This window comes from Hyperolius riggenbachi, chromosome 2 (genome assembly GCF_040937935.1).
Source record: "Hyperolius riggenbachi isolate aHypRig1 chromosome 2, aHypRig1.pri, whole genome shotgun sequence".
In the NCBI taxonomy this organism is placed as follows: domain Eukaryota; kingdom Metazoa; phylum Chordata; class Amphibia; order Anura; family Hyperoliidae; genus Hyperolius; species Hyperolius riggenbachi.
Window position 1 is genome coordinate 97,615,532 of NC_090647.1, and position 576,716 is coordinate 98,192,247.

The 576,716-nt window shown below is 44.8% G+C and overlaps 4 protein-coding genes across 11 annotated transcripts; 2 read left to right on the forward strand and 2 right to left on the reverse strand.

The window, feature by feature from the left end:
- The first annotated feature begins 6,372 nt into the window (after positions 1-6,372).
- Positions 6,373-323,396, forward strand: FREM2 (FRAS1 related extracellular matrix 2). The gene is made up of 24 exons (XM_068267101.1): positions 6,373-11,438; positions 33,882-33,971; positions 140,113-140,259; positions 173,333-173,563; positions 182,708-182,833; positions 189,702-189,953; positions 256,555-256,704; positions 261,346-261,555; positions 264,052-264,249; positions 265,872-266,036; positions 266,121-266,303; positions 271,810-271,940; positions 273,823-273,981; positions 279,288-279,591; positions 281,129-281,260; positions 284,651-284,982; positions 294,458-294,650; positions 299,673-299,777; positions 309,602-309,729; positions 310,720-310,854; positions 311,522-311,648; positions 312,816-313,003; positions 315,512-315,658; positions 318,132-323,396. Exons 1-24 carry the CDS (start codon positions 6,446-6,448, stop codon positions 318,642-318,644), a joined length of 9,339 nt encoding a protein of 3,112 aa, XP_068123202.1. The 5' UTR covers positions 6,373-6,445; the 3' UTR covers positions 318,645-323,396.
- Positions 323,397-328,428: 5,032 nt separating this feature from the next.
- Positions 328,429-381,318, reverse strand: STOML3 (stomatin like 3). Its single transcript, XM_068265032.1, has 8 exons — positions 381,160-381,318; positions 358,173-358,251; positions 341,454-341,557; positions 341,106-341,178; positions 339,642-339,724; positions 337,707-337,910; positions 333,247-333,381; positions 328,429-329,633 (listed from the first exon to the last, which is right to left on the reverse strand). The coding sequence occupies exons 2-8, from the start codon at positions 358,243-358,245 to the stop codon at positions 329,445-329,447; spliced, it is 861 nt and encodes a 286-aa protein (XP_068121133.1). The 5' UTR covers positions 358,246-358,251; positions 381,160-381,318; the 3' UTR covers positions 328,429-329,444.
- A 23,827-nt stretch (positions 381,319-405,145) lies between these two features.
- PROSER1 (proline and serine rich 1) lies at positions 405,146-460,016 on the reverse strand. Of its 5 annotated transcripts, none has more exons than XM_068267103.1 (15): positions 459,794-460,016; positions 456,364-456,604; positions 453,712-453,777; positions 449,323-449,391; positions 448,156-448,250; positions 436,080-436,173; positions 434,346-434,456; positions 432,020-432,100; positions 431,065-431,143; positions 419,208-419,348; positions 412,679-412,780; positions 412,535-412,579; positions 408,960-410,598; positions 407,438-407,564; positions 405,146-405,309 (listed from the first exon to the last, which is right to left on the reverse strand). In XM_068267103.1, exons 2-15 carry the CDS (start codon positions 456,406-456,408, stop codon positions 405,205-405,207), a joined length of 2,799 nt encoding a protein of 932 aa, XP_068123204.1. In that variant the 5' UTR covers positions 456,409-456,604; positions 459,794-460,016; the 3' UTR covers positions 405,146-405,204. The 5 variants fall into 5 exon arrangements, with proteins under 5 accessions (XP_068123204.1, XP_068123205.1, XP_068123203.1 ...); XM_068267104.1 differs by having other exon boundaries at positions 412,679-412,723; positions 456,364-456,614; XM_068267102.1 differs by having other exon boundaries at positions 456,364-456,614.
- A 450-nt stretch (positions 460,017-460,466) lies between these two features.
- Positions 460,467-531,952, forward strand: NHLRC3 (NHL repeat containing 3). 4 transcript variants are annotated; one of them, XR_011025692.1, is made up of 12 exons: positions 460,467-460,671; positions 463,119-463,323; positions 472,204-472,359; positions 473,580-473,730; positions 475,171-475,371; positions 477,516-477,607; positions 480,924-481,036; positions 485,742-485,892; positions 510,044-510,119; positions 513,732-513,803; positions 527,009-527,048; positions 531,463-531,952. XR_011025692.1 is itself a non-coding variant. In XM_068265033.1 (11 exons), the coding sequence occupies exons 2-10, from the start codon at positions 463,240-463,242 to the stop codon at positions 513,779-513,781; spliced, it is 1,077 nt and encodes a 358-aa protein (XP_068121134.1). In that variant the 5' UTR covers positions 460,468-460,671; positions 463,119-463,239; the 3' UTR covers positions 513,782-513,803; positions 531,463-531,952. The 4 variants fall into 4 exon arrangements, 2 of the variants coding, with proteins under 2 accessions (XP_068121134.1, XP_068121135.1); XR_011025691.1 differs by having other exon boundaries at positions 460,468-460,671; positions 513,729-513,803; XM_068265033.1 differs by lacking the exon at positions 527,009-527,048 and having other exon boundaries at positions 460,468-460,671; positions 513,729-513,803.
- Positions 531,953-576,716: the final 44,764 nt, after the last annotated feature.

The following is a 576,716-nucleotide window of genomic DNA, read 5'->3' on the forward strand; positions in this document are numbered from 1 at the left end:
CGCTGGAACTCCACCCTGGCGATGTTGGAGCGTCTGGTTGAACAGAGGCACGCTGTCAAACAGTACCTTGCCCTGGCCACTGTTTCCGCAGCTCAGAGAAGGGACAAGACCAGCAACATCCCGTCCATCGTCCCCGATGATGACTGGAGGCACATGCAGCAGGTGTGCTTTGTGCTGGCTCCCTTCCTGCAGGCCACAAACATGGTGAGCAGGGACCATGCTATGGTCTGCGAGTGGGTGCCCCTGGTTTCTCTGCTGAACAGGGCCCTCGATGCTTTGCTGGAACAGGGAGCGGCAGCCTTGGACCAGCAGGAGCGGCAACCAGCTGCGCAGTCCACCTCTGAGGGGGAGGAGGAGGAGGACTTGGTGGAGGTCCCTGACCTGGCTGCTGATGAGGGGGATCAGCACAGCGCAGCTGAGTTGGTGCGGGGGTGGAGAGAGGATGAGGCGGCAGAGGAGGAGGATGAGGACAGCACTGACGTCGATGTGCCAGCAGACGTGGCCCGCCTCTTCCCAATGGCAGCGCACATGCTGACGTGCCTGCGCAGGGACCCCAGGGTGATCCAGATGAAGCAGAGGGAGGACATCTGGATCAGCATGATGTTGGACCCACGCCTCAAGGGGAAGTTGAGCCAGTTCCTGCCGCCTGCAGGAGGAGACCCAGCGCAACAAATAAGGAGCTTGCAGCAGGCCCTTGTTGAGCGCTTGGAGGAAGCCTTCCCCCAGCCTTCCACCCCCACTGTCCAGCAGCCAGCACAGAGGCAGCAGCAGGTGCCTGCATCCAGCAGCAGCAAGCGCCCCACAGACCTGCTGTCTCTCAGCCACGAGCTCTACAGGACTGTAGAGGCTCCGGCAGCAGTGACTAGAGAGGAGATGCATGCAGCAGCATCCTCCTCCGGTCACAGCCAGCGCCTGACCCGCATGGTGGCTGACTACATGGGGTCGTACAGCGGGCTTGACAGCGATGCCCCTGTTGATCCCATGGAGTATTGGGTCAAGCGCATGGAGATCTGGAGCGAGCTAGCGCAGTACGCCCTGGAAGTGCTGTCCTGCCCCCCTTCCAGCGTGCTGTCCGAGCGCTGCTTCAGTGCAGCTGGTGGCGTGGTCACCGAGAAACGCTCACGTCTGTCTCACAAGTCTGTGGACAGACTGACGTTTCTGAAGATGAACCAGGCGTGGGTGGAAGGCGAGTTCCTGGCCCCTGTTGTCGGCGAGAGGGGGACATGAACTGGCTGCCGGAACCATCGTTAATGTGCCTTACCACCCTTTACCACCTCCTGGCTCCTGCTCACTAAGCCAGCCTGGTTCACTTTGACTATTACGTCGCCTGCAGCCACACATTTTACACCTACAGTGGGCTGCTGTGTACTGCCCTTCTGCTGTCTGTCTGTGTTTCCCACTGCCAGGGTACACAGAATTACCTTCTTCTGCTGCCACTCTGCCACCAGCTATTACGTCAAACAATAGCTATATTGGTTGCAAAACCAAAACCAAACAAACCATTAAAAAAAAAAGGTTTAATTTTTCTGAGGTGCCCGGGTTGAAAACTGTGTTGTTCCAGTTGTGTATTGGACACAATGTGGGCTGCACGACCGCTGTCTGGGACCTCCTGTTGTGTTTATTTACAGCCCTGGTATCACCGCTAGGTACCAGGGCTATTATGTCACGCTGCCTACCTGCTGCCACACTCACACTGCTCCTCCATACCTCCTCCTGCTGCTGCTGCTGCTGTCTGTCTGTGTTTCCCACTGCCAGGGTACACAGATGATTTACCTTCTGCTGCCACTCTGCCACCAGCTATTACGTCAAACAATAGCTGCTCGCCTACTCCTCCATTCCTCCTCCTGCTGCTGCTGTCTGTCTGTGTTTCCCACTGCCAGGGTACACAGAATTACCTTCTTCTGCTGCCACTCTGCCACCAGCTATTACGTCAAAAAATAGCTAAATTGGTTGTAAAACCAAAAACCAAAAAACCATAAAAAAAAAAAGGTTTAATTTTTCTGAGGTGCCCGGGTTGAAAACTGTGTTGTCCCAGTTGTGTATTGGACACAATGTGGGCTGCACGACCGCTGTCTGGGACCTCCTGTTGTGTTTATTTACAGCCCTGGTATCACCGCTAGGTACCAGGGCTATTATGTCACGCTGCCTACCTGCTGCCACACTCACACTACTCCTCCATTCCTCCTGCTGCTGCTGTCTGTCTGTGTTTCCCACTGCCAGGGTACACAGAATTACCTTCTGCTGCCACACTGCCACCAGCTATTACGTCAAACAATAGCTGCTCACATAATTACTCCTCCATTCCTCCTCCTGCTGCTGCTGCTGTCTGTCTGTGTTTCCCACCGCCAGGGTACACAGATTTACCTTCTGCTGCCACTCTGCCACCAGCTATTACGTCAAACAATAGCTATATATCTGTGTAATTGGTTGTAAAACCAAAACTACAAAACCATTACAAAAAAAGGTTTAATTTTTCTGAGGTGCCCGGGTTGAAAACTGTGTTGTCCCAGTTGTGTATTGGACACAATGTGGGCTGCACGACCGCTGTCTGGGACCTCCTGTTGTGTTTATTTACAGCCCTGGTATAACCGCTAGGTACCAGGGCTATTATGTCACGCTGCCTACCTGCTGCCACACTCACACTACTCCTCCATTCCTCCTGCTGCTGCTGTCTGTCTGTGTTTCCCACTGCCAGGGTACACAGAATTACCTTCTGCTGCCACACTGCCACCAGCTATTACGTCAAACAATAGCTGCTCACATAATTACTCCTCCATTCCTCCTCCTGCTGCTGCTGCTGTCTGTCTGTGTTTCCCACCGCCAGGGTACACAGATTTACCTTCTGCTGCCACTCTGCCACCAGCTATTACGTCAAACAATAGCTATATATCTGTGTAATTGGTTGTAAAACCAAAACTACAAAACCATTACAAAAAAAGGTTTAATTTTTCTGAGGTGCCCGGGTTGAAAACTGTGTTGTCCCAGTTGTGTATTGGACACAATGTGGGCTGCACGACCGCTGTCTGGGACCTCCTGTTGTGTTTATTTACAGCCCTGGTATCACCGCTAGGTACCAGGGCTATTATGTCACGCTGCCTACCTGCTGCCACACTCACACTACTCCTCCATTCCTCCTGCTGCTGCTGTCTGTCTGTGTTTCCCACTGCCAGGGTACACAGAATTACCTTCTGCTGCCACACTGCCACCAGCTATTACGTCAAACAATAGCTGCTCACATAATTACTCCTCCATTCCTCCTCCTGCTGCTGCTGCTGTCTGTCTGTGTTTCCCACCGCCAGGGTACACAGATTTACCTTCTGCTGCCACTCTGCCACCAGCTATTACGTCAAACAATAGCTATATATCTGTGTAATTGGTTGTAAAACCAAAACTACAAAACCATTACAAAAAAAGGTTTAATTTTTCTGAGGTGCCCGGGTTGAAAACTGTGTTGTCCCAGTTGTGTATTGGACACAATGTGGGCTGCACGACCGCTGTCTGGGACCTCCTGTTGTGTTTATTTACAGCCCTGGTATCACCGCTAGGTACCAGGGCTATTATGTCACGCTGCCTACCTGCTGCCACACTCACACTACTCCTCCATTCCTCCTGCTGCTGCTGTCTGTCTGTGTTTCCCACTGCCAGGGTACACAGAATTACCTTCTGCTGCCACACTGCCACCAGCTATTACGTCAAACAATAGCTGCTCACATAATTACTCCTCCATTCCTCCTCCTGCTACTGCTGCTGTCTGTCTGTGTTTCCCACCGCCAGGGTACACAGATTTACCTTCTGCTGCCACTCTGCCACCAGCTATTACGTCAAACAATAGCTATATATCTGTGTAATTGGTTGTAAAACCAAAACTACAAAACCATTACAAAAAAAGGTTTAATTTTTCTGAGGTGCCCGGGTTGAAAACTGTGTTGTCCCAGTTGTGTATTGGACACAATGTGGGCTGCACGACCGCTGTCTGGGACCTCCTGTTGTGTTTATTTACAGCCCTGGTATCACCGCTAGGTACCAGGGCTATTATGTCACGCTGCCTGCCTCATTGACTGCATGCTGCCACACACTCATCCTCCTCCTCCTGCTGCTGAATTTACCTCCTGCTGTCTGTGTGTTTCCACTGCCAGGGAGCACATACAATGGCGCTTCCAACATGCGTGCGCCACCAGCTATTTGTTGTTACGCTCAAAAATAGCTGCATTTCTTTTAAAAAAAAAAAATGAAAAGAGAAAACAGTGAAGAAGAAGACGATATAGAAGAAGATGAAGAAGAAGAAGATGAAGAAGAAGAAGAAGAAGATGAAGAAGATGAAGAAGAAGAAGAAGAAGAAGAAGAAGAAGAAGAAGAAGAAGAAGAAGAAGAAGAAGAAAAAGAAGAAGAAGAAGAAGAAGAAGATGAAGAAGAAGATGAAGAAGATGAAGATGAAGAAGATGAAGAAGATGAAGATGAAGAAGATGAAGATGAAGAAGATGAAGAAGATGAAGAAGAAGATGAAGATGAAGAAGATGAAGAAGATGAAGAAGATGAAGATGAAGAAGATGAAGAAGAAGATGAAGAAGATGAAGATGAAGAAGATGAAGAAGATGAAGAAGAAGATGAAGATGAAGAAGATGAAGAAGAAGATGAAGAAGATGAAGAAGATGAAGAAGAAGATGAAGAAGATGAAGATGAAGAAGATGAAGAAGATGAAGAAGATGAAGAAGAAGAAGATGAAGATGAAGAAGATGAAGAAGATGAAGAAGAAGATGAAGATGAAGAAGATGAAGAAGATGAAGAAGAAGATGAAGAAGATGAAGATGAAGAAGATGAAGATGAAGAAGATGAAGATGAAGAAGATGAAGAAGAAGAAGATGAAGAAGAAGAAGATGAAGAAGAAGATATAGAAGAAGAAGAAGAAGATATAGAAGATAAAGAAGAAGAAGAAGAAGAAGAAGTATATACAGTACTGAACAAAATTCTGGACACAACTTCTCTTTTCACCTTTTTTTTTTTTTAAAGGAACATCCCCACATAATCACTTGCTGTTGTTACTTGGAAAAAAATATGTTTCTTGCATCATTCACCCTCAAAACAAGTGTTGGGAAGCTTTTTAAGGCCAATTCGAATAGTCAGCTCGAATAATGAGCTCGAATACCGACTCGAATAGTGAGCTCGAAGTCCGAGGTCGAATCGAATAGTAAAATTTATTCGACTCGAATATTCGACTGACCTCGAATAATTTACTATTCGAATTCGACCAAACTCGAATTTTAAAAAGGGGTATTTGAGCACCACTAAGTGAATATACTGAAAGGATAATTTAGGCAGTTCCTTTATATTACATAGAAATGGTAAGATTGTATGAAAAAATTGTACCATGTATGGCCACCATAAGGGTGACCACTAACAATACAATCTTTTTCATCCAATCTTACCATTTCTATGTAATATAAGGCCACTGCCTGAATTATCCATTCAATAAATTCACTCAGTTTACCCTTATACTACATAGATTTGGTAAAATTAGATGAAAAAGATTGAATCATTAGTGTCCACCATAAGGCACAGTAGATGGGCTATGTTAGTGTTAGGCCCAGGAGAGGAGAGGTCAGCGTAATGCTGGGAATACATGGCTCGATTATGAGCCATTTAGATGGCTCGATAGATAATTTCTGACATGTCCGATGTCCAGCCCAATCGTTTCGTCGCTCAATTCTGCATGGAGGACAATAGGAAAAGTTAAGAAAAACGAGAGGAAGATAAGAGAATCGCCTTCAGAATCGAGCGCGGAAAACGATCGGACGCTGAATCGAGCGGCAAAATCGAGCCGTGCATGCCCAGCATTAGGCACAGTAGAGAAGATAGAGTTATTTACAGGAGAGGGGAGGTTAGTGTGTTAAGCACAAAAAAGCAGGTAAGGGTAGGTTAGGACAGAGGGCAAGGAAAGGTTAGCCTATCAGTAGTAAACTGGAAAGTCAGTGCATGCTCGTCTATGAGCATGGTCTGGCTCACAGAGCAGAGACTGGCATACAGTGCAGCGCTCCTGCGAATCTCCTCCTGTCACCCAGCACTGTCCTCTTGGCCCCTCTCCCGGGCAGGTCACCTCTCTCATACAACCTGTTAGCGGACGCACTCTGCACGGTGATTGACAGCCCCGCCGGCGACTCTTTGCGCTTCTCTGTTTCTTTACATAAGCAAAGCCGCCAACAGAGTCCCCCGAGAGCCGCACGCCCCGCCCACTTGTTGCTTTGGGACTCCCAGAAGATTAAAGCCCAACCTCACAGCGAGAAGCCCGGTGCGCTGGGACAGGGGAGGCAGCTGCACCTTGCTGCTGGGCTCACTGCTATCTGCTGCTGCTGCTGGGCTCCGATCTGCCGCTGCTGCTGCTGCTGGATAGATGAGCCGTAACGTCCGGTGAGGAACTCTGCTGAACTTTCCTAGCCGCCCAGACACCACTATGCCGAACCGTGCACCAGCCACCGCCGCTGCCCTTCTGCTGCTGGGGGTCTGGCTGCAGCTTGTCACCGCACAGAGGGGGGCTCAGGACGCCTCTCACTTGTCCTACGGGCCCCTGGAAGAGGAGATCGTGCAGGCTAACAGCGGGCTCCGGGTGCCGTTCGGGAGATCTGTCTACCTGGACCCCGTCCTGGACCTGGTGATCCAAGTGCAGCCGGGAGACAAGTGTCACATAAGCGTGCTCAGCAATGACCCGCTGTCCCAGGGACCCGGCCACCTGACCCCCAACAGGTTCCCCTGCGAGTTCGGAGCCCGAGAGGTGAAATACTCCCACCTGGGAGCTCGCAGCCCCTCCAGGGACAGGGTGAAGCTGCAGCTGAGGTATGACACTCAAACCCGGACAGTGGTCATCCCTTTCATGATCGAGGTGGAGGTGGTCTTCACCCAGCTGGAGGTGGTCACCAGGAACATGCCTCTGACTGTGGACAAGCTGCTGGGCACCAGCAACCCCATAGACAAGAAGATCCTGGAGTTCACTTATGACAGGACGTTTGAGGTGTGCAGGATCACACCGCTGGTGGGTCTGGGGGGACAGCCCAGGTATGGCAGGCTGCTGCAAAGTCCTGGCCACATGATGGACTGTGGGGAGTTCCTCCAGCAAGATGTCCGCTATCAGCATACTGCTTCTACCCAGTCCCCCAACAAGGACTTCATTCCCATGCTGGTGGAGCTGCATGACAAAGTGGGGAACCTGCTCAAACAGGAGCACTTCCAGATATTAGTTCGGATTAGAGAAGGTTTGGAGAACACACAACCCAAACCCAGCTTCATAGCCATGATGATGATGGAAGTTGACCAGTTTGTCATGACAGCCATCACACCAGATATGTTGGCTGCTGAGGACTTGGAGTCTGATCCTGGGGATTTGATATTTAATGTTACATCCGCTTTTGGCCCAGGGCAGGGGCAGATTGTCAGCACAGATGACCGGAACTTGCCTATCACCTCTTTTTATCAAAGGGATTTACAGGAACTCCGGATTGCCTATAAGCCTCCACCCGAGGACTCGGATACTGAACGCATTTTTGAAGTAGAGCTGCAGGTGGTGGACACTGAAGGAGCGGTTTCAGAGCCATTCTCTTTCATGATTGTGGTAAAACCAATGAATACACTGGCCCCTGTGGTAACTAGAAATACTGGGCAGATCCTTTTTGAGGGACAATCTCGTCCATTATCCAGTTCTCAGAATCTGCAAATTAGTGATGAGGATAATCTGGATGGTGTTAGAGTGTCAGTGCTTGATGGTTTGAGGCATGGCCAGCTGTACCTGCTAGGATCCCCACCCGAAAGCTCTAAGTTCTTCACAGCATCTGACCTGGACCAGGGTAGGGCTATCTATCAACATGATGGCAGTGATACCTACAGTGATAACATCATCTTCCGTATGACAGATGGAAAGCATGAAGTGGAGTTCCTTTTTCCAATCACTGTGGTCCCAACCGATGATGAACCCCCTGTAGTCAATGCCAACACTGGCTTGATGGTCTCGGAGAAAGAAGTAGTCCTTGTGACTCCACTTGTGTTGAGCGCTACAGATATTGATTCAGAAGACTCTACCATTCGTTTTACTTTAGAGTTACCTTATTCAGTTTTGGGACAGATGGTGCTTCGTCAGTCTGAGCTACCACAGGACCTTTCTGAATGGCAGTTCATCTCTGATCTAAATGTGTATGAGAAAGAGGTAAAGGAATGGACTCAGCAAGATATATTAGATGGAAAATTGTACTATAAACATATTGGTCCACACAGTACTGTCTCGGTCATGGACCAGCTTGTGTTTAGAGTCCAAGATGACAATGATCCTCCAAACCAATCTGGTGAGCACACCTTTGTAGTGAAAATTAGCCCCATTGATGACTTACCCCCAGAACTGTACCGAGACACCACCCTCAAAATGGTTGTGCAGGAGTATCATCTAACTCACTTTAGAAAGAAATTTCTCCGTTACACAGACCTTGATTCTGATGACAGAGACCTCAAATACACTGTGACTATTCCCCCATCAGACACAGATGAGAACAACCCTGCTCTAATGGGCTTGATAGTCCTTACTGACAACCCTGAGCAGATTGTGACAGAGTTTACGCAAGCTCAGATAAACCATCACAAAATTGCTTACAAACCACCAGACCTTGAACTTGGAATCACACCACGTGTGGTGCAGTTTCACTACACAGTAGAGGACATGTCCGGTAATGTCGCTGAAGGGGATTTCACCATTTTCTTGCAGCCAGTAAACAACAAACCTCCAAATATCATAAATACGGGATTTACTGTACAAGAAAGGGGAAGCCATGTTATCACACCAGCAGAGCTTGATGCCACGGATGCTGATACTGACAGAGATAAAATTACGTTCACCCTTACCCAGTCACCAAGGCATGGCCAAGTGCTGTATGCCAACAATGTAATGGATGTTGGTGAGTCTTTTGTGTTAGATGACATTAAAAAAGGTAGTATAAGCTACATGCACAGTGGAGAAGAATCAGCCACTGATTCTTGCACAATTGATGTCAGCGATGGGGTACATGTCCTCACAATTATCATTAAAATCACTGTGCGACTGGTGGATGACGAGGTGCCTAGGATAATGTTGCCAGCTGGAACCATTGGCTCCTATCTAGATGTCTTAGAAGGCAGCTCTGCTGAAATCACAGCTAATGTCATCCAAGGCACAGATGCAGACACAGATGACCTCATGTTAACATTCATTGTTGAAGATGCTCCTCTACTTGGGGAAATCCTAGTTAATGGTGTACGTGCTGAACGATTTTCCCAAAGAGACATAATTGATGGTGCAGTTGTCTATTCCCATACTTCTGGAGAAATCGGGCTAAAGAAAATCGAAGACTCATTTAATTTAACGTTATCTGACCTGTCTGAGGAATGGACTGTTGGAGGTAATAGAGTTACTGGAGTACGTGTTCGAGTGACTATTCTGCCTATTGATAACCAATCTCCAATTGTAACCGTAGGTGAAAAGTTTGAGGTTATTGAAGGTGAAAAAAATGTAATAACCACCTTCAATTTAAGAGCACAAGATACAGATACCCCGAGTGATGACATCCTGTGCACCATTGTTGTCCAGCCAACCTCTGGATACCTTGAAAATATTTCCCCTGCCCCAGGATCTGAAAAATCTAGAGCTGGGACTGCAATTAGCGCATTTACTTTGAAAGACATTAGATTGGGGCATATTTATTATGTTCAAAGTATCCACAAGGGGGTGGAACCTGTGGAAGATAGGTTGACATTCCATTGTTCTGACGGCATCAACTTTTCCCAAAAACACTTCTTCCCTATTGTCATAATTCCAACCAATGATGAAAAGCCAGAGATTTTCATGAGAGAGTTTGTAGTTATGGAGGGAATGAGTCTTGTTATTGATATTCCTATACTGAATGGGGCTGATGCTGATATCCCAACAGATGAACTTGTGTTTTTTATCACCAAGCCACCAAAACATGGACATATCGTTAACCAGCTCACCAATGGTACTGTGATTGTCCAGAGCTTTAACCTAGAAGACATCAAAGAGGGTTCCACAGTACTTTATGAACACGATGACTCAGAGACCAAAGAGGATAGCTTTGAAATAAAACTTAGTGATGGAAAGCATTCAATTGTTAAAACGGTGCTTATTATGATCATACCAGTGGATGATGAGACTCCTAGAATGACCATCAATGATGGATTGGAGATAGAGATTGAAGAAACAAAACTGATAACTAGTAAAGTTCTCAAAGCTACAGATCTGGACTCTGAAGATAAGACCTTAACCTATATCATACGTTATGGGCCTGGTCAAGGTCTGCTTCAGAGAAGATTACCAAATGGTGGTTTAGAAAATATAACCATCGGTATGAACTTTACTCAGGATGAAATAGACAAGGAATTACTACAGTACCAGCACTTTGGCCAAGAGGGCATTCGTGACTTATTCAAGTTTGATGTCACTGATGGAATTAATCCTCTTATTGATAGATACTTTTATGTCACAATAGGTGGCATTGATATGGTGTTTCCAGATGTAATTAATAAAGGAGTGTCTTTGAAAGAAGGCGGCAAAGTAACACTGACTACCGATTTACTGAGCACTAGTGATCTCAACAGCCCAGATGAACATCTGCTTTTCACCATCACAAGGGCTCCAGTTCGTGGGCACTTGGAATGCACTGACTTTCCAGGAGTGCCCATTACATCCTTCTCCCAGTTGCAGTTGGCTGGCAATAAAATCTACTACACACACACAGCAGATGATGAAATCAAGATGGACAGCTTCGAATTTGAGGTCACTGATGGATACAATCCAGTTTTCCGCACATTCAGAATATCGATCAGCGATGTGGATAACAAGAAGCCGGTGCTGACTATCCATGAACTAGCTGTGAGAGAGAGTGAGAATAAACTGATCACCCCCTTTGAACTTACAGTAGAGGACAGAGATTCTCCAGACAAACGCCTGAAATTCATTGTTACCCAAGTCCCAGTTCATGGAAAAATCCTATATAACAATAGCAGGCCAGTGACCTCCTTTACAAAGCAAGACCTAAATGAAAACCTTATCAGCTATAAGCATGATGGAACAGAGACTATAGAGGACAGCTTTTCATTCACTGTCACTGATGGCACCCATACTGACTTCTATGTTTTTCCGGATACGGTGTATGAGACCAAGCAGCCCCAGACAATGAAGATACGCATAATATCAGTAGATAATGGGGTGCCACAGATTGTAGTAAACAAGGGAGCCCCAACACTTCGATATCTGACCACTGGTCACTTAGGATTTTTGATTACAAACAAGTTCCTGAAAGCAGAGGACAGGGACAGTTCTCACCTCTTACTCCGTATCCGGATCACCCAGGGTCCCACCCATGGATTCATCATCAACTTGGATAAGGGCAACCACAGCATCAACCACTTTACTCAAGGTAAGCCCACTCTGAAACTTGTATCGTGACTTGGCCATGTTCTTTCTGTACTTTACCTGAATGTAATGTTTTCAGAAAATGATTATTTTTAGATTGACTATAGATGTACCATTGATAAGCCCTCAGTTTGTTTTTGTGTTCATTGATGGCCTCCTGAAAGATTCTAGACACCTGGCCATGTTGTTGGTCATTTGCCTTTATTACTGTCTGAGCCACAGATCTAGTCTCAGAATAAATTTGCATACCAAGGCCCATATGCAATTCATTTTTTCACCTGAGTTTTCTCCTGGGTGATAGTTTTAAATTTGCCAATAAAATGCATTTTAAGCCATCAGAAAGCAAGAAAATGCTCAAAAAAAATTGATAGTACTTTTCCATTTACTTTTTGGTACTTTTTTAGTTGAAAAGTGCTGGAAAGTTATTTAAATTTGAAGATGAAAAATTCTCTCCTAGGAGAAAAGTCGGGTGAAAAAGTGAATTGCATATGGCCCCAAGTGCCTTGCTGTATTGTTATCATGCTTCATTGACTGGCCCATATATATAACTTTTTCTCCTGAGTTTTTTCCTAGGTGATATGTTTACACCTTGACAATAAAATGCCCTTTAAACCACCAGCAGGCAAGAAAAGACTCAAAATTATTTTGATAGTACTTTTTTACCTACTTTTTGGTACTTTTCAGTTGCAAAGTGCTTAAAAATTATTTTAAAGAGAAGATGAAAAATTATCTCCTAGGAGAAAACTCAGACCATATTGTAATGTAGAACATTGCGTTGCAGATTAGCGATGTGCGGTACCACACAATGGGCTTGATTCACTAAACCGTGATAACTCAAATATCACACCTTATCAAAGATATCACACCTTATCAAAGTTAACACGCCTTATCAGAGTAGCATAACGAGCGCTACAAACCCGCAGGGGCTCAGGGCAGGACGAGTGCCATTGCCAATTAGCAGGCATAAGTTCGTAGCACTTGCTCTGTTACTCTGATAAGGTGTGATATCTTTGATAAGGTGTGATATTTGTGAATCAAGCCTAATGTGTTAAGTGGCAGTGAAGCATACTTTTAATTGTCTGTGCTTCACTTTACCCGGCACGGGGTAATGTGCGGGGCGACTTTCCCTTTCTGTTACGTTGCTTTCCTGCTTCAACAGGGAACTGCATACACTGGGCTTGATTCAATAAACCGTGATAACTCATATTATGGGCGCGCTAGCGTTTTCGAACGTGTTTTCACACGCAATCGCGAAATTTTACGCCAAAAATGCGAACGTAAATTTGCGATTGTGTGCGAAAACAGTGAGAGGGATATGGAGGCTGCCATATTTATTTCTTTTTAAAGAGACTCTGAAGCGAGTCTAAATTCACTTTTTGAACTTGTAGCCATGTTAAAGAGAACCTGAGATGGGGTTCTGACAATGCAATCCATGTACAGAGGCTAGGTCTGCCTATACTGCCCAGCCTCTGTTGCTATTTCAATCCCCCCTAAGTTCCTCTTGTGCTCTGCAATCCCCCATAAATCACAAAAAGTGAATTCAAACTCGCTTCAGAGTCTCTTTAAGCAATACCAGTTGCCTGGCTGTCCTGCTGATCCTCTGTTTCTAATACTTTTAGCCATAGACCCTGAACAAGCATGCAGTAGAGACCGTGAACAAGCATGCATCAGATCAGGTGTTTCTGTCATTATTGTCAGATCTGCCAAGATTAGTTGCATGCTTGTTTCTGGTGTTGTTTAGACACTACTGCAGTCAAAAAGCCCAGCAGGGCTGCCAGGTAACTGGTATTGTTTAAAAGGAAATGAATATGGCAGCCTCCATATGCCTCTCGTTACAGTTGTCCTGACAGGGTAAGCAATAGCGCCCTTCCTAATCCCCTCAGCAGTGATTTCCTGATAGTTATTTCATATGGGCTGAACAGTGAAATAACCTCATGATTCAGCCCCCTCAGAGACCATTGATTTACTACTGGTGCACAGGCAGCTGGGTGTGGCAGCTACTGGTTAGTGATCAGCTGCACCTAGTGGGTGGTTGCCACTTCCCTGTATTGGATTAAATTATTACGGCATTGTGTTAAAGGATACCCGAACTGACATGTGACATGGTGTGTGTATGTACAGTGCCTAGCACACAAATAACTATGCTGTGTTCCTTTTTTTCTTTCTCTGCCTGAAAGAGTTAAATATTAGGTATGTAAGTGGCTTTAAGCGCCATAGCATGGCTACCTTACATCGAAAAGATTGATGGTGGGTACCAGGAAAAAAATTCTACAGTGTAATAATCAGGGCTGGTTAAAGTAACAATTGGGCCCTAGGGCAAAATTAGCCTGGGGGCCCCCCAACAGACACCCCTGACCGAAACCGTCATTAGAGGCCCTTTGTTGCAGCTAAATTTCCCTCCTGGGCCCCTGAGCTGGCTGCTGACCCTCCCCCAATCACCTCCCAACTTAACAGACTCTGCTGAGTCCCTGGGAAGGAACAGTTAAGATGGGGGAGGGAAACCTTGGGGGCCCCTACAGGCTCTGGGGCCCTGGGGCAATTGCCCATTTTTTCCTATGGTAGCTCCGACCCTGGTAATAATCTTCCATTAACCCCCTTAGCGGTAATCCCAAGTCAGGTCGCATTCACAGTGGGACGTTATGGTCGTGCGCTATAAAGTCAACGCAGCTTACCGTACTGCGATGCCAATCCTATGGTCCATTCACAGTGCGACGTTAAAGTCGCATTAACAAAAAAAAATTGCGTTGTGGTAACTCACTGCTTGCAGTGCGTTACCTTTTAACGCAGACACGTTGCGACTTTAACGTTGCATTAAAACGCACCGTCCCACTGTGAATACAGTCCCAGGCTCGGGAAATCAACCCCCGAGCCTGAGAGAGTTATATGCAGGAGCTGCAGGAGATCTCTCTGTGGTATGTTTTTTTCTTGTTTTTAGGGTCTAAGGGCTTGTTCACACTAGAGGCGCTTTGTGATTTTTTTTTTTTAAGCGCTGGCGATTTTTTAAAATCACCCTGAAAGTGCTTGTGCAATGATTCTCTATGAGAGAGCTCACATCTGAGTGGTTCATTTCCGATCTGCTCAGCAAAGCGCTGCCTGTACCATTGATGAGGCGATTCCACCTTAATGGAAGGTATAGGAAAAACGTAAAACGCTCTCAAAATCTCTTTGTGCAGCGTTTGCGTTTTTAACTACTTAAAGACCGCCTCATGCCAATGGACGTGAACGCAGCGGCAGCCCCAGGACCGCCTAACGCCAATTGGCGTCAAGTCCTGGGGCTGCAGTTTCACAGGGAACGGCTACCCGCATGCGCAATCGTTCCCTGCCCCTTCACAGAGCGGACCTCCGTGATTAGCCTGCTAGCCGCCGATCGCGGCTAGCAGACTGCTTGTAAACGAAATATTCACTTAAAAACTGAAGGCCAGCACCATGCAAGACAATTTGTCTATAATATTTAGGGTTGTACAACAATTAGAATGTGCTAGGGGAAAAACATTGCTAGTATAATCAAAGAGAGGACAAAAGGAGATTCCCCAAAAACAGCACCAGACTAATAGTATTAAATATGTAATAAATCTTTATTGTTTTCCAAAACAATAAAGATTTATTACATATTTAATACTATTAGTCTGGTGCTGTTTTTGGGGAATCTCCTTTTGTCCTCTCTTTGATTATGCTTGTAAACGAAAGGCGAAAGAAATCCCCTTTGTTTACATGCTCTGATTGGCCGGGGATCGCCGTCCTCTCATAGGCTGATGCCTATAAGAGGCGGAACAGGACGGATCGCCGTCCTGTTCCAATTCCAGTGCACACAGAGGGGAGGAGGGAGGGAGAGAGAGAGAGCCTCACATAGGCAAAAAAAACCCCAAAAACAACAAACTGCTGCAGCGATCGGACCCCTCCGGCAGAATGTCCCCTTAGGGACAAAAACAGGAGGTGAGTCCGATCGCTGGCTTCCATAGCAGCCCAGTGCTGCAAAAAACTGCCTGTTCTTCGACGGGGGGGGGGGGGGGGGGGGAGGGGGGGGGCAGAAGGACAGCACTGTGGGCATCAAGTAGTTAAAGAAGAAACTGTTGCGAAAATCTTAAAATTTAAAACACATACAAATAATAAGAAGTACATTTCTTTCACAGTAAAATGAGCCATAAATTACTTCTCTCCTATGTTGCTGTCACTCACAGTAGGTAGTAGAAATCTGACAATACCGACAGGTTTTTGACTAGTCCATCTCTCCATAGCGGATTCTCAGCATGGCCTGTATTCTTTATAAAGACATTCCCTAAAAAAGATTCATACAAAGATGCTGGTTGGCCTCCCTGCTCACTGTACACTATTTTGGACGGAGCAACTGCCATTCACTAAGTGCTTTTAAAAATAAAGAAAGCCCTGAGAACCCCCCATAAGAAGATGGGCTAGTCCAAAATCTGTTGTTAATGACAGATTTCTGCTTCTTACTGTAAGTGACAGCAACATAGGAGAAAAGTAATTTATGGCTCATTTTACTCTGGGAGAAATGTACTTCTTATTTGTATGTGTTTTACATTTTCACGACATTTCCTCTTTAAAAATAAATACATTGTATTTATTATTTTCCGGGTCAAAGAGTTTACTCCTGACTTGCGTCAGGGAGCGATTTAAAAAAACGGAACACCCACCCAAGCGCCAGGAATCTAAAAAAAAAATTGCGACAAAAAAAGCCCAATGCAAACGGTAACGCGAGTGGAACGCAATGTAAACGAGGCCTAAAAGCTTGTGAAAAAACGCAGGACGTGCAGCATTTTTGAGGTTAGCGTTTCTGCAATGTAAAGTATATAAACGCTGGCATGATCGCTCGTCAAAACCTACGCAGAGCGATTTTGCAAGCATTTTTACATTACTTCACACTGTAACAAAATGAATATTAATTGAAAGGACCAATTAGAATTAAAAACGCTAATCGCTACACAACCGCTTTTTAAAATTGCTCTCGACAACGCTCATGAAATCGCTTACAAACCGCTCATACAAAACGCTAGCGATTGCAATTAGCGCTAGCTTTTTGTAGTGGGTTCTAGGCCTCAAGCAGGCTGTAGGATTCCCCTACATTGTATCTGTGTTGCAATGTTTGTACTTCCTCCAAGGTGTAGTCGAATCATTACAGCGCCTTGGAGGAAGGGCGTACAGCGCAAAACAGCTATCATTTCGGGCAATCCTACTGCATTGGCTTTTCTTTTAATGAAAGAGGAACAAACACTGAATTGTATCCTGGTGCCCACCAACAGTTCTTTGGAAGATGCCCCCACGTGCCGCACATAAAAGCCATCTGTTTGAACATAGCCTTAAAGTGGACCTAAACTCAGAACTTTCTCTCTCTTCTAAAAGATATGCAACAGCATAATAACCTTTAAAGAAAAACATTTATTTGATACAGCTGATACAAATCATGCAATAAATCTGCAGTGTTTCTACTTCCTACTTTCATGGAGGCAGACATATTGTTAACCTCCTGGGAGATACGCATGCTGGAGGGTTTGCAGCCAGGAGTCTCCCATTAAAATTTTGAGCGATCGGATAGTTCTAATATCTTCAGCAAGCACTAGGCTAGCTAGCAGGGGTGGTCGCATCCTTAGATTACGTCTGATCCCCCCCCCCCCCCCCCCGATTGCCGCTAAATACATTACCCGCCTGGATCCAGCGATCGCTGCAGCCTCCCCGGACAGCTCTGCTCTTCTCTATGGGGAGGATTGGCGACGTCATGACGTCATGCACAGACCCGATCCTCCCCATAGAGAGGGCCGGAGATGTGCCGGGAGGCTGCGCGATCGATGGATCCAGGGGGGGTAATGTATTTAGTGGCGATCGGGTGGGGGATCAGACGTAATCTAAGGATGCGACCACCACTGCTAGCTATCCTAGTGCTAGCTGAAGATATTAGAACTATCCGATTCCTTAAAAATTTAATGGGGGACTCCTGGGGACAGCCGGCGGTATGCCCGACACAGTGTCGGGCATACCGCTAAGGAGGTTAAAGAGGACCTCCATCCTGAAAAACAAAATGCAGCACTGCTGAAATGAAAATGTATATTTACCTGCAGTGTCTTGTCCCACGAAGACGCCCCGAAGACCTCGCATCACTCCACTTCCGCCACTTGGTGGAGATCACACTTGGGGGAATTGCATGCATTTACCGCAAAGTGAAATCGCAAGGGAAAACACGCATGATGTGTCTCCGTGGGGGCTACCGCATCTGCAATTCAGTAATGCCAGTTTTCTGCATTTTAAAAAACTGAGCACATGCACTACTTTATCGCATACTGCATGGGATTTTCATTGCTAATCGTTACCTGAATCGCAGATGCTTCCTGAACTCGAGACAAGCCCATAGAGAATTCATCATTTGTGTTTTGCAGCGCAGTTTTGCATTTCCTGACATTGCATGCGCATGCCTCATAGAAAGAAGCCTAGGTTGGATTGAGGGCTGGTTCACACTTGCCATTTTTGCAACGCTTTGCTGATCGCTGCTGCTAATATATCCCTATGGATACATTCTCACTGCAGCATTTGCGATGTCAATTAATCACAAATGTGCTGCATGCAGCTCTTCGGTGATGAGTGCGCAGTGATTCTCGTTCTATTGAACGGGAATCACAAGCATAAATCGCAACATTTTTCCTGCCGAATCACGATCGCAGTTCGGGGCTCAACATGAACTAGCCCTCATCCATTTTCAAATTCCATACACTTGCATAAAGAATTTGCATAATTCTTTATCACTGTAGGTGCAAATAACACTAGAGCAAAAGTGGAGCATCTGTTTACCTGACACTTGATTGGCTGCAATAGTTTTGTGCTCCCAGTGTTCTCCCCAGGATTTTTTTCCAGCCGGGTGGTATGAAAAAGTAGCCGGGTGGGGCACGGGGGAAATTTGAAGGTGTGGAAAATTAAATGTGCCTTAATTATTACTTATTTTTCAAAGCTTAATAAGACTTTTATTTAAGATTTAATACTTGTACCAGAATATTTGTGTTACATTTATAGGACATTTAAAGCCAAAGGGATATGTTGGCTGCCATATTTAATTCCTTTTAAACAATGGCTATCCTGCTGATCCTCTGCCTCTAATACTTTAAGCCATAGAACCCGAACAAGCATGTTTGATGAGGAGCAGTCCGCTCCGGCCCACGTAGCGGTGATTGACAGCGCCGATCGCGCAGGCGCAGTACAGAGCGACCTCCAGGTCGCTCTGATGTCATCGCCGGGGACCGGGTCGGAGCTCCGGCAAACGGCTGCGCGCAGAGATGCGGCGAGGGAGGTCCTGGGAGCTTGGGGCTGGAGGAAGCCCCCGGTAAGTAGCGTTCATTTTTTTAAATTTGCCTTACAACTCCTTTAATATGACTCTATGAGGTTGATTCATCAAAGGAAATTGCGCAAGCAACCTCCTGTTGGTTGCACTAATAAATCAGCGCAACTTAATTTGTTTCCCTGCACGCACGTGTTCGCGTAGCGTACATAACTAAGCAACTGTAAGCTGCAGCCATTGCTTAGTTATGCACACAACGCTGTCACTAGTGCAAGTAGCATGCAAGGAAACAAAATTAAGTTGCGTCGATTTATTATGAGCAACAGGATGTTGCTAGCGCTATTTCCTTTGATTAATCACTTATACTTTATGTTATGTATATTTGCTGTTTTCAGGGGGGTATTTAGCAGTTGTTGTTTTTTTTACTCGTTGTGTATTTTTTTTTCTTTTTTTTACTCGATCTGTATTTATTCCCTGCAATAGCTCCCAAATAGCCCCCGACAACCCGCCCGCAACATCCCTCATATGGCTTTACATCACATGGCCTGTCAGCCTGTTATAGCATACTTACAGGCTTGACAGCGTCCGTGCACGCAGACAGCCTCAATGCGCGCCTCTGAACTGTCGGCTGCCTCGCGCGCTAGTCCCGCCTCCACCAATGCAACGGAGATAGTCTCTGAAGAGACAGTCTTCAGCCTCGCGCGCTGGTCCCACCTCTACTGCTCAGCCAATTAATGCACGAGCTCGCCGGGAAGCGCGAGATCTTGTGCACGGAGCAGCGCTGCTTGTTTTTTTTTTTTTTTTTTTAAATGAGAGACCCCAGCGCAATAGCCGGGCACCGGTGTAGATAGCTGGAACACCGCCAGCCGGGCGGTAATTGAATTTACCCGGGCGGCGCGCCCACTTGATTAATCCTGGGGAGAACACTGGCTCCAATTTTCAGAGGTATTCTTCTAGTTTGGAATATAATGACACTTTTAAAGTAAATGGGAACCACATTTTAAAAAAATGAAGCAAATACTTACCTAAAGAGAGGGAAGGCTCTGGGTTGTATAGAGCCTTCCGTTTCCTCTCTCGGTGCCCTCTATCCTGTGCTGGCTCCCCCCGTTTCAATCCCCCCGCCGAAAGGGTATTTGGAAGTCTTCGGGAGCCGTGTTCTCCCGAAGAGGTGCGGCTCCATATTGCACAGGCGTGAGCGTGCAAGAGAGCGTGCTTGCACAGTACAGGCAGGGCCGCCCTTCTTCAGGAGCACTCGGGCTCCCTGAAGATTTCTGAAGCCTCCTTCAGCCGGGTAAAGCAGTATTTGACTAATTTAGTCAAATACTGGTACCGGGCGAGCCAGCACTGGAACGACGGGACCAGGAGAGGAGCCGGAAGGCTCTATAGGACCCAGAGCCTTCCCTCTCCTTGGGTAAGTATCTATCTCATTTTTTTAAATGCGGTTCCCATTCACTTTAATACGGAATCACGGATTAAAACGTTTTCAGAATGTGAGCATCTCTGCACAGGATTACACGTTTGCAGTGAATGTTTGACAGCCAAGAGTTTAATGTTTCAGTCAGTTTACAAGTTTAAAATGTCAGCAGTCACATTACAGTCCTGTGTTGCTTTAGGGCACTTTTTTCTTGTTGTAGAAATCTGTGTAACAGAACACCATTATGGCAGTCCACGACACGCCCGCTATCTCTTAGGGCTCGTTCACATTAGGCAACGTGTATAGCCGTGCATTTGGGACGCAAGCGCACCTGATCACACACCATCCGCGGTGCTGTGTATTGCACTGCTTATCCCATTCATTACAGTGAATGGGATCAGCAATGCGCTTTGCCAAAAATGCATGGCTGATGGTGTAATGGTTAAGGGCTCTGCCTCTGACACAGGAGACCAGGGTTTGAATCTCGGCTCTGCCTGTTCAGTAAGCCAGCACTAATTCAGTAGGAGACCTTTGGCAAGTCTCCCTTACACTGCTACTGCCAATAGAGCGCGCCCTAGTGGCTGCTGCTCTGCTCTGGCGCTTTGAGTCCGCAAGGAGAAAAGCGCAATATAAATGTTATTTGTCTTGTCTTGTCTTGTCTAGCGCATCGCACTGCTGCACAGCGCACATAGTCTGAAGTGCTGTCAATGCACTTCTCATGTTCTTGCTGATGGCACACCATACGTGCTGCTGAAATGCGCACGGCAGTGCATATGGTGTGAACGAGGCGGAATGAAACCCAGAATTTCTTCTTTGCTCTAAAAGATTATTTACAGCATATTATACACTACCACATTTTTTTTTTCTAGAACAGCATTCAACTAGTTAAACACAGTAGTGTAGATAGGATGAAGTCCGCACACTCCCAGGTATAAAAGTCCAAAAGAGTTTTAATCACAGATGACAGGTACAGGAAAACGGCTGACATTTTTCGGACCTATCTACACTACAGTTGTGCAACTTGACCTCCAGCACTTCCCTATGCAGTGTCGGACTGGGAGGTGGAAAAACAGAGGAAATCCACCTGCTGGCCAAGCAGCAGTAATGCTACGTACACACTTGCGATAACGATCGTTTACATGGAACGATAGTTACCAGATGAACAATATTAGAATGATTGGAATGCAACGTTGGGGTGCAGCAATCATCATACACATTTAACGATCGTTCTCGCAGAAAAGAACGATCAGAGGGAAATGTTGGGTACATATTTATATAAAATAAAAATAAAAAACCCCACAAACTTGGGGTTACAATAGATACAAATATATGATAGTTAACTTGCAAACAAAGTTTATTTGAAATTTTGTAATGTAACAATCTTTATGGGCCGCGCTACACAGGAAGTACGGAAGCTGGGCAGAATCCAACGCAGGCGCACTGGCCCTTGTAACGATTGTGCTCGGCAGATAACTGTACACACTATAGTTTTGTAACGATTGTTGTTTAATATGATCCGTCCTGTTGGATTTTCTCATCATGCCGATATCGTTCGTTTGTCGTTGTACTTAATGATCGTTTGGTAAAGTTCTTTACCCGATTGTCGGCAGACCGGTCATTAAGCTGCTGTTTCAAACGACCATAGTCGCAAGTGTGTACGTACCATAACTCTGTGTTATTACTCTCAATAGAAACCTGCAGCAAGTATTCACTGTGAGCAGCAACACCTGATTACTGTTGCTTGGCCAGCAAGTGGATTTTATCAGCTTTTCCAGCTTCCAGTCCGACACTGTCCCCATGGGTGAGAGGTAGAGCGGTGGTTCTACTCTATATACCTAGTTAAACACAGGACTTATTTAAGCTCCCTGCAAGGACAGCCTGCATCCAAACTAGTGATTATCTTGTGTTTAACATTATCTTGTGTTTACTTAATTGTATCAAGTGAGGAATGTAAACACTTCACTGACTGCGCAGACACTCCTGAACACAGACAGATACTCAGAAATCATTCCTGGGTTCATTACAATAGAAATACACCAGTTATGAATACAATGAAATTGCAGCTCTCAGAGCAAGAAAAGTGTACTTTGAGAACTTGTAATTTCTAAATGAATAATACTACTTATGCACACAAGCAAATATGATAACTGTATGTGAAATAAAAAGTAGGAAAACATGTTTTTATTGAATATTATGTCAGAGCTTTATACCGTTTTAAAGCAAACCTGAAGTGAAAGGGATATGGAGGCTGACACAAATATTTACTTTTAAACAATGATTGCCTGTCTGTCCTGCTGATCCTCTGTCTCTAATACTCTTAGCCATAGGGCTTGCACACATGCCCAACGCATGTTTCCCGTCGGGGATCTGGAGCTCATCCCCTTGGGCGACATCACTGAACTGCTGCATACACGTGTGTCAGCTGTGTAGTTGATGTGTTGCTATGCCGGGGGGGGGCAGAGTTATGACAAGCGAACAACGAGATTGGCGGTGGGATCTGTGTCACTGGGGTTGGGTAGAGCCTTTCGGCGGGTGACTCACAGATTAGGCATCGGGTGTCATACACACGCCTGATCGTCGGCTGAGCCTGTGGGTTGTTGCTGCGCCTCCGCTCAAACTGACAATGTTTCAGTCAGTCTCCGGTGTGCTCCTGTGGATGGGTAAGGCAGGGTGCTGTCCCTCTTTTACTGTGTACAGTGATGCACATTTGCAGCTCTGAAGGGCCACATAACATGTCAAGGAGGGCCGCATTCGTCCAACGTGCCTTGACTTTAACGCCTGTGGCTTAACCAGGGGGCATTGCCAGGGTGAGAGAGCTGCCCAATGGCAGCACTGGAAACCCTGCAGGAACACCCCTGGCGGGCATTTTAAACAGGGAATCCCTCTACCCTATGTTTACCTTCGAGATAGCGCCAAATATCTCGGGGGGGGGGGGGGCTATAGCGTGGGGGGGGGCAGAGAGCGGCAGTGGGGAGACACAGAGGCATGTCATGAGGCAGAGAACATGCCTCTGTGTTGCATCTGCCCCCATCCCCCACCCCCCACGAACCACCGCGGGTTCTCTTTAAGCAACAGCTGCATTAGACCTCTGACAGGTGCATTTATCAGCATCTCTAGTCCTCAGATTTACAATGAAATGATGTGGGGAAGTTCTAGAATAATAAAGGGCTGCAGTTTCTTCAGTATGTTTCTGTACATTATAGACTCTTAAAACTGTTCTTCTGATGTGTAACGAAGTCCCTTTATGAAATATCAGGCTGTTCTTTGTACAGTAGAATGAGCCAGAATGAACGCCATGAATCCGCTGTGCACATTACACTGTGTGACTTGCTTCCAGCATTGTGGCCACATTTAGATGCAGATAAACAGCTGCATGCAGATTATAAATAAAGCAAACACTTTAAATAGTACAAGTTGCTAAGTGAATCCTGTGTCAGTGATAGACAGATGTACCCTGCGCCAAATGGATTCAGTTCAAAGGACAGCCAGACTGGACGGTAGTGTTGATAGATAACACTGTGATAGCCGTATCACAAAGGAAGTATTACAAATTTCACGAGCCAAGGGCAACCTGCACCTATTCTCAGAGCCTGATTAAAGAGGAGCTGTCAGCCATACTATCTCAGGAAAAAAAACAAATATACAAGTAGCTAAATACTTGCTCTACTTACATAACAGATGTATGGCACTGTCCACGTTATGATTCCTGTGAATTTTATAAAGGAAAAGTAGAGAATCCTATTCTAGACAGTTTCCATATTTACTGTGGCTATTTTGAAGCCAGTCGTGATGTAATATCCGCCCTTGGTCTCCTCTGCCTGATTTGCCCGCCCTTCACTATAGAAAGTGCATTGTCTCAACATGAGAAATTTTGGCCAATCAGAGAGGAACAGAGGTGTGGGAGGGGAAAACAGGAGGGAAAGAGGCTTCAGCCAATCAGGCTGCATTAGATAAGTCTGAGGGGAAGTAGGGAAGCAAAAAAAGGACAACCCAGCATGCCCTGCACCTTCCTTTTTGTGTACCAAATTTTTTGTGAACCAAATGTGTGAGGATCTCGGCCCTCGTAAGACCGGTTTGACATACCTGCTTTAAAGTGACCCCGAGCCTGAGCTCAGGATCAAAATCAGATACTTACCTAAAGAGAGGGAAGACTCAGGACCATATTGAGGCTTCCCTCGCTACTCTGTTGCCCCCGTTGCTGAGTGCGGCCCCCCTCTGCATCGGGGCCATGCAGCTCCTCTTCCTATAGCGTGGCCGCGCAGTAGCCGCGCATGCGCTGTAGCACAGAACCCACGTCTCCTACTTACTACGCATGCGCGGACGGGATCGCGCAGCTATTTCGCGGCCACGCTATAGGAAGAGGAGCTGTGGGGCCCAATGTGATTAGCGATAGTGCCTTATCGCTAATCTTTCGAGTGGCTGCTCTCAGCAACGGGGGACAACGGAGTAGAGAGAGAGACGCCTCAATAGGATCCTGAGGCTTTCCTCTCTTTAGGTGAGTATGTAATTTTGTTTCTTTAAGTCTACCAAACCCCCTAGCTAGGTGTATTGTCAGCTGAAATTAGTTGATGAACTGTAGCCCAGGTGGCATTCTTATTAAGACTGACAAAATGCCATATTACGGCAACAGTGTGTCATTTATATTTTATTTAGCTTTTTTCTCCTGGCTTAAATGATTTTGTAAAGAACAACTCTTCACCCATTTGTTGCTGGACTCTCTCCAGGAGTTAATTTAGGAAAAGTCACAAATCAGGTTATGGAGTTTACACGTGATCCATGTCGCTCCCGACACTCAAGCCCAGACTGGTGTGTCTCCCGCAGGGTTGTGTTACAAGCTGGAAAGAAATGCTGAAACACCTAGTAACCTCTAATTAATGGCTGCTCTGATACAGTCTGATGTCAGATCAGGAGTGATCAATGTTGTTGTATGGAAAAAATGACAATGAGGTAATACAGTACATTCTGCTCCAGGGAGTAAAACAGCTATAGTCGTATGAAAAAGTAAAAATACACACCATGTAAACCTTTTTCTTTAACATCAGTAATCCCCAAAACCTCTGTAGATTCCACCGCACCTGTCTGCCACGCGTGCCCCACCGCACAATTGCGCACCCGATGATTGCACATTCACGCAGGGATGTGGAGTTGGAGTCGTGGAGTCGGGCAATTTTGAGTGCCTGGAGTCGGAGTCGGGAAAAAATGCACCGACTCCGACTCCTAATGAATTTGTAACTATAATTAAAATAGAAAATATGATAAAATGTTCTATTTCTCAGATAATAGTCATTAAAAATAATGTATATATACAGTATATATACAGTAATAGCTGTGCTTTGTCCACAAAAATCAAATAAACCAATCAAAATTAGTTACTTGTGCTGCTTCAGTAAAGCAGTCCCCGTATTTTTAAGGTCAGATATACATATCTGATTGTGACTGTATATATGATGTGTACACAGGAATCTCTTATATATACTAAATAACATCTATGCTGTAAGAATAAAGCCTGATGTGTAGCCGTGTCACTAATAGAGATGGTCAACGAGATGGAAATAATTCCGCATTGATGCTGATTTATGCAAATGTATGCACTTCCTTTGCTGATGAAATCAAATAATTTGATATGTTATTAAAATTTGGTTTGGTGACTACAAATTAAAGGGCAATTGAGACGGATGAAAAGTAAAGTTTTATACATACCTGGGGCTTCCTCCAGCCCCCTTCAGGCTAATCAGTCCCTCGCTGTCCTCCACCACCCGGATCTTCTGCTATGAGTCCTGGTAATTCAGCCAGTCAGCGCTGTCCGGCCGCATGCCGCTCCCACAGCCAGGAACATTTTACACCTGCGCAATAGTGCTGCACAGGTGTAGTATGCTCCTGGCAGCGGAGTGTGTGCATGCGCACTACGCCTGACTGGCTCAAGTACCTGGACTCATAGCAGAAGATCCAGGTGGTGGAGGAGGACAACGTGGGACTGATTATCCTGAAGGCGGCTGGAGGAAGCCCCAGGTATGTATAAAACTTTAATTTCATCTGTCTCAGGTTTACTTTGTTACACAGTAGTACTATACTCTACATATGCACTCCCCACAGAGCTGCAGGGAATCCACTGAGAATGCTGTCCACATTGAACACAGAGGTGTTGTCTGTTCACAATCTCCTCATTCCCCTGCAGAGTACCTGCACATCATTCTTACATGTACCCACACTTACATTGCCTAGGGCCTGATAGATGTTCTTTGTTCCGGTTTGTACCTTTTACAAGTACTCTTACCAAGGACTAGTTTTAGTCTAAAAGGGAATAAATATAGTAGTCTACATATCCTTCTCACTTCAGTTGTCTTGTAAAATTCCTAAGCGTTGGCAGTTAAGAGACGAATTTCATGTTACATACTTTTAATCAACAAAATTGTAATATGCAAATTAGAGGAGTCGGAGTCGTGGAGTCGGAGTCGGTGGAATCCTAAACTGAGGAGTCGGAGTCGGTGGATTTTCGGACCGACTCCACAGCCCTGCATTCACGTGCTCCTTTTGTCATACAGGCACTTGTAATGCATACCGATGAAATCACCGCCGGGAGACTTGGGCGCAGGATACAGCCGATATATGGCTTATCCTGCTCCTGCACAAGTCCCAGCGGCGATAATTACTATTCCCCCTCCAGGTCCACGTGGATGGTGGGGAATGATGTAATGCGGCTTCCAGCTATTGCTGGCGGCTGTATTACAGTGTTTTAAAAGTAATTTCAGATCCGTCTGCTGACGGCGCCAAAGTTACGCAGTGTGCGTGTTCGTATTGCGGTCTATGGTGGCGCCAGCTGCTCCCAAATCTGCGCTTTTATGACAACGCTTGCTTGTAATATGCGTGCGCAGTACTGCGTCCACGCTGTGCATTTTACAACAGCCTTTTTGTATGTACGTTTTCGGGACATGTCAACATTTTATCTTCATTTACAAAAGTACATAAAGCTAAAGATTATTTAAGTATACAAAATATGAAAAAATTACTTTGAAAAAAGAACAGAATTGTAATGGCTCCTGCCGCATCTCACCGCAATGCAAATAAATGACAAACATATGACCCTGCGGTAATGCGCCGATAGGGTATTTGCATAGCGCCACCCCTGCTCAGTAAGCCATCGCTGGGGCTCTTCAGCAAATTGGAAATTTCTGGTGCGACGCAGTAAGTGTGCTAAGCCCCATTGTGTATACATTTGTATATACAGTATATATATATATATATATATATATATATATATATATATAGAGAGAGAGAGAGAGAGAGAGAGAGAGAGAGAGATAGAGAGAGAGATACAGAAATACAGTTTGTCCCTGAGTATTTTTTTTTTTTGTAAATTATCTTTTTCTGTGTACCTGTCACTTACAGGAGGTAGTTTTAATCAGCTTTGAACCCCTACAAGCAGGTTTTGGACTAGATCATCTCCTTATGGGGGTTCTCATGGTCTCCTTTGTTTTTGAAAGCACTCCGTAGTGGGAGAGGTACAGTCCATTTTGCAACCTTCAGCAATAGTGATAAATTACAGTAGAGCATCTCTGGGGATTTAGGTATGAGATTTAACTTAGCCTTTCTAAATACCTCTATTGTTTTTTCTACAGCCATATTTTTGGTGCTTGTAATGGGAGGCTTCGGCTTGTTACCATGTTACAAGGTCAATGGTTCGGCTGAACTTTAACCTTCTGACAGATGGTTTTACATTATCCTTAAAGAGGAACTTCAGCCTAAACAAACATACTGTCATTAAGTTACATTAATTATGTTAATTAAAATAGATAGGTAATATAATCTCTTACCCACCTTGTTTTAAAAGAACAGGCAAATGTTTGATTTCATGAGGGCAGCCATCTTTTTGGTTAAAAGGAGGTGACGGAGCAGGAGACACAGTCCCAACTGTCCTGTGTACTTATCACACCTCCCAGTTGCTAGGCAACGTGAATAACAACATAGGAAATCCCATGATGCTTTGCACTGCATCAGGCAAAAAAGCCTGGGCAGTTTTCTTTGATGGGGCGGAGCTTAAGCTTTTGTGCAGCTAAAAATAAGACTTATGTAAGAAAAACAAAGTTGTGATGCTGTGAAACTGTTAAAGAAACACCAAGCGTTTTCAGTGCTGCTGAGTAGATTTTTAGTCTGGAGGTTCACTTTAAAGAGGAACTCCAGTGAAAATAGTGTAATAAAAAAGTGCTTCATTTTCATTCATGTATAAATGATTTAGTCAGTATTTGCTCATTGTAAAATCTTTCCTCTCCCCGATTTACATTCTGACATTTATTACATGGTGACATTTTTACTGTGGGCAGGTTATGTAGCTGCTGCTAGCTGTTTTGGCTGTTGGAGAAAGCTGTAAACAGCTATTTCCTGTCTGTGAACCTTGTTACATTGTAGCAAACTGTCAAAAGTACCGCGGTCCTCAGAGCTTCTTGTGGGAGTGGTTTCACCACAATATCGGTCATACAGCGCCCACTGATGGTCTACTTGTGAAAAGCAATAGATTTCTCATGTAAAAGGGGGTATCAGTTACTGATTGGGATCAAGTTAAATTCTTGGTTGGAGTTTCTTTTTAAGCACTCTCTGGTTTGATAAATTCTTGGTTGGAGTTTCTCTTTAAGCACTCTCTGGTTTGATAAATTCTTGGTTGGAGTTTCTCTTTAAGCACTCTCTGGTTTGAGAAGGATTCATAGAGGATGCAGTGATGGTGTTCTGCCCAGCGGGCGCCTGTTGTTGTTGTGCAATTGTTTGTCGATCTTTATATTTTTTCCTGGACTCTTTGGTGGCATCTATAGCCTTCTTTCAGAAGGATTGAAAGGTTTTTCAATCTTGCCATGGTAAATAAACCACCAATTAAACCATATTATTGTCTTCTGTATGAAAAAAAAAATATTGAGAATCTCTTTACATTTTCAAAGCCATAAAGTAAACTGTTATAATAAATCAAGCAACATCCTATATAATATGGAAAAAGAGGAGGAGGAAAGGTCGGCACTGCAAGTGAGTTTATTTCCAAAGTTAGGCACTGTGCAAATGTATTAATCAATTGCAATAAAAATTAACATACCGGTGCATAGAAGTTGAGCTCTGTTAGTGGGTGCTGGGCACTAAAAGCCTGCCGGCCATTTTGTTAAAATATGCGCTTCTACGTCAGGCTCCATAGAAGCGCACATGTGCGCAAAACGGCCGTCAGGCTTTAAGTGCCCAGCACCCACTAACAGAGCTCAACTTCTATGCACCGGTATGTTCATTTTTTATTGCATTTGATTTATACATTTGCACAGTGCCTACGTTTGGAAATAAACTCACTTGCAGATGCCGATCCTCTCCTCCTCCTGTATTTCCATTCAGTATATCTACATGGATCTGAGCACGCTGATGTGGCGTCGAAGGTGGTGATGTTTGTGTACCCTGCCTGCCTCCCTCATAACAATCAGTCTCATGCAGTAGTGCCAACTGTCTTTTTCTCTACACAAATATAATATAATATAAGGGTGGCAGCAAAACATAAATACAGGCATAAGTCATAACAACAGAGGGCATTAGGAGAGGGGGTACCGTTAGGGGAGTCAGATAATGGGCATCATTAAAGATCCAAAAGTTCAGAATGGTGGTAGTTTATTAACAGTAGAGGTGCGTTACCACAGGAGCTTGCCATCTAGTCCCCATCAACCAATGCTAATAATCCAGATAGCAGCCCACGCTTTGCAACAGCTAGCATGGTCAGGTTACCAACACAGTGAGCCTAAGCAAGGGGTCACATTGCAAAAGGGTAAGTACTACAGCACCGCCACATGAGTTGGGCGCTGGGTGGGGCCGCTAGTAGTAAAATATTGGTAATCTAGATTACCAATAATTTACTATGCAGTACCGGTACTCATTCTCACTTGAAACCCCCACCACCACCAGTGTAGATACCTCCCCCCCCCCCCTTCTAATGGCAAACACCAACAACAAAAACCTATTGCCTAAACGTAACCACCCTCCTCCCGTTGTTTGCTTGAAACCTTGCAACCTAGTCGACCAAAATGACGGATCGTTCCATTAATTACTGTGTAGTTGCCGATTGGCTGTTAACCACATCAGGAACCCTGATCGCTGTTTAGGCACCAGATTACCGATAAATACTGTAAAACAGGCATCTATTAGACGCCTGCCAATTGCGGTGCCCATATGAACTGATCCATTGACAAATACTACCACAGAAAGGAAGGTTCTGGAGAAGAAATTGTTACACATTATATTTCCTCTATTCCCCACCAAATTGTTACTTTGTATTATGCGATTCAGGACATAGGTTGGCAACAATTAAAGTGACAATGCTTTGTAGTGTGAAAGTTTTCTCACCTTCCATGTCTGTAAAAGACAGATGGATACAAGAAAGTTTCTGTAACAATAATCATAATAGTAATTATATATTTTTTTTCTGAGGTAAATTCTGCTGTGACGAGTCCTCATTGCTTCAGGCCATGAATGACTAAAAAACACGCAGAGATCGTAAATACTCACGTCACCTTTGTTAACCTCCTGTCTGTGTTTTACCAGTTCTGGTTAATGCCCGGATATCACCTGTGTAAATCAGTTCTCTCTACAGCATCCTCTTCACATAAATAACTATGGTTTTCTTTTAGTGATGAGCAAAATGTTCTCCTAACATATGATGATGAGCGTCACCCAGGAGGCAGAAGTTAGGGCTAGCAAATCACTGGGTAATTAACACAACTGCTGTTTAAATGAATAAGCTACTTGAAGCTTTGATTTGCTAATTTCAGCTTCTTTGTCCTGGTTGGGGTTAATGAGATAATCTAGGTGCTATATGGGCTTGTGCACAACAGAGCGGTTCTGGAGTGGTTTTTAAAATGCTTGCAGGGGAAAACCGCTTGGCTAATGAAAGTGAATGGGCTGGTGCACACCAGAGCGGTTTTTTCCACAAACGCAAACTCGGGGGCTGCAGCATTTCTTAGGTTTCTGAGGCGTTTCTACCTCAATGTTAAAGTATAGGAAAGTGGAAAACCGCTCTGAAAAACTCTATATCAGAGCGGTTTTCCAGGCGTTTTTGTTACAGAAGCTGTTCAGTAACAGCTTTACTGTAACAATATATGACATCTGCTACACAAAAACGCTCCAAAAAACCTCTCTAAACATGCCTAGAATCGCTCTGAAATCTGCTTCAAAAACCTCTAGCGTTTTGCAGATCTGCTAGAGGTTTTTGGTGTGTACTGAGCCTGAATTGGATAAGTAGTAAGTAGCGGAGTAAAGTTGGAAACCAGTGAAGTCAGCATACCTGATCAGCACAATTGTTAATTTCTCTCAGTACAGGTTTCACCCCCTTTTACATGAGAAATCTATTCCTTTTCACAAACAGACCATCAGGGGGCGCTGTATGACTGATATTGTGGTGAAACCCCTCCCACAAGAAACTCTGAGGACCGTGGTACTCCTCGCAGTTTCCTGTCTGTGAACGTTGTTGCATTGTGGGAAATAGCTGTTTACAGATGTTTCCAACTGCCAAAAAAGCATGCAGCAGCTACATCACCTGCCAGTAGTAAAAATCTCACCATGTAATAAATGTCATAATGTAAATCGGGGATTGAAAAGATTTTACAATGGGCAAACAATGACTAAATCATTTATACATAATTATTGTAAAAATTAAGCACTTTTTTATTACATTATTTTCACTGGAGTTCCTCTTTAACTTTAAAAAAAAAAAATCAGCCAAATACTTACCTATCGAGAAGGATGGCTCTGGGTCCTATAGGGCCTTCTCGCACCCCTCTCGTTGCAGCGGCAGCTCCGTGTTTGAATCCTGCACTGCGGGAGAATTCGGAAGGGTTTGGGAGCCCAAGTGTTTCCTAAGACAGGCAGCTCCATACTGCGCCTGCGTGAGGTTCCCATTGACTTTAAATTGTACAAAAATATTTGTCATTTTTATTCCCTTTACAAAAATGGGAAGCTTCCAGTGTCTGGCTATCAAGTGGAAAGAACATGTGGCCAATTATGTTACAGAGAAGTCAGGCAACCTAATCTTCATCATTCTTGTGCATCGGGGACATGTGTTTATGCTCATCAGTGCATTGGATTAGGGGGAAGTAAAATGACACCTGCGGAAAGTTTATCACCTGCGTTAATAGTTATCTACCTACACTCTTTATACAGTAAGTGAATAAAAATACCAGATGTAGATCTAGTGGAAAAGACCAGCGATAGGCTGATGTGAGCCTGTTTTCAGATCAAGTGAACTAAAGCATTCTAGTGACATACAGTAGAATGCAGTAAATTATAAATTATTCAGGATATTCCCTATACCTCACCAAATTATCTCAAATATCAGATGAATGCAAACAAGGAGAATAGATTATAATTATAATTATTTGTAAAAATAAAAGTGTGCTGAGGACCAAATCATAGAGATTCAAACTATTGAAACAGTCTTCAAAAGTGATTATATGATCCAGGTTGCTGTTATATATGGATGTGTATGCATATGTATATGTTCCTAACAGACATGAATAGCGGTGTAAATGCTGATGTACAGTATATGTTTATGTGTATGTATGGATATGTGCATGAATAATGTACTGTATATGTCCAGAATGCCGGGTTGTTTCGCTAAACTTTTCAGAATTTTTTTCTCATGTATATTTTAGTTTTGTTTAGTTGTATATTATTCAACACAAGACGATGACATACGAGCCATTAAGTGTATAGTATGACAAGTAGTCTACAATAGTCGGACATAAAACTGTCTCTTTGTATTCTATTATTTTAGCCCCGTGATCTGCAAACTCGGCTCTCCAGCTGTTAAGAAACTACAAGTCTCACAATGCATTTGCGTTTATGAATCATGACTGTGGCTGTCAGACTCCTTCAGTGCATTGTGGGACTTGTAGTTCCTTAACAGCTGGAGAGCAAAGTTTGCAGATCACTGTATTTAGCCAATAATTGTTTTTTTTTTTATAAAAACCTTGCTCTATTTATATATTGCTGTCTATTAGTATGTAGTCCCCCCCCCCCCCCCCCCCCCAGTGATGCTTGGCCTATGCATTTTAGCTATGCAGAATTCTCCTCGCAGGGCATTCTGGGAGACTAGGCATTATTTTCAGAAATCTCAGTAAATAAACATTCCTCAGAGCGGCACCTGACAGGACTAAAGATGTCGCCACCTGTGATAATTTTCAGAATGTAAATCAGGGTGAGGAGATATTTTACAATGGGCAAACACTGACTAAATAACTTAAAAATATATATTGTAAAAAAATAAATAAAAACTAAGCAACTTTACCTGCAGAGATCCTTACTTCTAATCTGAAGCGGGATATTGGCCCTGTAGAGAAAGGTATGACATTTCCACACTGCTGCCTAGAAGTAGGAGGCAGACATCTCCCTGGAAGGGGAAAGGACACAGGCCTGAACACAGAAGACACTTCACTAATCTTCAATACTGTGATAGATCCCTTTTCACACAGCTTTAGAAGCTCAGTATTTACTAGTTGAGTCACTCGCTTGTAGTTTACAACTGTCTAAACCAGGCATGGGCTAACTTGGCCCTACAGCTGTTAAGGAACTACAAATCCCACAATGCATTTGCCTTTATGAGTCATAACTGTGGCTGTCAGACTCCTGCAATGCATTGTGGGACTTGTAGTTCCTCGACAGCTCGAGGGCCAAGTTTGCCCATGCCTGGTCTAAACTGTCGCAGTATAGCACAGATATGAACTAAACCGTGTTTTTTGCTTTTGTAATTGCAGCGGACATAGACGACATGAAGATCTGCTACGTTTTACGAGACAAAGAAAACGCAACTAGCGATATCTTCTATTTTACGGTTGAAGACAGTGGTAAGTACTAAGAACAGTGCGGCCAATCCTGTTATTTCTGGGTACATACTGGTGCTGTATGACTTGACCTGAACTTGTGTACAGTAAGACCTACGGCAGAGGGGGCCATGTTATGCCATCACACTTAGGTTTGGCTGTGCTGAGCCCCTATAGGCCCTACAGGTTAATATCTAAATATAGACTTTAAGATAGTCTAGATATGTATAGGTAATAGGCATGCCCATGCCTTCCACATGATTCTACACGGGAATGACAATTGTGAAACTTACATCTCTGTAGTAACTGTTGTGTGATTAGACGTTTAATTGCCCATGGGTCTGCTGTAAGGCCAAGTCACACATTAAACTTTACATGCGCACACAGTGTGCGCAACATTAATTGGGTTTACGTAGCCTTCATAACACTCCTTAAAGTGTACCTAAGGGGAAATAGTAAAAAAACACAATACTTATCTAAGACACAGCTTTTCGGAAGTGTGATCACGACAATGCTCCTTTCATGCGCGAGCGTGGCCACGCTGCTCCTGTGCGAGTACGGCCGTGGCTGCGCAGTAAGCCAGAGCCGCTGCACATGCTCGCCAGTACTTGCTTGTATGACGTGTATTGCTTACGCATGTTATAAAAGGATCCTAGGTTAACTGCATAATGCGCACTACAGAGGTTGGGTAAACCAGTACAAGAAGATTCATGGACTTAAAGTAAACCAGAGATAAACGATATTAAAAGATTTATATATACCTGGGGCTTCCTCCAGCCACATCCGCATGGATCACTCCCACACCGCCGTCCTTAGTCTTCTCTCTCTTCCATAACAGGTCCCGTAACTTCGGCCAGTCGAGGCCAGTCTGAGCGAATGCAGTGCGCTCTCTCCAGGGGAGAATAGTACTGCACAGATGCAGCAGTATTCTCCCCTGGAGAGAGCGCACTGCGCTTTCACAGACTGGTCTCGACTGGCCAAAGTTACGGTACCCGTATGGAAGATTGAGAAGGCTGAGGATGGCGGCGTGGGCTCAATCCATGCGGATGGGGCTGGAGGAAGCCCCAGGTATGTATAAATCTTTTAATATCGTTTATTTCTGGTTTACTTTAAGTGAATATATCCCTTAGCTGCAGCTACTACTAATGTTACGCAATGCAGCTGCTAACAGCTGTGTCTCACAAATGTGACTAGTTGCTGCTTCTCTAGTGTGTCATAGTTCTTTCTTATTAACTGCATTGGATAACATTAGTATCAGTTGCTTGGTGACTACCGGTAGTAGCAGCAGCTAAGGCTGTTGTGTGACATGGCCCTGAAGGTGCCTTGCTTTGATAGAGACAGAAGCAAGCCACTCCTAAGGCCAGTTTTGCGTTTCTCTGTGCGATTTTACCAGTTTGTGTTGAATCTGCCAATTTGCCAGCTGATCATTGCAACAATTTAGTGTTGGCATGATAGGGCTGTTGCTAAACCCTGCAGTAATAATTATCCTAATGCCTCTTTTATGGTTTGTATCCTTATTGGCATGATGTTGTCATGTTTCTACTGTGGTTATGGAAATTTTCATTTGAACTGGGAGCCTCTCTGCTTTGATCCTATTCATAAAGGGCCTTGCCTTGGCATCCTTCCATACTAGGAGTGAAGGGTTGTAGCACTAACAATGATCAATGGCTGCACAGGGCTGTTCCTTCTATAAGGCAAGGTGAGGAACTCTTTCATGATGATGTTCTTTAGGGACAACAAACTATATCCACTAACAGGGATGTGCTTACAAATAGTTACTTGTAGTTAGCTACTCAAATTCATGATTCTAATGAGGCTTAATTGCCTCAGGTGTGTTCATAGGACACAGGGGGTTAATTACCCAGATGCCCAGGCGCTTCTATGTGTATCACACTCTCGAGTCCAATGGGACGGGTTCCACAACTCACAACCGCGCACTTCCTCCTTTCGGTCGAAGGAGGAAGTGCGCGGTACTAAGTCGTGGAACTGCGTGCATTCCACTCTCGTCACTTCCTGCAATGCCGCCAACTGTACTGTAAGTGGACTGCATTGCAGGAAGTGACAAGAGTGGAACGCACGCTGGAACACGGAAGAGGTGAGTTCTCTCTCCCCGCCCACTGCCTAAAAACATACATTGATGCATTAATAGCCAGAGGGGGAGCGCAGATCAGGGACTCAGGTGGGGGTGGGGGGTTATTATACTGGGGGGGGGCGGCGTTTTTCATTAATTTGCCTCAGGCGGCAAAAAGTCTAGGGCTGAACACAGTGTTCCCCAACCCTGTCCTCAAGGCCCACCAACAGTGCATGTTTTGTGGAAATCCACAGAGGCAATTAATCAGCTCTACTGAGACACTAATTACTCCACCTGTGCATGTTTGTGGTTTTCTGCAAAACATGCACTGTTGGTGGGCCTTGAGGACAGTGTTGGGGAACTGTGCTATAACACATTAGTTGTATTGTATGGGGGATTGGTAAAATAAAATTACACATACCCTTATGGACTGTATACCCTATCCCCCTATACCCTTCCCTTACTCCCACATTCACCCTCCACGTTAATGGGGGCGCCAGGCTACGTACCGGACCGCATCGGTTATATGCTCCTATTTATTGCCTGAGGAAGTGGGATATACCCGCGAAACGCGTTGCACCTTGTTCGGAGTATGTAAATAAACTGATTTTTGCTTAAAACGGACATTTTTTGTGTCTGTGTTGGAGGGGTAAGTCCACCGCTACCTACTTAATTTTATCCATTTTAAAGAAATATTGTTTTTACCCTGTTGGCGCCTCTGTACTACTTTTGCAGTTGCTTCCACCCCTGGTGGAGAGGAATTCTTCCTTTTTCCCGATCTACAGAGAGCAACTTCTTAATCCTGAGTGGGGACAGGTCTAATCTCCTCACCTGCCTTCATAGTGGTTACCTGGACGGTAACCCTTGTCTGTGAGTATAACCTACTTATACTTACCTTCCATACCCAATTTACAGTACATACAACACTATACTGGGCTCTCGGCATCTTCCCTTATATTCTAATGTTTTGCTTAGGCAATGCTAAATGTATTTGGTCCTGCCAATAAAGCTTTTTTGGATTTGGATTTGGAATTACAAATCTCTTTGCAGAATATACAGTTTGAATATGTATTTCAGCTGTTCATTTAACCTGGTACAGTATTTTATTTTGATTTTTGTTGTTGTTTTTAGAAGTGAGCTCCAGGGTTAGACCTGGTGGTAGTTTTATCCTGCATGTGTATGTCTGATACAATAGGTGATTAGTAAAGTCATAGCTTCAGCATAGAGTATGCTGTTACAGATGGTGCTCTGGGCAGATTGGTGAAATCTCGCCATTTCAGCACAAATCCTAAGTATCCATTTAGCAGTGGTGATTGGCAAGTGTGCTTAAGGGCCATAATCTTCTCTGTCACACCACGTCAGTAACACCCTGCGCCACCTGACACCAGGCCTGACTTGGGATCTTGCCTCTCTCTGTCCAGGCATGTTATTCCCAGTCATAGCTGTCTGACATTCTTCTATGGAATTGCATTGTCAGATCAGTCCTGCATGATGTCACACAAAAATCATCTGATTCCATCTTCAGGTGATGTCTAACAACTCTTCTGCTTGAAGCCAAACTCTTGACACAGTGCTAAGTATGCCATCCCATAGCCTATGAGTACAATTATCTTACTCCCTCTGTATAAATCACTTGAGAGGCCACGTCTGGAGTATGGGATACAGTTTTGGGCACCATACTATAGAAAGCACATTGACCTTCTAGAACGGGTACCAGTGGCGTAGCTAAGGAGCTGTGGGCCCCGATGCAAGTTTTACAATGGGGCCCCCCAGGCACTCTATATATAACAATTGATACCGCGTACCAAAACCTGCCAAGGGCAACTACAGTGTCAGAGGTGCAATAAGGGGATGGGGAACAGCTTGATAATGATTCCCACTATTCAAAGTGTCTGTAGAAGTGATTATTATGAGCACATGACCAATAGAGAGCTAATACTGTAGTTGAGGGAGGGCCCTTCGGGGCCCCACTGGCCCAAGGGCCCCGATGCGGTCGCTACCTCTGCACCCCCTATTGCTACGCCCCTGACGGGTACAAAGATGTGCAACTAAATTAATCAGGGGGTTGGAAGCGCTCAATTACCTAAAAAGGGTGGACAAACTGGGAGGTGACCTGGTTAACTTGTATAAATACATCAGAGGGCAATACAAAAGCTTGGCAGATGAGCTTTTTGTCCCTAGGGTTGTACAACGGACAAGGAGACATGATCTGCGTATGGAGGAAAAAAAGTTTTTGTGATCTTTTTAGAGAGGGGCCCTTCATGGTAAGAGTGGTTAAAATCTGGAGTATATTATCTCAGGAAGTAGTTATGGCAAACTCTATATCTTCATTTAAAGAGGGATTGGATGCTTTCCTTGCATTGAAGGGCATCCACAGCTATAATTACTAGGTAAATCCCAGGAGAGTAGATCCAGGGATTTATCCGACTGGCATCTGGAGTGGGAAAGGAATGTTTCCATTTTAATACTTAATTGGCCCAGGCCTTGTTAGGTCATTTGCCCTCCCCTGGATCAATTGGGATATGTGCAGGTTCAGGATGGTATTTTGTTTTTTGTTTTTTTCCTTCTGGTTGAACTTGATGGATGGGTGTCTTTTTTTCAACCAAAGTAAGTGTGAGTATAGGAAAAAAAATTAACTGTGGTAGCTTCAGACTCAAATGGAAAGCTGATTTTTAATAATGTTAAAATGCACACTAATAAGCAATACTTGGTGAAATTTGCCTTCTTAATACATATTCAGTAGTGGTGCATTGTGGGTAACCACAAATGCTCATTTATAGCTGAATTATTGCAAGTTTCCTTCTGTTTTAAGAAGGCAAACTTCACCAAGCATTGCTTATTTGTAGGAGGGCTTTTCGGTCTCTTTTATCCCCCTAAACATTCCTAGTGGTTTGGGTCACGCAAAGCTGCTTGGTTACTTTGATATATCATCATCATATCATCATCATTTGAACAAAATTAGGCAGGTGCATAAATTTGGACACCACAAAAAAGAAATATTTAGTAGATCCTCCTTTTGCAGAAATTACAGCCTCTAAATGCTTCCTGAAGGTTCCAATGAGAGTCTGGATTCTGGTTGAAGGTATTTTGGGCCAATCCTTTGTACAAAACATCTCTAGTTCATTCAGGTTTGATGGCTTCCGAGCATGGACAGCTCTCTTTAACTCACACCACAGATTTTTAATTATATTCTGGGGAATGAGATGGCCATTCCAGAACGTTGTACTTGTTCCTTTGCATGAATGCCTTAATGGATTTTCAGCAGTGTTTAGGGTCGTTGTCTTGTTGAAAGATCCAGCCTGACGCAGCTTCATCTTTGTCACTGATTCCTGGACATGTGTCCCTCAACTTTGACAAGATTTCCAGTCCCTGCACTGGTCACACAGCCCCACAGCATGATAGAATCACCACCATATTTTACTGTATTTAGCAGGTGTTTGTCTTGGAATGCTGTGTTTTTTTCCTCCATGCATAATACCCCTTGTTATGCCCAATTAACTCAATTTTAGTTTCATCAGTCCACAGCACCTTATTCCAAAATGAAGCTGGCTTGTCCAAATGTGCTTTAGCATACCTCAAGCATCTCTGTTTGTGCTGTGGGCAGAGAAAAGGCTTCCTCTGCATCACTCTTGCGTACAACATCTCCTTGTGTAAAGTGCGCCGAATGGTTGAACGATGCACAATGACTCCATCTGCTGAACGATGCACAATGACTCCATCTGCAGCAAGATGACGTTGTAGGTCTTTGGTGCTGGTCTGTGGTTTGACTCTGACTGTTTTCACCATTCGTCGCTTCTGTTTATCCAAGATTTTTATTGGTCTGCCACTTCGAGCCTTAACTTGAACTGAACCTGTGGTCTTCCAGTTCCTCAATATGTTCCTAACAGTGAACACAGCTGAAATTGAGCGAACAATCTTTGTCTTCAGGTCATTTGAGAGTTGTTTTGAGACCTCCATGTTGCTACTATTCAGAGAAAATTAAAAGTTGAAGGAAACTTACAATTGACCCCTTTAAATTCTCTTTCTCATAATTGCATTCACCTGTATATGTAGGTCAGGGGTCACCGAGCTTACCAAGCCAATTTCAGTTCCAATAATTAGTTCTAAAGGTTCTGGAATCAATAAAATGACAGCAGTGCCCAAATTTATGCACCTTCCTAATTGTATTTCAACAATTATTGTGCACTTTCTGTAAATCTAATAAACTTCATTTCACTTCTCAAATATCCCTGTGTATGTCTCCTATATGATATGTTTAACTGACATTTTTTATCAAAACAACCAACGATTTATACAGGAAAATCATGATTAACAAGGTTGCCAAAACTTTCGCATACCACTGTATCTGTGCTACTAATGTTCTATTTCTTAGCTGTACTACACATACATTTCATTATATCATAAGTTTATTATCACTTCAGATTCCCTTTAAAAGTGAAACTAGTTATTTCAGGTCTGAACGCTTTGGGTGATTTACTAGGATGGAGCACACATCATTAAAGCAGTGATTGGAATTGCCCATAACGACGTATCTGGGTTTGGCTGTTGAATGAAGTGAGGATTCTGATTGGTTGCTCTGGACATCTTCTCTTGCTTTCTTTGCATGTGTCTTAATAAATTTCCCCCACTACCCTTATTGGCACTAGTCTATTTGAGGGGATCCAGCAGGAAACCTCATAGACCAACAGCCGCTTCCTGCTCGCGACAAACTCACTAATAAAGAAATGGGGGACCTAGCGGGAAACACTATCTATTAAAAAAAACTCTAAAATTGCACAGCAAAACCCTGGTCAACAGGCTTTGGCTGCTAGGCTTCGGGTGCAAAGCGCTTGCTTCAGCTACCGCCTCCGCTTGCACAACTTTATTAAACCTACTCGGTTGATGCCGTGGATAGTGTTTCCCGCTGAGTCTCTTATTTCTTTAAAATAGCGACCAAATTGCCACGTGCAAGGAGGCCGTGGGTCTCTAAGGTTACCCGCTGGGTCCCCTGAACTAGACTAGCACCCCCTCATTTTTACCAGCACTTTCTTTCACCCCAATTTCAGTAGACAATTTACATTAAATATTACTTTTGCTAGTTCATAAAGATCCCAGCCAGATTGTTTCATCACAGCCTTTTATCCTTCGTTTGCTAATTTTCTGGGGAGAATCCAAGTTCCAGACAACTAAACACATCGCCAAGAGGGTTCAAGGACTCTCTTCATGGTACAAAAATGCCCTGAAAAGACTTGCTGTTACCTTTTGTGTGTTGGGCTCTTAAGATGACTCCTCATTGCTAGAAATGTGCGCACTTCACTGCTGTGTTTTGGCTGTGTGACGTGTGTTTGGTTACCGAGGGTCATTTCAGTCCACGGATATTGTTTGTGTTGTACATTAATATGTCAGTGCACGGGGGCAGAACTTACTTTGTAATGGGCAATTTATTTCTGATTTTATTTAATAAATGCACAGCTAATATTTGCTCCTGTTTCTGCTCTTGCCAAGGTAGCTGGAATAAGATGCAATTTTTTTTTCATATAATTGATGGTTTTGGCTCAAGACAGCGTATTGGGTTAACTTGAATGTGGGTGTATTTGCATCTGTACAAGCCGTCCTAATCTACTTGGGTGTTATTTAGTGACGTTTCAATGTAATATGTCAAAATTCTGGATTGTTTCTTCTGACTGGTTACACCTGGTCAGCTGTAAGAAGCCGGTAAAGAGAACCTGAGGTGAGAGCGATATGGTGGCTGCCATATTTATTTCCTTTTAAACAATACCAGTTGCCTGGAATCCTGCTGATCTTTTTGGTTGCGGTAGTGTCTGAATCACACACCTGAAACAAGCATGTGGATGCTGGCTAATCCAGTCAGACTTCTGTCAAACACCAGTTCTACATGCTTGTTCAGGGTCTGTGGCTAAATGTATTAGAAGCAGAGGACCAGCAGGAGACCCAAATGATTTACATTGTTTAACCACTTGATAGTAGTATAGCCTAGCCCTAAAACTACCCAAAACTCCCAAATAACACAACAACCACCAGCATGGATTTAATAGGCCAAAGCAGCTCGTTTATTTACCAAAATACAATGTTCAAACATATAACTTCCAGAGAGCTGAGGTAAGGGGTCCGAGGTTACCAAGCATATTGCATGTAACGTTAAACTGGCCGGGCAGAAGCGCAATCGGATGAACCCGCAGACCCCATAAAAAGGAAGTCGTCCAAAAAATGTATAACTGATCGAACACCTGCAACTTCTCTTACAACCCATTCAATGAAACAACTGAACTTTTCAAAAAATGAACACGAGATTGCGCAACCCATAGGGAGGCAAAGATCGACAAAGTATTTTCCCTCCCAGACAATCCCCAGCAGTCTAAAACTGGAAGGATGGACCGGTAGCAACCTAAAAGCCGACTCGATGTCCGTCTTGGCTAATAGCGAACCCTGGCCCAACCTCCTCACCCATCTGAGTGCCACGTCAAATGACGTATATACTACAGACGTGTCCTCCCCTGACAAACCATCATTAACTGATGACCCTTTTGAGAAGGACAAGTGATGTATGAGGCGAAAAGCACCCGGTTCTTTTCTAGGGGAAGTGGCGAGACAATCAATTCTTCCAGTGGGCAATTCTCGTTAAACTGGCAAGCAGCCTGGAACCGGCCCCCGCCGCGGTCACCGGCTCAGGGACAACTGCTTGCGCCACCAAATTACTCTCACTTGCTGAGATCCTAACCTGGTGATTCGCACCTAAGGCAAATCCCCCCAGAAACCAACCAACCTTCGGAGCCCTTACCCCTCCTGCTGCCATGACGAAGATCAACAATCCTTTGCAAAGTAAAAATACGTCCCAACCTGTAATAAAAGAAAACCACAAGAACAAAAAAGGGAGGGAGGGAGCTTGTCACCTAACGCCTGACTGATTGACTCCACCCCCCATCCCCAGCCTTCCTCAAACTGCCTTTCCCGCTCCTCCTACTCTCTCGCTCATGCCTCTCGCTCCTGCTTAACCCTTTCCTACCTGGCAGGCTGCACTATCATGTGCGGCCTTCCAGATTCCTCTGTGCTGCACTTCCAGGCCTTATCTTGATAGTAGTATAGCCTAGCCCTCCTGGCTAAAACTACCCAAAACCCCCAAATAACACAATGACCACCAGCATGGATTTAATAGGCCAAAGCAGCTCGTTTATTTACCAAAATACAATGTTCAAACATATAACTTCCAGAGAGCTGAGGTAAGGGGTCCGAGGTTACCAAGCATATTGCATGTAACGTTAAACTGGCCGGGCAGAAGCGCAATCGGATGAACCCGCAGACCCCATAAAAAGGAAGTCGTCCAAAAAATGTATAACTGATCGAACACCTGCAACTTCTCTTACAACCCATTCAATGAAACAACTGAACTTTTCAAAAAATGAACACGAGATTGCGCAACCCATAGGGAGGCAAAGATCGACAAAGTATTTTCCCTCCCAGACAATCCCCAGCAGTCTAAAACTGGAAGGATGGACCGGTAGCAACCTAAAAGCCGACTCGATGTCCGTCTTGGCTAATAGCGAACCCTGGCCCAACCTCCTCACCCATCTGAGTGCCACGTCAAATGACGTATATACTACAGACGTGTCCTCCCCTGACAAACCATCATTAACTGATGACCCTTTTGAGAAGGACAAGTGATGTATGAGGCGAAAAGCACCCGGTTCTTTTCTAGGGGTAGTGGCGAGACAATCAATTCTTCCAGTGGGCAATTCTCAAACGGTCCAGTTACACGTCCTGCTGCAGATTCCTTGGCCAATTTGGATGACACTACCTCTGGAAATTCCAATGCCGATCTAAGATTCCTATGTCGATCCCCACCCAGCACAGAACATTGGCTGGGTATGATGAAACCTTCCGAAAAACCCCGCCTCAAAAACAACGCATCGTCGGCACGCGGATACTTACAGAGAAATGGCTCCATCTTTTGAACTCTCACCGGAGTCCTAAGTCTTATTTCCAGCCTCTGCAGCCCTTCCCTTCTTCTGTTTGTAACATCTTGATGCCGGATGCGATCCCCCGCATCCCGAGCACTCGTGCTTGAAACGGCACGAGGACCCGAATCTGCATGTGCCATCATTGAATTGCCAGCACAATCCCTTCATCCTGTTGCCTGACTTACCTGTGCCGCTTGCCTCCTCACGTCCCCGATAGGACTGCTGCCCCGTAGCTGGTATCATCAAACTCATCCACAATTCTATATCCTTGTGGTTCCAGAGCACCGAGGGCCGAACCACCTTTCCCTGCCTGAACAACTCATCATACCTGAGCCAAGCATCCCCCCCATACCTCCTGTACGCCTCTCCAATCGCATTTTGGTAGCAGAAAAGTCCCGAACAGCATTCAGGGTTCTTTTCGCCGATAACGCCTGCCAAAATCTCAAATGCCTGAAGCCAATTTTGAAACGTGCGCGAAATCAAACGATACCTGCGCCGTTCCTCCTCCTCTTTCTTGGATTCGGTAGACTTTACCTTGTCCAAGTTAAACTTGGCAAGTTGCAACAGTGAAAACATTTCAACAAACTTGCCTTTCCAGATACGTTCCCGAACCTCGTCCTTCAAGTGAATCCCTAGCGGCCCTGTCAGGCACACATACATTTCTGCCTTAGCCGCGTCCGCCAACCTAATTGTTTCAACCTCCCCCACTGCTGAAACCTCCCCAGAAACCGCACTGGTTTGTACTGCTACCTCCGAGCTGACCGACGCCGCCGGTGCCGTTACCAATGGGGATAGAGCCTGGTGCACCACTGAACCCGCCGTTACCAAACCCGTTGGAGCTACCTGTTGCCACACTGAACCACTAAGTTGCAATTCCCTCTGTGGAACCACCCAGGGGGCTACCGGTGCCTGTGCTTGACCCGCCCCCACCGGTGAACCCAGGGCTGACGGGGGGCCCCCCAACAAATTCCTCATACCCATCATAAAGGACTCCAAAGCTGGGAGAATGACTGCCTGAGCATTACCCCCCCAGCCCCTCCCAATCTGCGCTGTCCCCCCTTGCACCCCTAAACCTGACCCACATGCCATACTGGTAACATTAGCCATTGTAGAGGCCTCACCTGGTGGCGCAGGTACTCGCACCTGCCCGACCGCTGGTCTGGATCCTGCTGTGCTCGGTCCCCCTCCATCATGCTGTGGTGCTGCGTCACTCGGCCCCCTGGTGGCCCCACCTTGCTGGTGGGCCTCGTGTCCTGCCTGGCTGCTCCTCTGTTGGCCACTGTCACTATGCCGCTCCCCCCCGAACTGGCTGCCGCTGCCACGTCTCCTCTCCTGGTGGAAGATCTGCCCGTGGAGGTCCCCCGAGCCCCCCCCCCCCCCTCCCCGCTCTGCGAGGAGGAGGTGCCCGCGCTGCTGGATCTGCTGCCGCCCTTCTTCTTCGTAGAGGTGCGCGTGGCCTGGTGTGAAGAGGTTGCCGCCCCGTCTTTTTTGCCTCTTTCCCCCGCCTACCTCCTCCAGATGAGGCGCTCTTGCTGCTGTCGGTCCTCCCGGCTGACCCACCCGCCGCTGTTTTCCTCTTGGCAGGGGGCGCCGGAGGGTCTTGAACAGGGCTACCACTCCTCCGCTGCGACCGGGAGGTCGGCGCCGGGCTGAGCCACTCATGCGGCCTGGAAGCTCTTCTAGCGGGCTCCTGTGGCTGATCGCTGGGACCTGCCGCCATCGCCGGCTCCTGTGGCTGATCGCTGGGACCTGCCGCCATCTGCAGCTGGACCCACTCCGGACCCCTGGACGCTGCCTCCGCTCTGATCCTCTCCACAAGAGCCTCCAGATCCGCCATCCTGCAGACAAGCAAGGTCTTCACAGATTGTCACCTAACGCCTGACTGATTGACTCCACCCCCCAGCCTTTCTCAAACTGCCTTTCCCGCTCCTCCTACTCTCTCGCTCATGCCTCTCGCTCCTGCTTAACCCTTTCCTACCTGGCAGGCTGTACTATCATGTGCAGCCTTCCAGATTCCTCTGTGCTGCACTTCCAGGCCTTATCTTAAAGTGAACCTCCAGACTAAAAATCGACTCAGCAGCACTGAAAAGGCCTGGTGTTTCTTTAACAGTTTCACAGCATCAGAACTTTGTTTCTCTTATACAAGCCTCATTTTTAGCTGCACAGAAGAAAACTGCCTGGGCAGTTTTCCCCTTATGCTGTGCAAAGCATGATGGCATTTCTGATGTTGTTGTTCTCGTTCTGCTGTTTTGGTGCAATTTTTTTTTTTTTACATTTTGAATTTGACATTTGAAGCCTAGTGTGTGCAGCTGGGAGGGGTTATCAGGACACAGGACAGTTGGAACTGTGTCTCCTGCTCCCTGTCACCTTCTTTCAACCAAAAAGATGGCTGCCCCCATGACAAAGATGGCAGCCCCCATGAATCACAAACATTTGCCTGTTCTTTTAAAACAGGGTGGGTAAAAGATTACGGTATATTACCTATCTATTCTAATTAACATAACTAATGTAACTTGATGACAGTATGTTTGTTTAGGCTGAAGTTCCCCTTTAAGGACTGCAGTCTTAAAACCCCTTAAAGAGACTCCGTAACAAAAATTGCATCCTGTTTTTTATCATCCTCCAAGTTGCAAAAGCTATTCTAATGTGTTCTGGCTTACTGCAGCACTTTCTACTATGACAGTCTCTGTAATAAATCAATGTATCTTTCCCCTGTCAGACTTGTCGGCCTGTGTCTGGAAGGCTGCCAAGTTCTTCAGTGTTGTGGTTCTGCTATGAACTCCCCCTTCTGGCCCCTCTCTGCACACTGCCTGTGTGTTATTTAGGATTAGAGCAGCTTCTCTCTTCTCTCTTATCTTTTACAAGCTGGATAAATCATCCTCTGAGCTGGCTGGGCTTTCACATACTGAGGAATTACAAACAAGGGCAAAGCTGTTTGCAGGAAGAAAAGAGCAGCCTGAAACTTCAGTGCATGGGGGAAAGAAACACACAAATGATCTCTTGAGATTCAAAAGGAATGCTGTATACAGCCTGCTTGTGTATGGATGTATTTTCTATGTGTGGACATACTGTACATCAACCTACTTCCTGTTTTGGTGGCCATTTTGTTTGTTTACAAACAAACTTTTTAAAACTGTTTTAACCACTTTTAATGCGGCGAGGAGCGGCGAAATTGTGACAGAAGGTAATAGGAGATGTCCCCTAATGCACTGGTATGTTTACTTTTGAGCGATTTTAACAATACAGATTCTCTTTAAGGACCAGACACTTCCATTCAGACCACTGCAGCTTTAACAGTTTATTGCTCGGTCATACAACCTACCACCTAGATGAATTTTACCTCCTTTTCTTGTCACTAATACAGCTTTCTTTTGGTGCTATTTGATTGCTGCTGTGATTTTTAGTTTTTATTATATTCATCAAAAAATACATGAATTTTGCATTTTTACTTTCTGTGCTGACATTTTTCAAATAAAGTAAAACTTCTATATACATTTTTGTCTAAATTTATTTTGCTACATGTCTTTGATAAAAAAAAATCCAATAAGTGTATATTTATTGGTTTGGGTAAAAGTTATAGCGTTTACAAACTATGGTGCAAAAAGTGAATTTTCCCATTTTGAAGCATCTCTGACTTTTCTAAGCACCTGTCATGTTTCATGAGGTGCTAAAATTCCAGGATAGTATAAATACCCTCCAAATGACCCCATTTTGGAAAGAAGACATCCCAAAGTGTTCACTAAGAGGCATGGTGAGTTTATAGAAGATTTTATTTTTTGTCACAAGTTAGCGGAAAATGACACTTTGTGACAAAAAAAAAAAGAAATAAAAAAAAAGTTTCCATTTCTGCTAACTTGTAACAAAAAAAAGAAATATGCCACGGACTCACCATGCCCCTCTCTGAATACTTTGGCGTGTCTACTTTACAAAATGGGCTCATCTGTGGGGTTTGTTTACTGTCCTGGCATTTTAGGGGGTGCTAAATTGTAAGCAACCCTGTAAAGCCTAAAGGTGCTAATAGGACTTTGGGCCCCTTAGCGCACCTAGGCTGCAAAAAAGTGTCACACATGTGGTATCGCCATATTTAGGAGAAATAGTATAATGTGGTGGGAAAAATATCTCTGTAAATGAGATTTTTTTGATTTTTTTTTACACACAATTGCCATTTACAGAGATATGAACTCATCATACACCTAACGGAATACCTTGGGGTGTCTTCTTTCTAAAATGGGGTCACTTGTGGGGTTCCTATACTACCCTGGCATTTTAGGGGCCAAAAACCATGAGGAGTAGTCTGGAAACCAAATGCCTCAAAATGACTGTTCAGGGGTATAAACATCTACAAATTTTGATGAAAGGTGGTCTATGAGGGGCTGAATTTTGTGGAACCGGTCATAAGCAGGGTGGCCTCTTAGATGACAGGTTGTATTGCCGCTGAAGGGCAGGAAGCGCAGGATGTTCTCAAATCGTGACCTGGACATGGCAGCAGAGAACACGGGCATGTGATGTATTGGGTGCGTAGACCAATAAGACCGCAATACATTCTTTTTGCCTAAACCCATGTTAAGGGGAAGGCCCCAAAAAATGTTACGTTCAGAAACTTGGAGTGGTTTCCACCAAAAAGGCTGGGCATGGTAGCTTCTTGGATTGGCGGTTGTGTATTGTGTGGCATAACGGTTGGTCTCAGCCACAATTAAGTCGTAGAGACCAGCAGTGATCAGGAAAAAAAAATTCTGTCACTGCGGTGGGGCGGGTGAGGGTTTGGCCGGGTGATCAGAAGCCCGCAGGGGGCAGATTAGGGCCTGATCTGATGGATAGGAGTGCTAGGTGGTGACAGGTGGTGACAGGAGGTGATTGATGGGTGTCTCAGGGGGTGATTAGAGGGGAGAATAGATGCAATCAATGCACTGGGGAGGTGATCGGGGGGTGGGGGGGGGGTCTGAGGGCAATTTGAGGGTGTGGGTGGGTACTTGGGTGGGCAAATTAGGGTCTGATCTGATGAGTAACAGCGATGACAGGGGGTGATTGATGGGTGAATCGTAGGTGATTTGAGGGGAGACCAGATGTAAATAATGCACTGGGGAGGTGATAGAGGGGGTCTGAGGGCGATCTGAGGGTGTGGGCGGGTGTTTGGGTGCCCGCAAGGGCTGATTAGGGTCTGATCTGATGGGTAGCAGTGAAAGGTGGTAACAGGGGGTGATGGGGTGATTGATAGGTGATCAGGGTGTGATTAGAGGGGAGAATAGATGTAAATAATGCACTGGCGAGGTGATCAGGAGGGTCTGAGGGTGTGGGCGGGTATTTGGGTATTTGGGTGCCCGCAAGGGGCAGATGAGGGTCTGATCTAATGGGTAGCAGTGACAGGTGGTGACAGGGTGTGACGGGGTGATTGATAGGTGATCAGGGTGTGATTAGAGGGGAGAATAGATGCAAGCAATGCACTGGCAAGGTGATCGGGGGGGGGGGGGTCTTAGGCCGATCTGAGGGTGTGGGCGGGTAATTGGGTTCCCGCAAGGGGCAGATTAGGGTGTGATCTGATGGGTAGCAGTGACAGGTGGGGACGGGCTGATTGATGGGTGGTCAGTGGGTGATTAGAGGGGAGAACAGATGTAAACAATGCACTTGGGAGGTGATCTGAGGGCTGGTCTGTGGGCGATCTGAGGGTGTGGGCGGGTGATCAGGTGCCCGCAAGGGGTGCCCGCAGGTTAGGGTGTGATCTGATTGGTGGCAGTGACAGGTGGTGACAGGGGGTGATTGATGGGTGATTGACAGGTGATCAGTGGGTGATTACAGGGGAGAATACATGTATACAGTACACATGGGGGGTCAGGAGGAGGATGTGGGGGGGGGGGTGATCAAGAGCCCCCAGGGGGCAGTTTAGGACCTAATCTAAAATATAGCGTTGACTGATAGTGACAGGGAGTGATTGATGGGTGATTAGGGGGGTGATTGGGTGTAAACAGTGGTCTGAGGGGGTGATCAGGTGGGGTCTGAGGGGTGCTGTGGGCGATCAGGGGGCAAGGGGGGCAGGATCACTGTGCTTGGGTGTATACTAGGGCTGCCTCCTGTCCTGGTGGTTCCTCGATCACTGGGACCACCAAGGCAGGAGGCAGCCTGTATAATACACTTTGTTAGCTTAACAAAAGTGTATTATACACTTTGTATGGGGCAGATCGGGGGTTAACAACCCGTCGTCGCTGCTAATTGGCCGGCGGGTTGACGTTGCGGGTGGGCGGAGCCTAATGCCGGCGGATGTGTGCACATTTATGCGCGCGATCCTCGGCTACTCAGTCCCCCAGTTACCGCCGCCGATCGGCGTTTCGCAGTCCTGGGGGTGCCACTTTGCCCACGCCCATAGGTAGTGGGCGGTCGACAAGTGGTTAAAAGAAAATAGCCTTTATATCCCTCGTACTCCTTTAACCCCTTAGTAGCTTCAATAGAGTTATCTCATTTGAGATAAATGCACTGCTTTTTACCTCAGTCCGCAGAACTCAGTGTTCTGTAGATTCTTGGAATGCTTTGATCTCTCTCTACTAGCAGAAAATATAGAAATTGAAAGCAGAAATCCTCTGTTATTGACTCACACTGCCCCCTAGTGACAAGTAGCCATAAATGTTACAGCAGTACTAAATATTAGCAAGCTATGGAAAACAAAAGTTTGCTTTCTTAAAACAAAAAGTATTTGCGATCATTCAGGTTGGAGTGAGCTTGAGATGTCTCCCAGTGCATCACTGCTGAATAAGCAAATCAAGAAAGCAAGCTTTTGTTTTCCATAACATTTTAGTAAGGGGGCTTTTTGGACTATTGTCGCCCCTTACACAATCCAATGAGTTCTGGTTCACCATGAGCTTGCTGGTTAGTCTGTACCTCTCGTTGTTTCATGTCCTACTCCATAGAGTCACATTAATCCTTGCCATTCACTGATGAGGATCAATCTGCCTGAAACAGTCTGTATGCATGTTGGACTATTTTGGCTCTATGCAATTAACAAACTGATACATCATTGCATTCGAGCGGATCTGGAGGTGTGTTTAGCTTTTAAGGACAACTATGGTTTATTTGCATATTTCAGCAGTGATGCACTGGGAGACATCTCAAGCTCACTCCAACCTGATTTATCACAAATACTTTCTGTTTTAAGAAAGCAAACTTTTGTTTTGCAAATATTAGCAAGGAAATGTAACAAATAAGAAATAAAATTGAGCTAAAATAAATTGACCTGGAGCACTTGCAAGCCTTTAAAGCGGATCCGAGATGAAAACGTAACTATAACAAGTAACTTGTCTATATATCTTATCTAAACTTTAGATGTATGATTATTTATTGCTATGATTCAATGAGGGCAACCATGTTCTGTTTGTCACATTACACACAGGCAAGCTGATAGCATCTTCAGCCCTTAGCCTGTGGAAAATTTCACTCCTCCCTCCTCCTCTCTGATTCTGAAATCTCTGGCTAGTAACACCTCCTCCTCCTGCCCAGACTGAGCGCCCATAAGCCCTTGCTACCTGTGACTGAGTGCCAAGGCCCTCTGAAAAGCTGTGGGCAAATCTTGTTTAGTTTATAGGGAATTAGAGTATTAAAACAAAGCAAAAAAGTATTTGGCTTGAGGAATGCCCTATAAACTATATGAAAGGAAAACAATTATGCAATGAATAAAAGTTTATCTCGGATCCACTTTAAATAAATTGACTGCTAAAGGGTTAAGTGCACAGAGCTATTGATTGTACTCTTTGTTGATACCGAATAGGCTAAAGAATATGTGTAGTATCTTTTGGGGCATTTATTTATTTAAATTGAAATGGAGTGGGGGTGGGTTGGGCCCTGGAAGAGGCGGTGCTAGGACAATTTCCAATAAATTTAATGCTGAAATCTATTGGAAATCTGTCTGCAGGGTGTGAGCAGTCAAGAGGTCCCTCTCTGATCAGACTACATCATAGAGGGATCTATCTGGTGGTGGATCTGGTGGCAGATGGAGAGCTGTATGGCCACCTTAAATTGAGAGTTCTTGTGTTTGTGTACTCTGCTGTAAGATGGTACATTGAGCACCATGCCCGGAGATTGCCTCTGTAATGATGGTTTATTTATTTTATTTATTTATTTGTTGTATTTATAAAGCGCCAACATATTACGCAGCGCTGGACATTAATTTAGGTTACAGACAATATTTAGGGGTGCCAAACAGCAATATGACAATACAGGAATACAAGAAAACCAGATCACACAGCACAGTATGAGTACAAGGTAATGCTTAGTCAGTCACTGGATGGGAGCATGGAGTTAGGCAAGTTAGGTTCACTCAAATGCATAGCATTTGGTTATTCAGATCTATGCCCAAACAGTAAATCACTTTATGTCTCCATCCTATCAGACCTGTCAGTAGATATTTCTGCTAGTTAAATACAGATATGAGATAATGGCCCTGACATTGCTCCATGTATTTTAGGCCAAAGGCCCATTGGGACAGCGGACAGCGATAGCTGAGTAATTAGCGCAGCATGTATGTGTGCAGGCGACAGGCCAGCTCACCTCTCTCTGTGAATGGAGCTCACATAGCAAGCACTCCGGCTAGATACGAGAGGAGATAGGGGCTTGCTCTGCTCGGTAAGCATTCATGGGCACCGGCTCTGTTCATGTAAACCCACCTCTGACCTCTCCTTTGGCAGAGACACAAAAGCAGCAGTTTCCAACCTGTTCTGCACGTCCCACCATAGTGCTGCCACAATACCCAGAAAAGATTAATAGTCCTCGTCCTATTTCCTGAAATAACTAAGATAAGAGCAATGGAATTCAATAGCTTAGGCTGGATTGTAACCACATGAGGTATATAGCTAATTTCTTATTCACAACTCTTATCGCATTGCGAGTTAGGGGTGGAGTGGGGGGGGGTCAAAATGTCTCCTGTCACAGAAATAGGACAGTTTGCTTTCTATGAGGTTAGAAAGAAGCCAAAAAAACTATTATTAGAAATTGTTTTTTCCGTGTCCTCAAATATGAATAGCAGTATCTTCTGTGCTCCTGCCTTTCTCCTTTATAGTAGATCGGGTCAGAGGGTCGCACTGCTAACTTCAGAGGTGCTTATCCATTTCCTTCTCTTCCTTTCTCACTCTGGATTTATAAAATAAGATGTTTAAAAGATAAGGTGATGTTTGGGCTGGTGGTTCAGACCCTCCGCGACAAGTTGACGGCATTCGTGCAGTCAGAAATAATTGCCGCGGAATGCACCCCGCCTTTCTAGGGTGACACATAGGGTGTCTGGTTCATGGTTGATGCTGATACTCTGTTGCCGTGTTTCTGGTCTATTTTTCATTCTTCTTGGAAACTCCACTTATCTGTCTGTAAATAGAGTAAAGTGGAATGCCATACACTCATACGGTGTGTATTATACACTAGCGTGAACCAATGACTGCGGCACATGTTTGTAAACATAATCTTCAGCCTATTGCCACTTCTCAGGTATTCCTGTTCTCACTCTCAGCCAAGGGAGTCAATCTCAAATACAAAGTGTGCCGAAATTGAGCTCCGAGACCAAGTTGTGGGCCATGCTCAATGTCTAGTAGCCACCTCTCTCCCTTCTAAAGTTCCCTGGTGTCTAATGCCTCCTTCCTCCCCTATACAGTTCCCTGATGTTTAGTAGTCCTTTCTCCCTCATCTGTACAATTCCCTGATGTTTAGTGGTCCTCTCTCCCCTATACAATTTCCTGATGTTTAATGGCCCCCTCCTTCCCCTATACAGTTCCCTGGTGTCTAATGGCCCCCTTCCGTCTTCTATACAGTTCCCTGGTATCTAGCGCTGTCCCACTACCCATATGCTTTCCCTGGTTATCTAGGACTTACCCTCTAATATAGCTTCTCTGGTGGTCTAGAGTGGGCCAAACATAATGTAAAATGGGGAAACCACCTGAGGGCCAAATCTGATGGCTCAGAGGGCCAGATTTGGCCCGCAGGCCGGAGTTTGACATATATGCTTTAAGCAGACCATGCAGATTTCACTTAGTTCATGTTGATAGAAAATAGAATGGGATGACTGGCTTCCGGGTGCTGCATGTCTGCACTGATGTCATTTGTATGTAGTCAAGTAAGTGATTTGATTGATACCTCCATTGCAGGAGTATAAAATTGTGCAGCATTTTGCTTGAGTTTCCTTTAGATATCGTATTTATCCTCCTGTCATGTGCTCCATTCTCCATATGTAGTCTATTCTTCCATGTACAGCAGCCCTGTTCTTATACGTTTATCTCCTCAAGTGTAGCTCCACATGTCCATCAGACAGCAACAGGCACCTTTCCATATAAAGTATCAGCCTCCATTCTATGTGTAGACTGGTATTCCACATACCAGTATAAAAGTACCAACATTTAAATATTTTAGGCATTTTTGGTCCCCTCTAGTATTATTGTTGTTCTTGTCTACTGTCTGTACAGGGCTTAACTGACTACCCAAGTACCCTTGAATATGATCATTTCAAGGAACGATTGTCCATACTGTTTTGACAAATGACCTCCTTGGCCAAGCAACCAATCTGTTGGGGCAGATTATTCCGTTCCGGGGGAACACATAAGAGTTTCGTCATTTAAAATGACGTTAAAGAACATTTTGCTTTTGAAATACAGCATGGGCATCCTGATCAGCTCCTGGCCAAATAACATGTTCTTCTCTATGGAGAGGGTATAGGGGACGGTCAAACAGCACGACCCTGTGTGATCTTCCAGGGTAGATCCCACAGACCAAAATAGGAATCGAGCAAAGTGGTCCATCCTGTTTTACTGCATCAGTGGTGTCCAGCGACTTTGGGGGCTCCCCTGTACACAGTTTACTTTTCCAGCCAAGACAATCACAAACAATCCTTTATGAGTAAATAGCTTGGACTGCAGATCTATTACCAGCTTTGTCACAAGGTAGAGCTGTATTTTTTTTTTTTTTTTTATGGACTACCGGTAAGCTTGAAGCTGATGTGAGCCATGTCTCGATGTTCTTCAGATACGTGTAGTATGGCTGTAGGGCTTACTCCAGTGGAATGGCAGGTGTCTCTTGCACCTGGCCGCTGGAGAACAGGAAGGGTCAAAAGACAAGACGACGCTTCGGGGCAATTTTTTTTTCTACTAAATTTCAATAACTTATCCAAGTGCAGCACGTACATCTGTATATCTTTGTATGTGCCGGGGTATAATTAGTGTCAACAACAGCAGGAAATGCATCTGCCTTATTACTTACATCTCCACAATTGTTTTTTTTTTTTCCATAGAGCCGAAGGTGGGAAATGGGGAGTTCCAGCATGGGGCGCACCACACATTGACAGCAGCCAGCATGCATGGCTCCGAGTGAGTCACTTGGAGTCCGATCTCCTCACAGTCCTCCTCCTCTGGGATCCCGCCCCCTGTCCGTCCTTGATATCAGGCAACCGCAGCCGCTTCAACCTGACTCTGCTCACATGATGATCGCACACAGAGCAGAGCGGCAAGCGGGGCGGGCGGCTGCAGACACTAGCGGGCAGATCAGCCTATGAAGGGTGACAGGTCACACTCACAGCAGGTGCAGTCAGTTAGTTAGCCTGTCACCCACGGCCGCCCCAGTAAGGTAGCATAATTAATTCGCCCTAGTTCTGTGCCTTGGGGGCCTGCCCACATATCCGGCCCTGCCAGCATCACAACAAGGGCGCAGTGCAGTTTTTTGTTGTTTCAGTGTATAAGTTAAGAAAATCTGAATTGTTGCAATCTATTAAAAAAGTCTGACCTCAAAATAAAAGTCTAACCCAAAGTCTCACCCAATATTGTGAATAATTGTCATTTGGAAACCATCAAAATGACTTTCTAACAAATGGAACAAGTTGGAAACCCTATACAACCAATCACTCCTTCCTTATAGAAATTAGGACAGTTCTACCAGGAATACTTAAGTGCCGATACACCTATTGAGTGGGCGGAGTCAATCGCAACGTCTGGCCGTGCTGACTACTCTTCACGGGGAACTACCCTACCCAAGAGCCATTGCAGGCAATAGAGCGGCCGTTCCCATTGGAGGACCGTGGAGATCGCTGTTGGAGCTGTGCTGGGACGCCAGCCAGCCTTGATTCCACATGTGCCTTGCAGAAAAGCCTTCTCAGTATGGCGACCTGGCAGAAAAAGCATTAGAGAGGGGAGCCCCCAGAGACTACAACCCACTTATCCCCTCAACCTAACGACCTATCAAAGCAGCGCTGCGGAAGTCGGAAGCCAGTTTGGTGAGATCTATGCTTATTTATCATGCCATGCACGCTATATGCTATATGCTGAAACTTGCTACTGGCTGCTTATTGCTTCATGAACTTTCTGCTTTATGAACTTTCGCTTGGATACTAAGATCTATTACTATTGAAGAGCTATCGGTGAATTATTGGACTTTAAATCACGCTACTCTGTGAAATCTTTTTCCAGCGCCGAGCTCCATTAGGTTGCATGAGGGATCTATTGGTGTGTTTGGAATGAGTGGTCTAGTATGAATGACTGGCCGGCCATGTATTATGCTACTATTGACTCCGCAACATCCCTTCCCTAGTTTTTAATTATCCCTATTTTTATTCTCCCTGATTTTTGATACAATAAAAGTATTTACATGTTGAATTACACTTGAGACCAAAGCATTCTGATTTATTACACCTATTGATTTTCCCTAGTAGATTCGATTACTTTGCATGTGCTGGGAGATTGATGCCCCAACATGGCCACCTGATCCTAATTTTTATTGATTTCTGGGTGATATCGATCAGAATTATTGATTGCTCTCAACTGAAAGGTCTAGCTCGAAAGTGGGCAAATCAAGTGGGCGGTGGTTGTGGCAGTAGATTGATAACCCACAGACAGACCCCCTGCCCCCCCCCCCCCCCCAGGACTTTTACCATCTAACATAGTGCTCACCTGGGCCATTAAAGAGTGTTGGCAGGAGAGCGCACCTGTCTCCACCTCTTCTGGCCACCTGTTTCCCATGGCATGGCGGCATGCATGTAGTCACCTAATATACATTCCGCTCGGTCATGCGGAATATGTGATGGTGCGGTGATGGAGAAAGGACACAGGAAAGACTGCACTGGCAATATTCTGCAAGAGCTGTGGGGGAGAACTACTTGAGCACTATTTTAGATGAGGGGATACCAGGGGGAAGGGGGGGCTTCCAGTCAACCCTGCAGCTGTGACAGTTCAATAGATTTTTAAGAGACATTAAAGAGGAACTTCAGCCTAAGCAAACATACTGTCATTAACTTACTTTAGTTATGTTAATTAAAATAGATAGGTAACATAAACTCTTTACCCACCCTGTCTTAAAAGAATGGGCAAATGTTTGATTTCATGAGGGCAGCCATCTTTTTGGTTGAAAGGAGGTGACAGGGAGCATGAGACACAGTTCCAACTGTCCTGTGTGCTGATCACCCCTCCCAGTTGTTAGGCGGCGTGAATAACAACATAGGAAATCTCATCATGCTTTGCACAGCATCAGGGAAAAAAAGCCCAGGCAGTTTTCTTTGATGGGTGGAGCTTAGCTAAAAATGCAGCTAACAATTATGCTTTGGTAAGAAAAACAAAGTTCTGATGCCGTGAAACTGTTAAAGAAACACCAAGCCTTTTCAGTTCTGCTAAGTAGATTTTTAGTCCGGAGGTTCACTTCAGATATCTCCCTTCCCTAGTGTATTCTACAGGATTGTGTGCTCCTTTCCTACGACCGCCTCGTACTTGTATTACAGGACCTACCTAACCAGCCCATAATCGCATGTTCATGTATCATGTACCCTGTTTGCTTTGTATAGCTTTGTCCTATGTTGTATGACCTTGTTACGTCTGTCATCCTTTGTATCATTGCATGTTTTTTTTTCGTCCAGAGCTGTGTAATATGTTAGTGCTTTATAAATACAATGAATAATAATAACTCTCACCCAAGGGATCAGGTCCTTTTTCTGCTATGGGAAAGGGAGGTGGGATGACATTACCATGCTCAACAGGGTCGGATCTTTAAACAATATTGGGGGACACCTGTACACACACTGGACTCCTCACCGAGATGGCCAAGAATAGCCACTTCGGCCAAGGTCTTGCTTGTGTGTTCGCGAAGCTTTAGGGTCAGCGAACCAACCAGGCAATTACCAATGCATAAAAGGAAAAAATAAAGGTGGTTTCCACAGCCCTCACACCCCAGAGAACTTTTTCTGCAGGAAGGTCTCCGAGTACCGGGATATCAGCTCTAAAAGCATCATATATAGTTATTATTGCTGGTAGGCTCCATGGCCACCCAGAGGCACTAGAGACTTCACTGTGATGAAACCACTACGTTTTTTTTGCCCAAGTTATCATATCTGAAAAACAAATGCTAATGAGTTACCCTTAAACACATATTGGCGATTAATCCTAAAATCTACCTAGTAAACCAGAACCATTAACCTGAGCCAAAGCTTTCAACAAATATAGCTTTATTGACTTATTTTATGAGACCTACCTACACTAAGGCATTAAAGGACGTTTTTACAACCCACAGCCACCCGCAAACAAACGTGTGAGTTAAAGCATGCACCTGGGAGTACAGTGACCCCTCACAGGGGAGTGTAATTGGCTTCAGTCTGTGTAAAGCAGAAATGCCCTGCCTGGGGCTGCATCTCCTATCAGGTGAGCACGCCTCACAGACTGCAGCACGTTCCTGGCCTTGTCACACATGAATGTCGCCGTGTGTAGCATGGCCATCAGGCATGGAGAGGACACTGTCATTCTGCCCTCCTAGACCTGTCCTCTTTACAGAAACTCCTCAGACTCGGTTGGCGAGGCCGGGAGACTGAGCTCTGTATTTATGACTGCTGGATCCTTCGGTTAAAAGCTTAACGTGTTTGCTTTTGTTTTAAACGTTTCCATTCTTGAATTCTTTGCATGCCTGAACTAGTAAGGCTCTACCTGCCGATAAGCAGATCTTCCCTCCTTATCCCTCAGCCCGACATATCACCTATTGATGTCCCCCTGGGTCCCGGGTTAGTGAAACAAGCTTTCAGTGCGATGCTCCATCCGTATTAATCATATTTATGGGAATTTTCTGTCCAAGAAAAAAAAAACATTCGTTTGCAAAGCTTCATGGAAAAAAATAACATTTAGATGATGATTTACTATTGGGGATCTGCAGTGAAGAGCCTTGGGGTTAAGATCAAACATCCACTTGTGTGTGCGGTGAGGAGGGGGATTTGGAGAGGGAGGGGGCGTAGCCTTAAAAAACAGAAACTTTTGTGTGTATGATTAAATATTTGCAAGAAACAGAGGCTCCCTATACTGCTATTCAGTGCGCATCTTCCTTAGAAAATCACCCCATGCACATATAACCATGATCTCAGTCCACTGTTAAAGGACCACTATTGCAAAAAAAGTAGGCAGTTAAAATCTTACAGAACCGACAGGTTTTGGGCCAGTCCATCTCCTCATGGGGGATTCTCATGGTTTTCTTTGTTTTCAACAGCATTTCCTGAACAACAGTTGCAAAGTCTAACTGACAAAATAGTGTGCAAGTGAGTAGGGAGGATGGCTGGTCTCTTATTATTTGGCAGTTAAACTGCTGTTCAGGAAATTCTTTTGAAAACAAAGAAAACCCTGAGAATCCCCCATGAGGAGATGGACTGGCCCAAAACCTGTCAGTTCTGTCAGATTTTAACTGCCTACATTTTTCGCAATAGTGGTCCATTAAGTTAAATTCCCTGAAAGAGGCACTGTAGTGACAAATAGTAAAACCCAGTAAATTATTCAGGATATCGACTTTGAAAGCAATTTTCCCTGGTTTCATCATCAGAAACACTTCCTATATCTATAGATTGCTGTATATTGGTACGTAGCCCCACCCCACGTTACGCTTCTCCGCTGCACAGTTTGCGCGATGTGCCAGAGTTTTACAAACCACCGCGTTCCCGATGCAAAGTCTGCAATGCATTGCCGCATCACCCTTGTCTTCCTCTTTTTCAATATTTTTTATTGGAATTTCCAAAAAATTTTAACAATATGCCAAGACATATTAAAACAATATAAAAATAAACTTACTTTTTACATTACAGCAGTCCAATGAGAAATATACTGTTGATTTTTCAAATATACATTCAGTTTCAGTTATACATAAACAGTGTATAATAACTTTCCCTTATAAATCAATGGCTAGTATCTCTTAAGATGATTGCTGAGTTTAGTATACTTGTTGCTATTCTTAAAAGGTTAAATATGTGCATCTCTACACGCAAGAATACGCATAAAAATACACATGAGTGCAACCCAATGAGGTTTTACGCATAATAACGCGTAAGCGCGTAAAAAACGCGTCAAACGCCACTTAAACGCGCGATAACGCGCAAAAATCGCTAAACGCGCAGAAAACGCCTAGTAAACGCGTAAAAACCACGTAAATAGCGCGTAAATATGCAAATAGTGCAAATTTCAAGAAAAAAAAATGTTTAAATCAATTTTAAACCATAAATTTTTAAAGAAAGGATTGTTTATTTATCTTTGTAGGCCTAATAGCACCTATCTTTCCAAAATAACCTAAATGTCATTTTTGTTATTTTAAACAGTGATCCTGTTAGTTACATTCTAACGAATTCCTAAAATGTATTGTTAATTAAGGTTTAGTAGGAGCAGTACCTCTGGAGAATGGGGGTCTTAAATCCTCCCTACAGAGACTCCAGAGGACGCATCCTCTTTAAGTATTATTCCTATATACTTGCCGTCCCCACAGGATCACTGCTATCTCACTTAGCTGTTAAACTACATCGAGTTGGGCTACATAGAGTACATGTAGATATTTTGGTATACGTCTTGCTTTCCCAATTCCAATTAATTATTCAGATATTAATGTTATGACTTAACTAATATAATTAAACTAATTCTAAACTAAACTAAACTAAACTATACTAAACAGCTGAAAATTACTTTTCACAGTTCTTACTGAGGTATTCTTGTACAATAACAGTAATATACTTATCTTATTACTTTGTAGGTCCAAGTGATGTAATGTAACAGTGGAGAGTCCAAGCCAGGCAACAACAACACTAAGTTTCTAGACAATGCCCTAGTACAACAACATTCATAGTCACTATTCATTTATCCATGTGAGGGTTAGATAAGAGATTAGACTTCTTGAATCTTAGAATCAACATATATAGTAGGCCATAGATAAGCTTTTTTCCAAAATGCACCTATAGTACTGTTTTTTATAGCCCAAGATCTTTCAGCTCTCATGTTGGATTCCACTTTCCTTAATACTTCTTCTAATGTTGGTACATAGTGTGACTTCCAGTTGTCGGCAATCAATATTCTAGTTACTACACAAATGTGGTTGAAAATAAACCTTTCACTCGGGGGAAGGTCCCATGTTCTAACATGGAGTAATACCATTTCAGGTGAAATTGTGCTCAGAAACATAGGCAATTGTTTAAGAAATGTCTCTATCTCTCCCCAGAGATTAGTGATCTTTGGACATGACCAGAAAATGTGAATTAAAGATCCAGTTTCATTGCAATTTCTCCAGCAAAGGGGGGAAGTATTGCCATCAAACTTAGAAATTTTTTCTGGAGTATAATACCACTGCCACAGAAGCTTCAAAAAGTTTTCATAATGCAGGACACATTTAGTTGATTTTTTAAGAGACCTGTAGGCCCTCTCCCACTCTTCCTGATCAAGATCTATGTTTAATAGATCCTGCCATTTATTCAGTTGCCATCTTTGGCCTTCATCTTTAAGTTGTAAAAGTGTTTTATTAAATATGGCAATTCCCTTTTTCTTATTATTTTGTGGGTCTAAAAGTTTTTTTATTTGAGGTAAATAGGATATATTTTGAGGGGAGTGTTTATCTAAGAATTTTTTAATTCTAAAGTATTTGGGTTTGTCAGATTGTGGGATGTCATATGTTGAGGTAAGTTCTTCAAAGGATTTAAGCTTATCATTTTCCATGAGATCAGCTACTTTAATTATACCATTTTGTGACCAATTTTCTAAATCTAAATTTTTCAAGGCCTTTGCTAAATTAAGTAATGGGACTTCTATATGTAGTGATAAAGGATGTTTTTCACTGTAGTGGATCATCTCCTTCCATACTCTAATAAAGTTAGCTGTGATAGGATTAGGAATTTTTAAGGGAATTTTCCAATTTAGTCTGGCTTCCAAATAGGGGAGGGGTTCATTATCCGGGATTTGTTCCAATTCTATTATTACCCATTGTTTACTCCTATCATTACACCAGATAGCTCTTGATTGTTCTAGGATTGCTGATTTGTAATAAATTTCCAAATCTGGTACTCCTAGTCCCATATTCAAAGAAGGGGTAATTAAGATTTTATTTGAGAACCTTGGTTTTTTATTCATAAGAACAAACTTATTTATCATTCTTTGTGCTGATGTAAAGAATTTTTGTGGGATCTTTATAGGGATATTTCTAAATAAATATAATAATTGGGGCAAAATTAACATTTTAAAAGCGGCTGATCTTCCTAACCAAGAAAATTCAAATTTAGAAAGATTGTCTAGTTGAATCTTGAGTTTACCTAACCATGGTTCAAAATTTTCTCTGTATAACTGGTTGATGGTGGGGGTTAAATGTATGCCTAGGTATTTTATAAATTTAGGCTCCCAAGTATATGAACAAGATTGTTTAAGTTGTTCTAATAACTTAGCTGGTACATTACATGGCAATATAGTTGTCTTATTTTCATTCAGTTTATAATGGGATATTTTTGAGAAGTGATCTAATTCAATTTTAAGGTTGGGTAAAGTTTCTACAGGTCTCTGAAGGTACAATAAAATGTCATCAGCAAATAAGCCAAGTTTGGACCCTTGTCTTCCTCACGGATTACGTAACAATGCAAGTCAGTGGGCAACGCAGATAGTGTGAACGACAGGAGTGCGGTGCTACACGGTGGGTATATGCGGACCGACGGGAATCCCAGTGACTAGAAGGGGGTGACATTATGCATATGACCCTGTCACTGCACCATGGCACTGGGTCATAGGCTGGATTTTTGTGGTGAGATGCGCTTCTTGTATCGCGTCACACTGCTAGTAATAGGTGTGAAACTTTTTGTGCAGTAGCCCTAATGGCAGGTACACAAGCTAAAAAAAACCTCACCCAGCACACTTGTTAAAGGGCAACTGAATTGAGAAGAATATGGAGGCTGCCATATTTATTTCCTTTTACACAATACCAGTAGCCTGACAGCCCTGCTGGTCTATTTGGCTGCAGTAGTGTCTGAATATCATCAAAAACAAGCATGCAGCTAATCTTGTCAGATCTGACAATAATGTCAGAAACACCTGTTATGCTGCATGCTTGTTCAGGATCTATGGCTAAAGGTATTAGAGGCAAAGGATCAGCAGAATAGCCAGGTAACTGGTATTACTTAAGGCTTCTTGCACACAGGGACGTTACAGGCGCACGTTAGTGCAGCCTGTAAGGCTCCCCCAACGCACAGCAATGTAACACAAGTGGGCTGTTCACACTGCCCACGTTGCGTTACATTGTAACGCAGCAAAGTGCTGCATGCTGTGCGTTCTATGCGGCTAAGCCGCGTTAGACTGTTTGCACATGCTCAGTCATGTTGAGGAGGAGGGGAGAGCGGCCGGGCACATGGCTAATTAATATTCACTGCACTCAGTGACATGCAGTGTTTACTTCCTGGAGCGGCCACTCTGTGCGGCGATTGGCCGGGCGGGACCACGTGATGCCGCATGCGCCTAAAAGAGTACGCATCACGGACGCCAGAGTGAGCTGCACAACGCGGCTCACTCCGACGTCCACACCAGAGAGCACCAGGCGTTGCGTTAGGGGCACTTTATGTGCCCTATAACGTCCCCTAAACGCAACGTCCTGGTGTGTAACTAGCCTTAAAGGAAATAAATATGGCAGCTTCCATATCTCTCTCACTTCAGTTGTCCTTTAATGTGCATAAATCATTGCAGGGTTATTCAGAATGCATGCAAGTGGTAAAATTGGTCAGTGATTGGCCAATCAAAATTGGATGTGCATATACACTCTTATCCATGTGAATTCCATATGCGATGTTTTGTTTTTCCGCTTGTCTGATTTTGTGTTTTGCAGTCGTTTTGGTTTAGTCTTTTTTTTTTTCCCCCCTCTGCGATTTTGCATTTTAGTGCGCGTTTTGTATTGTGATTTTTTTTCTTACAAAACAATAAAGTTAATTTTCATGCGAATATACCTAATTACAGTAACTTCTAAAATTGAAGGCAATTTTACCAAATGCAAATTTGATGCATTTCCGTTGACTTATATTACATTCGAATTGCATGAACAAATGCATCGCTGCCACATGACCCTGAGACGATGGTTGCTAAAAGTTTTATCCATGCCTGAGGCTTCCGCCAGCGCCCTCCATGCAGATCGCTTTCACGCTGGCATCCAAAACCCCCTGGATCCTCCCGTAGCCGTAACGTTATCTTTGGCCAGTTGGCGAGGGTGCAGTGCGGCCAAACGTGCTTACCTGTCTCGCTCCCATGGCTTGCAGCGCTAAGTAGTACTGCGCATCAGGAGCACACGGCCGGGCCGTACATGCACACTGCGCCCGACTTGCTGTGGAGAACGGGGCTGATACCGAACGATCTAGGAGGCTTTGGATGCCGGTGTGGGAGTGATCTGCGTGGAGGGGGCTGGAGGAAGCTTCGGGCATGTATAAAACTTTTAACAACCCTCGTCTCAGGTACACTTTAAAAACACACCAAAAATGCAAAACACTTGAAAAATAAGAATTGCATAGTTCAAATCCAATGTCATATAAATACATTAGATGTGCGATACCCCATAAGGACCCTGGGTGTGTCACCCAGACGTAGTCCCTGGCTGTGTTCCTGTTCCATATTGGAGTTTCAGTTCTTCCATATCACCTTGTGCTGCTTACACCCCTCCTGCTGCATTGTCCAGAGTATAAAAAACCAGCAAGGAAAATTGTCCTCCTCTGAGTAATCACAGCAGGTGTGTCAGCCCTGGAATGCAGATTGAGCATTGGGTGGATTGTCCCTTTAAAAAGCAAGTCAGGCAGAATGTGGACCTGCTAGAGATGAATTACTGTGAAGCCAGGAGGGCAAAGAAAGATTCTTTTTTTCCTTTAACAATGCTGGAAGTGTTACAGCTAAGTAAATGGATATAAATCATAAGTAAGTGGCCTTGACTTGTTATTGCTGGTCTGGGATTTCGAGTCTACTGAACGTCATCTTGTTTAATTTTGGTTCATAAGCGACTGTCAAAGCCAACCATTTGTCATCTCCAGAGAAGAGCTTTGATGAATACATGACCTCGGCGCAGGCTAGCCATGGGATCTGTGATCATTTTGTTTATGGCAAGGAATTCTGGGATGGCCTTGGGTTTTGCTGGTCCCGTGGATCATAAAAAACACTCCAGCTCGACCATAGAAAGTGTATTAGTAAAGATGTATATCCAAACAGCAGGTTGGTTTTATAAACTGGTGCACATGGATAGAATTCAGACATTTGAATCAGGCTAGGTTGACACTATGCTGGATGCACAATGCAAAGCGAATACGCTGTGTCCCAACGAAACGTCCGGTAATATTTTTACACTTACCATTGTTGTGCATCTGGCCCGCCGCTGACGCCTTTTGAGTCTTCCGTGCTGCTACTGGGCTCTGAGACAAGCGCCGGTAAGCTCGTTGCCCCGAAAGAAACATAGGGCTACCATTGGATAGATCAATGGAAATCCTACCTTGCTGCAACAGGGCGGATTCTTGTTGGTCCACCGCTGAACCAATAAGAATCCTCCCTGGTGCTATGCAGGATTCCCATTGGTATTTGGAAATCCAATGATAGCCCTTTGGTTCTGCCTGGACTCCAGTACCAGCACTTGTGTGCGGTCACAAAAGACAGGTGAGTAGATGCGGAATGGAGGGGGAAACCAGCCTGGTAAGAACGGACAGTGTACGATACCATAGGTGTGCACAGATTCCATGGGCATCTATAGCATATGTGGTCTCCCGATAAATTGTGCCTTTCGGTATTGTGTGTTCCACTCCCTCTCCTGCTCCATTCCACTTTGTTTTAAGTGGCAACTGGAAATGGATCCTATGCTTCACACAGGATCTGTTTGCACCTGGCTGAATTGGAGCTTTTGAGACTAATATGAACTTTTACTATGATTTTTAGTTATTGAGCCCATATGTTCTGCATGACGAAATAGCTTAGGTTTACTAATGCTCCTTGCCATCTGACCTTCCAAGGCAGACGCTTTCTTTTCTAAGCTCTCAAAATTCCCTAAACTGGACACCAGATAATAGTGAGTGAAAGTTAACTGCTGCTGCATACAGTAAAAGGTTAACATTGCCTCTGCTGCACTCCTACATGAAGCTTGTTTACGCTATAGCGGAACAGTGGGGTCCGGTGGTGCAGGCTACTTCACAGAAACTCACAGGGATAATTAACAGTGATTGAGAAATGTATCTAGTCAATTGAGCTTTGGTTATGTGAACAAATGCTGTTTGTTCAGGTTCAGGTGTACTTTAAAATGTACCCGAGGTGATATGTGACATGATGAGATAGACATGTGTATGTACAGTGCAAAATATATTAATAACCAGGCTGTTTTACTTGTTTTGTTTTGCTGCTTGCAAGAGTTAATTTCTAGGTATGGAAGTAACAGCTTCTGTCTTGTCGGTACCTTGTCAGGAATATAGTAAACATCACTGATACGCAAATAACAGCCATAAATGTTTTCCTGGTAGAATACAACATCTGAGGGCTGGGAGAGAGAAAATACATGAACCATTGACTTTTTTTTCTTGCTCTGGGACGCTTAATAGGCTGGCGCTGATTAGAGACAGTAAAACATTCAACCTACTTTGTAAATGGTTAAATATAAAAGAAAACCATAGGATACTTAATGTGGTCTGAAACTCTGACATAACATTCAATATAAATGTGTTTTCCTACTTTTTATTACTCATACAGTTATCAGATTTGCTTTTGTGCACAAGTAATATTGTCTGTCTACAAATTACAAGTTTCCAAAGTGTAGTTTATCTGCTCTGAAAGCTGCCATCGCATTTTATTCTTTTTCTATTATAACTGCTTTTTATTATATATGAAAATCTTCTAATGAGCTATTCTGAACACTGTGTGTGCCTGAAGCAGAGACAGCTTCTCAGAGAGTGTTTGTTAACATTCCAATGTTGATACATTTGTGTTTAGCAAGTGAAAAAGATACTGTTATCTGCAGTTTGGATGCGGATTTGAAGCTGAATAGCAGGAGAAAGTGCTTTGTTTAACCATTTCAGTGATGTTCTGCTAGAATTGTTTTCTGGGATAGTAGCTTTCAAGCTGTGAGGAATCTTTGAGAGCTAAGTAGAAATGCTGACTTTCAGACCACTTTAAAAAAAAACTTATTTTTTTAGGAGTAGGAGATAAATATAATTGTTTATCTCATCAGTTCATTTTTACCTTGGGTTCTCTTTAAGAAAAACTGGACATCACAGAGACAGTCTTTGTTAGTGTGTATTTGTAATTTTTAGGCATGCTCTGCTTCTGTGCAAACGTATAAAATTTGTAGAACTATCCAGAAACTGCTTTTTCTTTTTAAAGCGACACTTGAGTGAGCACAGGAATCATCAGTCAGATTTCATGATATCAGGTTTTCGCTCGCTGGTATCATTTTAAGAACTATTTGTATTGACATTTTAAACTCACTTAGCACCTGACTTAGAGGCTGATACACTAAAAGCCATTAGTGGCTTATGTTATGTTACTGTATCTTTTGCTTTACCAGCATTAAACCACTCAAGGAGTTAAGCAAGGTTTAGCACATACTATTTCATGTGCAAAATGCCACATTTGCTGGGAAAAGGCAATCCCATGAGTTCATTGTTACGTAATGTTAGGACTGGTGTCATATACTATTTGAATTGCTTTCCTTGTTATGTCTGAATTGAGCTTCTGCGCATTTTCTCAGTTTGTACAATTGTGGAAAACAAGCAAGATATTGCCTGCAAGAGAGAGGGGGTGACTTGACACCTTAAAGGAAATCTGAAAGGACTTAAAAAAAGAAGAGTTTCACTTACCTGGGGCTTCTGCCCGCCCCTTGCAGCCGCCCTTTGCCCGGGGAATCCCTTAACGATCCTCCGGTCCCCCACTGCGGCTAACTTTAGGTATCGCCAACACGTGAGTCGACGGCCACTGCGCTGCGCGCATCCTCAGTCACGTTCCCTTCGCCGTGAAAGTCCCGCGCAGGTGCAGTACAAAGTTTTCTTGTACTGTACCTGCGCAGCACGCTCCTAGTGAAGGGAGCGCAAACATGGACACGCTCGGCAAAGGGCCACGCAGGCTCAGTGGCCGTTGACTTGCAAATCGCCGTTACCGAAACTTAGCCGCAGTGGGTGACCAGAGGATTGAAGTGTGACGGTGCGGGCACAGGGCGGCTGTAGGGGGCTGGCAGAAACTCCAGGTAAGTGAAACTCTTCTTTTTTTTTAAGTCCCTTCAGGTTTCCTTTAAAAAAGAAAGTCAGAGACAACACAAGCCCAAATAGCACAATATGCCACAACGTGGAGCAAAGTGCAGTTAAGAAATAAGGTACTCACAAAGGTAGATTGTACGGGGGCAACCAACCACTTGATGCAGGTGGAAATGCGCAAACCTGGCTCCACTCGGGTGTCCAGAAAAACTTGGACGTGATCGCTTTCTTGGAAAAAAACTCAACTGGCACCAGATGTGGCAGAGCAACAGGACCAATAGCACCCCTCCAAAGGAGGGTGAAAAGCAAAACATGGGGTAAGAGGCGCCCAGAGGTATATAAAATATAGTTAAAGACAACTAAAATAACAAAAATAAGAGTTGCCGTACCTCAATAACGGCAACTTCATATAGCAATGAAATTTATTATGCACTTTCAACACCATTTTGCGGGTCTATGCACACGTCCTCAGGCCGATTATAGTGCCACAGGAATATGTTGAGCCAAACAATGGGCCTGATTCACAAAGCGGTGCAAACAGTTAGCACGCTGGTGAAAAGCCCTTTATCACGCCTAAACTCAGTTTAGGCATGATAAGTTTTGGTGTGTTAAGTTTAGGTGTGATAAGTTTAGGCATGATAAGTTTAGGCGTGATAAGTTTAGGCGTGATAAGTTTAAGCACCAACTGGGTTAGCACCGCAGTGCACAGCTGATCAAAAGTTTTGCGCTAGCAAAGTCTGGTGCACTTTGCATAGAGTTTAATGGTGCTGCTTTGCGTGCAGGACTTTGCGTGCGATCTAAACTTATCTAAACTTATCATGCCTAAACGTATCACACATAAACTTATCACACCTAAACTTATCACGCCTAAACTGGCTTTTCACCAGCGTGCTGCAATGGTTATCACGCCTAAAGTCTCTAACTGGGTTAGCACCGCTTTGTGAATCGAGCCCAATGAGTGCCTCCAGTGAGGCACTCATTGTTTGGTGAGGCGCACATTGTTTGGTGAGGCGCACATTGTTTGGTGAGGCACTCATTGTTTGGTGAGGCGCACATTGTTTGGTGAGGCCGCTCATAGTTTGGTGAGGCGCACATTGCTTGCTCAGGGACTACAGTACTGACACTAGAGTCTTACAGAGGCAGTTTTAATCTGCTGCCTTGGTGGAGTTTAGTCTTGTGTATGAAGTTTTAGAGACTGCTGTGATGAAGGTCAAGTTGTGTCGCAACATTCTGTATTGTCTGTGATGATCTTGATTTGCAACACACAGATTTATTCGTTCTACAAGCAACAGTGCCGGCTGCTGCTGCAAACAAGGCTCTGCTAGGCCTTGGCAGATTCTGGTGTTTGCCTAGATTCCTTGATTTGAAAGCCCAACCATGTTTCCTTCTGGCCTGTTGTACACATCCGTCTGCTTTCTCCATACTTGAGCAGGTCTACCCCCAAGTAAATTGTGGTCCGTCTTCTGCTGGCTGCCTTTTCTAGGTAAGCTCATAACATGCCGCAAGGTCTCTGAGTAGGGGCGGCCAGCGGGGAAAAGACAAGAGCTTACAGACTGAAGGAGGAGCTCCAGCTGGACAGGTGAGTTTGCTCACGCTTGGGACCACCAATCACTTGGGAAGGGGACACTGTGGCGTTCACTAGCTGGCTCTGGGACCAAGGGAACACGCAACACTACAACAAATAGGCCAGCTAATACCGCTTATGGGGGGGAGGATGTCAGAATCAAAGGGGCCATCTAATGCTTCCTCTGGGTGAGGAATGGGGGGGGGGGGGCAGGGGGCCCCCTATGTCATTTTTGTCAAGGGCCAGGCCCGTTGCAGCTAGAACTGGCTCTTCTCCCAAACCCCTGGTGATGTTGTTTCCTTGCCTCTGTACCAGAACCAAAAATAGGCAGCTGTCAGTTTAGGAGTGAAGAGCTGCTAAAGTCGTATGACTGCCTAGTACTGAGTAGACTAACTGGCAGATAAATTTGCAGTGACCCACTACAGTGTCACTTAAAGCTCTGTTGCAACAACTTTTGTTCCCTGGAGGAAATGTGTAGAACTTTTCTTCTGTTTGCATCCGGTAGTAATGTAGTCTTGTTTCATGCTTGCTCTTCTTTCTTTTTTATTTTGTAGAAGGTTAGAACTTTGCATGCATGTCTTTTCGGATCCCCTGGCATCTCTCACTGTTAATCCTCACCAGGTTTCTGTATACATTGCCATATTTCAGCCCAGCATATAAATGGCCTTGTTAGTTTTACAAATGTAAATTTCCATTGGCATGTCCATGAAAGTAGATGAATGCTACGTCTTGCATTTTCTGTTACCAGCAGCAGCATTTCAGGTATGCATGTTTAGCCTACGCACAGACACGGAAGCCATTGTTTTATGTACGAGGTATTTTCTGAGAAAATTTCATAGTAATTCATGAATCAAATTACAGCACAGTCTCTATTAATCACCAACTTCATAAGCAAAATCATTATTTGAAAATGTTTTATAGACTTGTAGAAAAATTGTGATATCAGGTGCATAAAAATTGGATGAAAAAAATTAACTAAATAACAGGTGACAGTTCAGTGCTGAGGCTGTACAGATTCCCTGCTAGCTTGTAGGGCTTATGGTGTGGCCCTCCATTGAGGGGGTGGGATGAGTAGTCAGAGAACAATGCCCTCAGCCAGCGATTGACTGCTGACGCATCTAGGGGGATCAGGGGCTGCTGTACACACGTTAGACTCTCGGGATAGGTAGCTCCTACCACCTAGCTTGGCCAAGAACCATCTATCAGATGTACAAGGCTTCAGGCCTGTTGTCTTGGGAGGAGAGAACAGTCATCTGCTAGACTTCGCCAGGCTGAAAACGAGTAAAGGAGGAGCATTTCAATGGTGCATTAACCTTTTTATTTCTTTAAAAACACGTAAAGTTGCACTTACAGTTTGATGTGGTAAAAAGCATATGTTAAGCTGCCAGCGGGTCCTCTCTCAGCCCCGACCTTGGCCAGGGCAGTGGGAGCAATGGTTGCATGGAGGGACAAGCGGTGGGCGGAGCCTGGCTACGTGAGTGCTGTTTTATGTCACTATGTGTTTCGGTGCTAACCATGCCTTCGTCAGGTCCAGGCTGAAGTAGGACCTGTAATTAAGAACTGAAACTTGTGTTATTACTCAAAACTACTTTTTGGGAGCTTTAAAAAATGTTATTATTGCAAACTTTCCTCTCCCTTTCTTTCTAGAACTGAAGCATTGTCTCTCTCTTGCACTTCTTGTAAAGGCTCATACACACGGGGCACAACTGTCGCCACAAACACGTGGCACGCGCATGTCTGGGCGACAGTTGCCCCGTGTGTATGAGGCGTGCACCCCGAACTGTCGCTGGAGACAGCAGTTGCCGTGCGATTGAAAAGTTCAATCGCCGGCAACTTCTGTCTCCGCAACTGTCACTAGTCCACCACGCGTACTGCGTGTGTATGTGCGGACTAGCGACAGCTACCCACAGCCAGAAGGGAGCTTACGGTGGGGTTACGAAACTTTCGGCGACAGCTTTCGCCGTGTCTCTGCCTGTTGGGTAGAGATGTGTAGACAGCTGTCGCTCAGGCGGAGCTGTCGCCGAGCTGTTGCGCACACGTCTCCTGTGTGTTAGCAACAGCATCAACGGTAGCCCATGTGTATGAAGCTTTAGAGGGTCTAAATAGCCATAAAAACTGTTGCTATTCTTCCTTTACCTCTGAAGCTGAAGAAAGGTCTTATCCCAAGTTCAGTGGAATGAGTGAAATGTGTAATCAAATAATGATCCAGCATCTTGCAAACCCCCCCACCCCACCCGTATACCCAATGTTTGACCCTATGTGATCTTGGAGACATCCATTAATGTCCTTTTGCATATAGAAAAAAACACTTGAGAAGTTGATAAAACGATCACACAAGATGCAGATATCTCTCACAGCCTGAAGATTGATCTGTTCTGACTCCGCTGGATATTTACTTTACATTCCAGGATGATTTTATGCATTAACTCCTCACAGCTGTCATCTAGTTAAATTGAGTGACGATACAAAGCCAGTGTGAGGTGAAACTTTCCTTCCCCCTGGCCTGTGAGACACAGACGGATTATTTACCGTCTCTTGTTGCCATGCTGGGCTTTCTAATCATTGTTTTATGTTTTGAAATGTGCTTCAACACCACATAGAGTAGCCTAAGTGCATCTTTCACTGAAAACTGAAATTTCAGCCGCCACTTGTGTCGCATCTGACAAACGCTTCCCAACCAGGCTGTAATTTCATATTTGATTGCAAAACATGTTATTTCCAAACTCACCCTTCTGATGGATGATTGGCCAAGGGGTGGGATTGCGGGCGAGATGCCAAAGGAGGTTTTCAATGTACTGTGCAAGCAGGGTGGAAAGTGGATGAATATTGTAAGATCAACCCATGCAGTGCTATAGAAGATGTTAGTGCTGTATGAATAAAAAATAATAATAATAATACTAAAGTGATTTTATAATGGGTCACTGCTTTCCTGTGTGGCAATAATATATATACAACCTGAGTGCAGAGAGTGTGGTAAGTATAGTCAGATCAGAGTCTAACCACAACTCTTCCAGTATCTCCCTCCCACTTCATGTCATATGCCTGTCCTCAGTACTGGAGCAGAGGCTAGATGACATTGCCATGGGGCTGGGAAAGTCATGTCAGGTTAATCTCTTCATTCCCTGTGCTGCTTTTCACATGGCTGCAAAACACAGGTAACAGTTTGTTCAGCAACATTAACACTCTAATCCCTCTAACTCACGGTTCCCCAACACTGTCCTCAAGGTCTACCTACAGTACACGTTTTGCAGGAAATCACACACGATCACAGGTGGGGTAATTAGTATCTCAGCAGAGCTGATTAACAACCTCTGTGGATTTATACACAACATGCAGTGTTGGTGGGCCTGAGGACAGGGTTGGGGAATACTGCTAACTCATAGGTGAGTTGCGTGTGATGCTACTTGTAAAAAGATTGGAAACCTTGTAGCAAGATATAAAAAATGCTTAAAACAAAGCTTGTCTGTAAAAAAAAATAGTTATTTTGTGCCTAACTAGGGTTTTTCCAGTCCCCTGTAGTCTTTCAGATCCTTTGGTGTCATCTAGGCCTCCTCCATTGTGCTGCTGTTCCTGTCAGAGAGATCTGTGTCTAATCTAGTCGTGGGCCACTGCGCATGCACAGTCGTGTCTGAAACGCCTCCTCAATCATACTCCTATCGTCGGGAGTATTTTGTGCATGCGCACTTCGTAAAGACTTTTAAGTTGCGCATGCACAAAGTGATCCCAGCCATCACACTGCAACGCAAAAAACGACAATCGTATGAACCGACAAAAGAGAGCACCGACAGGGTTATATGCATAGCGCCACCCCCCTCTCAGTGACGTACTTCCTGCTGGGAAGGAAATACGTCACTTAGATTCCCGTCTGTCCGAGCATGCGTGCGGTGACGCACTGCATTCCTTCATTTACACTGTGTGTGTCGTCCATTGACTGCCGTTACCCCAAGCACCGTTGCCCTTGCATCAGCTCGAATACTTTCGGTGCCCCACAACATTAGTCTCCACAGACTTTCATTGCTATCTGCAGCCCCTTGCGGTAAAATAAGGCAACGCAACAAAGGAATCACCTGCAAGTGTAAAAGAGTCCTGAGGGGTGTGTGGTCTTAACACTGCTTATTGATTGAGCTCCTCTGATGGACAGTTAGTGATACGAGTTAGACAGTGCATTCTGTATGGTGCTGCAGAAAACACCAGCACTGTATAAATGTATAGTTATAATAATTAGAAGAAGGACTGTACTATTCCTCCTGCTTTGCACCGCTTGCCGACGAATAAGGGTTTATTAGGCCAGACAATGCAAATTACAGCTGCTGTATTCCATAGATGGATCAAGTTCCGTCAGCTGTCATGGAGTAATTGTACTAATGAGGGGAAATTACAGAGGTATTAAATGTTAATCTAATTTTCTAGCACTATTGAACTCGCTGCACTTAGCTGCATTAGTAATGGTGGCCTGATAGAGCTTATGAAGCTAAAAGGTAGAATTAAAATCATACATCACTTAATGGAATATAACGTCTATATTCTTTTTAAACACTTGTGTTAAAACTTAGCAATACTTAATGCCTGAGTAAGTTTTCTTTTCACTAATCCACTCCCTGTCCCTTCACCAGATCTGGCAGAATAGATAGAAAAACTGGCTCTTCATAAGTTGTAATGCATCTTTTTTTCTTCTTCTAATAAGTGCCGAAATAATGCCCTTTCCAATCCCAATCCTCCTCCTTGATCTTGCAGAGGCAGAGGTATTTCTTGGCATCTAACCAAATTCTTCTTGCTCTTTACCTAAGGGATCTCCTGTGTGTCTCTGGCATCTGATATTAGATGGTTGGACATCCAGAAATCACATCATTGGTTCAGAAATTTCCCTAATGCAAAGGTCACACTTGAGGGGATTGCATGCAATTTTCCCACACGCAGAATCGCATTTGATGGGACAGCTCATGGTAATCAGAAGGGGCATGCACATTTAAATGCAGTTCCCACATATGGAGCACAAGAATGCAACATGCACCATAACATCACATACTGTGTGTGACTCTGATAGCCGCCTGCCTGCTGCTATCAGTCACGGAAGACGCATGTGTTAAAAACAAAAGATTGTTAGTAGAAAACCACATTCTTTTTCTGTTGACATAACTGTGAACCTTCCATTGGGGATATTCTTGGTGCTTCTACTGCTTGAGAACCTTGTGGCCTGGGCTTGTCATCCAGAGACCACATTACTGATTCAGAACCTTCCCTAAGGGATCTTCTTGGTGGCTCTGGTGCTTGACAAGCTGGTGGTGTGGGCTTGTCATCCAGAGGCCAGATCACTGATTCAGAACTTTCCTTTGGGTATCTTCTTGGTGGCTCTAGTGCTAGAGAAGCTGCTGGTGTGAGCTTGTCATCCAGAGGCCAGATAACTGATTCGGAACTTTCCCTAAGGGATCTTGATGGATCTAGTGCTTGAGAAGCTGGTGGTGTAGGCTTGTCATCCAGAGACCACATCACTGATTCAAAACGTTCACATTTCTTTTCTAATATTGAATGCTGCAGAGCGGTAGAACAGGTAAAATATCAGTGTGATGATTTGCTCAGCTGCCTGTGCAGGCAGGCAGCCCTTTGACCATTGTGTAGGTTTGCATGCTGCAGGACTCTGGAAAGAAGCTTCTGTCAGTTTTGCAGCTTGTACTTGCAGAGGAATTTGCATACGTTGTCATGCAAATTGCCTGGCCACATTCATTGGAGGCGTGTACTATAAGTACTATGTCTTTCCCACAATGCTTCGCTGGTCATTTCCTTTCCATGGTCTGTTCCTGATGGACACTGCTGGAGTGTCAGCCATTGCTATCTAGTATAGTTAATTCCTGGGGGTTGCTTTAGGCTCCCCTTCTAGCCCAGTCAGGTTGTATTATCTGTATTGCCTGTTCTGTCTTGTCTTGCCTGTTGCCATTGTCCTGCCCCTATGGTGGTCGACAGGAAATGGTTCTGATCTCTGTTCTTGGAGTATAGTTGGTGCAGTGGTTGCTACCAGCTATCTCTTCTGTTCTGTTTCCTGGGATCGCGCTAGCTACTTTTCGCTAGCGCTGGGGATCCTTCTGTTCTGTCTCCTGGGATCGCGCTAGCTACTTTTCGCTAGCGCTGGGGATCCTTCTGTTCTGTCTTCTGGGATCGCGCTAGCTACTTTTCGCTAGCGCTGGGGATCCTTCTGTTCTGCTACTCTGTACCTGGATCACGCTAGCCACTTTTCGCTAGTGCTGTGGATCCTATCTCTCGTTTGTCCCTGTTTTCGTGTGTCTGTCTTGTCCGCTACGCTTGCTGCAGGCTCGGTGAGGTAACCGTTAAGCAAGCGCTCGCGTCCTCTGTTTCATGTTTGTCTGTTAATGGTTAGCTAGGCGTGCTTGTCTCTATTGTGCTTATCACGTGGAGATCGCGCATAACCGCGTGCACTGTTGCGAATGAGTGCGGTGTTCGCGGTTAGCTAGCGTTTGTTATTTTCCGTATCTCCTTATTGTATTTGCTGTGCCTTTGCTACCCTCGTATTCTATTCTGATCTGCCTTGTGTCACGTCTGGCGATCGCACCTCTCGCGATCGCGTTCCTATTTCGTATCTGCTGTTGTGTGTGCGCGGTCGCGGGGTGGCGACTGGATTGGCGCACACACATACAACCTGTCCCTTTGCTCAATCTCATTCGCAATCGCCTCTCTTGCGATTGCGTTCTGCGTTTTGTACAATTCCTGTCTGGCATTTGTGGAGGTACAGAGGATTGGTTCCTCTGCACTCCCCAGCGCCATCTGCCGACAGGAATTTCCCTCTACAGGTGCGTAGCACCTTTTGCTGGGTGCCTGCAAATATACGCTTGTGGAGGATTTCCGCCGTGTCAGCGCACGCGTTGTGCGCTGATCACGGAGAAAGTTCCACAATCGTTACAATCAGTATATGGAAGGTATCAATCTTCTACCTGATCTACCACTAATCTGTAATTGTATGGTTTCCTGCATGGGCCTCAATTCACTAAGCAGTTTAGACTAGTCTACTGATGGTTTTTAGTCTACCGATGGTTTGGTGTAATGTTTTAGACCTGTTTTTAGACCTGGTCTAAAACATTCGGTAATTAGGTCGGTAAAGCAGGGGAAATGATCAAAACAAGGAGTAACCACGCCCACTTTTTCTGACAGAGATTAAACCAGCTGATTTCTGTCGGTAAAGTAATTCTGTGAGGTATTTTAGATGTGAGGACGGAACCTTTTGAATTAATTATGCAGGAGTTGAATTGAATCCAGAGAAGAGCTCATCAGAGGAGAAGGATGTCAGTCATAGCTACTCGTTTGTGAATTGCATCTTTTGATCATTTCCCCTGCTTTACCGAACGAATTACCGCATGTTTTAGACCAGGTCTAAATCATTCGGTAATTATTAGTGAATTCCCTCTTGATGCAACTGATTTACACCAAACTATCAGTAGACTAAAAACCATCACTAGACTAAACTGCTTAGTAAATTGAGGACATGGTGTGCTTTGCTGGACCTCTTTTAGTAAGAAGCAGATACCAGGCAGGTGTCCTCTACTTAGAAGAACGTCACAGGTACCGTCACTAAATACCATTTTGGTGATTAGCATACTTCTGGTATGTGGCTTGTTTTATTATCACTCCAAGCCTTATGCTCAGGCTGTATACTGAAGAATGTGAGATATGAGATAATGTTTAAACTGGTTATATATTACTAGACCTGGAAAAGCCAGTTGCAATAGAGTAGAAGTGTGTATTTTGTCAAGAGTCCAATTTGTGTTAGAGTATCCAGGACTTGTTTCAGAATGTGTGTGGAATCAAGTGTTTTAGTGCCAAAATCTGGTGCTAATTCACTTCAAATCAGCTGATCCTTATCAACGTGTTTGTAGTGTATTTGTAATTTATTTTGGGAACCTTTTAGGCACCTATTCCTGAAATCCACGAGTTTAGGCTATTCTCAATGTGGTGTATAAGCAGCAGGCGAAAATTCAGGGTTGAGGCTGTAGAGACGTGTCGCTAGCCTAAGGGTGCGTACACACATCCAATTTTGAATGGCAAATCTTACCACTTCAATGTAGTATGAGAGCTTACCTACACAATCTGTTCATAGTATTCTAAATCTGTTGGTCAGCAGCCGCCGAAGAGATACGTAGAGGGCGCACTTCTTTTGTGCCGACTGGCCGCGACTGGCTAAAGTTACAGGACCCGGTACTGAAGAGAGAGAAGACTGAGGACGGCAGCGTGGGAGCGATCCGTACGCATGGGGCTGGAGGAAGCCCCAGGTATGTATAAAACTTTTAATTTCTGTCAGCTCTGGTTTCCTTTAAGGTGTTCTTGTGACATAACAGCTGAGTCACATGACCACTGTACCACTGAATGAAAAGGGCATGAAAGCACAGAAACTTAGGAGGATTGTTCAAAACAAGTAACTATGCTATTCAGCATAGCTCCAATCTTAGCACTGCATGGCAGTAGCAACCTATTAGTGACGCCTTTCCTCAAGTGTACCCGAGGCGACATGTGACACGATGAGATAAACATGTGTATGTACAGTACAAAACATATTAATAACCAGGCTGTTTTATTTTGCTGTCTGAAAGAGTTAATTTATAGGCATGAAAGTGACAGCTTCTGTCTTGTTGGTACCTTAAATAAACATCACTGATAAGCTAATTACATCCATAAAAGTTTTCCTGGCAGAATACAACTTCTGAGGGCAGGGAGAGATAAAATACATGATCTATTGACCTTTTTCTATGTCTGGGACACTTAATTGGCTGCCACTGATTAGAGACAGTAAGACATTTATCCTACTTTGTAAATGTTTAACTACTCTACGACCGCCTCATGCCAATGGGCGTGACCGCGGTGGCAGCCTCAGGACCGACTAACGCCGATTGGCGTCAGGTCCTGGGCCGGCAACTGAAGGAGATCGCGCGCACGGTGCGCGCGCATCTCCTTCTCGGGGGGCGGAGCTCCGCCCCTTCTTCAGTCTCCGAGCGGCTGTTGCAATGAAGCCTATGACAGCCGATCGTGTGATTGGCCGGCTGGGGGGAGGGAGGGGATTGGAGGAAAAAAAAGACAAAAATATTTAAAAAAATGTACATAAATATTTATAAAAAAAATAAAAAATAAACACAAGGGGGGCGATCAGACCCCACCAACTGAGAGCTCTGTTGATGGGGAGAAAGGGGGGGGGGGGAATCACTCGTGTGCTGTGTTGTGGGGCCCTGCAGCTTGGCCTTAAAGCTGCAGTGGCCAATTATGAAACAAACAGCCTGGTCTGAGATGTCTAAAAAAGTCATTTTTAGGAGTAGCAGGATATATACATAATTGTTTATCTCAGCAGTTTATTTTCACCTCGGGTTCCCTTTAAGTCTTCCTGACGCTGTTGTCCCCCGTTGCCCGAGTGCCAATGATGGATTAAGATTAAATGGGGCCCTAAGCAAGGCAGCGGCTTTGGCTCATCCTGATGGTCCTTTTGGCAATCAGAAGAGGGTGACGGGACAGTGTAAGTAGAAGTTGGATCCTCAAACACTAGACCCCAGGCACCTGTCTAGGTTTCTTTGTGGATGATCCTGTTCTGCTCAGCGCATCTGCTAGAGCAACCTGTATGAGGAGACTACAAGGATTTGTGTAGTGATTAGCAAGTCATCTGCTAACTTGTCCACCACATGCAAGAGAAAAAACAGTTGGAGTTTTCCTCCCAAATATATCACACAGAGGTAGAGCTGAGAAACACATTCTCAAATCCAACAATGGCAAAGACACAGCAACATTGCGGCAGAGGAGGGTGTGCAGAGAGGGCGCCAGCTGTTTCATGCTATGGTGCTTTCTCACTGCTCTGCCTTTTATGTGGTAGCCACTCACCTAGCCCAGAGCCATCATCAGGAAACTTGCTTCCTCACTGCTCTGCCTATTATGTGGTAGCCACTCACCTAGTACAGAGCCAGCATCAGGAAACTTGCTTCCTCACTGCTCTGCCTATTATGTGGTAGCCACTCACCTAGCCCAGAGCCATCATCAGGAAACTTGCTTCCTCACTGCTCTGCCTATTATGTGGTAGCCAATCACCTAGCCCAGAGCCATCATCAGGAAACTTGCTTCCTCACTGCTCTGCCTTTTATGTGGTAGCCACTCACCTAGCCCAGAGCCAGCATCAGGAAACTTGCTTCCTCACTGCTCTGCCTTTAATGTGGTAGCCACTCACCTAGCCCAGAGCCATCATCAGGAAACTTGCTTTCTCACTGCTCTGCCTATTATGTGGTAGCCACTCAACTAGTACAGAGCCATCATCAGGAAACTTGCTTCCTCACTGCTCTGCCTATTATGTGGTAGCCACTCACCTAGCCCAGCGCCAGCATCAGGAAACTTGCTTCCTCACTGCTCTGCCTATTATGTGGTAGCCACTCACCTAGCCCAGAGCCAGCATCAGGAAACTTGCTTCCTCACTGCTCTGCCTTTTATGTGGTAGCCACTCACCTAGTACAGAGCCATCATCAGGAAACTTGCTTCCTCACTGCTCTGCCTATTATGTGGTAGCCACTCACCTAGCCCAGAGCCATCATCAGGAAACTTGCTTCCTCACTGCTCTGCCTTTTATGTGGTAGCCACTTACCTAGTACAGAGCCATCATCAGGAAACTTGCTTCCTCACTGCTCTGCCTTTTATGTGGTAGCCACTCACCTAGCCCAGAGCCAGCATCAGGAAACTTGCTTCCTCACTGCTCTGCCTATTATGTGGTAGCCACTCAACTAGCCCAGAGCCAGACTCAGGAAACTTGCTTCCTCACTGCTCTGCCTATTATGTGGTAGCCACTCAACTAGCCCAGAGCCAGCATCAGGAAACTTGCTTCCTCACTGCTCTGCCTATTATGTGGTAGCCACTCACCTAGCCCAGAGCCATCATCAGGAAACTTGCTTCCTCACTGCTCTGCCTATTATGTGGTAGCCACTCAACTAGCCCAGAGCCAGCATCAGGAAACTTGCTTCCTCACTGCTCTGCCTTTTATGTGGTAGTCACTCACCTAGCCCAGAGCCATCATCAGGAAACTTGCTTCCTCACTGCTCTGCCTTTTATGTGGTAGCCACTCACCTAGCCCAGAGCCATCATCAGGAAACTTGCTTCCTCACTGCTCTGCCTTTTATGTGGTAGCCACTCACCTAGCCCAGAGCCATCATCAGGAAACTTGCTTCCTCACTGCTCTGCCTATTATGTGGTAGCCACTCACCTAGCCCAGAGCCATCATCAGGAAACTTGCTTCCTCACTGCTCTGCCTTTTATGTGGTAGCCACTCACCTAGTACAGAGCCATCATCAGGAAACTTGCTTCCTCACTGCTCTGCCTTTTATGTGGTAGCCACTCACCTAGTACAGAGCCATCATCAGGAAACTTACTTCCTCACTGCTCTGCCTATTATGTGGTAGCCACTCACCTATCTCAGAGCCATCATCAGGAAACTTGCTTCCTCACTGCTCTGCCTTTTATGTGGTAGCCACTCACCTAGCCCAGAGCCAGCATCAGGAAACTTGCTTCCTCACTGCTCTGCCTATTATGTGGTAGCCTCTCAACTAGCCCAGAGCCAGCATCAGGAAACTTGCTTCCTCACTGCTCTGCCTATTATGTGGTAGCCACTAAACTAGCCCAGAGCCAGCATCAGGAAACTTGCTTCCTCACTGCTCTGCCTATTATGTGGTAGCCACTCACCTAGCCCAGAGCCATCATCAGGAAACTTGCTTCCTCACTGCTCTGCCTATTATGTGGTAGCCACTCACCTAGCCCAGAGCCAGCATCAGGAAACTTGCTTCCTCACTGCTCTGCCTTTTATGTGGTAGCCACTCACCTAGCCCAGAGCCATCATCAGGAAACTTGCTTCCTCACTGCTCTGCCTATTATGTGGTAGCCACTCACCTAGCCCAGAGCCATCATCAGGAAACTTGCTTCCTCACTGCTCTGCCTATTATGTGGTAGCCACTCACCTAGCCCAGAGCCAGCATCAGGAAACTTGCTTCCTCACTGCTCTGCCTATTATGTGGTAGCCACTCACCTAGCCCAGAGCCATCATCAGGAAACTTGCTTCCTCACTGCTCTGCCTATTATGTGGTAGCCACTCACCTAGCCCAGAGCCAGCATCAGGAAACTTGCTTCCTCACTGCTCTGCCTATTATGTGGTAGCCACTCACCTAGCCCAGAGCCATCATCAGGAAACTTGCTTCCTCACTGCTCTGCCTTTTATGTGGTAGCCACTCACCTAGCCCAGAGCCAGCATCAGGAAACTTGCTTCCTCACTGCTCTGCCTATTATGTGGTAGCCACTCACCTAGCCCAGAGCCATCATCGGGAAACTTGCTTCCTCACTGCTCTGCCTATTATGTGGTAGCCACTCACCTAGCCCAGAGCCAGCATCAGGAAACTTGCTTCCTCACTGCTCTGCCTATTATGTGGTAGCCACTCACCTAGCCCAGAGCCATCATCAGGAAACTTGCTTCCTCACTGCTCTGCCTATTATGTGGTAGCCACTCACCTAGCCCAGAGCCAGCATCAGGAAACTTGCTTCCTCACTGCTCTGCCTATTATGTGGTAACCACTCACCTATCCCAGAGCCATCATCAGGAAACTTACTTCCTCACTGCTCTGCCTATTATGTGGTAGCCACTCACCTAGTACAGAGCCAGCATCAGGAAACTTGCTTCCTCACTGCTCTGCCTATTATGTGGTAGGCACTCACCTAGCCCAGAGCCAGCATCAGGAAACTTGCTTCCTCACTGCTCTGCCTTTTATGTGGTAGCCACTCACCTAGCCCAGAGCCATCATCAGGAAACTTGCTTCCTCACTGCTCTGCCTTTTATGTGGTAGCCACTCACCTAGCCCAGAGCCAGCATCAGGAAACTTGCTTCCTCACTGCTCTGCCTTTTATGTGGTAGCCACTCACCTAGTACAGAGCCAGCATCAGGAAACTTGCTTCCTCACTGCTCTGCCTATTATGTGGTAGCCACTCACCTAGCCCAGAGCCAGCATCAGGAAACTTGCTTCCTCACTGCTCTGCCTTTTATGTGGTAGCCACTCACCTAGCCCAGAGCCAGCATCAGGAAACTTGCTTCCTCACTGCTCTGCCTATTATGTGGTAGCCACTCACCTAGCCCAGAGCCATCATCAGGAAACTTGCTTCCTCACTGCTCTGCCTATTATGTGGTAGCCACTCACCTATCCCAGAGCCATCATCAGGAAACTTGCTTCCTCACTGCTCTGCCTTTTATGTGGTAGCCACTCACCTAGCCCAGAGCCATCATCAGGAAACTTGCTTCCTTACTGCTCTGCCTATTATGTGGTAGCCACTCACCTAGCCCAGAGCCATCATCAGGAAACTTGCTTCCTCACTGCTCTGCCTATTATGTGGTAGCCACTCACCTATCCCAGAGCCATCATCAGGAAACTTGCTTCCTCACTGCCTTTTATGTGGTAGCCACTCACCTAGCCCAGAGCCATCATCAGGAAACTTGCTTCCTTACTGCTCTGCCTATTATGTGGTAGCCACTCACCTAGCCCAGAGCCATATAAAAGATGCAGTGCTGCTCAGATCATCAAAGACGATGTTCAAAGCGTGAAACATCATTTTAAACCCCAGGGTGAATCATATTTTAGTAAAGTACAGTTACAGCATTGTTACTGCAGTGCCATATATCATTTGTAAAAACTGGGCCTGTCAGCAATAGATTGTATCTTGGCTATCAGTGTAGCCCCAGGCAAGACATTTGACTTCCAGGAGTTAGCCGGTTCTGCAGCTCTTCAATTTAAAACAATAGCCTGCTTTTCCGATAGACCAGTGTTTCCTACAGTCCCTGTTTACTCTCTGGGATTCCTAAAGTAGACCTGGACTCAGAACTTCCTCTCTGCTCTAAAAGATAAGCAACAGCATAATATCCTTTAAAGAAAAACGTTTCTGTGTTACAGCTGATACAAATCCTGCAATAAATCTGCAGTGTTTCTACATCCTGCTTTCATGGGAGCAGACACATTGTTAATGCCGTGGCAGTCAGCTGACAGGTGAGAGATCAAATTACAACTTGTGAAGAGTCACAAATGAGGGGGAAATAGAAAGGCTAAATTCTCTAAGTAAACACAGGGTGCATTTCTCTATATCTTCCTTCTGTCCTGTGCAAGAGTTCAGGTTCACTTTAACTCTTAGCAAAGCTGATCAATTAACTATTGCAGTACTCACACTATTTTCATACTTGATACCTTCTCTTGGGTTTAAAAGTCAGTTGTGTAACTGAGAGATTCCTTCAAAGATTCAGTAGCTGGCAGCGGACTGGGTGTTCCCTAGGTAGAAAACAGTTATCACTATGTAGCTCCTCTCTTTAGTGTTTCTTTGTTATCAGCACTGCAGCTATGGCAGATTCTTACCATTATATCATGAGTCTCAACAAAGACTTAGAAAATTGGAATTTTGCACCTTAAAGGACACATGAGCTGAGGCAGAGCTACTTAAGGTAAGCACAGAAGTAGTTTCATGATGGATCCACATACCTTTGTGCGTTGTCCTTTCCTTTCCTCATTCCCCTGGCGGCTAAAATCAAATTGCACACAGGAAGAGGCTGGCTTGCTGTGAAGTTCCCTCCTATTGCCCCCCCCCCATTCCCTCCCCTTCCCCGCCCCATACACTTCCCTTAAAGGGGAACTGAAGAGAGTGGTATATGGAGGCTGTCATGTTTATTTCCTTTTAGACAATACCAGTTGCCTGGCAGCCCTGCTGATCCTCTGCCTCTAATACTATTAGCCATAGCCCCTGAACAAGCATGCAGCAGATCAGGTGTTTCAGTGGTTCAGACTTATAAGTCTGATCTGACAAGACTAGCTGCATGCTTGTTTCTGGTTTTAATCAGATACTACTGCAGAGAAATAGACCAGCAGGGCCGCCAGGTAACTGGTATTGATTAAAAGGAAATAAACATGACAGCCTCCATATACCTCTCTCTTCAGTTCCCCTTTAAGGGGAAGGAATGGGAGGGGGATAGGAGGGAACATCACAGCAAGCCGGCCCCTTCCTGTCTGAAAATTTGATTTAAGCCGAAAGTCAACTTTTCAAGGAGTGATTACGGAAACTGGGGGGAGGGGGGGGAGGAGGTTGGAGGAAAGAAACGAACAACACACAGAAATAAATGCACATACCTCTATGCTTACCTTAGGTAGCCCTGCTTGGGTCAGATGTCCTTTAAGACTCAAGTTAATTCAGATAATTTAATGTAACAATGATTATATTCTTTGGATTGAAATTTGTATCTAAGTATTTGTCCCCTGTGTGATTCAGCTTTGTGGCCCATTAGAGTTCCATGCTACTTGGAAAGTCCTGTTATTATTATGAATTCTTGTATTCTGGTGGAGTGGAGTAGAAAGATTAAACATCAACTTTCTTCTGCTCAGCATGCGGTTACACATTCACCTCTGTCCAGTAGCAGATACTAATATAGATTAGGATAACTTAATTACAGAAAGCCACAGAGCAATACTTACATCTAAAATGATAACATACAGCCAGTGTAATTCATCAAAATTACATTTTTTTCCGCCTTCTTTAAAGGAAGCGTATTCTGAGAGAATTACAACTTCTTTTAAGGAAATTGTGAGTTGTCTGACCCAGTCTTTTTCTTTGTCCTAAGACTTGAAGGTCGTCCATGCCTATAATTATTAGCTGTAATTAATCACAAATACCTTCTGTTTTAAGAAAGCAAACTTCTGTTTTGCATAGCATTTTAGTAAGAGGGCTGTTTGGTCTCTTTCAGCCCTTACACACTCCTAGAGTTCTGGTTCACCATGAACTTGCTGGGCAATCTGTAACTCTAGGTAATTACCGGGAGAGTGATCCAGGGAATTCCTGGAGTTGGAAGAAATTTTTCCATTTTAAAGAGGATCTGTAACGTCAAAACGTCCCCTGGGGGGTACTCACCTCGGGTGGGGGAAGCCTCCGGATCCTAATGAGGCTTCCCACAACGTCCTCTTTCCCACGGGGGTCTCGCTGCAGCCCTCCGTGAAAGATGACGTCAATATTTACCTTCCCGGCTCCTGCGCAGGCGCTCTGACGGCTGTCGGCTCCGAAGTAGGCGGAAATACCCGATCGCCGTCGGGTCTGCTCTACTGCGCAGGCGCAAGTTTCCGGCGCCTGCGCAGTAGAGCGGACCCGACTGAGATCGGGTATTTCCGTGTAGTTCGGAGCTGAAAGCAGCCACAGTGCCCCCGCTGGAGCCAGCAAAGGTAAATATTGAATTTACAGTCGGGTCTGTCACCGGGTGTTCGGAGGGCTGCAGCGAGACCCCCGTGGGACAGAGGATGGCGTGGGAAGCCTCATTAGGATCCGGAGGCTTCCCCCACCCGAGGTGAGTACCCCCAGGGGATGTTTTTGAGGTTACAGAGTCTCTTTAAGGCTACCGTAATTGGCCCAGGCCTTGTAAGCTTTTTTGCCTTCAACTGGATCATCTGGGATATGTGCGGGTTCAGAACGTTTCTTTTTTTTTCTTCTGGTTGAAGGATGTCTTTTTTTCAACCAAACTAACTTTGTTACTAGTCAGAATACCTGACCTGCATACAGTCCTGGGTCAACCTAAGGTCTGGGGCCGCTAGAGAGCGGTCAGCTGCATTTTGGCATCACTAGCGATTCCAAAAGTACAAGGTTAATTAAAATCAATGGTGGTGATCCACAGTAGCGACCGACTTAGATAGCTTTTCCTTGGGTCAAGTGTGCTCTAACCACTTCATGCCATAGGCTGAAGGGTTCAAATGCGCTCTTTCAAGCTTGTTCATGCGCGCTCCCGCTTTGTGTGGGCACATGCAATTTACTTGCAGTAAAGGTGCACAAATAGGACGTTAATGAATGTCCATTTTGCAGGAAGTACTTAAACCAAGCCAAGAAAATTGTATCTATTGAATGAAATACAATTTACATCAATAAATCATAAAGGAATTAAATTAAAAAAGGACTTTTGTTAATCTATTCATCCAAATGAATTCAATGTTTATAACTTCTGTTCTATTATCTTTTGTCTGAGTCTTAGGCTTATTAAATAAGTTATTAAATAAGTTTTAATTTAGTATTGTGAGAACATACCAGAAATTCCCTTCCTAATTTTGATCCGTAACACCATTGGTTCATCCCGGGCACACAGAACACACATAATTAGCCGGGATGATGAAATGTCGCCTCGTATTGTGGAAAACGTAGAAAGTCATTATTGTTTCTCACACAGTTTGACTTGGGTTGCTTAAAGGGGCCCCTGAATACTGTAACACAACAAGCAGGATTTCACGTCTTTTTCCCCTTGAAGGCAAATGACTAACCTTTTATATAAACACAATAAGACCATAATGGCCTTTTCTAAGCCAGCTTAGTCCTGCTGTGCCATTCAGCTGCATAAAGGTATTATGCTTTTATATGGCAACCTCACAGATGCCCTTTAACATTTTATTAATCAGCATTCCCTTTATAATACAGGAAGGTTGCCTTTAGTATGTTGTTTTTTTTTTCTTGCATGTTGCTGCTTTGATTATGTAGGTATATTATAACTGCATATAGCTTAGAGCCATTCCGAAATGACCTACTAGATAGTGTAATAGTTAAGGGCTCTGCCTCTGATGCAGGCAAACTGGGTTTGAATCTCGGCTCCTTCCTGTTCAGTGAGTCAGTACCTATTCAGTAAGGAGACCTTGGGCAAGATTCCTTAACACTGCTACTGCCTACTGAGCGCACACTGGTAGCGGGAGAAAAGCGCAATATGTTTTAAAGAGGCTTCCCCTGCCCTCTTGATCCTGCGCTGGAACCCCCGAAAACTGGCCTCCACGCTCAAGTGCACTAGTTCCGCCCCGCTTGTGCTCCGGCGGAGCCGTCTGCGATGTTGCATGGACCCAATCAAGCCCAGGTTTTTCTGAAGATAACCAAGCAGGGCGATGCTACTGCACCTGCGCAAGCTACCGTCATACATCGACAAGCTCTTTTTTTGGGGGGGGTCCCTGCTTTGGGACGGAGGAGGACGGGAGAAGCCTCTTTTTCGCTTACACGGAATGTTCCTTACTGAGAGTTCTATGCACAGAGGGCGATCCACATTACAACAAGGCTCAAAGACGCCAAACTGTCAGGACCATGGTCATGACATCACACTGTGGGAGGGGTTTCACCACAATATCAGCCATACAGATTCCCCTGATGATCTATTCGAGAAAAGGTAAAGCTGTCTCGTTGAAAAAGGTGAGCACTGTAATAACAGCGCAGGAGATTTGGGCACAGCTGGCGCTACCAGAGACCGTAATAGGAATAACGGCTATAGCAGGACTGCGTGAGTAACTTTGGCGCCGTCAGAAGACTTCTATAACACTGTAATTCGGCCGCCAGCAATAGCTGGAAGCCGAATTACATCATTCCCCACCATCCACATCGACCTGGAGGAGGAATAGTAATTAACGCAGGAATTGTGCAGCAGCAGGATAAGCCATATGCTGTATTCTGTGCCCAAGTCTCCCGGCGGCGATTTCATATGTATGCGGAAAAAGGGGGCATCAGCTACTGATTGGGATGAGGTTCAATCCTTGGTTAAAGCAGACCTAAACTCAGAACTTTGTCTCTGCTTTCATGGAAGCAGACATAAGGTTAACATCCTGTGTTAAAAAATTAGCTGCTCTGCCGAGGCAACCAGCTGAAACAGCTGAGAGATCAAATTACACTGATGATTAGTCACAGATGAGGGGGAATTAGACTCTCTAAATACATACAGGGTGCATTTCTATATGTTTTCCTTCTGTCCTGTGCCAGAGTTGAGGTCCCCTTTAAAGTTCCTCTTTAACTTGGTAACTTACTTAGTTCCCGCATCCTGGGAGGGACCAATGAGCATGCTTATATATATATATATATATATATATATATATATATATATATATATATATATATATATATTAGGAGTTATTATCAATAAGCTGGTTTCTTGCAATTTACTTATCAATGTATTGTTCAGGGCTGACACAGAACATGCTGTAGTAAACAGAAAAGTTACCCAGCTATCTGTCATATTCCTATCTTGCCAGTAGCAGAATGGGATGAGCCTCATAGTGATCAAAGTACAAGACTTGACAAGGCTCATTTTCTTCTCATACAGGATTGTTCTGATCAGGATACTTAGACACTTTGCTGAAATTCACAACAAAAATGTAGTCAAAACAATTCCCTCAGAGTTACAGCTTCAGCTGAAATCCGGGTCTTCTTCTCAAACAAAAAAGAAAGATCTTGATGCAGATTATATATGCGCCGGGTTTATCAGTCTGTAATCAAATATGTGTTTGGAGAAGACACTCTAATTTCATTTCACCGCACCCTCCTAGTTATAGTCGTAAGATGCAGCTAACCAAATGTAAAGACGCCGGATGCTACTTATATAAGAAAAGGATGCTCAGCGATATTTGCAATACCAATTAAAGCGGCTAAGTAGGGAATATGGCAGCATTGCAACACTACATCAAGTATCTTGATTTGGAGCTGGACATTATTATACTCTGTCACTATTGTGGCTACAGGACCCTCTGCTGACTCATAATTACTGAACCTTTTTGCATGCTGGCAATTTCCTCCTCTCCATATTGATCTAAATAGTTAGTAGATAGAAAGAAAAGAAACAGGCACTGTGTGGCTGGTTTTCGTTTGTAGACAGAAACTTGGAGGATAAGTACACACTGTATTTGGAAGCAGGGCTGTGGAGTCGGTACAAAAATCTTCCGACTCTGACTCCTCAGTTTATGAAACCACGACTCAGACTCCAACTCCGACTCCGGGTACCCAAAATGGCCCCGACTCCTCGACTCTGACTCCTTAGTCTAATGCTTAACGGGGCTGTTAATTTTGTACAAAAATCATCCGACTCCCGACTCCGACTCCTCAGTTTATGAAATCAACGACTCCGACTCCAGGTGCCCAAAATTGCCCCGACTTTGACTCCTCGACTCCTACTGCAACCCCGACTCCACAGCCCTTTTTGGAAGCATGCTCTGGGTGCATCAGAGATAGAGATCATATAATGTTTCCAAAGTAGACAAGCACCCAGCACAGCTTCTTCACTAAGATCAGCTTTATTTGCTGAGGCTAAACATCAATCAGATGAACATTAAAATATGCACATACCTTCCCTTTCGGTGTATCAACCGGATGAGGATTAAAAGATGCACATACCCTTCCCTTTCGGTAAGGCTGTGGGGTGGGGTGTGAGCAGCAGCTGCCTAACATCCGTTTCACCTACTCATAGCCTCTGAGGAGGCCGAGTAGGCGAAACGGACGTTAGGCAGCCGCTGCTCCCACACCGCCCCATAGCCTCAAAGAATGGGATGGGTATGTGCATCTTTTAAGGGTCATCTGATTGATGCTTAGCCTCTGCAACTAAAGCTGATCTCAGTGAAGAAGCAGTGCCGGATGCTTGTCTACTTTGGAAACATTATGGATCTAAATACTGTAGTGTTGGTGTTCGTATTTGGAAGATTGTTCAGAATTCACCTGAACACTGCACCGCACTTTTCAGCACTGAACGTATGGATAGGGTCAGGGGGAGTTCACTTACTTGCCCTTCAAGGCACAATTAATACTTCCTCCTGTTAGCCTTTGTAGGAGGAAGTATGGAGTCATGTGAAATGTACCATGAAGCGGGTTTTGCACTGCTGGCTAAAGCCTCGTACGCACGCCTGACTAAAGTCGTGCGTGGTGACGGATAATGAGCACCAATAGTCAGGGGTGTGTACAGAGGCCCCTGACCAGCAACAACCACTCGGCAAGCAATCTGCCCAGTAGATCAACTTTGTTGAGCGATGACCAACTTCTTTGAAGACGCTGCTCCCAAGCCTGTTGTGTGACATCACGCAGGGCACTACTCTGTTGTCTCTCCGCCTCGCCGCATAGCAACAGAGCACGTTGTCAGCTACACTGCTGACACGCATCTGTACAGGCCGGCCCATCAATGTCGCCCAAGGGGATCAGGTTTCGATCCCCAACAGGTGGCATCAGTTGTTAGGTGTGTATGCACCTTAACCCCCAGTGTGCATAGATTTGCATTATATTGTTCACCCCTTCCCATACTACCCCATCTTATTATCACACACTAGTCCTTTGCTGCTTCTGTTGGGTTTGCGGCTGCACTTGCCTGGCTGTCCCGCTAATCCTCTATCTCTAATACTTTTATCCATAGACAAGTAACCAGTATGCAAATCAGGTGTTTCTAACTGAAGTTTGACTGAATTAGCTTGTTTCAGGTGTTGATTCAGACACTACTGGAGCCAATCAGATTAGCAGGTCACCAGGCAACTGGTATTGTGTACAGGGTACTGGTATAAGTGAAACAAATATGGCAGCCTTCATATCCCTCTCTGTTCAGGGTTTTTTAGTTTTGTTTTGTTTTAGCAAGTGACTGAAACCAATGCATGCTTACGTATCAATAATCTAAAGGTAATTTTGAGTAATATAATATTTTAAAGCAGGATTGTCAGCCACAAAATCAAATTTCATTTACAAACTGTTCTGTGCTTAGTAAAGAAGTCTACATCTTGACCATGCATTGCAAACATTCCAATATAATCATAAATGTTTCTGCTGTAATGCATCTTATTTCAGTCAGCCAGGCTCTATTTGGGTACATTGCCTGGGAGAGGGAAGATTGTTATCTCCCCACTCACATTCTTGCTCCTCACTGATTGGCTGAGGGCAGTTCAGTGTGACACGAGGCTGAGAAGGGAAATACACCTCACCCCTCTGCAGAAGCTACAGAAATACGATCTATGCTGTGCTCACATGTGTTTACAAAGCAAGCTGGATATGACAGTGCAGTTTCTAGGAGAAAGAGTAATGGAGGAAATGACTTTAGGATTGGCTTCAGTCAGAGGCAGTAAAGATGGAAAATGCATGAAAGAGTTTTCTCTTTAGTTACTTTATAAAATTCACTGAAATCAAAATTTGGACAGTACAATACATATGTTATGTAAGTAGAACAAGTATTTATCTACTTATACATGTGTTGTTTTTGTTTTTTGTTTTTTTTGGATAGTATGGATGACCCTCATATTTTAAAATATATATATATCAGATATATCAGTAACTGTTTATCAGTATGTTTAACAAAACTAGAAAATCCCCATCCTTTGACTGCAATTCACATTATCTCATATTTTTATCTGAGATTATTGGAGAAAACGGTTCCTCATTTGCCAAGTGAGAGGCTCGGCCCATGTGATAAGGATCTCTGGAACAGACACAGCTCTAGAGAGATGGGGTGAAATGTAAACACCAGAATAGAGGAGTTACATAACTTGCGCCCATCCAAGGCTGAAGTTTTTTATCTGCGTATTTTCTGACCACGCTTGTCTGATGAAATCTCATCTTCATGGCTCTATGTACGGCTCTGACGGTGAATGACGTTCTGCTGGCCTAGGCTAACAGGCAGGTTTTCTGGCTTCTGACAGGTCCTGTCACTGAGGCGTCACAAGCGTTCTATAGGAAATGTCAGTGCTTCTCTCTCAATAGGTAGTAGATCACTAAACCCTGGCAAGTGTCCCTTAAAGGGAAAATGAACCCTGCATGCCTGTTTTGCAGTAACTGCGGAAAAATTTTCAATGGATAAAGTGGGAATTTACTCCCTTAAATACTTCAGTGACAGTAAAACTGCCTTTAAGATACGTACAGACATAAGACATTGGCCAAATGACAAGTAATTGTTATTTTGGTCTTGAAGGGTTTCCAGTCAGTGAAATTTGTGTAAGACACATCAGGAAATGGGAGAGGAAAAAGAAAATGGAAAATACCGGGAGTGCCAGATAATGTAGTATTTCCAGGCAATGAAATAATGTGTCAAACAAATATTACTAACAAACCTGGGTTGCTATTTGGGAACCACAGTATTAGGCAGGTGGAGAATTCCGTCTCCACACAGATTGGGTATCTTCTTCAGGATAGTTTCGGTCGCACTCCAGAAAAAGGACCACTGGATAATTATCTCGGGACACCTCCTGGGGGGAGGGGGAAATTACACAAAATGGATAAAGATAATAATTTTTTGGGACATAGGAAAGGATGACGCGTTTTGTGGGAACTGCCCGCTTCCTCGGGTCTACAGTATAGTGTCTTTTGCAGCTGCATGCACAGACTGTGAGCGCCTATGGGTCTTGGTCATGTCTGTACAGGCATCCTGTATTTCTTTCACCCTTCAAAGAAAAGGCAAAAAGCATCTGCCCTGAACAGAATTTTTGGCCAATAGCTTTTCTCTAGGCGCTGTGGGGATCCTCCTGCTTCTTCCCGCCCCCCATGCATTATCGATGTCAATGCATGGCTTTTGTTCTCCATCTGCTTCTCTCCACCCTCCTGCATAACTCAAAATTCTCATCCTTCATGCATTGTTTCTACATGATGTGTGAGGAAATAGCTTTGGTTTCCCAGGATTTTAGGCATTTTTGCCCAGCCCTCTGTAACAATGCAGGTAATGAGAATGAAACCTGGTGGGGGTTGGGGCACAAGAGCAAGTTCAAAGACTCCAAAAAAAATAAAACACACAATTGGTGTAGCCTAGTCAAAATGGTGACTTGGACACCATTAAGATGTGTGTGGCATGGCCTTATATGGGCAGCTTATTTTCGAAAACCCATGTCCCTGCATTAAAACAACTCTTCAGAACAGAATGGGCAAACTGTCTTCACAGCAATGCCAAAGGCTGATCTCCTGTTATTGAAAGTATTTGATCGCAACCCATACTGCTGCAGGTGGCACAGTTAGCTGCTTGTTCATGTGGGTGATACGAGTGTTTTCTGTAAATCAAATGAACATTCAAAAACTGTGTATTGAGATTAGTGTCTTTTTGATTATACTGAATTTCATTGGAAATAAGATGATCAGGAACAATTGGTCTGGCTAATAAAAATTCCATCGTCTGCATTGCTTGTCTTGAATTGGTTAGGTAGACCGTTAAAGGTGCTTACACACCTATCAACTGATGTCGCTGGGCCGGCCTTTACAGAGGCATGTCTGCTGTGTTGCTATGCGAGGGGGCGGAGGGACGACAGAGTGTCACGTGTGCGATGTCATGTGGGGGAGCAGCGTCTTCAAAGAAGTTGGCTGCTCGGCCAAGTTGATCCGCCTGGGGGATCGCTTGCCAAGCGTTGGTCGGGGGCCTCTGTACACACACCTATCGGCTGAGCAGTCCAAAGGGCTGTGGGTGGGCTTCCCTAAGTTTGGGTGCCTGATACTGTGGCATTGTCAAAGCCACAGGCATCAATGTCAATCAAATATATCAGCGCACCGATTTATAGGCAAGCACGCTATTGAACTGTCTCCATATAAGAAAAGCCGACAATTGTTTTGGGGGCCCCACAGGGTCCCCCTTTATCAAGGCGTGTGATAAAGGGGGACCCTGTGTGGCCCCCGAAAAAATTGTCGGCTTTTCTCATGTGTAGACAAACAGCTCATAAAAGAGCATGCTTGCCTATAAATCGGTGTGATGATATATTTGATTGACGTTGACTATCGGCTGAGGCGGTCGTTATTGGGGGCCTCGGCCAATTTTAGTCAGGCATGTGCACAAGACTTAAACCTTGCACAAACTCCAAACTGAACTCAGCCAAGGGACTGTTGGAGACTATCTTACCTCAGAATCTACCATTACCTCTTACCTCAGATTCTACCATCTGTATAAGGGTTCCTAGAGGTTGCGTTAAAACCCGTGACACCAAATGGCAACAGAAAAAATGTATCATCCCCCTTTTTACCTTGCCCCCAGAAGCTGCTCCATCCCTTCCCACCATAGCAACAGTACACATCACTTGGCTGTAAGACCTTGTGCATGGAACTGTCGCCCTAATGCTGGGCATACACGGAGCGTTTGCTCCTTATCAATCGAGCCGCTGATGGCTCGATTGATAATATACGACAGGTCCGATGACCTGCCGGATAGATTCCCTGCTCGATCCCCGCGGGCGGACAATAGCGGGGAATCGAGCGGAAGATAAGGAGCGCGGCCGCGGGGACGAGCGGGGATTGATGCAGGCGCCGGCGGGGATGCGCCGGGATCGAGCCAGCGGCTCGATCCGGCGCATAATCTTATCCGTGTATGCCCAGCATAATAGTGCATACAATTCATTTTTGATTGTACAATTGTTGACCAATTTTGCCACTTCAGGGTAGAATGAGCACCAACAGATTTTTAATACTATGAACAGATTGTGTAGGTAAGCTCTCATCTTACATTGAAGAGGTAAAATTGGCCAATCAAAATTGGATGTGTGTATGCACCCTAAGGGTTGATTCCCAATCTCTACTGGCTACAGATATTGCCAATGTGTACGTAGCCTAAGCTGTTTGCACAACTACCGATGTCACTGATAAACTTTGAATCAAGGTTTGGCTATATGTATCCAGTACTCTGGAAATGCAGCATACTGTTTTAAAATGGAAAGCTATAATTATACCTTCACTCTTGCAATAGGAAAATTACTGTTTAGTGAACATGGTGACTTCCTAAAAAAAAAATGGTATAGTTACTGGAAATGCCTTCAAGCGTCCCTTCCAGGAGAGCGTTAAAGAAAAAACGGTCACAGCCGGTGAGGTTAGTCACTAATCCCTCCGCCGCCCAGGGGTCGGCAACACTTGGAATTAACTTGATCTCTCTGGCACAAAAGGCTTTGGCTCCTAAGTAAATACTCTCATCCATAAGAAATACAGAACCACCACCTGGAAGATAAAAACTGCAACTCTCTTTCCAGCTAAACTCCTTGTTCTCTTTTGTGGGCTGTTGTCCAATGTAGTTTGCCGGTATTATACCATAAACGTGTCAGAAAAAAGAGCATAGTATGGCTTCACAATTAGTGTCAGTTTCTTGCTGTTTTGAGGAATCCTTATGCTGGGAATACACGTTTCGTTTTTGCCTTCGTTTTAGCCTTCGATTCGTTCGGTAAACGGATCGAGTGTTGAAAACGTATGTGAAAATAGTCATAATCTCATTATAGTTTCGATTAATAGACCCCAAAAACGAACGACTAGTGATCGAACATGTTTGATATTATCTCTCTTTATCCATCTAATCGAGCCATTGGTAGGCTTGATGGCTGTTCAGATCGATTATATATTTGTTTATGCCGTCCGTCCCTGTACTACGTTTCGTTTCTTTGCAGCCTTCGATCATTGGAAAAACGAAACCATCAGAATCGAAAAAAAAAAAACGAAACCATGGGTGGTGATATTAACCGTACGGTCGATTATTTCGGGATCGAAAAGGACAAAAGGCACAATCGAAACGAAGGTTTAAACGAAGGCAAAAACGAAACGTGTATTCCCAGCAAAAATAAGAGAGGAACTTCAGCCTAAACAAACATACTGTCATTAAGTTATATTGGTTATGTTAATTAAAATAGATAGGTAAAATAATCTCTTACCCACCTTGTGTTAAAAGAACATGCAAATGTTTGATTTCATGAGGGCAGCCATCTTTTTGGTTGAAAGGAGGTGACAGAGAGCATGAGACACAGTTCCAACTGTCCTGTGTGCTGATCACCCCTCCCAGTTGCTAGGCAATGTAAACAACTACATAGGAAATCCCATCATGCTTTGCACAGCATCAGGGAAAAAGCCCGGGCAGTTTTCTTTGATGGGGCGGAGCATATCTAAAAATGCAGCTAAAAATTATGCTTTGGTAAGAAAAACAAAGTTTTGATGCTGTGAAACTGTTAAAGAAACACCAAGCCTTTTCAGTACTGCTGAGTAGATTTTTAGTCCGGAGGTTCACTTTATTAAGCATACAACAAAACTTGAGCACCGTCAATAATGTGCATCTCTGTGCACACAAATTGTGCCCATTGGCAATGGGAAACATAACCATATACACAACTAGGAAAAAGCAAAGCCAATCAGGGCCACTATCAAATACTCAATCAAAATGACGCAGGTATTTCATGAAACAACGTATCTTTATTATACACAAGCTTAGATCCATTAAAAACAATTAAAACATCAAAGTCTCCCAGAAATCACCAAATATAATTGGTGTAAACCCCTGCCAACTATAAGTACATTCAAGTTATATTTAATAATCCATAAATCATCCACCTGGTATATGCATCTGTAAAGGTGACTACAAAAATGACGGTGTATCACACTACCACCCTGCAAAAAATAAAGGGTCTCGTGGTGTAAACAATAGAAGAAATGTTTGCATGCCCACGCCCCCACAAAAAGATAGCGGGCGTGTGCATACACACATGTATAGACTCAGTTCAAATTGTGCAAAATACGCAATAAAGTACAGCTAATGAAAAAATGTTAAAAAAATAGTGCAATCAGGCAGATGGAGTCCACGTGCACACAAAAAGCCCACGTCCAAATGTTCAATAACGTGACAATTCAACAATATACACAAAAGTCCATGCACAATAAATAAATAAGTACAAACTGTGAATGGACGCCTGGAAACCAACAGGTCTGCTCATTTCACTTTGGACTGGTTGTTGCTCTGGGGACGAAATGCTCTCCATAACACCGGGGTTAATGGAGGATCACTGATACAGTATGTGGAGATCACCAGGAGCTCAGGGATTACGTTTCCTCTGTGGCTCCAGGTAATATAATTTGGTAAACTTGAATAGAGACTCATGATTATTGCCAGAGCTCCATCCTAGTTTAATATCCAAATTCTACACGAAATAAAATTAATAAATGTTTCAAGTAGTATTTCATGTACAATTTGTTCCATATCAATTGTTCATTCCAGACTTTGCACTGTGATTATTATAAAACATAATATCACAATGACAAAGTTAAATCTAAGCATAATTTGGGTTAAAATAGTCGACAGTCTTTGACAGAAAAAAGTTACTCTTAAAGTGAAAGTAAATGGCTATTCTGAATTAGAAGCCAAGACGTTGTTCGTCTTTTGTGGGAAGTATGAGAATGGGAAAGGCAAAATCTCTTCTTCTTCCTAAAATTCACAGTTGACTGTATGACCTACTTCACCCGCATAGTTTCCATAACAAAACGTTTAGGAGACCTTTTTTGTGTTTTCTCAATGCATGCAGGCATGACGCCCATGAGATGTCGGCAAAGGTCCCAATTAATTTTCTATTTATTATAGCCGAAACAAAAGAGAAGAAGGCTCCCTAATTAACTTTACACAGAGGTTTCTAGTCATTGCGGTTTGCCAGACATAATATTTCTAAAATGTAATTTAGGTTAATAAAACTGTTAACCAAAACAATAGATTTAAAGCAGAACTGAAGTATCCCTAAAAAAAAGAGAGTTTTACTTACCTGGGGCTTCTGCCAGCCCCCTGCAGGCAACCTGTGCCCACGCTGTTTCAAAACAATTCTCCATTCCACCGCCGCGGCTCATTTTTCTTCACGCAGTGGAAGCAGACTTCTAAGTCGACGTCCACTGCGTCCTGGTCCTGCGTTTCTGTGGCCAGGAGCGTCCTGCACAGGCCCATTACAAGAAAACCTCTACTGCGCCTGCGCAGTACACTCCCAGCGACAGGGGCATGAACGAGGATGCACAGGGCCGCGCAGGCGCAGTGGACGCCCACTGCGTGACATTGAAAGTGAGCCTCGGCAGGGGAACGGAGGATTGTTTTGAAACGACGTGGACACAGGTCGGCTGCGGGGGCCTGGCAAAAGCCCCATGTAAGTGAAACTCTTTGTTTTAGGGATTCTTCAGTTCCGCTTTAAAGCGGCAGGGTCAGCCATACTATCCCAGGAAAAAAACATATATTTAGGTAGATAAATATTTGTTCTAATTACATAACATATGTATTGACCTGTCCAAATTGTGATTTTTAGTGAATGTATTATAGTAAATAAAGAGAAACCTGTGCCTGGCATTTTTTATTTTTTACTTCTTCTGCTTGAAGCCAATCCTGATGTCATTTCCTTCCTTACTCTTTTTTTTCTCCTAACTGCACTGTCATATCTAGCTTTCTTTGTAAGCACAAAGTGAGCACAGCATAGATCATAGTTCAGCAACTTCTGCAGAGAGGTGAGGTGTATTTCCTTGTGTCGCACTGAACTGCCCTCAGCCAATCAGTGAGGGGCAGAAATGTGGAAGGGGAGATAACAAACTTCCCTCTTTTCGGCAATATTCAAAGTAGAGCCAGACTGACTGAGATAAGATGCATTAAAGCAGAAACATTTATGATTATATTGGAATGCTTGCAATGCAAGGTCAGGTTGTAGACTGCATAATAAACACAGAGGGTAAATGGAATTTGATTTTATGGTTGACAATCCACTTAAGGGTAAACCTGGAACAAAGTAAAGGAAAAAATATTTACTTACCTAGGGAGAGGGAAGCCTCTGGATCCTGCAGAGGCTTTCCCCCATCCCTCTGTTCCAGCACTGGAGCTCCTGAAGTTCCACGTAGATCGCTCGCACTGCACAGGTGCAGACCGCCTGCACAGTAGCACGGAGACGCTAAGCCCGATTTGCTTTGTGCTAGTGCACAGGTGCGAGTTGTCTGGGCCTGTGCAGTGCAGGCGAGCACCATCAACAACCCCATGTCAACTGGCATGCGGGGGTTTCCGTGCTGGAACAACAAGGAGGAGGAAGCCTCTGGAGGATGCAGGGGCTTTCCTCTCCTGAGGTAAGTGCACAAATTGAAGTGGGTTTTTTTCACTTCAGGTATACTTTTAGGTAGCTTATGGATAGCATAGTATTTGAATGTGTATCATGGATGTGGACCTCTGACTTATATTATGCTGTGTGCCTTTTGTGTTTCTTTGCCACAATATCTGCAGTCCCCAACCAATATTTAGTGCATGGAAAGGCTTGAAGTACTGCATGTCGTTCTCAGATTTATGGGAAATTCTACTGCTCTGAGACAATGGCTAGACTCATTTACTGTTAATGAAGGAAGCAAAACAGAGTTCTATAACTGAGTCATACGGGGTATATACTGTACAATAGGGTCACAATGACATGTATGAAAAATGGTGCACATATTTTCTTGACAGTTTAAACCTCATGTAGCCTGAGGACAGTGCAGAGAGGTAGAAGGATTAGGCTGCACCATCCTGCGTGTGCTTTAAATAGAGACTCAGACAACATAAATTACTAAAAACACACAGCTGTAGAAAGCACCTGAATAAGGGCAATATATTACCTGTTAGCACATTAATTACATCTAACAGTCCTGACTTCCAGTACATGCAGGCTCAGACACATGGGAACGCATGTGTACTCTTCATAATGCAAAGAACAGCACTCAGCTTAAACTACTATTAAAAACGCCCAAACACTTATTTGCCATGTGTAGTCTATGGCCCTTTGTTTATTTAGGTTTACAAAACATAATAGACCAATATTAGCCAACCATAAACTTCACACCAAGTGCTTGGTCACATGACTCAAGCAACCAGGGCCGAGCCTGGGCGGGTGCTGCGGGTGCAAGGCACCCAGGCGCCTGCCTCTGAGAGGCGCCGCCCGGCCGCCGCTCTCCCCCTGTGGCCGCCGCTCGCTCGCTCCCTCCCTCCCTCTAGCCACCGGCGCCGCGTCAGACCTCGATCAGGCGGGCGGGCGCTAGGACCTAGCACGCCGCACTGATATGCGGAAGTGACATCACTCCCGCATATAGAGCGGGTGCGCCTGGCGCCTTCTTACTGGTCGGGTCGCCCGCTGATTGAGGTCTGAAGCTGCTGCAAGGTGAGGAGGGAGCGGCGGCGGCAGAGGCAGCAGCGGCGGGAGGGGAGGGTTGGGTGCGCTCCTGTCACTACCTAAAACGGGGACCCTATACCCCCTGGCTACCTATCCTGGGCACATATTACCCCCTGGCTACCTATCCTGGGCACATATTACCCCCTGGCTACCTATCCTGGGCACATATTACCCCCTGGCTACCTATCCTGGGCACATATTACCCCCTGGCTACCTATCCTGGGCACATATTACCCCCTGGCTACCTATCCTGGGCACATATTACCCCCTGGCTACCTATCCTGGGCACATATTACCCTCTGGCTTCCTATCCTGGGCACATATTACCCCCTGGCTACCTATCCTGGGCACATATTACCCCCTGGCTACCTATCCTGGGCACATATTACCCCCTGGCTACCTATCCTGGGCACATATTACCCTCTGGCTACCTATCCTGGGCACATATTACCCTCTGGCTACCTATCCTGGGCACATATTACCCCCTGGCTACCTATCCTGGGCACATATTACCCCCTGGCTACCTATCCTGGGCACATATTACCCCCTGGCTACCTATCCTGGGCACATATTACCCCCTGGCTACCTATCCTGGGCACATATTACCCTCTGGCTACCTATCCTGGGCACATATTACCCCCTGGCTACCTATCCTGGGCACATATTACCCCTTGGCTACCTATCCTCGGCACATATTACCCCCTGGCTACCTATCCTGGGCACATAATACCCCCTGGCTACCTATCCTGGGCACATAATACCCCCTGGCTACCTATCCTGGGCACATATACCCCCTGGCTACCTATCCTGGGCACATATACCCCCTGGCTACCTATCCTGGGCACATATACCCCCTGGCTACCTATCCTGGGCACATATTACCCCCTGGCTACCTATCCTGGGCACATATTACCCTCTGGCTACCTATCCTGGGCACATATTACCCCCTGGCTACCTATCCTGGGCACATATTACCCCCTGGCTACCTATCCTGGGCACATATTACCCCCTGGCTACCTATCCTGGGCACATATTACCCCCTGGCTACCTATCCTGGGCACATATTACCCCCTGGCTACCTATCCTGGGCACATATTACCCCCTGGCTACCTATCCTGGGCACATATTACCCCCTGGCTACCTATCCTGGGCACATATTACCCCCTGGCTACCTATCCTGGGCACATATTACCCTCTGGCTACCTATCCTGGGCACATATTACCCCCTGGCTACCTATCCTGGGCACATAATACCCTCTGGCTACCTATCCTGGGCACATAATACCCCCTGGCTACCTATCCTGGGCACATAATACCCCCTGGCTACCTATCCTGGGCACATATACCCCCTGGCTACCTATCCTGGGCACATATACCCCCTGGCTTCCTATCCCGGGCACATATACCCCCTGGCTACCTATCCCGGGCACATATACCCCCTGGCTACCTATCCCGGGCACATATACCCCCTGGCTACCTATCCCGGGCACATATACCCCCTGGCTACCTATCCCGGGCACATATACCCCCTGGCTACCTATCCCGGGCACATATACCCCCTGGCTACCTATCCCGGGCACATATACCCCCTGGCTACCTATCCCGGGCACATATACCCCCTGGCTACCTATCCCGGGCACATATACCCCCTGGCTACCTATCCCGGGCACATATACCCCCTGGCTACCTATCCCGGGCACATATACCCCCTGGCTACCTATCCCGGGCACATATACCCCCTGGCTACCTATCCCGGGCACATATACCCCCTGGCTACCTATCCCGGGCACATATACCCCCTGGCTACCTATCCTGGGGACACTGGCTGTTTGTCATTATGTGCATTTGCTGGTGAAAAGCAGTCTCTTGTTATGTGCATTTGCTGGTGAAAAGCAGTCTCTTGTTATGTGCATTTGCTGGTGAAAAGCAGTCTCTTGTTATGTGCATTTGCTGGTGAAAAGCAGTCTCTTGTTATGTGCATTTGCTGGTGAAAAGCAGTCTCTTGTTATGTGCATTTGCTGGTGAAAAGCAGTCTCTTGTTATGTGCATTTGCTGGTGAAAAGCAGTCTCTCGTTATGTGCATTTACATGGGGAAAAGCAGTCTCTCGTTATGTGCATTTACATGGGGAAAAGCAGTCTCTTATGTGCATTTAGTGGGGAATTTTTGTCAGTAAAAATAATCTTTTGTCAGTAAAAAATAACGTGAAAGGTTGGCAACACTGGCAGGCTGTGTGGCGCAACGGGAAATATACAAGCAGCCCACCTTGGACTTGGCAGGGGGGAGGAGCCGACGTCAGCGAGCGAGAGTAGGGTGGCCGCAGGCAGCCATAAATACGCAGTGTGTCACTGCGTCGCACTCGCAGAGCCTCTCAGCCTGAGTCAGTCCAGAGACTAGCAGACTGTCACTCGCAGGAAGCCAAAGCCAGCCAGGAGCAAGCCCATGGAAGAGGGGTAGGAATGGGGTATCACATGCATGCGTAAAGAGGTGGAAGGTGTGGGTGTGATTAGGAAGGACATGGGTGTGGTTATGTGGTTGGGGCGTGGTTAATTTAACCACTCCCATAGGCGCCAGAGAAAATCTTGCACCCAGGTGCCAGGCACCCCAGGCTCACCCCTGCAAGCAACCACCATAAGTTACCATTATACTTCACACCAAGTGCTTGGTCACATGACTCAAGCAACCACCATAAGTTACCACCATCCTTCACACCAAGTGCTTGGTCACATGAATCAAGCAACTACCATAAGTTAAGCATAAAATTCACCATCAGGATCCTTAGGGTAGTGTCACACGGCATAATTTTCCTGCGGCCAAATCAGCATTCTTGGCCGGCAGCCAGCTGAGAACAGCTGACTGTTGGCAAAGGGGAGTCGCACACATTGGGCTTGGTTCACTAAACCGTGATAACTCAAATATCACACCTTATCAAAGATGTCACACCTTATCAAAGTTAACACGCCTTATCAGAGTAGCATAACGACCGCTACGAACCCGCAGGGGCTCAGGGCAGGACGAGCGCCATTGCCAATTAGCAGGCATACGTTCATAGCGCTCGCTATGCTACTCTAATAAGGCGTGTTAACTTTGATAAGGTGTGATATCTTTGATAAGGTGTGATATTTGAGTTATCACGGTTTAGTGAATCAAGCCCATTGTGCGATAAAAAAGCAGCAGTGTCGGCTTCTTTTTCCCCAATGCAAATGTGCATTGGGAAAGCATTATGTGCGTTTTAGCGAGTATTTTCATTTTCCAGAAAACACCTTCTATTTTTGCCAAGTAAGACCCTAGCCTACACCAGTGGTGCTCAAATACCCCTTTTCAAAATTCGAGTTAGGTCGAATTCGAATAGTAAATTATTCGAGGTCAGTCGAATATTCGAGTCGAATAATTTTTACTATTCGATTCGACCTCGGAATTCGAGCTCACTATTCGAGTCGGTATTCGAGCTCATTATTCGAGCTGACTATTCGAAATGGCCTTAAATAGCTTCCAACACTTGTTTTGAGGGTGAATGATGCAAGAAACCTCTTTTTTTCCAAGTAACAACAGCAAGTGATTATGTGGGGATGTTCCTTTAAAAAAAAAAAGTTGAAAAGAGAAGTTGTGTCCAGAAATTTGTTCAGTACTGTATATACTTCTTCTTCTTCTTCTTTATCTTCTATATCTTCTTCTTCTTCTATATCTTCTTCTTCTATATCTTCTTCTTCTATATCTTCTTCTATATCTTCTTCTTCTTTTATATTGTCTTCTTCTTCTTCTTCTTCTTCTTCTTCATCATCATCTTCTTCTTCATCTTCTTTTTCTTCATCTTCTTCATCTTCTTCTTCTTCATCATCTTCTTCATCATCATCTTCTTCTTCATCTTCTTTTTCTTCATCTTCTTCATCTTCTTCTTCTTCATCATCTTCTTCTTCATCTTCTTCTTCTTCATCTTCTTCTTCTTCTTCATCTTCTTCATCTTCTTCATCTTCATCTTCTTCATCTTCTTCATCTTCTTCATCTTCTTCTTCTTCTTCTTCTTCTTCATCTTCTTCATCTTCTTCTTCATCTTCCTTATCTTCTTCTTCATCTTCTTCTTCTTCATCTTCATCTTCTTCTTCTTCTTCTTCATCTTCTTCTTCTTCTTCATCTTCTTCTTCTTCTTCATCATCTTCTTCGTCTTCATCTTCTTCATCTTCTTCTTCTTCATCTTCTTCATCTTCTTCTTCTTCATCATCTTCATCTTCTTCTTCTTCTTCATCTTCTTCTTCTTCATCTTCTTCTTCTTCATCTTCTTCATCTTCTTCTTCTTCATCTTCTTCTCCTTTTTCTTCTTCTTCTTCTTCTTCTTCTTCTTCTTCTTCTTCTTCTTCTTCTTCTTCTTCAATATCGTCTTCTTCTTCACTTATTTCTCTTTTCAAATTTTTTTTTTAAAGAAATGCAGCTATTTTTGAGCGTAACAAATAGCTGGTGGCGCACGCATGTTGGAAGCGCCATTGTATGTGCTCCCTGGCAGTGGAAACACACAGACAGCAGGAGGTAAATTCAGCAGCAGGAGGAGGAGGATGAGTGTGTGGCAGCAGGCAGTCAATGAGGCAGGCAGCGTGACATAATAGCCCTGGTACCTAGCGGTGATACCAGGGCTGTAAATAAACACAGCAGGCAGGAGGTCCCAGACAGCGGTCGTGCAGCCCACATTGTGTCCAATACACAACTGGGACAACACAGTTTTCAACCCGGGCACCTCAGAAAAATTAAACCTTTTTTTTTTTTGGTTTTTTTTGTTTTGTTTTTACAACAAATTACACAGATATAGCTATTTTTTGACGTAATAGCTGGTGGCAGAGTGGCAGCAGAAGGTAAATCTGTGTACCCTGGCAGTGGGAAACACAGACAGACAGACAGCAGCAGCAGCAGCAGGAGGAATGGAGGAGTAATTATGTGTGCAGCTATTGTTTGACGTAATAGCTGGTGGCAGACTGGCAGCAGAAGGTAATTCTGTGTACCCTGGCAGTGGGAAACACAGACAGACAGCAGCAGCAGGAGGAATGGAGGAGTAGTGTGAGTGTGGCAGCAGGCAGGCAGCGTGACATAATAGCCCTGGTACCTAGCGGTGATACCAGGCCGTAAATGAACACAACAGGAGGTCCCAGACAGCGGTCGTGCAGCCCACATCGTGTCCAATACACAACTGGGACAACACAGTTTTCAACCCGGGCACCTCAGAAAAATTAAACCTTTTTTTTTTGGGTTTTTTTTGTTTTGTTTTTACAACCAATTACACAGATATAGCTATTTTTTGACGTAATAGCTGGTGGCAGAGTGGCAGCAGAAGGTAAATCTGTGTACCCTGGCAGTGGGAAACACAGACAGACAGCAGCAGCAGCAGGAGGAATGGAGGAGTAATGTGAGCAGCTATTGTTTGACGTAATAGCTGGTGGCAGAGTGGCAGCAGAAGCTAATTCTGTGTACCCTGGCAGTGGGAAACACAGACAGACAGTAGCATCAGCAGGAGGAATGGAGGAGTAGTGTGAGTGTGGCAGCAGGTAGGCAGCGTGACATAATAGCCCTGGTACCTAGCGGTGATACCAGGCCGTAAATGAACACAACAGGAGGTCCCAGATAGCGGTCGTGCAGCCCACATCGTGTCCAATACACAACTGGGACAACACAGTTTTCAACCCGGGCACCTCAGAAAAATTAAACCTTTTTTTTTTTGGTTTTTTTTGTTTTGTTTTTACAACCAATTACACAGATATAGCTATTTTTTGACGTAATAGCTGGTGGCAGAGTGGCAGCAGAAGGTAAATCTGTGTACCCTGGCAGTGGGAAACACAGACAGACAGCAGCAGCAGCAGGAGGAATGGAGGAGTAATGTGAGCAGCTATTGTTTGACGTAATAGCTGGTGGCAGACTGGCAGCAGAAGGTAATTCTGTGTACCCTGGCAGTGGGAAACACAGACAGACAGCAGCAGCAGGAGGAATGGAGGAGTAGTGTGAGTGTGGCAGCAGGCAGGCAGCGTGACATAATAGCCCTGGTACCTAGCGGTGATACCAGGCCGTAAATGAACACAACAGGAGGTCCCAGACAGCGGTCGTGCAGCCCACATCGTGTCCAATACACAACTGGGACAACACAGTTTTCAACCCGGGCACCTCAGAAAAATTAAACCTTTTTTTTTTTTTAATGGTTTTTTGGTTTTGTTTGTAAAACAAATTACACAGATATATAGCTATTGTTTGACGTAATAGCTGGTGGCAGAGTGGCAGCAGAAGGTAAATCTGTGTACCCTGGCAGTGGGAAACACAGACAGACAGCAGAAGGGCAGTACACAGCAGCCCACTGTAGGTGTAAAATGTGTGGCTGCAGGCGACGTAATAGTCAAAGTGAACCAGGCTGGCTTAGTGAGCAGGAGCCAGGAGGTGGTAAAGGGTGGTAAGGCACATTAACGATGGTTCTTAGCCAGTTCATGTCCCCCTCTCGCCGACAACAGGGGCCAGGAACTCGCCTTCCACCCACGCCTGGTTCATCTTGAGAAACGTCAGTCTGTCCACAGACTTGTGAGACAGACGTGAGCGTTTCTCGGTGACCACACCACCAGCTGCACTGAAGCAGCGCTCGGACAGCACGCTGGAAGGGGGGCAGGACAGCACTTCCAGGGCGTACTGCGCCAGCTCGCTCCAGATCTCCAGGCGCTTGACCCAATACTCCATGGGATCAACAGGGGCATCGCTGTCAAGCCCGCTGTAGGACCCCATGTAGTCAGCCACCATGCGGGTCAGGCGCTGGCTGTGACCGGTGGAGGATGCTGCTGCATGCACCTCCTCTCTAGTCACTGCTGCCGGAGCCTCTACAGTCCTGTAGAGCTCATGGCTGAGAGACAGCAGGTCTGTGGGGCGCTTGCTGCTGGATGCAGGCACCTGCTGCTGCCTCTGTGCTGGCTGCTGGACAGTGGGGGTGGAAGGCTGGGGGAAGGCTTCCTCCAAGCGCTCAACAAGGGCCTGCTGCAAGCTCCTTATTTGTTGCGCTGGGTCTCCTCCTGCAGGCGGCAGGAACTGGCTCAACTTCCCCTTGAGGCGTGGGTCCAACATCATGCTGATCCAGATGTCCTCCCTCTGCTTCATCTGGATCACCCTGGGGTCTCTGCGCAGGCACGTCAGCATGTGCGCTGCCATTGGGAAGAGGCGGGCCACGTCTGCTGGCACATCGACGGCAGTGCTGCTGTCCTCATCCTCCTCCTCTGCCTCGTCAGCCTCATCCTCTCTCCACCCCCGCACCAACTCAGCTGCACTGTGCTGCTCCCCCTCATCACCAGCAAGGTCAGGGACCTCCACCAAGTCCTCCTCCTCCTCCCCCTCAGAGGTGGACTGTGCAGCTGCTTGCCGCTCCTGCTGGTCCAAGGCTGCCGCTCCCTGTTCCAGCAAAGCATCGAGGGCCCTGTTCAGCAGACAAACCAGGGGCACCCACTCGCAGACCATAGCATGGTCCCTGCTCACCATGTTAGTGGCCTGCAGAAAGGGAGCCAGCACTAAGCACACCTGCTGCATGTGCCTCCAGTCATCATCGGGGACGATGGACGGGATGTTGCTGGTCTTGTCCCTTCTCTGAGCGGCGGAAACAGTGGCCAGGGCAAGGTACTGGTTGACAGCGTGCTTCTGTTCAACCAGACGCTCCAACATCGCCAGGGTGGAGTTCCAGCGAGTCGGAACGTCAAGGATCAGCCGATGGCGTGGCAGATCCAGCTCCTTTTGCACGTCTTCCAGGCTCGCACAGGCTGCAGCCGAGCGCCGGAAGTGACGCACAACGTTCCTTGCCGTTTCCAGCAGTTCGCCCATCCCCTGGTAGGTGCGCAAGAACTTCTGCACCACCAGGTTCAGCACGTGGGCAAGACAGGGGATGTGGGTCAGGTTTCCCCTGTCTATTGCGGCAACCAGATTGGCCCCATTGTCGGCCACCACCTCTCCGACTCTGAGGCCTCTGGGGGTCAGCCAAATCCTCTCCTGCTCCTGGAGTTTGGCCAACACATGGGTTGCCGTCAGCTTGGTCTTCCCAAGGCTGACCAAGTGCAGCAGCGCTTGGCAGTGGCGGGCCTTCACGCTGCTGCTGAGGCGGGGGGTTTGGCCAGGTGTGCCGGAGGATGGCAGAGGATCGGAGGAACCTGCTGCAGTTCCCCTGACCCTGCGGGGTGGCACCACCCACTGTGTTGCTGCTGCTGCTGTGCCCGCTGCTGCTCTCCCATCCTCACCCCCTTCCACCAAGCTGACCCAGTGGACAGTGAAGGACAGGTAGCGGCCTGTCCCGAAGCGGCTGCTCCAGGAGTCCATGGTGACGTGGACCCTTTCACCAACCGCGTGCTCCAGCCCTCGCTCCACATTGGCCATCACAAAGCGGTGCAGTGCAGGAATGGCCTTGCGGGAGAAAAAGTGTCTGCTGGGGAGCTGCCAGTCTGGGGCTGCGCAAGCAAGCAGCGCACGAATGTCGCTCCCCTCCTGCACGAGCGTGTACGGCAGGAGTTGGGAGCACATGGCCCGTGCCAGCAAGCCGTTCAGCTGCCGCACGCGACGGCTGCTGGGAGGCAGAGCCCTAACCACCCCCTGGAAGGACTCGCTCAAAAGGCTCTGGCGTGGCCTTTTGCTGGCACGGGAATCAGCAGACACAGCGGAGGAGGCCACTGAGGACTGGCTGCCAGAACAGGCCTCAGTGTCGGCGGCAGGAGTTGCAGAGGGAGGAGGAGCAGTGCGTTTCCGCACTCCTGCTGGTGCTGCTGGAGGAGCAGGAGGGCGGGTGGCTGCTGTTGCTGCTGCTGCTGAAGGCTGTGCAGTGATGGGTGTGGTGCCACTGCCAGCACCAGATGCCTTCAGCCTCTGGAACTCCTGATGCTGGTGGAAATGTTTCGCAGCAAGGTGGTTGATGAGTGAGCTGGTGCAGAACTTTAAGGGGTCTGCACCTCTGCTCAACTTCCGCTGACAGTGGTTGCAAGTGGCGTACTTGCTGTACACTGTGGGCATGGTGAAAAAGCGCCAGATTGGTGACAGAAACATCCCCCTACGGCATGGAAGCGCTGCTGCCTGTCTCCCTGTGGTGGTTTGGGGGGGGGCTTGGGGGGCTTGGGTGCGGCTGGTGGTGGTACTGGCAGATGCTGCTGCTGCTGCTGCTGAGCCTGAGACACCAGCAGGCTGTGGGACCTGCCTACTGCTGCTGCCAATGCTTGCAATGATGCGCCTCCTTGCAAGGCCCACAAGAGCATCCTCCTCCTCCTCCTCAGAGCTGCTGAGGACGACATCCCCTGGAGGTGGTGGCACCCAGTCTCTGTCTGTCACCGGGTCATCAACATCCTCCCCCTCCTGAAACATGTCCTGCTGGGATGAGGACCCCCCAAACTCCTCTCCTGATGCATGGATGGGCTGCTTGACTGTCGCCACAGTCTTGCTGTCCAATCCCTCATCCCCCAAAGTGCCCATCAGCATCTCCTCCTCAAGATCGCCAACAACAGCAGACAATTTACTCATGATGCCTGGGGTCAAAAGACTGCTGAATGACAGGTCGGCGAGTGACGGTGAACTGGCCTCCTCCCCAGACCCTGCTGGGCGGCTGCTGCGAACAGGGGTGGTGGTGGTGAGGGTGGAGGCCTCAGATGCAGAGCTGATGGCGGGCTGCTCATCCTCCGTCATGAGTTGCACCCCAGTGTCTGCATGCTTTTCCTCAATGGGACGTTTCCGACCCGGCTGGAGGAAAATCGGAGCAGGTGCTACACGCTGCTGCTGCTGTGTCTCTGCAGCGTGAGTTGCAGATGCTCCTGCTGGGCGGCGCCCAAGGCGTCCACGGCCAGTGGCTATGGGAGGAATGTTAGCCACTGACACTGCTGCTGCTGCTGCGGAACTGTGCATGGTGGCGCGGCCGCGGCCTGCCACAATGCTGCTCCCTCTCCTCCTGATTCCCTTGCTGCCCTTCCCCTTGCCCAAACCGCGCTGGCTGCCACTTCCAGACATCTTCGATGTTTTGGGCGTATAGACAAAAGTTTTTTAAAAGGGCGGGTGAAAAGTGGGGTACTTTAATGGAGTGGGTTGGTGGGTGAGGTGACTGAGTGAGTGTCCCTAGTACAGTAAGTAAGTAGTAACAGTCAGGAAGTACAACTAGCAGTTACAATAATCAGTAGTAATCACAAGTAAATTTAGTGTGTGTACACTACAGACAGTGAGTGCACGCATGCACGCGCAAACACGCGCAGGAGCTAGCCTATGAACAGTGACTGAGTGAGTGTCCCTAGTACAGTAAGTAAGTAAGTAGTAACAGTCAGTAAGTACAACTAACTAATTACAATAATGAATCAGTTATCAGAAGGAAATAGAGTGTGTGTAGTGTGTGTACACAGACAGTGAGTGCACACACGCAGGAGCTAGTAGACTATGAACAGTGACTGAGTGTCCTAGACTCCTAGTACAGTAAGAGTAAGTAGTAACAGTAAGTACAACTAACTAATTACAATAAGCAATCAGTTATCAGAAGGAAATAGAGTGTGTGTAGTGTGTGTACACAGACAGTGAGTGCACACACGCAGGAGCTAGTAGCCTATGAACAGTGACTGAGTGTCCTAGACTCCTAGTACAGTAAGTAGTAACAGTAAGTACAACTAACTAATTACAATAATCAATTACAATAATCAATCAGTTATCAGAAGGAAATAGAGTGTGTGTAGTGTGTACACAGAAAGTGAGTGCACACACGCAGGAGCTAGTAGCCTATGAACAGTGACTGAGTGTCCTAGACTCCTAGTACAGTAAGAGTAAGTAGTAACAGTAAGTACAAACAACTAACTAATTACAATAATCAATCAGTTATCAGAAGGAAATAGAGTGTGTGTAGTGTGTGTACACAGACAGTGAGTGCACACACGCAGGAGCTAGTAGACTATGAACAGTGACTGAGTGTCCTAGACTCCTAGTACAGTAAGAGTAAGTAGTAACAGTAAGTACAACTAACTAATTACAATAAGCAATCAGTTATCAGAAGGAAATAGAGTGTGTGTAGTGTGTGTACACAGACAGTGAGTGCACACACGCAGGAGCTAGTAGCCTATGAACAGTGACTGAGTGTCCTAGACTCCTAGTACAGTAAGTAGTAACAGTAAGTACAACTAACTAATTACAATAATCAATTACAATAATCAATCAGTTATCAGAAGGAAATAGAGTGTGTGTAGTGTGTACACAGAAAGTGAGTGCACACACGCAGGAGCTAGTAGCCTATGAACAGTGACTGAGTGTCCTAGACTCCTAGTACAGTAAGAGTAAGTAGTAACAGTAAGTACAAACAACTAACTAATTACAATAATCAATCAGTTATCAGAAGGAAATAGAGTGTGTGTAGTGTGTACACAGACAGTGAGTGCACACACGCAGGAGCTAGTAGCCTATGAACAGTGACTGAGTGTCCTAGACTCCTAGTACAGTAAGTAGTAACAGTAAGTACAACTAACTAATTACAATAATCAATTACAATAATCAATCAGTTATCAGAAGGAAATAGAGTGTGTGTAGTGTGTACACAGAAAGTGAGTGCACACACGCAGGAGCAGCTAGTAGCCTATGAACAGTGACAGTGAGTGTCCTAGTACAGTTACAGTATATAACTACAATACTAATACAATCAGTAGTAAAGGACAGCAGAAATATATAGAATAGAGAGAAATAAACAGAGGACAGGAGGACAGCTGCCCACACAGGCAAGGCCCTGAGGCCTAAAGCTGTAAGCCTGCAGCAGCTGGCCTGTCTCTATGTAACACAAATGCTACTAACTAAAATACAATGTCTAACTAACTAACAACAATATAGGTGTGTATAGGAGGTGTATGTGAGCAAAAACGCTAGGTAAATGACCACAATAGAGCTCTTGCTAAGCCAAAGCACAAAGGAGCAACTCTCTCTCTGTACAAGTCTCAGGCAAGCACGGAGAAACGGAACATGGCGGCCGCTATTTATAGGGTAGGGGCTGGCCAGGGTCCCCCTCTGTGATTGGCTGCCGTCAGAGGGCCTGGGAGCCCTCTGATTGGCTCTAAGGACATCAATCTGGGCTATGACGCTATTCGAGCTCGGTACCGAGCTCGAATAGCGCCGTTTGCTCGAATAGCTCGAATAGTGAATGGGCTATTCGAGTGTACGCGAATAGCCCATTCGAATAGCTACAGCTATTCGGAGCTCGAATACCGAGCTCGAATAGCTGGAAAAGAGCTCGAATATTCGAGCTACTCGAATATTCGAGCTCTGCTGAGCACCACTGGCCTACACTTTATCTTTGAAATGTATATTCCTGTCAGAGGCTGGCACACTGGGGGCAAGTGGAAAATGTGTCATGAATCAGTTCTGTTTAGAGTGCTTTATTGTATGCAGAATGCAAGGCCCACACAAAGTTGCTAAATAATAGCAAAAAGCAGTCATGAATAGACCCAGTAAAGTCATGGACCCTGCAGTGCGTACACCCTCTTGCACCACCTCAGGTATACCTCAGTATAAATGTACTGGCCATATATTAAAGGACCACTATCGCGAAAAAGTAGGCAGTTAAAATCTGTCAGTACCGACAAGTTTTGCGCCTGTCCATCTCCTCATATGGGATTCTCAGGGTTGTCCCAACAGTTGCAAAGTCTAACTGACAAAATAGTGTGCAAGTGATTAGGGAGGCCGGCTGGTATCTTACTATTTTGACAGTTAAACTGCTGTTCAGGAAATGCTGTTGAAAACTAAGAAAACCCTGAGAATGCCCCATGAGGAGATGGACTGGCCCAAAACCTGTCGGTTCTGTCAGATTTTAACTGCTTACTGCTTACTTTTTCACGATAGCGGTCCTTTAAGGAAGTAAAATATAGCCATAGATGCTAAATTAAAACCAGGCACTGTAAATCTATCAGCGGACTCACTCCAGGCAGGCTGTGTGTGGTCTCTTCCCCTTCCCTCATTCTCTGAAGTCATGTATTAACTAATGGAGGTGATGGCATGTGTGTGTGGACACTTGCTGGGATTTATTCCACTGGACATAACCTGATCATGCCCACATCAGTGAGGCCAAAATGAAAGAAGCAGAAATATATTCAGCTGAGAAATGCCTCAGATGTATTATGTGGTACCTGGAGAGCACAAATACTAATATAGAAGACATTATGGAGAGTTACAGTAAACTTCCACTGTCACACAAAAAATTGCTATAAACATGTAGCAGTGATTATTGCATTGTAAAATCACTAAAGTTTTTATTCTTGAATCTGTACCTTGTGTTTAAAGTAAACCTGGACTGTAGCTGGCACTGTACTACGGCTCTCCTCACCTCTCCTCTATGTGACAGGCTTGCTCAAGGGCACAGGTAGAAGCAGAGGACCTACCTGGCCACACTATTAGGCTCCTCCCACCCACAGATGACACAGTTTCTTAGCAGTCTTTGCAAAGGCAGAAAACTGCCCTGGCAGTTTTTCAGAAAGGGGACGTGGCTAACAAACAAAACCTGGCTTTTATGGCGCAAGGGGTCAGTTTTTAGCCATTTTCTTTCCTGCTACTCTGTTATAGCTACTGCTGCCTGTGCTGACAATGTAGGTTTCTTAGCAGTCTTTGCAAAGGCAGAAAACTACCCTGGCAGTTTTTGAGAAAGGGGGCGTGGCTAACAAAACCTGGATTTTATGGCGCAAGTGGTCAGTTTTTAGCCATTTTTTTTCCTGCTACTCTGTTATAGCTACTGCTGCCTTTGCTGACAGTGTAGGTTTTATTTTTACACTGGAGGTCCCCTTTATGCTCAGACAACCCTGGTATTTCCTTTTTCTGCATGAATAATCAGTTGCACAAAGCAGGGAGTCTTGTTTTGGTAATTTCACCAACTGCAATAATTGACTGACAAGCACTTTATGTGCTTGAGTATGACAATTTCTGATATAGTAAACTTTGGATATAGTAGACTACTTTTTCTAGTCCCTTGGAGTTGACTATGAAGGGATTCTACTGTACATTATACCACGTTGTACTTCAAGTGGAATTAAACTCTGACATAACATTCAGAAAAAACGTGAAAGTGTTTTCTGACTTTTTATTTCCCATACATTTAGCATGTTTGTTGTTTGTGCATAAGTATTATCAACACAATACAAGTTTCCAAAGTACAGTTTATCTGCTCTGAAAGCTTCCATTTTAATGTATTGCATAGCTGCTGTATTTATAATGTATCCATATTATAATGTATCCAGTGAGAATCTGTCTTCTGTGAACATTTTTGCTTGTGTTCAGCTGAAGCACTGCTAGGAATTTTTACTAATTGTGGCTGATAAGGAAACATAAAGAGGATAATGTAATCACTTCCTCAACTTCGGATTCAGGGCTAAGCTTCCCACTGTAATAGAAAGTGCTGTATTTAACTGTATGAATGCTGTTCTGCTACCATGTTTTTCTAGTACTAGGTTTTATGCTGTTAAGAATCTTTTAGAGCAAATAAGAAATTCTGAGTTTCATAACCACTTTCAGCAGGCAGCAGTGCAGCAATGGACAAGTACAAGGGATCCATGCTTTTGGATAAACTCATTAAGATATGTATCTTGCAACAAGAGCAGGCCTGGCCACCAGTTTTCAAAGAAAATGGTCTTCTGGCCTGTGAAAACTTGATTTGGGGCCTTTTGGAAAAGGAGGTCAATTTGCTAGTGAAGCAACCAGGTGCATAAGAGAAATGCTTAGTGGAAAATTAAGCTCATTGTAAAGGTACAGTAGATCATTCCTCTTTTAGCTGGAAATGCCCCAAAGTGTCTGATCGATCAGTTTTGACTAAATCAGACAGGATGGAAAATCTATCAGTGGGGGTAGGGATGATCAATAGCCGATCAATAGGTCATAGCGTTGCATTGCAGTTTGCAATTTGCTGGACGCTATTGAATATTGATGTGCTGGGTGTGGTAGGAATTGATTCCTATAAGAGAAAAATCAATAATTTTGGCACATTGGGTGACAATCTAGAAGTGTGTGGTCAGCTTAAAGGAATACTGTAGGGGGGTCGGGGGAAAATGAGTTAAACTTACCCGGGGCTTCTAATGGTCCCCCGCAGACATCCTGTGCCCGCGCAGCCACTCACCGATGCCTTGGCCCTGCCTCGGGTTCACTTCTGGAATTTCAGACTTTGAAGTCTGAAAACCACTGCGCCTGCGTTGCCATGTCCTTGCTCCCGCTGATGTCACCAGGAGCGTACTGCGCAGGCACAGACCATACTGGGTGTGGTCTGTGCCTGAGTGAACCGGAGGCGGGGTCGGAGCACCAGGTCTGCAGGGGACCATTACAAGCCCCGGGTAAGTTCAACTCATTTTCCCCCGACCCCTACCTACAGTATTCCTTTAAAGCTTATTCACCCTGATATTTTAATGTAAAAATATTCATTGACTAAAGACTTTCCTTAGCAGACATTTCCTGTTTATGATTGGCATTTACTAGGGGCTGAAGACATGACTGTTACTCCTGTGTAAAAATTCTATTTATAGCAAAACCGGTTACCCTCTTGTATGACTCTGATATCTTTTCAGTGTTTTGTCCTTGGACGATTCCATAGCAGGTTGTTTGATTTTTGCTTTTTTTTTTATTATTTCTGTTTGGTTTTTGTTTGGTTTTTGCTTTTTTTAATTTCCTATTTCACTAAATCAGAACTGCACGACATGTTGTATGTTATTTTGTGCTTTAGGACCGGTCTAGATGGGTGTCTGCGGGCAGCAGGCTTGGCACTTCATTGCCAGCAACGGCCACTGGAAGTTTGGAAACGACATGCTGATGGGTGCGTTTCTCACGGTCATTGCATGATTTTTTGTTCCTACACAATTGGGTGCAAATGGGGTCTAAGACGCTGCTCCTAGCATTTGCGATGGCCTGCTGTTTCGGTTTTTGGGGCATGCAAACGCAGAAATCACAAAGACGGTAAACAATTTTGAATGCGGCCACCGTCAGTAAATGAACTGCTTCAAGTCATTTTAAATGGAACCAGTTCCATAACGTGAAATGCCGCGGCCACAAAAGTCATACAGAACGCCCGTGTGAGCCGGGACTTGCTGCCTTTTCATTTAGTGGTTTATATCTTGTGTAAATGTTTTCTTGCAATTGGTCAAATGCTTGTTTTGTGAGTTACAGAATGAAGGCAGTAAATTGGGTTTAAGCAAACACAGACTCACTTTGTCACCTGGTGTTAACAGCCTTTCATGTCGGTCTCTATCAGTGAGAGAGGAACATCAAGGCTTTTATACCTTCTTCGGAGAAGAGCAGCTTTCATGGAGTCTTTGTAGACAGTCTGGAAGGTCCGAGGTAATTAAAAAACAAAAATCTATTCGCCCAGGGCTTCCTCCAGCCCCTGGCAGCCGTCCGGTGCCCTCGCTGCAGCTCCTGTCCCAGCCGGTGGCCCGGGTCCTCTCCGTTGCAGATGCCGACCTCACCAGGTTTGCATCTGCTGTGCCTGCGCGAGAGCCACTCAGGGTCGCGCTGACGTGGTCTGGAGTGAACCACTGCGCCTGCGCAGATGATGTCTCCACGACCGCGAGCAGCTCTCACGCAGGCGCAGTAGATGCCCGTCGGCATCTGCACTGGAGGGGACCCCCGGGCCACTGGCTGGGAGTGGAGCTGTGGCGAGGGCACAGGACGGCTGCCAGGGGCTGGAGGAAGCCCCGGGTAAGTAGATTTTTGTTTTTTAATCACCTAGCATCTGTCCTTTAAGCTGAGGAACTGGAGACCCTTCTTGCAAGGACATCAAAGGTGACAAGCAATCACGAGTTAAGTATCATCTGGGTGCTGACGCTGAATTCTGGCATTTGGATTGTGTCAGTTTATTATCTTGGATATGCACTGCTGTTTTTATTAATGGTTTTGGCGTCTTTTAACCAAGTCATTGAGTGATCCCTAACCGGTTCACTAGCCCATATTTATACTTACCTGTGGCCTCCTCCAGCCCCATGAGCACTGTGGCCTCCCTTGTTGTCCTCTTTATCCCCTTCGTTCTGCCGATATGACTCCTGGTAATCTGGGCTTCTGCGCATGCATGGCTCAGGCGCAGTCACCCCTCGATGCAGAAGCCTAGGCCTGGCGGTGACTGACCGGATTACCGGGTGTCGTAACGCCAGAATGGAGGGGCTGAAGAGGATGGCGAGGGAGGCCACGGTCCTCATGGGGCTGGAGGAAGCCTCAGGTTATTATAAATAAGGGCCAGTGTAGAACAGAGACTGATTGTAAAGAATAGCCAGACAATTCATACAAACCCATTAAAGGCCGGTTTTACAGTGGATTTGTGCAATGCGAGCACCGCAGATATGAGGATTCATATGAGCCAGCGCCATGGTGCGATAGGGTCATATGCATAGATCCACCCCCCCCCCTAGCTAGTGACATACTCCCTTCTGGGCAGAAAGTACGTCACTGGGATTCCCTTTGGTCCGCCATGCGCACCGCACCATGCTCTCGTCGTGCCCACTGCTTATGTCGCCCATTAACTTGCATTACTGCATAATCCCTGCAGTAGGCACAGATCATGCGGCATCATGCGGCTGCAGCAATTTGAATACTTCCATCGTCACTGCATTGCATCGTGTGAACTGACTTGCATAGCCCTTGCAGCAGAGAAGAGTAACGCGTTGCAACAAAGTGCCAATGTGCAAGGGGCCTAAATGGTAATTGGAATGGCCAAGTGCAATTGGGGTACCATACTACCTTCTGATTAATGATCCACGTACAGAAAAGGCAGTCTTGGCTTACAGGGAGTAGAGAGGGAAGAGGCGCAGTACAATAATGACCTCTCAAAAACATAATGAGTTGACAAAAATCTATGGGAAGCGGCTAATTAATCACGTAGAATCAGCTGCAGAAGACAGGCGACATTGTGTAGGTATGAGATACTTGTCTAATTGAATCATAAATGATATGACTGGGCAACAATTCTTAATGTCTGCACAGAGCTTAACCTGACTTTTCGAAGCATTTTGCAGAGTTCTCCCTATGACATGCACCATGCTGGCTGGCATTGTTCGGGTGACAGAGCCCCACACTGTCTGGTTCACCCATTATGGCAATTCCAGCAAGCATGGCTTCAATAGGTTTGATTACTTCTGGGTAAGTGGAAGTGTGAGAATTTTTCAGTCATTCCTTAAAGAGTAACTGTCAGGCTGCAGAAGCTAATTTAAACCTCTATTCTCCTGTGTTAAACAGTTTAGAAGGAAGCTCAAAAGCCATTAGTGAAGATAAAAATCTCAGTTACCTTTGATGTGTGCTTATCAGCAAGTCTGTTATAGACCCATAAAGACGCAAGCCGCATACTATACTGCAAAGCATTCTGGGGCCCTCCCCTCGGCTGCTAATGAGACGTTACAGAAGCTTGTAATCAGTCCAGCGTGTATCACTGATAAATCTCCGGGCAGAGTACACTGCAGGAGTCAGCTATTGTTCCTAGCCACATGGCTCATTAATATTCACTGCACACTGTGTTATTTAGTACCAGCTTTTCTGTGATCAGGAAGCAGGCAGGACATGACGACACATTTGACAGAAAAACATGGAGCCTGCCATGAGCTGTCAGGAGCATCTATCTCTGCATATACTATATACAAATTCTGTGAAATCCAAATGTGGACAGTGAAATGCATATGTAATGTAAGTACAGCCAATCTTTAGCTACTGATATATGTGTTTATTTTCTCTACAACCCTATACCTAACAGCTCCTCTTTAAAGAGAATCTGTATTGTTAAAATCGCACAAAAGTAAACATACCAGTGCGTTAGGGGACATCTCCTATTCCCCTCTGTCACAATTTCGCCGCTCCTCGCCGCATTAAAAGTGGTTAAAAACAGTTTTAAAAAGTTTGTTTATAAACAAACAAAATGGCCACCAAAACAGGAAGTAGGTTGATATACTGTATACACATAGAAAATACATCCATACACAAGCAGGCTGTATTCAGCCTTCCTTTTGAATCTCAAGAGATCATTTGTGTGTTTCTTTCCCCCTGTTCTCATGCACTGAAGTTTCAGGCTGCTCTTTTTTCTCCTGCAAACAGCTTTGCCCTTGTCTGTAATTCTTCAGTATGTGAAAGCCCAGCCAGCTCAGAGGACGATTTATCCAGCTTGTAAAAGATAAGAGAAGAGAGAAGCTGCTCTAATCTAAATAATACACAGGCAGTGTGCATAGAGGGGCCTGGAAGGGGGAATTCATAGCAGAACCACAACACTGAAGAACTTGGCAGCCTTCCAGATACAGGCTGACAAGTCTGACAAGGGAAAGATACATTGATTTATTACAGAGACTGTGATAGCAGAAAGTGCTGCAGTAAGCCAGAACACATTAGAATAGGTTTTGGAACTTGTAGGATGATAAAAAACAGGATGCAATTTTTGTTACGGAGTCTCTTTAAAGAGAACCCGAGGTGGTTTCTAAGAATGATACCCGCATACAGAGGCTGGGCCCGCTTATATCGCCCAGCCCCTGTTGCTATCTCAATCCCCCCTCCCTGCACTCTGCTAAGCCCCCATAAATCACAGCCGCGCTGTCGACACGCAGGTGGCTGTGTTTACCTATGTAGTGTCACTCTCGCCGCTCCCCCCCCCCCCCCGCCTCCTGCATAGCTGCGGTCCCCGCCCGCGTCCCTTCCCTCCAATCAGCGGGGAGGGAAGGGATGCGGGCGGGGACCGGAGCTATGCAGGAGGCAGGGGGAGCGCCGAGACTGACACTACATAGGTAAACACAGCCCGCTGCCACGCTGCGTGTCGACAGCGCGGCTGTGATTTATGGGGCATAGCAGAGCGCAGGGGGAACTTAGGGGGTATTGAGATAGCAGCAGAGGCTGGGCAATATAAGCAGATCCAGCCTCTGTGTGCAGATAGCATTGTCAGAACCCACCTCGGGTTCTCTTTAAAAGCTGTCATTGCTATAGAAAAATACTTTCTTTTTGTTGACATCTTTCACAGGGCAGATTAAGAATATACCTTTTTTTTGTATTTATGAAGTCAAAAAAACTTTTCTCTCTCTTACCTGCTACAAGAGCACAGTAGAAACACATGCCTGCCTCACAAGCCCTAAAGGACAACTGTAGTGAGAGATACAGTGGTGTGAAAAACTATTTGCCCCCTTCCTAATTTCTTATTCTTTCGCATGTTTGTCACACTTAAATGTTTCTGCTCATCAAAAACCGTTAACTATTAGTCAAAGATAACATAATTGAACACAAAATGCAGTTTTAAATGATGGTTTTTATTATTTAGTGAGAAAAAAAACTCCAAATCTACATGGCCCTGTGTGAAAAAGTGATTGCCCCTTGTTAAAAAAATAACTTAACTGTGGTTTATCACACCTGAGTTCAATTTCTGTAGTCACCCCCCAGGTCTGATTACTGCCACACCTGTTTCAATCAAGAAATCACTTAAATAGAAGCTATCTGACACAGAGAAGTAGACCAAAAGCACCTCAAAAGCTAGACATCATGCCAAGATCCAAAGAAATTCAGGAACAAATGAGAACAAAAGTACTGTAATTGAGATCTATCAGTCTGGTAAAGGTTATAAAGCCATTTCTAAAGCTTTGGAACTCCAGCGAACCACAGTGAGAACCATTATCCACAAATGGCAAAAACATGGAACAGTGATGAACCTTCCCAGGAGTGGCCGGCCGACCAAAATTACCCCAAGAGCGCAGAGAAAACTCATCCAAGAGGCCACAAAAGACCCCAGGACAACATCTAAAGAACTGCAGGCCTCACTTGCTTCAATTAAGGTCAGTGTTCACGACTCCACCATAAGAAAGAGACTGGGCAAACACGGCCTGCATGGCAGATATCCAAGGCGCAAACCACTTTTAAGCAAAAAGAACATTAAGGCTCGTCTTAATTTTGCTAAAAAACATCTCAATGATTGCCAAGACTTTTTGGAAAATACCTTGTGGACCGACGAGACAAAAGTTGAACTTTTTGGAAGGTGCATGTCCCGTTACATCTGGCGTAGAAGTAACACAGCATTTCAGCAAAAGAACATCATACCAACAGTAAAATATGGTGGTGGTAGTGTGATGGTCTGGGGTTGTTTTGCTGCTTCAGGACCTGGAAGGCTTGCTGTGATAGATGGAACCATGAATTCTACTGTCTACCAAAAAATCCTGAAGGAGAATGTCCGGCCATTTGTTCGTCAACTCAAGCTGAAGCGATCTTGGGTGCTGCAGCAGGAGAATGACCCAAAACACACCAGCAAATCCACCTCTGAATGGCTGAAGAAAAACAAAATGAAGACTTTGGAGTGGCCTAGTCAAAGTCCTGACCTGAATCCTATTGAGATGTTGTGGTATGAGCTTAAAAACGCGGTTCATGCTAGAAAACCCTCAAATAAAGCTGAATTACAACAATTCTGCAAAGATGAGTGGGCCAAAATTCCTCCAGAGCGCTGTAAAAGACTCGTTGCAAGTTATCGTAAATGCTTGATTGCAGTTATTGCTGCTAAGGGTGGCCCAACCAGTTATTAGGTTCAGGGGGCAATTTCTTTTTCACACAGGGCCATGTAGGTTTTGAGTTTTTTTTCTCACTAAATAATAAAAACCATCATTTAAAACTGCATTTTGTGTTCAATTATGTTATCTTTGACTAATAGTTAACGGTTTTTGATGAGCAGAAACATTTAAGTGTGACAAACATGCAAAAGAATAAGAAATCAGAAAGGGGGCAAATAGTTTTTCACACCACTGTATATGGAGGCTGCCATATTTACTTCCTTTTAAGCAATACTAGTTGCCTGGCTATCCTGCTGTTCCTCTGCCTTTAATACTTCTAGCCGTAGACACTGAACAAGCATGAAGCAGATCAGGCATTTCTGACATTATTGTCAGGTCTAACTAGATTAGCTGCATGCTTGTACCTGGTGTTATTTAGACACTACTACGGCAAATAGATCAGCAGGGCTGCCAGGCAACTGCCATTGTTTAAAAAGCACTGAAGCGAAAAAAAAATGATGATATAATGAATTGTATGTGTAGTATGGATTATTACTAGAACATTAGTAGCAAAGAAAATATTCTCATATTTTTATTTTCAGTTATATAGTTTTTTATAACATTGCATCATTCTCTAATATTTGCAGTTTACACACTGCTCAGCATTCTAAAATGATTTTACTGGGCAGGCTAGGGAACTTTTGAACAGTTTTCTGCAGAAAAAAAAAATACAGTGCCAGTCACTTGAGATAACAAGCTTCAAAAGACAGAGCTCTCTGCGACTTTGAAAGTCTCTTTTGCATAGATAATGGCTCTTTTGCATAGATAACAACTAGAGTTCCTTAGCGGTAACCCCGAGTCAAGCTCAGGATGGAAATTTGCAGCTCAGAGCGGTAACTCCGAGTTGGATCCATCTGAGGTGTGGAATGTGCAGGGCTGCCGCAGATCTATCTAGCGGTATGATTTTTATGGTCTGAAAGGTTGTGAAAAAATTGCACCACTTTTGGGAACAAAATCTGGAAATAATCATACCGCCAGGGAGGTTAACTCTTCCTGTACCGGAAACAATATTAGACTTATGTCTCTGCTCCTAATGTTTTATTTCTTAGCTGTACTACACATACAGCCATACCAACAATTGAGCACTAACATATTTAGTGCATCTATATGCACTTCAATTGAGCCCCGTGGCAATCAATCATGAACAAGTATCACCATAAGAGAAAAAGAGAAAGCCATCTAGAGCAACATATATGTATCAAAAAGTAAATACTACACAATGTCTCCAATGAAAATTATTGTCTTATGGTGGTACTACACATACAGATCATTGTATCAAAATCATTTTTCCGCTTCAGTGTATCTTTAAAAGGAAATAAATATGGCAGCCACCATATACTTTTTGCTTCAGGTTTCCTTTAAACAGTCTATATGCCTGGAATGATTATCTCCATGGTAGGGTTAGCAGGGCCGGTTTAAGCAACAATGGGGCCCCAGGGCAAAATAAACCTGGGGGGCCCCCCCCTAACATATACCCCGGAACAAAAATCGGCATTAGGGGACCTTTTTTGCAGCTGGTATAGTCAGGGTGTGAAGCCCCAATCGGTCGGAGCTCCACATTCTGGCTATCCCAGCCTGCATGGGGGACAAGGGGTTAAAAAGTTTCAGGAGGGGGGACCCCACAATTTTTTTTTTAATTCCCACACTCTAAACATAAAAAAAAAAATTAAAAATTGGAAAAATAGGAAAACATGCCAGGGATCTTCATACAGCCATATTGCGGCTGTATAGCGATCCCTGGCCAAAGCGCTGCGGCTGCGTATAGACCCCCTGGAAACCCCGTCAGGAAATTTATTGCGCTTTCGTTTGATGCATGTAAAATTACACTACCGTTAGGTTTGCTACTAAAAGTGACATTTACCGCATTTAAAAGTATACTTTTTTTCCTTCGAAACTTTAAAATCGATTTTCTCAAAAACTATAAGGTGTTTTTGAAAAATTGTTTTTTCCTCTTATTCCCAATGATCTCCTTAACATACCCTGCAAATTTAGGGTTTCTAGCATTTAAGGTGGATTTGCTATTAACCATTAAAGTCGGCAGGTTTTTAAATGTGTTTTTTTTTCCTTTGAAACTTTAAAATCGATTTTCTCAAAAACTACAAGGCCAGTTTTGAAAAAAAATTTTTCCTCTTGTAGCCACTGGGGGCCCCTACAAGCTCTGGGACCCTGGGGCAGCTGCCTCCTTTGCCTTAATGGTAGCGCCGGCCCTGAGGGTTAGTAAATAGTAAGCAATCCATTCTTTATTTTGTACAGGAATAATGATGTGAAAGCTTGTTGGCCATGTGGTTAGAGCCCGGCCAAAGGACTCTTAAAAGGAACCTTTCTGAGCAATTTTTCCTTCTCTTCCATAATTTTTTCGTACAAAACATACCTCTCTAAAGGGCTGGAAAGGAATGTCTGTTGCATTCTTTTCCATGTATTTTTTAATTTACTTCAGATTAATTGTACAGTGTAATCTTGACTACCGGTACTTAACTTTTAATAATGCCTCACTGGGCAAACTCGAAAGAAAGTGCTCCAACCGAATGTATCTCCTTGGTGCATAGCATGCAAGGAGAGGGGATGAAGCAGTTGTATGTAATAGCTATACATTACTTGAAAAGAAATACCATCTTGTTTCACACAATTGACAATTAAAATTGATCAGAACGGTAACCCATTGTACGCCTTTCCTGCCCCACTGAACTCAATTAAGGAAAGAATAGCTTTGCCTGATCAAAACAGAACATTTGCCTTCTTAAAACAGAAGGTATTTGCAATTATTCAGGTTGGAGTGAGCATATGATGTCTCCCATAATGCATCACTGCTGAATAGGCAAATCATCCCTCTGTTGTCCCTAGTAAGCTAGCCACACCTCCAGAACCACTGGAATGCAATGATCAGCTTGTTTATTGCCCAGAGCCACAATAATCCAACATGCATGTAAACTATTTCGGACTGGTTGATTCTCATCAACGCATGGCATGGATTAATGTGGCTCTGTGGGGTAGGACTTAAAACACCTAGATTGCCCAGCAAGCTCATGGTGAACCAGAACTCCTAGGAGTGAGTAACGGGCTTAAAAGGACCAAAAATCAATGAGCCTTTAGTGTCCAGGCCATGGCCCTGTTGGTGATTTACTGGTTGTCCTTCCTTGGACCACTTTTGAAGAGTACTAACCATTGTAAACTGGGGACAACAAAACCCTCAAGATCTGATCCAGTCATCTAGTCATCGCAGTTTGGCTGTTGTCAAAGTGCTCAGGGATTTCTTGTGTTAGGCTCAAGAGGTACTTGTGTTAGGGTTATGGGGTACTCGTGTTAGGCTCCAGGGGTATTTGTGTTAACTCAGTGGGTACTCATGTTAGGCTCAGAGGGTACTTGTGTTAGGGTTATGGGGTACTCGTGTTAGGCTCCGAGGGTATTTGTGTTAGCTCAGTGGGTACTCGTGTTAGGCTCAGGGGTACTTGTGTTAGGCTCAGATGGTACTTGTGTTAGGGGGTACTTGTGTTAGGCTCAGGGAGTATTTGTGTTAGGCTCGGGGTACTTGTGTTAGCTCAGGGGATACTTGTATTAGGCTCAGGGGTACTTGTGTTAGCTCAGGGGATACTTGTGTTAGGCTCGGGGGTACTTGTGGTAGCTCAGAGGATACTTGTGTTAGGCTCATGGGGTACTTGTGTTAGTCTTAGGGGTACTTTTATTAGCTCAGGGGTACTTTTGTTAGCTCAACGGGGTACTAGTGTTAGCTCAGTGGGTACTTGTGTCAGGCTCAGGTGGTACTTGTGGTAGGCTCAGGGGGTATTTGTGTTAGGCTCAGGGGGTACTTGTTTTAGGCTCGGGGGTATTTATTTGTGTTAGGGTCAGGGGGTACTTGTGTTAAGCTCAGGGGGTACTTGTGTCAGGCTCAGGTGGTACTTGTGTTAGCTCAGGGAGTACTTGTGTCAGGCTCAGGTGGTACTTGTGTTAGGCTCGAGGTATTTGTGTTAGGACCAGGGGGTACTTGTGTTAAGCTCAGGGATAACTTATGAAGGGCTCAGATGGTACATATTGCAGACAATTTACTACAGTTAATAAAATATGACAAAGCACATACTTTATAAAAAACATAATAAGTACCTGTATATTTCAGTTGAGCTGATTTCAGTATAAGTTGTAGTGGAATATTTGGAAAGCATTCATAATCGCAGAGATGTACTCTAAATACGTGTGATGCCCGCCACATACACAGCGGCATGTAACACTGGCACCAGCTGCAGCTCATTTGGCACTGCTGTGAAGACAACACCTACATATGGAATTATACAAACTTTATAAAGCAGCCCAACTGTCGCCTTTCTGCAGCATTTTCAATATATGGTTTGGGATTGGTTTATTTACACAGCAAGACTTCCATTATGTGTAACTGTTGCTTCTGATGAAGCAGTAAGTGAACCATGAAACATGCATCTGACTCTTTGTCAATCGTAATGCTCCAGCTGTGTTTGTCATTATAGCTTCATGAGCTTTGTATCGATTTGTGATGAAGACCTAATTGGATCCATATGAGACTGGATTTTTATTTATTTTTGAAAAGCTAATAAACTATTCTTACTTTTTACTCATTTTTACTGTTTGTGTAGCAATGTTGGGTATTTATGTGTCAACAAGGCCCCTGATATAATGCTACAATCTGTTGTCCATACATAATACTGTTCTAAACACCTGGGCCCATATGCAGTGCACCTTTTCACCTGAGTGTTCTACTAGGAGATCATTTTTCATCTTCGATTTATAATAACTTTTTAGCACTTTTCAATAGAAAAAGTACCAAAAAGTAGGTGAAAAAGTTCTATCAATTTTTTTTTTGAGCATTTGTTTGCTTTCTGGTGGTTTAAAAGGTATTTTATTGACGAGTTTGAAAATTTCACCTAGGAGAAAACTCAGGTGAAAAAATGAATGGCATATGGACCCTTGGCTCCTTTATATACACCCAGACATGAGCAGCATGTTTTCAATTATCACCTTTTATATTTATCTTTTTATATTCTTGAATAACTGCACCGGAACCATCTAAGGCATTTCTTCTTTTCTGGTAAAAAAAAAAAAGCATACCAGATTTTTTTTTCTGGAGATGACAATAAAAACTAATTTTCCTACACTTTTAATAAACATAAAACTGTCCTATTAGCTTTTGCCCACTAGTAATGTCATTTGTGTAAACAACGCAACTTCCCCCGCTCACAGAAAAGCAATGCTAGAAGTTGTGTCATTACAGGCATGGAATACCATCAAATTCATTCAGAAATCTCTGTGAGCAGCTCTGGATAAGCACAAATAAATCTGCAACAGCTATCTTTTGACAGGCCAAAAATTATTTAAAAGTACACATTTTGCATTCTGATCCTAATAACTGCCCAGCCATATGACACATCAAAGGGGTTTCCATTAATGAATTTATAAACAGTGCAAATTTTACACATAGTTTAGAATTCTAAATAACCTATGGCCATCATGGTGTTGGCCGCTAGCATAGCTACCCTTCTTTGAATCCCTGGCATTGACTCCAATCAGCTAACTACTACCGGCAGGAACTCCTCAGAGCTGTTATTGATAATGACATAACATAATGACCTAGATAGGCTTTCTCATCCAATCAGTGCAGATACTGTATTTTGAGTTAAGGAACCCTGAGACGAATAAAATATAAGCATTTATACTTACCTGGGGCTTCCTCCAGCCCAATGTAGGCTGTGGGCTCTCAGGCTACTCCATTCCTCCACTGACCTGCCCGGTAAACTCTCCAGTCGTCCCCAGTTGTGCCCCAGTTGAGCTTCACTGCCCATGCGCAGCCCGGCCATGCACATGCCCCTATAGCACTGTGCAGGAGCACGCCCCACCGATCTAGCAAAATTTTCCATCCAGTGGAATAGTCGGAATCTATAGATTTTTGCCAAAAATCTATTGTTTGGGAATCATTTGTGTGATCGATATCTAGCAGATTCTATCAAATGATTGAATTGGGTAGGTATTGATTAAAAATATCCTCTAGTATATGGACAGCTTTAGATTTTCTGTTCTGTCCGACTGATGTTTTCAATCGAATTTTGGTCAATATTTGATCAATCTTGCATTTTTGCAAGAATCGATTCCAAGCTGTAGATTCGCATCTGCAAACTGATGAGTGTATGGCCACCTTTAGTGATCTTATGGCCTTTCTGATAAATTTCTATAACTCTGAAGAGTTCATTCATGGGAGATAGTGACAATTCTACTTTTTTTTTAAATTTCCAATAGAACAGTGATCATGTGACCAGTTAGATAGTCGATGGACAAAAGTATTTGCCTGCTTTACGACATTCAAAATGTGTTGCTGTAAATTTCAGGACCTGTGGGGATAAATAGCTTATAAATTGGTATAAAATGGTTTTCCCTACTTGCCTGAACTTACCATAGGCGTTAATGGATCTAAACTCTTGAACAGGACAGAGGGAAAACAGAGAAATGGCCCTAGTAGAGAGTTTAGCCTGTCTAAATCCCACTCATCTGTGACTAATCACCAGTGTAATTTGATCTCTCAGCTGTGTCAGCTGGCTGCCTTGGCAAAGCAGCTAATTTGTAAACACAGGATGTTAACTCTATGTCTGCTTCCATGAAAGTAGGAAGTAGACACACTGCATATTTTTTACAAGATTTGTATCAGCTGTAACAAAGAAATGTTTTTTCTTTAAAGGTTATTATGCTGTTGCTTATATTTTAGAGCAGAAAGGACGTTCTGAGTTCAGGTTTGCTTTATATGAAACAATTTGGAATTTATTTGGAAGGCAACCCTGAATGTCTCCAGCGCGATATTAATACAAATTTGAAATTGAAAGTCTTATTAGCAAACATGATCTAATGACAAATGCACACAGTGCGGATGTACAGACATGCTCAGGTGATTTCTTGGCTGCTATTTTGCTTGACTCGTATTTTCTTCACATGTCCTGACAGCTTAATCCGGCCCTCTATTCCTTTTTGTGCAAAATGTAAGATATTTGTCCTGCCTGTGGGATTATCCGGGGAGTTCATCGAGCACTTCCAATCCCCTGCCCTGAAGAGGCTGTGGGAGTCGTACAGCAGAGCGGTAACACAAACAGAGCGAGTAATGCAAGGTGTGGAATGAGGGATGCAGAGATGTTCCTGTACTGGGGATCTGGATTTACTGTGCGATGATGGAGGGTTCTAAACAAACACTGAACTAGGCTGTGTGCGCTGGGTCATTTGGGAACGCGCGGATGCCACACAAATCCACTTTTCTTTGTTTTGCAGAGAAGTTGAATATCATTTTTTTTATCACCGCTACCAACTGCTCACCTGCAGCAGCTGGAGAATGCACAGAAATTAAAATGGTTAAAGAGACTCTGTATTAAAAAAAAACAAAGGCTGGGGGGTACTTACCTTGGAAGGGGGAAGCCTCAGCATCTCAATGAGGCTTCCCCATCCCTGTAGCTGCCAGGAATCCAGCGCTGGCTCCCCCGAAGCGTCCCAGAATCCTCCCCCCACAAGCCTGACAAGGGATGATTTATTTACCTCTGCGGGTTCCAGCGCAGGCGCAGTAGCGGCTCTTCCTGCGAGCTAGGCAGAAATAGCCGAGCCCGATTGTATCTGCTCTATTGCTCAGATGCAAAAGGACTCGCACCTGTGCAACAGAGCGGTTCTATCCGGTTCGGCTATTTCTGCCTTAACTCGAAGGAAGAGCGGCTATTGCGCTTGCGCAGGATTGCGGTAGGTAAATATTTACCTCCCCGCACTTTGGGGGACTCAGGCAGGCTAACGCAGGGACGGAGGAGGACAGGGGGAAGCCTCGTTAGGATCCAGAGGCTTCCCCCTCTCGAGGTAAGTATCCCCCAGAGGGATTTTTTATTATTACAGATCCTCTTTAAAGCAGATCTCCAGCTCAAAAGTAAAACAGCCAGCAGCAGTCCTGTTAAAGAATTAACATTCTTTTATAATCGTGCAGGGGTCAGCAGCACTCGAGTCAAGCTGTCAGTGGGTGCAAGCAAACGGTGGAGGTCCCCTCCTCCACAGGAATATCAAGGGAAACAGGAGGTTTGCAGCACTCCAAGCTCTTTTATTGAGCAGATAAGTAGATATACAGAGCAAGCTTTCGGACAATCCCTGTCCTTTGTCAAGCTCACAAAGGACAGGGATTGTCCGAAAGCTTGCTCTGTATATCTACTTATCTGCTCAATAAAAGAGCTTGGAGTGCTGCAAACCTCCTGTTTCCCTTAACATTCTTTTATAGTTACATGTGCTGCCTTGCAGGGCTGTGGAGTCGGTCCAAAAATCCACCGACTCCGACTCCGACTCCTCAGTTTAGGATTCCACCGACTCCGACTCCACGACTCTGACTCCTCTAATTTGCATATTACAATTTTGTTGATTAAAAGTATGTAACGTGAAATTCGTCTCTTCACTGCCAACGCTTAGGAATTTTACAAGACAACTGAAGTGAGAAGGATATGTAGACTACTATATTTATTCCCTTTAGACTAAAACTAGTCCTTGGTAAGAGTACTTGTAAAAGGTACAAACCGGAACAAAGAACATCTATCAGGCCCTAGGCAATGTAAGTGTGGGTACATGTAAGAATGATGTGCAGGTACTCTGCAGGGGAATGAGGAGATTGTAAACAGACAACACCTCTGTGTTCAATGTGCACAGCATTCTCAGTGGATTCCCTGCAGCTCTGTGGGGAGTGCATATGTATAGTACTACTGTGTAACAAAGTAAACCTGAGACAGATGAAATTAAAGTTTTATACATACCTGGGGCTTCCTCCAGCCGCCTTCAGGATAATCAGTCCCTCGTTGTCCTCCTCCACCACCTGGATCTTCTGCTATGAGTCCAGGTACTTGAGCCAGTCAGGCGTAGTGCGCATGCACACACTCCGCCGCCAGGAGCATACTACACCTGTGCAGCACTATTGCGCAGGTGTAGAATGTTCCTGGCTGTGGGAGCGGCATGCGGCCGGACAGTGCTGACTGGCTGAATTACCAGGACTCATAGCAGAAGATCCGGGTGGTGGAAGACAGTGAGGGACTGATTAGCCTGAAGGGGGCTGGAGGAAGCCCCAGGTATGTATAAAACTTTACTTTTCATCCGTCTCAGTTTCCCTTTAATTTGTAGTCACCAAACCAAATTTTAATAACATATCAAATTATTTGATTTCATCAGCAAAGGGAGTGCATACATTTGCATAAATAAGCATCAATGCAGAATTATTTCCATCTCGTTGACCATCTCTGTTAGTGACACAGCTACACATCAGGCTTTATACTTACAGTATAGATGTTATTTAGTGTATATAAGAGATTCCTGTGTACACATCATATATACAGTCACAATCAGATATGTATATCTGACTTTAAAAATACAGGGACTGCTTTATTGAAGCAGCACAAGTAACTAATTTTGATTGGTTTATTTCATTTTTGTAGACTAAGCACAGCTATTACTGTATATATACTGTATATATACATTATTTTTAATGACTATTATCTGAGAAATAGAACATTTTATCATATTTTCTATTTTAATTACAGTTACAAATTCATTAGGAGTCGGAGTCGGTGCATTTTTTCCCGACTCCGACTCCAGGCACCCAAAATTGCCCGACTCCACGACTCCGACTCCACGACTCCGACTCCGACTCCACAGCCCTGCTGCCTTGTCCCTCAAAGCCACCCTGAAGACCCCGAATCACCCGGCGTCCGGCGTGTGGCTCCGCCTCCCCTCTCTCCCTTTAGAAAAATGCCAAGGTGTTTACTGGAGTAAAAATCTTGGCATTTTTCTCCGGGTAGGGAGGGGAGGCGGAGCCACGTGCAGGAAGTCTGGTGATCTGGGGTCTTCAGGACGGTTTCGTGGAACAAGGCAGTGTAAGTGACTATAACTTTCTTTTACAGGACTTCTGCTGGCTTTTTACTTTTGGGCTGGAAATCTGCTTGAATATTATTGTCACTGTAAGGGCCTGTATACACTGCTGCTCTTGCGCTGCACTTTTAAAATTACATGTGTTTTTTAATTGCAAGGTCTTTTGAAAAATCATGAAAATTGTGAAGACCTGTACACATTGGTGCAATGCGATTTTTCGATTTTCATGAAGGCTTTGCGATTAAAAATCCCATGCGATTTTAAAACCGCAGCAGTGTGTACAGGCCCTAACACTGTACAGTGCTTTGGAAGATGATGGTGCTAAATGCATCAAAAATAATGATAATAATTTGTCCCTATGGGCACAAAATATTTAAAAGTAACATGTTGTAGCGTCAAATTGCCAAAAATAGTGACCCAAAAATATATAAACTCTTTTTTTCTAAAATAGGTCCTGGATTTGTTGGATGTGTGTATGTGGAGGAACTGGAGAGGTTACATTTATCATTTGGGGGGTTGAATCGTTAACAGTTTAAAGTAGGAGTTATGGAAAGATGTCAGATTTTGCAAATTGCAATTCATTATTAGATTCCAATGTTGGACATCAGGAAAGGGGATTTCAATGAGGCTTAGGCATTCAAAAGTGAAGCAGGTTCACTTTAACCACTCCTAGTAACCATCATCGACAAAGCTGACTGGCTGCTACAACGGCAATGTAAAGGCCCCACCATTCTCATAGATGCAGGAGTATTATTATTATTATTATTATTGATTTATAAGGCACCAACACATTCCGTGGCGCTGTACAAAGTAAGTATGATTGGATAGTCAAGCACAGTTATGCCACCCTCAAAAAATATGTGTTCTCATTGCTCCATGGATATGTATTTTGTCTGCCAGGCTTACACAATTAAAGAGAAACCGTAACCAAGGATTGAACTCCATCCCAATTAGTAGCTGATACCTGCTTTACCACGAGAAATCTTTATCTTTTCACAAACGGACCATCAGGGCTGATAATGTGGTGAAGCCCCTCCCACAGTGAGATGTCAGGACCATGGTTCTAACATAACACTGTGGGAGCCTTGTTACATTGTGGGGAATAACAGCTGTTTCCAACTGCCAAAAAAGCAAGCAGCATCTCCTACTGACATCACCTGCCAGCAGTAAAAATGTCACTATGTGATAAATGTCAGAATGTAAATCAGGGAGAGGAAGATTTTGCAATGGGCAAACACTGACTAAATCCTTTATACATAATTATTGTAAAAATGAAGCACGTTTCTTATTACATTATTTTCGCTGGAGTCCCTCTTTAACCACCTTGGCGGCATGGACGGGCTCAGCTCGTCCAGTACCGCCAGGCTGAATATCTCAGCCCCTGGTGGGTTTTTTTTGACAATTTTTTTTTTAAAACACGCAGCTAGCACTTTGCTAGCTGTGTGTTTTACTCAATCGCCGCCACTACGCGCCGCGAAAGAGGGCCCCCCAGACCCATTGCGCAGCCTGGCCAATCACCGCCAGGCTGCACTAAGGGGTGGATTGGGACTCCCCCTGACGTCATGACATCATTCCGATCATCGCCATGGCGACGAGGGAAGACCTAACAGAAAATCCCGTTCAGAGCGGGATTTCCTGTTGGGTATGGTCCCCGGCAGCGATCGGAGGGGTGGGAGGGATAGCACAGGGAGGGGAGAATCATGTAGCTAGCGCTAGGCTAGCTACATGATAAAAAAAGTGAAAACAAAACAAACGACCGCCGCAAAACAATTAAACGCCAGGGTGGTTAAAGCCCAACGGAATATATAGTAGCAAATATGTCGGCGCCAAGGGACAATGTAACCACCGCTGAGAAGAACAATGTCCAAAAGTTCAGAAGTCGGGCATACATCAAAGGTCTGCGCAGGTTTAGAAAGTCATTATATGTAGGGAATGGTAAATTCTTCACCACAATATATCAAATGCTCAGAGGTAGGTATCCGCCAAACATCAAAACTAGAAAAGGCTTACCAGCTCCCAACAACCCACATTATAAGGTTGTAAAATGGCTCAGGTCACAGATAAAGTCCAGGGAACATCAGACGTTGAGAAGATCCAGTGGACATCCGTATGGAGGAAAAGTTTCAGGAATTTATATAGGAAAACAAAAACGGCAATATCTAAGCGTAACCCGTTTATTTAGATAAAATTTCTTTAAAAGGCAGTAGAGATAAAAACAATAACTCACATACGGGGCCCATAAACAGGGAACCCCGGAAGATTAGCGCGCATGTAATGGTCAATCGTAGATCAATAGACAATGGTGCCGCCTGTTACCTTCCCGACCGGTTTTACAGTATTGCGTCATCAGGGGTTTTCTCCCCTGATGACGCAAGACTGTGAAACCCGTCGGGAAGGTAACAGGCGGCACCATTGTCTATTGATCTACGATTGACAATTGCATGCACGCTAATCTTCCGGGGTTCCCTGTTTATGGGCCCCGTATGTGAGTTATTGTTTTTATATCTACTGCCTTTTAAAGAAATTTTATCTAAATAAACGGGTTACGCTTAGATATTGCCGTTTTTGTTTTCCTATATAAATTCCTGAAACTTTACCTCCATACGGATGTCCACTGGATCTTCACGACGTCTGATGTTCCCTGGACGTTATCTGTGACCTGAGCCATTTTACAACCTTATAATGTGGGTTGTTGGGAGCTGGTAAGCCTTTTCTAGTTTTGATGTTTGGCGGATACCTACCTCTGAGCATTTGATATATTGTGGTGAAGAATTTACTATTCCCTACATATAATGACTTTCTAAACCTGCGCTGACCTTTGATGAAAGCCCAACGGAAGCCATATTCAACAAAGCAGATTCTAAAAGCAATCAGGATATGTCAACGGAAAAATCAACGGGTGTATTTCCAGCTTAGATGCAATGTTAAAGATTGCTCAAAATTCCCCCTTAAACCCAAAATAAGAATTTGGAGCTCCAGAAAAGCTTCATTTAATTTTCCAGATAGAATTACTTACCTCATACGTTTATTCACCCTTCACAACATATAGGACACCTCCGCCTGAGTGCTGTCAGTTTACCTAAGCAGGTTGTTTGCTCAGACAGTTGGAATGACTGGTACCTTAGGAACACATACAAATTCCTGAGTGCTGCTGCTGTCAATCCAACACTTAATCCTATTAGCCACACCCTTTTTTTATTCAGAGTCCAATATTTTGTTAAATGCTCACTTTGTCACACACTCAGACAGGCCTTGTTTTCACATCAGCGGTAATTTGCTAGCGCGCAGGAAGCAGTCTGGCGCCGCCAGAGGAATTATGCCGGTGTGTGACTCCATACCTGGAGGCTATGAGTTGTATTTTAAGAATGCAGATAGCTCTGTGCTTGTGTCTGGAGGGTGTGTATTTATATCCTTCTCAGCCAGGTGTGTTTTTTTTTTTTTGTGTCAGTGAAAAACCCCACACACACAGGGAGTGTAACCTAGTAACAGTGACAGCACCACTTACTGCCTTACCGCCCAAACATGTCAGCTGGAGTTTGCTGGCTGGCTGCTGATACAAAAGAAACCTGTGATGCTAATAATATGTTGTGCAGCGCATAACAGCAATCATAGTGCTGTCTACTGTATTTAAAGGGAATATATATATTTTTTTCATATTAATATTTGTTTTATTTATCAAAGTGTTTGTATACATAATCAAGTGAGCATAAAATGTAGAAGAAACCCCAAACGAAAATAAACAGATGAGGAAAAAAGTTGTTTACTACTCACTGTTGGGCAAGAACCATCATATGCAACAATAAATGCAAGCCGTATGCATGTACAATGTAGAGTCTGCAGAAAGGACCAATGCAAAGTATTTAACCAAACGTGCCGTCACAATTCATCGCTAATGTTGCTTATGGGCAAGAAACCACATTAGTGACAAATAGCAATGGCACATGATGTATTGTACAGTGCGGGTCTCTTTTTTCCTTTCCTCCTGGTACGTCACCCACTGCACTCACTGGCTCCCCCTCCCTTTGCATGGTCCATGTTCCTGGATCCTTTGAATTGCTGGCATCAGGGGCATAGCAATTGGGGTTGAAGAGGTTCCAACCGCATTGGGGGCCTTGGGCCGGAGGGGCCCTCCCTCAACTGCAGTATTAGCTTTCTGTTGGTCCTGTGCTCATAATAATCAGTTCTATAGATACTTTGAATAGTGGTAATCATTAACAAACTGCTCCCCATCCCCTTCTTGCAGCTCTGACACTGTTGCTGTTGGCAGGTTTTGATTCACTTTATCATTTGTTATGTATAGAGTGCTTGGGGGGCCCCAATGTAAAATTTGCATCAGGGCCCACAGATCCTTAGCTACGCCACTGGTTGACATTTCACTTTTATCTATTTTATTTCTTCTATCTATTTTATTTTTGTCTGATTGTTGCACGCAGCACTGGTTGCATAGGTTGTTACATTCATCACTTCTTTAGAGGTGGATTTTTGCTTCAGTGTGTTTTTTTCTTTTGAACTCAAAAAATTATAAATGTTTTTTTGTAAAGGTAAAAATTACGGAGAAAGGGTACATGACCTGTAGAAGGTTAATTAACCACTTTACCCCCGCGCGTACGTATTTCTCCGCCCCTTTTTCCATCCTTTAAAAACCAGGGACGGAGAAACACGTACTTTCCGCGTTCCCGACGCTGCCCGCGCTCCCGCTCGTAAACACGCCGCCCGCCGCTAGTAAAACCGCCGCCGCCCGCTCGCCCAGAGATCAATGAACGGGAAAATCCATTCCCGTTCGTTGATCTAAGCCCCGCAATGATCAGCTGCTCTCCTATGGGCAGCGCGATCATTGTGAGAAAAAACTCACGTGTCCAGCCTCCTTATTCTTCCTCCAAGCTTCCGGAAGGAAGCTTGGAGGTCGCATTAAAACAAAAAGTTACTGTGGCCATCTTGTGGCCAAATAGTAAACTACACCCTACACATTTTCCACATACAAATAAATGACTTTTACACATAAAATTAACTCATTACCTCCCACACTCCCCATTTTTTTTTTTTTTTGTAATTAAAAAAAAATTAAAAAATTTACAATTAAAAAAAATACATAAATAGTTACCTTAGGGACTGAACTTTTTAAATATTTATGTCAAGAGGGTATAACACTGTTACTTTATAAACTATGGGCTTGTAATTAGGGATGGACGCAAAACTGAAAAAAATGCACCTTTATTTCCAAATAAAATATTGGCGCCAAACATTGTGATAGGGACATAATTTAAATGGTTTTATAACCAGGACAAAAGGGCAAATACGTTTCATGGGTTTTAATTACAGTAGCATGCATTATTTAAAAACTATAATGGCCGAAAACTGTAAAATAATTATTTTTTTCCCCACATTTTTCCTATTTTCCCATTAAAACACATTTAGAAAAAAATAATTCTTGGCATAATGTCCCACCTAAAGAAAGCCTAATTGGTGGCGAAAAAAACAAGATATAGTTCATTTCATTGCGATAAGTAATAATAAAGTTATAGACGAATGAATGGAAGGAGCGCTGAAAGGTGAAAATTGCTCTGGTGCTCAGGGGGTAAAACCCCTCAGTGGTGAAGTGGTTAATAATATTATTTTGTAGAGGGCATGGTCTAAAAAGTGGGTGGCCTCCCAGGTGGCCATTGCCACCCCCTATAGCCTCCCTGATGGTCAGTGCCCCCCTAGTGGTCATGGCTGCCCCCCCCCCCCATTCCACCCACCCTTGTGGTCAGTGGCTCCCCTGGTGGTCCGTGCCACCCCATCCACCATAGCCCCCCTACGCAATCTGTTCATAGTATTCAAAATCTGTTGACCCTCATACTATATAGTGATGGTAATATTGGCCAATCATTGATTAACTAAAATTGAAGGTGTATACCAGGCTTTACTAAGATAGTGAAAGTATAATCTGTTGAAATTGTGCTGCTTCTCAGACCTTTCCTGGCCAAGTGAAGCCTTAGAGAGAGATGGAGGATATTTCATGCGAGCACATGATCTGCTAAGGAAGCCATCAGGTCCAGGTCTAGACTTTATGGTGGGGTCACGCAGATTTGGCTTTGTCATTAGCTGGTTCTGTTGTGTGTTGGAAATGGGTAAAGTTTAAATGGAATAATCCCAAAGCCTCATCTGATGCATGTCATGATCATAAAGTATATTTCCTCCCTCTGTCAATTAATATTGCTTCTATAAATCCTCTTTTCCACGAGAGGTAAACAGACCGGTCATGCACATCTCGCCTTTTTCCGAGACACTTGGCCGGGATCAATAGAATCAAAAAGGTATTTCATGTGTTTCGAGCAATCAGATTATTTTTCATCATTCATTCATCAAAGCAGCTTTTACGTTACAGAGATCACAGCAGACAGAGCGATGTCATGGCCAGCTGGCAGACAAATAGGGCATGTCTAATTAATGGCTTGTCTTCAGACTCCAAATTCCAAGACATACGAGTGTTAATAGTGCAAGAAATTAGAGTTTGATTTGAAACTAAAAGTCTCAGTGAAGCTGTTGAGAAATGTGGAGATTAACACCCGTGTTTGTGATCTACAAACCACATCAGCAATCAAGGAATTATAGATGTTCTTCGTCAGAGCTGTCCAATCCTTATTTGCTTTGAGCTGTAGTTTTTGGCAGATAAAACTCAGCAAGGTCTCGTGTTACTCAGGCTAGAATCATTCCAGGCAAGCATGTGAGTTTTCATCTCAAAACATACCTGTATTACATTTTTTAAAAAGAAAAATGCATTATATGCTTACCTACAGATAGTAACTGCCTGCACGCTTCTGGCCACCCCAAGAGCTTACATGCAAAAAGGGCACTGGAAATTTGGGTGCCGCTAGTAGGATATCGGTACATTTACTAATAGTCTACTATTAGCAGTGCAAATTGCAATAGTAAAGTATTAGTAAATGATGCTGATAATTTACTAAACTTAACCCTATTCTCACACAGAACCCTCCGTCTACTAACTCCCAATCCCCCCCCCCCCCTGCCAATGCCTAACCCGAACCACCCTCCATCTGATGCCTAACTAACTGCCCCTCCCTCCGAAGCCTAACCTTAACCACCTCCCCAGCCAATTCCTAACCACCCCCTTACCCCACACACACTGTTGCCTAACCCTAACCACCACTATCTAATGTCTAGCCACCCAACCACCCTCTGAAGTCTAATCTTAACCCATCCACCTCCGCCAATGCCTAACCACCCCACTACGATGCCTATGCTTACCCACACCCTCTCCGATGTCAACCTTAACTACCCCCCTGCATGCCTTACCTTAACCAAACCCACAAGTGCCCACTATTTGTAGCTGCAGCTTGCATAGTGGATGGCCCTGGTACCCACTATTTTATTGCATTAGCCAATATTAGTATGGGCACCTATGGCAGTGTCCAAACTTCCGAAAACTTCCAGGGCCCAAATTTCCTGTCCCACCAGTTTAAAGTGACAGTGTCACATTAAAAAATAAAGTGTTTTTTCCCCCTGTGGTTAAGTTTTAACCCCTACCTAATTAACCCCTTGTGTCGCCTATACTTGGCCTTAAGATTCGCGGACAGCCGTATTGGCTGTCGCCTGCAGGGATCGGATGGAATCACTAGGGCCGCAGTTCAAGGACCCATCTCTGTATAGATGCATCGCTATGCTCTTGCCTAGCAATGTATCTGAACAGCACTGGGGTCCACAAACGGTATACCCCAGCAATTGCATCCAGTCGCTACCGACACACAGACTGGTGATAATGGTACACTGCATACCCAACTAGTGATGAAATATGGCATATATTGTATCATTTTAACCAGGACGAGCCAAATAATACTGTATTTTGAGGTGTATTATAACTGTGGCACTTGTCATGTGAAAATTAGGAAGGGTGAAATATGAAAAATAAAATGTATTTTCTGCATTTACGCCTATTTTTCCCCTCTAAAATGCCTGTAAATTTAACAATTCTTGGAAAAAATATTACCCCAAGAAAGTCTAGCTCCCCTGGGTGGATTTTTGCCTTTTGCGTAGGTGATTAACATTAACAAGCTTCATTCACATTGAGGCCATTATTATTTTATTACATTCTAAACTGGTTATTTTTTATAGGAGGAAACAAGCTAAAGAATCAACACTTTCGTCTGAACTGGGCTTGGATCTCACTAGAGAAGGAGCATTATGTGGTGAATGAAGATGCTAAACATTTAGAGATTGTCCTGAGGCGCAGAGGATACCTGGGAGAAACTTCATTTGTCAGTAAGTCAACCCATACCTCATATTGCCATACTAGTCAAAGGGAAAATGAATGTTAAAAATACAAGCATTGCTGTATGCATCACAAAGTAACCAAAAGTAACCATGTATGACCCGTAAATTCTTGAGTATTAGTTGTAGCTTAGTACCGGGGTGTAAAACCAAATACAAAGTGGGCTTAAATTGAACACTGGGACGCTCAACCTCAATGTCTAGTGGCCATTTCCCTCCCCATACAGTTCCCTGGTGTCTAGTGCCCCCCTCCCTTACCTACACAGTTTCCTGGTTTCTAGTGCCTCTCCTCCCTCCCTTCCCTATATAGTTCCCTGGTGTCTAATGGGCCCTTTCCCTCCCCCATACAGCTCCCTGGTGTCTAGTGCCCCCCATACAATTCCCTGGTGTCTAGTGCCCCCCTTCCCCTACACAATTTCCTGGTGTCAAATGCCCCCCTCCCTCCCATATATATTTCCCTGATGTCTAGTTCCCCCCTCCCCTATACAGTTCCCTGGTGTCTAATGACCCCTCTCCCTCCCCTATTCAGTTCCCTGGTGTCTGGTGGCCCCTTCCCTCCCCTATACAACTGTTTAGTGCCCCCCCCCCCCTCCTTCCTATACAGTTCCATGATGTATAATGGCCCCTTCACTTCCGTACGCAGTTTCCTGGTGTCTATATACAGTCGCCGTCTGGTGTTTAGTGGCCACCTTACTCCCCTATCTAGTTCTCTGGTGTTTAATGGCCCCTCTTCTTCCCCTATACAGTTCCCTGGTGTCTAATGGTGCTCCCTCCCTTATACAATTCCCTGATATCTATTGCTTTCCTCCTTCCTCCGCCATATGGCTTCCCTGCTGATCTAGGGCTTCACCTCCAATATAGCTTCCCTGGTGGTCTAGAGAGTGAGCCAAATGTAATGCAAAGCGGGGAAACAACTTGCGGGCCGAATTTGATGGCTCTGGGGTCTACATTTGGCCCACAGGCCGATGTTTGACATGTATGGCCTAGCGTGATCCAGTGTAATATTAGTTAGGCTAGGTGATTGCCAGTTTTTGTCACTTGTCTCAAGAGAGTGGGCAATATTGAATTACAAGACTCTCTGGATTTCATCTCAGTACAACCGCAAAAAAACCTTCCCTGTTTCAACTTACAGCAGGTAAGCAAGAATGCTCAATGTAAGCAAAAGACAAGGTTCTCAGTTGCACATGTGTGGAGCCATCTAAAAGGCTTCTCTGTTGAACATGGCTCCTACTTTAATAAACATATCCAGGGAGGGACATATATAGCAGTTCATAACCATGGGGAAAGACTTAGTAGGTGACCGCCTTATACATCCTTTAGATGTGGTGTATAGATGATCATCTCCAATCTGCACCTTACACTCTGTAAACAAATCCTAGTTGTAGACCAGGAGTCCCCAAACTTTTTCGGTCAAGGGCCGGTTCAACATACTTCCTACACAGAATGTGCAGGTAGTATGCCCTCCAACACAGCATGTGCAGACAGTATGCACCCCAACACAGCATGTGCACATAGTATCCCCCCAACACAGCATGTGCAAATATTATGCATCCAATACAGCATGTGCAGATAGTAAAAAAACTCTTTTCACCAGACAGTGAAGCATACTCAGGGGGCAACCTGTTGTCCAGTTGGACAGCAGTGTCACCTGTAGAGTTGGGCCGAACCTCCGATTTTAGGTTCGCGAACCTGGTTCGCGAACTTCCGCGGTAGGTTCGGTTCGCGTTAAAGTTCGCGAACCGCAATAGACTTCAATGGGGATGCGAACTTTGAAAAAAAAAATAATTATGCTGGCCACAAAAGTGATGGAAAAGATGTTTCAAGGGGTCTAACACCTGGAGGGGGGCATGGCGGAGTGGGATACATGCCAAAAGTCCCCGGGAAAAATCTGGATTTGACGCAAAGCAGCGTTTTAAGGGCAGAAATCACATTGAATGCTAAATGACAGGCCTAAAGTGCTTTAAAACATCTTGCATGTGTATACATCAATCAGGTAGTGTAATTAAGGTACTGCTTCACACTGACACACCAAACTCACCGTGTAACGCACCGCAAACAGCTGTTTGTGTAGTGACGGCCGTGCTGGACTGGTGCGCACCATGGTGAGAGTGCAGGTTTTGGTGGCTTTACAGCCCATATGGTCGCCTGGCTGATGTAGCTGAATGACAGAACAGTGACTGTCCAGCTGATCAAATTTGGTCTGACCACAATGAAGCAACGACCTTATTATCTTTTGTGTGCCCCCCGAGACACTCATCTAGGCGCCGGTCATTGCTTCATTGTGATACGCAAGCCCCTTCACCACGGCAAGGTATTGATCACGAAGGGGAATGGGCGCATGTACATGCCTTTTCTTTTGTTGTTGCAGCTGCCCGCAGTGCAGCCAGAAAAATTAGGCAGTCATGTACACGCACCAGAAAAATTATTACAGCGGCCGCTGCTAGCAGCGGCCTAAAAAATTCAGCAATCCGCCTGGAGTCCCGGACCCTGTTGGTGGTGGCGGAGAAGGTAGTCAAGCGGCCTGCAGGCAGACATGCTGTGTGGAGGGACTGGGAGCGACTTAGTCTTCTTGGGGCAGGCCAGGCAGCCAGTCACACGGCGTGCAGGCAGAGATGCTGTGTGTGCGGGGACTGACTTAGTCTTGGGGCGGGCAGCAGCCCTCCGGGATCCATGCCTCATTCATTTTGATAAAGGTGAGGTACTTAACACTTTTGTGACTTAGGTGACTTCTCTTCTCTGTGACAATGCCCCCAGCTGCGCTGAAGGTCCTTTCTGACAGGACGCTTGCGGCAGGGCAGGAGAGAAGTTGGATGGCAAATTGGGACAGCTCTGGCCACAGGTCAAGCCTGCGCACCCAGTAGTTCAAGGGTTCCTCATCGCTGTTCACAGCAGTGTCTACATCCACACTTAAGGCCAGGTAGTCGGCTACCTGCCGTTCCAGGCGTTGGTGGAGGGTGGATCCAGAAGGGCTACGGCGGGGCATTGGACTAAAGAACGTCCGCATGTCCGACATCACCATGAGATCGCTGGAGCGTCCTGTCTTTGACTGCGTGGACACGGGAGGAGGATTAGTGGCAGTGGTACCTTGCTGGCATTGTGCTGTCACATCACCCTTAAAGGCATTGTAAAGCATAGTTGACAGCTGGTTCTGCATGTGCTGCATCCTTTCCACCTTCAGGTGAGTTGGTAACAGGTCCGCCACTTTGTGCCTGTACCGAGGGTCTAGTAGTGTGGCCACCCAGTACAGCTCATTCCCCTTGAGGTTTTTTATACGGGGGTCCCTCAACAGGCAGGACAGCATAAAAGACGACATCTGCACAAAGTCGGATCCAGTACCCTCCATCTCCTCTTGCTCTTCCTCAGTGACGTCAGGTAAGTCAACCTCCTCCCCCCAGCCGCGAACAATACCACAGGAAGGTTGAGCAGCACAAGCCCCTTGCGACGCCTGCTGCGGTTGTTCTCCTGCCGCTGTCCCCTCCTCCTCCTCCTCCTCCTCCCCCAAAGAAACACCTTGCTCATCATCCTCTGAGTCTGACTCGTCTTCTGCACACGACTTCTCTTCTTCCTCCTCCTCCCCCCTCTGTGCTGCTGCAGGTGTTGAGGAAACAGCTGGGTCTGATGAAAATTGGTCCCATGCCTGTTCCTGCCGTAACGGTTCCTGGTCACGCTCATTCACAGCTTCATCCGCCACTCTACGCACAGCACGCTCCAAGAAGTAAGCATAGGGAATTAAGTCGCTGATGGTGCCCTCACTGCGGCTCACCAGGTTGGTCACCTCCTCAAACGGCCGCATGAGCCTGCATGCATTTTTCATCAGTGTCCAGTTGTCGGGCCAGAACATCCCCATCTTCCCAGACTGTTTCATTCTACTGTAGTTGTAGAGGTAGTGGGTCACGGCTTTCTTCTGTTCTAGCAGGCGGGAGAACATGAGCAGGGTCGAGTTCCAGCGAGTCGGGCTATCGCAAATGAGGCGTCTCACCGGCATGTTGTTTTTGCGCTGAATTTCCGCAAAGCGTGTCATGGCTGTGTAAGACCGCCTCAAATGCCCATAGAACTTCCTGGCCTGCTTCAGGACATTCGCTAAGCCAGGGTACTTTGCCACAAATCTTTGAACCACTAGATTCATGACATGTGCCATGCAGGGTATGTGTGTCAGCTTCCCCATATGCAAAGCGGCAAGCAGATTGCTGCCGTTGTCGCACACCACGTTGCCTATCTCCAGGTGGTGCGGGGTCAGCCACTCATCCACCTGTTTCTTAAGAGCAGCCAGGAGAGCTGCTCCAGTGTGACTCTCCGCTTTGAGACAAGACATGTCTAAGATGGCGTGACACCGTCTTACCTGGCATGCAGCATAGGCCCTGCGGAGCTGGGGCTGTGTAGCTGGAGAGGAGAACTGCCACTCAGCCAAGGAGGAGGAGGACAGCGAAGAGCATGTAGCAAGAGGAGAGGAGGTGGCAGGAGGCCTGCCTGCAAGCCGTGGAGGTGTCACAATTTGGTCCGCTGCGCCCTGCTTGCCATCGTTCACCACCAGGTTCACCCAATGGGCTGTGTAGGTAATGTAGCGGCCCTGCCCGTGCTTGGCAGACCAGGCATCCGTGGTCAGGTGTACCCTTGACCCAACGCTCTTCGCAAGAGATGACACCACTTGCCTCTCAACTTCATGGTGCAGTTGGGGTATGGCCTTTCTCGAAAAATAAGTGCGGCCTGGCATCTTCCACTGCGGTGTTCCGATGGCCACAAATTTACGGAAGGCCTCAGAGTCCACCAGCCACTATGGTAACAGCTGCCGAGCTAACAGTTCCGCCACGCCAGCTGTCAGACGCCGGGCAAGGGGGTGACTGGCCGAAATTGGCTTCTTCCGCTCAAACATTTCCTTCACGGACACCTGACTGCTGCTGTGGGCAGAGGAGCAGGAACCGCTCAAGGGCAGAGGCGGAGTGGAGGAGGGTGCCTGTGAAGGTGGAAGGGAGAAAGCGGCAGAAGCAGATAATGCACCTGATGGAGGAGGAAGAGGAGAAGGAGGGTGGCTTTGCTTTTGTGTGCTGCTGCTGCTTTTGCTCAGGTGGCCATCCCATTGCTGTTTGTGCCTTTTCTCCAGGTGCCTTCGTAAGGCACTTGTCCCTACGTGAGTGTTGGCCTTTCCACGGCTCAATTTTTGTTGGCAGAGCGAACAGATGGCTTTGGTCCGATCTGAGGCACACACATTAAAACATTTCCACACCGCTGAGCCACCCTGGGATGTGGGCACTATGGGGACCTCAGCAGCTGATGCTGAAGGGCAAGTTGGCTGGCTGTACATAGGTGGCGATACATGGTGCCGGACTCTGCCACCAGCTGTTTCTGACGAAGAGCTGCCCCAGCTTCTTTCAGCAACTTCTCTCCTCCTACTACTCTCTGACTCCCCCTCTGAACTGTCCCCCTCTACATCTCCTCTATTGGGAACATACAGAGGATCCCTATCATCGTCATCATCGTAGTCATCCTGCCCAGCTTCGCTTGACTCAGAAAAATCCAAACATGCACCATCAGTAGGTCCTTCATCCTCCTTACACGTTACATCCATAGTGTTGCCGCGTAACGCAGACATATGAGCTGGTGAAAATTCATCTGGCTGTAACAACAATGGCTGTGCATCAGTGATTTCACCACTAAATAATTCTTGCGAAGTGTCAAATGCAGCGGAAGTGGTGCTAGTAGTAGCGCTGGTGGCTGAGCAAGATGAGGTGTTCTGTGTCGCTAAATACTCAACCACGTCCTGACAATCTTGGGACGTGATGGGACGTGCCTTCTTCCGAGCACTGTACTGTGGGCCAGGTCCACACGAAATTACATTTACACGACCTCGCGCAGACCTGCCGGGTGGCCTTCCTCTGGCTCTGGCACTACCTCTTCCTCTACCTGTTTTGTCCATATCGGGTATGCACGGAGTGGTATATCACACTGCGTGCACTCACGTAGGTAGGTGGGTTCACTTAACTGCACAGGTATGCGCACTGATGCGGTGGGTTCACTGAACAGAACAGGTATACAGTGGCGGGTTCACAGAACAGGTATGCAGTGGCAGGTTCACTGAACACAACAGGTATGCAGTGGCGGGTTCACTAAACAGGTATACAGTGGCGGGTCCACTGAACAGAACAGGTATGCAGTGGCGGGTTCACTGAACACAACAGGTATGCAGTGGCGGGTTCACAGAACAGGTATGCAGTGGCAGGTTCACTGAACACAACAGGTATGCAGTGGCGGGTTCACTAAACAGGTATACAGTGGCGGGTCCACTGAACAGAACAGGTATGCAGTGGCGGGTTCACTGAACACAACAGGTATGCAGTGGCGGGTTCACAGAACAGGTATGCAGTGGCAGGTTCACTGAACACAACAGGTATGCAGTGGCGGGTTCACTAAACAGTACAGGTATACAGTGGCGGGTTCACTGAACACAACAGGTATGCAGTGGCGGGTTCACTGAACAGGTATACAGTGGCGGGTTCACTGAACACAACAGGTATGCAGTGGCGGGTTCACTAAACAGGTATACAGTGGCGGGTCCACTGAACAGAACAGGTATGCAGTGGCGGGTTCACTGAACACAACAAGTATGCAGTGGCGGGTTCACAGAACAGGTATGCAGTGGCAGGTTCACTGAACACAACAGGTATGCAGTGGCGGGTTCACTAAACAGTACAGGTATACAGTGGCGGGTTCACTGAACACAACAGGTATGCAGTGGCGGGTTCACTAAACAGTACAGGTATACAGTGGCGGGTTCACTGAACACAACAGGTATGCAGTGGCGGGTTCACTGAACAGGTATACAGTGGCGGGTTCACTGAACAGAACAGGTATGCAGTGGCGGGGTCACTAAACAGGTATACAGTGGCGGGTCCACTGAACAGAACAGGTATGCACTGGCGGGTTCACTGAACACAACAGGTATGCAGTGGTGGGTTCACTGAACAGGTATGCAGTGGTGGGTTCACAGAACAGGTATGCAGTGGTGGATTCACAGCACAGGTATGCAGTGGTGGGTTCACTGAACAGGTATACAGTGGCGGGTCCACTGAACAGAACAGGTATGCAGTGGCTGGTTCACTGAACAGAACAGGTATACAGTGGCGGGTTCACAGAACAGGTATGCAGTGGCAGGTTCACTGAACACAACAGGTATGCAGTGGTGGGTTCACTGAACAGGTATACAGTGGCGGGTCCACTGAACAGAACAGGTATGCAGTGGCGGGTTCACTGAACAGAACAGGTATACAGTGGCAGGTTCACATGAACAGGTATGCAGTGGCAGGTTCACTGAATACAACAGGTATGCAGTGGCGGGGTCACTAAACAGGTATACAGTGGCGGGTCCACTGAACAGAACAGGTATGCAGTGGCGGGTTCACTGAACACAACAGGTATGCAGTGGCGGGTTCACTGAACAGGTATGCAGTGGTGGGTTCACAGAACAGGTATGCAGTGGTGGGTTCACAGCACAGGTATGCAGTGGTGGGTTCACTGAACAGGTATGCAGTGGTGGGTTCACAGCACAGGTATGCAGTGGTGGGTTCACAGCACAGGTATGCAGTGATGGGTTCACTGAACAGGTATGCAGTGGTGGGTTCACAGAACAGGTATGCAGTGGCAGGTTCACTGAACAGGTATGCAGTGGTGGGTTCACTGAACAGGTATGCAGTGGTGGGTTCACTGAACAGGTATGCAGTGGTGGGTTCACAGAACAGGTATGCAGTGGCAGATTCACTGAACAGGTATGCAGTGGCGGGTTCACAGCACAGGAATGCAGTGGTGGGTTCACTGAACAGGTATGCAGTGGTGGGTTCACAGCACAGGTATGCAGTGGTGGGTTCACAGAACAGGTATGCAGTGGTGGGTTCACAGCACAGGTATGCAGTGGTGGGTTCACAGCACAGGTATGCAGTGGTGGGTTCACAGCACAGGTATGCAGTGGTGGGTTCACAGAACAGGTATGCAGCCAGACAGGAACAAGTTAAGCCTAACTAATCTTTCCCTGAGAGACAGTCTGCAGCAGCTCGCCCTACTCTCACTAACGCAGGCAGCACACGAGTGACCGTAATGGCAGCCGCTGCCTGCCTTATATAAGGGGGGGTGGGGCTCCAGGGGCTAGTGTAGCCTAATTGGCTACACTGGGCCTGCTGACTGTGATGTAGAGGGTCAAAGTTGACCCTCCATGTGCATTATGGGGCGAACCGAACTTCCGCAAAGGTTCGCCTGCGGGACGCGAACGCGAACCACTGAAGTTCGCATGGAACCGTTTTGCAGACGAACCGTTCGGCCCAACTCTAGTCACCTGATGAGGAATTGGATTGGAAGCCAGCGAAGAACTGCTTGCTGGCTTCTACAGTATGTGGATGGGTGGTACCAGCACTGCCATTCTATATGCAAGACACCAATATTTAAAGATGTAGTTGACCGCATCTATAAGTAATACATTTTGTGAGTGGGGGGCGCGGTGAAAAAGCCTTGGGGGGCCGCATTCGGCCCGTGTTCCTTAGTTTGAGGACCACTGTTGTAGACTATCGGAATGATTTGTTAGGATAGAGGTAGTATGAAGAAGTAAAGAAGTATTTGGGTCGTTATCACGCTGGTGCGTGATGAGATATTGTACAGATAAATACACAATAACAGTAATGCGTACTCTTAGAATGGTCAGAACTTGTGCACAAGTATAGGTATTAAGGTACAAAAGTCATTAAGCAAAATCGTAGTCAAATTCAAGCAGGGTCAGTAACGGGTATCAGATGTCAGTCGTATTGCAAGGATCAGGCAGTAACAGAGTCAAGGACAGGCTGAGTCGGTAACGTAAATCAGATGGCAGCGGTACAGAAGGACTAGACTAGAGCAAGGTCAGGAAACAAGCAAGAGGTCGGTACACAGGAGGATATTACAAATGAATTTCAATAATAATAATCAAATACGAAAATAACAAACGACTGACTAACTGGAGTACATATATATTGTGCGTCTACACAATATATGGATGTAGCTCAATGCAGCTAACTAGACCTAGAACCAGCGAACTGATTAGTTTCAAGGCCAGTGAGCAACTGACTCGCTTGGCCTAATATAGTAGAGAGGGAATGAGTCAGGCCAGCCCTCAGGAGGACGAGTCTAATCAGACACGCCTCCTGAGCCTGTAAAGGCCGCTCTGACTCGCGCGCCCTGACTGCCTGCCTGCTGGAGAGGCACCGGGGATGCCGCCTGAGGCTGACGGCGCTGAAGATCCTCCCCGTGAGAGAGTCCCGCCAGAGACGCCGCTGGAATCATCGTGGGACCCGCCAGGATAAGGTAAGATCTTTACAGAAGTATTTTTACTGTCTTAAAAGTAGGTATGAAAATGATGACATAAAAAAATAAGTGTGAAGTACCATCAGTGTCCGAGCTGCCACCATTAGAGAGTTCTGTAAATATTTTGAATTATAATTAATTTAAAAAGTAGTTTAATGTTTCTATCAAACCTAATCCTGTAGCTGGTTCATAACCGTGAAGATTTTAATTGACAGTCTCAGGCTGGTTTTATTCCTATTTTTTGCATAAAAAATGACAAACCTATGAACCTGTGGCGGTGTCATATGAGTAGCTCCGCCCCCCACTCAGTGACGTAATCTCTGCTATGCCAGTCGGTCTACTTATAAACGACCCCACGCACTGCGCTCTGTCGTTTACAGAACGGGCGCCCCCTATAAACTTCCATTACCCCAAGAACTGTGCGTGAAGTGGCAGCTCGGATACTTCCGGCGCACCGCTGGGGATCCCAATAAGTATGAAAGTCTCCATAGACTTTCATTGCTTTTGTGGCACTTTGCGGCAAAATAGGGTAATGGAATGCAGGATTACCCTGCTAGTGTAACAGGGACCCTGGGAAACAAAGGGCTGTGTACTATGGGCAGGATTGCTGTAGCTTTTACTCTCTCATCTGTAGCGATAGACCTGGCTGGCCAAGAGAAATGCTGAGATCTTTGTATGCTCACCGGGTGACTTGAGTTGATTCTGGAGTGCAGGTGAACGCAGTCAAGGCTGTCCTCCTCTCAAGTGTTTGCTGTCTATTCCAGTAACTGGTCCTGGCTTGCAGCATTACTCTGTCAGTGTTCCAGGTAACCTCTCTCCCAGCACTATATGACAGTGTCCCCGGGCTGGGACCCACAGGGGCTGTTTTAACTAGGTAGTATTAGGTAGCCTGACTGCCCCCTCCACACAGACATCAGAACTGAGCAGCCTATTGACCCTCACCACTCTCAGATATCAGAATATAGTAGCCTTATGTGCCCCCCAGCTACCAAGCAATATAAATACTAAATAATAATAACCCTCACCAGCCCATTCCCCCCCCTCCTCTAGCAGAAATCAGAATTAAGCTGCCTGGTTTGCCACACAACCCAGTTCAGACCTGAAACACCCTGGTCCCCCTCCCCTTCTGTTTTTTGTCCACCCCCCCCCCCTTCCTTCTCCAATGTAAGGGTCCCAGATATCAAAACTAAGTAGTTTGGTCCATCTCCAAATATACTGTAGGAGTAAAGTAGCCTGATTCCTTCACAGATATCAGGGTTAAGTAGACTGTGCCCCCAATATAGGAGTTAGGAAGCCTGGTTCCAGATGTCAGAATTAAGTAGCCTTTTATCAGGATATCAGAATAAAGTTGCCTTATGTATCTCTTTTCTCAGGATGTCGGAAATTAAGTAGCCTGGTGCCCCACCCCCTGATATCAGAATAAGTAGCATAGTGGCCCACCCCCTTGATATCAGAACTATGTGGCCTGGTACCCCCCCCCCCTGATATCAGAATAAGTAGCATAGTGCCCCACTCCCTTGATATCAGAACTATGTAGCCTGGTGCCCCACCCCCCCTGATATCAGAATAAGTAGCATAGTGCCCCACTCCCTTGATATCAGAACTATGTAGCCTGGAGCCCCCCCCCCCCCTGATATCAGAATAAGTAGCATAGTGCCCCCACTCCCTTGATATCAGAACTATGTAGCCTGGAGCCCCACCCCCTGATATCAGAATAAGTAGCATAGTGCCCCACCCCCTTGATATCAGAACTATGTAGCCTGGTACACCACCCCCTGATATCCGAATAACTAGCATAGTGCCCCACTCCCTTGATATCAGAACTATGTAGCCTGGTGCCCCACCCCCTGATATCAGAATAAGTAGCATAGTGCCCCACCCCCTTGATATCAGAACTATGCAGCCTGGTTCCTCACCCCCTGATATCAGAATAAGTAGCATAGTGCCTCACCCCCTGATATCAGAATAAGTAGCATAGTGCCCCACCCCCTTGATATCAGAACTATGTAGCCTGGTACCCCACCCCCTGATATCCAAATAACTAGCATAGTGCCCCACTCCCTTGATATCAGAACTATGTAGCCTGGTACCCCACCCCCTGATATCAGAATAAGTAGCATAGTGCCCCACCCCCTTGATATCAGAACTATGCAGCCTGGTTCCTCACCCCCTGATATCAGAATAAGTAGCATAGTGCCCCACCTCCTTGATATCAGAACTATGTAGCCTGGTGCCCCACCCCCTGATATCAGAATAAGTAGCATAGTGCCCCACCCCCTTGATATCAGAACTATGTAGCCTGGTGCCCAACCCCCTGATATCAGAATAAGTAGCATAGTGCCCCACCCCCTTGATATCAGAACTATGCAGCCTGGTGCCTCACCCCTGATATCAGAATAAGTAGCATAGTGCCCCACCCCCTTTATATCAGAACTATGTAGCCTGGTGCCCCACCCCCTGATATCAGAATAAGTAGCATAGTGCCCCACCCCCTTGATATCAGAACTATGCAGCCTGGTGCCCCACCCCCGTGATATCAGAATAAGTAGCATAGTGCCCCACCCCCTTGATACCAGAACTATGTAGCCTGGTACCCCACCCCCTGATATCAGAATAAGTAGCATAGTGCCCCACCCCCTTTATATCAGAACTATGTAGCCTGGTGCCCCACCCCGCTGATCTCAGAACTATGTAGCCTGGTACCCCATCCCCCCGATCTCAGAACTATCTAGCTTGGTGCTCCACCCCCCGATCTCAGAACTATCTAGCTTGGTGCCCCACCCCCCGATCTCAGAACTATGTAGCCTGGTACCCCATCCCCCCGATCTCAGAACTAACTAGCTTGGTGCCCCACCCCCCGATCTCAGAACTAACTAGCTTGGTGCCCCACCCCCAATCTCAAAACTAAGTAGCCGGGTCCCCCTCCCCTGATCTCAGAACTAAGGGCAGGATTCCTTGTCACCTGTCCAACATTTCCTTTGGTCCCGGACTGCAGTCTTAGAATTCATCTGCGGTTACTTAGCATGGTAACTTTGGTAAAAACATGTCACTGCATAAATATTCTCACTAGCCCAATACCCCTCGGTCACCAAAAGGTTGCTTCTAAAAATGTATCCTGTAGTGGAGTTATTAAAAGGCCCGGAGAAATAGATAGCTCTTATATTGTATGAATGACTGAAGGAAGTGAACAGAGGAATGCAATATTATAATCCGCTATTCAAGGTAGAATTACTTCATGAGTTATTATTAACCGGTAGATGGCTTTAACCCTTCATGGCAAAGTGTGACAGATGACTTTCTAGGAAGATAAAAAAAAATCGTAGATGTTCACAGTTATTTATTAGGATAAAGGTGTTAAAGGACAACTATAGTGAACAATTGTAAAATACATCCATAAAAATGTACATTTCTCCCAGAGTAAAATGCAGTGTAAATGACATCTGACAGGTTTTGGACTAGTTCATCTTCTTATGGGGGTTTTCTCAGTTATTTCTTTATTTACAAAAGCACTTACTAAACTGCAGTTGCTCAGTCCAACTGCCAAAATAGTGTAAGAGTAGGGAATCTAACTGACATCTTTGTATAGATCCTTTCCCGGGATTGCTTTTGTAAAGAATAAAGGTAATACTGAGAAGCTCCTCTAAAGAAATGGACTTGTCCAAAATGGCTCGATGGCCACCAGATCTACCATCAGACAGATTCCTCTCTGATCGAATCTGATTAGAGAATGATCTTTTACCTGTCCACACACTGCACATAGATTTCCAATAAATCTATTGGAGATTGTACATGTCAGCACCACCAGCTCAGCCCTTAGGTCTCCCACCATGTAATGTGTATCCCCCTATGTACCCCCTGGGCTCACATATGCCTCAGCGCGCCTCCTCCAGTCTCTAAAATGTTCTCTTTGTCACCACCAGGGGAGCCTGTACCCCGTGACCCCGGAGGCAAGTGCCTGACCTCATACATGTCCTCAGGTCACATGGTACAGGCGCCTGGCGATGACTCGGGACACCAGAGGAGGCGTGCCAGCGGATAGGGGAGCCTAGGAAATACACATTAGCAGGGAATTACATATGGGGGAGAATGGCCGGGTGTTCATCTGTCATTGGGAGAATCCGCTACCGCTGCACACGCGACCAAATCCCTTTGAGCAAGATCTTTCCAGAATGACGGATCAATCTTTCTATCAATTTTGACAGGAAATTGATCAAAATTACAATCAGGTATCCATGTTGCAGCATCGATATCTTGGCCAGATTTGACCATTATGATCGTATCTGCTGGATATCGATTAAATTACTAGAATTCTCTTCAGTATAAAGGCCTGTACACAATGATGGATTAAGATGAAATGGGGCCCTAGACAAGGTAGTAGCTTTGGCTCATCCTGATGGTGCTTTTGGCAATCAGAGGTGGGAGACGAGACAAAGAAAGTAGGAATTGGACCCCTGAAACCCACTAGGCCCAGGCACCTGCCTAGGTTACCTTGTGGATGATCCTGCTCTGCCCATACTCATGCTAGATTGATGTAGCCCAATTCCTTGGGTGACATTGCTGGACTGAGGCTGTACTGATGCAGAGTTAGCCTTCAGGCTGAGGACTACTGTATTTTTTGGACTATAAGACTCACTTTTTCCCCCTCAAAACTGGTGTGAAAAAGTCATTGTGTCATATAGTCCAAATGCAGTGAGTTCTTGACTTGTGAATGCCTGCCAATACCAACCTCCAACCCACCACAATGTTGGGGACTCCCTGTACAGTGTCCATGCAGAGGAGGACATAAGGGGACACAAGGGGGACAGAGGAGGAAACAGGGAGACATAAGAGGTACAAGGGGGCATGAGGTACAAAGGGGGCATAATCCACAAGATGCCCCTTCACCATGGATGCACCAGGTTTAGTATATATTTTTTCCCCTGGCTTTTGTCCTCTAAACCTAGGTGCGTCTTATGGTCAGGAGTGTCTTATAGTCTGAAAAATACTGTAATTCTGCTGTGGGGTGGGGGGCTTGGGCAAAGGGCTAGTAGTCCCGGACCAACAACAGCCGCCCAGCCAGTGATCCTCTAGGCAGATCAACTTGGCCGAGCGATGGCCGGTAGCTTTGTTCTCGCTGCTCACCCCACCCCACATATGACTTCACATCTCTCTGTCAAAGCAGATATGGGGTGGGGTGTGTGGCGAGAACAAAGCTATTGGCCATCCCTTTGCCAAGTTGATCTACCTGGATGATCACTGGCCGGGCAGCTGTTGTTGGTCAGGGGCTGCTAGACACACGCCAGATTATCGGCAGAGGTTGTTCTTATTGACTGCCTCTGACGACTTTAATCTAGTATGTGACAGCGCTTTGTAATATGTTGGCGGTTTATAAATGCAATAAATAAATGTGTACAGACCTTAGAGCAGCAGTCCTGCTTAATTTAACATTGGGTCTGATCTTGTGATTGTGGTAAAAGCAAGCTCACCCACTTAGCTGTTAGGTTTAGACAGAAGCAGATTACAATCGCCAGTAAGGTGTGGTGAAAATAATTTCAAAAGAAAAATTGAGAGCCCACAATAGTGTAATATGGTAAAGTCAATCGACAAAGTGATCGACCTTACTAAGGAATCAACTTCATTATGGTTGATCAAAAGTTGATTGACTAGTATCCCACAAACTACAAACAATATCCTATGTGAGCTTTACATTCAATTTGACCAATTATGTGTATCCATCTGAATGTAAAAATCGATTCAAAGTCGATTGGATGACGTGAACAGTAGCTGATTCCTGTGTGATTGACTGGTATCTTGCATCCGGCTCGATCGACTTAGCTGGTTGATTCGACATGAAATCAGCCACTTTTCATCGATTGGGAATTCTGGAACACACTTCTCTCTCGATTCTATAAAATGATTGAATTGAATAGTCGATCGTACAGCCAAATCGCTAGATGTATGGCTTCCTTTACACTCATCCACCAAGGGTGGAAAAAAGAGAAAACACAGAGGTGCCAGGAGGATTAAAATGTACTAAAAACAGCTTAACCTCTCTGCAACCTGCCTAACACACATTTGTGGCAGCAGAGTGGCTCTGTTGTTCCTCAGCGCCGCCATATGGCATCATCTCCTGAGGAGCGAGATTTGACAGGAGCTTGCATAAGCGCGTTCTCCCGTCATTGCAAGCAGGGGACTCCAGCGATCAGCCTGCCAGCCAGTGATCAGAGCTGGCAGGCTGTTTATTTAGGTAAATATTGAATTAAATATTTATATAGAGCTGACATCTTATGCAGCGCTGCATAGAGTATATTGTTTCGTCACTAACTGTCCCTTGGAGGGACTCACAATCTAATCCCTGCCATAGCCATATGTCATGTATGTACAGTGTAGTGTGTGTTTCTTAGTCTAGGGCAAATAATGGTGGAAGCCAATTAACTTATCTGTATGTTGTTGTTTTTATTTAATACAATTTAGGGCTTTTTTTGTATTAATAAAAAAATTAAATAAAACTTGCAGCAGCAATCAAATACCACCAAAAGAAAGCTATATTTGTGAGAAGGAAAGGGGGTCAAATTCATTTGGGTGCTAAGTTGTATAACTGAGCCATAAACCATTAAAGTTGTGAAGTGTTGAATTGCAAAAAAAATGACCTGGTCACTAGGGGGGTATAAATCTGTGGTCCCCAAGTGGTTAAAAATGGGGGGTAGTAGTTGACTAACATCCCCCTTTAAGACTCTAATTGTCTTGTATCAGATAAATTATATATGATCAGCGCAGAGTCCAAAAACAAAAGACGAGTCTTCAACAAAGAATAAGAGCAGGTAAATCTCCACCACAATAAGTATGGGGGTCACGGCACAGCTCTGCAATCATGGATACCCAAAAAAAGGAAAGAGGCTTACCAGCTGGGGACAACCCACATTATAAGGTTGTATCAACGATTTGGTAGGACATCAGGAAGAAACAGTCTGTCCAGGATACACCAATTCAGCAATGATTCATGAATGATTATGCTCTTGCTCTTATTCTTTGTTGAAGACTGGTCTTTTGTTTTTGGACTCTGCGCTGATCATATATAATTTACCTGTTTGTGAACTCTGGACATTGTTCTTCTTTCAGCAGCGGCCACTTTGTTTCCTTGGCGCTGATACACATATGCAAACTTGTCTTGTATCAGACAATAACTTCATTGAATACTCCAAAAACAGTGCAATGCATTTCACAGGCATTTCACCCTCCTTGGGCTATAAATGGGAGTAACTTATGTAAGCTCTCAGCAGGCAAGACCCCTCCGGAGGCTTCTTGTCTGCTGAGAGCTCGCTTAAGTTACTAACCTTTATAGCCCGCGGAAGTCGGTGAAACACCTTCGAAACGCATCACTCTGTTTTTGGAGTATACAATAAAGTAATTTTTTAGTACATTTTAATCTTCCTGGTACCTCTGTTTTTCCCTTTATCAATTGGGAATAATTTCAGTGCCTGTAGCGCACTTAGGGAAGCTAGGTTCACTTTAAGGCTTGAACAGCTCCCTGCGGAATAAGCCCATTAGACTCCGGTTCAGATAGTAATGCAAGCATGAAGCAGAAGACAACTGAAAGAACATAGAGAAAAGCCTGACAGGAGATCAGCACTTGCCAGCCGTGCTGCTGGGAGCTGATTTCATCAAGTCGTAAAAGATTCCCTCAGCCCCCCCTGGAAATGGCTACTGCACTTCTCTTCAGTGTGTTTGGCAGGCAGAGTTGAGACAAGAAGTGTTGAAAACTAATCAGTGCCCAATGAGGGAGATGGTAGAAAGGAGTGAGCTATCATGCTATGGTGTGTTCAACAGACCGACATTTATTATTGGCCACTGCTGTGCTCTCTAGCAGATTGTGTTCACGGGCGGGAAATATACAGCCTGCAAAATCTATGATGTGGATTCTTGGGACACATAATATAATACTTCAGTTGTAAAATAAAGCCATTGTTTATCCACTGTGATGTTATATACACTGAGTGGCGAAAAAATTAGAGACACCCTCTAATAACGAGTTCTCCTTTAGCTCTGATCACAGCCTATATTCTTCTTAGCATGGGCTCAACAAGATGCTGATATTGTTGCTGAGGAATGTTGGCCAATGCTGACAAAATGGCAGCTCTAAGTTGGGTTAGATTGGATGGTGGCGTTTCCAAGCTTTGAAGTGTTTTTTTTTTACTTTGTCCCACAAATGCTCAATAGGATTGAGGTCAGGGGACTGAGCTGGCCATGGGAGCGGGTTAAACTCTGATTGATGTTCCTCAAACCAATTTGAGACAGATCGAGCACGGTGGCTAGAGGCGAGCCCACAACAGGTGTCTTTTTCCTATTTTTCTGTTATACCAAAGACACTCTTGATGGTCTTCTGCTGCTGAAGCCCATCCTTTGCAAAGTCTGTGTTGCGCATTTGGGATATGCTTTGTGATGCACGTGCATTAAATTCAGCTGTAATTAGTTGTGTTGTTGCCCTTCTGTTGCTCTCTCGTTTACCAGCCGTTTTTGACCAGAATTGTCTTTATCGCTTAACCCCCTTGGCGGTATGAAAAATACCGCCAGGGGGCAGCGCAGCAGTTTTTTTTAAATTATTTTTTTTTTAAATCATGTAGCGAGCCGAGGGCTCGCTACATGATAGCCGCTGCTCAGCGGCATCCCCCCAGCCCCGCCGATCGCCTGCGGCGATAGGCGATCAGGAAATCCCGTTCAAAGAACGGGATTTCCTGGAGGGCTTCCCCCGTCGCCATGGCGACGGGGCGGAATGACGTCACCGACGTCACCGACGTCGGGACGTCATTGGGAGACCCGATCCACCCCTCGGCGCTGCCTGGCACTGATTGGCCAGGCAGCGCTCGGGGTCTGGGGGGGGCCGCGCGCCGCACCGGATAGCGGCGATCGGGCGCGCGGCGGCGGCAATCGGGGTGCTGGCGCAGCTAGCAAAGTGCTAGCTGCGTCCAGCAAAAAAAAAATTAAGTAAATCGGCCCAGCAGGGCCTGAGCGGCACCCTCCGGCGGCTTACCCCGTGTCACACACGGGGTTACCGCTAAGGAGGTTAAAGAGAAACTCCAACCTAGAATTGAACTTTATCCCAATCAGTAGCTGATACCCCCTTTTACATGAGAAATATAATGATTTTCACAAACAGACCATCAGGGGGCGCTGTATGACTGATTTTGTGCTGAAACCCCTCCCACAAGAAGCTCTGAGTACCGCGGTACTCTGGGCAAACTGCCACAATGTAACAATGTTCACAGACAGGAATTAGCTGTTTACAGCTGTCTCTAACAGCCAAAACAGCTAGGAGCAGCTACATAACTTGCCCACAGTAACAATGTCACCATGTGATACATGTCAGAATGTGAATCTGGGAGAGGAAAGATTTTACAATGAGCAAACACTGACTAAATCATTTATCCATAATTATGGTAAAAAATGAAGCACTTTTTTTACTACATTATTTTCACTGGAGTTCCTCTTTAAAGTTTTTTTTTCAACTGCCACTCTCTAAACTCCCGCAATACTGTTGGGCGAGACAATCCTTAAAGAGTCATTTCAGAGGTGCTAGCACCAGCTTTTCTTGCACCTGCGATCATCCCTTGTTCAAAATCACTTAAATCTTTCATCTTACCCTTTTTGACCTTAACTTCAATGATAACAAAGTTGTCCGAAACTGAGCATTCCTTATATAAGCAACTCTGCATTGTTACGTCACTGTTGAACTGGTTTACTTGCAAATAAAGGGTGTCTCTAATTTGTTTAGGCCACTCAGTGTGTATTCTTCTTGGTAAGTTCCATTTCATAGGTAAGTTTAAGCATGACTTTATTGTGCTGAGAAATCCGAGTCATTTGTGATCGTTTTAGGTGGCAGGTTAGGAACAATTGATGTACATACAGGTTATCTGTTCTGTTCTAATGAGAGGGTAAGAAAGAGGACAGGTGGGAGGTGCCACCGCTGCAGGAATTACAACAGAACTGTAGCAGTCAGGTCAGTGGGATTCAATGCGGCAAATCATTGAAGGGGAGAACAATCACATCTGAGAGCGCCTGAACGCAATACATTTTCTTCTGGCCCAATCATGAGTGGTTTCTTGTATTCTTGTGTACAGACTCTTAGTATGTGGCATTAGAAACGTCTGTAGTCTTCATTCTGAAAAGAAGCTACAGTATATCCAGCAAGCTACAGCAGATCTCTGGAGATGGCAGGAGTCCAGGTGTAGGAGTGTGAATACCTCTGGCTCTGCATTCGCTAGTCTTTACATTGGAGCGTGGTCAGATGGGTTGGGTAGGGTGGAAATGTACATCACTAATATTTTTTGTTTCAATTGTTTAATTAGGTTTTTTTTTCCTCTATCTACGTTTAGGACATTTTTGGAAATCAGATGTTTTAGATCCTAGATTCACAACACTTAATATTTGTACCCCTGGGTTAGTTTATTAGGATTCAGGGGGTACTTGTAAATGCCATAATCGATAAATAATAAACTTTTTTCACTTAAATGATAAAATGATAAATAATACTGTATATAAATAAAACAGAACAAGTATCAATAGTTTATCAAAAGCATCAAGGAATGATTAAAAACATTTACTCACAATTAGGGAGTACTGCTAACAACTATATATATATATATGCATCAATGATTACTTAAAGGGAACCTAAAGTGAGAGGAATATGGAGACTGCCATATTTATTTAATTCTAAACTATACCAGTTGCCTTGGCAACTCTGCTGATCCTCTTCCTGTAATACTTTTATTGATAAATAAAAGTCAATGTTATTGTGACAGCGCTCCTCTTCAGATCTATAAATTAAACACAAATAAAAACCGCACATAGTGCATTACTGCAATCTCAGGTATCAAAGTTCACACGCCACCCAAACGTGCATATGTGATATGGCTGTGCACCACTCGTGATGTACATTAACCCCTCCACACTAGCAGCTCACCAGATGGACACCACCTCACACTCCAGGTGGGTCTAGCGCTTAGCCTTAGAGCGGCCAACTCCAATCACAGTATCCACACGGCCTTTGTTTACAACCGGATGACTCCGTTTTTAATTACAGTTCCACATGTAAAAGATATATAAAACATACATAGCGTAATACAGTTTTGCTAAAAAGATATGGCCTGCGCAAATTTAGCGCACTCACGTAAGTATGAAGATAAATGGCATCTCGGGCATCACAGCCCAACAGTATGTCTCCCTTGCTGGCGGTACCGGCGTCCCGATGCTCCGCTCCACGTGTCAGCCTTCTACCTCAACCTCCGCGTCTCTCCCGCTGCCCAGTGACGTCAGCGCTCCTGGTCACGCCCTACGCGTTTCGTCCAATGGACTTATCAGGGCCCATGATGAGTCCATTGGACGAAACGCGTAGGGCGTGACCAGGACGTCAGCGCAATGTATATGTACATTAGCAATGTTTGCCTGAAGAAGCGGGACTGTTACCCGTGAAACGCGTTGCACTTTTGGAGCTCATAATAAATGTTACTTTAAACTTGAAGTAACCTGCCCGTTGTCTGGCCATTTTTTCAGAAGGGAGGTGAGTCCACCCACTTCCCCCTTTTTAACAATTTTAACTAATTTTACTCTACTTGGTGTCTCCGACTCTCCAGGAGGTAGGTTTATGTGTGTCAAAGTCAACAATCAAAAGAAGACTTCACCAGAGTGAACACAGAAGGTTCACCACAAGATGTAAACAATTGGTGAGCCTCAAAAACAGTAAAACCAGATTAGAGTTTGCCAAAGGACATCTAAAAAAGCCTTCACAGTTCTGGAACAACATCCTATGGACAGATGAGACCAAGATCAACTTGTATCAGAGTGATCGGAAGAGAAGGGTATGCAGAAGAAAATGAACTACACATGATACTAAGCATACCACCTCATTAGTGAAGTATGGTGCTGGTAGTGTCATGGCATGTGCATGCATGGCTGCCAATGGAACTGGTTCTCTTGTATTTATTGATGATGTGTTGCTGACAAAAGCAGCAGGATAAATTCAGAAGTGTTTCGGGCAATATTATCTGCTCATATTCAGCCAAATGCTTCAGAACTTGTTTGACGGCTCTTCACAGTACAGATAGACAATGTCCCAAAGCATACAGCAAAAGCGACCGAAGAGTTTTTGAAGGGAAAGAAGTGTAGTGTTATACAATGGCCAAGTCAATCACCTGCCAAACACACAATTGGAGAAACTCACTCCCAAACAGTTCTCTGCTGCTTTATAAAGCCTGCAGGCTGCTTATAAGCCAATGAGAAATGCACACATATAATACACCTAGCTTGCAGTGATTAATCAAGCAGAAGCTGAGCAAGTCAGCCAGTCAGTTGGAGAGGGCTTCAGTTGCATATAGACAATGGCTATATGACCAGCAGGGCTCACCAGCGTGCAGGATATTCCCTCTCATCTGCCCCCCTCCTAACTAAACTGCATGGGATACTACAATAAAATTAAAAACAATGGTGCATGAGCCAGCCTGGGGCCCCGGGAACTCTCACTGCCCGGGGCCCCAGAACCAGCATCTAACACCATATGTGAGCGCAGCTCCAGGGGTTTGGCTGCGCTCACATATGGTGTTAGATGCTGGTTCTGGGGCCCCGGGCAGTGAGAGTTCCCGGGGCCCCAGGCTGGCTCATGCACCATTGTTTTCAAGTCAATCACCTGACCTGAATCCGACTGAGCATGCATGTCACTTGCTGAAGACAAAACTGAAGGGAAAATGCCCCAAGAACAAGCAGGAACTGAAGACAGTAGCAATAGAGGCCTAGCGAAGCATCACCAGGGATGAAACCCAGCGTCTGGTGATGTCTGTGCATTACAGACTTCAGGCTTTTAATGACTGCAAAGGATTTGCAACCAAGTATTAAAAAGTGAAAGTTTGATTTATGATTTTTATTCTGTCCCATTACTTTTGCTCCCTTAACAAGTGGGAGGCACATATGCAAACTGTTGTAATTCCTACACAGTTCATCTGATTTGGATGTAAATACCCTCAAATTAAAGCTGACAGTCTGCAGTTATAGCACATCATATTTGTTTCATTTCAAATCCATTGTGGTTGTGTATAGAGCCAAAAACATTACAATTGTGTCGATGTCCCAATATTTATGGACCTGACTGTAGGTGAGGGCATGTATGCCGAACCTTTGACCATATTTCAGATGCGTCCTGAACCATTTTTCAGATGCCTCCCGAGAGGAACCATTTCACGACTTCATTTAGTCGCCAGCCTTTGACCCAGAGGTAATTGCTTTGTGCATGTGCAGTCAGTTCTGAATGCTGTGACCGTGGCCTCTGTTCTTGCTTGACATCGTATGTGGTGGGGCCAGGTTTGCCAATGTCACGCAAGAACGGAGACCATGGTCACAGCATTCAGAACTGATGTTCTGCACATGCGCAGAACAACTACCTCTGGGTCAAAAGTTGGCCTCTTACTAGAGTCGCACCTGTTACCGTATCCAAACTGAGCCTCTTAGGTATAATCTGCAAGGAGTTTTGAATCAGGATGATACCATTAGGAGTCATCTGAAACATTAGTGAGGCTCAGCACACATGCGCTCCCTTATGTTTGACCTCATTTTCACCCTCACTATTCAGCCGGGAATTGTTTAAAGGAGATATCAATTAACTTAATTATAAGCAAAATAAGTGCTACTTACCGGGGGCTTCGTCCAGCCCCAAACTCCCAGTATGTCCCTCGGTGCAGCTCCGCCGTCAGCCGTTCGCCGCCTCCCGGTCCCCGGCGATGACGTCAGGCCGACCTAGTTCTGAGCCTGCGCAGTACGCTTCGGTCCACGAAGGGAGTAAGGGCTGACAAACATGTACAGGCTGGTGTGAGGCAGTGACAATGTCAACAGCAGAGCAAGATGCTATATACAACGGCAGCGTGAGCACAAGTAGCACATATAGCAAGCATCGAGCATCAGCAGCTCCCACTGTAATGGCGCATCAAAGTGCAGCAGACAAACAGCGTGATACTGTCAAGCCAAGCTTAGCTCACCAAGTCCATGGACGCTCACCGTGGACAGACTGTCCGCTCAGATGAACCTGAAGGTTTGACAAGCTCCTGATGTCAGCCAGAGGTCGTTGCTGGATGATGTAAAGTGTCCTCGTATGCTTTATAGATGGAAAGAGCGCAGCTGTACTCAAAGTCCAAGCAATATAGTTGGTAGTTGGCTCTCCCGGGCAGCATGCATGGCCGAGTGGCCCTCGGACAGACCAGTGGATGCTGGCTGAATGGAGATTGGGACGGCGTGGCGTCCCATGCAGGAAACGTGCGGCTCCCCCGACGTTTCGCCGGCTTCCGGCTTTCTCAAGGGGGCGTGGTTGCCAGCACATTAATTCCGACCATACTTGAACTAAAAATGACCAACAGACACACCTCTTTCTCCACCCACTCATGACGACAAGGGTGTAGTGTGCGCGGCCGCAGAGAGGGGAGGCCAATGCAGGCGGCGGGGCAGCGGCTGACCTAATACTGCAGAAGCAGTTGCTGTGCCCATGTAGGTGGATATATTAGCCACGCAGGGTCAATCATACCCAAAACAAAAAAATGGGCATCAGAAAAAGGAAATAGGGCAGATCCCAGAATCTATCATATAGGTACCAGAGCTGGCACCACCTATAGCCAGCCCTGCCAAAAACCCAAAAATAAAAACAAAAGAGGGGGGGAAGGGAAGAAAGGCCCTGCGTGGAGAGCACAGCTAGTGCGTCGCCGCAAAACCGCCTATGTGCAAAGGCTCACCGCGAACGCACACACACACACCGCAATCAAAACGTGTGTACTACAGTATTATCATTTACAACTAAATAAATTGACCGCGAAGAAAAATAGCCCATAAACATGCAAGATGCTGAGACCCGATGATGCATCAGGTGAACTTATATTATGAGAACCAAAAAGGCCCAAAGGTAGCTGTCCAATGTATGGGACACTATACAAAAGGGCAGAGGGCTAACGAGTGGGAGAGGGAAAACATTACAGCAGAACAGCCCTGCCAGCACAATCGAGAGAGATCACACACTCAGGCCGGGGCAAAAGAAATGCACATATCAAGGCGAAAATCAGGATCTAAAGGGGCAAGAAATGAGCATAGCTGATCTGTTCGTTTAAACCTGGAGTTAAACAGGCCTGTAGATTATAGATCCAACGGGATTCGCATCGCAATAGGAGTCTATCAGGATTGCCACCTCTGATCGTAAGGTGTATCCGATCGAGAGCCATGAATTTAACACCCCTAGTACTGCCACCATGTTCCAACTCGAAATGCCTCGCGACAGGAGAGCTTGCGTCCCGATTCTCAATACTCTTAATGTGCTCGGACATGCGTTCTCTCGAGTGGACGCTTCGTCTTACCGACATAAAAAGCGCCACAGTGGCATAATAGAATATATACCACTAATTTCGTCTTGCAATTAAAAAAATGGGACAACGTAATTCTTCTGCCGCAAGGCATAGGCACAACCCTGCCAACCTGTACAAACTGACAATAAAGGTTGGCCTGGCGTCATCGCCGGGGACCGGGAAGCTTCACAGGGGAATGGCTGAATGGCTGACAGCGGAGCGTCAACGAGGGACATGCTGGGAGCTTGGGGCTGGAGAAAATGTCCCGGGTAAGTAGCACTTATTTTGCTTCTAATTGCCTGATAACTTCTTTAAGATGATCTAGCTAATAATAGGGGTACTTGGTCAACACAGTCATTATTAAAAGGATTTCTTTCCACATCCCAAAAATATACTGATAAGTTAATTAGCTTCCCCCCAAAATTGGCCTTAGATGGTGATGGACATGTCTATGTTAGGAATTAGATTGTGAGCCCCTCTGAGGGACAGATAAGTGACAAGACAATATACTCTGTACAGCGCTGCGGAAGATGTCAGCACTATGTAAATACTAAATAATAATAATACCTGCTATAAATATGTCATGAACCACTATTTTAGATCACATTCATATAAAAATATACGACATTTTAAAGGGGTTACAAGCTTTTAAGCACCACAAAATGTGTCTGTAATGATTTATATTTTAATACGCCTGGAGAGTCAACTTGGAGGAAACTGTAATGTACTATAATAATTCAATAGCTCTCCTTTAAATCTGAAAGAAAGAAAATGATAGCCTTGTCTGTATATAAAGCAAAACAAGTACAGAAAAAAACTAAGGAGAAAATAAGATAAGAGCAAAACTTCTAAAACTTAGTTTAAAAGCGTAGAGATAGCGGGTGTAGCACTGCAGGTATTGAATCACCAGAGATAGTGTAAGGCATTGAGCCGAGCCGCGTAGCTGAGATATGGGGACAATGCACTTTATTATAGAGACAGAAGCACATTGCTGCTTACAAACTATATCTATTTCCTGTGCCACCGCTATACTCACTTATACATTTGCCAGAAATTCCACAGGTCATTTGAAGATGACAGCGGAGTCACCGTGTTACTTATAAATAACTGTGTCACAAGGGTAATTGGCATTTGGTTTATCGAGCTATAATGCATTTAAAGAGGAACTTTAGAAAAAAATACTGACAGTCCTCATATTCATGTTGCACTCAAATAAATGTGCAGTGATTTCAAAAAGGATTACCTTTCCATAGTTTTCCTTAAAAATAGCAAGGAAGTGCCTGCTTCTGTGTCTATCCTCAGGTGAGTGAAGAGGGGAAACTGTCACAACTGTATTCCTGGGGAAATAGAGCTAAGGGCTCGTTTCCACTTGTGCGGCGTGCGTCTGCGAGATGCACGCCGGCACTGAGCGGGTGGGAGGGATCGCAGGCGAATCCCATGAGCCGGCTATGGGAATCGCAGCCTCCCGAGCGAATTCTGCGGGGGGTTCCGGCCAAATCGCTACCGCAAGCAATACGGCTGGCGATGCCATTCTCCCCCTATGGCAGAGTTTCCCCGTGCGATTCATGTGCGGGGAAACTCTGCGGAATCGCGTCGGTTTCCGCGATAGTGGAAACGGACCCTAATACCTCATGGATCTGTTTGCTCGTGTCTGGGAAAACGAATGCAGGAATACTGACACAATTTAATCCCAGGAATCGCACAGAAAAATGCCATGTCAAGGGTGTTCCCAGCCTTAGGGGGGGGTCTGCAATTTTTTTAAGTCAAAATAAAAAAAGATGTGATTTATTTAACATCAGTTATTAGAATGTTTAACCACTTCACCCCAAAGGGGTTTTTACCCTAACGGACAAGAGCAATTTTCTCCTTTCAGTGTTCATCCCTTTCATTTGTCAATAGCTTAATCACTACTAATCACAATGAAATGATCTATATCTTGTTTTTTTCACCACCGATTAGGCTTTTTGGGGTTGATATTTGTTTTCAGTAATTCATTTAATTTCTATGCATTTTAAAGGACAACTGTAGTGAGAGGTATATGGAGGCTGCTATATTTATTTCCGTTTAAACAATACTAGTTGCCTGGCAGCCCTGCTGACCTATTTTGCTGCAGCAGTGTCTGAATGACACCAGAAACAAGCATGCAGCTAATCTTGTCAGATCTGACAATGTCAGAAACACTGCTTGTTCGGGGTCTATGGCTAAACTGATTAAAGGCAGAGGTTCAGCAGGACAGCCAGGCAACTGGTATTGCTTAACCATTTAAGCCTCCTGGACCTAGAAGCTACGTCCAGGAGGCCATGTGCGCTCCCGGGGCCGATCGTGCACATGCACGTGCGCTGCCGGCCACGGATCATTAGCCCAGGAATCAATCAAATAGGACATGGTGCCCGATGATTGATTCCTCTCCCCTGCAGAAAAAGCGACTTCTTCTCTCAGAAGCCTTGCTTTTTCTGCCACTTGTGTCCCCCTACGTCCCTCTAAGCGTACATGTTACTATTAGAGCGATATCATGTAAACAAACTCATGGCTGCCATCTTGTGGCCAAAAAGTAAAACTACATCTAAATGTAAAAAAAAAAAATACACATATATTTACATAAAAAAAATACTATTTAAATCCCACCCTCCCAAAAATACCCAAAATAAATGTTTAATAAGAAAAAAAAATAAAAACATTACAATTAAAAAAAATGTAAATATTTACCTAAGGATCTAAACTTTTTAAATGTCAAAGTAAAGATGAAATAATTCTTCTTTTTTTAATCATAAGCTTGTAAATAGTGATGAATGCAAAACGGAAAAAAATGCACTTTTATTTCCAAATAAAATATTGTCGCCATACATTGTTATAGGGACATAATTTAAATGGTGTAATAACCGGGACAAATGGGCAAATACAATACGTGGGTTTTAATTATGGAGGCATGTATTATTTTAAAACTATAATGGCTGAAAACTGACAAATAATGAATTTTTTCCATTTTTTTTCTTATTCTTCCTGTTAAAATGCATTTACAGTAAAGTGGCTCTTAGCAAAATGTACCCCCCAAAGAAAGCCTAATTGGTGGAGGAAAAAACAAGATATAGATCAGTTCATTGTGATAACTAGTGATAAAGTTATAGGCTAATGAATGGGAGGTGAACATTGCTCAGATGCATAAAGTGAAAACGACTGAGGGCTGAAGTGGTTAAAAGGAAGTAAATATGGCAGCCTCCATATAACTCTCTCTACAGTTGTCCTTTAAAGGGAAAAACAAGGGAAAAAAATGAAAAAATACACTATTTCTGCAATTTTGTCCCCTATAGTTTTAATATAAACCCTGCTACTGTGCATTAAACCCACACATTTTATCTGCCTATTTGTCCTAGTTATCGCAAGATTTTAATTTAACCCCAGTACAAAGTATGTTGACAGTATATTTTTTTAAAAATAAAGGTGTATTTTTTTTTTCTTTTGGATGTTTTTTTTTTCCACTGATCTCACGTGCACGGCCGCGGGAACACACTTGCAGGAGCATGTACACGTGCACAGCGGCAGCAGTGCTGTCTGACTTATAAAAACATCCTGGAGCCGTTAAGAGGACGTTTTAATAGTGATTTTTTATTTTTTTATTTATTTTGCATGACTTCTTTTCAAGAGACATGGGGCCTGATGCAGGAAGCAGAAGTAAAATTGCTGTGTGCTGCAATTTTACTGGTACCAACAGCAGGGGGGGCAGTGTGCATTACTCTATTAATGTTGCTAAGGTAACGTACTGTACACTAGGAGTTGCCCTATTAACGTTATGCAAATTACTCCCCAGCCATTTGCACCTGTAAAATTTCTATGTGATACGTGCGCACAGCAATTTTTTTCTCTGCTTTGTGCATCAGTCCAAAGGAAAGCCGCAGCATCTCGTGCTGTTAGCTGGCAATCACTTTCATTATCACCTGGGACATAGCAGCCATAGTGATGGCAGGCAAAGAACTGTTGATAAATGCACAGTCTGACATTGTCAGTTGACACACAAAATGCCGGGGTTGCAGTCATCTCTACATTGTTAAATCTATGTGGCCTTGGAGACATGCTGTAGTTACAGATATTTGCTTAAAGTGGACCTAAAGGATAAGCAACAGCATAATAACCTTTCAAGAAAAACATTTCTTTGTGACAGCTGATATAAATCCTGCAATAAATCTCCAGAGTGTTTACTTCCTGGTTTAATGGAAGCAGATATGGGTTAACATCCTGTGTTTACAAATTAGCTGCTCTGCCCAGGCAGCCAGCTGACACAGCTGAGAGATTAAATTACAGTGATGATTAGTCACATGCAGTGGGGGTTGCGGTCATCTCTGCTTTCATGACCAGGCCTAGAGTATACTTTATAAGACCTGCAGTGCTTGTGAATAGCGTGACCTCACGGATTGTCCAGCTGCCGGCACTCGCTGCAATTAGCAGGTCACACTGTGTAATAGAAACGACTGCTTATTTTTCGGCTGCTAACGACTGATTAATCTGTCATCGCTTTGTGAATATGTCTCCCATACTTGGCGTATTTCCTAACGCACTTTAATGCTCGGTAATGAACATATATAAATAGACAGAATGAGAGAATGATGGAATGGACAAACAAACAAGCAATAGATACCGGTAGGTAGATAGATAGATAGATAGATAGATAGATAGGTAGATAGGTAGATAGGTACTGTATTGTTGGACTATAAGACTCATTTTTTTCTCATTTTTTCAAATGTGGGGGGGGGGGGGGGGGGAAGTCACTGCATCTTATAGTACAAATGCAGGGAGTTCCTGACTTGTGAACACCTGCCACTATGAACCTCCAACCCGCCGCAATGTCAGGGACTCCCTGTACTGTGCCCATGCAGAGGTGGACACAGGGAGACACGAGAGGACACAACGGGGACAGAGAAGGACACAGGGAGACACAAGAGGTACAAGGGGGCATGAGATACAAAAGGGGCCATAATCCACAAGATGCCCCTTCACCATGGATGCACCAGGTTTAGTACGTATTTTTCCCCTTGTTTTTGTCCTCTAAACCTAGGTGCATCTTATGGTCAGGAGCAGGGGCGTCTCTAGCCATTTTGTCACTCCAGGCGAGAAATCCTGTAGCACCCCCCCCCCGTGATTGCCCCCAGTCCCATACCCCGCACCCCTCATGGTGAACACCTGAACACCACTCCTGTGGTGAACACCACTCCCAAGACCCCCGAAAATCATAATGCAGCAGCGTTTCACCAGAAAATATACTTATTGCGGCATGGGTTCACCAGAAAATAGTTGTTATGCAGCAGAGCGTTTCACCAGTAAATATACTTATTGCGGCATGCACTCACACACACCACACACAGTACACACACACACACTATACACACACACACAGTGTACACACACACACACAGTACACACACTGCACACAACATACACACTATACACAGTACACACACACTTTAGACACGCACAGCACAGTACACACACTATACACACACACACACACACACACACACACAGAGCACACTATACACAGTACACAGTAGACATACACTATACACATACAGAGATAGGAGGAGTGGAGTGAGACTGAGAATAGCCTGAGATGGAGCAGTTCATCTGTATTGCAGTCCCACATTACACAGAGACTAGTTGCTGGTAATAGGACTGCTGTCCCTGCCAGTCTCTTACACAAGTCAGCAAGCAGCCCTCCTGGAGTCTAGGGACTGTCAAAACTTTTCAACCTGTTTAAGACCTTATCTGCACTTGCAGTCATTATAACAATGGGGAGAGACCAGACAGATTTTTTCCCACTGACCCTCCAGACAAGTTCTACATCATGCTGTGTATATTTACCAGCTTGCCTGCCCTCTAATTGCACTTTTATCAGCTAGCCTAGTGTTTTACATTGCCTTACATCAACAAACCTGAATACAGCAGACACAGGACCAACCCTAAATCATTGAATGAAAGGCGGCCTGGGGGGAAGTCAATGCCTGACTGCTACACAGTCTCTACATCCACGCAGTTACCAGTAGCAGAGAGAGAGGGACTGAATTCTCAGGAGTCGGACTCAGGAGCTGATGATGCTGTACTCCTCGGATCCCTGACTGAGTGCCTTCTCTCACTGACTCATTCATTACTGTGGTTCTTTGAATCATTGAGCTGAAGTCCAGTCAGCCCCGCTGCTGCTGCTGCTGCTGCTGTGTAAACTGACACCTGAGTCAGCTGAGAGGCATTTCTTCTCTCACTACTCAGTGCAGAAGCGCCCTTGCCTCTTCCTGTCGCCTTAGGCGAAAATTTATAGCTGCCTAATGGCTCAGACGCCTCTGGTCAGGAGCGTCTCATAGTCCGAAAAATACAGTAGATAGATAGATATCTATTGATATCTATTGATATTGATTCAAATAATACCTAGCCCCATTCAGTAGGAGGGTCTATGATTATGATCAGAACCTTGAAGGCCACCCACTTTAGACCACTAACAGCTGAGTAACTGACACAGCTGTGACCTTGAACACATGCTGTAGTCACAGATATTTTCTTAAAGCGGACCTAAACTCAGAACTTCCTCTCTGCTCTAAAAGATAAGCAAAAGCATAGTAAGCTTTAAAGAAAAACATTTCTATGTTACAGCTGATACAAATCCTGCAGTAAATCTGCAGTGTGTCTACTTTCTGATTTCATGGAAGCAGACATAAGGTTAACAGCCTGTGTTTACAAATTAACTGCTCTGCCAAGGCAGCCAGCTGACACAGTTGAGAGATCAAATTACAGTTGTGATTAGTCACAGATGGGCGGGAATTAGGCTAAACTCTCTAAATACATACAGGGTTCCTGTCTGTATGTTTTCCTTCTGTCCTGTGCAAGAGTTCAGGTCCACATTAATCATGAAATACGCACGCGTTTGTTGAGGGCGTAGTTTGCTGAAATGAACGCTTCCGTTACCACTCTGCAATTTACTTTTCATTTTGCTTGTTTTCATTTTTCTTGCTCTAGGATATTTACACAGCTTTTTATCCTCTTCTGCAGCCGCTCTGTGCAGCGCACTGCTGCTTTTATCATCTGCTGTGTGTTTCTAAAGGATTGTGTGTCAGTCTGGCTCCTGCACTGCGGTACAGATATGGCAGATACATTACTGCCGCCAGATAGAGCAGTGTTAGTGTATTCTATCATAAATAGTACTTTTATAAGAATTGGAATTGTGTGTGTGTGTGTGTATATATATATATATATATATATATATATATATATATATATATATATATATATATATATATATATATATATAATCTGTACTGCTGAATTGAATTGAAGGTGTTTGAGAAAAGAGTATAAAAACACAATCAGTTTATAGTTATAGCTAGCACAAAAGATGGACCTGCATGCAAAGACTTGCAATCTTATTCTTCTCTGTATATTTTTTTTAGCAGATTTTTTTGTGTTCTGATGATTGGAAGTTGTATCTGTGTATGTAGTATTGTACAGTAGTATGTATTGTAGTTTTAGTGTTATTTATTCCATTTTAGTAGAAAAATGCAGTAGTTGTTTTCCTTTGTTTCACATACTGGAGGTACCCAGCATATAGCTCAAAGCAGTGGTGTAACCAAAGAGCTTGGGGGCCCTGTGGGGCTCCAAGCACTCAATTGATATGGAGCCCTAAAATCTATCAAGGACAGCAGTATCAGATAAGAGTATTCAGGGTAAGGAAAGAGTCTGTTAAGGATTACCAATATTCACAGCACATATAGATGTGTTCATTACCTGCATATCACCTATGAAAAGCTAATATGGTGGATGAAGGAGAGCCCTCTTTGGGCTACTCTGGTCCAGGGGCACTGATGCAGTCACAAACTCTGCATCCCTGATTGCTTCACCACTGGCTCAAAGCAGTAAGAATGATGGTGAGGTCCACTTAGAAATTACAAACTATGATTGAGATTCCCTCCACCACAGGCACAGCTCTATCCAACAGGCAGCTGGGTAAGGAGTGAAGCATTTAATGGCAGCAACTGACACAATTCTTCAAACTGTGAACAACCGTCACTCACAATGGCTCTGGTATAGTACTACTATCGTACAATACAGTAGTAACGAAGCTGGGAATTTGGGCCCATAATGTAATTAGTGGATATGGAAGAGCCAAAAAGGTAATTTGGGCGGGAGGTGCTGGAGTTCGGCTATTATATTTATTATTATGTAGCATTATACACTCTAAACTCTGGGAAATGGGGCAGTGTCTGAAGCTGGACTTCATAAATTGTATAGCCAAACTCTGGCTACAGATAGCAGTGATGTTAGCAGCGGTGTTGCGGTAATGGACGCTCGGCTATAATATATTGGGGTTGTAGGGTTTAGGCTTCATGGTGTTATATGCTTCTTTTTTTTAATATTTGTTACTGTGGCGTCTTTTCCAGGTATTGGCACCTTAGACGGCACAGCAGAAAAGGACAAAGACTTTCGAGGGAAGGCTCAGAAACAAGTACAGTTTAATCCTGGTCAGACGACCGCAACTTGGCGAGTCCGTATCCTGTCCGACGGAGAGTATGAAGAGTCCGAAAACTTTCAGATTGTTCTGTCGGAGCCGGTCATGGCGGCACTGGAGTTTCCAGATGTGGCAACAGTGGATATTATTGATCCCGGAGATGGTATGTGTGCCTTCTAAGAGTCATTATGACACCTCTCCTTCTGTTCTAATATTGGATGTTGTTGCAATTATTGGCAGTAATAAATAAGTATTGCCTTTAGTTGTAGCTGTACAGGCAGACCTGGATTTACATCACAGGAGCCTATAGGCACAGATGTCCTGGCACTCTAGTGCTGGGCATACAATATTCGTTTCCTCCTTATCAATCGAGCCGCTGATGGCTCGATTGATAATATCCGACAGGTCCGATGACCCGCCGGATCGATTCCCCGCTCGATCACCACGGGCGGACAATAGCGTGGAATCGAGCAGAAGATAAGGAGCGCCTGCGAGGACGAGCGGGGATCAATCCAGGCGCCGGCGGGGACGAGCAGGGATGCGCCGGGATCGAGCCAGCGGCTCGATCCGGTGCAACTATCTTACCGTCTATGCCCAGCATTATGTTCGCCATCCAGGAACCCACAAAACCCCACCAAATCGCACGGTAAGTGTGCTGGCTGACCCAGCTGCCACTTTTCCCTTTCCCGTCATAGGTACAGTAGCTACAGGTTTCCCTTAGCATTAGGTAGCCAGAGGTACCCTCAGCATTAAATAGCTAGAGGTGCCCTGACTGAAAGAGGATCTTGTCAGTGGAATGCCGAGACCCAGGTGACTATACTCTCATCTATGATCTGCTTGGGACTCAGCATAGGGAAGGAGGGAGGCACTAGGGGAGGGTAGTGAACCACCCCTCCATCATCAGATGCCTGTAGGCACGTGCCTACAGTGCCTTATGGTAAATCCGACCCTGTGTACAGGTATCAATAGAGACACAGTTAAGGAGCTTTGGGCCCCAGTGCAAGTTGTACATTGAGCCCCCCAAGCATTCTATACATAACAATTCATATGGCACAACAAAACTTGCCAAGGACATCCAGAGTAGGGATCATCAATGATATGCAAATATTTCCGAGTTTTTGCAAATTTATGTACGTTTATGCAAATATATGCAGCTTGAAAATGGACCAATAAAATCACACCCAGATTTAAACTGATTGGTCCAATTTCAAGCTGTATATATTTGCATACAAATTTACATCAATTTGCATAAACTTGGACGTATTTGCATATCATTCATCATCCCTAATCCACAGTATGAGAGGTGTAAGAAGTGGAGTGGAACAGTTTGTTAATGATTACCAATGATTTGTTGGCATTCAACCCCAACGCCAGCAAAAGCAACTGACTACACGCTACACGTCGCATCCAAGACGAGATGACGGGATCTACCGCGACAATTACACCAACAACGCCAACTGCTGTCACCGCCATTTAAAAAACGCTTCAAACCATTAAAATCTTTTTTAAACTGTGCTTTCACCAGCTGGTGTCACGTTAACACCTGTGTGAATCAGCGCTTAATTGCTTATAAGACAATAATGTGCCTAATTTGGGGTTTAAAAACAACCTACCATACATGGGATGTAGAGTCTCTATTTTTTATACCGACAGCATTGAATAATAATAATAAGTGTCATTTGGAGTGATTAAAAGTAATTTCTATGGACAAAAATACTCCCTCCAAGCCACATTTTCTCCCTGGACTAATTTAGGATTATTTTTGTTATGCATTTATATAGTACTGCCATTTTCTACAACACTTTACAGATTTCATAGTCACGTTACTAACTTTTCCTCAGAGGAGCTCACAATCTAATTCCTATCAGAGTCTAATGACCCTAATATAGTCTACTCTAAAGCCTTGTACACACTCTAGATGATTCTCAGCAGATGCGTCTGGACCGGACGGGGGGATCATCTTAGCTGGACTCAGGCTGGCGCTATTTTTCTCCTCATCCCACCCACTCTGTGCCGCTATGGTGTACACTATGGTATCCCCCCCCCATAGCAATAGAAAGTGTTGATAGACTCTAAACCAGCAACACATCTGTGTAGAACTCAACCCTGTACTGAAGGATTGAGTTATGATCCCTACAGGCAACAGTAGTTGTGCATGTTTACGCACTTTAAGGCCAATTTGGATGGTGACAAATTAACTTTCCTGTATATTTATGGCATGTGGGAAGCAAGCTGGAGTGCCTGAAGGAAACCCATGCAAACAATGGGAGAACATACAGACTCCATTTTTTTTAATATTTGAACTTAGAAACCCATATGAAGACCTGCACCGCCTACGATTAGAACAGAAGGCTGCCACAAGGCTGTTAACGAACCAACCCCGCCAATACTAATCCCTTCACCCATTCCGCTGGCTTGCCATAAAATTAAGAATCCTCTTCAAGATTGGCCTATTAATATTCAAATCTGGGTACCTAAAGGATTAGTTGCAACTGCATCACACCTCCCGCAATATTTGATCAAAAAGGATCTAATAATTTGGTCACCCCCTGAGCCCACCACAAAACATTTGGAGACAGAGCCTTCTGTCATGCTTCCCCTAAGCTTTGGAACTCCTTGCCACACCCAATCAGGACGTCTCAATCCCTGGAAGCACTTGAGTCCAGTCTGAAAAGTCACCTGTTTAGTTTGGCATTTATGAACACCTGACTAGTTCCAATGTAACACAGTCCAGCCTGCAACCCTGTATTGATCTGAGATATATCTATGTGCTTTGAGTCCTAGTACTTTACAAAAGTTATTGTATACTGCCGTTACACAGAGATCTGGAAAGTGAAAGCAGTGATTAAGAACAGTAACATGACTGAGGCTGTGTTACACACGGGTAAACTACTGTAGGATGGCGGTGGGGATTGGGGGGAGAGTGGGGGGGGAGGGTTGTGGTAACTACGTGGGAACATGTTTTTGTGTGTGTGTGTGTGTGTGTGTGTGTGTGTGTGTGTGTGTGTGCGTGTGTGCGGTCTCCCATTTGCTTTAAGTTCACCCTGGAACAATTTGATCCATAGAAAATATATCGGTGAAATGTAATACTAGGCTGGCTTGCAGCCCTCGCACCTCCAGAACATAATGCAGAGGCTGAAATGTCATGTTTAGAATGGTACAGAAGAACTGGTTAGTGTAAGGTGATTCATTTAGGAGTGAAGAAGTGATAAAATGATTGCTAAATGTAACTTAGCAGAGATAAGTGATAAAGAAGGCATGCGCTGGCAGGGGGCCTGCTTCACATCTGTTTTGTATTTCTAGATCTGATTCAGGAGTTGAGCATTAAGTGCCTCCATGCTTTGCTGGTGTGATTTGCACTTGTGGAAGAAGCCTGGGCTGCTATCTGCTCCCATTTTATGAGAACATCATAACTCATAGCAGGTGCTAGGAATTTGTGAAGCTGCACAGTACTGATACTCAGAGGTCGTCCACCTTGCACTCTCACTATTATTATAGTTATTTGTTAATGCATATACTGTAGTACCAGCACCATCTGTGACATTGTACACAGTATAATATAAATGCATGCAAAGGTCGCACAGAGTGCAGTCAGAACATCCAGCAACACATGTACAAAATGCACCGTTTATGTGTTCCATACAAAACATCCAGCAGCACAGGTACATGTTCATTTTAAAGAATAAGTACATAGCAGAAACAGGAAACTAGGGGGAGGAGCCTTCCCTGGCAAGCTTACAGTCTAGAGCAGGCATGAGCAAACTCGGCCCTCCAGCTGTTACGGAACTACAAGTCCCACAATGCATTTGCCTTTATGAGTCATGACGGTGGCTGTCAGACTCCTGCAATGCATTGTGGGACTTGTAGTTCCTTAACAGCTGGAGGGCCAAGTTTGCCCATGCCTGGCCTAGAGGGTAGTGGGGTGGAGATCTTATGTAATGTGACAAAGGAAGTAACAAGTGATTTAGGTACAGAATGTATGAAAATAGCAATTGTATTGTTTTTGATTGGGATTGTCACTAAAAAGAATTCACAAAACATAAGACTCAACCCTAAAATATCCTAAAATCTAATCTACAACTTAAAATGATTTTACCTATGTCTTAGTTGATAGCTAGGCGGGCAGTTACCAAGTAATTGCAGTTCCATTCTTTGTTTGAATGGCCCCAGAACAGCATGGACATTATAAAAAGATCCACAAATGTCACCATTATGGAAAACTAACAACCAGGGATATTTAAAATTGGGTGTTTTGTAAATTACCAACTTGTGTAGTTTTGCTGAATCTTTCCCAAGTTTGATCATAATTTTGAAAATGACATGTTTTTGAATGATGGGTTGAGTCATTCCCTATCTGTTTTTGTCACATGGGTTTACATAGGTAAACCAAGATTTATTCTTCAACTCGTTTTGATTAAAATGGGGTCACATAAACCTTGTTTGATAAAATAAATATAAAAAAAGAACTGGATACACAGCAATCCATTATTCTCAAGGTGGGCCTATGGCTTTTTTGCAGGCCTTTTTTGTGAAGGGGAGGGGGGGGGGGCACTAATTATTACAGCAGAGTCCTTTGGTTACATAGCCTGAGAAGAGTCAGGAAAAAGGCCACAAATGTCACCATTATGGAAAGTGCTATTTGATATTTAAAGGGAATCTAAAGTGAGTTGTACCGTATATGTTGCCTGGCTCCGTGAATTCCCTATTGGTTGCTGTCGTTAGTCTGCATACACATGCGTACTAGCGACAGTTGTGGCGAAGGTGCGGCGGCAACTGTCGCCAGGCGATTGACCGCGCCAATCGCCAGTGCGACAGCTCCGAGTAGCAATGGTTCGGGGTGCGCGTGCCATACTCACGGTGCGACCTGGTGCCGCAAAAGGCGTGTGCCACTTGGTTGCGGCGACAATTGTAGCCCGTGAGTATGAGGCTTTAGGCTAAAAGTATTAGAGGCAGAGGATCACAGGCAACTGGCATTGCTTACAAGGAAATAAATATGTCAGCCTCCATATCCCTCTCACTTCAGTTGTCCTCTAAGATGACCTATTAGCAGTCCTAATAGATGACATGTAAACTATAACCAATGCTGCCACAGGAAATCTTCATTTTTTTTCTTTAAGGCTAGAGTTCTTCCTTAGTGAAGAGCTGCTTAGCCTGATAAATCACGGTGGCGAGATGCAATGCTTTATGCCGTGATAAGTACCGGTAGTTACAGGGTTTTACTGCTGTGTTTTTGGAAAGCATTTTTATAATGTAACCTTAAGCTGACAGATGCTGTTTTGTTGGCAGATATTGGCTGTCAGGTTCCTAGTGACTCTAGTAATATTTGAGCCACTCAGGGAATGTGCAGTGTTGTTGTCATAATAAAAAGTGAGATCAGCGGCCTTCAGCAGCTTTCCCTGGGAGGCCGAGCATTGACTTTCCATTCGTGGCTGCAGCAGCTGGGATCACATTGCAACAATCCTCGATATCTGTATGATTTGCTGATTTATGTACTTGCACACAGGGATAGCTAGCAGGTGCTCTTTGGGGCCTTCTGGGAGAGTCATAGTGCAAAGCACTTCTGTAGACAGTCTTTGTAAATCACCAACACCAGTGCTTTATTTATTATCACTACACACCATAGATTAGCTTTGCATTTACCATATTTTACCATATGTGGTATGTGTTCACATTGAAAATGTTCTGCCCACTTCCTATTTCTGTGTTAGGGTCACAGGAAGTGAGGAAAATTCACCCCAACTAGTTGACATAGAAAACCATAAAAGTCTGATATATGTTCTCACCTGTCCCTCATCTATCTATAAAATGAAACTGAAGGTGGTTACTGTGGGTACACCACGTCACCTGAATACAAGGAGAGACCAGAAGCCTAATGGTGCAGTATGGTAGGGTATTGGGTGTTTATTTGAAATACAAGAGTATTTATACTCGCAAAGGTGGGTTGCAGTCCCTGCAACTACCATATAGCGCCTACGGGGTAATGACCGTCCCCGCTCGTTATTCCAGGACCTACTGGTACTGGATGGTCGCAATCCTGGCTGGTCTTTCTTGGTTATAGATAAATCACATCTGGAAGGTAAACACCTCCTAAGGAGATGTAATGTAGAGTACTGGGGGTACAAATAGGCAGTTTAGTGAAACAAAAAAGGGGGAGGGAGAAAGGGAAGGGAGGTAAAACACCGTCGTATTTTAAAAGCACTTGTATTGACCCTAAGGAGCGGGCTGAGACCCCTGAAATGTTTGTCCGTTTAATTGTGCTGAATAAATCATATATTTTTTCTATATTCACCCTTTTGGATTTTTACATCTGACGTGGTAAAGGTATTTTTGGGTGCCCCCACCTCCTAGCACTATGAAGAAAAAAAATTCACTTGCGTTCCAAAATGTAACAAAAACTTGAACTTGCATAGTGATAACAGGCCACATTTCTAAGTGATATAAAAATAAGCGATGTGGTTTGGAGAAGTTGACACTCAGTCCTGTGATTTAGACCACTGCATACATTTACAGTGCATTAGCTGGATTTTTAATATATCTACAAGATCTAGCACTGTAGATCCCACATTCACTTTCTACACTGAACTGTCTTCTCTATGACCATGGTTACCGGATAACCCCCCCTACACCTCATGGAGTACAGAGCTGTCTCCTGTGAAAGGTGGAAGATATATGGGTATAGCGTATTGAAGGAATTTGCACTATACAGGAAGATAAGGGCAGGAGAGATTTATATTATCTGTATTTGTCTGTCCTCATAGCATGTGCATTATATCACACACATACTATTTTCCCAAGGACTGTTATTAGATTGGAGTAAATCAGCCAATGATTGATGAGTGTTTTTAAATCCTCCATGGCAACAGAGCACAGAGCTAGCAAGAGAAATTTCACCTTTAATTACAAGGAGTGATTTGCACGTATTTCCAGAAGCTTGCATACAGACTGCCATATTCAGTACCGCATGGTTAGAGAGGAAATCATTGTCAGAAGTTGCGCACTTCCTGTTTGTTATTACCTTGATCGTGTCAAAACTATCGTAACTTTCTGTTGAGATTCCTTCAGATTGATAGAATTGTTCTGTCAGAAAATCTGTATGATAGGGACAAGGGCTCTGTAGGAAGGGGATATGCCCCGAAACATGTCGCGTATTACTGGGATTTGATAAAAAATGCAAGTTTGAAGCCAATTGAGTTCCTCCTTCATATTCACTTCATTGAACCGTGTGTGGAGTGGTGACCCACAAAGGGATTGTCCACTGGCTACATAGACCTGACTAGGTCTATTCCACAGGGACTCGCTGCAGTTTGCTTGTTGTGCTCTGTAGGAAAGGGGGGGGGTGCTTTGTCGCCCCTCCCTTGCAGCACCTCCCATATCATGTACCATGTGGACTGGTAAGGCTAGTATGGTGGACCTCAGCCAACCTGCCTGTACCAGCCTGCATGGTTGGCATGGGGTTAAAGTGAACCTCCAGACTAAAAATCTACTCAGCAGCACTGAAAAGGCTTGGTTTCATAGCATCAGAACTTTGTTTTTCTTACCCAAGCCTCATTTTTAGCTGCACAGAAGAAAACTGCCCAGGCATTTTTCCCCTGATGCTGTGCAAAGCATGATGGGATTTTTGATGTTGTTCTCCTGCTGCTGTTTTGGCTACATTTTTTTTCTTATTTTGAATTTGAGATTTGAAGCCTAGCGCGTGCATCTGGGAGGGGTGATCTGGACACAGGACAGTTGGAACTGTGTCTCATGCTCCCTGTCACCTTTTTTCATCCAAAAAGATGGCTGCCCCCATGTAAAAGATGTCTGCCCCATGAAATCACAAACCTTTGCCAGTTCTTTTAGAACAGGGTGGGTAAGAGATTATATTACCTATCATTTTTAATTAACATAACTAATGTAACGTAATGACAGTATGTTTGTTTAGGCTTAAGTTCCCCTTTAAAGAAATATTAAAGGGGACCCCCATATATCCTGCTCCTTTCAGCTAAATAGGTATAGAGGGTCACTTTTGACCACCCATTCCCCCTCCCTACAAATCAACCTTTGTTGTCCCTGTAAAGGTGGCCACACACGATACAATAAAATGATCCGATTTTACAGCAATTCGATAAAAACGATCGTATCTCTCGAAAAAATCGAAAACTTTTTTTTCATTCGACTGAAAAATCCGATCGGATTTCTCATTTTTCTCGATTTAAATCGATCTGGAATGCCAGATGTTTCTCTTAATATTTCTACTAAAGTTTGTATGGTGTGTGTTGGATTGTCAATTTATTAACCTCCCTGGCGGTAAGCCCGAGCTGAGCTCGGGCTATGCCGCGCAGGGGGAGATCTCAGCCCCTGGTGGGGCGATTTTGATACTGTAAAGTGCTGTACGCGCAGCTAGCACTTTGCTAGCCGCACGTACAGCTTGATCGCCGCCGCTCTGCGGCGATCGCCCGCACGCAGCGGCGCAAGAGGGCCCCCCCGCCAGAGCCCTGCGCTGCCCGGACCAATGAGTTCCGGGCAGCGCTATGGGCTGGATCGGAGACGTCTGACGTCAGGACGTCGGCTGACGTCCATGACGTCATTCCGATCGTCGCCATGGCGACAGGAGAAGCCAAACAGGTGATCGCGTTATATACGCGTTCCCCTGTTTGCTATTGTTGCCGGCGACGATCGAACTAGAGGCACACATGCACCCTCTAGTGGAGTTTAATGTAGCTACCACTCTGGTAGCTTTACATGAAACATTAAAAAAAAAAAAAAATTAAAAAAATTGGATTTCTGCAATTTTTGCAGAAACAATTAACCGCCGAGGAGGTTAATATACACACCCTAGCAATTTATTTAGAGTTTCCAATCGTTTTTATCATAATTGAGGAAAAATTTAACATAGGTGAGTGGTACATTGGTCATATTTTTGAAATTTTACAATCAGTCAGAAAAATGTATTGCAATTCTTAAATTGGACGGATATTTAAAAAATTGTATGGTGTGTGGTCACCTTAAGCTAAACACACCTCCAGAACCAGAGGCATCATTTATGTACACTTTCACACAATAGTGAAGGAAAGAATGAAGGAAAGATAATAGAGCTTTTCCAGTAAAGTTGAACACAGTTGAACTAAACTACATTTCCTGTTGCACTGAAGTACCGTACGTTTTGCTTTTAACCATATTTGATATCTTCTTATAGATGACACTTGTTATTCATTGTACAGTTCAGTGGGTTTTTGACGTTTCACACTTACAGTATTTAGTTATTTCATGTAAAGTGACGTAGTGACTTTTAGTTACTGTAATATCTCTTTTTTTTCCTGCAATGCAGAATCCACTGTGTTCATTCCTCAGTCCATTTATAAAATTGAAGAAGACGTAGGCGAGCTATTCATCCCAGTGCGGAGAAGTGGGGATGTCAGTCAGGAGCTGATGGTGATATGCTTTACACAACAAGGTAACAGCACTTCCAATATTCCACAGTATAAACATGTCTGCCCCACATAACTTATTGCAGCTTTAAGGTGCAAACACCTGCATGAAGAATGTCTCCTCAAAGGATACATCCGGGAAAGTAATACAAATCAGATTTATTTACCTGGGGCTTCCTCCAGCCCCTGGAAGCCTATGTGTTCCTTGCCGTTGCTCCTCTCCGAGCTGGTTTCTTTGGGTCCCCTCCCTAGCAGCCGCCGACCCAGTCAGATCGGCAGCCAATGCACGTGGCCGCGCCACTAGCGCTCCCGGTTGCAATCTGTTAGTGAATGGACATATTTTACCGATGTTTAGGCATTGGTAAATCAGCACAGCCGCACAGACAATATTACCTTGATAGTGAATTGAGCCCACTGTACGTTATGGAATTCTTATAGCCAACTGCTATGACATAAATGAGTTCTGCTGTGTTGATTGATGCAACTCTGATTGGGGTTCCAGGACAATACTCTAACCTGTAAAAAGCCAGCCTTTACATTAATTACAGTATAATGTATAAAGTGGAAGCACACCACTCATAACCATCATGGGAAAGGTTTGTTATATGGGTTCAGTAAGTTTGTGCCAGTGAGAAGTACATCATCTGGTAATAACTTGTGTATTATTTTGTATTCTTTACAAACGTATTGCCTGGGGCACCAGAACAGCCAGAAACGGCCCTGAATTTTGGGTAATAGCTAAAGAGCAATCAAAAGACGAAAGTAGGTGGCGTAACTCCTGGGGGCGTATTCTGACTCCTGCTAAAAGTATTTCAATTGAATCCTACAGTGAACCACTCTAATGAACTGTATGCAAGTGAAGTATAATAATTAACAGCCTTCTGAGCAGAACATTAGAATTTCATGGAGCATGTATAGAAATATTAGTTAACTGCTGTAAGAGGGGAAAATTTATAGTTCACTATGGCAGGCTACAGAGACTTGGAGATATGTGTGCAGGTAAGCACGGGTATTTTACTACATCTTATGCATTTTGCATACATTTGAATCAAATTTGTATCATACAAATTATTTGCATCTCATTAACTGTCCTCACCCTGCACTGATGTTTAAAAACTTTAGTAAAGAAAGATGCTGATGTCACTCAAGCGGTCTGTTACATGCTGTTTTCAGCCAGGCACATTAAAGGTTATTCCTAATTGGTTGCTTTAGACAACATTTCAATGCTTTCGGACAGTCGGAGCACCGCAGTCACATGTGTTTTACAACAAGTAGTGGAAAGCTTACACTGGAGATGAATGGGGAAGCTGTAAATTAGTGGTAATGGTATGCCTAGGTGTAAGCTATACATTGGAATGCATGTCACGTCCCAGCTCAGGTTCTCTACTTACTATACAAACATGTCTGGAGAGCAGCCAAATGAAGAATAAATAGGCAACATTTTTAAAATTGGTTGGCCAAAAATACACAGGCTGTACTTAGATTGTCACGTTTGAAGTTTGCTAGCACTGAGCATGTAGGTCTGCATGGCCTTCATACCTGTTTTTCTGGAGCCATTAATATATTATAGACAAGGGGCTCGATTCACTAACCGGCACTAAGCCAGTTACTGTGCCTTATCACTTAGTGGGCACAAACTACAGCGCTAACCTTATCTGAGTTAGTGTGCCTTATCTGAGGTTAGTGTGCCTTATCTGAACTTAGTGCCCCTTAAGTAGCTTTGTGCACACTAAAAGATGCACAACGCTACATCTCGCACTGCACCGCGCACAGCGTAATGCGCAGATCTTTGCGCACAGTGCGACGATAACATCGCACCCGCTATACTGTAAACTGTAAACCTAAACGGCGCATCAATGCACCGTTATCGTCGCATCCTATGTGACCTTATGGTGGCATCATATACAGTATAGCGGGTGCAACGTTATCGTCGCACCGCGCACAAAGATAGGCGCATTACGCTGTGCGGGGTGCAGTGCGCGATTGAGCTTTGTGCATATTTTAGTGTGCACAAAGCTACTTAAGGGACACTAAGTTCAGATAAGGCACACTAACCTCAGATAAGGCACACTAACTAACTCAGATAAGGCACACTAACCTCAGATAAGGCACACTAACCGGCTTAGTGCTGGTTAGTGAATCAAGGCCAAGGTCAGATTTATACATTTTTTTTAACCAAAGGCCAGCTATCATGTGGCTTCCCTTCCATGTTCAGCGGCCCTTCTCTTTCATGTACAGATCCCTGTACCATTAGTTCAACAGTTCTTCAGTGATACCAAAAACAAGATCCTGGAGTGGCCCGCACAGAGCCCAGACCTCAATCCTATTGAGAATCCGTGGCGCATGCTCAAAGTGAATGTCCATTCTCGGAAACCACACAATTTGTACCAGCTAGAACTGTTTGCAATGGAAAAATAGGTCCAAATCCCCAGCAGACCTGTGCCAGCCTAGTAAACAGCTACTCTAAGAGATTGTTGCCAGTTGTGGCTCATAAAGGGTCCACTATTGACTGTTCATAGCCAGGGGGCTAATAATTTGGGATGTCTCATTTTTGCCCTTTCTTGTTTCAACTTGGTGTATCAATAAAATATCCTAATTGAACTTAGTGGACATTATTTTTATAGTGCATTTGTTTCCAAAATAACAAACTCTTGCTGTTAATGGTCATTTTCAAGGAGAAATCAAGAGTGCTGTCTAATTTCATAAGGGAGGGGCAGGGGTGGGTGTAATCATTTTCACCTCAACTGTATGTATTAAATACTTGTTTTCACTTTGTGTTGTGTGCTGTGTTTACTTTAAGAGTAACATAAAGATTTGTATAGTGATAATATATGTTACGTAGAATTTTGTACAAAAGTGGAGTGACCATATACAACCTCTGGTAATTTGTATGACTGTAGATGGTTTTTAGGTCTTGCCTGAAATAGATAAAGGCACACATACAGTATAAAATTCTACATCTGAAAAAAGCAACAAATATGTGTTAACAGAAGCACCATGTTTTATGTGCAGTGGCTGCATTACAGTAAGGGCCCTTTTTACACTTAATCAGTTGCTCTCAGTTATAACTGAAAGAGAACTGATTTTCAAAGTGATGCCCATGTTTCCTATGGCACCTTTCACACTTAATGCGTTTTAACTGAAAACTTCTTCCCAATGCACTGCTATGGAAAAAACGCGTACCAATGCGCACTAACGCATACTAACACGCACTAACGCACACCAACTGAATAAGTGTAAAAGGGCCCTGAGTGGGACGTATACATGGGGTCAGCAGCTGTGTCATTGCTCATTGACACCTCATGAAGGCTTTGCAGTGGTGAATGCTCTGCAGTCATACTTATGAAGAGGTTACAGCTGTGAGCAGCCCCATGATATGCCGCCAACTGTCACACTGCTTGACATCATTCAGCATACCTGATATTTCTCTGCTCTCTGCTCGGCCTTGAGATCAGGCTTAAGCTGGCCACTAACGGTCCAGTTTCTAGCGAAAAATCGTTTGAGCGATCAGAAATTCTGATCGGACGAAAAATGGTTCACTACACCATCAACTAACCAATCATTGCTTCCTATCTATCACGACCACCAAGAAAATCCAAATTTTCGCTCGACGAAAATTCATTCGGGCGACATTTTTTTTCACTCGTTCATAATCGATTGTGTCCACCAATGGAGATTATTTACAACCAATCCGATCAGAATTTCTGATCGCTCAAACGATTTTTCGCTAGAAATTGGACCGTTAGTGGCCAGATTTAGAAGTTCTGTTTCTGTAAACTACCTTTCAGACCATTGTTGGGACAAAAGACTTTCACATGAGATGCGCAATCTTCAATCAGATTTCTGAACTGAAGTGAGAGGGATATGAAGGCTGCCATATTTATTTCCTGTTAAGCAATACCAGTTGCCTGGCTGTCCTGCTGCTCCTCTGCCTCTAATACCTTTAGCCATAGACCCTGAACAAGCATGCAGCTGATCAGATGTTTCTGACATTATTGTCAGATCTGACAAGATTACCTGCAAGCTTGTTTCTGGTGTAATTCAGACACCACTGCAGCCAAATAAACCAGCAGGGCTGCTAGGCAACTGGTATTGTTTAAGAGGAAATAAATATGGCAGCCTCCGTATATTTCTCACTTTCTTTAAAGCGCACCTGAACTCAGCACGTCCTCTATGCTCTAAAAGATACGCAACAGCTGATACAAATCCTACAATAAATCTTACTTCCTGATTCATAGAAACAGACGTATTGTTAATATCCTGTGCTTTCAAATGAGCTTATCTGCCAGCACAGTCATGTGACTCACGGAGAGATCAAATTACAACTTGTGATTAGACACAAATGAGGGGGAATTAAACAGGCTACACTTTCTAAATACATACAGGGTGTATTACTCTATAGTTTCCATCTGTCCAGTGCAAGAGTTCAACTCCACTGTAAAGAGAAACCGTAACCAAGATTTTAACTTCATCCCAATCAGTAGCTGATACCCCCTTTCCCATGAGAAATCTATTCCTTTTATCAAACGGATCATCAGGGGGCTCTGTATGGCTGATATTGTGGTGAAACCCCTCCCACAGTGTGATGTCAGGACCATGGTGCTGACATCACACTGTGGGAGCCTTGTTGCATTGTGGGAAATTACAGCTGTTTCCAACTGCCAAAAAAGCAAGCAGCAGCTACTTCCACTGACATCACCTGCCAGCAGTAAAAATGTCACCATGTGATAAATGTCAGAATGTAAATCAGGGAGAGGAAAGATTTTACAATGAGCAAACACTGACTAAACCATTTATACATAATTATTGTAAAAATGAAGCACTTTTTTATTACATTATTTTCACTGGAGTTCCTCTTTAAAGCAGTTAGACAATCATAACCCTCAGGCATTAATCTGGTCCTGTTAGTGATAATGGAATGCTTACATATTGCTGCCCAGTTTTCAGGCATAGATTTAGAAAGATGGAATAGGAAGTAGGTTAGTTTTAGAAGGATGGGGAGGGGGAGGGGGGGGGAGGGCATCTAAAAGGAGTGCATTTTGGCTGGATGGTTATGTGCCTAGAAAGGTTTGACATTAAGGGAAAGTTAGGGTTAAATGATGCGCAAGGGTTAACTTAAGGGGGGCGGGTTATGGTTAGTCATTAGAAAGGAGCTATTAATTAGGGAGATGTTGGTGTAGGAAGGATTTAAAGATAAGGAAACAGGTCACGGTTAGTCATCAGGAAGGATTTAACCCTAGCAGAGATGATTAGAGGTAGAAGTCCGGTTGAGTTTAAAGTGTGTGTGTGTGGTGTGTGTGTGTGTGGTGTGTGTGTGTGTGTGTGTGTGGTGTGTGTGTGTGTGTGTGTGTGTGTGTGTGTATGGTGTGTGTGTATAGTGTGTGTGTGTGTGTGTGTGGTGTGTGTGTGTGTGTGTGTGTGTGTGTGTGTATGGTGTGTGTGTGTGTGTGTGTGTATGGTGTGTGTGTGTGTATGGTGTGTGTGTGTGTGTGTGTGTAGTGTGTGTGTGTGTGTGTGTGTGTGTATGTGTGCGTGTGTGCGGTGTGTGTGTGTGTGTGTGTGTATATGGTGTGTGTGTGTGTGTGTGTGTGTGTGTGTGTGTGTGTGTGTGTGTGTGTAGTGTGTGTGTGTGTGTGTGTGTGTGTATAGTGTGTGTGTGTGTGTGTGTGTGTGTGTGTGTGTGTGTATAGTGTGTGTTCGTGTGGTGTGTATAGTGTGTGTGTGTGTAGTGTGTGTGTGTGTGTGTGTGTGTGTGTGTGTATAGTGTGTGTGTGTGTATAGTGTGTGTGTGTGTGTGTGTGTGGTGTGTGTGTATAGTGTGTGTGTGTATGGTGTGTGTGTATAGTGTGTGTGTGTGTGTGTGTGTGTGTGTGTGTGTGTGTGTGTGTGTGTGTGTGTGTGTGTGTGTGTAGGTTCAGGTAAGGGTCATTCATCAGGAATGGATTACCATTGGGGTGGAGGTTGGATTCAGGAACCTACTAGTGGGGACATAAAGGGCAAGGTAAATAATTACTGACCTTATTCACAATGGTAATAACATTTGTTTTGCCGTGGGGTTTTAGCACTGGCCATAATGCTTAACATAAAAGGTAAAAACAAGTATTTACATTTGCTTCAGTCTCTTTAAAAAGCTCTTGCAGTGTGAATCAGCCCTAATAGTTTATTTTGTGTTCTCATTTATGTGGAGGCTAGCTACTCCTCCAACTTCAACTATATAATTAGACTACCACATCACTGCCACATCAGGGCATTACAGCTGGAGTTGGAAACACAGATCTGTACCATACACAATAGAATGGAGTGCTCAAAGATTCTATACCTCCGAAACTGCTTTCACATTTTTGGTAACCAGAATTAGTATATCTTTTCCTACACCAAAAGGGTTACACAAGGTCTATCTGGTGGTGGTGGTGGTGGGGGGGGGGGGGCTGTCAAGAGCTATCAACTTCTCCATCACATTGGCAGCAGTTTACAAGACCAATTTCGATAGGGAGTGTGGTGTATGTGACTGCAGTCACACCAACACCATTAGCATTCACCAGTCCTTCCACAGCATATCATAGTCTAGATAGGTCCAGATGGGGGATGTAAATTGCACTTTAATAGCAGCAAATGTCTAATAAATCCAGGCCAGATTTGCAGCATCCCTAATGATCTCCAAAATAGGAGAACCTTAGTAACCTAGGCCCATTGCCACAATGCTTTAAAATTATTCCAAATAACATCTTTATACTGAAAGTTATAAATGTATTCCGTGATCGACCTGCTAAACGTCAACACGATATATCTTGTCAGTTTACAGAACCGTATTTTGTTATTCTGATGTTTGCCTCCCAGACACATCAGTTTATGACAAATTACAAGCCTAAAATGCATTCCAACTGTGTTTTACAGGTACGGCTACTGGAACCGTCCCAACATCCGTTTTATCCTACTCTGATTACATATCCAGGCCTGAGGAACATAACAGTGTTCTGCGGTTTGATAAGGGGGAAGAGGAGAAGACGTGCCGTGTGGTGATCATCGATGATTCTTTGTATGAGGAAGCCGAGACCTTCAACATCACGCTGAGCATGCCTATGGGAGGAAGGCTGGGCACAGAGTTCCCCTCCGCTCAGATTGTGATTCTCCCCGACAAGGATGACGGTAAGGACATTATTATTCTCACTCCTTTATGCTGACTCTGTTCTAGGGATAATTAGGAGGCGGATCGGTGTATGTGATAAAATCAGTCCATTGAGAAAACAGTGGTTAAGTAAGTTGACTTGCTTCCTACAAAAGGCATAATGACCAGATGGCAAGCTGTGTTTACATGGGTCAGTTTCGTGACTCATCTTCTTTTCCTCCGGAGCATGTATGTTTAAATACCCAGGTAGGTGCTAAAAGTGTACCTGAGACGGGGGATATAAAATGATTATACATACCTTGGGCTTCCTCCAGTCCCCTTCTGGCTGATTGCTTCCTTTCTGTGCCACCTGGATCCTCTGGTATTTGGCCAGTAAAGTTCTTGAGTCGAGGCCGGTCGGAGTATGCGCAATATGCCCCAGACTGAAGGTCCTTACGGGCTGAATAGCGGAGGATCCAGGAGGGCGGTCCCAGGTTTCGTTTAGGCACACATTACATTGTCACAGTGCTTACCTAGTGTTATTTATTTGTTATTTATTTGTTCATTTGTTGTTTATTTATTTTTTGTGAGAGTTTTATACTTTTTATTTTGTCTTATGTGTGACTTGTTACCATCCAACCAGTTGCCACAGTAACCATCCAATGTTACATTTCCTGTTGAGAAGTGATTGTATTACATTTCTTCTCCTTACTTCAGGTGGTTGATTTATAGTTGTAACCACAGTCATATGAGTACTTTAAATGTGCAAAAAAATGAAAAGCCTTTGCCTGAAATTTAGATAGTGAGAGAGGAGGATGGAGGCTGCCAATTATTATTTTTATTTAAATAATGGACATTGCCTGGCTGTTCTGTTGATCCTCTGGCTTTGATACTTTTAGCCATACACCCTGAACAAGCATGCAGATCAGTTGCTCTGTCATAAATCTGACTAGAATAACTGCCTGCTTGTTTTAGGTGTGTGATTCAGACACTACTGATGCCGGAAAGATCAGCAAGTAGTATTGTTTAAAAGGAAATGAATATGGCAGCCTCCATTTCTTTCTCACTTCAGGTGTCCTTTTAAACAATGCAAACTGCCTGGCTGTCTTACTGATCCTCTGCCTCCAATACTTTTAGCCATAGAACCCGAACAAGCATGCTGGTCAGAGGTTTGGCTTGAGTTTAGCTAGATTAGCTGCATGCTTGTTTCGGGTGGGTGATTCAGACACTACTGATGCATGAAGGATCAGCAGGATACCGGGCGTCTAGTATTGTTTATAATGATATAAATATGGCAGCCTCCATGTACCACTCACTTCAGTTGTCTTTTAAGGTTATCTTTTTTCCTAAATTTCAGGCAAAGGCTTTCCATTGTTTTTGCCCATTCTAGTTAAAGGTATCTAGTCTCAGTATTAGAGAACTTCTTTGTCGCCCTTTGAAAGTACCAAGACTAGATTACTTTAAAGTAAATGGGAATCTAGGGAAAAAAACAGCCAGATACTTACCTAAGGAGAGAGAAGGCTCTGGGTCCTATAGTCTTCCCGCTCCTCTCATGGTCACTGCGTTCCAGCACTGGCTCCCCGGTAGCAGTATTTGACCAGTTGGGCAAATACTGCTTTCTGCAACCGAAAGAGGCTTTGGAAGTCTCCCAAAGATGGACGGCTCAGTACTGCGCCTGCGCTAGCACGCTCTCTCACACGCTCACGCATACGCAGTATGGAGCCTCCTTGTCTTCTGAAGACTTCCACAGCCTCCAGCGGCATTGGATTCAAACGGGGAGCCAGCGCTTAAACGAGCGGACTGTGAGAGGAGCGGGAAGGCTCTATAGGACCCAGAGCCTTCCCTCTACTTAGGTGAGTATCTGCTTATTTTATTTTATCGATTCCCATTAGCTTTAAAAAGTGGTAATGCTGACTTTTTTACTCCAAAATCGTAATTATAGTTTCAATTTGCCGGTATTGTAGTATTTTGCTGGTAACACTCAGTTACCTACTGTGTAATATGTGGATACACAAGCTCTTTTGACCTCAAAGTAGAGTTTATTTCGCCATGTACAAACGGGGAGTTGTACCCGGAATTGGTTTTGGCTCATACAGGTTTTGGAAGGATGGAGGGGATAATATCCAAAAGTCAAGAGTCGAGGCTGCCTTTCTACAGCGCCACCAGTCGCACTTGGCAATCATCTGTCATCCCTAAGGAGGCATGAGGGGGAGGGGGACATAGGGAGACGAAGGTTCAGCAGTGATATGTATGTGTTCATGTAGTTATAGGACATTTATCTGTAAAGGCTCATACACACCTACCAACAACCTGTCCAACTATCTTACAAACTAGTCTGTTGGAAGATAAGTTGGGTCCAGCTGACAAACAACTTTGCCTCTCTAGGGATTATCTCTGCGGCACAGTTCCACTACATTATATATTGATTGTTACCTATTTTTGTGGCACTGTTAAATACTATTAGTTCGCAGAGACTCCTGGGTGAGTCATTAATGTTAGCATCATTAGCATAGGGCTTTGAATATATTATTGTACTATTAGGGGCCTATGGCCCAGGTCTGGCTTCTTTGTTTTTAATTGTTTTTAATCTGTAGTTGGCTTTTAATAAAGACTTTTTGCATTTACCTTACATCCTGAATTTTTACAAGTATTGCTCATTTTCAGTATATAGAATAATAGGGGGGATTTCTAGTTTTCTTGTACTTGTTACAGCTGACAAACAACCAGATGACCAACTGATAACAGGTTGTTTGCCAGATCCAACTGGTGGATCAATCGGCCCAATTATCATGCAGTTTGGAATGTGTGTACAAGTCTTTTCAACAACTTTATTGTTTTTGAATGCCAACATGTTGTGAAGTTTTTCATTTAGCTTGCATGCATTGTATTTAAGTGACTTGGTTGTTTACTTGGTTGGCATGTGTGTGCGTACTTGTCTGGTAAACAACTAGTGGTTGGTCATGTTGTACAGTTGGTTGTGCATTAAGTTGGATGTGTGTATGAGCCTTTAGGCAAATTCTAAGATCATGCGCTTGTCAGGGTGTCTTGTGAAGTGTAGCATCACCGATTCTCAGCAATAGCTCTATGTTCTTTCCATTACTTCTCATCCTCTGAACTCCCACCAGGTCCACCCTATAACGTCAGCACATTGCTGAAGCCCACAGCGAGTGCTATGGAGGAGGATGCTTGCCTCTGCTGTTAGGGAATACGTATTAATCAATGACAAGGCAAACTGTACAGCTCATTAGAGCTGAACGTTGGAGTGGACACTGAAAACAGCAGTTATTTGTACTTCTTTGTAGTCTTCTCCGGAAGGTTCATATCCCAGTCTCTGATAAAGGCCTGTTATTATAAACAAACAACTCTTCAAAAGCTGGTTACAATGTGAGCGATGTTCCTTTAATCATGAACAGTGGAGTTATTACCCGATTGTCACCTGCTTGGTGAGGATTGTCAGCCCTTCCGAGAACGGATATCTGGGAGGCACATCACGGATCTGCAATGGGCCAGTGATTTTTATTTGAAAGGTTGAGTTCAGAGACAGCTGACAGCTCAGTGTTGGGTGGGCTCACACCTAGGACGCTAAGTCATGTTTAGGGGCAGAATCCAGTCAGTCATTGGATGGCAGATTGATTATGCAAGTCAAGTGTCTCATATGGAGCATTTTGGGAAATGTTGGAGGAGCCAGTTTCATTCAGTAGAATTAAAGGGACTCTGAAGCGAATGGTCCATGGAGGCTGTTATATGTATTTCCTTTTAAACAATACCGGTTGTCCGGAAGTCTTGCTGATCTCTTGGCTGCAGTAGTGTCTGAATCACACACCTGTAACAAGCATGAGGTTAAACTTGTCAGACTTTAGTCAGAAACATTTGATCTGCTGCAAGCTAGTTTAGGGTCTATGGCTAAAAGTATTAGAAGCAGAGGATCAGTAGGACGGGCAGGTATCTGGTATTGTTTAAAAGGAAATAAATATGTCAGTCTCCATATCCCTCCCACTTCAGGTTCATTTTAAGCCAGACCGACCACCATACCTCCCAACTGTTTGAGATGAGAAAGATGGACACTTAAGCCGTGCCCCTGCCACACCCCTGATCATGCCCGGGCACACCCCTAGTCACGCTTGCCATAAAGATTCCATAAGAAAAATATGTTGCTTTATAATTCAAACCACACTGGCCCTTTCTATTCTGGTTCATTTTTATTCATATTAACATTTTACAATTAGTAATACTGTATATCAATTTAAAGGATGGGAATAAAGTTTAGAGTCAATCAAACACATTTTTAGTAGAGAAATATATATATATTTATGTACATAGAAAGAGGGACAAAGTCCTGAAAGAGGGACAAATCAGGAGGACAGAAGGACAGGGCTCCCAAAGAAGGACTGTCCCTCCAAAAGAGAGACAGTTGGGATCTATGCTGAACTCCAAATGGAAAGTTTTCTTCTATACTTTTACCACATATCAGGGCGTGAGAAAAATGCAATTTAAAAAACAGATGTTCTATGTTGTCCCCTTGTCAACATACAGGGAGGAATGGACCACTACTCGCGCCCTTTCTGTTACACTTAATGCACCACCATCAGGGGAGGACTGGGACGATTCGGCCTGGGGGGAAATCCCAACCTAGAGGCCCGGTCACAGAATCCCCAGCCCAAATACATTTGCATGCAATAAAGATATGTTTTTAATGGTAGTTTAAAGCAACGATACATTTTGCAGTTGCGTTAAGCATTTTAGGCTGGGGGTATAATTGCGTGGGGGACATTTACTTGGTGCACTTTGGGCCTTTGAGGGTACAATCTGTATTAAGTTTGTATGTTCTCCCTTTGTCTATGTGGGTTTCCTCTGGGCACTTCAATTTCCTCCCACATTACAAAAAAAATACAGATAAGTTAAAAGGCTTACCCCTAAATTGGCTCTAGACTACAATGGACAAATGTCTATGGTAGGTATTAGCTTGTGAGCTCCTCTGAGGACAGTCAGTGACATGACTATGTACACTGTAATGTGCTGCGGAAGATGTCAGTGCTATATAAATACATAATAATAATATGGTAGGACATTAGACTATGACTATGGTAGGATTAGATTGTGAGCTCCTCTGGTGACAGTCAGTGACATGACTATGTACTCTGTAAAGTGCTGCAGAAGATATCAGTGCTATATAAATACATAATAATAATATGGTAGGACATTAGACTATGACTATGGTAGGATTAGAGTGTGAGCTCCTCTGAGGACAGTCAGTGACATGGCTATGTACTCTGTAATGTGCTGCAGAAGATGTCAGTGCTATATAAATACATAATAATATGGTAGGACATTAGACTATGACTATGGTAGGATTAGATTGTGAGCTCCTCTGGTGACAGTCAGTGACAGGACTATGTACTCTGTACAGTGCTGCAGGAGATGTCAGCGCTATATAAATACATAATAATAATATGGTAGGACATTAGAATATGACTATGGTAGGATTAGATTGGGAGCTCCTCTGAGGACAGTCAGTGACATGACTATGTACTCTGTAAAGTGCTGCAGAAGATGTCAGTGCTATATAAATACATAATAATAATAATAATATGGTAGGATATTAGACCATGACTATGGTAGGATTAGTCTGTGAGCTCCTCTGAGGACAGTCAGTGACATGACTATGTACTCTGTACAGTGCTGCAGAAGATGTCAGTGCTATATAAATACATAATAATAATATGGTAGGATATTAGGCCAGGACTATGGTAGGATTAGAGTGTGAGCTCCTCTGAGGACAGTCAGTGACATGACTATGTACTCTGTACAGTGCTGCAGAAGATGTCAGTGCTATATAAATACATAATAATAATATGGTAGGATATTAGGCCAGGACTATGGTAGGATTAGAGTGTGAGCTCCTCTGAGGACAGTCAGTGACATGACTATGTACTCTGTAATGTGCTGCAGGAGATGTCAGTGCTATATAAATACATAATAATAATATGGTAGGACATTAGACTATGACTATGGTAAGATTAGAGTGTGAGCTCCTCTGAGGACAGTCAGTGACATGACTATGTACTCTGTAATGGGCTGCAGAAGATGTCAGTGCTATATAAATACATAATAATAATATGGTAGGACATTAGGCTATGACTATGGTAGGATTAGAGTGTGAGCTCCTCTTAGGACAGTCAGTTACATGACTATGTACTCTTTACAGGGCTGCAGAAGATGTCAGTGCTGTATAAATGCATTATATAATATGGTAGGATATTTGAGTATGACTGTGGTAGGATTAGATTGTGAACTCCTCTGAGGGCAGTCGGAGACGTGAATATATACTCTGTAGAAGGGTGCTGCAAAAAAATAATGACACTTTATAAATACTAAAAAAATCTCCCTCAAAGTATTCCCAGGTGGTCTTATGGTCCCTCAATCTCCATATAACTTTCCCTAGTGATCTTGTGGTCCCCCCTCCCATTTACAGAAAGCCCTGATTTGGTTGTTTAGTGGTCCCCTATCCTCATTTAGCTCCTTTAGTGGTTACCCTCCTACTCTCCTCCAGTATAAACAGAGTAGTGGATGCAGTTGTTGTGCTTGACAGTCTTACCTCCTCCAGCAGTGGCTCCATCCTCCACAGCCAGCAGCAGTCTGCTTTCTGCCTATCTCCATCTCCTACACATACACGTGTAATCAGGCGACATGCAGGATGACCAGGTCGTAGAGAGCAGGTGTATAGCTGGATGAGCTGAGACTGCTGTGCATACAGGGGAGCACAGTGGTATAGCATTGAGTGTCTCCTCCTCTGCTCAGTGTAGTGTTGGGTGCAGCCAGGGTCCCCTCACTCATGGTGCATAAGGCAGCCACCACCAGCTCTTCCCCTTAAGTCCCTAAATTAAGCTGGTGCCACAAGCTTCATAATGCCTAGTACACACAATGCTATTTTCCGTCAAATTGATGGGTCAAATCGATAATTTACGGCATGTCTGATCTCTTCCCGAACAAAAAAATTGATTGGGAGCAGATCAGACATGCCAGACATTATTAATTCGACCTGTGGATCTGATGGGAAATAGCATTGTGTGTACCAGCCTTAATGCAGCCACACTGTCTGTCCCCTTCCTTCAGTATTTTACAATACTCCATCTAACAGCAATAGGAGTACAGGAAAATGGTCAAAAAGGTTACTTCAGTGTGCAAGCTTGACTGTGGGCAAGCGTGTCCATACTGGGAATGGGCAAATGAGATCCACACATGCCCAGTAGAACTAAGACACTTGTGCATGGCTCTTTTCCTTCATGCAAAAGCACTTCATTTGACTGGGCATGTGTGGATGTTACTTGCGCATGCGCAGTACAGATACACTCGCCCACATCATGCTCGTATACTGAAGGAACCTATTCAACCAAAGACAGACCCAACACCAGACTAGCTACGGCCAGTGTTACCATAGGGGCAAACTGCAAACAGCTCCTAGCATGCCCACCATGCTCTGTATAGAGGCACTACAGCTGCCAGCATGCCCATCCCCTTCTCTAGAGGCACTATAGCTCCTAGCATGCTTCTTCCACACCATAGAGGCACTACAGCTGCCATCATGCTCCTTCCCTTCCATAGCGGTGCCACAGCTTCCAGCATGCTTCTCTTCCTCCATATAGTATTAGATTGTCCCCTAGGCTTTTTTCAATGTGAATAAATGGTCCCCTGGTGCCCCGGTATTTTCAGTGTAGCGCACTCACCTGTCCTCCCTCTATCCGTGTGCTTCATCCTCATAGGCATTTCATCTCCGTGACCTGGTGACATGTACACACCCATGTGCTGCTGGGTCACTGAGATGAGACGCCTGTGAGGATAGAGACGTTAGCACACAGATGAGCGCGCCAGCTGGACCAGTGAGTGCGCTCCGCTATAAATACACTGCAGAGGCTCCGGGGGTCCACTATTCAATTTGGGGTGACCAAGGGGGGCCCAGCAACTAGCTGTGAGACCCTGGGGACAACCCAACAATATATGAAGGAGCAGTATACTGGGACTTGTGGTGCCTCTTTGGAAGGGAAGGAGCACAATGGGAGCCGTGGTGCTTCTAGGGAGGGGCTTGCTGGGAGCTGTGGTCCCTCTATGGAGGGAAAGGGGCATGCTGGGGCTGTGGTGCCTCTATGTAGAGGGATGGGCATGCTGGGAGCAGTAGTGCCTCTATGCTGGAGAAGGGCATGCTTGTAGCTTTAGTGTCTCTATAGGGGATGGCGGGACCTTGTTGGGGCTGTGGTGTCTCTATGGAGGGGGATGGCATGCTGGGAACAGGAATTCCTCTATGGAGAAGAATGGCCTGCTGGGAACAGTACTGGCTCTATAGGGGGAAGACTTGCCTGGGCTGTGGTGACTCTATAGAAGGGGGGGGGGGGGCATGATCGGAGCAGAAGTGCCTCTATGGAGAAGGGCATGCTGGCAGCTTTAGTGCCTCTGGAGGGGGAGACTTCCTGGGAGCTTTGGTGCATATATTGAGGGAAAGGGGCATGCTTGGACTTGTGGTACCTCTATGGAGGGAAAGGACATGCTGGGAGCAGCTGTGCCTCTATAGAGGAAGAGGGCATGCTGGCAGCTATACTGCTTCTATTGGGGAAGGAGACCTGCTGGGTCTCACTCTATAGAGAGGGAGGGCAAAACGGGCTACCTACTGCTGTGGAGTGGGGGAGGGGTGTCAAACTCACAGGCATGCAGCAGAAGGAATTCCCAGCCAGGCACCTGATGCTCTTCTCTGTACTGGGGAACTGGCTGCACTGAGAGCCTTGGCTGCTTCTCCCCATGTGTGCGTACAGCAGCCTGGCATGCCGTCTGTCCCAGCATGGTCTCCACAGGCCGAGGGGGGCGGAGCCTACACACATACACACACACAGTGCAGCAGAGAGGAAGTCGGGAGGAGCAGGAGCTCTCAGCCAATGCCCTGCTCCCTGGCCCGACACACGGAGCTGAGTTGAGCCCATGAGAACAGCTGGGGGCGGGGCTGAATCCAGTGGCTGCGGAGCTGCTGATTTTTAAAGTAATTCACCAGCGCACCGGCCCAGATTGTTTGAGGTGGCGGCGGCCCGGGGGGAGAATGCCACCCGTCCCCCCGGGCCAGTCCGCCTATGACCACCATCACGAAAAATTGTAAAATTGAAAACACGTGTATATGCATGTTTAAAATGTTCTAGAATAAAATGTTTTGCTATTGTGCTGTCACTTACAGTAGGTTGTAAAGATCAGATCTGATTCTTAGGGTTTCAAAAGCACTTTACTGAACAGCAGTCCCTCAGTCCAACTGCCAAAATAGCAAGAATGGATACCGGCTGGCATTTTTGTATGGATCCTTTCCAAGAGATTGATTTGCATAGAATTAAGGAGATACTGATAATCCCCCATGTGGAGATGAACAAGTCCAAAACCTTTCAGACATTTCTTGTCTATAGTAAGCAACAGCAACAAAAGTACTTTATAGTACAAATTAACCTAAGAGAAATCTACTTCTTTCATGTATGTGTACACATTTTACATTTTTTCACTACAGTGGCCCTTTAATTGTGCAGTCCAGCACCCCCAGTTCTGAAGCTTGTAGCACTCAATTTCATTGATAATATTGATGATGATGATGATGAAGATGTTATCCATTCAGTCGTATCCGACTCTTGGTGATTCTATAGGTTACCTTTCTCCATGCTGTCCAATTTTGTACCATTTCTGCCAGTTGCCTTAAGCTCAATCCTGTGTCAGCTTTGATGGTGTCAAGCCAACGCGTTCTCTGGCTGCCTTGTCGACTTTTGCCACTGATCAGTCGTAGCATTAGGTCTTTCTCTAAGGAATTTGATCGCATCACGTGGATGAAATATGCGAGTCTGAGTCTGGTGATCTTGCCTTCCAGTGACATGTTTGGTCTTATACATTCCAATACTTCTTTGTTCCTCATCCTTGCTGTCCATGTAATACGAAGCAATCGTCTCCAGCACCACAACTCAAAGGAGTCGATCTCTCTTCTATCTGCTTTTCTTAGGGTCCAACTTCCACAGTGATGATAATGATTTTATATATATATATATATATATATATATATATATATATATATATATATATATTATGATATCACTATAATAATAATTAATTATTATAATAATATTATAATGATAATATAGTATGATAATAATATAGTATGGAATTTATACATGAATTGATCTTTCAATGTTTTGGATGTGTATGTTTTAGTGTAACACATGATCAGGTGACAAGATCTGTAAGGGCCCATTCACACCTGAGCGGGAATCCCGCTCAGTGCAAAACGCCAGCGGTTTTGTAAAAACCGCTACACATTGTAGCCATTGGCAGTGTTCTTACTTCCGCTTTAGCGATAACCGTAAACGCGATGCATGCAGCGGTTTGCCGTCGTGATCGCTCCAAAACCGCCGCAGTGTCCAGTGATTTTTTCCGCGGTAATCGCGGGAAAATCACTCCTGCAAAACGCCGGCGGTAATTGCCGGCGATCTGTGGTTTCAGATGTGAATGGGCCCTGAGCATTGAAAGAATTTGTGGCATTTGATGTGGCTCCCTTTGCAGGGTATGGAGGGGGGTATTTCTCAGCCCCTCCATGTTTCCTGAGAGAATGGATGACGTACGTACAGAGTTCAGGACCACTGTAACCTCCTGCTGTACAGTTACGGATATGATTGTTGTCATGTTTCCATACTTGCTTGATAGGCATGTGACATAAATGATCTATGTGTTGAGTATAATGAATGCACCCTGGTTTACTGATAGATGATGTGCAGTACTGATGGAGACCTTTTCTTCCTCAGCTCTGGTCTTATCAGCAATAGGGGCATTTATCCTATTTCCATCTTGACAGATCTCCTCTGAATTAATATGTGCTCTGGGAGTCTGCCTGACTATCTCATTCACCTGCTGACCTTCCATTGCCTTCTACAGTTATAGCTGGAATTATGAGAGGCCTTCAGCTGGATTTACAATTTCTGCACAAGGCAGCATCTTATGAAAAAAAATCACCAATTGTGAATGTAATAAAGGAATAGTGACAGGACCATATCTAGAATGGCCACAAGTGCAGCCAGCCAGTAAAGAAAAGGATATATTTTAAAAATAAATACATGCAAACCATCCCCCGTCACCCTCACCTGCCATGCAGAGTAGCACAGGGAGTGGTGTAATACTTACCTGTTCCAGCATTGCGGGTCTCTTCCATGCGTCATCTCTGCTGCCATTGTCTGGCTCCCCATTACTTGACTTGACATCGGTCATGTGATTGGGAGCCGGTGAATGGCAGCAGAGAGTGTGCTGCTTTGAAGCATGGAGGAGATCGGCAGTGCTGGAACAGGTAAATATTACACTGATCCCTGTGCTACTCTGTATGTAGGTGGGGAGAGGGAGGAGGAAGGAGCCACCATGGCCCCCAGTCTTCCCCCATCCCACTCCATGAAGTTTTACGCCCCTGTATGGGGTGAACTGTACAACTCCCATGTGGGCACTTTGGCAATTCCCAAAAGGATTCTACTATCGCTATGGGGCTGCATACTCCTGGCTGTAGCTGCAGTGATCACCAGCAAATAGCTGGTCATTCTGCTTTTTAAACAGTTTTTTTTATTTTATAGAAACTGTTTAAAGAGACACTAAAGCAAAAAAAAAAATTGATGATATAATGAATTGGTTGTGTAGTACGGATAATTTCTAGAACATTGCATCATATATCTAATATATATATATATATATATATATATATATATATATATATATATATATATATATATATATATATATATATATATAATATTGGCAGTTTACACACTACTCAGCATTCTGAATGTTTTGCAGAGCAGGCTAGTGTACTATTGACCTGTCCTCTGGAGAGAAAAAGAAAATACGACTGACAGTAGAGATAACAAGCTTCAGAAAATAGCTCTCTGCGACTTTGAAAACCGTGGAGCTCAATGGCTCTTTTGCATAGATAACAACTGGAGTTTCTAAACTCTTCCTGTACTGGAAACAATATTAGACTTGTGTCTCTGCTCCTAATGTTTTATTTCTTAGCTGTACTACACATACAAATCATTATATCATATTTTTTTTTTACGCTTCAGTGTCTCTTTAAGAAACACCCCTAAAACCTTCAATGATCTTATTGTTTATTATTATTATTATTATGTATTTAAGTTGTTAAAAAAAGCATTGCATCCCCTCAAACTCTACCAACCCCTTTGTGAAGGTTAGGTGGCCCCCTGGGGCTCCACCCTCTGGCCAGTTACAGCCCACTTAGCTTTTGAAGTCCATGTTCAGGTACAGTTTGTTTTTTTTACATGCTGTTCATTGAACATTATTTGAAATCAGTTATGTTAGGATTTTATAGTTAAAACAACGCTGCAGGTTTTCATATGTTATTAATAAAAATTCATTTTCAGCCCTGAGCAAGCAAGAAAATACTCAGAATAGGTTTGATAATACAATCATATATATATATATACTTTCTGGTGCATTTTCAGTTGTTCTGTACTGAAAAGCTATTTTGTAGATAAGATGAAAAATTATCTCCTGGGACAAAACTCGGGAGAAAAAGGAATTTATCCAGAGTCTGTTATGTTTTCATATTGATCTGAAACTCCATATTAACGGAAAAAAAAAGATTTTTTTTTCTCAACCCAGCTCAGTGTTGATTTTCTCTCCCCCGCTGCCACAGCTTATTGTCCCTCCCTCAGCAAAAATCACTGTGTAAATTCTACAAAGAGGAGGGGGAGGGGGATTCAATTACCTTCTGGTAATAGTGTCCTTATATTACCCAAAATAGGAGGTTTTCTGTTATTTCCATTCTGAGATAAGATTATTTCTGTAGCTAATGAAAAACATCCCACAATCCACTGTACTGCAGTTAGGCAAAGGCACTCTGAATAAGTAAAAATAAAAATCAATTGGGGCGACATATTAGGACCTATGAGAGTTAATATTTCGGGTCTAATTTAAGTGGTGATCATAAAATCTGAAAAAAGATGTGAGCCGTGGCCTCTTTTCTCCAGAATTCTGATGAAGCAATGTTGGCAAGTGTACAGCAACCGGAAAACTCAGTAGCTCGTTTGAATATTAATAATTGGAAGGGTTGTTCTTCAAGAAGGAATGAGTAGTGCAAGCCTGATGCATTCTGTAATGTTCATTGGTAAATGGACCATAGTTGGCAGCTGTTTTTACATGTTTTTGACCATTGCAGCGCCCTCTAGAGGGAAACATCACATCTGCTGCTACTCAGAAACAACAAAATAAACCTTCTAGTACACTTTCTCTGGCTTTATGTTGATCTTTTAACATAAAAGCTGTAGGGAAGGCTGCTTGTGAGATTAGGAACAAGTGCAGGGAGAGGATGTGAGATAGGGGAACAAGGTCCATTAACAATTGAGTTAAGCTGTCGCAAACTTTTCAATAGGTGGAACAGGGCCAAAGAAAATGTACTGTACACAGAGATGCTGGCAGCATTCGCTGGAGGGGGGAGTGCAGCCTTCCATCAGCTCTGAATGAACATTTGTTGCATGGATTGTAGTGTCAGATAAAGCAGGCGACCTTTATTTGGCTATTTTAGAATGCACATGCTGGCTGAAGCCTGTGTATTTTATTCTGAACTCAGAACTTCCTCTCTGCTCTAAAAGATAAGCGACAACATAATCACCTTTAAAGCGGATCCGAGATGAAAAAACTAACTATGACAAGTAACCTGTCTATATATCTTATCTAAAGTTTAGATAGTTTACATTTCAACAGCTTATGATTTTTTATTCTTGTGATACAATGAGGGCAGCCATGGTCTGTTTGTCACATTACACACAGGCAAAGCTGATAGCATCTCCAGCCCTCAGCCTGTGACAAATTAAATCCCCTCTCCTCCTCCCCTCTGCCTCTGAATTCTCTGGCTAGTAACCTCCTCCTCCTCCTGCCCAGACTGAGCTCCCATAAACCCTTGCTACCTGGGACTGAGTGCCTTGACTCTCTGATAAACCTGTGGGCGAGGCTTGTTTAGTTTATAGGGAATTAAAGTATTAAAACAAAACAAAAAAAAGTATTTGGCTTGAGGAATGCCCTGTAAACTATATGAAAGGAACACAATTATGCAATGAGTAAAAGTTTATCTCGGATCCACTTTAACCTCCTTACCGGTCTAATTCCCGCCGGCAAGGAGGCAGCGCAGCACTTTTTTTTTTTTTTTTTCTTCCTTCAAATCATGTAGCGCCGGCGATCAGAGTAAGCAGGAAATCCCGTTCTGAACGGGATTTCCTGCAGGGCTTCCCCGGTCGCCATGGCGACGGGGCGGGATGACGTACGTCGGGAAGTCATAGGGAATCCCGAGCCACCTCTCAGCGCTGCCTGGCACTGATTGGCCAGGCTGCGCAGGGGTCTGGGGGGCGGCTCGGCACGGCGGGTAGCAGCGAATCGGCGGGTAGCGGCGGTGATCACGTACTACACGCAGCTAGCAAAGTGCTAGCTGCGTGTAGGAAAAAAAAATTATGCAAATCGGCCCAGCGGGGCCTGAGAAATCCTCCTGTGCAGGTTACCCAGAGCTGAGCTCGGGATAACCGGCAAGGAGGTTAAAGAAAAAACATTTGTTTGTTACAGCTGATACAAATCCTGCAATAAATCTGCAATGTGTCTACTTCCTACTTTCATGAAAACAGACACATTGTTAACATCCTGTGTTTACAAAGTAGCTGATCTGCATGGCAGAGTAGATTCCTGAGCTGACACAGGCGAGATATCAAATTACAGTGCTCATTAGTCACAGATGAGGGGGAATCAGACAGGCTAAACTCTCTAAATACATACAGGGTGCATTTCTCTATGTTTACTTTCTGTCCTGTGCAAGAGTTCAGGTCCACTGTAATATACGACATGCCAGTGTTGCTTGTGGCCTATCCCTACGTCTCTTGTAATCCATCACTGTTTCATGTGAGGTGCTGCCAACTCTCCTGCAACACAAAAGACATTCCGTAGCCTCAATAGCAGTGAATAATAGAAATGTGGACATTGCCCTACATATTGTTTCGCAGGTGCATTGATCTTGTGGACAATGCCAGCAGATGTACTGTAGTAAATACTGCCAGTTCCATAGAGCAGTACCTGGCCAAAAGTTTTGCAAAGCAATTTGAAGTTTTTATGTGGTGAGAATTTAGCCGATCTAAGAATGGCCTATATAGAAAAGAATATATTTTAAAAATATACACACACACACACAACCATCCCCCACCTGCCATGCAGAGCAACGCAGGGAGCGGTGTAATACCTACCTGTTTCAGCACTGCGGGTCTCTTCCAGGTTTCACAGACACACATTCTCTGCTGCCTCTGGCTCCCATTCACTTAACTTGCATCGGTCATGTGATTGCATGAAGGAGACCAGCAGTGCTGGAGCAGGTAAATATTACAGAGTTCCCTGTGCTACTCTGTATGAGGGGGGGAGGCGGAAGTGGCCACCACAGCCTCTAGTCCATCCATCACCCATGCGGGGGCCTGCCACAGCTTGCATTGAGGTTGCCATGCAAGGGACAGGAGTCGCAGAGGTTGCAATGTAATGAGCTGGGATCACAGAGGTTGCAATGTAAGGAACAGGGATCACAGAGGTTGCAATATAAGGAACAGGGATCACAGAGGTTGCAATATAAGGAACAGGGATCACAGAGGTTGCAATATAAGGAACAGGGATCACAGAGGTTGCAATGTAATGAGCTGGGATCACAGAGGTTGCAATGTAATGACCAGGGATCACAAAATTTGCAATGTAAGGAACAGGGATCACAGAGGTTGCAATGTAAGGAACAGGGATCACAGAATTTGCAATGTAAGGAACAGGGATCACAGAGGTTGCAATGTAAGGAACATGGATCACAGAGTTTGCAATGTAAGGAACAGGGATCACAGAGGTTGCAATATAAGGAACAGGGGTCACAGAGGTTGCAATGTAAGGAACAGAGATCACAGAGGTTGCAATGTAAGGAACAGAGATCACAGAGGTTACGATGTGAGGAACAGGGATCACAAAGGTTGCAATTTAATCACCTGGGATTACAGAGGTTGTGATAGAGAGCAATCCAATTTAGCAATGGAGGCTCTACAAGGGGGCCAAAGCAGGCAATAATGGGGACAAGGGAAGCACCACAAGGAGCGTAGTGGAAGGATCTATGGACGCACCACAGGGGGCATTTAAGTGCACTACTGTTTTGAGACAATGCAAGACTCTACCATTGAGGGGGGGGGGGCAGGCCCATAGTCTGCCCTTGCGCCCTATGGCCTGTTGCCACTAGTCTGATTCTTAAATTGTTACGTTCGCTGTCAGATGTGCACCGGATCGTTAAACATCACCAAACCCTGAACGCATTGTTCTCCTCCTTTCTCCTCTACTGGAAGCTTCTCCTTCATGCGCCATGCATTGTCCCTTCTTCCCCTCCAGATCAACGTATATTGCCTTATGTTTGCATGACAAGTTTTTATTTTTACACAGTGAATGCAGCCTTCAGATGTTATTTGCAAGTTTAGAAAAGTTTTACTTTCTGCCTTCCATGGCTCTGTGCCACTGAAGCATGACAGGAATCCTCCTACTCCTTTATAAACACAGCTGTTTCTTCTGAGCCAGGACTCTGGGCTCTGCACTTGTGTTTAGGTAACAAATTGTCAGCATGTGACAGGCAGCTCCCTCCTCCCTCAGCCTCACAGATGCGCTGAGACTGAGAGCAGGGACGCTGTCTGTGAGTGGGAAATAAACAAAGCACACAGGAGCGAGCATGGGGGGGGGGGGGGGGAGGGGAAGTGCAGGGGGTATGCATAGTTTGTCCCCATTACAGCAGAGGCAGCCCCTTCCTCCCTGGGTCGACAAAGCTTGACAAATAAAAGAAGATTAGACATATTAGAGAGAAAGTGCAACTAGAAAAGGCTGCAGTTAGCCAGAGCACATTAGAACAGGTATAGGAACTTGTAGAATAGGATAAATAATGCTGAAAATTTTGTTACAGAGTCTCTTCACAGAGAACCCGAGGTGAGGATGATATGTAGGTTGCCATATCAATTTCCTTTTAGAAAATACCAGTTGCCCAGCAGTCCTGGTGATCTTCTGGCATCAGTAGTGTCTGAGTCAGAACCCTGAAACAAGTGTCCAGCTAATCCAGTCAGACGAGCCAGAGAACCTAATCTGCTGCATGCTTGTTCAGGGTCTATGGCAAATAGTGACACAGGATCTGGGGGCCAGCCAGGCAACTTGCACTGTTCAAAAGGAGATAAATATGGCAGCCTCCATATCCCTCTTAGCTCGGGTTCCCTTTAAGCAACTATCTGTGGAATAAATACTTTTTATTGTGGGCTGTTCTAGAGTTCAAGTCTCGGGGACGTGAACTGGTTAAAAATCTGCCTAAGCAATATACTGTACAGCCATCAGCAAAATTATAAAAACAAAGACAAACAACCCCTCCTGTCACTATCCAAAACTAATATATTTTCTTCCTTGAAATTGTCGTGTAACGTATGAGTAGATCAGTGAGATTTCAGTGTAATCTGTGCACTGTACAGAAACTAATAGCCTGGAAGAAGTGTGTTAGCAAATGTAAAGTCCCCGGGAAGCCATCAGAGCAGCAATCATGCCAAGCCAGAGAGCGTGGATTCCGAAGTGCCCTGGATTCCAAATGCCTTTCCATAAACAGAGAGGCCTTACTGGGTTTCTTCATCTCATTGAAACTCTGCAGAAAGTACTTTAAATAACTTGCTGTACAATAATTGACTAACTGCACATAAGTAATCCAACCAAATTATTTTAATAAAACATAAATGACGGTAACGATATTAAGTTAGATCTAAATGTCCAAGTGATATGAGACCAGTTAGATAAGCCACCAGTTTAGATCATTCAATACTTTTCATGCTTAAAGGACCACACCCGTGAAAAAAGTAAGCAGTTAAAATCTGACAGAACTGACATGTTTTGGACTAGTCCATCTCCTCTTGGGCGATTCTCAGGAGGTTTTTTTTTATGTCAAATGCATTTCCTGAACGACAAGTCTAACTGACAAAACAGTGTGCAAGTGAGTAGGGAAGCTGACTGGGATCTTACTGTTTTGGTAGTTAAACTGCCGTTCAGGAAATACTTCTGAAAACAAAGAAAACCCTGAGAATCCCCCATGAGAAGATGGACTAGTCCAAAACCTTTCAGTTCTGTCAGATTTTAACTGCTTACTTTTTTCGCTAGAGTGGTCCTTTAAAGTGAACTTCTATTCACTTCATGCATCTGTGACACCAGATGTCATGTGACATAAGTAATGTACCATCTGCCCATGCTAGCTACAGTGCCCTTAGAGCCCCAATTTGTATGGCACTCTAAAGAAATTCATTTGCAGCTGTGATCATCTCTTTGCTGCTTGTCACTGGCCTGCCAACCAGAGGATAGAACAAGTTAATTTTGTGCCAATCATCTAGTAGTTCAGTTAGAATTATCAGGTAATGCTTGCCGATCTGCAATCACTAGCTGTATGGCTAGTAGTTACTTTGGGCATTGGGAGGTTACTGTTATCCATTAGGAAAAGGGTAAATTTAAAGAGAAACTCCGACCAAGAATTGAACTTTATCCCAATCAGTAGCTGCTACCTCCTTTTACATGAGAAATCTATTCCTTTTCACAAACAGACCATCAGGGGGTGCTATATGACTGATATTGTGGTGAAACCCCTCCCACAAGAAACTCTGAGGACCGTGGTACTCCTGGCAGTTTCTTGTCTGTGAACCTTGTTGCATTGTGGGAAATAGCTGTTTACAGCTGTTTCCAACTGCTAAAAAAGCATGCAGCAGCTACATCACCTGCCAACAGTAAAAATGTCACCATGTAATAAATGTCAGAATATAAATCAGGGATTTAAAAGATTTTACAATGTGCAAACACTGACTAAATCATTTATACATAATTATTTTAAAAATTAAGCATTTTTTATTACATTACTTTCACTGGAGTTCCTCTTTAAGGCATTAGGAGGGGCTTGGCGTTAGGCATTTGGAGGAGCTTAAAATGGACCTAAACTCAGAATGTCCTCTCTGCTCTAAAAGATACACAACAGCATAATAACCGTTAAAAAAAAAAAAAAAAAACATGTAACAATGATGAATGTCAGTTAAATCATGTGTGTACGATGACCTGCAGATCTCATAGACTATCATTGCAATTTGCAGGAATAGATTTTTAGCAGGAACAGATCTTTTGCAGATACTGATCTTTTGTGTCTGTACAGCATCTGTGTGTGCAGCATCTTGCAAAGCTTTTTTTCTGATGTGGAGTTCAGCTCCATAGAAAAGACTGTGAAGGTATGGCTCTCATACTACATGAAGGGTGGTAAGATTGGTCTGTGATCTTTCATTTTCCAAAGACTATAGTCTGATGTGTGTATGAGCCTTTAGACAGTCTAAACTCTGTAAATACATACAGGGTGCACGTCTATACTTTTTCCTTCTGTCCTGTGCAAGAGTTCAGGTCCACAATAAAACCTATTGATGTGGATGTATGTGTGTGCAACTGCAATCTTGTAACCACAAATTCACCAATCTCTCAGAAACTATGATTAAACACAGAAGTAAGAGAGAGGCTACTGCTAACTCCACAGTATCAGATGACGGTCAAAGCAAACGTGAGATAAACATAGGTACTTCTAGCACTAGTCCTACTAAGAAATTGTCTGAAGTCCCTTTCTGTTTTTCAGTGCAGCAAGTGTTAAAAGAAACCCTGAAGTTGTTACCTATACATTTCAGAATGAAGTCATACTTAAAAATATGAGACTCAATTCTATGTTTTAAATACTTTTAGTAAAATGCATACATACGGTGGCGTAGTAGTTAGAACTCTTACCTTCAGCGCTGGGTTCTCGGTTTGAATCCCGACCAGGGCACTATCTGCACGGAGTTTGTATATTGTCCTTGTGTCTGCATTAGTTTCCTTTGGGCACCCCAGTTTCCTCCCACATTCCAAAAACATTCAGATAAGTTAATTGGCTTCCCCCTGAATTGGCCCTAGACTACAATACATACACTACATAATACATACATAGACATAGTACACTGGCAAGGATTAGATTTTGAGCCCCTCTGAGGGACGGTTAGTGACGAGACAGCGCTGCAGAAGAAGTCGGCGCTATATAAATGCTAAGGGCTGGTGCACACCAAGAGCGCTTCTGAGCACTTTTAAAAACGCAAGTGCTTTGAAAAGCGCCTGGCTAATGTATTTGAATGGGATGGAGCACACCAGACCGATTAGCTAACATGGGTCCTGCAGCTGCAGCATTTTTGTTACAGAAGCTGTTCAGATCCAGCTCTACTGTAACAAAAAATAAAAACCGCTACACCAAAACTCTCCAAAATTTGCTTGGCATGATTAGAAAATCGCTAGGCACATGCCTAGGATCGCCTAGAAAAATGAGTTCAAAAAGCACTAAGCATTTGCGATTACGCTAGCGCTTTTTGGTGTGCACTGGCCCTTAATTACAATAATACAATTAATTATTTTATAAGCTTATTTTCACCTTAGGTTTGCTTCAGAGCAAATGGGAATTGAAAATAAACTGATGAGATGAACATCTACAGTCCAACTGCTAAATAGGACTTTCCTGGAATCTCAGTCTTATTTTATATTTAAATGTTAAAATCTACCTTCAAACTTTTGACTGTCCCAGGTACACAAAGAAAGATTTCTCTTTCACACGTGTTTAACTGGGCCACACAGCGTTTTATAAATATTGTTCCCTATCAGTGAGAGTTTCACTAAAGTCCAATTGTGGAAACAAGGAATACAGAATAGTTCTATGTAGGATCGGAACTGTACCGACACATGTTTTTTCTTAACATGTAACTTAGGTACCCTTCAATAAACCCAGTCTAGGTTTGCTGGACTCAAACGGTTACTGTATCCCGTAGGAATTGGCATTCAGTCCCTTGGGTGACAGTTTTGTACAGACGCATCGCTAGCCTTGAGGCTAGTTACACATTCTGTTGCTATGGAGGGGAGAATCCGCTCGACCATCTGCCTCAGTCGAGAATCCTCTAGCGTGTGTATGAGGCTTAAAGCGGAATATAACCCGGCATTTCATCTTTGCTCTAAAACATTATTTACAGCATATTATATGCAACCAGCATTTTTTTTTTACTAGACCAGCATTCGAAGGGTTACACACAGAGCTTGAAAGTTCAGTGCAGTGAAATGTGGAGGCATCGGAAGTTGTAGATTATGTTATCTTGTGTTTACTTAAAGAGTAACTGTCGGGCGTAAAATCAAAAATCAATTCTTTATTTTTATCTGGTAAACAAGTAATAAGGATGCTAATCAGGCAATCCAAAAGTTAAAATCACTATTACTTTTCTTGTTGATAAATATCATTCCCCGGTTTACATGACTCTTATTAGGTACACAGAAAATGTGGTACTCAAAAGAGAAGTTGCAGGGCATGCTGGGTTGTCTTTTTTTGCTTCTCTTCTTTCTGTTCCTCTCTGATGACTGAGACAATGCACTTTCTATTGTGAAGGGCGGGCAAATCAGGCAGAGGAGACTAAGGGCGGATATTACATCACGACTGGCTTCAAAATAGCCACAGTAAATATGGAAACTGTCTAGAATAGGATTCTCTACTTTTCCTTTATAAAATTCACAGTATTCATAATGTGGACAGTGCAATACATATGTTATGTAAGTAGAGCAAGTATTTATCTACTTATATATTTGTTTTTTTTCCTGAGAAGGTATGTGTGACAGCTCCTCTTTAACCTCCTTGCCGGTCTAAAAAACCCGGCAAGGAGGCAGCGCCGCACTTTTTTTAATTTATTTTTTTTTTAAAATCATGTAGCGAGCCCAGGGCTCGCTACATGATAGCCGCTGAGCGGCGGCATCCCCCCACCCACTCCGATCGCCTTCGGCGATCAGAGTATGCAGGAAATCCCGTTGAGAACGGGATTTCCTGCAGGGCTTCCCCGGTCGCCATGGCGACGGGGCGGGATGACGTCACCGACGTCATGGACGTCGGGACGTCACAGGGAATCCCAAACCGCCCCTCAGCGCTGCCTGGCACTAATTGGCCAGGCTGCGCAGGGGTCTGGGGCGGCGCGGCGGGTAGCGGCGAATCGGCGGTGAGCAGCGGCGATCGCGTACTACACGCAGCTAGCAAAGTGCTAGCTGCGTGTAGGAAAAAAATTATGCAAATCGGCCCAGCGGGGCCTGAGAAATCCTCCTGCGCAGGTTACCCCGAGCTGAGCTCGGAATAACCGGCAAGGAGGTTAAATGTATCAAGTGAGGAATGTGACACCTTCTCTGACTGTGCAGAAGCAGCTTGGGACAGGCAGAGAGTCAAAGCATGTCTGCCTTCACTACATAATGAATAAAACCAGTTAATAATAAAATGCAAAGTCAGCTCACAAAGTAAAAAACTGTACTTTTGGGAACCTATAATTTCTAAATGAATAATAATACTTATGCACAAGTGCAAATATGATAACCATATGGCATATAAAAAGTAGGAAAATATGTTTTTATTGAATATTGTGTCAGGGTTTTAAACTGCTTTAAAGAGGAACTGTAGTGAAAATAACATAATGAATAAAATTGCTTAATTTTTACAATATTCATTTATAGATTATTTAGTCGGTGTTTGCCCATTGTAAAATCTTTCCTCTCTATGATTAACATTCAGAAATGTATCACTGGTAATGAAAATGTAAAGATTTCCTGTGGGAAAGGGAGTATGAGCTACTGAGTTCTTCTTTAAGACATCACTGGAGAACAGTGGTGGGCCGAAAATTTGCATCGAAATTCACAATTACGCATCGTAATCGTAATGCAAAATTTCAGAAAAAATCATAATTAATTACGTATGTAAAAGCAGTATTTCAAAATTTCGCTTAATTTTTCGTGTAATTTTCCCAAAATTGTGCATAATTTTGTGCTGACTTTAGAGGTTGATAGCAAATCCCCCAAAAATGCTATTGCTACCAAAATTGCTACATATGTTAAGCAGAATCGTGGGTATAAGTCACAAAAAGGATTTTTCAAAAAAGACCTTGTAGTTTTTGAGAAACTTAATTTTAAAAATGCAAAGAAAAATGGATTGAAATCGATCGAAATCGGCCGCAACTCGATCGATCGGTCAATCGATTTGCGATCGATCGATTTTGATCGATTGATCGGCCGCTTATCGGCTCAGTGTATGGGCCCCTTAAGGGAAGTGAACAGAGAATTGAATCACTTGAAGGCATTATTGTCACTTTGTCTGTTACATAGGCTGGCTGCCAGCAGATGAAAGAGCCTCCACCAGCCATTTACAAAGTTAATATTTACATTTTTCACGTTACAACCACTTGCTGGCTCCAGTGTGATAATACCGTGCAGGTCTCAGTGACATTGGGTGCTGGACAAGTATTGTGTCTGGTTTCTGTTATTCTTCAGTCACTTCCAGTTTGGGCACTCAGGATGATCGCTTAGGAAGCTGTTTGGCTGCTTAATAGAAAAGGATAATGTTAATGTACTGCTGACCTGTATGCAGAACTTCCTCTCTGCTCTAAAAGATACACAACATCATAATAACCTTTAAAGAAAAACATTTCTTTGTTACAGCTGATACAAATCCTGCAGTTAATCTGCAGTGTGTCTACTTCCTGCTTTCATGGAAGCAGACATACAGTTAATATCCTGTGTTTACAAATTAGCTGCTCTGCCAAGGCAGCCAGCTGACACAGCTGAGAGATCAAATTACAAGTGCTGATTAGTCACAGATGAGGGGTTATTAGACATGCTAAACTCTCTAAATACACAAGGTACATTTCTCTCTGTTTTCCTTCTGTCCTGCGCAAGGGTTCAGGCCCACTTTAAAGCCAGACTTATACGTTAAAAAAAAATATAACAGCAACAATTAGTATTTGCAATTTGCCATTTTTACACTGGGGCCCATATATTTTTCTCCTAGGAGATCATTATTTTTCTGCACTGTGCAACTGAAAAGTATCAAAAAGTAGGTGAAAATGTACTATAATTATTATTTTAAGCATTTCTTACTTGCTGGTGGTTTTAAAGGCATTATATTGCCAAGGTTTGGAAATATACCCTAGGAGAAAACTCAGGTGAAAAAATTAATTGCATATGGACCGAGAAGTCTAAGGCCAAATTCCATATTTTCATGTTCCCCTGCAGACCATCTCCCTAAGCATTTAGGTAGGAAGGTTAGTGTTAGGTGTATCGGTAGGATGGTTCATGTTACATGTGTATAGGTAGGAAAGTTAGTGTTAGGGGTATCGGTAGGAGGGTTAGTGTTAGGAGTATCGGTAGGAGGGTTAGTGTTAGGAGTATCGGTAGGAGGGTTAGTGTTAGGAGTATCGGTAGGTAGGTTACTGTAAGGAGTATCGGTAGGTAGGTTACTGTAAGGAGTATCGGTAGGAAGGTTTGTGTTACATGTGTATAGGTAGGAAAGTTAGTGTTAAATGTATCGGTAGGAAGGTTAGTGTTAGGTGTATCTGTAGGAAGGTTAGTGTTAGGTGTATCTGTAGGAAGGTTAGTGTAAGGAGTATCGGTAGGAAGGTTCGTGTTACATGTGTATAGGTAGGAAAGTTAGTGTTAAGTGTATCGGTAGGAAGGTTAGTGTTAGGTGTATCTGTAGGAAGGTTAGTGTAAGGAGTATCGGTAGGAAGGTTCGTGTTACATGTGTATAGGTAGGAAAGTTAGTGTAAGGTGTATCGGTAGGAAGGTTAGCGTTAGGCGTATCTGTAGGAAGGTTAGTGTTAGGTGTATCTGTAGGAAGGTTAGTGTAAGAAGTATCGGTAGGAAGGTTCGTGTTACATGTGTATAGGTAGGAAAGTTAGTGTTAAGTGTATCGGTAGGAAGGTTAGTGTTAGGTGTATCTGTAGGAAGGTTAGTGTTAGGTGTATCTGTAGGAAGGTTAGTGTAAGGAGTATCGGTAGGAAGGTTCGTGTTACATGTGTATAGGTAGGAAAGTTAGTGTAAGGTGTATCGGTAGGAAGGTTAGTGTTAGGTGTATCTGTAGGAAGGTTAGTGTTAGGTGTATCTGTAGGAAGGTTAGTGTAAGGATTATCATTAGGAAGGTTCGTATTACATGTGTATAGGTGTATAGGTAGGTGTATACATGTGTATAGGTAGGAAGGTTAGTGTTAGGTGTATCGCTAGGAGGGTTAGTGTAAGGAGTATCGGTAGGAAGGTTTGTGTTACGTGTCTATAGGTAGGAGGGTTAGTGTTAGGAGTATCAGTAGGTAGGTTACTGTAAAGAGTATCGGTAGGAAGGTTAATGTTAGGTTTATTTGTAGGAAGGTTAGAGTAAGGAGTATCGGTAGGAATGTTCGTGTTACATGTATATAGGTAGGAAGGTTAGTGTTAGGTGTATCAGTAGGAGGGTTAGTGTAAGGAGTATCGGTAGGAAGGTTTGTGTTACGTGTCTATAGGTAGGAGGGTTAGTGTTAGGCGTATTGGTAAGAAGGTTAGTGTTAGGTGTATTAGTAGGAGGGTTAGTGTTAGGCGTATCAGTAGGAAGGTTAGTGTAAGGAGTATTGGTAGGAATGTTTGTGTTACGTATCCATAGGTAGGAAGATTAGTGGTTGGTGTATTGGTAGGAAGGTTAGTGTTAGGAGTATCGGTAGGAACGTTAGTGGTAGGTGTATCAGTAGGAAGGTTAGTGTAAGGAGTATTGGTAGGAAGGTTTGTGTTACGTGTCTATAGGTAGAAAAGTTAGTGTTCCAAGTATTGGTAGGAAGGTTAGTGTAAGGAGTATCAGTAGGAAAGTGTTATGCGTTTATGTAAGGAGTTTTGAATCAGGATGATACCATTTATTGGCTAAATTAAAGATGGATAAACAGTAAGCTTTCGGCTTATAAAAAGCCTTCGTCGGACTGATTCCTGACAAACACTGAAAAACACAGCTTTTATACACTGACATACAGAGGAGAAACATTCTTTAGCAAACATAAATGTAATTAGATGCCTGAACTTTTACTGAGGAGGCTTTCCCAGGCATCCTGGCTAAATTAATAAGATCAAAAGTTCCCTCAACATGACATGAAGCAGATTCTGGTGATGGGGAGACATCGTAAATTCCGAGTTCAAATTGTAACTGGGCTGGTTACATGCACCATTAAAGAGAGTCTGAAGCGAGAATAAATCTCGCTTCAGATCTCATAAATAGCAGGGGCACGTGTGCCCTGCTAAACCGCTGCTATCCCGCGGATTAACGGGGGTCCCTGATCCCCCAAATCCCCTCCATAATGTGGGGGAGCGCTTCCTGGTTGGGGCAGGGCTAACCGCCGCAGCCCTGCCCCACGCGCGTCTGTCAGCGCGTATCTCCGCCTCTCCCCCGCCCCTCTCATTCTTCCTTCACTGAGAGGGGCGGGGGAGAGGCGGCGATGCGCCGCAGATAGACGCGACTGGAGGCAGGGCTGCAGCCGTTAGCCCTGCCTCCAGGAACGACCAAGTCTGCGACCAAGTGTCGCAGTGGTCAGTTTGGGGGTGAAGGGACCCCCGTTTAGCGGCGCTATAGCGGCGGTTTAAGCAGGGGCGCTAACCATGAGCTCTGAAGCGAGATTTATTCTCGCTTCAGAGTCTCTTTAATTCTAAGCTTAAGAGATACTGGGCAGGTTACACGCACCATTCATTCCAAGCTTAAGAGTGTGTTTATGTATAAAGGTTAGTGTTAGGCATACCGTTAGGAAGGTTAGTGTTAGGCATACCGGTAGGAAGGTTAGTGTTAGGCATACCGTTAGGAAGTATACAGTACTAGAGGGAAAAAAACACAAAGACAACGGGATCCCAAATGGTGCAGTATGTCTCAATAAATAGGTGTTCAAAAAAACTTCTGAAGAAGGGGTACTCACAAAAGTGGGTTGCACACGGGGCAACCGACCGCTTCAAGCAAGTGGAGTGTTTAAACCTGACTCCACTCAGGTATATCAGCAATCCTGGGTCTGGTCGCTCTCTTAGCAAAAAGATCTTGCGTACCTTGATTACCACAGGTGGTGGGATCCCACCTTGGTTCAGGTGCGTAAGGTTCCCCTCCCAGGCAAGTGGGGGGAATATGGCACAGAAGAGGTAAAGAGGCGCATAATTTGTGAACAAATCTATTTATTGTTCCCTAGCGCTGACAGGATGAAGTTTCTTCTGCCGTAACAGAGCAGGAGGATCAGTCAGAGGTTACAAGGTGGGACTGGGCTTTAATCAATACTCCCATCAAACATTATCATTTAATGGGAGCGGTGCCGATAATTAGAATATTGGTAACATTATGTTACCAACATTCTACTATGGGTATCAACATTCCCAACGGTACCCTTCTAAATCCTCCCCCTCAATCCTCTAACATTAACTCTCCCACCAATATGCCTAACACTAACCTTCCTACCGGTATGCCTAACACTAACCTTCCTAACGGTATAGAAGAGGTAAAGAGGCGCCCAATGTCTATAAAAATAATCTAAAATCGATAAAATAACAAAAATGAGGTGGCTTACCTCACAGACGACAACTCACTTTGATAAGGAACTTTAATTGGAGATTTAGCACAGGCAACGCGTTTCGTAGGACCAAGCCCACTTCCTCAGGCCAAATAAAGTGCCGTTGTGGTCTAACAACCGCATTTGGGGCGCCTCAAATGTGGTTGTTAGACCACAATGGCACTTTATTTGGCCTGAGGAAGTGGGTTTGGTCACACGAAACGCGTTGCCTGTGCTAAATCTCCAATTAAAGTTCCTTATCAAAGTGAGTTGTCGTCTGTGAGGTAAGCCACCTCATTTTTGTTATTTTATCGATTTTAGATTATTTTTATAGACATTGGGCGCCTCTTTACCTCTTCTATACCGTTAGGAAGGTTAGTGTTAGGCATACCGGTAGGAAGGTTAGTGTTAGGCATATTGGTGGGAGAGTTAATGTTAGAGGATTGAGGGGGAGGATTTAGAAGGGTACCGTTGGGAATGTTGATACCCATAGTAGAATGTTGGTAACATAATGTTACCAATATTCTAATTATCGGCACCGCTCCCATTAAATGATAATGTTTGATGGGAGTATTGATTAAAGCCCAGTCCCACCTTGTAACCTCTGACTGATCCTCCTGCTCTGTTACGGCAGAAGAAACTTCATCCTGTCAGCGGGAGGGAACAATAAATAGATTTGTTCCACATCATTCTCCTATTACTTGTCAAGTTCAGCTAGGGTAAACAGAGAAAATCCTTGCTATTTCTGACCGTTCTATAAATGTGTATTGCACATACATGTTCAAGGAAATGTGCTTCCCCAGCTGCTTACAAAAGTCAAGTGCAAACACAAATACACTGAAAAGAGAACTTTGTGGAACCGCCAGGATCTGTATTTTTCTGTATTGTACAAGTGATATGGAGTATGGGAAACCAGCGGCAGTCTCAGAGAGGTGTAAGTGTGGGGGGACCATTAATGGTTAAATGGCCTTATCTCACAAAAGATGGCTATACAAATGACACGACCGCTTGTGTAATTTATTCATAAGTATACTATGACCTGATCAGCATACTTTCATATCTCCCAACTGTATGAGAAATGGAGAGTTTTTGCATTATCATATTTGGGCACAATGGCCTCAATTCACTAAGCTTTATCAAACACTTTATCAAACGTTTGATAATTTACCTCATAAATAAAATTTAATTTTGAATTCACTAAGGTGTTATAGATTTATTGAACATTTTATCTATAAAACATTCGATAAATCCATAACACCTTCGTGAATTCAAAATTAGATTACTCGTGAGGTAAATTATCAAATGTTCGATAAAGTGTTCAATAAAGCTTAGTGAATTGAGGCCATTGTCTTCTGTGTATGAAATAATAAGTCAGGAATAGCGGAACACGTAATCTGAGTGCAACCCAATGCCAATATAAATCAATTTAAGTAGCGGCTATGGGCGCCGGAGATTATATAGTATAGTTTACCTGAATAATATTCCATTTAATTTTTCAATCTAAGGAAGCTTTAATTTAACGAAGACCTGGACTCTTGCACAGGACACAAGGAAAAAAGAGAGAAATGTACCCTGTGGGTTTTTAGAGAGAAGAGCCTGTCTAATTGTCCCTCATCTTCATGTAATCAGAAGTGTAATTTGATCTCTCAGCTGTGTCAGCACAAAAATATGGCAGTCCTCGGCAGATAGAGCTAATATGTAAACAAAGGATGTTAACCCTTGAAAACAGGAAGTAGACACAGCGCAGATTTATTGCAGGAGTTCTGTAAGCTGTAACAAAGATTTGAAAGGTTATTATGCTGTTGCTTATGTTTTAGACCCGAGAGGTAGGTCTACGTTGAGACCCGCTTTAACTTCCTAACCAGGAGATTCAGAAGAACATCTAATTCGGGAATTCCCTGAGCCCTCCATGGGTAATGCAATGCCATTAAATCAAGCTCTGAAGTAATACTATTATGCGACTTTCTATACTTCCTGCTTCATAGCCTAATTAGAATTTGATCATGTAGGTAATTGTGAAGATTTCCTGTGAAAGCTTATCGGTTTGAGCTCTCCAATTTGAAATTAATTGGGTCTCTTTGATGCTTAAAAAGTAATATGCTTAATTGGCTTACCATGTTTTCCTCACAGCGTTGAGGTCTCATTCATTAGGAGATATTATTTTCTCCCAGAAAGAAATAAAATGTAAATTCCATCCTTTTCTGCAGCCTGTCATATGGCATACTGACAATTCTAGCCTAATTATAGGACACAAAAAACACAAGTTATTATAGCAGTAGCTTATTGCAATTGTTATGTTTTAAGCCCCACTCTGGGCCCAAATTTTCTTATCTCTATGTAGACGCTCAAACTTCCTAACTTGCTGAATTCAATTCTGCGTTCTCGCAGCCTATCGTGTTGTCTTGAGAAAGCCAGCATGTCCGGTGAAATCGGTAGACGTGAGGTGCACAATTCTCCTCAAAGACACACGTCATTTTTGATGCAGACGATTGCCCTACTTGTTCTGCCGTTTGGTGGATCGGTGGGACTGTTGATCTATTGCTAACCAGCGGGGCCCCTAGTGTGACTTTGAACGACACATTAGCAGGGTGAGACGTAACCTGCGACAACATGGTGGACAGCCATCCCGGCCGGTGAGGTTATATCCCGGCGGATCTACGGAGATGTGATAACCACATGGTGAGATTGTTTCATTTATTTATATATTAGTGACCTTAGCTCAGGGGTGGGCAAACTTTTTAAGTCAAGGGCCTCATTGAGTTTTAAAAATGGGCCAGGGGCCGGAGTGCGGAAAAGAAATGGGTGTGGGCATGACATAGCCGGAAAGGGTGTGTCCATGACAAAATGTGGGTGGTAACAGAAAAAGGTGTGTCCATGACAGGTGTGTCCATGGTTGAAAATACATTCAACCATGTGGCAGATTTGACCAGAAAATACGTTCAACCACGTTGGCAGATTTGACCAGAAAATACATTCAACCATGTGGCAGATTTTGACCAGAAAATACGTTCAATTACGTCGGCAGACTTGATCAGAAAACACTTCAATCATGTGGCAGATTTAACCAGAAAACACTTCAATTCTATGTGGCAGACTTGAACAGAAAACACTCCAATCATATGTGGCAGACTTGATCAGAAAACACTTCAATCATGTGAAGGGGGGAGCCGCAGCCGCTGGGAGGGCGACTCGACCTCTCCCTCCCTTCCTCTCCTGGGCCGCCCTCCATGCTCCCCCCTCTGACGGCAGAGTAATGCGCAGCAGGAAGCGCTGTATAGAGCGCAACTCACCTGCCTGCGTTCCAATCGCCGGTCACTTGCCGCGGGTCTCCTCTCTGCATTGCTGGTATACACACGCTGCAGCAGCTATGCCACCATAGCGGCTATGGTGTTTGCTCTGATGGCATAGACTTAAAGCATCGCTCCCCGCCTCCATAAGCTGATTGGAGGGAAGGGACACAGGCTGGGAGTGACGCTTTAAGTCTATGCCATTGGAGCAAATAGCATAGCCGCTATGGTGTTTGCTCCAATCTCACAGAAAAGGTTTAAAATTCACATTGCACACAGGCAGAAAATATCTCTAACATCGCAGCACAGATTACTGCAAGAGCTGTGTTCAAACTGAGCACACACTACTTTCTTTACAAATGTGGTGTGACTTAATCCCAGTAAATAAACTGGTAGGTGTACTTTTAATAACATGACTAACATGTCCCAGGCAGATAAAAGTCCACATTACAGAAGAGATGGTGATTATTACACTTGCAGTTTTCATGAAAGGTTCCCTTTAAATGAAGGCAGACAGCGCATCTGTTAATTGGAGAAATTCTGGAATTATAGATAAGTAGAGTTTGTAAGTACAACGTGTCCATGCCAGGTACACAAGGAGAATAACTTTGTTCTTTAGTGAAACCATTATATTAAATGTCTTCTTTATTACTGTCTATTATCAGAACCTTTGAAGAGAATGTCCAGAATAAGATGCTGTCATTGGGAAATATACAGGCTTTTATATTAAAAGTTCTTGCTGAAGTCTACCCTTTCCTGTCTGAAAATGTGACTTCAGCCAAAAGTCAGATTTTTCAAGGAGTGATTATGGAGATGAAGAGGCAAGGTGAGTATGACGAACAATGCACCGAGGTCTGTGAATCCAGCATGAACATACCTCTGCGCTTACCTCCAGTAGCTTTGACTCTGGACCCGTACCCTTCCACTTTTGCAGAGGAAAAGGCAATAACCTTTGCTGTGTGTGTGTGTGTGTGTGTGTGTGTGTGTGTGTGTGTGTGTGTGTGTGTGTGTGTGTGTGTGTGTGTGTGCGCAAAATGCAGCCATTCCACATTTGCTCAGTAGCAGCGAGTGGAGTCATTGGCCCAATGATGGGGCCATGGTCCCGCCTACGAAACCATCCTCATGGCAAGTATACAACTTACCAGAAGGGCAAAGGGGGACCGGGTGCTGAGACAAAGGAAGACACTAGGGACACAGGAGGGGAAAGCGGCAGATGGTATGCCGGACAGAGTGCACACAGGGGACTAAGGAGGGCACATGGGACACTGGGCAAAGGGGACACAGGAGGACACCAGAGACACAGCGGGACAGAGAAGGAGACAGGACGGCAAATGAGGACAGAGGGGACAGAGAAGGATACAGGGCGACATAGGAGGACAAGGGGCAAAGGAGGACATGGGCTCAGAGGAGACAGTAGGGGACAGAGGAGGTCATAAGTGGGCAAAGGAGGACATAGGGGGACAGAGGAGGACACAGGACAGACAGAGAATTACACAAGAGGTACAAAGAAGGCAAAAAATGGATACAAGGGATGTCCTACATGTATCCATCCTGTGCCATAATTGGGGGGACGGAGGGGAGAAGATCTTCTAGATGCCCCTGCACCATTGATGCACAAGGTTTAGTATATCTTTTTTTACCCTGGTTTTTATCCTCTATATTTAGGTGCATCTTATGGTCCAAAAAATACGGTAACTTATCTGTATGTTTCTGGGATGTGGGAGGAAACCGGAGTGCCTAGAGGAAAGCTATGCAGACATGGGGAGAACATACAAACTCTGTGCAGATGTTGCCTGGCTGGGTTTTGAACCGGGGACCCATCGCTGCAAGGCAAGAGTGGTAACCACTACGCCATTGTTAGACAGGTGCCCCTCCCTCACCCACCGTGGAGTCAGATCTGAGTTCAGCCATAGCCATGCTCAGACTCAACATGTTGCGTTCCTCCGCTTCCCCGTAACACAACTGTGTGTCAGCGCTTGATGCATGTGGTGTTACTACCGCTACAATTTCGGCTGTATTTAAATTGCACTGGAATTGCACTGGCGGACATCAGACGGGAGACTGAACTGCTAGGCAAACGAGCAGCTCAGCTTCTCATCTGAAAGAGGCCTTATGTTGCTTGGTAGGAACTGGGGAGTTCAATGCTTTGATATTGAAGAGCGAATGCATTTTCTGTAAAGTGTAAAGCAATATTTGAATTGTACACAGAACAGACATAAAGATGTTAATCAGTCACCGTGGTAGAGCAGACTGTTCACATTGACCAGCGCTTTTGTCCTGTGGAGAGGTTAGAAGTAGACATTTAATTGCATCTACCTGGCAACACTTCCAGCAAGATTAATTTCCTTTCTGATTGTACAAGTTATGCCAACAATGAGAAGAAGATGAAAGGTGCTAAGATTACTGCCCAGGACCGCAGGAGCTAATTTAAACCACATCAAACAGAACCATGCTGGCAATATTACAAAAGGCTTCCACTCTCTAACTATAGCTTGACTCCTATAATGACCTCTAATGCTGCGTCCTCCGTAGAGCGCGGCACAACTTCTTGGCAAGAGGAAGGCTCTTTACGAAAAATTAATTTGCACTGCCATCTCTTTCCAAGAAGGGGAATTTTCGTTGAACATTGTTTTCCTTTTTTATATAATATGGAAGGATAGTTAATGACTTTATTCAGGATAAAATGGCCAGTTATTTTTACAGTCCCGGCTTAAAGGTGAATCCTCGTTCCAGTTATTATTGGCAAGGCATCTAAGGTATATCTGTAAACTTTAACCACTTCCCCACTGAGGGGTTTTTCCCCTTATGGACCAGAACAATTTTCACATTTCAGTGCTCCTCCCATTCATTCACCAATAACTTTATCTCTACTTAATACAAGAAAATGATCTATATCTTGTTTTCATAGCCACCAATTAGGCTTTCTTTGGGTGGTACGTTTTCCTAAGAATTATTTTATTCTAAATGCATTTAAAGGGAATAATAAGAAAAAAGTGGGGAAAAAAACATTATTTCTCAGATTTCGGCCATGATAGTTTTGAAATCAAAACTTGCTTCTATGGATAAAACCCACACATTTTATTTGCCTATTTCTCCTGGTTATTACAACCTTTAAAGGTCCCTAGATACAATGTATGGCGACAATATATTATTTAGAAATAAAGGTGTATTTATTCCATTAATAACAGTAATATACCTTCATGACATATATATTAAAAAAATTGAGTCCCTAAGGTGACTATATATATATATATATATATATATATATATATATCTTTTTTTTTAAACGACACTTTTTTTTAATAAAAGTGTTTTATTTTATTAACTATGGGAGGGGAGATAAGGGGTTAATTAATGGGGTATTTTTTTTATTATTGTAATGTATGTATGTTGCTCTAAGCAACTTCTGTTCAGTAAGGGCTTTTGAATATAAATAAATATTTGACAATCCACCATAAGGCCCGGTTCACACTTGCGGTGGCCCTCCGGAATCGCCGTGCCGGAGCCGCACCGCCTGCAGAACGGACGGAACGGACGCACGGCATAGCAATTAAAGCCTATGCGTCCGTTCACATGGGTCCGTTCTGCAGAACCGGAGCCGGACCGGATCCGGGCCGGATCCGGACTCCGGCCTCCGTTCCAACATGCGCTATTTTTTCATCCGGCCCCTCCGGCAGCCGTATCCGGGGCGGAGCCGGACTGCACCATCCGGCCAATACAAACAGATGGGAACCGGAGGCCGCACAACACACTGGCTGAGAAATCCGGATGTTCTACCCCACTTCCTATGCGGATTTTTGCGGCGATATTGGCTGGGGAAACATGGGCAAGCATTTTGGAGTGGAGCAGCACGAGCTGGAGGTGTTGGCAGGATGTTGGCAGCATGTCGGAGGTGGAGGTGAGTGCTAAACAGCAGAGGGCCTGATTCCACAGGTCCCCCTTCTGCTGACCTCCCAGACCCCAACCTTTTTTTTTTTTTTTACGTTAACTTTGCCAAACGGATCCGGATCGCATCCTGATTACCACCTGATGCAACCTGACCGGATCCGGATCGGATCCGGATCAGAACCGTACGGTTCCGATCCGGATCCGGTCCGGATCCGGTCAGGTCATCCGGTCCGTTTGGCAAACAACCGCTAATGTGAACCGGGCCTAAGGAGATGGACTTGCCAAACATCTGTCAGATTTGTACTGTCTAGTGCAGGGGTCTTAAACTCAATTTACCTGGGGGCCGCAGGAGGCAAAGTCAGGATGAGGCTGGGCCGCTTAAGGGATTTCACAAAAAAAGGCCTCAAATGACATTATTAACAGTTTTAATTGTTTCTTCTGAACATGAAGTGTCCAACCTTATAGTTCGCTTCAGTGCTCCCATTACAAGTAATCCGCCATGTCCCCGCCGCAAAACGAGGGCTGCAGAGCCCCCAAATCGCCCGGGGGTAATCCGCTGGCACTTCCTGGAAGGGGCAGAGCTTTCAGCTTCAGCTCTGCCCCTCCTGACGTCAATCGCGGTGGATCACCGCCTCTGCCCACCCCTCTCACTCTTCCCTCACAGAGAGGGGCAGGGAGAGGCGGAGATTGACGTCAGGAGGGGCAGAGCTACAGCTGGAAGCTCTGCCCCTCAGCGCAGTCAAGGATGTTTGCCCGGGGGATTTGGGGGCTCTGCAGCCCTCATTTAGTGGCGGGGATGCGGCGGATTACTTGGGAGCACTGTGACGCCGGGCGACGCCCAGTCGTCCGAGGATTCGCGGCCGATTGTCCGATCGCAACCGTGATCGGAAAACTGACATTCTTTATTTTTAAATAGAAGTTTTTCCTTCCTGCCTTCCCCCCCTTTTGCCATGAGGGCTGAATGGGCCTGCGTTAGCATATTGCTAAAGCAACCTGGTTTAGCAAGAAATCCTTTTAAGGCTCCCGGAAAAGCTCTGGTGACACTAATGTGCTAATTGGGCAGAGCTGAAATACCAACAGAGTCTATTCAACAGGGGAAGCTAGCACAGCATGAGGTCTATTGACACCTACATTCCTCCCAGTCTTGACGGCACCGACTAGACTGAGTATGGAATGCATGGTGTTGATAACTTTGTCACATTTTGCAAATACCATCCATGGGAGGAATATGAAAATTACATAATTTTGTTTCCCTAATTCTGTAGAAGATGGTGATACTAGACATAGCCAGGTAACCCGAGCAGGGGCTGAGATATGAATAATGGGGTCCCCGTGCGCCCCAAATATTGCAAGTTTGATGTCCTATGAACGTGTATTTTCAGCCCAATCTGAATATGAAATCGGTTTGCATGTGCGACAAACCCCCGGCGGGATATGAAATTGGACATATTTTGTGGATGGTTGGAAGTTCCTCCCCAGAGAACTCACTGCCTGACACGCCCCTGGGCTGAGCTTGAGACTCCGCCCAGAAATGTCAGTGCTCAAAACTGATTGCATGAGGACTCCCAGAGATTTTCCCCCACTTTCCATCATACCGAAAAGACTGCCACTGCTTGGGGAAATAGCAGTGGCCATCTTGTAGGCGGAGCAACGGCCGTGTGGTTCGGCCATATTGCGAACGGACTGCAACAAAGGAACTTTGTCTTTTCCCGAACGGACTTTCCACAGAATCATAAGTATTCGTTCTTTTTATCCCTTTTTCTTTTATGTACTGTGTTATCACTGTCTCTCATCGTTTAATTGTTCACGATTGTCTGTATATATTAATTATTTATATTGTAACAAATAAAGGCTTCTTAAAAGGTCTTTACCTCTCAGTAAACCTGCTATTCAGTATACACAGACGAGACCTAAACTTCCGAAGGGACGCTACTGTTTTGATAGATAGATAGGAATTGCACAGTTTTAACCGTTTTTTTGTTTCACAGGTCTATAGCCAGTTAGCAGTTTTCTCTGGGCTGATAGAAAACAGAGATGGTGGCAGATCTACCCCTGGGTTGGAGTAAAAGTGTATTTTCGTAACCTCACAGGCTCCCTACTGCGTCGTGACGCTCAAACTCCGCCAATTCTACGCAGATTGCGTCCATAGCTCTCAATCTGTGTGCTAGAATCGGATCGGAAGGTTTTGCGTGTTCACGGCCAGTGGGGCTCCTGTGACAGTGGTCGGCAGCGTTTGGGATCTGTGTGTGCTGATAGTATCTCAGGTAGGGCTATCGAATTAGCCCTATCGAGAGACGAACTAATTCGTTGGTAGTGACTGAGTGCAATATATTTTTCATATATACAGAGAGACTGTGTAACCAGTACCCCTCCCCTAAGTTTTCTTTTATTTGGCATGGAAATGTCCGGGAATTACAAGGTCATGGTCCTATCCGACCTGCAGAGTCTGTGCGAGGCGAGAGGCATGGACATCCGCGGCAAGAAACAGCAGGACCTGATAACGGACTTGTACCGATGGGATAGCCAGAATCTGCGGACGCTGGAGGTGTCCACTGTGGAGGACACCGGCTCATCTAACGCAAGTCGAGGGGAACCAGAGACTGAAGATCCTGTGCGTACCGAGGTTGAGCAACCCGCGGGCAATGCGGCAACAGATACGCAGGAGGCTGTCAGTGTGATCCCCGACCCCAGAACCCCTGAAAGTACTCGCCTGGAACCGGCCAGTACTGGACTGTCCAGTTATGTTGATCCAGTAATGCAGCAGGCATTGCAAAAGCTGATGGAAACTGATGTGGACAAGTACCTGCAGTACATGGCGGAGCAAAAGCGAGAGGAACGCCAATCTGCAGAGGCGCGGGAGAGACGACAGCATGAGCTGAACATGGCGAAAGTGCAGCAAGCCAGCCGGAGTTCAACGCCCAGCCTCCCTGCTGAAGGGACTGCCGCTCCAGTAAGTGCAAAATTTAAATTTGCTATTATCGAAAAAGACACTGACATTGACTTGTTTTTGAGGTCTTTTGAAAAGGCCTGCCGTCAGTATCGTCTGTCCCAAGACCAGTGGGCCAGACATCTGACACCCTTGCTGCGCTACAAAGCGCTTGATGCTTTCTCAGAGTTGCCTGTGGAAAAGGACAATGATTATACCGCTATAAAGGAGGCTATAATCACTAAGTACCAGCTGACGCCAGAAGCCTACCGGAAAAGGTTCAGGTCCTGGCAGAAAAAATCTACTGATTCTTATCAAGATGTGGTCAGCAGTCTGCTCACCACACTCCGCCAGTGGACGCTAGGCCTCACTAAAGGGTCTTACGGTGTCCTGGAGGACTTAATCGTCCTGGAGCAGTTTCTGAACATTTGCCTGGCTGACGTACGCCAGTTTGTGCTGGAGCGCCGACCGGCGTCAGCGACGGTCGCTGCAGACCTCGCTGAGACCTTTGCAACGACCAGGGTGCCGGAGACCCGCAGGACTGCCCCATCTAGCTGGAGAGGAGGTCAGTCCCACAATTTTGCAGACTCTCCTACCTCTGTGAGCCGTGCGCCCCAGAGGCCATCCAGCGCAGCTGCTGCGTCCAGGCCTGCAGTAACAGAGGGCATCACCTGTCACTTTTGCCGCAAGCCCGGACACATGAAGTTTAACTGCCCGGAGCGGAGGCAGACAGCGCCAGCTCCTGCACCACCCACACCTCGCCCACGGCAACTGCCGCCAGCCAGCGCACCCCAGCCGGGAGCACCCAACAACGTCATGTTCGCAGGTGGGAGAGGGATCCACTCCGCTACGAGCAACCACCAGCTGGTTACAGTGAACGACCAGCTTGTTACCGGTTTCCGCGACACTGGAGCGGATGTCACCCTGGTGCGTGCGCACCTGGTCCCGACGGAAAATATCCTCCCTGACAAATACCTTACCCTCACTGGAGTGGGGGGCACTCTTTCTCGCATTCCCCAGGCTCGGGTGTCCATCGATTGGGGGGTGGGGGTTCAAGAGAAGGTTGTTGGGGTCCTGGACCAACTGCCGGTCCCAGTTTTGTTGGGGACCGACCTGGGCAAGCTTGTGTCCTATTATGAACCTGCCCCAAGCCCCTCAGACTGCCAGGAGGGAGACGGACTCTCCGCCCACACTAAGGTACTTTGCACCAAGGGGCAAGAACAGGGGGGAGGTGGGTTGAATGTGCCCAGTCCAGGGGTACCGAGTCCAATAGTACCTGTGTCACAGGTACCTGTGTTTGATATACCGATTGTTTGTGATGAAAATGTTGTTGTACCTGTCACTGTAATTCATGCATGCAGCCAGGATGTGAGTAATGCCAGTATGTGCCAGTCTGAAGGTGTACCTGTACTGGCAGTAACACGCAGCCGCGCTGCTCAGAACCTGGGCTCAGAGCAGGTGGAAGAGGTTCCGGCCTCCTCCCCCTCCTCTGACCACAGGGATGGTAGCCTTCAGCCACTAACTGCATATGCCACGGGCCAGCTGGCTGAGAGCGAGAGTGCTGCATTTGTGCAAGCACTCCAGACTGACCCTAGCCTCGAGGCACTCAGAAGACAGGCTTCTGAGCCCCTCACGAATGAAGATACCTTCAAGGTATATTGGGAAGGTGGTAAGCTGTACAGCGAGCCTGTACAGCCCACCGAAGGTGAAACAAGTGTGGGTACCAAGTTGCTTGTGGTACCCAGTGCCTTCCGGGGGCATGTGCTGAAGTCCGCACATGACATTCCCCTGGCAGGGCACTTGGGAATCCACAAGACACTTGACCGTATCCAGGGTCATTTCTACTGGCCCAGGATGCGGATCGATGTGACCAACTATTGCCGCTCATGTACTGTTTGCCAAAAGGTAAAACGGGCTGGGAACCCCCGCAAGGCTCCCTTGTGTCCACTGCCAATCATAGGTGAGCCCTTTCACAGAGTGGCAGTCGACATAATTGGACCATTGCCCACTCCCAGCAGCAGTGGCAAAAGGTACATCCTGACGGTGGTGGATTACGCCACCCGCTATCCTGAGGCCATGGCGCTTTCCTCCCTGAGGGCGGACAAGGTAGCAGACGCGCTACTTAACATTTTCTCCCGAGTCGGGTTCCCTGCGGAGATGCTCTCCGATCAGGGATCCCAGTTTATGTCCGAACTCATGGAGGCCCTGTGCAAAAAGATACACATGACGCACATTGTCTCCAGTCCCTACCACCCGCAGACCAATGGACTGTGTGAACGGTTCAACGGGACGCTGAAGCAAATGCTGACCACGTTTGTTGAGTCGCAAGGTGGGGACTGGGAACGATACCTGCCTCATCTGTTGTTTGCGTACAGGGAGGTGCCGCAGGAGTCAACCGGGTTTTCCCCGTTTGAACTCCTGTATGGGAGGAATGTCCGAGGACCCTTACAATTGATGCGGGAGACATGGGAGGGCAAGGGCGACCCCACTGATGTCTCCGTGGTCGATTACGTCCTCAAGTTCAGGGACAAAATGGAGTCCCTGTCCGCAGTAGTGACCAACAACCTGGCCCAGGCTCAGGCCAAACAAAAAGCATGGTACGACCGCACTGCTGGAGAGCGGTCATTTGATGTGGGTGACAAGGTATATGCCCTTCTTCCCGTGAGGCAGAACAAGCTGCAAGCAGCCTGGGAGGGGCCTTTTACTGTAGTGCAGCGGTTAAACCCTCTGACGTATCTAGTGAGCATGGGGGGCAGGAAGCAGAAGAGCTTTCATGTAAACATGCTGAAGGCCCACCATGACAGGACCCAGTATGCGCTGCCAGTGTGCAGCCGGTTAGAGCAGGGAGAGGCAGACCCCCTGTTAGACCTGCTGGCTGACGTACGAGATGTGGACGGCGACCTAAACGTCAATCCACAGCTCGCCTCAGCCCAGCAAGAGCAGTTACAGAAGGTGCTGGGCCAGTACCAGCACACCTTCTCCGGTATCCCGGGGCGGACCAGTATGGCGGTGCATGGGGTAGATACAGGTACCCATCCCCCCATCAGGCAGTCCGCTTACCGTGTCTCTCCCGAGGTACAGGCGGACATGCAGAAGGAGGTGAGGGAGATGCTGGAGTTAGGGGTGGTTCAAAAGTCCAGTAGTGCCTGGGCAGCCCCTGTTGTCCTGGTCCCCAAGAAGGACCAGACAACTCGGTTCTGCGTAGACTACAGGAAACTGAACGCCATCACCACTACAGACGCCTACCCCATGCCTCGCATTGATGAGCTGCTAGATACACTGGCATCAGCCAGGTACCTATCAATCATGGATCTGAGCCGGGGGTATTGGCAGATACCACTTGCACCTGACGCGAGGCAAAAGTCGGCCTTCATCACCCCTTTCGGCCTCTTCGAGTTCACGATGATGCCCTTTGGGATGAAGAACGCCCCTGCCACGTTTCAGCGGGCCGTGAACGACCTGCTAGAGGGAATGCAAGGGTTCGCTGTAGCGTATCTGGATGACATTGCGGTGTTCAGCCCCACCTGGGAAGAACACCTCAAACACCTGTCCCAGGTACTAGAGAGGCTGGCCATGGCCAATCTGACGGTTAAACCGAGTAAGTGTCAGATTGGCATGACCGAGGTGCAGTACTTAGGTCACCGGGTGGGGGGTAACACCCTGAAACCTGACACGGGAAAGGTGGACGCCATCCTGGCATGGCCTCGACCTATCACGAAAAAGCAGGTCCAGGCGTTCCTGGGGACCGCCGGCTACTATAGGAAATTTGTTCCCGCCTATAGTACACTGGCGAAGCCCCTGACCGATGCCACTAGCAAGAAGCACCCCAAGGTTGTTAGCTGGACCCCCGCTTGCGAGAATGCCTTCCAGGCCTTGAAGCAGGCCCTCGCAAGCGCCCCTGTGCTTCAGGCCCCAGACTTCAGTCGTCGGTTTGTGGTGCAAACCGATGCCTCTGACTACGGTCTCGGCGCAGTCCTCAGCCAGGTGGATGGAAAGGGGGATGAACACCCTATCCTCTACCTGAGCCGGAAGCTCCTGCCCCGAGAGGTAGCCTACTCCACAACTGAAAAGGAGTGCCTGGCGATCGTGTGGGCCCTACAGAAACTGCAATCGTATCTGTACGGCCGCTCCTTCACGATCGTCACTGATCACAATCCCCTGAGTTGGCTAAACCGTACTGCTGGAACCAACGGCAAGCTCCTACGGTGGAGCCTGTCATTGCAGCAGTACGACTTTACGATCCAACACAAAGCAGGCAGCCGACACCAGAACGCTGATGGGCTGTCGCGGTGTCAGGGGGAACCCGACCCAACAGCGCCAATAGCTGCTACGGAAGGCGTCCTGTTGACACCTCCCTGAGCAGAGCTCGGGAAGGGGGAGGTGTGACGCCGGGCGACGCCCAGTCGTCCGAGGATTCGCGGCCGATTGTCCGATCGCAACCGTGATCGGAAAACTGACATTCTTTATTTTTAAATAGAAGTTTTTCCTTCCTGCCTTCCCCCCCTTTTGCCATGAGGGCTGAATGGGCCTGCGTTAGCATATTGCTAAAGCAACCTGGTTTAGCAAGAAATCCTTTTAAGGCTCCCGGAAAAGCTCTGGTGACACTAATGTGCTAATTGGGCAGAGCTGAAATACCAACAGAGTCTATTCAACAGGGGAAGCTAGCACAGCATGAGGTCTATTGACACCTACATTCCTCCCAGTCTTGACGGCACCGACTAGACTGAGTATGGAATGCATGGTGTTGATAACTTTGTCACATTTTGCAAATACCATCCATGGGAGGAATATGAAAATTACATAATTTTGTTTCCCTAATTCTGTAGAAGATGGTGATACTAGACATAGCCAGGTAACCCGAGCAGGGGCTGAGATATGAATAATGGGGTCCCCGTGCGCCCCAAATATTGCAAGTTTGATGTCCTATGAACGTGTATTTTCAGCCCAATCTGAATATGAAATCGGTTTGCATGTGCGACAAACCCCCGGCGGGATATGAAATTGGACATATTTTGTGGATGGTTGGAAGTTCCTCCCCAGAGAACTCACTGCCTGACACGCCCCTGGGCTGAGCTTGAGACTCCGCCCAGAAATGTCAGTGCTCAAAACTGATTGCATGAGGACTCCCAGAGATTTTCCCCCACTTTCCATCATACCGAAAAGACTGCCACTGCTTGGGGAAATAGCAGTGGCCATCTTGTAGGCGGAGCAACGGCCGTGTGGTTCGGCCATATTGCGAACGGACTGCAACAAAGGAACTTTGTCTTTTCCCGAACGGACTTTCCACAGAATCATAAGTATTCGTTCTTTTTATCCCTTTTTCTTTTATGTACTGTGTTATCACTGTCTCTCATCGTTTAATTGTTCACGATTGTCTGTATATATTAATTATTTATATTGTAACAAATAAAGGCTTCTTAAAAGGTCTTTACCTCTCAGTAAACCTGCTATTCAGTATACACAGACGAGACCTAAACTTCCGAAGGGACGCTACTGTTTTGATAGATAGATAGGAATTGCACAGTTTTAACCGTTTTTTTGTTTCACAGGTCTATAGCCAGTTAGCAGTTTTCTCTGGGCTGATAGAAAACAGAGATGGTGGCAGATCTACCCCTGGGTTGGAGTAAAAGTGTATTTTCGTAACCTCACAGGCTCCCTACTGCGTCGTGACGCTCAAACTCCGCCAATTCTACGCAGATTGCGTCCATAGCTCTCAATCTGTGTGCTAGAATCGGATCGGAAGGTTTTGCGTGTTCACGGCCAGTGGGGCTCCTGTGACAAGCACTGAAGCGAACTATAAGGTAAAATAGTTTGCTTCCATGTCTCTTTTGCCGGCGCGGGCCACAAAATATTGTACCGAGGGCCGCAAATGGCCCGCGGGCCGCGAGTTTGAGACCCCTGGTCTAGTGTAAATACCAGCAGCTTAGGAAAAAATACATTATAGTGCATTCTACTCTAGAACAGTTGTACATCTATACATTTTAAATTTTACAATTTTTTCGCAATAATTGTCCTGGAATCTGAACTAAGTTTCCCTTCACTTGATTTCCTCTCTGTCCTATTCTGCATAACTAAATAACATGATTTTACTGATAGAGAGAATTGAGTTAGGTGGTACTTTGGAAAACCTTGGTCAAAAAAGCACAGGGGCGCTCCAAGCCCGATGGTGATTGCTATACGCACTTTCTCTATTTACCTGAGGAAGTGGGATCTAAGTCAGTGGATCCTTCTTTAGCCCCACTCGCTGGTCGCAAGGGCGTGGCCAAACTGCACAGGTGCACAGATAGCCCCATGCCTGGCCAGTAGCATGGAGCCGATTGTACACAAGTTGGCCCATGCTACTGCGCAGGTGCGGTCCATCATTACGCTTTTGCAGTGCGGTTGTGAGCTCGTACACTGACAGGAGTGCGGTCACGTGAACCAATTCAGCCTTGACAAATAGGATAAGAGAGTCCAGGCACTGGAACATCCAGGTTAAGGGGTGTGGGGTAAGCCTATGGACTATCCAGAGCCTTCCCTCTACTGAGGTAAGTATCTAACCCTTGTTAGTTTGCCTTCAGGTACACTTTAAATTGTATTACCTATCATGTGAAAAAACAGACAGACACAGAACATTTATATTGCACTATTCTCCAGGCAGACTCAAAGCGTCAGAGCTGCAGCCACTAGGGCGACTCTATGGTAGCAGCCGTGTTGGGGAGTCTTGCCCAAGGTCTCCTCATTGAAGAGGTGGAGGCTTACTGAACACGAATGGACGAGATTCAAACCCTGGTCTCCTGTGTCAGAGGCAGAGCCATTAAAGGACTACTATTGCGAAAATCTTAAAATATAAAATACATGTAAACACACACAAACAAGAAATAAATTTCTTACAGAGTTAAATAAGCTATAAATTACTTTTCTCCTGTGTTCCTGTCACTTACAGTAGGTAGTAAAAATCTGACATATCTGACAGGTTTTGGACTAGCTCATCTTCTCATGAGGGGTTCTCAGGGTTTCTTTATTTTAAAAAAAGGCACTTAGTGAACGGCAGTTTCTCAATCCCACTGCCAAAATAGTGTGCAGGGACGTTGGCCAGAATCTTTGTATAAATCCTTTTCAGGGAGTGTTTTTATAAAGAATAAAAGCCATGCTGAGAATCCCCCATGAAGAGCTGGACTAGTCCAAAATCTGTCAGTTTTGTCAGTTTTCTAATACCTACTGTAAGTGACAGCAACATAGGAAAAAGGTGTTTTAGGGCTCATTTTACCCTGGAAGAAACTTCTTATTTGTATGATAGACTATGTAACCCATCCTGTCTTAAACCTACTATAACTCCCTCAAAGGAGCTATGCGAGAAATTTGCTTGCTACTTTGCTGACAAAGTATCCTCTATTCGGTCTCTCATTATTCAACTCCTGGAAATAGTTGCAAAAACAACCTAACACCCTGGACTGACTGCAAAAGTATTAGTGAGGAAGAGATCTCAGACATCCTCCGCCGCCTCAGCCAGACAACCTGCGACCTGGACCAACTAAACATATGCTGAAATGCCCTGACCTGCTTGGTCCAGCATTTTATAAAATAGTAAATTGCTCTCTGCAAGCAGGGAGGTTTCCTACCTCTCTAAAAGAAGGAATCATCAAGCCCCTTCTTAAAAAACCTTCCATGGATCCAGATGCTATGAGCAGCTACAGACCTGTCTCCAACCTCCCCTTCTTAGGTAAAGTTATTGAAAAGGCGGTCTATCTGCAACTTGAAACCAGGCTGTCAGTAAACAACATCCTGGACTCTCTACAATCTGGCTTTAAGAAACACCACAGCTGTGAAACAGCCCTCATCCAAGTCTGCAACGATCTGTTTATGGCAAGGGACAGAGGGGAATGCTCCATCCTAATCCTGTTGGATCTCTCAGCGGCTTTCGATACAGTTGACCACGAAATCCTGCTTAAAGGAAAACTTAAGTCAAAAATAAAAAATGATATTTACTCACCCGGGGCATCCCTCAGCCCCCCGAAGCTGGATGGTGCCCTCGCAGCCCCGCTCCGATCGTCCTGTCCCTGCCGGCGGCTAATTCTGGGTTCTGCAACAGCCGCCGGCAGGCTGGGAACGCGGCTGATTTTCCGCGTTCCCAGCCACTATATCACCCTCTATGCTGCTATAGCGTATATGTTATACGCTATAGCAGCATAAAGGGTGATATAGCGGCTGGGAAAATCAGCCGCGTTCCCAGCCTGTCGGCGGCTGTCACCGAACCCGGAAGTAGCCGCCGGCGGGGACAGGACGATCGGAGCGGGGCTGCGAGGGCACCATCCAGCTTCGGGGGGCTGAGGGATGCCCCGGGTGAGTAAATATCTTTTTTTATTTTTGACTTAAGTTTTCCTTTAACAGACTGCAGGAGTACTGTGGCATCAGTGGATCAGTCCTCCAGTGGTTCACTGGAGTGCCACAAGGATCAATCCTATCCCTTCTGCTGTTTGCAATCTACATGTTGCCACTCAGTACACTTATCCAACGTCATGGCCTGACGTACCACTGCTACGCCGATGACACACAGCTATACCTGTCCTTCAAACCTGGTGGAACAGACCCTACTCCAAAAATAAACTCTTGCTTAGCTGAGCTACAGGCGTGGATGAATGATAACTGGTTGAAACTGAATGCTGACAAAACTGAGGTCCTGTTTGTCCAAAGCCAGCACTCGCCATCAAAACAGCTCAATCCTAAAGCAACACCAATCAGGATTGGGAATTCAGACATAAACAGCTTCAACCTTGTGCGCAGCCTCGACGTACTAATCGATGGGAAATTGAGTTTCATAAACCAAATTTCCTCTGTAGTTAAATCTTCCTACTTTCATCTGAAGAACATTGCAAAGATTAAACATCTGATTCCCCCAGAGGATCTTCCAACCCTAGTCCACGCCTTCATCGCATCACGGCTGGACTACTGCAATGCCCTTTATGCTGGCCTCCCCAAAAAGGACCTGCGTCGCCTGCAATTAGTGCAGAATGCTGCTGCCAGATTGGTAACAAACCATCCTCGCCACTGTCACATTACACCGATCCTTCGCTCACTGCACTGGCTACCAGTAGAATGGAGAATACTCTTCAAGATTGGGCTGCTGACATTCAAATCCCTGCACAATCTGGGCCCTGGATACATGAAGGACTTGCTGAAGCTGCACCACACCTCTCACAACCTCAGATCAGCAAGTTCTATAAACTTGGTCACTCCCAGAGTGCACCTCAAAAAATCGGGAGATAGAGCTTTCTGTCATGCTGCCCCTACTCTTTGGAACTCCTTGCCACACCCAGTAAAGACAGCACCATCCCTGGAGCTATTCAAATGCAGACTGAAAAGCCACCTGTTTAGCCTGGCATTTCCAGACTTATACAATTCTTCCTCTGTACCACAATGGTCGGAGCCATGCTTATGCGCTTTGAGTCCCACGGGAGAAAAGCGCTTTACAAATGTTATTTGTTGTTGTTGTTGTTATGTGTTTACATGTATTTTAAAGCAGAATATAACCCTGCATTTCAACTTTGCTCTAAAACATTATTTACAGTATATTATATGCAACCAGCATTTTTTTTTACTAGACCAGCATTGGAAGGGTTACACAGAGCTTTAAAGTTCCTGGAGAGAACTGCAGACGCATCCGAAGCTTACATAGATACATTTTGTTTACATAAATGTATCTAAGTGTTGAATGTGACTCACTCTCTCTGACTGAGAAGGAGCTGGAGGACAGCCAAAGAGTGTGTAACATTTATCACTTGTTACATTCTATTTAGTTAAATGTATCTATCTGAACTTCTGCATATCTCGGAACTTTAAACCTCTGTATTTAACCCTTCCAATGCTGGTCTAGTAAAAAAAAAAATGCTGGTTGCATATAATATGCTGTAAATAATGTTTTAGAGCAAAGTTGAAATGCAGGGTTATATTCCGCTTTAAATTTTACATTTTTTTTGCGATAGTGCTCACAGATGAAGGCGGAGGAAATTCATGAGAAATATTTTGGGAGTTCTCCTCAGTGAGCAGCTGTATCAGTCAAACCTGCTGATCCCTGTAAGCACACATAGACTTCAGATTATTTATAAGTGATATTCAGAGTTCTAAGAATGATCTGCTGCATGGACCCGGCACAGATGCTGCTCCTATTCTGCTCCTTCCAGGATCACTCATCGTAGCTGGCAGAGGGGGCTCTTCAGTGCTTTAATTTCTCAGGAATGTGGAAGCTGGATGTGCCAACATTTCTTGTCAGGAATAGCAGCGTTGTGCATGCCTAATTTACTAATATCTCAAGTTCCTTTTCTGGGTTACGGGGACTCTGGCAGCAGCTCAGCTCTGTGGCTACAGCTAAATCATAGAAATTGGTGGCATTCCCACCCTCTGTGTCCCCGAGCAGTAAGAAAGAAGTGCAAATGTGCTGGAAAATTTCTCGGGTAATTACCACCATTTAGTGCTGAGTGGATTGATCTGCCCGATTCATAATTCACATCAGGATGGGCTGATCCACAACAACATCTGTGTAGTGTTTTTTTCCCCTGGAACACAAAGCGCTTAAAGCGGAACTGCAAACTCCTGTAAAACAAGCAGTTTCACTTACCTGGGGCTTCCACAAGCCCCCAGCAGCCGTCCTGTCCCGCGCCGGTCCTGCGCGTTCCTCTGTTCTCCCGTGGCCAGATAGTTTAGTTACACAAGTCGACGACAACTGCCCCTGCGGGCCCGAGCTATGCAAAGCTTTCTTCGCATTCCAGCCCGCTGTAGCATCATGCGCCACTAGTGGGCTATAGTGCAGGATGCTATAGTGGGCTGGAAAACGAAGAAAGCTTTGCGTAGCCCAGGGTGCACAGGCGCAGTTGCCGTCGGCTTACAAGTCCACGGTAACAAAATTATCTGGCGGCGGGAGAACGGAGGATCGTGCAGGACGGGCGCGGGACAGGACGGCTGTTGGGGGAAAGGGAAACTGCTTGTTTTACAGGAATTTACAGTTCTCTGACCAGTAGTTAGTTATGGGGTGGATTTCGGCCCCCATTTATTGTTTCAGGAGACCTTTGTCTTGTCGTCGTTCCTAGGAATGTTATTAGTGTGGACTTGATTCTACCCCCCCCCCCCTCCCTTTCCCTTTAACCTCACACAAGCACACACACTTGCATTGGCTGAGTACTACCCCCAGCGAAAAAAGTAAGCAGTTAAAATTTGACAGAACTGAACGGTTTTTGACTAGTCCATCTCCTCATGGGGGATTCTCAGTATTTTCTTTGTTTTCAAAAGCATTTCCTGAATGGCAGTTTAACTGCCAAAATAGTAAGATACTAGCCAGCCTCCCTACATGTTTGAACACTATTGTGTCGGTTAGACTTAGCAACTTCCAATCAGGAAATGCTTCGGAAAACAAAGAAAACCCTGAGAATCCCCCATGAGGAGATGGATTAGTCAAAAACCTGTCGGCTCTGACAGATTTTAACTGCTGACTTTTTTCGCTGGAGTGATCTTTTAACCAATGAGGAGGCACATGGCGCAGAAAGCTGCAAAGCTGAAATGATGTATAGTGCATTGTTTAATCCCTTGTGAGTGCATTATAGGAGAACAGGGATCGTGATACCCTGATATGGGATGAATGACCTGGGAATATTACTTAAATAACCTTCCAGATTTGTATTGAACCACTCGAGTGAGCCTGACTTATTTCACTTCGACAGAAATCAAACATTTTTTTTCTAAAGGTTTTGTTTCTTGTTGAATAGTCTTCTGCCATTATTGCAGGTACGGTACAGCAGAACAAATAAAAGCAGCTCAGCCTCGCTATTTAAGCATTTATTTTACAATCCTTAATGGACACCTGAGAGAAATATGAAATGAGCCATTGTCGGCTTCCTTTCAGCAATTCTACTTGCCTGGCTATTAAGCTAATCCTTTGTTTAATACCATTACTGAGTGAAGTATGCAGGTCAGTGGTCCTGCCTCCACTGGCAGTAGGCTTGTGGCAGGTGAGCCGCCTGAGTGACCGCTAAAGCTAACAAAAAGTAGCATGACAGCCGAGCAACTGACATTCGCGGCTTAGCTTTCTATTGGAGGAAGCTGACAGAGGCGGGGAGCCATTCAATGTAGGAGGCGGGGGAGGCAATGCGGGGGGGGGGGAGGCGGAGCAGGACACTGATTGACAAGCTCTCAGGTAAACAGCAGGCTAGCAACAATCAGATTGTCACTAACCTGGCGCTATTTTGCAGGGGGATAGCAGAGCACAGGGGGGACTGGCAGCAGCAATAGAAGGACACAGAGGCATGTCGTTGTGCAGAGAACATGCCTCTGTGTCCTATTATCTTTAATAAAAAACGCCTTGGGTTCTCTTTAAAGTGTACCTGAGAATATTGTAGCGAAAGGATTTTTACTTACTTGGGGCTTAGTCTGTCAGCTCCCTCGATGTTCTACCGGGCCGTTCTACTGTGCTGCTGTGAAGTCCGTGATCCCGCTGGGTTGTGGGCCACTGCACATGCGCTGTTCTGGGCCTGGAGCCTTCTCCATTGCGCTCCCATAGCCAAACAAAACTTACAAACTGCGCATCCGATCGGGGAGATCCTCGCAATCAGGACTGCGCATGCGCAGTAGTCCACGACTTATGTCATGTCATGTCCTTTACCGGGGCTTGGAGCGGCACTATGGAGGGGACCAGACAGACATCAAGGGAGCTGTCAGAGTAGGGGGGGGGGGTAAAGAAGGTAAGTGAAATTCCTTTTGCTACAGTCTTCATAGGTACACTTTAATGAAAAAGTAAGCATAGACATTCAAAAGCCACCATATCCCCAAATCTTACATACAAAGATATCTCCAAACTGTTTCGCACATTGTTATACTAATTTCCAGTTACCATTCTGTGTGCAGTCTGTGCCCACCAACAGTGCATGTTTTGTATATGTTACGGCCAGAACCCGAAGTTTGGCCAGAACTAGAAGTGGCCGGCCACTTCGGGTTCTGGCCGGCCAATGTGCGAACTGGCCGCTGCGCTGCGGCCAATGTGAGAAATGCAACAATTCCTGTAAGGTTAATGTTATGTTGTGGCCGCAGCGCAGCGGGCAAATGTATCACATCTTACTTTATTCAATGAAATTAAGCCGCCCGGCTTTTTCTCTGCCTCTCTCTCCTCCCCCCCGCCTCTCTCTCCTTCTCCCCCCGCCTCTCTCGCTCTCCTATGGGCAGCCGGCGGGGACACGCGTGTCCCCTCCAGAGTCGTTCGTCGCGGCAGGGGAATCCTGCCGTTCTTGCAGAGCGGGTGCTGGCAGAAGCAATGTCTGCAGCCTCCCCGCTCTGCTCTCCTGCCGCGAGGAACGACTCTCGGGGACACGCGTGTCCCCTCCGGCTGGCCATAAGAGAAGGAGAGAGAGGCGGGGGGGAGGAGAGAGGCAGAGAAAAAGCCGGGCTGCTTAATTTCATTGAATAAAGTAAGATGTGATACATTTGCCCGCTGCGCTGCGGCCACAACATAACATTAACCTTACAGGAATTGTTGCATTTCTCACATTGGCCGCAGCGCAGCGGCCAGTTCGCACATTGGCCGGCCAGAACCCGAAGTGGCCGGCCACTTCTAGTTCTGGCCAAACTTCGGGTTCTGGCCGTAACATATACATCCACAGAGGTAGTTAATCAGCTCTGCTGAGACATTAATGACCTCACCTGTGATTGTGTGTGGTTTCCTGCAAAACATATGGAGCATGATTCATAAAAGTGTGCTAACACTCAGCACCCCCGTGCACAACTGCTTTGCACGTGATATCATGTGCGTAAAGCCTTACGCGTGTTAACTATTGACTTCACGTAAAGTCAATAGTTTACATGCGTAAAGTTTTGCGCGCATTACATTGCGTGAAAACCAGCTTAACATAGGCGTGCTAAGCATACACTCTAATAGGTTAACACTTATCGTGCGTGCGCGCTAAAACTTAGCACGCAAACGGCATAAACTTTGCACGTGCAAAATGCTTAGCACGCAAGTTTGCATGTGCAAAGCCTTAACACATGGTAATGGAGTTATCACCAGTTAGTGAATTGAGCCCATAGTGCTGGTGGGCTTTGAGGACAGGGTTGGGGAACTCTTGATTTAAAGGATTTCTCATGTGCCTCTACCCCCCTCTGCAACTCCATACATAAATTAAAGGGGATCTTCAGCCTAAACAAACATACTGTCATTAAGTCACATTAGTTATGTTAATTAAAATAGATAGGTAATATAATCTCTTACCCACCCTGTTTGTAATTTCATGGGAGCAGACATCTTTTTCATGGGGGCAGCCATCTTTTTGGTTGAAAGGAGGTGACAAGGAGCATGAGACACAGTTCCAACTGCCCTGTGTCCTGATCACCCCTCCCAGCTGCGTGCTACACTTCAAATCTCAAATTCAAAGTTAAAAAAAAAATTGCACAAAAACAGCAGAACAACAACAACAACATCAGAAATCCCATCATGCTTTGCACAGCATCAAGGGAAAAATGCCGTTTTCTTCTGTGCAGCTAAAAATGAGGCTCGGGTAGGAAAAACAAAGGTCTGATGCTGTGAAACTGTTAAAGAAACACCAAGCCTTTTCAGTGCTGCTGAGTCGATTTTTAGTCTGGAGGTTCACTTTAATTCAACACTCTCTAGCCCAGGGGTCTCAAACTCGCGGCCCGCGGGCCATTTGCGGCCCGCGATACAATATTTTGTGGCCCCAGGGCCCCAGAGCTTGTAGGGGCCCCCAGTGGCTACAAGAGGAAAAAAAAATTTTTCAAATCGGCCTTATAGTTTTTGAGAAAATCGATTTTAAAGTTGCAAAGGAAAAAAATACACATTTAAAAACCCGCCGACTTTAATGGTTAATAGCAAATCCACCTTAAATGCTAGAAACCCTAAATTCGCAGGATATGTTAAGGAGATCATTAGGAATAAGAGGAAAAAACTATTTTTCAAAAAGACCTTATAGTTTTTGAGAAAATCGATTTTAAAGTTTCGAAGGAAAATAGTATACTTTTAAATGCGGTAAATGTCACTTTTAGTAGCAAGCCTAACGGTAGTTTAATTTTACATGTAACAAAAGAAAGAGCAATACATTTCCTGACAGAGTTTCCAGGGGGTCCATACGCAGCCGAAGCGCTTTGGCCAGGGATCGCTATACAGCCGTAATATGGCTGTATGAAGATTCCTGGCATTTTTTCCTATTTTCCCAATTTTTTTTTTTATGTTTAGGGTGGGCGGGCAGAGGCGGCGATCCGCCGCGATTGACGTCAGGAGGGGCAGAGCTGAAGCTGAAAGCTCTGCCCCTTCCAGGAAATGCCGGCGGATTGCCCCCGGGGCGATTTGGGGGCTCTGCAGCCCTCGTTTTGCGGCAGGGACAGGTGAACTCCCTTATGCGGCCCAGCCTCATCCTGACTTTGCCTCCTGCGGCCCCCGGGTAAATTGAGTTTGAGACCCCTGCTCTAGCCTTTCAAAAAGAATGTAAAAACTTCCCTCTACAGGCAAGTTGACCTAGGCCATTCTAAGCTGATATCAGATAAGGTTACTTTGGGCCCTGGGCTAGATAGCAGACTTGCCTACTCCTACTTATCACATGGCAGTTCTGGTACGTTGAGGTGGTAGAAGGGATGAAGGGAGACCCCTGGACACTCACCAGTCCCTAGGCAATTGTATAGATTTCCTTGTGGATGGTCCAGCATTGATCAGTTATTGACTCTCCAACTGAATTATACATAAAACTCATATTCCATCTTATATATACAATATCTCACAAAAGGGAGTACACCTCTCCCATTCTTGTAAATATTGTAACTTTTCATGGGACAACAGTAAAGTTGTGACAGTTTGATACAATGTAAAGTAGTCAGTGCACAGCTTGTAGGGCCTGACGCAGTTGTGTCCACTTTTCAGTTAAACAACAATGTTACAGATGCTGAAAAGTGGACATAAGTGGATACAACTGCGTTAGTGACCTCAGGCCCTAACAGTGTACATTTTCTGCCCCATCAAAATAACTCAATGTACAGCCATTAATGCCTAATCCTCTGGCAACAAAAGTAAGTACACCCCCAAGTGAAGAAGGTAAAAGTTCTGCCCAAAATGTCAATCCACCATAATTTTCCAGCACTGCCTTAACTCTCTTGCTTATGGAGACCACCAGAGCTTCACGGGCTGGCACTGGGATCCTCTTCTCCTCCTCCATGATGAACTAGTGGATGTTAGAGACCTTGCTCTCCTCCACTTTCCGTTTGAGGATTCCCCGCAGCTGCTCAATAGGGGTTAGGTCTGGAGACATGCTTGGTCAGTCTGGCACTACGCAGTGGTCATCTTGGAGGTGGGTTTGGGGTTGTCATGTTGGGATACTGCCTTGAGGCCCAGTTTACGAAGGGAGGGCATTTTGCTATGCTTCAGTATGTCACAATACATGTTGGCACTCATGGCTCCCTCAGTGAACTGTAGCTTCCTAGTGTCAGCAGCAGTCATGCAGCCCCAAACCATGACATTCCCTCCACCATGCTTTACTGTTGGCAAAACACACTTGTCTTTGTGCTTCTCACCTAATTGCTACACCATGTGGACCAAATAAGTTTATCTTCTTGGTCTCATCAGACCACAGATGTTTTCATTAATCCACGTCCTTAGCTTGCAGAATTTTGACTTTCTTTCATTGGCTGATGTCGTTTTTTGTGGTCTTTGAGCTTACATTCGGTCCCACAGTGCCATAACAATTTTTATGCAGGATTGTCTGGACCCAGCAGAATTGCTGAGCCTTCCGCCCCATTGTATTTCATAACAAGCAATGACCATTAAATAAGTAAAGGTTTGTTGTGTAATTATATGCTGTGTAAGACGGGGATGCAGCTTCAGAAATAATCAGTACAGGATATTAGCAAACAAAGAGCAGGTTTAGGTTCCTTACCATGGTGTGCACCAGAGGCTGCCATTCTCAGCTTACTAATTGCTTCTCCTCCTAAGCCAACCTCTCTCTCTCTTTCCTGCTGTCTGATAAATCTACTTTACATAGTTTGTAAAGCTTTTCTTCCTTCGTGTTTAAAGGATGGTCATTCATATTTGAACTCGATTGTACAGGAGTTGCATTAGATTGAAGACTCAGCTCATGTGAAGGCTGATTCATGGTAGGCTGCTCTCTTTATGACCCATGCCACTCTATCCTAATCACCTCTCCCAAACTTCCCGCTTGGAGATTAGCTAAAGTAGCATTCAGGAAATTATCTCTCCAGCAGCAATGTGTCTCCTGCAATCAGAGCCGGGACAAGGTCCTCCAGCACCCAAGGCTGAGACACCAAAGTGTGCCCCTCCATCCCTCCCACCCCAGCAGTCACACACTGATTGCTATTAGACTAAGAGGTGCCCCAATCCCCCCAACACATTTATCTCTAGTTATCTGGCTTACAGTCACTGTACATGTACCTGTTTTTTCTTATTTCTCACTGCTTCAATAAACACAATAGGTGAGTGATAGCTGGGTGAGTTGGGTGCCCCCTTCACTGCGCCCTGAGGCTGGAGCCTCTCTTGCCTCTGCCTCGGTCCGGCCCTAACTGCCATTGAATAAGTATTATACATGGTGTCTGCAAGACCTGTAAGCAGAATGGGTCAAAGCGGACCTGAACTCAGAATTTCCTGTCTGCTCTAAGAGATAAGCAACAACATAATAACCTTTACAGAAAAACCTTTCTTTATTACAGTTGATACAAATCCTGCAATAAATCTGCAAATTGTTTACAAATTAGTTACTCTGCCATGGCAGAGGAGATTCCTGAGCTGACACAGCTAAGAGATCAAATTACACTGGTGATTAGGCACAGATGAGGGTGCATTTCTCTCATGTTTTCCTTCTGTCCTGTGCAAGAGTTCAGGTCCACCTTAAATAAGTGGAAGGAAAGAGAACATGTGAATACTGCTCACCTGTTGAATTGCTCTGAATGCGACCCTGTGAGATTACACACTGGTATAAAGGCTCATTCTGCCAAGTAAGTAAGGGCTGCTTAGCACTGTGAAGCACGATTGATGGGATACAATTTCATTCATTCTTCAGCACTGCTTTTCAACTGTGATTTTCATGTGATCCAACATGTGTATGTCGCAATTTAGGCGCATTTGTGATTTACAGCGAGAGAAAAAAAAATGGGCGTTTGTGATCTGGAAAAATCATGTTACATTTATGGAAATGTTCCCATGGTGTTTCCAATGGTTAACCTCCCTAGCGTTATGGACGAGCTCAGCTCGTCCAGAGACGCTAGAGGGCACCGCTCAGGCCCCGCTGGGCCGATTTGAATAATTTTTTTTAAAACATGCAGCAAGCACTTTGCTTGCTGCGTGTCCTACCCGATCGACCGCCGCCGATCTGCCGCTACCCGACGCGAAAGAGGGCCCCCCGCAGACCCCGTGCGCAGCCTGGCCACTCGCCGCCAGGCTGCGCTTTGGGGTGGATCGGGAGTCCCTGTGACATCGATGACATCACTCCGTTCATCACCATGGCGACGGGGAAGCCCTAAAGGAAATCCTGTTCAGAACGGGATTTCCTTATGGGCGTGATCGCCGGCGGCGATAGGAAGGGTGGAAGGGAAAGAGCAGCAAGGGGAGAATCATGTAGCTAGCGCTAGGCTAGATAAATTATATTAAAAAAAAATCGGGCAAAAAAAAACCCTTTCGCGGCCGCGGGAATCAGCTTGCCTAGCAGGTTAGGACCTAGCTTTTTGCATTTCTTAAGTGATCAGAATCAGATTGCAAAAAGCTGCAAGTGGAATAGGTCACTCAAGGGCAAGGTAGATTGTGAACTACTGTGAGGAACAATAACCGACATGAATTGTTTGATGTTCTCTGAAGCTCTGTGGAACATGTCACCTCACTACAATTTCATATTATACAGTATATATATATATATATATATATATATATATATATATATATATATATACTAGTAGACCTAAGCCCAGTGATGGCTAACCTTGGCACTCCAGCTGTGACAAAACTACAAATCGCATCATGCCTCTGCCTCCCCGAGTTATGCTTAGAGCTGTCAGAGTATTGCAATGCCTTATGGGACTTGTAGTTCCACCACAGCTGGAGTGCCAAGGTTAGCCATCACTGCCTAAGCCCATTAATATAACAGGCACTAGGTCTGTTTTAAAAAAAACCTCCCGCCCCTGTGACCACCGCTGCATTACAGAGCGCCCGCCGCACGCCCGCCCCCCTGGCTCCATCCTCCTCCTGTCCCAACAGCTGTCCATGCTGCACATGCGCAGTAGCGCAAACGCACGGACAGGGGAAGCAGTGACACTTGAGGATTATTATTACTGATATATATTGGGTGGCAGCCTGTGTGAGTATAATCACCATTGTCTGATTTCTTCACATTCTGATAACATAAGACACAATAAAACAAAACCAGTAACAGATGCTGAGTCTGCTCTGTCACGGCAAGTCCTTTCCACTGTGACCAATACATCAGCTCCTGTGTTGTCATGAGCAACTGCTGTCTGAATCTCGGAGAGTCATGTGACCATTGAATAAGGAGTGAAAAAATTAAAGGACAACTGAAGTGAGAAAAATATAGATGCGGCCATATTTATTTCCTTCTAAACAATACCAGTTTTCTGGCAGCGCTGCTGGTCTATTTGGCTATAGTAGTATCTGAATCACACCAGAAACAAGCATGCAGCTAATCCAGTCAGATCTGACAGCAATGTCAGAAACACCTGGGGCTTGATTCACAAAGCGGTGCTAACCTACTTAGCACGTCTAAAGTCTTTAGACGTGCTAACCAGGGTGCTAAGTAGGTTAGCACCGGATTTCTCAATTGAGAAAACCGGTGCTAACCTACTTAGCACCCTGGTTAGCGCGCCTAAAGACTTTAGACGTGCTAAGTAGGTTAGCACCGCTTTGTGAATCAAGCCCCTGATCTGCTGCATGCTTGTTCAGGGTCTATGGCTAAAAATATTTCAGGCAGAGGATCAGCAGGGCAGACAGGCAACTGGTATTGCTTAAAATGAAGTATATGATATGGCAGCCTCCATATCCCTCTCACTTTTAAAGAGAGAATGGTAATGCAGTGCATTAGACTGGGGCATCTGACTGTAGTTCTGTTTTAGTCATGACAGGACTGAGATGTCACCTTTCCACTTGCAAATTCTACAATGAAGGTCCTGCTAAAACTGTCTTGCTTGGAAGGACATGGAGGTATGGCCAGGGCCGGGCCGAGGCATAGGCTGGAGAGGCTCCAGCCTCAGGGCGCAGTGTAGGAGGGGGCGCAGAATTCATTCAGCTGTCATTCCTAATTGTGTATGAAGCAGAAAGAAATAAGAAAAGGGGATACATGGCAGTGACTGCAAGCCAAATAACTAGATATTAAGGTGTTGGGGAGGTTGTGGGCCCTGTGGCGCCTCTTAGTCTAACAACAATCAGTGTGTGACAGCTGGGGTGGCAGGGATGGAGGGGCGCATTTTGATGTCTCAGCCTTGGGTGCTGGAGGACCTTGTCCCGGCTCTGGGTATGGCATACAAAGGAGTGCCTTGCCCTCAGCAGCCTCCCTCTGTTCCTGTACTGCTCACTGCAGTTATGATGTGTATGAATGTGCATTTGGTATGGGAGCAGCTGGCCAGACTCGTGCCTGCATCTGCCACAAATGTTTCTTGCCACATAAAAGCATATGTTCTGTTTTCCACTCCTATTGTCCATTGTCCAGTTTCGGAAGTTGAGCAATAAGGCATTCTTCAAGCTCGCTGAAATCAGGATACCAGAAAATGCTGCAATGAAATCTGATATTCCAGCAATAAAAGAATTGAAGGTATCCTAAATATGAATATACAGTGAGCAATACATTCAGGGTGTAATGGCTATTAGTGAGGAGGAGATGCTTGTTCCTGGTGTGAAGGAGCGGTGCATTCTGCAAATATTTCCTACAAGTGGGTGTGGTTAGTGTGGTGCTGAGGTGTGGCCTATACTCCCAGCTGTCAGTATGCGATACATTCATCCCAGGGGGCTCATCTAAAGGGCTCACACTTGTCACAATTCAAACAATTTATTACAGCTATTTCTGAGATTTAGAAAACACTTAATCAAATGGAAACATCGTTCAGCAAGTATTTTTAGTGATAAACATTAGAGAATGCCTGGAAAGCCTTTAGACACAATGAAAGGCCTTAAAGAGGAACTCCAGTGAAAATAATGTAATAAAAAAAAAAGTGCTTAATTTTTACAATAATTATGCATAAATGATTAAGTAGGTGTTTTCCCATTGTAAAATCTTTCCTCTCCCTGATTTACATTCTGACATTTATCACATGGTGACATTTTTACTGCTAGCAGGTGATGTCACTGGAAGTATTATTATTATTTATTGTATTTATAAAGCGCCAACATATTACGCAGCGCTGAACATTAATTTAGGTTACAGACAATATTTAAGGGTGACATACAGCAAGTACAAGTAGCTGCTGCTTGCTTTTTTAGCAGTTGGAAACAGCTGTAAAAAACTATTTCCCACAATGCAACAAGGTTCACAAACCGGAAACTGCCAGGACCATGGTCCTCACAGTTTCCCGTGGGAGGGGTTTCATCACAAAATCAGCCATACAGAGCCCCCTAATGATCCGTTTGTGAAAAGGAATAGATTTCTCATGTAAAAGGGGGTATCAGCTGCTGATTGGGATAAAGTTCAATTCTTGGTCACGGTTTCTCTTGAAGCTGTCCAGTAACAGTGCAATAGTTATATCAGATGCATTCATTAGATTAGATTTGTGGGATCTAAAGTAATTGGAAGGTAATTATTGATTGTTCATATAAACTGGATAATTTATCTATAATTTATAATCTATTTAAAGGAGTTATCAGGGTAAATTAACCAAAATAAGTGCTACTTTCCCGGGGCTTCCTCCAGCCCCAAGCTCCCAGCATGTTCCTAGCCGCAGCTCTGCAGTCAGCCATTCGCCGCAGCTCCCTCCCGCTCCCCGGCGATGACGTCAGGCCGACCTCCGGGTCGGCCTGTACTGTGCCTGCGCGAGTGGCGCTGTCAATCACCGCCACGTGGGGAAGCCCTGGGTAAGTAGCACTTATTTTGGTTAATTTACCATGATAACTCCTTTAAAGCGGCATTGTCACCATAAAAATCAAATTTCAACAGCAACTGGTGTGTATTGAGTGATAAAGATGCTAATCCTGCATTCAAAACTTTTTCTGCTGTTATGGTTTGGAGTTATCACATACCTTAGGAGCACTGGCCCTCTAATAGCCATTGCCAAAAAGTTGCATGCTGGGGGATGTTTTTATCTATAATATATTCCTCCTCTTCCCTTTATTTCCCCCTCCTTCTAATGACATAAGACAGTGCACTTCCTAGTATAGACCTCAGTGGGAGTTTCTGAAGACTCTGGGAAGAGGGCGGGTAACGAATACACAATTAGTAACAGGAGAAAAAAAGTAAGGGAGCAAATAGTCAGGAGGTCAAAGGTAACAAAAATGGAAACTGCCTAGAATAGGATTCTCTGCTTTTCCTTTATAAAATTCACAGTAATCATAATGTGGACAGTGCAATACATATGTTATGTAAGTAGAACTAGTATTTATCTACTTATACCGGTATATGTGTTTTTTTATTTCTAGGATAGCATGGGTGTCACTTGTCCTTTAAAGGTGCCCATTAACGGTACCATTTTTCACTAAATGCTATCTTTCGATGCGATTTTTACGATCAAAAATAATTGGAAGGTAATTATCAATTGTTCACATTTACTGAATTATTCTCTCTTCAAATTTGATCATAAAATCCAACTTTCGAATCGATTTTATCCTATTTAGCAATCGACCAAAGAATCGTTCCTTATCAATTGCCTTCATAAATGGCAAAATTTCTATACAGTTCAAACATTAAAATTTCATTGAAAGATCGCATTTGGTGAAAAAAATGTACCGTTAATAGGCACCTTTAAAGAGGTTTATGTTAATTAGGGGGCCAGTTATTTGAATATCATTTGCAATACTTAAATAAAGGCAATAACAGCTTAGATTCATGACTTTGCATGCTGCTGTAGCCCTCGTGTTCTAATATTAACCTCCTACCCTGAGCTCTGACACTACCCCCCACCTACTCCTAATAATAAGCCCCCACCACACCTATGCCTAACACTAACTTCCCCCCACCTATGCCTAACACTAACTCCCCCCACCTATGCCTAACACTAACTTCCCCCACCTATGCCTAACTCTAACTTTACCCCACCTATGCCTAATACTAACTTCTCCCCACCTATGCCTAACACTAACTTCTCCCTACCTATGCCTAACTCTAATTTTCCCCCACCTATGCCTAACTCTAACTTCCCCCACCTATGCCTAACTCTAACTTCCCCACCTTTGCCTTACTCTAACTTTACCCCACCTATGCCTAATACTAGCTTCCCTCCACCTCACCCATGCTTAACACTACCTTCCCCTATCTTCACCTAACCCTAAGGCTCCACCCCATCCATGCCTAACACTAACTTCCTTCTTCCTACACCTCATATTCCCTCTTTGTTTGCCTAACACTAAGAACCTCTCCATCTACGCCTAACACTAACTTACCTCCACCTAAGGCATTACATTCACATTAGCGGTCGCCGTCCGGATTCGCCGTGCCGGAGCCGGACCGCATGCGGAACGGACGTAACGGACGCACGGCATAGCAATGAAAGTCTATGCGTCCGTTCACATGCGTCCGTTTCGTCCGGAGCCGGACCGGATCCGGACTCCGGCATAAGATCCAACATGCGCTATTTTTTGGTCCGGCTCCTCCGGCAGACGTATCCGGAGCGGAGCCGGACTGTTGCATCCGGCCAATACAAACCAATGAGAACCGGAGAGCGCACAACACACTGGCTATAAAAAACGGACGTTCTACCCCACTTCCTATGCTTTTTCTAGTGGCCATTTTGGATGGGGACCACATGGGCCAACACACTGGCTATAAAAACCGGACGTTCTACCCCACTTCCTATGCTTTTTCTAGTGGCCATTTTGGATGGGGACCACATGGGCCCAGCGTTCACAGAGTGGAGCAGCAGGGATTTCATGCTGGAGCTCTTTGGCAGCAACATGTCTGATGATATGTCTGATAACGAGGAGGTGAGGCCTTCTCCCCACATAGTAGTAGGTGAACAACAGGAAGAAGAGAATTCCCAGGTACGAGTAAAAAATGACTGGATCCATGGTCCCAACTGCAGTCTCTGTATCCACGGATGGTCTCCACACGTCCACCTGTCTCCAACAATGACCCCAGAGCTTCTGCTGACCTCCCAGACCCCAGGTATTTACAGGTTGTTATCTCTTTAAGAAACCGGATCCGGACCGCAACCGTGTTTATACCGCACGGAAAACGGATGCAAACGGACCGGATCCGGACCTGATCCGGATAGGAATTGTACGGATTAGGTCCGGTCCGGATCCGGTGCGGTCCGGACATCCGTTCCAGTTTTTACAAAACCGCAAGTGTGAACGGGGCCTAAGGCTAACATTAATCCTCCCCATACGTATGCCTAATACTAAAGCAGAGCGCCGCAGCCAATAGCATGGCCTCTGATTTTGTTTATACATTTCATGCATTTAGTTTTTGGTTTTGCTCAGAACACAAATGTGAGCCCAGGTGAAAGACTGCTGAGTGATTAGTGGAGCAGTAGGGTGTGAGAAAATAAGGGGAGTGTTTATCATGGCAGCTTGATGAATGACCCCTGGGAATGAAGATAAGGCGTGATGATGAGGTCATGTGTATATTAAGGGATGGTGTTGACAGATGTACAGAAGATGTTTACATGTATTAGCTGTTTTACATGTAACTTTAGCTAAACATAGATTTTTAATAGAAGCCTAGCATTTGTAAAACCTTGTACCATGTGTGTTCCATATAAGAGCCCCATAAATCTACATGATTTAATAATGTTCAGTGAAATGGACTTCTACAGGATAGGTTCTGCTCCTATGGAAAATGGCCTTTTTACTCGGTTAATGAGATCAGTGGACAGTGGCTATTGGTGATGCAACCCCAGATCAGATGAGCTTTTTCAGCCATTTAAGCAAAGTATGTGGTACTGCTGTGCTGTGATTATTTCATCAATAGACATCACATCAGACCACTGTCAACTATCGTACTGAAATTGTATCGTATGGCAGTGTAATCCTGGAATGAACCACTAGCATTCACTGTCCATTAGTGCTCACATGGGCCGCTCTCTGGCTGTGCAATAAAATGACCACGTAGAAGATAAATGCTACTCAGTCATTTGAGCTTGTGATCCTATTGTTACACATGGATTTTCCTCTCCATTGTAAGATCTGTGTGCTCTTCCAATGATCACTTTCCACTTAAACCTGTCAAAATAATGGATCGGTCCATACATAGTGCCTCAGTGTCCCATCAGCTCAGCTGGGAAGACTGTAATGGATCGGTCCATACATAGTGCCTCAGTGTCCCATCAGCTCAGCTGGGGAGACTGTAATGGATCGGTCCATACATAGTGCCTCAGTATCTCATCAGCTCAGCTGGGAAGGTTGTAATGAATTGGTCCATACATAGTGCCTCAGTGTCCCATCAGCTCAGCTGGGAAGGCTGTAATGGATTGGTCCATACATAGTGCCTCAGTGCCCCATCAGCTCAGCTGGGAAGGCTCTAATGGATCGGTCCATACATAGTGCCTCAGTGTCCCATCAGCTCAGCTAAGGAGACTGTAATGGATCGGTCCATACATAGTGCCTCAGTGTCCCATCACCTCAGCTGGGAAGGCTGTAATGGATCAGTCCATACATAGTGCCTCAGTGCCGCATCAGCTCAGCTGGGTAGACTGTAATGGATCGGTCCATACATAATGCCTCAGTGCCCCATCAGCTCAGCTGAGAAGACTGTAATGGATCGGTCCATACATAGTGCCTCAGTGTCCCTTCAGCTCAGCTGGGAAGACTGTAATGGATCGGTCCATACATAGTGCCTCAGTGTCCCATCAGCTCAACTGGGAAGGTTGTAATGGATCAGTCCATACATAGTGCCTCAGTGCCCCATTAGCTCAGCTGGGAAGACTATAATGGATTGGTCCATACATAGTGCCTCTGTTCCATCAGCTCAGCTGGGAATTCTGTAATGGATCGGCCCATACATAGTGCCTCAGTGCCGCATCAGCTCAGCTGGGTAGACTGTAATGGATCGGTCCATACATAATGCCTCAGTGCCCCATCAGCTCAGCTGAGAAGACTGTAATGGATCGGTCCATACATAGTGCCTCAGTGTCCCTTCAGCTCAGCTGGGAAGACTGTAATGGATCGGTCCATACATAGTGCCTCAGTGTCCCATCAGCTCAACTGGGAAGGTTGTAATGGATTGGTCCATACATAGTGCCTCAGTGTCCCATCAGCTCAGCTGGGAAGGCTGTAATGGATTGGTCCATACATAGTTCCTCAGTGTCCCATCAGCTCAGCTGGGAAGGCTGTAATGGATTGGTCCATACATAGTGCCTCAGTGTCCCATCAGCTCAGCTAAGGAGACTGTAATGGATCGGTCCATACATAGTGCCTCAGTGTCCCATCACCTCAGCTGGGAAGACTGTAATGGATCAGTCCATACATAGTGCCTCAGTGCCCCATTAGCTCAGCTGGGAAGACTGTACTGGATCGGTCAATACATAGTGCCTCTGTTCCATCAGCTCAGCTGGGAATTCTGTAATGGATCGGTCCATACATAATGCCTCAGTGCCCCATCAGCTCAGCTGAGAAGACTGTAATGGATCGGTCCATACATAGTGCCTCAGTGTCCCATCAGCTCAGCTGGGGAGACTGTAATGGATCGGTCCATACATAGTGCCTCAGTGTCCCTTCAGCTCAGCTAGGAAGACTGTAATGGATCGGTCCATACATAGTGCCTCAGTGTCCCATCAGCTCAGCTGGGAAGGTTGTAATGGATTGGTCCATACATAGTGCCTCAGTGTCCCATCAGCTGAGCTGGGAAGGCTGTCATGGATTGGTCCATACATAGTGCCTCAGTGTCCCATCAGCTCAGCTAAGGAGACTGTAATGGATCGGTCCATACATAGTGCCTCAGTGTCCCATCACCTCAGCTGGGAAGGCTGTAATGGATCAGTCCATACATAGTGCCTCAGTGCCCCATTAGCTCAGCTGGGAAGACTATAATGGATTGGTCCATACATAGTGCCTCTGTTCCATCAGCTCAGCTGGGAATTCTGTAATGGATCGGCCCATACATAGTGCCTCAGTGCCGCATCAGCTCAGCTGGGTAAACTGTAATGGATCGGTCCATACATAGTGCCTCAGTGCCCCATCAGCTCAGCTGGGAAGACTGTAATGGATTGGTCCATACATAGTGCCCCAGTGTCCCATCAGCTCAGCTGGGAAGACTTAAGGGTACAGAAGATGCCTAGTTGCAGTTTCAAGTGGTGAACCTCTTGAAAACACTGACCATTGCGGCTCTGCCTCACTTCAGCCAGCAGCTGCATCTTGAGCTTACCATCTAAATTAAGTGAATTATTTCAGGAATCCTAAAGACTGAACTGACTCATCACTTTCTCCTTGTGTCGTGAGATAATCCACCCATATTTATGTATACATACTGCAGATCTGGCACAAGCCAATAGACTCTTTTGATGTTAGATAAAACTGGAATGAAGGAGGTTTTCTAAAAGTAACACAAAAAGCTGAATGTTCTTTCCTTGCATTTAAATCTATTGAGTGTGTATGTATTCCTATGCCAAGATTAATAAATAAATACTGCGTATGCCTGCCATGGAGGTATTTGCTCTACAATACACGTGTATGGCTAACAGAGGAAGTGGGAGATGCTCACTAGGTAGCTCAGGATTCCATAGGGCATCATTCTTGCTGTCTAGTCAATCTACTTTAATCAACGTTATTTTTTCAGGCAAAACCAAACTGAAGCAGGTGACTTGGGCACGCAGCTTGGCAGACATCTTGACTGACACCAGTGCCGAGTATCGGTAATTGGGCACCCAGTTAGTGAACCCGATGCCAGAGTAGTAACCAATCCAGCTACTATAAGTAGTCAGATACTTTGAACGTTTGTCTTAGAGTAGCCGGCTACAAATAGCGGGCACCAGAGGGGGAGGTTAGGTTTTGGTATTAGAAGGGGTAATTTATATTAGGCATTAGGCGTGGGGTATCATTTTAGGCACGGAGAGGGTGGGGGTCAGGTTTAGGCACCAAGTAAGGGGGGGGGGGTCAGGCACTAGGAGATGGGAAAAGGCTTAAGCATTAGGTGAGGGGGGAATCATTTTAGGCACTAGGAGGGGGGATCAAGTTTAGGTATTGGGGAATTTAGGCACCACAAGGGGGGGATAGGTTGAGGGATTTGCTTTAGGGAGTAGGAGGAAGATTCAAGCGAGAATGGGTGTTGGATTTGTCTTAAAATATCAGTAATTTTACATAAAATTGCAGTGACGGTGCTATACGTACTCAAACTATACAGCGTAACTGCCAACAGTCCCTCTTGGTGCGAAACACCTGGATTACAAAGCAGTCCCCCTGTCCCCTGTGTGTTTCTAAGCTGCCCCCCTTTTCATTTTGATGTCCAAATCTGCTTAAATAAATTGAATTATCTAGATAAAAAGTTCTTAACTTTAAATATAACCTCTAAATGTTGTGTTGCTTATTTCCAAATAATGAAAGGACAAGTGTTACATGAAAATGCTTAGGAATTTTTATCATCATATGACTGGAGTGTCAAAATACTGCAAAATATTCAGCACATGCTGTATTTATCCATCTGTTTCAACAACTGACCATCTTTCAAATTATTTGTCAACTATTTCATCTGAACAGTTTTTTGTGCTACCATATGCTCCATTTTGTATGTTAAAACTCACAAAGATCTTCTTTCTATTTCCTGCTTAACTTGTCTCTTCACCTGCGACAAGATTTTTTTTAAATCATTATTATTAAAATTATTGCATTGAACTGAATAGATCATTTTATAATATGTTTGTGAACCGTTTACAAACAATCATTTAATTTTGGTGTAATAGCCTCACAGCTCTTATAAAATTGGAAGCACGATTGTGTATTTAATATATCATCGCGTTGTTCCCTCAGAACCGGCCTTTTACTTTGGTGATGTGGAGCTGTATGTGGATGAGAGTGCGGGATACATTGAAGTTCGTGTGTGGAGAACCGGTACAGACCTGTCAAAGACTGCCACTGTCACAGTGCGCTCCCAGAAGACGGAGCCAGTGTCAGCAGTTGGTGAGTAGTATTTGGTTTCTGTATGTCTTTCTAGAATTTAGACTCTAGTGGTGCCCATAAACCTGTTGATTAGCCACAAGATCGACCATTAAATAGATCCCTCTCTGATCGAATCTATTGCCTTCCCACACACTTCACATCGATTTCTGCAGTGTTGCTGTCCCCAAAGTGTATATGTGTCCTCCCAAACCCCCCGCCCCTGGTGCCTGTCCACCGCCCTGAATCCTGGCGTCTAGCGGCGTCACAGCTAGCGCTGGTACCACGTGACACTGGCTCATGTAGTGACGTCGCTGCACATACCAGTGTCACATGGTACAGTCACTAGCAGTGACGCGGGACACTGTAGGAAGTCAGGAGTTACTCCAGCGGACAGGTGAGCCTTCAACACTGCCTGGAGGGACACACATGCACTTGAGGTGGGACCCATCGGTCATCAGGAGATTGAACTCTGCACACCTGGTCAATCCTTTGCAACCAAGATTTTCTACTATGCTTGATCGATCTCGTTGACTGATTTCATCTGGATAAGCTGCACAATTTCAATGTCTGGTGAGCGATTGCTTTGCTTAGGTTATATAGCTGTAATGGAAGCTGTTTCCATACATGATTTTCAGTCACATGACAGGAGTCATTACCTCCCTCAGACCATTCCGGGAAAGTAATAGTGATGAATGTTGTCCACTTTTCTTCATAGAGTTGAATGAGAAGAAGATAAATCACTCAGAGATTTTATCTGGGGGATTTTTCCCCCAAACTGCAGATTGAGATTAATCTCTCACAAATGTGCAGCAAAAACACCAAAGAACAATTCTCTACAATATCCAAGATTGAAAATTGCCTGCATAGCCCTAGGCTTAAAGGACAACTGAAGGACAACTGTGAGAAGAATGTGGAGGCTGCCATATTTATTTCATTTTAAAGCTAATGTAACCTGGGTTCTTAAAAAAAAAAAAGGCAGATACTCACCTAAGGAGAGGGAAGGCTCGGTCCTAATGAACCATCCCTCTCCCGGTGGCCCCGGTGCTGCGCTGGCTTCTCTGTTCTCGTCCCACGCCGAGGAGACTTTGGAAGTCTTCAGGAGCCGAGTCCCGCGTCATAGAGCGCGCGCGTGCGCAGTGTAGAGCGGCCCATCTTCGGGAGCACTCGGGCTCCCGAAGCATTTCCGAAGCCTGCCTTTGGCCGGGAGACAGCGGTATTTGAACGAAACGGTCGAATACCGCTACGGGGGAGCCAGGACAGCAGCGGGCACTGGGAGAGGAGAGAGAGTGCTCTATGGGACCCAGAGCCTCCCTCTCCTTAGGTGAGTATCTGACTTTTTTTTTTTTTAAAAACCCGGTTCCCATTAGCTTTAAACAATGCCAGTTGCCTGGCAGCCCTGCTGATCTATTTGGCTGCAGTAGTGTCTGAATAACACCAGAAACAAGCATGCAGCTAATCTTGTGAGATCTGACACCTGATCTGCTGCAAGTTTGTTCTGGGGCTATGGCTAAAAGTATTAGAGGCAGCCAGGCAACTCGTATTACTTTAAATGACACAGAAGAAAAAAAAAACATGATATAGTGAATTGGGTGTGTAGTATGGATAATTAATATAACATTAGTAGCAAAGAAAAGAGTCTCATATTTTTATTTTCAGTTATATAGCTTTTTTATAACATTGATTCATTCTCTAATATTTGTAATTACAAACCACACACTGTATTTTAAACTATGAAGCAGAGCAGAGCTAATGACCCATTGAACTTCCCTTTAAAACCGTATCTGAAGCTGCATCTTGCTGTTTCTTTGATGTATAAGTGCTTCGGGCAATAGGACTGACTCCAACCCAAGTTGGGTCAGAGAGCTCAGAGCAGCTCTTTTGCATAGATAACAAGTGACGTTTCTTAATTCTTCCTGTACTGGAAACAATATGAGACTCTGTTCTTTGCTACTTATGTTCTATTTCTTAGCTGTGCTACACATACAATTAATTACTCATACGTTTATTTTCACTTCAGATTTGGATCAGTTCATTTCGGTGCGCGGCTCTGAGAGGCGAGCGCCGAAGCACGTCGCTGTCATAGCAGGAATGCTATGATGCGCACCCCGCGTAGCGGTAATTCGGGGCCTGTGAGTTTAGCGGCTGCGGGGAAAGCCGTCATTCGGCTTTCCCCTCGCCTAAATGAGCAGCGCCATCATAATATGTACCCCTTCAGATTCTCTTTAAAAGGAAATTAATATAGCAGCATTCATATCCCTCTCACTTTAGTTGTCCTTTAAAGAGAACCCTGAGGCGGGGTTCTCACAACGAAATCCCAATACAGAGGCTGGGTCTGCCTATAGAGCCCAGCCTCTGTTGCTATTCAGATCCCCCCCTAAATCCCCCCTGCGCTCAGCGAGACCCCATAAATCACAGCCGCGCTGCGGGGGCTGTGTTTACCTTCGTAATGTCAATCTCCGCTCTCCCCCGCCTCCTGCATCGCTCCGGTCCCCGCCCACGTTCCTTCCCTCCAATCAGCGGGGAGGGAAGGGACGCGGGCGGAGACCGGAGCGATGCAGGAGGCGGGGGAGAGCATGAGACTGACGTTACAAAGGTATACACAGCCCGCTCTGACAAGCTGCGTGTCAACAGCACTGCTGTGTTTTATGGGGGGATTGTAGAGCGCAGGGGGGGCTTAGGGGCGATCTAGATAGCAACAGAGGCTGGGCTCTATAGACAGACCCAGCCTCTGTATGTGGATTTTATTCTCAGAACCCCGCCTCGGGTTCTCTTTAAGGTGGTCACACATGTTTTGTTGTACTTTTTTGACTATTTTGATTATGATTAGACTCAAGGGCCCATATGCAATTAGCTTTTTCTCCCGAGTTTTCTCCTAGGTGATATGTCAATAAAATGCCCTTTAAACCACCAGCAAGCAAGAAAATGCTCTGAATAATTATGATAGTACTTTTTCACCTACATGTTGGTACTTTTTCAGTTGCAAATTGCTGAAAAGTTATCTTTAAAATTAGATGAAAAATGATCTCCTGGGAGAAAACTCAGGAGAAAAGGTGAATTGCATATAAGCCATGGAATCGATGTACCACACATGTACCGTATATGGGATTTTGACACAACAACAAAAACAATTGAGTGAAGTTTTTAAATTGGATTGAAAGTAAAATTATTGTGGATTATTATGCTGCCTTAACAATTACAAAAACACATGGCCAAAACAACAAACAAGTGGGTAAAGAAGTGGCAAATAGAAATCCTGCAGTCACCCTCCCTACTCTTCACAACTGCCTCTATTAGAACATCTTTTTAATTATAATATAGGCCTGTTCTCTTATTGACTTAATTATTATTACATAAACCTTCCTTAAAGGACATCCGAGGTGAAAATAAACTGATGAAAAAAACAATTGTATCTATCCTCCTCCTCCTAAAAATGACTTTTTTTTTTAGATAACTCACAGTTTTATTTTATATTTAAATCTAGTTTTAAAGTTTTTACTGTTTCATTGTCTCTGCTCAATGACACCTTCATTGACGTATGCCAGAGCTATTGACCCTTTTTATCTCTTTTCTGCTCTCAGAAGCCATTTACTGACAGGAAAATGTTTTATGGCTGTAAATACTTATAGTTATGCTATAGTCTGACCCAGACCAACCCGGCCCCGACATGGACAGAAACTGTCACTTACCTACATGATGTTTAACTCTTTCAGGCAGAGGGGAAAAAAAGGAACACAGCACAGTTATTTCTGTGTTTGGCACTGTACATAGACGTCTATCTCATCATGTCACGTCACCTCGGGTATCCTTCAATGAAAGCTCCTTCTGTGACCTGTTCCTGACTAGTCAGTAAACTACTCCAAATTTACCGATCTTAAATATGTTACATTTCTTCCACGGATTAAATCTTTACATTCTAATATTTTTGTTTTCTCTTAACACAAATCTAGTTGCTTCCTTCTTGAATGTAACTTAACAAATTGCTTGGTTGAAAGAATTTCATACAACCGAATACACACCTGTCAATCTTTGAAGAAATTGATCTGATCTTTCCACCCTTCCCGATTGACTATTATTGAGAACCCCCCCACCCCCACCCCCACAAAGCCATTACAGTGGCTTGCACTAGCTTATTCACAACAGGCAGGTGAAGTGAAAGGATAATATTTTAATAGGTGGCGGCATCTTTAATTCTGTCAGGTGGTCTCTACGGAATGTTTGTTTACTGAGAGTTCAAAGGCTTGGTGAAAATATACCTGAATGCTCAATATACTGAATATACTAGAATGCTCTGGGAAGAGGATTCTGCATATCTAATCAGCCTATGCTAAGCATTACTTAGAGGGTGGAGCTACATACTAACATACAGCAATATATAGATGTAGGAAGTGTTTATGATGCTGAAACAAGGATATTAAACTTAAAAGTGGGTATCCTTTATAATGTACTGTATGTCATTACAATTCCTCTTTAAATAATTCAAGTTGCCCTCACTTTTTGCCAGAATAATGGAATAATGTATAGACCCAAACATACACGTTGCTAAAAGTGGCCTTTGAATGTTTATTTTTATCACATGCTTTGTTCCTTAGGCCCAGAAAAGTGACAGGTTTTCTTTCATGGATTTATTTTTTTATCTAATATAACGATTTATTTATCTATCAGCTGGCATTGATTATGTGGGCATCAGCCGGAACCTGGACTTTGCGCCAGGAGTGAACATGCAGACCTTCCGTGTGGTCATTCTGGATGACTTGGGCCAGCCGGTACTGGAGGGAATTGAGAAGTTTGAACTCGTGCTGCGCATGCCAATGAACGCCGTTCTCGGGGAGCCTAGCAAGACCACAGTGTTCATCAACGACACAGTCTCTGATTGTAAGTCACACTTTCTTGTTAAATTTGTGTTTATTAAAGATTTCAAAAAGTATAAACATACAGAACATAGCAACATTGGTATTGGCCAGATAGGTAGACATGGACAGACTGGTAATGGTAAGCATATAATGGTAAGCATATACAGTATTATAAATCATGCATATGATCTCAGACCAAACAAGGATAACAAAAATGGTACCGATTGGCAAAATAAGGGTCATGTATATGTTAAACCAGTCAATTGAGGAGACAATAAGTGGCTAGTATGGTGCCGAATACCAGAATGTTGAGGGAACGGTGGGTGGGGGGGGGGGGGGGTGGTACAGAAGGAAATAGGGAAGGGATGGAAGGGGGAAAGGAAAGGAGAGAAGGGGGGAGGGGAATAGAGAGGGGAAAAGTAGGTAGCAGAAGGTCGGGCATATGTCGCTATCTTGTCACTTTTACAAATTAGATGAACTGATAATACACAAATGAAATATTTCACATGGATTAAATATACAAACGTAAGAAAAGAAGTCACACTTTCATATTATCATGACTTGGAATTATTTATCTGAAGAGATGTATCACACCCTTCTGCTAACAATGTGAAGTCTTGCACAGCATATCCCAAATATAGAAGGTCTAAATTCTGAGAAGGCAGAGACCACGGGTACCGGAGTGTTTAGGATTGCACTAAACAGAAACAGGGTAATCCACAATAGATAGATGCAAATGTATGGGCACCAATCCAAGGAAGATCTTCAAACACCACTTGTCTTGTGGCCTTTGACAAAGTGGAGGGACCTGCAAAACGGCCATCAGGCCAACTGCATGTACTCCTGTCTTGTCTGTCAATGTTGCTAAGGATGAATAAAGTGTTGTTTAAAGGTGCCTGCCTTGGATTGATGCCCAGACTTTTGCATCTATCTATTGTAGTCTTGTAGTGTATGTTAATCCCATAAGACATACTGAAGCTAAAAATCACATTACACAGAAGATGATGAATGTGCTTGATTTGCCACAATAATTAGCGATAGTCAGACTCGGATATAAGCTGGTATATGATGTAAATTGAAGAAAAAAAGTCTGACTGGTTGTTGTGGCCGCCAGATTAAATTTCAAAGGCCTCACAGATTTCATTCAGGAAATGTATCCCCTGAAGTATCTCTCCTTATTTATTTTTTCACCTCAACTATAAAAAGAGATAAATCATGGGTTAAGACAGATAAGGAGAGATTATTCATGAGTTTAAACAGATGAGGAGATCAATTGAAATTAAATTAGGAGCTTTAAAGAGACACTGAATCATAAAAAAATATATAATATAATGAATTGGTTGTGTAGTACAGCTAAGAAATAAAACATTAGGAGTAGAGACATAAGTCTAATATTGTTTCCAGTACAGGAAGAGTTAATCTCCAGTTGTTATCTATGCGAAAGAGCCACTGAGCTCCACGACTTTCAAAGTTATAGAGAGCTCTGTCTTCTGAAGCTTGTTATTTCAAATGTCAGTTATTGTAATTTCTTTTTCTCTGCAGAGGACAGTTCAAAAGTTCACTGGCCTGCTCTGTAAAATCATTTAGAGTGCTGAGTAGTGTGTAAACTGCAAATATTTGAGAATGATGCAATGTTATAAAAAAAAACTATATAACTGAAAATAAAAATATGAGAATATTTTCTTTGCTACTAATGTTCTAGTAATTAACCGTACTACACAACCAATTCATTTTATCATAATTTTTTTTTTTGCTTCAGTGTCTCATTAGAAGAAGATAAATCAGGAGATATACAGATATGTAATCACTATACAGAAGTAAAATTGCATGACATTTTTACTAGTACGTCCATCAGGTCTTTAGCAGCGGACGTGTTATATGTCCGCTGGTGAACTGGGTGCAGAGTGACGGCCGAATGCTGCCATTCAAATCCCCTGCGGTGTAAATACTATTCCCCAACCGAGTTGAAGTAATTTGGGGTCTGGCAATCACCAGATCCCAGAATTACCATTTTGCGGGGCGCCCAGCATAGCACTAGTGCCATGACTGCGCCAGCTTCAACGCTGATCACCGGGCACTGAAATGACCTGATTCGAGGGGGGGGGGACACAGTGCGCAATTAGGCAATTAGCGCAAGCCACGTTTTCCAATGTGTACTTTGCCATGGAACCACACAAAACCAAAATTTGCTTTCTTAAAACAGAAAGTATTTGCAATAATTCATGTTGGAGTGAGCTCCGAGATTTCTCCCAGTGCATCACTGCTGAAATATGCTATGGAACCACGCACTATGTAAGTTATGTAGCGCTGAGTACCATGGCAACATACGGGTTACCTGGGTAATGCAGGTCATACTAATGCAGCACACACTATCTACCTGATGTAAGTACCGATTTAACACTGTTAAGTTATGTGATATCGCCAACAGTAACTGCAGAAATGTTTTTGTTGCCATGACACAATTCATTCTTGAATTGATAAACTTTGTTTTGATTTTTGTTGTTGTTGTTGTTTTAAGTACCCAAAGTGCAGTTCAGAGATGCAGTTTACACTGGCAAAGAGAAGGATGGGAAGATCTCGGCTATAGTGTATAGAAGTGGAGATGTCAGCTATAAATCTACAGTGCGCTGTTACACACGACAAGGCTCTGCTCAGGTGATGATGGACTTTGAAGAAAGACCGAACACAGACAGCTCAATTATCACCTTCCTTCCAGGTAATGTGTGTGTACTGGTGTCTGGGCGACTTTATAGACTGTTTAACATGAAAGTATGTCTCCAAACGAGGCTAGATGGTAAGGCTAAAAAAAAATTATAGTTACTAGGATCAGCTAGAATTTATGCATGTTTATAGTTGCTTTTGAGCCAGTTCACATGGGCGCTTTCAGGACGTTTACCGCCGGCCACGGGGGCTCGTCGTTAAAGCGCTGTCCATTCAAGTGAATGGTCAGCACAGATACCATCATTTGCGCAAACGCCACATTTTTGTATCTATTTTTCCCATTGTTTGAGGCCACCCTGGAAAGAACATGCTGCTTCCTGGGCTGCTTTACTGCTGTCTCTTCGTGTCTCCCTGTGGGGGTGAAAAATGACGATCGCCATTACAGAAGAAGACAGACACAGCTTATTTAAAGGAAACCAGAGATGAACGCTTTGGCAAAAAATGAACATATCCCCCGATAGATTTTACAAAATAAATACTATACCTGGTATTTTCACAGCTCTGGTGTGCCGTTTTTTGTTTTTTTTTAACTAAAACTCCATGCAAAACACAGTTCATCAGAAAAGCATATTATTTAGTGGGCTTTGTGCAAAATGAAATCACCATTTCTAAAAACCTCTTATGACTAACAAATATAGATAAAAAAAACTTTTTTTAATATACCCTTACATTATCAGCTCCTCCCATCTCATCACAGTTCTCTGTAATGCTGCAAATATACAGAACAGGAAAGCATAGCCAGAGAAGACAGACTCAGCTATAATGATTCCTGAGCAAAGCCAGACTGAATGCTCAGGGATTTTATCAGGGCTGATAACAAGCAGGCTGAGCAATGAAGGATGAAAAAGAGAGCAGGGTAGGTTTTTTCTCTAATGTTCCCTCTGATATATATGGTGAAATACATGAGGGTGCTTCATCTCTGGTTCACTTTAACTAGAAATCGCAAAACGCTAATCGCTGAAAAAAACGCTTTCTGTACAGTGAAAAATCGCTGGAAAATCTCTAGGAAAAAAATGCTGGAAAATTCCAGAAAATCGCTCAGCATTGCGTTGAGCGATTTCTAGTGTGAATGGGCCCTTAAAGTGTACCTGAAATGATAACTTAAGGAGGAACTGTAGTGAAAATACCAAGGAATAAAATTGATTATTTTTCATGATATTAATTTATTTAATTTAATTTAATTTATACATTAGGCAGTGTTTTCAACTGTAAAATCTTTTTTCTCCTCCTTTATTAACCTTCTGAAATTTATCACTGGAGGAGAAATCTTTAGTTCTGCCAGGTTTTAACTTCTCACTTTGCTATGTATTGATTTATTTTTTTTCCCCCTTTTCGCTAAAGTTCCTCTTTAACTGTTCAGGAAATCTGAAATGTACTTTGCTGGATTGGAATATAACCACCTGTCACATAGACATCCTCCAGCAAAGCGAATAGCTAGATTTTACCTCACAGTTATTTATTCAGTAGGACAACAAACACTGGCGCATATTTTCTGAAAATCACCTCATAACTGGCCAGTCGTAGCATCTTTATGCAATCACTGTGAAAGATACTTATAATGAAATACCACAAGTCACTTCCTTGACGCTGCATTCTTCTTGCACCTCATCCTTTTAGGACAAACAGAACAACCCTGCACTTTGGTGCTGATGGACGACTCCATTCATGAGGAGGAAGAGGAGCTGAGGCTGGTGCTCGGCACGCCAAAAAGCGATTCCCCCTTCGGAGCATCCATCGGAGAACTCAACGAGACTTTAATAAAGATTAAAGATGACGCAGATAGTAAGAATCTGAAAAGCACTTGAGTGTGAGTCTTTGAAAATGCAGATAATTGCAATGTTAACTCCTACATGTTCTATTTTTCAGAGGCAATCATAAAGTTTGCAGACACCAAGTTTAGTGTGAGCGAACCAAAGGAACCCGGACAAATCGTAGTCGTAAAAATTCCAGTTGTGCGTCTGGGAGACACATCAAAGGTCTCTATTGTGCGGGTTCACACAAAGGATGGCTCCGCTACCTCAGGAGAAGATTATAACCCCGTGTCAGAAGGTACGCTCTGCTCTCTTTATTGACTGACCATCAATACCTGACCCACATGGCAACCTGAAGGTATTTGTCTGTGACGTGCTTGCTGGTCTCATGATGCAGCCAGTGAGGTACGGTGACAATACACAGAACATAAGGAAGACAGGAAAACAATTCTCTTCTGTTCAGTGACATCATTTAACATTTAAATTTCAATATGCTCTTAATTACACAGGACAGGAAGCATGGATTTTCAGGATTCGCAGGCATTTCTCTTATAAGCAATATGGAGGGCGCTTGTGGAGGTGCTCCTATGAGCGTGCTGTTTCACCTGCTGCAAACTAGTTAAATATGGGGACCCACTCACCTCATATAAATTGATAGATCAATAGTAAACAAAGAGACTAGTTGCGCTGGGCCTAAAGATGTTATCTAGCAGTTTAGCGAATAATAGATACTGTTCAACTTAATGAAAACATTTATCAGCTTGACGTCAATGTTCAGGAGTGAGATTGGTCTATAGTTGGACCAGAGAAGGCTATTTGTCTTAGGTTTTGGGATCATACTTATAGAGGCAGTGATTGATTCTGAGTGGGGTTTGGCGCCTTTTAAGATGCTGTTGAAAGCGCAAACTAGTTTTGGTGCTAGAATGGTATTTTATTCAAAATATATTTATAAAACACAAACTGTCAGTTGTTGTATAAATAAAGCAATTTTTTCATCACGATATTGCATATATTTCATATTTAATGTATATACATATCATCCACTCACTCAGACATACACAGACCTTCCAATGTGCATGAAAAAATTCAAGATAAAAATTGGGATAAAAAATGGGATAAAAACTAAAATAGAGAGGTTTTGAAATAAAAAATCTGTATGGTATAGTCTCTATTGATAGCTCTGAATATGTGTCACTTGTAATGTCTTTTTAATCCTTAATAGGAGTAAAGTAAGTTGATGTGCTCCAATAGAGATACCCCATGGGGAACTAGTTATCACATCACAAGGGTGTATCCTCTTCACTATAAGTTCCAAGTAGAGCCAGATGAGTTATTAGTGTTTGCCTTGGCGTCTATGGTTCCTGCAATAAAGCATCCACACTAGTTCTACTCACGTTCCTGACGGGTAGGTTTAGGGTCAGGTTGGAGTCCAGTATTTGAATCAGAGCTCCGGCCGGCTGCTCCGTGACTCAACTCAGCGTGTGCGCTGAGTTGATCCTATTAAGGATTAAAAAGACATTACAAGTGACACATATTCAGAGCTATCAATAGAGACTATACCATACAGATTTTTTATTTCAAAACCTCTCTATTTTAGTTTTTATCCCATTTTTTATCCCAATTTTTATCTTGATTTTTTTCATGCACATTGGAAGGTCTGTGCATATCTCTCTTTTATTTATTTTACTTTATTTTATTTGTAATCTGAACTGAAGGCACACAGCTAAATACAGAGTTGAAATATAATTTGTACGGAAAGCCTTATCTGGCAAATGATATAGAGAGGTTTCGGTGTTTCAGTTAGTGGGTTCCCACTCCTGGAACATCAAGTGATAAGCAGAGAGAGGCCAGGAGCCCAATGGGGCAGTACCGTTAGTTTAGGGGTAACTGTAAGTATATGATTTTATACTCACAAGGATGGGTTGCAGATCCCTGCAACCACCGTATAGGCTTGGGGGGAATAAACTCTCCCCACTCGGCCTTCTAAGTCCTGGATGGTCGCTTTCCTAAATATAGTTTTAGGTAAAACTATTATCTCCAAAGGAGTTCTGGCTGGAAATTTGTGGTGATGGAAGCACCCAGAGTATTAAATAATAGTTGTCTAAGATGTTAGAGGCACCCATACTCTATGCACACTGTTACAAGGCTCTGTGTATTGTCCTGAGGAAGCGGGCTTGTACCCCTGAAACGTGTTCTCTATCTGTGTTTTGCATAAAAAAAATTCCAGTTAAACTGGTGTCCTATCTTCTGGAGAGGTAAGAGAATACATCTCTTTTTTATGCCAATAGAAAACTATTATTTAATAATCAGGGTGCCTCCATCCTCACAAATATATCTGGCAAAAGCTCTGTAATCTTGTTAAGGGAACTTGAGAGTGTGGAGGTTCCCATCTTCATGTTCTAATGAATAATGCCAGTTGCCTGACTTCTCTGCTTCTAATACAATAAGCACTGGCCGTCCAGAATGAGCATGTAGAGCATGTGTCACATGAAGGAAGGTGGCAGTTACACAGCTGTGAGGCTAAGGGCCTGTTTCCACTACACGTGGATTCTGGGTGCAGAACTGTCTCTAATAAATGCCTATGGGCCTGTTTCTACTAAACGCAAATTTTCTGATCCAGATTTCCCATAGGCGTTAATTGGAGTCAGTTTTCTGCATCCAGAATCCGCATGTAGTGGAAATAGGCCCTGAGGCAGAACTTCAACAGAATCTACACTTCTTGACATGGGGGAGGAGCCTCATAAAACAAATTGATTTTATTAGGAAAGTTTGCATGTTTACTCTCAGGTGCTAACTGCCTTGCTTAGTTGGTGTTTTGTGGCTTGCTAACACATTCAATTCTCTATACATGTTTTATTTTCTCATAGTGGCCCATATGCAATTAACTTTTCTATTTTTCTTTTTAACTTTTTCTCCTAGGAGATAATGTTTTATTTTCTATTTAAAATACCTTTTCAGTAATTCGCAAATGCAAAAGTAGGTGAAAAAGTACTATCAAAATTAGTTATTAGTATTAGTATTTTGTTTCTTGCTGGTGGTTTAAAGGGCATCTTATTGACAATTTGAAAATATCACTTAGGAGAGAACTAAGTAGAAAAAGTGCATAAAACTGCATATGGGCCGGTGTCTTTGTATTAGTAGTAGCCATTATCATAATATTGATGTTTCTGACTCCGTAAGTTTAAAGACCACATGTTCATTAACATTTAATAAGTAAACCTGACAAACTACGAACATGCTGTCAAGCAACCGTAAAAAATGAATGATAAAATAACCAGGAATATAATAAAGGTTTCCAGATAAGAATGGGATTCTTTAATCAACAAAGCTTTTGAAATAGAAAATTAAATTTGACAAAAACGGTGAAGAAGGACAAAGCCAGATGAAGTGTTTCTCCTACGACTGATGTTTAAAGACCCACCTTGAGTCAGAAATTAAATATCCCCATTGTGTAGGAGCGTGTCCAAACATAGCCTGGTGACCTTGTAAAATCACATCTGAAAGGAAGGGACTTCTTTGTCAGAAATCCCAATATTTACATATAATCACATTGATACCGGTTTAGGATCCCTCCTTTGTTTGAACAGCTCCCACTAAAGAGCTGGAAGGAATTTTACAAAGTATATCGGCTAAACCACATTAAGAAATTGGTTTGCACTTTTATAGTCTTAAACATAATTGTTTTAAAACAAATTACTTTTGAAAAGCAAACTGTGACATTATATTTATTTATGAATGATTGTATTTTACTATCCTTTAAAATACTTTTGCAAAGATTTTGGCTTGTGCTTGGTAAAAAAAAAATATATATTTTTGGTGGATGGTAAAAGGGAACCGGTACTTGTCATAGTTCCGGTTATATCTCATCACAGTCTGGGGTATATCTTGTCACAGTCCGGGGTATCTTTTGTCACAGTCCTGGGTATCGTTTGTCACAGTTCAGTGTATGTATTGTCACAGTCTGGGGTATGTCCTGTCACAGTCTAGGGTATATCTTATCAGTTGGAGGTATGCCTTTTCACAGCCCAGGGTATTTCTCGTTATAGTCGGAGGTATGTCTTGTCACAGTCTGGGGTATGTCTTGTCTAAATGTGGTGTATGTCTTGTCACAGTCTGGGGTATGTCTTGTCACAGACTGGGGTATGTCTTGTCTAAATGTGGTGTATGTCTTGTCACAGTCTGGGGTATGTCTTGTCACAGTCCAGGGAATGTCTTGTCACAGTTTGGTGTATGTCTTGTCACAGTCTGGGGTATGTCTTGTCACAGTCTGGGGTATGTCTTGTCTAAATGTGGTGTATGTCTTGTCACAGTCTGGGGTATGTCTTGTCACAGTCTGGGGTATGTCTTGTCACAGGCTGGGGTATGTCTTGTCACAGTCTGGGGTATGTCTTGTCACAGTATGGTGTATGTCTTGTCACAGTCTGGGGTATGTCTTGTCACAGTCTGGGGTATGTCTTGTCACAGTCTGGGATATGTCTTGTCACAGTCCGGGGTATCTCTTGTCACAGTCTGGGATATGTCTTGTCACAGTCTGGGGTATGTCTTGTCACAGTCTGGGTTATGTCTTGTCACAGTCTGGGGTATGTTTTGTCACAGTCTGGGATATGTCTTGTCACAGTCTGGGGTATGTCTTGTCACAGTCTGGGGTATGTCTTGTCACAGTCTGGGATATGTCTTGTCACAGTCCGGGGTATCTCTTGTCACAGTCTGGGATATGTCTTGTCACAATCTGGAGTATGTCTTGTCACAGTCTGGGGTATGTCTTGTCACAGTCTGGGTTATGTCTTGTCACAGTCTGGGGTATATTTTGTCACAGTCTGGGGTATGTCTTGTCACAGTCCAGGGAATGTCTTGTCACAGTCTTGTGTATGTCTTGTCACAGTCTGGGGTATGTCTTGTCACAGTCTGGGGTATGTCTTGTCACAGTCTGGGATATGTCTTGTCACAGTCCAGGGTATGTCTTGTCACAGTCTGGGATATGTCTTGTCACAGTCTGGGATATGTCTTGTCACAGTCTGGGATATGTCTTGTCACAGTCCGGGGTATCTCTTGTCACAGTCTTGTGTATGTCTTGTCACAGTCTGGGGTATGTCTTGTCACAGTCTGGGATATGCTTTGCCACAGTCTGGGATATGTCTTGTCACAGTCCAGGGTAGGTCTTGTCACAGTCTGGGATATGTCTTGTCACAGTCTGGGATATGTCTTGTCACAGTCCGGGGTATCTCTTGTCACAGTCTGGGGTATGTTTTGTCACAGTCTGGGGTATGTCTTGTCACAGTCCAGGGAATGTATTGTCACAGTCTTGTGTATGTCTTGTCACAGTCTGGAGTATGTCTTGTCACAGTCTGGGATATGCTTTGCCACAGTCTGGGATATGTCTTGTCACAGTCCAAGTTATGTCTTGTCACAGTCTGGGGTATGTCTTGTCACAGTCTGGATATGTCTTGTCACAGTCTGGGGTATGTCTAGTCACAGTCCGGGGTATGTCTTGTCACAGTCTGGGGTATGGCTTGTCACAGTCTGGGATATGTCTTGCCACATTCTGAGATATGTCTTGTCACATTTCAGGGCATTGACCTCCATTAGCTGACCACCACATTTATAAATAGTCCCCAGAATGTAAACATCAGGAAATGGACACAACATTGAATATTATACATTAGAGCCTGATTGCGCTGCCGTCATTACAAAAGTTACAAGAAGAGCTTAGCTTAGTGCGTGAAGATGCTCCACATTATTTAAAACAAATTGTTGTCTAGAATTGTTTTAGTCACCATTTGTAATTGTGTGTTTGTTGTTTTCAGATATTGAGTTTAAGGAGGGCGAGACGGAGCACATAGTGGAGGTTGAGGTGCTGTATGACGGGGTCAGAGAGATGAGGGAAGCCTTCACTGTACACCTGAAGCCCGATGAAAACATGGTGGCTGAAATTCAGGTCATTTAATGCATATTTTATGCTACATTCTAATGTCTTATTGTTGTTTATTTATAAAGACTGGCAGAATCCTGTACATCTACATGCCTGGGGTCACCCCCATTCCCCAGTAACATTCGCTGGCATGTAGAAAGCTTTCTGATAGGTATTGCAGAGGATTGGTGAGGATTGCAGACATTTTAGTGGCCCTGTAGTCAGGGGGGTAACTAGAACCTGGCAGGTTGGGGCCCTTGCAAAGCCCTTCGCACCCCTCCCCCTCTGATCAAAAATTTGGCCTGGCCACCCTGCACTACCTTATAACCATCCCTACTTCCCAGGACATTGCAGCAGCGGCATGCATTACCTGTCAGCTAAGCTAGCGACACGTTCTCTTGACGCCTTTCTTCAGCCAGGCCGTACAGTGTAACGCCTTGTGGCTCCCTGATGCACGTCACATGACATGCAGAGGCGGGAGCCACAAGGAGTTAAACTGTACAGAGAGAGGAGTGGAGAGGTCGTTTAGCTTGACAGGTAATGTGTGAAGTTTCGGTTTCCGCTGCCACACTCTGCAACTGATGACAGAAATGATTACAATTAAGTACAGTGACCCATTTGCCTCCCAATGTGCAGCAGAATAAAAGTCAGAGGCATCTCTTACCTGCGCGGTTCTATTGGAAAATCCAGCTTCTATGGCTTCTTCTCTTGCGACACCGACATCACTTATGGTTTGTAACAGACTTCATCCCCATTTAAAAAAGTAGGTGGGAAGGTGATAGCAACAGCGTAGGTCCCTGCCCACATCCATGCATGTAATATGACATCAGGGGAGGTGAGAGCAACAGTGTAGGTCCCTGCCCACAACCATGCATGTTACATGACATCAGGGGAGGTGAGAGCAACAGCGTAGGTCCCTACCCACACCCATGCATGAAATATGACATCAGGGGAGGTGAGAGCAACAGCGTAGGTCCCTGCCCACAACCATGCATGTTACATGACATCAGGGGAGGTGAGAGCCCCAGTGTAGGTCCCTACCCACATCCATGCATGAAATATGACATCAGGGGAGGTGAGAGCAACAGCGTAGGTCCCTGCCCACACCCATGCATCTAACAGGACATCAGTTAAAGCTTAAAAGCGGAAGAGAGTAATTGTCACTACAATGGCCATTTAAGTTGTTATGATATTGTGACAAGATTATATACTGTGTAAAAGCACATCGCTATATCGCTATATAAATACTAAATACCATATATAATCGACTGTAAGTCTAGACATGTATGTCTGACTCATTCAATAAAAGTATAGGGGTTTGCCTCATACATGAGTCACATGCAACACTGAGCACACTGAGTAATGTGTGTACTATTAGTGACATTCCCATTTGCAGCAATTTACCCTGTGGTAAGTGATACTTTGAGGAAAGGAAATGCCAAGAAAACACAGTTCTGAAAGTCCTGGCCACAATAATTAACAAGGAAAGGGGCAGGAGAGAAATACTGGGCTACAGGAAGGGGAGTGAATAATTGCTGCACTTGGGAGCCTGACAGAGTTACTGACTGCACTTAAAGAGTTAATGGCTGCAATACTGTATGCAGTGCAGTTATTAACCCCTCCTGGTCCCCAAGTTCAGCTGTTAATTTTTCCTGGTCCCCAAGTGCAGCCATTAACTTTGCTGAGCAGACTTATACTAGAGTCAATAAAAAAATCCAGTTCAAGAGGAGATAACTAATACATGAGGTTGACTTATATTTGTGGACATACAGGTAAAAATATGATTATTCCTATACCAACCTGCTGGAACAATATGAGCTGCCATATATGTTCTGAATTTTGTAGCTGTATGGTTGACATATCTATACAGTACTTATTTTACTAACGTTATGAGGTCTAACCTTTTCAGATGACCAAAGCCATTGTGTACATTGAGGAAATGAACAGCATGGCAGATGTGACGTTCCCCTCTGTGCCCCAGGTGGTCTCTCTCTTTATATATGATGACTCCTTCAGAGCTAAAGACAACCCCAATCCTGTAGCCGGATATCCAGTTGTCTGTGTTACAGTAAGTATTGAGCATGAAACTCACAGGTGTCTCATAGAATGTATGATTTGCCAGCTGCTGCAACATGTAGATTATTTATGTACTGCTAAATTTTTCATTGAACCATTCCATTTTTAACTAAAAAGCAATTCCAAGTCTTAGGTAATCCATGCATAGTGTGAGGATGCTAGGAAGCTATTCAGTAGGTCTGAGGGCAGGCCACCTAGTGCCAAGAATCAGTGTCCTAATAAGAATCGGAGCTCTCTCTGGAAGGAACTTCAGTTGGTGGAAACCTGATGCCACCACCCGGGATCTCTGTAAATTTTTGTGGTTCTGGGAAGGGCAGTGAGTCAGGCACGTGCACAGGGGGGTGCTCTGGGTGCCTAGGCACCCCCCTTTTTAAAATCTTCAAAAAAGGCCCCTCTCGCACACAAAATAAGCTCCGCCCCCGGCCGCGTCAAGCCCCGCCCACCCGCGGGGAGCTCCGCCCCCGCCTGGGACACTTTCAAGTGAAGAGGCCCAGACAGGAGTTCTAGTGTGGCATACTGACCTCTCCCTCCACCTAGGACCCATACTGACCTCTACCTCCCCCAGCACCAGGGCCGGCCCGCTCATGAGGCGGGGTGAAACATTTGCCTCAGGCGGCAGATCTGGGGGGAGCGGCACCCGCCTGTACATGGATGCTGGGGGTCACCCGCCGAGCTGGAAAGGGGTATTGGGCCTAGCGGTGGGGAGAGAGGTCGGACCCCCCCTCCCTCGCCTGGGTCCCCCGATCTGCGCTCCACCACCAGCGTTGAGTACCAGCGTGCATATGATTAAGTGGCAACTGGCGGGGGAATCACTCACCTCTTCCGCGGTCCATCGTGTGCTCCACTGACGTCACTTCCGGCAACGCCGCCCATTGTATTGTAAGTGGACGACGTTGCAGGAAGTGACGTCAGTGGAGCGCACGATGGAACGCGGAAGAGGTGAGTGATTCCCCCGCCCGTTGCCTCTTAATCATACTGGCACGCTGGTACTTAACGCTGGAGGAGGAGCGCAGATCGGGGGACCCAGGCGAGGGAGGGGGGGTCTGACCCCCCTCCCCACCGCTAGGCCCAATACCCCCTTTCTGCCACGGCTTGGGGGGGGGGGGGGGCGATTTTTTCTAATTTTGCCTCAGGCGGCAAAAAGTCTAGGGCCGGCCCTGCCCAGCACCCATAGTGACCTCTCCCTCCACCTAGTACCCAGTGACCACTCCCTCCCCTAGCACTCACAGTGACCTCTCCCTCCACCTAGGACCCATACTGACCTCTCCCTACCCAGTACCCACAGTGACCTCTCCCTTCACCTAGCACCCACAGTGACCTCTCCCTCCACCTAGCACCCACAATGATCTCTCTCTTACCCAGCACCCACAGTGACCTCTCCCTCCCCCAGCACCCACAGTGACCTCTCCCTCCACCTAGCACCCACAGTGATCTCTCTCTTACCCAGCACCCACAGTGACCTCTCCCTCCACCTAGCACTCACAGTGACCTCTCACTCCACCTGGGACCCATAGTGACCTCTCCCTCCCCAGCACCCACAGTGACCTCTCCCTCCACCTAGCACCCACAGTGACCTCTCCCTCCACCTAGCACCCACAGTGACCTCTCCCTCCACCTAGCACCCACAGTGACCTCTCTCTTACCCAGCACCCACAGTGACCTCTCCCTCCATCAAGCACCCACAGTGACCTCTCCCTCCACCTGGGACCCATAGTGACCTCTCCTTCCCCAGCACCCACAGTGACCTCTCCCTCCCCCAGCACCCACAGTGACCTCTCCCTCCACATAGCACCCACAGTGACCTCTCCCTCCCCTAGCACTCACAGTGACCTCTCCCTCCACCTAGGACCCATACTGACCTCTCCCTACCCAGTACCCACAGTGACCTCTCCCTTCACCTAGCACCCACAGTGACCTCTCCCTCCACCTAGCACCGACAATGATCTCTCTCTTACCCAGCACCCACAGTGACCTCTCCCTCCCCCAGCACCCACAGTGACCTCTCCCTCCACCTAGCACCCACAGTGATCTCTCTCTTACCCAGCACCCACAGTGACCTCTCCCTCCACCTAGCACTCACAGTGACCTCTCACTCCACCTGGGACCCATAGTGACCTCTCCCTCCCCAGCACCCACAGTGACCTCTCCCTCCACCTAGCACCCACAGTGACCTCTCTCTTACCCAGCACCCACAGTGACCTCTCCCTCCATCAAGCACCCACAGTGACCTCTCCCTCCACCTGGGACCCATAGTGACCTCTTCTTCCCCAGCACCCACAGTGACCTCTCCCTCCCCCAGCACCCACAGTGACCTCTCCCTCCCCCAGCACCCACAGTGACCTCTCCCTCCACATAGCACCCACAGTGACCTCTCCCTCCACCTGGGACCCATAGTGACCTCTCCCTCCCCCAGCACCCACAGTGACCTCTCCCTCCCCCAGCACCCACAGTGACCTCTCCCTCCCCAGCTCTAGCAGTGATCCTGCCTACCCCAGCACCCACACTGACCTATCCCTCCCCCAGCACCCACAGTGATTTTTCCCTCCCCCAGTGGCTACCCTCCTGTCCCCTGCAGCACCCACAGGGACCTCCCATCCCAAAAGCAGCACCTACAGTGACCTCTCCCATTGCCAGGGCACACAGTGGCTTCTCCCAACACCCAGCATCCACTCCCTCCTCCAGTAACCACACAGACTTCTCCCAGCACTGACAGATGCCTACCCTTCCCCCAGCACCCACACTGACCTCTACCTCCCTTAGCAGCAACTATTTCATTCATAGCAGCACCCATAGTGACCTCCCACCCCCCCTGCACCCACAATGACCTCTACCTCCCGAGACCCACAGTGATCTCCCCCAAAGGACCCACAGTGACCTCCCTTTCCTCCAGCACCCATACTGACCTCTACTTTCCACAGCACCCACAGTTACTTCTCCCCCCAGCACCCACAGTGACCTACCCTTCCCCCATCAACCACACTGACCTCAACCTCCCCTAGCAGCAACTATGCCATTCATAGCAGTACCCACAGTGGCCTCCTACCCCCTGCACCCACAGCAATCCCACCAATATTCAGCACCCACATTACACTCAACCAGTAACCCCAACTATAGCAAGCACCCAGTACTTGTACCAAGCACCCTGCACCCAATACTTACATCCAGGCCTCAATATGGCACTTAGTACTTGCATCAAACAGCCACATGACACCCAATACCTGCACCCCTTCACCCTATAGCTGGCACCCAGTACTCACACCAACATGGCACAGTAGTTGCACCCAGCTCTGACATGTCACTCGCTACTCACACCTGCACACAGCCTCCACATGGCACCCACTCACATAACCAGTACTAGCACCCGAAGTACCTGCACTCAGAACCCACGTGACACACAACACCCACCCAGAGCTAGCACCCAGTGCAGGCATGGCACCAAGTATTTGCACCTATGTGATACCCAGTACCTGCACCCAACACCCACATGCTTCATCTGCAGTAGTTCCAGTTGCACTAAGCCTCCACTTGATGCCCAGCACCCACACCAAGCATTAACATATGACATCCAGTACTTGCACCCATAACTCACAAGGGACTGAGTACCTGCAATCAACACCTACATGATGGTTGATACACACCCATACTGCCAGAATCCACATGACACCGTGTGCCAGCACCCAGAACCCACATGGCTCCCATCATCTGCATTCAGCAGCATGACAATCAATACCCCCCTAGCCAGAAACGAGGAAGGGGGGGGGGGGGGGGCATGTGGGGGAAGGCATTGCCAGGCCCCTTTTTTAAATTTGAGCACCCCCCACTTAAGGGCCCTCTGCACGGCCCTGCAGTGAGTCACCTACTAGGACAATTCTAGTGACGATTCTTGGAAATTCCCTAAAAATAATTACTGTTACAGTTAAATTAGAAAGCAGTTTGTTTTTTCTACCAGTGCAAATCAAGCCTAGAAAGATAATAATATGGAACCACATATCCAAAGCTAGACAAATTCTTTATTGCTCAAGGTATGGATAAAACAGTGTGAAAATAACATACAGAACTGAGTGTTAAAGCCAGTTAACCCTCAGACTGCCACCAACATCTTTAAAAGTTTCATAACTGGCATCTCTATGTGCTGCAGCCATCTTTCTTACAATAAATGAGCAAATCAGTTGTTGTTGGATAGGAGTTGGTATCATTAAGGGTGGATTGGGGGAGCTGAATATTATCAATAAGGGTTATAGTTGGGGTTAGATGGGGGGGTCAGGGGGATGCTAAGGGCTTAGGGTTAGGCATCAGGAAGGGGGTTAACATTAAGGTTAGATAAAGGGTTAGTTGTGAGGAATAAGTAAACATAACATTTACCCTGTAGTGAGAGGGATATGGAGGCCATTTTTATTTCCTTTTAAAGAGGAACTGTAACCCAGAACTGAACTTCATCCTAATCAGTAGCCGATACCCCCTTTCCCACAAAAAATCTTTACCTTTTCTCAAATAGATCATGGGGGAGGGGGGGGGGGGTTTGGTGGGGGATCTGTGTGGCTGATATTGTGGTGAAACCCCTCCAACAGTGTGATGTCATGACCATGAAAGCAGGTAGTGAAATTGCCCCCCCTCCCAGGACTAATGCTATGCTGTGTGCCCTGCGCAAGGGTAATTGGAGGCAATCACTGGACCCCGAATTACATCGCCCTCTGAGTTTCAAATTGGATAGTTTTTAACTCCGTCGTGACTTTGAGTGGCCAACTCACCGGCGGTGTTTGTATATGTACGCCTGACCAAGGTCCTGACAGTTTGCTGTCTGTGGAACTCGTTGCATTGTGGGAAATAACAGCTTTTTCCAACTGCCAAGCAAGCAGTATTTCCCTTTTTGTATAGAACTCTCAGTAATGAACATTCCATACAGATCACCTGGGAGAACTAAAGATATCACCGCCTGAGATACATTTAAGAATGTCAATCGGGGAGAGGAATGATCTTACAATGGGCAGACATGGACTAAATATTCTATAAATGAATATTGTAAAAAGTAGGCAATTTTGTTTATTATGTCAGTTTCCAGTGAGACTGACAGTTCCTCCTTAAATGGTGCTGATTGTCTGGCTGTTTTGCTAATCTTTCCTGGGGACCGACCGGACCACAACAGAGCATAGGAGCAGATACTACACCGTCTGCGTCCGCTGGCCATTGCAGTCCGGCTCCAGTGGGAAGTAGTACAGCCAGGAAATGTGCATGGTTTGAAAGGACAATACATACAGTAAAGTTGTGTTCCACACCTCAGACCCTGTTCTCTTCTTACAGGCTTGTAACCCCAAATACTCAGATTATGATAAAACTGGCTCTATATGCACCAGTGAAAATATCAATGACACAATGACCCGTTACCGCTGGCTGGTCAGCGCCCCCCGGGGTTCGGATGGAGTAACCAGTCCGATGAGGGAGGTCGACTTCGATACTTTCTTCACGTCATCAAAAATTATCACGCTGGATTCCATCTACTTCCATGCTGGCTCCAGGGTGCAGTGTGCGGCGCGGGCTGTCAACTCTGATGGGCACGAAGGCCTGGAACTCCTGAGCCCGATTGTGACAATTAGCAGGGATGATGGTGAGCAGCACTGAAATACTTATTTATTGATATGTATAGTTAGTGTTTCCTCAGTCAGGGTCAGCTGTTATGTTAATTTATGCACCCTGTGGTGTGCGACAAAGATGTAAACAGAATGAAAAGTGTGCAGAATGAAAAGTGTGCACCAAACCAAAAGTTTCCACTTATTCAAGTAGGAAGTTATTGCTTAAATTATATGAAATTTAAAAAAGGCCACCTTTTTAAATGTTCCACTTTTGAAACTTCCCCCCCTTTGTGCCTCCTTCAGTCCCTCCTGTGCTTCCTTCGGTTCGAGGCCCAGCCTGTAGATGGTGTCAAGCTGGTGGTGGCCCCCAGCGCAGCGGGACCAAGGCAGCATGGTGGTGTAGTCGTTAGCACTCTCGCCTTGCAGTGCTGGGTCCCCAGTTCAAATCCCAGCCAGGGCACTATCTGCACAGAGTGTGTGTGTTCTTCCTGTGTCTGTTTGGGTTTCCTCCAGGCTCTCCAGTTGCCTGCCACATCCCAAAAACATACAGATTAGTTAATTGGTTTTCCTTCTAAATTGGCCCTGTACAGCGCTGTAGAAGATAGCGGTGCTATATAATTACTACATAATAATAATAACATGACATTTTTAACTACCTGCGGACCGCTGCAGTATAAATCTACGGCGGGCAGGGGGCGCTGTGGTTCTGACCGGATGTAAACTCTACGTCCCATTCACTGCGCGTCCCCGCCGCTGTCGCCGCTCTGTCCCCGCCGCAATGTGCTGCCCTGCCGCTCTATGACGGCAGAGCACTGTGAGCCGGGCGGGAGCTGTTTTCATTGGCTCCTGGCCCTGTAATTCTTGGAACTATTTACAGTGTGCTTCAAATTAGCTCCCCTGTGGACTAGGGATTTGATACGCAACTTAACCTAGGTAGTAGGGATGATCAATGAGATGCAAATACTTCTGAAATTATGCAAATTTTGATGCAAATATATGCAGCTTGAAAAAGGACCAATCAGTTTAAACCTGGGTTTAAATTGATTGGTCCATTAACAAACTGCATATATTTGCATAAAAAATTGCATACATTTGCATGAACTTGGAGAGTTTGCATATCGGTGATCATCCCTACCAGGTAGAGGGAAGCCTCTGGATAGAGGGTTCCCATCTATTTCTTGACCCCACCTTTGTCACGTATACAGGCACAAGAGCTTGTCAGATATGTTAGAACGACATTGCACTCACCAACAGGCTACACAATATCAGCCCAGTAATCTTCAGAATTGATCAGCTAGTTGGATCAGCCTGAATACGTGATATTGGTCAATCGTTGCTTAACTTTATCTACAATTTCATAACGATTGTCATCTGATTTGACGATATCCGTTTGTTGAACATTTAAGTCGACTTGACGTGTGTACAAGGCAATTTTTTAAAAATAATTACACTGATTTTTTTTTAAGGGCTACAGTATATACAAACCACCAAACATATGTGCATTGTTAGACAGAAAGTCACTGCCGCTAACAGAGTTAAAGTTATCTGTACCCACTGCTTGTCTTCACACAGGTCTGTGCCAGCCCAGAGTGGCGGGAGTGGTAGGAGCAGAACCTTTCTCTGCCAAAATGCGCTATACAGGACCCGATGACCCAGACTATCCAAACCTAATAAAAGTCACGGTCACTCTGCCGCATATTGATGGTAAGGTGCAGCTTAATTTCCTCTTAAGGAATGTAAGCATTTCCTGGTGTCTTGTTTCATTGCTGATTTGGATTACCGGTATGTACGGTAACTTGTTATTGTCTGGATGCCCCAAATGCAGGTGACGTCATCTCATAAACAGCATTGCTCAGACAATGCCAGCATGCATGTTTATGTGAATACAATTGCATGAGTACATGAATATGCTGTAAAGTTAGATGGAGGTATCCATGTATAAAGCATACATCAGCATTTGTAAAGGAAACCAAACAAGTCGGTAACTAAGTTGGCAACGATTTAGAACTTATATGTCCTTACTGTCCTGTAGGTGTATAGTAATAAGTTTGAACACTTGGGACTCCCGGGATATCTCACTCTGGTTGAGATGGGGGGAGGGGGGTTTGGAGGACGGGAGTCAATAGGAGGTGATCTGGGCTGTGCTGGTTAGATTTGGCAGCGCTTCTCCAAAGGTCAGTTGGACCCCCACCATAGCACTCAGTATGGCCTCGAAGGAATATAGTGATAATCTTGTGAGGTTTTGGGGATGGAAGACCCTCTATATTTTTAGTGAGCAAGAGGTTGTGGAAAATGCTATCAGCAGCCTTTTCTCATACAGATAAAAGAGTTGTGCCTTTTATTTACTTTTTAGGACAGTGTGCTAAATTCGACAAGCTGTTCAACAAGGTTCATTTGCAAAACAAATGTAATGTTTTAAGACTTGCTGTCCAGGACAATTTCTTAATAGGGCTAGTAATATATGTATGCTTATCTCAGTATGTCACATATCTCTTCGGTACACTTTAACCCTTTCAGATCCTGTGTCGGACTATATCCAACATTGGCATTTTCTAGTTCAGCACAGGTGTCAGACATAGTTGGATATAGGTGGTGAGCGAAGCCGAGGTCCTGCGCCTCTTATCAACACTTAATGCCAGGAAAGCCTCCGGCCCCGACGGAGTGTCCCCAGCCTGCCTGAAAACCTGCTGTCGACAACTTGCTCCCATCCTCTTCGCCATCTTCACCAAGTCCCTGGAGGAAGGTAAAGTCCCCACTTGCTTTAAGAGGTCTACCATCATACCTGTCCCTAAGAAGCAAGGGGTCTCCGATCTCAACAACTTTAGACCCGTAGCCCTGACGTCCGTAATCATGAAAACCATGGAGCGGGCAGTCCTAGCCTACCTCAAGCTCTCCACTTCTCCCGTCCTAGACCCCTACTAGTTTGCCTACAGGGAAAACAGGTCCACCGATGATGCGATCAATATCTGCTTGGAGCTCATCAATGACCACCTGGACAGGCCGGACACGTATGCTAGAATACTCCTCCTGGACTTCAGTTCGGCCTTCAATACCATCTGCCCACGCATTCTGCAATGGGACCTTGCGGCACTCGGAGTCCACCCAAGCCTACAACTGTGGATCACAGACTTTCTCACCAACAGATCCCAAGTTGTCAGACTGGGTGATATCCACTCACAAGCAGCAATCACGAACACAGGTGCTCCCCAAGGCTGCGTCCTGTCACCACTGCTGTTCTCCCTCTACACAAACAACTGCAGATCGGAGGCGGACTCCGTAAAGGTCATCAAGTTTGCCGATGACACCACCATCATTGGCCTTGTCACCAAGGACAACGACCAGTAGTACCGCCAACAGGTGGAGAGTATTTGCATTTGGAGCAAGGAGAACAGGCTGGTCCTTAACACTGCAAAAACTGTTGAGCTGATCATTGACTTCAGGAAGTCTGCCCCGCCCCCGCCCCCTATTCATATTGACGGCACCGAGGTAGCCAGGGTGCCTTGTGCCCGGCTTCTGGGTACTATAATTTCTAGTGATCTCAGCTGGAAGCCCAACATCACTGCCACCCAACGGAAAGCCCAGCAGAGACTCTTCTTCCTGCGCCAGCTGAGAAAGTTTGGCATGACTCAAAAAATCCTAACCAGCTTCTACACTGCCACCATTGAGTCAATCCTCTGCTCCTCCATCTTGGTCTGGTATGCTGGGGCCACCGCCAATGACAAGGACAAACTCCAGAGGGTCATTAGGTCAGCGGAGAGGATCGTTGGGTGCCCCCTCCCCTCTCTTGCCCTGCTACACAACAACAGACTGAAATCCAGGGCTCAGAGGATTGCCAATGATCCCTCTCACCCAGGCCACCACTACTTCAGCCTGCTGCCACTGGGCCGGAGGCTTCGGGCCATCTCCACAAAGACCACGCGACACAGGAACTCGTTCTTCCCCTCAGCGGTCAACCTCCTCAACGCCCTCCACATACTACCATCAATGCAAGCCCCGACAAGCTGCGGGGCGGTCTGTGCCATGGCGGATCGTTCAACCAACCCTCCAGACTAACCATCTCAGTGTCGCACTAGGGACTGTGATGCTTAAAGATGTATAGGGAAATGCAATACTACGTATAGTGGAATTCAATTGTATAGAGCAATGCAATGTGTAGTAAAATGAATTGAAATGTAATGCTAACTCACGCTAACCGATGCCTCTATGGCTCGCTGCTATCTATCTATGTCTCTACCTATGTCTTCTCTCTGAGCCAGATGTATTGTGCCAAAAACAATTCCGGGCATGACCCAGTCATGCTTGGCGAAATAAAGTTTTCTGATTCTGATTCTGATATAGGAAAACATGGCTACTGCTAGGGGCGCTGTTGCCAGATCTAGTCCAGCGTGGCGTCAGCCGCTTAAGGTCAAAGTGTCGGACTAAGTGCGACACTTTGATCACTGCCAGCCCCATGCTCCACTGCTGCTCCACATAATATCAATAATATCACATGGGTTCTTTTTGGCTCGCCACTAGGGGGCCGTTGCCACAGTGTCAGTGTCAGGTGATGCCCTTTGGTAACATGCTGCGCCACGTAATGCCATGATTACGTTGCAGTGGGAGGTGGTCTGAAAATGATATTGAGATAGTATTACTTTCAGAAAAATGCTTTCTGCTATGGGGAGAGCAATGTATACTCACCTCCTCCTGACATGCTGAATGATTATAGGTCCTTTGATGTCCTTGTTCTGTGCTGCTACCATCTAAAGGCTCCCTGTGCTTATACAATGCACTGTGGCTGTAATTTAGTTTTTGGACATAATCCCTCCTTTATTATAGTGACAACATCTGCAAAACAGATGTGAGCAGCATGGGACATAGAAAATGAGCGACCTGCCACCATTCAGCATGCTAGGGGGGAGGTGAGTATACTCTGTTCTTCTGAAACCCTCTTCCAGACAGATGGATTTTCTCTTACTGCAAATCCACCTTATTTTATTGTATGAACAATGGTTTTAATCATCCCTTCTTACATTTTATTATTGTTTTCTGCCATATTTCAAGACATATTATAACTTAAGATCTTGTTTAGTAACTGCTTTCTCTGTGCTTTAGGCATGCTGCCCGTCGTGTCCACCAGAGATTTATCTAATTTTGAACTCACTCTCAGCCCTGATGGAACTCGGGTGGGAAACCATAAATGCTCCAATCTTCTGGATTACAATGAAGTGAGGACCCGGCATGGGTTTTTGACAAATGCCACCAAGAATCCCAATGTTATAGGGGAAACCTCTCCATACCAGTACAGCTCCCAGCTTCGTGGCTCCAATACGCTGCGCTTCTACCGCAACCTAAACCTGGAGGCCTGCTTGTGGGAGTTCTCCAGCTACTACGACATGTCTGAGCTGCTGACTGAGTGTGGTGGAACTATCGGCACTGATGGACAGGTAGGTTATAATAAAAAAGAACACTGAGATTTCACAGTATAGGTACCCCGACAGTGCTTAATGATGAAGCGGTCAAAGTAGAGCATTGAGGAAGTTCACATGAGAAATGTGTGCAGTATAATTTTATGGAACAGTTTCCATTCACTGCAATTTTTTTTATGCAGGGAAAAAAATGGACAGTCTGCTGCAGTTTTTCGCCTACACTAGTTGTTTTGACTTGGTAACCGCCATTTTTGCTCCCTGGGTGAGGGTGTTTTGCATGAGCAGCAAAATCTCCTCTCATCCCTAATTAAAGGAAATCTAAAGTTAAAAAAAAAAAATGCCATTTTCTTACCTGGTTCTTCTTCCAGCCCCTCAACAGCTTCCTGGTGCTTCGCCATCATCCAGCACTCCTCCGTTTCTCCAGTGTCCTCCTCCAGTCATGGATGCGCGGCCCTGTGCTGCGAGTGTCCTCTAATGTGCTACAGTGGCCAGGGGCACTCTGCACTTGTGCAGTGAGCAGAACGTTCCCGGATGCGGAAGCACATTAGAGAACGTGCGCAGTGGCCAGAGTACTGATCAGATGGCTGGATTACAGAGGGGGATAGCAGAGGAAAGGAGGAGCATGGAATGATGTCGAGGGACCAGGAAGACTTCAGGGAGCTGGAGGAAGACCCAGGTAAGTAAATGGGCAATTTTTTTTTTCACTTTAGGCTCACTTGCCCTGCATGTGAGAGGTCCAAGGTCTAATTCTGTTTGAAGGTGTTATATTCAAACAATTTAAAGGGAGCCTGAGATGTCACAATAGGACCAATTTATATTTACCTGTGGCTTCCTCCAGCCCCATGACCACCGTGGGCTTTTTCAACTTCTTCGGGCCCTCCGTTCTTGCGCTGTGCCTCCCGGTAATCCGACTGGCCATGCTCATCTGCACATGTGTGGCTTAGGCCTGCTCGCGGCTTGAGAGTTCTGGGCCTTCTCACGGCCGAGCCACGCATGCGCAGAGGGCCACAACTGACGGCGACTAACCGGATTACTGGGAGCCGTAGCACCAGAATGGAGAGGCCAAAGAGGATGGCAAGGGAACCCATGGTCCTTATGGGCTGGAGGAAGTTCCAGGTAAGTATAAATTAGGCACAGTGTACCATCTCAGGTACACTTTAAAGTTACTATAAAAACAGAAAAAGACAACAGTACCTGGCACCAAATGTAGCAGGGCAGACACACCAGGGCTGGGACCAAGATGCAGAGTGTGCTCATCCAAGAAACTTTGCCATCCAATCAATTTGAAGAAAAAAGCGGGGCACCACTCCTTTAAAAGTCCCTTTATTCCGGTGGGGGAGACAGCAGGTACATGCAGTGGGGGTATCAAGTGCCTGACAGCTGTTTCGCTGGTTTAAACCAGCTTCTTCAGAGCCTCTGAAGAAGCTGGTTTAAACCAGCGAAACAGCTGTCAGGCACTTGATACCCCCACTGCATGTACCTGCTGTCTCCCCCACCGGAATAAAGGGACTTTTAAAGGAGTGGTGCCCCGCTTTTTTCTTCAACTTGATTGGACTTTAAAGTTACTATTGGAACAGTGAAGGAGCATGCCCCCTGGTGGATAAATTAAATAAAAGAGGAACTCTTTAAAGAGGCACTCTAGGCGTACGTACAAAAAGGGCGCCCGGACAAAAAGGGCGCGGGGTGTAAACTCTAAATAATAATTAATCATTAATAGGGTTTATAAAAATAGTGTGCTATATTTCGTTTACAAATAAGGTTTAACAAAATTATAAATCATTAAATAATGTTTATGAAGTCGGAAATTGTGAAAACGTTATTCTTTCCTGTTTCTAAAGTTAAACTTATAATTACGTTTATGAAAAAAACAATAATATATGTTTAATTGTTATAATTCTATATTATTGTGAATAACCTTCATTTACGGTTTGTTCTTATAATAAAATCTGAAAATATTCTTTATAACGATGATATAAATATAACTACGTTCGTAATAAGTGTTGTAAAACATTAGTAATTATTACTAAAATTTTATGAAAACTTTACCTAAGCCTACTCTTACACAGAACCCTCCCTGTACCTATCCCTAACCCCTAGACCCCCCTGTTGGTGCCTAAACCTAAGACCCCCCTGTTGGTGCCTAAACCTAAGACCCCCCTGTTGGTGCCTAAACCTTAGACCCCCTGTTGGTGCCTAAACCTAAGACCCCCTGTTGGTGCCTAAACCTAAGACCCCCCTGTTGGTGCCTAAACCTAAGACCCCCCTGTTGGTGCCTAAACCTAAGACCCCCCTGTTGGTGCCTAAACCTAAGACCCCCCTGTTGGTGCCTAAACCTAAGACCCCCCTGTTGGTGCCTAAACCTAAGACCCCCCTGTTGGTGCCTAAACCTAAGACCCCCCTGTTGGTGCCTAAACCTAAGACCCCCCTGTTGGTGCCTAAACCTAAGACCCCCCTGTTGGTGCCTAAACCTAAGACCCCCCTGTTGGTGCCTAAACCTAAGACCCTCCCTGTTGGTGCCTAAGTAACCCTCCCTGTACCTACCCCTAACCCCTAGACCCCCCTGTTGGTGCCTAAACCTAAGACCCCCCTGGTGGTGCCTAAACCTAAGACCCCCCTTTATTATGTGGATAATAATGTTTTACTAATTGTGGATGCAAAAAATATTTTGCAATTTACGTTACGTACTGATCGCTTTATTTTGTGAATAATAATGTTTTACAAACAGTATGGGATAAAACTTTAAATAATGTTTTAATTAGTTAAATAAGATAAATATGTTTAGTATTTTTATAAACGTTATTCGGCACGGGTGCATTTTATAAACGTAAATCACCACAAGCACACTTATAAATCATTAAAAATCTCCTGGCGCCAGTTGTAAACGTTATTTATGTCCTGCGCCCTTTTTTCCTGCTCGGCGCCCATTAAACGCTATTTATTATGAGAGTGAATGGTGGCGCCCTTTTTGTCCACTAGCGGCATGCGCCCTTTTTTCCCGCTTCCGCACTCTAGTGATATAGTACAATGTAGTAAATCAATGTTTCCCAACCTTGTCCTCATGTACCACCAAAAGTGCATGTTTTGTGGAAATGCGTGGAGGTAATCAGCACAGCAGAGACACTAACTAGTCCACCTGAATATGTGCAACAAATGTACTGTACATTGGACTAAAACGTATGATTTTAATGTGAGTATAAACAGGGAACCACCTCAGATCAATCAAAGTTCACAGTAAGAGCAGCTTCACTATGCAAAATTCGATAATTATAAATGTTTGTTCATTGTATTTTTTTTCTGTCGTGGGAGGATTTGCGTTGGCTATAAACATATGATTTGGCTTGCTGCTATAATTACAGCTGTTGCATTCCCGGCTTCCTTTTCCACTCGAAAGAATTATTATTATTTAGTATTTATATAGCGCCGACATCTTCCGCAGCGCTGTACAGAGTATATATAGTCTTGTCACTAACTGTCCCTCGAAGTCATCTACCGTAGTCATATGCTTATATTGTGTAGTGTATGTACTGTATCCTAGGGCCAATTTTTAGGGGGGAAGCCAATTAACTTACTTATATGTTTTTGGGGTGTGGGAGGAAACTAGAGTACCCAGGGAAAACCCACGCAGACACGGGGAGAACATACAAACTCCTTGCAGATGTTGCCCTGGCTGGGATACGAACCGACAACCCAGCGCTGCAAGGCGAGAGTGCAAACCACTACGCCACCGAATTGTACCAAAGATGAGCTACATGATGCAGCGCCACACATTGACTATCATTTGTATTCCGTTTCAGGGAAAACCTCTAGGAGCTGAATTTATATGGGATAATAGGAGCGGAATATATAGGAGAATAATAGGAGCGGAATATATAGCAGAATAATAGGAGCGAAATATATAGGAGAATAATAGGAGCGGAATATATAGCAGAGTAATAGGAGCGGAATATATAGCAGAATAATAGGAGCGGAATATATAGCAGAATAATAGGAGCGGAATATATAGGAGAATAATAGGAGCGGAATATATAGCAGAGTAATAGGAGCGGAATATATAGCAGAATAATAGGAGCGGAATATATAGCAGAGTAATAGGAGCGGAATATATAGCAGAATAATAGGAGCGGAATATATAGCAGAGTAATAGGAGCGGAATATATAGGAGAATAATAGGAGCGGAATATATAGGAGAATAATAGGAGCGGAATATATAGCAGAATAATAGGAGCGGAATATATAAGAGAATAATAGGAGCGGAATATATAGCAGAGTAATAGGAGCGGAATATATAGCAGAATAATAGGAGCGGAATATATAGCAGAGTAATAGGAGCGGAATATATAGGAGAATAATAGGAGCGGAATATATAGGAGAATAATAGGAGCGGAATATATAGCAGAATAATAGGAGCGGAATATATAGCAGAGTAATAGGAGCGGAATATATAGCAGAATAATAGGAGCGGAATATATAGCAGAGTAATAGGAGCAGAATATATAGGAGAATAATAGGAGCAGAATATATAGCAGAGTAATAGGAGCGGAATATATAGCAGAGTAATAGGAGCGGAATATATAGCAGAATAATAGGAGCGGAATATATAGCAGAGTAATAGGAGCGGAATATATAGCAGAATAATAGGAGCGGAATATATAGCAGAATAATAGGAGCGGAATATATAGGAGAATAATAGGAGCAGAATATATAGCAGAGTAATAGGAGCGGAATATATAGGAGAATAATAGGAGTGGAAAGATGAATATGATGGGAAATGGCATCTGCACATGGAATATAGGGCTTGATTTACTAAAGACCATTCATCTGTCTGCACAAATCTTCTGTGCAGTAAATTAGCATCCGCAAAATCCCAATACGACGCCCAACAAATGCAATCCCATTGAGATGCATTAGATGTGCTGCGAATGCAAATTCGCAGAAACACAGATTACACACAAATGCTTTTAAGTGTGAAAGGGGCCTTAAATATTACTTAAAAATCATTAAAGTTGCTTCTGAATAGAAAGAAAGGCTGTTGCTGTGTGAGGTCGTACTCTGAGAGGTCACTGTGAGAAGAATATAGAGGGCCGGCCTGTGTGACACAGGTGAGACCCCTTCCTGTCCGCGCTGCACTTTGTCCTCTGCTGTCTCAGGGTAAATGTTACGGCTCGTTAAGCCACTTATCGGAGTTGTTAAATCAGCCGTCAGCAACCTGCTGTGCGGCCTTTGAAGGTATTTACATGTCTTCTCCTCGATAACATAAGAAGATTGATATGGCTTCCTGGACCGATTTCTATCTTTAGCTCTGCTAACAGATGTATTATTTTTGTGCACTGGCCAAAGGTAGAGCTGTAAAGAGATATCCTTACCTGCCGCCAGATGCTCCTCTCTCTGCAGCTGTGCTGTATGGGAACTGAACTCACACTCTGCTGCATGAAACTATCAGTCCAGTGTCTGTGAGGCGTATAAACCATCCCTGCCCAGTGTGGTGTTATTAATAGGCACTGCTATATCAGTGCCGAAGGTTCAAGGAGACAGGATTTTGGTGCAGTATCGGCTCTCCGCTCGGAGATAGGCGGAAATAGCCGATCGCTGTCGATCCGCTCTACTGCGCAGGCCCAAGTCTCCTGCGCCTACGTAGTAGAGTGGACCCGACAAAGATCGGTTATTGGTTATTTCCGTCTATCTCCGTGCGGAAAGCCACAACAGCGCTCCCGCTGGAGCCAGGGAAGGTAAATAAATCAGCGCTTGTCAGGCTTGTCGGGGGAGGATTCTGGGACGCTTCGGGGGAGCCAGTGCTGAATTGCCTGCAGCTACAGGGATGGGGAAGCCTCATTAGGACCCTGAGGCTTCCTCCTCCCGAGGTGAGTACCCCCCAAGAGAACTTTTTTTTCGTTACAGAGTCTCTTTAATTCCGACAGTAAGAGATCTGTAATCTTTACTGATATTTTGCTGACCTAACCCTATTCTCACACAGAACCCTCCCTCTACCTTTCCCTAACCCTCAACACTCCCTCTACTGATGCGTAGCCCCCTCCCCCATGGTTCCTAACCAGGGCCGGCCTTAGGTTTCACAGCGCCCTGAGCGAAAACTGAATTTTGTGCCCCCCCCCCCCCCCCTTCATCCTGTTCTCGTGTGCCCGCACACACAAGCACGCACGCATACACACAGGCCCATATGCAATTCACATCAGTGGGACAGTTAGCCACCCCCCAATTTAGAATGATAGCACAGCCCCCCCCAAAACAAACGCCCTCAGACTCAGTATAGGTAGGTAGCCAGGTATAGGTGCCCCCAGTATAGGATCTCATGTGTAGGTGCCCTCAATATAGGTTGCCAAGCATAGGTGCCCCCAGTATAGGAAGTCAGGTGTGGGTGCCCTCAGTATAGGTAACTAGCGATAGGCGCCCCCTTGGAAGCCGGCGCCCTGAGCGACCGCTCCAGTCGCTCCGGTCAAAGGCCGGCTATGTTCCTAACCCCCCTGCTTAACCCTCATACCCCCCCCCCCCTTCCCCCCAGTGGTGCCTAACCCTTAACAACCCCCTTGCTGCAAAGCTGCAATTAGAAGCCGGGGCTACCCGTTATGTTGACTGCATCTATAAATACTATACAGTGTCCTTCCTACCAGGGCAGCTCAAGAGCCCTTTTTTCCTGTTTCGCAGATGCCTTGCCCTGGTGGTAAAGCAGCACTCTCTCTGGCCTGCTGTACAGATCTGCTTTATAAAAAAAAAAGTTTAAAGATGGATCACTGGGCAACTGGTTGAGAGGGGTTGGGGCATTCGTACACACACTGGATTTTCGACAGAACCGGTCGCTAGTTTCATCTGGCCTGTGTACTAAGCTTTAGGAGAGACCAGGGGAAATATGTCCAATGAGGAGATAAGGAGTAGAAAGCAAAATACTCTGCACTCACCATACACAGGCAGATGGCCGCCTAACTTACTCATAAAACGCATCCCTTTCTGATCAAAGTCTGATCAGAGAGGCATCTATTCCTGCCACACACTGCAAATACATTTTTAATAGATTTCATCTTTTTAATTTCTATAGAACCACAGGGCCGGTTGAGGCCTCTCCCCAGGTCTCTCCCCAATTAACAGTGTTCCCTCAGGGCCCCTCCAGAGTACTCACAACGAAGTGCCCTCACCCGGCATGGGCGCACTCCTTCCCTTGTCCCTCCATCTCAATCCCTAAACACTGGTTCCTCTTCTCTGACTCAGCGGCATGCCGCTCTAGTGGGTATTCAGATAACTTGTCATCAGGTCATGGAGAACTCAGGGCGGTGTTCAGAGATGGGGATGGAAGGACAGAGGAAGGAGTGTGCTAGCCGGACAGGCAAGTTGTGACCGTGCTCTGCTGCCGCAGGTATTCTGCATGGGCCCTACGGTAGCACTGTTTAGGTGGAGACCTGGGAGGCCCGTCAGTCCTGACCACATGCCCAGCTTTTCCCCATGAAAGGCTGTAATCTACCACCCCTCCTTATGTTGAGATGGGTTTTACATCCAGACCTGTATATCCATAAAGAACACTTATTGGTGATTACCACTTTAGTGTGGCTCATAAGTCTGCACATGAATGCACGTTAGGCTGGAAGGATATGCCTTGAAGACATCCCAGCTATAATCTGGCGTCCTTAGTGCACGCTGTTGGGTTAATCCTCGGTGTGCTTTGAGGCTAGTGTATGGCATGGCGTGTCAGGCATCTCTGGGACAGTGGAAGCCCTGTGTGTGCTGATGATTTAACACGGCTTGTCATAGATCTGCAGTTACCACATGCTCGCGCTGCACCTGTGTTGCCTCCGATTAGCAGCGAATCTTATTTGAGTTACTGAGACTCCACAGAGTCTGCACTGAAGAGTCAACATAGCCTGCTAATCTCTCTCTGGCCATCGCTCGGCTGCTGAAAGCCCAGGAACAGCTGGAAAATGCATATCTCTCTAAGTAAAGCAGCACTACAGGAACTTCTGTCAGCTCTCTTAGAGGAGATTCCTTCTCTGTTACTTCCCTGTGCACAATGTATATTCTACAAAACATCTATTGATTTCCAAACCTTAAAGGGCCACTGCAACGAAAAAAAGAAAACCTTGAGAATCCCCACATGAGGAGAAAGACTTGTCCAAAACCTGTCGGTTCTGTCAGATTTTGACTGTCTACTTTTTTTTTTTGTAGTGCTCCTTTAAGCTAAGTATCCACTGCAAGACTGAATCACTGGAAACTCCAGATAAACAAAGTTTCCACAATCTTTACACCAAAGATCTTTAGCAATGGGATGTGGATTGTTAAACTAATAAGGATACAGGAGGAAGTTCCGCAGCGGAGAAATCGTACACATGGGGGACGTTAAATGAAGAATGCCGATTTGATCCATCATGATGGTCTTCCTGCCATCTTTTACTGCTCGTTCTTAAAGATAGATAAAAGATAGTTACACAATGTCGGTCGGAACGATTGTTCATCTGTCACTTTCACAGATGAAATCTTGCCGTGGGTATGGACCTTAAAGTGAACCTCCAGACTAAAAATCTACTCAGCAGCACTGAAAAGGCTTGGTGTTTCTTGAACAGATTCACAGCATCAGAACTTTGTTTTTCTTACCCAAGCCTCATTTTTAGCTGTACAGAAGCTAAGCTCCGCCCTATCAAAGAAATCTGCCCGGGCATTTTTCCCCTGATGCTGTGCAAAGCATGATGGGATTTCTGATGTTGTTGTTCTCTAGCGCGCGCAGTTGGGAGAGGTGATCAGGACACAGGACAGTTGCAACTGTGTCTCATGCTCATTCTTCTTTCAGTTTCTATATTTTCTGTTAGTAGAGAGACATCAAAGCATTGCAAGAATTTACAGCATGAGTTCTGCTGACTGAGGTCAAACGCAGTGCACTTATTTCAAACAAGATAACTCTTTTGAAGCTGCTAATCTCTATGTATAAAATACAAGTGTCCCTGCGTCCTGTCCCTGTGTCAGTGCTTTTGCTCTACTGCGCATGTCCTGCACCGACACAGCCGTTGGGACAGGATGCAGGACTGGGCAGAAGAGGGGCGGGTGCGCGCACGGAGGGTGAAAGACCTAGAGCCCGTTTTTAAACGGGCTTAGATTAGCTAGTGCGTTAATAACATTCAATTGCAAGACACCCCAAAATAAACTATTATTATTTATATGATCGAATCCCTACCATAGTGATTTAGTCATATGTCCATTGTGGAAAGCCAATTCACTTATCTGTATGTTTTTGAGATGTAAAAGGGAAATGGCAGTGCCCGGAGGAAACCCACGCAGACACAGGTAGAAAAGTCTACATTAATAGAATTATGTACCAAATGATTCAGTAAGAATGCAAGGCTGCATTTTGCAGAAAATATTCAGATTTACTGTTTATGTGTTTAGTAAATTTAACTAAACAATTTTGTTGTTGGTTTTTTTAGTACATTCGAGCCAAAGTTTTCAGACTCCTGTATATTGCTGCCAGAATAAACTGATAAAGTTCTTTGTTATCTGTTGAAAGGTGCTGAACCTGGTGCAGTCCTATGTGACGCTGCGGGTGCCGCTGTATGTCTCCTATGTCTTCCACTCGCCCGTGGGAGTCGGAGGCTGGCAGCACTTTGATCTGCACTCTGAGCTGAGGCTGACATTCGTGTACGACACTGCCATCTTGTGGAAGGATGGGATCGGCAGCCCTCCAGAAGCTGAACTACAAGGTAACATTTCTGTCTAGCATAAGAACTTTATTGGCCTCGATTCACTATCCGGTGCTAACGTAGTTAGCACGTCTTAAGGCTTTGGACATGCAAACTAGGGTGCTAAGTAGTTTGCATGTCCAAAGCTGTTAGTGATTGCACGCAAAGTTTAGCGCTGCGCGGTGCGCTGATAACGTTGCACCAGTGCGTGCGAAAGGTTGCACCGTTCGTGTGCAAAATAGCAGCTCAGGTTATTTTGCATGCGAACGGTGCAACCTTTCTCACGCACCGGTGCGAGGTTATCGGCGCAAACGCTTGCACGCATCTTAGCGCGTGAAGCGGCCGTTTTCGTGTCCTAACTGCCTCTTCACTGGCGTGCTAACACTTAGCACCCTTTAGTGAATCGAGGCCTTTGTGTTTTCAGCCAAGTTCAGGCACCATTTATATGCATTTGCGAGAACATCATGTTTAATGATTTAGCATAAGAGACATTGCCTATTTATAGTGATTGGGGTTTAAATGGCGCAAGCGTAACACCTTGGCCCACATGCAATTCACTTTTTCTGCTGAGTTTTCTCCTAGGTAATATTTTCACAGCTTGCCAATAAAATTCCTTTAAAGTCCCCAAGCAAGAAATTACTCAAAATATATTTGATAGCACTTTTTTCACCAACTTTTGGGTACTTTTTCAATTGTATAATGCTAAACATTTAGTTTAAAGAGAAGATAAAAATCATCTCCTAGGAGATAACTCAGGTGAAAAAATTTGCATATGGGACATGGTGGCAAGATATCACCCAGGAGAAAACTGAGGAGAAACAGTGAATTGCATTGCAGCAAGCAAGAAAATAATCAAAATAATTTTTATAGTACTTTTTCACCAATTTTTGGGTACCTTTGCAAATGTAATGTAAATGATAAAAAGTTATTTTAAAAAACAGATGAAAATTATATCCCAGGAGAAAAACTGAATTGCATATGGGCCCTTGGGTCTGATTTAATTTACTTTTTCTCCCAAGTTTTCTCCTAGGAGATAATTTTTCATCTTCTGTTTAAAATAGCTTTTCAGTACTCTGAAAATTGAGTGCAATTGAGAAAGTACAAAAAAGTACTGCAAAATTATAGTATTAAGTATTTTAGTAAGTATTTTCTTGGCTGCTGGTGGCTTAACCTCCTTTGTGATACAATAACATCGCCAGGGGGGGCGGGGCAGCACTTTTTTTTTATTTAATCATGTAGCTAGCCTAGCGCTGATGTGCAGCGGCATTCCCCCACCCCTTCCAATCACCTCCAGCGATCAGAGCAAACAGGAAATCCCGTTCAGAACGGGATTTCCTGTTTGGCTTCCCCCGTCGCCATGGCGACGATCGCGATGACGAAGGGAGTCCTGATCCACCCCCCAGCGCTGCCTGGCATTGATTGGCCAGGCTGTGCACGGGATCGCGCGGGGGGGCCCTATAATGCGGCGGATCGGCGGCGACCGGATGTTACATGCAGCTAGCAAAGTGCTAGCTGCATGTAACAAAAAAAAATATGCAAATCGGCCCAGCAGGGCCTGAGAAATCCTCGACGGCGGTATTGCCCGAGCTGAGCTCGGGATTATCGCCCAGGAGGTTAAAAGACATTTTATTGATAAGGTTTAAAAATATCACCTTGGAGAAAAAGTGAATTGGATCGAGCCTATTATGAATGGATGATGACGATGAAAATGCAAAATAATCAATAGTTAGTGAAAGGTTGCCATGCAGGAAGATTTTATAATCATCCAACTTTTTTAATGTTTTACAATTTTTTTTTCCCGAAATAGCAGCAATCTCGAATACACCTGCGTGTTATATTGACCAATTTCTTCCAAATTTCAACTAAAAAATTGTATGAGATTGGTTGCATTTAATCAAAATCAAACAATTGTAACGTGTGTGGCTACCTTTAGACTGTGACAGGGACATTAGACTATGGCTTCAATTCATCAAAGGGTGTTCAATAACAAAATCCCAGTCCTTAAAATACCGCATTCAGTATTTTACACGTCACTGTGCTAATTCATCAATATTTTCACACATGTGGTAGATGTTCGGTAAGTTACCGAAGAGGTCCGTGCAGTGAGGGCATTACAATAGGAAAGAGGCAGCACCGACATCCCTATACATGTGCCTTTTATATTTGTTGTGCTGCCTCTGCTCTTGCTGAATCTGTCTCATTAGTCTTAAGTTTCTATTTACTTGCCACAGCTTAGATGAACTGCTGAGAAACATTACACATTCCCTGCTTAGGTCATTTTGCCACGAGCTCCCACTTGCATCCCTGCATATTTAAACAGGCACTGAAGGGGTTACACTACCGAAGGGTGCCTAGAAAAGAAGGGTGCCTGGAAAATAACTTTAATTCTTTTCTCTCCCCTGGCTGCCTGGGGGGGGTCTGTTCCACCTGAGAAGCCTGGCCAACCTATCAGCAGCACTTGCAGGGGACAGGGGAGGTTTCTATGGTCCTGTCACACATGGAGAAGGCATTCCAAGCTCCTTATCGACAGGGGAGAGGTGGAGATAAACACCACAAATGTTATCGAATGCTGTGAGCTTGAAGAATTAACATTTGCTGACATTTTCCTGACATGTGTTGAGGTAATCACTTAACAAGTCGGTAATTTATCTCTCTGCACAGGAATGTCTGCTTCTCATGCGGTAACTGCTTTGATGAATTAACATTTTACTAAGTGCTCCGTAAAGTCAGCTGTTTTCAGCATTACCGAATGTGGTAATGCTTGATGAATTGAAGCCTATGACTATGGTTATTAGATTGTGGCCCATATGCAATTCACTTTTTCTCTCGAGTTTTCTTCTAAGAGATACATTTTCATCTTCTATTTAGAATAACTTTTTGGCACTTTGCAATTGAAAAAGTACCAAAAAGTAGGTGGAAAAGTCATATCAAGACTATTTTAAGTATTTTCTTGCTTGCTGATGATTTAAAACACATTTTATTGAGAAGTTTGAAAATATCACTTAGGAGAAAACCCAGGAGAAAAAGGGAGTTGCATATGGGCCCGTGAGTTCCTCTGATGGACAGTTATTGATATGGCTGCACGGTACACATGGGTTTGGGCATCTCATCCAAATGTTTTTTTGCAAGCGTGCAGAAAAGCATTTTACAGCTTTCAGTGGCAATCTGCGTTTTCCACCTCTGCAGGATGACACAGAAGCGTGGTGGTAAAAGTCCATGGAAGCAACATTTTGCTTTCAGGGTCACCTCAAACTATGGGGAAAAGTAGGATCATAATGCATCATTTTGTGCAAACACCAGTAATAAACAGCGGTAAACAATGGATCATCGCTGGGCAAGGCTTAAACGGTGAGCGCCGCGGCAACCGTTGGTGTGAACTGGGCCTTAAAGTATACCTGAGATCAAGAAATACCCTGTATTTATACTTACCTGGGGCTTCCTCCAGCCTCATGAGGTCTATAGGTTCCCTCATCTTTCCTCCTTGGCTGCTTCATTCTGCCGCTATCTGGCCCGGGAATTGGGTCAGTCGCGGCCAGTCGTCCCCTTCAGTGCATGTGCGGCTCGGCCGTGCGCACACCCCGTCACACTCCTGTGCCCAGGAGCTTTTTGCACCTGTGCAGTGCTACTGCACTTCCAGGTGCGGGAGCGCGACGGGGACGTCTGACAGAAGCATGTGCTGAAGAAGTGACCGAGGAGAACAGCGAGGGACTCCACAGACCTCATGGGACTGGAGGAAACCCCAGGTAAGTATAAATACAGGGTATTTTGTAAATCTCAGGTTCTCTTTAAAGAGGAACTGTCACAAAAATCTTAACATTTAAAACACATACAAATAGGAAGTACATTTTTCCCAGAGTAAAATAAGCCATACATTACTTTTCTCCTATGTTGCTGTCACTTACAGTAAGTAGTAGAAATCTGACATTACTGACAGATTTTGGACTAGTCCATCGTTTCATAGGGGGGTTCTCAGGGTTTTCTTTATTTTAACAAGCACTTAGTGAATGGCAGTTGCTCCGTCCAACTGCCAAAATAGTGTGCAGGGAAGCTGGCCAGCATCTTTGAATTAATAATTTTCAGAGAATGTCTTTGCAAAGAATAAGGGCCATGCTGAGAATCCCCCAGGAAGAGATGGACTAGTCTAAACTCTGTCAGTAATGTCAGATTTCTACTACCTACAGTAAGTGACAACAACATAGGAGAGAAGTAATTTATGGCTCATTTTACTCTGGGAAAAATGAACTTCTTATTTGTATGTGTCTTAAATTTTAAGATTTTCATGACAGTTCCTCTTTAAGCACTGAGGAAGATGTCTGCACTAAGTAAAATAATACAGTACTGTGTTTTGGGGTTAAAGATAACCCGAGGTGTGTTTAAAGAATGTTATCTGCATACAGAGGCTGGATCTGCCTATACAGCCCAGCCTCTGTTGCTATCCCAAACCCCACTAAGGTCCCCCTGCACTCTGCAGTCCCTCATAAAGCACAGCCGTGCTGTGAGGCTGTGTTTACATTTGTAGTGTCAGTCTCGGCTGTTCCCCCGCCTCCTGCATAGCTCCGGTCCCTGCCCCCGTCCCTTCCCTCCAATCAGCAGGGAGGAAAGGGATGCAGGCCCCCGCCTGGAGTTCTGCAGGAGGTGTGGAGAGCAGCAGACTGACACTATAGAGATAAACACAGCCAGCTCTGACAAGCTGTTTGTCAGCAGCGTGGCTGTGATTTATGGACGGATTGCAGAGTGCAGGGGGACCTTAGGGGGGTTTGGGATAGCAACAGAGGCTGGGCTGTATAGGCAGATCCAGCCTCTGTATGCAGATAATATTCTTCAAACCCACCTCGGGTTCTCTTTAAGTCATTAGTGTGATTATTTTGTAAAACATTTTAATCATTTGATTAGCAACAGTGCCATCTGCTGGTAGATAGAATCCAGAGTTCTAACTAAACTATAACTGGAAAACATGTTTGCGTGGCTGGAATATGTGTCAGTGACAGTTAGATTCATTACTAATGCAAGTGATCCATACATTTATTGGTGTCTTTTCTTCAGGTTCTCTATACCCGACCAGCATGCGTATCAACGAAGAAGGACGTCTGGTTGTCAATTTCAAAACAGAGGCGCGATTTAACGGTCTTTTTGTTATGTCACACCCTGGTAAGGTCAACAACAATTATATATAATATATATATATATATATATATATATATATATATATATACAGTAGCCAGAATAAGTATATGAACCCTTTGGAATGATATGGATTTCTGCACAAATTGATCATATAATGTGATCTGATCTTTATCAGTCACAATAGACAATCAATCAGCTTAAACTAATACCACACAAATAATTAAATGTTTCCCTGTTTTTATTGAACACACCATGTGAACATTCACAGTGCAGGTGGAAAAGTTATGTGAACCCCTAGACTAATGACATCTCCAAGAGCTAATTGAAGTGTGGTGTCAGCCAGCTGGAGTCCAGTCAATGAGATGAGATTGAAGGTGTTGGTTACAGTTGCCCTGCCCTATAGAAAAACACACACTAGCTTTGGGTTTGCTTTTCCCAAGAAGCATTGTCTGATGTGAATGATGCCTCGCACAGAAGAGCTCTCAGAAGACCTACGAATAAGAATTGTTGACCTGCATAAAGCTGGAAGGAGTTGTAAAAGTATATTCAAAAGCCTTGTAGTTCATCAGTCCACAGTAAGACAAATTGGGTCTGATGCTATTCAAGGTGATAAGTAGCTTGCAGATGCAAGCTACTTGTCACCTTGCCATCGCACAAGGATTACCGGCCAATCCTATTGCCAGTTTCACTCATGCGATGGCCGATCGTTAGGGAGCATTACTCAGGCGAAAGCCTGAGCGATGCTTCCTATTACCGGGCGATGGGGAGCGAGGTTTACCCTGTGGTGCTCTCCATCAGCACCACGGCCTCGCTCCCCACACATGCGCACATCCACCGCCGAACATCTGCCGCTGCATCTGGGGGTCTCCTTTAATTAGGAGACCCCCAGAGCTCCCCGCCGGCCGCCGCTCATCTCCGCAACACCCCCATGTAGCTGAAAAGATAATTGTTAGCAATTTCCCTACCGCCGCTTTACACCCGCCGCATCTCGCAGCAAGTCCCCGCTGTGTAATTACAGTGTATGAGTTACTGTAATTACACTCGCTAATAACAGAGTCCCGACAAAGCATCTTTGAATCAGCGCCAGGGCTCCCCATTGGTTCATAGGCTGGACCAATGAAAATGGCCCAGCCTGTGAACTAATGGGGAGCCCCGGCGGCTGATGCTTTGCCGGGACTCTGTTATTAGCGAGTGTAATTACAGTAACTCATACACTGTAATTACACAGCGGGGACTTGCGGCGAGATGCGGCGGGTGTAAAGCCGTGGTAGGGAAATTGCTAACAACTATCTTTTCAGCTACATAGGGGGTTGCGGAGACGAGCGGCGGCCGGCGGGGAGCTCTGGGGGTCTCTTTATTGCAGCGGCGATGACGTGAAATCGTTGCGCAAATACTGCCCAAACTATCGATTTCCATACGAAATCGATTGTTCCCATCGATCCGTCCGTGCGGAAGATTTCGCTCGATCACCGGCGGGTCGGGAGTGCTTCGATAGCGGCGCTCGAATGTCTGACGACTGACACTAGTGGCAATACATTACCTGCTCCGCCAGCGCATGTCCCCGCTGCTCCTTCTCCGCTGGGTTCCGGCAGGCTTCACTTCTTCCTGTCCCAACAGGAAGTGTAAACAGTAGAGCGCCCTCTACTGTTTAAATTTCCCCGGATGTGAAGTGAAGCTGGAGCCGAGCACAGAGAAGAAGACAGCGGAGACCGGGGGACTCACGCCGACCGGATCAGGTAATGTATGCTGAAATCGATTCGCAATCTATTTGCAGTAAAGGCAGCCATAAGATCCCTCTCTGATCAGATTCGATCAGAGAGGGATCTATCTGTTGGTCGATCTGATGGCAGATCGACCAGTGTATGGCAACCTTAAGTGAATCAAGCCCCATGTGTGGAGAAAATGAGGCACAGCACAACAACATCAAAATCTCATCCCAACTGTGAAGTATGGTGGTGGGGGCATCATGGTTTGGGGCTGTTTGCTGCGTCAGGGCCAGGACCGATTGCTATCATCAAAGGAAATCTGAATTCTAAAATTTAAAGACATTTTGCAGGAGAACTAAAGGCCATTTGGGCCGAACCTCTGATTTTAGGTTCGCGAACCGGGTTCGCGAACTTCCGCGGAAGGTTCGGTTCGCGTTAAAGTTCGCGAACCGCAATAGACTTCAATGGGGATGCGAACTTTGAAAAAAAAAAATTATGCTGGCCACAAAAGTGATGGAAAAGATGTTTCAAGGGGTCTAACACCTGGTGGGGGGCATGGCGGAGTGGGATACACGCCAAAAGTCCCCGGGACAAATCTGGATTTGACGCAAAGCAGCATTTTAAGGGCAGAAATCACACTGAATGCTAAATGACAGGCCTAAAGTGCTTTAAAACATCTTGCATGTGTATACATCAATCAGGTAGTGTAATTAAGGTACTGCTTCACACTGACACACCAAACTCACCGTGTAACTCACCGCAAACAGCTGTTTGTGTAGTGACGGCCGTGCTGGACTGGTGCGCACCATGGCGAGAGTGCAGGTTTTGGTGGCTTTACAGCCCATATGGTCGCCTGGCTGATGTAGCTGAATGACAGAACAGTGACTGTCCAGCTGATCAAATTTAATCTGACCACAATGAAGCAACGACCTTATTATCTTTTGTGTGCCCCCCGAGACACTCATCTAGGCGCTGGTCATTGCTTCATTGTGATACGCAAGCCCCTTCACCACGGCAAGGTAATGATCACGAAGGGGAATGGGCGCATGTACATGCCTTTTCTTTTGTTGTTGCAGCTGCCCGCAGTGCAGCCAGAAAAATTAGGCAGTCATGTACACGCACCAGAAAAATTATTACAGCGGCCGCTGCTAGCAGCGGCCTAAAAAATTCAGCACTCCGCCTGGAGTCCCGGACCCTGTTGGTGGTGGCGGAGAAGGTAGTCAAGCGGCCTGCAGGCAGACATGCTGTGTGGAGGGACTGGGAGCGACTTAGTCTTCTTGGGGCAGGCCAGGCAGCCAGTCACACGGCGTGCAGGCAGAGATGCTGTGTGTGCGGGGACTGACTTAGTCTTGGGGCGAGCAGCAGCCCTCCGGGATCCATGCCTCATTCATTTTGATAAAGGTGAGGTACTTAACACTTTTGGGACTTAGGCGACTTCTCTTCTCAGTGACAATGCCTCCAGCTGCGCTGAAGGTCCTTTCTGACAGGACGCTTGCGGCAGGGCAGGAGAGAAGTTGGATGGCAAATTGGGACAGCTCTGGCCACAGGTCAAGCCTGCGCACCCAATAGTTCAAGGGTTCCTCATCGCTGTTCACAGCAGTGTCTACATCCACACTTAAGGCCAGGTAGTCGGCTACCTGTCGTTCCAGGCGTTGGTGGAGGGTGGATCCGGAAGGGCTACGGCGAGGCGTTGGACTAAAGAACGTCCACATGTCCGACATCACCATGAGATCGCTGGAGCATCCTGTCTTTGACTGCGTGGACACGGGAGGAGGATTAGTGGCAGTGGTACCTTGCTGGCGTTGTGCTGTCACATCACCCTTAAAGGCATTGTAAAGCATAGTTGACAGCTGGTTCTGCATGTGCTGCATCCTTTCCACCTTCAGGTGAGTTGGTAACAGGTCCGCCACTTTGTGCCTGTACCGAGGGTCTAGTAGTGTGGCCACCCAGTACAGCTCATTCCCCTTGAGGTTTTTTATACGGGGGTCCCTCAACAGGCAGGACAGCATAAAAGACGACATCTGCACAAAGTCGGATCCAGTACCCTCCATCTCCTCTTGCTCTTCCTCAGTGACGTCACGTAAGTCAACCTCCTCCCCCCAGCCGCGAACAATACCACGGGAAGGTTGAGCAGCACAAGCCCCCGGCGACGCCTGCTGTGGGTGTTCTCCTGCCGCCGTCCCGTCCTCCTCCTCCTCCCCCAAAGAAACACCTTGCTCATCATCCTCTGAGTCTGACTCATCTTCTGCACACGACTTCTCTTCTTCCTCCTCCTCCCCCCTCTGTGCTGCCGCAGGTGTTGAGGAAACAGCTGGGTCTGATGAAAATTGGTCCCATGCCTGTTCCTGCCGTAACGGTTCCTGGTCACACTCATTCGCAGCTTCATCCGCCACTCTACGCACAGCACGCTCCAAGAAGTAAGCGTAGGGAATTAAGTCGCTGATGGTGCCCTCACTGCGGCTCACCAGGTTGGTCACCTCCTCAAACGGCCGCATGAGCCTGCATGCATTTTTCATCAGTGTCCAGTTGTCGGGCCAGAACATCCCCATCTTCCCAGACTGTTTCATTCTACTGTAGTTGTAGAGGTAGTGGGTGACGGCTTTCTTCTGTTCTAGCAGGCGGGAGAACATGAGCAGGGTCGAATTCCAGCGAGTCGGGCTATCGCAAATGAGGCGTCTCACCGGCATGTTGTTTTTCCGCTGAATTTCCGCAAAGCGTGCCATGGCTGTGTAAGACCGCCTCAAATGCCCACAGACCTTCCTGGCCTGCTTCAGGACATCCGCTAAGCCAGGGTACTTTGCCACAAATCTTTGAACAACTAGATTCATGACATGTGCCATGCAGGGTATGTGTGTCAGCTTCCCCATATGCAAAGCGGCAAGCAGATTGCTGCTGTTGTCGCACACCACGTTGCCTATCTCCAGGTGTTGCGGGGTCAGCCACTCATCCACCTGTTTCTTAAGAGCAGCCAGGAGAGCTGCTCCAGTGTGACTCTCCGCTTTGAGACAAGACATGTCTAAGATGGCGTGACAGCGTCGTACCTGGCATGCAGCATAGGCCCTGCGGAGCTGGGGCTGTGTAGCTGGAGAGGAGAACTGCCACTCAGCCAAGGAGGAGGAGGACAGCGAAGAGCATGTAGCAGGAGGAGAGGAGGTGGCAGGAGGCCTGCCTGCAAGCCGTGGAGGTGTCACAATTTGGTCCGCTGCGCCCTGCTTGCCATCGTTCACCACCAGGTTGACCCAATGGGCTGTGTACGTAATGTAGCGGCCCTGCCCGTGCTTGGCAGACCAGGCATCCGTGGTCAGGTGTACCCTTGACCCAACGCTCTTCGCAAGAGATGACACCACTTGCCTCTCAACTTCACGGTGCAGTTGGGGTATGGCCTTTCTCGAAAAATAAGTGCGGCCTGGCATCTTCCACTGCGGTGTTCCGATGGCCACAAATTTACGGAAGGCCTCAGAGTCCACCAGCCGGTATGGCAACAGCTGGCGAGCTAACAGTTCCGCCACGCCAGCTGTCAGACGCCGGGCAAGGGGGTGACTGGCCGAAATTGGCTTCTTCCGCTCAAACATTTCCTTCACGGACACCTGACTGCTGCTGTGGGCAGAGGAGCAGGAACCGCTCAAGGGCAGAGGCGGAGTGGAGGAGGGTGCCTGTGAAGGTGGAAGGGAGAAAGCGGCAGAAGCAGATGATGCACCTGAAGGAGGAAGAGGAGAAGGAGGGTGACTTTTCTTTTGTGTGCTGCTGCTGCTTTTGCTCAGGTGGCCATCCCATTGCTGTTTGTGCCTTTTCTCCAGGTGCCTTCGTAAGGCACTTGTCCCTACGTGAGTGTTGGCCTTTCCACGGCTCAATTTTTGTTGGCAGAGCGAACAGATGGCTTTGCTCCGATCTGAGGCACACACATTAAAAAATTTCCACACCGCTGAGCCACCCTGGGATGTGGGCACTATGGGGACCTCAGCAGCTGATGCTGAAGGGCAAGTTGGCTGGCTGTACATAGGTGGTGATACATGGTGCCGGACACTGCCACCAGCTGTTTCTGACGAAGAGCTGCCCCAGCTTATTTCAGCAACTTCTCTCCTCCTACTACTCTCTGACTCCCCCTCTGAACTGTCCCCCTCTTCATCTCCTCTATTGGGAACATACAGAGGATCCCTATCATCGTCATCATCGTAATCATCCTGCCCAGCTTCGCTTGCCTCAGACAAATCCAAACATGCACCATCAGTAGGTCCTTCATCCTCCTTACACGTTACATCCATAGTGTTGCCGCGTAACTCAGACATATGAGCTGCTGAAAATTCATCTGGCTGTAACAACAATGGCTGTGCATCAGTGATTTCAACACTAAATAATTCTTGCGAAGTGTCAAATGCAGCGGAAGTGGTGCTAGTAGTAGCGCTGGTGGCTGAGCAAGATGAGGTGTTCTGTGTCGCTAAATACTCAACTACGTCCTGACAATCTTGGGAGGTGATGGGACGTGCCTTCTTCCGAGCACTGTACTGTGGGCCAGGTCCACACGAAATTACATTTACACGACCTCGCGCAGACCTGCCGGGTGGCCTTCCTCTGGCTCTGGCACTACCTCTTCCTCTACCTGTTTTGTCCATATCAGGTATGCACGGAGTGGTATATCACACTGCGTGCACTCACGTAGGTAGGTGGGTTCACTTAACTGCACAGGTATGCGCACTGATGCGGTGGGTTCACTGAACAGAACAGGTATACAGTGGCGGGTTCACAGAACAGGTATGCAGTGGCAGGTTCACTGAACAGAACAGGTATGCAGTGGCGGGTTCACAGAACAGGTCAGGTATACAGTGGCGGGTTCACAGAACAGGTATGCAGTGGCAGGTTCACTGAACAGAACAGGTATGCAGTGGCGGGTTCACTGAACACAACAGGTATGCAGTGGCGGGTTCACTGAACAGTACAGGTATGCAGTGGCGGGTTCACTGAACAGTACAGGTATACAGTGGCGGGTTCACTGAACACAACAGGTATGCAGTGGCGGGTTCACTGAACAGAACCGGTATACAGTAGCGGCTCCACTGAACAGAACAGGTATGCAGTGGCGGGTTCACTGAACAGAACAGGTATACAGTGGCGGGTTCACTGAACACAACAGGTATGCAGTGGCGGGTTCACTGAACAGAACCGGTATACAGTAGCGGCTCCACTGAACAGAACAGGTATGCAGTGGCGGGTTCACTGAACAGTACAGGTATACAGTGGCGGGTTCACTGAACAGAACAGGTATACAGTAGCGGGTCCACTGAACAGAACAGGTATGCAGTGGCGGGTTCACTGAACAGTACAGGTATACAGTGGCGGGTTCACAGAACAGGTATGCAGTGGCAGGTCCACTGAACAGAACAGGTATGCAGTGGCGGGTTCACTGAACAGGTATACAGTGGCGTGTTCACTGAACAGAACAGGTATACAGTGGCGGGTCCACTGAACAGAACAGGTATGCAGTGGCGGGTTCACAGAACAGGTATGCAGTGGCAGGTTCACTGAACACAACAGGTATGCAGTGGCGGGTTCACTGAACAGGTATACAGTGGCGGGTCCACTGAACAGAACAGGTATGCAGTGGCAGGTTCACTGAACACAACAGGTATGCAGTGGTGGGTTCACAGAACAGGTATGCAGTGGTGGGTTCACAGAACAGGTATGCAGTGGTGGGTTCACAGAACAGGTATGCAGTGGTGGGTTCACAGAACAGGTATGCAGTGTTGGGTTCACAGAACAGGTATGCAGTGGTGGGTTCACAGTACAGGTATGCAGTGGTGGGTTCACAGTACAGGTATGCAGTGGTGGGTTCACAGAACAGGTATGCAGTGTTGGGTTCACAGAACAGGTATGCAGTGGTGGGTTCACAGTACAGGTATGCAGTGGTGGGTTCACAGAACAGGTATGCAGTGTTGGGTTCACAGAACAGGTATGCAGCCAGGAACAAGCTAAGCCTAACTAATCTTTCCCTATGAGAGACAGTCTGCAGCAGCTCGCCCTACTCTCACTAATGCAGGCACATGAGTGACCGTAATGGCCGCCGCTGCCTGCCTTATATAAGGGGGGTGGGGCTCCAGGGGCTAGTGTAGCCTAATTGGCTACACTGGGCCTGCTGACTGTGATGTAGAGGGTCAAAGTTGACCCTCCATGTGCATTATGGGGCGAACCGAACTTCCGCAAAGGTTCGCCTGCGGGACGCGAACGCGAACCACGGAAGTTCGCATGGAACCGTTCGCAGGCGAACCGTTCGGCCCAACTCTAAAGGCCATATGTCCAGAAGCTGAAGCTCAACAGAAGATGGGTGTTGCAACAGGACAACGACCCAAAGCATAGAAGTAAATCAACAACAGAATGGCTTAACCAGTTCAGCCTTCAGTCGTTTTCACTTTATGCATCCGAGCAATGTTCACCTCCCATTCATTAGCCTATAACTTTATCATTACTTATCACAATGAACTTATCTATATCTTGTTTTTTCCGCCACCAATTAGGCTTTCTTTGGGGGGTACATTTTGCTAAGAGCCACTTTACTGTAAATGCATTTTAACAGGAAGAATAAGACAAAAAATGAAAAAATTCATTATTTGTCAGTTTTCGGCCATTATAGTTTTAAAATAAAACATGCCTCCATAATTAAAACCCACGTATTGTATTTGCCCATATGTCACGGTTATTTCACCGTTTAAATTATGTCCCTATCACAATGTATCGCGACAATATTTTATTTGGAAATAAAAGAGCCTTTTTTCTGTTTTGCATCCATCACTGTTTACAAGCTTATAAAAAAAAAAAAGGAGAAATATTTCATCTTTACATAGATATTTAAAAAGTTTAGACCCTTAGGTAAATATTTATGTGTTTTTTTTTTTATAGTAATGTTTTTTTGTTTTTTTTATTAAACATTTTATGTGGGCATTTTTGGGAGGGTGGGATATAAATAGTGTTTTATTGGGGGAAATATTTGTGTATTGTAATGTTTTTTTACTTTTACTTGTAGTTTTACTTTTTGGCCACAAGATGGCAATCTTGAGTTTGTTTACATGACGTCACTCTAAGCGTACAATGTACGCTTAGAGGGACAGAGCTTCAGAAAAAGCGTAGCTTCCGAGAGAAGCTGTCGCTTTTTCAGCGGGGGAGAGGAATCAGTGATCGGGCACCATAGCCCGATACATTGATTCCTGGGCTACCGAATCCATGGCCGGGAGTGCGCGTGCACGCGCGCGATCAGCCGCGGGAGCGCGCAGACGCGCACGTGGCCTCCTGGATGTAGGTACTATGTCTTGGAGGCATAAATGGTTAAACTGAAGAAAATACACCTTCTGGAGTGGCCCAGTCAGAGTCCTGACCTCATCCCGATTGAGATGTTGTGGCATAACCGCAAGAAAGCGATTTACACCAGACATCGCAAGAATATTGCTGAGTTGAAACAGTTCTGTAAAGAGGAATGGTCAAGAGGTACTCCTGACCGTTGTGCACATCTGATCTGCAACTACAGGAAACGTTTGGTTGAAGTTATTGCTGCTAGGAGGTTCAACCAGTTTTTACATCCGAGGGTTCACATACTTTTTCTACCTGCACTGTGAATGTTTACAATAAAAACATGAAGGCACCCCTTACACAGGTCGAGATTTCCTTTGGCACTGTATTTGGCCTGAGGAAGTGGGCAAGGACCCACGAAACGTGTTGCCTAGTGCTTATAAAATTTCTGAATCTTATATATGAATTTGTCGTCATTTGAGGTAAACCATCTGCTTTTTGTTTTTAGCTGTTTTTAATACAGTTTTATCACCATTTGAGTGCCTTTTTCCCCCTTACATTTCGGGCAGCCCATGTGTGGCACTATTTGCCGGCCCCAGATTCACTTTGTTCCCATACAGCAGTCCCCCCTGTGATGCCCTGAAGGTAGACCTGATGCCCAGCAGAATGTATTTGCACTATATGCACAAGTTCAGTTTACTGTTTTGTTGACCCCCATTGTCTCCATAATGTTAATTATTAAAACGTTTTCTAGTGAACTGGTAGAATATTAGGAAAGAGATCAGGACAGGTGAAAATTTGTGTAATAAATTAAAAAAATATATCTATAAAATAATCTCATCAACTTGTCCTTAATTGTGTATAATGTAGGGACGTCACTGTCGTCTATGATCATGTGTGCGGACCATCCCGAGCTGACCTTTACCCTGAGTCTGGTGCGGAGCGAGCCCACCTATCACCAGCCCATCCAGCAGTGGAGCTTTGTTTCTGACTTTGCGGTAAGTAAATCCGTGGCATTGCTTCTTCTCACAGCCGGATCATCCACAAGGCAATCCTAGGCAGTTGCCCAGGGCCTCAAGAGAGTCTGGGGGCCTAGTTGATGCTAGTTCCCACCAAATCTAACTAAAAAAGCCAGGCGACCATTAGTGGTGAGCAAAAGCTGCTTTCTTTCCTATGGCCCCATTTCACCTTAATTCATTTCTTCTTTTTAGGTTGTATTTTTTTACTCCCTCTAGAGCACTTTTTGTAAACAGAATAAACGTCTGTGCGCACGTTTGAATATACATTTTAGAATATTAAACATTCTTTAATTTTTTACCTTTTCATTAAACTATTTACCATCAGTTTTAGCAGACATGTTGTAACGACATGTTTTAATTATGGCGCGGGGTTGGCGATAGTTCAGGTATTGCTAGTGTTGCATTACCAACATAATTGTACTACCTTACCTGTCACCTTACACTCGCCCCCTTACAAAGTACATCCCTCTAACGTCTATTTTCCTAACACAACCCCCCCCCCCCAAACATACCCTTATCTATGTGCCTTACACTAAACCCTCTCTGCTAGCATACCCCGATCTGTACACCTAACACTACCCCCCCCCCCCCCCAAACATACACTTATCTATACACCTTACACTAATTCCTCTCCGCTAGCATATTCCAATATATGCACCTAACACTACCCCCCCCCCCCCCCCCAACATACCCGTATCTATGCTCCTTACACTAAACCCTCTCTGCTAGCATACCCCGATCTATATACCTAACACAACCCCCCCCCCCCCCCCCCCCCCAAACATACACTAATCCTTCTCCGCTAGCATACTCCAATACATACACCTAACACTACCCCCCCCCCCCCCCCCCAACATACCCTTATCTATATGCCATACACTACCCTCCCCCACTAGCATACCATTACCATTATAACTCTGTCTTCCAGGAAATATTTACCAACCACTTTATATGTTATGTGTTCCCCAGGTGCGGGATTACTCTGGAACCTACACTGTGAAGCTCATACCCTGCGCCACTTCGCCATACCAAGAATACAGCGTGCCAACCATGTGCAATCCTCGGGAGCCAATAACGTTCGATGTTGACATCAGATTCCAACAGGTATCACAGAGCTGGAGGTTACTATGGTAGCAACGGCTGGAGCTAGGCTGGTTCTGACACATTTCAATACCTTTATAATCAGGTTTCATTTTAAAGGTAGCCGTACAGGATTAGCTTTTTGTTCCCCTTGATCAAATAATTTGAAAACCGTAACTAATATACCATACGCATGATGTTTCAGAAAATGTAAAAAAAAAAAAGATCAAATAAAACATTCAGTTTCTTCCAACACATCCAAATCAGATTTAGATTTTAGAAAAATCAGTCATTTTTTTTCGCAATTTGTGCTCCACAAGCCACGGGCGTAAATGCATACACAGGGGACACATTTATACACTGGGGGGCAGCAGCGGACGCAGCGTAATCAGCCAATTCCTGAGAGATTTCAAGCTGAAATCGATCGTAAATTGGCCTGCAGTGTATTGGCAGCCGACAGATCTCTCTTCAATCAGATTTGATCAGAGAGAGATCTGTCTCGTGGTCGAATCTGCCCATCATTGCCAGATGTATGGCCATCTTTACTCAAACTGCATTAATAAACTCAGAACTGCATGAAACGGGTATTGATTGCTCCAGCGCGTTTATTTAATACTGTATATTGTATGTATCTGATTTAGCATAAGATAATACTGGAATAATCTATATATTGTCTTCTGTCCCTCCATAGGTCAGCGATCCAGTGGCTACAGAGTTCAGTCTGAACACCCTGATGATTCTTCTTTCTAAAAAATCTCTGTGGTTGTCAGATGGATCGATGGGATTTGGCCAAGAGAGTGACATAGCATTTTCTGAAGGTAAGATACTCCTACTGAAACATCTGCAAGGAAAAGTGAGTGTTGGGATACACTTTATTTCGGGTTATGTGTGCTGTATCCTTATCAAACCTATACCCATCCATATAACATTGTGTTTAAGAAACCAACCCCTAAAGTAAATGTGAAAATTGCTCGGTGTTCAAGTGCGGCAACATGACCGATGCCTAGGCATAGGGGGAGGGAGGAAATATTACAACATATAGAGCTGCCACTGCATGAGTTGGGCGCACAGGAGATGCTGATAGTAAAAATATTGGTAATTTAAATAAGTGATATTTTACTGTTGACAAACCTGTTGCCCATTCTCACTTGAACCTTTCTCCTGGTGCCTACAATGACCCCAACCCCCCCCCCCCCCCCACGCACACACACACACACACACACACACACACTTAATGCCGAATTGTAACCCATCTCCTAGTGTTAAAACAATACCCCCCACCTAATGGCAAAACTTAACCCCCCTCCTCGTACCTAAAAAGACCCCCCCCCCCCACCTAATGTCGCAACTTATTCCCACTCCTAGTGCCTAAAAGGAAATCACCTTACCTAATGCTTAAAACTAGTCCCCCCCTCTAATGCCCAAACCAAATCTCCCCCGCTATCTGTAGCCAGTGGGCTACTCTAATACATACCTATTACTACCCAATCGGCTACTTACAGAGCCGATCGGTTTCAATGATTCCATCCTATTGAGGCATGAGTGTGTCGGTGAGGCCCAGAACCCACTTTAACCGCTTTGTGATTTCTCAAGTGCTGCGACTTCCAGAGTGATTACAATTTGGCTCTGCAGCCACTGATATGATCACTCCTAAGGAGAATGCAGGGATTTCGTCCCTGTATGGTATCACAGATATGCTTGAGGTTGACTTAAGGCCTGGAATTGAATATATATACTTTATATATACTTTGTGTGCCACTGAGGAAGCGGTTCCTCACTGCGAAACATGTCAGACCATTTATTGTTATTGGACATTCTGCATGTGAAATCTGAATGTTACTTTTTTGACTCTTTGATATAATGTACTGTATATACTACTAGGGGCAGAGCATACAAGAAATCCTGCAGTTGATATATATATATATATATGCGGATGGTTTAATGTTTGGCAAGAAACATACATGAATACTATGTTTATTGCACAGGTGACGTCATTTATGGACGGGTTATGGTGGATCCTGTACAGAACCTGGGTAATTCCTTCTACTGCAGTATTGAGAAAGTGTTCCTGTGCACTGGATCAGATGGCTACGTGCCAAAATATAACCCAACTAACTATGAATACGGCTGCCTAGCTGATGCCTCCTCTCTACTATACCGATTTAAGATTCTGGTAAGTTCAATTTTCACCTTATTAGCATTGTATTTAGAATATACATCATGCAAAATGTACAAACGCTATCATTGCTAACCTTTCAAACACAGCTATTCTCCTGGCTATTAAGGTGGCCACTATTGATACAATTTGCTGAACCATTGTTTACGAACGATAATTTGTACGAACGATCAGAAATGATCTTTTGAGACCACTAATGGACAAAAATCTTCTAACCAATCCAATAAGATTAATGAAATTGATCCGATGAATTTAGTGACGGGCGTGCTAGTGAAGTATCACGGCCGCATTACCAGCGCATCGCGCGGAAGGATTCTGCATAAGTTAAAGGGAACCAGAGATGAAGGTGAGACGGGAAAATGAAAAAGATGTTATACATACCTGGGGCTTCCTCCAGCCCCATACGCTTTGATCGATCCCACGCCGCCGTCCTCCGCTGCCTGGATCTACGAGAACAGGTCCCGTCGCTGACGTCATCGAAGCAGCTATGCAGGAGAAGCGTGCCGTCTACGTATCTCTCCAGCGGCTGCTGCAGAGATCCGCAAACAGCGCACTTCCCTTACGCTTAGACTGGCTCCGACTGACGGAACAGCGGGGACCCGGTTCTCGTAGCTGCGGGCAGAGGAGGATGGTGGCGTGGGAGCGATCAAAGCATATGGGGCTGGAGGAAGCCCCAGGTATGTATAAAATCTTTATTTTTTTCATCTATGGTTCCCTTTAAGAGCGCACGGCGCCGCACGCTACACTGACAAGACCACATGTAGCGTCTGCTCACTAATATTAGCCTATGCTACTTGTGATTGGTAACTTAAAGAGGAACTCCAGTGAAAATAATGTAATTAAAAAAGTGCTTTATTTTTACAATAAATATGTATAAATGATTTACTCAGTGTTTGACCATTGTAAAATCTTTCCTCTTCCTGATTTACATTCTGACATTTATCTCACAGTGACATTTTTACTGCTGGCAGGTGATGTCAGTGGAAGGAGATGCGGCTTGCTTTTTGGGCAGTTGGAAGCAAATGTAAACAGCTGTTATTTCCCACAATGCAAGAAGGCTCCCACAGTGTGATGGCAGAACCATGGTCCTGACATCACACTGTGAGATGGGTTTCACCACAATATCAGCCATACAGACCCCCCGATGATTCGTTTGTGAAGAGGAAAAGATTTCTCATGGGAAAGGGGGTATCAGCTACTGATTGGGATTAAGTTCAATTTTTTTCAGCAACTCAATTGAGTCACAAAATATCAATACAAAAATATTTTATTGAACTTCACGAGTTCAATAAAATATTTTTGTATTGATATTTTGTGACTCAATTGAGTTTTATATATTTTTGAGGGAGGTAAGTCCACCTGAACATCCCCCTCTTTTAGACGGTTTTTAAATGTTTTTATTCTACTCTGGCGCCTCTGTACACCAAGCCTTGCTGAAATCTTGAGTCCACCCTCGGTGGAGGGGTGCTACCCCGTTTCCTATCTACAGAGAGCGACATCTTAAAAACCTGAGTGGGGTCAGGTTCTAATACTCCCCACCTGCACTTGAAGTAGTTGCCTATGGGTAACCCATGTTTGTGAGTATATCTAAATTTTTTGCTTTTAACCACAACCAACTTAACAATACTACACCATATCAGGCTCTCGATTTCTCTTTGTTCTTCCAAACGAAGTTCAATTCTTGGTTAAGGTTTCTCTTTAAGTGAATCAAGCTATGTCTCATAGGCTCCTTTAACACTATGCAAATTGTGTTGTAACGTAGGCGAAAAGGCGCATCATGTAATATTGTTGCGATGCATCGATACCGTGAATCATACAGTACAATGAAAGTATGCCTCACGAAAGAAGGTTTATTAGCCAAAGCTTACGCCATTTCTGATTTAGCCAATAAATGTAGTGGCTGGATAGTGTACTGGTTAAGGGCTCCGCATTTGGCATGGGAGACCAGGGTTCAAATCCTGGCTAGGGTCAGTACCTATTCAGTAAGAAGTCTTTGGGCAAGACTGCAGGGTGGCCGTTTGAGTGCGTCCTTAGTGGCTGCACCTCTTGAGCACTTTGAGTCCTACAAGGGAGAAGTGCTATGTTAGGATTACAAATGGCATCATGCTAATTCAAAACTGTCTACATTAGCTGTGTGTAGTCTTAGTGTTGTCCACCGGGGGCAGTATGTGACGTCTGCTGTTGGCGAGAGCTCCTCCATTTATCTGAATGGATTGGTCCAGGTGTCAGAAAGATCAGGCTCTGGGATGTAGACACACCAAACAATCATAACATGACAGATGTTCTGCATCCTTCTCAATCTATTCAAAATGAAATGTATTTCTTATCATTAGCATATTAATATTATTCTAGCAAAAACATTATTTTTTTTTATCATGTGTTCTATTACAGCTATGTGTTATGGCTATTTTGACCTTTATTTATTTTCAGTGTGTATTTTATATTGTTTTTTTTCTTTTTTTGTACGTGGTTGTTTTCACTGATATAAATGTTTTTTGCCCTCAGGACAAAGCACAGCCGGAGACTCAGGCCCGCGTGTTCGGCAGCGTGCAGTTTAACGCCAGGCTGGCTGCGGACGATCCTGAGGCGTTACCGCTAGTCAAGCAGCCAGGCTCAGATGGATTTAAAGTTGACTCAACTCCTTTGTTCCAGGTATGGGTTTCCTTACGAGTCATGGACAAAACAACTGAACAGTTGTTATGGGCAGGTGCAGAAACTGGCCAGCATTTTATCAAAACAACACATTGAAAAACTATTGTCTAATCATAGCAATTTTCTTCTACATAAGTGTCTCATGTGCCCCTCTCCCTTCCCATGTACTATATACATAAATATATATGCTAAATGCTTAGTCTAGCTGCATGGATACTAGCAGTCTTTGGACGATACAGACGTCAGAGACATGTTTAAACTGTACATACACTATTGTTTAACATACTTTTTGTTACCCTAAACTATAACCAAACTTGATCCCGCTTCATGAGCGTAATAATCACCCCTGCCATCGCAGGGGGGGCCCATTCGCCAGCTCTGGATCACGTGACCCTCATGGGGTTCTGGGACCAAGGGAGCTTTATGCTATCATTCTTGCAGGAGTGCCCTATTAAGTCTAGTTACGTCCCTGTCTCACTTCCCTCAAAATTCCCCTTTATGCTCTCATGGACCACCAAAGTTCTACCAATGATGCCAAACTTGGGGTTTCGGCTGCTTCTCCCTCCTTTACGGGAGGAGGTCCAGCACATCCTGACTGTGGCTTGCCACTCTGTCAATTCTGGAATTCAAACTGCACAATTGATGGGACTTTCTGCTTCTTCTAGGTCTTGTCCAGGCAGGGGCGTATCTGGGTAATATAGCGCCTATGGCAAACATTGAAACTGCACCCTCCTGGTTAGAACCCCCTTCCCCTCTAAAAACAGCATCTTTTCTTGTGTATATGTGTTATGGTTGCCTATGTTTTTTGGGTCTCGATGCTGCTGAAGATAGTTTTTCGGAAATATGTGTTCTGTTATTTCCTCTCTGTCCTCTTTTCTAAAACTAAGCCAAGTGCACCCTGCATACATAAATTAAGTAACCATGTTCCTTAGATAACAGAATGAATCTGATCTGAGTGACGGAGAGGTATGGGGGCAGGCATGGTGGCTCAGCACAGGGGTAGGCATGGTGGTGCAGTACAGGGACAGGCATGGGACGCAGCACAGAGGCAAGCATGGCACAAGGGCAGGCATGGGTTGCAGAACAGGGTTAGGCAAGGCGCCCATGGTGCTGTGGCGCCCATGGCACGAGTCATGCCTGCACCTCTCTAGATACGCCTCCAGGTCTGTTCCATATATGTATGTAGCTACAAGTTCATTAGCAAAACCAGAACCACCGGAAGATGTAAAGAATACAGGGAAAATTCTGTTCTGTTTACATTACTTCTGTGAGTTCAGTTTTACAACTTTCACGTGTTCTTAAACATATGCATCTTGAAGCACTCTTTGCAGATTGTTTTTCAGCTACCCATTTGTTTTGTTTTTTCACCTGCACAATTTATTTTAGACTTTGTCTTATGCTTTCCATCTGCAAAAATTATGCTTTGTATCAACGGCTAGTAGCATTAGTATACCTTATGCTCCACTGGGATTGATGATTCACAATGCAGTATTATGCTGTAACACATGGTTTCCGCCAAGCATATGCTCTAGCTTAGGCCATGCACCCTTCAACCTCGCATCTAGTTTTACTCCTTACTAAATAACCTAATCACACACTGCCTGTACATATACTGTATACTTCCCCCACCTCTTGTTTCCACCCCATTCCTTTAGATTGTAAGCTCGCAAGGGCAGGGTTCTCTCACCCTTTTGTGTCTTGGAATTGTATTTAATAGCTTGCTTGCTCTCTGTCATACATTTTATTTATCATGTTACATCTGCTATTGTAATCACCAGTTCTGTATTTTGTACCAATGTCCATATTTGATGGATATCATTGTCTGTATCCCTTGTTTGTTTTCCTACTTTGTACAGCACCACGGAATATGTTGGCGCTTTATAAATAATACAGCAAGGAGAGGGCCAGCGCATACCACAAAGGCTGCATCTGATATGACCAACAGCTCACATGTGCAGCACCTCTAATAAGCTATCTGCACACTTCGCATTCAATTCAGATGCAAATCATATGCATACGTTTATATAAATAATAATACTTCACTAGGGCTGCCCCCACTCTCTGGAACTCACTTCCACCAACCATCAAACTCACCCCCACCTTCAAAACCTTCAAAGGAGCTGCCAAGACTCACCTTTTCATGCAATGATACATTCTGCTGGGCACCCTCTCAACAGACACACCTATTGTCTCCACAGCCACCCTTTAGATTGTAAGCCTCTGGCAGGGCCCTCCTCCATAGTGTTTCCAGCTTGATTATGCAATCACACTGTCTGACACCCCTCTTGAGGACTAGAACAAAGACACTGAGCCTATTGTTATCAGACATTTGCATGATCTTGTTTTGTTGTGAGTTCTTTGTATGTCCTAGCTCATATGTTAACCCATTTATCTACTGTGCAGTGCTGCGTAATATGTTGGTGCTTTATAAATACAATACATAATAATAATACTATACTTGTGTGTTTGGCAGGTGTCCACTGGACGAGAGTGGTACATACACACAATCTACACTGTAAGGTCCAAAGAAAACACCAACAGAGGCATTGGAAAGAGAAGTCTAGAGTATCAATACCATTCAGTATCTAATGCAGGTCCTCCTGGAGGTTCCCTGATGCGAAAGAAGAGAGATGTTAACGAAGCCCCAGTAGTCGCACAGGAAATTGGCATTGAGAACAACAGGGGAACCAATATCCAGCACATCGCCCTGGAACGCAGCAACAAGAAGGTTGTTCCGGAGAAGGAAATCACTGTTGACGGAATTATTCCTCGAGAGCTGAATAATAATGAAAGTGGGGTGGACGTGGTCCTCATCGTGGTCATTCTAGCCGCCATATTACTATTACTGGTCTGCTCGATAGCCATCATCGTTTGCCTGCTGAGACGTAAAAAGAAAACCAAGGAGAAAGCTGAGAACCAAGAGTCGGGAAGCAGCGAGCCAATGATGCCACATCGGGGCTACAGCACTGACAGTTCAGAGGTCTGATGTTAGGAAATCCATGAACAAGCCATAGCAGATTGCCTCAAACGAACCTTCTATTTTCAGTAAACGTCTCTTTCCAGAATACGTATGCCTACACTGTGCCGCATGGTCAACCGGCTCTTAAATACCTCATCTACGTTTAATGTGTTGGGTGGACCATGAGTAGCACACATGGTGCAGGAGAACATTGAGTTTGTGTAAATGGACCTCTGACAACCTGAACTCATGCACTGAACATGAAGAGGCGCTGAACTGTAAATGATGATCACCCTCCTGTATTGCTTTTATATTATTTAAAAAAGAAAAATTGGAAAATATGCAAAGGTGCTGATAGCTCCCCTCTGTCTTCTTAGGGAGAGCTTGTTCTTACACATATAACTTTTGGAGGTTCAATGATGACTTTAATATTTTTCACCTAACTACTGTTGGTCAGAAATGTCATTATCATCCGTGTGGAGAATACTGTCCATCTCCGGTCAATCTTGTGTCTGTTGCGGTATTGTAAGCAGACCTCATGGTCTAGTTACCTCACAGAGGTATCTTCAGTGTGTTTAAAATGTTCCATGATATGCCAAAGATTCCTCTCAGCTATATGGTGCTAGTCCAAGATGCTCAAACCATCTTTTTATGTTTATATTGCTGTCCTATAGAGAAGCTGACTGTGTTTCAAGTGCTACTGGAATTTTGTAGTAAAGTTGTATATTATGGGGAGACACACACTGTGTTCAATAATGAGGGCCTTTCTGTATTGTGTGAGCACCATGTTTAAAATGAAATTCCACTTTTGTTCAGAAAAAAAAAGGAATCCCTTAACAGCAGTTTTGCAAACCGCAAGGAATAATGCCACACAGTATTTCAGATTTCTTACCATGTGTATTTCAATTTAAATGTTGAGCAGCTCAGCACTAGCCAAAACAGTCTGTTATGACTTGGAAACAGAGTTTAACAGATACTCAGTTTGTGCAGGTGTGGAAATCAAGCCACAGCTGTTTAGGAAGTGGGGTTGAAACGATAGTATCTGTACTGAAGTGTCTGTATTGAAAACTGGTGCAACACAGAGTACAGATTCCACACTAGATGTGTAACACAACTTGGATTTACTGAAAACCATAGCTAGCTGAAAACTGATATAGAAAGCTAATTCCTCATAACTCATTAGTGCAAACATGTTATAGCACATTTATAGCCCACGTATGGCAGGCTTATAGAGGAACCGTGGGCAAAATCTAAAAAAGAAAAGTGTTGTGTTCATAGATATTTAATCCTGCATTTAGAAATTGTACATTTGCTTGTCTGTTATCTATGGAATTTGCCTGCAGAGGCTGCTGAGAAATATAAACCAGTATAGCCACCTTCCTGTGTTTGGGTGACAACGACAATAGCTTATAGTGATTATACCCCTTCCATTGTCACCCGATGTCCAGCAGGAGTATGAATTTCCATAAGCCACCATTCCACAATATATGCCCAGTGTCTGTGATAAGCTAATTGTTGATTGTTGTATTGCACCAACTAGTATTAGCAGCTACCGGGCACCACTAAAAGCAGAGGAAGTGAGCTGCAGGAAGTGTGCATGAGGAAGTGTATAGCAGGGTGTATACAGTAGGAAGTGTTAAGCAGGAAGTGTGCAGCAGGAAGTGAAGCGTACAGAAGGAAGTTATATCAGACAGGAGACAACCTAATTTTCTCCCAGAAGCTCTTGTGCTAGTAAAGTAGAAGAGGGCTAGAATGATGATTCAAACGTATTTTACAGTGTCTACAAGCCTTCATTTTGTTTGAGCTTTAAAGAGAACCTGTAAAGAGTGGGGCCAAGAATGTGTGTGGGAGATTTTTTAGGTGTCTAGAGTTCCTCTTTAACTCTGCTTTGCGAGTTTCAGTCTGTTGGTTGTTCTACAAATCCAAGTAGTTCTGTCATTGATAAGCATAGAGAGAAGGTTGGGCTTCATAGCATGTGGGAGGAAGGACTTACCTTCATATTTTTACCTTCATAACGTCAATATATATTAAAATCAATATGAAATTCTATGAAATTCTTGATGAACAAGACCAGACCAATGCCCTCCACTCCAATTTTGCATCGTACTGTTTGCTCCAAATTAACAGTTGCACTTTAGTAAAAAAAAGAATAAAAAAAATTAAAGGACCACTATAGTGAGAGAAAAACGGGAAGCAGTAGGCATCTGACTAGTTATTGACTAGTCCATTCCCCATGGGGGGTTCTCAGTAATTTTTTTTATTCTTTTCAAAAGCATTCCGTGAACAGCAGTTGCTAAGTCTAATTGACAAAATAGCGTGCAATCAAGCAGGGAGGCTGGCTGTTATCTTACTGTTTTGGCAGTTAAACTTAGTGTAGCAACTGCCGCACAGGAATGCTTTTGAAAACAAAAGAAAACTCTGAGAATCACGTGAGGAGATGGACTAGTCCTAAGCCTGTCGGTTCTTTCAGATTTTAACTGCTTACTTTTTCCGCGATTGTGGTTTGGTAATGATCCCTGGGCAGTAACCCATAGTGACCAAACAAAATGTGTCTTTCATTGGTCTCAATGCATTGAAGTTGACCTTAAAATTGTTTGCTCTGGGCTTCTGCACGCGATCGTCATTGAGCCATAGTGCCGCTGTAACAGGCAACACCATAGAGTAGCATAGTGATGTTGACATACAGTTTTTTCAATGAGTTGGCCTCATTGCTATAGGAACTCTGCAGTAGTTAGTGACACACGACAAGGTTCCCTTGAACCAACAATAGCAATGATTGTTCTAGTTGAAACCAATAGGGAACTCTAGCCGTTTTTTGGCTTCATTTAGGTGCAGAGTTGATTGGACAGTCATGTGCAGTGTCCCATAACAACCAGTAATCAGCATTCAGCAGAATGGTTACCTTGATTAATATTGACATTAGCTTGGTTGCCATGGGATACGGCACATGACTCCTCCTACTTGTTACATAAAGGCTAAGGTGTTACATTTTTGGGAACAAATAATTTATTATCATTTTGGAAATCATTGAGCCTCTTAAGGGTTATGGTAACGATAGTAGCATATTCTGTTTGTAACAATGTGCACAGTATATATAAAGTTTATATTATGGATATGTTTTGCATTAGGTCTGTGTGGTACTTGTGTAACATGGTGCCAAGTCTGATTCCCCCTTCACTCTGACACATACAAGGTTCATTACCCTTATTTTTATGTCATCCCATCTTTTCATTGTAGGGACATTTCAAATTGTAAGTGACGATAGTTATGCTTGGCTATAAACCCAACTGCTCTTTTTGGATTTCATCCTTTTTTTGTCTATTAACCAGAAATACAGGTCAGTGTAAATAGGTTATATAATTATTTTTCTTACTTTACTACATTTTCCCTTAGAATTGTCTGTTGCTTTCAACTCATTTAAAGTGGACCTGAACTCTTGCACAAAACAGAAGGAAAACAGAGAGAAATGTGCCCTGTATGTATTTAGAGAGTTTTGCCTGTCCAATTCCCCCTCATCTGTGTCTAATCTCCAATGTAACTTGATATCTCAGCTCTGTCAGCTGGCTGCCTCTTCAGAGCAGCTAATTTGTAAAGAGAGGATGTTAACCCTATCTCTGCTTCCATGAAAGCAGGGAGTAGACACACTGCAGATTTATTGCAGGATTTGTATCAGCTGTAACAAGGAAATGTTTTCCTTTAAAGGTTATTATGCTGTTGCTTATCTTTTAGAGCAGAGAGAAAGTTCTGAGTTCAGGTCCACTTTAAAGGACCACTATAAAAAAAAATGAACTGTAAGGCCACGTTCACAGTGGCCCTTGCGTTATGTTCCCTGGGACAGCAGCGTGGTGTTGGGTACAGAGAAGCATACAGTCAGTAAATATATTATTTAGCACAGTATTTAGCGCATGCAGTGCGTTACCTTACAGCAACACATTATTTCACAACGCACCCAACACAGCATAACCATCACATAGGTAGTGCATTGCTGTGTGGTATGCCGCTTCTCTGTGAGCGTGACCTCATACTGTAAAATGTTGCAATCATTGCGAGTCATAAATATACGGTAAGCTTTTCTTTTCTGTGGTTAAAGGACAACTGAAGTGAGAGGGAAATGGTGGCTGACATATTTATTTCCTTTTAAACAATACCAGTTGCCTGACAAGATTACAATTTGCTGCCTGACTACTGTGCTGATGCTCTGCCTCTAATACTAGAAGTAACTGGCCCAGAATGAGCATGCCGATCAGATGGTTTGACTCTGGTCTGACTCCACTGGCTGCAGGTGTGTAACTCAGAAACAACTAAAGCTCAGCATGACAGCCAGGGAACAGGCATTGTTAATAAAGGAATAAAGATGGCAGCTTCCACCTCCCTCTTACTTCAGGTTCCCTTTAAAGCAGAAATGTCACAATAAAAATCAAATTTCAACAGCAACTGGTCTGAGTGTATTAAGTGATAAAGATGAGCAGTGGTATTTTTATATGATCACCTTAAGCCTCGCATCACAGTTGAAGGCATTCTTACATATATTTTTTTTTATATTCCTGTGCCCAATTGGAAGTTTATCCTGATTACTGTCTTTAGGCAGCTGTCTTTCAGAATTTTCTTTTAATAATGCCATCCGTCTGTTATATTTGCCCTGTACTGACTGCATTCTGTGGAAATGTTTATTTGCCATATTGCATTGACTGTCACCACAACAAGACTATAGTGTTTTCATTCAGTTTTACAAAATTAGCCATTTGTAATTTTGGACCTAGAGCCACCGTGTGGTCTGCAATAAACAGGTTTTTCCCAATGGTTTGAGAGTGGTTAATCATGTCTTCTACACCAGTGAGATCATGGTCATTGGATCAAGTCACACCAGTGGCTCTGGAAACAGTACATGTCATAATTGAAAATATCCAAGATCATTGTGGGTGTTGTCTGTGCCACAGACTGTCATTGCTACAGGCTGCCACTTTTTTAGAGGGATTCAGTGTATGCTTTTCCCCATGCAGTCTTAGTAATGGGGGAATAGTAGAGCTTGAAAATCAGCCCTTGTGCTCTGTTTCTTCTGGTCATTTGATCAAAATTTTCTAAAATAATTTGTAACTGCAGAAGTCTCTTTAAATAGTCAGGTTTTAGAGCATTCCAAAAATGAACATTATGAAAGTATTTGGGTTTAAAGAGAATGTCCAAAAAAATCTACTTACTCAGAGCTTCCTCCAGCCCTGGCAGCCGTCCTGTGCCCTCGCCGCAGCTCTGCTTCCATCATGGGAGTTCTTTCTTGGTCACACAGTGCTGAATAATTGCATATACCTTCTGCTTAAACCTCCCTGGCGGTAAGCCCGACCTCAGGTCCGGCTATGCCACGCAGGAGGATTTCTCAGGCCCTGCTGGGCCGATTTGTATAAATTTTTTTTTTGGTACACGCAGCTAGCACTTTGCTAGCAGTGTGTACTTCCCGATCGCCGATTCGCCCCCCCCACCCCTTGCGCAGCCTGGCCTATCAGCACCAGGCAGCGCTGGGGGTGGATCGAGACTCCCGATGACGTGATGACGATCGTCACCATGGCGACGGGGGAAGCCAAACAGGAAATCCCGCTCTGAACGGGATTTCCTGTTTGCGCTGATCGCCCGGAGGCGATCGGAGGGGGTGGGGGGATGCCGCTGCACAGTGGCTATCATGTAGCTAGCGCTAGGCTAGCTACATGATTAAAAAAAAAAATTAAGTGCTGCGCTGCCCCCTGGCGGTTTTAATAGACTGCCAGGGAGGTTAAGAAGTAAAGTTTATATTTAGCATAGTTTTTTTTTTGTTTTTTTTTAGTACTGGGGCCTTTAGGTTCCTTTTAGTTCATTACAAAATCCTAGTGGTTCTGGATCACTATGACTTCACTTGGTACTCTGTAAAACTCTTATTTACCAAGTCCTATCCATAGAGCCGTATGAATCCATGTCTTGCACTGATGATGGCCAATTTGGGCAGAAACAGCTGTGTGCAAATTGGATTAGAATAGCGGTCTAAATTTGTAAACTCCTCATTTTACAAAATTTTTACACAAAGTAAAAACTAATAGATGTGGGTATGTGTTTATTTTTTCAGGGACATAATGGAATGATCTGTATGTGTATTTATTTATTGTATTTATAAAGCGCCAACATATTACGCAGCGCTGGACAATAGTTTAGGTTACAGACAATATTTAGGGGAGACATACAGCAATATGACAATACAGGAATACTGTACATGCAAAACAAATCATGCAGCACTGTATGAATACAAGGTAATGCTTAGTTAGTCACTGGATGGGAGCATGGAGAGTTCACTCAGATCCATAGGATGGGTGTAGAGTAATGGAGGTGTGTGATCAGGTAGGAGACACAAGGAGGTAGACCCTGCCATAGACTTACAATCTAGAGGGAGAGGTTGGGACACGAAAGGTAGGGGACCAGAGTTCAGCTGTGGGTTTAGAGCACCAATGAGAGGGGGGTAGGCCAGAGTGAAAAGGTGCATTTTGACGGCCTTCTTGAAGATGTTGGAGGGGGCAACCCTAATGTGGGGAGGAGGGAGTTCCACAGTGTTGGAGCAACTCTTGAGAAGTCCTGGAGGCGTGCATAAGATTGGGTGATGCGGGCAGTCAAGCGAAGTTCATTGGAGGAACGGAGTGAGCGGCTAGGTGTGTACCTCTGAGTAAGATCAGAAATGTAGGTTGAGCAGGTTCTGTGGACAGATTTGTAGGGCAGACATAGTATCTATCTGATTCTGGACTGGATAGGAAGCCAGTGGAGGGATTCACAGAGGGGAGCCATCGTGGTGGATCGATGGGAGGAGTATATTCACTTATTGAGCGGTGATGCATTGTGGGAGTACCTTCTTACTCACATCGAGCTGAATAACTGCAAGTACCTTAAGTTGTCAGAAGGCAAATTTATATGTGGTATGTCTTTGAATTGTTATGAATGCCAGATCAGCAAAATACATGCATGCCCGCCAGGACGAAAGGAAGACAGACAGTGGAGATCAGCAAAAAATATGATATACATCATATACAGTCCCAGAACAGGGACACACTGTTTACAATTACTCTACAGACATATAATTTACACAGTTCATCAGCAGCAGATTTATTATACACAAGATAATCTAAGAGATTGCACATATAGATATTTTTTACATTTTAAATGTACACACCTAAAATTTTTTGGTTTTCACAACAGAGTAAAAAATGTAGCAACAAAAATATAGCATGTTATGCATAATCTTGTATAAAACTATTATAAAATGGCGGATCTCGACACCCCAAGAGAGAAGTGGCAGTCAGCAAGGGGCGCCATAACTTACATAGTCCCATTCCCATGCAGACTCCTCTCGCCCCTCTCTCCTCCTGTTTCCACTTCGCCGAGATCGCGTCCTTTCTCCATGGTTACCTGGCTGCGCCTCCCATGACGTCAGAGGTGCCGCCAGAAGTAACCATAGAGGTAAGATGTGGCCAGGCGGCAAGAAGAGCAGAGCGCGGAGAGAGGAGGAGAGACTGGCAAGAAGAGTCCAAGCAGGAACAGGGTTATGTAAGTCTATAACCTATACTGGGGCACCACCTGTACTTGGCTATCTATACTGGAGCACCTATAGCTCGCTACTTATACTGTGGCACCTGGATAACCTATACTGGGGAACTACCTGTACCTGGCTACCTATACTACTGTGGCACCTATAGCTCGCTACCTATACTGTGGCATCTGTACCTGACTACCTATCCTGGGGGGCACCTATGCCTTGCTACCTATACTGGGGGACCTATTCCTTACTAGAACAGTGGGACAAGAGTGGACACAGAGAAGGACAAGAGGTGACACAGGGGTACATAGAGGGGGAGAAAAGAGGCACAGGGGGAACAGAGGTGACACACTGCGGGGCAAAAGAGGCATATGGAGAACAGAGGGGGACAAAAGAGAATGGATGATTCAGGCTAATGCTGGGAATACACGGTTCGTTTTTGCCTTCGTTTAAACCTTCGTTTCGATTGTGCCTTTTGTCCTTTTCGATCCCGAAATAATCGGTCATATGGTTAATATCACCACCCACAGTTTCGTTTTTTTTTTCGATTCTGATGGTTTCGTTTTTCCAATGATCGAAGGCTGCAAAGAAACGAAACGAAAATCCCTTTTTACAGGGACGGACTAGCATAAACGAATATATAATCGATCTGAACAGCCATCAAGCCTACCAATGGCTCGATTAGATGGATAAAGAGAGATAATATCAAACATGTTCGATCACTAGTCGTTCGTTTTTGGGGTCTATTAATCGAAACTATAATGAGATTATGACTATTTTCACATACGTTTTCAACACTCGATTCGTTTACCGAACGAATCGAAGGTTTAAACGAAGGCAAAAACGAACCGTGTATTCCCAGCATAAGAATGGACACATTCTCTATCTCATCTGATAACCGGTGATTACCTGTATTTCACTAGTTTTTTTTGCCCCACCCACATCATGCCATGGCCATGCCCACTGCCACGCTTCACGTGCCACTTTCTTCGGTAGGGGATACATTTGCTTGGGGTGATACCACAAAGGGGTACATGTGCTGAAGAGGTTAAGAACCACTGTTCTAGAAACATAATCTGGGGCCAAATTGTTTAACCACTTCACCCCAAAGGCGTTTTTACCCTAACGGACGAGCGATTTTCACCTTTCAGTGCTCATCCTTTTCATTTGTCAATAGCTTAATCACTACTAATCACAATTAAATGATCTATATCTTGCTTTTTTTATCACCAATTGGGCTTTTTGGGGTTAATATTTGTTTTCAGTAATTACTTTATTTTAAATGGAAAAACAAGGAAAAAAATGAAAAAATACACTATTTCTCCAATTTCATCCCCTATAGTTTTAATATAAACACTGCTACTGTGCATAAAACCCACACATTTTATCTGCCTATTTGTCCTGGTTATCACAAGATTTTAATTATGTCCCTAGTACAAAGTATGGTGACAATATTGTATTTGGAAATAAAGGTGTATTTTTTCTTTGGTGGTTTTTTTTTCACTATTTTCACGTGCACGGGAATGCACCTGCACGCACACAGCGGCAGCAGCACTGTCTGACTTATAAAAAGGTCCTGGAGCCATTAATGGCTCCAGGACGTTTTTATAAGTCAACTTGTCATTAAGTGGTTAATAAAATTTAACATATATTGAACATTGTACGTGATACTACGTGGTGGACCAACAGTTCCAATGTGATTTCCGATTGATTTTCAGTTCACTTCCATGGAAAATTGATTGGAAAATGAAACGGAAATCAAATCAGACCTGACGGAAATAGTCGATCTGACAGTAAATCTGTCAGAAAATTGTATTGTGTGTACTAGCATTAAAGAGAACCCGAGGCGGGGTTCTCACAACGAAATCCCCATACAGAGGCTGGCTCTGCCTATAGAGCCCAGCCTCTGTTGCTAATCAGATCCCCCCTAAATCCCCCCTGTGCTCAGCCAGACCCCATAAATTACAGCCGCGATGTGCTTTCTAACGTCAGTCTCGGCGCTCCCCCCGCCTCCTGCAGAGCTCCGTCACTGCCCGCGTCCCTTGCCTCCAATCAGCGGGGAGGGAAGGGACGCAGGCGGGACCGGAGCTCTGCAGGAGGCGGGGGGAGCGCCGAGACTGACGTTCTAAAGGTAAACACTGTCGCTGTTGTCACGCTGCGTGTCGGCAGCGCGGCTGTCATTTATGGGGTATTGCCGAGCGCAGGGGGGATCTGATTAGCAACAGAGGCTGGGCTCTATAGGCAGACCCAGCCTCTGTGGATTTCGTTGTGAGAACCCCGCCTCGGGTTCTCTTTAAGAACAGCAAGCTGGTGTTTTTTCTTGCCTTGACAATGAGGACCTATCAGGCCTTAAAATAGTCGTGTTTCCTCCACTGTTGTACTGCTATACAAATGTAGAAAAGAACATGACAGAAGTTTGGAGGCTTGGCTTTACTTTTACAGTAGCTTTGCTATAAATAAAACCACCTTTTAGGATGTGGGATGAAAACCATACACACCTGCATTTCTTTCTCAAACTTCATGGGGTAATCCGGCCAATGGAATTGTTCACTCACTGGTATTTTATGCGACCCGAGTGATTAGGTGTGTTTTGTCTCTCTAGGTACACACCATACAATTTTCTGTTAGATTCTTCTGTTAGATTTACCTACAACATGAAAAAAAGCTATCTGGCAGGTAAATCTAAGAGAAAATCTAACAGAAAATTGTATGGTGTGTACCCAGCATAACCTCATTGGCTTTCACCAAGTCAACTGAAAGCAGTCACTCCACTTGCTGCCTCTGGAATTTTAAGTAAGTCACCAGGGTCATAACTACAAATTATGGGGCCCCCGGCAACACTTTGATGAAGCCCCCTTATTGTTCACAACCCTTCCCTTGCCTCCCTTGGTGACCCTCACAACGTGGGGCTTTATCATAAATAAGTGATGGCCATCAGGATCTTCACACCCATAACGTGTAGCCACAAACATCTGATGTAGAGTATCCAAGAAAGGGAAGGTTAGTAGTCTGGGCCCTCCCACACCTCTGGGCACCCCTGCAGTCGCAGGGGCTGCTCCCCTCTAGTTACGCCCCTGTAAATCGCCACATTACTTTTAGGAACCAATTGACTTGAAAAAGTTGGGAGATGGGGGAGTAACATTGCAAGTGGTGTACAACAGATCTCTGGGCAGAGTCCCAGTTTTACATTTTTAATAACTGTTAAGTGAAGTACAGTAAAAGTTTTACATTAAAGTTGAGTGAAGTGTCCTATTTACACAGTGCTGAATGAGCGCAGAGCCCTGCACTGATCACTTTTTGGTGAAGCCTAGCAGCAGGTCAATGGGCATGGGGAAGATAATGGTGGAGTTGTTCTCTGCTGCGATAGTATTCAGTGTTTGCAGGTAACGGAGTTGCAGAGCTGCGGGAGATTCGCAGATCACCATTGAGGCTTCCTTCAGAGCCCGAGACGCATTCATCTCTCCTTCTGCTGCCACAATCTGTGAAAGAGAAAAAAGGCATATTGAAAATACATGTGATACTAATCAGTCACTCCCTACATCGCGTAATGGTTGGACAGAGCTGGGCTTAGTCTGCATTCACAAGAGAGCACCAAATACTGAGGGACCACAAATGTTTATACAAGTCCATCCAATGCACCCTGTGAGGAACTGGAGTCATGCCCTGATAGATTTGCATACAATCGTTCTGTTAATGGTACGATCTGCTGCTGTACTTTGCATTGCCACTATATCTACCTTAGATATTCCTGTTACAATATATCACTTGTTAACATCTGATCTCAGGTCCACTAGTTCACATCTCTAGTACTATCCTAACTTCAACGCAGGTATTTAAAGTGGACCTGAACTCAGGACAGAGGGAAAACATATAAAAATGTTCCCTGTATGTATTTAGAGAGTTTAGCTTGTCTAATTTCCCCTCATCTGTGATTAATCACGAGTGTAATTTGATCTTTCAGCTGTGTTAGCTCAGGAATTTCTTCTGCCATGGCAGAGCAGTTAATTTGTAAACACAGATGTAACCCTATGTCTGCTTCCATGAAAGCAAGAAGTAGACACACTGCAGTATTGCAGGATTTGTATCAGCTGTGACAAAGAAAAGGTTTTTGTTAAAGGTTGTTATGCTGTTGCGTATCTTTTAGAGCAGAGAGGAAGTTCTGAGTTCAGGTCTGCTTTAAGTGTTATTTAATTTTGGTAGAATGAGTGTTGCATAGATTGTAATATTAATTGCAGGTAGAATGATGCCCAGGAGGCTGGGGGTAATTTGGGTGCAGGCAGGGCCCAATAAATGCCTGCACATAGCAAAATTACCACTGCTTAGCGCATCAACCCCAGTAGGAGTAAAACCGAGCTAATCATTCTTGGCTGTCCATTTATCTGCCTGATATAACAATAAATGTTAATTACACCCCTATAAGTTCAGTTGCCAAACACATATTTGACTCCTCTCTCTCCTTTATTCCTGCCATTCGCTCCCTAGTAACCAGCTCCTGTCATCTCTAACCTACAGAGCTCTCCACAATCTCTCTCCTCTGTACATCCCTTCACTAGTTTCTAGATATCAACCCAATCTTCGCTCTGTACACGACCTTGATATTGGATGTGGGTACCGAGTTAAACACTGACAAGACTTGCCTGGCATGGTTAACTCAGCTCTGCTTTGGTGTAGCTTGGAGGTGGGCACAGGGCATATAATGGAATGCTGCAATGGGTTGATATGTTTGAGAACTGCACCAAAAGTTCTCAGGGCAGAGGAGCTGTAGTTTTGGTCATTACAATGTAAGAGTAATTATACTTGGGTGTTTTTAATAAGCAGGGGCTGGATAGTGTAATAGTGAGGGCCCGTTTCCACTTGCGCGGTGCGAATCACCGCGGTAAAAATTTGCATGCGGATGCTTGCGAATTCACATGAATGATGCTGTATGCAAATTTAAAGGGACTCCGAGCAGTGCAGAAACTATGGAAAGATGCATATAATTTTAAAGCACTCTTTCTCCTCTTTCCAATGATATATAAACCGCCGCCCTACGCCTTTTAGTTTTCGCTATTTTCGCGATTGAAATTGCCGCAGCCGCAATTTCGATCGCGAAAATAGAGAAAACTAAAAGGCGTGGGGCGACGATTTATGAGTCGTCAGAAAGAGGAGAAAGAGAGCTTTAAGATGATATCCATCTTTCCATAGTTACATTGTATTACACAGGGCGACTTTTTCTGCTGAATGGAGCTGCTGACTTTGAGAAAAAGTTGCCCTGTGTAATACAAGTAACTATGGAAAGATGGATATCATTTCAAAGCTCTATTTCTCCTCTTTCTGGTGACACCTAAATCATCGCCCCACGCCTTTTAGTTTTCTCTATTTTTGCTATCGAAATCGCGGCCGCGGCAAAACTAAAAGGCGTAGGGCGGCGGTTTATATATCATTGGAAAGAGGAGAAAGAGAGCTTTAAAATGATATGCATCTTTCCATAGTTTCTGCACTGCTCGGAGTCCCTATAAACCATGGCAGTGCCTGCGTGCTTTTCCATTGATTTCGTGCGAATTCGCATGAAAATTTGCATACACCCACAGCGGTATACGGTATGCAAATTCTGATGGCTCTGCCATGTCGATTTTTCACGCGGACGAAAACGCTCAGAAATCCTGACAAGTGGAAACAGTCCCATCCACTTGTATTGGCTATGCGAATTCGCATGCGCCAAACGCATGCAAATTCGCGATAGTGGAAACGGGCCCTCAAGGGCACAGCCATAGGAGACCCGGGTTCAAATCTTGGCTCTTCCAATTCACTAAGCCAGTACCAATTCAGTAAGGAGTTCCTGGGTAGCACACACTGCTACTGCCTACTGAGCACGCCCTAGTGGCTGCTTTTCAAGAGCTTCAAGTCCGACAGGAGCAAAGCGCAATACAAATGTTGGAGCTATTATAGTTAAAGAGCCCTGCAAAGCAAAGCAAAGCATGGTAACCAATATCAATTTATTGGGCAGTGAAATACATTTTTAAAATGACAAAGGATACAGTGAGATTGGGGCTGCTGTCACATGTAATTGGGATGTTGATGCTCTCATGAAATCATAGACAAGGATTATGCAATGCCAAACTCCAATAGGAAACATGAAGCTGCACATTGAAGACTGTTGCAGTAACTGAATTACGACAGATAGCACACTACGTTACAGTCCTTTCAGACCGACCTCAGTTTGTTACTGAAACAGTAGTCAGTGTGCAGCCTGATTTTTCCTATTGGAGTTTGGCACGGCACTTTCCCGGTGGGGTGACCTGTTAGGGACTAGCACCAAGGCGGGATTTATACTTTGTGTGCCCCTAGGCCAAGTATGTCTTGGTTCGCCTTCAAGTGCAGCAGCGCCCCTCCCATTCCACGTACAGCCCCCTCTCCCATGTGTATCATCCATGTACTGTAGGCCTTCTCTTTCATGAACAGTTTCCTTGGGCATCAGTTTCCCTTTTTCGTGTCTTGCTCCACATTTTCAGCCTTCTCTTTCATATGCAGCAACCCCTCTCATGTTCTGAAGCCCCATTGGGTTGTATCCAGGCCTGGACCTTTGTGGCCTTTCCAAAAATCCAGCCCTCACTAGCACCGGCTGACCCTGACTTATACAGCAGCAGTGATTTGCACCTGAGCATTTGCCTGTGGATAGGGTGGACAAGGATTTAGGGCTGGTTCAGACGGACGTTCAGAGGCGTTGCGTTTGTTGGCGTTGCGTTCGTGATGCGTTCAGGCTTTCAGCAGCGTTCGCGTTGCGTTCGCATGCGGTCGCGTTTTTTCTTCCCCTAGGGGGATATTACCCGTCGCGGTTAACCGCCCCTGGAAGCTACATGTAGCTTCCAGGGGCTCCTTGAACGCCAGGGAAAATCGGGACCCGAACGCTGCGTTCGTGTAAACGCACGTAAAAGCTTGGTACAAACGCTCCCATTCACTTGAATGGGAGCGTTTAACGCCAAGCCCCAAACGCTGGCAGTAGACGCTGCACAAACGTCCGTCTGAAACAGCCCTATGGCTCAACGCACAAGTTCCAGTTTGACTGTCCCTTAAAAGTCTAACTACATTTTTCCAGCAACTGGAAATCCTTACCTTAGCTCTGGCCTCTCGGGAAGCTTCAGCCTCGGCTGCCATCGCCCTCTGCATCTGTACTGGAAGACGAACGTCCCTCATTTCAACACGTTCCACATTCACTCCCCATTCGTGGGTTGCGTGATCCAAAATTGTCTGGAGGAGAAGGAACGCTCTGTTTAATGATACAATATACTGCATTGCATAAATTCATTCTGAATATTCTTTGGATAGTAGTAGTAGCTCCAAGACTTCTCCAGAGCTGCCCCTACTCTATGGAATGCAGTCCTTCTACCTGTATGACTTGCCCCACCTTCAGGTCATTCAACAGGCCCTAAAGACCCATCCGTTCATCATTGCTCTGTTGCACCATTGTTCACCCTCCATCTTTATAGCTCTAACCCTACCCCTTGGACATACACCCTATTGCCCCCCCCCCCCCCCCCCCCCTTATGTGTACCTCTTCCCCACCCCTTACATTGTAAGCTTACTTGGCAGGGCCCTCCTCCCTGTGTGCTCTCCTCCACCACCACATGGACTTAGTGACTTGTCTGCTATATTTATCCCTACATTACATTTAAATTACCTTGGAATATGTGCACACTGAAAATATGCACAACATTCACTTTTTGTGGCCCGTGTACAGCAGGTGATTGATATGCATTGCAAATTTGGCTCAGTTTTCCAATCTCAGCATGTTCTATTATTCCATTACAGTTGGATATTTTGTTTGCAATGGCAAATGCAATACAGTGCAATGCATTTACATCTTTGGTTTGCATTGATTCACACTGCAAGGCTGACATGAGCACTACTGGCGAGTAAGTCCAATGTTACTTAAAGAGAATCTGTACTCTAATATTCTTACAATAAAAAGCATACCATTCTATTCATTATTTTCTCCTGTGCCCCTCTGTGCTGTTTCTGCCACTCTCTGCTGCAATCCTGGCTTGTAATTAACAGTTTTAGGCAGTGTTTACAAACAAACTAACCAGCTTCTAATAGGCTCAGCTAAGCATAATGTATGAGTCATTCAGAGTATGCAGGGGGCCTGCAGAGGGTGTGTATCGCTTCTACCAATCACAAGCAGCCCTGCACATTCCACACAATCAAGCCTTAGCCCGACAAACAGGACAGAGGAAAGATACATTGATTTATTACAGAGACAGTGCAGTTAGGAAAGACTGCAGTAAGCCAGAGCAGATTAGAACAGGCATAGGAACTTATAGGACAGAAGAACTAAGGCTGAAAAAATTGTTACAGAGTCTCTTTAAAGTGAACCGAGCACCATTTTTATCACACAGGGCATCTCAGTAGCAATGCATGTTAACAATGGGATTCTCTACTAAAAAAGAAATTCTATTCTACCTCTTCTCTTTACATTTAAATGTTTGTTACAGGCTTTTATTGCTCTACTTCCGCTGGCCTGCTGTCTGCAGAAAGAGGAAAGAGCAGGCAGATAAGGTTAGCAGTAATTAGCAGAAGAAATACACAAACAAAAGGGTGATGTACTTAAAAAAGGCTTATAGAGTCACACTTGATTACATTTACACATTCTCATGGAAAAATAAGGGCGGGGGAAGGGCGGAATAGCAGCTCCTACAGCTATTAGAAGCCAGGACAAAATGCAGACAAAGAAAGCTGTTTGGATCCCTAAGTGCAATGATCCTGGGAGTAACTTCTTCTTTGAAAGCACCACTGAATTGGCTCAACAACAAAAAAAGTGCATTTTTACTTACCTTGGGCTTCTTCCAGCCCCCTTGTAGTCTGTCAGGTCCCACCTCGTCTTCCTGGTACCCTCGGTTGTGTTGCTGACCCCTCTGAAAGATCTGTGACTAGAGAGCTCTTGTTGCACCTACTGCGCATGCGTGGTCCCATGCGTGTGTTTCTTTCTTCATGTTCCCACTGCTGCTGCCACAGTGCAAAAGAATTGTACAGCTCATGTGCAGAAAGTTCCTGGCTATGGAAGCACAAACAAGGTACAGCTACAGCGCATGCGTGGTCTAATCCACACACACCTCGGTCATGCTGCCATACGATCTTTTGAGAACTGTGCATGCACAGAATGCTCCTGGCAATGGGAGCGAAAACAAGGAGGCACACGGACAGGACTGGGACAGCACAGTAGCTGCCACTAGAGCTCTCGTCGCAGATCTTTCAGAAGAGGCAGCGGGACAACCACGGGGACCAGGAGGATGCTGAGGTAACTGACAAGACTATGGGTGGCTAGAAGAAGCCCTAAGTAAGTACAAATCTGCTTTTTTCCCCCAATTCAGTAGTGCTTTAAGCACTTAGATGCAGGGCTGTGGGGTCGGTACAAAAATCATCTGATACCAACTCCGACTCCTCAGTTTATGAAACGACTGATTCTGGCTCCAGGTACCCAAAATTGCTCCAACTCCTCAGTTTATGAAAGAACCGACTCTGACTCCAGGTACCCAACTCCTCCGACTCCACAGCCCTGCTTAGATGACATCCACATGTGAAAGTAAATACTGTATATACTCGCATATAAGCCTACCCGCATATAATCCGAGGTACCCACTTTTCCCTCAAAAAGCAGGAAAAAGTGATTGACTCGCATATAAGCAACCCCACCATCGTCCCCTCCCCAGTATAGCTCCCTCCATAGTATAAGTAGCCAGATGTGCCTTTAGTATCAGGCATCCCCCTTACTCAGTATAAATAGCCAGATTTGCTCCATGTATTAGGCAGCTCCCTATTACCAAACGTGCGCCCTGTATTAGGCATTCCCATCACCATATGTGCCCCCTGTATTAAGCATCCCTCCCATAGACAGCTGTACCATCTGTATTAGGTATCCCCCCTGTACCCAGCCGTGGCCCCCTTGTATCAGGCATTTCCCCTCCTTAGCTAGATGTGCCCCAGTATGTGCCCAGGAGATTACCTGAAACTGCTGTTGCCTGCATGAAGGTGTCGGTCTTCCCGCCAGAGGATCTGTGCCTGCAGAAATTTCCCCAGCTACTCCTTAGCCAGATGTGCCCCAGCATATGCCCAGGAGATCAAGTGCTGCGGCCTGCATGAAGGTGTCCATCTCCCCACCATGCCAGCAGAAATGTCACCGGCTACTTGTGGAGGATCGCTCCATTCAGTAGAGTGACATCAGTGCCGGGGTTCCCTCATTAGCCTGTGAGAACCTCTTATGAAGCTGCCCGTCTCCCCTCAATGCCTGCAGAAATAGCGCCGGCTACTAGTGCAGGATAGCTCCACCAGTGGGTCCAAGGCTTCAGAAATGTCCCCAGCTACTTGCGGTCCGATCTGTATTGCCGTTGTGCAGTAGTGACATCCTCGCCGGGATTCCCTCATCAGCCTATGTGATGCTCTTGCTGTGTTTTAAGACGCCTCTAGATGGCGTCATAAAGATGAGACACAGCTAGCGTGTCAACCAAGGCTGATGAGGGAACCCCGGCGTGACGTCACTGCTGCACAACGGCACTAATGAGCGGAGCGATCCTGCACAAGTAGCCAGGGATATTTCTGCAAGCATGGCAGGGAGATGGACACCTTCATTACACTGACCATACCAGGAAAAGCAATTGGCTGCTGCTGTGCCCCCCTGGGTGGTTAGTGTAATGATTGGCTGTTACCATGTCACCTGCCTGTCTTCCCCTATGTGGTCAGTGTAATGATTGGCTGTTCCTGTATTCCCCATACATTGCCAGTCTAATGATTGGTTGCTCTTGCGTTCCCCTGTGTGGTCAGTATACCTTCATGCTTCACAAAGGCTGATGAGGGAACCCCGGCACTGATGTCGCTACTGAACAGCAACACTGCTGATCAGAGAGCAAGTAGCTGGGGACATGTCTGAAGGCTTAGACCCGCTGGCGGGGAGACCGACACTTTCATGCTAGAAATAGCAGTTCCCGGTAATCTCTAGGCAGCATATTCAAGGCCGGATTTAAGCCAAGGCCACATAGGCCATGGCCTAGGGCACCACAGGATCAAGGGGCGGGTGGGCAGCAGGCTATACTAGGGAAGGAAAGAAGGGTCACCTGGCTACCTATACTGGAGGAAGGGGTGATCATCAGGCTAACTTCACGGAAGGGGGAGGGTCATCAGGCTACCTATACTGGAGGTGGGGGGAATGGTCATCTGGATGTCTAAAATAGAGGATAGGGTCAACGGGCTACTTATAATGGAGGGAGGGGGAAGGGTCATCTGGATACCTAAATTGGGGGGGTGGGGGAGGGGAGATCTATATTAAAGGGAGGTGGGGCGCTGCTGACATTGGCCTTGGGCAGTAAATAGTAAAAATCCGGCCCTGAGCATATTGCAGGGGGGGGGGGGGGGGGGCACTGGGTGGAGGGAGGGTGATACAGCCTCACACAGCTGACTCGCATATAAGCCGAGAGGCACATTTTTTGTGCTAAAAAATTCAGCTTATATGCGAGTATATACGGTACTATTATAGCCTGGAATACAGCTTCATCCCTTCACTTGGGAGACAAACAGAATCTGACCTGGATGTTGTGGGCGATCTCCTCACGATTGGACAAGATGCTGGACAGAGTCTGGGTGCCGAGGATGTTCCTCAGGGTGGTCTGAGCCAACTGAGCAGTTGCCACATTCACATTGTTGACATTGGCCACAGATCTGATGGCGTTATCGATCTTGTAGTAGACCACTCCATCCACTGTTGTTGTAACAGAGTCTTTAGTAAGGATCTAAAACAGAAGACCGTAAAGAGGGTTCACCTATCACCTGCTTCAATTACTCATTTGAATTAGCAGGCAGATCTGCCATTATGATTAAATTACACAAAACATGCAATATTGATTATACTGCATTGTATAACCTTACCCTGTCTATGTAGTATAACAAGTAGCCAAATGAGAATACTTTTTACCGATTAAAAAGTACATTTGTATGCATCATACAGTATGTACAATTAAAAAGTATTTTTATGAAAATCTATTAAAAGCCAGAGCTGCCTCAATCAATATTTTCTTTATTCATTTGTACTGGCGATCAGTTCGGAAAAAGCAGGTTTTTCGCTTACAAATTTTTCCAGACACTGCTTGCATTTGCATTTCTTTTTGTGTGCGTTCTTTCAGAATTCAGATGCGGTGTGCGAATTTATGCTACAAGATGTCAGTTTTTTCTCGCACGTGAAAGCTCGCATGCAATTTTTAAACAAAACTGCAGATCTCCATTGACTTTCATTGTATGTGCAGCAAACCATTATTTACAAACTCACAATCTGCGCATGGTTTTTGATATGTGTGAACCATGCCTAAGTTTACACTTGCCGGAGAGGTAGCAGATCCATATTGTATGGATATCTGCTGTTTCCAAAAACAGTCCCTACTGGGGTTGTCTGTTGTAATTCAGGAATGGACAAACTGGGCAGTGAGACAGACAAGTGCGAACAGGCTCAGAGGAAACCATAGGTCATTCTGCAAGTCCGTTCTTCTGCTGCCGCCTGTTTCGGGAAACAATTCAGCAACAGATCGTGGGGGTGGATTTACTAAAGAACATTAAAGTGTACAGGTAGTAGTAATCGTTAAGATTACCGGTCTTTACGCAATTTGTGTAGTGAGTTACTAAACTACTTGTATTACCTGTGTGTTTTGCAATTTGCTTAAGATTAATGTTTTTTAGTGAATCAACCCCCCTAGTGTTAACCGAACCTAATACAGAGTGACCCCCAGGCCTGGATTTACATCACAGGAGCCTATAGGCACTGATGTCCTGATACCCAAGACCTCCATGAACTTACAAACCCCCACCAAACCGCACCGCCAGTGTGCTGGCTGGCCCAGCTGTCACTTCTCCCTTACTTCCCTTGCCCATCATAGCTGCAGGTGTCCCTCTGTATTAGGTAGCCAGATGTACCATCAGTATTAAGTAGCTAGAGGTGCCCCCGACTGAAAGGAGATCTCGCCAGTGGAATGCCGAGAGCAGGGTAAGTAACCTCTCATTTACACTCTCATCAGGACTCTGCATAGGGAAAGAGGGAGGGAGGCACTATGAGGGGGGAGTGAGCCGCCTTTCCATCATCAGGCGCCTGTAGGCATGTGCCTACAGTGCCTTACGGTAAAGCCAACCCTAGTGGCCCCGATGCCCCCCCAAAAAAGTTTTGCTTGTCTCGCCTTAGCTTTTCTCACTAATTCTAAGTGATTTCTTTCTTATGGAGGTGGGACAGCCAGGGGTTTCTGCATATTTCTACAGGTGGAAGAATGCAGCCCACTGAATGACTGGAGCTGGTGTAGACGACTAATGAAGACAATAATAGCAGGAGTGCTTGAATCTTGAATCTCAACAGGTTTAAAAAAAACTCCAAAACAAATGTAGGCTGTGTTGAAATTGGAGGAGTGACAGAGTGAAGTTTCCTTACCTCTCATTTGCTGATCTGTGATAGGTTTATAGAAGCACAGGAAGCAGCACACACCTACCTCTTGTGGTGGGATTGCAAATGAGATGACCCTCAAATCCACTTTGATAAAGGTGTCAGTGCAGGGCAGAATGAACATCAGTCCTGTGTATAAAGAGAGGATGGTCAGCTAGCTGCATGTACCATGCTTCCCTCCCTAGCAGTGCATATTAAAGGACCACTATTGTGGAAACTGGAAACTTTAAATTACATGTAAACACATACAAATAAAAAGTATGGTTCCTCCAATGAAAAAGATATATACTTTTCTCCAATGTGCTGTCACTTACTATTCATAGTTTGTTGAAATCTGATAAAACGGACAGGCTTTTGACTAGCCCATTGATACATGGGGAATTCCCAGTTTGGGACACGCACATTAGTTGGGACACACAGAGGAGGGGCAGATTATCTGCCAAATGTTGGATCTCTGTGTTTGTCCCGATAAGCAAATCTCCCTTCGTTTTTTTATTCTTGGGCAGAGAGAGGCAACGAGATGAAACGGATTCCACTTTGCATGCACATTCAATGCTAACTGTATGCAGCTTGAGATTTGGCCAATCAGATGCACTTCCTGACGTTTTTGGTACAATTCCAAGATGCCTAAAATACAACTAAATATATATATATATGTATATATATATATATATATATATATATATATATATATATATATATATATATATATATATATAATATTTTTTTTTATTTTTTTTTTTTTTTTCCCCCGCAAGCCTACACTTCTCAATTTGTTTTGCCCTCCTGTGGATCAAAATAACTGGCCCAGAATAAAGAGGGTGATGCTTGTTCTGCGTATGTAACCATGACTTAGGCTGGATTGTCCATGCCATAGTACGATAATCCACAAGGCAACCTAGGCAGTTGCCTGGGGCCTAGTGAGTGTCAAGTGGCCCAGCAGCCGCCTTCTATGACCTACAGTATCTCCACTTCAGTTTACCGAAAAGACCACAAGGGGGCCCCGAATCTACTGCCTTGCCTAGGGCCACATTACATCTTCATCCATCTCTGGTCCATGCAAAGCCTTCTAACCAATATATATGGAACTATTACACAAGTGTGGGTAGTACATGGCATATGGGCAGTGCAGTGGCGTGGTGGTTTGTACTCTCGCCTTGCAGCACTGGCTCCCCGGTTTGAATCCCACGCAGGGCACTATCTGCACGGCGTTTGTATGTTCTCCCCGTGCATGTGTGGGTTTCCTCCCACATCCCAAAAACATACAGATGAGTTAATTGGCTTCCTCCTAAAATTGGCCCTAGACTACGATACATACACTACACTATACATAGACATATGACTATGGTAGGGATTAGAATGTGAGCCCATCTGGGGGACAGTTAAGTGACAAGACAATATATAGTCTGTACAGTGCTGAGGAAGATGTCAGCGCTATATAAATACTAAATAAAATAAAGTAGTGTAAATAATATTAATAGTCTCTCTTTCAGTGTATGGATTCCCTTACCTGGGCCTTTGGCTTTCCCCGACATGATGCGTCCCAGCCGAAACACAACAGCTCGCTCATACTCTTTGATGATCTAGAACAAGCACAAGCAATAATTTGACCTGTTGGGCACAACAAGTAGGGATGGCAATTGCTAGGAGAACTCACGGAGAAGCATGTGATCAGTTTGATCAGCTGATTTGTAAGGTTCTGAATTGTGATGACTTCCTGGTTTAACGCATGATCATGACCAAAGCCTTACAAATCTATCAGCTGATCACATGCTTCTCCATGAGTTCTCCTAGACATTGCCATCCCTAATAACAATTGCGCTGTGATTCTAGCATGCGTTTAACAGGTGGGAGTTACCTTGACACAAAACCAGATTGAAAGGGGGAAAGTGATGGCAGCAAAGAGAGCAGATACGATGAGCAGGACCCAGCCGCACGCACCAATATCTCCTCTACCGACATCTGAAACAGCACAGAGAACAGGAAACATGTTGTGCGTTATACACCAGTTATATTGTTTAAGACACACATTAACAAGTAAAAAAAAAAATACAATGATGACAGCGACACTACATCCAAGGACAAAACATGATTTTATTGTTCCTCCATCTATGATCAGTACTCGCCACTAAGCAATATAACAAATACCGTATGTACTGCAGCTACGGCACACCCTGGTGGTCACTCACCAACGTTCCCATTACATAAGTGGTCACAGACTCCAAGTAGTTGTGAAACACCTCCAGCGTGGCACTACTGCAAGTGTAACCATCAGGTAGACGGGCGGCCTCCTAGAGGGTGAAGGTGGAGACCCTACCAGCTCCCCCAACAGCAGGAGAAACATAGCAGCTGCTAGAGGTGCATTCCCCGGATCTAGTCTGGTATGGTGTCAGACCTTTAGATCATACATGTCAAACTCTGGGCCAAATCTGGCCTACAGAAACATCAAATTTGCATTATGTTTAGTTCACGCTAGACCACCAGGTAAACTATATTTGGGGTGAAGCCCTAGATCACCAGGGAAGCTATCTGGGGGAGGGAGGAGGAAAGCACTAGACACCAAGGAACTGTATTGAGTCACTAGACACCAGGGAACTGTTTAGGGGTGCAAGGGGGGACCACTAGACAACAGTGAACTGTTTCGGGGGTGGGAGGAAACTGTATAGGAGAGGGAGCAAGGCTACTAGACACCAGAGAACTGTATAGGGGAAGGATGGGGACACTAGATGACTGCACTGGAGAGGAGAGGGCCACTAAACACCAAGGAACTGCATAGGGGAGGGACAGAGGACCACTAGACACCAGAGAACTATATAGCGGAGGGCCATTGGACACTGGGGAATTTTATATGGAAGGGGGCTCCAGCTGCTGGAAAAATGGGCGCATACGGCAAGTGGACTAAGTTGGCGCCGCCATAGGCGCCAATACAATATATCGGTCATTGAGCACCAAAGCCGAAATTTTGCGGGCGTTGATACAGGGCCCTCTATAGATTGGGCATCGCGGGCACACAAATGCCTCTATTTTGTATTGCCGCCTATGTCGGCGCCCATTCAGTCCACTTGGGCAACCAGTGTCTGCATGTCCCGTCTGAGCATAATTAGAGGGAAGGTGCAGAAGAGAACCGATGCGGGACATAGCAAGGAGCTGAGGACAGAGACGCCTGGCTGCTGAAGCTGGACTAGCAAGAAGTGCTCCCGATTCCTCGAGCTGGGACAGTCCCTCTCTCCTTCCACCTGTTCTTAGCAATTAGTGCCCGGTGCCCGCCGAGTTCCTGGCCAGTGTTAGGAGAGCACAGCCGGGACAGCTGCAAGCCTGGGAGGAAGAGGGTAAGTGCAAATGCTTCAGGCAGATTTACTAATAAGTTACTGTGCTCCCTTTTTCCCTTGCGCCTTTATTTATTGTACTCACGCAGTAGCACCCAGCGAGCACCCACATCTCCCTCCCACACAGCGGAAAAATGTAAGTGCTGAGGGGACCTGGGTGATGGTGTGTTTGTGCAAATCCAGGTGAAGGCACAGCAGAATGAAGATCACACACTGCATATACAGGTCCTTCTCAAAAAATGTGTATATTGTGATAAAGTTCATTATTTTCTGTAATGTACTGATAAACATTAGACTTTCATATATTTTAGATTCATTACACACAAGTGAAGTAGCTCAAGCCTTTCATTGTTTTAATATTGATGATTTTGGCATACAGCTCATGATAACCCAAAATTCCTATCTCAAAAAATTAGCATATCATGAAAAGGTTCTCTAAACGAGCTATTAACATAATCATCTGAATCAACTAATTAACTCTAAACGCCTGCAAATGATTGCTGAGGCTTTTAAAAACTCCCAGCCTGGTCCATTACTCAAAACCGCAATCATGGGTAAGACTGCCGACCTGACTGCTGTCCAGAAGGCCATCATTGACACCCCCAAGCAAGAGGGTAAGACAAAGAAAGACATTTCTGAACGAATAGGCTGTTCCCAGAGTGCTGTATCAAGGAACCTCAGTGGGAAGTCTGTGGGAAGGAAAAAGTGTGGCAGAAAACGCTGCGAGAAGAGGTGACCGGACCCTGAGGAAGATTGTGGAGAAGGACCAATTCCAGACCTTGGGGGACCTGCGAAAGCAGTGGACTGAGTCTGGAGTAGAAACATCCAGAGCCACTGTGTACAGGCGTGTGCAGGAAATGATCTGAAGGTGCCGCATTCCCCAGGTCAAGCCACTTTTGAACCAGAAACAGTGACAGAAGCGCCTGACCTGGGCTACAGAGAAGCAGAGCTGGACTGTTGCTCAGTGGTCCAAAGTACTTTTTTCGGATGAAAGCATCTTTTGCATTTCATCTGGAAATCAAGGTGCCAGAGTCTGGAGGAAGAATGGGGAGAGGGAAATGCCAAAATGCCTGAAGTCCAGTGTCAAGTACCCACAGTCAGTGATGGTCTGGGGTGCCATGTCAGCTGCTGGTGTTGGTCCACTGCGTTTTCTCAAGGGCAGGGTCAATGCAGCTAGCTATCAGGAGATTTTGAGAGCACTTCATGCTTCCATCTGCTGAAAAATTTTATGGAGATGAAGATTTCATTTTTCAGCACAACCTGGCACCTGCTCACAGTGCCAAAACCACTGGTAAATGGTTTACTGACCATGGTATTACTCTGCTCAATTGGCCTGCCAACTCTCCTGACCAGAACCCCATAGAGGATCTGTGGGATATTGTGATGAGAAAGTTGAGAGATGCAAGACCCAACACTCTGGATGTGCTTGGCCGCTACCAAAGCATCCTGGGCTTCCATAACACCTGAGCAGTGCCACAGGCTGATTGCCTCCATGCCACGCCGCATTGAAGCAGTCATTTCTGCAAAAGGATTCCCAACCAAGTATTGAGTGCATAACTGAACATAATTATTTGAAGGTTGACTTGTTTTGTTTTAAAAACACTTTTCTTTTATTGGTCGGATGAAATATGCTACTTTTTTGAGATAAGAATTTTGGGTTTTCATGAGCTGTATGCCAAAATCATCAATATTAAAACAATAAAGGGCTTGAACTACTTCAGTTGTGTGTAATGAATCTAAAATATATGAAAGTCTAATGTTTATCAGTACATTACAGAAAATAATGAACTTTATCACAATATGCAACATTTTTTAGAAGGACCCGTAGAACTGTGCAGACTTATGACTACAATGCCTACAGACTATAAATAAACATATGATGAATGGAAATCTCATGCAAACATTCACATGCCTACACACTCACCTGACCACCAAGAACACAGTCACACCCTCAGAGTACGGAGAACTTTCCGTTTAGTGATTGTCACAGAAACATTCCATTTAGAGATTGTCACACAGGAGTATACACACAAACATCTAACATCATTCATGTGACAGCAGGGAAAGTTACACAAGCTTATAGAGAATGTACTCCCACAAGTGCAGTCAGTAATACAGGCTGGATTTCAAGTTTTACGGCCTCTACAAGTCTGAAGAGTTGGGTGACATAGTTGCTTCAGATATCTAAAGGCCTGTACCCATTACACAATTTTTACTGCAATTTTTCTGACGACCGATGATTTTTGAGCGACAAGCAATCATTTCTGCGATCTTGTGACGTGGGTACAGGCGGGTGATTCCAAGAACGAAGTTTGGCAATGCGCGGTGATAACCACTGTCACGCGCGTCGGATCTTTTGGATCCCTGACGACCCCCGCGCAAAGTACCGCAATGTTTGACCTCTTATTCCTGCCTGTCGTGTGCCGCCGTGTGGCGTTGCGTGTTCCCAAGGTAGGAAGATGGATCGGGGAATCTCGTTCATCGAGAGTCGGAACGTATGACTTTAAGCTTCCCCGATCCATCGTTAGGAGAGTATTTAGCATTAGCTCCAAAGTTCCATTTCCACGAGAGCTGATTTTGTACAATTTAATGCACATAAATCCAGATTCGCAATTGCAGCTTATTTAACTCAATTGGCTGCTCTGAATTTGCATGCTTGAAAAAAAAATGCACTTCTTCAGGATTCCGGACAACACGTCCCAATCCTTATAGCTGTGCATGGCAAGGCTACAGGGGTTCAGATGCGAAACCGCACCGCTGCACAAGTGCCGGCGTCAGTCTCAAAAACGGACGCCCGATGTTAGTGGAAACCCGCCCTTAAAAGGTACCTGAATTCCAAAGAATATGAGAGCTAATGTCTTTATTTCCTTTTAAAATAGGTCATAATAGTTTCAAGTGAAACACCTGCCACAAAAATGCCACCAGAGCAGTCAGTGTGAGGTGCCAGAGAACGAGGAAGTAGTATTTGCAAAAGGAAGTTACCTATCATACTGTATGGCTGGACTGTGCTTGCTCTAGCCTCTGTCATATTTTTGTTGCTGTTAAAGGACAACTGAAGTGAGAGGGATATGGAGGCTGCCATATTTATTTCCTTTTAAACAATACCAGTTGCCTGGCTATCCTGCTGATCCTCTGCCTCTAATACTTAGACCTAGACCCTTAATAAGCAAGCAGCAGATAAGGTGTTACTGAGATTATTGTCAGAGCTGACAAGATTAACTGCATGTTTTTTTTCTGGTGTGATTAAGACACTACTGCAGCCAAATAGATCAGCAGGGCTGCCAGGAAATAAATATGGCTGCCTCCAGCAACAGAAATCCAGAGAACTTCTAATTCAAGGTTCAACTGCTGCTTCATTGGCCTTAATTCTCAACATATTATCGCATTCGCTGATTTGACCAAACATCTAATTCACTAAACATGTTACCACATGGAAAAGTAAAATCATCAACCAGTGAGGTAAATTACCTCAACAAATGTCAGTAAATGTCAATTCTTATAGGATACCACAGCCGAAACCCTTAGGAGAAACAGGAGGAGCCAGCATATATGGTGAGCTGTCCTGATGGCCACCGCTGAAAGCCTCCCAGCAGCCTCTTCCAGGTCGGGTTTCACTGCACAGGCGCTAGCGCAGCTTGCGCGCGTCCCTCAGCGTGCGGCCGGAAGTGCTCTACACATGACGTTACGGTTATAGGGGGTGCTCCTGGCCGCACGCTGAGGGACATGCTGCCAGAGGGGCTTTAGGTGTGTAAGGAGGGGGACACAGGAGAACGGGGGGAGCGGTGGGCATCAAGACAGCTCACCATAAATGCCGGCTCCCACCTAAGGCTTTCGGCTCTGGTATCCTTTAGGGCCCTTTTCCACTAGCAATCGCTAGCGTTCACGCTGAACGCTAGCGATTGCTGAATCGCAATTACGTGCGATTCCCCAACGTTCGCGGCCGCGATTTTGCTATGCTATGCACTGCATAGCAAAATCGCGGCAATTATCGCTCCGCCGCGCGTTCGCGTTCCCAGCAAAAACAAATCGCGGTAGTGGAAATGACCTACCGCGATTCCTATGTTAAAAAGCAAACCGTAGCAATTGTAAAATCGCTAGCGGTTTGCGTTTTTGCGATTCAGCCAGCGCAAACGCGCTGGTGGAAAAGGGCCCTTAAAGATTAGAGCATTCGGAAAAAGTAAAAATGGTCACTTTTTAAGACCAGCTCTGATCTGTCAGTAACTAGATCTCAATCATGCGGTAAACTATAAGAGGCAAAGAAGCCATCCTGTCTGACTCCTCAACTCATTGGTACTGATGCACTCCTGGGCGGGACATCTGTACATAAACAAACAGTGTAACCATTTCAGCATGATCAGCTGGACGGCGTGTCTGATGAGGTGGTGCTGGGGGTCAGCAGCCATGGCCTTTACTTTGCAGCGATCCCCAAACCCCCAACACAACTTCATTAGCCAGGATCAGTGTTGTGAGAACGTCAACACTCTACCTCACTTTCCAAACTGATGGACTTTGCTCGGAAAGTAATAAGTGGCACATTAAAACCTTCCTGGCGGTTCGGGGTAAGCCGCGCAGGAGGTTTTCTCAGGCCCCGCTGGGGCGATTTGCATAATTTTTTTTTGCTGCACGCAGCTAGCACTTTGCTAGCTGCGTGAGCACACCGATCACCGCCCGCCCCGAGCTCGATCGCCGCTATCTGCCTCGCCGCCCCCCCCCCCAGACCCCGTGCGCTGCCTGGCCAATCAGTGCCAGGCAGCGCTGAGGGGTGGATCGGGACTCCCAGTGACGTCCCGACGTCGACGACGTCATCCCGCCCCATTCTTTGAACGGGATTTGCTGATCGGAGATCGCCGGATGCGATCGAAGCGGGCGGGGGGATGCCACTGCACAGCGGCTATCATGTTGGGCTCGCTACATGATTTAAAAAAAAGACTGCTGCGCTGCCTCCTGGCGGAATTTAATAGACCGCCAGGAGGGTTAACCAAAAGCTTTGAGAATAGCAATAAAAAAAAAAAAAAAAAAACATTGAATGCAGTATTTCTCCGATTGTTTTTCTTTTTTTTTTTTAAACGGAAAGGTCTTTCAGAATTAAGATCATTGGCCTCAATTCATTAAGGGCTGTGCGATAAAAAAAAATCTGGTTGTTAAAATACCGCATTCGGTATTTTATACTTTTGTGTGTTAATTCATAAAAATGTTCATAGGTGCGGTAGAGGTTTGGTAATTTACTGAAGCCCATTGACAAAAAACCTGTTTGGTAACACAGCAGTGCAGTGTGGAGTAAGGGCCCTTTTCCACTAGCGCAAAATCACAAACCGCTAGCGATTTTACAATCGCTAGGGTTTGCAAATAACACAGGAATCGCAGTAGGTTATTTCCACTACCGTGATTCGTTTTTGCCTCAAACGCGATAGCGCCGCGGAGCGATATTTGCCACAATTTTGCTATGCACTACACTGCATAGCAAAATCGTGGACGCAAGCGCTGGAACTTTCCTGCACTTTGCGATTCAGCAATCGCTAGCGTTCAGCGTGAACGCTAGTCATTGCTAGTGGAAAAGGGCCCTAAGGTGTTTTGTTACATTCTGTTCCCTGCAGTGAGGGCATTATAATAGGCATACAATAGGCAATAGAAGCATCCTGACATCCTTTTAGCATGTACGTTTGTTATACTGCCTCTGCTCACTCTGAATCTGTCCATTAGTCTTCATTAGTCTTTCTTAACATTTTATTTTAATTGCCACAGCATAGATTTTTATTATTGCCACAGCATAGATAAACTCCAAGAGACTTTACACATGCCCTGCTTAGATGATTTCCCCACTAGCTCCTCCACATCTTCAAACAGGAACCTACTGGGTTAAACGTCCGAAGGGCTTCAGGGGAAAACTGTTTTTTCCCAATGCCTATGTCATCACACGAATGGGTAGATGTCCCGCCCACTCTACCCCATAGGACGTAGAATACATAAATTAAATCGTGAGCCCCGCCCCCCCAGTCTTTTGTCCTCGGAGCTCACCTCAGGGACGTAGTTTTTGAGCCTTAGGTTCATTTTTTTTTTTATCTTACCCCCTATCCGCTGTTCTTTTTTACAGCATTTTTGGGATTGGTGGCCTCGGCCAATCCCCCTTCCCCCGATAAGGCTATAAACTAGCTGGGGTAGAGCCTGACAGTTTGCTGGAGTGCTGTGGGCTAGGCGTGTACCCGTACAGTCTAAATGGCTGGGGTCAGTGCCTAAACATAATACCTGGTCTCTGCTAAAAGCAGTGTCCCTTGCGCTGTGGGATCCTTCCTCTTTCTGCTCGTTTCTCGGAGGATATGCGCTCCATTGAGCGGCGCCTGCGTTCCACGGCTCCAGTAGGCGGAGTTTCGCCGGATATGATGTCACACCGGCGGCTACCATTGGCCGGAAGCCCTGGGAGGGCGTGGAGGAAGCCGGAAGAAGATTTAAACCGGCCGCGCGGCGTTTCCGCGCTGTCGGCTGGCAATAGGGAGGCGTACGACCCTCCGTGCTCTGGGTTTCCTATCCCCCGGTACGGCTCCTTTACCTGGTGGCTAACTCCCAGCAAGTCGGACCGAGCGCAATATGAGCGCTGCAGGGCAACAGTCCATTGTGGATTTGGATGTACAGGAAATACCAGGTATCAATATCCGAAAGAGCAGCACAGCTTCAAGGCTGTAGCTTTCTATATTTCTTTTTCCCTTCGCTGCCTATTCTATATATTGTTTCATCTCTTTCTTACAGCTCATTCAGCTGATCCTATGGATTCCACAGCCTCGACCTCAAACCAGCCCCGGGCAGAAAGGTAGGGGGTATTCAGGTAGGTTCTTGCCCGCAACACTGAGCGCAAACTAATACCAATTTTCTTATTGGTCAGCCCTAGGAAACGTCACAAAAGCAAGAAGTCTCGAAGCAGATCGAAGTCGCGGAAAGGCAATCCAGAGGACTACCACGACCAAGAAAGGAGTCGATCACCTCATGGTCAGAAATCAAGCTCTGCAACTCAAAAAGACAGAAGATGCTGGGCTTGTGATAGAGACGCATTGCCAGGAAAGACCGTCTGTCAAAGATGCTTTTCGGAAATGTCATCAGAAACACGACAAACACCGACAGACGTGTCCGAACTAATTAAAACGGCAGTCCAAGATTCAATGAGGGAATATCTAGCTTCCCTGCCACCTCAGCCATCAACGTCAGCGACGCAACAACAGCCAATACCGATGGAGGATGATCTGCAGGCAGTAGGATTTGATTTCTCTCTGGTTGAACCCTACGTGTGTTCAGTCAGAGAAGCCATACAGTGGCAGGATTCAGAGGATGAAGACGGAGCAGTAAGACCAAAGAAAAATAGAGAATACTATTCACACTTGAGAAAGAAGTGTACCCCCTTTCCGTTTATGGACGAAATAGCGGAAGTGATCAATGAGGAATGGGATAAGTTTGACAAAAGGCCCCCGTTGAGTAATCGCCTGAATAAACTATACCCGATCAAGGAGGAAAGGGCGAAGCCATTGGATAACCCTCCCATAGTGGATGCATCAGTTACAAGACTCGCAAAGCCCTCGACTTTACCCAGAGAAAATGCAGCATCCTTTAAAGACGCGTTGGATAGAAAAATAGATTCGGAACTAAAGAAGATCTACACAAATGCTGGTGGGGCTACCAGACCTGCTGTGGCTCTTACTTCAATAGCTAAGGCGTTAAAATCCTGGACTGCAGACATCGAGGAAGCACTTCGAAACGGCGTGGAGAGAGACACGATAATTGCCGCGTTGGATGACCTGAAGCTCACTGCCGACTTCATGGGAGAAGCGGCGGTGGATATAATCAGATGTACATCAAGGTCCATGGTACAATCGGTGGTCGCAAAAAGAGCACTTTGGTTGAGAGCATGGTCGGCTGATCCATCCTCGCGAATCGACTGGTGCAAGATCCCATATGATGGGAGAAATTTATTCGGTAGTGAAATGGACACAGCCATTCAGCGTGTTACAGGAGGAAAATCGGGATTAATCCCGCAGGACAGGAAGAACAAAAAGCCGGCTTTCCAGCAATCGAGATTTCAGCAGCCAAAATATCGCAACGCTCACTCTTACAGACCGGGACGGGAGTACCGCAGGAATTGGCAGAGCTCCCAATCGACTCTACACAGAATCAACAAGCAGAAGTCTACACCGTCTTTTCAGGGACAGCAGAAGTCCTTTTGATGGTGTCTCCGCCCAGGCTTGCCCGGTTGGAGGAAGATTGAAGGAGTTCGGACAGGTTTGGGCGGACAACATCAGCAACCCCTGGGTGCTGAAGACAGTAAGCCAAGGTCACCGGTGGAAATTCATGGGAAAACCACCTTCCTCCCACTTTGTCCCGACGAGTATTCCAATGTCGGAGGAGAAGAAACTTATCCTCAACCAATACATCGAGACGTTGCTATTAAAGAAAGCGATAATTCCGGTACCAGAGGCGTCAGTAAGAAGGGGGTTTTACTCCCCACTGTTCTTTGTTCGCAAGAAGTCGGGAGACTGGCGCCCGGTTCTGGACCTGAGGCAACTGAACAGGCGAATACATCTTGGGAGGTTCAAGATGGAAACTCTTCAAACTATCACAAGATCAATCATTGTATCGGATTGGATGATATCTGTCGACTTGGAAGACGCTTATTTACACGTCCCCATCCACCAGGACTTCCAAAAATATCTAAGGTTCGCTGTGGGCCCGCAACATTACCAATTTACATGTCTCCCATTCGGGATGAATACGGCACCACGAACTTTTTCGAAGGTCCTGTTAGCAGTAGTTGCATTCTTGCGAGTCAAGGGACTTCGTCTATTCCAGTATCTGGACGCCCTCTTACTTCTGGCTCAGGATCAAGAGGTACTACTGCAACACAGACAGACTTTGCTACAAACACTTCAGAATTTTGGATGGAGGATAAACTATACCAAAAGCCAGCTTCAGCCCACACAGGAGATGATATTTTTAGGAGCACTGTTCAAAACCCGAGAGAACAGATTATTACTGCCAAAGGAGAAGATACTAACAGTATTGACAAGAGTACAAAGGATACTTTCCAGGGAAACCCTAACAGCAAGACAGTGTCTCAGCCTAATAGGATACCTCACATCAACTATACCAATGATCAGATGGGCCCAGTGGCATATTCGTCCATTTCAATGGGGGTTCCTCAAACAGTGGGACAAACGTCGAATGGATCAGATGATTCAGATAACTTCCCCTATGAAACACAGTCTGGAATGGTGGAAGACACAATCCAATCTCAGAAGGGGTCATTTAATACAACCTGGTCCAGTGACCATAATTACATCGGACGCGAGCCAGAAGGGTTGGGGTGCTCACTACCTAACACATTCAGTGCAGGGAACATGGAGTACCCCCCAACATCAACCTCCGGCAAACCTTTTAGAACTGGAAGCAGTTCTTCAGGTGCTATACAAGTTCAAGGATCTCATTATAGGGAAATCGTTAATGATGAGGATGGACAACCGCACGGCTGTTTCGTATATAAGGAGACAGGGTGGTACGAGGAGCCGAAACCTATTACTGGAGACGGAAAAGATATTCCAATTCGCGGAAAACAACTTATGGAATATAACAGCAGTTTATATCCCCGGTCCTCAGAACATAAAGGCGGATTACCTGAGCAGATATCAGATACACAACTCCGAATGGAGTCTCTGTCAGGAGGTATATCTGTGGATCTGCAACCAGTTCGAATTCCCACAGATCGATCTAATGGCGACAAGGAACAACTCGAAGTGCGTCAAATTCATCTCCAGGTACCCCTGCAGTCAAGCAGTGGCGACGGATGCGATAACGGCCCCGTGGAGATTCAGAATTGGCTATGTTTTTCCCCCAGTTGCAATGATTCCTCACTTGTTAATGCGATTACTGAGAGAGAGGGTGACACTAATTGCGATTCTGCCATTCTGGCCGAACAGGCCTTGGTTCTCCCTACTATGGGACTTGAAGTTACAGTCTCCTCTTCCTCTCCCCAACAAGCCGGACTTACTACAACAGGGAGCGATATATCATCCAGAGCCTCAGAGACTAAATCTTATGGCTTGGATATTGAGGGGAAGAGGTTTGAAGCACTAGGCTGTTCACCGGCAGTTATTCAGACACTGTTACAATCCAGGAGGCCGTCAACTAATGCAACCTACTCACGCATTTGGAATAAATTTCGGGAATTTGCTGAGACTGAACACTTTGACCCACTGAGACCCCAGCCTCATCAGGTAATGGTTTTTCTGCAGAAGGGTCTTGAAAAAGGATTGGCCTATTATACTATCAAGGGACACATCTCAGCCATCTCTGCCTTGACGGGTTCGCCATGGGGCAATCATCCCCTACTGAAGCAATTTATTAAAGGTGTATTAAAATTAAGACCGCCAAGGAAGAATCTATTTCCAAAGTGGGACCTTCCTCTAGTATTACAGGCATTATCAAAGAAACCGTTCTTTCCCATTCAAGATTGCTCCTTGTGGAACCTAACATTAACATCTGTGTTTCTAGTAGCAGTCGCATTGGCTCGTAGAGTGTCGGAAATACAAGCGCTAGGATGTGAAGAACCGTATTTGACGTTCTTTCCTGATCGTGTAGTAGTACTTCGCCCTATCCAGGGTTTTCTCCCAAAGGTGGCAACGGCATACCACTTAAATCAGGATTGGACCTTACCTGTACTCCTACAGGAGGGCTCAGAGACCACACATCCTTTGGACATTGCTGAGACTCTAAAGGCTTACTTGCAGGTCACCAGAGACTTTAGGAGTACGGAAAGACTTTGGGTGATCCCAACAGGATATAAGAGGGGGCAACCTGCCTCCACCAGAACAGTGGCAGCTTGGCTAGTAAAAGCAATTCAGACTGCTTATAAAGCAACAGGACTAAACCCACCACAACAGATAGTGGCACACTCCACTCGGAGTGTCTCAACATCTTGGGCAGCGATGAATAGGGTTCCAGCTGAAAAGATCTGCCAAGCTGCCAATTGGTCAAAAATCAATACCTTTATGAGACATTATAGGTTAGACGTAACTGCTCAGTCCTCAGCAGAGTTTGGAAAAGCAGTGCTGAATGTAACCTCTGTATAGATAATTAATTAAAGAATTGTGTGACAGCATATACTTCCCTCCCTTCATTTCCTAGTTATATCCCATTCGTGTGATGACATAGGCATTGGGAAAGCGGAAAATTGTTACTTACCTATCCGTAATTTTCCTTTCCCGATGCCTTATGTCATCACACAATGCCCTCCCTTCTTGTTGCCTTCGGTGATTCCGAGGTTGACGAGACTGGGGGGGCGGGGCTCACGATTTAATTTATGTATTCTACGTCCTATGGGGTAGAGTGGGCGGGACATCTACCCATTCGTGTGATGACATAAGGCATCGGGAAAGGAAAATTACGGATAGGTAAGTAACAATTTTCCGCTGTTCCATTCTCTCTGCTCGCTGCTTGGGGGTTAGAAAAGTTTGTCCCTCCTGAGAAGCCTGCGGGTCCTATCAATATCCGATCAGCGGGACTTGCAGGAGACAGGAGATGTTTCTATTGGCTCCCTGCTACTGTCAGTCATAGCTGTCTTTGCTTCTGCTTCAGAGTCAAGGCTCCCAGCACAGTCTCGCACAGACTGGCACTGTTTACGCCACATCAAAGCTGCCGGTATTTTTCCTGGGCTTTACCACATGTTCTAGTTTTTATGAATTGACATTTACTGACGTGTTGAGGTGTTTACCGCACATGTCGGTAATTTTCCTCACTGCTCGGTAATTTCAGCTTTCCATGCGGTAACAGCCTTTATGAATTGACATTTTCCTAAGGGCTTGGTAAAGTTAGCTGTTTTCTGCATTACTGAATGCGGTAATGCTTTATAAATCGAGGCCATTGTGGCCACAGTTCACACTTGGGTTACAGAATGCATTTCACTTTTTCTCCAAAGTTTTCTCCTACAGTGCTGCCCATAATTATTCATACCCCTGGCAAATTCTGACTTAAAGTTACTTTTATTCAACCAGCAAGTCATTTTTTTGACGGGAAAGGACATAGGTGTCTCCCAAAAGATAATAAGATGATGTACAAGAGGCATTATTGTGGGGGGAAAAACAAAAACATTTCTCAGCTTTTATTTACATTTGAGCAAAAAGTGTCCAGTCCAAAATTATTCATACCCTTCACAAACTGTCACAGTCTGTGGGAAGTTCCAAATAGTAAAGCATCCTAATTTCCCTGATTAATTGGATACAGCTGTTTTAATCAACTCAACAGGTGAAAAACAGCAGCTCTCTGCAGTTGGTTTGTGGACAGTCATGGCTAAAACAAAGGAGCTCAGTGAGGACCTGCGGCTGTGCATTGTGGCTGCTCACAAGTCAGGAAAGGGCTACAAGGCCATTTCTAAATGTTTTCAAGTTCCAGTTGGCTACAGTGCAAAGTAATATTAAAAAATACAAGATGTTTTATTATTATTATTATTATTATTATGTATTTATATAGCGCCGACATATTACGCAGCGCTGTACAATGTATATATATATATTGTCTTGTCACTAACTGTCCCTCAAAGGAGCTCACAATCCAATCCCTACCATTGCCACATGTCTATATTATGTAGTGTAAGTACTGTAGTCTAGGGCCAATTTTTAGGGGGAGACAATTAACTTATCTGTATGTTTTTGGAATGTGGGAGGAAACCAGAGTGCTCGGAGGAAACCCACGCAGACACAAACTCTTTGCAGATAGTGCCCTGGCTGGGATTCGAACCAGGGACCCAGCGCTGCAAGGCGAGAGAGCTAACCACTACGCCACCGTGCTGCCCTGTGAACAATTTCAGAGGATGTGGTCGGAAGCCAAAAGTGACACTTGTGCTGGCCATGAGGATAGTGAGAGAAGTGAAAAACAATCCAAGGATCACCACCAAGGCCATCCTGGTGAATCTGGGCCCTGCTGGTAGTAATGTCTCAAGGCAGACAATCCAGCGAACACTGCACATTGCTGGGTTCCACGGATGCAGACCAAGGAGGATGCCACATCTCCAGATAAGGCACACCAAAGCTTGCTTGACCTTTTTTAAATGCTCATCTGGACAAAGAAGAAGACTTCTGGTCTTCTGTGTTATGGTCAGATGAAACAAAAATTGAATTGTTTGGTCACAATCCTTCATTTGGCGTGAAAAAGGAGAAGCCTTCAACCCAAAGAACACTATCCCCACTGTCAAACATGGTGGTGGGAACCTAATGCTTTGGGGGTGTTTTTCAGCCAATAGACCAGGAACCTAATCACAGTAAACGGCACCATGAAAAAAAGAGCAATACATGAGGATTCTTAATGACAGCGTCAGTCAGTCTGCAGAGAAACTTGGCCTTGGGCACCAGTGGACATTTCAGCATGACAATGACCCAAAACACTGCAAAAGTGGTGAAGAAATGGTTAGCAGACAACAACTTTAACGTTTTGGAGATTCCCAGCCAGAGTCCGGACTTGAATGCAATTGAGAATCTGTGGAGCAGGGCCGGCGCTTCCATAGAGGCAAAGGGGGCAATTGCCCCAGGGCCTCCAACCTCTGCTGGGCCCCCCAGGTGGTCTTTCTGATTGTTCCAATATGCCTGCATGTTCAGCTCAGCTGCAGTGCCAGTTAGGCCCACACTGGCCAGGGGGGAAGGGGGCAATCTCCCCCCAGGTTGCCTTTCATTCATTGATTTAAGGCCGGGTGGTCTGGTGCCTGGTGTACTCAGGTTTGTTGTTGTAAGGCAATGTGAAACACTAGGCTAGCTGATAAAAGTGCAATTAGAGGGCAGGCAAGCTGGCAAATATACACAGCATGATGCAGAGCTTGCCTGGAGGGTCCGTGAGCAAAAATCTGTCTGGTCTCTTCCCAATGTTATAATGACTGCATGTGCTGATAAGGTGTTATACAAGTTGAAAAGTTTTTGACAGTCCCTAGACTCTTGGAGAGCTGCTTTCTGACTTGTGTGAGAAGTCCTCCCTCATTCACCTTTGTTTCCCCCCTTCCCCTAGTGCTGGCTGTGTGTGTCTTCTTGTCATACAGGAAAGCTATATAAAGGTGCAATCCTGGTGATTTTATTTAAATGTCTGAATAGTTGACTGAATAGCTTGTTGGAACATGGCATACGTAGCTTTGTGCGACATTCTTGGGCGACCCTCTTAATTTCTTTACTGATTGATTCTGCTGGTATGTCTCTGTTTTGGTCCAAGGGGGGTGTCCACCAACAAATCTCTGCAGAGGGGCCTGATGTAGTTACACCACTACCCAGCTGCCTTGTAATAACTCACCTATCCCTGCAGCAGCTCCATCCCGTGCTCCCTCTTCAGCCACGCTGCCTGCCTCTATGACCCTGTGCATGTTATTTACACGTAATATGTGCCGGATGGAGGAGACACAGGCAGCAGGGCTGAAGGCAAAGCACAGGATGGAGCAGCTGATACAGGTGAAGTTATTACAAGGCAGCTGAGCTACACAATGTGCGGGGGCCATGGGAGAAGTCTATGCAAGACCACAAGGGGCAGCAGTCGGTTTGGGGGCTGACTTCGCTGAGGGGGATGTAGGGGGGTGCCAAGTTACTTTTGCCCCAGGGCCCCCGTGTGGCTTAAACCGGCCCTGCTGTGGAGGGAGCTAAAGTTCAGGGTGATGGCAAGAAGACCCTCCAACCTGAAAGATTTGGAGCTCAGCTAAAGATGAATGGGCAAAAATACCTGTGGGGACATGCAAAGAGCTGGTCTGCAATTATAGGAAGCGTTTGATTGCTCTAATAGCCAATAAAGGCTTTTATTATCTATTGATTATTGAGAAGGGTATGAATAATTTTGGACTAGGCACTTTTTGCTCAAATGTAAATAAAAGCTGAGAAATGAATGCTTCTCGCACATCGTCTTAGTATCTTTTGGGAGACACCTATGTCATTTCCCGTAAAAAAAAAAATTACTTGCTAGTTGAATAAAAGTAACTTTAAGTCAAAATTTGCCAGGGGTATGAATAATTATGGGCAGCACTGTAGGTGGTATTTTCACACCTTATTAATAAAATGCCTTTGAAGCCATCAGCAATTAAACTAAATCATTTTGGCAGTAATTTTTCACCTACTTTTTTGTACTTTTTTCAATTGCAGAATGCTGAAAAGTTACTTTAAACAGATGAAAAATGATCTCTTAGGAGAAAACTCAGGAGAAAAGGTGAATTGAATAAGGGGGTACATGTGATGTCATTTAACACAAATCTCTCCATTACTCACCAGTTAGCTCATCTTTGTGTACTCTCTTTTCTGAGCGGCGATGAGGATCCATGTTCAGGGAGTTCGGATCCATAGTTTACTGTTTGGAAGAATAGGGCATTACTTATTGTTTATGATTATAATATACTTCCTATGTATTCAGTATACCATATAAACATTTGGAGAAGCACTGTGTTCCCTGGGCATGCCTGTACAAGGTATGCCTCACTGTGAGCTAGACATAGTTTACAGCTGTTCCAATTTTGGAGGCATGGTTTCTATTTTAGGACCAAATCCTATTTTCCTCCCAGTTTGTCCCTCCTATAAGCAGGGTTGCTCGCCAGAGATCGCAAATTCGAATTTACCCGTGATCTTTATCGTGAATCTCTAGATTTTCATGATTGCAGAATTCGAATTCGAAGAGCGATACTGCTCCCGAATTCGAATTTGAATGTACCCGAATAGTCACTCTCGAATTCGGCCGTGATCACGGGTGTTAACGCGTGATCACGAATTCAGCTTCGGTATCCAGGGGATGACGTCATTGGGCCAATCAGAAGGCTCCCAGCCGAGGCCCTAGCAACCAATCAGAGGAGGGGAGCTTGGCCCTCCCCTCCTCTATATAAGGCGGCGGCCATCTTAGGGAGCGCGTCCTTGCTTGTGACTCTGCGGTACTGAGAGCATCTCCGGTGCTGCTGTGTGTCTTAGCAAGTGCTTTTCACCTTGTAAACACAGCGTTTTACCTCCTGAACACATTCTCTACACATATTGGGCTTGATTCACAAAGCGGTGCTAACTGTTTAGCACGGGTGTGCTAAACAGTTAGCACGTGAAGTGCCGTTCGCGGACTTTTGCGCGCGCAAAGTGCCGCGATTTGCGCGACAGCGGACTTTTGCACGCGCAATAGCACAGAAACTCACTGCCCCCCCGGCAGCCAGTCCTCAGTGGCCTCATCTGCTCCCTCCACAGTCGCCTCCTCATCCTCCCGTGCAGGCAAATGCCGCCAGACTCTGCTTAGCGAGTTCTTTCCTGGTGTGACCAAGGTTCTGCCTCCCACCAACAGGCGCATCCGCTGAACAGGTTGTTTGCCTGGGCCATGTGCTCCCAGCTCCTGCCATACTCCTTTGTGCAGGAGAGGAGTGACATGAGACCGCTTCTACAGTACGGGATCCCGGAGTGGCAAATCCCAAGCCGCCACTATTTCTCCCGCACGGCGATCCCAGCACTGCACCGCTTTGCTATGGCGAACGTGGGCCGCTCGCTCGATCACGCCGTGAGTGAGCGGATCCACGTCACCATGGATACATGGAGCAGCCATTTTGGGACAGACCGCTACCTGTCCTTCACGGCCCACTGGGTCAGCCTGGTGGAATGCGCCAGCGAGAAAGCAGCACGTCCATCCTCGGGCGCATCAGTGGCACCAATCGTCCACTATGTGGTGCCACCACGGGGTCAGGGGAGAAGCAGCAGCTCCCGCCGCCAAGCAACCCCGCCTAAACAGCAGCGTGAAGGCTCACCATTGCCAAGCACTGCTGAAGATGAGAAGCCTGGGGAAGAACAGTCTCACGGCAGCCAACGTGCTCCGCTACCTGAGGGAGCAGGAGAAGACATGGCTGACCCCCAGAGGCCTCAGAGTCGGATTGGTGGTGTTCGACAATGCGGCCAACATGCTGTCTACCATCACCAGGGGACACTTGACCAAGGTCCCCTGCTTGACCCACGTCCTGAACCTGGTGGTGCAGAAGTTCATGTGCACCTACCAGGGGATGGACAATCTGTTGGAAGCGGCTCTGAAAATTGTTCGCAGTTTCCGGCGCTCAGCCGCTGCCGCAGTAAACCTGGCCGACATGCAGCAGCTTGAGGGCCTGCCACGACACCGCCTTGTCATCGATGTGCCAACTCGCTGGAATTCCACCCTGGCGATGTTGGAGCGGCTGGTTGAGCAGAGGAGGGCTGTCAACTGCCACATCGTTGAGGGCACTCTCGCCAACACCACCAAACTCCAGCTCCTCTCCAGCGCACAGTGGGGGCAGATGCAGCAGGTCTGCTTGATGTTGGCTCCCTTCCTGCAGGGAACCAACCTGGTGAGTGAGGAACGGGCATCCCTCTGCCAATGGGTGCCCTTTGTTTGTCTGCTGGACAGGGCACTTTGTTATTTGATAGATGTGGGAGAGGAGGCTCTGATCCAGCTGGAACAGCAGCCACCTGAGCAGTCCACTTCTGCGCAGGAATTTGAGTTGTTGGAGGAGGAGGAGAAGGAGGAGTTGGAGGTGCTGGGCGTTGCTGTTGAGGGGGGACAGCGGAGCACAGCAGCAGTGGTGTGAGGGTGGAGAGAGGAGGAAGCGGCTCAGGGGCCAGAGGAGGAGGACAGCAAACTTGTGGCCACTGATCCTGATGTCTCTGCTGGACGATCCACCCTGCTCCCCATGGCAAGGCACATGCTGCGGTGCCTGCGTACAGACCACATAGTTAAGCAGAAGCAAGCCCGGGAAGATGCCTGCATCAGCATGATCCTGGACCCACGGCTGAAGGGGAAGGTGGCTCAGTTCCTGATTGCTTGCTGGAGACCGTGAGCAAAGAACAAGGAAGTTGCAGGAGATCCTTGTTCGGCGACTGGAGGAAGCCTTCCCCCAGCCTTCCACCCCCTCTGTCCCTGTCCGGCCAGCACAGCATCCAGTGCCTGCAGCCAGCAGCAGCATCAGGCACCCAGGAGACCTGCTGTCATTGACAAAGTCACTCTACATGACGGTAGAGTAGCCGAGAGAGGAGGTGCGTGCAGCAGCATCCTCCTCTCAAAGTCACAGCCAGCGCCTGACCCGGATGGTGGCCGACTACATGGGGTACTTCAGCGGGCTTGACACCGGCGGCGAGGAGCTTGTGGACCCCTTGGAGTACTGGGTCGAGCGCTTGCAGATCTGGAGTGAGCTAGCGCAGTACACCCTGGAAGTCCTGTCTTGCCCCCCTTCCAGCGTGCTGTCCGAGAGGTGCTTCAGTGCGGCCGGTGGTGTGGTCACGGAGAAGTGCTCTCATCTGTCCCCAGAGTCCGTGGACAGACTCACATTTTTGAAGATCAACCAGGCCTGGATTGAAGGCACATTCCAGGCACCTGTTGTCGGCAAGAGGAGGACATCAGGTGCCTGGGAATTATTTTTTCACAACTTAAACCTTCAGTCCCCTGCTAATTTGGCCTGTTTTTTCTGGAGGTGCTGTGGTACCACCGCTAGGTACCATGGCCCTTTAACCTCCTGCTGTCTGTGTTCCCACCGCCAGGGTCCTCAGAATTATGCGCTGCTGCCATACGCCCCTAGCTATTACGCCACTACAATAGCTACATTTTGTTGTAAAAAAAAACATTCTGAGGTGTCTGGGTTGAAAACTGTGCTGTTCCAGTTGTGTATTGGACACAATGTGGGCTTCATGACTACTGTCTGGAACCTCCTGCTGCTGGTGTTTATTTACAGCCATGGTACCAACGCTAGGTGCCATGGCCCATTACATTGCCTGCTGCCAAACGTCACTCCTCCTCCTCCTGCTGCTGCTGCTGCTGTATTTAACCTACTGCTGTCTGTGTTCCCACCGCCAGGGTCCACAGAATTATGCGCTGCTGCCATACGCCACTAGCTATTACGCCACTACAATAGCTACATTTTGTTGTAAAAAAAAAATCTGAGGTGTCTGGGTTGAAAACTGTGATGTCCCAGTTGTGTATTGGACACAATGTGGGCTTCACTACTGCTGTCCGGAACCTCCTGCTGTATGGTGTTTATTATTACAGCCGTGGTACCAACGCTAGGTGCCATGGCCTGTTACATTGCCTGCTGCCACACGTCACTCCTCCTGCTGTCTGTGTTCCTGCCGCCAGGGTCCACAGAATTATGCACTGCTGCCATGCGCCAGTAGCTATTACGCCACAAATTTAGCTATGCTGTTGAAGAATTTTTTTTACAACAGTTAAGTTCTGTAAGGGAAAAAACATTAAATTCGGTACAAGAGGAAAAATATGAACACAAAAAAAAAGGAGGAGGAGGAGAAGAAGAAGAAGAACCAGGTAAAGAAAAAGAAGAAGAACCAGGTGAAGAAGAAGAACCAGGTGGTGGTGGTGAAGAAGAAGAAGAACCAGGTGGTGAAGAAGAAGAAGACAAACCAGGTGAAGAAGAACCAGATGATGATGAATAAGAAGAAGAAGAACCAGGTGAAGAAGAACCAGATAATGAAGAAGAAGAACCAGATGATGATGAAGAAGAAGAAGAAGACGAAGAAGAACCAGGTGAAGAAGAAGATGAAGAACCAGGTGAAGAAGAATATGAAAAACTAAGGTGAAGACGGTGAAGAAGAATAAACAAGAAATGCAGAAAAAAAGTTTTCCATCAAATTTTTTTTTTAAATTACACCTATTTAATTGTGATTTCCCTTTAAGGCCATCCCAATTCGTGATCACGAATTCTATGGTCGTGATCACGGCCGAATCCGAATCTGACCCGGACCCGAATTTGAATGTACTCGAATCGAATTTGGGTACATTCGAGCATGCCTGCCTATAAGGCTAATGTACTGAGCATAAGCAAATGCAGGGGGGAAGGGAATTACAGCTGCCCAGAATCCCCCATCAGACCGGGGCTGGTGCAGTGTCTGTGGACAGGCACAAGTTGAGACACCAGAATAACTGCAGATATCCTGCAGCTCACAGCACTGCCCCCTTTCTTTCCCTTCTACAGTTGACTTTGGATGGAGCAGCAGCGTGTGTACAGAGCACGGAGCAGGAGCATGTGTACAGAGCATGGAGCAGCAGCGTGTGTACAGAGCACGGAGCAGCAGCATGTGTACAGAGCATGGAGCAGCAGCGTGTGTACAGAGCATGCAGCAGCTTTGGGGAACTTAACAGAGTCAGGAATGAGCACAGCCCTTTGTCCTGCTGTGTAAATGCTTTACGTTCCCCTTCATTACTTTATTCTCAGCCAGTGAGTTATGAAGAAAAAGTATTGATGTTAGAGTAGAGGAACAGTGTCATGCAAGTTATGAAACAATGCCTTCTGCTTCTGAATTTTTTGTGGTATGACTAGGGGTGTGGTGGGGGCGTGGCTAGAGGTGTGGCAGGGGTGTGTCTTAAAGGTCCCTTCGTCTCATCAGCGCTCGTATCCCCCCTATTTTCTACAAGAAGCCCAGGGAGGAGAGGAGTTTGACAATGGAGGCGGTGTAAAGTGAGAACCGCAAGGGGCCAAGAACAGAGCTTGGGGGACCCCAACCAAGAGGGGGGTGTAGGTTGAGGAGGAGCCATTGAAGGAGGTCTTATAGGGATGATTTGAGAGGTAAGAAGGGAACCAGGCTAGAGCTAGGTCTTGGGTGCCTGCAGATTGCAGGGATTGGAGGAGCAGGGGTGTTCAACTGTGTTGAATGCTGTTGAGAGGTAAGGAGGGGAGGATGGAATATTTTCCTTCGGCCTTAGCAAGTGCGAGGTCAATGATAATAACCTTGGTAAGACCAGTCCTGGTGGAGTGGGATGATTGAAGTCCGGATTGTAGGGAGTCAAACAAGGAGTTGGAGCCAAGGTTTTGGGTCATGTATTGGTGGACTAGGTGCTCCAGGAGTATTGAAGCAAAAGGGAGGAGGGAGATAGGGCGGTAGCTGTATGGGAGTGAGGAATCAATTGAGGATTTTTTTAAGAAGGGGGAAGTACGGTGGCCTGATTGAAGTCAAAAGGGAAGGTGCCAGAGGAAAGGGAGAGGTTAAACTGAGAGAAATCAGAAAACAAAACAGCAGCAGAGTTTTATAGGCCAGTAGGTGTCTTGCGAGTAAAATGCAACTTTTATTTTATTATTATTTAAATAGACAGTTTTTTTCCAATGTCGACATACCGACATAAATAGTTTTATAATAAAAGTTGTTTTACTCATGCTCGGAAATTTGCAGTAAACCTACTGGGCTATAAAACTCTACTGCTGTTTTGAGTTCTGATTGTACTGTACTGTATATGGTATAACAAAGGGTATAGGACAGTGTATAGTGTATAAGGAAGGGCGTAGGGCAGTGTGGTCAATAAAAGCAGGGTGTATAACAGTATATTTCAGGCATAAAGCATACAGTACTGTAGAGCTGTGTTCCCCAATCCTGTCCTCAAGGCCCACCAGTGCATGTTTTGTTGAAATCCAGAGTGGTAGTTAATCAGCTCTGCTGAGGCACTAATTGCCCCACCTGTGCATGTTTGTGGATTTCTGCAAAACATGTACTGTTGGTGGGCCTTGAGGACAGGGTTGGGGAACTCTGCTGTAGAGGATATAGGGCAGTGCATACAATGTAATGGGAATGTAATGTAATGGGAATGCAATGTAATGGAGGATATAGGTCACGGTATAGCAAAATATCAGCAGTCTTTACCAATACTTTATCAGAGTATGTCCTAACCTACTCTCACATGGAACCTTCCCTCTACTGATTTCTAACCCTAACCCACCTGGTGGTGCCTAACCCTAGCGCCCCCTAGTAGTGCCTAACCCTAACCCCCCGTGGTGGTCACCTCGCTTACCTATCTCTGAACCCTCCTGGTCGTGCCTAAACTTAACTCCCCCCATGGTGGTGCCTAACCCAAACCTCCCTGGCACCTAACCTCAACCCCACTGGTGGTGCCTAACTTTAATCTCCCCTTGTGTTGCCTAACCCTACACCCCCCCCCTTTTCCCGATTCTGCCTAACCTTACCTCCCCCATAGAGGTGCCTAATCTTAACCCCCCCCCCCCCCCATGATGGTGACTAATCCCTTAACCTCCCTGGCACCTAACTTTAACCCCCCCCAGTGGTGCCAAACCCTACTCCCCATCTCAGTAGTGCCTAACCTTATTCCCCCCATAGTATTGCCTTACCTTAACCCCACCAATGGTGGTGCCTAACCTAACACACACCGTGCCTAACACTAAACCCACCTGGTGGTGGCTTACCTTAACCCCTCATGGGGGTGCCAACTTACACTCCCCATGGCGCTTAACCTTAACCCCGTGGTGGTGTCTAAGCTTAACCCCACTAGTAGTGACTAAGCCTAAGCCCCTTAACCCCCTGGTGGTGCCTAACCTTTCACAATCTTCCCTCTGATTCAAAGATGGTCATATAGCCAAAAGGTGCAATTATTACTATTTTAAAATGATTTAAAAGTAAAAAAAAAAAATGAATATCACAGTTTTACCATATATGTGTTACAGGCCTATGACCAAACGTGTTTGAATAAGGAACAGCTAAAGATCTTGCCGTTTCCCTGCAGTATGCGTTTTACACATCCACAGAACTGCCTTTTTCCCCTGGAATACCTAACTGTTTTCATCAATATGACTTTATTAAGGGTCTGACCGGAGGATGCGCGGAGTGTACAGCATTATCAATAATAATAACTGGCTACCAATTAACCAGAGGATTCAGTTCAAACTCTTAACCCTCACCTACAAAGCTCCCCACAATCTCTCCACCCTGTACATCTCTTCACTAGTTTCCAGATACCAACCCAACCGCAATCTAAGATCTGCACATGAGCTTCTTTTGTCCTCCTCTAGAATCACCTCCTCACATTCACGTGTACAAGACTTCTCACGTGCCTCACCCCTCCTCTGGAATCAGGGCCGGATTTGTACTTTTTACCGCCCAAGGCCCATTACCTCCAGCCGCCCCATGACAACAACGTGGTTAGGATAGGGTTATCGGACACAGAAAAGGGGGGAGGTTAGAAATACTAATAGATCAGGTTATTAGGTTTAGGTACTTACAAAAAAAAACTAGGGCTTTTGGCAATTTAGGTTGAGGCTAGGAATTTAAAAATAGCATTATGGGAAAAGGGTTAAAATTAAGTATCAGGTTAGAGTGAAGCTGGTCATACGACTATAGATTTCTACCCAATGTTCCAAAGCTAGTTCAGAAGGAACTGATTCCTACCATACACAGCACATTCATTTTTTAATAGATTCCAGCAGGGAATCTATTGAAGAATCTATTGAAAACTGATCGAGCCCCAATGCTGCACTATTTGATATAATGCTATGGCCTATCAATCATCTGCCACTCCTGCTCCACCCCCAATTGACCCAGGCGTCCTGTTTGATCGATACTTTAGATGAATTTTTGGTCAAAATCAATGAAATATAAAGGAATTGATTTCCATTTGATTTGATCAGAGTGAACGAATCAGCAGGGAATCACATTAGAAATGTAATGTGTGTGTATGGGGACCTTTGCTGATCACAATACTAAGGTGATTAAAGGGGCACTACAGCGAAAAACTGTAAAATTTAAAATATGTGCAAACATATACAAATAAGAAGTACATTTTTTCCAGAGTAAAATGAGCCATCAATTACTTTTCTCCTATAATGCTGTCACTTACATAGGCAGTAGAAATCTGGCAGAAGTGACAGGTTTTGGACTAGTCCATCTCTTCATAGGGGATTCTCAGTAAGACTTTTATTCTTTATAAAGATATTCCCTAAAAATGATTTAAACAATGATGCTGGCCAGCCTCCCTGCTCCCCCTACACAGTTTTTTGGCAGTTGGTCAGAGCAACTGCCATTCACTAAGTGCTTTTGAAAATAAACATATCCCTGAGAAAACCCTATAAAAAGATGGACTAGTCCAAAACCTGTCACTTCTGTCAGATTTCTACTACCTACTGTAAGTCACAGCAACATAGGAGAAACGTAATTGATGGCTCATTTTACTCTGGAAAAAATGCACTTCTTCTTTGTATATGTTTGCACATATTTTAAATTTTACAGTTTTTCGCTGTAGTGCCCCTTTAAAGGGCCACTATCGCGGAAAAAAGTAGGCAGTTACAATCTGACAGGTTTTAGGCCAGTCCATCTCCTCATGGATGATTCTCAGGGTTTTCTTTGTTTTCAACAGGATTTCCTGAACAGCAGTTTAACTGCCAAAATAGTAAGATACCAGACAGCCTCCCTTCTTACACTTGCACACTATTTTGTCAGTTAGACTTTGCAACTGCTGTTCAGGAAATGCTGTTGAAAACATAGAAAACTCTGAGAATCCCCCATGAGGAGATGGACTGGCCCAAAACCTGTCGGTTCAGTCAGATATTAACTGCCTACTTTTTTCATGATAGTGGTCCTTTAAAGTGCTGCAGAAGATGTTAGCACTATATAAATACATAATAATAATAATAATAATAATAATAATAATAATAATAATGTAGGACATTAGACTATGACTATGGTAGGATTAGATTGTGAGCTCCTCTGAGGACAGTCAGTGACATGACTATGTACTCTGTAATGGGCTGCAGAAGATGTCAGTGCTATATAAACACATAATAATATGGTAGGACATTAGACTATGACTATGGTAGGAGTAGACTGTGAGCTCCTCTGAGGACAGTCAGTGACATGACTATGTACTCTGTAATGTGCTGCAGAAGATGTCAGTGCTATATAAATACATAATAATAATATGGTAGGACAGTACACTATGACAATGGTAGGATTAGATTGTGAGCTCCTCTGAGGACAGTCAGTGACATGACTATGTACTCTGTAAAGTGCTGCAGAAGATGTCAGTGCTATGTAAATACATCATAATAATAATATATTGGTAGGACATTAGACTATGGCCTCAATTCACTAAGCTTATCTCCTGTCTTTAATAACTCTTCTAGAGTTGTTACCATGGTGATAAGGCATGTAGTATTCAGGAAACATTTTACCTCAGGCAAACCTAAAGTTAACTCTTCTGTCTTTAAGTTAACTCTTTAATCCTTGAAATAACTACAGAGTTAAAGACAGGCTGTTCATTAACTGCTTGTGAAAATAACTACAGAGGAGGTAACTTAACTACAGAGGAGGTAAATTAACTACAGAAGAGGTAACGTAAGGAATGAAGAGATAAGATAACTCTCTTACTAGTGGAGGTAAGTTTTCTCTTGCCTTATTATCTCCAGCATGATCTTAGTGAATTGAGGCCTATGACTATGGTAGGATTAGATTGTGAGCTCCTCTGAGGACAGTCAGTGACATGACTATGTACTCTGTAATGTGCTGCAGAAGATGTCAGTGCTATATAAATACATAATAATAATATGGTAGGACAGTACACTATGACAATGGTAGGATTAGATTGTGAGCTCCTCTGAGGACAGTCAGTGACATGACTATGTACTCTGTAAAGTGCTGCAGAAGATGTCAGTGCTATATAAATACATCATAATAATAATATATTGGTAGGACATTAGACTATGACTATGGTAGGATTCGATTGTGAGCTCCTCTGAGGACAGTCAGTGACATGACTATGTACTCTGTAAAGTGCTGCAGAAGATGTCAGTGCTATATAAATACATAATAATAATAATCATATTATAGGACATTAGACTATGACTATGGTAGAATTAGATGGATGTCACTTCCCGCCTGCTGCGTGACGTCACTCACGTGCCGCTCTGTTGTCCCTCTCCCCCCCAGCATGACAACAGAATGCCTTGTCAGTTACACAGCTGAGACACTCTGTACAGTCAAGTCCAGCATTTTCACCCAAGGGAATTGGGTCTCGATCCCAGACAGGTGACATCAGTCACAGGTGTGTACGCACATTAACAACCACCCATAAGTACTAAGAGCAGTGCAAACTAATTAGGCAGGTTTAGATAAAAAACAATAATTTTCAGTCAACTTTAAAAAGTGCTTTTATCCATATAAAGTAGCTGTAGGGAGAAAGTGCTGGTGCTCAAACATAGATACAATTAGGTTGATTCATGAAATGTTAATGCGCTAAGCCGAATGGGTTAAACCGGTGAGCGCACACTATCAGCGTAGCGAGCGCTCTTGGCTGCACGTGCTTCTTTGAAGTACAGTGCGATGGTATGTAGCACCACCGTCATACTTTGCTAGTGCGGCCGCTGCTACATTAAATGTAGTAAAGTATCATGGTCATGCTACATACCATCGCACTGTACTTCAAAGGAGCACGCATAGCCAAGAGCGCTCGCTACGCTGATCACCGGTTTAACCTATGCGGCTTAGCACATTAACATGTCATGAATCAACCTCCAATATCCTTTAAAAAACAGAGTGAACCAGTGATTTCAGAAGACTAAAAGTGCAATAAGAAAAGGAACAAGTGTGAATAGCTGTGCTAGGGCAATGGAAAGACAAATTACTGTGGGGGGAGGAGAAGGGAAACAATTCTACCTGATGAAAATGATGAAAGGAATGACTGGGAAGCATGGAGAGAAGAGATGTAAGCCAGGCTACAGGAGGACAGAGGAGAGCACCAGGCAGCCCTGTTTTAGTAGCTTCTGGAGTCACAGGCTCCCGGGAAGGAAGAAGGGGGGGAGAGATAGGGGGATCCCAGCTGGTCACTCATTCCACGGGGATCAGGCAGGCACAGCGTGATTCTAGTCTGCAAAATGCTTGCTGTTCTGCAGACACTTCAACCCTTCTACCCCTTCCCTTCACTTTTACAGCACTGCCACCACCACGCACAGATACCTGTATGCATTGCTGTGCTAAGGGCTCTTTCACATTAGGGCAGATTTTCTGCGTTTCAACGCAAAGGGTAAAGTTTGCGTTACCCAAGGTGAAATGAAAGTCCATAGACTTTCATTTTAGCTTTCACATATAACGCAGCCTTTTTGTGCGTTGCGTTACACTGCACCCAGGCGCAGTTTTTTGGCTAACGCTAGCTTTATGCGTTACAATGTTAGTCAATGTAAAACGCACACTATGCGCGTTTTTAATCCGTTAACGCAGGCAATCAGTCCCAGAATGCAACAGAGGAACAATGTAGAAAGTTGACAACTAAAAGAAAAAAAAATTACCTGCGTTTTTCTATGTGCAGTAACGGATTGAAAACGGATTAAAAACGCACACTCACTGCAGTGCAACGCATATCAAAACGCAGTAAAAGGCATACAACAAAACGTATGCTTTGAGCGTTCTCCAACGCAAGCTCTGATGTGAAAGAGCCCTACGAGTAGCCGCCCGTCTTCTTGATCTGAATCTCGCGCTTGGCTTCTCTGCTCAGCCCCTCCTCCCTAGTGTCAGAGCAGAGAGGAAAGGAGGGGAGGGGCGCTTTCCACCGTGCACTGCAGAATGCAGATCCTAGGAGAGACTGGGGACAGCGCGGCTGCCTGGTGCACAATGTGCGGCAACCGCCCCAGCTTTTCTATCGGCAGGTTTCCGCCCTAGGAACAGGCCTAGGTGGCCTGTGCGGAAATCCGGCCCTGTCTGGAATGCCCTTCCACAGCACATCCGCCACTCTCCCACCTTTAAAATCTTTAAGCTCTCCTTCAAAACCCACCTTTTCCGACAAGCATATTCTCTAGCTTAGGCCATGCACCCACTAAATTACCTAATTACGCACTGCCTGTACATATACTGTATACTTCCCCACCTCTTGTTTCCACCCCATTCCTTTAGATTGTAAGCTCGCAAGGGCAGGGCTCTCACCCTTGTGTGTCATGGAATGTTATTAATTTAATTGCATGCACTCTGTTAGACATTTATACATTTTATCATGTTAAACTTGCTATTGTAATCAGCAGTTCTGTATTTTGTACCAGTGTTCATATTTGATGTACATCATTGTCTGTATCATTATGTATCCCTTGTTTGGTTTCTTACATTGTACAGCGCCACGGAATATGTTGGCGCTTTATAAATAAATAATAATAATAAATAATAATTATAACATCAAGTAGTGTGCGTGTAAATACAGTTTTATAATCTAGTTTTGCCCAACAGCGATACGGACAGCTATTAAGTTTTGGTAGTGCTGTGTTTTACTGGAAGTCTGTTATAGGGTGCTGTGACTGTCTGCTACTGGGAGTCGGTTATAGGTTGCTGTCTGTTATTGGAAGTCTGGTATAGAGTGCTGTGTTTTACTGGAAGTCTGTTATAGGTTGCTGTTTGCTACTGGGAGTCTGTTATAGGTTGCTGTCTGTTGTTGGAAGTCTGGTATAGAGTGCTGTGTTTTACTGGAAGTCTGTTATAGGTTGCTGTTTGCTACTGGGAGTCTGTTATAGGTTGCTGTCTGTTGTTGGAAGTCTGGTATAGGTTGCTGTCTGTTGTTGGAAGTCTGGTATATGGTGCTGTGTTTTACTGGAAGTCTGGTATAGGTTGCTGTCTGTTATTGGAAGTCTGGTATAGAGTGCTGTGCCTGTGTTTTACTGGAAGTCTGGTATAGGGTGCTGTATTTTACTGGAAGTCTGTTATAGGGTGCTATCTGCTACTGGGAGTCTGTTATAGGTTGCTGTCTGTTGTTGGAAGTCTGGTATAGGGTGCTGTGTGTTACTGGAAATCTGTTTAAAATAGGGTGCTGTGTGTTACTGGAAATCTGGTATAGGGTGCTGTCTGCTACTGGGCTCTGTTGTAGGGTGCTGTCTGTTACTGGAAGTCTGGTATAGCGTGCTGTGCTTTACTGGAAGTCTGTTATAGGGTGCTGTCTGCTACTGAAGTCTGTCATAAGGTGCTGTCTGCCACTGCAAGTAGGCTATAGGCAGGGCAGTTTCAAACCAGCAGCCCCCCCCCCCCCCCCCGTACACTCGTGAACCCATACTACGTCCCCAGTATAGGTATTCAGGTATATGTGCCCCCAGTGTAGGTGGCCAGACATAGGTGCCCCCAGTATAGGTAGCCAGCTGTAGGTGTCCTCCAGTATAGGTAGCTAGCTAAAAGGTACTCTTAGCTAGGTTAAGTGCAGCCAGTATAGGTTAGCTAGGTATAGGTGCAATTAGTATAGGTTAGCTAGGTATAGGTCCCCCCCCCCCCATAGGTGATGGAGGGGCAGGGGGGAGCGCAGCCACCACACTGAGACTCACCCGCGTGGAGGGAAGCCCAACTTCTCCCTCCCTTCACCCCCCCCCCCCTGGCCCCCCTCTGTGCTTCCCCCCTCATATAGCCTATTGGCTATACTGCATGTTTTATATGGAACCAATAAAGATTCACCTTGGATGTGCCAGCTCTTTTTGATTGGTACAGGGTGCTGTCTGCTACTGGGCTCTGTCATGGGATGCTGTCTGTCACTGGAAGTCTGTTATAGGGTGCTGTCTGTTACTGGCAGTCTGTTATAGGGTGCTGTCTGTTGCTGGAAGTCTTATAGGGTGCTGTCTGTTACTGGCAGTCTGTTATAGGGTGCTGTCTGTTACTGGAAGTCTTATAAGGTGCTGTCTGTTACTGGGTTCTGCCATGGGGTGCTGTGTGTTACTGGAAGTCTGTTATAGGCTGCTGTCTGTTCCTGGTAAGCTGTTATAGCGTGCTGTATGTTACTGGTAAGCTGTTATAAGGCGCTGTCTGTTACGGGAAGTCTGTTATAGGGTGCTGTCTGTTACTAGAAGTCTGTTGTAGGGTGCGGTCTGTTACTGGGCTCTGTTGTAGGGTGCTGTCTGTTACTGGAAGTCTGGTATAGGGCATTGTCTGTTACTGGAAGGCTGTGTGTTACTGGGGGGCTGTTATAGGGGGACAAGAAAAAGGAAGCTGCCATATTTATTTTCCTTTAAACACTACCAGTTGCCAGGCACTGGCAGCCCTGCTGGTCTACTTGGCTTCTGTAGTGTCTGAATAACACCAGAAACAAGCATGCAGCTAATCTTATCAGATCTGACAATGTCAGAAACACCTGATCTGCATGCTTGTTCAGGGTCTATAGCTAAAAGTATTAGAGATAGAGGATCAGCAGGATAGCCAGGCAACTGGTGTTGTTTAAAGGGAAATAAACATGGCAGCCTCCAAATCCCCCTGGTTACAGTTGTCCTTTAAAGGGTGTCTGAAGCCATAAATTTAAAAAAAAAAACAGATACTTACCTAAGGAGGGGGAAGGCCTATAGAGCCTTCCTGTTCTTCTCCTCATCCTGTTGTTCCTGCGCTAGCTCCCCCATTAGCAGCCTCTGACTAATGGGTCGGAGACTGCTCTCTTCTGCTTTGGGTGGGCTCCCAAAGACAGGCTGCTCCATACTACGCATGTGTGAGTGCGTACTTGTGCATTACGGAGCTGCCAGTCTTCAGGAGCACTCAGGCTCCCGAAGGCTTCCAAAGCCTCTCGTGGCGGGAGGTTTAAATGGAGGAGCCTGCAGGGGAACCAGAGGATAAGGAGCAGAACGTAAATGGGAAGGCTCTGTAGGACACAGAGCCTTCCCTATCGGTTTGTTTTTCTTTTAGAATTTCCTCACCCAACAGTATCTCGGGTGTTTAGAGAGTGGCAGTTGAGAAAAAAAACTTCAAGCGATAAGGACTATTCTTGTCGAAAAACCCTGGTGAACCAGAGAGGTGAAAGATGAGTCGCCCAAATAGTCTGCAGCAACAAAAGGGCAACAACACAACACATTACAGCTGAATACAATGCAGGTGCATCACATAGCATATCCTAATGCACAACAAGATGGACTTTGAAAAGCATGGGCTTTAGCAGCAGCAGACCATCAAGAGTGCCTTTGGTGTCACAGAAAAATAGGAAAAGACGCCTGCCGTGGGCCCTTGCCAACGTGCTTGATTGGTCTCAAATTGGTTTGAGGAAGTTCATTCAGTGTTTAACCCGCTTTCATAGCCAGCTCAGTCCCCTGACATAGCCAGCTCAGTCCCCTGGGACAATGTCAAAAAGATCACTTGAAAATGCCACCATCCAATCTGGCCCAACTTCGAGCAGCCATTATGTCAGCATGGGCCAACATTCTCCAGCAAAGGTATGGGCATCTTGTTTAGTCCAGGCCAAGAAGCATATCGGCTGTGAGAGCTAAAGGTGGACCCATTCCTTATTAGGCCTGGCACCCCCTAGAAGAGCTTTTCTGAGCGCTTTGTGATTTGAAAAAGCTCTTGCTAATGTAATGCTATGGGTGTGATCCCACCTGAGTGATTTGATTTTATAAAAATCACTAGAAAAGGCTGCTAGTGGGTTTGAGCTCTTAGGCCCTGTTCATACTGTCATCGTTTGCAGAACGCATGCATTTCAAAAAAGGGGTGCATCCTGTATTAATATTGAGGAACACTTTAATAGGGAGCACTGGGAGACATTTATCAAGAGTGTCTGAGACAAAATATTAGTAGGTTTTTAAAAGTCCGTTCAGAACTGTCTAAGACAGCCTAAGAAATCACTAAAATAGTGCAGATTCCTTTCTAAACTGTTAGGAATAGGAGGAGTAAAGGTGGGTACATACGTCAGATAAAAGTCTTTGGAAAATGAAAGATCACAGACCAATTTTACCCCCTTCCCTGTAGTATGAGAGCCATACCTTGAGGGCTGGAACCCACAAGAGCGTTTTTTTGAGCATTTTGGCAGCGCTGCGATACGCTAGCGTTTTGCCAAAAACGCTCAGCTGATGTTAATGGATGGGGCAACTTCCACAGGAGCGTTTGCGTTTCCCAGAAACGCAAACGCAGGACCTGCAGCATTTTGGGAGCGTTAGCGCTTCAATGTAAAGTATTGAAACGCTAGCAGAAACGCTCAGCAAAACCTAAACTGAGCGGTTTTGCTAGCGTTTTGCGGTTCAGCACACTGTAACAAAATTAAAAATAATTCACAGGACCAATCAGGATAAAAACGTAAAACGCAAAACGCTACACAACCGCTGAGGAAAAAAATATACTGTTGCAAAACGCGACCGAAAACGCGCATGAATCCGCTTGCAAACCGCTCAGACAAAACGCTAGCGGTTGCGTTTTGCGTTTGCGGATTTCAGTGGGTTCCAGGCCTCACAGTCTATTCTACCGAGCTGAACTCCCCATCAGATAAAAATCTTTGCAAGATGCTGCACGCACAGATGCTGTACACATGCAACAGATCAGTATCTGCAAAAGATCTGTTCCTGCAAAAGATCCGTTCCTACAAAATGCATTCATAGTCTATGATATCTGCAGATCATCATACACACCTTGTTTAACGGGCAATCAACTGTAGATCAGATCCACCAGGTTGGATCTTCAGATCGGCAGATAATTGTCTGATCTGCAGATGAATGTCCATTAAACAAGGTGTGTATGAGGATCTGCAGATATCATAGGCTATCAATGCATTTTGCAGGAACGGATCTTTTTCAGGGACTGATCTTTTACAGATTCTGATCTGTTGCATGTGTGCAGCATCTGTGTGTGCAGCATCTTGCAAAGATTTTTATCTGATGGGGAGTTCAGCTCCATAGAATAGACTGTGTAGAGCATGGCTCTCATACTACATGAAAGGGGGTAAAATTGGTCTGTGATCTTTCATTTTCCAAAGACTTTTATCTGACGTGTGTACCCACCTTTAGGAAGGTTTCTCAGACAGTGCTATGTGTGAGGGAAATTGTTGTTGCTGAGGTAACCAATACATCTGCTGTATTGCATCACTGCCCAGCACTGGAAGGGTTAATCACAGAACAGCTTCACAGGACAACTGACAGCAGGGGGGAGGAGCACTTCACTAATCACGTCTAACCTGAACTGCTGCACTATCTGTAGAACTGCTATGAAGCACTTCTAAATCTGCAGCAGTTTAAGGATAGATTTGCACTTTTCTTAACCGTAGTGCAGCTCTAGATAAATCCACGCTAAACTGCTGCTATTAAGTAGGATTTGAGAAGTTTCTTATTATCATGCAGAACAGTTCCTCTGCTGGTTAGAACAGTGTAAAGAAGAAAAAAAACTGTCAGTAATGCTTTGATAAATCTGGCCCATAGGGCGTTTAATACTGGCCTGTTTTCTGATCTTAGCCACCTCTGGATTATTTACATTAGATGGGATGTGGTTACACCAGGATAGTTATAACCTAGTGATGTAGTGATGCTGACTGGTGGATAAGTATTTCTAATGGTGTGTACACACTTGAAAGATAAATAAAAGATATCAGACCAATTTTACCCCCTTCCATGTAGTATGAGAGCCATACTCTACACAGTCTATTCTATGGAGCTGAACTCCCCATCAGATAAAATCTTTGCAGGATGCTGCACACAAAGATGCCCGTACACACTCAAAAGATCATTATCTGCAAAAGATCTGTTCCTGCAAAAGATCCATTCCTGCAAAATGCATTCATAGTCTATGAGATCTGCAGATCATCATACACACTTGGTTTAACAGACAATCATCTGCAGATCATCTGCAGATCAGATCCACCAGGATGGATTTTCAGATCTGCAGATGATTGCCAGATATGCAGATGAAGTCTGTTAAACCAAACCTGTGTATGAGGATCTGCAGATCTCATAGACTATAAATGCATTTTGCAGGAATGGATTTTTTGCAGGAACAGATCTTTTGCAGATAATGATCTTTTGAATGTGTACGGGCATCTTTGTGTGCAGCATCTTGCAAAGATTTTATCTGATGGGGAGTGCAGCTCCATAGAATAGACTGTGTAGAGTATGGCTCTCATACTACATGGAAGGGGGTAAAATTGGTCTGTGATCTTGCATTTTCCAAAGACTTTTATCTCAAGTGTGTATGAAGCATTAGACTACTTTCACACTGACGCGCTGAGGTGCATCAGACAATATAATTGCATAGCAAACACACATGTACAGTATTAGAGCTTTCAAATTAGCACGTCAGCAGTGCGCTGCAATGGAATGCGTTGGAATACCATGACATGCAGTGTGGTAGATGTGCGTTTATGGTTGCAGTGAAGCATGCTTTTCATGTAGTGTATGCTTCACATTGCATGCGTAAAAGCACTATGCAACTTCTCCCCCGACGTTGCATTGCAATCCTTTCTATACAGGATGTGCAATGCCACAGGTTGTGCAAACCAGCCATATACCGGTAGTGATCTTTTATAGGCGATAGACGTATACCAATCATGGACTTTGCAAGAGTTCAACTTCACCCACTTTATATCGATTCAATCAAATAGAAACGGAGGGGAACAATAGAAAAAAAAAAAAAAATTACACAGATATTTGGTTACCCCAAAATTGTCTTCAGTTTATGGTAGGGACATCAGAATAGAACTATGGTAGGATTAGATTGCAAGCTCCACTGAGTTATAGTTAGTAACGATTATGTACTCTGTGAAGCTGTGGAACGAGTCAACACCATAAAAAAAACAAGAATATATATCTACATCCATATGTGTAATGTAATAATTTAGCATTTATATAGCGCCAACATCTTCCACAGCGCTTGCAAAAAGGGCGCCTGGAAAAAAGGGGGCGTAGTAATAGACGAAATTTTAAGTTTTAATGTAAAACAATATTTTTCGTTTCATATAATCTAAAATCAAGTGCTAAATATGTTGAACTAACGGTAATAAAAACGCAAAATACAGTCTACAACAAAAAAACAATATTTACACTTGAATTGCATAGTAATAAAATTGTAGATGTTACAGATATTTTACTGCAACTATACCTAACCGTACTGTCACAAAAAACCCTCCCTGTACCTATCCCTAACCCCTAGACCCTCCCCCCCCTCCTTGTGGTGCCTAACCCTAAAACCCCCAGGTTGTAATAAACATAGTAATACAATTGTAGATATTACAGATATTTTACTGCAACTATACCTAACCGTACTGTCACAAAAAACCCTCCCTGTACCTATCCCTAACCCCCTCAGGTGGTGGGTGCCTAACCCTAACCACCCCCCTGATGGTGCCTAACCCTAACCACCCCCCTGATGGTGCCTAACCCTAACCACCCCCTGTGGTGCCTAACCCTAACCACCCCCCTGTGGTGCCTAACCCTAACCAACCCCACTGCACAAACACCCTTACACACATAGGGCTTGATTCACTAAGACAAATAGCATGCCTTTTCCAAGTTAACACGCCATATCAGAGATAACACGCCTTATCAGAGTATCATAGAGAGCGCTACGAACTTATGCCTGCTAATTGGCAATGACGAGAGCTTCATTCGTCCTGCTCTAAACCCCTGTGGGCTCATTAAACTACTCTGATAAGGCATGTTATCTCTGATAAGGCATGCCATTTGTCTTAGTGAATCAAGCCCATAGAAACAATAATATATTTGATAACGTAAAATACTTCACTACAAATAACATGAATAGAAAAATGTATATATTTTTAATAGAATAAATAGCCTTACAATAACATATGCATTAAAAATATTATTAACTGCTTGCCGACCGCGTCACACCGACGCGGTCCGCATAAGGTCCTTGGGGCTCACAGTGCAGAAGATTGCGTGCAGGCTGCGCACGGCTCTCCTGTTGGTAGGCGAAGGTGGAGCGGAGTGAAACCGCCGTCTAATTACCTTGTACAGCGCTGTTATCTGCAGCTGCGCTGTACTGGGGACAGCCGTGCGACACGGCTGTTCCCCTGGGACACTAGAGAGCGATCGACTCTCATAGGCAGAAGCCTATGACAGCTGATCGCCAGGATTGGGTGGCTGCGGGGAGGGAGGGGTTTGAGAAAAATTAAGAAATAAATAGTAAAACATAACAACAATAATAACAAAATAAAGACAAATATTTATAAAAAAATAAACAATAGGGGGGCCGATAAGACCCCACCAACAGAGAGCTCTGTTGGTGGGGAGAAAAGGGGGGGGGGGGGGGGGAATACCTTGTGTGCTGTTTTGTGCAGCCCTGCAGCTTGGCCTTAAAGCTGCAGTGGCCCATTTAAAAAAAAATGGCCTGGTCTTTAGACGGGTTTAAGACTGCGATCCTCAAGAGGTTAATTAAAAAATGTATATATTTGTACTAGAATAAATAGCCTTACATTCACGTATGCATTAAAAAATCTTTAAATTATCGTAATATGAAAAGTGATATATTAGTAAGATAATAAATCTGAAAACTATAATTAACGCATTATAATTCTGAAAACAAGGTTAATACCAAAAGCTATATATTTGTAATACAATAAGCTTGAAAACGAAAATGTACGCATTATACTTATGAAAACTAATTATACTCCTGAAAGAGAAATTTAAAAACGATAAAATAAGTTAAACTGAAAGTCAAAACTAATTTGTAAACAATATTTGCTGCTCGGATACCCCTTTTCAAAATCCAAATTGATTTGGATCCGGATACCCAGATATCCGGTTCCGGATTGGATATCCAAATTTTTTGATATCCGAATAGAATCGGATATTCGAACCCAATGGTGGTATCAGTGGCCTGTGGCACCCTGGTGGTGGGAGCAGCACAGGCAGCAGAAGCAGGGCAATGCAGCAGCAGGTGTAAACGTGTACCAGGAGCATGCCGGATGTGGCACGTGCCAACTGGCACATAGCGTTGTTGGTACCACGGCTGTAAACAAATTGTGAACCAGGCGGCTTAGTTAGTAATAGTTAATCAGGAGGAGCCAGGAGGTTGTGGTGGTGGTGGTAAAGGGTGGTAAGGCAAGCATAGTGATTCCCAGCCACTTCATGTCCACCTCTTGCCAACAACAGGGAAAGACTCGCCCAACAGGGTCCAACGGGGTCTGGCGGCGTTTTTTCCTTGCACGGAGGGAGCAGAGGAGGCCACTGAGGACTGGCTGCCTGAACAGGCCTCAGTGTCGGCAGGAGTGGCAGAGGGGGTTCTGGTGCTCCGAGTCTGACCACTGCCAGCGCCAGCTTGCTTCAGCCACATGATGTGGGGTACTTGTACTTTATTAAAATCGGGGTTAGACTTTAAAGTAAAACAGCACGAAGTGACAGACAGCAGAGGAGAAGACACTAGTGCACACTAACTGTCACACTGGCACTGCTCAGCAGCACAGCAGTTCTGTAGTAAGCTAACACAGTAGTACTACTCTAACAACTAACTAGCACTGACAGCAGTACTAACTACACAATAACACAGTAATCCTATTCCCTAACCTATACTGTAGCTGAGGCTAATAGCAGGCCAGCAGCTGGCCTGGTCTGTGCATAGCACACACACAGACACAGGACAGAACCTATAGCAGATGCTGCAGGCCTGCAGCACACACTCTGACTGTCACTGAATGAAATCAAGCTAGCTACCTAATAAACAATACAACAATAGTGTAGTGGTAGTGAAGGTGTTTATCACTGAAAAGCTTTAGGTTTATCACTTTATACAGCACTTGCTAGGCCAGCAGCACTGGAGCATGTCTCTCAGTGAGCAGTCACAAGCAAGGACGAGATTTCTCATCATGGCACCCCTCCTTAATATACGGGGGGGAAGAGGGCTGGCCAGGGTTCGCTTCTGTGATTGGGTGCTATGGCTTAGGCTGGGAGCCCTCTGATTGGCTCAATGAGGTCAGGAAGGGCCGGCCAGGCTTCCCTTCTGTGATTGGTTGCTAGGGCTTCTGCTGGGAGCCCTCCGATTGGCTCAGTGACGTCATGGACGTCATATCCATAGTTACGGTACCCGGATTCAGATATCCGACCGGATATCCGAATTCCTATCCGGATACCACATTCCGAATTTGGCCAACTATCCGGAATCCGAATCCGAGGTCGGATAGTGGAAAAAGTTTGAATTATCCGGGTAGTTCGGATATCCGGAATCTGGATGAGCACCACTGTTTGTCATAAACCTTATTCTGTTTTATTATCACGATCCCTGTAACCGCTATTTATCGGATGCCCTAATATCCTCTCTGGCGTCCAATAGCCAATATTTTGGATTGCAGCCTATGGTGCGCCCATTAGCCATATGTGCCTTTTTTACTGTTTCCATGCTGTACAAAGTACATAGTCTTGTCACTAACTGTCCCTCAGAGGAGCTCACCATCTAATCCCTACCATAGTCATATGTCTGTGTAAGTATCGTGTAGTGTATCTGCCATAATCTAGGGCCAAGTTAGGGGAAAGCCAGTTAAAACTTATCTGTATGCTTTCGGGGCGAGGGAGGAAACCAACGCAGACACAGAGAGAGCATACAAACTCCATGCAGATAGTGCCCTGGCTGGGATTCGAACCAGGGCCCCAGTGCTGCAAGTGCAAATGCCACACCATATATGAGAGAAAGAGAGAGAGAGAAAGAGAGGGGGGGGGGGGGGGAGAGAGATGGAGAGAGAGATGGAGAGCAAATACGTAAATACAAATGTTGCCAATATTGAATTTACAATATGGACTCCGGTAGCTAACATTCATTATTGTGATATGTGTAGTTCAGATTGCTCTGAGCGTTCGGTACTCACCTCCACAGATGTCTGCTGTATAAGCTCTATAGTACAGCACAGCTAATCACCTTCGCTGCTATCACAAGCTTTTTAAAGCTGTGGCCACGCCCCCACGTTGGGAGTTGTCACCAATACAGACACCTGTATACTATGAGGGAATTATTTCTATAGAGACCAGAGTCACCATAGCATTATACAGTGATCTTACAGAGAGTGATAGAGCAGCAACAGGCACAAATGCAGCAAAGTGTATACATTCATTTTCTTAATGTGTCCTTATCATCTAGGCTAGATAGAAGTGTTATTATGATTTACAGAAGATCAGATCACAGAACGTATAGGTTTACATGGACTGTAGAGAAACCTGTAACTCAGGTTTTTCATATCTCTCTGCTTCAGGCTGACCATTATTTACTCAGAAATACAGACATCTCTGTCAGGCGGACTTTTCCACATACAAAGCAAAATGGTGTAACCAGGGTCAGGTGCTGGAAGGTGGAAATGTGATCACGTGAGCAAAATATACAGAAACAGCAGAATAGTGGCCACAAGACAGCAATGACTTTCAGAATGATTATTAAGACAAATACCACCACCACCACTACCACCAACAACATCAAAAAGATCACTAAAGAGGAACTTTAACCAAGGATTAAACCTCATTCCAATCAGTAACTGATGCCCCTTTTTTTTTCTACAAGAAATCGTAACCTTTTCTGGAATAGATCATCGGGGGGGGGGGGGGGGGGGGGGGGTCTGTGTGGCTGATAGTGTTGTGAAAGCCCTCCCACAGTGGGATGTCATGACAGTTTGCTTTCTGTAAACCTCATTGCATTGTGGGAAATAACTGCTTTTTCCAGCTGCCAAGCAATATCTCCTTCTTTGCATAGAATTCTCAGTGATGAACATTCTGTACTGATCACTTGGCAGAACTAACAAGGTCACCACCAGGGAAATTTCTTCTTTTTTAATTGCAGTACTACACAATAATATGAAGAATGTGTGTTTTACAACACATAAAATTGGGGGAAAATGTTTTCATTAACTTTCTGACTTTCCTGAATAGTTTAATTAACTTTCCTCTTTCCTTTACCCTGTTTCCTCTTCTTTCTCCTTCTTAACACCCTTCTGAAAGACGGTTTTGAATGACTTTCTGAATGATGGTTTTGTATCTTACCGACAGGCTGAAGATAATATATGGAACATCTTGCTTGTTTTACCACCTTATTCTTTGTGAATTGCAATTTATAAAGTACTAGCCGACCCGCGGCGTAGCATACGCCGCATAAGAGGGTAGAGGGCAGGAAGGGGGTATTGGGCACAGCGGTGGGGAGGGGGTTGGACCCCCCTCAACTGGGTCCCCATGTGTGCTCTACCTCCAGCTTAAGCTCAGCAGGAACCCCCCACCCCCCTCACCTGGGTCCCCCATGTGCGCTCCCCCTCCTGCTTAAGTACAGTAGCAGCCGCCACTATTAGTAAGAGGCAGCGGGCGGGGATGACTCACCTCTTCCGTGTTCCATCGTGCATTCCACTGTCGTCACTTCCTGCAATGCCGCACACTGTATTGGTGTAATTTGCCTTTTTAAAACAGAAGGAAATCTGCAATAATTCAGCTATAAGTGAACATTTGTGGTTACCCACAATGCACTGCTACTAAATATGCAAATTTCCCCCTTGGTAAGCCAAGCAAGCATCCAGAGACGCTGGTGTATAGCAAGCATATAGCTTTGAATTTTACACAGTCATATCAAACCCACATGTAGACAGCCTATTTCAGACTTTTGGTCCTCATCAGTACATGGCAGGGATTGATACGACTGTATGAGATAGGGCTTGGATCAGTACAACAGAGTAACCAAGCATCAAACAAGGGAAGGTCCGCACAATGTCCATAAAAGACAAATGTTTTATTATGGACGTATCCAAATCACCACATCATACAACTGACATGTTTCGAACCAGACTGGTTCTTAATCATAGCTGCTAAAATTTGACACACCTCCAGATTATATACCCTCCTCTCGTGGATTGGGCCATCCCCTCCAAGGAAAAATTACCTCCGGAGTGAGCATGCCCGAAAACTCCACATATCGGAAGGGATATTTACATTCCCATATAGGAAAATATAATATTAAAATAAACAAATATATATACATGAACAAGTATAACATTGAGAGCAACGCACTAAGACAGAGCGAAGAAAAGATGCAAAGAAATCAAAAAGAAAAAAAAAAATATATAAATATATATATATATATATATATATATATATATATATATATATATATACATATATATATATATATACACACACCAAGCATTATGTGGCCAGGGCCAGGTCCCACCGAGAGTTCAGACCCTTCGGTGTTCTAGTACCCAACCTAAAAATCCAAAGCGCCTCACGGCTCAAAAGCCGCTTGGCCACATCCCCACCCCTACAAGTTGGTAGGACCTTCTCTATGCCATGGAAGGAAAATGAGGACATGTCGCCTTGATGCACCTGACGAAAATGCTTGGCGACGTTGGAGATGTTAGCTGTCTGCCAGGCCGGACCCCTATAATGTTCACCTATTCTGGCTCGTAGCGGTCTAGTAGTACAACCCACGTATTGCAGAGCACACTCCCTACAGGTGATAAGATAAACAACATTTGGGGTTCCACAATTGATAAATTGTTTAATAGAGAACACACGTCCGTTTGAAGATGACGTGATCGTCCGTGATCTGCTATGTGCATGGCAGTATTGACATGTTTTTACTCCGAATCTGTATGAACCCCTTAGATTCAGCCAAGTGGAAGATGGCCCGTCCTTAGATTCATACAGAGACGGGGACAGGGACCGGGCCAGGGTGGGGGCTTTCCTGCTGGCAAAACGTACCCCCTGCTGTAAAATACCTCTCAGATCTTCATCACCCTCCAAAATAGGAAGGTATTTTTTAAGGATCGAAACTATCCTGCTGTATTCTACACTGTATGTTGTAACAAAAGTGGGTTTGTGATTACCCGTGGGCTTAGTTGCTTAGTTCTTTCCATACCCAAAAGCTGGTCCCTGCTCCTCTGATTGGCCCTATGTTTTCCTCTATTGATCATCCAACTAGGATACCCCCTCTCCCGTAATCTGCTCTCCACCCTCTCGAAATCCTCTTCAAGCCAATCTGCCTCTGAGCAATTTCAACGCACCCTTACGAACTCACCCACAGGGACACCCTGTATGGTGTGCCCAGGGTGGCAACTGGTAGCTCGAAGGGTGGTATTCCCACCACAGAGCTTTCTGAAGGTCCTAGAACAGATTCTACCCTGCACGGGGTCCCCCACTAAAGTTACATCTAAGTAATCAATGGAATTAGGGCCCCAGTTATGAGTAAATTGTAAATTGTAGGGGTTGGAGTTCAGATATTCTAAGAAAGCAGGAATTTTATCAGGAGGGCCCTTCCAAACAAGGAGAGGGTCGTCGATGTACCTCCCGTACCACGCAACATCCCCCAGAAGGCAGCTCCCACCCCCAAAGATGCAGCACCCCTCCCACAACCCCATGTAGAGGTTGGCAAGGGACGGAGAGAACTTAGCCCCCATAGAGGTGCCACACCTCTGGAGATAGAAGCTGCCATCAAACATGAAATAATTGCGGGCCAGGAGGTACTCGACAGATAGACAGATAAAATTCTGAAGATCAGCAGAATATGTTGAGAATTTTTTCAAATGATATTCTACAGCTTTTATGGCCAGGGCGTGGGGAATGCAAGAATACAGGGCCTTAACGTCTATAGTAACCCAAACATAATGATCTTTCCAAACAAATTTCTCTAAGCTAGAAAGGAGATGCTTGGTATCCCTAATAAATCCCGGAAGGTGCCTGACTAATGGCTGGAGCAGGGAGTCAACCCACTCGCTCAGGCGCTCCCCCAAAGAGCCAATTCCAGCCACAATGGGCCTACCCTCCGGGGGAGAGCCCGGCTTATGGATCTTAGGAAGATGAAGAAAAACTGGGGTAATGGGATGTACAACCCCCAGATAGTCCACCATCCTCTGATCCAAAACTCCCAAACTGCAGCCAAAAGACAACAAATCAAAGAGTTCTTTTTGGAAACCTTTCATAGCGTCCATCCTTAATTTTTGATAGACAGTAGTGTCCTCCAGTTGTCTTAATGCCTCGGTTCTGTAAGTCTCACTGTCAAGAACGACAACAGCCCCCCCTTGTCCGCATTACGGATAACACTTTTAGAATTATTCTTGAGGCTAAGGAGGGCCTGCCGTTCCTGACGTGAAAGATTAGATCCCATCGATCTTGGTGCACTCTCTAGTTCCACCAAATCTCTTTCCACCAATTCTTGAAAGGTTTCCACGTGATGTGTTCTACTTGTCAAGGGATAAAATCCGGATTCCGGGTCATAATTGGCTTGACATCATCTAGGGTGACTAGACCCGTGCTTTCGGCAGCCAGACAGTCTAAAGACCACCTGGCACCGACTTCCATAAAGTCCCCAATGTCAGTTAGTTCAGCCATAGACCTTTCGTCCGAACTTCCATCACCCCCCTTATTTGAAAAATGTTTTCGAAGTAGAATGGACCTCACGAATCTATTGACATCCACGAGAGTTTCGAAGACGTCCATATGATTCGTGGGCGCAAATGAGAGTCCCTTAGTAAGGACACAGATTTCCACATCAGAGAGCACATATTGGGAAAGATTAACTACATTACACGTTTGATCCCCTACCAAACTAAATCTATTTTTCTTGTGTTTTATTCCCGCCCGTCTGGTCTTTTTCCTGTTCTTTTTCCTCCCCTCTCCCCCCATTTGCGACCCTTCTTGTATTTCTTGTAATAAGTTGGTGGGTCTACTTCGTTTTTTGATGTATTATTGCTGGCCATTTCCCGGCTATGAGCACCACATCTCTCAGTATCTGAGACATCAGAGTAACCAAGCAGCTCAGGGTGACCCAAACCACTCGGAATGTATAGGGGGATAAAAGGGACCAAAAATACCTCCTATTAAAAAAAGCAAAGCTTGGTGTAATTTGCCTTCCTAAAACAGAAGTAAATATGCAATAATTCAGCTATAAGTGAACATTTGTGGTTACCCACAATACACTGCTACTAAATATGCAAATAATTCCTTTTCACCTTTTCCTTTTCACCTTTAGTAAGCCAAGCAATCATCCAGAACCACTATAAGCCTATAGCTTTAAATTTTACACAGCCATATCAAACCCACATGTGACAGCCTGTTTCAGGCCTCTTGCACACTGTTTTTACATCCGATTCAGATTCCAATTTGCAGTTTGCTCCCTGCACACTGCAAATCGGAATCTGAATCGGATGTAAGCGCTGATTAAAAAGCGGAATCTGAATTGGAATCACTTGCAGTGTGCAAGAGGCCTCAGACTTTTAGGGCTTGGACCAGTACAACAGAGTAACCAAGCAGCTCAGGGTGACCCAAACTACTAAGAATGTATAGGAGGATAAAAGAGACCAAAAATCCCTCCTACTAAAAAAAAAGCAAAGCTTGGTGTAATTTTCCTTCTTAAAACAGTAGCAAATCTGCAATAATTCAGCTATAAGTGAACATTTGTGGTTACTCACAATGCACTGCTACTGAATATGCAAATTATCCCTCTTTGCCCTTGGTTTGATATGACACTACTTCTTCGTCTTGCTTGGACCAGCCCCTTCTTCTTGCTTGGACCGGCCCTGGGGGCAGGGCACTACTTCTTCTTCTTGCTTGGACCAGCCCCTTCTTCTTGCTTGGACCGGCCCTGGGGGCAGGGCACTACTTCTTCTTCTTGCTTGGACCGGCCCTGGGGGCAGGGCACTACTTCTTCTTCTTGCTTGGACCAGCCCCTTCTTCTTGCTTGGACCGGCCCTGGGGGCAAGGCACTACTTCTTCTTCTTGCTTGGACCGGCCCTGGGGGCAGGGCACTACTTCTTCTTCTTGCTTGGACCGGCCCTGGGGGCAGGGCACTACTTCTTCTTCTTGCTTGGACCGGCCCTGGGGGCAGGCCACTACTTCTTCTTCTTGCTTGGACCAGCCCCTTCTTCTTGCTTGCACCGGCCCTGGGGGCAGGGCACTACTTCTTCTTCTTGCTTGAAGGTTGAGGCATTTACTCTATTATATATATAGATTTACCCAACAATTTTAGTTTTCCATGCAGTAACGCGTCCGAGAAAATTTGCTGCCGGTAGACTTGGGTGCAGGACACAGCCGGTATGGCTTATCCTGCTGCTGCACAAGTCCCGGCGGTGTTAAATACTATTCCCCCTCCAGGTCGACGTGGATAGTGGGGTTGGATGTAATTCGTCTTCCAGCTATTGCTGGAGGCCAAATTACAGTGCTTTAAAAGTAACTTCATCTCCATCCTCTAACGGTGCTGAAGTTACTGACTGTGTGCCCCGCTATAGCTGTAATTCCTATTACAGTCTATGATAGCACCGGCTGCGCCCAAGTCTCCTGCGCTACATTTGCAGTGTTCGGCAGTAACAGCCTTTTTGAATTTACATTTTAAAGGGGAACTTCAGCCTAAACAAACATACTGTCATTAAGTTACATTAGTTATGTTAATTAGAATAGATAGGTAATATAATTTTTTACCCACCCTGTTTTAAAAGAACAGGCAAATGTTTGTGATTCATGAGGGCTGCCATCTTTGTCATGGGGGCAGCCATCTTTTTGGTTGAAAGGAGGTGACAAGGAGCAGAAGACAGTTCCAACTGTCCTGTGTCCTGATAACCCCTCCCAGCTGCACACGCTAGGCTTCAAATGTCAAATTCAAAATGTAAAAAAAAATTTTTTGCACCAAAACAGTAGAACGAGAGCAACAACATCAGAAATCCCATCATGCTTTGCACAGCATCAGGGGAAAAAAGCCCGGGCAGTTTTCTTCTGTGCAGCTAAAAATGAGGCTTGTATAAGAGAAACAAAGTTCTGATGCTGTGAATCTGTTAAAGAAACACCAGGCCTTTTCAGTACTGCTGAGTCGATTTTTAGTCCGGAGGTTCACTTTAAGATGCATGGGGTGGTTAGGAGGAGGGAAGTTGGCGGCCAGATGTGTATCTGCTGACCAGGTCAGAGATGTAGGTCAAGCAGGACTTGAATTGAGCTCATAGTCCAACACTTTGATCTAAAGGAACCAACGCTGTGCTGGACTAGATCCTGCAGGCAGGGAACACACTTGACAGTTTTCGTGCGCGTTTTCTGCACAGAAAAACTGAGAACTCATGTTAATCAATGGGCTAGTCCACACTTAAAATGTTGTTCGCGCGCAGAAAAAAAACTGACATTCTGTATCCTGATTCTGCACATTTTGTCAGTTTTGTCTATCAATTACATCAGCTGCTGTGAAAAAACGTGCGCATTTTCCTGCATAGAAACACACTTGGTGTGCAGAAAAAGTATGCAGGAAAACGCGCGCAGAAAACTGAAAGACAAGTGTGTTCCCTGCCGCAAGGACTCCTCTAGCGGCAGGCTGGCAGCCACATTTTCCTATGTTGATTTCTATGTCTGACATTGGGTCTCTTCTGGGAAATGCCAACCTCTGACAAAGTCCAACATATTGGAAAGGGTTAAATGAGACCAAATGTTTTATTATTAGAAGTGTTACAAATATTTACCCGCAGTAAAATTTTCAGGGTAGTAAAAATGTGATGCTGAAGGCAAGTACGGTAAATCCAGTTACTGTTACAGTAAGTATTCACAGGTGCACACTGCTGTAAGCACTTTTCAAACATACATAGAATGAAATCAATGGATTACCACCATGTGCACAGTAGGTGTGGCAGAAGCTCAGAAACTTCAGAAGGAGTATTTGGTGAGAGTCTTGTAGCATGTTAGCCATTGATAATGCTACAAAACGGTACCTTCTGCTGGCCATCTGAGTACAACTGAAAGCTTTGTAGATAGTAGTCCTTTAAAAAGACCTGTGCTATCGTGAAAAAAGTAGGCAGTTAAAATCTGACAGAACCGACAGGTTTTAGGCCAGTCCATCTCTTTATGAGGGATTCTCAGGGTTTTCTCTGTGTTCAACAGCATTTCCTGAACAGCAGTTTAACTTTCCCAAATGGTAAGATGCCAGCCAGCCTCTCTACTCACTTGAACGCTTTTTTGTCAGTTAGACTTTGAAACTGCTGTTCAGGGAATGATGTTGAAAACAAAGAAATCCCTAAAAATCCCCCATGAGGAGATGGACTGGCCCAAAACCTGTCGGTTCTGTCAGATTTTAACTGCCTACTTTTTTTGTAATATTGGTCCTTTAATACACATAACAGAATACCCAAGCAGCTCGGGGTAACCCAGAACCACTAAGAAAGTATAGGGGATTAACCTCCTTGGCGGTAAGCCCGAGCTGAGCTCGGGCTAAGTTGCCGTGAAGGATTTCTCAGGCCCTGGTGGGCCGATTGGCATTTTTTTTTTGTTACACGCAGCTAGCACTTTGCTAGCTGCGTGTACTACACAATCGCCGCCGCTCCCCCCCTCCCCCCCCCCCCAGGCCCCTTGCGCAGCCTGGCCAATCACCAGCAGGCAGCGCTAAGTGGTGGATCGGGACTCCCTCCGACGCCATGACGTGGATGACATCATCCCGATCGTCGCCATGGCGACGGGGGAAGCCAGACAGGAAATCCTGTTCTGAACAGGATTTCCTGTTTGCTCTGATCGCCAGAGGCGATCGGAAGGGGAGGGGGGATGCCGCTGCACAGCGCCTATCATGTAGCTAGCGCTAGGCTAGCTACATGGTTTAAAAAAACTATTTTTTTTTAAAGTGCTGAGCTGCCCCCTGGCGGTTTTAATATACTGCCAGGGAGGTTAAACAAGAAAAAAAAAGCCCTACTACTAAAAAGCAACACTCAGCGTAGTTTGCCTTCCTAAAGTGACACTGAAGCGTAAAAATTATGATGTAATGAATTGTATGTGCTTTTTTTTTTTTTAAAGAACATTCTGTCATATTTGCAGTTTACCAACCACACTCTATTTTAAACTATAAAACAAAGCAGAGCTAATGACTCTTTGAGCTTCCCTGTAGAAACAAAACAGAGCTAATGACCGTTTGAGCTTACCAGCAGTAAATCCTTATTTGAAGCTGTCTCTCACTGTTTCTTTTATGTATAAGTGTTTCAGAAAACAGGGCTGTCTTCAACCCAAGTTGGGTCTACGAGCTCAGAGACGCTCTTTTGCATAGATAACAACTTAAGTTTCTTCACTCTTGCTGTACTGGAAAACAATATGAGACTCTTTTCCTTGCTACCAATGTTCTATTTCTTAGCTGTACTATACAAGTGCGCCCCCTCCATCCCTCTCACCCTAGCCATCACACACACTGATTGCTATTAGGCCACATACACACATCAGACCATAGTCTTTGGAAAATGAAAGATCACAGACCAATTTTACCCCTTTCCATGTAGTATGAGAGCCATACCTTCACAGTCTATTCTATGGAGCTGAACTCCCCATCAGACAGAAATCTTTGCAAGATGCTGCACATAAAGATGCTGTAGACATTCAAAAGATCAGTATCTGCAAAAGATCCATCCCTGCAAAATGCATTCATAGTCTATGATATCTGCAGATCAACATACACACCTTGTTTAACAGGCGATCATCTGCAGATCAGATCCACCAGGATGGATTTTCAGATCTGCAGATGATTGTCTGATCTGCAGATGAATGTCAGTTAAACGAGGTGTGTATGATGATCTGCAAATCTCATAGACTATGAATGCAATTTGGCAGGAACAGATCTTTTGCAGATACTGATCTTTTGTCTGTGCAGCATCTTGCAAAGTTTATTTTCTGATGGGGAGTTCAGCTCCATAGAAAAGACTGTGTAGGTATGGCTCTCCTACTACATGAAGGGTGGTAAGATTGGTCTGTGATCTTTCATTTTCCAAAGACTATAGTCTGATGTGTGTATGAGCCTTTAGACTAAAGGTGGGTACACACATCAGATAAAAGTCTTTGGAAAATGAAAGATCACAGACCAATTTTACCCCCTTCCATGTAGTATGAGAGCCATACCTACACAGTCTATTCTATGGAGCTGAACTCCCCATCAGATAAAAATCTTTGCAAGATTCTGCACACAAAGATGCTGTACACATTCAAAAGATCAGTATCTGCAAAAGATTAGTTCCTGCAAAAGATCCGTTCCTGCAAAATGCATTGATAGTCTATGATATCTGCAGGTCTCATACACACCTTGTTTAACGGACATTCATCTGCAGATCAGACAATTATCTGCCTGCAGATGAATGTCTGTTAAACAAGGTGTGTATGAGGATCTGCAGATATCATAGACTATGAATGCATTTTGCAGGAACGGATCTTTTGCAGGAACTGATCTTTTGCAGATACTGATCTGTTGCATGTGTACAGCATCTTTGTGTGCAGCATCTTGCAAAGATTTTTATCTGATGGGGAGTTCAGCTCCATAGAATAGACTGTGTAGGTATGGCTCTCATACTACATGGAAGGGGGTAAAATTGGTCTGTGATCTTTCATTTTCCAAAGACTTTTATCTGATGTGTGTGTGTACCCACCTTTAGAGGTGCCCCAGGGCCACAACCCCCCCCCCACACACACCTTAATCTCTAGTTATCTGGCTTGCAGTCACTGCCGTGTATTCCGTATTCTTATTTCTTTCTCCTTCAAACACAATAGGGGAATACTAGCTGAGTGAGTTGTACTCCCCCCTCCTACACTGCAGCTAGAGCCTCTCTCGCCTCTGCCTCAGTCTGTCCCTTTCCATGGCACAGGGACAGAGAAGGAAGGGAATCTAAATCACAGACAGCAATGCTTATTTACCAGTGTCACTAAATGAACTTTTATACCAATGCCTGTGTCTCCACTAGAAATGCCATTCCTTGTTATTGGTGTCCCTATCAGTGGGACACAAAATAGTGGGAATTTGTGACCAAACACCTGACCAATTGTTCTCTTCCTGTCTGTCCAAGGAACGCAGAAACAGCTGCTGACTCAAGTGGTTTATAGAAGGACTGAGCGACTGAGAGCTGCAATGAGCATCATCACATCCTTCCATGTGTTCATTCCTATACACCACAGGTGTCATGGCCCATACTCACGGGCTACAATTGTCGCCCGTGAGTATGGGCCGTCGCACGGGCGCGCACCCCGAACTGTCGCCCGTCACTGATGTCGCCAGGCGATTGAAAGTTTCAGTCGCCACCGCACCTCCGCCGCAACTGTCGCTAGTCCGCGTGAGTACGCGGACTAGCGACAGCAACCTCCATTGAGGTATGCGGAGCTTCCGGCAGGGGGAGGAGGAACGTCGGCGACAGCTTCCGTCGCGCCGCTGGTCTCTCTTCCGCGTGTGTACGCGGAGGGACCTGGCGAAGAGCTGTCGCCGGCCTGTCGCCCACACGCTCACGTGTGCTGGCGACAGGCCACTTTTGCTGCCCATGAGTATGGGCCATCAAACTCAAGGCCCGAGGGCCTTCCTTTCCATTCTATGTGGCCCCCAAGAGTTAAATGCATATCAATGTAAGCAGTAAAATATCAAAATAACACTGCCTACTCATCCAGAGGATGACAGTGTTTCTGATTGCAACATTGTCTATTTGAGCCTGGCTGCAGCAAAAACCCACGGGACCCCCTTGCAAAATTTCCTTGAATTCTGTGTGGACACAGACACACACACACACACACACCCCACATAGCAGAGCAGTTTAATATTTAACCTCTTGAGGACCACAGTGTCTAACCCCCCCTAAAGTAAAGGCTTTTTTTTTTTTTTTTTTTTTTTTTTTTAATAGGCCAAGCTGCAGGGCCGCACAACACAGCACACCTGTGATTCCCCCCCCCCCTCCCCCTTTTCTCCCCACCAACAGAGCTCTCTGTTGGTGGGGTCTGATCGTTCCCCCTGTGTTTATTTTTTTGAATAAATATTTTTGTTATTTATTTTATAATAAATATGTCCATTTCTTTCTTTTTTTCCCCCTCCCTCCCCGCAGCCAGCCAATCATGGCGATCGGCTGTCAAAAGGCTTCTGCCTATGAGAGCCGATCGCTCTCTTGTCCCCCAGGGGGACAGCCATGTCACACGGCTGTCCCCAGTACAGCGCTGCTGCAGATCGCAACGCTGTACAAGGTAATTAGACGGCGTTTTAGCCGTCTAACAGTCTCCAGAGTGTTGATCGCACGCAATCTCCTGCACTGTGAGCCCCAAGGACCTTACGCCGATCGGCGTTAGGCAGTCCTGCGCTTGCTGCCGCGGTCACCCCCATCAGCGTGACACGGTCGTGTAGCAGTTAAATTCTCCACTGCGCTACTGTGAAAAATGAACACTGCAAATGCAGCGCATGAGACTTGGGCGCAGCCGGCGTCACCATATACCATAATAGGAATTACGGCTATAGCAGCACACAGTCAGTAACTTCGACGCCGTCAGAAGACGGAGCTGAAGTTACTTTTAAAACACCGTAATTCGTCAGCAATAACTGGAAGCTGAATTACATAAATTCCCACTATCCACGTGGACCTAGAGGGGGAATAGTAATTACCGCTGCCGGGAACTTGTGGATAAGGCATACCGGCTGTATCCTGCGCCCAAGTCTCCCCGCGGCAAATTCTCTCAGACGCGTGCAAAGGGGGGAGGAGCAGGAATCCAGGCCCCCTAATGGTGACTATAGTTACGTCACTTTATTTGAGACTGTTCAATAAATATTACATCTTAAACAAGAATATGTTTTAGCTTTTGACCCCTTACGTGATTGAGTTTGACACCCTTACTATACATAATGGTGCTGGGTGGAGCATACTGCTTGACGCGGAGATACTCCACAGCATGTCCTCTAAATGGGGCTGCACATCTCAAGGCTTCTGGCTACACTTATTTTATTTCACATCACACCAGTTTGAACAGCCACTGGGCAATTTATTTAGCGGTCTGACCTGCTGGTGTGGGGATGTGGCACCAAGCGGTGAGCACATCAGGCACTGCCTCCAGTGCCAGCATTCCCTTAGGGCTCCATTTGTGAAAGTGAAAAGAGCACAAAGGACTCACTGTTTTGCCGATCTCTTTTCCATTTTTTCTCAATAGTTATGGTCATGTCCAGGGGAACTCATGGAGAAACATGTGATCAGTTTGGTCAGGTGATAGATATACAAGTCCTAATTTGTTAGTCATGATCATGTGGTAAAGCAGGATGTGACCGCAGCAAATCAGAGCTTTGCAAATCAGCTGATCAAACAAATTACATGCTTCTCTATGAGTTCTCCTGGACAGGACCATCACAATAACTTAAACAGGGAAAAAAAAACCTGCCAGTATTGCCTTCCTAGCTGGCTATACACAGATTATTGCCCAATGGTCCTACCTGATCGATTCCTCTCTGATTGAAATCAATTCAGAGAGGGATAGATGCCACCCTTGCACTGCAGATACATTTTTAATAGATTCCAGCAGGTAATCTACTGAGAAATTGATTGAACCAAAGCATTGCTCTGTTAGATGCAGTGCAATGCTAAGAGCTGGTGATCGACCGCTACTCCTGCCCCGCCCAAGCAAAATTGTCATCAGGTCCAGTCAATACTTTGGCCAAATTGGAAATATAATTTTTTGGGGAGGGCTGTGATTACAGCGCATGAGATTTGGGTGCAGCCGGCGCCACCATAGGCCGGAATAGGAATTACGGCTATAGCAGCGCAGTATCAGTAACTTCGGCACCGTCAGAAGACGGAGCTGAAGTTGCTTCTAAAACACTGTAATTCGGCCGCCAGCAATAGCTGGAAGCCGAATTACATTATTCCCCACTATCCACGTGGACCACGTGGGAATAGTAATTAACACCGCCAGGATTTGTGCGGCAGCAGAATAAACTATACCGGCTGTATCCTGCGCCCAAGTCTCCCGGCGGCCAATTCATATGTATGCATCAGCAGGGCCGGGCCGAGGCGAGAGAGGCTCCAGCCTCAGGGCGCAGTGTAGGATGGGGCGCACAACTGACTCAGCTGTCATTCCCCTACTGTGTGTGAAGCAGAGAGAAATAAGAAAAGGGAATATATGGCAGTGACTGCAAGCCAGATAACTAGAGATTAAGGTGTTGGGGGCCCTGGGGCACCTCTTATGCCTAATACACACAATGGGGGTTTCTGGCAGATTTGGGGATTTCCGATCAATTTTCTGTTCACTTCTATGGAAAATCGATTGGCAATCAGATTGGACATACTGGAAATAATCGATCTGGAAAGAAATCTGCCAGAAAATCTCATTGTGTGTATAAAGCATTAGTCAAATAGCAATCAGTGTGTGACGGCTGGGGTGGGAGGGATGGAGGGGAGCACTTTGGTGTCTCAGCCTTGGGTGCTGGAGGACCTTGTCCTGGCTCTGGGCATCAGTTCCCATTAGATACAATCACAGTGGCGGGAGTCTGCTGGGAATTGAACAGGAAAATCGATGCATGGCCCGCTTTACCTACTACTACTGCTGTCACTGACAGTTACAGCAATTTACAGTTATTTAAAGAGGAACTGTAACCCAGGTTTGAACTTCATCCCAATCATTAGCGGATACCCCTTTTCCCACAGGAAATCTCTACCTTTTCTCAAATCGATCATCAGGGGTGTCTGTGTGGCTGATATTGTGGTGGAACCCCTCCCACAGTGTGATGTCAGGACCATGGTCCTGACAGTTTGCTGTCTGTGAACCTTATTGCATTGTGGGAAATAACGTCCGTTTCCAACTGCCAAGCAAGCCATATATTTCTCTGTGCATAGAACTCTCAGGGACTGAGCCCACTACTGCGTTTTTAAAAACGCATGCATTTTCCAAGCGTTTTCGAAACGTGTTTGAGGTGTTTTAGCGCACGACCCACAAAAACGCATTTCAAAAAATGCTTGAAAAAGTGGGCCCAGGTTCTCAGTAATAAACATTCCGTACAGATCACCTGGCAGAACTAAAGATGTCACCACCAGTGATACATTTCAGAATGTGAACCAAGGAGAGGAAAGATTTTACATTGGGCAAACACTGACTAAATAATCCATCAATGAATATTGTAAAAAAATAAGGAATTCTATGCATCATTTTCACTGTATTTTGGTTCACCTACCTAAAAGGTGGCAACATCGATGCAAAGCAATTGGGTAATGAGTCACCGGATGCATTCACTCGTCAGCTGCAAGGTGCAGGGTTATCGTTTCTTTCTGAATAAAGCTTTTAAAGCAAACATGTCATAAAAGAATTATGAAAGTTGTCATTTCTGACATAAAAAAAAATAAAAGCTAGTTTCATCTAGCACTGCCCTGAAACTGCCGCTTGTCAGCAAAGCCAACGTAGTAATCGTTCCTAGTCCGAGGAAAAACATTGTCAGGCAGCACATTGATAAAGCAAACCTTTCACCGCTAGATGCAAGCTCATGTAGTGTGAATCAGCCTAATGCTAGGTACACACGATACAATTTTCTGTTAGATTTACCAGCCAGATCGATTTTTTTCCAACATGTCCGATCTTAAATTCGATTGATTTTTCTATCAATTTTCGTTCACCTCTGTGGAAATCGATCAGAAAATCGATCGAAATGAAGGATCAGTCATGTTGGAAAAAAATCGATCTGGCAGGTAAATCTAACAGTAAATTGTATCGTGTGTACCTTGCATTAGGGCCTATTTCCACTAGTTCTGCATCAGTTTTTCTGCATCCAGATCTCTGGACGTGGCTATTTAGACTCCATTGAAAGCCTATGGGCCCTGTTTCCATTAAAGAGGCACTATGGTGAAAAATTGTAAAATTTAAAATATGTGCAAACAGACAAAAAAGTAGTATGTTTTTTCCAGAGTAAAATGAGCCATAAATTAGGATTGTCCTGCAGTGAGCTCTCCTTCCACAGGACATCCGCATTGCACCTTGTGTAAATTTAGCCTCAAGATCCAGCTTGAACTCTGAATTACAAAAAAAAAAAAAAAAATAATAAAAAAAAAAAAAAGGAAAAAGACCAAACAAGCATCTGTTTAAAAAGGCTATAATTTATTACTTCTGCAGTTTTCTTACTAGAATGATATTTCATACAAAGCATGTAAAACCGTTCATTTCATGAATCTAAAAAAATCATATACAGTACTACAAAGGACAATGATAGATTTACACAACTGTATGGTAGTAAAAACAACTGCTCAACAGCAGGTAAGGTGAATACGTGACATTTTCAGTATATTACAGAATACCTCTCCCCAAACCACTGGAAGAATAGGAAATAAAGCAGATATGCCATTACCACCAGTGATGATACAATGAGAATACTTCAGTTGCAGCTGTATTGGTCAGTTACACAGTACTGTGATAGGACCATCAATACTTAGGATACTGGTTAACGGACCTCTAACAGCTTATGTTTTCTACAAACCAAATATTCAGCATCTCTGAATGTTATCCAACATTATTTATGATACTTACTTATGATCCCATTTGGAAAGTTTGGCAGCTTCTAGTTGTGTTTGATCCCCTAGCCAGGTCTAACCATTTTTGGAAAGCTGAAAGTCCCGGCTTTCCTTTGCACTGGGTCCCGAGTCAATGCGATACCCCATTCCCAAGTTAGGGGGGGGGGGTTGGGGGACGGGTGTCCCCTGCACTTTGCTACAGAGAGCACAGTGGAATTGAGTCTCCTGCCCATGCCAGTAAGACAGAGAGGAGAGGAAGGTGTATAGCTGCGCTGCTCATTCATCTGTAATGAGACCCACGGCACTTGACATCAGTTTTGAAGACACAGATTTATGCTGCGAAGTAAGAAGGCCTACCGGGTGTGCTGCTTATCATCATGTTGGGTTCATCCCATACTTCTGTAATTGTACTTTCTGCAGCCAAGTTCGGGGGACAACCCTCCTTCAAAACCCTATAACTTGGGAACTGAGCATCATACCGGGACCCAGTGCAGAAGAAAACTGGGACTTTCAGCTTTCCAAAAGTGGTCCGATCTTCCAGGGGAGCAAACAGAACTTTAACAAAAATCTGCCAAACTTTCCAGCCGAGATAATATGCTAATACCTTATTTACAGTGGAGGAAATAATTATTTGACCCCTCACTGATTTTGTAAGTTTGTCCAATGACAAAGAAATGAAAAGTCTCAGAACAGTATCATTTCAATGGTAGGTTTATTTTAACAGTGGCAGACAGCACATCAAAAGGAAAATCGAAAAAATAACCTTAAATAAAAGATAGCAACTGATTTGCATTTCATTGAGTGAAATAAGTTTTTGAACCCTCTAACAATAAAAGACTTAATACTTAGTGGAAAAACCCTTGTTTGCAAGCACAGAGGTCAAACGTTTCTTGTAATTGATGACCAAGTTTGCACACATTTTAGGAGGAATGTTGGTCCACTCCTCTTTGCAGATCATCTCTAAATCCCTAAGGTTTTGAGGCTGTCTGTGCAACTCTGAGCTTGAGCTCCCTCCATAGGTTTTCTATTGGATTAAGGTCCGGAGACTGACTAGGCCACTCCATGACCTTAATGTGCTTCTTCTTGAGCCACTCCTTTGTTGCCTTTGCTGTATGTTTTGGATCATTGTCGTGCTGGAACATCCATCCACGACCCATTTTCAGTTTCCTGGCAGAGGGAAGAAGGTTGTCGTTCAGGATTTCACGATACATGGCTCCGTCCATTTTCGCGTTAATGCGAATAAGTTGTCCTGTGCCCTTAGCAGAAAAACACCCCCAAAGCAAAATGTTTCCACCCCCATGCTTGACGGTGGGGATGGTGTTTTGGGGGTCATAGGCAGCATTTTTCTTCCTCCATACACAGCGAGTTGAGTTAATGCCAAAGAGCTCTATTTTGGTCTCATCAGACCACAGCACCTTCTCCCAGTCACTCACAGAATCATTCAGGTGTTCATTGGCAAACTTCAGACGGGCCTGCACATATGCCTTCTTGAGCAGGGGGACCTTGCGAGTCCTGCAGGATTTTAATCCATTGCGGTGTAATGTGTTTCCAATGGTTTTCTTGGTGACTGTAGTCCCTGCTAATTTGAGGTCATTCACTAACTCCTCCCATGTAGTTCTAGGATGCTTTTTCACCTCTCTCAGAACCATTGACACCCCACGAGGTGAGATCTTGCATGGAGCCCCAGAGCGAGGTCGATTGATGGTCATTTTGTGCTCCTTCCATTTTCGAACAATCGCACCAACAGTTGTCACCTTCTCTCCCAGCTTCTTGCTAATGGTTTTGTAGCCCATTCCGGCCTTGTGCAGGTCTACAATTTTGTCTCTGACATCCTTGGACAGCTCTTTGGTCTTTCCCATGTTGGAGAGTTTGGAGTCTGCTTGATTGATTGATTCTGTGGACAGGTGTCCTTTATACAGGTGACTAGTTAAGACAGGTGTCCTTAATGAGGGTGACTAATTGAGTAGAAGTGTCTAACCACTGTTTGGGAGCCAGAACTCTTAATGGTTGGTAGGGGTTCAAAAACTTATTTCACTCAATGAAATGCAAATCAGTTGCTATCTTTTATTTAAGGTTATTTTTTCGATTTTCCTTTTGATGTGCTATCTGCCACTGTTAAAATAAACCTACCATTGAAATGAAACTGTTCTGAGACTTTTCATTTCTTTGTCATTGGACAAACTTACAAAATCAGTGAGGGGTCAAATAATTATTTCCTCCACTATATATCTTTTGTAATAGAATAATCCAGTTCCCCTGCAGGAGTTAGCTAGTTAGCACATCCCAACTGTCTGCACAGCAGCCATTTTGTAAATGATTCAGATATATATTTGAGACACCACCTTCTCATCCTTCCACTCTTACTGATTGGCCTTAACGCCAGTATGTTTGCCTATGGGCACACAGAAATAGGAAACGCACACCATGCTGGGGAACCCCAATCATCTGGGCGTGATTTCACAGGCCGTTAGAGACTTGCTACAAATGACAAGAACGGCGACCGAAGAGAACTGGACTTACTCCATCACCATGTTTTTAATGTGGAGATCTATCAGGAAAAGGTGATGGATCTTCTGAAGCCTAAGAATAAAACACATTTTCCTAAATGCCTTCACTAGAGTATGTTTAGTGACCCATGTTATCCCTGGAAAGGATAACCCCAATATGCAGTGGTTCAGTAAATCACAGCGAGGTGTGATGACCGCAATGTATAATAACCCGTATTAAATAGTTAATCTTTGGGCAACAATGAAAAGCCTTCAGCAGACAGCCAAGCCAGCAACAAAAAAGTGTTAGAGTCAGCTCACCACCACTTCTGGTCATTGAGAAGGTTAGAATAAAAGATGTGGTACAGCACTAAACAGAGGAGGGAAGCCTTTACCTTTGCTGTATCTGTGCTAAATGCTTACTCCTTATACACGCTTCCTGCCCGAGAAGTACCCAGTCACAGAACACTAAAGCACAGCTTCCAGATGCAAACAAGCAGTTCTGCTTTCTATATATGCTCTTTAGAGGTCATTCCAAAAGCTGTGAGCCTAAGGTCGGTAATAAGAAGGTGAAGCTTCTCCACCCATAACTGTGCCAAGGTGTCAATCAGGACAGGGTGGGAAGATGCAAGCGACAGCCCTAAAATTACTGCAAGATGTAGTAGTGCTGGTTCGCTGATGAAAAAAATAAGGTGTTCTGTTCCCCCAATGTCACACTGCCAGAGCAATTCTATGAAAGATCAGTGTAGCAACACAGGGCCAATGTGATGCCCAGAGTTTTTGATTGGATGAACTGAGGCAGTGAGTTTTGATTAGTTGTTGCGGTTCACGGCATCCAATAGCATCACTTTGTAATGCTTTACTGAGGCATGGCAAAGTTGGCTTTCTGGGAAAGAAACTACCACTTTTTAAAATCGGGAATGCATTCAATTAAAAAGGTGTTTTAAATAAATACAGTTAGAAAAAGAAACCGCTCAATCCATTTTAAAACTGAATATCCGTAATCTCTTTCCATTGTGGGATGTATAAGGAAGGGGGGGGGGGGGGAGGAGGAGCAAACAGCAATGTATTGTCATTCAGGCTCTATAGCATTGCACTGGATGTTTGCTGTTATAAGGATATAGGATAGTGACCTCATCAGTATCTTCACTGTATGGAGATACATCTTCACTCTCCAACCAGAAGGTAGCCCATGGTGTAGTGGTAAATTTTAGTGGGAAAAAGCGGGTCACAAAACTGCCATGCTGTTTGGCAACAAGGTGTATGACAGGACTGATAGGCTGCTTTACCACTTGGTGCACTTTACAGGAGTTTTCCCAATGACACACAACAATGCAAATTGCAGTACATCATTACCACTAGCGCACTCAAATTCTCTCCTTGATGTTGAAATTCAGCACAACAAATTCAGAACACCCAATTCACTTCCGTACCATGTCAGTACCCAACAAGTCGCCCCCAATACTTCTCCTTCCATACTGCATTTCATTATGACTTGGAGTTCAGTCCTATTTAAATTGCACAAAACATTTTTCATGTTTTCGCTAGTGGAAACGAGCTCTAAACAGAATTATAAAATTAGCAACAAATAAAAATCTACTCTGTATTTAGCCAATTTATCTAGTGGCTGCCAAATGCTCCAGGCCAATTTATTTTAGCACTTTTTTAATTTCTTGTTACATTTTCCTGCTTCTAATCAGTGCTGCTGTAATGTGTATTTATGGCCACATGTCACTAGGAGGCAATGTGAGACAATAGCAGAGGACTTCTTTTAGTTTCTATATTTTCTGCTAGAAGTGAGAGATCAGAGCATTCAAAGAATTGACTGCACGACTGCACAAGTTCTGCTGACTTAGGTCAAAAGCAGAGCACATATCTCAAAGTAGATAACTCCATTGAAGCTGCTAGTGGCTTAAAGGGATACTGTAGGAGGAGGGGTGTGGGTGTGTGTGGGGGGGGGGGGGGTCGGGGGAAAATGATCTGAACTTACCTGGGGCTTCTAATGGTCCCCCGCAGACATCCTGTGTTGGCGCAGCCACTCCCCGATGCTCCGGCCCCGCCTCTGGTTCACTTCTGGAATTTCTGACTTTAAAGTCAGAAAACCACTCCGCCTGCGTTGCCGTGTCCTCGATCCCGCTGATGGCACCAGGAGCATACTGCGCAGACACAGACCATACTGGGCTTCTGCTATACACTCCTGGTGACATCGGCGGGAGCGAGGACACGGCAACGCAGGCGCAGTGGTTTTCTGACTTTAAAGTCAGAAATTCCAGAAGTGAACTGGAGGCGGGGCCGGAGCATCGGTGAGCGGCTGCGCCAACACAGGATGTCTGCGGGGGACCATTAGAAGCCCCGGGTAAGTTCAGCTCATTTTCCCCCGACCCCCCTACAGTATCCCTTTAAAGCACATCTGTCACTCCATTACTGGAATAAACAGAATTAAATCACTGCCAATTATTACAGGTACACTCATTTATCATAAGGAGCCATAAGGATGATTATGGAAACAGTAACCGATCAGCATTGGTCAATGTATGTTGGGAATGAAGATTACATCCCTCTTCAGTATACATAACAGGACATATCTCTTCACAGAGCGACCCAAACCGCACAGGATTCTCTCAGGAATGCACTCACTATGAGAATAGGATCACATGGCGGAGTATACACATCACTTTTCCGTTTGTTAAATCACTAGCGGTTTTATCCAAATCAGCTTTCCAGCTCAGTGAACTAAAGTGTTTAGTTATGAGAATGTGTCAGTGTGGTTAACTGTTATTAGTAAAATAGCTTACATCATGTGCAGCAGCATAAAACGCCTCAAAGTAAGGCCTCGTTCACACTGTACCCGATTAAAAAAAATGATCCTGTAAAAACGGATCCATTTTGCCTTTAAATGGGAACCCGAGGTGAGTGGGATATGGAGGCTGACATGTTTATTTCCTTTTAAATAATGCACATTGCCTGGCTGTCCTGCTGATCCTCTAAGTCTAATACTTAGACCCTGAACAAGCATGCAGATCAATGGCTTAGACGTTTATGACATCTGACAGGATGAGCTGCATGCATGTTTCAGGTGTGTGATGTAGGCTGGTTTTACACCTGGTCTGTGTGTTTGCGGTGGGATGCCGCGTCACATCGCAATGCACAAAATGTCAATCATATGACCTTGCGGCAGAGTGCGGCAGAGTGCGCCAGCAGGGTCATATGCATAGTGGCGGTCATGTCTAGGAGAACTCTTGAAGAAGCATGTGATCAGTTTGGTCAGGTGATAGATATGCAAGTCTCTGATTTGCTAGTCATGATCATGTGCTAAAGCAAGGTGTGATCACAGCCAATCAGAGCTTTGCAAATCTATCAGTTGATCAAATGCTTTTGCATGAGTTCTACTACACATGAGCTTTCTGTGTCACCAGTAGTGATGGTCAATAGTTCCTGATGGCAATAGAAAAACGAGGGAAATTCCCACCAGGTGGGCACAGGCAGTCTGGCAGAGGTGCTAAACCTGTCTCCTGTGGTCGGAGTTCAGATTTAATGTGCAATCAAAACTAAACAAAGCAAATTCTCAAGGTAACCATGTTGATTAACCAAAGTTATGAGTCTTATTTTTGGGACTTAACACGGAACTGAATAGCTAAAAAAACCAAACAACAACAAAGTGTTTCACTTACCTGGGGCTACTGCCAGCCCCTTGCAGCCTTCCTGACCTGCACCTGTCCTCCACAATCCTCCGTTCTCCTGCTGCCAGCTAGTTTCGGTCAACACGGCAACTGTATCTGCGTGCCCCGGGCCACGCGTATATTTTTTTTTTAGTTCCTGCCCGCAACAGCGTCCTGCATTATCAGCGCAGGACGCTATTGCAGACTGGAACGCAAAGAAAGATACATGTGGCTCCTGGTGTGCAGTCGCAGTTGCCACAACGACCGAAACTTGCTGGCGGCAGGAGAACGGAGGATCGTGGAGGACAGGTGCAGGATAGGAATGCTGCAAGGGGCTGGCAGAAGCCCCAGGTAAGTGAAACACGTTGTTTTTCTTTTAACTATTCAGTTCTGCTTTTAAGTAAAACTGAAAAACTGCTTTGTTCAGTTGGGTTGAATTTATAAATACAAGATCTGTAATATTCTGTATAGTCAGTTACAAAGTAACGTGTAACTATGTTAAAGACAAATGCACTATTAAATTCCTGGCCATAAGCCGGCCACTTAATCAGCGCTCTTAAAGAGACTCTGAAGTCTCATAAAAATCATGTTTTTATATTAAAAATCTCTTTAACATGATAGCTTTAACTAAAACGCTGCATGCCCGCAGCTGAACTCTAAATCTCCCCGAAATCACAGGGGCACATTGCGGGGAGCGCTTCCATGAGAGGCAGAGCTTTCGGCTGCAGCTCTGCCTCTACACGCGTCGATCAGCGAGGATCACCGCCTCTCCCCGCCCCTTTCAGTCTTCCTTCACTAAAAGGGGCGGGGGAGAGGCGGAGATACGCGCGGATTGACGCACATGGAGGCAGAGCTGCAGCTGAAAGCTCTACCTCTCGGGGCAGCAAAATCCACGACCAAGAAAGTTGTGGATTTTGCGGGGGGAGTTAGGGGGGATTTAGTTAGAGTTCAGCCGCAGAGATGTTGCGTTTTAGTTAGGGCAATCATGTTAAAGAGATTTTTAATATAAAAATATGATTTTTATGAGACTTCAGAGTCTCTTTAAGTCACATATAATGAATGCAAACATTTGGCAAGTGGGGCCAGGCCATTCATTTACTAACTATGACATCACTGTGGAATAAGATATAAATTCACACGATGATGCCATAAACCTGTAGTAAAATGATATGCTAAAAGTATGCTCTCCATTTGGCTGCCTTTTTACATAAGATACACTTTAAAAAGCACCAATCACCACTACCAGTTCACTAAAAGCATGTCAAAACTGAAAATTCAAAAAATAATAATAAAAAAACACTAATAAAATAGATTAGTCCTCATGTGTAAAAGCTAATATTAAAAAGTTGTGAGGTTCTGTTTAACCTGCTTCGGCAAGTGTCTTCAATTCATCGCACAGCTGTGAGCCGTGCGTCTTCGTAAGTCAAGAAGTAAAATCCATAAGCTAAGAGTAATATTAAAATACTGGCAAACTAGTTTCGTCTTCTCAGTGTTGGTGACTGAAATTTTTTTGTTCTGTTAGAAATGCTTTCAGGTTACTGCCACCCACGTTGCGGCAATCCTGGCTGAAGAGGGAAGGGGGTCCCTGGTCCAGTGGGGAAGCCGGCAAAAGCATCTTCAAGGGCAGAAGCTGAGTGAGCCTGCGGAGATAAAGTATAGATAGAGATTTACATTGAAGTGAAACTGCAATGTCACGGTGCACCAAACATGCAGAGAACACTCGCTTTGTTGTTCAGTAAGGGCTTGTGTTCACACTAAGGGCGCGTTTCAAAATTGCCCTAAAAGCGCTTGTGCAATGATTCCCTATGAGAGAGTGTTCACATAGGAGCGGTTCAATTCCGATCTGCTCACCAAAAGCGCCACCTGCACCATGTTTGCCTTAATGGAAGGTGTAGGGAAAATCGCAAAATGCTTGATAAAACGCTTTGTATAGCGATTTCCCCAGCACTTTTAAGACTAAATACATTCTATTTATTCTTTTCCAGGTCAGAGAGTTCACTTCCTGACTTGAGTCAGGAGGTGAAAAAACAAATCCCTCTGCAAAAGCGCTTATAAAAGAGTTTTACAAGAAAATCACAATGCGCAGGTAACCGCTGGGAGGCGTTAAAAATAATCGCGCACAAAATCGCAAAATATTTTAGATGTGAACAAGGCCTTACAGTCAGGTCCATAAATGTTTATATGCATCCAGTTTGCATGAAGTGGTTAATCCATGAGCAAAGACACTTACAGTCAGGTCCATAAATACTGGGACATCGACACAAATCAAATTTTTTTTGCTCTATAAACAACCACAATGCGTGTGAAATGAAAAACGAACATGATGTGCTTTACCTGCAGACTGTCAGGTTTATTTTGAGAGTATTTCCATCCAAATTAGGTGAATGGTGTAGGAATTACAACAGTTTACATATGTGCCTCCCACTTGTTAAAGGATACCAGAGGTGACATGGTAAGACAGACATGTGTATGTACAGTGCCTAGCACAAAAAGGACTATGCTGTGTTCCTTTTTTTTCTTTCTCTGCCTGAAAGAGTTAAACATCAGGTTTGTAAGTGGCAGATCCCTTCACAGCTATGTGCCTCCCACTTGTTAAAGGGACTCAGAGCTGGATAATACAAAAACATTTTATACATACCTAGGGCTTCCTCCAGCCCCATATGCTCCGATCACTCCCACACCGACCTCAGCCTTCCCGCAGATCTGATACTGGGTCCCCGCACTTCCGTCAGTCGGAGCCAGTCTGACGCAAGAGAAGTGCGCTCCTTGCGCATGTCTCCAGCAGCCACTGGAAAGACATGTAGAGGGCGCACTTCTCCTGCATAGACTGGCCCCAACCGACAGAAGTGCGGAGACCCAGCGTCAGAGCTGCGGGAAGGCTGAGGACGGCGGCGTGGGAGCGATCAGAGCGTATGGGCTGAAGGAAGCCCCAGGTATGTATAAAAAGTTTTGTATTATCGAGCTCTGATACACTTTAAAGAGAACCAGAGAGGAAGCACCCTCATGTATTTTACTACATTTATCAGTGGGAACATGACAGTAAACACCTACCCTGCTTTTAGTTTCATTCTTATCGGCACATAGGCAGACTTGTAATTCCTACACCATTCACCTGATTTGGATGAAAATACCCTCAAATTAAAGCTGACAGTCTGCACATGTTAATTTCATTTCAAATGCATTGTGATTGTGTTTGAGCGAAAAATGTTAGAATTGCGTCGATGTCCCAATATTTATGGACCTGACTAAGTGTCTTTGCTCATGGATTAACCACTTCATGCAAACTGGATGCATATAAACATCCTATCTGTCTACCTTATGTGCAAATAAGACGTTCATATGTGCCTGGTCATTATGCCGCCATGCGCATACAGATGTGCTCCAGTCGCAACTCACTCGGCAGTGAATGGGAACATGTGCTCCCTGAGCCAATCTTAGGCTTTGTGTAATAAATGAACACTGTTACAGCCAGTAGGCTTACATTGTTACAGCCAAGAAACGTATTCAACTGGCATGGGTCATATAAGTTTAGGAGGACCTTTCGCTGGAACGGTAGGCTGTGAAGGGATTATGGGAAGCCTATGGACCATCCAGATGCTTACTTCTACTGAGGTAATTTAATGCTTCAGTCAGGTATACGTTAATCCAGTTTGGAATTGGGCCAGTTAAATGCACCTACAGTTAATTCAGCTTGGATCAACTCAAGCTGCATGCAAGCTAGAATGATAAGCATCCCAAAGACTCCATGAAGCATCGGTAGTAGATTACCTGTAACAATGCTGTCTGAGCTGCTGCTGCAGCTGCTGCACTTTGCTGGAGTCCTTGGAGGGACTGAGAAGGATTCTGCGGAAATCCCGGAAGACCAGAGAGAGACAGGAGAGGAAATGCTGACGGCCTGCAGATACACAAACAACACAGACATTTTATTGCTATACAGCAATAGGGGAAAATAACAGTTATCAGCTCTTCAATGTTAAGGGGGGAGGGAGTGAGTGGGTACCACTGTGTACACATGGCAGATTTTCAGCAGAGGTGGCCCTGAAAGGCCCGCTTGGCTCAAAACAGTCTAGCGTGTGCACAAGGCTTAGAAAACCCATATTAGGATTTGTAGGAAACACAGTAGCAGAGTTAATATACAGTTAAGAACAGACAAGACTGTACTATCTGCAGAGAATCCTTATACTAGATCATTCCTGCAGTTTATGAATATGAAGACAGCTACAGATCTCTACAGTTGTAGCATTTTAAATGTTACTATTTTTTGTGATAGTGGAGCTTTAAGGGCCTGGGCACGCTAAGTATTGTGGCTGTGTGTTTTACAGAAAAAAATTACATTGCAGAAGATGCCAGCACTATGTATCATGTAGTGTCTGTATGGTAGTCTAGAACCAATTAAGAAGGATGCCAATTAACTTTTCTGTATGTTTTTGGGATGTGTGAGCAAACCAGAGTGCCCGGACGAAACCCACACAAGGGGAGAACATACAAACTCTATGCTGGGATTCGAATTGGGGGCCCAGCTCTGCAAGGCAAGAGTGTTAACCACTATGCCACCATGCTGCCCATAGGACAGTGAATAGGACATAGTCTCATTACATAGGGCCTGTACACACTGCTGCACTTTTAAAATCTCATGCAATTTTGGAATCGCAAAGCCTTTTGAAAATAGAAAAATCGCATTGCACCAGTGTGTACAGGTCTTCGTGAATTACATGATTTGTCAAAAGACCTTGTGATTAAAAAACGCGTGCAATTTTAAAAGCGCAGCAGTGTGTACAGGCCCTAACAGAAATGCATGCAGCAGTGTGTTGTCAGACCTCACTGCTGCACAGCGCACAAGTGTGCCTATGAGACAGTGCTATCTACACACTGTAATGCCCTTAGGCAACACTGATGCACATTGCTGAAATCTGCCTAGCGACAACAGTGTGTGCAGGCCCCTTATACTTGGCATTTGATTTTAATGCAAGATCATTCTGACACAAATAATCAGTGGCGTGGCAATAGTGGATGGGGAGGATATGACTGCACTAGGGCTTATGGACCAGAGGGGCCCACCAGAGGCCCTCCAAGTGCTTTATTGGTGCTATGCTGCTAATGACATCTATATGTGCTTTGAATATTATTAATCATTAACAGACTGTTCCCCTCCCCCTGCTCCATATCAATTGTTCTATACAGCATGCCACTGGGGCCCAATGTAATACTCACACTGGGGCCTATAACTCTTCACTGCCAACAATACTACAGTAAGGATTTCACAAGAGTAATACTGTAAAAAACTACTAACCCAGCTTGTGCAACCAGAGCGGAGTTGAAGTTCGAGCTGAATGCTGAAGCAAATCCAGGAAGAACTGAAGCTGGAGAAGTCGCTTGTGGTACAGGAGGGCCTCCTGCTAAAGGTGACTGAGCCTGAAGTCCAGGAAAGGAAGGAAGTGCAGGAAGAGCGGGATTGACTGGTGGAGTACTACAAACAGGAAATCCAGGAAAAGATGGGTTTGATGCCACTAAGGGACCCTGAGGTACAGAAAACAATGAAGGGACTGCTGTGGACAGGTTGAGTGGAAACTGGGAAGCAGCAGCAGCGGCTGCAGGTGCAGAGAGGCCTGGAAATACAGATGAGGTAAGTGGTGGGGTTGCAGAGGCAGCTGTGCTCATAGGTACAGTAGGGCTTCCTGCAAATGGAGATCCATTGGCTAATGATGTGAAGGGAGAAAATACCGGAGGCATGCCTACAGAGGAACCCAATCCTAGAGAAGCCAGGGTTGGATTACCAAGACTTCCATTGAGAGCAGACAGGCCCGATAGGCCTGGGTTTAGGGAATTAGGCAAGCTGCAAGGACCGGGAGGGAAAACATGACCCAGAACACCTGGCAATCCCAAGGAACTGTGTGATGGAGTTGCTGAACGTGATGGACCTTTGAATGCTGAAGGTGATGGACTAGCTGGTTCAGCTTTAGCCAAGGGGGCGATATTGGATGCTGAAGGAGATGTAAGGCTATGCTCAGACATGGAAGAGGGTGTGTTGTGTCCCTGAGGAGCAACTGGATTGCAGCTAAGCGGAGAATGATTGGCCAAAAAAGACTGTCCTGGCATGGGGGCAGCGGAAGTAATGGGATTTGTTGATGAAGGAGAGGAGGAGCCTGAAAATAAAGACATAGCTGGAGTAGCTGTTCTCTGAGGTGTGGAACAAGGGGGAGTAAAAGATTTGTTTAATGCAGAGACGGGGTCAGAATTCTGGAGATTTGGTAATGGCAAAAGTCCTCCTGAGGAAAGGGAAGCCATTGAAGGGGAATTCAATAAACTTGGATCGTTGGCTAAAAATCCTTTTAGGACTGATAACAATGGATTGCCTAAATTAATTTGTCCAGCAGCTCCAGCAATCTCAGATAGTGTTGGGCTAGCCATGCCCTGGAAAGCAGGGTTCAAAGCTAACGGGAGACCAGCGAATAGTGATGGCATCATATTGGCAGTGCTTACGGAAGATGTAGAGGTAGTGGCAGAAAACGGGAGGCCTGGAAGTGACAGAGATGTCAAAGGATCACTAGTCCCAAAAGAAGCATATGGAGTGGAAGAGCTTTGGTGGGTTGGAATGGCAGTAGGTGGAAGACTAGAAAACACTGCAGGGCTTGGTATTGATGCATTTCCAGTTGATGTGGGAGTGCTAGAGGACATCTGAGCACTTTTTATGACAGTTGGTGTGGATGGTTTAGGAGACGACATGGAAGAAGTGGATTGGGTGGAAAAGGTTGGTATTGGAGCAGGGAGACTCATTGCAGAATGGACAGGCGTTGAAGGAGTGGAGGGTGGATTCAGAGCTCTAACAGGAGAGGCTGCACAAGGTGGAGCAGGCGTAGCAGGTGAAGGTGTTGGAGGAGCTGAGGTGTTTGTTCCATGTGGTGAAATATGTGGTGTCCCTGGAGTCGAAGCTGTAGCATAAAAAAATAAAAATAAAATTACATGTAATAAAGTCTCTAAAATAATTTAGTCTACAGTTATGAGGGCAATACATATGAAATAAACATAATTTAAAAGAGCCTGATTGCAAATCTGAGTATTGATGGGCTCAAGAGTAGTTACCTACTCGAATTCGTGATTCAAATGAGGCTTAATTGCCTTAGGTGTATATGGGAGACAGGGGGTTAATTACCCAGAATTCCATCGGCTCCTATGGGTCCCAAACGTCTTGCACGCGGCCTATGAGACGGGGGAAGGAAAAAGTGCACGGTAATGAGTCTTGCAATGTGTCCCATAGGCCGCATGCAAAACGTTTGGGACGCATAGAAGCCAAAAGAATTCTGGGTAATTGAACATGCACACAGCTGAGGCAATTAAGCCTCATTTGAATCACAAATTAGAGTAGGTAACTACTCGTGAGCCCATCACTTAATCTGAGTAGAAAATAAGGATTTAATATTATGCAGGACTCAATTAAAAAAAACGTACAAACTTACGCCAATCTCCACTAAGACATGTCAATACAGTAAAGTCCAGCTCTAAGCAGCATCATGGCATCCTCGTATGGCTCCTGTTGTGTCACCTGACCTGCATCGGGTCACGTGACGCATTGGTACTGTGCATGGAGAATGCCGCAAAACCACTGGGAGCTACGGGACTGAAGCAAACCGATGCCCAGAGGATTCACAAATGATTTCAGTTGCGTACCCACTCTGCCTGTCATCCGGGGAAGGTAATGTTAGTTTAACGCCGTTTGCTTGATTTCTCAAGCAACCACCAAGAACACATATCCAGCACCAGGCAATCCCCGCTTGTGCAAGATACATGAGGTTCTACTGAATACAATCTAAGGGAGGGTTTACACCTGTTTGCATGGAATAGGTGCACTTTCTTCACACATAAATTATCAGACACTATGCACATTTGTCAAAACTGTATTACAACACATGCATTTTGCCACAGCTGTTAAATGAATAGTAATGTAAAAGCACAAATGGTGTACACAATGATGCTGCAGGTTGTACGTTTTTTTTCCATGTATGTGAAAAAAACAAAAAACAAAAAAAAAAAAACGAGATGTGAACAAGCTCATTTACTCACGTTTCTTGTAAGTTTTAATGCAAATTTGCATGCAGAAAAATGCATGTGAAACAGTCAAGTGTGAACCCTGCCAAATAGCTTAGTACACAGAGTGCTTCGTTTTACATAAAACTTGTATTTTATAGTTAAGAGATTCGATATTATTTGTGGCTTTGTTTATGTGACTGGTCTTGCTTACGGAGACACATTACTGATGCATGCAGACAAGGAGGCAGCAGAGCAGATACACAGACACAGGTCTAGAGAGCTAGAAAAAGCAACTCCTGTAAACACTGAGGGCCCATCCACACTTACGTTTGCAAAACGCCGGCCATTACAGCCGACGTTTTGCAGGAGTGATTTTTCAGTGAAAAAAAATCACTGAACACTGCGGCAATTTTTCCACAATCGCGTTTAGCGCTTCTATAGCACTGAAACGCGATTGCCGGGAAATCGCCTGAAAATGGTGCAGGCGACGCCTTTGCATTTTGAGATTTTGGACGATTTGTGCAAATCGCCCAAGTAAGAACGGGCCCATAGGGTTTAATTACACGAGCGCTTTCAAAAGCGCTAGTGTTTGAGCGTTTTGCCGAAATCGCCGGCAAAACGCTCAAGTGTGAATGGGCCCTAAGGTAGTTCGCTTTTCAGAAAAGGGAGAACAGACAGGTTGAACTGGATGGACGTAGGTCTTTTTTCAACCAAAATAACTATGTAAGAAAAGGGGGAGGGAAAAGTGAACGAAAAAGAAGTTAAGGAGAGCAAATGAGGAGACTGACCATATCAAGCTAAGAAAAGAAATGTATGGTATACCTCATTCACTGCATTTACCTTGACCAGGTGTAGCTTTTTCTTGAGATGAAGCATCTTCAGCTCCTAATTCAAGACAAAAGAAGGGATGAATATCTATTCATATATACATGTGCATACACACACACAAAATTTTTGACTTCTACTAGTACAGGCATTTCTTACCACAGGCAAGGTTGAGGGGATTTGGAGAATAAGGAGGCGGAGGAGCTGTACCAGGAGTGGCAGCATTGAGGGCAGAAATATGTGTACCGTTAATATATGCACCTATGGAAAAAGTATATAAAATAAGCATACATTTTTCTTTTTTTGCAACAGTTGCTCACGGAGATGCTGCTTAGCATCTGTCTGAAATACAAAGGGATTGTAAATCAGAAGGGTCACAGGTTCCCCTTAGCAAATCTAATCTGCTAAGAAATGTGAATTTGTAAGAATACAAATCTCCGCTCTTAAACTAGGCGTTTAACTCACTTGTTCAATATGTACACAGTAAATGAAAATTGATTGTTTACAGTTGCACCCACGGTAAATCGATGTATGGTTAACAGCACATTGAAGAATGCATAACAGCACATGCTTCTAAAGCTGGTCATATACTACTCAATCACTCGATTTTGTATTTGATATTACGGTGGATATTAACCACTTAATCCTATCGGAACGACTATAGTCATCCAGATAGGAGCCAAACTAGTCTATGCGTGTGCTCCTGCCGCTTGCTCGTGGCAGGACTTAGAGGGGATCGATTGGTAAAGGGGAACATGTGTTCCCCTGAGCCAACCGAAGCGCCTGTGAATGAATCAACATGCCTCAAATCAAAAAGTGACAGTTAAATTATTAATATTAATGTTATTTAGGCAAATAAGGGCTTGTAATCATTGATAAAACACAAAACAGAAAAAAATACACCTTTATTTCAAAATAATATATTGTCGCCATACATTGTACTTGGAACATAATTTAAATGTTGTAATAGCTGGGACAACTGGGCAAATAAAATGCATCTATAGTAGCATTGTTTATTTTAAAACTATAGGGGATGGAATTGGAGAAATCATGTATCTCTTTCCTTGTATTTTCCTATTAAATGCATAGAAAGTAAAGCAATTGCTGAAAACAAGCCCAATTGCCCAATTTATGGCAGACAAAAACAAGATAGGCATAATTTAGGTGTGATAAGTAGTGAAAAAGTTATTGGTGAATGAATGGGAGGAGCGCTACTGGGGAGAATTGTTTCCTTCCTTAAAGAGACACTGAAGCGAAAAAAAAAAATTATGATATTATGATTTGTATGTGTAGTACAGCTAAGAAATAAAACATTAAGATCAGATACATCAGTCTAATTGTTTCCAGTACAGGAAGAGTTAAGAAATTCCAGTTGTTATCTCTATGCAAACAAGCCATTAACTCTCCGACTAAGTCTAAAAGTGTGGAGAGGGCTGTTATCTGACTTTTATTATCTCAACTGTAAGTGAACTGTTTACTTTTTCTCTGCTAGGAGAGGTCATTACTTCACAGACTGCTCTGAAAGACTCATTTTAAATGCTGAGTGTTGTGTAATCTGCACATATTAGAGAATGATGCAATGTTAGAAAAAAACACTATATCCCTGAAAATAAAAGTATGAGAATATTTTCTTTGCTGCTAATCTTCTAGTAATTATTCATAATACACAACCAATTCACTATATCATATTTTTTTTTCGCTTCAGTGTCTCTTTAAGGAGAAAACAACTCGCAGGCTGAAGTGGTTAAGGGCTTGAACTGAAAGATTTTCAATGTTGGCTTCTAGTTGGTTGTAAGAAAATTGATTGGAATATCGATCAAAATGTTGATCGAAAATCAAAGAAAAAAAAAACACGAGTGATAACTGAATAATGTATGGCCAGCTCAAGTCTGGTCTTAAAATCTCAACAAATGTTTACATGGTCATCGGACAGTTTTTCACATGACCATTGACCAATAGAGATGGTTTAGATTCTACACTTCACTTTTTGTCAAGCAAATTTAAAAATAAAGAATTGATTTGCCGTTGATTTGATGCAAGTATTGAACAGACTGTGCAACTGAATGGGGGCTATACATTTGAAAACAATCCCTGACTCCTATGTGACCAGGCTCAGGCCTGGCAGTTGGTCATACTGACACTGCTCAGCATCTTGCTGACTATGTGACTAGGCTCAGGCCTGGCAGTTGGCCATTCTGACACTGCGCAGCATCTTGCTGACTATGTGACTAGCCTCAGACTTGGCAGTTGGCCATTCTGACACTGCGCAGCATCATGCTGACTATGTGACTAGGCTCAGGCCTGGCAGTTGGTCATACTGACACTACTCAGCATCTTGCTGACTATGTGACTAGGCTCAGGCCTGGCAGTTGGTCATACTGACACTGCTCAGCATCATGTTAAAGTGAACCAAAGGTGAAAATAAACTGATGAGATAAACAATTATATTTATCCTCCTACTCCTAAAAATGACTCATTATCTCAGAGTTTTCTTTTAAACATTTACAAAGTATGTTGCATGTTTTACTGTCTCTAATCAGTGGCAGCCTATTAAGTGTACCGGAGTTAGAAAAAAGGTCAATAGTTCATGTATTTTATATCACTTCCTGCCCTCAGAAGTTGTATTCGGCCAGGAAAACTTTTACGACTGTAATTTGCTTATCAGTGATGTTTACTATATTCCTGACAAGGTACCGACAAGACAGAAGCTGTCACTTCCATGCCTAGAAATTAACTTTTGCAAGCAGCTAAACAAAGCAAGTAAAACAGCCTGGTTATTAATGTTTGGCACTGCACATACATGTTTATCTCAGGTCACATATCGCCTTGGGTACACTTTAAGGCGAGGACTTAGGACTCAGCATTTTGATGAAAAGGACTGAATAGTTGACAGTACGCTGCAGGCAGTTGCATCTAACCATTTAAAATGTTTTACAAATGGTGCATGCATTTCATAGTACAAACAACTCATGCAGAAAAGAAACATCACAATTTACACATAATACAGATACACAGAAATAGTAAATAAAGGAGAATTTGGATTTAGTCATGTAACTAATTTCTGTTTTTCAATCAAGGATGATGAATCACTACAGAATATCATGTGACAGCAGTATTGAGACATGTTCTGTTGCAATGCTGGGGCACAGGGCCCACAGAGCGCCGCAGGTGTGACATCACACTGTGGGCGGGGTTAGACGGGAGAACAAAGCTCTTGGCCTTCGCTCTGCCAAAGCAATTATCCGTCCGGAGCTGCTGTACACACACTGGATTCTCAGCTGAGGTGGTAGTAATCTAGCAGCATGCGTACAGAGCTTAAAGGGGAACTGAAGAGAAAGGGATATGGTTGCTGCCATATTTATCTCCTTTTAAACAATACCAGTTGCCCGGCTGTCCTGCTGATCTATTCGGCTACAATAGTGTCTGAATCACACCAGAAACAAGCATGCAGCTAATTGTCAGATCTGACAATGTCAGAAACGCTTGATCTGCTGCATGCTTGTTCAGGGGCTATGGCTAATGCTGGGTACACGCGGTGCGTTCCCGCATCGAATGCACCGCTCGATTCCCGATGATCCGATTATTTCGGAGCGCATTTCGATGATTTTTAGGTCGAATGCCATGTAAAGTATAGCAAATTGACCTAATGATCCATCGACCCGCGAATCGGACATGTCAGAAATAAACGAATCGACGGGAATCGAGCTGCGCTTCAACGGGAATCGAGTGCGGGAACGCAACGTGTGTACCCAGCATAAAAGTATTAGAGACAAAGGATGAGCAGGATAGCCAGGCAACTGGTATTGCTTAAAAGTAAAAAAATATGTCAGCCTCCATATCGCTCTCACTTCAGTTGCCCTTTAAAGAGAAACCGTAAATAAGAACTGAACTTCATCCCAATCAGTAACTGATACCCCCTTTCCTATGAGATTTTTCACAAACGAATCATCAGGGGGCTCCGTATGGCTGATATTGTGGTGAAACCCCTCCCACAAATGAGGTCAGCGCCTCACAGCACTGAAGTACTGACATCAAACTGTGGGAGCCTTGTGGGAAATAGCTGTTTACAGCGGTTTCCAACTGCCAAAAAAGCAAGCAGCATCTCCTTCCAGTGACATCACCCGCCATCAGTAAAAATGTCACCATCTGATAAATATCAGAATGTAAATCAGGGAGAGGAAAGATTTTACAATGAGCAAAACACTGAGTAAATCATTTATACATAATTATTGTAAAATTTAAGCACTTTTTTTATTACATTATTTTCAATGGAGTTCCTCTTTAAGGCCCGGTTCACATTAGTGGTAAAAAAACCGGTCTCGCACGAATTGGAAGGGAATGGGTCAGAATGGATGCGAATGGATCCAATGTTAACCTATGGATCTGTTCAAACGGATTCGCTCCGCACGATCCACTGAATGGACTGCAACTTTGGTTATGCAGCAATTTTTCCAAAACCACTGAGCTCAGCAGAACAGAAATGGAAGCTAAAGCGCTGCATTGGGGGCAGTGAGAAAACGGAATGTTTCTTCACATTAGTGAAGAAACAGTCTGGTCTAAATAGAAAAATCCACTTTGGGGGTGGGGGCCTGAGGGTTTGTGGGGAAACGGAGCGGAAGCAGTGGAGTTAAAATTAATCCGATAGACCGGTGATCAGATCAGTTTTCACAGATCCGTTTGCCACTCTAACGCAAGTATGAGCCGGGCCATATTCTACAGTGCAAACACTCAAATTATCTGACCAAGGGGGGGAAGAGACTTATTAGACATGTTTTAAAACCTTGTCTTATAGGTACTAGTAACAAGCAACAAATTCTAACAAGATGAATTGAAGATGCGATTGGAAAACCTTTTAACAACAACATTTGCTAAAAGCTTTGATTTGCTAATCCCAACGTCTGCATCTAGAGCAATGCCAATTAGAACACTTCATGAAAACATCTCGTTCATCACCAGAAGCTCCTGATCCACAACCTCAGAGGAGCCCATCTCTGGCCAAGTAAACCCTATGACCTCTTTTACACTATATGTTGATGTGTTTTAACTCTCCATAGCAGTGAATTGTGAAACAGCTTCCAGTTAAACAGAATAATGTGAACTGAGCCATAGAGAAACATGGATATTACTTTTGCATGTCACTTGTCCGATTAGTTATAACGGACAGCAACTAATTTAGTGTAAAAGTATCCCAATACTTTTTCAACAACCAGAATTTGGAAAAGGCCCGTTAAATATTTATGAGCAAGCCACCCAACTGACATAGCCAAGAACAATCTTAGGCTCAGATTTATTTTAAATTCAAATTGTGCCATCTCAAATGCCTCCATAATCTTAACTGATTCTAAATCATCCTCACAAATGACTTTTCCAAAAAGACAACCAGAAATTAGTAAGTGACCTTAAAAAGAATCACACTCTTAATTTTAGGACATTTGGAATGGATATGGTCCTAAAGCAGAAAACGTAGTCACGTTCTTTGTGAACTGATCCCGGCTGTTACAAACAAAAACAAATATCTTTAGCTAGGAAAAAAAAAAAAAAAAAATCATACAGGCGTAATGGTGGCTAAAAGTCATAATAACAAGCAGTAGTTAATGGTCATTGTAAATTAACTGAACTGTTAGAAGTAGTAAAAAAAAAAAAAATATCTGAGCAAAAGTATAATGCTATTAATCATTGTGACACTATGTGTGATTATATGGAGGACAGGGTAGCCATCTTGGCTATGGTAGCTAGTAGAGGCCATGTTTGTCCACACATTCTGTCTGCTGTGCGTGTGAAATACCATTGTAAGTAAACTGTATACATCTGAATTTCATTTCCTTTGAAAAGTGCTGTAGTGACATTTGAATATCACCTAGCCAGCCACCCCATTCATTAGCCCACTAGAAATGAGGGAACCGGTCAGGTAATTGGGGTTAAGCTCTTGTCAAATGCAAATACCCAGGTATTATCTAAAATAGGAACCTGTCTGAAGCACATAAATAGGCAGCGCTGTCTGATAACACAGGAAAATACATGCAAAGTGAGGCCTGTTACCCAAAGAGGATGTTATCCCATTTCATATTAAGGTGGAAATTAAATCATTGAGCCTAGAGCTACATTTTGGGCTAAAAATGGTCAAACCCTGAGATCCAGTATGTGTAATTCTCTGGAGATCACTATACGGCACGTGTCGAACTCCAGGCCTGGAGGGCCAGATCCATGCCAGTGTTTAGGATGGACTGAGAAAGAAAGGAATGTGTTCTACCTGATGGACCTCACCTTTCCTGATTCAGTCCCATTAGTTAATTTAAGCTGTGTCAAAAATGTGTGAGGACCTTCGGCCCTCATAGGACTGGTTTGACATCCCTGCTATATGGCAATGGTTACCCTGGTCTAAATTAGCATTGTGTTCTCCTGCACCAGGAATTAGACATTACGCAAGGGCAACGTTCTATTACTGTTTTTGTTTCCTTCTTATTTATAAGCAAATGTCGTTCGCAGACGACTGCTAGTGGTGGCCGAGTCTTGCAAGGTGCGGTTGTTCTGAAGCTATAATTCTCAAGCTACTTTTGTATATGCGATACCTGTTTAGATTCAGCATTATAATTTTTGAAACCCTATTTTTCTACCTACTTCTGCATACAGTGGTTTAGTGATACTGTGCAAAACAATGATCTGCAGAAAATAGAATAAACTTAGTTACTGTAGTTCTCGTTTTTCTTTGCCCAATCCCGATTCGCACTATTGGCTGTTGCCCCTCCCCCTTCAGATAAAGTTTGACCTTCTCCAGAGGTACTTAAGTTTGACTGTTCCTTCTTTACCGACATTGACTTCCCATAGTAATCTAAAAAACAGAAAAGCAAGACAAACATACAGAGCCCTGACGCAATTTCATTGGGTTTTGTGCATGCGTGGCATTCTGTACAGTAAAAACGAACACTGTATTCACAAATCCTCTACAGGCCGAGAAGGCAGCCATATTCTTGGTTGCTCATACTTTTGGTATATATGCACTGACCTCTGCATTTGGAAAAAAAAATAAAAAAAAATACAGTATCTAACAGCTGTAGTCTGGACATCTCAGACTCTGTAATTGCAGCAGTCAGGAAGCAGTCGCAGTTTCTGCCATTGCAGCAGTCAGCCGGCAACTGCAGCAGTGAGCCAGCAGTCACAGTCTCTGCCATTGCAGCAGTGAGGCGGCAGTCACAGTCTCTGCCATTACAGCAGTGAGCCGGCAGTCACAGTCTCTGCCATTACAGCAGTGAGCCGGCAGTCACAGTCTCTGTAACAGCAGCAGTCACAGTCTCTGTAACAGCAGCAGTCACAGTCTCTGTAACAGCAGCAGTCACAGTCTCTGTAACAGCAGCAGTCACAGTCTCTGTAACAGCAGCAGTCACAGTCTCTGTAACAGCAGCAGTCACAGTCTCTGTAACAGCAGCAGTCACAGTCTCTGTAACAGCAGCAGTCACAGTCTCTGTAACAGCAGCAGTCACAGTCTCTGTAACAGCAGCAGTCACAGTCTCTGTAACAGCAGCAGTCACAGTCTCTGTAACAGCAGCAGTCACAGTCTCTGTAACAGCAGCAGTCACAGTCTCTGTAACAGCAGCAGTCACAGTCTCTGTAACAGCAGCAGTCACAGTCTCTGTAACAGCAGCAGTCACAGTCTCTGTAACAGCAGCAGTCACAGTCTCTGTAACAGCAGCAGTCACAGTCTCTGTAACAGCAGCAGTCACAGTCTCTGTAACAGCAGCAGTCACAGTCTCTGTAACAGCAGCAGTCAGCCGGCAGTCACAATGTCTGTAATGCTGGGAATACACGGTTCGTTTCTGCCAGAGATAGATGGCTCGATAGATAATTTCCGACATGTCCGATCTCCCGTTCGATCGTTTTGCCGCTCGATTTCTCATAGAAGTGAATAGAAAAGGATAACAAAAACGAGCCGAAGAGAATAGACTTCAGAATCGAGCAGCAAAAACGATCGAGCGGAGAATAGAGCAAATACAGTCTCTGTAACAGCATCAGTCAGCCGGCAGTCACAGTCTCTGTAATAGCAGCAGTGAGCCGGCATTCAGTTTCTCTAAAGCTTCTTTCACATGGATGTGTGGTGGTCTGATGCGTTTAATATAATATAACCACAATTAAATTATATTGTAATGGTACTGTTCAACAAGCACGTTTACAATTGCAGTGAAGCATACTTTGTATGTACTGTAGGCTTCACAGTATGCATCTCAACACACATAAAACACAATTTTTCCCCCCACTGTTGCGATCCTGTTTGTCAAGGGAACACAACGTAGCTCCACATGGTGAAATTAAGCTTATAACAACTGTAAGCTGCCGGTCACAGTCTCTAAGTGTAACCATCTTCACAGTCTCTGTGCTGCAGCTTAGCAGTGGTAACTTCTGTAATAGGAAAGGTGATCAGTCTCTGAAGTAAAGGTCAGCATTCATAGTCTTTTGTAGCAACAATAGTCAGAATCCCTTCATAATGGTGCTGGCCACTGCCTCCCTGTGGATATCAGCAGTATTTGTAGCATGGCAGCAATTGCTCTCCAGTAAAATGATATTTCATTTGAAGACAATGCAGTTTAAGTAGGGAACGTGTACCAATTACCAAGAGTAGAAACAGGACTTTTAAGGCGTACATCACATGTGGAGGAGTCATGGCAATGTGCTGTCGCGAACCTCCGATTTTCGGTTCGCGAACCTCCGCGTAAAGTTCGGTTTGCGAAAAAGTTTGCGAACCGCAATAGACTTCAATGGGGAGGCGAACTTAAAATTTTTAAAACATTTCTACTGGCTAGAAAAATGATATAAAACATATTTCAAGAGATCTAATACCTCCACCCTCCTACCGGAGGGAGGAGGGTCTCATCTGCCAGGGAATAACAGTATTTCAAAAGCCAGCGAGAGAGAGAGACAACTGTTGATCACAAGAGGCAAGGCCATGCCTGGCTACTAATCCTTAAGCAGTGGCTGGATAGTTAATGGTTAAGGGCTCTGCCTCTGACACAGGAGACCAGGGTTCGAATCTCGGCTCTGTCTGTTCAGTAAGCCAGCACCTATGCAGTAGGAGACCTTAGGCAAGTCTTCCTAACACTGCTACTGCCTATATAGAGTGTGCCCTAGTGGCTGCTGCTCTGGTGCTTTGAGTCTGCCAGGAGAAAAGTGTGATATAAATGTTATTTGTCTTGTCCAATTTTTTTTTTTGGGATTGAGCATAAATGGTACATTCTAGGCTAGCTTCAGCTAGTAGTGTTGGTGGTATAATGGATATGTTGGTTACCTACCATACACCGAGACCTGGGTTCAATTCCCAGCCACGGTATGTAAGCTGGCTTTTAAAATACTGTAATTCCCTGGCAGATGACACCCTCCTCCATCCGGGAGAAGGGTAGCTGTCCCTTAACTAATTAGTGTAGGCAGACGAGTGAGTCAAATGGCACAAGGACCTTGCCTTGTATAAGGGGGGGGGGGGGGGGTGTGAGGCTCCAAGAGTGAGTGCAGTCTGATTGGCAACAATGTGTCATCTGACTGTGGTGTAGAGGGTCAAAGTTTTGCTCAATGGAGCATTATGGGGCGAATCGAACTTCCGGGAAAGTTCGTCTATGGTAGGCGAACGCGAACCACCAAAGTTCCCCAGGAACCATTCGCCGGCGAACCGTTCGGGACATCTCTAGAGGGGAGACACGGTTGCGGGGAAATCCTAACGAGCCTGCCTGGGAGGCACGGGGGAGAGCCCGTTAATACTCTAAACGCTTTCAAACACTGCTACACTGTGTGAGTAGTTTTTTTTAGAAATAAAACCTTTTTTTAATCAAACTGGATTACGCTATCTGACCTCTGTTCTCTATGAGTTATTGAGATTGATCATATTGCTGGGAGAAGCTGCTGCCTGAGAAGAGGAACACTCAGCCACCGACCAGTAGACCCGGGGGCTGGACCTAGATCGATCTATGACCAATCTCACAGTGGTCACACGAAACGGGCGAGTGCACTTCCTTTGGGGCTTACTGTCTCTACTAATGTGATGAACCAGAGAAGTGCTATCTATTGATAATATTGAGGTATTATGCTATTGTGTATCTTTCAGAGCAGAGGACATTCTGAGTTCAGGTCCGCTTTAATCAAAGTCTCCAGGATTTTTTTTTTTTTTGAATAATCTATATTTTATTACCTTACTGCTAAAGAACATTAATAAATCCAGTGAATAAAAGCTTGCGCACAACTCTGTTGTAATTTGGACTGGCACATTGCCTGGCTGGCAAGTTTAGGCTCACATATGCTTGCATGTCCACATAATTGTCAAAATGGCATTCAGAAATATTTACTGTATATATTCTCTTGGTTCTGCAGTGTAATAGGTGAACCAACATATTAACATTATTTATTTATTTTTTGCTTGGCCCATCCTATTCTCAGACTTCAGATTTAAACGCATGCACTGTAAAAAAAAAAATATATATTTAAAAAAATATAAACAAATGATTTTTTTTTAAAGCTTTAAATTAAAAAAAAAAAATAGATGTAACAGATAAGAAATTAAAGAATTGCTGATTATACAATTAAGGCCAATTTGGAAAAAAATAATTTCAAGTTCTGTTAAAAATATTTAAAAACAAATTAGGGAATGCCTTTAAACTAACATGGTCACCACTTAAAAGTTTTTAGATATTAGATTAATAATAATTATAAGAGCCTACAGTGCTGTGTAATAGATATATTTTATATAAAACCAGATTTTAAAAGCATCAACTTTCGCCTGCTTTATACTAAAAGAATGGCAAATATATGATGTATGATTGCATTGACTCTGTGGGCGTGCCTGCAGCCTTTTGTCAATGCCTACTTCATATCAGGACATAGCTATAATTGACAAGACTGCCCATGAGGCCGTGCTTACAGGCACTTTTATTTTATTTTTTTGGTAGCTAAAAAATAAAAAACAACCCACCACCACAGAATTGTGCTCAGTCATTTATCTTGGTTATCAAGACATTTAATTTATTGTGTTGGCCCACTGTATTGTGATTATGTATACTTTGTTCGGCTTTGTGTACGGTCCCAAGGGAGAGACTGAGTTCACCAGCGATCACCGAATTCTACAGAATTATATTCACTTTTGAGACCTTAAAGGAAACCTGTAGGGGGAAAAAAAAAAGTGCCTAATTTGGGTACGTACCTCGGCAGAAGGAAGCCTCTGAATCCTCCAGCAGCTTCCCCATACTCTTTCAGCAGCACTTTCCATGCACAAAAACCCAACAAAACCTGATCAGGTGCTTGCTAGTGCACAAGACAACTGTATAGTACAGGCATGGGCAAACTTGGCCCTCCAGCTGTTGAGGAACTACAAGCCTCACAATGCATTGCAGGAGTCTGACAGCCACAGTCATGACTCAAAGGCAAATGCATTGTGGGATTTGTAGTTCCTTAACAGCTGGAGGGCCAAGTTTGCCCATGCCTGGTATAGTAGCATGGGCCCGATTGGACTCAACCATTTTCCCCAAAGCCCAAGTGGGTCCGTGCTACTGTGCAGTTGCAGTTTGTCCACACTATGGGGATCTCAGAGCTGGAGCGGCCCGGTGAAGGAGGACAAGGAAGCCTTTGGAGGACCCAGAGGCATCCCCCTCCCGAGGTAAGTATCTAAATTTGTACATCACAAACAGGTTTGGTTTAAAGAAAAATTTACCTTGGGAAGGGGAAGGCTCTGGATCCTAACGAGGCTTCCTCCATCCTGCTTTGTTCCAAGTAACAGCTGAGCCCCATCGGGTCCGTTCTACTGCGCAGGCAACGTATGCAGCCCGACCGCAAAGCCGCTACTGCACCAGAGCCAATGTCGGCTGTGGTTTTAGGGGATCCAGCATTGGCACCGACTGACAGATGAGGACGGGGGAAGTCTCATTAGCACCCAGAGGCTTCCCCCTCCTGAGGCAAGTACCCCCAGGGGATATATATGTACATTTTTTTAATTACAGATTACCTCTAAGTAAAGCCTTGGAAAATGTGAATATACAGCAAGCACTAGGGCCACATAGCCACATAGCCGGAGATTCCTCACTAATCATACTGTATGCAGTTGATATATCTTGCCAATGTGATGTAGGCCTTACCTTGTTTCATACCTCTTAAGCTGACGAATGCTACTGTGTATAAATGTAGAAAACATGATCCAAGATACATTTTTCCACCATATAAAAGGAGAGCAATGACCACATTATGGAGGGACAGTGCTTATCACCACTGGGTAGCAATTTAAAGTCCTGTTTTCTGGTGTGGTTTCATAAGCATGTCTTCATTACAGGCATATTTTTATGGTTTTTTTCTTTTGGGCTAATCCTGACCAGGATGTGACAGTAAACGTACAAGTATAGATGCCACTCTTTTTGGTATTATTTGTGTTAATTATGCACATCAAATGCCTCACAGATAAGCAGTCTCTTTTTCATGAGTATTTGTTTGGTTCAGGTTTTCAGACGGTAAGATCTGAAGCAGTCTTGCCTTCCCCTTGTCTTGTTGTCCTGGTATGTGACACAGCGGGAGCATGCATAAGGGCTTCACCATGACAGGAACATGCAGTTATGCATCATGGTGAAGGTGGAAAAAAATATGAACATGGTTTTATTTTTAGATTTAAAAAAAATAAAAAATAGAATCTAAAAAAGGTGAACATATATGCAAAGTTTTTCTTTTTTGGTTTGGACAGCCTTCTTATACGGACTTGTACAGGCTCTAAAGTTCTGAAACTCCAGTGTGAGAAGGCATTTGCCTACACTTGAAGGGAATGTGATGTGGCCAGTTAGTTACCTGGGGCTTCTTCCAGTCCCCTGAAATCCTCCTGGTCCCTCGCCGTCATTCCATGCTGCTCCGTTCCCTCACTGCCCCCTTCCATAACATGTACTTGCGAGTCACTTGTTACACGCCTCCTCGATCACACCCCTGCAGTTGGGGGCTTTCTGCGCAGTAGAATTTTTTTGTGATGCAGGGGGCACATGGCACAGGGATGTGTATGCACCATTCGGAGAGGGACAGCAGAGGAAAAGAGCAGCGCGGAATGACAACGAGAGACCAGGAGAACCTCAGGGAGCTGGAAGAAGCCCAAGGTAAGTAACTGGCCACATTATATTTCACTTAATATTTCCCTAAAATTGCTAGAGGAAGCAAATTTTTCAAAGAAAAGGCAAAGGAAAAAAACTTGGAGCAAAAGAGATTGCCTAGGATAAGGGCCCATTAACACTTGGGCAATTAGTGGTTGATTCCCACTAATCGCCGAAGCGCTAGTGTTTTTTAAAGCGCAATGGTAAGTATATGGCAGTGATCTAGCTGCCGCTATTGCTGCTTAGGGCGGGCGATTCAAGATTAGCGGCAATTGCCAAACGTGTTACCTGCGCATTTTTTGCCGATTCGGGAGCGATCACGATTAGCACGCTATAGAAGCACTAATCACGATCGCTCCAAGAACACATATTTGTCCAGTGATTTTCTGTGTTAAATCGTGGAAAAAAAAATCACCCACACAAAGTACAGTTTTGCACTTTTAAGTGTGAATGGGCCCTCAGAGTGGTGTCATTTAACAAAACCGTTGTTCTGGTGAGTCCGTTTTCTGATAATCTATCTTGATAAAAAAAACAAAAACAAAAAAAAACAAACACCTCAGAGTCTTAATTACTGTGGAGATAATGAGAACCACTATTTTGAAAAAGGTCCACACCAGCCTCTGTCCCAACCTAACACTACTGCCAGTTTCTGGGGAGCACTCCTCATCCACAATGCTCTCTACTAGAGTTCAAACTATAGTTGGTGAAGGACATTCACACTTGTTCTATAAGACAAGGGTTGGCAGTAGTGTTTAGAACAGTGGTCCACAAACTAAGGCCCGCAGGTCAAATGTGGCCCCCTGAAGCATTTTTACCGGCCCCTCACACACAAAATGTATTATAGATGGTGTCAGCTACATCTTTAAATATTGGTGGTCCGCATATAGAATGAAGCCAGAAAGCAGTTATTCGCTGGTTTCCAATCACATTCCACATCAGGTGACACTGATGTCCAATTGGACTGCAGGTTGTCATCTGGGTATACTTTACTGTCTGGCATGCAAAGACTTCTACATTATTTTATGTATTCTCCGGCCTCCCCAGCAGTCTGAAGTATGTTGACCCGGCCCTCAACCCTAAACATTTGGAGACCCCCTGGTTTAGAACAATATGGGGTCTATAGATAGTGGAGTGTACCTTTTTTTTTTTTACTTGTATGCAAAAGAAAAAAAAAGAAAAAATTCTAATGTAATGCCTAAAGAGATGCTCCTCTGGAGAAGGTCAATTTTTATCTGCTCTGCAAACTAGATGTGCTCAATGCTGTTAACTTCAATATCCCATCCCCTTGCCAAACCACAAATTTAATTCGTAACACATAGTCCGTCATTTTGCACTTACAAAGCTAAAAACATAATTTGCTTCAGAATAGCTTTTATGCTCTCTACCGCCTCCCCTTCATTTCCCAGCATTCCAAATTTCCAGAACATATTCTTAACTAAACCATGAGCATTGTTTGCATTGCCTTATGTACCAATGTAAAGTTATTGAGCTCTTTACTACCCTACACTGTTTGAGTATTACTGCAGTGTAGAGCAAACCTCTCTGCAGGTCTTCTGGCCACTGGTTAGCCAGAACTTTGCCTACCCAGTAGAGTCAGGGAGAGATTGCTCCATCTATGTCTATTCTTAGGGAAAGTCTGTGGGCCATCTATCAAATTGCAGCCAGTGTGGAATACCAGACTACTAGCAATAACAACTTAAGCAGGAGTTCAAGGATATTACAGGTGCCGAAAATGAGCAACAAAGGCCAATTGTCTGCAGCTAATTATCTCAGCAATTAGGTGAGAGCTTCTCTACAGTATCAACACAACTCCTCAGTACAGAACAGTACTGTTTCCATGAGTTGTAAAAAATTATTTGCCATTACCTTAAATGCCAAAAATACTTCAGCAGCTATGTGCCATTTATGGAAACTTTGTAATTAAATTGGAATTTCTCTTTAAATAAAAAATATTGCACAACTGTTTTTATATTTTGCCCCAACTAGGGAAACTCCATAGCAGTAAAGCTGGCCATAAAAAGACGGATAATGACCAGCCAATCGATCCCTACCCAATTTAAATTTGAGCAGATAGTGATATATCCCTTCCCTATTCGGCATATCAGGGTCTACAGAATTTAAGCAGAAACCTATTCCAATCAAACAAAGATTTGACATCATGTGCAATCATAAATGTTTAGAGTTAAATAGCAAGGAAATCAGATATGTTGTGGCAATAGATGACCGGCAAATTCAGAAGGAATCAGCCACGAATTGATTAGAAAAACCAATGCGGCCAACTTTAGTCTCAACCCCAAGTTAAAAGGGCACTACAATGAAATTTAGGCTACTGGGATAACCCTAGCAGCATGTTTCTTATCATGAGAGCACCACACATTAGGTAGTGAAACTGGTTACAAAGGTCATCAAGGATACGATCATTTATAGCACATCTTTCTGATCCTGCCGTCACTAGAAAGTGATGTCTTTCTCTGTGCAGCTGTAACAGCTATTTCTCTCCTCTCCGTGTGAGAGATAGAAGCTTGTGCTGTAAGGGCCTGTTTGCACTTGAGCAATTAGCGGGCAATACCCACTAATCGATGAAGCACTAGTGCAATAGAAAGTATATGGCAGTGATCTCACTGCAGCGATTGGCGCTGATCGCAGACGATTTGCGGCAATCACAATATGCGTTACATGCAGCATTTTGCCGCGATTCTGGAGCGATCGCGGTACAGTGCTTAGTAAAGCGCTGATCGCTAACGTTTTGAATCACGGAAGTGTGAGTAGTGATTTACCGCGCTAATCGCTGTAAAATCACCCACGCAAAATGGCAGCGCTACCATTTTGCGATTTATAGTCTGAATTGGCCCTAAGGCTGTCCATCAGCAGCAAGTATGGATATCTTAGGTAAATAAACAGGAAGCTGCTTGTTTATTTATCTAAGATATCCATTCTCAAAGCTGACAGAGCCAGACACAACAGGCTTTTATCTCACACACGGAGAGGAGACAAGAGAAATAGCTGAATAGAGAAGGACGTCACTTTCTAGAGACGCAAGGATCTATAAATTATCCTGGATGCTATAAATTATCCTATCTTGCTGACCGTTGTAACCAGAACACTACCTAATGTGGGTTGCTCTTACTATTAGAAACATGCTACTAGGGTAGTCCCAGTAGCCTAAATGTCACTGTAGTGCCCTTTTAAGTATGCTACCCTGACAACAGATTACACAGACTGATAACTAATTCCCAATGTCCTTGTCCTATTTCAGTCGAGTAAATAAGACCAAACCCAGTCACAATGTTTCTCCAGGTATAAAAAAAACTCAGCAGGAACTGCACACTGATTGGCATGCGCTCTAAATTAAATACTTATATAAAATGTGCTATACACAAAACTAAAAAAAAAGGACCACTATCACTAAAAAACTGAAAAATGTAAAATGCATATAATGTTGTCCATTTGTCCCAGAGTTAAATGCAATGTAAATGACTTTTTTCTTATTTAGCTGTTACTTTACAGTAGGTTTCATTAATCTGATGGCTCTAACCTCTTACTGAGTTAGTTGAGAATACCTCTCCTCATGGGGGATTATTTAAGTTCTCTTCTGAATCATCTCTTGTCAAGGACTCATACAAAGATGCCTACTTACTAGCGTAACACTATTCGGGCAGCTGGACTGGACCTCCCGCGTTCAGGGGGTCCTTTTGAAAATAAAGGACTCTATAAAGAACCCTATATGTGAAGATGGACTGTAAGTTGCAGAGGAAAAAAGATATTTACAGTGCACTTTACTCTGGGACAAAAAGTGCATCCTATATGTGTACACACGTATTTTTATAATTTTACACTTTTTTATAGCAGTCCCTTAAAGGACAACTGAGGTGAGTAGAATATGAAGGCTTCCATATTTATTTCCTGTTAAACAATACCAGTTGTCTGGCAGCCCTGATGATCTATTTGGCTGCAGTGTCTGAATAACACCAGCAACAAGCATGCAGCAAATCTTGTCAGATCTGACAATGCCAGAAATACCTAATCTGCTGCATGCTTGTTCAGGGGCTATGGCTAAAAGTATTAGAAGCAGGGGATCAGCAGGGTAGCCAGGCAACTGGTATTGCTTAAAAGGAAATAAATATGGCAGCCTCCATATCCCTTTTCGCTTCAGTTGTCCTTTAAAGAGACTCTGAAGCGAGAATAAATCTCGCTTCAGAGCTCATAGTTAGCAGGGGCATGTGTGCCCCTGCTAAAACGCCGCTATCCCGCGGCTAAACGGGGGTCCCTTCACCCCCAAACCCCCCCTGCAAAATCAACGACCAAATTGGTCGTAAATTTTGCTCTTCCTGGAGGCAGGGCTAACGGCTGCAGCCCTGCATCATCGCCGCCTCTCCCCCGCCCGTCTCAGTGAAGGAAGATTGAGCGGGGTAGAGGCGGAGGTACGCGTCTGATAGACGCGCGGGAGGCAGGGCTGCGGCGGTTAGCCCTGCCCCAATGCGGAATCGCTCCCCCACGGCACGGAGGGGATTTGGGGGATCAGGGACCCCCGTTAAGCCGCGGGATAGCGGCGTTTTAGCAGGGGCACACATGCCCCTGCTATCTATGAGGTCTGAAGCGAGATTTATTCTCGCTTCAGACTCTCTTTAAAGAATATTCCATGAAACTTGTCTTAATTAGGTATTAAAAACAAGAACAGTTCTAATTTATATATTTTTTTAAATAAAATGTCCTTCAAAAATTGATCAGAACAAATATGGTTAAATTGCTCCTATGTTTTTTCTAGCCATTTCTCAGACTCATGCTCCAGAAAGCAAACCAAGAGATAAATAGAGAGATTACTGACAGCTCCAGAGCTAATACAATAGCCATTTTTAGTTATTTTTCCAGATTGCAAGCAAAGAAAAAAGGTTTTCAGAAATCAATTAATAAAAAATAATGGCCCTTATCCAATTCATTTTTTCTCCTGAGTTTTCTCCTAGGAGATTTTTCATCTTCTGTTTAAAATAAACTTTCTGACCTAGGAGAAAACTTAGGAGGGAAAGTGAATTTTATTGGGCCCATGCAGCAAGGACTTTTCCTTCAATAGAAATCAGGCTGTGCACTCGGGGGAGTTTAACTGTCCAGAAGCGAGATATGAAGTTTATGGGATGTATGTAAGAAATGAAGATAATGCAGCAGGATGGATGCATATTGGGGTTCTCTGGAGTAAGAGACACATGCAGAATGAAGACAAAACTCAGTGGGAAAAGTAAAGCAAGCTGGAGGCAACGACAAGGGGAGAAGAGGAAGGCAACCAATCAAAAGCAACAAGCTTAGCATCATTTATTTTAAAATCAGAGAGATCGATTGACGGTTATCAAAATGGGTTAATAGAAATATGTGATACAGACTGCAAATGTACTTCTATTAGTAGAATTTTGGTAGATCTACTGGAATTCTATTTAGTTTCTTGCAGCTTACACTGAAATCAACTATTCTTACTTGGAGCAATACATGGATGAGGTCTGCAGGGTGGTATCGGGTATGGCACTGGCTTGTGTGGATTATAGGTGGAGGGAGCCTGCAGGAGAAAAGACAGGAAACAAAGAAAACCAACAAAATTAACATACATTTACTTTCACAAAACTACAATTAGTACTTGGATTAAATCAATCAGCAATCTACTTGGTATCCTTTTTAACCTCTTCAGTACCGCTGGTCAGCGTATCTACCACCCTGTGTATAGTGTACTAATATACACTATCCTTTCGACCTCAATTACCACAAGCCCGCCCACAGCGCAGCTCCCCTGCGTGCTGTGTGCAGTGACTCACATCAGGAACTAAAGCGGCAGGCAGAGGGGGCGGAAGCAAAAACTGGCAGAGGAGGAAGAACCGCCACTTCCTCCCCGCCCATTATGGACGTTCTGCTCAGTTGAAGATTACATCTGAGCAGAGTGGGGGGGGGGGGGGGGGGACACACAGGGGGCGCTGGAGAGAGAGGATGGTGCTGTGACATATGTCTCTTTTTGCTCTCCTTTGCTGCTGCAGGTGTATGGTTACCATAAGCAACCTGCAGCAGTAATTGAAAAGATGTACTTTCTATTTACAGGTGAGCGGTTACCATGGATACCTTCTTCTTGTGCATGTCCATATACTTTTCTATCATGCACATATTTTTCTGTATAATATTGTATATACTCTATATGCAATAAATGAGAACACATGATTTATAGACACAAAAATAAACTATAGCCCGTTGATGAGGCCAACCTCATCGTACCCATGGAAGGTCTCAGGGTCTCTAGGGGAGTTAAACTTTCACAAACAGGTAGTGGAAACTGCCATCTCTATGGGTAATGCAGAAATCTCGTGCAAGTTTTATTCTAAATTTTTAGCAACCCAGCAGCACTACCACCACCAATAGCATTACTGACACTTGTTATTTAACTACTTACTGGCTTACACGGTCCAAGAATCCTGGCAGCGATTCCCTTCCCTTCATTAGTTTCCTCTCCATCTTTTCTCACTGGAGTTCCCTGTAACACAATTACAAATTACAAACATTCCCCAGGGTACTTATAGGAGGACTGTAATGAGAGGCATAGGGAGGCTGCCACATTTATTACCTTTCAAAATATACCAGTTGCCTGGCTGTCCTGCTGATCCTCTGCCTCTAATACTTTTAGCCATAGACCCTGAACAAGCATGCAGCAGATCTGCCGTTTCTGACATTATTGCCAGATCTGACAAAATTAGCTGCATGCTTGTTTCTGGTGTTTCAAGCACTACTGCAGCCAAATAGACCAGCCGGGCTGCCAGGCAACTGGTATTTTTTAAAAGGAAATACATTTGGCAGCCTCCATATTCTGCTCACTTCAGTTGTCAGATAGAGTTGGGGAGTAGCTATAGCGGTAAGGCCCATTCATACAGCATGTGCTCATATTAATCCCTTGCACATTGAAGGTCATACATAGCACAGATTTATCAAAGCAACCCCAGTCAGCTTAGCCTTTAAAGTAAACCGAGCACCATTTTTAGCACCCAAGGCATCTCAATTGCACATTAAAAATGCATGTAAACAATGTGTCTCATTATTAAAAAATACTTCCATCTTACCTTTTTTCTTTTTACATTTAAAAGATTTAAGCAGAGGATTTATTAGCCTACATCAGCCAGCCTGCCCGACCACAGAGGTTTCAGGCAGCTTAGGACTAATGGAATGGTTTTAGTGCACACATCAGCAAAAAGTAAACAATACCTTTCATCAACAGAAGGGGTAGGTAAATAGGACAACTACTTCAAAGAGTATATCCAGAAGGAAAGTATGAAGACAGCATCTGTAACTTCTGTAAGTAAGGTCAGCTAGAATGGGAGGGGGGGGGGGGGGGGGGGGACATGGCAACTCCAATAGCTTTTAGAAACCAGGAGAAATTCCAGTGAAAAAAAGTGCTTAGCTTCCTTTAATACCTCAATTCCTTACAACACAGGAGTGAAGAGTTGCAAAGAAATCCTATAACATCTGAGTTATTTGCAATGTGATTTGTAGCATCATAGGGGATTACGGTACATTCACACTGAGTGCAATTTGCGCATCCTGCAGAATAGGATAGCAACAGTGTTGAAAAGTTGGATCGCATTTTAATAGTAGAATAGTACAATACATAGAAGTATGCTTCACTGCAACTGTAATCACTCAACTTCTTCTGTAAATGCACACCACGCTATTCTGACGGCAGCAACCGCACCACACCAATAACGCGGGGATGTGAACATGCTGTTGCCATATAACTACATCGCAACTGAATGCGATTACAGTGTCCGATGCAAGGCACCGCAACAGATGCAGTGGGAAACTAGCCTTAGGGATTTTTTTTTAATAAAAAGAAAAAAAAAAAAAAAAAGCTAAAAAACAGAAAACAGAAACCGAGAGGAAAAATACGTTTAGGTTTACAAATGCCAGGGCCACACATGGCTGGCAAGAAGGTCAACCTTCCTGGAGTCATGGAAAGCCCCCAGCAGACAAACATGGTAGAGTCTCAGAGTGCCCAACTGTGAAGAACAGGCAAAAAGAGCAACAGAAGCACATAGCTGGGTACCATGAAATTCCTAGGGGAGGAGCTTCCTTTTCCAGGCTTATTTCATGGACTGTTTAATAGTTGTACAGCTGAAATGTCTACAGTTACATTCCTTCTATTTATTCCACCTGTTGCATAAGTTTTGTGTGCTTTAATACAATTGTTCAGGGGTGTAACTAGAGGGGAGCAGCCCCTGTGATGGCAGAGAGACCCAGTGCTGGGGGGGCCCCAACTACTAGCCTTCCCTTTCTCCTATACAGGGGACTATACTTCACACCAGGTGTTTTTGTGGCTACACTTGTTATAGGTGTGAAGACCATGATGGCCACAGTAGTTTATGACCCTTGTGAGATGGGCCCCCTGGCTCTGGAGGGCACCAAGGGGAAGCGAGGAAATTGGGTAAGAGCATTTGAGGCAGGGGGAGCGTCAAAGTTTTGCTGGGGGCAACATGAATTGTACGCCACTGCGATTTGTTATCAAGGATCTTAAAAACACAAACATTCTTAAAATATAACACACACATTCTTAAAACATGCCCGCTCGCACACACCCCGAGAACACACATGATGCATAAAGCACGTGACATGGCTATGCTGTTAATGTGCAACATGAGAGAAGTTGAGCCTTCATAGCACTTCCAGCAGCCAGTCATGTGAAGATCTCATCTATGGCTAATGCAGTCACCGTCTTTAGTCACAGTCCTTACAGGGAATACTCCATTGAGGCGGCTGGGTCTGCCCTTCGGATACGGGTTTCCAGGGATCATTCCGCAGGAGGAGATCATGGCATTTGGAGCTTTACAACCACTCTTTGCAGCCTAAGGAAATAAAGAGATTAAAACACAACTAATAAAGCACATCAGCAGTACTAAGTTCTTGGCCATGCACATACCAGCATCTTGACTGCATTTGCCTTGTGCCACGAATGGGAAACACCACATGAAAACATATCACATGTCTCTGAGACAACAGCAATTTTATTGACAACAAGTATACAAAATGGGAAACATACTAGTGTGAACTCTCTTGTAGTTTGTGTTAGCGCTTTACACTGTATTTGTGTTCACAACGGATATAATTAACGTTTAAAAAAAGATCTGAGCAGCACATATTACATAAAGTTTAAAATCAGTGACAGACAATGCCTCACCCAGTGTATCCAAATGGTAATCTGAAGCAGGAAGAGCTGTAACTAACAGCAATGAAGACTATTAACCTCATTGGCGGTAATCACGAGCTAGGGTCGAGGCGGAAAACCGCAGCTAAGAGCGGTAATCCCGACCTCTGCTCATGTAGCCGGCGGAGGCTGTGTGCAGAGTATAGCGTGCAGCGGGCGTTTCTACACACTTCCTGGAGGATCCCGACGTCGGACGCCATTCTTCTTCCTCTACTCTGGTGCTCTGGTTCCTCCTGGTGAGATCGCTGGCTGTCGTCATGACGACAGCCGGCAATTTGACTTTAGAGTTGCAGCGCCACCTGGAGGATGGAGGCATAACTGAAACGCTGGAGCCAGGAAGGTGAGTGATTGTAAAACTGCTGCAGATCTCCCTGGCGGCATGATTTTTTTCAGGTTTTAGGGTCTGAAAGGGTGCAAAAAAAATGGCACGGCTTTTAGACCCTAAAATCCAGAAAGAATCATAACGTCAAGGAGGTTAAAGACACTTTTTGATCGATTGGCTACAAGCAGCTTCTGCCTATGTATCGTCAGTGAATAAAGGTGGCCATACATAAGGTGACTTGGCGGCCGACCGACCATCAAAGAGCATGCCTGATCAACGATGCCACCAATTTTGGGCCAAGATTGGCCGCATGTAAGTCCAGCATGCTTGATCAGGTGTGCGATGGTATCGGGACGAGCGACGAACGCAATGTAACCCTCAGCACTGGACCCCCTAGTGTTAAATGTGCTCTCCGGTGCCCAGTGCAGTATACTTTACCTGTCGGTTTCCGCCACTAGTTCTGGGCTCCGTCCTCATGCACGTGCCTCACATGGTTGCTGGCACATACGTGGGTGTGTATGATGTCACACACGTGTCCACTTTACGCCGGCAACCACGTGGGGTGCATGTATGAGGAAGGGTGCGGTGTCATAAGGCCAATTCCCAAGAGATTTCATGCTGAAGTCGATCTGGAACCGGCCTGCGGTGTACAGATCTCTCCGATCAGATTTAATCAGAGAGAAATCTACCTTTTGGTCGATCTACCCATACATTGTCTGATGTATGGTCACCTTAAGGGCTTGTTCACACTAAAAGAGCTTTTTAAGCACTTGTGATTTTGAAAAGCTCTTGCTAATGCAACACTATGGGGGATTTTTACTGAATCACATCGCTCCAGTGAGAACACACACATGGGATAACATTAGCAAGAGCTTTTAAAATCACAAAGCGCTCAGAAAAGCTCTTGTAGTGTGAACAAGCGCTAAGTCCGCCAGAAATTACCTGTTCCAGGATTCTTCTGCAGCGTTTCTTTTCTGTTAAGCTTGTTTTAAAAAGTTCTTCAACTGGTTTGTAATTTGTAGCATCAAGAATATTTCTGTGGAAAAAGAAAGGGGGAAAAAAATAAGAAAAAAGTTGAAAAAAAAATATGCAATAAAAATCTCACCATGAATTTTGGTGAAAAATAAATTGAAACACCTATTCCACAAATAAAAAAAAAGCACGCTAGGCATTCTATTAAAAAAAAAAAAAAAAAGCACAAATCATGCAGTCTTTTGCACATTTAAACATTTATATTGCGCTTTTCTCCTGGTGGACTCAAAGCGCAAGAGCTGCAGCCACTAGGACGCAGTTGTTAGGGAGACTTGCCCAAGGTCTCCTACTGAATAGGTGCTGGCTTACTGAACAGGCAGAGCCGATATTTGAACCCAGGTCTCCTGTGTCAGAGGCAAAGCCCTTAACCATTACACTATCCAGCCACTGCTTTAGAAGGGATAGAACTTATACCTTAATACGTGTCACTACAAACATTTGTGAGGGTTCAGTTTTCTGGAGGAGAATTTTCTCCACTTCCCAATGTACTTGTGCTTCCTATGGAAGCAAGTGAAAACAGAAGCTGTTGAGCTTGCCCCTAAGGCCCCTCTTCCATGGGAGGTTATTATAATAAATATATATTAAGTATAACATATTACTCAGCACTGCACCAGAGGTAAAGGGAGACATCGAAGTGAACCGGAAGCATTTCTGGAATAAAAAACAAAAACAAAAAAAAAAAACATACTCACCTAAGTAGGGGGAAGGGTCTGGGTACTACAGAGCCTTCCCTCTCCTGGTCTCCTCTTTCCAGCGCTGTCACCTCCCATAGCAGTCTCCAACGGATGGGTCAGAGACGGCTCTCTTCCACCACAGCAGGCTTCAGAAGTCTCCGGGAGGCTCCCTATTGCCTCTCTAGCGCGCATGCAGTATGGAGCCGCCCATCTTCGGGAGCAGTCAGGTTTCTGAAGCCTCCTGCAGTGGGAGATTTGAACAGGGGAGACCACACTGGAATGAGGGGATAGTGAGAGAAACGGGAAGGCTCAAGGTTCAGAAAGGCAAGTATCTTTTTTTTACTCCAAACACTTCAGGTTTGTTTTAAAGCATTAAATGGTACACAGTGACATTATAGTGTTGGTACATAAGTCACTGAGTCCATAAGGCAGTGGAGAAGTGCACATGGTGAGGAGGGCCTTGCCGAATAGGCTTACAATCTAAGGGGTGGGAGAATTGTGTGCCTGTCGGCCAGTTCAGTTTCCCAGCTGCCAACGATGAGCAATTTCTGGCTACAGTATTATGCAGCCAAATAGCAGTGTTTGTAACATGTTGACACTCGGCGGCGTTACCCGGCAGCATGTCATGTCTGAGGACAGCCACGCCCAGATGTAACTCCATACGTGGAGGGGTGTATGAGGGCAGCTTTTGCATGCCCATGCCAAGCGCTACCAAGCAACCAAGGAGGGGAGCAGCTGACAGGTGAATTCACCACCGTCAGCCTCCCATGGAAAAAAAAGGGGCATTACGTTAGCCACAAGAACAGATTTTTATTTTTTTCAATTTCAAAAGAATTGGAAAAGGAATTTGAACAGTGCAGCCTGTTGCGTGTTTCTGGTAAACCCCTCTGTTATACAGTGTGTTACATATTCATGCACAGCAGCTCAAGTATTGCAGGTTACAGGGATCCCCTGTTGCTAGTGATGCTGTTTGGTGTTATGTCAGGAGGGTGAAGGAGTGGAATATCCTGCCTAGTCAGTATAAAGCAAGTGTGACTCATCCAGCCCCGGTTTTCCATAGCACCATCTCCAGGTCAACAAAGACAACGGGACCGTATCCTATAGAATAGCCCATGTGAATATTTTACACCTGACTGTACATTCCACTTGTATTACACATGGAACGGAAACATGTAAACAGCAAATATGACAGCATAGTTTCCCCATGAGTGCAAAGATATTTGATACTACTGCTCATAATCAGTTCAGTCTGGCTTTCACCATGGAGGACTATGGCCTCGATTCATCAAGCCTTATCGAATCAATTACCGACAGCTCGGTAAAATACCAAACTCGATAAGTTGATTTTAGGATTCATCAGCGTTATCTACAGCAGTTAGCGAGCATTCGGTAATCATTCGGTAATGATGCGATAAACCGGAAGAAAGTGGAATTCATGAAAATGAAAGTGGGCGTCGTTTAGCGTTCATTTAGGATTAGTTATCTCCTTCACTGCTCTGTCGTTATTCCTGTCAGATCATTGCTGACAGAGAAGATGGAGCCATTTGAAGTGGTTATGTATCAGCTGAGAGTGATTCAAAGGCGCAGAAGGGCAAGAATAAGGTCTAGAACAGGTATGTCAAACCGGTCCTACGAGGGCCGAGTGGTCCATCAGGTAGAGCACCTTTCTTTCTCAGTCCATCCTAAACACTGGCATGGATCTGGCCCTCCAGGCCTGGAGTTCGACACATGTGGTCTAGAACCATGTCAATTTGCAAGAGAATGGATTTATTTGCTATACCAGGACATCTGCATTTCTCTTGAATCATCTTGTAAGAGAACACAGGCAGTGCCAGGGTTAACTAAATTGCTAGCTGCACTACATTTTTTCAGAAAAGGCTCCTATCAAGCCGTACCTGGTGAAATTGTGGGATTGTCCCAAGCCACTTCCAGAATCCTGGTCCAGGTTTTAAGCCCTATTTGGAATGTTGCTACGTGGTGTTCAAAGGACTGCCTTTTTACCCACAATTCCATGTGAATCTTATGGCCTGGTGTTAAATTACCACTGTAAAATGAAAATATCGACACGATACCAAATTCACACCGAATGTGGAAAAACCTTGATGAATACAACTAGAAATCTATAAACTTCGAATTTGGTAATTTAACGAACTGGAAAAGGTTATCGCAAAGACAATGATGAATCGAAGTCTAAGTCCACTAAGGAACTCCAGGTAGCATTACAACATTCCACCAACCTATATAAGTTCTTAAACATGCCTCGAATTCCTCTGAAAATCTGCTTCAAAAACCTCTAGCGTTTAGAGAATTTGCTAGAGGTTTTTGATGTGCACTGGGCCTAAAGGTTTTCTAATGCTGGGGATACACGGTACGTTTCTGTACCGTGTATCGACCAGCTGATCCAGCCAGCTGATAATATTCAACTAGCCCGATCATGCCGCTCGACCTGCGCCCACTCGATTCCCGCCGGCGGACAATGGCAGGGAATCGAGCGGTGATAAGGAAGTGCGGTAATCGATCCACGCGAACGCGCGGGGATGCGCTGGCTCGATCTGGCACATAAAACGTGCCGCGTATGCCCGGCATTAGGAGCGTTTTTGTGTAGCAGATTTCATATATTGTTACAGTAAAGCTGTTACTGAACAGCTTCTGTAACAGAAATGCCTGGAAAACCGCTCTGATCTAGCGTTTTCCAGAGCGGTTTGAGCTTTTCCTATACTTTACATGGAGGCAGAAACACATCTGCAAAATGCTGCAGGAGCCACGTTTGCGGTTTGCTAGCAACCTCAAACCGCTGGTGTGCACCATCCCACTGAGATACATTAAATAAATCTCACTTCAGAGCTCACAGTTAGCAGGGGCACGTGTGCCCCTGCTAAACCGCCGCTATCCAGCGGCTAAACGAGGGTCCCTGACCCCCCAAAATCCCCTCCGTTCAGCCGGGGATCACTTCCTGATTGAGGCAGGGCTAACCGCCGCAGCCCTGCCCCACGCACGTCTGTCAGCGCGTATCTCCGCCTCTCCCCCGCCCCTCTCAGTCTTCCTTCGCTGAGAGGGGTGGGGGAGAGGCGGCAATGCGCCGCTGATAGATACGACTGGAGGCAGGGCTGCAGCAGTTAGCCCTGCCTCTAGGAGCAGGGGGGGGGGGGGGGGTGGTTGATGGTGAAGGGACCCCTGTTTAGCCGCGGGATAAACACGTGCCCCTGCTAACTATGAGCTCTGAAGCGAGAATTATTCTCGCTTCAGTGTCTCTTTAACCTCTTGACGACCAGCTAACGCCGATTGGCATAAACTGGTCGTCTGCGGGTTACCATGGAAACGGCCGTTCCATGTCAGTTCACGGAGGGTGTCTCCGTGAACAGCCGGAGAGCCGCCGATCGCGGCTCGCTGCCAAAATGTAAACAGGCGGGGAAGGAATCCCCGCTGTTTACATAATACGGCGCTGCTGCGCAGCAGCGCCGTAAGGCAGATCGGCGATCCCCGGCCTCTGATTGGCCGGGGATCGCCGGCATATGATAGGCTGAAGCCTATCCTTCAATGCGCAGAACGGAAATCCGTCCTGCGCAGCTCACAGGGGGAGGGAGAGGGAGGGAGCGGCGAGACGGCGGAGAACGCTGCGGAGGGGGGCTTTGAAGAGCCCCCCCCGCTAAGCAAATGCAGCCGGCGGCGATCAGACCCCCCCCCAGCAGGACATCCCCCTAGTGGGGAAAAAAGGGGGGGTAATCTGATCGCCCTGTTGCACTCCTGATTGGTGCTGCGGGCTGTAGAGCCCACGCAGCACCGATCACTGAAAAATTCTCTGGTCGGCAAGTGGTTAAGGATACACAAGGTGTCCTCAAACCTCCCATGTACTGCAGAAGAAGATTGCTATATGATTGTAATGACTATTATGTCTTTATATAGAATGTGATTTATTTATTTTGCAAGTGGCTTGGTTTGGATGAGTTCCGTGATGGAATTAAAACAGCAGGCAGGAATTTTAACAATCTGAGATATGCCGGTGATACTGATGGCTGAAAGTGAGGAAGAATTGAAGAGCCATGAATGTCAAACAAGAAAGTGTCAAAGCTGGTCTACCGTTTAACATAAAGAAAAGCAGGGCTGTGGAGTCGGAGTCGTGGAGTCGGGCAATTTTGGGTGCCTGGAGTCGGAGTCGGGAAAAAATGCACCGACTCCGACTCCTAATGAATTTGTAACTGTAATTAAAATATTCCGTATTTTTAAGGTCAGATATACATATCTGATTGTGACTTTATATATATGATGTGTACACAGGAATCTCTTATATATACTAAATAACATCTATGCTGTAAGAATAAAGCCCGATGTGTAGCTGTGTCACTAATAGAGATGGTCAACGAGATGGAAATAATTCTGCATTGATGCTGATTTATGCAAATGTACTCTTTGCTGCTGAAATCAAATAATTTGATATGTTGTTAAAATTTGGTTTGGTGACTACAAATTAAAGGGTAACTGAGACGGATGAAAAGTAAAGTTTTATACATACCTGGGGCTTCCTCCAGCCCCCTTCAGGCTAATCAGTCCCTCGCTGTCCTCCACCACCCGTATCTTCTGCTATGGGTCCTGGTAATTCAGCCAGTCAGCGCTGTCCGGCCGCATGCCGCTTCCACAGCCAGGAACGTTCTGCACCTGCGCAATAGTGCTGCGCAGGTGTAGTATGCTCCTGGCGGCGGAGTGTGTGCATGCGCATTACGCCCGACTGGCTCAAGTATCTGGAATCATAGCAGAAGATCCAGGTGGTGGAGGAGGACAACAAGGGACTGATTATCCTGAAGGCGGCTGGAGGAAGCCCCAGGTATGTATAAAACTTTAATTTCATCTGTCTCAGGTTTACTTTGTTACACAGTAGTACTATACTCTACATATGCACTCCCCACAGAGCTGCAGGGAATCCACTGAGAATGCTGTGCACATTGAACACAGAGGTGTTGTCTGTTTACAATCTCCTCATTCCCCTGCAGAGTACCTGCACATCACTCTTACATGTACCCACACTTACATTGCCTAGGGCCTGATAGATGTTCTTTGTTCCGGTTTGTACCTTTTACAAGTACTCTTACCAAGGACTAGTTTTAGTCTAAAGGGAATAAATATAGTAATCTACATATCCTTCTCACTTCAGTTGTTTTGTAAAATTCCTAAGCGTTGGCAGTTGAGACGAATTTCATGTTACATACTTTTAAATCAACAAAATTGTAATATGCAAATTAGAGGAGTCGGAGTCGAGGAGTTGGAGTCGGTGGAATCCTAAACTGAGGAGTCGGAGTCTGAGGATTTTTGGACTGACTCCACAGCCCTGAAGAAAAGTCAAGTTATAACATCTGCTCCAATTAACCATCTACAAATAGATAGAGGAAAAAGTAGAAGTAACAGATTTCCTCTTCCTGGAATCGCAGATCTCTGCAGATGGTGACTGCAGCCATGAGATTTAAAGGGAACTCGATGCGAGAATAATATGGAGGCTGCCATATTTATTTCCTTTTAAGCAATACCAGTTGCCTGGCTGCCCTGCTGGTCCTCTGCCTCTAATACTTTCAACCATAGACCCTGAACAAGCATGCAGCAGGTCAGGGGTTTCTGACAATATTGTCAGAACTAACAAGATTAGCTGCATGCTTGTTTCTGGTGTAATTCAGTTCACTGCAGTAGCCAAATAGATCAGAAGGACTGCCAGTCAACTAGTGTTTTTATCACTCTCACCTTGGGTTCACTTTAAAGCACAATCTACACAGTACGATTCAATTATGATTCTATTTACGATCCGATTAAATCCGACATGTCCGATCGGGATTCAATTGAATTAGATTTGCCATTGTTTTGTAATGGCAAATCGAATTGAATCGAATCCTGATCGGACATGTCGGATTTAAATCAGATTGTAAATAGAATCGTAATCGAATCGTACAAAGAATTGTATCGTGTAAATTGGGCTTAAAGACACTTGTTACTTAGGCGGAAAACTATGGTAAATTTGTTTAAGATACTAAAGGATAGAGATAACACTTTACCAGCAGAGATCAGGATAGTTAAAGCTATGGTCTTCCCAGTAGTAGCATTGGACTATAAATAAGGCCATTCTTAGAAAAAATGATGCTTTTGAATTGTGGGTGTGGAATACTAAGAGTTCCCTGATCTAACTAATCAATACTTAAAGAAATAAGGCCAGAGTGTTTATAAGAAGGGCTGATATTACTACTAAAACTCAAATATTTTGCACACATAGGCCAATATGCAATTAACTTTTTCTCCTGAATTATCTCCTAGGAGATACTTTTCATATTCTCTTTAAAATAACGTAAGCATTTTACAATTGAAAAAAGTACCTAAATGTTGGTGAAAAAGTACTATCAAAATTATTTTTTGTATTTTCTTGCTTGCTGGTGGTTTAAAGGGCATTTTATGACAAGGTGTGAAAATATCAGATAGGAGAAAACCTGAATTGCATATGGGCCATAATCGGAAGATCAGATTCTTTGGAGAAATCCTTGATGCTTGGAAAAATTGAGGGCAAGAGAAGAAAAGGACAGCAGAGGCTAAATGGATAGACCGCATATGTGAAGCTATGAACATGCCAATGCAACAGCTGAGAGAAGCAGTGACTGACAGACATCTCTGTCGGGCAAAAGTACATATGGTCGCGAAGAGTCAGTGTCGACTAAACAAATGAGGAGAGGCTTTATATAGTGCCGAGATCATTTGCAGAATCCATAGCCAATAGTTCATGCACAGTAACCCTATGGGCCACTGAACGGCTAGTGCTCCTGCCCCAGACCAATGGGCACTCTCAATCCTGCTCGATCAATACATTCAATCGATTGGAACTACTACATAACTACAGGAACCACAGATGAAATGTACAAAAGTCTCCATACAGGAAATATTAATCATTCAAAAGAAAAAGAATCTTCACACTTGTAATGTTCATTACCCAACAGGATCGGAATCATAAGGGAGAAAACAAAACGGTTCTCTGTGGACAGAAGAGGCAATTATATAAGCTGAGTTTGAAAACAACAGATACTCTTAATGACTTTGTGTTTGTTGTTATCCCACTGATGACGTATTTAAAAAAAACACAAGAATGTTTAAGCATCTGTCCCAGCAGGGCCACAGTGATGTTATTTGTCCTTGTTCTCCATTCTTAGCTGTCCTGACTATTGAGAGGGTGATAATTCCCATAGATAGGGTCACCTGCAAATTGTCACAGACATATTGAGCATCCGACAGACAGCCACTACTATTTGTGTTCACCCTCACTCCCTCTCAAAAGTACTGTGTCGGGCTGCACCACTAGTCTGCATTGCTACACCTGAAATGTCAAGCACAGTTATAGTTATAAGTGTTCACAGACAATACATTTATTCAAGAAATCTCTCCATGCACACGTTATCACTTTCTGCTCTGTCCCAGGTATACCCATAGCATTCTGCTAGAACTTGACACCTACAGGTGGTGTTCCCCTTATGGACAAGAGCAATTTTTACATTTCAGTGCTCCTCCCATTCATTTGCCAATAACTTTACCACTACTCATCACAGCATAATGATCTACTGGTAGATCTTGTTTTCTTCATCACCAATTAGTAGTCTTTCTTTGGGTGGTACTTTTTGCTAAGAATGTTTTTATTCTATATTCATTTTAATGGGAATAATAAGAAAAACAAATATAATTTCCCAGTTTTCAGCCATTATAATTTTAAAATAAAAACACACTACTGTGGATAAAACCCACATATTTTATGTTACTTGTACATTTGTCAATGTTTGAATTATGTCCCTAGAACAATATATGCTGACAATATTTTATTTGAAAATAAAGGTGTATTTTTCAGTTTTGCTTATTTACACTAGACCACTAACTACAAGCCCTTATTTGCAAAAAAAGAACACGAATATACCCTCATGATATACTTATTAAAAGCATAGATAGGAAAAACTGATGCTTGGGTGCATACAAAGATTATTATAATTCATGTATATAGAAAACGTAGAAAAAAAAAATCCTTACACACATCACAGACTACACTACACACAAATTATTAAAACAGGTCACAAATAACCAGTCCTAAGTAGACCCAGAGGTCTCTATAAAGGAGATCAAGTCATGCATCAAAAAAAAGGTGTACTTGAAAGGTGGAATAAGCTGAATTGCCTTCAAGGAATTGCATGGATCATTCATAGACTCTTTGCATCTTAGATAGAGTTAGTACAGGCTGATATAAACTGATGTAAAATGCTGGTCCCAATCCGAATTGCAGAAAAGGAGCAGCCAATAGATGTCACACATGGATATAGTACAATCAGACCCAATCACAGTCCAATGATGTGTATAACAAGTACAGCTTCGTAAGGTTGAGCTAGGGTTAATAGCCAGGAGCATCAAACAGCATATATTGTGCATTCCAGAGAGACAAATTCAAAAACAGAAGCAGCACTGTTTGACATTTATTGAATTAGAGGATAAAAGAGGTTGGATATCAGCAGATAGTGATGAGACAACTGGCTCTGCTCGCCCTTTGGGACGTGAAGAGAAGGTCCACTTCTTTCCCACCTTTTTCCCTCTCTTCGGGGGTTCAAACTTTCGTGACATTGGTGGAAAGAGACATGTCATTGTGTCTGGAAGCCAGCAAGATGTCTAATTTAAACCCGCAGGAAAAACATGTCCTGCGGGAATTTCAGACCAATGAGAATCTTGTTATCAAGCCATTGGACAAGGGCGGGGTCTGTATGTGTCACAGGATTCTTAGTCACAGGGAATGCTATTGTAGGGTCTCCCCATCTAGGCCTGTAAAGAACCAGAGGGCACTGTTTGAACTTAAACTGCCACTACTGGAGTTAGCGATACACAAGTGGCCACATTTTTGAAAGTGGATAACCCTATCACGCCTACTTTTTATGCATTCCCGAAAGTCCATAAAAATTTACAGAAACCCCCGGGATGCCTGATTATTTTTGGGATGCGACGCTTTGACAGAAAAGATCAGTGTATACAGGGACTGCTTTTTACAGCCACATGTACACAGACTCCCGTCGTATAAACGAAGGGAAAATTGCAGCGCTGGATCCCAGGGAGGAGAGTGTGCAGGGGCTGCTGCAGATCTCTCTGCGGTGGTTTTCTTTTTTCATGATTTTAGGGTCTAAAAGCCTGCAGAAAAATGGCTCCGCTTTTAGACCCTAAAATCCAGAAATAATCATAACGCTAGGCAGGGTTAAATTAAGTTAATTTCAATCCCAGGTTTTACTGAATATTTCTCCCCCATCATATAGCAGTTCATGTGATCAGGAATGTTCTTGGATTTAGGGCCCCCTGAGGAACCTGTGCATTAGACTTCACTGAATAATCCATGAGCACACAGGTAAGGCAGCCAGCAAGTTTCAGGCAGAAGGTAAAAGTGCTGAGTCCTGGCTGATAATGATGGGCTTATCTTCTGCCTGACACGTGTTAGCCGTCTTACCTGCAGGTTTATGAATTATTCAGTAAAGGCTATTGAATTTTTACCTACTTCCATCAGAGTTGCTCCTGGTTAGTGCACTACAGTATCCAGCAGTGGGGGAAATGTACTGTCTGTGGATGAGAGGTTTTTACTTTTTCTATTTAACCCCAACTAAAACAATTGTACCAATCTAGACTTCAAAATGCAACTCCCCATTCACCAAAAATAAATAGATCCTGGGTGCACAAGTCTTTTTTTTTTTTTTTTTTTTTAATGTAGTTATTACTATCCTCTTTAAACATACAACCACACTTCCTTCCTTTTCTACTGATGGTCAACCAACAGCCATTTAGCTTGTGCCATATATGGACAAATTATGCATAAGGGTTTCTTTACATGGAAATATAGTACTATTTGTTGTCAGAACTACTTCTATGTGCGGAGAGTTGGTGACACTAGTGTAACAGCTCCCTCTACAGGACAAAAAAAAAAAAAAAAAAAAAAAAAAAAAAAAAAAAAAAAAAAAAAAAAAGGGTTGTCCTTGTGTTAAAGCAAACCTGAAGCAAAAAAACCCAAACAACCCCCCCCCCCCCCCAAAAAAAAAAACAAAAACAACAACTATGATATAATGAATTGTTTGTGTAGTACAGATAATGAATAGATTGTTAGTAGCAAATAAAATAGTCATTCGTATTTTCAGTTATATTTTTTTATAACATTGCATCATACTGTTACAGTTGCAATTTTAAAACCTTACTCTGTCTCTCATCTCAAGCTGTCTCTCATTGTTTCTTGGCTGTCTAAGTTCTTCAGAAAACAGGACTGTATTTGACCCAAGTTGTCCAATAGCTCAGAGAAGCTCTTTTGCATAGATAACAACTGAAGTTTTTTTTTTTTTTTTTTTTTTAATCTTCCTGTGATATGAGACTATTTTCTTTGCTATTACTACACATACAATTCATTATCTCATAAGTTTATTTTAGCTTCAGATTGGCTTTCAGTCCACTTCTGTCTGAGCGCAGATAAAACAGGATTGTCATATGGGTATAACTGTAAGTGCTTGTGCAATCAGCGTGAACAGAAGCTCTGTGCAACCAGTGTGCTTGGTGCACTCCTAGTACTAACAATACACGCACACACAGGGGACATCCTCACAATACACACACACACACACACGGGACATCCTCACAATACACACACACACACACACACACACACACGGGACATCCTCGCAATACACACACACACACACACACACACACACACACACACACACACACACACACACACACACACACACACACCATCCTCACAATACACACACACACAGGGGACATCCTCACAATACACACACACACGGGACATCCTCACAATACACACACACACACACACACACACACACACACACACACACAGGGGACATCCTCACAATACACACACACACACACACAGGGGACATCCTCACAATACACACACGGGACATCCTCACAATACACACACACACACACACACGGGACATCCTCACAATACACACACACACACACACACACACACACACACACACACACACACACACACACACGGGACATCCTCACAATACACACACACACACACACACACACACACACGGGACATCCTCACAACACACACACACACACACACACAGGACATCCTCACAATACACACACACACACACACACACACACACACACACACACAGGGGACATCCTCACAACACACACACACACACACACACACACACACAGGGGACATCCTCACAACACACACACACACAGAGTACTCAATACACACACAGGGGGCGTCCTCACAATATACACACACAGGGCCTACTCACATTGCCAGCAGCTCCAGGGCACTGAGTCTATCCTTGCTGAATGTGAAACAGTTCAGGATATTCACTACTTTTGTTGCAGGTATAGCCACCATTTTCTGAGAAAATAAATAAAAGCACAAAGACAATAGTAAGAAAAAAAAATCCATTAGTGCCTTGATCAATTACAACACTGATAGTATTAAAACCTTCAAAGAGATCATATTTTTCCAACTAAAGCAAATTTATTGTCTAGGGTACACTGTGTGTGTTAACTATGGCATTGTCCAGGGTAGATGACATTTAACAGGCCTGCAGTGGGCTCTTCTAGCGAGCTATGTAATGTAAATCAGTGTTCATCTACAAATTAAAGGGGAATTGAAATTGTAAGAAAAAAAACAGTTTCACTTACCTGGGGCTTCTGCCAGTCTCTTGCAGCCCTTCCTGTCCCATGCTGGTCCTCCACGGTTCTCTGTTCTCCCGACGCTTTTGGTACTATCGTACAGCCGACGGCAACTGCGCCTGTGTGCCCTGAGCCACGTGTACCTTTCTATTGCGGAGTAAGATACGCGTGGCCTGGGGCATGCAGGCACAGTTGCCGAGTCCATCGAACCAAAAGCGGCTGGCACCAGCAGAATCGTGGGGGACCAGCGCAGGACAGGAAGGCTGCTCGGGGCTGGCAGAAGCCGGGTAACAAACTGTTTTTTTTTTTTTTTATATATCATTTCAGTTCCGGTGTTTGTTTCTTATCTGGACTATAAATGGACTGGACTAAGGCCTGGAACCCACTAGCACTACGTTACTAAGCAATTGAGACTTGAAAAGTTCATGCTAATGTTGTAATGCTATGTGTGTGTTCTCACTTGAGTGATGTGATTTTATAAAAATCCCCCTTAGCATTGTATTAGCAAGAGCTTTTCAAATCACTAGTGCTTAGAAATGGCTGATAGTGGGTTGGAGCCCTAAAGGAGGTGCCAAACAGGTGTGACAGTTATACATGAGAGTCTGTTCTAGACACTACGATGTGCCAGATGTAAACTCTGTATGTTCATCTAACTGTATACCGTGCAAAGACTGCATCTACGTATTGCCATTCAACATTTTTCTTTTACCAGAGGTAGTATTTAATGGGGTCATAGTCAATATCTCTGTGAGTGAAGAATAAAGAAATTCCATAAGGAGAACACTTACATGCTGCATCGCTTTCACTGCTTTCAGCTGAGGCTCTGCCCATGAAAAATATCTCAGTAACTCGATCACCTAGAAAGTAGAGGAACAATTAAACTTAGAGAGGAACTGCAGTGATAACATTATGAAAAAAAGTGCTTAATGTTTACAATAATCATCATTTATAAATTATTTAGTCAGTGTTTGCCCATTGTAATATCTTTCCTCTCCCTGATTTACATTCTGAAATGTATCACATGGAGGCATCTTTACTGCTGGCAGGTGATGTCTGTGGAAGGAAATGCTGCTTTTTTGGCAAATGGAAACAGCTGTTATTTCCCACAATGCAACAAGGCTCCCACAGTGTGATGTCAGTACCTAGGTGCTGATGTCACACTGTAGGAGGAGTTTCACCACAATATCAGCCATACAGACTTCCCTGATAATCTCTTTGAGAAAAAGGTAAAGATTTCTTGTGGGAAAGGGTTATCAACTACTGATTGGGATGAAGTTCAATCCTCTGTTACAGGTCCTCTTTTAGCATGCTTATTGCTTAGAAATAAGTTATGTCACCTCTGCTCTACACAAGGTTAGGATCAATGGCAATTATGTAAAACTGCTTACTTAGATTCTGAACATACAAGACACCCAGCCCCCTCCATCATAATCCAAACTCAGGCTGTCAGGTTGAAAGTATCCATGCTGCTGCCACTCAATTTGTGCAAGTGAGGAAAAACAATAACAATGTTTCCCTGTCCTGCAACACAGAGTGCAGAGTCCAGGCTGGAAAATAAGTGCATTTTTTTTCCTTAGGGCCTGTCTCCACTCGTCATCTTTCTGCATGACTTGTCTGACAGATTTGCATTGCTGTCGTCAATTGTTTATCTATATGTGAAAGACGCAGTCAAGTGGAAACTAGGCCACTGATTAACATTGGTTCTCAGTTTTCCTGCGCAGAAAATGCACAGAAAATCTAAGTAGTGGAGACAGGCCCTTATAGTTTTAAAACTCCATAATGAAAATGGAAAATTCATTTTCAACCGTATTAAACTACTAATATTTAAGCAGCACTGAAAGGTTTACAGCAGGGGTCTCATTTGCGGCCCTCGATACAATATTTTGTGGCCCTCGCAGGCAAAAGCTTCCTTATAGTTCGCCTCAGTGCTCCCAAGTAATCTGCCGCATCCCCGCCGCTAAATAAGGGCTGCAGAGCCCCCAAATCGCCCGGGGGGCAATCCGCCAGCATTTCCTGGAAGGGGCAGAGCTTTCAGCTTCAGCTCTGCCCCTCCTGACATCAATCGCCGCACGGATCGCCGCTTCTCCCCGCCCCTCTCTGTGAAGGAAGAGTGAGAGGGGCGGGCAGAGGCGGCGAATTGAGTTTGAGACCCCTGCTTTACAGCATATTTTGGAAAAGTGGAATTTCAAAACAAAATATACCTGCAGTATTGTGATGCAGAGAGGGAAGGCATGAAAAGAAACTTCATAAAGGGCCAACTTATGGCCCTTATTCAATCAACTTTTTCTCCTCCGTTTTCTCGTAGGAGGTAATGTTTCATCTGTAGCTGGATAGTGTACCGATAGCTACCAAACGGATCAACGGGAACGATTGATTTTGGACGGAAAGCGATCGTTCTGTCAGCGTTTGCACAATGATTTCACAGCAGATTCGATCACAGTGATTGAATCTGCTGTATATTGGCGGGAAAATCATTAGGTGCATGGGCCCCTTTAGGGGAGAAAGCTTTATCTGCTTTGTTTCCTCACTAATTACTTCCCTAGGAGTACATCTGATAATTTTTCCTGCAGTCAGTCTGCTTCAGTGAGGTACAAATATGCATTCCAAAGACATCAGCAGTCTCAGTGATTTATATTCATTTTTTACTGTCTTTAATGTTTGCTTAATTTGATACTACTTTCACAGCTTCCCATTTAAAGGGAAGGTCCAAGCAAAATAAAAAAAAAATGAGTTTCACTTACCTGGGTCTTCTACCAGCCCCATGCAGCCATCTTGTGCCCTCGTAGTCACTCACTGCTGCTCCAGTCCACCGCTGGCAGCTTGCCGACCTCGGAGGTCGGCAAGCCGCATTGCGTACATTATTACGCATTCCCGCTAGTGCAGGAACATTAACACATACATTTTTACGTGTTACTGGTTCTATGCGTAAATTTTTATGCATTGAACTACTAACACGTAAAAATGTATGTGTTAATGTTCTTGCACTAGCGGGAATGCGTAAAAATGTACGCAATGCGGCTTGCCGACCTCCGAGGTCGGCAAGCTGCCAGCGGGGGACTGGAGCAGCAGTGAGTGACTACCTGAGCACAGGATGACTGCATGGGGTTGGTAGAAGACCCAGGTAAGTAAAACTCATTTTTTTATTTTGCTTGAACCTTCCCTTTAAGGATGTAGATTCTAATGCTACGTACACACATGCGACAACGATCGTTCGTTGTGACCGACGAACGAACTTTTAATTGACAAAAGAACGACCTAAGTAAAGTTAGTTTTAAAAAGGTGTGTAACGATCTGATCGTTAGAACGAACGTCACATCACGTAAAAGCAACTATTGCGCTTGCGCATAAAAATGAAAAGTTCCATGGAGAAATAGTGAAATGCGCATGTCAAGCCTAGTACGAACGATCGTTTCCAACGATGTACTACTTTTGCAAACGATCGTCGTTGGGAAAAATCCGCCAAGCTAGATCATTCGTTTTGAACGATCTAGCTCGTCTGTTGTTAGACTTCATGGTCGTTGGCTGCTTTTTTTCAAACGATCGTCGTTTGAAATGATCGGGGAACGATCGTTTCAAACGACTATAGCCGCATGTGTGTACGCACCTTAAGTCCTGAATTGTCGCCTGCATTGTTTTTGGATGTAGAAGCTACGTCATGCGCGTTAAACAGCTGTGGCGGGAGATAACTCCCATGCGCGTTCCTGATGGCACACACTTGACCATAATTGGTTCCTGTGAAAACTTTTTCTTAAAGAACTAATCAGATTGCCTGATAATGTTGAATAATTGCTGCTAAAGCTATTGGGAGCATTCATTCAGTAAAGGCTTTGTAAATATTTACATTGTTGCGCCTCAGTGCCATTGTCAGATTTCAGAAGAAAGGAGCTTGAACGATGCAATTACTATGATTAAAAATTGATTGTTACAGTTATTAAACAGCACAGTAAATTCTGTGGAAGAAAAAAACCTGAATGGTGCATACCTACATCCAATTTTAATGTCTGATTATTGGCCAATTTTACCGCTTCCATGTAATGTGAGGATTACCTACACAATCTGCTCATAGTATTAATTTATAATTAGGTGACTGAAATTAAGAACTAATAGTTTGCAATTTGTTCTTGAGCTAAAACATTTTCCGTATCAAATATAATTCTTTGAAATCAGTTTTTTCTCCCTTTAAGCACCCTGTATCATAAAATCAGAGGTCATCCTATAGGATTTCAGCATATGTGTCTCAGCCCCCTTTTACACTTCCATTGCAATTGTGCATTGCGTCACCGCATGTTAACGCAATGACAATGCAACGGGGCCTAGCACACTTACTGCTTCACGCCTGAAATTCCCGAATTACCACCGAGCCAATACAAAGTCAGCAGCAAATTACCGTAGGACTTCCGCGGTGATGCAGCAGAAGTCATTGGACGACGCTGGAATTTAACTGACGGGAGGGTGGTGCATCCCAGCACGTATGTGCAGACCAACCAGAATCCCAGTGATGTACTTCCTGCCCAGAAGGGAGTACTTCACTGAGCAGAGGCAGCGTTATGCATATGATCCTGTCGGCACACCCTGCTGCAGGGTCACGTTTCTCATTTATTGCGTTGCGGCAGGAAGCTGCAGGAACATCATATCCACACCGCAATGCAAAAGAAAACAGAAAGCGTAAAACCGGCCTTAAGGTTGACTTAATGTAGAGTTACAGAGAACCCTCCCAATCCTCTGAGCAATCACAACACTACTGAATTTGTACACTGATGTTATCGGAGGCCCTCCTGGTTTGCCCACCAGTGCTCCCACTTCACAAATAGACAATACATGAGCCCAGTATAGCTGTGCCCGCTACCTCAGCTCTTCTCCCTTCCAACCAGCAGGGGGTGAGGGAATCAAGGGGAAGCCATCAGCCGGAAGCTTAAGTGACAGCCAATCATCACCACTTCTCCAAGTTGTGCAGTTTACCTATTAGTGGCCATTTTCAGTCGCTTTTTGTAGTTTACTGGATACATTGACATTTTATTACACACAGTTGCACAGGTTGCTAAAATTTCACCTCTAGAGATGGTTAATGAGATGGTAATAAATCTGGATTGTATGTAGATTTAATGCAATCTGTAATGATTAGCATCTCTATATTCACCACACCCTGTGACGTGTTATTAGCATGTTTCTCACATTACCTGTTCACAAGAGAAGTATCCGTGTACGTATTCTAAAGCCTTGACTTTGTATTCTGTCATAACAGCCTGTGGACAAAGCAAGAAGCAGGGTGATTACTCGTCAATTAATCCATTGTCAAATAAAAAAAACAAAAACAACAGTTTACTGTTCAACTAAAGGTATGTACACATATCTGATCGTTGTCAGCCAACAATTGAGTGTGTGTACAGAGGCCACCTGTATGATCCTGCTTGAAAGTTTCGGACTATTAAAAAAGGACCCTGAGCACCTCTCATGGGTATGTCTAGAGACTCCGACCAGTACTGCAAAGTACTTAAAGATGCATACCTTTCTGTAGCTGGTGCTCTCCTCTTTCATTTGATGCCTGAATCGCCATTCTACACAGAATAGTTTTCATTCGAATTCAATTTAAAAATCACGGCTGCCATCTTGGCTATGTTATAACTTCTCGGTCACCCCTGTCTTCTCTGTTAGAGGAGTGCATCACTAAATGAAGCAGGAAGAGGAAGTGACAAGCATGGCCATTGCAAGAGGCTCCTCCATGGGCGTGGAGCGGTCTTAAGGTAGTTAAGCCAGACGACTTCCAACAAAGTCGTGCTATGACCCATAGCACGACTTTGTTGGAAGTCGTCTGGCTTAACGACCTTAAAGAGAATCTGTATTGTAAGGGGGGAAAAAAAAAAAAAAAAAAAAAAAAAAAAAAAAAAAAAAAAATCGCACAAAAGTAAACATACCAGTGCATTAGGGGACATCTATTACCCTCTGTCACAATTTCGCCGCTCCTCGCCACATTAAAAGTGGTTAAAAACAGTTTTAAAAAGTTTGTTTATAAACAAACAAAATGGCCACCACAACAGGAAGTAGGTTGATGTACAGTATGTCCACTCATAGAAAATACATTCATACACAAGCAGGCTGTATACACCCTTCCTTTTGAATCTCAAGAGATCATTGTGTGTTTCTTTCCCCCTGCAGTTCTCATGCACTGAAGTTTCAGGCTGCTTGTTTTTCTCCTGCAAACAGCTTTGCCCTTGTCTGTAATTCTTCAGTATGTGAAAGCCCAACCAGCTCAGAGGACGATTTATCCAGCTTGTAAAAGATGAGAGAAGAGAGAAGCTGCTCTAATCTAAATAATACACAGGCAGTGTGCATAGAGGGGCCTGGAAGGGGGAGTTCATAGCAGAACCACAACACTGAAGAACTTGGCAGCCTTCCAGACACAGGCCGACAAGTCTGACAGGGGAAAGATACATTGATTTATTACAGAGATAGTGATAGCAGAAAGTGCTGCAGTAAGCCAGAACACATTAGAATAGCTTTTGGAACTTGTAGGATGATAAAAAAAAACAGGATGCAATTTTTGTTACGGAGTCGCTTTAAGACCGCTCCACGCCCATGGGCGTGGTGGCAGCCCCAGGACCGCCTAACGCCGATTGTTGTCAAGTCCTGGGGCTACAGTTTGCGCGAGATACGCGCGCATCTCCTGCTCGGGGGCGGAGCTCCGCCCACTCTTCAGTCTCCAAGCGGCGATTGCCGCTCGGAAGACTGTTAGACGGTACGCTGTCTATTTACATGTACAGCAATTGGCAGCAGCAATGTACTGGGGACAGCCGTGTGGCACGGCTGTCCCCTCCTGAGGCTGGGGAGTGATTGGCTGTCATAGGCTGAAGCCTATGACAGCTGATCTCCCCAATTGGCTGGCAGGGGGAGGGAGCAGGGGATTCAATTTTTATAACAAATATTTATAAAAATAAGAAAATAAAACAAACAACTGTGGAGTGATCAGACCCCCCCAACAGAGACCTCTGTTGGTGGGGGGGAAAGGGGGGGGGGGGGGAATCACTTGTGTGCTGTGTTGTGTGGCCCTGCTGCTTGGCCTTAAAGCTGCAGTGGCCAATTAATAAAACAGCCTGGTCTTTAGCCCTGTGGTCCTGAAGTGGTTAAAGGACAACTGAAGTGAGAAGACTATGTAGGCTGCCATGTTTATTTCCTTTTAAACAATACCAGTTGCCTGGCAGCCCTGCTGGTCCGTTTGGCTGCAAAAGTGTCTGAATCACACCAGAAACAAGCATGCAGCTAATCTTGTCAGATCTGGCAATAATGTCCGAAACACCCGAACTGCTGCATGCTTGTTCAGGGTCTATGACTGAAAGTATTATGGCTAATAATATTAGAGGCAGAGGATCAGCAGAGCTGCCAGGCAACTGCTATTGCTTAAAAGGGAAAAAACATGGCAGCCTCCATATACCTCTCTCTTCAGTTGTCCTTTAAAGGCATACCCATGAGATGTGCTCGGAGTCCCTTTAACCCAATTGTAGCTTCAATAGAGTTATCTCGTTTGAGATTAGTTCTGCCGACTGAGGTCAAAAGCAGTGCACTTGTTGTGGTGTAAATTATTGGAAAGCTTTGATCTATCTGTGCTAACAGTAAATATAGAAACTGAAGGCAGAAATCCTCTGCTATTGACTCTCACTCCCCCCTAGTGACAACTGGCCATATGTACACATTACAGCAGTACTAATTAGAAGCAAGGAAATATAAGAAATGAAAAATGTGCTTAAAATAAATTGGCCTGGAACACTTGGAAGCTTCTAAAGAAATTGACTGCTAAAGGGCTAAGAAGCCTCTGTGGATAAACCGCTATGCCGTACCTTTCGGACCTCATCCAGGACCATCTCAAATGACTTTTTATCCATGATTGCTCTGCTGTCCTTTCAGCCCTATTCACAGTCCATAAAGCCCAAACACTGTATACAGAAGTCTTCCTCTTCAGCTCGGAGGTGTCTTGGTCATATCAGTCATATTACAGAAAGGTAAAGACAGTATTCCATCTTCATGAACAGAGGATATTGGCGCAGCATGCAGGGCACACGTTTTATATGTTACTTCCTCCTACTTCCTCCTGAAAATAAATAAGAGAAAATATAAGAACAACATTTATATAGCCTTTCTAAATCCTCCTGAAGAAGGCCAACGTATTTTGGCAGAAACGCGTAGAGGTTTCTATCTTCTATCTTACAAGTTGGCAGCAGAGACCGTGGACGTGGTATACCGCGGAAGCGCGCAGCGGTTGCCTATGCAAAAAGATCCAGAGGTCTGTCTTTGAGTGGTGACGTCACCCGAAAAACTACAGCCAACACACACGAGAGTTACGCTGAGCAGGAAGTGTGGTGAGCGAAGCTCTGTATTGTCAAAGCGGAAGTGACACACGCTACACTAGGAGGCCAGCGTGAGAGCACTGAGGGAACCGGACTACAGCGGAGCTCCCGGCTAAACGATTGAATACCAGGAGGGGTATGTGGAGTGTATAAGGATCCGTATAGGACTGTTACTTGCACAATCCCTTGTTAAGCAATTGATCTGACTGATACCTACATTCCGTATCTGGAACACAGGATACGAATGGGGGAGGTCCACTAGAACGGCTGTCTAACTGATCTGAGTCCCTATCAAGTCTTGTATATTCATATAGGTAACTGCTGGGGCAGGATTCAAACATATTAGGAAGCACCATATCCCCAAACTCTGAGAAAAACTTGTATATATACACCTTTTATATTATATTTTTATAATTTTTATTGCATATTTTTCTGAAGGGCCCTTCAGTGGTGTGTATGAAGGAACGGAGTGGAATGGATGAATGGATTGGGGCATGATACTTTCCTGTTTATATATTTTTTTTCTACATCCTTTTGACCTATAAACAATAAAGTGAATTGATTCCAGTAGCGCGTGTTAGACGTATATAATTGTAACATTTATATAGCGGTCATGTGTGAGAATTGTTATCTAGAACAGCTTGTTTGCAGCCATTGTGGAGCTTGCACTGTGCTGTTATGTGTCTGAAGTCAGGTCCCAGACTGCCGCTTACATGTATGAGGATTTAAGCAGAGTGTAATTATGCATTTCGATTTACAATTTTGTGTGAATTTGGGTTCACAAATCTCCTTCAGGGGCTGCCAATTCAGGGCCCATTTCCCCTACATGCATTTTCTGCACAGAGATTTGCATATCAATGTATTTCAATAGGCCTGTTTCCACTATATGCAGAATAAATCTGGACAGCAGTGCTACAAAATTTAGAATCGCGCATGGTGTTTTTGTGTTTGTTTGGGGGTTTTTGTGTGTATGTTAATAATCTGAAAAAATAGCTATTTTGCATGCAAAAAAATTTGCAATAGCATGCGATTACGCATCTGGAAAATAGCTACAACTATGCATGCTTGAAGTGGAAACGTACCCTTAGACCACACGTTTGCTTATTTTTCTGCACGATTTGTGTTTCAATGTAAGTCAATAGGTATACTAAAAATTCACATAAAAAAATGTGCATCTTGCACTAAAATTCACATGTGATTAATCAGATGTATTTTAATGTAAGTTAGCTTCATTGAAATTCACCACAATGCAGTAGCACAGAACAGCTTGTGCACGAGCTGCTCCGGCTTACTGCACAGGTGTGGACACCCTCGTACATGAAGGGGAGCGGTCGCTGATCTACTTGAAGGGACCCAGCAGGAAACCTCATAGCGAAATGAAATTCCGTTACCATGATAGGATGGACAGCACCCTCTACAACTTTTAAGGCAAAAGAAATACCGAGAGCCCAATATAGTGTAGTATGCAAAACAAGGGGTTGGAAATGAAAAGTATATAATGTATATACTCACAAACGTGGGTTACCGCCTAAGTAAAAACTGCATAGGCAGGTGAGGAGATTAGACCTGTCCTCACTGAGGATTAGAAGTCGCTCTTTGTAGCTAAGGAAAAATGGGGATCAACCCCTCCACCAGGGGTGGATATTGATAATGTAAGAGTGAACAGAGGCACCAGCAGGATAAAAGGTTCTAAAAGGCTTAAAATTCCTCAGGAGGTGGTGGTGGACTCACCTCCCCGAAGCAGACAAGATACCGTCAGTTTTATGACAACAGGTTTATTAATATACTCCAAAACAAACAGTGCAACGCGTTTCACTGGTATGTTCCCACTTCCTCATGCAATAAACAGATAGGAGTACACAGTATAGTGTCTAGGTCACGGATAGCGCCTCTGTCAGAGGAAGTGGGAACATACCCATGAAACACATTGCACTGTTTGTTTTGGAGTATATTTATAAACCTGTTGTCATAAAACTGACGGTATCTTGTCTGCTTCGGGGAGGCGAGTCCATCACCACCTCCTGAGGGATTTTAAGCCTTTTAGAACCTTTTATCCTGCTGGCGCCTCTGTTCACTCTTGCTCTACAACTTTTAGGTTGTGGATAGGTTGTAGTAAACTACGGCCAAATTATTCGGCCAACTACTTTGCATCTTCAATACGACAAGTTCATATTTGATTTCTAGGTGGGGCGAATGAGGTTCCGGGAGGCCGGTGCGGGAAGCCTCCACAGGAGGGTTGTCAAACAATAAGCTGAGGGGGCAAAAATCTAAAACATAGTATGGCTGAGTCGACGGCTGCTACGGAGGGGAGCCTGTCTTCTGTCTGTTGTGTAAAAGTGCACTATCATCTCAACAGGAAATGGAGCCACAGGATCCAGCCCGCCAGGTATTTTAAATCCATTACAAAAATACAGACAAGATAAGGGTATGTATTGATTGATGTAAAAATATGCTCCAGTAAGACCATATCAAAGAAGGTGACATGCTGTTGTGTGTATGCTGTTCGCTTAGCAGCAGAAAGATTTGATGTATGGTTATATGGAACTTTATTGTTTGCACTGGTTTTGTCTCCCCTGGGGAGTTTTTGGTAAAAGCTTTAAAATCAAAAATATTTTGAAAAAAAAAATACACACAAGAAATGTTTTTCAAAACTCTGCTATGATATGCAATACAACTGGGGACCATACTAACCCTTTCAGTTATTGGGTTTAAAATTCAGTAGAAATATTTTCTATACAAGCAACAAAATGACAGCTGGAATCTGATTGGCTGCTGAGAACAACACCTCCTATTCCCTCCATTTATTTAAAGGAGATAAATGTAAATGTATTTTAGCTGCCATAAATGATAGTCATTCTATCACATCACAGAATGCAGTAAAGTGCAATCTGCAGTAGCGATGCAGGCTGCAGCAATGACTTACCCCACAAACTGGGGACCGTGCATGGCGATCTGCTCTATCAGAGGCTGCGGGCACCCTGCACAGGACCGACCGGAGGGTGCGCAGCTTCGAATGAGAAGGTGTCAGCAGTTCAATGAATGCACAGCCATCCCTAATGCTAATCCATGTTATATTCCAGCGCTGATACAATGTATCAGTAGCCCAGGACACAGCAAGGAGCACTTCCGGAGCAGCACAAAGCCTGGGGCCCCACCGGGGCTGTAATGTCTGATTGTGCTGCCCGGAAGCTCCCTTCCACGCTGAGCAGCGCGCATGCTCATTGTGAAGTTAATAGTAAAATATTAAATATCTCCGCTTTCACACATCCTACACTCCTCAAATTTTCAGGGTAGGGAGGGGACCACCAGAATGACACCTATGCCAAATTGCAGCCCCCAAGCCCCGCTGGTTCAGGAGATATATTACACAAACTTATCTCGGGAACCAGCGGGGCTCGGGGGCTGCAATTTGGCATAGAGGTCATTCGGGGGGTCCCCTCCCTACCCTGAAAATTTAGAGAGTGTGGGATGTGTGGAAGCGGAGATATTTAGTATTTTATCACCAGCAGCATAATTAACTGCACACTGAGCATGCGTGCTACTCAGTGTGGACTGTGGAGGAGCTTCCGGGCAGCACAATCAGACAGTACAGGAACTATACGGGCGCTGTGTGGTGACGCCCCAGCACCGCCCAGCCTATCTGCACAGTGCTGCTGTGTTGTGGGAGGGAGGCGTTTTAACCCTTGCGGTGCTGGAAGGTTGATGTTTTTGTTCCAGGAAGAAGGGAAGGAAAAGCAGCTTCAAGCAGGCTGGACCCGCTGTAATATGTATTTACTGTGCCGCCGAGTTTAGCTTGGAAAGGTATGTGGTCTTCTGCTCTGCTTCACATTACAGCTGTCACCGCCGAGGCTAATGTGTTCTAAGTAACCGTGTTATGGGTTAACTGTCACGTGACACGTGTGTTTATTGACAGTACGCCCCTGTAGATGCTCTCTAGCTAGGGGGAAAAGGCCTATTTGAATGTAATTATATTTTAAAAATTCGGAACTTTTTACAATGATTTGATTGACAGGCAGAAGTATTTTATTAACCCCCTACAAGTACAGGACTCAAACATTGATCAAGAGGGCCTTCCTTTTTTTAATTACATTTATGTTGGATTCAGTGTTTATAGTGTTGTTTAAAATCATAAAGGATAGTATGTAATTTTTTTTAACTGGATTTCCACCCTCATGCTGGGATTATACGGGTCGATTATGGCGCTCGATTCTGCGCCTGATCGTTTTGCACGCTCGATTCTCTTATCTTCCGCTCGTTTTTCTTAACATTTTTTCATTTCACTTCAATGAGAAATCAAGCGGCAGGATGATCGAACGGTGGTCGGACATGTCGGAAATTATCTATCGAGCCATCGTAATGGCTCAAAATCGAGCTGTGTATTCCCAGCATTAGGGCTTCCAAAACTAATAACCCGATTGCTAGCCTGCAAACACCCTAATGTACTTGACATTAGATAATAATAAAAGTGCTGATTAGATTACACAACATTATATTGCTGGCAATGTGTTGCCAAACACTTGTAGAGTCCCAATCCAAGTTAGAACTAGCTTTCTTTCTTTCTTTCTCAGTTAAAGGGGCACTACAGCAAAATTTAGGCTATAGGGATTTCCCTAGTAGCATGTTTCTTTTAGAAAAAGCAACACATATTAGACGGTGCTTTGGTGCTTTTGTTTACAAAGGTCATCTGGGTCATTTATAGCTCAGATACAGATCCTGCTATCACCAAGTCAAGGGAAGCTAGGCTGTGTGATAACCGCTAATATCTTTCTCCTATTGGTCAGTGCAAGCCCTGTTCTCCTAATGCAAGTTCATTCAGCAGCAAGCACCTTGCGGGGAAATGTCCTAGGTAAATAAACAGGCAGCCTGTATATTTACCTAACACCTTTCACAGCATGACGAGAACAGGCTTGCGGGCTTGCATTACAAGAACGGGGCTTGAGCTGACAAGAGGAGAGAGATAGCTGTTAATCACACAGCCTAACTGAACTGAGCAGTGCTTTTCAGCGCTGCTAGATTTGGGCGCAGCCATCGCCGCCATAGACTGTAATGGGAATCAGTCTATAGCGGCGCTCAGTGAGTAACATCGGCTCCGTCAGAAGACAGAGCCGAAGTTGCTTAAAAAACACAATAATTCGGCCTCCAGCAATCGCTGGAAGCCGAATTATTTCATTCCCCCACTATCCATGGTGGCCTGGAGGGGAAATAGTAATTAAATCAGCCCGGACTTGTGCAGAAGCAGGATCAGACATATACCGCTGTATCCTGAGCCCAAGTCTACCAGCGCCGATTTTAAATGTACTCTAACTGAATACAGAGTATGTCGCTTCCTTTGCGAGGCCAGGATCTGTATATGAGATATAAATCTTATACAGACGGCCTATCTAATTTGTGTTTCTCTTGCCGATAGAAACGTGCCACTAGGGAAATCCCTATAGCCTATATTTGGTTGTAGTGCCCCTTTAAGAATCCAGAGCTTTAAATGACAGGGTTTTTTTCGCAGTAGGGTAACACATACAGTGCTGCCCATAATTATTCATACCCCTGGCAAATTTCGACTTAACGTTACTTTTATTCAACCAGCAAGTATTTTTTTTTTGTTTTTTTTGTTTTTTTTACGGGAAATGACATAGGTGTCTCCCAAAAGATAATAAGACGATGTACAAGAGGCATTATTGTGGGGAAAAAAACATTTCTCAGCTTTTATATACATTTGTGCAAAACGTGTCCAGTCCAAAATTATTCATACCCTTCCCAATGATCAATAGAAAGGCCTTTATTGGCTATTACAGCAATCAAACGCTTCCTATAATTGCAGACCAGCTTTTTGCATATCTCCACTGGTATTTTTGCCCATTTATCTTTAGCAATGAGCTCCAAAGGGTCTTCTTGCCATCACCCTGATCTATGATCTTTGATTAACTTGCCTTGATATGACACATTCCAGAACAATGTATTTATACTCCTGAAATCCACGGGGCAAAACTCAGTGATGTTTTCAGGTTGAGACAGAGCTTTGCGCAGTAGCTCTGCCTCTCCCTGCCACTCTGTCTTTTTTCACTGAGAGGGGCAGGGAGAGTTGGAGATCGGTGGAGATTGACTGGACTGGAGGCAGAGCTACAGCGCCAAGCTTTGCCTCCCCCAGGCAGCAAAATCCACGATCTGGAAAGCCGTGAAATTTTGCCCTGGGGTTTTGGGGTATAAATACTATCATTAAACATCAGAGGTCTCAGTTTCTCATGTTTCTGCAGGTGAAGGGGACTTGTCACTTGTGGGAGGAGTCGTGCATGACATGCCTGATGTAATACACAAAGCACTCTGCAGAAGACGTTTCATCACTGCTATGGCTCTGTGACAGAAGCTCACAGTAACATGCAATTCAAATACAGTGTATGTCTGTCTGGGATCCTTGTGTCCCTGGCTGTGCTGCTGCTATACAGCTATGATAACCCTGAGGTAAGTCACCCTATACACAAGTTAAAGTGTACCTGAAGCAGTACAGGGTGGACATATGGGACACAGAGGCATGTTCTCTGGTCCATGACATGCCTCTGTGTCCCTCATGCGCCGCTCTCTTCCCCTCCTGCGCCGCGCTATCACCTCCCGAAATTGTTGACATACAGCTTGTCGGCGATCTCGAGGGAAAAGGGCATCCATTGCAGGACAGGCACTTCTGCAAAACGCCCACTCTGGGTGTCAGGATTGCTCCCTCCCTCCTCTCAATGGCCTTTCGCCGCTTATCCGCCGCCTGTTCCCCACCTTTCTAAACTTTGTGCTTCTCAGCTCACAGCTCTGCAGTGTTGTGACCCCTGGAAGGGAAAGTAAACCATTACAGACTTCAGGGGGTCGGGGAGCGGCGGGGATGGACGCTACCTTATCCGGCTCGCCCCCCCAGATCAGGATGTTGTTTATTACAAATGCACGCCTGCTTAGGTTCTCTTTAAAGGGGCACTATGGCTAATGTCTTCTTTTTTTTGTCACTTTCATGTATTTATTTGTGTGTGGAGCAATGTTAATAACATGTATTGTGGCAGATCAAAAGGATTTTTTTACACTGCCACTATAACCCTGTAGCAAAGCTGGCAATGAAACGGACACCTACTGTTTCTATGGTAGCCACCAAACTTCGAATTTTGAAGTGCGCAAGGGAATCATTGCCAGCTTCGCTACAGGGGTCCTTGGCTGCAGTGTATAAACAGAGATCTGTACGGCTGCATCCTGCACTGTACGGTGGCTGCATTCTGCACTTTACGCGCTGAAGTGAGCTCAGTAACTGCACAATAGTGCAGTTAGAAGATGGAACATCCTAGCTGAGCTGACCAGAGGGGTGGACAATAACAGCAGCTCAAGCTGCAAAAATGAATGCCTCCTACTGCTAAAAGGATTAGTCTGAGTCGCGTCAGAAAGGTAAATCTTCCGATGTGACTCTAAAGCTATAAATGGATGGTGGCAGTGTAAAAATCCTTTTGATCTGCCACAATACATGTTATTAACATTGCTCCACACAGAAATAATTATATGCAAGTGACAAAAAAAGAAGAAATTGGCCATAGTGCCCCTTTAAGGTGCGTACACATGCTCTTCTAAACTTATGTGAACTAGCTATTTGAGGCTGCCTCGGCTGAAAATCCAGTGCTAGTACAAGTGTCCTTAGAGGTCATTTAAAGATCCGAAAACAAATATTTTTATTAATGTAACATTAGATACTTGCCTCAGGATAGCCCAGAGATTTCCCCGACTCTCCTGCAGCCCACTGTTCCAGTGCGGAGTCCTAAACATGTACAACAAAAGCTTATCGAATATGCTTCTCGTGGCCGCACTCCCAACATGCACAAGCACATTCATACGAGGTACACACAAGTATGGTCACTGCATGCCCAGTTGGGTGAAGTCACGTTTTTTTCTTCCGTGCACTAGTGCCTTCACTTTACTGGACATGCCCAGTGTGGATGTGTTTGCACATGGCTGGGAGGGTGTACAGAAGAAGGAGGGGGTCCTGTGCAGCAGTGGTGGCCTCGAGGAGGATCTGGCGGAGCAGTGCTTTTCAGCGCTGCTAGATTTGGGCGCAGCCAGCGCCGCCATAGACTGTAATGGGAATCAGTCTATAGCGGCGCTCAGTGAGTAACGTCGGCTCCGTCAGAAGACAGAGCCGAAGTTGCTTAAAAACACAATAATTCGGCCTCCAGCAATCGCTGGAAGCCAAATTATTTCATTCCCCCACTATCCATGGCGGCCTGGAGGGGGAATAGTAATTAAATCGGCCCGGACTTGTGCAGAAGCAGGATCAGCCATATAGCGCTGTATCCTGCGCCCAAGTCTACCAGCGCCGATTTCAAATGTACTCGGATCTGGGAAGCCTAGTCTAGACCATCCAGAGGCTTCTCACTACTTAGAGGCTTCTCACTACTTAGGTAAATAAATTGTACCCTGCTTCTGTGAGAAAACGCGGAGAAGCCGCCGCGTGTACTAGCGGCAAGGCGGCTGAATCCACGTCCAGCACGGCGGTTTCCGCGCAGCAATGCATGTCTGGGTCGGCTGGGCTCTCTGGTGCACCTGGATGGAGAGCTACGCACGCACGCGTCAGAAGTCAGGACCTTTATGCCAGCAGGAGATGTGTCAGCTGATCAGGATGATCAGCTGATTCCTGCTGGACTCCTGATTGGCTGAGTGGCTCGGGCGGGGCGGCAGAGTCCTGCAACTATATATACAGCTTGCTTGTCAGTTGCTGGTTGTCTGCCATTGCGAACACTTACGTGGAAGCACTCAGACCTTAGTCAGATCCAACAGTGTGTTAGAACCAGGAGGACCTGGGAATTCACACTGAGCCAGATTACCGCTGTTATTATTGTGTTATACTTTAGACTAGTTCCAGGGTGTCGAGACCACGGACCTCACACCCAAGTCTAGGAAAACTTTGTACCATCATATTATGCTCCAGACTAGTTCCAGGGTGTAGAGACCACGACCTCACACCCAAGACTAGGCATTGTTGATATCTGTTATGACCTATTGCATTCCTGACTATCCCTCTGCTTTCTGATTCGGTACCTACGTATATCTGATTACCTGTTGCCAGACACTGCTTGCCTTGGATACCGAATCAGTCTTCTGTCTTTGTACCTTATCTGTCTGTGTGTTGCTGACCTGACTTGCCCGACCCAGAGAGCTATCTCCCTCCTTTAGAGATAGTCTCCAGACCTGCCAGTGACGTCTACCTGTCAGGTGTCACTCACTCGCAGGTCCTTCCTACCTTCACCCTGGGACTCCACCCCTTTGGAGGTCTGAGGCTGCTGGAAGGTTTCTGTGTTTCCCAAAAGGCAGTATCGCCCGTACTGCCAAAGACCACCTGCGCCTCGGGTGGTCTTACTCAAAGTTATTACTGTTGCACCAAGCACTCACACTATATAGGTGTCCAGAGGTTAGTACTATATCTGTATTATTGGTGATTCTGCAGATCATCAATGATCAGGTATATATCTGTATTCTTGGTGATACTGCAGATCACCAATAATCAGATTCTCTCTCTGTGTGCTGGCACCGATCGTTACAGAACGGCAGACCAAAACCAAATGGACGCACTGTATAGTCATGTTGAAGTCCTGACCGCCGCGGTAAACAATCTTTCCCGGGCAGTTTTGAACCAACAGACCCAGATTAGCCAGCTATTTGGGGCTATTCAGGAACTTCAATCAGCTATAAACTCAGTGTGATCTCCTCCAGTCACGGACATTCGTATGCCCGTACCTGAAAGGTTTTCTGGCCACAGATCTGACTTTCAGAATTTTAGAAATAGAGTGTTATCATACTTTGAGTTAAGACCTAGTTCGTCGGGAACCGTGGCACAGAGGATTACGTTCATTAAGACTCTGTTGTCAGGGGATTCCCAGACCTGGGCATATAATCTTCAGCCAGGGAAATGAGGCTTTTGCCTCGGTTGAGGAATTTTTTAAAGCAATGGCTATAATTTATGATGATCCGGACATTGCCTCTACCGCTGAGCGGAAGCTCAAGACGTTGCGGCAGGGCAAGGGTCCGGTTGAAAATTACGCGCTGCTGAGTTCAGGAAATGGGCGGTATCTGCGAGATGGGGGTCATTTGCACTTTTGGATTGTTTTTTGGCAGGCTTGTCTCATGCAATTCTTGATGTGATGATTGGACATCCTGAACCCAAATCTCTAGACGATGCAATTTCTTTGGCCGTGCAGATAGATCGCCGTTTGCGCTACCAGAAACAGATTTGTGGTAGGAATACTGTAAGGTCTATCTCAGACAACCCTTCTCGATCTTCGTCACCCTCTGACGAGCCGATGCAAATCGGATATACAGGGCTGAGTCAGGTGAAGAAGGGAACAGAAATAAGCAGGGCTGTGGAGTCGGAGTCGAGGATTCGGGGCAATTTTGGGCACCCGGATTTGGAGTCGTGGTTTCATAAACTGAGGAGTCAGAGTCAGGAGTCGGAGTCGGATGATTTTTGTACAAAATCCACAGCCCTGTTAAATATTAGACTAAGGAGTCGGAGGCGGGGCCACTTTGGTTACCCGGAGTTGGAGTTGGAGTCTGAGTAGTGGTTTCATAAACTGAGGAGTTGGAGTCGGAAGATTTTTGTACCGACTCCACAGCCCTGGAAATAAGACCATTGTTGCATGCAAAATGACTAAAAAGGCTGCTCAATGTTCAATGCCAAGTATTAAGTATTTTTTTTTCCTACGTAGGACATACGCTTAAAGGTGGTGCATGATGGCACGGCAGGCCAAGATTCACATTCGCACCTGCAAATGGCAGGAACAATAGATTTCTGCAAATATATGCAGCTTGAAAATGGGCCAATAAAATTCCACCTTGGTGGAATTCGACTGGTTCTTTTGATAGTAATGTCAGTTGCCTGTCCCCTTGTGAAGCAGCTTCCAGGTCCTGTAATTTCCTGTTTCCAGTGGGCAAGTGAGTGTCCATTGTGAATATGGAACTATCTGGTACTCTGCCCATGCATGAATGGCACTGCAGTCATACGTCATCCACCTGCAGACAGACTGGGATTTGTAGCCCTGAGTTATTAACACTTGCAATGAAAAAAACACAACAATTTCTAAGCAGGCTTTGATACTAAATATGCACGTGTTTATATCTTCATGAAACATGTAACTTTAAGTACAGGATAACTGAAGTGAGAGGTATATGGAGGCTGCCATATTTATTTCCTTTTAAAGTAAACCTGTGATAAAATAAAAGCATGAATTTATACATACCTGGGGCTTTCTCCAGCCCCCTTCAGCCTGATCTGTCCCTCCCCACCATCCTCCGCCTTCTGCGCAGGCGTGGGAGAGATAAGGGAGTGTGCGCAGCCGCACTGTGCATGCCACGACTGGCCATAGTTACTGGGACCTTAGCATAGGATCCAAAAGCCGGAGGATGGTGCCAAGGGAGCAATCAGGCCGAAGGAGGCTGGAGGAAACCCCAGGTATGTATGAATCTTTATTTCAGGTCATATCAGGTACACTTTAACTACTTTAGCCTTTTGGACGTAGCTGCTACGTCCAAAAGGCTGCTGCTGCGCGCTCCCGCACCAATCGCACGCACGCTCCCATGCAGCCACCTGTTAGCTAGGAGATCAATGAATGGGAACACATTAAACACTCCCTTACAGGAAGAATTTTTTTTTTTTACTGAGGCCATCTTGTGGCCAAATAGTAAAACTACATCTACATACATTTTTTAAAATAAACCCACAAACCATTACATTTAAAATTAACTGTTTACCTCCCACACTTCCAAAAAATACCCACATACAATTTTGAATTAAAAAAAATTACAATAAAAAAAATAATAAATAAATAGTTACCTAAGGGTCTGAACTTTTTTAATATGCATGTCAAGAGGGTATATTACTATTATTTTTTTAAATTATAAGCTTGTAAATAGTGATGGATGCAAAACTGAAAAATGCACCTTTATTTCCAAATAAAATATTGGCGCCATACATTGTGATAGGGACATAATTTAAATGGTGTAATAACCGAGACAAATGGGCAAATAAAATACGTGGCTTTTAATTATGGTAGCATGTATTATTTTAAAGCTATACTGGTTGAAAACTGAGAAATAATGAATGTTTTCCATTTTTTTCCAAGTTTCCCATTAAAATGCATTAAAAAACAATCCTTAGTAAAATGTACCACCCAAAGAAAGCCTAACTGGTGGTGGAAAAAACAAGATAGAGATCAATTCATTGTGATAAGTAGTGATAAAGTTATTGGCGAATGAATATTGCTCAGATGCATAAGGTGAAAATCGACTGAAGTCTGGTCTGGTTAAAGGACTTCCGAGGCCAAAACGAAGAAAATTACACTTTACCTTTTTCTTAGCAGAATCCACGGAGGACGCCCTGCGCATCCTCCGCTCCGTTCCGCCGTCAGTGTATGCCTTTTCGTTCCCCCAGGGCTTGCCCCGACCCCACCGAACGGGTCGCATCGATGCCACCCCTAAGATGGCTGCCGCCTTGATCCGCGGCAGCGCAGTACACTTTGCCGCGGATGCGACTGCGCAGCCTTTAGCCCGCCTCCCGCACGCTTCAGGAGGATGCCGGGACTCATACGCGGCGGGAGGCGGGGTAAAGGCTGCGCAGTCGCAATTGCGGCAAAGTGTACTGCGCAGCCACGGATCAAGGTGGCGGCCATCTTAGGGGTAGCATCGATGCGACCCATTCGGTGGGGTCGGGGCAAGCCCTGGGGGAACGAAAAGGCCTACACTGACGGCGGAACGGAGCGGAGGACGCACAGGGCATCCTCCATAGATTCTGCTAAGAAAAAGGTAAAGTGTAAATTTTCTTCGTTTTGGCCTCGGAAGTCCTTTAACCCTCCTGGCGGTTTGCAAAAAATCCGCCAGGGGGCAGCAAATCCGTTTTTTAAATTTTTTTTTTTTTCTTTTTCATGTAGCGAGACAAAGTCTCGCTACATGATAGCCGCTGCTCAGCGGCATCCCCCCAGCCCCTCCGATCGCCTCCGGCGATCGGAGTTCAGGAGATCCCGTTCAAAGAACGGGATCTCCTGAAGGGCTTCCCCAGTCGCCATGGCGACGGGCGCAATGACGTCATCAACGTCGTGACGTCAAAGGGGACTCCGATCCACCCCACAGCGCTGCCTGGCACTAATTGGCCAGGCAGCGCAGGGGGTTTGGGGGGGGCGGCCGCGGCGCGACGAATAGTGGCGGATCGGCGGGTAGCGGCGGCGATCGCATTGCACACGCAGCTAGCAAAGTGCTAGCTGCGTGTAGCAAAAAAAAAATGATGCAAATCGGCCCAGCGGGGCCTGAGCGGTGCCTTACGGCGGCATAGCCCGAGCTCAGCTCGGGCTTACCGCCAGGAAGGTTAAGCAATACCAGTAGCCTCACAGCCCTGCTGGTCTATTTGGCTGTAGTAGTGTCTGAATCGCAACAGAAGCAATCATGCAACTAATCTTTTCAGATCTGATATTAATATCAGAAACACTGATATACTTATTTCAGGGTTCATGGCTAAATGTAGAGGCAGCGGATTAGCATGATAGCCAGGCAACTGGTATTGCTTAAAGTGAGTGGAAACTGTTTTTTTTTTAAGGTTTTACTATAGAAGACCACTTACCTTATTGTCCTCTCATGCTCTGTGCCCATTTCGCTGCTCTTTCTGCAGCCTGACCCCCAAAATCACAGTTGTTGTTTTTTTATTTGACCAGTTCAGTCGAATATTTCAACACGCGAGCGGGGAGGCAGAGCTTATTTCCCCTGCTCTGTCACTTCTCCGTGATGCGTGGCCATCTCCTTCTCTCTTTCCGCCCCCTGAGTCGTGCTCCCACTGATGTGCGGCTCCCCTGCCCTTACTCCAAGAGCGAGCATCGCTGCAGCCAGATACTGATGTGCGGCTCCCATGCCCTTACTCCAAGAGCGAGCATCGCTGCAGCCAGATACTGATGTGCGGCTCCCCTGCCCTTACTCCAAGAGCGAGCATCGCTGCAGCCAGATACTGATGTGCGGCTCCCCTGCCCTTACTCCTAGAGCGAGCATCGCTGCAGCCAGATACTGATGTGCGGCTCCCCTGCTCTTACTCCAAGAGCCAGCATCGCTGCAGCCAGATACTGATGTGCGGCTCCCCTGCCCTTACTCCAAGAGCGAGCATCGCTGCAGCCAGATACTGATGTGCGGCTCCCCTGCCCTTACTCCAAGAGCGAGCATCGCTGCAGCCAGATACTGATGTGCGGCTCCCCTGCCCTTACTCCAAGAGCGAGCATCGCTGCAGCCAGATACTGATGTGCGGCTCCCCTGCCCTTACTCCTAGAGCGAGCATCGCTGCAGCCAGATACTGATGTGCGGCTCCCCTGCTCTTACTCCAAGAGCCAGCATCGCTGCAGCCAGATACTGATGTGCGGCTCCCCTGCCCTTACTCCAAGAGCGAGCATCGCTGCAGCCAGATACTGATGTGCGGCTCCCCTGCCCTTACTCCAAGAGCGAGCATCGCTGCAGCCAGATACTGATGTGCGGCTCCCCTGCCCTTACTCCTAGAGCGAGCATCGCTGCAGCCAGATACTGATGTGCGGCTCCCCTGCTCTTACTCCAAGAGCGAGCATCGCTGCAGCCAGGTACTGATGTGCGGCTCCCCTGCCCTTACTCCTAGAGCGAGCATCGCTGCAGCCAGATACTGATGTGCGGCTCCCCTGCTCTTACTCCAAGAGCGAGCATCGCTGCAGCCAGATACTGATGTGCGGCTCCCCTGCCCTTACTCCTAGAGCCAGCATCGCTGCAGCCAGATACTGATGCGCGGCTCCCTGCTATCACAGCGCGATCAGTGACTATACAGGCAGCGCTGCACGAGCTCACGGACGCGCCCCTGAAATCTTTCTCTTGCGCTATTTTATCGGCGCTTGAGAGTAAGAGGTATGAGAAAGGAAGAGGCTGCCGACCTGGAAGACAAAGCCAAAGGTCGGCAGCCATCTTGGAATTATAAACCATCGATCTGGGCTAATATTTACCGATCCAGGGGCGGGGACCGGCGATAATGACACAAGGTAAAAATATTTCGAATTTGCAACATATCCATGTTATTTAAAAAAAATAAAATATTCCCAATGGCTTTAAAAGGAAATAAATATGTCAGCCTTCATGTTCTTCTTACTTCAGTTGTCCTTTAAGCATCACAGGTTTATGGGTATCCAAAACATACTAACAATAAGAAAAATACCTATAACCACCTATGGGTAGTACAGGGTAATGTCAGGGTAATGTGCTCAACTTGGTCAGCATTTCATGCTTCCGTATTGTTTTACAACATTGCCTGCTATAAGATATGTTTACATGATTGATTTTGACTTACAGCTCTGGGTGAAAGTAATCTTGGAATATCTATCAGAACCCCGAAACATACAGCTATTCAGGTTGGATGCTGGGTGGCCAAGAGACCCTGACCATTTCACAGGCGTTCCCTTTGATATTGCGGTGGATTACCAGTCCTCGCTGGTCTATGTCGCTCAGGTATTCTTATTTTCTGCTGTGTCGGGCTAAGTTTTATATATGGTGCAATCTCTGTGTTGTTGCACAAGAAATCGTATTGAACAATTATGCTAAATAAAGCTGGGGCTTAAATGATCAGTAAAAATTAACATTGTACAGTTGCTGCTTTTTGACTTTGGTTGCCGATCCATGCTAGACTGTGGCCTTTTCCAATAGTGATGGTCATGTCTAGGAGAACTCATGGAGAAACGTGTGATTTGTTTGATCAGCTGATGGATTTACAGAGCTCTGATTTGCTGTGATCACATCCTGCTTTACCACATGATCATAACAAGCAGAGACTCGTATATCTATCACTTGACCAAACTGATCACATACTTCCTTGACCTTCGTAACCCGTGCCTGGTTACTCACCCGCCAGAAGCTCCCCCTTCCCCCTTTACCTGGCCAATCACTCACTCTGACCTCACCCTCTCTAAAAGCTTTCACTGCGTTAACCGAACAGCACCTTTCTTCACTATTCTCTACCAGCTTGGTCACCTCCCCTCACTCTCGCATCCAGGACTTTTCATGAGTGTCACCTCTCTTTTGGAACTCTTTACCACAGCTTATCCTTCATGCTTCAAGCCTGTAATTTTCCAAACATACCTTCAAGACACACCTTTTCAGACAAGCTTATAATTTGCTATAGCTAAAAAAAAGCTCACTGTCTTATTTGCTAACCCCCTTGTCTACTCCTTTAGTGTCTCCACCCCCTTATCCCCTAGAGATTGTAAGCTTGTAAGGGCAGTGACCTTCCCCTAGTGCAGTGATCTGCAAACTTGGCTCTCCAGCTTTTAAGGAACTACAATTCCCACAATGCATTTGCCTTTATGAATCATAACTGTGGCTGTCAAACTCCTGCAATGCATTGTGGGACTTGTAGTTCCTTAACAGCTGGAGAGCCAAGTTTCCAGATCACTGCCCTAGTGTTTACTGTTTTTGTGCAATTAATCAAATGAACATTTATCAGCATTGGTGATGTTATTCAAACTATACATCAATTGTATGAATCACTACTTGTGTCACTGGTTCTCCTCACTGTACACTATGCTGAATTTCTCATGTACCTATGCTCCCCATTGTATGTTTTGCATGTTGTACAGAGCTAATAATAACTCATAGGAAAGAGCTTTGTGTTAGAAAGTTTACACTACAGCAATTTTACAACTTGTATTAAATAATGTTGTTTTTTTTCCTAGAGAGGGGACAATGTATCCAAGGTCTTGGTGTTCACAGAGGAAGGTGTTTTTAAGGACTCCTGGAATACAGACACACTTGAAATGCCTCATGGCATATTTGCTGCAATTACTCCCCAAGAACAATCACTATGGATCACTGATGTCGGACAAGGTATTGTGACTTCCAGCAGACAGTTAAATATACAGTACAGGAGACATATAGTACATGTGAAATGCTTTAGCTCCTAAAATTGTAACTGCAATTTTGATAAACCAGTTATGAGATTTAGGCAACTCAGCGATACTGTACAGCCAGTATATGTAGTGCTTTGATGCTGCACAGCCAGTATATGTAGTTCTTTGCTGTCACTTTTCACCTCGAAAGCTGACCAATACAGCCTGACTTAAAACTTCCCAATCCCTGCAGTTCAGCAATACAGCCTGACTTAAAGCGGAACTGTAGATACAAATTAAACACATTGTTTCACTTACCTGGGGCTTCCCCAAGCCCCCAGCAGCCGTCCTGTCCCGCGCTGCTCCTCGACGAGCCTTCGTTCTCCCGCCGACAGCTACTTTCGGTTTCGCCGCCGGGCCACTGCGCCTGTGCGGCTATGACCACGCGTATCCTTTCTTCGCATTCCCCGCTATTGCAGAGGGGAACGCGAAGAAAGGATACACTTGGCAGGGCTGCGCTGGCCTCGACTTACAAGTCGAGGTACGGAACTGAGCGGCAGAGGGGGAACGGAGACTCGGCGCGGGTCAGGACAGCTGATGGGGGCTTGCAGAAGCCCCAGGTAAGTGAAACAATGTGTTTAATTTGTATCTACAGTTCCGCTTTAAGCCCCTTCCCCTCTACAGTTGTGCAATATAGCCTGACTGTTCAGCAATACAGACTGACCTAAGCCCTTCCCTTCTCCAACCTGTCCTTGTGACTCCCCAACGGTGCATGTTTAGCAGGCAACCTCACCTATGCACAGGTGGGGCAATAAGTCTCTCAGCTGGGTGAGTTCCATGTGGCTGAGATACTAATTACCCCACCTCTGCATATGTGAGTTTGCCTGGAAAACATGCACCGTTGGGCAGTCACGAGGAACACTGCCCTAAAATATTAGTTGGAACTTTCAAGGTTACCAGCTAAGTGATAAGTGTGTTGTGTGTGTGTGGGTTTTTTGGGGGAGGGGGGTGTTTTTTTGTTGTTTTTTTTTGTTTGTTTTTTGCTGGAAGCTATCATACATTGGAAGCTATCATTCATAACTTTCACAGGCTGTATATGATAATGCATTCAAATCCCTGCTAAAAAATCAAAAATAAAACCCAAGCCAAAACTGACCAAGGGAAATTCGATTAGCAATCCATGTAAGTGAATATACAGTAAAGAAGATATAGAAGCAAAATGCTGGACAGATAAACCTATTTCATTGGTGAAATGTGCTTGGGACTGTAGTGCACCTGGATTTCTCTCTTCTCTAGATTCAGCTACTTTATGGGTCGCTACTATCTTAGTCTTTTAAGAAAGCCTTTAGAATGTAAATATATAACTTTTTTTTTTTGTATTTTTTATTACAATACTGTAATTATTTAAACCTACCGGTATGTTGTGAATGTTTTGCAGGAAGTTTTGGACACACAGTAAAGCAGTACACCATGTCCGGGAAGCTCATAAAAGTCCTCGGCACGGCGGGCCTGGCAGGTTCCGGGCTGAGTCCTCTGCAGTTTGATCAACCTGCCGACGTTTTTGTTAAACCAAATGGTGACATGTATGTAGTGGATGGCGATGGAGGGCTTAACAACAGACTTCTTATGCTTAACAAAGGTACTGCATGCTATTACTTGTGTGACATCACTGCATCTGATGCAAGCACAGTCCTTATTTAGTGTTTATATAGCACTGATGTCTTTTGCAGCCCTTTCCAGAGTATAGAGTTTTGTCTTTCAGAGGGACTCTCAATCTAATCTCTACCATAGTCCTATGTCCTTCGTAGTAGGACCAATTTAGGGGGAAACCATGTTTTGGGATGTGGGAGGAAACCAGAGTGCCTGAAGGAAACTCACACAGACATGGCAAGAGCATACAAACTCCATGCAGATAGTGCTCTAGCTGGTAATCTAACCGGTGACTCAGCGCTGCAAGGTGGCACGTAATGTTTCTGTGGAAAGGGTGAGGAGGGCCGATGGTGGAGCACATGATGGAGTAACTTCCAGCGGATGGGGCAAGAAGCGGAACAATTCCCATGTTTGTGAGCGATCGATACACATGCTATTTCCATAGTGGAAGTTGCATTGAACAGCTACTCTGGCCAAGTTCTCTTTAGTGTCTGTACAATACCTAAAGTACCCCTTAACCCAGAGGGTTTTCTCCTTCTTTTAATAATAGTGTATATGCAGCACCATCCTCACTCTCTGTGGCCCCCGCTCTGCGGAGCCTTTATTTTCTTCAGGTAACCAGAGCGTTGATGGTGGTGGGGGGGGGGGGGTGCAGTTCCCGTCTCTAGGGATGCCCCGTTCACTCCCCTCTTAGTGTTCTGATACACTGTGTCTCTGCACAAAGTGCGCAGCAGAGCTGTAACGTGTTTGCGCTTGAAGCGTTCCTCAGGACGGGCCGAGAGGAGGGAACTGCCACTTCCTCCCTGCCCATAATTGACGTTCTGCTCAGTTGAAGATAGAGACTGAGCAAAGCTGTGGCCACAAGAGGCGCCGGAAAGTGAGGATGCTGCTGTGGCATATGTCACAGCACCGCAGATTAACTATTAAAAGAAGGAAATAACCTACTTTAAGTTTTCAGCACAAAAAAAAACCCGTTATGTTAGGTTCACAGTATGCGTTGCATTCCCTGAAACAGCAGGAATACAATGCAACAGAACGGGAATGGGGTGCTGCAAATTATTTGTACATTGTGTTGCATACAGTGACGTGTACAGTCCATGAAAGTATGCTTCACTGCTACTGTTAAAGAGGAGCTGTCAGCCATACTATCTCAGAAAAAAAAACATATACATAAGTAGATAAATACTTGCTCTACTTAAATAACATATGCATTGCACTGTCCATGGTTTGATTTTAGTGATTTTTCTACAGTAAAAAAAAGAGAAAATCCTTCTTAGCATTTCCCATTTTAAGTGTGGCTATTTTGAAGCCAATCCTGATGTCATTTCCTCCCTTACTCTCCTCTGCCTGATTGTGTATGCATAGCCTGCCCTTCACTATAGAAAGTGCATTGTCTCAGCATGAGAAATACTGGCCAATCAGAGAGGAACAGAGGTGTGGGAGGGGAAAACAGGAGGAAAAGAGGCTTCAGCCAATCAGGCTGCATTAGTTAAGTCTGAGCTGAAGTAGAGCAGCAAAAAAGGACAACCCAGCATGCCCTGCAACTTCCTTTTTGCGTACCAAATTTTGTGTGTACCAAATACGAGTCAAGTAAACTGGGAAATTATCATTTATCTACAAGAAAAGTAATAGTGATTTTAACTTTTGGATTGCCTGGTTAGCATCCTCATTACTTATTTACCAGATAAAAATAATTGCACACATTTTGCAGTAATGCACTGCAGCTTACCATTGTGAACTTAGCTTCATGCTCTGTCATCAGTGAAGGACCAGGGATTGGCCAAGGTTCAAGTGTAAGTGGCATTTCTGCACAACTCAGGGATCCCCGGATCTTAAAGCAGGTGGTGTGACACTATATATTCCTGTGGGAGATCTGCTCTATTTGCCTGTAATAAGCAAAGGTAGTAAAGTTGGGGAAAATCTCCCATACACTTGTCTGTAAACATCTCTCCAAATCAATGCACACTTCAGACTCTGCAGCCTGCCTACAACTTTTTATCCTTTTTTTTACACTACGGTATATTCTGAATATCTGATGTAACTGTATGCTACATCTACAGCTTTTTCGAAAGAAATGACCAAACCGTTTCATGAAACATATAAAATATTTATATATGTGCTTAATCCCTTTAGATTTCAATGTGCAGTGGACTTTGGGTGGCAATGGAACACAGCCTGGTAAATTCTACATTCCTCATAGTGTGGAGGTGGATGAATTTGGACGTGTAAGTCTGCTGTGCATCAATGACTTATTTCACTATATTGCAGCTATCTGCGCTGGTGCTCAGTGACATTATACAGCAGTGATGGAAGGCTGGAGAGAAGCTTGCTGAAGTACAGTGACAGAGGCAATTTAAAGGCTTTGTTCAAGCAGGAGTATTAGCCATACTATACCAGGGAAAAAAAACACATATATAAGTAGAGAAATACTTGATCTACTTACATAACACATGTATTGTACTGTCCACGTTTTGATTTCAGTGAATGTTATATAGTAAATGAAGAGAATTCTGTTCCTGGTGGGGGCCATGTCTTTTGCTCACAGTTTAGGCTAAATCCTGTTGTCATATCTGCCCTTTACTTTTTTTTTTTTTTTCTTTTCTCCTCTAATCGCTGAGTCACCTCAGCCTTGCTTGTAAACACAAGTGAGCAGAGGATCGTGTTTCAGATAGGCAGCTAAGCAGGTAAATAAATGGAAGAGGAGGAATATATTATAGATAAAAAGAACCCCCAGCATGCAACAGTTTGGCACTGACTACTGAAGGGCCAGTGCTCCTTAAAGTGAACCTTAAGCCAGAAAAAAAAGAGTTTTACTCACCTGGGGCTTCTACCAGCCCCCTGCAGCAGTCCTGTGCCCTCGCAGCCACTCACTAATCCTCTAGTCCCCCGCTGCCAGCTAGTTTCGTTTTTGCCAACATGCCCGTCAGGACTGGCCACGCGTAGCTTTTTCCGCATTTCTGACTGTAATTAGAAGCCCCAGGTGAGTAAAACTCATTTTTTTTCTGGCTTAACTGTCCCTTTCAGTATGTGATAACTCCTAATCATAACTGCAGAAAAAGTTTTGAATGCAGGATTAGCATCTTTGTCACTTAATACACTCAGACCAGTTGCTGTTGAAATTTGATTTTTATGGTGACAATACCGCTTTCAGATAAGTGTGTGTGTGTGAGATCACCTGTTAATAGGAAGAACCAGAAAGGTAGCTGCCTTAAAGGGAAGGTTCAGGGAGTGGGAAAAAAAAATCCATATCCACTTACCTGGGGCTTCCTGGGAAGCCCCAGGTAAGTGGATATGGATTTTTATTTTATTTTTTCCACTCCCTTAACCTTTAGTGAACCTTAAGCCAGAAAAAAAGAGTTTTACTCCCCTAGGGGTTCTACCAGCCCCCTGCAGCAGTCCTGTGCCCTCGCAGCCACCCACTAATCCTCTGGTCCCCCGCTGCCAGCTAGTTTCGTTTTTACCGACAGGCCCGTCAGGACTGGCCCACGCATAGCTTTTTCCGCATTCCCGACTGCAATTAGCGCTATTGCGGGCCGCAACGCGTACAAAAATACGCGTTGCCACATATCTATGCGTTCGTAATGCGGCAACGCGTATTTTTGTACGTGTTGCGGCCCGCAATAGCGCTAATTACAGTCGGGGATGCGGAAAAAGCTACGCATGGCCAGTCCTGACGGGCCTGTCGGCAAAGACGAAAGTAGCTGGCAGCGGGGGACCAGAGGATTAGTGAGTGGCTGCGAGGGCACAGAACTGCTGCAGGGGGCTGGTAGAGGGGTGAGTAAAACTCATTTTTTTTTTTCTGGCTCAAGTGTCTCTTTAACGCAACTGCATAAGTAAATTGCTTTTTGCACAGATAGTGAATAAAATGTATGCACACCTCAAACCCAAATTTTTAATGAAAACAAGCACACATCTGCTTTTTAAATACATTTTATTTATGTCCTCAGTTGTATTCCACTTCATAGCATAGATCCTGGTATTGTTTCCCAAAGTGTTCCCCTGTGATCTTGCTTGATTAAAGGATGTACCCCTATTGTCTGTCATTGTTGCAGAGCAGTCTCCAAATGACAGGAGCAAATGGAAATTTTTAGTGCCAAACTGAATCCACATAAGGATTTACTATGGCAGTGGGGTCTTCATAAGGAATCCAGCAAACCTGGACTGGATTCACTAACAATGATCTGCTGATAAACTGTGGATTTGTTACCATCTTCTGAGTTATATCAGATCATAGTCAGGGTTGCAGAGAAGTTTGCCAATTATTGGTCATGTGACAGTAATTGTATGCAATATCCACAGCTTGAGGGGGGTATTTTTATTTTTCATTTTGTTGAGTTTTTTATTTTTATTTTTTTATGGGCACCTGCATGCAACCACACAACTAATGATATACTAAAGGTATCCATACATCTATCAATTTTCCCCGGTGGAGTTGATCTCAGCGATTGAAAGATCAATAACCCAACATGGCCGCCCTATCATAATTTCAATCAATCTCTGGCCATAATTGTTTAAAATGATCGATCATGCCAGATGGAAAATCTAGCTGGAAAGAGGGCAGAGGCACGGGGGGAGGCTATTTCCCAGGGCTCCAGATCTGGTGATGGGCTCCCAGGTCTCCCCACAAGCTAATCATGGCTCCCTGGGACCACTGCAGAGTACAGTACTCGAGGCAGTAGAACAAATTCACCGGGCTGGGCACTGCCTCCAGTCTGTGTCCTTCTGTCTCCATCTCCACCGCAGAGCGTTCTCTGTGACCCGCGGCATGTAACTTGAGCATATGTATGCCACCAGGTCATGGAGAATGGGAGCCAATGGAAATGGAGACAGGACATAAACTGGAGTGACGTAGACTGGAGATTGGAGTGAATTTGCCCTGCTGCCCCAAGTACTAGGCAATGGCCCCGGGGAAGCATTACTAGTTTGGGGGGATGCCTGGCAGGCCAATCAACTGGCTCTGGAGCACATGGGACAATATTATTGGGGGGGGGGGGGGGGCAAGAGGACCACCTAAAAGTTAAATCGATTTCATGTTGAAATATATTCAAAAAAAGCTATGCGTAGTGTGGCAGGAATACATCCCTCTCTGATCAGATTCTTGGCGATCTCAGCCAGAAGATGTGTTACAGTAAATCAGGCTCTATGCGTAATGTTTTATAGCCCTAGAAGACTCCTATAATAATGGTGTTTAGTTGGGTTTTAAAGTTGTTACAGCTAAACTATGGTACAGTATTGTCTAGGCTGACTACAGAACAAGTGAGTTGAAGTTTTCATCTGGTTAATAAAGTCCTTTGTTGGAGGAGAATAGCAATAGCTATAGGGGTGGTAGTTGTTGGGCTTCAGCCATGCATTTATTATGAGTCCTGAGGTTGTTGTGAGAAACGTCATGTTTTTGTTTACGGATCTGCATAACATGATAATGCTACATTTGTCAGAAATAATAAAATGAGTAATTCCACATCAGCATTGCTTTTGCACTGCCTCTATAAATAAGCTCTGTCCCTGTGTCCTGACAAGTGTTTGTTTTTTGTATACATGCAGGTCTGGGTTGCAGATCGTGGTAATAAAAGGATACAGGTTTTTGACAGCGTCACCGGGGAATGGATTGGAACTTGGGACACCTGTTTCTCTGAAGATGGACCCTACTCTGTGAGGTACGTATACCTGAGACCAATATAGTAATAGAATTGGCACTCACCTGGGACTTTCTCCAGCCCCCTTCACACCGTGTGCTCCCTTCATCTCCCCTTGGCTATGTTGCACTTCATTGTATATGTGCGGGCCGGCCATGCGCCCTCTTCTGGACTAATGCACAGTCACAGAACGTTCCTGGCAACAGTAGCATGACAGGGGCCTGCACATGCGTGACTTAGCCAAGTTACTGGGCCAGCTGGTGAATGAATCAAGTGGCCTGGGGAGACGGTGAGGGAGCCAACAGCCTGTAGGGGGGCTGGAGGAAGCATCAGGTGAGTGTCAATTCTTTTACTATCTTCGTCTCAGGTTACCTTTAAGAACACTTTTATAAACTATATAAGTAATAATCTAAACACTGTAAACTGATAAGAACACGTGTTTGTTTTGGGAAAACACTCAGGCAGAAATCACACTCGTGCAGTTCGGCAGCATTTTGCCACAATGCGAAATTGCATGTAAGGCTTTCCTATGGGGACACTGTGTTTTCAGGAGGCATCTGCAATTCTGCATAGCAGTGAAAAAAAGATGCCACTTGCACAACTTTTCTGAACTATGCATGTGATACCTAATCAAAGCATTGGCTGCTGTAAAAAAAAAAAAAAAAAAAAAAAAATCTGAATGCGTTAAAATGCAGAAAACACCCATATGGTGCAGCAAACCGCGTGCAGGGAATTATCTGCTTTTACCACAGATACCACATCCCTCCCTAAGGCTTGTATTCAATTCACCTTTTCTCTTAAGCTTTTTCCTTTGTAGTAGTTTCACATCTTGTCAATATAATTTACTTTAACTGGTTCCGGACCGACGCAGTACAAATCTACGTCCAGCAGGTGTTGCTGTGGCTCTGACTGGACGTAAATACAACGTCGAACTGAATCGCGCATCCCAGCCGTTACCACTGATCCGCCGCTCTGCACCCGCCACAATTCACTTGCTCTGCCGTCTATAAGACAGCAGAGCTCTGTAAGCAAGTCAGGAGCCACGTTCATTGGCTCCTGACCGCGTGATCACGGAGAGCCAATCACATTAGCTCCCAATGATACTGTCAGGAGCCAATGAAAGTGGCTCCTGGCCGGCTGTCAGCATTCTGCCATCATAGATGGCAGAGAGAGAGTCCTGCGGCGATGGGGCAGCATCGTGACCGGCGGGTATGTGCGGCGATTCATCGGGAGGTGGCAGCAGTACCGTGCCAGCAGTCTCTGGTCCTTAAAGTGCACCTAAACTGAGAGGGATATGGATGTTTCCTTTTAAACAATACCAGTTGCCTGGCAGTCCTGCTGATCTCTTTGGCTGCAGATGTGGCTGCATCACAACCCTGAAACAAGCATGCAGCTATTCCAGTCTGACTTCAGTCAGAGCACCTGATCTGCATGCTTGTTGAGGGGCTGTGACTGAAAGTATTAGAGACACAGGATCAGCGGGAGAGTCAGGTAACTGGTTTTGTAAAAGGAAAAATCCATATCCTTCTCATTTTAGGTTCCTTTTTAAGCGGACCCAAACCAAACCGGTTTTTAATTCAAAATATTTAGTTCCACCACTCTGACACATACAAAGATAAATAAACACTCCTTCAGGGCCCGTTTCCACTCTCGCGGAAACGGCCGCGAATCCGCAGAGTTTCCCCGCAGGCAAATCGCGCGGGGAAACTCTGCCATAGGGGACAACGGCGCCGCCGGCCGAATCGCTTGCAGTAGCGATTCGGCCGGAAACCCCCACAGAATTCGCGGCGGAGGCTGCGATTCCCATAGCCGTGCATGGCACGGCTGATGGGAATCGCCTGCGATCCCGCCCACCCGCTCAGTGCCGGCGTGCGTCTACGAGACGCACGCCGCACTAGTGGAAACGAGCCCTCAAGCCTATGAGCATTTCAGTGCATGCTTTTCACCCTTCTCTTTTCACAACTAGGGTTATACAGGTGGCAGCCATTAGCAATTCCTCCTTTGCTGGACACCACCTACTCCACCAGTTTGCCGGATTCTGTCGCGGCAATATGAAAGGAAGGGAGGGGTTCCTCCAATAACTGTAAAATATTTTATATTTGTCATCATGCAGCTGAAAAAAGGCTGCTATTTATTATTATAATTTAGAAAATAGATTTTATTTCTGAAATCTTGTATTTTTAATTTCGGTCCACTTTAAGGGGGCAGAGACTGCTGGTATGGGAGTGGTTAAACCACTAGCAAGCAAGAAAATAGTCAAAATAACCTTGATAGTTCTTTTTCACCTACTTTTCGATACCTTTTCAATTTTAAAGTACTGAAAAAGTATTTTAAAAAGAAGGTGAAAAAATGATCTCGTAGGAGAAAACTCAGGAGTAAAAATTAATTGCATATGGGACTAAGTGCTGTAACAGAAATGTACATTTTGTGAGATTTTTGGTTAGATTTGCCCATATGCAAATCATTTTTTTTCTGCTGAGTTTTCTCCTGGGATATACTTTTTCATCTTCTTTTTTAATTGTAACATAATTATAGCACTTTGCAAAAAGCATAAAAAAATAGGTGAATAAGCAATATCAAAATTTATTGTCAGTATTTTCTGGCTTGCTTTTGGTTTAAATGACAACTTTAATTAGAAGAATATGGAGGCTGCCATATTTATTTCCTTTTAAACATTGCCAGTTGCCTGGCAGCCCTGCTGATCTATTTGGCTGCAGTAGTGTCTGAATAACACCAGAAACAAGCATTCAGCTAATCTTGTCAAATCTGACAATAATGTCACAAACCTCTGATCTGCTGCATGCTTGTTCAGGGTCTATGGCTACAAGTGTTAGAGGCAGAGGATCAACAGGATAGCCAGGCAACTGGTATTGCTTAAAAGGAAATACATTTGGCAGCCTCAATATACCTCTCACATCAGTTGTCCTTCAAAAGGTATTTTATTGGCAAGTTATGAAAATATCAAATAGTGGAAATCTAAGGAGAAAAAGTTAATTGCCTAGGAGCTATTGTAGCTGTTATCCTCCATAAAGGCATAATGGCGATAAAAAGGGATCATAAAGTTTCAGGGACTATTGTTTGCTTTGTTAAAGAGACACTGAAGCGAGAATAATTCTTGCTTCAGAGTTCATAGTTAGCCCCTGCTAAAACGCCGCTATCCCGCGGCTAAACGGGGGTCCCTTCAACCCCAAACACCCCCCCCCCCCCCCCCCGCGCATAATCAACGACCAAATTGGTCGTAGATTTTGCTGCTCCTAGAGGCAGGGCTAACGGCTGCAGCCCTGCCTCTAGTCGCGTCTATCAGCGGCGCATCGCCGCCTCTACCCCGCCCCTCTCAGTGAAGGAAGACTGAGAGGGGTGGGGGAGAGGCGGAGATACGCGCTGACAGGCGCGCGTGGGGCAGGGCTGCGGCGGTTAGCCCTGCCTCAACCAGGAAGAGATCCCCGGCTGCTCGGAGGGGATTTGTGAGGTGAGGGACCCCCGTTTAGCGGCGCGATAGCGGCGGTTTAGCAGGGGCACACATGCCCCTGCTAACTATGAGGTCTGAAGCGAGATTTATTTTCGCTTCAGAGTCTCTTTAAAAGTAAAAACAAGAACAAATACATTTTCTTGGACTGTCTATAGGAAGTCACTATTATAGAAGGATACATTAGCGCATACAAAAATGTAAGAATGGGGGGAGCAGGCATGTGTAGTGGGCTCTTCTGATGCCCACCACTCCCACCATTTGCCTTTGTCCCCCTCCGTTCCTGCATACCGATCCCCCGAACTTCTTGGTCTGGGTGGTTGTGGCTGACTGTGTAGGTGCTGCCCGGCGACACACGTCCTGGACCGCACGGCCGGGAGTGCTCTGTGCATGTGCACGACTTCACAATTACATAGTGCGCATGCACAGAGCACTCGCAGGGGCGCGCGATCAAGGATGTGTGTCGCCAGGCAGCGCAGTCAGCCGCGACCAACCCGACCAGGAGGTAAGTTTGGGGGATCAATACGGGGGAGTGGTGGGCATGAGGAGAGCCCACTACACATGCCTGCGTCCCCCTTCCCCCCCCCCTTTCTTTGTATGCGCTAAAGATTTATAGGTCTTATTGCTCTTGTTTCTTTTAAAACCTAGACAGACTTCTTAAAGTGGACCTCTGCCCAACTGTTTATGGAGTGAGACTCAGACACAGGTCACAAATTGTTCTGCCACTTCCTCCCTTACTAAGCTTTTCCTGTCTGGATAATACCACAAATTGACCAATGTATTATATCTTTAAACTCCCTCCTTACTAATGGGGATGAGCTTACAAATTCAGAACACTGTTCAATGATTTGGAACAGAACCAGAAACTTTACATGTGCGACCCTTGTCGCCTCCTCCAGCCGCTGCACTCCACATCACAGCCTTTGAAGGAGGAAATATCTAGAGATGGAATGCGACGTGGAGCACAGAGGCTGTTACAAGGGTGAGATAACCCCGCCACCACGGTCCAGATATGAAAGGTTCTGGATCCGTTCCCAGACATTGGAAACAGAGTTAAGATTTTGGAAGCTCATCCCTAATGACTAAGTTCATGTGAACTGAACTTCTAGCTCAGATTTATAGTCTTGGGAAAGGTTGCTTGCAGTTATGGGCATTCCTATTTAGAGCAGGAGAGCTAAAGCAATATATGAAAGTAATATATATGAATCTATGCATCAAGTAGTCTCTCCCTTACCTTTTTTCTTCTTTTTGTTGTTGTAGGATAACAGCTGACAGGAAGTATATTGTTGTGGCCCAGCTGAACATAAGCCGACTGCTGTTCCTGTCTTTCCCATCAATAGGGCACATTGGAAAGTGCAAAGTGATCAGCAGCATCCAGATGGCTGATGGGGTCCGCCCGCACCTTGTAGATGTCAGCTCCATGACTGGCGCTGTTTATGTTGCAGAACTTGGTGCTCAGCAAGTTCAGAAATATATCTATGTTGAGACAGAGCTGGACTACAATGATTAGCTTTATTTGCTACGGAACACTTTGCTGCTGTGTGTTGAAATCCCGCAAAATGTTGAGCTAATTTATTTTTGCGCACATTCCCACTCCTGATGAGCTAAACTGCTAAACTGAGGGGGGTAAATTGAGCGCTGGGTGTGATCGTGAAATGAGACACCGCCATAGACATCAATGCACATTTGAGGCTATGGTGTGTGAAGTGCTTAAATCAGGTTTGTCAAACCAGTCCTACGAGGGCCGAGGTCCTGACACATTTTTGACACAGCTCAAATGAATTGATGGGTCTGAATCAGGAAAGGTGTGATCCATCAGGTAGAACACATTCCTTTCTTTGTCAGTCCATCCTAAACACTGGCATGGATCTGGCCCTCCAGGCCTGGAGTTCGAAACGTGGCTTAAATTGAGTGCCAAGGGTGTCGGAGTTTGGCTATCATAGTGCTGTAATACAGGAGGTGCCAGTTTGGTGGTGGGGTGTCAATCAGTGCCAGGTCAGCTGCACTGGGGGGTGAAAATTGCCGCCGAAGTTCATTTATTATATAGCCTAAGCCTGGAACAGTTTGAAACAGTTTTTCAGTGTATAGCCGACTACCGTAAAAAGGATGGTATCAGCTTTAGTGCTTAGGTAAAGTTTCAGGTGTAGGTGAGGGGGTATTAGTGTTATATGTAGGTAGTTGGGGGGGTTGCGTTTAGTGTAGGTGGGGGGGGGTTACTGTTAGGGCTAGGTGGGGGTAAGGTTAGTATTAGGCATAGGTTGTGGGGGTTAGTGTTTGAGGATAGGGCGGGGAGTGTTAGGAGTAGGTAGTGGGGAGGGCGGGGCTGTGTTAAGTGTAGGTAGGGGGTTACTGTTAGAGCTATGTGGTAGGAGCAGTTTGTGTTAGACACAGGTAGGATATTACCGTTAGGGATAGGATGGGGGGAGGTTAGTGTTAGGCATAGGTTGAGAGGTTAGGGTTTGAGGATATGGTGGGGGGTTAGTGTTAGGCGTAGGTGGGGGGGGGGTTGTGTTTGATGCAGGTAGTGTATTACTGTTAGGGATATGATGGGGAAGGTTAGTGTTAGGCATAAGTAGAGGTTAAAGTTTGAGGATAGTGTAGTGGATGAGGTTAGTGTTGCAAAGCCATGCAAATAACGGTACACCACTTACCAAAGCTAAGCTGTTCGATATTCAAATAATGTCAATACCCAGTGCCCAACTTACCTCTTATAAATAGACGCCAGCTAAACAGCCAGGACTACAAAGACAAATCTTGTTACAAGCCTGTGACTTGATGCCAGTCTGCATAGCAGCACCATGATCAGACACTTATCTTTTGTAGGCTGGACTCTGGGCACATAAAATGATTTATTGTTGCACGCATTGCCACTCCTGATGAACTGCACAGCTAAACGGCTACAACTGCAAAGAAAAATCTTTTATCAAGCCTGTGACTCCATCTGCATAGCAGCACCATGATCAGACACTTTGATGGTTGGACTTTGAAGTTACAAAGAAAGCTGTATACAAAAAGGCTACAGATTGTACTTGTATTAAAGAGAATCGTATTCAGTGGTGGACAAAGTCAACAGTGGGCCCTGTGCAGACTAAATGAAGGTGGCCCTATGTGAGTGGCCATGGCTATTACAGATCATGGTTGGATCCTAATAATATTGATAACCTTAGGGATGGTCAATTAGATGCAAATACTTTGATGCAGCATTATGCAGTTTTGTATGTTAATTTATGCAGCTTGAACATGAACCAATCAAATCTTTCTTAAGTAAAATTCAATTGGTCCATTTTCAAGCTGCATACATTTGCATAATCCTGCATCAACTCGCATCTCATTGACCATCCCTAGATAACATAAAAGTACATGAACCTAGGCCACATTCTGTGTGCACTGTATTCATATAGCACACGCTTTATACTTGTGTATGATTGTGCCATAACAATCAGGGCCAGCACTTCCATAGAGGCAAAGGGGGCAATTGCCCTATGGCCCCAGAGCCTGTGAGGGCCCCAAGGTGCCTCTCCAGCTATGGTGACCCATGAAAGTGGGGATGCTGTGTGTGCACTCCGTATAGGAAAAGGAGGAGGTGACTAATGGGAAGCCCAAAAAGGGGGTCATATGATGGACACCTAATTATATTGTGTGATGTGGAGGGATTGGATCGGGCTGGGCAGATGGTTCAGGGGCCCTAGGGGTAATTTGGTTGCAAGGGGGCATTGGGGAGGCCCCCAAGTTACTTTTGCCCCAGGGCCCCATTGCAGATAAAACAGGCCCTGATGACAATTATCACTGTTCCTCATGAGCTACAGAGAAATACATGGAGTCATGCCTAGAGGATAATCGGACCCAAACTGTGGTGCAGCTGCATGGGCCCTAGAGGACACGGGGCCCCTGTGTGGCTGCACAGTCTGCACTGGCCTGTGTCCACCTCATATTTTACAGTTGGTGATTAATGATTCGAATCCTGTGGCCTCTTTCACACTGTGTATCTGTGCATTGCATTTTAACACTACGCTCAGTCTTTCTGGTGCAGCGTGGATACCGTCCAAACTGATGATGGCGAAAGCGAGTGCGCTGTGCAGAAAAATACGTGTAGCAGTGAGTTGTGTACTGCACTGCAGCAAGTGGAAAAGGACCTGTTTAAAATCTGCAGCACGCCGTCCAGGTTTTGCACCGCAGTGCGATCTGGATGCTGAGGCATTCAAAAGATAGACAACATTTCTCCATGCCTCTCGCAGGCAGAGAAACGCTGCGAATCTGGACATAGTGGAAATGAGCCCTAAGTCAATCTTCATTCCGCTGTCAACACTTTTTTGCTTCTGTAATAAAACCTGTAATATTGATTCTAAAAATCACAAATCTTTGAAAATGCAAATATACAATTTTTATAATGGTGGAAGGGAGCTAGTAGATTGGTCATTGTTGGTCCTTATTCTATCGTACGTTACAACTTTAGCCAAAAGTGACTCTGCAGTGGATAAATGTATGAATCCACTATTCCGTCCTAAAACAGACGTGGGTAATAGAAACACTAATGCCATTTCTTACTATAAACACCTTTTCAGATATTTGAAGGCATCCTGAAGGTCACTCAAGCCTGCTATGCATTCTTAGGCCACATACACACATCAGACTATAGTCTTTGGAAAATGAAAGATCACAGACCAATCTTACCACCCTTCCTGTAGTATAAGAGCCATACTCTACACAGTCTTTTCTATGGAGCTGAACTCCACATCAGGAAAAAATCTTGGCAAGATGCTGCACACACAGATCATCATACACACATGATTTAACTGACATTCATCTGCAGATCTGAAAATCCATCCTGGTGGATCTGATCTGCAGATGAATGTCAGTTAAATCGTGTGTATGATGATCTGCAGATCTCATAGACTATCATTGCAATTTGCAGGAATGGATTTTTTGCAGGAACAGATCTTTTGCAGCTACTGATCTTTTGTGTCTGTACAGCATCTGTGTGTGCAGCATCTTGCAAAGATTTTTTCTGATTAGGAGTTCAGCTCCATAGAAAAGACTGGGAAGGTATGGCTCTCATACTACATGAAGGGTGGTAAGATTGGTCTGTGATCTTTCATCACAGACCAATCTTATGTGTGTATGTGGCCTAACATGATCATTCCAACCCCCCCTTTCTGATGACTCATGCTGTCTGCTTTTCATTTAGACAGCTTCTGTCATCAGAAGTGAGGTGTTGAGGAATGATCATGTGGGAGTCAATAGTTTAAACTGTTTCTTGACTACACATTAGTGCATATAAACTGCAGGATTTTCATATGGCTGAATAAGACAGAAAAAAAGTTCAGGTTATTAAACAGCATCTGTGCTGTTATTAACTAGTTCAGGACTATAGGCTTACACCCCCATAGTGACCAGGCTTTTTTCATCGTTAGGCGGTCCTGGGGCTACCGCCACGTTCATGCCCAGTGGCGTTACGTGGTCGTCTAAAGGTTAAACACTTTTGCTTTAGGATATAACAGTTGACTCACCTGCATGGATAACATTTTTGGCTAAAGTGATTTTAGTGACATGATGAGATAAACATAGGTACATATAGTACTGACCTAACAAAAAACGTCTGAAGTCCCCTTCTGTTTTCCAGTACAGCAAGGAAAAAAAACTAGTGTGGTTATCTATGCAAATCTTCTTGTTTGAACAGCTGGTCGAATTCAGTCTTTCTTGAAAAAGTAAACAGAAGCCAAAATAGTACTGAATGAGAAAATGAATGTGATACAGTTTTAGTGCTGGAAACCTCAAAGGGTTATTACTTTTTGTCTTTCATCTTAGCATGGCAGATTTGTCTCACGGCAGCTCAATAAAGTCTTAAAATGAAGTTCTTAAACCAGGGGAATCAGACTGAAATACGAAGTGAGTGGACATTGAACACTGGGACCGAGTTGTGGGCCAATCTCAATGTCTAGTGGCCACCTCCCTCTCTTATATACAGTAGTTCCTTAATGCCATCCTTGGTAGAGATGTGGCGAACGGTTCCCGAACCGTTCGCCGGCGAACATCTCTAAATCCATGGGCCTCTTACTACTTCCGGGTCGCAATGACCCGGAGTAGTACGCCTGCGCTGCCCGGCGGAGCGCGTCCTAGATCGCTCTCCCGTTGCCGGGCACTCTGCGCATGTGCGTGACGTCATGAACGACGTCACGCACATGCGCAGAGAGTGCCCGGCAACAGGAGCGCGATCTAGGACACGCTCCGCCGGGCAGCGCAGGCGTACTACTCCGGGTCATTGCGACCCGGAAGTAGTAAGAGGCCCAGAGAGGTTCGCCAGGCGAACTGTTCGGCCCAACACTAATCCTTGGTGGTCTAGAGTGGGCCAAACAGCAAAGTGGGGAAACCACTTGGGGGCCAAATTTGTTGGCTTTGTGGTCCAGATTTCGCCCGGGGGACGGAGTTCGACTGGTTTGCCTGAAACTGAACACAAAAAATGAGACTCCGCTCTGTTATTTTTACTTTTGGTAAAACACAAACAATAATCTTATATATTTACTTTTACTTCAGGTTTGCTTTAAGGTAAAATAGGGCCCAGCTTGAGGAAAGTGAAAATTGATTGTACATTACATATTGCTGTCTTTGTCCTTGTTGGTGCACATTTTACACAACCTCTGTCTGAACCAAAAATTGAATAAATCACCTTCACACGAAAAGGGAGCAAAGTCTTTTTTTTTCTTTTTTGAGTGAAGTGGGGAAGAGGTTAAAACTGTATAAAGTGTTCACTTCTGGAACTTTTTTCATTTTCATGCAAGAGCTCTTGGTCACTAGGATAGGAGATGAGGGGAATCACTGGTGTTGATGTAGACAGCAGCAACAACTAGGTAGGGTTGGCACAGATCAGCAGCAGACCGTTCTGTTAATGAGGAGTTGCTGGTAGGGTGTAAATACTAGAAGACTAAAGCCTGCTACAAAGCTTCAATTAAAACTGGCCAAACACAATTGTGTACCAGGCTTTTCAAAATCTCCGTTTGTATTCCAGGCTAAAGCTGAGTACACACGTACGATAACGATCGTTCGAAAACGAATGATAACGACAATCGGAGCGATAATCGTGCGCTCCAAATTTTCCAACGATCGTTTTTTTGGACGATAACGACCATTATCGTTCAATCCGACCGATCCAACCCGGCGGATTTTTTCGAAAGATAATCGTTCAATCGTTGCAGTGTGTACAAAGATCGTCCGATAACGCATGTTCTTATTGCCTGTCATAACGTCACTTCCGTTTGCGCACGCATTTTTTAATCGTTCGTCGTTCAGTACTTTATACTTCTATCGTTCACGTGTGTACACAATCGTTCATTACGAACGATCTTTTCGGTCTAATTTGAATATCGTGTAAACGTCACGAATCGTTCGTAACGAACGATCTTTATCGGACGTGTATACGAACCTTAAGTATGCTCACTTGGGCTGATTTAACAAGACCTAAACAAAGTAGGTTGGGGCAAGCTTCATGCACTTGCTCAGGTCACCTGATCAGGGTTCCGCTGTTAAAGGCTACTCATATGGGTAATTACATGATATCCTACCTAATAATATACAAGTGACCCTGTGTCAGTGCTTTTGCACTACTGCGCATGTCCTGCACTGACAGGCATTGGGACAGGACGCAGGACAGACAGCTTGGCGGGCGCGTGTGTGTGCGCACACGTGGCAGGCGGGTGCGTGCACAGCGGTCGGGTGCCAGACCTAGAGCCCGTTTTTAAACTGGCTTAGGTCACTAGTCCTGATATATCTTTGCACTGGTTATTTTTCTAATGATTGGGAGTAACAGAATTGCCTGTACACCGACTGCTACAATTTAGAACATTCACTATAATAGGGATAGAGAAGACAAGTACCATAACTGGGACTGGGAACCATAAGAGCCTTAAGGTGGGTACACACATCAGATAAAAGTCTTTGGAAAATGAAAGATCACAGACCAATGTTACCCTCTTCCATGTAGTATGAGACTAGCCATACCTACACAGTCTATTCTATTGAGCTGAACTCCCCATCAGATAAAAATCTTTGCAAGATGCTGTACACATGCAAACAGATCAGTATCTGCAAAAGATCAGCTCCTGCAAAATATCCGTTCCTACAAAATGCATTCATAGCCTATGATATCTGCAGATCTCATACACACCTGGTTTAACGGACAATCGTCTGCAGATCAGATCCACCAGGATGGATTTTCAGATCTGCAGATGAATGTCCGTTAAACAAGGTGTGTATGAGATCTGCAGATATCATAGACTTATGAATGCATTTTGCAGGAGCTGATCTTTTGCAGATACTGATCTTTTGAATGTGTACAGTATCTGTGTGTACAGTATCTTGCAAAGATTTGTATCTGATGGGGAGTTCAGCTCCATAGAATAGACTGTGTTATGAGGTATGTTCTCATACTACATGGAAGGGGGTAAAATTGGTCTTTGATCTTTCATTTTCCAAAGACTTTTTATCTGATGTGTGTACCCACTTTTAGGCCTGGGACCCACTGAAATCAGCAAACGCAAAACGCAACCGCTAGCGTTTTGTCTGAGCGGTTTGCAAGCGGATTCATGCGCGTTTTTGGTTGTGTTTTGCAACATTGTATTTTTTTGCCCAGCGGGTGCGTAGCGTTTTGCGTTTTTATCCTGATTGGTCCTGTGAATTATTTTTCATTTTGTTACAGTGTGCTGAACCGCAAAACGCTAGCAAAACCGCTCAGTTTAGGTTTTGCTGAGCGTTTCTGCTAGCGTTTCAATACTTTACATTGAAGCGCTAACGCTCCCAAAATGCTGCAGGTCCTGCGTTTGCGTTTCTGGGAAACGCAAACGCTCCTGTGGAAGTTGCCCCATCCATTAACATTAGCCCAGCGTTTTGGCAAACTGCTAGCGTATCGCAGTGCTGCCAAAACGCTGCCAAAAGCGCTCCTGTGGGTTCCAGCCCTTACTGGGAAGCTAAGTATTTTGTTTTCTCCTTTACAAGTGGTTTAGTCTTTTTGCCTGGAGATAAGTTTTGTTGTATATAGATTGTATTAATTGCTAACAAAAACATTGGATTATAAATGTCTTTTCTGTATTTTATACACACATCAGGAACAATAGAGGGCAGCAAAGATGCATCTTATCTGTACTAAACATCTGACTGTTGTCATTCACGATGTTAGTTTGATATTTACAAGAAAGCACAGAATCTCCCAGCACTTATAAATACATACTGGGGCACACTTAAAGGAACTCCAGTGAAAATAATGTAATAAAAAAAGTGCTTCATTTTTACAATAATTATGTATAAATGATTTAGGCAGTGTTTGCCCATAGTAAAATCTTTTAAATCCCTGATTTATATTCTGACATTTATTACATGGTGACATTTTTACTGTTGGCAGGTGATGTAGCTGCTGCTTGTTTTTTGGCAGTTGAAAACCGCTGTAAACAGCTATTTCCCACAATGCAGCAAGGTTCACAGACAGGAAACTGGCAAGAGTACGTACTCAGAATTTCTTTGTGGGAGGAGTTTCACCACAATATCAGCCATACAGCGCCCCCTGATGGTCTTTTTGTGAAAAGGAATAGATTTCTCATGTAAAAGGGGGTATCAGCTACTGATTGGGATAAAGTTCAATTCTTGGTCGGAGTTTCTCTTTAAAGTGAACCTGTAGCCAGATTGAGGCCTCTTGCACACTGCAAATCACAAATCCGATTTGCGATTAACGATTCCGATTTTCCCTGGATGCTATTAACACAAGAAGAATAATGCAGCATGCTGGACCGATTAGAAATCGGAATCGATTAAAAATCAGAATCGCATGTAAAATTTGGTCAAATTGGAATTGCATGTAAAATCTGGTCAAATTATATAATCCGATTTTTGATGTTGATTTTAAAAAAAAAGTACCGCATGCTGCTACGTTTTTTTAATCGGAATCAAAACTCGGATCGTATAAAAAATCAAAATCGCATGAATTGTGCAAAAGGCCTGAGGCTGATTTGACACCTGACAATTGCGTTTGCATGCAATGCTCTGTCCCCACCGCATTGCACTGCAAAAAATGTCATTAATGCAGAGTGCGTCAACAGGGTCAAATGCATAGCGCTGCCACTTGCTGCCTCTCACGTGGCGTGAGGTACTCCATGCTGGACAGGAAGTAAGTCACTGTATTTCCTTTGTTCCATGTATCCCCACCGCTGCCAACATATTTAAAATCCCTGCATCGCCCATTGACTTAAAATACTTTCACTGCCACTACGTCGCCTCGGAGGTCCAACAGTAACGCGTTGTTGATTTTGCAAGAGCTCGTTGGGTGATCGGCACTTCTGGGGCGATGCGGTAAGTGTTCTGGGCAGAGGCGGGACAGGGTCCTCCAGCACCCAAGGCTGAGACACCAAAGTGCGCCCCTCCATCCCTACCACCCCAGCCATCACACACTGATTGATATTAGACTAAGAGGCGCCACAGGGCCCACAACCTCCCCAACACGTTCATATCTAGTTATCTGGCTTGCAGTCACTGCTATGTATCCCCTTTTCTTATTTCTTTCTGTTTTAAACACAATTAGGAATGACGGCTGAATTAATTGTGCTCCCCCTCCTACACTGCGCCCTGAGGCTGGAGCCTCTCCAGCCTCTGCCTCGGCCCGGCCCTGGTTCTGGGCACCCTTGCCTTGTATTGTAGTTGCGTTAACCTTGGAATGCAACCAGTGTAATGCAATGCACCATTGCAAGGCTAGTGTAAATGTGGCCTTAAAGAAAACAAAAATGATAGTCACTTACCTTAGAAGAAGCCTCTGGATAGTCCTAAATTCCCCCATCAGCCTCAACCCCACCGATCCAGCACTGGGACCCTCTAAGCAAGCCTCGACAAGAGCATGGCTTCTGCACCCCCCACTCCCATCCATATATAAGCTCGGCTGCACTGCACCTGCATGAGCCCTGGCCGTGTCTGCACAGTAACACGGAGCTTCTTTTGCACAGCTTTTACCTCCATGCACAAGCGGCTCTGTGTGCTGCTGCCAATACTTGCGTCTGTACTGGCGTTACTGCCGACTTACAAGTCAGCGGCCACTATGCCTGCACTGCCCCGGCCGCGCGTGTCCTCACTCCCGCTCACATCGCCGGGAGCATCCTGCACAGTCGCAGTACAAGAAAACCTCGTACTGTGCCGGTCGCTCTCTTTGAAGTGAGCAAGAGTGAGGTAATGTGTGGCCTGGGCAGTGCAGGCGTAGTGGCTGTCGATTGACAACATGAAAGTGGCACGGGTACAGGATGTCTGCAGGGGGCCATTAAAAGCCCTAGGTAAGTTAAACTTTCTTTTTCTTTTTAAAAAGACCTTGCAGGTGTCCTTTAGGGCTGGAACCCACTAGATCGCTTTTTTGAGCATTTAAGGAGCGCGTTAAATCACTAGCGAGTTCCCTAAACGCTCTGCCAATGTAAATGAATTAAATTCCACAATAGCGATTGCAATTAGAAAAATCGCAATCGCAGAACATGCAGCATTTTGGGAGTGTTTGCGCTTCAATGTAAAGTATTGAAGGGCTGGCAAATGGCTCATGAATCACTACACATAGCGATTTGTGTGCCATTTTAAATTACCAATCAGAATTAAAATCGCTACACAATCGCTGGTAAAAAGCTTACACTTTTTAAAATCGTTCCCAAAAGTGCCAGAAAATGCTCATGAAATCACTTACAAAACGCTAATTAAAAACGCTAGAGATTTGTAGTGGGTTCCAGGCCTTATGCAGGAAAAATGTCCCTGTATGATAATAAGAGAGTCCAGCATCTAGAAAAATCATCTATCAAGAAAAGTGCGGAGAAACTTGGCTTAAAATAAAGCAGGAGCACAGAAGAAATAAGCGTTGTTTCAAAAACTGAATGTAACTCATTATTTGCAAGACAGGGTGAGGGTCACTTCAATTGGATGCAACAGCGGCAAAAACAAACAAACGCTATCATACAAACGCCAGCAAAGTTGTTTTCCTATAATGATCTTATACTTTAATTAGCAGACTGAGAACAAAACCTGAATTATTTCCAGCTAAGAGCATTCTGCTTTCTGTGTATACATAAGACATTTAATTCCAAGATGATGGTTTTTTTTATTTTCCAGCAGAATACAAAGTTGCTGCCAACTGCAAGCAAAGCCTAATTCTACTGAAAAAATTGCCCAGTTGGGCCAAGTCCACAGCGAGATCTGCTGCCTCAGCCCAGTTCCAGCTTAAGCCACCACATGTCTTTGCTTCCTCAAGCATATTTATGTCTGAAAAGATTATCTTCTGTGCAAGATGACAGCCTGTCTGCCCTGCTAAATCTCCAGTGGATGTGTTTAATTAGGATATAAAATAATTGATAATGTTCCATAAAAGGTAGAAAGAAAAACTCACTGTAAGATCCCACAGTAAGCAGCATAAAAGTCATACAGCTCAGAACCATAATTAGTGAAAAACAGAAATGCGTCTTCTTAAAACGATTATTCAGGTTCGGAGTGCGCATACAAGGTTTCCCACAATGCATCGCTGCTGAATATGCAAATTGTCCTTTGTTGTCCCCGAAAGCTAAACACACCTCCAGAACCGCTGGAATGCAATGATGTACCTTCACACTAATCCAACATCCATACAGACTGTTTTGGACTGGTTGGTCTGTCCTCATCAGTGCACAGCATGGATTAATATGGCTGTATGAGGTAACTGACACATCATTGCCTTCCAGCAGTTCCAGCAGTCCCTTCCAGGGACAACAAAGAAAAAATGTGCATATTCTGCAAACTTTCTTCCCCCCCCCCCCCCCCCCCAAGGAAGAGTTGGACCACTGCTTGTTTCTTTTGTCCATATCCTCCTTGGGAAGGCCCCCCCTCCCCTCTCTTTTCCCCACTATCTATCTGTTGTGGCATTCTTGAACACAGGGAGTAGGAACAGGAAGTAAAAATTTCTGCAAAGACATCCATAAAAATCTAAGGTTAGGTTCACTGTGGGAGTTGTGTGGCATTCCATGTAACAGTGGAAACGCACGTTATCCGTGCATCGCATCACATACAGTGAAGCATAGAAGCATACACACAGTCAATGAAAAGTATGTACTGTTCACACTGGTGTTTTGAGGTAAACGCCCTGCATGCAGTGCACTGGGATACCACACTCTGTCATTATTCACCACAACGCCCACAATGGGAATGTCGCATTGCTTTTGTATTGCAATGCGACGTTCTGCGCTATATGCGGCCATGAGGATGCAAGTCTCCACTGTGAGCGTGGCCTGACAGATTCTAGAAGAAAGTAGTTATATCACTGTTTTGGAGACTGACTTTCACTTCTTGTCCTTTGTAATGTCCATGACCAGGCCACCCCTCCGTGGGGTTTTCTAGGCAATTGCCCAGGGCTCCAAGCTTGTTAGGGGCTCCTAAGTCAGGAATTTTGGTGGACACACCATTTTTATCCATATTAAAATATAAAAGGGACCCTATATTTATTTTTGCCCATGCACCACCATATTAACTAAAGCCCTTCTTGCCCATGAGACTTACAAGATGTTTTTGAAATTCTACCCCGTACTGCCCTAGATTTATTTATTTTTTTGGGACTTTAAAGAGAACCCGAACCAAAGCTTGGGTCCTGAAATACATACCTTACCAAAGCAGAGGGAAGTCTGTGGATCGTCCAGAGGCTTTCCTTGCTGTCCTCTGGTCTTCCACCACTGCTCAGGACCTTACAGCTGATCGGAGTGACAGTCTTCTTCTGGCACGAGCACAGCCCCGCCTGCGCAGTAGCACAGAGCAGCTTGTGCCTCATACTGCGCTAGTGCTGCCATACTTGTGCAAGCGCAGTACCGTCACACTCGTGCTTGAAGAGAAGTGGGGCCCTGAGTGGCAATGGAGAACCTCCATGGGAAGCCTCTAGATCCAGAAGCTTTATTTTTTTTTAGGGATTTTTTGTTGTTGTGTTTTTTTGCTGATCTAGATTATCCTAGACAGCTAAACACAAGGCCAGCCTTAGGTTACACACACACACACACACACACACACACACACACACACACACACACACACACACACACACACACACTCACCACACAACACACACACACACACACCACACCACACCACACCACACACACACACCACACACACACACACACACACACACACACACACACCACACACACTCACCACACACCACACACACCACACACACTCACCACACACCACACACACACACACACTCACCACACACCACACACACACACCACACACACACACACACACCACACACACACACACACACACACACACACCACACACACACACACACACACCACACACACACACACACCACACACACTCACCACACACACACACACACACACACACACACACACACACACACACCACACACACACACACCACACACACACACACACACACACACACACACACACACACACCACACACACACACACACACACACACACCACACACACACCACACACCACACACACACACACACACCACACACCACACACACACACACACACCACACACACCACACACACTCACCACACACCACACACACACACCACACACACCACACACACTCACCACACACACACACACACACTCACCACACACACCACACACACACACACCACACACACACCACACACACACCACACACACACACACACACACACACACACACACACACCACACACACACACACACACCACACACACACACCACACACACTCACCACACACACCACACACACACAACACACACACACACACACACACACACCACACACACACACACCACACACACACACCACACACACACACCACACACACACACACACACACACACACACACACACACACACACACACACACCACACACACACACACACACACACACACACACACACCACACACACCACACACACACACACACACACACACACACACCACACACACACACACACACACACACCACACACACACCACACACACTCACCACACACCACACACCACACACACACACCACACACACCACACACACTCACCACACACCACACACACACACTCACCACACACACACACACACACACACACACACACACACACACACCACACACACACACACCACACACACACACACACACACACACACACACCACACACACACCACACACACACACACCACACACACTCACCACACACACACACACACACACACACACACCACACACACACACACACACACACCACACACACACCACACCACACACACACCACACCACACACACACACACACACACACACACACACCACACACACACACACACACACACACACACCACACACACCACACACACCACACACCACACACACACACCACACACACCACACACCACACACACACACCACACACACACACTACACACACACACCACACACACCACACACACTCACCACACACACACTCACCACACACACACACACACACACACACACACACACACACACACACACACACACACACACACACACACCACACACACACACACACACCACACACACACACACACACACTCACCACACACACACACCACACACACACACACACACACACACCACACACACACACACCACACCACACACACACACACACCACACACACACACACACACACACACACACACACACACACACACACACACACACACACACACACACACACACACACACACACCACACACACCACACACACACACCACACACCACACACACACACACACACCACACACACACACACCACACACACACCACACACACACCACACACACACACACACACACACACACACACACACACACACACACACACACACACACACACACACACCACACACACACACACACACAACCACACACACCACACACACACACACACACACTCACCACACACACACCACACACACACACACACACACACACACCTCCCAACTGTCCCTTTTTCGGAGGGACAGTCCCTTTTTGGGAGCCCTGTCCCTCTTTCCTCCTCATTTGTCCCTCTTTCAGGACTCTGTCTATCTTTCTATGTAAATACACACACTTCATCTTTTCTTCATTTCTCCATTTTTCTAAGTCATGACATATCACGCCAAATGCTCGGATTTCTGTGACACCTCACATATGGATAATCACACAATCTGGAATAATAGCAAAGCACATCAGACTGAGTATAGGTAGGTAGCCAGGTATAGGTGCCCCAAGTATAGGAAGTCAGGTGTAGGTGCTCTCAGTATAGGTAGCCAGCTATAGGTGCCCCCAGTATAGGAAGTCAGGTGTAGGTCTCCCCCCACAGGTAGCCAGGCGTCTGTGCCTCCAGTACAAGCAGCCATGTGTTGGTGCCCTCCCTCAGTACAGGTAGCCAGCTATAGGTGCTCCCAGTATTGGAAGTCAGGTGTAGGTGCTCTCAGTATAGGTAGCCAGCTATAGGTGCCCCCTTGGAAGCCCGTGCCCTGAGCGACCGCTCCAGTCGCTCAGGTCAAAGGCCGGCTATATACATGCTTGCGCGACAGACTACAGTTTCCTAAGACACCAGCTTCCCAGGTCACCAACTTCCCAGTTCCCTTTTCCAAATCTCTCAAGGGCTGGTAGAATTGCGCAGAGAGTTTGGGCGCGCAGGCATGCCCACTTGTGCACTCACACGTATAGAAGAGCGCGTACGCATGCATTGTGTCATGATACAGAACTATGCATGCTCTGCTTGCAGCCCCGACTGAATTAGTGAGTCAGAGCAGGGGCCCCACATCATCGGGAGAGTGGCTCTGAGGGGCAGGGAAAGGGGAGGAGATGGCCATACGTGACGGAGGAGAGCATTAAGAATAAGCTCTGCCTCTTCCAGAAAGTAGCATATTCGACCTAAATGGTCACATTTTTATAAAGCAGATTTTGGGTGCTGAGCTGCAGCAAATGAAATGACAAGGGGACTGCGCAATGAGCATCATAGCACAAGTAACTGTAAATGGTGCTTTATTAAAAAAAAACATTTACTTTAATGGAGGCATAAATAGAGTGTCCTTTAGGGCTCGTTCACACTAGGGGCGTTTTCGGCCTTTTTTCAAGCGCAGGCGATTTTTAAAATCGAGCACAAAACGCTTGTGCAATGAATCTCTATGAGAGAGTTCATATCAGCGCGGTTCGTGCGCTGTGCATTCAGCAAAGAGGTGCCTGGACCATTTTTTAGGCGATTTTGCCTCAATGGAAGGTATAGGAAAACGCAAACGCTCACAAAATCGCTTTGTGCAACGATTGCGACAAATACATTGTATTTATTATTTTCCGGGTCAAAGAGTTCACTTCCTCACTTGAATCAGGTGATGAATTAAAAAACCGCTCTGGAAAAAGCGATTCGAAAAATGCTTTTACCAGAAACGCAGTGCGCAGTGGAGTGCTGGGAGGGGAATAAAAAAAAAGCACACAAAAATGCAAAACGCTTGCGATTTTAGTTGTGAATGAGGCCTGTTTTGCACTTGAAGGTGTCCCTATTTTTCATCCTAAAAAGTTGGGCTTCATATTAAGGTAGGATTGTCAGCGTCTCATGTGTTTACCCGCATGTGACTTCGCATTAGAACTCAGCGCCTGAGCCAACTTGTGCGTGTCTGTGAGTTTTTCAGCAATGCATATCTGTCTATTACAACAAAGTGTTGCTGAAAAATGCATAGAAGGCTTGCAACCAATGTAATGCTGGGGATACACGGTACGTTTCTGTACCGTGTATCCACCAGCTGATAATATTCAGCTGGCCTGATCAAGCCGCGCTCGATCCCCGCCGGCGGACAATGGCAGGGAATCGAGCAGCTGATTAGGAAGTGCCGGCGGGGACGAGCGGCAATTGATCTGCGCGGACGAACGGGGATGCGGCTGGGGTCGATCCGGCGGGTAATCGGCCGCCGGATCGACCCGTGTATTCCCAGCATAAGTTGATGAGTGTGTTCAAATATTTCTGTAATGCATTTTTTCTCATGCAGGAAAAAAACTACAGCATAATTTTACACACCATGTGCTTTTTTGTCATCATTAATCATTAGCCTCTCTATCTATGGAATCCATGCGCATTTGAAAGGAGGCAAAAATGTATAGTGCCTGAAATTTAATGTGTGAAAAAAACATGCACATTTTACCGCACAGACAAGCATAGTATAGTATACCCGCCTAAACGATTTCTTTTATTTTACAATTTAAAAAGTTGCAATAGCGAAGATCATAGTAAAGTACATGGATAACTTGTAAAATATTTTGTTTCCTCGCACACCATAGTTTTCCATAGGATTTGTGTGACATATGGGTTGGTAGAACTTGGCTGGTTGGACTTCTGAAGAGCTGCAATTTTAATTGGCCTCCCACCTCCCTCCTCCCTCCTCCCCTTCTACCCTTCTACCTATTCCCTCCTCCCTCTTACCGGAGGGAGGAGGGTCTCTTCTGCCAGGGAATTATACTATTTTAAAAACCAGTATACATCATACCATAGCCGGGAATCGAACCCAGATCTCACTGTGTGGTGGGCACGTCACCCTAAGCACTGTACCACTACAGTAGTAAGTGAAGCTTGCCTAAAATTTAACATTTATGCTCAACGCAATAGAACCATTAGGTTGCTTAAAGGAGAACTGTAGTGAGAGGTATATGGAGGCTGCCATATTGATTTCCTTTCAAGCTATACCAGTTGCCTGGCAGCCCTGCTGATCTATTTGGCTGCAGTAGTGTGAATCACACCAGAAACAAGCATGCAGCTAATCTTGTCAGATCTTACAAAAATGTCAAACACCAGATCTGCTGCATGCTTGTTCAGGGTCTAGGGCTAAAAGTATTGGAGGCAGAGGATCTGCAGGATAGCCAGGTAACTGGTATTGCTTAACCACTTGCCGACCGCACGCTTATACCGTGCGTCGGCAAAGTGGCAGCTGCAGGACCAGCGACGCAGTATTGCGTCGCCAGCTGCAGGCTGATTAATCAGGAAGCAGCTGCTCGTGCGAGCGGCTGCTTCCTGTCAATTCACGGCGGGGGGCTCCAGGAATAGCCTGCGGGCCGCCGATGGCGGCTCGCAGGCTAAATGTAAACACAAGCGGAAATAATCCACTTTGTTTACATTGTACGGCGCTGCTACGCAGCTGCGCCGTAAGGCAGATCGGTGATCCCCGGCCAATCAGCGGCCGGGGATCGCCGCCATGTGACAGGAGACAGCCTGTCACTGGCTGCACAGGACGGATAGCGTCCTGTGCAGCCCGGACCTCCAGGGGGGGCCAGGTAGGAGAGGAAGGGGGAGGATTTCGCCGCGGAGGGGGGCTTTGAGGTGCCCCCCCCCGCAACGTCCGGCAGGCAGGAGCGATCAGACCCCCCCAGCACATCATCCCCCTAGTGGGCTGCAGAGCCCACCCAGCACAGATCAGCTAAGACAGCGCTGGTCCTTAAGGGGGGGTAAAGGGTGGGTCCTCAAGTGGTTAAAAGGAAATCAATATGGTAGCCTCCATATACCTTTCACTACAGTTCTCCTTTAAGCAACCTAATGGTTCTATTGCATTGAGCATAAATGTTAAATTTTAGGCAAGCTTCACTTATTTCTGTAGTGGTACAGTGCTTAGGGTGACATGCCCACCACACAGTGAGATCTGGGTTCGATTCCCAGCTATGGTATGATCTGGTGTTTGACATTTTTGTAAGATCTGACAAGATTAGCTGCATGCTTGTTTCTGGTGTGATTCACACTACTGCAGCCAAATAGATCAGCAGGGCTGCCAGGCAACTGGTATAGCTTAAAAGGAAATCAATATGGCAGCCTCCATATACCTCTCACTACAGTTCTCCTTTAAGCAACCTAATGGTTCTATTGCATTGAGCATAAATGTTAAATTTTAGGCAAGCTTCACTTACTTCTGTAGTGGTACAGTGCTTAGGGTGACGTGCCCACCACACAGTGAGATCTGGGTTTGATTCCCAGCTATGGTATGATCTGGTGTTTGACATTTTTGTAAGATCTGACAAGATTAGCTGCATGCTTGTTTCTGGTGTGATTCACACTACTGCAGCCAAATATCGGAGGTTCGGCCCAACTCTAGTCCCTACCTTTCCCTCAATCTAGAGGGAAAGGTAGGGACACGAGAGATAGGGGATCAGATTGCGCGTGCGTGTGTGAGGCCAGAGTGAAAAGGTGAGCTTTGAGGGCCTTCTTGAAGGAGGGGGAAACCCTAGTGGAGGGAGGTAGGGAGTTCCATAGTGTTGGAGCAGCTCTTCAGAAGTCCAACCAGCCAAGTTGGAGCATCATAGCACAAGGCCTTGGGCAGAGTCCTCCTCCTTTTGTGTCCGACCTGATCACGCACCTCCATTACTGTACACCAGGCATGGGCAAACTCGGCCCTCCAGCTGTTACGGAACTACAAGTCCCACAATGCATTTGCCTTTATGAGTCATGACTTTGGCTGTCAGACACCTGCAATGCATTGTGGGACTTGCAGTTCCGTAACAGCTGGAGGGCCAAGCTTGCCCATGCCTGCTGTACACCCATCTTATGGATCTGCGGGAACTCAACTTGCCTAATCTCCATGCTCCCATCCAGTGACTGACTAAGCATTACCTTGTACTCATACTGTGCTGCCTGCGTGATCTGGTCTGCATGTATTCTTGTATTGTTTTATTGCTGTATGTCACCCCTAAATATTGTCTGTATGTCCAGTGCTGCATAATATGTTGTCGCTTTATAAATACAATACATAAATAAACAAATAAATAGAAGAACTTTGGGTGGAATTTATCTACAACTCAAAGCTGAGTCTCGCTTGGGATATTGGTTCTGCTCCTCCAGTATACAGCTGGGCAGCAGGGGGCGATAGCACAGGTAGTTTATTTACAAGTCGTTTTCAGCCTCTGAGATACAGTTTATGAAACTCCAACTCCCAGGATGCCGTGCGGCCCCGCCTCCTGTACTGCTCTCATCATTTGGTGGGGAATTCAGAAGCGCTGAGATGAGTGCGGGAAGGAGGTGAGAGCTGGCATGGCATGTACTGACTGTCACATTATATGGCATGTACTGTCACATTGTTTGCCATGATGTCACACACAGCTTTCCTAATATATGCCTCATCGTTTGTAGAGGAGCTTGTAGTATGCAGCGCTGTCTGTGCCTGGCTGCTTGTAGTATGCAGCGCTGTCTGTGCCTGGCTGCTTGTAGTATGCAGCGCTGTCTGTGCCTGGCTGCTTGTAGCAGAGCAGTCATACTAATCATAGTATAGTGCTGAATGTACAGATCTGCTGAGCTCACTCTTCACAATATTCTGGATATATCAATAGCTGGATGGCTCATAATACGCTTGTTTATTTCATCTTCTGATATGTAACACTAGTGACCTCTGTTCCATCTAGCACTATTGTCCTACATATCTAGATGGTCTCTGATCTGCACATTTGATCCTCCCTGTCTGTAATTACATTTTTAGCATATTATCTTGGGGGTCAGAGGACAACTGAAGTGTCAGAATCCTCTCATCTGCATATGCTTGTTCAGGGTCTATGCCTAAAAGTATTAGAGAGAATCAGCAGGGGTGCCAGGAAACTGGTATTGCTTAAAAGGAAGTAAATCTGGCAGCCTAGGGGAGTTCCTTTTTAGATTAGATGAGTATGTTGTGAATTCTATGACTGTGTAGGTTTATATGAATATTAATAATAAAGTTGAAATGTTTCTGCCTTTTGTGATGTATGAATGTAGTTTGAAATCATTGGGTTCTTTGTATGTAATACACAGGGGCGTTGCTAGCCCCAAAGATCAGTGGCACGTGCCCCGGTGTTCCAACTAACTAGCATACATTGACAGAATAGCATACATTTAAAGTGATATACCCCTTGTTAGTGGAATCAGTGTCCCCTTGCCCGCTCGCTTCGCTCGCTGGGCTGCGGGCTCGGTCCTCGCTTCGCTCGGACAACTTTTTATTCTAACTCTATGTCCACTTGGATAGTGGAGATTGCACATCAGCACACAGGCAGCTAACTGGGGTTGAAAAGGTTAATGCTGCTGATGGGTATTATGGGGTTAATGTATGCCCTGCATGACTTTGCACATGCTCAGTAGCATATGTATGCTATACTGTCGGGTATGCAAAAATGTTGGAACACCGGATCTATTCTGGGGGGCCCCGAATGTCCCCCAGGCAGAGTCAGCACTGTGGAGCATCTATGGGGCATGCTGGGAGCTGTGGTGCTTCAATGGCATGTATGCTGAGACCTGTGATACATCAATGGGAGGTATTCTGGGTGCTGTGGTGCCTTTATGGGGGCTGAGGCCATTCTATGGGGGCATGCTGGGAGTTGTGATCCATTAGGTCAGGGAGCAAGCTAGACCACACAGTAAAAAGCCACAGAAGCCAGGTAACTCTGCCTAGCTATGTTAAGGGGCACTGCCTATTTATGCGAAACATTGCATTTATTTATTGTACTAATGGAGGGGGGGTCTTCATGCAACATTTAGTTTGGCAGGCCTACTTAGACTGCTGTTAAAGTGGATCCGAAATAAACTTTTACTCATTGCGTAATTGTGTTCCTTTCCTATTGTTTATAGGGCATTCCTCAAGCCAAATACTGTTTTGTTTTTGTTTTAATACTCTAATTCCCTATAAACTAAACAAGCCTCGCCCCCAACTTTCCAGTGCCTTGGCACTCTCCGATCCATGTAGCAAGGGCTAATGGGAGCTCAGTCTGGGCAAGAGGAGGAGGAGGTTACTAGCCATAGATTTCAGAGGCAGAGGGGAGAAGGGAGGAGGATGCTGAGGGCTGGAGCTGCAGAGCAGCTTGTTTGTGTAATGTGACAAATAGAACATGGCTGCCCTCATTGTATCACATGAATAAATCATCTTAAACTATTGAAGCTGTTTGCAGCTAGATTTGCTGTGTAAACTATCTAAACTTGAGATAAGATACATAGACAAGTTACTTGTTATAGTTAGTTTCTCATCTCGGATCCGCTTTAAGTTCATATAAATGTGACTCCACCCTTGACCACACCCACATTATTGTGCGTGGTCCCACCTATTTTACAGCTGGAGTGCCCAAAAGTGCCCCGCATCTCTTAGTATCCTAGCAACGCCCCTGGTAATACATAAGACAATACAGAGTTTCAGCAGTTTGCAGGACAACTTGTACACCAGTGGTAATTTGGTATATATGGCTTCTTGATCTGATAGGAGGGGTAGTATTGGAATTCAGCCCTTTGGCAATGTTTTGTGGTTCAGGATTAGTCTGAATAAGGCCTCTTCTCCACAGCAGAAAGGCGCTTGTGACCAGCAGCTGAATAGGAGTATTTGTAACACCGCGTGTCATCGTTTGACATACAGCGATGCCCGGCAGCAAACAAAAAGTCTTGTACTCAGGTGTAACTAACGCCACTGGGGGAAGGCCGCCTGTCCACCGTCAGTGCCAAGCGCTAGTAAGTGCCCGGAAGCAAGTGACAGATGTTGAATTCACCGCCTTTAGCCAACTGTAGAAAATAGGATATATAAGGAAAAATAATGTGACTAGAAGTCCACTTAAATTGATGTGTTTAACCACTTGAGGACCCACCCTTTACCCCCCCTTAAGGACCAGCGTTGAATTCTGTGATCTGTGCTGGGTGGGCTCTACAGCCCCCAGCACAAATCAATTAAATAAATCAAAAAGACCGCACTCACGTCAGTGGGTACGCTGGTGCCGGGCTCCCAGGCCATCACATCCAATCATCATGAAGGAGTCCGCACACAGACTAATCGGAGCAATCACCGTAAATTTATTGTCCCATCACATGTATAGATACAAGAGTCTGACCTGCATAGGCCGACGATCGTTTCGGGGCCACTCAGGGTCCCCTTTATCAAGGCGGGTAGCAGAAAAGACATATACTGTATATATTGTATCTATACATGTGATGGGACAATAAATTTACGGTGACTCTTCCCAGCACAAATCAGACACCAGGCAGAGAGATCGGATCACCCCCCTTTTTTTCCCCACTAGGGGGATGATGTGCTGGGGGGGTCCGATCTCTCCTGCCTGTGTGTGGCTGGCGGAGGGGGCACCTCAAAGCCCCCCTCCGTGGCGAAACTCCGCTTCCCCCTCTCCTACCTGGCCCCCTGGTAATCGGGGCTGCACAGGACGCTATCCGTCCTGTGCAGCCTGTGACAGGACGTCCCCTGTCACATGGCGGCGATCCCCGGCCGCTGATTGGCCGGGGATCGCCGATCTGCCTTACGGCGCTGCTGCGCAGCAGCGCCGTACAATGTAAACAAAGCGGATTATTTCCGCTTGTGTTTACATTTAGCCTGCGAGCCGCGATCGGCGGCCCGCAGGCTATTCACGGAGCCCCCCGCCGTGAATTGACAGGAAGCAGCCGCCCGCGCGAGTGGCTGCTTCCTGATTAATTAGCCTGCAGCCGGCGATGCAGAACTGCGTCGCTGGTCCTGCAGCTGCCACTTTGCCGACGCGCGGTATGAGTGCGCGGTCGGCAAGTGGTTAATGACTGGGCAGTAAAGTTGGTGATATGTCCTGTTCCTGTTCACTTCCTGAGCTTGTTATCTGGCATTTGGCCTCATGCTAGACAGAGATAAAGTTATCTATCATGGTTTCATTTCAAGAACAAAATAAAATTCTGGAACCTAATGAAATTCTTTTGAGCCTGTGTGACAATCCAGAAGTGAAATAAGAGGAACTGCTGGTGCACCGCTACAAGAGCTTTTTAAATGCTAGAGATTTAAAGAGAGTCTGAAGCGAGAATAGATCTCGCTTCAGACCTCATAGCTAGCAGGGGCATGCGTGCCCCTGCTAAAACGCCGCTATAGCGCGGCTTAACGGGGGTCCCTGTCCCCCCAAACCCCCTCCGTGCAGCGGGGGAGCGCTTCCTGGTTGGGGCAGGGCTAACCGCCGCAGCCCTGCCCCATGCGCGTCTGTCAGACGCGTATCTCCGCCTCTCCCCCGACCCTCTCAGTCTTCCTTCACTGAGAGGGGCGGGGGAGAGGCGGCGATGCGCGTCTGATAGACGCGCTGGGAGGCAGGGCTGCAGCCGTTAGCCCTGCCTCCAGGAAGGATATCTCCAGCGACCATTTTCCGACCAACATTTGCGGGGGGTGGGTTGGGGGTGAAGGGACCCCCGTTAAGCCGCGGGATAGCGGCGTTTTAGCAGGGGCACACGTGCCCCTGCTATATATAAGACCTGAAGCGAGATTTAGTCTCGCTTCAGTGTCTCTTTAAAAAGCTCTTGTTAATGCAATGCTACGTTTTTTTTTTGTTTGTTTGTTTGTTTTTATAAAATCACATTGCTCCAGTGTGAACACACACATAGGATAACATTAGCAAGAGCTTTTAAAATCACAAAGCGCTCAGAAAAGCTCTTCTGGTTTGCACCAGCCAAACTGAGATATTCACGGATCATAACTTCAAATCCATAGTCCTTATAGGCGACCTGTGTACTCTGAATTGTGGTCACTTGCTTGACAATTATACATCCGTTTTGGATATGCTTTACATTAAAAACTCTGTCCTCAATATGTTTTAGAAAATCGGGTTTGCCAAAAACTCCAGCAAAAAGTTCAGCCCCGACAGAGATGTCAGGAGAATGCTTACAACTGCAGGTAACTACTCTGACCATGCCATGTGCAGTATGTATTGATTATCTGTGTGTTTACTACCTACAATTCACATGAACACTTCTACCAATACCTAACATTATTCCTCCTATTTATGCGTAATACTGACTATATATAACCTCCATCCTACTCCTAACCTATTTCCCCACACTAACCTTCCGACCTCTACTCAAAGGTGCTGATATACGACCATTGGGCCCATTAATTGCTACCTCTTGCCAATATCTGGAACTCGGCTTGTGAAAGTCGAGCCCCAGCGCATTATCTGATCACTTCCCGGCGCTCAACTCAAACACCCTGCGCCATAGCCATTATGGTCTGTGGCAGCACCTGGGGAAACTGAATTGACCGATTTGGCGCCCCATAGCAGCTAATTAACATACCAGTCTATGGCCCAGTGCACACCAAAAACCTCTAGCAGACCTGCAAACCGCTAGAGGTTTTTGAAGCAGATTTCAGAGCGATTCTAGGCATGTATAGAGAGGTTTTCTAAACATGCCTAGCGTTTTTTTTTGGAGCATTTTTGTGTAGCAGATTTCAAATATTGTTCTGTAACAAAAATGCCTGGAAAACCGCACTGATCTAGTGTTTTTCAGAGCGGTTTTCGTTTCCACTTTCCTATACTTTAACATTGAGGCCGAAACGCCTCAGAAATCTAGAATATGCTGCATCCCCCAAGTTTGCGTTTGTGGAAAAAATGAACCACTCTGGTGTGCACCATCCCATTCACTTTTCATTAGCCAAGCAATTTTCCCCCTGCAAGTGTTTCAAAAAACGCTCCAGAACCGCCCTGGTGTGCACCAGCCCTATGAGATGGATCAGCTAATTTCAGTGCAATGCTGCGGCAAACGTTTGGGCAGTGCCATAGGTGATAATGTGAATTATGGCTATATCGCCGCTCAGTAACTAATTTTGGGCACTGGCGATTGCCGGAGCTCAAATTATTATTTATTTTTTTCAAATTCTTTTTTTAAAGCCAACAGTTGTGTAAGAAGTAGATCAGTACATATTACAGATATGTAGCAAATAATCATAGTTATACATATTATGATCTATAGCTAATGATATAACAGTTAAAACAAGACAAAGGCACCAGTGGATGAAGTTCAGCACAGAGAACTTAGTGTACAGTCTACTAATCAGCGCCTTCTGTCATGTTTACGTCAAGGTGCCTTAAAGGGGCACTATGGCAAATTTTTTTAAAATTTTAAATATGTGCAAACATAGACAAATAAAAAGTACCGGTATATACATTACTTTTCTCTTATGTTGCTGTCACTTACAGTATGTAGTACAAATCTGACAGAAGTGACAAGTTTTGGACTAGTCCATCTCTTCATAGGGGATTCTCAGCAAGGCTTTTATTCTTTATAAAGATATTAGCTAAAAAGGATTTATACAATGATGCTGACCAGCCACCCTGCTCACTGCACACTATTTTGGCAGTTGGACAGAGCAACTGCCATTCACTAAGTGCCCTTGAAAATAAATAAATCCCTGGGAGATGGACTAGTCCAAAACCTGTCACTTCTGTCAGATTTCTACTACCTACTGTAAGTGACATCAACATAGGAGAAAGGTAGTTTATGGCTCATTTTACTCTGGGAAAAAACGTACTTCTTATTTGTTTATGTTTGCATATATTTTACACATTTTACAGTTTTTTTTGCCATAGTGCCCCTTTAAGAACACAGCATTCACCTAATTGACTATTATAAGAAAATAAGTACCGTATTTTTCGGTAAATTACACTAAACCTGGTGCGTCCATGGTGCAGGGGCATCTTGTAGAATTTCTCTACCCAAACTGTCTGTTATCCCCCAATACAGTAATACTTCCCATACAGTAATCCAATGTCCCCACCCCAATTGCAGTAATACACCACCAGTAAAAGTAATACACTGCTAGTTAAAGTAATTCTATTCTTTCCAGCCCAGTTACAATAATTGCCCTCAGATGCAGTAATACGCCCCCCCCCCCCCCCCCCCCCCCCGTGACAGTAATCTCCCCCTGTTACAATAATACCCCCCTCATTACCAGTAATACTCCCCCCAGTTAAAGTAATCCCCTGACCCCCAACCCAGTTACAGAAATACGCCCACTTATAGTAAACCCCTGTCACCCACCCCAGTTACAGCAATTACATGGCGGCTTGGAAGGGAAATAGTAACTAACGCCGCCGGGACTTTTGCAGCTTCACCCTGCTCCCAAAATTCCCGGCGACGGTTTTTGCATGTATGCGCTGACGTAAGCTGTCTCTCCCTCCCCTCACTTATGCTCTTATAGGGATGGTTGTTAGTGTGCCATAGATGGCATCTTTCACAGCCCTTGCAAACCCGTTTTTTTTAACCTCTGTGCAAAATTTGAAGCTACCTAAGCCAAGCACAGAGGTATGTTCATTCTGGGTCCACATAAGTGAGTGTAGATGAATTAGATCTCACCACTCTTGATCCATGAGCAGGCAACAAAGTTATCTTCAAGGGAGCCGCTCGATCTTACCCGCCCCGGCCGGCGGCGAGGTAAGAGAGACTAGACGGCTTGGCTGCGTCAGGCTGGTTAGCCCGGCTCCCCTAGAGGGCGGAGGTGATGCTGAATGATGCAGTCCAATGGTAAACAGTTCCGTCTTTCCGTGCGGCATGAACAGCCGCGAGACACCGATGTAACTCCTTCCCCTCTGTTTGTGTGATGTCACAGAAGCAGCCACTGCTGACGTTTCGGGAGGAACGCCTCCCTTTCTCAAAGCTAGGCTCCCTTAAAGATAACTTTGTTGCCTGCTCATGGATCAAGAGTGGTGAGATCTAATTCATCTACATTGCTACAATATAATTGTTGGATACAATATTGATATAACAACGAACAGGGCACAACATCCCATTAGACTTTAACAACACCAGAGACTTTTCAATAACAGTCCAGGCAGCCATATTGCCTTACGGACACTGTTCCTTGGACTTTCACTCACAAGTCATCTTCTATAAGGAAGTCACTTTGCATTTAATATATTGCCAAATCACTACCATCTTTGTGCAACACGTTCTTTGTGCAATATGCATTTGCAGCTCATGTGAAACTGACTTTTGGGCTATTACAGGGAAATATTATTCCCTCATCTACCTCAGGTTGATTTTATTATTTATTTTATCAATTTTATCTACTATTAAAGTATTTATGATTTCATATTAGCGCAGTCTGTTACATATTTCTTATATGTATGTGTTTACATGTATTTTAAAATTGTATTTAACTCTTCATGATAGTGGCGCGTTAAAAGAAAAAAACACTTTATTATGTGTTCTTGCTTATAGCAATGCTCATTACAAGTAGCTATCTCCTCGTAATCAAGGCCGAGGAGGGGTTAACTTAACCAGTTACCAATTCTCTTCAATCATGTTCCATGTCATTCCCATGCTTCGTTCTTCCAAGTTGAAGAATGAAGTGTGGGAGTGACATGGAAAGGGACGTGAATGGAGCGCATCGGCGCCTGGGTAAGTTAAGCCCCTCGGCCACGAGCAGCCCGAACTTATTGAAATTTTGCTTATGAGTAGCTATAAGGACATAGTGATGGAAATGTAACATTGATTCCTTTCGTTACAGCAGGAGCTGGACACACTGAGGCAAGTCCATGCATCCATCCATGCACTGAATGAAATGACAATCAACTTACATAAGGTAAATAACACAAATATCGCAGGAAGGGTACAAGGTAATATAGCATCATCAAGATGTAAATAATGCTGTTATGCATGTAAAATGCCACCTGATCTATCCATATAATAGTGATTAGAAGCTATATGAATACACAAGCAGAATAAAACAGGCCATATGCTGTGGGTCTTGCCGTCTTTCAGGCTGGTTTTACACATGGGGATTGATTCACTAAAACAGTGATAACTCAGATATCACACCTTATCAAAGATATCACACATTATCAAAGATATCACACATTATCAAAGATATCACACATTATCAAAGATATCACACCTTATCAAAGTTAACACGCCTTATCAGAATAGCATTCCAAGCGCTACAAGCTTATGTCTGCTAATTGTCAATGGCACTCGCCTTGCTCCGAGCCCCTGTGAGTTCATAGCGCTCGCTATGCTACTCTGATAAGGTGTGGTATCTTTCATAAGGTGCGATATTTGAGTTATCACGGTTTAGTGAATCAAGCCCATGGTGCGGAGCGATTGTTGTGCAGCATGGGAATACGCCGCAAGACAATCCCACCCCACCATTACGTGTTTAAATCACAGTGCGCCGACAGTGATTCGCGTAGCTCTACCTCCCATTCAGTGACATGCTCCTTGCTGAACAGGAAGTAGCAGTACGTCATTGAATTTTGACTAATCGGCGCATGCACGCTGCACCGCCTCTAAATAGATTGTTTTGATGCCACTAACGCCAGTGTGATTGTGTGTCGAGGGGTACCGCAAGGCAACGCACTGCAGAGTTTGCGTCGTCGACGGAAGCACTTCCATTGCATCGCACCTCGGCTAGTGTGGCCAGTCTCATAGACTAATGGCCACTGCGGCCGTGGAGCATACTGCTAAGCAACGCAACGTGTGAAAGGGGCCTAAATTGTATCTACCTGACATAATGAGATAAACTTGGTTACATGCAGTACCAAGCCTGTTTAGAACTTGCCTGTGTTCGCTTATTATTTCATTACTATTATTATTATTTATTGTATTTATAACAACATATTACGCAGCGCTGCACAATAGATAAATGGGTTAACATACAGGTAGGACATACAGGAAACTCACAACAAAACAAGATCATGCAAATGATTTGATAACAATACAGTGTCATATTTCAAAATAGGGACTGTTCTAGTCCACAAGAGGGGTGATTGTCAGTAAGATTGCATAATCAAGCTGGAAACACAAGAGGGGAGGGCCCTGCCAGAGGCTTACAATCTAAAGGGTGGGGGTGGAGACAATGGGTGCATCTGTTGAGAGGGTGTCTAACAGAACGTATTGTGATGCTGGTGTAGGGGGGTATGCGAGCATGAAAAGGTGAGTCTTGAGAGCTTGTTTATACTAGAAGGCTCTTTGGCTATTTAAAGTTTTATTGGTAAACTAATGCACCCCTCTGACAATAACAAATTGTAACATAATCAAATTGCCAGGGAGGTTCAAACTTGTAATAATACCTTCTATTATTACAAGTTTGAACCTCCCTGGCAATTTGATTATGTTACAATTTGTTAATGTCAGAGGGGTGCATTAGTTTACCAATAAAACTTTAATAGCCAAAGAGCCTTCCAGTATAGGTAGCCAGAGAGCCCCTCAGTATAAGTAGCCAGAGAGTGCTCCCACATTATAGGAAGCCAGAGTTCCATTCCCCCCGTATTGGTATTCAAAGAGAGTCCACCCCCGCCTCATAATTATGTGTAGCCAGTATAGGGTATTTCATTACAAGGCAGTGTTCTCCCCAGAAATGTTTTCCAGCCGGGTGGCATGAAAAAGTAGCCGGGTGGGGCAGGGCCGGGGGAATGTAGGGCCGTTGCAACTCTGTTTACAGCATAGGAGGAGGATGAGGAGGTGAGCGGATGACAGCCGGGTGGTCACCAAAATTAGCTGGGTGGAGCACCCTGCTAAAAGAGCCTGGGGAGAACACTGCAAGGTTTAGCATCCCTGGCAATCTGATTATGGTAGAATTTGTTAATGTCAGTGGCAGATTAGTGTATGGATAAAGCTACAGAGCCCTCCCCCCAGTATAGGTAGCCAGGGAAGAATGTGTCTCTATTACCCCCTCCCCCCTACCCCACCCCCGATGTATAGATAACGAGCGGCAAAGAGGGCATCAGGGCATCCCCATGTAGAGTGTGCAGCCAAGGGATAAACAGTTTACCTCTCCAGCATCCTGCTGACACAATATGAATGTGCATGTCTTGTGGAAAAAAGCTTTAAAACATGAAAATTTCCAATTTCCGAGCCGCCCATTGACTTCAGTGGCAATTGTGTTGGTTCTCAAATTGATTTAGTCACGAGGACACATTGCACTTACCTGATAAAGAAAATCCCTTCAGAACGGTCAAACAACCCGAGTAAATTTCTCCTCATGTAGGGCAACTGGTCATCATAGATAGCCCTGAATGATATTCAGTCAGTTAATAAATTCCTACTTTGCTAACGCCCTGATGAATCCCTTGGACCTGGCTAAACTTTTCTTTTAAATATACAAAATGCAAAAATGAGCGCTATGCTTTCTTTACTTTTTATTGTGGATTTGTGTTATTCTCCTATGTTGTTTTGTCTTTTGGATGGCTGTTTTAGCTGTGAATGTCTTGTTGCTTGATGTTGATATTAAAGCAGTAGGATCAGTTATACTATTCCAGGGAAAAAAAAACACATATATAAGTAGATAAATACTTGATCTACTTGCATAACATGTATTATATTGTCCACGTTTTTGATTTCAGTACATTTTATATAGTAAATTACTAAAATTCTGTTCCTGGTGGGGGCCATGTCTTTTGCCCACAGTAAAGGCTAACTCGTGATGTCATTTCTGCCCTTTACTTTTTTTCTTGTCTCCTCCAATCGCTGAGTCACCTCAGCCTTGCTTGTAAACACAAGTGATTAGGGGATTAGGTTTCAGATAAGCAGCAGGCAGGGAAATAAAGGGAAGAGGAGGAATATATTATAGATAAAAAGAACCCCCAGCATGCAATTCTTTGGCACCGACTACTAAAGAGCCAGTGCTCCTAAGGTATATGATAACTCCAAATCATAACAGCAGAAAAAGTTTTGCAAGTTTTGAATGCAGGATTAGCATCTTTATCACTTAATACACTCAGACCAGTTGCTGTTGAAATTTGATTTTTATGGTGACGATACCGCTTTAACGAAATGTGTAACAAAGATTCAATAAAAATTGAAGTTAAAGTGTTACCTGGCTATGTTGGTTGTGCCTTTATGGCCGTCACATCTCTCTGGCCGGTCCTTTGCAGCTGCCCCGCCTCCTTAAATCAGCTGGGAAAACACGCTACAAAATTGTTAAAAATCTGAGCTACAGGAGGAGGCAGAGCTCTTCTATTTGTTCCTTCCCCTTACCACCCATTGTGTGACTCCATGCACAAGCGAGTCTGTACTGCACTTGCACAAGCGAGTCTGTACTGCACTTGCACAAGCGAGGCTGTACTGCACTTGCACAAGCGAGGCTGTACTGCACTTGCACAAGCGAGGCTGTACTGCACTAGCACAAGCGAGGCTGTACTGCACTAGCACAAGCGAGGCTGTACTGCACTAGCACAAGCGAGGCTGTACTGCACTAGCACAAGCGAGGCTGTACTGCACTAGCACAAGCGAGGCTGTACTGCACTAGCACAAGCGAGGCTGTACTGCACTAGCACAAGCGAGGCTGTACTGCACTAGCACAAGCGAGGCTGTACTGCACTAGCACAAGCGAGGCTGTACTGCACTAGCACAAGCGAGGCTGTACTGCACTAGCACAAGCGAGGCTGTACTGCACTAGCACAAGCGAGGCTGTACTGCACTAGCACAAGCGAGGCTGTACTGCACTAGCACAAGCGAGGCTGTACTGCACTAGCACAAGCGAGGCTGTACTGCACTAGCACAAGCGAGGCTGTACTGCACTAGCACAAGCGAGGCTGTACTGCACTAGCACAAGCGAGGCTGTACTGCACTAGCACAAGCGAGGCTGTACTGCACTAGCACAAGCGAGGCTGTACTGCACTAGCACAAGCGAGGCTGTACTGCACTAGCACAAGCGAGGCTGTACTGCACTAGCACAAGCGAGGCTGTACTGCACTAGCACAAGCGAGGCTGTACTGCACTAGCACAAGCGAGGCTGTACTGCACTAGCACAAGCGAGGCTGTACTGCACTAGCACAAGCGAGGCTGTACTGCACTAGCACAAGCGAGGCTGTACTGCACTAGCACAAGCGAGGCTGTACTGCACAAGCGAGGCTGTACTGCACTAGCACAAGCGAGGCTGTACTGCACTAGCACAAGCGAGGCTGTACTGCACTAGCACAAGCGAGGCTGTACTGCACTAGCACAAGCGAGGCTGTACTGCACTAGCACAAGCGAGGCTGTACTGCACTAGCACAAGCGAGGCTGTACTGCACTAGCACAAGCGAGGCTGTACTGCACTAGCACAAGCGAGGCTGTACTGCACTAGCACAAGCGAGGCTGTACTGCACTAGCACAAGCGAGGCTGTACTGCACTAGCACAAGCGAGGCTGTACTGCACTAGCACAAGCGAGGCTGTACTGCACTAGCACAAGCGAGGCTGTACTGCACTAGCACAAGCGAGGCTGTACTGCACTAGCACAAGCGAGGCTGTACTGCACTAGCACAAGCGAGGCTGTACTGCACTAGCACAAGCGAGGCTGTACTGCACTAGCACAAGCGAGGCTGTACTGCACTAGCACAAGCGAGGCTGTACTGCACTAGCACAAGCGAGGCTGTACTGCACTAGCACAAGCGAGGCTGTACTGCACTAGCACAAGCGAGGCTGTACTGCACTTGCACAAGCGAGGCTGTACTGCACTTGCACAAGCGAGGCTGTACTGCACTTGCACAAGCGAGGCTGTACTGCACTTGCACAAGCGAGGCTGTACTGCACTTGCACAAGCGAGGCTGTACTGCACTTGCACAAGCGAGGCTGTACTGCACTAGCACAAGCGAGGCTGTACTGCACTAGCACAAGCGAGGCTGTACTGCACTAGCACAAGCGAGGCTGTACTGCACATGCACTCGCTACTACCGTGCATACTTGATTGTAAACAGAGCATTCAAAAGCACTAATTTGCAGTTCATCTTGCAGCAACCTGGAAACTGTTCTAAGGTCGGCACCACTTTAAAAATGGAGAAAATAGGATTCCAGAGCGTCTTTGCTTTAATATCATTAAAGTTGTGGGGTTGTGTTTTTTTTTTTTTTTCGTTTTTTTTTATACAGCACATACTCAGACATTTTGTTTCTGTTCTGGCTTTGTTTAATAGCCTATAGTCCTAATGAGCATTTTGATACCTGGCGTGTGATCATTATGGCTAATGATCTAGACCAGTGATTCCCAACCTTTTCCGGCCCGGGGAACACTTTCTGACCATATTTTTCTCCGGGGAACGGCGGGGGGCGCGCGGGTGTTTGCGCGACCTAGTGGACAGTGCCGTGTGTAGCAGGCTATGGGGGGGGGGGGGGGCTGGGGTGCGGCTGCATAGCTAGCATAGTTGCCCCAGTATAGGGAGTTTAGTTGCCCCAGTATGGTTAGTATAGTTACCCCAGTATAGTGCCCCAGTATAGCTAGTATAGTGCCCCAGTATAGCTAGTATAGTCCCAGTATGGATAGGTAGTGCCCCAGTATAGGTAGGTAGTGCCCCAGTATAGCCAGTAAAGTGCCCAGTATAGCTAGTATAGTGCCCAGATAGCTAGTATGGTACCCAGTATAGCTAGTATAGTGCCCAGCATACCTAGCATAGTGCCCAGCATAGCTAGCATAGTAGGTAGTGCCCAGTATAGCTAGTATAGTTGCCCCCAGTGTAGCTAGTATAGTTGCCCCCAGTGTAGCTAGTTTAGTTGCCCCCAGTAAAGCTAGTTTAGTTGCCCCCAGTAAAGCTAGTTTAGTTGCCCCCAGTAAAGCTAGTTTAGTTGCCCCCAGTAAAGCTAGTTTAGTTGCCCCCAGTAAAGCTAGTTTAGTTGCCCCCAGTAAAGCTAGTTTAGTTGCCCCCAGTAAAGCTAGTTTAGTTGCCCCCAGTAAAGCTAGTTTAGTTGCCCCCAGTAAAGCTAGTTTAGTTGCCCCCAGTAAAGCTAGTTTAGTTGCCCCCAGTAAAGCTAGTTTAGTTGCCCCCAGTATAGCTAGTACAGTTCCCCCCAGTATAGATGCCCAGGAGGGGGGGAAGCAGCGCTAGAAGGAGGGGCAGTGGAGGCAGCGGTGGGGAGGGGGGAAATATCCCCCCCTCACCTGGGACCCCTCCTTCTGCCTCTCTCCCCCTCCATTTAGCGGTGGCAAGTGCAGGGCGGCTCGGCGGCGGGGAGACATGCGCAGACTTACCACTTCTGCGTTCCAAGCGCCGACAGCGTCATGTCGTCAGATCTCCGCCTTCAATGCCGCCCACTGCTCTTCCGCTAATCAGGAAGCACAGTGGGCGGCATTGAAGGCGGAGATCTGACGACATGACGCTGCCGGCGCTTGGAACGCAGAAGTGGTAAGTCTGCGCATGTCTCCCCGCCGCCGAGCCGCCCTGCACTTGCCACCGCTAAATGGAGGGGGAGAGAGGCAGAAGGAGGGGTCCCAGGTGAGGGAGGGGGGGATATTTCCCCCCTCCCCACCGCTGCCTCCACTGCCCCTCCTTCTAGCGCTGCTTCCCCCCTCCAGCGTACTGGACGGCACACCTGGCACCATGCCGCGGCACACTAGTGTGCTGCGGCACAGCGGTTGGGAATCACTGATCTAGACTACAGCACTGTATGGAAGGCAGAAAGAAAAGGGTATTATTCAAACACACTCTTAATTATTGAACCCTGAGCTTCTCGGTATAACAGAGAAGTGGAGAGAGATGAATATTACTCTCTCTACAAATGCAAGTGTCTGAGTGCGGAGGGCAAACAATGAAACTAACTGCATCCACTTCCTATCTGGCAGGACACCGCAAGTATGTCTGGGCTCACACTACTCTAATCCAGTGCCGCTTGCCTACGGAGTTCCTCAGGGTTCTGTGCTATCTCCATTACTGTTTGTAGTCTACATGCTCCCAGTGGGCAAAATAGTTTAGAACTTTGGCCTAGGATACCATTGTTATTCCAGACAACACACAACTGTATCTGTCCTTCAAGCCCAGCACTCAAGACCCATCAGTATATATATCAATGCCTGTCTAGTGGAATTACAAAATTGGATGAACACCAGCTGGTTGAGGCTGAACTTTGACAAAACAGAGGTGTTGGTGGTAGGTGGTCCACACATGATGGATAAAGTTCAAAACTCTCACCTCCTCAAACTAGCAATTGGAGGAGATACCGTACAGTATAAAGACTCTGCGAAACCTTGGGGTGATCCTGGATGGAAAGCTAGCACTCAGACAGCAGGTATCAGCTGTCGTCAAGTCTTCCTTCATCCATCTGAGAAATATAGCGAGAATCAAACACCTTATCCCAGCTGAATACCTACCTACCCTGGTTCATGCATTTGTATCCTCCCGCCTAGACTACTGCAATGCCCTGTTTATCGGATCCCCAGATAAGGTTCTGCGCCCCTTACAGCTAGTACAGAATGCTGCAGCCAGACTCCTAGCCAAAGCCCCCCGCAGCTCACACATCACCCCAGTACTGCAATCTCTTCACTGGTTGCCAGTAAAATGGAGAATCAATTTTAAGATCTGCCTGCTGACATTCAAGGCTCTACACCACATGGGACCCAAATACATAGCGGATCTATTGGAACTTTATGCCCCTCCAAGCACCCTCCGCTCTGCCAACAAGATGAAGCTGGTTATTCCCAGGATACACTTAACATTTGGTGCTCGGGCCTTTTCCTATGCATCCCCTACTCTATGGAACTCACTTCCACAATCAGTACGAGAGGCTCCTCTCTGGACAGGCTAAAAACCCACCTCTTTTCCTGAGCCTTTGAGACTGTATAACGCAGGTCACAGCGCTTTGAGCCCCCAGGGAGAAAAGCGCTATAAAAATATTGTTATCCACTGCAAGCAGACTAACCCCTTCACCTCCAAGACTTCGCCATAAACTGTTAATGAAAGTCAGGGTTAAAAAGTCTTTCTTATTTCTTATGGGCCTTGTGTCAAAGTTTAGGGATGTTTATTGGTGGTTGCGATAATTTTTTTGTGTATGATAAGGAGTGTTGTGTTTCCAAAGCATAGCTTCAAATATATTTTATGTCATTGTTTCCCATTCTCAACATTATTACAGCGTGTAACTCCTTATAAATGACTGTGTTGGCCAAGTAACTGCTGTTGTAGGCTACATCACCTCAAGTTCACCTTGACACTCATTTGTTAGGAATACGCCATATATGATTTTCAAACATTGCTTAATGATTTTTATTTTTTATATTTCTTTCTTTTTTTTTTTTTTAATCCCTAAAATCACTATGATGGCTTGGCTATGGGCTAGTGCACACCAAAAATCGCTAGCATAATCACAAACGCTAAGTGTTTTTTGAAGCAGTTTTATTTCAGAGTAATTTCAGGCATGTGCCTAGCAATTTTCTAGGTATGCCTAGCAATTTTTGGTGAATTTTGGTGTAGCAATTTTTTTTTCTTTCCAGTTTGAGTTGGAATTTTTTTTTAAATGCTTGGAAAATCACTCTGTTCTAGCAGTTTTTAGAGCGATTTTCCACTTTTCCTATGCCTAATATCGAGGCTAATTCGCCTCCAAAATGCTGCAGGACCCGTGTTTGCGCTTGGGAAAAAAAAAATCACATCCCTCTGGTGTGATCCATCCCATACAAAGACATTTTGGCAGCGGTAGCGTTTTAAAAAGCGCTCAGAAGCGCTGTTAGTGTGCACCAACCCTCAGACTAGTTCAGTTAAAGCTACTTTCACACTGAGAAGTTGCGTTGCAATAGACACTGTTGTGTGCACTGTAAGGGCTCATTCACACCAATGCGCTTCTGTCCGCTCACCAATGCGCTTCTGTGCGCTTTTTTTCAGCAACATGTATTTGTTAACATTATGTGCTGAAAAAAAGCGGACAGAAACGCACGAAGTGTGAATGAGGCCGTTTCACACTGCACTAATGAAAAACTTTAAAAGGTATCCTTTTTTCACCCATGTTCCATTTGCCCACAGTCAATGTGTCTGTCAAACCGAAAAAATCGCTCCCGCCCCAGACTTGGGGTCCGTTTGGAGGAACAGGCCAAACAGATCATTGTAACGGAGCAAGGTGTACGGATATTGATTAACACAGGATCCATTGACATCCATTAGTATCAGTTCCATTTAGTTCTGCTAAACGGACCGTTTCTAGTGCCAGTGTGAACCGGGACTAACGCGGTGCAATTCAAAATCTATGCGCAGTTCACATTGCATCGTTTGCATTACAGCGCAGCTGATTCCATTGTTACAACTCAGAACATACAGTGCGCTGCTAGAATCGCACATATTGACATGAACAGCGCAAGCTTATGGCAAACACGATACATGTTTTTTATGGTATTTTAAAGAAATGTTGGTGTTGCAGAAAACATGTGTACCCCAGACTGGACGTTGAAAAATCAGTATTATCTTTTCACATGAAAGGTCCTCCTGCTTTTTACATTTTATTCATGTATCAAAAGACAGCAATCCTCAGCAATTAAAGGGTTAAAAAAATGAAATATAATTTTCTCATGGCACCTCCCAATATCTCTGTTCTTATAGCCTCCGTTTAGGCGGGCAATCCATTTATGTTCCTGTCTGTAGTCACTTTAGTTACCGTCGCCTAGCCACAAGAGGGAGCTGGCTCCCTATCTTCTCCTGCTTTAGTTTCCTTCTAAAAGTTCTAATTATTGTTGCACAAAGCTAAAATGCTCCACGGTTTCTGTCTTTTTTTTTGTTGTGGTTTTTTTTTTTTTGTTTTTTTTTTTGTTTTAGTACAAATGAAATACATGGGTACGGGTTTTTTGTTCTTTTTTTGCATACTCCTTTTGTACAAATACAGTGTCAGGCTGTAGACAAAGCAAAAGTAATAACTGCATTTTTTATTCCTTTTGTTAGTCCTTTAATCTTTTGTAACTCCTGAATATAATGCGCCAGAAAACATTACGAATGTATTGACAGCATAATAATGGATGGAATGAAGGCAGCAGTAATAATCAGCAAGAGAACATTAGTAACAGACGTTTATTATTATTATTATTACACAATTGGGTTCTGCATTAATCTGTCTTACACTTTCCAGCTGTTAATTCCAGTCTGGTTTGTAAGAAGTCTGATTGGAGTAATTAAGATACCTGTCCAAGGTAATTGATTGGGGGGGGGGGGGGAACGGATAATACACAGTGATATGTGGATCCAGCATATGTATTCCAATGAGTCAGCACCGTCTTCAGTAAAAGCTCTTTATTCAAAATTCAATAAAATTCCATGGCATGCAAGCAGTCAGCGACAGCTCCGCTGTTTCGGGCTATCTGCCCTTTCTAAAGCTGTATAGCCAGTCATCCATACTAAGATACAATAAAATCACTCCTTATATACTTTGCAAAGAGACCAGGTGACCAAGGCGCAGCCAATCAGATGTATGGAGCCGTCGGCGGACCTGATGGAAAACCGCAGGTATAACATGCAAATTACGTCCTATCTACACCCCCTAACTCAAACACCTCCCTCTTTCATACTCACTACGTATAGGTACCTATTATCGCCGTCTGCCCTGCCCTCCATCACCCTCCTTTCTTCCGCATACGTCACATAATGTATTACGCGTGTGGATCCAGCATAAACATACTTCTGTGCTTATAACCCCAAAAATCCTAATATTCGTATAGCGCTTTTCTCCTGTTGAACTCAAAGCGTTCCAGAGCTGCAGCCTTTAAAAGACTCAGATGACAGACAGCCCAGCTCTGATACTTACCCGGCCCTTCCTCCCACCCCATAAACACGTCTAAGTCCCACGCCGTCCTCCTGCAGTCTGCCGTTCAGCCACGGTGAACTCTGTTACCGGGCTCAGTCAATGCCAGTCAGAGTCTACTGCACATGCGCAAACCTCCCGCGCATGTGCAGTAGACCCGGATGACGTCACTGAGCCTGGTAACGGAGCTCACCACCGCTAAACGACAGACTGCAGGAGGATGGCGCGAGACCCTTTTAAGTGGCCACCCTGCGCTGTCAATCACCGCCACGTGGGCCGGAGCGGACTGCACAGGCGCAGAACTACTACGCCTGCGCAGTCCGCTCCGGGCCAACGTGGCGGTGATTGACAGCGCCGCTCGCGCAGGTGCAGTACAGAGCGACCTGGAGGTCGCTCTGACGTCATCGCCGGGGACTGGGACGGAGCTCCGGCGAACGGCTGCACGCAGAGGTGCGGCGAGGGAGGTCCTGGGAGCTTGGGGCTGGAGGAAGACCCTGGTAAGTAGCATTTATTTTCTGTATTTAGCCCGGATAACTCCTTTAACCTCTCCTGAGCCCCAAGTGCAGCCATTAACTTTGCTGGGTAGACTTATACTTGAAATAAAAAATTACAACTTAAGAGGGTTGAATATTGGAGTCGACTTATACACAAGGTCGACTTGTATTTGAGTATATACGGTAGTATATAAAACAAACCTCTAGGGGAGGTCTGTAAATAGAGTAGGTCCTGTGCAGGGCCTGATTTATAATTGTGCCCCCAGGTCAAGTATGTTCCCTTTTCTTGTGTCGCTGCAGCGCCCATTCCATGTGCAGCCCTCTCTTCTATGTGTACTATCATCCCTGTACAGCAGCCCCTTTCTTTCCTGAACAGCACCCTTTAGTATCAGTTTCCTTTTTATGTGTGTTGCTCCCCATTTTCACACTACATTTTCATATGTAGCAACCCCTCTCTTATGTACCGGTACCCCTTGGCCTGCAGCCGCTCAAGGCCTGGGGCTCTGTGGCCTTTCCAGAAATCTGTGTGTGGGGAGGGGGGGGGGGGGGGGTTGGCAGGCATAGTAGTGGCCAGGGACGTGCAACACTGCATACATAAACACTGTCCGAAGCTTGCCTTCTTAAAACAGAAGGTATTTGCGATAATTCAGGTTGGAAAGAGCGTATGTCTCCCACAATGCATCACTGCTAAATATGCAAATTGTCCATTTGTTGTCCCTGTAAGATAGCCACACCTCCAGAACCGCTGGAATGTAATGACGTGTCAGCTTTTTAATTGTCCAATCTACTGTAGTCATGGATCCCTGTCATAGAGCAAGGCCAGTTTTGGGGAAATCTAGTTAAAGAGGAACTGTCGCGAAAATCTTAAAATTTAAAACACATACAAATAAGAAGTACATTTCTCCCAGAGTGTAATGAGCCATAAATTACTTTTCTCCTATGTTCCTGTCACTTACAATAAGAAGTAGAAATCTGTCATTGCCTACAGATTTTGGATTAGCCCATCTTCTCATAGGGGGGTTCTCAGGGTTTTCGTTATTTTTAAAAGCACTTAGTGAATTGCAGTTGCTCCATCCAACTGCCAAAATTGTGTACAGCGAACAGGGAGGCTGGCCAGCATCTTTGTTAAATCTTTTTCAGAGAATGTCTTTATAAAGAACTAGTGACCTAAACGGACTAGGTCTGTCTCCGCGCGGCTGCAGAGCGCATGCGCTCACCCGCCGTGCGTGCACTCGCATACACGGCCGCCCCTTTCTCCACACACACACACACACACACACACACACACACACACACACACACACACACACACACACACACACACACACACACACACACACACACACACACACACACACACACACACACACACACACACACACACACACACACACACACACACACACACACACACACACACACACACACACACACACGGAACGCAGAGCCCCTTTGGTTTTATTATAGAAGATAAAGGCCATGCTGAGAATCCCCTATGGAGAGATGGACTAGCCCAAAACCTGTCGGCAACGTCAAATTTCTACTACCTACTGTAAGTGACAGCAACATAGGCAATAAGTAATGTATGGCTCATTTTACTCTGGAAGAAATGTACTTCTTATTTATATGCGTTTTAAATTTTAAGATTTTCGTGACAGTTCCTCTTTAACGAATATGCATGTTTTTGGGATTGTTGGATGAAACCTACACTAACATGGACATAAGAAATTCCTGTAATGATCTTTCCTCCTAATAATGCCTCTGGCTGAAATCCCATAGGGGTCCTGTCTTTACTTGTGAATTACGTCTGGTATAAGTTTGTATAATGTATTTCTGTTTCAGACATTACGACTGGTGGTTAAAAACAGTCATGACCTTAAAGGTTAGTATTGCCTTTTCTGCGTTGTCTGTGTAATGTTTTAAAGCAAACCTGTCAGCAGAATTTACTGTGAGGAAAATGTGTTGACTGCTTTTGTTCTGAGGAGAGCGGTTCATCCTGCCCTCTGCTAGATACACCTGTATCAACTATATACACTGGTCAAGAAAAACTGCTCATGACATGACCTGCATTTAGAGGTAACAAAGTCTTTATTAAAGTTGACAGGTAAAAGCCATATGTAGGTGGTGTAGCAGCAGATGAGCAGGCATTGTAGGGATCTGCAGGGATGCTCACCTCATGCATTTACGAGTAATTACTCGTGATTCAAATGATGTTTAATTGGTGCAGGTGTATGGCAGGGATAAAAGGGGTTATTTACCCATAATTCCGCTGCCCGCACTGCATTACAAAATGCTTTCATGCGTCCTATTGATCGCGTTGCAAGCCTCACACCGGTGCATTTCCTCCTTCCGGCTTTAGTGGTCTGTCAATTCGGATCACTAAGTACTGGCCACCATTGTTAAAGGACACCTGAAGTGAGAGGAATATGGAGGCTGCCATATTTATTTACTAGTTTCCTGGCAATCCTGCTGATCTATTTGGCCACCGTAGTGTCTGAAATGCAGCTAATCTTGTCAGATCTGACAATAATGTCAAACACCTTTTCTGCTGCATGCTTGTTCAGGGTCCATGGCTAAAAGTATTAGAGACACAGGATCAGCTGGGCTGCCAGGCAACTGGTATTGCTTAAAAGGAGATAAATATGTCAGCCTCTACCTACCTCTTACTACAGTCATCAAGTTTTTGATGTCCACGTTGCAGGGCACCTGCTGTTTGTCCCACTATTCTCCATAGAACAAACTGTTCTGCCTATCCCATTATTATTATGGGAGATGCAGTTTGGCATTTGCCAGCGCTAGCAAGCCTAAGCAATGCTTGCCGTTAATCTGCAATGATTAGAGCTCAATGGCAGGGCTTTCTTATATAGAGATATAAATACTGGCATTGTATCCTGAGGTTTTCAGTGCTGGGTAAATGGTCACGCCCTGCACATTCACAGCATCTGGAAACTGCAGAAGTCAGACTGAAGAGTGAGATCAAAATAATAGACTGTGGAAAATATTAAACATTGCTTATTTACTTTAGGATATGGGATAATGATAAACTGTACAGACAGGTAAAACAGTTTGCTCACAGCAAATCTAATCAGTAAATGCACAATCCATTTCATTCATCTACTATCGGCTGTTCCGCCTGTCGCCTTCCAGCCATTGAGTAACTACAAGTTTCATTAATCCCTGATAAGAAGTAATGTTTAGTGGGCATTCTGATACTTGTACCTTGTTGTATAGGATTCTGTATATTCTATTTGAATAGAACCTTTCACTTCATATGCAGCAACAGGACTTGTTGGAATTACCACTAATATTTTCATTACAAAGTACCTGCTGTGCCATGGTTAACCCTTTCTGCCCCACCGTCTGATGGAGTCAGTAGTGGAGCATTCTCTCCAGCTCCTGATGTCAGACAGGGAGCGTTGGGTTGCTGCTGGCCGCATTGCTGTCAGATGTAGTCTGACACAGCATCAGGCCCTTCTGATCCTAGCGTTGGACTAATGCTGGGAATACACCATACATTTTTCTGTTAGGTTTTTCTGTTAGGTTTTTCTGTTAGGTTTTTCTGTTAGGTCTTTCTGTTAGGTCTTTCTGTTAGGTCTTTCTGTTAGGTCTTTCTGTTAGGTCTTTCTGTTAGGTCTTTCTGTTAGGTCTTTCTGTTAGGTCTTTCTGTTAGGTTTTTCTGTTAGAATGCATAATTAGATAATTTTCTGTAGAGAATGGTCATTATCTCTGGTGCATTGTCTTCTCCTGCGGACTAGAACAATGCCTAATTGCTCGGCAGATAGATAAAGTTCAAGATTTTGGAAATGTATCTATCTGGCAAGTAAATCTAACAGAAATTGTATGGAGTATTCCTAGCATAAAGGTCTGTACACACGCCGGACTGGAGGCAACGACGGGTCCGTCGTCCCCTCCCGCTGGGTGGGCATTCCAACGACAGTCCGGCGTGTGTAGTCTGTCCGCCCGGCGGATCGCTCTCAGAAACAGCTGTATCAGTCCGCCGACAGTGCGTACACACGCCGGACTGTCGTTGAAACGCCCACCCAGCGGGAGGTGACGACGGACCCGTCGTTGCCTCCAGTCCGGCGTGTGTACGGACCTTAAGTTTTACACGTCGATCCTCGCTGGCACCACGCTGTGCCACATAACTGTTTATGTCGGCACACATGCATTATGATCAGTCACAAGAGTGCATGCGTCGCCGGTCCTGTCCCCCTACTCACTTTTTATGAGGAGGGTAAGTGGATTGTGACCCCGCCGGCCCCCTTCCAATCAGATCACATAGATCATCCAAGTCCACAACCTCCCCCCAGTGTATCAAAAGATAATCTAGGGGAGACATGGATGATCTATAAATAAAAAAAGATTAGAAAGGGTTGAAAGATTGGCTCCCAGGTTTCCACGTTTGCCAGGGACAAAAAAGTTTTAGTTTTTATTCACAAGATTCAATAATGTTGTGTAGTTAGAAAAAGGTATAAGGGGCAGCAAGTAGGACAAGTAATTTTTGTAACAAAACCCTTTTACTTAGTTTACCAGTAATAAAATATTATAGGGTGAAGGTGAATGGGGAACTATGACTTGCACAATTTTTGCATATTTGATAAGGTTATTCCAGAGACACTCCCTTTTAGAAAAGTCAGTCACATGTTTAAAAAAATACAGTGCTAGCAGAAGAGTGGCCGTTTCTTTCTTTGCACAGAGCTATTATCTGACTCCACCGCCTTCTCCTGCTCCAACCTGTGGGGTGCAAGAAGCAGCTAGGCAGGGTCAGCTCTGTGTTTAGAGAGGCCCGACACAGTTTGGACTGAATCCGAAGGCAGATTGGACATCAGCAGCCCAAATGCGCCCAAGTAATATGTTTAAGATTTATGCAAAGATTTATACATACCTGGGGCTTTCTCCAGCCCCATCCACTCGGATCGCTCCCACACTGCCGTTCTCCGATGTCTGCAGCTCCGGTACCGGGTCCCGTCACTTCTGTCAGTCAGAGCCAGTCCGGTGTAAGTGAAGTTCGCCCTCTGCGTATCTCTCCAGCGCCTGCTGGAGAGATACACAAACAGCGCACATCTCCTGCGTGGAATGGAGCCGACTGACAGAAGTATGGGGACCCGGTACCGGAGCTGCAGACATTGGAGGACGGCAGTGTGGGAGCGATCTGAGCGGATGGGGCTGGAGAAAGCCCCAGGTATGTATAAATCTTTTTCTTGTCCTGAGCTCTGAGTCATGCAGAAAGATCACTCTCCGATCATTATCTGATCAGAGGGATCAATCTGCTTGATTCCCTCCACACAGTACACACAGATTTTCAATCCATTTCAGCATAAAATATTTGGAAATCTGTGTGCGCCTGCTGGCTGTGAACACTAGATGCCTCTAGTATTTGGCCTCTGCATTCCGTCACACAGGTGCTCAGAGGCACGGAAGTGAAGACTGGAAGAAGCAGACAGCTGGGAGAGAAGAGACCCGAACTGCGCTGTGGACCGGCGAGAGTAGCTTTGCCAGTCATTGAATCGAACGCCGCTAGTAATGCGCTCCTGATCCGCTGCCAATTTACCTGCATTTTCGTCCGGAAATCAGTCGATCAGGAAGCCTTTGCAGCCTCGATTTTTTAGTAGATTCGTCCAGATGATCAAATCCACCAGATAGCTAAGAAAAAAATCTTTAAGTGTATGGCCACCTTAGGTCCAAACTAATCTGGCGTCATCAGGAAAAGTGCAACTGCATGTGACAGTAACTTAGCTCTGACTTGGGCTAGATATGCTATGTGTTCTACATTACACACATATGTATAGACTGTCACATGCACACATGCACTTGCACTGTCCCTGACGAAGCTCCATAATTTTGGGGCAAAACATGTTGGTCTGAGGGATCATGTATTAGCCTCCAGACTTTCAGAACAAACAGGTAGCCATAGTGGAAGTGGTATTCTTCCAACAATAATTATCTCTATGGGGTGTTTTTTTCCTGTATACACAATCTGCTGGTTTCTGATCAGTTACTTATTAATTCATTATGTAATTCTTGACATAATAAAAGTTATGTTTTAGAGCCCGTAGGACCTTTTTTTTTTTAGCACAGGATCAGTCGTGTTTAGAGAAAAGAATTTCTGTGAGTACCTTCAGTGCTTACATGAACGTGTGATAATCTTTTCTTTGGAATAGTATCCCCTACATGTCTGAAAGTGGTTTAACAGCTCAGCTATGCAATAGATCTAGTTATGCAACCAGCAAATCTACTTGTGTAAGAAAAATCTATGCAGAAATAAGTTTTCTAAACTGTACTTCTTTTCTCTTTAGGTCTAAATGAAGGCTGGCAAATATTCTTTGGGCAAAAGTGAAGACGCCATGAAAACCAAAGCCTCCTTTTAATTATAAGAATCTGATCTTGGAAACCAACATAGGTGCCCAACATACCTGAATGTGTCATTATCTGTAAATTATTGTCCCTTATTCAATTCACTTTTTCTCCTAAGTTTTCACTTAGGGGATCATTTTTCATCTTCTGTTTAAAATAACTTTCCAGTACTCTGCAATTAATCAAGTAGTTGAAAAAGTACTATCAAAATTATTCTGAGTATTTTCTTGTTTGCTGGTGGCTTAAAAGGACTTTTATAAGATGTAAAAATATTACCTAGGAGAAAAAGTGAATTAGATCGGGACTATTGTCATTTTGTACCTGCAGTACAGTAATTGCAGCTATGCAACCAGTATGTCAGAAGTTATATATGGGATCTCACTTTTTTGAGACTTTTCTGTTTTCAGTAAAAGAGCATGTACTGTTCTTAAAGTCTGATGCATTTTTTTGTATTATTTCATATTGTAACCATTCCTGTATTCCTATTGCTAATGGCAATTGTTAACATTTTCCTATAAATAAAGAATAAACAGGAAATGCAGCTTGGGAAACCTAAGCTCTAAGAGCTGACTACTGATTTCCATATAAATGTGTCCACCATGGTTGGCCAGTATGGCCGATGAGAAAAAAATTCTCCTAATGAGCAATTCTCTGCTGACCCAGGGACAAAATTAAATATAGCCTGTCAAAGTTTTGTAGCTGTAAGTTAAACTGTTCCTAAATGTATCCTGTTTACTTGTTTCTGTGGGCAAGTGAGCAAAATGTTTATATGTACAATGCAAACCTAACAAAAATAACCCCATACTGTATTTAAATTAGACCTGAACTGTTGCATGGTACACTAGGAAAACAGAGAGACATGCACTGTCTCATGCACTGGAGGAGAGAAGAGCCTGTCTAATTCCCCCTCATCTGTAAGTAATCACAAGTGTAATTTGATCTCTCACCTGTCAGCTCAGGAATGTCTGCAGTCCTCGGCAGAGCAGCTAATCTGTAAACTCAGGATGTTAACCCTTTGTCTGCTGCCATGAAGGCAATCAAGTAGACACACTGCAGATGTATTGCAGGAGTTCTGTAAGTTGTAACTAAGACATTTTTTTTTCTTTAAAGGTTATCATACTGTTGCCTATCTTTTAGAGCAGAGGGGAAGTTCTAAGTTCAGGTCCGCTTTAAGAGCTATGAAGCGTTTTTTTTATCCTTCCTTCCAAAACTGTCTGGTCTGAATCTCTGTGTGCTGCAGAGAGAGCAGAGAGTGACCAATCCAAAGTGCCGCAGGGGCCTCAGTCTACTTGGCCAATCTCTTGCCAGCTTCCCTCGCCTGATCCTGCTGCTGCTCCTCTCATTGGTGTTCAGGCTGTAGATGGGATGTCTGTAGCCTGCTAGTCTCAGAGCACACTGCACACCATGATATTGTATGTGCACACTGGATCTTGGGGATGTGGAGGAGAGGAGTATTCTAAACAATACCAGTTGCCTGGCTGTCCTGATGATCTCTTTGGCAGCAGTACTCTGAATCACCCACCTGAGACAAGCATGTAGCTAATCCACTCAGACTTCAGTCAGAAACATCTGGTCTGCATGCTTGTTCAGGGCCTATGGCTAAATGACACAGGATCAGCATGACAGACAAGCAATTTGCATTTTTTAAAGGAAACAAACAACTCCCATATCTCTCTCATTTCAGATGAGCTTACCCTGTGTAGCTCATTTTTTTTCTGAGTCAGCTGATGCTTTGGGTTGATTCAGTATAACAAATAGCGTGCCTTATTAGAGTTAACATGCCTTATCGGAGTTAGCGTGCCTTATCAGAGTAGCATAGTGAGCGCTACAAACGTATGCCTGCTAATTGGCAATGACGAGAGCTTGGCTCGTCCTACCCTGAACCCCTGTGGGTCCAATCACTTTAAAGGACATTATCCCTGCACTTTGATTGGCCCAATAGGCTGCCTGTCAAGTTTCCTGTCAAGCGACAGGTAGCCTATTCAATCAAATTGTGGGGATAATATCCTTTAAAGTGATTGGACCCGCAGGGGCTAAGGGCAGGACGAGTGGAGCTCTCGTCATTGCCAATTAGCAGGCATAATTTGTAACGCTCGGTATGCTACTCTGATAAGGCATGCCAACTGATAAGACACGCTAACTCTGATAAGGCACGCTATTGGTTATAGTGAATCAACCCATAAGTGTGCATAGACTGGCCCCAACTGACGGAAGTGACGGCACCCGGTTTCCGAAGCTGCGGGCAGCAGAGGACGGCGGCGTTGGAGCGATCCGAGTGGATGGGGCTGGAGCAAGCCCCAGGTATGTATAAAACTTTTTATTCAGCTCTGGTACCCTTTAAATAAACACATAATAAAGTTTTTACATTTATAGTTAAATTACATAACACAGCAAAGTTATCCAACTCCCATATCACCTTTGTGGAAAATGGTTTAGATAATCAACAGCTGGGTTCCAGCCAAAACTTTGTAATTTCTAGATCTAGTATGCTATCAACAACATGTCCATCCGCTCTGTCCCGTTTCAGTCTGGGTTTCAGCCTCAACTCCACATTCTCCTTCACCCCCCACATCCAGAACATCTTCAGGTCCTGCCACTTCCCGCTCTGCAGCATTGCTAAAATTTGCTCCTACCTAACACCTGACTCCGCCAAACTCCTGGTCCATGCTCTGGTCATCTCTTGACTAAACTACTGCATCACCCAGCTTTCTGGACTTCCTGAGACCAGACTCTGACCCCTGCAATCTATTATGAATACAACTGCCAGGCTCATTCACTTCTGCCACCACTCCTGTTCAGCTGTCCTCTTTGCAATGGCTCCTCGTCCCCCTCGGAATTATATTTACACTGCTCTGCCTGGCATACAAATTCATCCACTATACTTCCCTTTTGTACATCTCAGATCTTGTCCAGAGATACTCCGCAACCCACTGCCACCATTTCTCCACCCCTTACATCTCCTGCTCACTCTTGAGGCTCCAGGATTCTACTCCATGGCACCATTAGGCTCCCCCCCACCTTCAACTCATTCAGGACCCATCTGTTCAACATTGCTTACCCCCCATCTTCATAGTTCCAATCATCTTCTTTGGACTGACACTCCACTCCCTTGTGTGTCCCTCTACCCCATCCCTTAGATTGTATATTTGCCAGGGCCCACCTCCCTAAAGCTTAATGATAATCGTATGGAAAAGATAGAACCTGTTGCAGCCTGTGGCCCCATTGGGTGATCTTCCCTTATTTCCTGTCACCGAAAACAGGAATTGAGTACATTTTCCAGCAATAATACAGGCTTTATACTCAATGCAATATCCCCTCACCATCAACACATAATCTGTTCAGAATTAGGTTGTTGATTAGGTGTGAATTCTCCTGCAGACTGATCTGGAATGACTTTGTTTTGTTGATTGTTAGTGATCAGATGATAACAGGTAAACAGTCAGTCCTGCAGCGTTTCACCGTTTGCATATGAACAATTGATCGATGTTCACTGAAACCCACATGGACTTGTAATGGTTGGAAGAGTCATTGTAAACTTGCCTGCTGGAGGGGGGTTCTGCCAGAGCTGGCAACTGGCAAGATGGGTAGACACCTGCAGGGCACTGTGTCTGGGGCAGGCGGTTCTGTGAGCCAGGGAAAAAGATGCTGTGGGTAACAGTACTATACAGGAGTACACACATGGAAGACTTGTCATCTTTAGGTGGAAACGTTTTTGCTTTCCCATATTCCTTTGTCACAAACATCATTTTAGTACAAAGTTTTGTCTCTGTGCCAACTTTCTACTTGATTGGGCCTCTTTCACATTACAACGCATGCAGGAGCCGTTCTCCTGTACGCGTTGATTAGGCTGCGTAGTGGCGGTAGTAATTAATTAACCCGATGGGAAAACGCCGATTCCTGACAATAAAATGCTCCCAGTTGCATCGTACCGCAACGCGTGGAAACGCAACGTCAGGTATGAAAGGTAAAATGAAAGTCTGTGGACTTTCATTTTACTTTGGTCAACGCAAAGTTTTGACTTTGTGTTGAAATGCTGAAAAAGGGCTGTATTGTGAAAGAGCCCTTATAAGTTGATGTTGAGGTATGCAAATGTTACTGCACAGCTATGCAGCTTGAAAGTAGACCAATCACTGCAAGATTTTCTTTCAACTTAGTCTGTTTACATTTTAGATGTTCATACTAAATTGCATAATTGTGTTTGATAATGGACATAATTATGTATAATAATGTGCATAATTCTCAATAAACTGAAATTTATTCGCAACTCGTTGACAATCCCTACTTACTAATGTAGATTTTGGTATGGGTAATGTATGTGGGCAAGGCATTTAAAGAATATCTAGATTTAGGGGGAGTAGATTTACTTACCTGGGGCTTCTTCCGGCCCCTGGCAGCGTGTGTGGTCTGTCGCTCCCTTCCAAGGTGCTCCTGTCCCCTCCAAAAGATCTCATCTGCGCCCTCACCCCCACTCGGATATCCTGTAATAAGCACAAGCCAAATGCAGCTGGCGCTGGCGTGTAGCTTTTTATATAATTTTGAATAGCTGGCACTCTTTGGGTTAAGGTCAGCTGTTGAATATAGTCAGAATATAGTCAGGCTTGATAGAAGGTAGCGTTGGTGAATCTATCCTTCGCATGAGATGGAAGTAGTCACTGTAGACTCCATAATGTCATTCTGTGATCAAAAGACATTCCAAATAAGAAAAGATGTGAAAACTGTTTAGCACTCAATCAGATCTCCCTTGTCTGCTATACTTCATGTCAAAATCAGAAACCATTCAGTGTGAAAAATGTGCAATAATGCGAAATCAGGGAGGGACAGACACTTACTTACATCTCTGATTATCCATTTTACTCCCCCATTATACTTAGTTTATGCAATTAGAGGGTAATTACTTACAAAAATGTATATAGGACATGCGCTGATCAGCCAAAACTTTTAAACCAGCTGCCTAATACTGTGTTTGTCCCCTTTGTGTTTTCAAAACTGTGCTGACCCATGGACTCCACAAGGGATCCCAAGGTGTCTTGGCACTAAGATGTCAGCAGCAGATTCTTAAACCCCTCTTCTGTCTGAATGAGAATACAGTTGCCATGAATGGGAAGTACGTACTGTTGGCAACAGTCTGCTGGTAGGAGGTACATGGCAAAGTAACGCCTGCATGATCTAAAGAGAAATGTACCGGTAATTCACTAGGCAAAGTCACCCTTTTCCAGGGCTCTGTGGTCCCATTCTGGTGATCACTTGAGACGCTTTCAATGGTGGATGGCTACCGAGGGAACTATGTGACTTTCTCTCCTTTTTAAAGTCTCAGGTTTTTAAAGAGAAACTGTAACCAAGAATTGAACTTCATCCCAATCAGTAGCTGATGCACCCTTTCCCATGAGAAATCTTTTCCTTTTCACAAACGGATCATCAGGGGGCTCTGCATGGCTGATACTGTGGTGAAACCCCTCCCCCCGTGGGATGTCCGTGCCTCACAGCACTGAGGTACTGACACCACAGTGTGGGAGCCTTGTTGCATTGTGGGACATAACAGCTGGGTCCAACTGCCCAAAAAAGCAAGCAGCATCTCCTTCCACTGACATCACCTGCCAGCAGTAAAAATGTCACCATGTGATAAATGTCAGAATGTAAATCAGGGAGAGGAAAGATTTTACAATGGGCATAATTATTGTATAAATTGAGCACTTTTTTATTACATTATTTTCACCGGAGTTCCTCTTTAAAGTAAATTTGAAGTGACTAATAAAAAAAAAGTTAGATACTTACCTTTTGAGAATGACGGCTCTGGATTCTATAGAGCTTTCCCTGTCCTCTCTTGTTCCCCTTGCGCATGCGTGAGTGCGCTTGCGTGTGCAGTATGGAGCTGCCAGTCTTTGGGAGCACTTCGGGTACACGAGTGCTTCAGAAGCGTTCTGAGGTGGCAATTTAAACTGGGGGTGAAGACACTGGCATGAAGGGTGAACGAACAGGGAAGGCTCTAAACTTGGATCCAGAGCCTTCCCTGTCCATAGGGAAGTATCTGATTATTTTTTTAATTTACTTTTGCATTTACTCTAAACAATGCAGGTTGCCTGGCTGTCCCGATGAACAGCTGCCTTTAATACTTTGTCATAGACTCCTAACAGAGACTAATGTTGGATTGACAGTGCAGCGCTATGAGCTGTCAATCCCTCAGAGCTCTTGCCCTGCAATAAAGCACAAAAAAAATAATAATTCAAAAATGAATTGATTGGATATATTGGAGCAACAGATAGTCATCTGTTGCTCCAATATATCCAATCAATTCATTTTTCAATCAAAGATTCAATCAAAGATTCAATTCAGATTCAATCAAAGTGATCGAATGGGTCATAAATTGATTTTTAAAAAATGGATAAGGTAAGTGTTTGGATATAACTAGTCTATTTAAAAAACATTTTTACTCACCTGAGGCTTCTACCAGCCCCCTGCAGCTGTCCCGGGCCCTCACAGTCACTCTTGGATCCTCTGGTCCCCCGTCGACAGCTACTCTCGATTTTGGCCGACAGGCTCACTGCGCAGGCCTGGCCACACATCACCTTCTTCGTGTTCCTGACTGCAATAGCGCTATTGTGGACGTGAACGCGAAGACTATGCGTCGCCGGGCCCGTCGGTGAACTAGCTGGCGGCGGGGGACAGAAGGATCCAAGAGTGACTGCGAGGACACAGGACAGCTGCAGGGGGCTGGTAGAAGCCCCTGGTGAATAAAAATGATTTATTTTTTGGGCGTAGGTGTCCCTTTTAAATTGTGAATATTACCCCTTCTAGAACAAAGGCTTGAGCTGTTCTATACTTGCACCGCCGTGTTTCTATCATACATGATATTATGATGTGTCTGGGGCAACAATGCAAGATGAAATGCAACTGGGCCAGGGGTGTAGCTATAGGGTAGCAGCCCCTGCGATCACAGAAAGGCCCATCTACTAACCTTCCCTTCCTCCCATACAGGGGACTGTACTTATGATCAGGTGTTTTTGTGGCTACGCTTGTTATGGGTATGGAGATTATAGTGGTCACACTTGTTTTATGACCCTTGTGAGATGTGCTCGCAAGGGAAGGGGTGTGAACATTGCCCCCTCCCCCCATGAATTGTACAGTAGTTAATCACTGGGCCTAACATTTTGACCAGCAGAGGAGCTCTAAGGATATAGTTTGTACTCCATACATCTTTATGTTTTATTTGTGAAGCTTAGCAGAGATTATAAGACTGAAATCTATTAATATTAAATTACCATGCACTTAACTGGACAGCTTGGAAAGCTCTTATTGCTATAATGAATAATTAAAGCAATAAATCCTTACTTAACGAGTCACAGTTACTTTAACTCTTATGCAATTTAAGATGCTAATATATGCACAGATGTCCTAGACCATGACCAAGCAGTTGAACGATTGGGAAGTGCGATCAGTGGATTTACTGTATGATTTACAGAGAGTGCAGATCTATATTTTATACCATATAAATCAAAAATCTAAGAGTACTATCGCCATTCTTAAAGTGTACCTGTAGTGCGTGAAAAAAGTGCCCCAAATGGGTACTTGCCCGGTTACCCCAACAGAGGGAACTCTCTGGATAATCCAGTGGCTTCCCCTGTCCAACTCTGATATTTCAGTTCTGGGACCACTCGTTAAACGTTGAAATTGATGACGCTAGAGAATTTCGTTTTTTTGCGTGTTTCTTTTTCTCCTCCTGGCACGCTTCGATTTTGTGTACAGTGATTTTTAAAGCGCTTTTGCAGAGCGATTTGTTTTTTCACTTCCTGACGCAAGTCATGAAGTGAACTATTTGACTCGGAAAAGAATAAATATAATGTATTTATTCTTGAAATTCCGAACGCAATCACCGCACAAAGCGATTTTGAGAGCGTTTAGTGCTTTTCCTATACCTTCTATTGTAGCAAAATCACCATAAAAATGGTACATGTAGCGGTTTGCTGAGCGGAAAGCAGACGAAACGCTATGATATGAACTATCCCATAAGGATTCATTGCACAAGCGATTTTAGGGCGTTTTTAAAATCGCTCGCGCTTAAAAATGTCCCTACTCCCCCCATAGTAATGTCGCTAGCCTGCAGGGCAGTGATGCATCTGTACACCCCCCAAAGGATCAGTGCCTGCCAGGCGACAGTTCTCCTATATGTATACAAGGCTTTATATCATCATACAAAGATGCTGAAGAGTATATTATCCTCCTTCTACATGATGCCTGTAATGTAATCCACCTGTCATCAGTTCAACTTGATGATTGCATCATTTTTTTGCACCTGCTTTTTTTATCGGTAGTTTAAAGTGAACCAGAGACGAAGCACCCTCATGTATTTTACCATATATATTAGTGGGAACATTAGAGAAAACACCTACTCTGCTCTCTGTTTCATCCTTCACTGCTCAGCCTGCTTGTTATCAGCCCTGATAAAATCCCGACTGAGCATTCAGTCTGGCTTTGCTCAGGAATCATAGCTGAGTCATTATAGCAAAGCCAGAAGGGGGCAGGTTTGGGCTTGAAAATACATCAGAGAAGACAGACTCAGCTATAATGATTCCTGAGCAAAGCCAGACTGAATGCTCAGTCGGGGATTTTATCAGGGCTGATAACAAGCAAGCTGAGCAGTGAAGGATGAAACAGAGAGCAAGGTAAGTGTTTTCTCTAACGTTCCCACTGATATATATGGTAAAATACATCTGGGTGCTTCGTCTCTGGTTCAATTTAAAGGCCTAAATGTAACTTTATTAACGCTGCATTGCTGTAGCTTCAGGTGCCCAAATGTTTTCTGATTACCCCATTTCTCGGGTTCCAGGCACCCATCATTGCCGCTAATTGCGGCCTTGGGCACCCAAATTTCCGTACAGTGTCGCTAGTCACGGTGTTTCCCATTATTATCTATTTTTTTCCAGATCGCAGCTCGCCACATTTCTTGTTTCAAAAAGGTTTGCTTTAACATAAATATACAGTAATTCCTTACAGAAGAGCTTAGCAATATCTAATATGCCTGGTTAGGTGGGAATAGATGCCACTGGCATACTTGGCTTTTTGCACACAAGTAGCACTGTAAGATTAAGATTTCAGTCGTAGGATGATTTTGGAAGCATTGTGCATACATTTACAGGCAAGGCAAACATGCACAGCAGCTATACTGGACATCTAAAGAATGTGGTAGTTTTGAAGCATGTTGTAGGAGTAATGTGGGGTACGAGTTGGCTAATATACTGTCATCACCATGAAGAATGTAGGGATTCACACTAGTATGTACTGGTCTGACCATCCTAGCAGCCCTCTAGGAATGAATACAAGTATAAAGGAATGGCCGGGTGTTCCGACGTGATAACCTACACGTCGAATTTGCCTACATCCACTATCAAACGTATACCAGAAGGGTTAGGGTTGGGGAAGGGTAAGGGTAAGGGATAGTAAAAGTCTATTGGGATGTAGGTTAGTTCGACGTGTAGGATAAAGTGTTGGAGCAGGTCCTCTGGACATTGCTAATTTCCTTTATTAATCACTTACATTGGACATTTTTACAGAAGTATCCAGCATTTCGGAGCTTCCACACGCTCGTTTTTTAAGTCTTACACAAGTCTCTTTTTAATCATACATTTTGCAGCAGAAAATTTGCATCCGAAAAATCACACAACATTGCAAGTCAAATGCGAAGCTATTGACTTGCATTAGATGTCCGGCAAAAGTGCAACATGCGCGTGAATTCCGGTATTTCAATGGGGACCATGGCAGTGCATGGAAAATTGTGTTTTTCCGGGGAAGGGGATGGGGGTGGGTAAAAAATTTTCCCTTCACTGGTCAATTCACAGAAAACAGAAATGGCTCCAGTATTACCATTTTGCTGCTTCAATGCCAACTTTCGAGCTGTTTCATCAATGTAAATCTTACAACCTAAGATGAAAGACTGACAGCTTGTGACAGTATGTGAGTTCTGAAACTCCGATTTATGGGCACAGTTTATTCCTAAATCTTGGCGTTGGCATCCTGGCCATACTAATGTAACCTCTGCAGGATTACAGCTGCTGATCTCGAGCAGGTAACAGTGCAGAATCTCTTCACAGAAATAAGCGCGTTTCCTGCCTAAACATGGCATATGGTGAGAATCGGCATACCTGCATCTAACACACAGGATGTGAAGACTCTCCCTGGCACCACCCACTGCTGGGACCTCCATCTGCTGCTGCCATTTCATGCCAGGTAGAATATCAGTTTGTAGTGCACAGATGGCGAGGACATGAGCAGTATGTTTCCCTGCTCCAAGAGCTGTGGGGAATCATCCAGTGCCCTAATGAGTCATATGGATAGACGGATGCATTATTAATTATTTACCGCTGCAAACGGGAACTTGTTATTTCAGTTGTAAGGCAACGTCAGGATTTACAGGGCACTTGTGTAATACTGAGTTATGTAAATGCTCCCCAGTAGCATCATGATCAATTAGCATGTGGTAATTTGTTCAATAACATAAGGGACTCATGGAAAAAAATATGTTGGAATAGAGTGCTCATTTTTCAAAAGGAACCAATTTGAGCAAACAAGGATGTGTAAAAAAAAAATAGATCTATTTTTGATTTGCCAATGGTTGGGTAATTTTACCACCTCCATGTAGTATGAGGGCTTACCTAGACCCTCTGTATTCAAAATCTATCGGTCCTCATGCTGCATGGAAATGGTGTCTTTGCCAAATAAATTATTATTATTTAGTATTTAGATATAGGGCGGACATTTTCTGCAGCACTGTACAGAAAATAAAGTCTTGTCACTAAACTGTCCCTCACAATCTGTTTTATTGTCTGTAAAATACTGTAATTGTGTCTGTAGAACTTATACTAAATAGAACTTTGCCAAATTTCTTTTTTTTTGGGTTCAAACAGTTACCAACGGCCATTAAGCATATTTACGCCTCTGGAAACTTCACTTGCGCACCAGGGGCGTAAATATGCATACCCGTTTGTTTGCCTCGTTATTCCCGATCGCCATGTCACTGTCGTTCGTTTGTGCCGCAATCCTGCCGTTCCGTGATTGGTGAATGGGAGCAGCTTGTTCCCAAACCTGATCACAGTGAGGAATAAGAGCCTGCGTCAACCAAAAGTAAACAGTACTTCCGTATTCTGTTTACAGTACTTGAAAATTAAGTGTAGCGCCATCTTGTAGCCAAAAAGTAAAACATGCACCCACAAACACTAGTATAAAGAAAAATACGTCCCTTTTTATAATTTTTTTTTACCCATTTCACCCCTACCCTATAGTTACCAAAATTATCCTCTTCAGCCTACAGTGTTGTTTACCTTATGCATCTGAGCAACTTTCACCTCCCATTCATTCGCCAATAACTTTATAACTACTTATCACACTGAAATGATCTATATCTTGTTTTTTCCGCCACCATTTAGGCTTTCTTTGGGTGGTACATTTTGCAAGAATTCTTTTATTCTAAATCCATTTTAACAGGAAGATTAAGAAAGAAATGGAAAAAAAATCATTATTTCGCAGTTTTTGGCCATTATAGTTTGAAATTAATACATGCTACCGTAATTAAAACCCATGTATTTTATTTGCCCATTTGTCCTAGTGATTACACCGTTTAAATTATGTCCCTATCACAATTTATGTTGCTCATATTTTATTTGGAAATAAAGGTGCATCTTTTCAATTTGCGCCCATCACTATTTACAAGCTTATTATTTAAAAAATTATATTAATTTACTCTCTTGACATGCATATTCAAAAAGTTCAGACCCTTAGGTAACTACCGTATTTATGTTGTTTGTTTTTGTATTGTTTTTGTAATTTTTTTAATTAAAAATTTCATTTGGGTCATTTTTGGTGTGGGAGGTAAACGACTAATTTTAAATGTAATAAAATGTATTTATTAAATAAAGTGTATGTGGGTGTGGTTTTACTATTTGGCCACAAGATGGTCACAGTCAAAAAGCATTAGGAGGACGGGAAACTTTTTTTTTTTTCTGCAGAAAGACCGCGGCCTCTGATAATAGGCCGTCGGTTTTTCTGCAGGGGACTTAAATTAATAAATGGGAACTATATTCCCATTCCTTGATCTCGGGGCTAATGGCAGGTGGCGGGAGCACACACCGGAGCACGCACGGCGCAGTGGCAGCAACAGAGTCTATCTGGACGGATAGACATAAGTAGTTAAACATTTGCAAAAAAAAAAATGACATCATTTAAAAAAACAAACAGTTACCTTAGAGATTTTCTTTAAATTTATCTCATGAGGGTATATTACTGTTTTGTTTGCTTTTTGCAATTAAATGCTCGTAATTATTGATAAGGCATAAAATGTGGTATAAAAAACACTAATTGGAAAAAATAAACACCTTTATTTTCAAATAAAATATTATCGCCATACACAATTTAAACATTGTAATAACCGAGACAAATGGGCAAATAAAATGTGTGGGTTTTATCTATTGTAGCATGTTTTATTTTAAAACTATAATGGCTAAAAACTGAGAACAACGTTTTTTGTTTTCTTATTATTCTCTTTAAAATATGGATAAAATAAAACATTTCTTAGCAAAAAGTACCACCCAAAGAAAGCTTAATTTGTGGTGAATAAAACAATATACCGATAATTTTGACGTGATAAGCAGCAATAAAGTTATTGCTAAATAAATAAATGGGAGGAGCATGGTGTGAAAATCACTCTGGTTTTTAAGGGAAAAAAAACCTGTGGTTGGGAAGTGGTTAAACTCCCTAAACTAAAATTGAAGTACTAACGTTTTATGTGTGCATGAAAAAGGTGCCAGAAAATTTGGGTGCCCAATTGGCAATTACAATAGTAAAATATCCGTAAACAATACACATATTTTACTACAACTAAACCTAACACTGTTCTCACACAGAGGCCTCCCCCCCCCCCCCCTCAAACACACACACGCCTTGTATTGCCTGGCAGATCTCCTGCTTTCTTTTAGCTGCTATACCCCAATCTAGTGCTGCAGCTCTTAGCTTGACCCACGTCTCCACCTATAGACAAGCACCCGCTTGAACAGGACACTGAATATGTCTCCTGACTTTGGTTACCTCAGGTCTTAACATGCAAGATATAGCAGCTGAGGCTGAGAAAGCCAGAGTATCACCAGAGCAACAAAACTCTGCAACTGGGTGATATTAAGTAGTAGAGCAGAGTGCTTTTGTGGAGAAAGTTACCCAGATCACACTAGGAGCTATGAACAATGGAGCAAGATTGCTTAGAGCGACCGCAGCTCTGAGCTTCCGATAACCGCCACAAAAAGACAAGACACAATGGTTGCTCAGTTCGACCGCAGCACTGAGCATCTGATGTTTACAACACTGATTAAAAAAGACAGACTGACAGGATGCTTGCCAGTTAACAAGACACAATGGTTGCTCAGTGCAACCGCAGCACTGAGCCTCTGATGTCCAATGCACTGAGTAACAAGGACAGACAGACAGACGGAATGCTTGACAGCTAACAAGATACAATGGTTGCTCAGTGTGACCGCAGCACTGAGCCCCTGATGTCCACCTTACTTAGTAACTAAGACAGACAACAGACAGACAAACAGAATCGCTGCCCCAGCGATACCAAACGTCCACGCTGACAATCTAATCACTGCCCTAGCGATGGCAAACATCCACGCTGACAAGGACAAGACAACCAAGTAGGAGCATAACTAATTGCAACCACTGCTACAGTCACGTCCACAGGAACAGAACTAGCAGGAACATTACCAGTCACCAACGTGGTGAAGGCAATCTCCAAACTATCAGGATGGGAAAAGACTTCACTGTACCCCGCGGATGCAGTGAACATCCAGGCAGGCGCTTGCTTATCTTCCGCTCGATTCCCCGCTATTGTCCGCCCACGGGGATCGAGCGGGGAATCTATCCGACGGGTCATCGGACTTGTTGGATATTATCAATCGAACCATCAGCGGCTCGATTGATAAGCCTGCCTTGACCCCGTGTATGCCCAGCATTAGACTGACTAAAGGTTGCAAGCTGCCTGTGAATGGAAAGAACTCTCATTACAAATGCATGCCAGATTATGCAATCACATGCATGTAAGAAATCCATAGCTGTCTGGCTGCAGATCAACTCCAGCAAGCCATAGGTGGATTCATGATAACATCCTGAACTGCAGAGTGATTGCAGATAGCAATGAGACTCATTGCAAATGCAATCAAAACTAAGCAACCGAATCCAGGCAGAAAAAGCAAAACTGCTCAATTGCAGCTCCACTGCAACCGACAGGAGGGATCCTTACATGCCTATCCTTAACCACCCACCTGCCGATGCCCAAACCTCAAATCTCCTCCTCCACTCCACCCCATGCCTGAACTTAACATATTCCCGCTCGACACCTAACCTTAGACTTCCCCTACCCCGCCCCCACACCTAACCTTATAACTTCCATGGACACCAAATCTTGACTGCCCCCCTGCCACAATTCCGCCATGCAAAAAAACAAAAAATATCAGGCGCCTCATAGGCACCCATACAAAGTATAGGTAAAAGCACCTGATAAAAAGCTGCGGATGCCCAAATTTCAATTTATTTTTTTACCAGTATTCTCTGTGGCGCCACATACACCTAACCCTAAACCCTCCCCCCTATCTGCCCTCGGTGAGTATAGTTACAAAGGGTGCCCGGGCCGCCCACTTTGTAATGATATTTGCCGCCATAGAGACTATTGTTCATTGCCGTGATTAGCTCTGCTATCTCCTGTGCCGCTATAGATACTAATGTTAACTGCCACGATTAGCAACTACCACAGATAAATCTGGCCCCCGATAAAATAGTGGCTGGCCCTGCTGCCCTTTTTACCTGATTCAGATGGGTGGTGTCAGTTGATCAGCATTATCTTCACTCTAAAAGACTAGCCAGGGCCTCCTCCTAGCTCCTCCCTGACTACCTTATATGAGTAATGATAGGGGAGGGGTTTGGACAGAATGCTGGAAGGTATTTTTACAGCTCCAGCAAGCAAGGTGAAGAATGAATAATTCACAAATAGTTTATATACCATGTCCAGACTTGTTCATTGCAAATGATAATATTGTCCACACGATATCCATAAAACAGCAATGAGCCTAAGCTTAGGGCTTTAAAGTGGACCTGAGCTCTTGCACAGGACACAAGGAAAACATAGCAGAAATGCACCCTGTATGTATTTAAAAAGTTTAGCCTGTGTAATTCCCCAGCATTTGTGTCTAATCACAAGCTGTAATTTGATCCCTTCCCTGTGTCACATGACTTTGAAAGCACAGGCTGTAAACAATATGTCTGCTTCCATAAATCAGGAAGTAGAAACAGTGCAGATTTATTGTAGCATTTGTATCACCTGTAACAAAGAATTGTTTTTCGTTTAAAGGTCATTATGCTGTTGTGTATCTTTTAGAGCAGAGAGGAGTTCTGAGTTCAGGTCCACTTTAACAAGGTTTACCGCCTTACTCAATGAATACAATAGGAAATTAGACAAATGAGATGAAACCCAGCCTGAGTTTAATAAAAATGATTAGGTGGGAATGTTTGGCAACATTTCAGTTGAGCAGACCATAGTAAGGATTGCTGCAAGGCTACTGAAATGGCAGAGGTGTGACTGCAGTCATTTGCACGTGCATCAGGTGAGACAGGCTTGCTAAAAGACTCCAGGCTGTTATAAAACATTCTCACTGCTGCTATGTGGCACATGTAGGTAGGAAATATTAGCATGGTGATAATATTTGCCTGAGGCAGTGACATTAAAGAAAACCTGAACTGAAAATTAGAAGTCAAAATAAGCATACACAAGTCATACTTACCTTCCATGTAGTCTACTCCTCAGTGACTTTCTCCTCTCCCGCGTCCTGTTTGTTCACTGTGATCAAGGGAATTTTCTGTCCTCCATTTTGAAAATAGCCATTACCCATAACAGCTTTCTGGTCAGCACACAGTTAAACTGTAACATCGCCCACTTGAGCCATAGGGAAACATGGACATTACCTGGTACATCAGTTTTCCTCTCAGCTATAACTGACAGCAACTGATATTTTACTGACAGCAACTGATATATTTCACATCTGACAAAATATTGTCAGAACTGGAAGGGATTATTGTCAGAAGAAAATGGTGAGCTTCTGAGAGGAACTGATGGTAAGGTTACATAGTTACATAGTTATTTTGGTTGAAAAAAGACATACGTCCATCGAGTTCAACCAGTAGGTAACTATGTAATGTTCATTTGAAGTTACCTCATGTGTTTATTTTAAATATTTTTACTCAGTACAGGTTCTCTTTAGGAGACTTGAAAATCAGAAATCCCCAAATGTCATCCGAATGACACTGGAATGGACTGAAGATCTGCATCACATATTTTAAAGCCTTTGGCTTGGAATGCTTTTCATTACAAGATTATTTCTGTATTTGTAACAGGATTTAAAGGACCACTATCGCAAAGATTTGTAAAATGTTAAAGGGGCACTATAACGAAAAATTTTAAAATGTAAAATATGTGTAAACATAGACAAATAAGAAGTATGTTTTTTCCAGAGTAAAATGAGCCATACATTACTTTTCTCCTATGTTGCTGTCACTTACAGTAGGTAGAAGAAATCTGACAGAATCGACACGTTTTGGACTAGTCCATATCTTCATAGGGGATTCTCAGCAAGGCTTTTATTCTTCATAAAGATATTCCCTAAAAAGGATTTAAAGAGAAACTCCGACCAAGAATTGAACTTTATCCCAATCAGTAGCTAATACCCCCTTTTACATGAGAAATCTATTCCTTTTCACAAACAGACCATCAGGGGGTGCTGTATGACTGATATTGTGGTGAAATCCCTCCCACAAGAAACTCTGAGGACCGTGGTACTCCTGGCAGTTTCCTGTCTGTGAACCTTGCTGCATCGTGGGAAACAGCTGTTTGCAGCTGTTTCCAACTGCCAAAAAAGCATGCAGCAGCTACATCACCTGCCAACAGTAAAAATGTCACCATGTAATAAATGTCAGAATGTAAATCAGGGATTTAAAAGATTTGACAATGGGCAAACACTGACTAAATTATTTATACATAATGTAAAAATGAAGCACTTTTTTTTATTACCTTATTTTCACTGGAGTTCCTCTTTAAACAATGATGCTGGCCAGCTTCCCAGCTCGCTACACAGTTTTTTGGCAGTTGGACAGGCAACTGCCATTCACTAAGTGCTTTTGAAATAATTAAATCCCTGAGAATCCCCCCATGAAGAGATGGACTAGTCCAAAACCTGTCGCTTCTGTCAGATTTCTACTACCTACTGTAAGTGACAGCAACATAGAAGAAAACTAATTTATGGCTCATTTTACTCTGGAAAAAACATACTTCTTCTTTGTTTATGTTTGCACATATTTTAAAATTTTTCGCCATAGTGCCCCTTTAAATACAGCATAGTCCCCGATTTGAGGCTGAAATACTTCCCGAGCCTCCAGCGACATCTAGCGGGCTCCAAGCAGGTCAGGTGATACGCGGGTTGTGTGCACAGAGGAAGCCGAAAAAAGCTGCTAGGAGCCCGCTAGGTGCTCCCGGAAGGCTGCTTGACGTTACTGGAGACTCGGTAAGTTTTTTTTCTTTTTTGGGGGGGGGGGGGGAGTGTTGTGCGTTTTAGGCTGGTTGCTCAAGCAACCGGCTAGCACATGTATCCAATACAATACAATACAATAACATTTGTAAAGCGCTTTTCTCCCATAGGACTCAAAGCGCATAGCTGTGTCTCAGATTAATACAGGGTTTCAGGCTGGGTTGTGTTACAGAGGAGATAGTCAGATATTCATGAATGCCAGACTGAAAAGGTAGGTTTTCAGTTTAGACTTAAATGCTTCCAGGGATGGGGCTGTCCTGATTGGGTGTGGCAGGGACTGGGAGTTCCAAAGTGTAGGGGCAGCATGACAAAAGGCTCTGTCTCCAAAGGTTTTGAGGTGGACTCTGGGGGTGACCAAGGTGTTACGTCCTTTTGATCTAAGATTGTGGGGGGTGTGATGTAGTTGCAACAAGTCCTTCAGGTATCCAGGGCCCAGATTGTGCAAGGATTTGAATGTCAGTAAGCCAATCTTAAACAGAATTCTCCATTTTATCGGTAGCCAGTGGAGTGAGCACAGGGTTGGTGATATGTGGCAATGGCGGGGTTGACTCGTTAACAGCCTTGCGGCGGCATTCTGTACTAATTGCAGGCGGCGTAAGTCTTTCTTATGCAGGCCTGTGTAGAGGACGTTGCAGTAGTCTAACCTTGATGTGACGAAGGCATGAACTAGGGTTGGAAGATCCTCTGAAGGAATTAGGTGTTTAATCCTTGCAATATTCCTTAGGTGAAAGAAGGAATGTTTCACAACAGCTGAGATTTGATTCCTGAAGCTTAATTTCCCATCAATCAGTACTCCCAGGCTGCGCACACAGTCTGAGTTGTTCAGGTCTGAGCTCCCTATCCTTAGCGGTGTTGGTTGAGACTGGAGCTGCTTTGCTGTTGAGCCCTGGCCCTCGATAACAAGAACCTCAGTTTTGTCAGCATTAAGTTTTAGCCAATTATTATTCATCCACTCCTGAAGCTCAGCTAAGCATGCGTTTATTTGTGGAGTAGGGTCTGTGACATCAGGTTTGAATGACAAATATAGCTGGGTGTCATCAGCATAGCAATGATATGTCAGGCCATGTTTTTGTATGATTTCTCCAAGTGGCAGCATGTATATGGTGAACAGTAAAGGGGATAATATTGCGCCCTGAGGTACACCGTATTTTAGTGGTACAGGGTTGGAGAGGAAGGGCCCTAAGGCTACCCTTTGTGTTCTGCCAGCCAGGAAGGAGTTGAACCACCGGAGAACAATGCCATCTATGCCACAGTACTCTTGTAGCCTGTTGAGTAAGATTTCATGATCGACTGTGTCAAAAGCCGCTGAGAGGTCGAGCAAAATCAGGATGGAACATTGACCCTTGTCTCTTGCAATGAGCAGATCATTGCAAATCTGGGTGAGGGCTGTTTCACAGCTGTGATATTTCCTGAAACCAGATTGAAGAGGGTCAAGGAAGTTGTTTCTGGAGAGCCTGGCTTCAAGTTGGAGGTAGACAGCCTTTTCAATAACTTTGAAAGCATCAGGCGACACTCTGCTGTTTATATATATATATATATATATATACTGTATATACTATATATATATATATATATATATACTGTATATACTGTATATATCGTTGGTTGTTACGGTAAAAAAGTAAGTTAAATATATAATATAGGAGACACACACAGTGATATTTAAGAACTGAAATGAAGTTTATTGGATTTACAGAAGGTGTGCAATAATTGTTTAAATAAAATTAGGCAGGTGCATACATTTGGGCTCCACAAAAAAGAAATGAAATCAATATTTAGTAGATCCTCCTTTTGCAGAAATTACAGCCTCTAAACGCTTTCTGTAGGTTCCAATGAGAGTCTGGATTCTGGTTGAAGGTATTTTGGACCATTCCTTATTACAAAACATCTCTAGTTCATTCAGGTTTGATGGCTTCCGAGCATGGACAGCTCTCTTTAACTCACACCACAGATTTTTAATTATATTTAGGTCTGGGGACTGAGATGGCCATTCCAGAAAGTTGTACTTGTTCCTCTCCATGAATGCCTTAGTACATTTTGAGCAGTGTTTAGGGCCGTTGTCTTGTTGAAAGATCCAGCCCCGGCGCAGCTTCAACTTTGTCATTGATTCCTGGACATTGGTCTCCAGAATCTGCTGATACTGAGTGGAATTCATGTGTCTCTCAACTTTGACAAGATTCCCACTCCCTGCACTGGCCACACAGCCCCACAGCATGATGGAACTACCACCATATTTTACTGTAGGTAGCAGGTGTCTTTCTTGGAATGCTGTGTTGTTTTTCCTTCATGCATAATGCCCCTTGTTATGCCCAAATACCTCAATTTTAGTTTCATCAGTCCACAGCACTTTAATCCTAAATGAAGCTGGCTAGTCCAAATGTGCTTTAGCATACATCAAGTGGCTATGTTTGTGCTATGGGCAGAGAAAAGGCTTCCTCTGTATCACTCTCGCATACAGCATCTCCTTGTGTAAAGTGCGCCAAATGGTTGAATGATGCACAGTGATTCAATCTGCAGCAAGATAATGTTGTAGGTTTTTGGTGTTCGTCTGTCCGTTGACTCTGACTGCTTTTGCCATTCGTTGCTTCTGTTTATCTGAAATTTTGCTTGGTCTGCCACTTCGAGCCTTAACTTGAACTGAGCCTGTGGTCTTCCATTTCCTTAATATGTTCCTGTAACGATCGGTGTAACACAGAGAGGGTCTGATTATTGGTGATCTGCAGTATCACCAAAATGCAGATATATACCTGATTATTGATGATCTGCAGTATCACCGATAATCAGATATATTACTAACCTCTGGACACCTGAGTAATATGAGTGTTTGGTGCAACAGTAATACTTTGAAGACAAAATCTGGAGAACAGGTACAAAGGCAGTAAGGAATACTGCACTAGAGAACGAATACCTTTCAGCAGCCTGAGAATCTCCCGCAGGGAGGAGTCAGGCTGGGAGAAGGAAGGACCAGAGCGTGAGTGACACCAATAGGAGAATGTCACTGACTGATCTGTGAACTATCTCTAACTGGGGAGATAGTTCTCGAGGTCGGGCAAGCCAGGTCGGCAACACACGGACAAACAAAGTACAAAGACAGGAGGCTGATTCGGTAATCCTAAGGCAAGCAGGGTTTGGTAACAGAGTATCAGATATAGCGAAGTACCGAATCAGTGAACAGAAGAGTGGTCAGGAAAGCAGTAAGTCATAACAGATAATAAACAATGCCTAGTCTTGGGTGTGAGCTCCGTGATCATCAACACCCTGGAACTAGTCTGACATATAACAGAATGATAACACAAGTCCCTTGTCTTGGGTGTGAGGTCCGTGATCATCAACACCCTGGAACTAGTCTGAAGTATAACAGAATGGTAACACAAGTCCCTAATCTTGGGTGTGAGGTCCTTGATCGTCAACACCCTGGAACTAGTCTGAAGTATAATAGAATGGTAACACAAGTCCCTAATCTTGGGTGTGAGGTCCTTGATCATCAACACCCTGGAACTAGTCTGAAGTATAACAGAATGGTAACACAAGTCCCTAATCTTGGGTGTGAGGTCCTTGATCACCAACACCCTGGAACTAGTCTGAAGTATAACAGAATGGTAACACAAGTCCCTAATCTTGGGTGTGAGGTCCTTGATCATCAACACCCTGGAACTAGTCTGAAGTATAACAGAATGGTAACACAGATTCTGACAAAAAGGTCTGAGTGCTTCCACGTAGTGATCGCAACGGCAGACAACCAGTGAATGAACAGCACCCGGTATATATAGCACAGCGCTCTCCAGCGCCTCCCCTAAGTGCTGGACCAATGGGAACTGGTTGAATCGTCAGCTGACCGGCTTGGTCAGCTGACTCTCTTCTGGCTGTCATAAAAGTTCTGCCTCTCAGCGCGCGCGCGTCCTTCTGAACCTGTGTGGACTATCGGTCCCAGCCACACCAGACATGCGTTGTGTACCACCCGCCACGCTGGACGCGGAACCAGCCGCACGGCTATCAGGGCATGCGGCGGTTTCTCCGCGTTTAGCCATACTGGCAGATGTAGGCCTACGCGTGCAAACCGCTGCGTTACATGCGGAATCAGCCGCCTTGTTCTGAGCACATGCGGCGGCTTTTCCGCGTTTTCTCACAGTTCCTAACTGTGGAAACAGACAGCTGAAATTTCTGAGACAGCTTTCTGCATCCTTCCCTTAAACCATGATGATGAACAATATTTGTCTTCAGGTCATTTGAGAGTTGTTTTGAGACCCCCATGTTGTTACTCTTCGGAGAAAATTAAAAGAGGAGGGAAACTTACAACTGACCCCCTTAAATACTCTTTCTTATAATTGGATTCACCTGTGTATGTAGGTCAGGGGTCACTAAGCTTCCCAAGCCAATTTGAGTTCCAATAATTAGTTCTAAAGGTTTTGGAATCAATAAAATGATAACAGTGCCAAAATTTATGCACCTGCTTAATTTTGTTTAAACAATTATTGTGCACTTTCTCCAAATCCAATAAACTTCATTTCAATTTTCAAATATCACTGTGTGTGTCTCCTATATGATATATTTAACTGACATTTTTATTGTAACAACCAACGATTTATACAGGAAAATCTTGACAATTAACAAGGTTGCCCAAACTTTCGCATCCCACTGTGTGTGTATATATATATTCATACAATATATATATATATATATATATATATATATATATATATAATTATTTATATATCCCAGTGTAAGATGTGCTACTAAATATTTTTTCCTATGTTGCTGTCCCTTACAGTTGCTAGCAGTGCTGCACAGCAGGGGTAGTGCAGGGGTGTCACAGGGAAGGGGGCCCTGCCCTGTGTGACGTGTGCAGCAGGGGCAGTGTGCAGAGAGCAGAGAGGTCCTGTGTCAGGCATTGCTAGACTAAGTTAGCAAGCCTCAGAGCATCTTTAAAATTCCCTCCAGCGCCCCATTGGTCTTTAAACAGACCAATGGGAACCCTCATTGGTCTGTTAAAAGACCAATAGGGGGCACGGGAGGGAATTTTAAAGATTCTCTGCGGCTTGCTATACTTGGTATAGCAAGTCCAGCGCTGGGACTGGGGCAATTGCCCAGGTTGCCCCTACGCTAGTGCCGGTCTGGCCAATAGATGTCTTCAGCACATCTAAGGATTTGTGCACATGCACAATAATTTTTGCCATAACAATTACTAGGGAAAGACTCTGGAGAACAAGTGTTATGCAGACATGTTACATGGCTATAGCCAAGCAGCATGTACTTTCAATGGAAAGGGACAACAGGACGGTGTGGGAGTGGCTTACAGTGGGTAGCGTAAGAGCAAGAACAATGTGCTAATCCATAAGTATTGTTTAGAGATCGGTGTTGTTTAAGGGGGCAGAAAATCTAAAGGATATCGTAAGACACCTGTATACACACTACATTCTCAACCAAGATTAGCCCCCTCAAGCATGCCTGCAAGGTATTATAGCCACAGGTATGTTATGCTATGGAAAATCATCCTGATTTGAATTCCAAGTGAGCCCTTCACTCTCATACACAAGCAAGACTGGCCTAATATTATTTTCCACTAGGCCTCAACATAAACATCTCGAGACTTAAAATTGATTCATTCTTAGTACAGTCATAACAATAAATGTCAGTGAAGTGAGACCTTATTTTGATCTATGGCATAAAAACATTTGGAACAAGCTTCTGTGACAAATAATAAAACGTAAACAGCACCTTGACAAAATACAAGCTGTATAAAACCACTATAAACAACCTATCAGGATTAATGGAATAAGTCCAATGACATACATCAGAGGGCAACGGCAACATAAAAACTATGAAAACACCATTACTCGGTCACTCGGGGGTTGACGATTATATTCATACTTCGCTACAAAAAAAAACTTTAGAGACAAACTTCTGCTTTGCTCCAGCGACCTTTCCCTCTTGTTCGTGTTTTTCTTCCAGCTTCTTTTGATTGGGATTTTCATTGAGAATCTCTAGGCGGTTTGCTTTCTCCTTTTTTCCTTGGCGACACACTCTTTTAGGGTCACAGACTTTAGAACTGATTAGCTGCACTTCTCTCCCTTCTGAAAGACATCCAAGAATGTGTCTTGATCTCCCGCCAGCCTTTCTGGAACACATGAAAGCCTCATAAAAGTATCAGAGGGCTCATTATTAAAAAGGATGATCTCGGCACTGGCGAGTTCATCAGAGAGGCTCACTGTCTGCCTTCTCCTCTGCACAACTGCGCCTATTTAACCAAGGTCATCTGAAATGAGAGGTCTTGAAGGTACGTTGTTTAGTCAACTGAAGTATAAAGCTTTAGATGGGAAATTATGATTGCTGTGACCCATAATTTGTTCTCAAGTCGCATCTTGAAGGTGGAAATAAAAACAAATGGTGGTGATATTCTTAGATGGAGTTTATTGTACTTTACTATTGTGCTTTGTGAAATGCTTATTTGTTGTGTTTGTATGAATGAAAGGGCAACTAAAAACCCAAAATTTCATAGTGGCATAAAAATGTGGCAGCTGAGGTCTGGATTGAAGGCCTGAATCTGTCAAAATAATCTAGTTAGGTATGTCAAATTCTGACACACTATGACCATGCTTCTCAAACCTGCCCTTGTGACTCTTCAATCGTACATGTTATGCACAGGTGGGTTAATGAGTGTCTCAGATAGGTGGATTCCATGTAGCTAAGACACTTATTACCCCACCTGTGCATAGGTGAGGTTACCTGCAAAACATTCACCATCGGGGGAGTCACAAGAACATGTTTTAGAAACACTGCATTATAATGACAGGTGACGTACTTGGTGTGACCGAGGTAGTTCAAGGTAGATCATCCTTTTTCCTTGCCTTTGCTCTCTCTTCACTATTTAAAAGCAGACCTTAAGTGCAAATGTTGTTCAGAGTCATGACAAGGAGACCCAAAGTACGATGGTGATAAAGGAACGCCTTTATTCTGCTTATAGGGTAATAACTGAAACAAGTCTCTGCAGCTCGAACTGAAGTGGTTTGGAGCAGTAATGAGCAACTGCAGTCCAGAAAATTGCGGAAGGACAGCCGCTTCCTTCTTTGTTTTTGTAAGGTGTTGGAAATCTCTCCTTTTGTTTCCTATTCTATTAAAAACTGAAAAGTTTTGGTAGAAGTTCTTCTTAGTAGGAACGGAGGTGAGAGGAATACAGAGGCTACTGAACCAGAATGAGCATGCACATCCATGCTTGTTGCAGGTGTATGACTCAAAAAGCCAAAAGCTCAGCATAATAGGCAGGCAACTGACATTGTTTAAAAGGGAATGAAGATGACAGCCGCCATATTTCTCTCACTTCAACTTCCCGGGAACCTAAGATGGCTCACTAGCGCTAATTTATACTAACCTGGGGCTTAACCCAGCCCCATAAGTACCGTTAAGCCGATATGACTCCCGGTAATCTGGGCAATTGCGGCCTTCTACGCATGCGAAGCTGGGCCACGCGTGCACCCCTCTTCACCCACCCGTCCCATGGAGCGTGCGCAGAATGGCAGGGGTGCGCATGGCTGAGCCGCGCATGCGCAGAATTAGTCTTGATATTTCAGTTTTCCATGAATCCATCATTCGTGATTTGCTACTATTAACCATCAAAGTGCTTCCTAAGTAAAGACAAGCTGATTTTTTAGTATATTGGGAAAATTAAGTTTCACACTAGATACTTGCAAAATCCCCTCTATATTTATGGGGACAAATTCCACTTGGACTAGATTGGTCATCTGTATGGCTGGATAGTGTATTCAGGAGACCAGGGTTCGAATCTCCCTTCCTGTTCAGTAATTCAGCACCTATTCACTAAGGAGACCTTGGACAAGACTCCGTAACTACTACTGCTAACTGAGTGCCCCCTAGTTGCTGCAGCTCTGGCGATTTGAGTCCGCAGGGGGAAATGCGCTATAAAAATGTTCTGTGTCTTGTATGAGAAAGGATGCTAATAAGTATGCAATGGAGAAATCGTTTAACCGCTCCAATACAGAGTCTCGTCCTTACCTTGCTTGGGGATTGCAGTAATTTCTATGTGAAATATTTTCTGCAGAAGATTTGTTATTGGTTATTGAAAGCTAGTAAAACATGGGGAGAGAGAGAACATAATAACAGGATTTATAATACTTATTTGCGAGGCCATCCAGATCTGGGCCTGTGTCTGGTTATATATGTTTTATAGCTAATTTTTACCTTGTGAGAAGTAATCCATTGTTTTTGTTGGAATTCAGTGCTATCATACATTTTTCTCACTCCGGTCTCTTCAGTAAATCCTTGTATTAACCTTTGCCAATTGGCCATTCTACATGTCTTCTCTTGAGATTAATATTATATTTATACTTCATAAAATTCCATGAATCTGGCAGCAATCACAGGACACAACCTAATCAATTTTTATTTTATTTTATTTTTGTCTTTTTTATATGGAGGCTGCCATATTTATTTCCATCTAAGCAATGCCAGTTGTCAGGCCCTCCTGCTGATCCTCTGCCTCTAATACTATTAGCCATAGCCCCTGAACAAGCATGCAGCAGATCAGGTGTTTCTGACATTAATGCAGGGATGAGCAGAAACTATGACAGTGAGAATTTACGCATCGTAGTTTGTAGGTGACGTTTTAAAACTATGCTTACGAATTTACGCGTAGCGAAGTACCGCTACGCGTAGCTTATGCCCACTATGCGTAGTTAACATGTGTATTGTGTAGTGAACTACGAATGCGTTACTCGCGTCTAATTTTCCGCGTGCGATTGTATGCTTACAAATGTACGCATAGGAAAGGGGAATGTACGCATAGAAGAATTCCTGGTATTAGCAATTATGTAGGAATTATTGTGTAAAATTTTCTGTATACGGGCATAAGCATCCGCAAACACTACGCTTCGCACTACGCGTAATTGCGTATTTTAATGCGTATTCTACTAAATGCATACGAAGTGAATATTTCATTTCGAAGTCGTAGTTTGGCGAAGCGTAATTGCGTAAAACTACGCGTAGTTCCAGCGTAGCGAAGTTGGCTGACTACGACCATCCCTGCATTAATGTCAGATCTGACAAGACTAGCTGCATGCTTGTTTCTGGTATTATTCAGATACTACTGCAGAGAAATAGACCAGCAGGGCTGCCAGGCAACTGGTATTGATTAAAAGGAAATAAATATGCCTCTGTATACCTCTTACTTCAGTTCCCCCTTTAACTGTAGTGAATCTCTCAGATTTTTTGATGAGCTTTAAAGGGTACCCTAAATGACACGTGACATAATGAGATAAACGTGTATGTACACTGCCAAGCACACATATAACTACACTGTTCCTTTTTTCTTTTCCTCGATGTAAAGGTTAAGAATGCAGGTATGCATATGACAGTTTCCCTCTAGTCCGACCTAGTAAGACTATAGCGAAACTCTCATTGATAAGTAATTACATGCCATGGAACTCTTACCTGGCAGATAACTTTTGAGTGCAGGGAATAGATTAAAAAAAAGTCAATAATTCAAAGATTGTGGCCCTGGAACAATTAAATAGAATCTGAAGTGAAAATAAACTTATGAAATAATGCATTGTATGTGTAGTATAGCTTATGCTAGGTACACATGATGCAATTTTCTGACTGATTTACTGTCAGATTGATTATTTCCAACATGTCCAATATGATTTTTGATCGATTTTTCAAACGAATTTCTGTTTACTTTTATGAAAAATAGTTTGAAAAATCGATTGAAAATCAGATCAGACATGTTGGAAATAATTGTTCTGACAGTAAATCTGTCATAAAATTGCATCATGTGTACTTAGCATAAGAAATAGAGCATTAGTAGGAAAGCAAAAAGTCTCATATTGTTTCTAGTAAAGGAAGAGTTAAAGGAAACCTTAACTGAGAGGGATATGGATGTTTCCTATTAAACAATTCCAGTTGCCTGGCAGTCCTGCTGAAAAACACACCTGGAACAAGCATGCAGCTAATCCAGTCTGACTTCAGTCGGAGCACCTGATCTGCATGCTTGTTCCAGGGCTGTGGCTGAAAGTATTAGATACACAGGATCAGCAGGAGAGTGGGGCAACTGGTATTATTTTAAAGGAAAAATCCATATCCTTCTCAGTTTAGGTTCCCTTTAAGAAACTTCAGTTGTTATTTGTGCAAAAGAGCATCTCTGAGCTCTTCAACCCAACTTGGGTCATAGATGGTCCTATTTTCTGAAGCACATACATAAAAAAAAAACAGTCAGAGACAGATTTAAATACGTTTTTACTGAGTGGAGTTCAGAGGGTCATTAGCTCTGCTCTGTTTCATAGTTTAAAATGCAGAGTGTGGTTTGTAATTGCAAATATGACAGAATGATGCAATGTTATTAAAAAAAACAACAACTATATAACTGAAAATAAAAATATGAGACTCCTGTTCTTTGCTACTAATGTTCTATTAATAATCTGTACTACACATATAATTCATGAATCTCATAACGTTTTTCTCCCTTCAGTGTCACTTTAAGACTGTTTTTCAGTAGAGATGTTAGCGAACTGTTCGCCAGCGGATCCCTATGGGCCAGTACTACTCCGGGTCGCTACGACCCGGAGTAGTACGGCCAGAGCCGGCCTTTGGGGGTGGCAAGTGGGGCAATCGCCCCAGGCCCCGCACCCTCTGCGGCGGTGGGGAGAGCAGGCATAGTTGTTAAAACTCACATTTCTTCCGCTGATCATTACAGTTTCCATCTCCTCCTCTCCCAGCATCTGACATATTGGTAACAGTGCCCCCTGTGATACCGCATGTCACCACAGGGGGCGCTGTTACCAATACACAGATGCTGGGACAGGAAGGAGATGGAAGGTGCGAGGATCGGCAGAAGAAATGTGAGTTTTAACTTCAATGCCTGCTCTCCCCATCACTGCAGCCACCTACCTATCTAATCTATACTGCAGGCACCTATCTAATCTATACTGCAGGCACCTATCTAATCTATACTGCGGGGCACCTACCTATCTAATCTATACTGCAGGCCCCTATCTAAACTATACTGCGGGGCACCTACCTATCTAATCTATACTGCAGGCACCTATCTAATCTATACTGCGGGGCACCTACCTATCTAATCTATACTGCAGGCACCTATCTAATCTATACTGCGGGGCAGCTACCTATCTAATCGATACTGCAGGCACCTACCTATCTAATAATAATACTCCCCAGAGTGGAGGTGGTTCGTAGTTAGGAGAGGGATAGGAGGCGCCCGTAGAGTCAAGAGCTGTTTGGTAAATCTCCTTATACTCTAAGTAGTTATAACCACGGTAGGTAAGAATAAAATTCTCCTACCTTAAAGAAACAGTATCTTAGACGTGGTATCTTAAACACATTTTCTTACAATTTATTTGTTCAAATAAGCACTTGACAACGCGTTTCACGGCGTAAGCCGCTTCCTCAGGTCTATAGAAAGTGCCTGGAGGTGAAATGTGCAGTCCTGGGCGCCGTAGCATTAAACAAATAAATCGTAAGAAAAGTTTAAGATACCACGTCTAAGATACTGTTTCTTTAAGGTAGGAGAATTTTATTCTTACCTACCCTGGTTATAACTACTTAGAGTATAAGGAGATTTACCAAACAGCTCTTGACTCTACTGGTGCCTCCTATACCTTTCCTAATTTGTTATGCTGGTTGTTTTATACATGCCCTGTAATCTTGTAGTATTATTATTATTATTAGCCACATAACCAGTGGACTGATTGGCTAGTGGTAATGGCCAAAACAAGGTTTTATTCAGGGTGTCACTAAAAATCAGTTCCTCATCTTGTTCTGGTTTTCAATGTCTGTGTGGGGGTTGGGGGTAGCTGTCTCCTCTAGAAAAAAAATCACATCCCTGATTATTTGTATTTTCTCTCTTGCTCGGTTGGGATCTTTCACTGGTTTAGTTTCCTCAGTCTTTGTTGTTTTTTTGTTATTGACATGTTTTTGCTTGGTAGTCCTCCTAGAGTTGTATTGGGCTGACCCCCACCTGACAGCTGCACTTTGGAACAGATGTCACTATCAGTTGGTACTAGTTTCAGACTCTATATTTTTGTCGCCATCATCTGGATTTTTATTTACCCATATGAGAGATGTGGCATGTATACTTATTATTATGTATTAGTTTAGACATGAGCTAGCTTGCACATCACAATGTTTCAGATTTCTGTCATATACTGTATAAAAAAAGGCTTTATAGTACACCGCTGAGGAAGCCCCGATTTTATGGGTTGAAATATGTTGCGTTTTGGGACATGTATGTATATGTATAGCACATTATTGTCCTAAACTTTTGTTATCTAAGAATCCAATAGGGTTATGGGTTTCAGGTAGTGCATTCAGGAACTCTTGCAGTGTTTTCTGTATACATCCTTAGGCTTTATGAAACTTTTAGGTTTCACCTGTCACCTTTAGCTCTCCTTAGTCCCAAACCAATAGGATATTAGTGACTCTAATAACATATTATTTATAGTGAGCTGATTTTAGTGATGACCTGAATAAAAGTTAAAGGGAACCTTAACTGAGAGGGATATGGATGTTGGTTTTTAACCAATACCAGTTGCCTGGCAGTCCTGCTGATCTTTTTGTCTGCAGCAGTGGCTGAATCACACACCTGAAACAAGCATGAAGCTAATCCAGTCTGACTTCAGTCAGATCACCTGATCTGCATGCTTGTTGAGGGGCTGTGGCTAAAAGTATTAGGGCCCGTTTCCACTTGTGCGGTGCGAATCGCCGCGGTAAAAAATTGCATGCGAATGCGAATTTCGCATGTGGGTGTATGTGAATTTTCATGCAAATTTGTATGCGTATTCGCATGGATGACGATGTATGCGAATTTAACCATGGCAGTACCTGTGTGCTTATTCCATTGATTCGCATACCAAAACCGCACGCGAATTCCCTATGAAATACATTGTATGCGAATCGCATAGCGGTATGCGAATTCTGAGGGCTCTGCCGTGCAGATTTTTTCTGCACAGAAAAACGCTGAGAAATCCTGACAAGTGGAAACAGTCCCATCCACTTGTATTGTCTATGCGAATCTGCATGCAGGAAACACATGCAGATTCGCTCTATTGGAAACGGGCCCTAAGAGACGGGATCAGCAGGAGAGTCAGGCAGCTGGTATTATTTTAAAAGAAAAAATCCATAACCTTCTCAGGTTAGGTTCCCTTTACATTTTATAATGCTGTTACAAATCTTTCATTTCATTTTTAAAGCAGACCTAAAGTGTAAATTCCAAAGTGAATAAAAGCCAGAGTGAAACTTACGGTACTAATAATGTCCTCCTCTTTTTCTTTTTTTTTCACCCAATGCAGCTACGGGTGATTTCTGTATTAATCATGAGGCAAGCAGTAAGCACTGCAGCAGCTCTGGTATGCGCCACAGCGTGTCTTTCATTGTGAATACTGTGGTTGGCAGCAGTACACTTCATTTCTCTTCACCCCTCCTCTCTTTGATTGGCTGGCTCGGCGGCACATGACACACCTGGGGGGCTGTAACAGCTACTTCCGACCCTACTATGGCAGAATCACTTAAAAGGCCTTTGGAAGGGCAGAAAACTGTGGTGGCAGTCTTTCAGGAGGGGGCGTGGTCAAACAACAAAACCGGTATTTTCAGATACAACAAGGAGGTCCATTTTTAAACATTTATTTATGCTACTCTAATAGGTTCTGTGTACTGTGCTGACAGTGTGGAATTTATTCATTTTTACAATTTAGGGCCACTTAAAGTGGACCTAAACCCAGGACTTCCTCTCTGCTCTAAAAGATAAGAAACAGCATAATAGCCTTCACAGTAAAACATTTCCTTGTTACAGCTTATAGAGCTCCTCAGAGATGCTGCAGTGTAGTTTCTTCCTGGTTTGCTGCGAGTACAGAAAGGGTTAAACTCCTGTGTTTACATATAGCCTGTCTGAACAGCACACTTGTTTCTCTGTGTTTTCCTTCTGTCCTGTGGAAGAGTTTAGGTCATCTTTAAACTGTTTTTTTTGTTTTTGTGGTTTATTTTCCTGGCCATTGGCATAGTGTTTAACAATCCAAGGTTTGCTTACATCTGTTACTACTGTAACATTTTTAATCCCTGCTCCTTGGCCTTGCTTAGGAAGAGCAGGAAAGTCTCTGGACCATCCCAAAGCTTCCCCCTAATGAGGCGGCTGGATACCTTTGACTGAACAGTGTACTGGTTAAGGGCTCTGCCTCTGAGACAGGAGACCTGGGTTCGAATCTCGGCTCTTCCTGTTCATTAAGCCAGCATCTATTCAGTAAGGAGTTCCTTGGGCAAGTCTCCCTAGCACTGAGTGCGCTCTTGTGTCTGCCTCACAAGCACTTTGAGTCCGACAGGAGAAAAGCGCTATACAAATTATAATGATCTAACTTTAAAAAAAATAAAAAAATGTTAGCGGGTACCCTTTAAGTAAAATGAATTTTTATAAAATGCATGATTTTCTGCATTTTCACAGTTTGAACCAAACAAATCATTCAACTCAATAAGCAGACATTCTGCTTAGCAAAGTGTTTGAACATGATAAATTGAGAGTGAAGAAATACAACCCTACCGTGTCCTTCAAATATAAATTAACCATTGGTTGACCATTACTACTGGCCAATCAGTGCACTAGTGTATCGTGGCTAGCTAGTAAGAGAGATGTGTACCACCTGAGGAGCATCAATCAATGCGGCATAAAGCTGTACTGATTAGCCAATTAGCATTAGGCTGGAGTGACCTAAGGAGGTCTCGGTGTAAATGTTCTGATTTCTGACCCTGATGATGGTTTGGAAATCTATGCACTTTACTGTTTCGACTCCGTTGTAGACGGCTCTATAAAAATAAAATGAAGCAGTTTTCCACATCTCTAGTTAAAAAAAATAATCGATGATGATGAAAGGAAACTCAGTTGTATTCATGTTGCTGTGGATAACAACCACATCCTGCTCTCTTCCCTTTATAATAGAATGTTCAGAGATTGCAGATGTTCCCTGTCAATTAGATAATCATAGAAAATTATCGCCGGCATTCTCTGCATATTGTCCACAGGCTGGTAAGTGTTTAGTGGTGAACTTTGTTGTTGAAACACTAGTTCTTCCAACGTTCATGTATTCATTGCATTCACAAAGCAGGAAGCTATAATGTGTTGTTTAAAAAGCTTTCCAACAAAGCCACCGCTTGCTCTACAGATGACAATGTGTTCTTCAGATGAGAGTTAAATGGAGCTCTTAAGAAAATGGATCCCGCAGTGAAGACCATCATAGCCAGCTACAAGAAACTCTGAACGGATATGCTGAAGAGGCCCGCTCACACTTGTCCATGCATTTTACCACTGCAAAACACATTTTAAAGTGTACCTGTAGAAAACAAAAGTGCTCGTATGGGGTACTCACCTCCAGAGGCTTCCTCGGTACTCCTTCACCGGCCCATTTTAGTGCTGAGACCCCCAAAAGGCCGCTTGTCTTCATGTCTGCTTGTCACACCTATGCACTAGCACAGACCCAGTGCCCAGGCTCCAGTGGAAAAAGTCAAGCCAGAGCGCGTCCATGCTACTGTGGAGATGCGGTGTGGACATGCTTCGGAGGCCCTGCTCACCAATGTCTTTGGAAAGTACCTAATTTTTCACCCTCTGAAATGCACAGGTCTAATTTTACATTTAAATCTCTTTAACGGACACCATATACCAGTTGCATGGCAGTGTTGCTGATCTCTCACTGATCTTGCTGAAATCACACACCTGAAAAAAGCATGTGGCTATGCCAGGCAAACTTCAGTCAGAAACATTGTTCAGGGTCTATGGCTAAAAGTATTAGAGATAGAGTAGGAAATTGGATTACATTGGTCATTTTAGGCCAACCTAGAGCCTTTTGAAGCATTGGACCAATCAGAGAATTGTCAGCGTAATTCGGTTTACCGCATACATTTTAGACCAATCAGAGAATGCAGATTTTTTTCCACGGAAACGCATTACTGCTGTAATTTTAGGCCAATCAGGAGACTTTGAAAGTATTAGGCCAATCGGAGAATGCAGAAGTTTACCGCGGTTGCCAATAGGAAATGCAGTTTCCGCATAATAGAGTACATCTGCAAAAAATAGCGGATTCCGCAATTTATTCTTACAGTTAACTAACTTTATTGACAAAACATAACATTCTTCGGAAATATGTGGAAATTGGAAAATCGGATTTCCAAGAAAATCCGCAGAATTTGAATATCACTTTTCGAAACACAAAAGTTTAGTTGGAATCGGAAATCAGCATTTTCGACCGCCCCTAGTATTAACATTTAATGTACTAAGGAGTGCATTGATGGGCAAGCGGCTCTCACACCCAAACATTAGTGGCTATGGGATGATCTAGAAGTATCATTCCTAGTACTTTTGTAGGCACTTTACCTAATACACAGTGTCTGGCAGTGGAACTTATTTTGAGACACTTGAGTCACAGACTCTCTGGGAAAGGTGACACAAATGCAAGGTTGAGCATACGATACTGGTTGTATCAAAGTTTCATCTAGCAGTGCTCAACTTGTACCAACTATTGCATGTTGTTAATGGAATTGAAAGTCGGCCTCTGATGAAGTAGCTTGTAGGCTATGAAACACATCAGGCATTGTTTTATATGATCAATTTTTGTTGTCATGGTTTTATGGACATGTAGACTGTCCCGTTACATGTATTTTTATCAGGTGCCAGGTAATCATAGTTAGTAAGTATCCAATCTGGAGTCTGGGCAGGAAGATTACAGGAATGGGCCAAAGTCAAGACAGGTGGCAATCAAACATAGTCAGGGTCACAGACAAGAGGTCAACCAGGAGAATCAGATCAGGAATAGTCAGGCGAGCCAGGTCACGAATGCTAACAGCAAATCGGGGAAGGCCTGGCTAGAAGTACTAAAGACTAACATGCGGGTCACTACCTGTCAGAACAAACAGCACCTGCCACAGGGGAGGACTAAACTTTGAAAGGACAACTGAAGTGAGAGGGATATGGAGGTTGACCTATTTCTTTCCTTTTAAAGTGTACCAGAGCTGATTAAAAGAAAAAGTTTTATACAAACCTGGGGCTTTCTCCAGCCCCATCCGCTCGGATTGCTCCCACACTACCATCCTCCGCTGTATGCAGCTCCGATACCGGGTCCCGTCACTTCTTCCAGTCGGGGCCAGTCTACGCAGGAAAAGTTCACCTTCTACATATCTCTCCAGTGGCTGCTGGAGAGATACACAAAGAACGCACTTCTCTTACGTCAGACTGGCCCCGACTGACAGAAGTCACGGAACCCGGTATTGGAGCTGTTGACAGTGGAGGACGGCGGCGTGGGAGCAATCCGAGTGGATGGGGCTGTTTTCCTTTAAACAATGCAAGTTGCCTGGCTATTCTGCTGATCATCTGCCTCTAATTCTTTTAGCCATTGACCCTCAACAAGCATGCAGATCTGATGCTTCTGACAGAAATCTGACAAAATTAGCGCATGCTTGTTTCAGGTGTGTGATTCAGACACTACTGAGGCCAGAGTGATAAGTAGGACAGAAAGGAATTTTTCAAAAAAAAAAAAAAAAGAAAAAGAAAAAAAGGTATTGTTTAACAGGAAATAAATATGGCAGCCTCCATATCCCTCTCGCTTGACTTGTCCTTTAGAGTAGAAGATCTGCCTCCTGGGGTGAAAATTATTGCATCACGCTTGCTCAGAAACGCAGCCAAACGCTACGCATAGACTTGCACACGCTTCCAGACACCCTCAGTGAACTGCAGCCGATGGTGCGCACAGAGAGCCAAATATGCCAGTGCAGGAGCCACAATGTGAATATGACAGAAAAATAGACTGATTAAGTAGAAAGCTTGGGTTCATTCATGACAGATATATGAGTAGACATCTGTGCTGCATTGTGCGCTGCTTGTAGTGTGCAGAACGCCTTGGATATGATCGCAGTCTTACATACCACTCTTCTCTAAGGGTTGTACTGTATGTATCTGAAATTACAAATCGGATGAGGTCTTATTGTAAAAACTCCAGTGATTAAATAATTATTTATGGCATCAGATCTTAATACAGATTTTTGGAAATGACAAAGTTAAAAGACACCATTTATTGGCAGAGTATATAGCAAATGGAAGCTTTTGAGACAGCAGAGGTCCCTTCATCAGGCATGATGTATTACAGAACCTGAAAGTGCTTATAAGTTGTATACAGCAACACAGGGTAATACATTTTATATCAATTGGAACATCCAAGTAGTGCTGGACACATTTTAGCATAAATATTGATCAGCATCCCTGAGCATAGAATGATTTATCCGAGGTGCAGAAACCAGTGTGGCATTTTCAGCCTACTTCCCATCGCATCCCTGTTTAGCTGCAGTGCCAACGCTCATTGCCATCCTCCTTATTGCATGTTATGAATTATATCACATCATTGATCAGCTCACATTTCACTTCGGATTACATGTTTTACTAAATACATAATTAATATATCCACCCACTGGGATTACATGAATACATAACAGAGACATTAGTCACATCACATTATCTGTACATGACGATTCATTAAGCTGATTTCTAAAGATTAACCAGCTCAGAGTAAATCATGTAACCTAGTTTTTTATTATAATAGGCCTGGGAGTTAAAAGGGGGACAGTTCTGAATTGCAAATATTTCTGTATGATGTGTCCGCCTCTGCCTGTATAATACACTGTAACCTCTCTCCTGTGGTTTATTTTAATGGGATCATTAGGTTAAGAAAAACCCTTATACATTCAAAAAGTAACTTTACTATGAACATATCTTTATAATGAAATGTCTAATGTGATATGTAGTGATTAGGTCTTGTACCCAGAAGTGTTTAAGAAAATGTATTCCTTGATTTTGCGTTGTGGCGGACCTGAACTCACAACTTCCTATCTGCTCTAAAAGATAAGCAAGAAGGTTTGAATCAGGATGATACCATTTTCAAAAGATAAGAAGTAGCATAATATCCTTTAAAGCTAATGGGAACCAAAACAAACAAACAAACAGATACTTACCTATGGAGGGGGAAGGTTCTAGGTCTTATAGAGGTTTCCCGCTCCTCTCTTGGTCCCCTCGTTCCAGCGCTGTCACCCTCAGTGGCAGCATCCGACCGATCGGTCAAATACTGCTCTCTGCCGCTGCAGGAGGCTTTGGAAGATGGGTGGCTCCATACAGCACGTGCGCTAGCGTGCTCTCTCGCACTCGTGCATGCGCAGTACGTTGTGGCCTGTCTTTGGGAGCACGTGGTCTCCCAAAGATCTCCGAAGCCTCCCGCGGCGTGGGATTCAAACGGGGGTGACATCACTGGAACGAGGGGACCTTGAGAGGAGCGAGAAGACTCTATAGGACCCGGAGCCTTCCCTCTCCTTAGGTAAGTATCTGTTTGTTTGGTGTTTTTTTTTCAGTTCCCATTAGCTTTAAAAAAAAAATTATTTGTTACAGCTGATACAAATCCTGTAATTAATTTGCAGTGTGTCTACTTCCTGCTTTCATGGAAGCAGACATAGGGTTAACATCCTTTGTTTCCAAATTAGCTGCTCTGTTAAGGCAGCCAGTTGACACAGCTGAGAGATCAAATTATAGTTGTGCTTAGTCACAGATGAGGGGGAATTAGACATGCTAAACTCTCTAAATACACACAGGGTGCATTTCCCTAGGGTTTCCTTCTGCCCTGTGCAAGAGTTCAGGTCCACTTTAAGCCAATGGTAGACTCAGAATCAAATGGAGAAGAATTCAGAGTCCTAAGATACCTTTAGGCTGCTTTCTCACCAAGACGTTGCGTTTTAGGGGACGTTATGGTCGCATATCGTGCCCCTAACGCAACGCCTGGTGGCAGAGGCGGGACAAGGTCCTCCAGCACCCAAGGCTGAGTCACCAAAGTGCGCCCCTCCATCCTTGCCACCCCAGGCGTCACACACTGATTGCCATTAGACTAAGAGGGCCACAGGGCCCACAACCTCCCCACAACCTCCCCAACACCTTAATATCTAGTTATCTGGCTTGCAGTCACTGCTATGTATCCCCTTTTCTTATTTCTTTCTGCTTCAAACACAATTAGGAATGACAGCTGAATGAATTGTGCGCCCCCTCCTACACTGCGCCCTGAGCCTCTCCAGCCTATGCCTCGGCCCGGCCCTGCCTGGTGGTGTTGGAGGAGGACGCCAGAGTGAGCTGCGTTATGCAGCTCTTTGTGCGCACTGCGCAGTACAGAATGCGGAGGTCTCCGTGGCGCTGATTCGCTGGCGGGACCACGTGATGCGGAGTGTTCCACGTGATGCGGCAGCTCCAGGAAGACAACACTGCAAGTGCAGTGAATATTAAGCAGCCATGTGCCTGGCTACATTAGCGGACTCTCCCCGCCTCTTCTCCGGCAGCATATATTAAAAAAAAAAAACATTACTGAGCATGTGCACACAGTCTAATGCGGCTAAAGCCGCATATAACGTACTGCATGCTGCACTTTCCCAGAACGTGCAGCGTTACCCTGTAACGCAACGTGGGCACTGTGAACAGCCCATTGATTTTTCATTACTGTGCATTACTCTGCGTTACAGGCTGCTCTAACGTGGGACTTTAACGTCTCACTGTGAAAGCAGCCTTAAAGTATACCTGAGCCGAACCTCGATCAAAAAGGAAATATTTACATAAATAAAAGGGAAGTCTCTGGGTCCAGTAGAGGTTTCCCGGATCCTCCTTGCTCCTGCCACTACTCGCTGGCACTCTCCAGAAGATCCAGGGCATGTTCCTCTTCAAGCACAAGCGTGGCCGTGCTGCAACCGTGCATGAACGGCTCCATCTTACTGCGCATGCACACTGCACATCGACTGACGGCAACTGACAGATTTACTGGGATGGACAGCAGAGGATTGAGGAAGCCCGGGAGGACAGCGAGGGAGACAGCCTGAAGGGGGCTGGAGGCAGGGCCGGCGCTACCATAGAGGCAAAGGGGGCAATTGCCCCAGGGCCCCAGATCCTATAGGGCTCCCCCCCCCCCAAGGTATCTCCCCACTAGTGTTGGGCGAACATCTAGATGTTCGGGTTCGGGCCGAACAGGCCGAACATGGCCGCGATGTTCGGGTGTTCGACCCGAACTCCGAACATAATGGAAGTCAATGGGGACCCGAACTTTTGTGGTTTGTAAAGCCTCCTTACATGCTACATACCCCAAATTTACAGGGTATGTGCACCTTGGGAGTGGGTACAAGAGGAAAAAAAAATTTAGCAAAAAGAGCTTATAGTTTTTGAGAAAATCGATTTTAAAGTTTCAAAGGGAAAACTGTCTTTTAAATGCGGGAAATGTCTGTTTTCTTTGCACAGGTAACATGCTTTTTGTCGGCATGCAGTCATAAATGTAATACATATAAGAGGTTCCAGGAAAAGGGACCGGTAATGCTAACCCAGCAGCAGCACACGTGATGGAACAGGAGGAGGGTGGCGCAGGAGGAGAAGGCCACGCTTTGAGACACAACAACCCAGGCCTTGCATGAGGACAAGAAGCGTGCGGATAGCATGCTTTGTACCACCATGCAGTCATAAATGTAATAAAGATAAGTGGTTCAATAAACAGGGACCACGCGGCAACGCTAACCCAGCAGCAGCACACGTGATGGAACAGGAGGAGGCGCAGGAGGAGAAGGCCACGCTTTGTGAGACACAACAACCCAGGCCTTGCATGAGGACAAAAAGCGTGCGGATAGCATGCTTTGTACCGCCATGTAGTCATAAATGTAATAAAGATAAGAGGTTCCATAAACAGGGACCGGCAACGGTAACCCAGCAGCAGCAGCAGCAGCACACGTGATGGAACAGGAGGAGGCGCAGGAGGAGAAGGCCACGCTTTGTGAGACACAACAACCCAGGCCTTGCATGAGGACAAAAAGCGTGCGGATAGCATGCTTTGTACCGCCATGTAGTCATAAATGTAATAAAGATAAGAGGTTCCATAAACAGGGACCGGCAACGGTAACCCAGCAGCAGCAGCAGCAGCAGCAGCACACGTGATGGAACAGGAGGAGGCGCAGGAGGAGAAGGCCACGCTTTGTGAGACACAACAACCCAGGCCTTGCATGAGGACAAAAAGCGTGCGGATATAGCAGCAATGCTTTTTGCCGCCATGCAGTCATAAATGTAATACAGATGAGAGGTTCAATAAACAGGGACCGGAAACGCTAAACCATCCCAGATGTTCATCGGTCATGTTACTTGGTTGGGGTCCAGGAGTGTTGCGTAGTCGTTTCCAATCCAGGATTGATTCATTTTAATTTGAGTCAGACGGTCTGCATTTTCTGTGGAGAGGCGGATACGCCGATCTGTGATGATGCCTCCGGCAGCACTGAAACAGCGTTCCGACATAACGCTGGCTGCCGGGCAAGCCAGCACCTCTATTGCGTACATTGCCAGTTCGTGCCAGGTGTCTAGCTTCATGCCCGGTTTCAGGTCCAGCGGTGCCAGCCACAAATCCGTCTGTTCCTTTATTCCCCTCCAAATTTCCTCCCCTGTGTGCTGCTTATCCCCAAGGCAGATCAGCTTCAGCAACGCTTGCTGACGCATGCCAACAGCTGTGCTGCACTGCTTCCACGATCCTACTGCTGCTGGTGCTGGGTTAGCATTTCCGGATGAGGTACAGCTTTGAGATGCGTTGGAGGAGAAGGAGTCAGAGAGGTAGGTGCTGCTGTTGTTATCCAGCTGTTTGCGGCGTGGGCAACACCCGCGCCGTAGCAGGTGAGGAATCGCTGCCAGGCTCCACAAGGTTCACCCAGTGCGCGGTAAGGGAGATGTATCGACCCTGGCCGAACGCACTCGTCCAGGTGTCAGTGGTGAGGTGAACCTTGCAGGCAACGGCATTCTTCAAGCTTCGGGTTATTTAGCTGACCACGTGCTCATGCAACTCAGGCACTGCAGAGCGCGCAAAGTGGTAGCGGCTGGGAACCACGTAACGTGGGATGGCCACTGACATCATGCCCTTGAAGCTGTTTGTCTCCACCACTCGATATGGCAGCATTTCGCAGGCCAGAAGCTTGGCTATGCTGGCTGGCTGTTACTGCCACGGCCCGGGGGTCATTTGCTGGCAATTTCCTCTTGTGCTCAAACATCTCAGAGACAGACAACTCAACCGTAGCGCTGCACACCGAAGGGCTGTTGGTTGTTGTGTTTGATGAACACTGGGAGACCTCAAGAGCACTAGTCCGGAAAGTGACAGTGTCAGCATCGTCTGATGTTTGTGAATGTTGTGAACCACGCAATGGCTGGGCTACTGCTGCTGCTGAGGCGGGTCTGGTGGTGAGTCTGGTGAACCCAAGGGAGGCAGTGTTGCTGGTGGTACCCTGTCCTGCCGCGTTTGCCCACAGAGTGGGATGTTTGGATAGAATGTGGCGGCTCATGCTGGTGGTGGAGAGGTTGTTAATACTTTTCCCCCTGCTCAGGCGGGTCTTGCACACCTTGCAAATCGCCATGGTAACATCCTCAGTGCAGTCTTCAAAGAAAGCCCAGACTTTAACTGGCTGAGGACTCGGACCTCGTGCGTGATGTGCTGGTGCTGCTTAACCCACTGCTGGACGCTTGAGAGGTCATCCAAGTAATTATCTGGTCCTGTTCTTTTGGATCTGTGAGGGTTGTTGTCCTGGACAACATGGGCAGTATTGAGTGGGTTTTCTTGGGTGCTCCCCTGTGGCCTGTACGTGAACCGTCAGGGGAAACACCTCTTCCCTTGCCCCTCCCTCTTTCACCGGATTTCTTCCTCATTTCACTTATCCTTAAAGTACACGCTGACTGGCAGCAGTACAGTGGCAGTACAGAAATGCTATACAGTGGTGGGTGAGCGGTGTACCACTATTGTCAGCAGTGACACAGAGCACAATGCTATACAGTGGCGGGTGAGCGGTGTACTACTGTTCCCAGCAGACACAGAGTGGAAGTAAACACAATGCTATATAGTGTGGCTGAGCCGTGTACACAGAGTGGCATTAAACACAATGCTATATAGTCTGCTATATAGTCACCCCGAACAGGGTGATGTTCTGCAGAACCCGAACAGTGGCAAACACTGTTCGCCCAACACTACTGGGAGGGAACGCAGATTTTAGTACCTAAACACACGATACAACATGTTTTCCGGGGTCGGACTCTGAGGCACATACAGATGGTCCCGATCATCATCCTCATCATACAACTCTTCTCCTGAGTCTGACCCACCCACCACCTCTGCCACCCCAACATCCCCAGACACAGACCCCTCATCGTCCTCAACATTAACTTGGGATGCTGGCCTGAGCCAGACCTCCTCCTCCACATCAGGCCCCATCATCTCCTCAATGGCAGCCCTCATTAATCGCTCTGGCGACGGACTGATGGACACAACGTTCTCCTCCGGGGAGGGCTGCTGCTGACCACTGGCTGCTGGGGTGGATGTTATAGCTTGCGTGGGGCGTTGGCTGTTGCTGTTGTTGGGAGTGCTGCTCACAGCGGAGGTCTCTGGGGAACTCATGTTGAGCTCATATAGTGGTTGACGGTGAGTGGAGTATTACTGATCCCAGCAATATACACACTGACTGGCAGAGTACGCAATGCTATATAGTGTGGCTGAGCGGTGTACACAGAGTGGCAGTAAACACAATGCTATATAGTCTGGCTGAGCGAGCGGTGTACTACTGTTCCCAGCAGAATCAGAGTGGCAGTAAACAATGGTATATAGTCTGGCTGAGCGGTGTACACAGAGTGTCAGTAAACAATGGTATATAGTCTGGCTGAGCGGTGTACACAGAGTGTCAGTAAACAATGGTATATAGTCTGGCTGAGCGAGCGGTGTACTACTGTTCCCAGCAGAATCAGAGTGGCAGTAAACAATGGTATATAGTCTGGCTGAGCGGTGTACACAGAGTGTCAGTAAACAATGGTATATAGTCTGGCTGAGCGGTGTACACACAATGCTATATAGTCTGCTATATAGTGTCAGTAAACAATGGTATATAGTCTGGCTGAGCGAGCGGTGTACTACTGTTCCCAGCAGAATCAGAGTGGCAGTAAACAATGGTATATAGTCTGGCTGAGCGGTGTACACAGAGTGTCAGTAAACAATGGTATATAGTCTGGCTGAGCGAGCGGTGTACTACTGTTCCCAGCAGAATCAGAGTGGCAGTAAACAATGGTATATAGTCTGGCTGAGCGGTGTACACAGAGTGTCAGTAAACAATGGTATATAGTCTGGCTGAGCGAGCGGTGTACTACTGTTCCCAGCAGAATCAGAGTGGCAGTAAACAATGGTATATAGTCTGGCTGAGCGGTGTACACAGAGTGTCAGTAAACAATGGTATATAGTCTGGCTGAGCGGTGTACACACAATGCTATATAGTCTGCTATATAGTGTCAGTAAACAATGGTATATAGTCTGGCTGAGCGAGCGGTGTACTACTGTTCCCAGCAGAATCAGAGTGGCAGTAAACAATGGTATATAGTCTGGCTGAGCGGTGTACACAGAGTGTCAGTAAACAATGGTATATAGTCTGGCTGAGCGAGCGGTGTACTACTGTTCCCAGCAGAATCAGAGTGGCAGTAAACAATGGTATATAGTCTGGCTGAGCGGTGTACACAGAGTGTCAGTAAACAATGGTATATAGTCTGGCTGAGCGGTGTACACAGAGTGTCAGTAAACAATGGTATATAGTCTGGCTGAGCGGTGTACACAGAGTGGCAGTAAACACAATGCTATATACTCTGGCTGAGCGAGCGGTGTACTACTGTTCCCAGCAGACACAGAACAGTAAACAGAATGCTATATAGTGTGGCTGAGCGAGCGGTGTACCACTATTCCCAGCAGACACAGAACAGTAAACAGAATGCTATATAGTGTGGCTGAGCGAGCGGTGTACCACTATTCCCAGCAGACACAGAACAGTAAACAGAATGCTATATAGTGTGGCTGAGCGAGCGGTGTACCACTATTCCCAGCAGACACAGAACAGTGAACAGAATGCTATATAGTGTGGCTGAGCGAGCGGTGTACCACTATTCCCAGCAGACACAGAACAGTGAACAGAATGCTATATAGTGTGGCTGAGCGAGCGGTGTACCACTATTCCCAGCAGACACAGAACAGTGAACAGAATGCTATATAGTGTGGATGAGCGAGCAGTGTACCACTATTCCCAGCAGACACAGAACAGTAAACAGAATGCTATATAGTGTGGCTGAGCGAGCGGTGTACCACTATTCCCAGCAGACACAGAACAGTGAACAGAATGCTATATAGTGTGGCTGAGCGAGCGGTGTACCACTATTCCCAGCAGACACAGAACAGTGAACAGAATGCTATATAGTGTGGCTGAGCGAGCGGTGTACCACTATTCCCAGCAGACACAGAACAGTAAACAGAATGCTATATAGTGTGGCTGAGCGAGCGGTGTACCACTATTCCCAGCAGACACAGAACAGTGAACAGAATGCTATATAGTGTGGATGAGCGAGCGGTGTACCACTATTCCCAGCAGACACAGAACAGTAAACAGAATGCTATATAGTGTGGCTGAGCGAGCGGTGTACCACTATTCCCAGCAGACACAGAACAGTGAACAGAATGCTATATAGTGTGGCTGAGCGAGCGGTGTACCACTATTCCCAGCAGACACAGAACAGTAAACAGAATGCTATATAGTGTGGCTGAGCGAGCGGTGTACCACTATTCCAAGCAGACACAGAACAGTGAACAGAATGCTATATAGTGTGGCTGAGCGAGCGGTGTACCACTATTCCCAGCAGACACAGAGTGGCAGTAAACAGAATGCTATATAGTGTGGCTGAGCGAGGTACACAGAGTGGCAGTAAACAGAATGCTATATAGTGTGGCTGAGCAAGCGGTGTACTACTATTCCCAGCAGACACAGAGTGGCAGTAAACAGAATGCTATATAGTGTGGCTGAGCGAGGTACACAGAGTGGCAGTAAACAGAATGCTATATAGTGTGGCTGAGCAAGCGGTGTACTACTGTTCCCAGCAGTGACACAATGACAGGGGGGACCCTGGCTAGCGTGGCTGGAGCGCGAACTACCCTGCCTGCCTACCCAAAGCTAAACCCACAGACAAATGGCGGAGATATGACGTGGTTCGGGTATTTATTTACCCGAACCACGTGACAGTTCGGCCAATCAGAGCGCGTTCGGGTCCGAACCACGTGACCCGTTCGGCCAATCACAGCGCTAGCCGAACGTTCGGGGAACGTTCGGCCATGCGCTCTTAGTTCGGCCATATGGCCGAACGGTTTGGCCGAGCACCGTCAGGTGTTCGGCCGAACTCGAACATCACCCGAACAGGGTGATGTTCTGCAGAACCCGAACAGTGGCGAACACTGTTCGCCCAACACTACTCCCCACCAACCTAACTGTGCTCCCTGCCATATCTTTGAAAGGGTAGTATCCCACCTCACCACAGGGGGAGGGGGCGCAGCTGGCTCAGGGGCCCTGTAGGGAAATATGGCTGCAACAAAGCGCCCCTAATGCTGCTTTATTGTCGAGGAAGGGTGGTTTCTGTCAGGGGGGGGGCCCTGGGTTCATTTTGCCCTGGTGCCCCACTGTTACTAGAACCGGCCCTGGCTGGAGAAAGCCACAAGTATGGATAA

Coding starts and splice junctions, on each gene's coding strand:
- NHLRC3 (XM_068265033.1), top strand. CDS start 463,240: ATGCAATTCAAATACAGTGTATGTCTGTCTGGGATCCTTGTGTCCCTG. Junction 463,324..472,203: donor ACAGCTATGATAACCCTGAG/GTAAGTCACCCT, acceptor TTTGACTTACAG/CTCTGGGTGAAAGTAATCTT. Junction 477,608..480,923: donor AGGTGGATGAATTTGGACGT/GTAAGTCTGCTG, acceptor GTATACATGCAG/GTCTGGGTTGCAGATCGTGG.
- PROSER1 (XM_068267103.1), bottom strand. CDS start 456,408: ATGGATAAAAAGTCATTTGAGATGGTCCTGGATGAGGTCCGAAAG. Junction 453,778..456,363: donor TCCTGGATGAGGTCCGAAAG/GTACGGCATAGC, acceptor CTTTGTCCACAG/GCTGTTATGACAGAATACAA. Junction 448,251..449,322: donor CAGTGAAAGCGATGCAGCAT/GTAAGTGTTCTC, acceptor TTATTTTCTCAG/AAAATGGTGGCTATACCTGC.
- STOML3 (XM_068265032.1), bottom strand. CDS start 358,245: ATGGATCCGAACTCCCTGAACATGGATCCTCATCGCCGCTCAGAAAAG. Junction 341,179..341,453: donor CAATCTGGTTTTGTGTCAAG/GTAACTCCCACC, acceptor TGCTTGTTCTAG/ATCATCAAAGAGTATGAGCG. Junction 329,634..333,246: donor CCCGAGAGGCCAGAGCTAAG/GTAAGGATTTCC, acceptor TCTCTTTCACAG/ATTGTGGCAGCAGAAGGAGA.
- FREM2 (XM_068267101.1), top strand. CDS start 6,446: ATGCCGAACCGTGCACCAGCCACCGCCGCTGCCCTTCTGCTGCTGGGG. Junction 266,304..271,809: donor TTATAACCCCGTGTCAGAAG/GTACGCTCTGCT, acceptor TGTTGTTTTCAG/ATATTGAGTTTAAGGAGGGC. Junction 313,004..315,511: donor TATACCGATTTAAGATTCTG/GTAAGTTCAATT, acceptor TTTTGCCCTCAG/GACAAAGCACAGCCGGAGAC.